Genomic DNA, 576,716 nt, shown 5'->3' on the forward strand with positions numbered 1-576,716 from the left:
AAACATGGACGATTAATAGCGTAAATCTTCGATTGAATCATGGACGATTTATAGCGTAAATCTTCGATTAAATCATTGACGATTAATAGCGTAAATCTTCGATTGAATCACGGACGATCAATAGCGTAAATCTTCGATTGAATCACGGACGATCAATAGCGTAAATCTTCGATTGAAACATGGACGATTAATAGCGTAAATCTTCAATTGAATCATGGATTTGCGATTTATAGCGCAAATCTTTGATTGATTCACGGGTTTACGATTAATTTCGCAAATCTTCTATCGAATCGTTGATTCGCAATATTCGCGAATATGGTCGCTAGTGTGGAGGATAGTTTATTTGTTTGGCTTATTTAGTAATTTTAGTCTTTGATTTTGTATAAGAAATAATTATTATGAAGATTATGATAACAATTACTTTAATTAATAGTTGTTCTATTTGTGTGTCTAAGAAACAAATTAATATCGAATGTTTGTGTTTACTCCCTCCTACAACATGTCTTTGTTCAAGACACAGCAACCCAAAGATGACATGAGTGGGATATCTCACAAAAGCGGCGCTATACAAATCATCCAATAAATAATGTAAAAAATACCCTGCAGATTGCTATATGAGCATCGGAATTAATCTAAATCGTAGCATCACGAAAAAGTAAACACAATCAACCTTCTCACGTTTTTTGTGTAGCTTTATAAATAATATTAATAATAACAAAAGTAAGTGTTTTAATATGTTATTTATTTTAAACAAATAAAATTTAGTAGTATGGATATTACAAAGTTATTATAAATACATTGAATAAGTAGTGTTTTTTCTGATTATAAATATACAGGTTTTCCAATAAGAGGTGTTATTTTGAAAGCCCGCTATTTCGGTAGATGTTACTTTTGAAGCTGTCATTTTTTGACAATTTGACAAGTAAAAACTACGCCATTAATAAAAATGGAACGATACATGCTTCAACAACGCATTAAAATTCACTTTAGTGAATCAAATGCAAATCATCTTGAGTGATGAGGCCCATTTCCACCTCGGTGGCTTCGTCAACAAGCAAAGTTGTCGCATCTGGGGCTCGGAAAACCCAAGAGTTATTGTTGAAAAGCCTCTCTATCTTCAACGTGTGACTGTTTGGTGCGGTTTATGGTCCGGCGGAGTCATTGGATCTTACTTTTTTGAAAATGAGGCTGGAGCAACAGTTACGGTGAATGGATTGCGCTATCGAGAGATGATTAATGATTTTTTATGGCCGGAATTGGATGGTATTGATCTGGACAACGTTTACTTTCAACAAGACGGCGCTACGTGCCACACAAGCAACGAAACCATTGATCTTTTACGATTAAATATCAAAATAACAACTCTTATTGGAAAACCATGTACATATTTAAAATATAGAATAATAAAAATAATGCCATATTTTTCAAGATTATCATCGAATCTAAGATTCAAATATTTTTCTCTTTAATAGGTTTCTGGTGCGGATAATCCACCTCGAGATGGTTCGTGCCTGGGGTAAGGCCAACTTGGTCAGTTTCAACGTCTCAAAAACCCAAGCGTGTCTGATTTCGGCAAAGAGGGAGATCAATGACTGTCTGGTGCAATTTGATGGGAGCACTCTCCCCAATAAAGACTCCATTGAAATGCTTGGAGTTACTATATCAGACCAGCTCAAGTATCGGGGATCCATAGAAGCCAGGCCGGAAAGGAGAGCGATCCGTCTGATTGACAATCCGTTGTTAACAGACCGATTGCCTTCTCTAATGCATAGACGCAATGTAGGCATGCTGTGTCTGTTTTACAGGTATTTCAATGGAGCCTGCTCCAAGGAGCTAGCAGCATTGATTCCTGATGCACCGGTGCATGTGCGCAAAACTCGACGGACACGAACTGAACACCCGTTCACGGTTGACGTTGGCTTCATGAGAACGGGCCGTTTTTACGACTCGTTTTTGTGTAAGTCGGCTCGTATGTTGAACGAGCTACCGGCATTTGTTTTTCCTCCCTCCTATAATCCGAGCCTCTTCAAGGCCCGCATTAACAAATCCCTTCCTACAGCCCCTACCTTATTCCGCCTCACAACGCCGCCCAACCGGGTGGTGACATAGTTCCCCTGTCTGTACACTGCACAGGCAGGGACACTCTTGTGAGGTGTCACATAAAAAAAAAAAAACTCATCGTCCCCCTGTGAAGAACCGCCACTGGTCAGACGGACCAAATAAATTATTCAAATAAAATAAATAACTACGTTAATACCATTATTTAATCAAGAACAATCGACATGTTTCAAAACCAATGGTTTCTTTGTTACTATAAACATATCACCTACGAAGAAACCATTGATTTTGAAACATGTCGACCCTTTTTGATTAAATAGTAGCGTTTAAAAAGTTTTTTTTTTTTTTTTCTATTATTTCTGGCTTTCACCCTTCAAGGGTGTTCTTGGCCATCATTTAAAATTATTGAGAAAGGTGTATTGAAAGGTGAATTTAAATATTAATTTTATTTAAATAGGCAAATTTCTAAATTATAATGAAAATTGGAGTCGAGTTCAGACTTAAAAGAGATGAAATGTTGAATGGAGGGGAGGCAATTTTATTTAAGGCTTGATAGAAGAGAGGATATTTGTTTAGAGAGGGACAACCAAAAAATATGTGATCTAAAGTTCCCACTTCTAGACCACAGAATGTACAATCTGGGGAGTCAAGGACGTGAATTTTAAAAAGATGGGAAGGAACGGAACAATGACCGATCCTCATTCGAATGAGTGAAGAAATTTCTTTTTTGGAAAAATGAGGGAATTGCTGAAACCACGGTTTTGATGGTATAGTCCTTTGTATTGAGGCATAGCAGGCTCCCTTGGATTGACTAGCAATGTGCCAATACTCTGACCAAACATTGCGGGATCTTTCTTTGATGATGGAAAAAATGTCAGATAAGGGAATGTGGTTTACGAGGGTAACAACAGGGTTGGACGCTCCTTGTTTTGCCAAGGCATCCGCAATATCATTACCCATGATACCAACATGTCCAGGAATCCAAATCAGAGTTACAGATTTACCAGAGCTTTGAATGGATGCTATCATCTCTCGAATAAGGCATACAAAATGATCATCAGGATGAAGAAGAGGACTGGATTTAAGTTTTTGGAGGGAACTGAGAGAGTCAGAGAGAACGAGGGAATGTTCAAAATTATTTTTGATTATATATTTGAGAGATTCTATTATTGCAATGCACTCAGCTGAAAATATTGAAAATTGATTTGAAATTGAATGAAATATTCTATCATTAGAATTATTGTGGTAAACGTTAATACCTATACCACAGTTAGGAGAGTCGGGAGATTTGGATCCATCAGTAAATAAAAGAGAAAAGTTGGGCCATTTAGATAAAATAATGTCATTGAACATATTATTGACAGTTCGGGCCGGGAGATTGGAATGACTTTTAAAGATTCCGATCCCTTCTAATATTGTCGGGGATAGGGTGACGTGACTATATTTTAGTTTGTATAAGGGAAGTAGATCATTTTGGATGATGTGGAGCTCTGAGAGAGACTTAAAATTTTTACAGATGTCAGGAATAGGTTTAGTTGAAGCTCTGATTGTAGATGAATGGTTTGAGTCAATGAACAACGAGAGGCTGGGGATAACCTGATGACATTTAGAATTTAAACATTTAAGAACAAATTTGTCAGCAAATAGTTGACGCCTTAAATAAAGAGGAGGATCAGAACATTCTACTTGAAGGGAATTGATGGGTGACGATTGCATCGCTCCAGTTATTATTCGCAAAGATTTAGATTGAATTTTGTCTAATTTATTAAGTACATTTTTTGAGGCAGTACTAAAAAGTGGGCAGGCATAGTCGAGATGGCTTCGAATAAGTGCATTGTAAAGCAACTTAATGCAAGTAGGGTGAGCTCCCCACCAAACGCCAGATAATGATCTGATGATATTTAAATTTTTTTCGCATTTAGTAACTAAATTATTAATATGGGAAGACCATTTAAGTTTCCTATCAAATGTTACTCCCAAAAATTTTACTTCAGAAGCGTTGGAGATTGGAGAATTTTTAAATAAAATTTGAACGGGGGGGTTTTTATGGCGGTTTGAGAAGGTGACACACTGAGTCTTTTGGATTGAAAGTTCAAGACCATGTAACGTGAGCCATGTGCAAAGGGCATTCATGGCTTCGTTAAGATATTTGACGGCAAGAGGGATGATTTTGGATGATAAGAAGAAAGCTATGTCATCTGCGAACTCGATAATTTTTATTTGTGGGGGAATAGTGACATGCATATCATATGTGTATATATTATACAGTAAGGGGGACAATACATCGCCTTGTGGTAAACCCTTCCAAATAGACCTACTTTGAGGAGAAATATCTGGAAGTTCAATGAAAATTTTTCTATCTAGAAATAGATTAATAATAGATTGGACAAACATGGGGGGAAGGCCAAGGCCTAGAAGTTTTTTTTTCAGGATTGGGATGGAAACATTGTCAAAGGCGCCTTCTATATCTATAAAGACGGCAAGACAAACTTCCTGTTTAGAAATTGATAAATTAATATCAGTGCTGATGATGGCAAGGTTATCCTGAGTGGATTTTTTTTTCCTAAATCCAAATTGAGATGGAGAGAGAAGCTGTTTACTCTCGACAAAAAATTCTAATCGGTTTTTAATTAATTTTTCATAAAGTTTACTGAGGGTGGATGAAAGAGCGATTGGCCTGTAGTTGGATCCAAAATTTGGAGATTTGTTTGTTTTTAAAATAGGGATGATTATTTGAGAACTCCAGTCATCAGGCATTATACCAGTCTGGAAGATTTTATTTAAGATGCTTAAGAAGTGGTTTAGAACATTATCATTACTATTTTTGATTATGCTGTAAGGTATACCATCTCTGCCTGGAGATGAGTCCTTGACTGTTGATAAACAATTTTTTAGCTCAATTAAGGTGAATGGAGAGTCTAGCCAATGATTAGACATGGGAGTATTATAGATGGGCGTTATTTCATCTAAGTTAGGAACAGAAGGGGGGGCAATTTTGTCCAAGAATTCATCTATCCATTTAGAATGGAACGCTCGAGGAGATGGTGAACTGAAGGAGGATCGAAATCTTCGGATCATAGACCAAACTTCCGAAATTGGAGTGTTCGGAGATACTGAACTGCAAAAGTTGTACCATCCGGATCTTTTTTTTGACCTCAATACCCTTTTGGCATTGGATTCAGCGTTTTTGTATATAAGATAGTTCTCCATAGTCATATTGTAACGATAGGAAAGAGATTTAGCTTTCCGAATTCTTACTACTTTGGAACATTCCTCATCCCACCAGGGAGTTGGAGGGAGTTTTTTGAGAGATTTAGTTTTAGGGGGAGGATTTGATTTATTTATTGCAGTTATGAGCATTGATTTGAAGTTATTATAATCATCTTTGACGGAAAATATATCGGTGGCGGGTGAATTTAGTAGGAACTTGTCCATATGAGAGTTAAATTCATCCCATTTGGTGTGTTTCGTTTTAATCTTTGTCGAAATATGAGACTTGTCCGATTGGAAAGAAGTTTGATAAGTAATGATGATCGGGAAATGATCACTGGAGCAAGGGTCGGGGGACACCACCCACGAGGAGAGAGAAGCCAGACTAGTAGAACATATCGAGAGATCCACTGCACTGGGGTTTGTGCTGGGGCGTGAGATCCTAGTAGGAGATCCGTCATTCAAAAGGAAAAGGTTGGATTGATCTAGGAAATCCATCACACTTCGACCATCTCGGTCGGAGAAAGCAGAACCCCAGACGGGGGAATGGGCATTAAAATCGCCTAATATAAAGAAAGGAGGGCTTAGTTGACTTACAATTTGCAACCAAGTTTGTTTATTGAAGTGGGCTGTTGGGGGAAGATAGACTGAAATAAAGGATGTGTCCTTTATTTTAGCTGCAACCATTTGGAAGTCAGCATTGGGGGGTTTGATATTATTTATTGGGGAAAATGATATGGATTTTTTAATAAAAAGGGCAGCACCGCCACCCAAACCTTCCGGGCGATCGTCGCGGAGACAGGAATACCCTCCCACATTAAAGTGGGTGGATGGAGTAAACCAAGTCTCCGAGATAGCAGCCAAAGAAATAAAGTTGGAATTTAATAGGTTAAGGAGATCAGATTTGTTAGAAATAGCACTTCGGCTATTCCACTGAAGTATTCTGACATCCTGAAGAGCCATTTTGAATAAATGATTTTAATGTGGAAATAATAGTAGCAGCGTTGGACGGTAGATTACTTTGAGAAGAAATAAGGTCAATTAGAAGCATAATAAGAGTTTGGATAAATGAAGAATTGTCTTGGGAGAGTTTTTCAGAAAGTTTAAGAGAGTTCATTGAGGACGGATTATAATTATTTGCACACCCATTTGTGGCATTTGAAAGAGGTGAACCATTGGGATTTAAGAGCAGTGAGTTGTGTTGTTGCTGATCGTATCCAGGAGCCGGTTTAGAGATAGCGTTTTTGTATGTGAATTTAGTTGAACGAGAAGAAGTTGTTGCAGTGGAGGGAAGAGGGTTGGATGAGGAGTTGCTGGATAAAGCCTCAGCAAATGATTTTTTGACAGGCGGGAATAATTTAGAAGCCTGCAGAAAAGACAAGTTCTGAGAGGCCATTGAAATTTTAATATTTTTTTGGCGAGATTGTTCTGGGCAAGATGTGTTGATAGCTGTATGTGAGCCTGAGCAGTTAAAACATTTAGGTGAGGAGGAAGAAGGACATTGGTCAGCTGCGTGGTTTTCTCCACATTTAAAACATCTGGGTTGAGATCTGCATGCAGCTTTGGTATGACCAAAACGGCAGCAATTGAAACATTGAGTGGTGGGATATGTATACATTTCAACTGGTAATGAGTTGAAGAATAAATATATATGGGAGGGAAGAGATTGACCTTCAAAGGTGATAACAACAGATTGGGAGGGCTTCCAGGTAATTATACCCTCAGAGGAGTCCTTGTAATTTAGCCTCCTGGCTTTTATGGGATTGCCAATGTGTTGGGGGGTTGAAAGTGAAGACAGAATTTCTTCGATGGACAGATCGGTCGAGATACCTCTGACCAGGCCCATGCGAGTGACATTGAAAGTAGGGATATATGCCTTGAACTTTGAATTAGATGAAATGAAGATATTTTTGATGAAACTGTTGGCAGCTGGCCCTGAGAGGAATTCGACGGAGATTCGGAAGCGACCCTCGGCTTTTACACCTCCAGGTTTGATTGAAAGATTCTTGCTATTTGATAGGAATTTGCCAAATTCAAGAGGGTGGATGGTTTTTCCTTGCTCAGTTTTTTGGGCGTATGCTATGAATGGGCCACGGGAATGAGGAGAATAAAAGTTTGTTGGAGGAAGTTGAGAAAGTGCTGGTGGGGACAGTGATGTCGAAGGCGAGTCAAGTTTTATTGGGGAAGAAGGAGTAAATTTCCTTTTTTTGGTAGAAGTCAAGATGACAGAATCACTGTCAGAAATTTCTACATTTTCCCCGTCTGGGGGGTCTGGAGAGGGATCTGGGGGCTTTGTAGGGGGTCCAGGAGGGAAATCTTCCTCCATTATTCACAACAGTAAACAACTACAATAATAGTATGAAAAATGACAGAAGTAAAAAAGTTTATAAATATCTGGAAATCAGCAGCGAAAAGTGACTCCTGGAAGATCAGGAGGGAGAAGAAACCTCAAGGCACAACACACTACACTTTTTTTTTGCCAGAAAACAAAAAAGAATGGTAAAAAATTAATTTTAGATAGAGCAAAACAAAACAACTGATGACAGCCAAATGTTATTGTTGCAATCCCGTTTAAAAAGTTATATATTTTATTTTTATTAAAATGACGCCACAAAGAATTATTATTTATTTGTTTAAGAAAGAATTTAGATATTTGAGTCGTGTAATTTCTATACCCGCTATATCAACTTTCATTGATTTGGAGAAAACCGCAAAAAACTGTCACATCTCTAGCGTACATAAATAAATGCATTACAATTTTTTATATAATGAATTGGAGTAATAAAATTTCGAAAAGCATTTATTTTTCTATATATGTCTAGCAATAATTAAGTAATTTCGATAAATAAAATGGATATAGCGGATTTTGATACTCACTTCGTGATTTTGAAAGTCAACTGAGCCGACATGGCGGGTTTAGAAACTCACGCGTAGATCATTTTGACACACGAGCCTGGCGTCAGAGCGGCGGCCATATTGCATTTTGGAAAAATAGCTGCTTGTGATTCGTTGAATCCGATATAGCGGATTTTGATAGTAACTTTCTGTATGATATAGCGGATTTGGTTTCTCACTCGCAGTTTTAACATGGTTTTTGGTCGCGATAAGGAGGGTTTTGAAACTCAATTTTAGGCTCCTCTTGTTGCTCGCAAAAATGTGAACAAGATGTCATACTCAGATCAAAAAATCAAGTCAACTCACAAAACTCAAGTCAAAAAATCGGATATAGCGGGTATAGAAATTATAGGATTCATTTGAACATGTTTGATCAATTTCAGCAGAATTAAGGGAAATTTCAGATTATTTCGGGCATACCGGACACGTCCTCAGCACACTTCAATTTGTTTATCTTTTCAGTGTTATTATGCTAATAAAACTCATTAAATTCGTTCCGAGCAAAATTCCCCAAAACACAGTACGTAAACTAACGAATATTTATTCAGATGCTGAATTAGGTAGGAACCGGCATAGATGCTATCTTTAGATACTAATTATTCATAAAAATAATAACAATAATATTTACTAAGTACCCATATTTTCGGAAAACGAAAATACATCCTTTTAAATCAATATTTTTCTTAGTTAACCCTTGCAGTGCGGTTTTTTCTGAAAATATAAACCGATATGAGGGTTTTGTAGGAGTGTCTATGAGGTCAAATTTCCCTTACTGAAGATAGCTTGAATAACCATGCCATCTCTTAATTTATTTTATTTACTGTACGACAGATTAATCTATTACAAGATTTCTTATTTTATCATTTGGCATACAATTTTTTTAAATGTTTTTTAAAGTGATAAAATATATCTACTGCTTTCGAAATATCATTCCATAGCACCATTTCTCGTATCATGCTATGCTGTGCTAGAACATCTGTTTTGCCATGTGGTATATTATACAAGTCGTGGTGGCAACTACGGCTGAAGTTTTCAGGTACGTATAAGCAACAGCATTCAAAGAAGAATGTGCTATCTATAGAGTTATAAATTATATTAAAAACTAAGTATTACAAGATTGATACAACTGTGATGTATGGTAATTAGGTTGAGTAGTTAATCGATAGATGGCGGTAGACATAAAGCTTAAGCCAGGGACTAGCCAGATGACGCTAGTATAGCAGGTACTCGTGAGAGATATTATCGGACAGTGCAAGCGTTTGAGATTTACCTACCCTCGGGTAACGAACAGTGTAGTTGACCAGACAGGTTATTGTGACGTAAATAAACGCAATTATATTAAGAACCTTTTACTGTTTCTAAAGAGTTCCCAGCATCCAAAATTTGCATAAGTAAAGGCAGATACAACTACTGACACAACAGGGTACCAGGTTTCGAGGCTAAATATATTATGCTCAGATAGGTTCCAAGCGTTCGCACGAGGATTTTTTCTAGATTTGTTCCAGCATATTTATGCATTTTGTTTGGTGCGTAGTCCATACACCACTAGCATACTCCAAATTACTTCTTATAACTTGGCTATCATTTCATCTGGGTCATTAAACTGTTTAGGGGTTCTGATGAGGAGTCTGCAGCAAGTTGGAGTGATACGTGACATGTGGTCCGAGAACGTTAGTTTGGGATCAAAGACGATACGAAGGTCTTTAATGCTACTGATTCAGTAAAATGTTTTTCCCTTAATGCTGTATTTAAAAACTATGGGCTTCTATGGGCACGGCCGGTTCTGTGCAGGCACAATTAGAGCCGACTTGCCAAAGCGCCAAAAAGCCAAGGAGCCAAGGAGCTGATAGTATCTAACACCTAACATAACGCCCTTGAGGTCTATAATAGCGCCAGGCACTGCTTTGTTCAGAGCTGGCCCTGTCTATGTTGTACACTGGCTTTTTTTTAACAGAATCAAGGTCAGATTGAATTTGTAAGCAGTCTTGGTAAGAGATTATTTCCATCAAAAGTTTGAGGTCATCCGCAAATAGAAGACATCTGCTATATTTTATACAGACCGTTTATAAGTTTGAGGAACAACAGTGGACCAAGGTTTGGCCCCTGGGGAATGCCTGATAACGCTGGGAATTGTTTAGATTTATATCCATTCATTAACGCATATTGGCTTCTGGATTTCAAGAAGGAGTGGAATAAGATGTACCTGAAGATTTTTTCTGCATTGGTAACAGCATATTTATTTGTTTGTTTGGTGCGGAGTTCATACATACTCCATCTATATATACCTATAGTTGTCTCCCAGTTGGGGCCTAGGATGCAAAAAGTCTTTTTATAAAATTGCCGATCAGTTTTATTTCAATTAGGTATAGATCGCACCTCCAGTTATTTTCTATTCAGTGGAAATAATGAAATATCAATTATTGTTGGGAATCGTAAAAAGTTTTTTTATTGGACCCACAGGTTTCATAACATTCAGGAAATAATTAATTTTGAAAATCAGTGGAAATTTGTTATCTTTCCCGAGAGGATAGAGTTCAATTAATATTGAAATAATTATTTTTGTACGATGAGCTCATAAATTCAATTGATTTATTATTAGCGTCGGCGTAATCGAAATTTCAGTTATAAATCTGTTGATATTTTTATCTAATGCACTGATATTATAAATGGGTTTTTTTCGCTTTCACTGGTTTTTATTTTATTTACTGCAGCAGAATAACATGTTTGGAACATGCTGTACAATAGCAATGCATCTCTGTGAGTAGGTACTTTATTCCCATCAACATTCGTTGTGATACCTACATAAAATATAACAATCAGTATTATTTACAACAGATTATGCTGAAGATCATCAAATTAATAATAGCTTGATTCTTTTTAACGGGTTTTCATTCGTAAACCGTTTAAAAAATCCAAATTAGAAAACGTGCTAACTGTCCCAAAGAAGTTTATGTGGCACTAAACAATGGACCATTTTTGAGATGGGTCGAAAAGATTAAAGTAATTTAAACCAAGTATAATGCCATTCTTGTTCTTTAAACTGGAAAGATAATTTAATGTTGATAAATTAAGGCTCTGCTAGTAGGTGCATTATAATGTCCCTAACCCAAAAAGGGTAGGAATTAAATCTTCGGAAAATAATCTTATAAAGTAAGTGTTCACGTCTGCCAAACGTGGTCTAAATCATTGGGAGTCAGCTTAATATTAAAGCGTTGTATGAAAGGAAAGAATTTCTTCTTTATTTATATATATACGCCTAAAAAGGCTTTTACGTAAAAGTGATACAAGATGCAGTGTACATAGGAGAATATCTGTATTATACAGGAGATACTGACAGTAAATAGACGTAATCCATTGTAAAGTAGGTACAAAATACACAGTTTCAATGATTTGTCTTATGTATTGTTGTTGTAATTTATTTTTTACTTTGTGTTACTCTTACGTAGAAAAAACAGTAGGTAAGGTTACGCAGCTGGAAGCAGTTGGACCTTTTGTGTAGTATTCACATAAAAAAGTTTTCACCTCATCGAAGTTGATCAAATTAAGACATCAAAAACTTTTCCGGGTTTATCTAAAATAATTTCCTCGTAAAATCTGAAAGTTTAATGTCTTTCTTCCTAATCCGAAATCACGAAGGCGAGTTCTAAAAAATGTGGGTGTGTCAAGCCTACGCAAGACAGAAGTGAAACTTCTTTTGTTAAACCGTATGAACCACAATCAATTACGTATTTCACTCGTATTACACTCACGACGCAGTATACTAACCAAGCAGCTGATGCTTTGCGTGGCGCAGTTCGCTGGTGTCTGAGAGAGAGGAAAGAAGAGAAGAGAGAGAACGTTCGTGAGCGGCTCCCCCACCTCAACAAGGTTTCACTTCAAAAATGCCACAGCCGAGAATCGAACCTCGCTTAACTGATTGAAAGCCAACCACGGTGAGCACCAACTGTAAGCAAAGCCGCATAAATTGATTATATTATGTAGGTTCTGAAAATATGAGAGCTTGTTATGTTTTATAATGTTACCTACATCACACCCAAAATATAATATATTTTTAAAAATAATGTACAATGTACAGAAATAGAATCCCACACAAGATCGCGTAGTGCGCTCTAGCGAACGGATATTTTATCAGAGGGAGATAGTTTTAATTTTTTTTTCTGTAAATTATTACATATTATCAAAATAAATAAATTAATTAAATAAATGTAATACAATTATCATAATATACGGATTATATAATAATTTTAATCCAACACAATAACGCAAAGCGCGCTCTAGCGGAGTAATGTTTTATCACAGTGAGATAAGTGTTTTTATTATTTTGCAATATTATTTTCTTTTAAAAAATGTTCTGACCTACTAAAAAATAAGATATTGAATGAAAAAGGCGTTAAAAACAAAAAAATAATGTGCGATGGCCGAGAATCGAACTCGGATCAACTGCTTGGAAGGCAACTATGCTGACCATTACACCACCAACGCCAGTTGTCGGGATGAGCTAAGAAGCATTTTTATGTTACTTCAAAACTTTGAAAATTATTACATATTATCAAAATAAATAAATTAATTAAATAAATGTAATACAATTATCATAATATACGGATTAGATAATAATTTTAATCCAACACAATAACGCAAAGCGCGCTCTAGCGGAGTAATGTTTTATCACAGTGAGATAAGTGTTTTTATTATTTTGCAATATTATTTTCTTTTAAAAAATGTTCTGACCTACTAAAAAATAAGATATTGAATGAAAAAGGCGTTAAAAACAAAAAAATAATGTGCGATGGCCGAGAATCGAACTCGGATCAACTGCTTGGAAGGCAACTATGCTGACCATTACACCACCAACGCCAGTTGTCGGGATGAGCTAAGAAGCATTTATATGTTACTTCAAAACTTTGACTAGATCAAATGAACTTTAATCGGTGGTGGGGGTACCCGCATTTTCGTTTCGATCGTGACTCGGTTTTACTCCGTCCCCGAAAATTCATTACGCGCCTAAAGAAGTTTCACTTCAAAAATGCCACATGTTATATAAAGGGCGTTTTTGTAAGCAAAATGAATATTTAATTAATGGATAAAAAATTTGGTGAAGCGCATCCTGGACGTCCAATTTTGGGACACTTTTATGAGAACTACTTACGAATAGCACGAAAAATATTGGCTACCAAAGCGTCAATTGTTGTTGATGCTTCATAAGTGACTTCACGTAGCCCCATAGGAAATAATCGAAAAGGATCAAATCGCACGAATTTCGGAGGCCAATAAATTAACAGGTTCATTTCTTGAAACTTATCACAGCTTTTGATTTCGGTAAATCGATGGTTGTGGCCACATAAAACATCACATCATTCAGATCAACGTCATCCCTATTTTAAAACAAAAAATATTAATATTGAACCGGTAACGATCTCCAATGACAGTGAAGTATATAAGGTCAATGATGGCATCGATTAGTAAAGCGAAAGATTTGGAGTGACAGAGGCATAACGAAGAACACGAAGATAATACTCGTCCGGGTGCTGATTTCTCTCATATTTCTATACGGTATGGAAACATGACCACTAGAGCCAGCGAAAGGAAGCGGGTAGACGCTCTTGAAATGTGGTGCTTGAGAAAAATGATCAGTGTTCCATTGACAGCCAGACGCTCTAACATATCCAGTCTGGAAGAACTGGGCGTTCAAAACAGGCTATAAACTGTCTCTGCCTACAACGCATTTTAAGATACTTACGACAAGTTATTGCCAAACTGAGAACTCTAACCAGGAGAAAATCATGGTCACTGACAAAGTGTTTGTCAGGAGAAGCGCAGGAGGTAACCAAAGCACTGGAGTGGCCAAGTACCACTGGCTTCGTGTGCGGTACGGTATAATGGTGTCCTCAGTGAACCGCCGGGAGTGAAGGAGTTTAATCCACCATGGAAATTGGATTGAAAGAAATGAGCATTTGTAGTTGTAATGGAGTCTGTAATAGCAATGGGTCATGAGTCATTTTTACGGTACCAGCTCAAAGTGTTCATACGGCTCAAAGAGTCAACTCAATTGAACGGGAGCCGTGAGCTCAGAGCGTTAGAGAAATTAGCATACTGTGCTCCCCAGCGTAAGCGTATGAGTGATCGTATGTCTCCTGGTATCGGTACGCCTCCTCGTATCATGAGATAAATAATATTCTAGGTAGTTAATAGCTCTATTTTTCTAAAATGTATTCTAAAAAAAAAAGATTTACCGTTCAATTTAGCCGCGGCATCAAAAAGAGCTAGGTCAATTCTGCATTGAGCGGCTCGTTCATGAACGTCTCATAGCTAGTCTGTAAGGTCTCTTCTTGATAGTCAATATTTGACCATTTTGCTTAATAACTAAAACCCGTAAAGCCAAAAATGAGCTCTTCACTAACACAATTTTAGACAATACTGCTATTTCCACAAAACATTTTCTGAACACGATTTCGATAGTATAGGGTTTCCAATAAGAGGTGTTATTTTGATATTCAATCGTAAAAGATCAATGGTTTCGTTGCTTGTGTAGCACGTAGCGCCGTCTTGTTGAAAGTAAACGTTGTTCAGATCAATACCATCCAGTTCCGGCTATAAAAAATCATTAATCATCTCTCGATAGCGCAATCCATTCACCGTAACTGTTGCTCCAGCCCCATTTTCGAAAAAGTAAGGTCCAATGACTCCGTCGGACCATAAACCGCACCAAACAGTCACACGTTGAGGATAGAGAGGCTTTTAAACAATAATTCTTGGGTTTTCCGAGCCCCAGATGCGACAATTTTGCTTGTTGACGAAGCCACCGAGGTGGAAATGGGCCTCATCACTCAAGATGATTTGCATTTGATTCACTCAAGTGAATTTTAATAATTTCCATGCAATGTTGAAGCGTGTATCGTTCCATTTTTTTTTAATGGCGTAGTTTTTAATTGTCAAATGTTAAAAAATGACAACTTCAAAAGTAACATCTACCTGAACAGCGGGCTATTAAAAATAACACCTCTTATTGGAAAACCTGTATATTTAGACAATTTGGTAGTGGTGTTCAAATAATATGGGTCTATTTGGATTTGCTAGATTAGACCGATCATAAATGTCAAAAAGTGAGCCCAGTTTGACAGCTCGGTTTGATAGTTTATCCTTTCTTTTGTAAGTTCTATCTAAGCAAGAAAACATCCGTTATATTTTTACAGCGTGGGGCAGTAAAATGGTTAATCATTAAAGTTTTACGACATCGAAACCTCAAGACTTCTTACAAAAACATGCCCTATAGTGAATACATAATTACTCGCTTCTTGTAATAGACGTTTTGCGTGGGATTTCTTAGAAGTTGGAACATCTGATAGTATTATTGTCCTAGCGTCTGGACGATGTAGGCCCTCTGATTGGTCAAATTTAAATTGTTTGTTTCGGTTAAATTCCGCTAACTTCAAAATTATGACCCGATTTAATACTAAAATAGGATCCGCAGATTTCTTCAAAAGCATCTTTTCTGCTCAAATAATTTTTAGATAATATCGAAGAAAATATGTTTTAGAAAGTTCACAATGCATTGGATTAATTACATTACAGTAAAAATTATCCACAATTACGTTTTATATATTTGACGTCTGTCAAGAATCAGACATTCCAGGGTTCCTTAAAAATGTCAATCCCTCCTTTACCGGCCGCTGGAGTAGTTTTGCTATTGGCCGACAGAGCGCATAAGAGCGATATACAAATACGTACAATTTCATTTAGTCAAACAACGGTAATTATTTACGTGAAACTACAGTTTTAATACGCATTTACAAATAAAACAAACATTTGATTCAACTTAATGACAATAAACAACAAGTCTTTGCATGTACGATTTTGAAAAATATTGATATTTAATATTATTTACGTAAATAATAATTTCGCACTATTTGACAGAACACCGACATGAAGTTAACAATACGCGGAAGTATAGGCACTGCCAACTCAATAAAATAACATGAAAGACAATCGGAAGATAGAAACGCTTCGTTGATTGTAAAATTAGTCAACAAATCTCTAATCTGACATGTACTTATATGTTTAATAAAACAATCATTTTGCCAGGTATATAATATACATTATATTAAGGTATTATTCGGAATCGCTGGACATAATTCTTCGGATTTACCTTAATTAATATAAAAGGAATCTGAATGCATTTGGGAATTTTTTAATTTTAGCATTTTAATTTTTAATTACGTAAAATTAAAATTCGCTTTCGTTGTATTGGATGACAGCCGGAATAATTTCTATTGATGATATTTTCTTTTTTTGGTATTCCTGATATGAGTGGCTAGAATTTTTACCATTTACTCTATGCAAATACTAGGTAGGTGGTACTATTTTAGCCAAGCTCGAAAAATAAAATAAAGGTATTTTGGTTTCTTTTACAAGTAAGGAAATATTAAAAAAAAAGGTTATTATAGGTTAGGATAGGTTAGGTTGGGTTATGCTAGGTTAGGTTAGGTTAGGTTGGATTAGTATAGTTCAAGTTAGTTTATAGGTTAGGTTAGATTAAGTTGGATTATTATAGGTTAGGATTAGTCAGGTTATGTTAGGTTAGGTAACGTTAGTTAGGTTATTACGGGTTAGGTTAGGTTGGGTTATTATAGGTTAGGTTGGATTTTTATAGGTTAGGCTGGATTATTGTAGGTTAGGTTAGGTTATTATAGGTGAGGTTAAATAAAATAATAATGATAATAATAGCGAAATAAATCATTTGTGTTTTTTAAGTAGGCACTATTTTGCCGGAATATTGTATTACATTATAACTTTTTAATTTACGTTTTTCAATTGTCTCTAGCCGTTCATTTCAGGAATACCGACAAAAGAAAATGTTATCAACAGAAATTATTCAGGCTGTTATCCCATACAGCGAAAGCGAATTTTCATTTTACGTAATTAAAAATTAAAAAGCTAAAATTAAAAATTTCCCAAATGCTGTTCGATTCCTTTTATAGTAATTAAGGTAAATCAGAAGGTATTATTTAAAAATATTTCGTATTTTTCCGTGTCCAGCGATTCCGAATAATTACCTATATTAATTTACATTTAGCCATTTAGGCAATTATTCGGGAAAGGTAAAGTTTTAGCCGAACAACTGTCATTCTTATATGCCTAAACTCCTTCCTGTTCCGTGATTTAACAATATATACTCACCCTCTCTCTGTGAATGACCTAATATCTACCTATTAAATATAATTGTTGTTAGTATCACTTAAACTGGGCGAAGCCCAACCAAGTGCCGCCCGAAGGGCCTAGCAGAAAAAAACCCGCGGAGCGGGTTTTTAACTGCTAGTTTATTATTATTTAACGAATTCGTTCCCGGTTTGAAGACATCAAATGACTTGCCTCCAGAAATAAATAAAATGTTTATTCTTATATGTATAGCAGCAAATGTTGACGTGATCACTATACATACTTACATAGATGCGTTGCTTCCATACAGCACGTGTCTAATTTGATATTCGATATAAAAAATCCAATGAAATTGAAAAAGTTAGATTTTTATTCAATGAAAAAAAGTTACAAAACAGAACATTGAAGAAAAGTGTAACACAACAAACCTTTTCTTTTACATTGCTAATTTATTAAGAAACTCTTCAAATAATTGATAATCCGGTTAAAAACGGAATTGCAGGCCCTTAACGAATGAATTAATAGGTTTCCTGATAAACGTTTTAGAAAAATCCTTATATGTTAGAACGCGTGTTCATGCACCTGCATCATGCCTTGATAAAATATAATGACAACATGCGAAAATATTAAGATTTTTATGAATACGTGTTCCGACATCGTGATAAAATATTCGTATTTCACTAAAGTTCAATAGGAAACCCATCCATCGATAAGGGCCTGCAATCTTGTTTTTAATCGGATTACCAACAATTTGAAGAGAATCTTAATAAATTAGCAATACTCGTTTTTCTATGATATATGCATTGCATGTTTACAGCTTGCTTCAAACTAGATTTTAGTACGAGTTTTCAAATAACTGTACAAATTTTCGAATATTCTTATTTGAACAACGGATACATTTGTCTCATTAAAAAAAAACGGCGGTTTCGCAGTGACGCGAGGACATTATTGTTGAATGTTAATATAAAAATATTGCTAATTTATTAAAAATCACGTCAAATTATTTTATTTTGCTGTTAAAAATGGGACTGCGGTCCTATGACTAATGAAATGACAGATTCCCTCACAAAGTATCAGTAAAACGCGAATGTGCTATGGAGACGGCGGAACACGTGTTAGTAAAATAACTAATAATGACGAATTTTTCATTTTCATTTTTCTTCGTGTGAGTATATAAATATGCACCAATATATATATTCCCAAGTTAGTGTTGTTCGGTGTATACTATACTTATATTGTGCAACCTATATTTATGCATTTAAAATGAAATGTCTTATCAGTGAAGTAGTTAAAACTAAATTCTTTCAAAATCTAATGACCTTGTTTACATCTTGTTATCATTATTTATCAAAACAAAGGGATATGTATACAACCTAATTTGTCAACCTAAACAAACAAGCCCTTTTAATACCCATCTGTATTTACATGGAAATTACAAGATCCGCTCATATGTTTTTCAGGAGGTATAAATACAGAAGAAATAGCAGTTAATTTTATCAGTTAGTACTGAAGTTACAGCTATAAGGTTCAGAGTTAATCAAGAGAAGACATTCATAAACATGAAGATTTTTTGTTTGGTTTTGGCCATTTTTTGCTTGATTGTGTGTACACAAGCACAATGGCCTAATAATAACACATTGTTAAGTAAGTTTATCTTTTTTTATTATGGTATGCATTAAGATTGAATTGATGATAAATGTAAGTATGTTTAAAGACATGTTGTTTGAAGGAGAGAATGTGCAATACAAAATGAATGATGAATACTTGGAGCAGGTGGATGAGTTTCTGTTTTTGGGAAGTATGTTTACGAGAGATGGAAAAGCTGATGATATCGTAAGAAGGGTAAATGTAGGACACTCTATTAATGGAGGATTGAACGCGGTTGGCACTAACACAAAAATGTCAAAATAAGCGAAGCTAGCAGTCCACAATGGAGTGCTGGTACCTACACTGCTGTGTGGCAGTGAGGCATGGCATTGACAGAGGAAGGATGAAAGAATAATTAATGATTATTTTTTCGGAATAACTTATTGAGTAAAACCTCAAATTATAATATTTAAATATTGAAGACAATATTAGTGATTTTTAAACGCAAATCTGAAACAGAAAAATCAGAAAAGGAAACGGGCACATCTGGGACTCGAACCCAGGACCCTTGTCTTTCCGGGACAATGCTCTACCAACTGCGCTAATGGGACCCTATCCTCATCGGTCACTTTTAACTGTATCGTACTTCGAATAAGAACTACCAACGTTGTCTTCATTTTTTCACCGCACATTTTTATTGGCTATAAAATAAAAATGTGCGGTGAAAAAATGAAGACAACGTTGGTAGTTCTTATTCGAAGTATGATACAGTTAAAAGTGACCGATGAGGATAGGGTCCCATTAGCGCAGTTGGTAGAGCATTGTCCCGGAAAGACAAGGGTCCTGGGTTCGAGTCCCAGATGTGCCCGTTTCCTTTTCTGATTTTTCTGTTTCAGATTTGCGTTTAAAAATCACTAATATTGTCTTCAATATTTGAATAATTAATGCTTTATAAGTGAAATATCTGAGAGATAATACCATATGTGATCGTGTGAAACATGTGGAAATTCGAAAAGAATGCAAAGAAGATTAAGAAAGGGACGCTTAGATTGTTTGGGCATGTAGAGCGAAGAAGTTGATCTAAATTTGAACCCTCGCCATCCGCAACCATAGTCAAGACTTAGAACTAAAGATGTATACAAAATTTTCAAGGGTGAAATATTTCTGAAGCCTCTGGAGTTTCGAAGAATGAACGTTGTCATTCCCTTTTTGTTATTTGTGTTTATGTGAGATATAAAGTTTATTTTTAGAGTCGAAAATGATGCCCAGGTCATTAATTTCTTTGACAGAGGTAAAGGTTGAGTTTTTAATTCATATGAATATATAATTGGTTGACTTATTTTGTAAAATCTTATAATATCTCAATCTGTTGAAACAATGGCCCAGAAAACCCTTAAAGAATTATTCAACCATATTTTATACATTGTGAGACAAGCAGTAGTATATAAAATGTAAAAAAAAAAACTTTTGTGTGTTCAATGTATTAAGGTGATGCACTACGTCTTGTAATATTTTAAATTGAGCCGCTATCAATAACAACCCTTACGTAGATGGCGATAAGGTTTAAATTCCCGCTTAACACCATCCACCTGTTTTGATTTATGCAAGAAAAAAACATGGCCAAAAAGTGCCTTTTATTTTATTTTCTGGATGTTCAGGCATAAATATTTAAATTTTTTTCGATCATTTTATAAATAACTTAATTTCTTACATTATACAATAAAATCATAACCGAAAATGGTTTCGTAAGTAGGAGATTATGAACTTTAAAGCAGTTTTCATAGACCTTTACATTATTTTGTTCTGGGCTTATAAAAAGATTTATCTAAAAAATACTCGATAATTTCAAAGGCCAAGATGTATTCTACTCGCAGTATTTAATTAAAGCATCTTGAAACATTTCTAGGCGACCAAATTTTCAAACCAAAAACACATGATTTTGCATTACTACGTATGGCATCGCCTTAATTACATTATTCTTGGAAAACTTGTATTCCCTTTCGCATTGTTATGGTTACGTAGGTTCGAGTGCACTATAAAAATACAGCGCAGAAAACATGGGGCATGAAATGCAGTAAACGTGTCAGGCACAATTTACTCGTGCGCATAGAAACATCTGCTATTAGGTTATTGTGTACTTCCGTAAAATCATGAACAGGCATTTCAATATATTTCTCTATCCCATGGAAAAGGAGCATATGCAATATGCGATGCTACGTGAATGTATGTACGTACTCCATATGCAGGAACGTGCTGGGACGTAATTACACAGTTGTACAACGTTATGAAGTGAAAATCACGTGGGATAAACCCAATATATTTTGCTGAAATTGGGCCAACGTCACTTCGGCAGTTGAATCGCTAACAAAAAACATTATTATCTACGAGAGCGCTTAGTAAGGGATTCCTTGTTTTCAACATCTTAGAAAACGAAACGAAAAATTAATTTTTAGGTACCTAAATATTTTTTAAAGTTAATATCTGGAACTATACTTAATCCACTTATTTTGAAAGAGGTTACCTTATATATTGCCCAACAACTACACTCGTGGGATATCCTATGCACTTTTTATGCTCCGAAAGTGGGGATTTCCGCTCATCAGAACCAGTCGATTGATATTTTCTTTATTTATTCCTTAATGCGATGCACTACGTCGTGTAATATTTTAAATTGAGCCGCTATCAATAACAACCCTTACGTAGATAGCGATAAAGTTTAAATTCCCGCTTAACACCATCCGCCTGTTTTGATTTATGCAAGAAAAAAAACATGGCCAAAAAGTGCCTTTTATTTTATTTTGTGGATGTTCAGGCATAAATATTTAAATTTTTATCGATCATTTTGTAAATAACTTAATTTTCCACATTATAAAATAAAATCATAACCGAAAATGGGTTCGCAAGTAGGAGATTTTGAACTTTAAAACAGTTTTCATAGGCCTTTACATAATTTTTTTCTGGGCTTATAAAAAGACTTATCTAAAAAAGACTCGATTATTTCAAAGGCCAAGATGTATTCTACTCGCAGTATTTAATTAAAGCATTTGAAACATTTCTAGGCGACCAAATTTTCAAACCAAACACATGATTTTGCATTACTGCGTATGGCATCGCCTTAAGAAAATTTAAATCAGAATTTTCTAACACCTCGTTTCGCTAATATATAATCTGTTAATTATTTTCATCCTTTTCTTTTATTTTGAATTTGCTCTAGGAAGGTATCAATACTTTTTTCCTTCCTTTTATTCTTTGTATTTGTTGTCCCTTGTTATTTCAATTTTCAATGCCCGTTGGTAACTCGCCTGGATCTTATTTATAATACAAATGATTTTTAATTATTATAGTATATACCTAATTATTGTGTATTTTGTTTATAATCAAAGCCAGTGGAAACGTGTCCTGTGCCGATAAGAAACTGATTGTGGACCATCACAATGATCTTCGCAGAAAAGTTGCCAATGGGACCCTGCCTGGTCAACCTAAAGCCTCCAACATGAATAAATTGGTAAGGCTTGAACACTACCTTCGTTATTTTATTGTTTATCATCAACGGGCGCCGAGGAGTCAAGGAACCAAGGCGCTGATAATACCTAACACTTAATGCAGCGCCGTTTTTTACTAACGCCAGGCATAGTTTTGGATCAGGGCTAGCAATGATTATCAGCACCATTTCACAGCTTTCTTTGCAGATTGATTTCAGCGTTTGACACGGCAACGAATCATTTGAACTGATACGGTTTATATCAAACTTGAGATTGGTCCCGGCATTCTTTAGTCCCGGTGTTTGACACGGTAATGAAACATTTGAACTGATGAGGTTTATTTCGATCTCGCGATTGGTCCCGGCATTCTGTAGTCTCGGGTTTTGACACGGTAACGGAACATATGAACTCGAGATTGGTCCCGGCATTCTACAGTTCCGTCGTTTGACATGGTAACAGAACATTTAAACTGATGAGGTTTATATTGAACTCGAGATTAGACCCGGCATTCTATAGTCCGGGCATTTGAAACGGTAACGGAACATTTGAACTTGAGTTTGGTCTCGGAATTCTATAGTTCCGTTGTTTGACATGGTAACAGAACATTTAAACTTATAAGGTTTATATCAATCTCGCGATTGGTCCCGGAATTCTATAGTCCCGTTATTTGACACGGTTACGGAACATTTGAACTGATGAGGTTTATATAGAACTCGAAATTGGTGCCAGAATCCTATAGTCCCAGCGTTTGACACGGTTATGCAACATTTGAACTGATACGGTTTATATCGATCTCGAGATTGTTCCCGGTTATTTGACAAAACCCTCCGTGATCTAGAAGGTATTGGTTTGACATGGTCACGGAACATTTTAACTGACACAGTTTTCATCGAACTGGAGATTTTTTCCTGCGTTTTACATGCCAACGGAATCCTTATACTTATTGTAAATTACAAATGAAAATTATGAACTTTGTGTATTACAGGTATGGGATGACGCTTTGGAGGATCTCGCACAGAATTGGGCAGACAAGATGTCCTTCAAGCACAGCCCTGGCTCTATCAGGAAAGATCGTAAGGACTTATTACTTACATTTAAAATCAACAATTAATATTAACGTGTTAGCTCGTTTACTTATACAGATATAAAAGCACAAAATGACGTCATCTAACTTAAGGGCCTACGGACAGATCAGATTTGGTCGTCGCGTGTCGGATTAAAGATGTGGAAAGGAATCGAAAAATAAGCTTGGCTTAAGGCCCCGTAGTAAGAGTTCAAAGATGGTTTGAAAGCGAGCTAATATTAAAAAAACGATAGTAATTATGCGAAAATGGTGAAAATATTTAATAAAACACGACTCGTTTGAAATAGAGCAAAAACCCCTCGACAGATGCTTTAGTTGCATTTAAAGATACACTGTGAATTTTTTCATGCCTATAACATATTAAATAACAGAACAAAACGTGTTTTTTATAATTTTCAGAGCTTACTTTGCGAGTTTTTTCCATCGAGGAAATTTCATATAATTACCGTTTCGGCATAACAAATTAAAAAATAGTAAAATCTTCCAAAATAACATACATTTCTCTTGGAACTTAAAAATTTACAGAATTAACGAGAAACTTAAGGTAAAAATTGGGTATACGGGGGCTTCAAAAAAGGCCGGTCTGACTCTAAATTTAAGTGTTTCTTTTGTTAGGTTAGGTTGTTAGAATGTGTTTGTGTGTTTTGTTGATTTGACTCTGATATTGTGAATATTAACTCTAAATTTTGTTATGTTGGGGTGTTTCACTAAAACATAACTTTAACATTGTCATTGACTGGACAATCAGCGCCATTTTGTTTTCAAATATTTGAAAGATCCCTATTTAAGCGCCCATTCTAGGTTCGTTCTAGCTTACTGTCAAAGCTTGATTATCTGACAAGTATAATAATACTCCGAGTTGTGTTTTTCTAATCAATGTTTAACGGGGACCTTTCAAATGATATATACCTACTATTATTTAATGACAATGGCACTCAATCTTATTATTTATCTTTTATAATCATTGAATTTTGACAATGCGTTTGTTTTTATTTGACAGCTCGCTGGTCTGCGCTAGGTGAGTGTATCGTGTACAGTACGGATCCTAAGTTCAGCTGGACCAGCGGCATCAACTACTGGTACAATGAACATAAAAAATTTACATACGGACCCCTCACGCAGGTTCTCCAGGGTCACTACACGCAGGTATGTACTCGTTCACGGTTAGCACGATGGCTGGGAATCATTTTGCTTGCTTCGTCAAATAAAACAGACTGCACTAATGGACAAACCCATGTACAAAACAAAAACGAATGACATAGATAGATGACAGACAAACACACGAACAGAAAAAAAACGACAGACACACATACAAAACAACGTACGTACAGCAGACAAACAGACAAACAAAAACAAATCGACTTAAAAGCAGACAGACCCTTTAAAAACTCCTCACACGCCATCCACAAAGATGACAGTGGAGTTGTTGTAAAAAGACAAAATAAACAAATAAAGAAACTCTAGCCAATTTTATAAGGTAATCAAAAGCAGATAAATTGTGGTTGCATAATTATTATATCATATTATATTTTGTCACTCAATTTGTTTAAGCTGTTGACAGGTTTCGGAAGAATTTTTCTGATTTTTTTCGTAAGAACCAGAGTTAAACTACAACAAACAATCATTCCTTAGTTACGAACATTGATTATTATATTTATATGAGACATGTAGCGAAAAAATAGGTTACACATACCTCCAACTGACCTCCAAGCTTCCAATGCTCTAACCAAACTTACTGAATCCGGTCTACGCACAACACTTTTCGCGTTCAAAAAGTGAAAAACGTTTCGACTAGATATTAGTACGTAGTAGCACCTCTAAATGCCTCAGGCTATAAGTTTTTTTACAACAGTTGTTACCTATAATGTTATTATTTTTCTTCCAGCTTGTTTGGGCAGAGACACAATATGTCGGATGCGGTCAGGTCTTGTTCAATAAACCCGATGGGAAGCCCTACAAATTATACGTCTGCGTTTATGGACCCTGGTAAAAAAAATTAAATACTAAATTAACATAGTTTTAATTTTCAACTTTTTGTAACCCCCTGGAGAGAACCCGTAAGGGCATAGAATAAATTTTCTTTTAATAATGACTATTTAAGATACATTTCTCACAATGTGTTAATAGAAGTTTTTTATAATCCCAGTTCTTCCAATGGCTGTTTCTGTTCTGAGGCGGACGTTAGTTGTTGCATTGCTGTTATACTCACGCTGTCATGGTGACTTTTATAATTTCCCATTTTCGTTTTTACTTAGCTATATTTTTATATTATTATATTTCAAATTGTTTATCTCCATGAAACTTTCGCGCGCATCTCATATTCACAATTTTAATAAATCTTCATGATAACTTTTGCCGTATTTTGAAGATGTTTTTTTTTAAATTGTTACTCTCATGTATATCTTAAACTAAAGTGTTCAAAAGTGAGTCCGTTATTGGGATTTTTTCGTGTTTATCAGACCAGTATTTTAATGGAAGGTGTTTATGGAACAAGTAACATTGATCCAATTGATGCCGGTATACAACTGATCAGCCGGGAGACACGCCAAACATCGTTGACAAATATTTTCAGTTTTGGGTTCCGTTTTGCGGATCTTGCGCTCAAAAGTTCGATTAATGTGCTGTGGAATGACTTGCCTGCTTCTATGTTTCCTCCCTCCTATGAAATGGGTTAATTCTTGTATCCCCTTAAAAAGATTCTTTTCATAATATCCTTGGAAACGAGCCCCTGACCCGTCAGGTGAAAATATAATAAAAAATCAATTTCCTATCCTGCGCGGAGGAACTAATAAACTTGAAACCAATTTCGATTTTTTTTATAATAGATGTTTTTCCCTGTACACTTTTGATAAAATATGCGCAAATCGTAGTAAGTTCGTCGGAATGGGTTTTTTTCTGTAAAATGTACTGCATGATTAAAGACTTTTTTGTTTATTTATTTCACAGTGGAAACTACTTCAACGTCGTCCCATACGAAGTAGGGGATGGATGTGAAGATCTGTGCTGTGGTAAACAACCTTGTGACAAACCGCTCGGAGACAGATGCAGCAAGTAATCTGGTACCACGCGACAAGCCAGTTTCAAAACCATGTATGCCTCCATGCGACTAAATTAAGCAACCCTGTGAAAACCATTAGCAGTAAAACGTATCATTTAGACTGGTACAATGCGAAGACCTTGTGGCATGCCAGTACTAGTTGTCCACCATGCGACCAACTGGCCTTTTTGGAATTATGATCTGAATTCAATCAGTATTTTTATTGAATTTTATGTATTTTATTAATAATCAGTTTCAATAAACACAATTGGAACTCCTGAAAACATCACTTTTAGCGGGAAAATCTAGCCATTTTTAAGCAAAAAGTTTCCTATTCAATAAAAACACATTGACATTCAGTTTTGTTCGCAATTCGATTCTACAATAAAGTTCCGTAAATTCCTGGGAAAATGCGGATTTTCACGTCTGTGTTTTCTAAAATGTTAGGCGTTCAAAATCAACTCCAATCACTGCCAATAAAAAAAAATCAGGTGTTTTTCAAGCGAATAAAAAGTTTAAAACGGGTTGTTTAAAACTCTCAACAAAGGAGTCTTTTTATAGAAAACGATTCTTTTCAGTTTTCTCTATTTAATGTTACTAAAGATAATCGGTTAGTAGCGGTGTGGACCAATGCGTTAGATTCCCACCGCTTCAATCCTCTGCTAGCCACTAAGTCCTCCACCATCGCACAAGCAAATTTTCAGCCATAATAAATACCGTTAGATCATAAACGGAAAAAAAGTTATGAAACATTTTCATGGTGAGACTGTTTCATTTACAAGAAATTGTTTAAGTTTGCCAAAAATGTCCTAGCAATGGACAAATGAAAGTATTATTTTGTATACAAAAGGATTTTTTTTATCCTACCTATTTATTATGTTTTTTTCATTTTCTTATCTAACAAGTATAACATTTTTTATCTTCTTATTTTATCTCTCTTAATTTATTAATATTGTTCAGTTATCTTATTCTATTCTCCTTACCTTGCCATCTCTTAATTAATATTATCTTATATCACAACAAATCCAGTGGGGTATCAAAAGCTTGCGGGTTTCTGGGCAATGCTAATGGTCCCTTTCGTAGACAGTTGACCATCTGAAGCTGCAATAACTTTTGAACCGTGAGTTCTGGCACCGTGAAATTCGCACGCTTTTTTATTAATAAAATTACTAAGCCAATGCAACTGATTTATTTCAGCAAGCAAAGTATTTTCACAATGAGCTACGGAGCCTTGAAATATCTATATTTGACTTCATATTGTTTGCCCTTCTTACCATTTTTTTTTCTGAAATAGCAACAACTTACAAACAGTGAGTTCTGGCATCGTGAAATTTGCACAGTTCATTATTTACAAATCGGAATCATGTGCTGTGTGCAAATATTTTTAAAGCCAAATCTCGGGCGAAGCCGGGAGTAAAGATAATAATTCGTTTACACCGTTTTATTATTACAAATTACCGAATGCGCCATATTTTCACTAAGTATTATTATAATTTATTATATTTCTAAAAATCTTTTTCATGTTTTTATTAATAATTATAACATTAGCCATTAGAAAAATGTTTGTTTACGTGTATTAAATAAATAAATAAAATGATTTACAAAAAAACTTAGCGGGATCTATTTTTGGTTTCCATTCCTTCATCATGAAAAATACATGAAATTACCTGCCTGAAAATTGTCATTTGAACTTTCAATGAAAACACGAAAGCGTTAATAATGTATTTTGAAACAACTTCAACCGATGTCAGAAGTTGAAAATAACTTCCATACATTGTAAATTGACGCTTTATTTAGTGAATTTTCAATACTTTTAAAATAAAAAATGTGGTGATCTTCCGTGCTGATCATCCATATTTCTTCATGTGGGTACTCCGTTACTATTCGTTTTTATTCAGGTAGCTACAATTATTGATATAATGGACAATATAAGAGCTTTCTATTGAAGAGAGGACGAGTTACAACAGACATGCCTTTTTATACGTCTCGGTAATGCTGTCTCACTCAGATATGCCTGTCTCTTTCATACCGACAGACATACGTTCACCACAGAAAACTTATTCATAGGTATCGCCACTAGAGTTCAGCATGTTTCAAAATGTAATTTTACGATTTCAGAAAAGAAAATATACATAAAAAACAATAAAAAGTAATAAAAAACAATCTGAAATCTGTTTTAATACTCTAATAGTCTCATCTATATCTATTTTTTGTGTTGTGGATCAGTTTTATTATGTGGTAAAACAGTTTTATTACGTAGCAAAAAAGTTTTATTATGTAGTGAAACAGTTTTATCATGTAGTGACACAGTTTTGTTATGCGTTGATAGAGTTTTATTATGTAGCGAAAAAGTTTTATTATGTAGTGAAACAGTTTTATTATGTAGTGAAACAGTTTAATTATGCAGTGAAACAGTTTTATTATGTAGTGAAACAGTTTTATCATGTAGTGACACAGTTTTGTTATGCGTTGATAGAGTTTTATTATGTAGCGAAAAAGTTTTATTATGTAGTGAAACAGTTTTATTATGTAGTGAAACAGTTTAATTATGCAGTGAAACAGTTTTATTATGTAGTGACACAGTTTTATTATGCGTTGATAGAGTTTTATTATGTATTGAAACTGTTTTATTACGTAGTGAACAGATTTATTACTCAGTGAAATGGCTTTATTATGCAGTGAAATAGTTTTATTATACAATGAAACAGTTTTATTATGTAGTAAAACAGTTTTATTATGTAGTAAAACAGTTTTATTATGTAGTGAAACAGTTTTGATTTTTCGGTACGTTCCTAAGTTTCGAACGGCACGACCTGCTTCATCCATCTCCATCATGTCATTTAATTTTAGAAAAAATGGGTGTTTACGCGTTAATGCCACCAAAGAATGCATTGTCATCGATAACGAGTCAATCTGATGATTTTCAGCCTGAATGGATGTCGGGAAGTGGGTTAATTTTCACATCCAAGATTTTCACTTCGCGAAAACAAAAATGAAATTCAAAAAGGCGTATTCAAAAAGAATTGTATAGCTTGTTGAATATTCAAATTCGATGATTGCATAGACTTGTTGTCTTTTTATTGCCAATAATTCTAAGTAGGCGTAAGCAAGACAAATGGTTGTTTTTCACGGACTAACTGTAATTTGTGACAAAGAATTGAGTTTTTAAACGAAAAAAAGTATTTATTTATGTATGTACGGGCGCAAACAAATAATTTGTCTTAATATTGTAAAGCAATAGCTTGCAAAAAGCGTATTTTAATAAAATAACGCCATCTGTGAACACGTAGAATATAACGAGCGTCGCGTTTAACCTATAGAGTAAATGTAATAGTTGAACGCGAGGAGAAATATGTTTAGGTGTACTGACATCGGACACAGAAAATTAATGAATCTTGTCGGGGCAATCGGCCTATAAAAAGAGATGTTGTTTTTCCAGATTTTATTGTGTTTGCTGAGGTGTTTAGGATATTTTGAATTATTATTTTTTTAAATGTGAGACCGACAAAAGTGTAAAACTGCTCCCAACCATCTGGAGCTAATGAGACTATGGCATCTCCAATCGGGGTATGTTGTGAAGCTGAAGGTAGCGGAGAGAGGAAGAAGATAGAGGAGGGTGGAGATCTATTAGATTATTATTATTATTATTATTAGATCAAATTTTGATATTACACAAATTAATCAAAGATAATTTACTTACTAATCAAGAGCTTCACCCCTCGACCACGGAGGACGTCAGCGGTTTTTTGTTAGCGGTTACCAGGTTCCTGGTAGGTACTGTAGCACACAGTGGCGTGCACAGAATTTTTAATTAGGGTAGGCAGTCAGAAAAAGAACAAATTAATTGAAATTAAAAAACTGACTTAATAAGTTTTCGCGAAGAATGGATAAGCTGCTTTCCTTAGCCGATGTTTGAATAACTGAATAACCGCTTTATTTATGCATATTAAAAGCAAATTACTGGATAAAAAAATCTATGGAAGCTAACTCAATGTGATTAGTAAATTGTACTATAGGGTTTTCCAATAAGAGGTGTTATTTTGATATTCAATCGTAAAAGATCAATGGTTTTGTTGCTTGTGTGGTACGTAGCGCCGTTTTGTTGAAATTAAACGTTATCCAGATCAATACTATCCAATTCCAGCCATAAAAAAACATTAATCATCTTTCGATAGCGATCCATTCACCGTAACTGTTGCTCCAGCCTCATTTTCAAAAAAGTAAGGTCCAATGAGTCCTCCGGACCATAAACCGCAACAAACAGCCACACGTTGAAGATAGAGAGGCTTTTCAACAATAACTCTTGGGTTTTCCGAGCCTCAGATGCGACAATTTTGCTTGTTGACGAAGCCACCGAGGTGGAAATGGGCCTCATCACTCAAGATGATTTGCATTTGATTCACTCAAGTGAATTTTAATAATTTAAATGCGTTGTTGAAGCGTGTATCGTTCCATTTTTATTAATGGCATAGTTTCTACTTGTCAAATGTCAAAAAATGACAGCTTCAAAAGTAACATCTACCGAAATAGTGGGCTATTCAAAATAACACATCTTATTGGAAAACCCTATATTTGATAAAGCTACCAACAGATGGCACTAATTGCTTCGTTTGTGATTTGTACTGAAAGGCACGACCTTTTTCGACACTAATACAAACGAGTTTTAATTTGAATGCGCATTGCACACACATGTCAATTTTCGTGTGGAATGTGCATCATTTTGCATACTTAGTTTCTAATTTTGGACATGTAGTAGGGCGATTGGTGCCACGATTTGTAGCTAGAACTTTGCGCGTATTTTGAAAGTGATTGATTTCATCCAATAATAAATATAATTTTTTAAATATTTAAATTTGAGTCAAGTAGGGTTGGCAGTGTTTATGTGGTATGAACGTCTCTGGTGGCGAAGAGTTACTCTGATCCCCAAAGATGATAAAACCCCTTCTCAGGGCATATATGTCACATAACTGTTTTTTTTTGTCGACTACGTGAGAGATTAAGTTAGGTTTAAGGTTTTGTAGAGTTACTGTCAGGGCCTAGCGTAGAACCTAGAACCTAAATCTTAGGGCCTAGGGTTTAGGGCGTCAGAGGCGTAGCAGCGTAGAAGCCACGATTACAATTATATTAATAATAATATTCCAGCCTGAGAGCGAGAACGTATTATATCAGACCACACCCTATGGGTGGTATCAGACCACGCCGACGCGGATCAGGGTTGCACAAACCTCTACTGAACAAAGAAACTCACAGACAGGTTCTGCAGATCGGTCGCAATTATTCTTCACTTTGTTTTCATAACTGAAGTCTTCGGCGTTGCACGAGCTTTACGTAGAGCTTTTCAAAATCAGATGTAGACAGTTATTTTCCTCTTATTTTGAACGTCAGGTACAAAATTTCATGAAAAGGCATCAAAATTCTGCAATGGTGGAAAAAGGTGAGACGTTTTTCGAAATCTTGTGTAGACCTCTTGTGACCATCATATTTTTTTGAAGGCCTAAATTTCACCGATCTCGGAATGAAACTGATTAATTTAGATTTGGCAAAAAACAAAGCCCCCGATTCCGGGAAACTTTTTTTATGTATTTTAAATATTAACTAGACACAGGATAAACCGTTTTCCTCAGGGTATTTGTCAGTTCTGGGGATGCTGCTCGAGGGGTGATGAAATAGTTTCTATTGATGAATGAAGGTGTTGACAATACTTGGACTAAAATCTAGTTAACGTATTGCACATCTAACATTGATTTGGAAGAAAACTGTTAAAATATGCGAAAAGTCTGTACCGATTCGGAAGAAAATCGTGGAAAATATGCTGGAAATCCATACGCATTTCGAAGAAAAATGTTGAAACATGCGCAAAAACTGTACCGATTCCGAAAAAAATCATGGAAGATATGCTGGAAATCAATACGCATTTCAAAGAAAACTGTTGAAAAATGCAAGAAATCTGTATCGATGCGGAAGAAAACCGTTGAAAGATGCGGGAAATCTATACGCATTTGGAAGAAATCTGTTAAGAGATGCCGGAAATCTGTATCGTTTTGGATAAAAATCGTTAAAAGATGCGGGAAATCTATTTGCATTTCGAAGAAAACTGTTTCAGGATGCGGAAAATCTGTATCGATTCGGAAGAAAACTGTTGAAAGATGCGGGAAATCTATATGCATCTGGAAGAAACTGTTGAAAGATGCTGGACATCTATACCGATTTGGAAGAAAATTTTTGGAAGATGTGGGAAATCTGTACCGATTTGGATGAAAACTCTGGAAAGAAATGAGAAATATATACAAATTTTAAAGAAAACCTATGTCACAATTTAATAAAGACTCTTCGACTCCTAGGCTCAGACAAGTAAATAAAATGATTCTTGTTCCTAATTGCAAAAAATACCGCTATCTGTTGACGCTTCAAAATCACGGGTTCAAGATTATATCATCTAAAATCAATTAGAACTAAAAATGAATTCTGAGCACAATATAAGAGAATGTATTAAAAAGCATTGCGTAAATGTATCTTTGTGACAACCCTATCACCGTATCAGGCAGCCGGCAGCCGGTAGGGGGGGGCGGCCTGCTTGTCCTAGGGAACTCTGCTCCATTCATTCGAGGGTCTGACTTCGCAGCGAGCGGTCGCGTCTCTAACCCAATAAACTCCCTACCATCAAGCCTTACAGGTTGGGAAAATACATCGCGAAATAATACACCATACAAAAAAACACCAAAAAAAAATTCACAAAAAAATCGTAATTTTTTTTTTTTTTTAATATATTTTTCAGTTGAAAAACGCAACAGATATTTGTAAATTATCATTAAAGTATTAATAAGGAATAATTTCTTTGTTTGTCTGTTATCAGCTTGTTGCGTTATTATTTCAGTTGTGCTGGAATTCTCTTATATTTTTTTCATGCATTTTTTGTTTGATATAATTTTTTTTCGTGGTATTTTTGTATGTTGAATTGTTTTTTTGAAAAATGTGGTAGTTTTATTGTAAAGTTTTGGTTGTTTCAGTTAAAAATAATAGATCTTTGATCGAATTAAATAAAAGTGCGTCGAACAAAGAGATCGCAGATTTTCTTCCTAAAAAGGTAGGTCACTAAATTTTAAATTAGGTCGATATAGATTTTTGAGTCGGATCATGTCAAGAATCAGAATAACAGATAATATATGCATTCATGTGATTGAAGCAAGCAGTGTACTCAAAGACAGTACTTACTCCTCCGGGATGGTTAGTTTTTTGCATTACGCAGCCGATTTAGACAAACATTGTAATTCTAAACACTTTAATAAAACTTTCGCAAGTTTGAATTTTAGATTAGCTTTATTTTGATTTGTGCAGCATTATCACGATTTTTGATGAGTTCTGAAAACTGGTGAGATTTAAGTAAAAATCCTTTGCAAGTTTTGGTTTGAGATAAGTTTTCAAGTTTTTCTTGCTATTTTAGATGGACTCAGACGAAAATAAGATTTTCGACGAGAATGGTAATTCTTTGACAGATTTAAATAAATCAGTAAAAAAAAATGAAAAAATACAATATCTTTACCAAGGTGTGGTTTTAATTAATTTTGGTGGTTTTTGAAGTTTTTTTATAACATGTATAAATAACACGGAAAAATAATGACACATGTTTAAATGCAATTATTTTTGACGCAAAAAAAAGATACTTCTATTATGAATGAAAAGAAAGTATGTAACGAAAATCATTTACTTATATTATTACAAATTATACAATCAGCATTGAAAAAGAGAAAAAAATTCAATACCAATACACACCCATTCTTCAAAGATGTCAAACTTAGAAATTGTTATTAGATCGATATCCGGTTACGCCCAGTGGTGCGGGCTTCCAAATATTTCCGGAAACCCTTTGTTCAAAATTTTCTATTTCCGGAAAATTTTCACCAAAACGTCATATATTCTTATCAGATTGAGTCAGATTGTAACAAATTACACGAACCATTGGAATAATTGGAAATGTTTTTGATTGTACGGCAATTTTTGTTGTTACGGAAATTGGAATGACACCGATAATTTATTATAATTACAACACATCAATTAAATCGGAAAACGGTCAAATAGCAATTAAATTGATTACATAATACCATTTATAGAAGGCTGTACTTAACAACCCTTCACAAAACGGTCAAATTTATTTAAATGTTTGGCGAAATCTGAGATTTTATTGAAGATCGAAAGTGTAAATTGCCAACAAATCTAAAATAGTTTTCGGCCAACTTAAACCCCGCATTCCGAATTCCTGCCGATTTAACTTTAAGTTTTTAAATTCCAAATGTATGATGTTTATGAAGATAATATCTGTACATTTTTTGAGCCGAAACGGTAATTATATGAAATTATCTCGATAGAAAAAAATAGCAAAAGTATGTTCCGAAAATTATTAAAAACACACTTTGTTCTGTTATTTAATATGTAATGAGTTTTATTAAACATTTTCACAGTTTTTTTTAATTATTGTCGTTTTTTTTTTAAATATTAGCAGGCTCCCTTTAATATTAGTATTTACATACCTCCCTTTCACACCATCTTCTTTTTCTTTTTGTACGGAGCCTTTTTACAACCTTCACACTATTGACTAAATTTATTCAAACGTTTTGCGAAATCTTAGATTCTATCGAAGATCGAAGTTGTAAATGGCAAAGAAAAAACTGTTCGACCAACTTAAGAAGAAGCTACAAGCCAAAAATGTGTAAATTCTTGGTATATCTTATATCTTAGGTAATAGGCATTAAAATCGCTTGAATCGATTTCAAGCAAAAAACTGTTTTTTTATTTATTTTGTAAATAATTTTATAAGAAAGCAAAAAAGTTAATCAAATGAAACTGTCACAGATAATCTTAGCTATAATACTATATTTTTTAAAGTTGTTTCCTTTACGCGTTCATACATTTCTATTGAAAAAATGTTTTTTTTAGCAGTTTGCATTTATATTTTTTATTGAGTAATTTATTTTTTTATTTGTATTCTAATCAAGCGAAGTGATAGGAAAACCTTCAATTTATCTAAGGCATATTTTTTGGTATTCATAATGTACACGTTATAAAGATCAATCAAAATAGTGATTTGGCATTAAGCTTCGGCTAAACGTTAATATTTCTTATACTATTTCATACTCTCCTTAATTCTACATAATATATATGTGCTAAATACCTTATAATGGGCATCTATCGCTATGTTCACACGACGCGCTCCGTCTTTGACGCATCGTAATTAATCACGATTCGTCGAAAACGAATAATGCGATGTTCACACTCCCGCACCGTTTTATTCGTGTTTAAATGTGATTCGTCAAAAATGAATGTGATGATGTCTAACTAACTAACCATCTCGCCGTTTCTCCGAAAGGGTAGGCAAAGAGGACGTACCGACAAACAACACAAACTCCTTGTATCTTGCACATTCTTACGACATTCATTAATGCCTACTTTAGCAATTAAATTCTTTAACATATGAGTTGTCGATATTCTTTCGAAATTTTTTATTAAAAATAGGGATATCTTGTGTTTTTGAGAAACTCGATCTTTTCCACCATTCCTAATATCAAAAAATTGCCAAAGAACCGGTTCCAAACGATATTTTTCTCCTGTAATATCAATACAAATTGAAAATATCTCGCGAATAAAAATAAATGCCGCCGACGGGAATTGAACCCGCACCTTCTGATGTCCGGTCAGATGCTCTGGACCACTGAGCTACGTCGGCTTATTTCCAACCCGCCGAATAATTCAAATTGTAATGGTACTTCAATCAACAATTACTGCTTATTATATTTTTTCCAACTGTAAACAACCACCTTTATTTTTGTAGGAAAGGCTTTGTTAGCGCTAAAATTCCCACTAGAAGGCCGTTGAGACATATTATATCTACATTTTTTGGTGAAATATTTTGACTTGTCAAATATTATAATAATTTTTTAATGCCAAGGTTTTTGATCCTTGTCTTATAAACATTAGTTTTTCATCAAATTTTTTTTTTGTTTTTTTTTTTGCAAGAAATTGGTCATTAGTATAGAGGGCCGTTAACAAGGATGAGTAAATCATAATCGAAAGCTCCCGCGGTGGTAATGTAATTATTTCATCACAATCCCTGGATTTCGCAAAGGAAGGTTTTTGGGAATCAAATCCCTCGCGGAATTAGAATTTCGGTTACATTCCTGTATAACTTTACCCTCCGGACCATAAACGAATTAATGTTCTAACTGCGAAATATTTCATATTATAATTATTACAAGGTTCGGTAATTGCGTAGTGAGTTTTCATGATACTGTTACCACTTGGGCCACGTAATGCAATATCTATCACTAAATAATATAAATAATAATAGTTTATTCCAATATGTATGCAGGGGTGGTGCAATGCAATACATTCAATATTTTAAAATAACAGACAAATAATTGTAATAAGAATACACAGATAGGCAATGCGGAATAAAACTGAAAAATGTGTGTGTTTGATTGGCGTAGCGCTATAAGCTTCCCATGTGGTGGCGAAGAAGCGCTGTAAAAGAGTGCACTCGTCCCTCCAGGAACATTTCCGTAGTGCTGCAGTATCTCGGTAGGCAAAACAGTTAGCGATAAGTATTATCGTAAAGAGATGCAGGGCCAAGTCCCTAAATAAAAAGGCTCTCATAAAACTAGTTATATCTCCTGTTATATTATGGTCAGACATATAATGTAAACAGATTTAATGAGAGAGAACAGGAAGCTTTCTCTTTGATTTTAAAAAATTAACACAGACGCTTCCGTGTAATTTTAAATATAATTAACGCTATCAAACAGAAAACCGCCAAAAAGTTAACGTTGCCAAGGTCTGCATATCAATTACGCTATGAATTCAAAGCGTTCTATTTAACTCCATATTGTTCGGTTTACTATCGCTGTTCAAAATTATAAAACATACTGAGATAAAATCTAGCTAATTTATTAAAATTCTAGTAAAATTATTCGTATTCCTGTTAAAAACGAGACTGCAGGCTTTTACCAAATAGATTGACAGGTTTCCTAACAAACTTTCGGTAAAACACGAATTTGTTATAAGGATGTCGGAACACGTGTTCATAAAAATCTCAATCATAAAATAATTTCGTCAATATATTTATCAGGAAAAGCAAAGCTGCATGAACAGGTATTCCGATATATTCTGAATGGATAAAGCCTTAGACACATTAAGCTATATTATGCATGCATCAATTGGGCGTGGCAGGTACGTATTATATGTTGAGCTGACACACTACGCTATAATCTTTCTCAGGAGAGGGGGTCAGATCAATTGGGGGACTGCCGCGGAATATCATTTCTTTGTATGGGATCTCTCAACTTGACAGATGACAGCCGCGTAATTACGGCGGCCCGTTATCCTGCCGTAGTTAGGCATATCCAAATAAACTTGGAAATAATTCTGGTCTCAAAGATGAATTGAAGAAAATGTCTAAGAAAAGTCTTTCCTTGCAAGAATTAAACAAGTTTACTAATTTATAAAACAATTTTGCACTTTTTTTTTATTTTTTATAGTGAATACCTCACAAGAGTCCCAACTGCTCCCGTCTGGAGCCAGTGAGACTATGGCATCCCCAATTAGGGGATGTTGTGAGGCTGAAGGTAAGTGGGGAAGGGAAAGAGGAAGGTGGGGAAGTACCTGGCTATTCAGATCTAGTCACTAAACACGGCTAAAGCCATTTGGAGCAACGTTTCAATTCTGAATGGTGGTCTTACACCAGGGCGATACTGGTAGTATCTTCCACTCTGGAACGTGCCGCAAATATACTATAAATTATTTTAATTAATTAATTGTGAAATAACACAAGTTAATCAAATAAAATTTATTTGCGCACGCCGGGTTCGAACCCGCGACCTTTGGAATGGCAGTCCAATGCGTTACCACTGGACTATGCCGGCCGTCATAGACTATCCAGTATTCTCTATCTTAGTAATGTAGGTAGCTTAAGAAAACTTACATAATCCAGAATAGCAGTGAAAAAGTATAAGGAATTAGATATAATGATTATTACATTTTTATTGGAAAAACTTTTTTTAAATTTTAACCCATAAATGTAATATATCACTGTAGAAGAAGATAATATTAACAATTCTAAATGAAACATGAAACAGAACAAGAATAAAATGATAACATTTCGGAAAAATCAGAAGCCAGATAATATTGTTAATTCTGAAATTGAAAAACAAGATCAAAAAGAAGATTTTCGGTAAGACAGAGATCCTGGGTTCAATTCCCAGTTGAGACCACTTTCTTTTTATTTTCTGTGTCTTGTCTGTTTCATGTTTCGTCAGTAGTATCTTCTTCTACAAAGATATACGAGTATTAAACAAAGAATTTTCCATAAAGTTTTAATTTTTATCTAAGAAGTTCTTAACAATTTACTTTCAACTTAGTTCAGAGACAAACTAAATTACAGAAAACCATACAAGACAGAAAGAAAACAATAGACTGAAATTGTTGAAGAAATCGAAAACAAATAATTTTAAGAATTTCCAAATGTATAGCTTAAATCCAACTGAAATTGAAAACGGACATAGATTAAGATTATTCATATTTGAATAAAAATATGTAAGTAATAAGTATTAGAAATAAGCAAGGTGTAGAGAAAAGTGTACCTATTTTACTACGTTTATATAAGACCACATGAAGTGCATATATTTTGAGTTTAACATATAAATATATAACATGAATATTTATGCTGGCAATAATGACTGCAAAGTATTAATTGTCAAACTGCAATCATCTCTGTGTTTTTGTCAAATTCGTATCCAACTCAAAATTCACCGTAAAAATCCGTTAGATGAAGGATAACGAATATAAAAGTATATTAATTACGTTAGAAAAGTAGGGAGTTTTCTCATAAGAAGTTTCCCATCAAAGGTGACCTGTTCTAAGTTGTCCTATATTGAATTTTTCACATTGCGCGTTGACCTCGTTCATCAGTTCACCTGTCCCTCCGAATTCGATCAATATATCTACGAATTTACAACATCCGAGTTCTTCGGATTCCAACTTCTTTCATGTATTACGTAAATATGTGTGTAGTCGTTTTTAGACAGTGAATTCATTCTGATTGCTTTTGATAAAAGGTTTTGGTTTGAACGAACTCTTCCAAAAGGTTTTTAAGCAATGGAGAGTAGTGATTTAAGTATACATTAATTTTATTAAAACACTGCAATAGCAGAAAGAACAAGATAAAATTATATTATCTGACTCTTTATTTTGAAACGTTTTAGAGGTTGGCTTTTATAAGGGCAATCTGTAGCTTGGAATAACTCGTAGGTAGATACTGTTTTAGAGTTTGGCTTTTATACTGCAGCTTGGAATAATTAGTAGGTAGATACTGTTTTAGAGGTTGGCTTTTATACTGCAGCTTGGAATAATTCGTAGGTAGATACTGTTTTACAGGTTGTCTTTTATAAGGGAAATCTGTAGCTTGGAATAACTCGTAGGTAGATACTGTTTTAGAGGTTGGCTTATAAACTACAGCTTGGAATAATTCGTAGGTAGATACTGTTTTAGAGGTTGGCTTTTATAAAGGTAATATGCAGTTCGGAATAACTCGTAGGTAGATACTGTTTTAGAGGTTGGCTTTTATAAGGGCAATCTGTACCTTGGAATAACTTGTAGTTAGATACTGTTTTAGAGGTTGGCTTTTATAAGGGCAATCTGTAGCTTGGAATAACTCGTAGGTAGATACTGTTTTAGAGGTTGGCTTTTATAAGGGTAATCTGCAGTTCGGAATAACTCGTAGGTAGATACTGTTTTAGAGGTTGGCTTTTATAAGGGCAATCTGTACCTTGGAATAAATTGTAGTTAGATACTGTTTTAGAGGTTGGCTTTTATAAGGGTAATCTGCAGTTCGGAATAACTCGTAGGTAGATACTGTTTTAGAGGTTGGCTTTTATAAGGGCAATCTGTAGCTTTGAATAACTCGTAGGTAGATACGATTAAAAAACATACAAACGTCCCTGGTCACGAATAACTAACTAATTACCATCGTGCCGTTCCCCCCGTTTGGGGTAGGCAGAGAGTATGGACTGCCAAACAAATATGTGTTGTCACTTCCTCCTTGTTTCTGTTATTCTGACATTGACATGGCTAGACTCAAGTATTTGGTTCACACGATCGTACAATATCTTTCTCGGGAGTCCCCGACGTCTTCTATTATTCACATTCGAGTTATAATAATAATAAGGTATGTGAAAAATGAAAAAATATATGACGAAGAATAAATTAACAACAAAGTAATTAACAACTATGATGGGCGTGGTCTTGAGTGAGCTTGGGCCTAGCGCTCACTCAATACCTGAAAAAAACCCTCGACTCTGTGCAAAAACGGGCGGTCCGTTTGATAGATTCCCCAATCTTAACAAACGGACTGCAATCTTTAGAGCACAGGCGTCAGGTAGGTATGCTGTCCTTGTTCTATCGGTATTACAATGGAAGATGCTCTGAGGAACTAGCGTCATTGATCCCTTCGGCACCGGTGCGTAGTCGGGATACACGCCAAACGCGCGCCCAACATTTGTACACGGTTGACATTTGTCACATGAGAACGGGTCGCTTCTACGATTCGTTCTTAAGTTTAACATCTCGGCTGTAGAACGAACTGCCGGCCTCTGTGTTTCCTCCCTCCTACAACATGGGACTCTTCAAGACCCATGTTCACTCCTTCCTCTCCACAAAAAGACCCTAAACACAGCATCCCCAAAGGTGACATAGGCCCTGAGGGAAATTATTTTCTTCAGGGCCTCCTGTGTGGAGTTAATATAAAAAAAGAAAGTGAAAATTCTTCTGTCTGACAATTTGAGCATATTCATATAATTTAACAAAGTGTTGTAGTTCAACATAATTGCTGGAATACCCATTTTAAAATGTATAAAACGTAAGAATTTGTTTTGTATTCTTTCAACAGCTTGTTCATTATGATCTATTTAAAGGAATTATACTAGTCCATTCGATTCTAAAACCTGAAAATACACTATGCATTCATCTATAGCTAAGTATCTTACTTACTGACTATTTTATATTGGTCCAGATGTACGTAGGCGAAATGTTTAGAATGAAAAAAATCGAACAATAACCGAAGATAGATTAGCATTCCTCCAAGAGGCCAAAACTAATATTTTACTAAGAAATACCTACTTCAAATGAACACAGTTTTATATGCTAACGAATGAAGTAAGTGTTGATGTTTTTTCAGAAAGCAGTTTATACTTTTAAAATTTATTATCCGAATCAAAAGATGTTAACAGCGTTAAAATGTTGATCGTAAAATATATTATACAGTTTTGTCTACTAAAGTTTTATGTTGGAAACATAAAAAAATGTTGAATATAACGATTGCAGACATTTTTCTAACAACTATGAGGCATTGTTTTTTACTTGCCCATGATTAAGCATCTAATTGTTTACAGATAAGAACATAATAAATAGCTTTGTTTAATTTGTTAAGAAGTTTAACAGTTTCCACACACACAATAGCAGTAAATTAACACAAACTAAATACCTGCTATTGTTATTGTGAATCAATGTTTTATTTTACTTGTATATAAATAGCATAAATGTGCCCACTGTTGATTTTGCAAGCCACCTTTGGTCTTTATGTGAAAACCGCATAAGTGTTGTTACTGCTCCCAACCGCCCGGAGAGACGAGAGTAAGACTTATCATAAATAAGTTGAATATTTTAACTTATTCAACTTATTTATAATAAGTAAGTTGAATAAGTTAAAATATTCAACTTATATATAATAATATAATACTTATTTATATTTTACTTACAATAATGTATATTAATATTCAGACGATTTACAAAATGCCGTTTTATCACGAATTACTCATTTCGGTTATGTCTGTAACTCTGGCTCAATGAACCCTAGAATTCGGATTTGCTTTGAAAACAAAAATCGAAAATTGGAACTGATTGTAAAAAGCCATAAATCGATAAAGTTTTCGATAAAATTCTAGATAATAGAATTAAAAAAAAAATAGTATTGAATTTGAAATGTGTATTTTTAAGAAATGCTTATAAGCAATAATTATTAGCGTGCAACACAAATACAAATTGAAAAATTCTTTTCCGGCGACAGGAATAAATAATAATTATTGCTTATAATCATTTGATAATTAAATTATTAATTAATCATAAAAACCCTGTCATGTAAACATAAGATTAAATTAAATAAAAAATGAGAATTTTTATGTTTTATGTATTTTAATCTTGAAAAGTTAAGTCGAATTTCGTGATTTTTCAAGGGTCTGTGCTTTTTAGCAACATACAGTTATTATTGTAGTTAGGATTAAGAAAGGGTAATTTGATATTCGACACAACACGGCACAGACTCACCTCGGTTTGACCCACATCAGAGGTGACTTTAACTTCTGTTACTTCGCCTCCCCCAGGAAGTCATGGTGGAGACTGTTAGGTTAAACAGGGAGAGCTTGCAGGGGTTAGCGACGGACATTAGGGGATGATACAATAATAATAATTTTGTATATATAATAGTTGGGTACTTCAAGAGGTATAGAGTGAAAATTTTATTTTTATTATTTTTTCTTATGTTTCAAAATTATCTGTCATTTTAAAGTTGTACTACCTACATGTAAAAGCCCACTGGGCGTAAAATAAATAAATATTTTTTTATGATAGATAGTCCCAGTGAAATATGTACCACAGTTCAAAATTGAAACGTTGTTTTTAATTTGCGATTCGGATCTGGGCACCGCCGCCCCGGGAGCCATTAATTGGATTACTAACACCTCTGTCATAGGTCACCCCTAGTAGTTCGCTATGTTTGTTGACTTAGCAGGGGTTCCCTGGTTTGAGGGGTGAGGTTTGTCCAAGTCTTGATGGCGGGTGCTTCAAGACCCTTTGACCTCTCCAGAAGGACTCTCTCGATCTATTGCCTTGCACCGCAGTGGGAGGGATGAATCATACCTTCTCTTCTCAATAAAATTCCCTCCATACGGCATCCCCAAATATGACATGTAAAGCTATTGTAAAAAAATATGATTTCCATGTTTAGTGACTAGATTTGAATGGCCGGGTACTTCATAATCCATCTCATTCCCATTTATACCATTTGCCAGATTTTTAAAGAAGACGCAGCCAAAAATATGGAAAATAATTGAAGATATCGTTAGTGATGTAAAATGGAAGTATGAGATTGATAAAAATGACGGAAAGTAATTAGGTGGGAATAGCTTAATTGGTATGAGCGCCAGTAGCGGTAAGACTAGAGGATACTTTGTAGGCGTAACTACCGATGATTTTATACCGATTTCCCGAGCATGGTCACGCTGTTGACAACCAGACCGTTATTGATAATGCAATAGGAGGTATATTCCATAAATTGAAATTTCAAAATGTCAGACGTCTACGTAAAAGTTAAATATACTAAAAGGGAGTTAATTAGTTCGTGAGGTCTTTAGTTATGACCAAAACTTTTGTTTCTCTAGGCTCGAAGGGAAATAAATGAAAAGATCGCGTCTTAGATGAAATAATTAAGTCTATGGATCGTGTAAACGATTTATTTCAATTCATAAAGCGTAGTTAGTTCACTTCCATTCACTAATAAGCCAGTAATTTTGCAAAATGAACGAAATTATCCAAAAAGGGTGAGCATATTGACAGCATATCCTAACAGCAGCAGCTTTTGTCTACCGACAGTTGGAATCACATTCTGACTGTTCTCGCTAATATCGCTAACTGATTACTGATGACCGTCAGATCTTCAGACTTCCTGGGTTCGAGTTCCAGTTGCGACTTCATTGTCTTGACCACTCCAGAAACCGTCATCTTCGCTTACATCTGGTAGATCTTCGACCCGTGGAATTCACCGTAGATCACTACATCATCTCGCTCTTACCCAGACTCAATAAATGATGTGACCTCACAACCTCTTGCATTCATATAACATCCCAAACATTTATATTTTCTGTGAATTTCTCTTTAATATTGGCATTGAGAGTTGTTAATAGTTTTATCTTCCCCAATATCAAACATTAAACACATTAAAAATTCTGTTCACATCTCTCGTTAGAAGTATTCTAGAATACAACTGTACACTTTGATCACCTGTCTTTAATAATCACATTAATACCATTGAAAGAGTCCAACGCAAATTTTTGAGGTGTTTTAATTTTAGGCTTGGAATTCCTTTAGAAACAAGAGATTATGATTTCTTATTACATTCATTGAAATTGCTTATGTTAAGTGATATTTTTATACAAAATTATAAATTATCAGTTGGATAGCCCTGACATATTAACGTTGATTCAATTTCATGTACCTACCATTAGATCAAGGTCCTCTAGTATGTATTATTGTGACAATTATACCACAGTCTCAGGATATAACTCAGTTATAAATAGATTGCACACACTTGGGAACTTTTATGCCAAAATCATAGATACTTTTAATATTCCCCTTGTAAAATATAAAGCTGCACTAATAACACATTTTAACGCCACTTATTTAAATGAGGTCACTACATAATAGGCTATTGTCATTGCGTCTTTCTTTACTGTTATTTTATTTATTATGTTTTAACTAAATTTAATTCTTTAATTTTTCTCATCAAAATTTAATACTGCACTATGTATATGTAAAAAAATAAAATAAAAAATTTTGTATGTAAATGGAACTTGTGCCGTAAATTCTAAATAAATATATATGCCTGTGATAAAACAATACTTGTATAGTTTAATAAACACGTTTTCCCAGAAACAAGCCAGCGTAAAACCCATTTTGGTAAATATACGCCTCTTAAAATGGCAATAAGCTTTCAGAATGTCAAATTCATACATCGTATGGCTCTATATTAGCTTTTGTATGGCTCGGTTATACCGTAAGCTGTTTCACTTAACTAAAATAACAAGACCTTTGGAAGCTCCGATGAATGCTGATATTCAAGTTATTGCATAATTATATTCGTACTTAGAAATTATGGGGTACCAAATAGATGGAGACATTTTCATTACCTAGTTATTTTGATTTACAAGTTCAAGAGATTTATTAGATTACGTTCTGGTGAAACAAAACCATTCAGAATTGAAACGTTTCGTGAAATGAGTTTAGCTATGTTTGGAGACCAGAAACGCCAGGTACTTCGAAATCTTCATCTCCATTCTTTAGAACTTTGTAATCATTCAAACAGATTAGAAAACTTACTGATATGAAATATTGTTATTTTATTAAAATTTTGGCCAAATCATTCATTTTCCTGTTAAAAACGGGACTGGAGGCCTTAAACGAAAGAATTCGACAAATTTTATAACAAAATATTAGTAAAGCAAGAATATTTTATGAGGAAGTCGGAACAAGTGTTCTTAAAAATAATAATATTTTCGCATCACGTCCATTATATTTATTCGGACAAAGCCACCTGCGTGAACAGATGTATTGTGAATGAGTAATATTTTATTAGGAAATGGTCATGCAGTCACATTTTAACAGTATCTTGTTAAAAAAGCCATATTCATTTTTCGCCTTTTAAATAATAAGGTCCCAATGGACAAGTGGTTAGAGGCGTTGTGCTGGTAAGAAAGAGAACCTGGGTTCGTTTTCCAGTTAGATTTATTAGTATTATATTCTTCCTCAATGGTATATTACATTGCTGGTAGGCGGCCGGCATAGTCCAGTGATAACGCATTGGACTGCCATTCCGAAGGTCGCGGGTTCGAACCCGGCGTGCGCAAATAAATTTTATTTGATTAATTTGTGTTATTTCACAATTAATTAATTAAAATAATATATAGTATATTTGCGGCACGTTCCAGAGTGGAAGATACTACCAGTATCGCCCTGGTGTAAGACCACCATTCAGAATTGAAACGTTGCTCCAAATGGCTTTAGCCGTGTTTAGTGACTAGATCTGAATAGCCAGGTACTTCCCCACCTTCCTCTTTCCCTTCCCCACTTACCTTCAGCCTCACAACATCCCCCAATTGGGGATGCCATAGTCTCACTGGCTCCAGACGGGAGCAGTTGAGACTCTTGTGAGGTATTCACTATAAAAAAAAATAACATTCAAAGTTATGAAAAAAAAGTTATTACAGTACAATTAAAGTAATTTCATCATCATTATGAAATTCTCATTTCGATTAATGCAATAACGATATACGATATCAGGCAGTGTAAGAGAGACGGAGCTCGTGCTAAACGTGCTAGAACCAAAACTTACTAAGTCAACGGTAACATCGGTTTACATTCAAATCAACTCTTAAGGCATTTCTAATGTGTATGGATAGCATGTGAATTCTTCGCTCTCCAATTTTTATATTGAGAAAATGTTTATAGTGGATCGTTAGCTGACTTAGCTAGCGGGGAATTGAACACGCGACATCTGAGTACGATCCCGACTCTTTAAACCGCTCAGTTTTTAAATTGGGTGATATTAAGGCCCCGTAGTTAGCGTCAAAGATGGTTTGAAAGGGAGAAATGTAAGTGTGAATGTTGGAGGGAGCGTGCTAATATAAAAAAAAACTATAATAATTAAGGCGATGCACTACGTAGTAATTCAAAATCATGTGTTTTTGGTTTGAAAATTTGGTCGCCTAGAAATGTTTCAGATGCTTTAATTAAATACTGCGAGTAGAACACATCCTGGCTTTTGAAATAATCCAGTATTATTTAGATCTTTTTAAGTCTTTTTATAAGCTCAGAAAAAAATAATGTATAAGGCCTATGAAAACTGCTTTAAAGTTCAAAATCTCCTACTTACGAATCCATTTCGGTTATGATTTTATTGTATAATGTAGAAAATTAAGTTATTTATAAAATGATCGAAAAAAAAATTAAAAAATTATGCCTGAACATCCACAAAATAAAATAAAAGGCACTTTTTGGCCATGTTTTTTTCTTGCATAAATCATAACAGGCGGATGGTGTTAAGCGGGAATTTAAACCTTATCGCAATCCCAATCAAGGGGTGTTATTGATAGCAGCTCGATTTAAAATATTACACGACGTAGTGCATCGCCTTAAGCGAAAATGGTGAAAAAATGTAACAAAAAATGACTCGTTTGAAATGGAGCAAAAATCGACAAATTTAAAGGTAGACTGTGAACTTTGTCAGGCCTATAACATATTAAATAACAGAAAAAACATGTTTTTAGCAATTTTAAGAGCTTACTTTGCGATTTATTCTATCGAGGGAATTTCATATAATTGACGTTACGGTAAAAAAAATGTATAGATATTATCTTCAAAAATAACATGTTTATTTTTTGGAACTTAAAAACTTAAAGAGTTAACGAGAAACTTATTAAATAGAAATTGGGTATGAGGGGGCTTCAGTTGCCCTTCGCATTTTAAATCATGTCTCATACCTACGTTATTAAAGTTTATTTAATTAAAATTCAAAACAAATGTTCCACAAAAAATCTATATTCATAAAGAAAGTTTTCGGTACTTGTAAAAGCTTTGGAGAGAAAAAAATGTAAAAAGGTCCCATTAAGACGCAGCAAATTTCTTCAAGGCAATATTGTCCTTCGAACATTTCCTCCCACCTTCGAGCAAAGACTGCGAAAGTTTTAATTAAAGTAAAAGAACTCTGATTAAAAATAATTCTTAGTAAGGAAAAATCCTTATTAGCTTTCTTACAAATCTTTTTTCCGATGAGCCAGAAAATGGAGCCTTACAACTTACAACGACTATTATACTAAGGCAAAGCACTTAGTAGTAACAAATTATTATAACCAATACTTATTAGGGTGAAACACAAATATAAATCGAAAAAATCAAAAATCAAAAAGTAAAAAATAAATCCCGCTGACGGGAATTGAACCCGAACCTTCTGATTGCCGGTCATGGGCACGAAACATATTTGAAACTGTATTTCATACAGCAATTATTGTTTTTTTCCACCTGAAAACAACCGACTTAAAGTTTGTAGGAAAGGTATTGTTAAATACTTAATTTCTCACTAGGTGGCATCGAGATATCTTTTATCTTCATTTTTAATGGTGAACTATTTTGACTTGTCTAATATTAATCAAAAGTAAACATATGTTTACAAGACAAGGTTTTATGCAAAGCACAAAGGATAACAAATTATTATAAGCAATAATTATTAGCCTTAAACAAAATAATTAATTGAAAAAATCTTCTGGGAAAAAATAAATGCCGCCGACAGGAATTGATGAATTAGCCGAGTAGTAATGTAAAATCATGTGTTTTGGTTAGAAAATTTGATCGCCTACAGCTTTTTTAGATAAATATTGAATAATCTTTAATGAAATACTGCGAGTAGAACACCTTTTAGCCGTTTCAATAATCGAGGTTTTTTTCTGGTAAGTCTTTTTATAAGCCTTAAAAAAATAAAATATCAGGCTTATAAAAACTGCATTAAAGTTAATATTTTTAATATTTGTGCCTGAACTTCACAAAATAAAATAAAACACGCTCTAATCAAAACAAGCGGCTGGTGTTAAACGGGATTTTAAACCTTAGCGCCATATACATAAGGAGTGTTATTGTTGGCGGCCCGGTTCCGAAAGTTACACAACGTGGCCTTAAGCCTTTGCCAATCAATTGCTAAATCACTATTATCGACTTATCTTTACTCCAAATTGGTTTACATTACGAATACCAAAAAATATGATTTAGATAAATTGAAGCTTTTTCTATCGTTTTCCTTGAGTAGAATTAAAATAAAATTATTAATGACTTCATAAAAAATTTAACTGTAAAGTACAAAGAATGTATTTTTACTTTGAAATGTATGGACAAATACAAGAAACAACTTAAAAAATACAATATTATGTCTAAGATTATCTGTGACAGTTTCCTTTGATTAACTTTTTTCTTCGAAATAAAATTATTCTCAAAATGAATAAAAATCACTCAAAAAAAATCTATGTCTACTTTTTAAGACAAAGTAATAATGTTCCATTTGACTAGCCAATTGATATTTGATAGACAAATTGATTTGTTTGTAAAGAAAACTACACTTGGTAAAAGCTTATAAAAGTAATTCTATAGGACGTAGAAGTAATTGGAAAACTGTTGTTAATAACAAGCACGTAATTATAATAAAATCTCTAGTTAACTTTAGATGTAAATTGGTTGAGAGTTTCCGACCTCCGACTACAAATCCCGGTGTGCGCAAGTAAATTATATTTGATTAAATCATCGAAAATAATAAATTGCATATTTTACTAACGATATCCATCAAGTAACTTCAAATAAAATATTTGCGCAATAAATCTTTTTATACTAGGGTGCTATACTGGATAACAAAATCCCACTCTCATTTAAAACTCACAATGATATTATAAAATTTAAATTTCAAATAAAAAGCTGGATACATAACGTAGGGAGAACAGAAATAGAAAAAATACTGATAACCAAATACTGACTGAAAACTCAACTGCACTAAAACAGCATTTAATGTATTTATAATTACTTCATTACTATCCGTACCATTAAATTATGATTTCAAGATGTCAATGAAATCCTCAGCACAGGAGATCCCAGAGAGGATATCGTTATCTCTATTTCTTACAAAAAAAGGAAGATAATAAAACATTTATTAAAGATTGAGGATATCATTATCTCTATTTGTTACAAAAAAGCAAGATATTAAAATATTTATTATAGATTGAGGATATCATTATCTGTATTAGTTAAAAAAAGGAAGATAATAAAACATTTATTATAGATTGAGGATATCATAATCTCTACTTGTTACAAAAAAGGAAGATAATAAAAAAATATTATAGTTTGAGTATATCATTATCTCTATTTGTTACAAAAAAGTAAAATATTCATTAGTATTATTACTAGCGGCACGTTCCAGAGGGTAAAATACTTTCAGTATCGCCCTTATAAACGACCATAATCACAATCGGAAAGTTGTTTGAAATAGCTTAAGCCGTGTTCGGTGACCAGATCTAAATGGCCAGATATTTCCCCACCTTCGTCTTCATTATTTTCTACCATCACTGGCTTCGGAGGGAGCAAGTGGATCTGTTACACATAAAAAGAAAAATATATTGAAATTTTCAATTGATTTATTTAACTTAAGTCAACTTAAGACGGTACTAAATCATCAAAACTGGCAATACCTTGAAAATAAAGTTTCATATAACCATAGATTACATAAAGTTTCCAGTCATTTTCCTTTGCCATTGCCCTCAAAGAATCATCAAAATTGCAGGAGAAATTCACAATACCGATCACATATTTATGTGTAAAATTATCAAAGTTTTAAATATAAAACGAAATAAACATGCAAAATTCCACATAATATAAACTAATGACAAATGACTGACATCGTATTATGTCCGCCATCTTAAACTGTACGAAAATTTGTATCGAAACAGAACACGTCCTTTTTTCAATCCCGAAACCATATGAAAATATGACCCGTGTGAAAACTTGACAAAAAGAAGCATCGTGTAAGACGGTCATAAGGGTCTTAAAAAATCACGTAGTGTCGAAAATATATTATAGGTAGGTATTAACACACGTGTGTAACATGTATACAGTAAGTATTTGAAAAGTGTTTTCCATTTTCTCAGTCTAACCCGTTGAATTACCGAACCTTTTCTTACCTTACCTAAAAACGCTAAAAATATCGAATATTTGACAATTTCAACCTTTTCTCAAGTTCGTAAACTAAAAAACCTGAACGGTGACATAAAAATAAACGACGCGATATTCTATGTCATCAGCGTCCTTGGATTTTCAAATTTCCCTAAAATGTTTCCACGACCGAGATGTATTCCAGACACGCCTCTCACCTGATTGTTGCAGGTAGATACCTACAATACTACACTTATACCTCCTAGTAGCAGGTGGATACGTATTTTAATTTATCGTTAAAATGATCATATGTAAGATCTTAAAGGGATGCATCACAACAATGAAAATGTATTTTTAAAATTACAACAAAGCTGGAGCACTGAGAAAAATTACAACAAGATGGCTGGATTGCACTGAGAAAAATTACAACAAGTAGCTGGATTGCACTGAGAAAAATTACAACAAGATGGCTGGATTGCACTGAGAAAAATTACAACAAGATAGCTGGATTGCACTGAGAAAAATTACAACAAGATAGCTGGATTGCACTGAGAAAAATTACAACAAGATAGCTGGATTGCACTGAGAAAAATTACAACAAGATAGCTAGATTGCACTGAGAAAAATTACAACAAGTAGCTGGATTGCACTGAGAAAAATTACAACAAGATGGCTGGATTGCACTGAGAAAAATGACCATTGATAATTAATTACGAATCTCTTCAAATTATTGGTAATTCCGAATTGCAAGCGTTACGAATGAATTAACAGGTTTCCTGTTAAAGTTTTACAGTCTTAATTTTGACTGGATAAGCAATGTATATATCTTATGTATCATTTCATGAACTATTTTACGTTTCAATGAGTAAGGTTGTCACATACACGGTCGTTTATCAAATGAATACATTTTTCACCACGTTTTTTAGTAAGACCGTAGGTAGAAAATAAATCAAAATACACCATAATGTTAAATAGACAAGTTTAACATAAGTTTGGCGTACATAATCCGTAAAAGAGTTTCTTAAGGTCCTTTAGTCTCTGAAATATCGCACGTGTAAAGTTTTGTAGCCTGTTTTCGCAAGTTTTAAATCATATATGTATTTGTGGCAAGTGTTTGAAGGTTGTATAAGGTTGTATAAGGCTGTGTAGGACTGTGAGCGCGTTACGTGATGTGAAAATGAAATCCGTAATACGCGCCTCTTAAGACGACACGTAAAGTGTCTCGTGCTGAAAACGTGAAAAGTTTCCTGGAATATTTCAGCGGAGATTGATACAAATCATTTAGGTGAAAAAATACCATTTTTACCTGTTTTATGAATCAGAACGAAAAGGAATGAACGCTATTATTACAAAATTGGGCTGATATTTATGAAATAAATAGATAATTCATTAAAATAATATATTTTGTAATGTAGTATGGATAGTCTGGTAAATCAAAACCTTCCTCTTTCACATTCACTTCCCTCTCTACTTCCTTCTGCCTCATAACATACCCCAATTAGAAATGCCATGGCTCCGCTGGGAGCAGTTGGAACTCTTGTATATTCACGTAAAAAAGGTAGTTTAACTTTTTACAACATGATAGGTGTAATTACTGCAAACTATAATAGTGTCCTTATAAATTATCATAAAGTTTACAATCACATTCATGAACGCATTTATTTTTATGACCCCAGATAACCCACGGTAATAAAATGTCCAATTTAGTCTAGAAATCACAATTAAATTAAAATTTATCGCCCGAATTCGCATCAAAATCTACACTCCCTAATAATAATTTTAAGTGCCGGAGTAGGCGAGCTATGAACTAAGTAAAACTACTTTATGTCTGCCCGTAAAACATCTCTATGGCTCTCTGTTCTCCTGGTAGAATAAATAAAAACTATCACGGTTAAAACACTTAGTATTTCACCACCTCTGGGTAAACTGTCGATTAGCGTTACTCTTCGAGTAAAATAATATATTTTATCAACTAGTGATTTGTTATTTGTAAAAAATATCCTCACTAGGATCTCCCGAGCTGGGGATTTAAATATTATTAAAATTTTGTAGTGTGGAAAACATAAGTAATTTTAAAAATATTACGTAGTTCATTAGGTCAAAATTATCATCAAACATGTTATCTGTGAAATATCCTTGCGTGAAAAGTAAAATATGGTTCAATAAATGTAAATTTGCTTTTTGTTTAAGTGTCATTTAAAAAAATGCTCGTGTGAAGTCAAATTTAGGCAAGCGATAAGGTAAGTATTAGGTAGGTATTTAAACAAGGAAAAGCCATCTACAGCATAATTTTTTAACATAACATTTTTTTAATTGTCTCTTTCAAAATTGCATTTAAATAATATCCCGCGATTTTTAATTAGTCGGCGTTACTTATTATAATTACTATTAAGCAATTTTTTAAATATTCGAAAATTATTGAATAACTTGATTTTAATTTGAAAAGTATTTTGATACAAAATTTTTCAGGTAACTAACTCTATTTTATTTTTCGATTTTCCCAGATAAAAAAGGATAAATTATTAAAATTGTCTGTGAATGTTTTTTAACTTTACGTACGCTTAGGCGACGGCCGGGATGCTAGTATTAATTTTGTAATTAAATTTTTTATAAAATATCAATTTTATCTCATTAACATATTAAGTATATCTACAGGTCTAGTAGAGGCTTCCGTTTTTTAAATAGTTTCGACAGTATATTTTTTGCAAATATTCATTGCAGTTCAAAGTTTTAAAGTAACAATTTGCGTTCTTATGGATACTTTCATTATGGTATTTATGATTCTTTTTTGAATTGTGTTCAGGTTGGCTAAACTTAAAAAGGTTTTGTAGCACTGACTTCCAGTTTTGAATTTTTATTAAAACTACATTGAATATTTAATTGTGAAATTCTTTATTTTTTAAAGAACGTGCTAAAAATAACTTTGTTAATTTAGCGATGGCAACATTTTTGTTAATTTGTTTTGCTAAAAACGTTACTTTTAATTGGTGATAAATACGATGAACACAAGACCTGTTTGTGGAATTGGAAAATCAACACACATTTTGGGAGAAGAGAAAGGAAGGGGTTAGATTGTTATGAATAAAATTAAACGGATACCGAAAGGTTTTACCCTTCATATTACGATCATGTAAACTTCTAAGATTGGCAAAGCGATGAGATTTGTCCAAAGAAGCAAAGCAAGCAGTTCACAGTGGATGCTGGTACCAACCTCAATGTGCGGTATTGAGATAACTGGAAGAGGAGGGTTGAAAGCTTACTGAATAGTACTGTAGAAATGAGATATCTGAGGCTTTTCAAATGTACAGATTCGCAAAGAATGCAAGGCTGATGTAAGCGCAATGCGTAAAAATAATAAAGATAAACTTAACGATGAAAGGAGTCGGGGCATGTCAAGAGTCAGAATAACAGAAGGGCATGTATAAATGTGAATGAATGAGAAGCGTGTTTCAATACGACGTGCAATGAAATCAGGCTACCAAAAAAGGACAAGGCGAATACTCTATAATGCGCTGCCGGAAAACCTAAAGTCTGCCACAATTGGAATGTTCAAGATGTTGTGTAGGAGCTACATCAAGCAAGAAAAAACATAGTATAATTATATGTAAAAAAATAATTAGTCATTTGTAAGCTTAAATGTATAAATTACTAAAATAAAATTAATAAAGAAAAATAAATAAATACCGATTTGTATGGCGGTCCATCCTATCTGCCTACCCCTGCGGGAAACGACGTGATGATTAATTAGAAAGATAATTTTTTTTGCAGAACCTCTATTGTGTTAAATTCCCACGAAAATCCTCACTGCATTATTGAAAAATAAATTTCTTTATTACAGTAATACTCCGAGTAATGCTTTTCCGTGAACCTTTACTGTACTTGAATTTTACGTTAGAATTTAATAATAACCATGTAGTATAAACGTAAATTAACATAATAATAGCCATAAATGCATACCGTGTGTTAGGTTAGGTTAGGTTAATTTACAAACGCGCAAAAGCAAACGCGCTTAGGTATTAAGGTGCCAGTACATGTTGCACCAGCCAATTGGGCCAAAGCGCTGACACAACGTGTACTATACCACTTGACATATATATGTCGCTGCACGCGTTGGCCGCTAACATTGGCCGGCCAACACCATTATTGTCAGTTGTTTGTCTTGGCGCCAACCCGCTAACAGCGTTTACACGTCGGTGAGTTGACGTCAACGTTTTTATATCCAATAAACCTATCTACAGTCTTAATATCAAAAAATACTAATATTACTTATTATATTATATATTATAAAATATTAATATTACATGCTCCATTTCATGTAATTGATTCTCGCACTTATTTTATATACAACTATTGTTCACGATCGTTTCATTGTTTGGGGAGTGGCACTTGCTCTGTCGACATATTTAATATTAGTAACATTGCTTCCTTACCAAATATACTATGCAGATATGTAATAATCCTAGATTGAATATGTTATTGTTATTATCATTATAATATTATTATATCATATTACTTAGGTAGACACTTTTATTCCAAAGGTATTTTTTTAATTTGTGAGGCGGGCACCGCCGCTCGGGAACTATTTGTTGGATAACCAACACCCCGCACGGTGAAAAATAAGTACGCCTTTTTTAATCAAGATACCGTTAAAAATGTGACTGCACGGCCATTTCCTATTAAAATATTAGTCATTCAGAATATATATGAACATCACGACACAGGTGGCCTTTTCCGAATAAATATAATGCACGAGATGCGTTCAAATATTTTTATTTTGAAGAACACGTGTTCCGACTTCCTCATAACACGTTCGTGCTTTACTGGTAGTTCGTTATGAAATTTGTGAATTCATTCGTTATAGACCTCCAGTCCCCTTTTTTAACAAGTATGTAAAGTCTAAAAGCTTCCAAACTTAAAGCCTTCCTCGTTTTTTCAATTTGACACATCTTCTCATTTTATTTAACCGCTTATTTTGACATTTAACCTTTGCGGTGTCAGGAGCAATTTGATTAAATTGTTTTACAAAATGTATCCGGATATTTTGAGAAAACAGCCCACGTCCATATTTGAATATGAATACGTAATTGGCTCCGGGGAACAGACAATTCCAAACTGACTGATTGAATATTCTTGTTGACTCTTGTTTGGGACAGTCCAACATATATGAATAAGTTGATTTAATTAAGTAACTATACACGGTGTCCGGAAACTCCAAGTACCAGCTGAAAAATGGTGAATCTAAATTAAAAAAATTTAAAATAACACTTTTTTTTATCAATTCAATTTATATTTTTTGGCAAGTAAAGGGTATTTTTTTGTAGCCACGTCTACAAAATAATACATTTAACAATTTATATTAACCCCAAAGCGACAGATTTTCTTCAAATCCAACTTCGGACATGATTTACTTGAAAACGAAAACTCACATTTAAAAAAATTATAGAAGAAAATCGACTGAAAATATGTATATATTGGATATACATTATTTTGCTGCTTTATACTATTAGTTTCCGGATACAGTGTATATACAGGGTTTTCCAATAAGAGATGTTGTTTTGATATTCAAAGAAACTTTTTCCCGTAAAAGATCAATGGTTTCGTTGCTTGTGTGGCACGTAGCGCCGCCTTGTTGAAAGTAAACGTTGTCCAAATCAATACCATCCAATTTTGGCAATAAAAAATAATTAATCATCTCTCGATAGCGCAATCCATTCACCGTAACTGTTGCTACAGCCTCATTTTCGAAAAAGCACCAAACAGTCACACGTTGAGGATAGAGAGGCTTTTCAACAATAACTCTTGGGTTTTCCGAGCCCCAGATGCGACAATTTTGCTTGTTGACGAAGCCACTGAGGTGGAAATGGGCCTCATCACTCAAGATGATTTGCATTTGATTCACTCAAGTGAATTTCAATCATTTTAATGCGTTGTTGAAGCGTTTATCGTTCCATTTTTATTAATGACGTAGTTTCTACTTGTCAAATGTCAAAAAATGACAGCTTTAAAAGTAACATCTACCGAAATAGCGGGCTATTCAAAATAACACCTCTTATTGAAAAACCCTATATATATTATCTTCGTATTTTTTAATAATTGGTACCTTATGGGTAAGGATTATAAGAGGATGATGGCAAAATAGATCGAGGACGCGGGAGGAAGACATGGCACGACTAAGTGAATCAAATTAGGAGGCTGGTATGGGTACCGCCGCCCCGGGAAATACTCATTGGGTAACCAGTCATGTATGACGCGAATGGTAGAAGAAGACATAGCACGATAAAGCGAAGCAAGTATTTAAGCCTTTTCAAGAGTCAGAATAACAGAATGTTATCAGACGATGTATGCATGCAAATTGGGCAAGGAGTGTGTTCCAAGACAGAGATGTGTGGCAGTCCATCCTCTGCATTTTCAGGGAAAAGACGCGACATGATGGTGTGATGTATAGTAATAAGTGGAGTATTTAAGCGATAGATGGCGCTAGTCATAAAGCTTACTCCAGAGTCCGACAGTGTCGCTAGAGATGAGATTGACAGGGAACAAGCTTCTCGAACCAGAGAATTACCAACCCTCGGGTAATGAACAGTGTAGCTAAATCCAGACCTATTATTAGTAACGTAAATAAACACAAGTATAAGTTGAACCTTTTACTTTAAAAAAAAGAGTTCCCAACACTTAAATCTGCAAAGGCTAAGTTAGTTAGAAGGATTATTATTATTATACACATTACTTACAAATATATTCCTCGTAAAATATCTTGGTTTTGTTAGTTAAAAGCACTCACTAAGATACAATCCCAAGAAATGTGATATGAAAGAAAACTTTTGGCATCAATTTACACAATACTTTTCGGCTCCTGAGCCCTAGTAGGTCAAAAGTAATACGCCCAATAGAAGCTTAAATCAGTTTATATCTTCAGTAGTTTAACCTACACATGTATACTAACCACTTTCAAAAACCAAACATAACCTAACATTCTTGATCTTGCTCTACTTTTATCCATACAATATACCCCAATTGGGGAGGCCATAGTCCCACTGGCTCTAGAGAATAATTTAAAATTTACTATAATTTATTTTAAAAAAATATTACGCCATCATTAAGACATACTGCGCCAAAACTTTTGCTAAAAATTTTCTAAAAGAAATCATTCTATAGAAAATTCTTAATTTAAAAACTCATTTTTTGCCTTCCGGAGTCTATAAAAATCACGTTATTACTTTTCTCATACGTTCTACGTGTAAAACTTCTCAGAACAAAGAACTGGTATTTTTCTAACAAAGTTTTCAACGAGGATAGCGTGAAAAGTTTTTCCATATCCGCTGGGAGGGTCATACCTGAAGTTTTATTGCTCCTAGAAGGTGTTTATGGAACAACGCAATGAGAATTATGGAACCTTGAAATAAACGAATAAGAAGTAAAATAATATATGAGGTAGAAACATAAATACACACTAGCGAATAAATTTTACAAAATATCTATTAGTACAAAACAAAATCAACTTTAAAAAATATATGTGTTTGTTTTTTTTGTTGTATTGAGGATTGAAACTTCCTCCCCAGGTATTGACTAAATTCACTCAAGAAGCTTAATGCTAAATCACTATTTTGAATAATCTTTATAACGAATTGGTGTACATTATGCATACCAAAAAATATGCTTTAGATAAATTGAAGGTTTTCCTTTCGTTTCGCTTGAGTACAAATAAAAAATAAATTATTCAAGAAAAAATATAAATGTAATGCAAACTACTAAAAAAATTTTTTTTTTAATAGAAATGTATGAACGCGTAAAGGAAACAACTTTAAATAATACAGTATTATAGCAAAAATTATCTGTGACAGTTTCACTTGATTAACTTTTTTGATTTCTTATAAAATTATTTGCAAAATAAATAAAAACCACTTTTGTGCTTGAAATCGAACGTTTTTAGATTCCGTTTGTCAATCGATTTTAATGCCTATTACCTACAATATAAGGTATACCAAGAATATACACATTTTTTGCTTGTAGCTTCCTCTCAAATCAAATCCAAGTTGGTTGGCACGAAGATTAATTTCGTGTATTAATTAACCGCTGTAAATTTTTATAATGTTCGATTTAAGGCGATGCACTACGTCGTGTAATATTTTAAATTGAGCCGCTATCAATAACAACCCTTACGTAGATGGCGATAAGGTTTAAATTCCCGCTTAGCACCATCCGCCTGTTTTTGATTTATGCAAGAAAAAAACATGGCCAAAAAGTTCCTTTTATTTTATTTTGTGGATGCTCAGGCATAAATATTTTTTTTTTCGATCATTTTATAAATAACTTAATTCGCCACATTATGCAATAAAATCATAACCGAAAATGGTTTAGTAAGTAGGATATTTTGAATTTTAAAGCAGTTTTCATAGGCCTATACATTATTTTTTTCTGGGCTTATAAAAAGACTTATATAAAAAAATACTCGATTATTTCAAAGGTCAAGATCTATTTTACTCGCAGTATTTAATTAAAGCATCTGAAACATTTCTAGGCGACTAAATTTTCAAACCAAAAACACATGATTTTGTATTACTACGTATGGCATCGCCTTAAGAGGAATGCGTATGAGTGTGCGTGAGTGCCACCAAAATAATTAGTCAGCAATTCAATTGTCATTGTCAACGAGTCTGCCGAGTTTCAGCTCTATCGAATATCGGAAAATGGGTTAATTTCCGCTCTCAAGATTTAAATTCATTAATTTTCGAAACCAAAAGTGATGTATTATAGTGATTTATTTTTAAGGTATTATGGCGTGTTGCGCTGTTTCCTTCTTTAGCCAACGTTTCGGAGAGCATTACAGTCAAATCTGTCATATCAGGTCAGATGTAACAGATGATGAACACTGTAATGCTATTCAAAACGTTGGATAAATAAGGAGGTAGCGCAAGATGGCATAGTACCCCAAAAATAAATTACTAAAATACTTTGAACCGTGAAAATCTCTTATTGTATCTCAAATAGATGTATCTGACAATGCTTAAAACTGTGTCATGTTTATGATAATACTCGTATAATTGTTATTCAGATAATGACTTCGGCTAATATTTAATGGGTAATATATTCATATAATGACTTCGGCTAATATATTTAATATATTATATATTAAATATGTAATATATTCAGACAATGATTTAAGCTAATATATTTAATATGTAATATACTCAGGTAAAGACTTCGGCAAATATTTAATATGTAATATATTCAGATAATGATTTCGGTTAGTATATGTAATATACCCTTCTAAGGACTTCGGCTAATATTTAATATGTAATATATTCAGATAATGATTTAAAGAACTGCTTTGGAAAGCCAAATTAAAGGGAAGAGAATTAAAATACAAATATATTTGGTTTAAAAATGGATCCATTCTAATGAAAGAAGATGAAGGAAAAAAAATTAAAGAAATAAAACACGAAGATGACCTCAATAGAATATAGAAGTTGTATGGTAAAAGGCACCGACAATATTTAATATATTAAAAATGGACATCGATTTAGGAAAAAACATTGATTTGGATGACAATACAGAACCTAATTTAACTATTAAAGATTCATTTACTTGCAAAAATTTTTTGAAACATTCAAACTTTTCTTTAGTTTGTTTAAACATTAGAAGTTTAAGTAAAAACTTTGATGAAACCATAACTATGCTTGATGGCATAGAACATCGTCCTGAGGTATTAGTTTTTACAGAAGCTTGGCTAAAAAATTTGATCAATATACCTAGCATCCCAGGATACACAGTTTACAATACAAATAATAACTATTTGCAAAACGATGGTGTAGTTGCCTACGTGAAACAAAATGTTCAGGCGACTGTTGAGGAAATTGTTTTCCCTGGAGCAAACTGCTTAAGAATGCAGATATCGAATAATATATGTTTAATAGCCATTTACAGATCTCCGTCCCAGACTCATATAGATAGTTTCCTTGAATCACTGAATGTCCTACTTGATTCTACATCTATACAAAATAAGGAAATCATTTTATGTGGTGATATAAATATTAATACATTAGATTTGAACAGTATAAAAACTCAAAAATACCTCTCACTTTTGGCTTTTCACGGCTTAAAGCCTATTATAATTTCACCTACAAGAGTTTCGACTACTGCTTCAAGTTGCATCGATCACATTATGGTAAAATCTAAATTTGAACCACAGGGAGCTGTCTTCACTACTGACATAACAGATCATGATGCGGTATTGCTGAGATTTATGAGCTTTAGACAAAAGAAAATAGCAAAGGAAAATGAAAAAATCAAAACCGTCATAAATAACAATCCTTTGAAGGCTAAATTAAAAGAAGAATCATGGCAGTCAGTCCTGTCATCGCAAGATGTTAATTCAGCTACTGAAAACTTCGTAAAATGTTTAAAAATGCACGTGGAAAGTTGCTCGTCGGTACAAAGTGTAAAACATAACATCAAATACTTAAAACCTTGGATAAATGATGGAATTATCAAATGCCTTAGAACCCGCGACAGACTGCATAACAAATGTCGAGGAGAGGTTAATAATATTCAACTGCTTGCTTATTATAAGAGATACAGAAACTGGTGTACAAAAATTATAAAATATACAAATCAAACGTATTACAGAAGGAAACTGGATAAAGTCAACGGTAATAACAAGCAACAGTGGAAGATTATAAAGGAAGCCATAAATATTCAAAAGGAGCAAGTGTCCATAAAAAAATTAGTAATCAATAACAAAACTATCTCATTGGAGGAGGATCCACATATAATTACCAACCATGTTAATAACTTCTTCAGTGATATTGGTCCTACATACGCAAAAAACTTGTGCAGTGCTAATAAAACCAACGAAATGTATCTTGTTAACAATTTTAAACCTGGTACTCAAGTTACAGGAGATAGTTTTGAATTTAAAACTACTAGCATTTTTGAAGTTACTAAAGTTATAAATGAATTAAAAATGTCTTTTTCCTGTGGTATCGATGGCTTAAGTATAATGGTGTATAAACAGCATGTTTATGAGTTAGCTGGTCCTATAACTCATATTGTTAATCTTAGTTTTAAGAATGGCATATTTCCTTCCCATTGTAAAAATGCCAAGATTATACCTCTTTTCAAAGGTGGAGATCACGAAAATGTTAATAATTACAGACCAATATCTTTGCTCAATACTCTCTCAAAAATAATAGAAAGACTGGCTAAGTCAAGATTAGTATCATTTTTAGAAAAATACAAAATACTCTCCGACAGCCAATTTGGTTTCAGAGAGAACAGAAGTACGAGTGATGCTATATTAAAGGTATTGACCAAAGTTATAAACGCACTGGACTATGGCAACAAAGCTATAGCGGTATTTTTAGACTTATCAAAGGCCTTCGATACGGTTTCCCACGAGTTGCTTCTTAAGAAATTATTATCTTTAGGCATTAATAATACAGCTATGGGTTGGTTCAGATCTTACCTTAGTGATAGAACACAGCAAGTAGAAATAAATAAAATGTTAAGCGATAGTAAATCTATCTCATTTGGAGTACCACAAGGTAGTGTACTAGGGCCAATATTATTTCTTATTTATATAAACGATTTATGCAGTCTAAAAATTCCAGGTAACATTGTTAGTTTTGCAGATGACACTGCCTTAATATTTGAGGGTAAAAATTGGAGTGAAACTTTTGAAAAATGTGATACAGGTTTAGGAGTAGTTAATAATTATCTGAGTAATAATATTTTAACTTTAAATACACAAAAAACCAAATACATCACTTTTAGCATTTCTTATAAAAGTCAGCCATCTACCTCTCATAATTTGATTATTCACAATTGTGTGCAAACGTGTAACTGCAACCCCTTGGAAAGTGTAGACAGCCTCAAATACCTGGGGGTAAAAATTGATAAATTTTTGAGGTGGAATGATCATGTCGAAATGTTAGTAAATAAAGTTAGGAGACTTATCTATATTTTTAAAGATCTCAGACATGTACTAGACAAGGAAAAATTAAAAACAGTGTATTTTGCTATAATTCAGTGCCTACTTTCATATAATATAGTGTGCTGGGGTTCCTGCCTGAAGACTGTAATAGAACCACTTAATATTGCCCAAAAACTGATTCTCAAAGTTATGTACAAGAAAAAATTTACATATCCTACACAGTTACTTTATAAGGAATGTAATATCATGAATTTAAAACAACTATTTATTCTACAAACGTTATGCAGATTTTTTAACAATATTAGTTCTGCGAAAAGAACGCAACAAATTCGTACTACAAGAATTGGCTTTGGTCTGAACTTTATGGCAATTCACCCTAAATCCTCATTTGGGCAGAGAAATTATTTGTACCAGGCTCCACTTTTATTTAATAGCCTTCCAGATCACATTAAATCGTCAAATTCCTTGTGTACATTTAAAAAGAATGTTAAATTATTTCTGCCATCCGAGAATTTCCAACATATTCTTTAATCTTTGTCCTTTTAAATTGTGGCATAATATTTTGAATAAGTTAATTTTTTCATCCTTTTCTTTTTTTAATGTAATTTTTTTTCTCTCTTTCTTTCTTCTCTGTTTAAAAAAAAAATAATAGTTTGTTACATTTTTATTGCAATTAAATATCATGGTCACCCTACATGTTTACAGCATTATATTGTAATGAATAGGCTGATAGGTACCATGTAGGTATCCAATTCGCAGAAACGTCAATGTAACAATATTGTTATCTTAATATTTGAATTATTTTTTTTAATATTTGTACTATTTTAAATCTCTTATAATCTTTGTACTATTTTTTTAATATTTTGTAAAATTATTAACCTCAACACAGGCTTGTCCTAGTGAGGTTAAAAATTATAACTTTAAAAAAAAAATACAATGTAAAGAAACGATAAATAAATAAATAAATGATTTCGGCTAATATATTAATTATGAAATATACTCAGGTAAAGACTTCGGCAATTATTTAATATGTAATATATTCAGATAATGATTTCGGTTAGTATATTTAATATGTAATATACTCAGGTAAAGACTTTGGCTAGTATATAATATGTAATATATTCAGATAATGATTTCGGCCAATATATTTAATATGTAATATATTCAGATAATGATTTCGACTAATATATTTAATATGTAATATATTCAGATAATGAATTCGGCTATACCCTTTTCGGAGATATTCTAATAAAAAGCTCTCAGGTTTCTAGTATTAATGTTACTTTTCGAGAAAGTCGTTCTATGTGGAATACGACAGAACGAATAAGATGTCAGGTCAGAGATATTTTTATGACTTAGTTATTTCTTAGAAGAAAGGTATTTCTTACGTTGTAGCATTGATTTATTTATAAGAAAAACTTGGAACGCATTAACACCAAGGTGACATTATTATGTTAACGTGGATAAAAATCCATTATTCATTAGGTGCCTAAATAAATCAAATAAGTTATCAGAAACACAAAAAAAAGTAAATGTACTTCTTCACCTTCCTCATCCCTATCTATTTCAAGTTCCCAAGTACCTTACGACTCACAACATAGCACAATTAGTCTCACTGGCTCCAGACGGTTGGGAGCAGTTGGGACTCTTGTGCTGTATTCATATAAAAAACAACAGATTTTTTTTCTACATCCCGAGTTTTTGAACAATTCATCAAATTTCAACGTTCATTTTCAAGTCCTGTGAAAGATTTTTTCAAGTTCTGTTTTTATTTCAGTTTTGTCAAGCAACTAGCTTATAATGATATAATAACAGAACTTGAATAGGACTTTCACACAACCCGAAAATGAACGTTTAATTTGTCGAATTATTTAAATTCTCCGAAACAATCTGTCCTTAATAATATTTTTTCTTATTGAAATTGAAAATGAATTGATCAAACAATACAGGTTTTATTTTTTTTTAAATACATCTATTAAAATTTTATTTTCCGTAATGAATGAATGAATGAATGAAGGAATGAATGCAAATCTTGGAAGAAGAAATTAGCCCTCTTCCCGACGTCCGATCGAGTTGAAACTAGGCAGAAATACTCGTTGTCGATGACAATATTTTTAATCATATTTTGGTTAAAACACAGGGTTGATTTTTTAGGCAGTAAAATAAATAAAAGCTCCTTGAAGCGCATTATGGATTACATAGCCGAAAATAATTTGTATTAATCTTTGGATGAATCAATGTTCATAACATAATTTTCATATTCATAAATCAAATATCTATATAATATTTAGCATCCAGCGAAAAATTCATGTCTCTAAAATAGAAAATAATCCCACGGGGTTCCCGTTATTTGATGGTATACAAACTAAAGCACTTACATGCAAATGGTACCTTCAATGACGCCTGAAATGGCGCCTTAGAATGGCGCCTGGACGCTCGGTGACTTCTCACAGCTGTTGCTTCCATTACGTACAGGAAATATTCATTTATTCCGCAGTGGTAGAGAAAATAAAAATTGATTATAATCGTTGAATAAATGCATATTTATGAGAAAGTTTGTTTTCAGAACGCGATCGTTTTATAAGATTCTAACATAAAGATATATAGGCGGAGGCAGTTGGAGGTCAGTTGGAGGCAATTGTGGAACCTATTTTTTCGCTTCATGTCTCATCCAAATATAATACATGAATGGTTTCGGGTAGTCACTAGGTGTTGCAGCTAAACTTGACACGAACACAGAACTCACAGACTTCAGAAAAGTAAATTTTCAAAGAAATTGATAAATCTCATTATAAATAACATAATAACAAACTGTAAATTTGAAATGATTTGTGATTTTCACGGCCACATGTACCTTGACGGCTACACTAAAATTAAACGTCGAAAACCTCATTAATTAAATTAATTATTATATTATCGTCGAACCTCAGCCAAGAGGAATGCCAGCTGCTCTGGGCTGGTGATCAAAGAATGGCCATTGCTTCCAATGCAAATCACAGATCCTTGCTCCCCCAGGTTTGACAACTCTCCAAGTCAGAATTCCGGGGCTGTCAATTTGACCAATAGCAAAATTACAATGTGTAGGTACTTAAAGGTCCCACACACCAAGACAATAGATGCGATGTAAGTAAAGTGATGCACACACACCTTGTTACAAATCTTATATATAAAATCTGTATTCACTAAATCATGTAAACTGTTAAAGTATGCACTCCCCAACCATCCTCTTCCACATCTCCTTCTCATCTCCGTGATTCTTCACGGATCTGCACTAATATATAATATGTAAATTTCAAAATGGGCATTCCCAGAGAAAACCTAAATTACGATAACGTACTTTGTTCATTAAATTTAATAAAATTATCTGATCGCAGAATTATTTCCGATTTAACCTAACTAACTAACTAACTAACCATCACGCCGTTTTCCCGCAGGGGTAGGCAGAGAGGACGGACCGCCAAACAACTCGGTCTTGGCACACACTCCTTGCCTCATTCACATTCATACATCGTCTCATACATACTCTTCTATTATTCTGACTCTTGACATGGCCCGACTCGAGTATCTGATTCACTTGATCGTGCCATGTCTTCCTCGGGCGTCCCCGACCTCTGCTACCATTCACATTTGCATCATATATCCTCCTTACACTCCTATCTTCGCTCATTCGCTCTACATGCCCAAACCACCGATTTAACCTGTTTGTATAAAATCATTAATTCAATGTTTGATACCCCTGATTTATTATATGTAATCTCTTTTCATACTCCAAGCAGGTCGGTTACAAGACAGTACCTACCATATTATTGTAGCAATTCTATTTCAACGTCCCAATATCACACTCCTATGCGACGGATTCAACAGCTAGGAAACAAATACTACGATGTTGTTGATATATTTAGTACATCAATTTCAATATATAAGCATACCCTATTGAAGTTTTTTTCATCAAGTAGTGGAATATTTTAATAAAGGTATTTAATTTGATTTAACTAACACATAATAATTGTGTCAACTGAAACAGAAAAAAATATTTTAGATTTTTTATGTTTTGTGCCTGCATGCTGTGTAGATCAAGTTCAGTGATATTTTGAGTTTATATTTATTTTTCTGCAATTGTTTTAAATAGTCGTTTCCTGCACTATTTTCATGTTTAATTTCGTAAATATTTTTCATATATATGTATGTAAAAGCCTTAATAGGCGTGAAATAAATAAATAAAATAAAATAAAAATAATAAACAAAAATTTCAGGTGAATGCACGAAACATTTAAAAATACAAAATTCTTATATTTTCAGTTCCTACGTATAATGAATTTATGCCACCGTACTTACAATAATTGGTGATGTTGGTGATTCTCGGCAGTGGCAATTTAATAAAGTAGATCTTCGATTGATTCGTAATACTTTTACAACAGTTTAGTTTCTGGTGAGGAGGGTCGTTAAAATGGTTATTATTGCTTTTTTCGCGGTGGGCCAACGATATTACCACCTGAAATAATAATAGCTAGGTTAGGTTTTATTATAAGACAGTAAACGAAAATGTTTTAATTACTGTAATAAAAAAACTACCAGTAACAATAGTTTGGTGGGTAAAGTAATAAAGTAATGTATTAGTTAACAGTGGAATTAATGTCTCCAGTAAATTAACTCGTAAAATTAAGGTGTTTTCTGTCTAAAAGTATTGGAAAATTGTCGTTGGTTACAGATGGGACCAATACATTAATTATTTCTGTAAATGATGGGAAATGTTATTTTGTGGCAGAGTTTTATTTAATGTGCTATATTAATTGATTATTAGGGATAATAATATTGGTAAAAGAGGAAATGTAAGAAATTACATTAAAAGAAAATTAAAGTGAATGAAGATTGATTCCCCCGACAGTTGATCTCCCGGATAGTTATTCCACCGACATGTTCGTGATCTCCCGAACCCCCGAAGGATTTTTTTTTACTTCCTCCCTGAGAGCAGAGATAACGTATGGAGAGAGGATATACGGTCGTATAACAAACTCGATATACGAGTACTTGCAATTTCAGAATTGAAACGCTTCGTGAAATGGCTTCGGCCGGGTTTGGTGACCATATCTGAATAGCTAGGTATTTCCCCACCTTCCTCTTTCTAATCTTCTTCCCCTCGCCACTTACCTTAAGCATCACAACATACCCCGATTGGGGACGCCATAGTATCACTGGCTCTAAACGGTTGGCAGCAGTTTCACTTAAAAAAAAATCTTCCGCTGTACAAATAGTTCTGCTAACAACAATGCTGTGTCTTCGAAGGAGTACGCAGTGAAAGTAAACAGTCTTCGAAGGAGTACGCAGTGAAAGTAAACAGCTAAATAACAAAATATGACATATGGGAGGATGTACAATAAAAATAATTCTTTGAGGGATCAAGCGTCTAAGGGATCAACTGGTAGAGAGATGAACTGTTCAGGGGATCAAACGTCAGGAGGGGTCAACAGGGGTCCAGGGATCAACTGTTGTGGAATCGAATGAAGTAGTAAAGTTTAGAATTATAGAAGAAGGTAATCTGTTTATGATGGAATGCTGGTACCAACCATGATGGAGAAGATTTAGAAAAGGAAGCTTAGATGGTTTGAATATGTTGAGCAGATGGACGGAGAAATGAGTGTTAGGCAAACGAACGATGTCGAGAATCAACAAAACTGAAGAGAATGTATGAATGCATGAAGACAATCATCTTCTCTGTGCAAAATCGTAAAAAAAGTGGGTGTGTCAAGCCTACGCAAGACAGAAGTGAAACTTCTAGTATTCTTCTCTCTTATTATTAGGGCTTTTTTATACTAATTTTCATATATTTATTGGCAGGTAGAGTAGAAATTAATATTGTTTAGCGTTTGCCAACGACCATACCATGTTGAACACACCGGTTCTCGTCCGATCACCGAAGTTAAGCAACATTGGGCGCGGTCAGTACTTGGATGGGTGACCGCTTGGGAACACCGCGTGCCGTTGGCCCATTTTTTATGGTAATTTCATGTTTTTTTTTATTTTTTTATCGTTACTATCATTAATAATATCATAAAATTCTTTAACTTTTCAAGTATGCTACAGGCCTAAAATATTACTTAGTGGATTGATATTATGGTCAACCATTGAAAAAAAAAATTCCTGCAAAGTTATGGATGTAATTACGATCTTTTTCAAGCGCGTATGTAATGATTATTGAAGTGAAACTTCTTTACCCGCGTCATGCAATTTCGAGTACCGGAGTAAAACCAACTCATGACCGAAACGAAAATGCGGGACCGATTAAAGTTCATTTGATCTAGTCAAAGTTTTGAAGTAAAATATAAATGCTTCTTAGCTCATCTCGACAACTGGCGTTGGTGGTGTAATGGTCAGCGTAGTTGCTTTCCAAGCAGTTGATCCGAGTTCGATTCTCGGCCATCGCACATAATTTTTTTGTTTTTAACGCCTTTTTTTTTTTCAATGGTTGACCATAATATCAATCCACTAAGTAATATTTTAGGCCTGTAGCATACTTGAAAAGTTAAAGAATGATATAAAATTTTTTATGATGTTAACGATAAAAAAATAAAAAAAAACATAAAATTACCATAAAAAATGGGCCAACGGCACGCGGTGTTCCCAAGCGGTCACCCATCCAAGTACTGACCGCGCCCAATGTTGCTTAACTTCGGTGATCGGACGAGAACCGGTGTGTTCAACATGGTATGGTCGTTGGCAAACGCTAAACAATATTAATTTCTATTCTACCTGCCAATAAATATATGAAAATTAGTATAAAAAAGCCCTAATAATACTGAAAACATTAGCAAGGTGTGTGCGACGTTGATAAAAATAATCATTACATACGCGCTTGAAAAAGATCGTAATTACATCCATAACTTTGCAGGAATTTTTTTTTTCAATGGTTGACCATAATATCAATCCACTAAGTAATATTTTAGGCCTGTAGCATACTTGAAAAGTTAAAGAATTTTATGATATTATTAATGATAGTAACGATAAAAAAATAAAAAAAAACATGAAATTACCATAAAAAATGGGCCAACGGCACGCGGTGTTCCCAAGCGGTCACCCATCCAAGTACTGACCGCGCCCAATGTTGCTTAACTTCGGTGATCGGACGAGAACCGGTGTGTTCAACATGGTATGGTCGTTGGCAAACGCTAAACAATATTAATTTCTACTCTACCTGCCAATAAATATATGAAAATTAGTATAAAAAAGCCCTAATAATACTGAAAACATTAGCAAGGTGTGTGCGACGTTGATAAAAATAATCATTACATACGCGCTTGAAAAAGATCGTAATTACATCCATAACTTTGCAGGAATTTTTTTTTTCAATGGTTGACCATAATATCAATCCACTAAGTAATATTTTAGGCCTGTAGCATACTTGAAAAGTTAAAGAATTTTATGATATTATTAATGATAGTAACGATAAAAAAATAAAAAAAAACATGAAATTACCATAAAAAATGGGCCAACGGCACGCGGTGTTCCCAAGCGGTCACCCATCCAAGTACTGACCGCGCCCAATGTTGCTTAACTTCGGTGATCGGACGAGAACCGGTGTGTTCAACATGGTATGGTCGTTGGCAAACGCTAAACAATATTAATTTCTACTCTACCTGCCAATAAATATATGAAAATTAGTATAAAAAAGCCCTAATAATAAGAGAGAAGAATACTAGAAGTTTCACTTCTGTCTTGCGTAGGCTTGACACACCCACTTTTTTTTTATCAACGTCGCACACACCTTGCTAATGTTTTCAGTATTATTAGGGCTTTTTTATACTAATTTTCATATATTTATTGGCAGGTAGAGTAGAAATTAATATTGTTTAGCGTTTGCCAACGACCATACCATGTTGAACACACCGGTTCTCGTCCGATCACCGAAGTTAAGCAACATTGGGCGCGGTCAGTACTTGGATGGGTGACCGCTTGGGAACACCGCGTGCCGTTGGCCCATTTTTTATGGTAATTTCATGTTTTTTTTTATTTTTTTATCGTTACTATCATTAATAATATCATAAAATTCTTTAACTTTTCAAGTATGCTACAGGCCTAAAATATTACTTAGTGGATTGATATTATGGTCAACCATTGAAAAAAAAAATTCCTGCAAAGTTATGGATGTAATTACGATCTTTTTCAAGCGCGTATGTAATGATTATTTTTATCAACGTCGCACACACCTTGCTAATGTTTTCAGTATTATTAGGGCTTTTTTATACTAATTTTCATATATTTATTGGCAGGTAGAATAGAAATTAATATTGTTTAGCGTTTGCCAACGACCATACCATGTTGAACACACCGGTTCTCGTCCGATCACCGAAGTTAAGCAACATTGGGCGCGGTCAGTACTTGGATGGGTGACCGCTTGGGAACACCGCGTGCCGTTGGCCCATTTTTTATGGTAATTTTATGTTTTTTTTTATTTTTTTATCGTTAACATCATAAAAAATTTTATATCATTCTTTAACTTTTCAAGTATGCTACAGGCCTAAAATATTACTTAGTGGATTGATATTATGGTCAACCATTGAAAAAAAAAAAGGCGTTAAAAACAAAAAAATTATGTGCGATGGCCGAGAATCGAACTCGGATCAACTGCTTGGAAAGCAACTACGCTGACCATTACACCACCAACGCCAGTTGTCGAGATGAGCTAAGAAGCATTTATATTTTACTTCAAAACTTTGACTAGATCAAATGAACTTTAATCGGTCCCGCATTTTCGTTTCGGTCATGAGTTGGTTTTACTCCGGTACTCGAAATTGCATGACGCGGGTAAAGAAGTTTCACTTCAACAATGCAGAATATAATATTTTTGAATTATATATTTTTTTCTATTTTGATTTTAATACAAACACGCCGAACACCAATTCACACATTCAGTTGGTGTCGTCTGCATGAGAACGGGTCATTTCTCCGACTCGACTTTTGGAATAATCGAGGTCTGCTTGTAAATTCATTCCAAAAAAAACGATACTTCACAATAATATTTCATAATATAGTTACTATTTATGTTTTTCAGAACAGTATTTAGTTCAAGAAAATTAACATTAAGCACGTCGTCCCACGGGTCGGTAAGCAATCGACAAAAACCAAACGCTGCAAGATCCTGTGCGGAAGGGTTCCACAGAACTACGCCACAGACCGTTACCTTACTATAGTGAATTTAATTTTCTTCGAATGGTCTTGCAGCAATTGGTTTACGTCGATTGCTTATTAACCCGTGGGACTACGGGCTTATTTATTTTTTATTTCGGTCGGTAGTAAAAATGTTCAGAAGGATAAACGTTTTTATATCTATTCTGGAATTTTCTCTGTATTTTTTTTTGCCACGGTGATGAACGATTATAACACAAGGCAACCATTTACAGCCCGGTGGGGTTTTTAATTTGATTATGGCTATCGCATTAAACATTATTTTATTATAGTTTTTTTATCGTTGCTGATGGAAAGTTTTTTTCAATGTGAATATTGCATAAGAGTTATAAATATTCGAATTAGTGGAACTGTGGCATCTCCTATTATTATGAAAAGGAAGTTGATAGGGAAGGAGATGTGAAAGAGGAAGCACTTCTTCACGTTCTCACGTTCTAAGGAAAAATATGGTTTCCACCTTCACCGTAGACGTTAAGACTCAAATATTTTATTTATCAACAGAGCTACTTTTTATAAAAATTACTCTACACCCCCAATGTCCAGGCATACAGTGTTAGTAGGCAGTACGCGAGTGCGTAAATGTTGTTAGTTATATAACCAGAATATACAAGAATTATAAGAGAATTATTAAGATGAGATTGTGACATGACCAATAATATAAATAATAATATTTGGCTAATTTATATAGCGCCGTTTTCGAGAGAAATCACCTCAAGGGCGCCATAGCAGCAAAGTTGCAGTATCTAACTATTAAGATCTGCTCACTAAACAGGACTAAATCAATTTGAAGCAACCTTATCCAATAAATGGTTCCTGCGCGGCCTTGCCCAAACCCGCCACCCAAATTGTAATTAATTAATTGATAAGAGAATTGATCCCCCGGACGGTTGATCCCCGGACTCTAGAACCCCCAAACAGTTGAACCCCCGGACAGTTGGGTGAATAAATATCAGTAAAAGAACAACTTTTTCACAACAAAATTTCCACACCAAAACCACATATTTGTGTATTTGAGCATTGTTTCCATCATGACATATAGAGCTTTTAAATCAGTAATTTACATCTCTAAAAAATACATATTTTTCTCACTTAATATTTTTTAATACTCAGAAATTACTACACGGGTGAAGCCATGTATTAATAAACAACATGTCAACATTCCTTTCAGATCTTAAATATATGTAAGTTCTCATTTTTATTATAACACAAAATACAACCTTTCTAGATAACTAATAACTTACCCTATTTTATTACAATTAATAAAAATAATACAGCCCGATATTAATGATAGTGTCAGCCGACGTCCGTTGTCTTCGTCATTAATACTTAATACATTTCATAGAAATGTGAACATTGTTAATATAAATAATATCTTTATCTCCATACGGTTCAGCGATAACTCAACATAATGACCAGCACACAAAAGTGATATAAAGTCATTAAAAGCGACGAAAAAACTAACGTATAAACAAGATATTCCAACCAATCCAACTACATTATTCCAAAAACAAAAACTGAATGGCCCAATCACAGTTTAATTATCTTGCTCCAAAAATCTTCAATAATTTGTCAATTGAAATAAAATCAATAGCTAAATACCACGGATTAATGATTGAATGTGGTAGTGTTAGTAGCCTGTTTCTAATACTCAAGTAGAGGTATAGTATTATTATTATGTGTGTGTATACATCTATATGTATGCTTTTAAATGAAGATACATACGTTTGGTAGGGGGGGGGGGGGGGGGGGGGTGGATATGTTTTTACACGGTTTTCCAATAAGAGATGTTATTTTGATATTTAATCGTAAAAGATCAATGGTTTCGTTGCTTGAATCGTTGTCCAGATCAATACCATCCAATTCCGGCAATAAAAAATCATAAATCATCTCTCGATAGCGTAATCCATTCACCGTAACTGTTGCTACAGCCTCATTTTCGAAAAAGTAAGGTCCATGACTCCGCCGGAACATATACCGCACCAAACAGTCGCACGTTGAGGAAAGAGAGGCTTTTCAACAATAACTCTTGGGTTTTCCGAGCCCCAGATGCGACAATTTTGTGACCGAGGTGGAAATGGGCCTCATCACTCAAGATGATTTTTCGATGGAATTCCGGATCATTTTCACGCATTTCAAGGACCCAATCGAAGCATGTATCATTCCATTTTTATTAATGGCGTAGTTTCTACTTGTCAAATGTTAAAAAATGACAGCTTCGAAAGTAACATCTACCGAACTAGCGGGCTATTCAAAATAACACCTCTGATTGGAAAATCCTGTATATATGCACATGTGGATGTGTGTGGACATATGTATGTACAATGTACATGTATGTAATCTAATACTTATGCATGTCTTTTAATATTTTCTATTTTATAATATCAATTAAAGTCTTCCAATTTTCGTCATGTTTACATTTTAATTCATATGTTTCCACTAGACTTTATACAAAATAACTATTTTCCATTTTTTTGTCACCATGAAATAGGCAGTCGCCTAGTGTGGTGGTTTAATATATTTATACTATCTGTTAATGTCCATGTCAAATATCATTTATATCTAAATAGTATAAAATAAAGTCGCTATCCGCGTCTGTCTGTTTGTGCGCTTAGTTCTTCTAAACTACGCAACGGATTTTGATAGAGTTTTCACTCTCATTTAGAAAATTTTTGCCGGAAGGTTTACATATATGATACTTGCATATTATATTGATAGAAAGTAGAGAAATGTTGATGTTTTATAATCAAGACGTGAAAATATATTTCCGGGCACTACATTGCTAACGCTGGCTAAACCTTATGAGATACATCAAAATAATGTACTACGGAATTGTATATCTTAAAAAGGCCTACACAAAAGTAAGTGATGATATATGTCTATTAAGGTGAGTGTTTTTTTTTTTGAGAATTTCGAAATCGGCATAGTTGGGAAAGATGCTCCGTATATTAACAATTACGACAAAAATAATAAAAAAAAATATATTCATAATACCTGGACATCGCCAAAGCTTTATATTTTATCATTTTCACGATTTTACCTAAGTATTTATAGCTCATATACGCGAAATAAAACACACACATAAAATTTGTATTTTACCATTTATTTTACAGATAATACATTCGTAGATTGTTAGAATGGAACAAATAGTGGAAATAAAAAATGTACATATATTATACCGCATTGAAAAAATTGAAAATTACAAAAGTTACTATGAACGGTACTGAATTTTGGTGTTTAAAATAGGCATAAGGTGTCGTGACTCTAACCTTGTTTTTATTAATCCATCTCGCCTCAAGGGTCCACAAACAACGGCTGAGGCTTCTGTTACAATTTTCACACATCTCTCTGTAGCTTGAGTGTGGCAAGGAAAATTCTTTATTATTGGTAGTATGACATCCTCAATTATCGTGTAATCGGTAATGGCTTGTAAAATTGTCTCGTCACTTACAAATTTGGTTAGTGGTGGCTCGGTTATATTTTCCCACTTTATAACATCAATATAATCATCTGCTGAAAAATCAAAAACAGGCACTTTGAAGGTACGAATAAAGTCTGATTGCATTTTCATTTGCCGAGCTTTCAATATTCTTCTCAACGCCAACGCCTCTTACGTATTTTCGGTTGTCGTTTAACATGGCTAAAAATATATTTTCGTGATGCCCAAAAAAGCCATTACGCTGGATTACTGGATCAATAATATCTTTTAAATCACATAAATCAGGGCAAATACCGTGAAAGCACTATTGTTTCGTGTAAATGCCTTGCACCGGAAAGACATGATGGTTTGGTCTTAATGTTGAACCACATAGGTCCGTAAACTGTTAATACAAATGTCGTTAAAGTTACCATATTTTTTATGGTTTTAGGGAAAAATGTAAAGCCGAAGAATCCGATTCACTGTAGTGAGCCACCTGGATTGTACAATTTTACCGGGATTTGTTTTTGATAAATTTTCATTGCAGAATCCGGAGTCAATAGTTTTATACATTTTCAGTAGATACAGATGATCGGTACTTAAATCCTGCTTATTTGTCATACTTGGTAATGAACATTGAATGATTTTAAATTTCACGACAGGAAGTTGTTCACACTTATTTAAAGATTTACCAATAATTCCAGTGAAACTTTGCGGTCCAGTCGTGGTTCCGTCGATGTTCTCAAAGAGATGTCGCAAAATGAGTTCGTTTGCTTGTAATTGACAGACAATCCACTGTAAAAGCCGTTTGAGATGTAATTCAAGGCGCCGAATAACACCTCCTTTGTACCCCGTATTAACTGCAGTTCCGTCGCATCCAATTGCAACAATTTTTTCCAAAGCAATATCTTTCGAAGACAGTAATGAAATAATTCCATTACTTATTGCTTCAGATTTTCCGGTTTTTAATGAAATTTGTCCCATGTACTCGCCACCTGGTTCTTTTACTAAACTAACGTGTTCTTCAGTTATTATTTTTCACCGGTTGTCCTCCATTCTTAAAGTTTTGTCCTTCCGTCCGTCGAAGTATAAACCAAATTGATTGGAATCGATTACTAACGGCTTACTAGTAAGGGCAGTTCTTTTCTTCATTCAAGCTCGACAAATTTTACTCTTATCCACAACGCGAGATGTATCGTTCTGTGAAATTAAGCCAACATCTTGTAATACAACAAAAACAATTGCAGCTCCTGCTCGATCTGAAATACAATATCTGTCTAGTGTTCTGGCCACAACAGGGAAGTCTTTCACCTCATGGTGAGAATTATTTGGTTGTGCTTCACTTTGCATTATTTCTTGAGGAATTGAAGACGAAGCACATTTTTTTGAGAGTCTAAAGTTTAAACTACAAGAAGGAATAGCGTCAGTACCCCGATCTACTAGATAATGTCTAGCGGATCGGAAACTTCACCAAGATGATACGCGATACACTTCACTCTGTTTGATACGTGTTTGGGGTAGAAGGATTCGTTGCTGTGTGGGAATAGTTTAACTGTTCCTACAGTCCTACTTTATAATTATATTATAAAATAATAATTTAATTATATCATAGGTAATAAATAAACACTCAATTTTTTTTTACATAATTATAAGCATTTCTAAGAATCGAGAGAACATTATTGGTGTTTTCAGTGTTTTTATTAAAAATTCAAAGTGGTGGCGATGTCGTAATTATAAATAATTTTTATTTTATTTAAGATAAGTACATAACGGAGCACCAATCCCGCGTATGCCGAATTCTATATTACGAAAAAAAAAATCTCCATACTAGACCGCTCCACCTTAATGTCTATCTCCTAAGGATAACCCCAGCTACGTCGGGTACAAGTCAACTAGTTCATAAATAAAACCTATTACCTGTTACCTATGTAACCTATTTAATCGGGTTTTTGTTTAGGAACAACTTTTTCTCTGAACTTGTTTTGAAGGTAATATCCATCAATGAACAAGATAATACTTTGGAGGATTGTAATTATCGCCAATTTAAATGGGTATTGGCTGAATGATTCTGTGGTTCTCCAATCCGCAGAATCCAAGGTGAAGTGATTACTCTCGGTGTGCAATAATAAGAATTCGGATATTTCCAATTTAGTTTTTGTTGTAACAAAACTCACGTTACAATAATTTTACGAACAAAACAGATAGCGTACGTTGGAGGAGATTTAGGGCTAAACCAGCGGCTGAGACCACTGGAGAGAGAATGGAATAATTGCCGCGCGAGGTATCGTATTGATACCAGTCTCACAAGAATGTGGGTAAAAGTAATGTTGTTATAATTTTCTGGATATGTAAACTCCCTATAATTTACCCACAAATACTAATAAATCTAAACTAAACATCTTGCAACTAATTTTTAAGTCCAAATGTGAATAATTAGTTGCAAGATGATATTGTTAATTCGTGAATTTGCAATATGGAATCGACGTGTAATAAATAGGTAGCAGTGGTCAAGTGGTTTAAGACGCCTTTCCCGGTAAGACAAGAGATCCTGGGTGCGATTCATAGTTCTTTCATAATCTTTTTATTTTTCTGGGTCTTGTTCTATTTCATGTTTCGTTTAGACTTATTAGTATAAGCTTCTTCTTTAATGATAAAGTTTTTGTTTCATCACTTTTAATTACTTTATATCACTTTTTTGGGGTGTGTTGAATTGTAATTTTGATGAGTTATTCGATCACCCTTTAAACACCCTGTTCCACACTCATAACGCGAACTTTAGGGGGTTACTAAAATTTTCCATTTTCCGAATCGTGATTGTGAACCGATGATAAAATTGTAATTTCAAGTCTTCAGACTCTTCCGTGATTTTTCACGGATCTGCCCGAGTAAAAATAATTATAATTTATTTGAAGCGAATGGCTGAGTTGATGAATATTTAAATACTTCTAAACTTAAATCTGGTCCGTACATTCCGAATTTTGTTGATCAACTCATATTGAGTGACAGATGAAGCACAAGTGATTGACATACATCCTCTTTTGTTGATCAACTCCATATTGAGTGAGTGATGAAGCACAAATGATTGACAGACATCCTTTTTTTGTTAAATTGAGTAATGTTGATCAATGGTCTACTTCAGTCAACCGAAAACGGATTGACACAACATGTTTATTTTTGCTTTGATTTGAATACAATAATTTGCTTTTCTTTATTGAGTGTTCGAATGAAGTATTTATATTATCCCCTCTAAGAAACTAGGCGTATGTACATAATGTATATATCATTTTTTTTTTTTTTTTTAATAAGTGTTTATTCAGTTTTTTTATTTGTAACTTGGTATCTTATTATGCAGGAGAATGTCAAATAATAGTCTGTATATCTGTATATAACTGTTTATTGATGATTCTGTAGTGTTAAGCCACTACTTGACTCGAACGTTATTCTAGAAGTTTCCAAACAAGCTTCTTGGATTTTCTTTTATTTTTTTAATATTTGTTTCCGTAGCAACTGGAATGTTCGAGAATGTTTTATTTTCCACCTAGATAAGCGACAACGTGAACGAAATGGTCAGTACAGTACCAGCAACCGCGACATCGAGATCGAATTATTTTGCCTACGTGACGCGCTTCGGAACATTCTCGAACCTTCCTTTCGTAAATCATTCTGTTGTATTTTCTACGTTTATTTATTGTTTTCGGATGTATTATTAAAAACCGCTTCAGCCAAATTTCATAGTTATTCATTAATAAAAAGAATACCGAACATAACTACAATTTTATCACGAATTGACGTAACTAGCAGTTCGGTGGATGTCTTCTACATTGCTCGATCGGCGGAAGTAGTGTAGCAATTGCAACCGGAAACCTTTCCTCGTCTTATATTTCTGCTAGGCTGCTAATTGCGCCCCATTGCTGGCCACGTATAAATAAATGGGCGTTACATAATATTGAATAACTGTACTTCCTATAAAAGATATATAATTACGTTATATCTCACAAGAGCGCCCTGTCTGTACGATGTAATGACAGGGGAACTATATCGCTACCTTTTAGGTAGGAGATGTAGAAAGGGATTGATTAATGAGGGTCTTGTAGAGGCCCGGATTGTAATATAGAAGGAGGAAAACAGATGCCGGTAGCTCGTTCCACATGCTAGCCGACTTACACAAAAATGAGACGGATAAACGACTTATTTTCAAGAATCCATCATCATTTATAAACTCCCTTTTACCACGCATGCACAGCTTACGTAACCTATATGCAGAAGTAGCAATCATTTTTAACAGCACCGAAAACAATTAACAAAAAAGAATTTCTCATATTTTTTAAAAAACTTTTATTAGATTACGTATTGTTTTCATTGTACATTTTAGTTTAATTTAATTAAAATCATATTAGCATGTTTACATTTTACATTTTTTTTGTCATAAAAATGATTTATCCGTGTATTTTACTTGTACCGGAAATAAATAAATCAACTCTGAACGGGTGTTTCGCTTATGTAAACCAGTGCACAGGGGATCAATGCTGCAAGCTCCTCCTAGCAAGCTCAATTTAAATACCTGTAGAATAAACTCAGCGTGCCTAAATTACGCATGTGCATCTCTAGATGGTAAACGGTCTGTTAGTTGACAACGGATCAGGCGAACCACCCGGATTTGCACACAATCAAGTAGGTTTATAAGGAAATTAAGGGCTCCCAAAATTTCTTCAATTTTTGGACACACTAGAGATTTTCCCTCTGTAACCAAGTTGGCCTGGTTCACACGACGTTAGTAGTGACAGTGTCAATCGGATTATTTCGATTGACACTCGTGAATTAGTAAACGAGTGGCCATCGTCTAATTCTATACCTGATCCTGTGAACTGTTCAATAATTCACCCAAGGGGGGCTAGACCCAAAAACCTACACCATTTTGAACCCTATCTAGAAAGCACTAATGAATGTTGAATTTATTATGAACTGTCACAAAACTTATACAAAATAGTCCACGAACAATGGAAATATTGATTATAACAAGTTGAAATTCTAATTTTAAGATGAAACAAGCGGTGAAAATCTCTGGATATTTGTAATATTGATAATTATTGCATGTAAGGTAAAAAAACGCAGGTCCTCAAAAAATAACGAAATCAGAATTTTCCTTTCAAGTTTAACTTTAATAAATTTAAACAAAAAAAACACAAATTTTTGCTGGTCTGAATTCTTGAAACATCAGTTCATATTTTGATAATGTCAATTGAAATAAATTTCAGTAAAAATATTATATTATAGACCGGCAGAAGTATCCGGCGTTACCCGGGCTTTATGGGTTAGTTTTTCGAAATCTTACATTGACAATATTCCTCATGTGTTGAAGGTTAAGGTAAACCTTTTTTTGTTCTTTAATTTTTAAGTTTCTTTACTAAAAACCTGTTATCTCACTAAATATTGATTCTATCGACTTGGGAATTCGATTCGATTCAGCACGAATGAAAACATAGTAAATAATACCTTAATTGGTAAATTCGTAAAAATCCCCTCCCCCAACCCTAAAGAGGTTGTTCAACCCTTTTTTGGATAGACTCTGCAGATCTTGATTTATACTGCGTGGCACTTGCTTCAATGAAGAATTTACTATTGTGTATTGACCACATTGCCAACAATGGATTTTTTGGGACGCTGCGATCGAACCAACAAACCTCAGAGTTCAAATTCGAGAGACGGAGCATTCTTTCTCTATAGCCTAAAGCAGTGGGCATCCTTTTCGCTGACAAAAGACAATTCTGCTCGCTAATCTAATTCTAAAACTGGAACATATTAGAATTCGGATGACATCTGTCGAACCTGACCCGAACAGATATTTCACATGAAAAGAGCTGATGACAAGGTTCCCCGCTCTCCCTAAATTAGGATTATTTTTGGACATCAATAATTACTATGAAGCAAGCCCTATTTTTTTCCAAATTGAATTCGAGCTTAGGTTAACTTAAAAAATATGTATATAAATCTTATATGTTCACATTTCATTCATTTAGATAGTAAAAAAATCCCAATCCCATTACAGAAGTAATATTTCAAGTAAGTAAATTAAATTTGACCATTTTTTATTTATTTTATATTATAGAAACAAACAGTACATGATTTACAGAGATGAAACAATATACAGGACTAAGATACTTCATGTTGAGTACCTATGATATGTTTCCTTGTCTGCTAAGTGGTATGTTTATTCCTTAATTACCAGGTGACGTGTGTAGTACATAGGAGTGTGTGTAATGTATGTGTGAGTGTTTGTGTATGTGTGTGTGTCTGTATGTATGCGCATTGAACAGTTTAAATTATTGACATGATGCCACGTTTGAATTTGGGCAGTGAATCTGAAAAAATGTCAATGTTAGAGTTTAGACAAATATTATTTAGAGTACGAAGAGCTCGATCAATTGGAAAGTTAGATGCTGCATTTGTTTTATAATTAAACGTGTGATATTAAAATCATAAGCTTGTTATTGTATTTAATACAATTAAAATGTTAAGAGTAGAGACATGCAGATAAATTTTATTATTTGGTCAGCGTTTACAAGGTTTCCGACTTACATCAGTTCCGAAATAAGTAAAAACGTAATTCGAGCAATTTCAACCGTCACATGATTGGCTTGAGGTTAGACATCAGTTCAATAATAAGCACTTGTAGATGATATATGAACCACATGTTCCATGATGAAAAAAACCAAGGAAATATCCCATAAAGGATGTGTTAAAATTGTTATCTATTTAAAACACACGGTGTCCGGAAACTCGTAATACATAACTTGTGAACTGCTGAATCTACATACATCACACGTCATTTGGAATCCATTTTGTGGCCTAATTTTTTTTTTTTAATAGAAATAAGGTCTAAAGTTGGAATTTAATGAGGGGTTTTTTGGCAGAGTGGCTTTGTTTCTTATATAAATCTACAGTTTTATTCTGAGATTGACGAAATTTGGCAAACTTAGCGTTTAACACAAGAGAAAGGTCACTGTTTACACTATAAAGCAGAATTATGAAACTTATTGATGAAATTTTGCACCCTTGAATTTCAAATTAAGAAGGAAATTGTTGTCTACATCTGATTTCAAAAAACCAAATATTTCAGCAATTAATTATTCTTTCAACAATGAAAGAATGATGATCTGTACATATTCAGAAACTGAAAGTAGCAAAAGTTCCCTTTTGCGTTTATAGGACAGTTTTTGCTCCTCCATAAAACAGATTTGTACTTTATAATTAGTTAAATTGTATCCATTGGTTTGTTAATAAACAGTATTAGTCTTATCTATTTTTGCTGATAATTCATGGTAGAATTTCAAAATAATGGTTTATTAAAACAATTTAATTTTTTTTTAATTTTGACCGCTACCGGTTTTAGTCTATTACGGCCATCTTCAACACTGGTACAATTTTTTCTCAACCCTTCATATGCCGACACTATATTATCATGGTGCGCTGACTGATTCTATTTTCTTAGTAACTTATTTGTTTTTTGCAAATTGGCTTACCGGAAAGTGTGTTTATAATTTTTAATAGATATAAAATAAATATATAAAAATAGTACGTAATCTACCGTAATCTGTTTCCCCAGAATAACTTGTTATATTTAGAGAAATGATTTTTTGAAAATATTCTTATTGGTATATTGGTAGACGAGAGAGTAAATTATGGCATATGTACAATTATGGCATATTCACAATTATGACATATGCACAATTAAGGCATATGCACAATTATGGCAAATGCACAATTATGGCATGTGCAAAATTATGGCACATGTATAATTTTTGGTGGTAAACAATAATTTTTGAATAATGGTTTTCAATAATGATTTTGAACAATTATTTTTGCACATGATTTTTGGGTGACAATATAAATATAATCATTATTTTTTTTGGTTAACTAATGTTTAAGACAAGATTTTTTATGCATAGCACAAAGGGTAACAATTATTTTATAAGCAATAATTATTAGCCTGAAACACTCATCCACATTGAAAAATCTCCTGATAAAAGATACATGACGCCAACGGGACATGAACCCGTGTCCTTTCGATTTCCGGTCGACAGCTCTGACCACTGAGCTATGGCGGCTTATCTCTTATCCGCGAAATAATTAAAAAATATACTAGTGTTTCATTCAACAATTACTGCTTGTTACATTTTTCACCTGAAACAACCAACTTTATTTTATATGAGAAAGGCATTGTAAGTGCTAACTCTCTCACTAGATGGCGTCTAGACAAATTGTCTACATTTTTTGGTGAAGATACTAGAACTTGTCAAATATTAATTATTATTTTTTTGGTGAACTAATGTTTAAGACAAGATTTTTAATGTATAGCACAAAGGGTAACAATTATTTTGTAAGCAATAATTATTAGCCTGAAACACTCGTCCACATTGAAAAATCTCCTGATAAAAAATACATGTCCCGTTGGCGTCATGTTTTTTTTTTATCAGGAGAATTTTCAATGTGGATGAGTGTTTTAGGCTAATAATTATTGCTTATAAAATAATTATAAATAAATTATATTATCATTGTTCACCACCCTCGAAACCCCAAAAGTTCTATACACGTGGTGTTATGGGACGTAATTGCTTAACTTAAATTGATTAACTTACATTAATCAGTAATTCCTGACATTATTACTCCAAATAATCCCAGGAATCAGGGGTTAAAGTAAATCAAGTACATCCCTTACCACCCTGTACACAAATCTTTAAGAAAAACTTGAATCAGTCTTGAACATTTCCGTGAAAGGCTGAAACCGGTAACGATAAAAAAAACGTTTTACATATTTTTTTAAATTGCCTCAATCAATCTTTATTCTGTCTTTCTTTGGAGAGTTTTGCCACATTTCTATAATCCAAGCAGCTGGAGCAGTCCGCTGCGTGCCACATGACGTGACAGTCGTAAGGGTGGTTATTACGGTAGGGGTGGTCAGGGGGTGGGTGTATGGAGACGGAGAAGGGTGACTGCGATATTCGACATTGGCTTTTAAAGCTCCGACCTCCGCGGGAGCCTCCTTAAATATGAATCGGAGGCCGTAAAAAGGAGACAAGTACATTATAATATTACGTTATTGATCGATATTAAAACAAGGTTGCCTTCGTAGAAGAGATGATAGAAATCTATTGTGGGCGTGACCGTGTTCCCGAGGTTGGCTGATTTTTCCTTACTTTAAAATTCATTAATTAATCAAAATTCATCCAATTTTAAACACCGAAAACTTGCCACGGAACTGGGTGTTAAAAGTATTGTGTAAAATGACGACATTTTCTAGAGATTATTTTTGTTCAGCGGCTGTTTTATTATTCTCGAGGTTATACAATTTTGTCCTCAAACTGTATGGAAAACTTTTATTATTTTTTTTTTTATTCCTTGTGTTTTTATATATACCTACGGTATTATATCAAACATTCCAATATTCCAAATCACACAATACATTTTTTTGAATCATACTTTACAATTGAACGTGCTTTCCACCTCCCCAATGAAGTACCATTTATGGATTAATTTATGTACAGGATATTGAGGGACGTACTTCTTACTGTAACCATTGATTCCTGACATTATTTGGAATAAAAATGTTAAAAACATGTTGTAATCCAGTGACTTTAAAAAAAAAAAATTTTTTAAAAACCATGAAAAAAAAATTTCCGCATGGTCACTCAGAATAGTAACTGACCAACCCCTCACCCCGATTTATTTTCAAAAAATTTATTTGCACTTTTTACTGATTAAAATAAGTTAAGTACGTTCCTTAACACCCTGTATATAGGAAAAATTCAGGTCTGATACTTTTTGAAAAGAATATCCCCCTTTCTAAAATATATGTAGGTATAAAATGGTAATACGCATCTAATCAATGTATTCTCTGTCTTTGCAGGTAAGACACGTTCATATTCTCTGAGATGACGGATCAGGTAGGATGGGGTAAGGACCTTGAAATTGGTGTCAGAGGTAGGTACCTAATAATATATATAGACCGATGGGACTGAAGAAAGTGTTTTCGGTTCTAAATTATTCATTTTCAATTTTTTTGCTATCACAATTAAAAAAAGAATTATTTTGACTATCTACACAGAGCTATAAAGACGATTGTCTTATAATATTTAACGAAATTATTTCATCCTAAAAGGTTGGATGTTTACACAGTGTTCAAAAGTCAAATATTATGTCTTTTGTTCAAATATAATAGCATTGAGAGCTTACTGTGATTAGTTACTTTATGCTTTGTCTGTTAATTAAAAAAATATATAATGAAGTAGGTGTGTACCTGCTTTAAAAACCATTATTAGTTTGAGATAGTACAAATTAATCAAGAGGAAGCTACAAGCCAAAAATGTGTATATTCTTGGTATACCTTATATCGTAGGTAATGGGCATTAAAATCGTTTAACAAACGGAGCCTAGAAACGTTCGATTTCAAGAAAAAAACTTGTTTTTACTTATTTTGTAAATAATTTTATAAGAAAGCAAAAAAGTTAATCAAGTGAAACTGTCACAGATAATCTTAACTATAAAACTGTATTTTTTAAAAGTTTTTTCCTTTACGCGTTCATACATGACGTGTGTAGTACATAGGAGTGTGTGTAATGTATGTGTGAGTGTTTGTGTATGTGTGTGTGTCTGTATGTATGCGCATTGAACAGTTTAAATTATTGACATGATGCCACGTTTGAATTTGGGCAGTGAATCTGAAAAAATGTCAATGTTAGAGTTTAGACAAATATTATTTAGAGTACGAAGAGCTCGATCAATTGGAAAGTTAGATGCTGCATTTGTTTTATAATTAAACGTGTGATATTAAAATCATAAGCTTGTTATTGTATTTAATACAATTAAAATGTTAAGAGTAGAGACATGCATATAAATTTTATTATTTGGTCAGCGTTTACAAGGTTTCCGACTTACATCAGTTCCGAAATAAGTAAAAACGTAATTCGAGCAATTTCAACCGTCACATGATTGGCTTGAGGTTAGACATCAGTATAAATATCAGGATAGTACAAATTAATCAAGAGGAAGCTACAAGCCAAAAATGTGTATATTCTTGGTATACCTTATATCGTAGGTAATGGGCATTAAAATCGTTTAACAAACGGAGCCTAGAAACGTTCGATTTCAAGAAAAAAACTTGTTTTTACTTATTTTGTAAATAATTTTATAAGAAAGCAAAAAAGTTAATTAAGTGAAACTGTCACAGATAATCTTAACTATAAAACTGTATTTTTTAAAAGTTTTTTCCTTTACGCGTTCATACATTTCTATTGAAAAAATATTTTTTGTATTAGTTTGCATTTATATTTTTTATTGAGTAATTTTTTATTTTATTTGTATTCTACTGAAGTTAAGCGATAGGAAAACCTTCAATTTAACTAAAGCATATTTTTTGGTTTTCATAATGTACAACAATTCGTTATAAAGAGTAATCATAATAATGATTTGGCATTAAGCTTCGCCTTAATAACCAACTACTGCATAGAATTATTATTTGATTATTTCGTTGTATTTATCGAGTTTAATCTTGTTTTTAGACATTTCAAATTTATCGGAGAATCACAAAACCCAGGAGCAGTAATGTATGGAACTGTATGGCAAACTTTGCACCCTATTGCAACGATTTCAATATAAGATTAAGTATAAGAGAGTATGGATGATATATTAAATTAGAACGCTATCAAAGATACTTAAAGATATATTTAAAATCAATTACCGCAAATAATTTTATATCATTTTTAAACAAGAAGGCGGTGAGCAAACACGGAAGCACCTTGCGTGGTGTGGTAACCTTGGCAGTAGGGAAAGAATTAATCGGTTCGGGCTAGCTCAGCTATCAGTCACGGTGCTGGAGACTAAGGCCCATTGTCCACGTAACCGCACGTCATACGCACGCTTTCGTCAATTGACGATTGCAAGACGAATGCTTGCATCATGCGTAGAAACAATGAAATCTGTGTCCATGAAGCGGCAACGTCACGTCAGCCGCTCGTCATGCGTTCGTAATGCGGTGCGCGCGGCAACATGTTACTACTCGACCGACCGCATTGCAGTATTTTGTCTTTGTATCAGTGGTCCAACAGTAGAGACTAAATTTTGGTACGTATGTTTAGTCATTCGGTAAAATGATTGAAATACAGAATCATCATGACCGGTCGGTGGCCGAGTTGACATCGCGCTTGGGTCCCACTCAGGCGTAGTGTGTTCAATTCCTCGGTTGGCTAAGTCCTCCATCACAACACAAGCAAAATTTTAAGCTTTCTGTGATGGTAGTAGGAGATTTTCAAATATTGTCAGGTTATTCGTAACCCGGGAATGTTAGTCTTTCTTTAAAAAAAAAAAAAATCTTCTGATAACTCTCCGGCAGCAACAAACAATCTACAATTTATATTTATTTCGATGTATGGATGAATCCAGTACTTTCTTCGCCTGTTTCGTCGTCTTCTAATAAAATTGTATGCTATAATCACTTCATCGTCATCACTTGACATTTTCACAACAAAAGACGTGCTTTCTCGATGCTAGTTGAAAGAAAACTGAGACGTTTTGTAACGTGACTGACTATTGCATGAAGCAGCGTGGACATAACAAATATGCAAAATACGCCTATCTTCATTTGTAGGTTACATGCATCATACAAAAGAAGACTGTGTGGACAGTGGGCCTAAGTACTCCGCTATTGGAGAATGAGTCGCCAAAAGAAGGTACTAAATGCGAGATCGCTGCTGTGTTCGCTTCCGACAAGCACATTCAAATACTTGGTGAGAATGTGCTGGAGGACTGGAGACAGATATACCATGGTATCCCCGATTGGTGTATGTTGTGAAGGTGACAGGAGTGGGGAAGGAAAAGAGATGAGGAAGAGGTAGGTTGGCTTATTTAGATCTGGTCAATAAACACAGGCAAAGCCATTTTAAGCAACCAGGGAATCTTATTCATATTGCATATGAATTCACCCATCGGGCAATTTCGGGAGGTATTCTTCACAGACAAAAAACACCCGTAGTCTTTTTTGGGGATAATATCTTCCAGCCTGACACGGTCTTGCAAAAGTTGCGCTATCTCATTATGTATCACGGTAAGATAAATGATTTAAGCAGTATTAGAAAGAGAGAAAATCATGCTTTCAGTTTACATACTAAATTTAACTGTAGACGCTCCTCAACATTTTGAAATAATTATACGAAACAACATTTAGCATTTGAAAAATATTTGCCAAGGCCTGAAATTTTTTTCATAATAATACATTTTTTTATGTAAAACGAAAAAAGTGAAAATAATTTTTCTTTTAATAATATCTTTGTCTAATTCGAATGTTTTTAGTTTTGTGTAAAGTGGCAATCACAGTTTACACGGTGAAAAACATCGGTAAGCGACATTTAAAACTACATCTTTGTTTGCGTTCAAAATGTAAATATTTATAACTGCGTATGATGATTTGTAATATTAACATCTGAAAGAGTCTTTAATCTGCTTTCAAAAACTCTATTTTATTTGGAAATACGTTCAAAAACAGCGAATTTATCTGGAATCGAATGTGAAGTGAAAATGTTTTCCGCGCAATCTGCATTCTTACTACACTCAAGAGAAGTACAGGGTTTTCCAATAAGAGGTGTTATTTTGATATTTAATGGTAAAAGATCAATGGTTTCGTTGCTTGTGTGGCACGTAGCGCCCTCTTGTTAAAAATAAACGTTGTTCAGATCAATACTATCCATTTCCGGCCATAAAAAATCATTAATCATCTCTCGGTAGCGCAATCTATTCACCGTAACTGTTGCTCCAGCCTCATTTTAGAAAAAGTAAGGTCCAATGACTCCGCCGGACCATAAACCGTACCAAACAGTCACACGTTGATGATAGAGAGGCTTTTCAACAATAACTCTTGGGTTTACCGAGCCCCAGATAGGACAATTTTGCTTGTTGACGAAGCCACCGAGGTGGAAATGAGCCTCATCACTCAAGATGATTTGCATTTGATTCACTCAAGTGAATTTTAATAATTTCAATGCGTTGTTGAAGCGTGCATTGTTCCATTTGTATTAATGGCGTAGTTTTTACTTGTCAAATGTTAAAAAATGACAGCTTCAAATGTAACATATACCGAAATAGCGGGCTATTCAAAATAACACCTCTTATTGGAAAACCCTGTACATTGTAAAATGTTAGAGGCTTTGTTTCAATTATTAATCATTATTACGCATTCCCTTTACACAATGATCGATTTAAACGGCTCAAGGACCATTAGGCAATTTGCTCCAGTTGAAGCAGCTAATTCCACTGCTAACACGAGTGGTAATAATTATTATTCACCAAACTTGTACACAACACAAGAGATAGATTATGCCCTCAAATTATCTGCACTTAACTATTAGTACCTACTAACAACTCACTGGTTTGGAATTACAAACCGTTTCTGCGTCGTGCACGATCTGATTATGAAGGTAATCTCACTGAACAGAAAATTCATAGAATGAGATCCATAAACAATATAGACAAGGGAGATTGTCTACTATTATTTGTATCAGCGCAGAGCCGTAAATAAAAGAAATTAATGTGTTTACTATTGTCACCGAGCAACAAATGTTTTTAATAAAAAACAAATGAAAATTACCCAATGATTTTTCTATGTTCCTGGTATTTTGTTTTTGTCGGCAGGTTCACGTTGAGTCGTTTATTTATTTGGTATATATTTTTTAATGTATAACAAGGAACTCTTGTCCCTTTTTAATCATTAATTTCAATCAGATTTTTTTTTACGAATGATGATTTAAAATTTAAAATTTTTCGGGTCACCCAAAATTGCACAAAATTTATGGAGGTGTGACGTCACCAATAACCAAAAAGCATTATTTTCAACCGGCGCTCTATTTTGTATGGGAGTTTTTTTATTTTTTTTATTCTTAATTAATCCGATTTTAACATTGAAGAAAACTAGGTAAAATTTTGGCATCTCATCACTAATTTTATTATATTGAACCAAAGTACAAAAATACATCTATGACCGCATCCGATAAACAATTTACCGGTGTTTTAAAAACCTAAATTACTACGAAAGAAAAATACATTGCAGACAATAGATATATTATATACGTAGACAGATTGTGTCTAGAATCAGCAGATTCAGTCCTACCAACCAAACGGTGTGCCTTAACGTGGTTGTGTCTCATTCGTTTTTAGATGATGATTTATTAAGTTTACGTATAATAATACCTAATATTTATTTAAGGACATTTTATTTTATGAACTTTTAGAAATGTCAAGTAATACGATTATCCAAATCTCATAATATCTTAAATGGATATTCATTAAATAATATGATACCGGTGTCACAAATTCCTGACATTAGCGATTTAACCAATAAGGCTTTAAAGATGCTTGGCTTCCTTTCAGGAACGCTCTACATTTCATAAGTTAGAAGTCAAGTGGAATATAATTCACCTGTTTGGTCCCCTTTGTATAAAGTCCACTCTAACAATATTGAACGAGTTCAGAACAAATTTCTTAGGTACAAAAATTTTAAGCTCAAAATTCCAATCGAATACATTAATTTTGTCAGTTCAATGAATCAATTGAACCTAATAACGCTGTCTGACAAGAGAATTATGTCAGATCTGGTTGTTTTACACAAAGTCATTAATAACTTAATTGACAGCCCTGCCATCGTCGCCGATATAAAATTCCATGTACTCACTAGGAACACAAGATAAAATGTAACATTCTTCTGTAATACATACACAACCAACTATCAGACACTCACTAACCAATAGGATACAAGATCTGAGCAACAAGTTTGGGTGTAGGTACTAATGATATATTTAATGACACCATTTATAGAACTAAGCGTAATCTATACTAGAACTTCGTTGTGATGCTGTGAGACTGAAGGTAGTGGGGAGGGGAAAGAGATGGGGAAGAGGAAGATGGGTAAATACGGATATTCAGATCTGGTCACCAAACACGGCCATAGCCATTTCAAGCGACGTTTCAATTCTGAATGCTGGTCTTACACAGGGCAATATTGAGAGTATCTTTCACTCTGGCACGTGCCCAAATATACTTTTTTTATACATATTATTTTAAATGGGTATATTGTGGAAAAACACAAATTAATCATTAAAATTTACTTGTGGACTCCGGCCTCCTAGGAGAGAGCATTAACCCTCGACCACAGGGGTCGTAAATTAAAAAAAAATGTCTGAGCTTGGTCTTAAAGTCAACTAAAATATAAATCTGTTTAAACATTATGTATACCATCGACCACGGAGGCCATTGATGAAGATGAATAATTGACCTTACTTCTTGCGAACAGAAATATTGTTAACGTACTTCTAAAGTTATCAGTGGATATGTTATTATTAATTGAAGACAAGCCGGGTGGTTGGTACTGAGGGAGATTTAAACCTAATATCAGTTAAGTGTTCAGTAACTTATCATATCTAAGGATGAATTAACTCGCTTGAAAATAATTTATAGTACATAATGTGTAATATTTCGATTCACAGTATCAAAACTGATGACGACAATGTTACATTGATAATCTAGAAGTTGATAGGTTCACTAAATTCACTATTTTCATAGTGGAAGATTCTCTCAGAATCGCAAAGGTGCTTTACTATTGAACCGTGTTTAGTGACCAGATCTGGATAGCTAGGAACTTCCCCATCTTCATCTTCCCCACTACTCTCAGCCTTACAATATACCGCAATTGGGGATGCTATAGTCTCACCGGCTCCAGATGGTTGGGAGCAATTGGGACACTCACCTAAAAAAAAAACACGTAGGTACACGGTTGACACTTGTCTCGTGAAAACGGGTCACTTGTAAGATTTGCCGGCTGCTGTGTTTCTTCCCTCCTACAACATGGGTGTCTTCAAGACCAATGTTTACTTCTTTCTCCACTCAAAAAGACTCTCCACACAACATCCCCAGAGATGAAATGATGAACTGAGGGAAATTATTTTCCTCGTGGCCTTCTGAGGGAATTTAATTTTATAAATATAATAACAACACAACGGGGGTTTTGGAATGAGTACTCCACACTAGCGACCAAATTCTTGTAAAAAATAGGTAGATACTTTTGGTGTGTGTATGTATATATATATTCAATCTAAGAATACCTTTATTAATTTAAATTTTTATATATTTATTTGATAACTAGCTGACGTGTACCCGTCGGTTTGGAGTAAGTTTTAGAGGTTGTGAATTCTCGAAAACTGTAATGAATTAAAAAAGTTTACGGGTGTCCTCGATTTCTTCTACAGGGTTTTCCAATAAGAGGTGTTATTTTGATATTCAAAGAAAATGGCCACTTTTTAATATAAATGATCAAATGTTTATTTTATTTTAAAGAAGAAAGTATGCCGTTAATAGTGAAAAATAACATCAGTCAAATTACCACCACGACCACGCCTACAGGACCATATCATTTTCATGAAATTTTCCATAATCAAATCGCAAAGTGGCTGCCTTATGTCCTCTATAGCCTCACGAATTCCATCTTTGAGGTCTTGGATCGACGCTGGGCTGTTGACGCAGACCCCTTCTCTTTCACGTGGCCCCAAAGGAAGAAGTCGCAAGGTGTTAAATCACAAGATCTTGGTGGCCAATTGTGATCACCTCTTCGAGAGATAACACGGTCCGGAAACTTTTCCCGTAAAAGATCAATGGTTTTGTTGCTTGTGTGTCACGTAGCGCCGTTTTGTTGAAAGTAATCGTTGTCCAGATCAATATCATCCAATTCCGGCCATAAAAAAACATTAATCATCTCTCGATAGCGCAATCCATTCACAAATAACACCTCTTATTGGAGAACCCTATATTATTCACTTCCACTTTCTCCTTACACCCATTTCTTCGTTAACCACTAACGCCACATTTTACCAAACATTACAAGTATTTGATTCAATTTATCATGCCATGTCTTCCTCGGGCCAATCCGACTTTTTTTTACCACTCAATTCATGTAGTATAGTGAAATCCACATTGTTACAGTTAACTAATTAAATTATATTATTATTCGATAGAATTTAATTCGACTCCGTTCCTCCGAAAGCGTTAAGTCTTCCCCGACGTTTTATACGATTAAAATCAATCTTTGAACACTCCTGACACTAATAAGAAAAGATTATGAAATTTTCAGTTTGTAGGGCACAAACAAACAAAAGTTCATTTGTGTATAAGATATCGGAAATTGAATTAACCACGTATCTTTTGATTTTAACGCAAATTGCACGAACAGATAGGCAGACATTTGTAATTATTTTAGTATTTAATTAATTATTGTATCCTGATTCGTCCCAATTACAATCCAGTCTACAGCCTAAATTAATTCAAGAAAACGTGCCCTGAATTATTTGTAATTTAATTTGAATCTATTTCGAACCAAATAACGTTAATATCTTTGTTATCCGTAATTTGTGTCTTGTAGATTCTAAACACGAGACCAGATTACAGTAAACAAACTCGCTTCACACAAACTAACTAAATCATATTTAGCATTTTACAAATATTATTCGAGCTATTTTAGTACTAAGGAAATGTTAAGCGCGCTTAGAGCAAAATTTTTGACTTTGGAATTCAGAATGAGAAAATTTAAAAATACGAACAATGTTAATTATTTTAATCCCCAGTTTTTGTGAATAACCTATTTATTTGATGGACAATTAGCATTATTTAAATTTTTGTTTACAAGTTAATGGATTCTTTTTAACCGTCGTTTCTCGCCCGTTCAAGAGTTTGATTATATTTTAAGCACAAACGGTCATGGTGAATTCAACTGTATTTATTAGTAATTTTTGGAATAGATATATCTTCATTTTGTCTAAATCTTGTGTTGTGCGTGTGATCGAACTTTTGTTTATATATGGAATCCGAAAATAGATTTTGGCATACAATCTAAACCATAATATCCTACGAACAGGTAATATATTAACTGATTCAATTAATATTTGATATCTTTTCCTTGTGCATAAATACTTTTGCTTACCAAAAGCTTAGTCATAGAGTTCTGGATTGTTTGAATATAACCTATATCTGTCTTGCACGTTGTTCCGTATCTGATTCCGCTAGTGGCAAATAGATTTTTAACGCACTTATAGGCATGAAATATTTAATTTTGTAAATTAGCTCCGCAATAGCTCGTAGACCCTTACAAATATTACTTATGCGAATATCCCATTTAATGTGCGTGTCTACAGTTAATATCAAAATATACATACGTTTGTATCAGTTCAATGGTTCCACATTTACAGGGCTGTGTAAAATTGTGTATACACCCATATATATACATTATAATATACCTGTACAAGCTGTTGAAAGAATACAAAAAAAATCTTACATTTTATAGATTTTAAAATGGGTATTCCAGCAATTATGTTGAACTATAAAACTCTGTTAAATTAAATGAATATCCTCAAATTGTTAGACAGAAGAATTTTCACTGACTTATAAAATTCTAAATGATTTAGTTGATACTCCGGTATTGTTAGAATTGATAAGCTTTCAGATTCCACAACATAATACTAGAAGTCAGGATTTATTTGAGTTGCGAAAATCTGGGACTAACTACCAAATGTATTCCTCTCTGCCCAGAATACTAATGGAGGGAAACAATTATACCAAGTCAGTGGACATCTTCAATCTATCTTTAAACAAATATAAAATTTTGTTAATGAAGCAATTCAGTTATGTACAATAAATAATGTATATTTATAAATATGCTCATGTAAAAGCCCCGAAAAAGGGCCTTAATAAATAAATAAACAAATAAATGTATGTGATTTTATTATAGGCGATATGGTATATTTGGCATGTGCAGATCGTGTATGCATTAATTTAGTTTTTTTGGAATTTATTATAAGGCCCGCATCATATGATCACTTCTGTGAGAAAAGAAAAGTAAGAGAAAAAATCGTGCTGCATGAGTTTTATTCCAATTGATAATTCTTCATGCGATATGACTACCGCCATATCATCAGCATAATTTAAAAATGCGCTATTTATTTACTAAGATATTATTTTCAATTACTAATTAACCAACCGTCTCCGCACGGGAGGATGGACCGCCAATCTACTCGGTCTTAGCACACAATCCTTGCCTCATTCATATTCATAGATTACCTAATACAAACTCTTCTATTATTCTGACTCTTGACATTTCCAATTACAATTATCTGTTTCTAATAAAAATCAAATGTGACGGGGATTTAACAATATAAGGACCGGATGGTGGCTGAGTTGACATCGCGTTTGGGTCCCACACAGGCGTTGTGTGTTTTATTCTTCGGCTGGCTAAGTCCTCCATCACAACACAAGCAACATTTTCCGCTTAGTGTGGTGGTAATAGGAGATTTTAAAATATTATCAGGTTATCCGTAACCCGGGAATATTTGTCTTTCTTTAAAAAAAAGGATTTCACACTGTGTTTTATGTTTTACTAGCTGGAATCCCGGTATTGCTCGGGTTTTACGTAGAGTTTTTCCAAATCTGATATGTAAAATAGCGGTAATTTTCCTCTTAGTTCACCAAGAAGTATCGAAATTATGCTTTAAGTGGTGGGGGTTTTGCGAGATCTCACGTAAATAGTTACCGTCCTCCTATTTTTAGGGTCAATATATATAAGTAATATTAATAATATATTATATATATATATATAAGTATTGTTATAAAACCGGGACCCCGTGAATCCCGGACTTTTGTCGGCACCGTAATCCCGGTGCTGCGCTTGTCTTAATCCTGGCATGGTGGGATTTTTATTGGTTTCACGACCATTGGAATACCTATTTTTACTGGCAGAATCTCCTTTATTGCAAAAAATCCTAATGAATTATGAACTATTCTAATAAAGATAATAAAATAGGGATTTTATATATAGATATTTTATATATTAGAGTTATTACTCTCAGTAACGCTGTGATGAAATACTAATTTTCGGAATCGCATTGTGCTATAAATATTTTTAGATATGTTTAGTGACCACATCTGATTCATTGACAACATTTTATTCAGTCTCACAACGTAACCCAATAAATTAAGGATGCCATAGTCCGTCTGGTTCCAGACAATAGGGAGCAGTTTAAACTCAAGTGTAGTAATTAAATAAAGAAAATAAATTCTCACGTTTGAATAATTTTTTTTAAAAGTTACCAATTTGGTTTCCATCGATACGGAACTAATTGGGAAATTCACTTTTAAAATAAAGTTAGAGGTTTTTTTCCCATCTTGTTAGGCTTTATCGAAAGACTTTGTGCCCTGCAAATGAATCTGTCAATCAAATTAATTTAAGCTTTTCTTTCATATTGCTCAAAGCGAGCTCTCTAGAAAGTTATGTATTATGCTACAATTTTCGAAAGAGTGGGTAAATTCTATTGAAATTACAAACAATGCCAGTTGGATTTTCTGTTCAAACCGCAGACTAAGGAAAAAAAATCTTCTTAGTTAAAGCATTTATTTGTTTCTACAGATAATAGAAACAAATTATCAATTGTTTTTGTGTTCAATTCGTAGAAAACTTTTGAATTTTTTTTATGTAAAACCATCTTAATAATCTTTGTATTAAGTTCTGCAAGTATTTTTTTTATTATTGTGACAGCTGTTTCGATGTTCGAGTCTAATTTCAAACAGTGGTTCTGTCTTAGGCCACGACTTATTTATATGATTTTGTTTAACCCCCGCCCAATTAAATTATTTATGATGTCTAAAATGATTTATTACCGGTTAGAAAGTAATTGTGACAATAGATTCTCTATTCTGTGGGGTTCTTTGAAATCTCATTAAATGGTTGTGTTTCTAATTGTTTAATAATGATGTGACTGCTTTTAGCTTTTAAACGTATTAAATTGTTTAGGTCGAGAAGTGGGGAATAAATATATTTCGTTACATTATTAATTAGTGTCATATTAGTTGTTAGTTTATTGATTTCCAATTGTTCAAGTAAATTTAATTTAAGACCCTTTATTTCTATATGTAAGGCTCGTTGTTGTCAAGCGGAACGTGATTATTCGTCAAAAGATGCTCTGCGAATTTCGAAAATGTTTTTGTTATTATTACATCAGCAAAAGAAAACGAAAAATTTGCGGTTGATAACGGATATGAGGCAAATTTCCTTACTAAAAGGTACCTAGAATTCCTTTTTGACTCATCATTCGATCTCTGTCTTGAAATCTGAACTCATTTTGAAATCGGTAACAGATATTTAAATAATATTTTTCACTTTCTCACTGTAATGTACTTACTACAGTACGTAATACCTATCATATTATTAAATACTTATAAATAGCTACAATAATTTACTGTGCACTCCTCTTCCAAACACTAGCTAACGATTCTATGGAAGAGTAGTATTCAAATCTCTTAATATGTAAAAACCCATCATCTTTCCTTTATTCATTTATTGAAACGATTCCTAAAAAAGTCTTGAAGGGTGAAAAATGTATAAGTTTCAAAGCACTTTAATATTTTTTATAGATAATTACTTTGAGAGCGGAAAATAATTGTGTGAACCTAAAAATTCCAGAGAAAACTGTATAAATTTCAATGCGCCAGAACTCATCGCTCTAGTGATTTTTTATTGTTTCAGATTAACAAAAATCTGTTAAAATAAAATCGACTTCGTAAAGCGTCCTGCGAAGTGATTTTTATTAATAAATTACTGAGTCTCAAACATTTTGTAACCATTACAAATTGATACTGCCGCGTGGGTTGAATTTTAATGCTAGGCTTCTTTATGATGTAAATTCTGTCATTCTAATTGGGCACTAAAGGTCAAAACTTGTGCCAGACAAATCAATATCCAGAAATGACCTGCCGCATGCCAGTACAAATAATAATAGTCAGTCCAACACTATACCTATAACCATATTATTATATATTGACCTATAGGTGGTCCATTCGATATATTATGAACTACAAATAGCAATGGGTAGGGCGGAGCAGACGCATTCAGTGCATAATATTTTGTGCAGTATTCAAATGATAATCTCGTATTAGAGCTGTCGATCTCGAAAACCGGGATGCAGTGAATCCCGGACTTTTGTCGGCACCGTAATCCCGGTGCTGCGCTTGTCTTAATCCCGGGATGGTGGGATTTTTATTGGTTTCACGACCTTTGGAATACCTTTTTTTACTGACAGAATTTCCTTTGTTGCACAAAATTCTAATGAATTATGAACTATTCTAATGAGAACAAGAAAATAGGGATATATAAAAATTTTATTAAACCATTCTTAAAAGTAAGGATAGTTTTACTGAAACCTGAATAAAATTTAGTAATTTGGATTGCGTATTTGGGTGTTTTAACAAACTCAACTCAATGGTTGCTGACATTTTGAAATCAGTCGAAGAAAATGTGTTTAAATTAGACATTGAAATCTTTCAGTAAGTCGATATAAATTTGTCTCTCCAAGAAAATTTAGACGAAGCGTTAAGTTAGTACAACTTCTGTTTTTGAATAATGATTTTAATAACATTTAAATTCCCGGTGCCATCACCGGGATCCCGGAGTTGAAAGATGCTAGCATTGTAATCCCTGTTCTGAAAAATTCCCGGTATTGATAGCCCTACTTCATACTGTTCGCTACACAATAACTGATAATGTGATATAATTTACATAGTTCAAAGCGGTTTGATGATTCCCTTAGCAGGTGATACCAGTCCAGTATAAAATAATCAACTGGAAAAATGTTAAATGCGCATAACGTAATGTGTATAGTATAAGGAGTGTGGGGGTTCATTCAACACTTTGTTTTGGATTTAAAATTACTTAAATAAATTAAGAATCACAATTCTGCCTTTAAATCCGATTCACTAACTCTAAAACTTGAATTTGCTTTGATTGTCACGGATCTGTGCTAGTATCTAAAAAATCCTTAAAATCATTCTGGCACGTGCTGTTATGTCCTGTATGTAATATGACATAATCATTTCCCTACCGTTATTCCGAAGTTAAAAATCAGATTTTCAGGTGTGTTTTGTTAATTACATATATCCTGGGTGTATCATCACAAACCTCAGTCATCACTCACTCGAACAAAGCTATCAGAAAAGTGGGAAAACCTGGAAATTTTATTTAAAGCAAACAAGGGGAAGTTTTACACCCTTTCACAAACTCACATTAAAAAAAAACCTTGATTTGGGTGATAAATTACGATTTTATATTGTGAGGATGGCGGGAGGGGAAGAGGACGGTGATGGGATTAGCAAGGTTAAGTTAGGAGGTGGCTGGGTTCAAATTAGGGTTAGATTAGGTTAGGTTGTAGATAGGTTAGGTTAGGTAAGGTTGTTGCTACGTTAGGTTAGGTTTATTGAAGTGGAAGTGAAAGGGATCCCCGAATAAGAAGCTGAAGGGGGTGCGGAGAGAATGGAGATGGGGATGATTGGAAACACCCCATTCTTCAGATATAGTCAATAAACACAGTTAAACTATTTGATTTTGTGTCGCTCTTTTCGCTTTAGAGTGAAAGGCACGATTTGTACAGGTTGTTTTATATATTTCAAAGTTAAAATTTCACGTTCTGTAGAGGTTATATTTAAGTTCTGTTATTATACCATTATTGATCAGTTTTTCATCTGAAATAATAACGGACCTTGAATAGTACTTGAAAAATAACTTTGAAATTAGATGAATTGTTCATATTATGTGAAGCAGACCGTCATTAATACCTGAATCATACCTGCCGAGTGCTCTGCCAAGTAATGCATTCGGCCAAGTGCTCGGCTGATGTGATCAGTATAGTCAGTATAGATTCGGGCGAAATAATAGTAATAATAATTGGATAATTTGTAGAGCGCCGTTTTTGTGAAAAATCACCTCAAGGGCACTGTACAATTTATTTCCTAGGATCTACATTTGTTATTTAGAAAAGATACCAAAACATACTTACCTGGCAAGTCACTTCCGACAAACACACTTATATTAAAAAGTTTATGCTTATAAAAGATAAAACTGCACGCAGAGGACACTATATCAAAAAAACACTGGTCATCGCATGACCTTAAGTCTGCTATAGTTTTTATTTTAATTTAACTGTATTTTAACTGTCTTAAAAAGCCTACAAATTGTTAGTTGTTATCATTTTTATTTATTTATTTTTAATTATTATTTTTATTTATTTTTAGTATTTTTTTTTTTTAACATTTTGTTAATTTAAATTGCCGTCGATTGGGAAAGTGGAGGTTTCTGAAATTATGGATATGACTGTCTGAAAAGGTGCGTTTTAAGTTTAGACCTAAATTCTGTCGAGTCTGCGATCATTCTCAAATCATGTGGCAGTCCATTCCAGGCTTTAGGTCCTGACACGGCGAAAGCACGCTCACCGAACTTAGTATCTGGTGTGCGCTTTGGTTCCTTCAACCTTCCGATAGCTGATGACGTTGCTGACCTAAGGGTTGACTTTCGGGAATTGGAATCTTCTGGAATACACAATTCTGATAAATAAGCCGGAGCCATTCCGTTAAGTGACTTAAATACCATCCAGCATACCTTGAACTGGATTCTTTCAGGACATTTGAACAGTGGATAGAGGCAAGGCCCAATCGGTCGAGTAAGTACCCCTTCCACCTGGACCTCAACTCGGTGCTTCACTCGCTCTTTACTCGGTCAGTGCGATCAGCAGAGTCAGTCAGTGAAAGAAAAAAAATATTTGAAAAAAAATAATTTTTGAGGGGTGTGACGTTTGTTGTTGTAAAACTCTCGTAATTTTTCTCTTTTCCTCCGTCGCGAAACCACGCTAACGGCACTTTAAACTAAACTCAATGAACTGACTCGCCCACTCCTCTTCTAGGTATGATAACCTCTACTCTCCAATAAGTTGGTGGGCCGAGTAACAAAGCGAGTTACTCGACCGAGCACTCGGTAGTTGTAATTCGGAATTAGTGAAATACCATCATTCGGAAAATAAACCTTGATTGAAATGATTTAGCCATGTACGAGTATAATATTGAAGAAAACTCCTCTGTGCTTCTGTAAAATTCTATTCTTCTACGAATTTCATTATTCTTTTCAATCTTCAATCTTCAAATACCTTTCCTGTATCTCTTAAAATCCTTCTCCATTTTTTCACAATATGTTTTTTCGACAACTCCCCCAATTTTTACACTTTTTATTCTACGTTATCATGGGACCAGAACACAGTGCACACTTACGGCAAAACTATGGGGAATAAAAATATTAAATATCCTTTCAGTCAAAAAACATACTAAGACTTCCCTTTGCACGTATGTACCTTTATGAATAAAGTTGAATTCCTTGAGCGGATTTTTGTATATTTTCATGTGAAAAAGAATCCCAGATTAATGTAGGTACATATATTTTACCATCATATTTTCAGCACATCTTAAATAAATAATTTCTAGGTACACATTTTACATTTATTTCGGCTTTCCAGTGAGTTTCATAAATATTTTTCTTATTGCGCTAAAGTTCCATTCCCGGCCATGAAAAATGTTTCTTCAACTTTAAAATGGAATAAAAAAGCAGACAATACGCCATATTGTTAATCCATTGATACTATTATTTACAGATATTTTACGTATCACCCTGGTGAAAGACTACCATTCAGAATCAAAACTACGTTTGAAATGTCTTTTGCCGTGTTCAGTGACCAGATCTGTTTTTTTTTAGTACCTACTTACAAATTTTTTATTTCACAGAAAATTTTGGATTTGATTACTTAAATAAGATAAAATGAGAAGCGTAAATTTAGCTACTATAGATCCACTGTTTACAAAACTACTAAATATACACACTAAATGCCTAAGGTATAACGAAGAATATATACCTACCTAATTCAGTCGGCTAAGAGCACTGAAATACGGGTAAAGTCGGGTAGTAAACCTAACCTATAAATATATGTGGACGTACGCTACACGATAGAAGGTTTAAATTTCAATTTAATAACCTATTTATTTCTACTCTAAGCGCTATCAGGGTCATTATATTTTGATCAATACGTCATAAATAATACCAACACGCCTGATACTTGAAACCTAAACCTTTGGTCAAGTTCAAACAGTTCAAATAAACATACACTAGTTATATTACTGAACAACTTTTTTCTGTATTGCTTAATTTAGATCGCACGTTTACAAACTTTTATTTTTACGTTGAACGATCGCAAAAGCATGTCATCATGTTTGATTAAAGAATTGGGCTTACTACCGTTGATGGCGCTTCGAAGTTCCTACCGGCTGCGCCAATTGTTATGTCTCTGCTTTACTTGTAGATTTCTGTGTTGGGAACTATTTGATAAAGTAAAAGGTTCTTTTACTATAATTGTGTTTATTTACGTAACAATTAATAAGTCTGGATTTAGCTACACTGTTCATTACCCGAGGGTTGGTAATTCTCTGTTTCTAGAAGCTTGTTGTCTGTCAATAATATCCCACAGGCAATTGCTACACTCTAGCAACATCTGCCGGACTTTGGAGTAAGCTTTATGACTAGTGCCATCTATCGCTTGAATTCCCAATTTATTACCATAAATCACAGTTTAGTTTAACAGATCTGAATGACAGGTATTTCCCAACCATGCTCTTCCTCCTTTAATTAATATTTACTCATCTCCTTGAACTAATTTAAGGAATCGGATAGGTAAAGCGTGTCTGATATCGGCAAAGAGGGAGATCAATGAATGTCAGGTGCAATTTGATGGAAGCACCCTCCCCAGTAAGGATTCATTAAAATGCTGTGAGTAAGTATATCAGACCGAAATTTGGAGGCCACCTCTATTGGAGGGCGGTCTATTATTAACAGACCGATTGCCATCGTTAATGCGCGGACGCAATGTGGGCATTCTAAGTCTGTTCTACAGATATTTCGGTGGAACCTGATCTAAGGAGCTAGTCGCATTGATCCGCGGTACACCGGTGCACGTGCGTGAAAATTGACGTACACTATCGGAACACCCATTCACAGTTGATGTTGGCATCATGTAAACGGGCCGCTTCTTCTGTTTTCCTCCTTCATATAATCCGGGCCTCTTCAAGACCCGCATTGATCAATCCCTTCTTACAGCCCCTACCTTAACCCGCCTCATAACGCTGTCCAACCGGGTGGCGTCATAGCTCCCCTGCCTTTACGTTTTCCAGGCGGGGGCGCTCTTGTAAGTTTCACATAAAAAGGTGTGTTTTTAACACTGAAACCTAGACACCAAAACTTGCATTAACAATCCCTAAAAACATTTCATAAAATATTATAGGCATTCATTCTATTCTATACCAATGTGTAAAAAAATGTGACATAAAACCTTCTTGTTTTCTAGGCCCCAATAGCAAAATTCAAATCAAAAAACGTTCCAAACTATTTCGACAAACTTTTTTGAAAATCTTGATACTATCGGTGATCACAAATACATTCAAACATGATTTATTTGTACACTCGTTGCTCGTTTTTCTCTAAAGGCTAATTCTCAGTGACGTTTTGCAGGGACAGTACTGTAGGAAGCGTATACATTTGCACCAATAAGTGTTTATTGATGGGTTTCAAAAAATACTATGCGTCCCCATAATAATTCTAAAAATCCTAGCGTTCGTTAAAAGTTTGGGAAATTGTCGCGGTTTCGTCCACACAACGCCCGCACAAGTTACTGAGCAGCTCCCAACTAGCAATTAAACAAGTTAACCCTCGAAAGCGATTTTGGGAGATATTTCTCTCTGCCTGATACGGACTCATGCTATTTCATTTTGTACTATGGTGGGAAATATAAGTAAATTAATACAAATCTCACTGATGTAGGTACTCCACACTGTCAGACAGGGACAGGTAGTTGGAAAAAGGGCTGCGTGGGGAAATGCAGGAACACATATTAAGGGGAGATGTTTACAGTTGCGTCAACGGTCACAATTGATTTCATACACTAACTTTCTTTTACCCGTTTTTTTTCATTACTATTTATTTGCTTGTTGGGAGAGGCTCACGTGTGTTATGCGGCCTGTCCGGAGAAAACTAATCTTATACAAGCAATCGTTTGCCTGTATGAGGGAGGCGTTACATGTGTTAGAATAGAACGGTGACTTGATGATGGTTGGGATCTGCTTGGTGCGTTGTGCGGGCGTCATGTTGTCGAAAACATTCAAGTAATGTGTAAGAAAATGTTGTAATTTTATCCCACTCCAAACAAATACTAAATTATTCAACAAATCTACGAAAGCTAAAATAGGTCTATTGTGATTATAATCGAGTTATTTGGAATTGGGTCAATAACTGTAATAATTTAGTTTTGGTGGGGGTCAGAAATGGCAAAACGAAACCGATGAATTATTTAAAATTTAGTGCCTACCGACTTACTTACCACTGAAGAGACAAACGATAGAAATGTGTTGTGAGTATCTTACTTTGGAAAAAACTTACCCAATGAATTTGCGTTAATTTAGTACCTACTCGTTATCGGTATAGACCAGAATTTTCTGTCTTACATAATATATTCCTCCATCTAAAAATTAAAATGAAATTCTTCGTAACACTGGCATCATTGCTTCCAAGTTCAAATATTTCAATATCATTGGCAATTACGAGATCAGTGGATGAAATATTCGAGGTTAAATTTAATATTACTTTGAAAACGATATTATCCAGATACTTCTAATATAAATTATTGGCCTTGATATAAAAGAAAACTTGTATATGTTAAAATAGAATTATTTTACTAAGAGGTGATTTTAAACATCAAATTAAGACATTAGAACATGTTTTATGTTTTGAATAAATTGTCATGATAAGACAAAATCGGTATCCATGACATATATTTATTTTATATTACAGAAACAAACAGTATATTGGTCACAGTGATAAAACAAAACAAACAGATATTAAATATTTCAAGGTTGGTATATACGTTTCCTTGTAATGTCTTATATGTGGTATGTATATTTTGTAATTATCGGGTGACATGTGTAGTGTATAGGTGTGTGTGTATGTGTGACTGTATATGTATATATACGCGCATTGGACAGGTTATATTATTGACATGATGCTACTTTTAAATTTGGGCAGTGAATCATAAAAAAAATCAATGTTAGAGTTTCGACAAATTTTACTGAACTGGCTGTACCCCACCACGCATCGCTGTTGCTCAGTCTGTCTGTGCAGATAGATAAACAATAGCGCGTATTTCGTTTGTCCAAAAGATGGCGCTGTTTTAAAAGAAAACAAGTTTTTACCAATATAATAAAAAACCAACGCGTATTTATATATAGATTTTTATAGCGCCCCTGAGAAGATTTCTCCCAAAAACGGCGCTATGCAAATTATCCAAATATTTTAGTGCCAGGAGAAAGATTCCTGTTCTTACTTAAGGATGACGAATTATCTTTAACCTTAAAATTATTAACGAATCTTCCGTTAACTACGATTCCAGTTCTCTTGGATGACGGCGAAAAATTCGTTAATTTTAAGGTTAGGTTAGGTTGCAATTCCTTATGATTAAGTAGAACCAGAATTTTCCCTAAGGAATCTATTTCATCACCAGTGTTGGGGGATGTTGTGTGTTGGAAGAAAGGATGAATAAATGTTGAGGATGGGGAGGATCGATAGTTTACCACCAAATCATTTATAATTTATACTTTCTTGACATTGCAATTATTTCTAAATCGATATATTGCTATCTTACCGTCTTGGAAAATAATATTTACCTTATCGAGGTGACGCGATCCAAATAGGACATTTTTTATGTGAAACCCATACAAGAGTCCCAATTGGTCGAAGCCTGTGTGCCTCACCGATTGAGGTATTTTGTGATGCTGAAGGAAGTGGAGAGGGTAGGAGATGGGTAAGAGGAAGGTTGGGAAGAATCTGACTATTCAGATTTGGTCACTAAACACGGCTAAAGCTATTTCAAGCAAAATTATTAATAACAAGAACATTAAATTGATGCATTCTACAAAAAATATTATTGGTTGCTGTACGAAGTAAAATATTCAAACTGTTCTAAAATTAAATTAGAAATGTTCGTGGCAAATACATAAACCAGACATAAAAAAGGGAACCATGTAGGTACTTATCATAGTTATGACAACACTGGATAATTCCACTAGACTGTATCCTTGTTTCAACATCAAAAGATTTTAATTTTCTCCATCATGGCACAGGCGACATTTTCTGCTTATTATTATTACCAGGCTTAGCCAAAAAGGTTCCACCGAAGCCAGAGTCAAGTTAGCCTCAGAAGTTGGGCGTACAGGTACTTATCATAGTTATGGCAATACTGGATTATTCCACTAGACGGTATCCTTGTTGCAACATCAAAAGATTTTAATTTTCTCCATCGTGGCACAGGCGACATTTTCTGCTTATAATTATTACCAGGCTCAGCTCAGGATGGAGGTTCCATCGAAGCCAGAGTCAAGTTAGCCTCTCAGAAGTTGGGTGTACTGTACACAACTGCCGACCCTGTGTAAATCGTAAGTGAGCCCATTATTGAATTTCGCAGCCATCTCTGGTCTCCAAGTCTAGCCCCAAAATACCAGAAAGAAACCCTGGATTATGTGCAGAAACGGGCGGTCCGTTTGAGAGATTCCCCATATCTCGACAAGCGGAGTGCAATCTTTAGAGTTTCGGAGTCCGGTAGGTATGCTTTCCTTGTTCTACTGTTCTACTGGTATTACAATGGAAGATCATTGATCCCTTTGGCACCGGTGCATAATTGGGAAAAACGCCAAACGCGCGTCCAACTTGTGTACACTGTTGACATTTGTCACATGAGAACGGGTCGCTTCTACGACTCGTTCTTAAGTTCAATAGCTAGCCTGTGGTACGATTTTCCATCCTCTGTGTTTCCTTCCCTCCTACAATATGGGTCTCTTCAAGACCCATGTTCACTCCTTTGTCTCCTAAAAAGACCCTCCCCACAGCATCCCCATAGATGACATAGGCCCTGAGGAAAATATTTCCAAGTTAATATCCTTTTGTGTGGAGTTAACGTAAAAAAATATTACCAATTGTTAATGACGAAATTTTGTTTAACTTTCCGAACGATAAAAATCAACATTTGCCCAAAATTAAAACATTTTTTTTTATGTGTTCAAATATTTCAGGATGATAAAAATCGACAGAATTTATTGGTTTGGCCTTAGGCGTATAAATTTGTAACTCGCGGCGTTTAAGTAACTTTTATTGAGAAAATACAGGTTTGGAAAATACAAATAGGTCTGCGACACAACCAACTGCAAAGTTAAAGATGTCACGCTGTTCGTATAACACCCTCTGCGGCCCGCAAACAAATCTAAAATTCACAAATGGACCTCCGACTATAAAGGTTGATCATCACTGCTTTTTAGGTATATATTTAATAATAGTGGTCCTAATATTGAGCCTTGGAGTACTCTTGATAAAATACTATTGACTTACCTACATATTATACTGCCTAAAAACAAAAGTCTTACTACAGTTTCGTATTATTACTTTATTGCCCTCTGCTATCGGAGGGTAGTTATCATCAGGGCAATCTTCATCATGTAGGCTGTAACCCGGAATAACTCTGCCGAACTAACAATAAATTTTATAAGAGACGTTAATTAGTTTCTGTTATTGGAAAAATAACATTAATCTTTGGACATAAACAACTTACAAACGACTCAAACTAAGACAATAACTTGGTCTGACCAGTGACAAACTTTCCACATCCAGTGAAACGATAATGATCATTCGCAAGCAATATAACTTGATAAGTTATAGCCAACTTTGAAAGTTTCTAAGTTACCAAGTAATCAGACACACTCAAGTATCAACCCTACGAAGATAATTAATTGCTTACGACTACAAGTAATAACGTTAATTATAAGTAATTGGAAAAAAAATACAATCATTATTTTGGAAATTAATGCAATTTGGTGTAACATCTTTTTTGAAGTTCCATTTTGTTGTAATTTTTTTAATGTACATATTAGAAAGTCAAACCTGTAGTTTCTTTTAAAAATAAAAGTTCTCATTAAACCTACGTAGTTTTCGCATTATTTGTTGGTTTTGAAATCAATGCTAAAATCATTTTTATAATCATTCTAGTTGCAAAAAAGATATTGTTTAAAAATTTCAGAAACAACTTTTGCAGTAATTATTTATCTTCAAATCTTCCTCTAGCGTCCTTGTTAATTCCATTTTTATTTTTTAATTTATTTTATCTATAATGAACAACAGATGGAGGAAAAAGAAAATACAAATTACAAAGAATAAATACCAACCGTCCTATAAGGTTAAAGAACTATATATATAAAATAAACAGTAAGTACCTGTGTAAAATAACAACAATAAAAAAACAAGAGATGGTAATAAGTTTGATTCATGTGAAGTCAGGTGAAAACAAGAGATTCGAGAAATTTAGTAAAGTGCTGGTAACCAACACCGCTGCCATAGGTCACCCCATATGGTTCGCTACATTTGGTGACTTAGCAAGGTGGTCCGGGTTCATGGGGTGAGGTTTATTATTTCAGATCTTGGTGGTAGATGCGTCTGCCCACCAGCTACGCGGTAAGCTAGACATGAAGAGGTAAGTTGAGGAGATCCTTTGACCTTTCCAACTATCTCGGACCATCGCCTTGTACCGCAGTGGGAGGTATGGATTTATATGTCCTTCACACTGATCCTTCCGATTCTTACCCACTTCTAATATCTTTTTCTTTCCCAGAAGTTTCCTTCCTTATCCTATCTTAAAAAAAAGATCCCATACACAGCACCACAGAGGGATAATTATTTGCCTCAGGGCCTCCCGTTAAATGAAATTAGAGCATGCAATAAAATAATTTAATTTTTTTAAATATTAAAGAAAGCCACCACGAAGGCTGTTGTAAAAAAACTAATTAAAAGTAGCATGAAAACACAGCGTGAAAAACAAAAATCTTTCGCTTTGTTTAGTCACAATAATTATTTTCCATCAACCAGCGTCAACACTTTCAGCTCCTTGTTACTGGAAACTCGTTAAAATTTAGAATTTCGCTTCACCAAAATGTAAATATGAGAATAAAAGTAAAATTAATTTAAATATTTCCATGCAAAATGAATATTTTAAAAGAAACAACTCGCTACTGGCGAGAAAACAAGAAATAATTAAATACAATAATTTTAAAATCTTTTCGGATCTTGATAAATGTAATGAATTAACTATTTAGGTAAACAAAATAAAATAAATTTCTATTAGGTATGAATTATTCATTTCTGCGACCTTTTTGAGTTCGTCTTACAGGGTTGAATCTTTTATATAACTTACAACACCCAATTTAACAAAAATCGAGGGTGTTGAAATATCAGAAGCCTTAGAGCGATTATTAGAATTTTAATAATAATAATAATAATAAATTCTTTATTCAATGCTGTATATGTATAGGATGCAAAATAATTCGATAGTTTAAAAGTCAAAAGTATCTCTAGTGCGTATGAGAGCATACCAAGAGCATACCAAGAGAATACCAAGAGCATACCAAGAGCATACCAAGAGCATACCAAGAGCACACAAAGAGCATACCAAGAGCATACTAAGAGCATACCAAGAGCATACCAAGAGCATACCAAGAGCATACCAAGAGCATACCAAGAGCATACCAAGAACATACCAAGAGCATACCAAGAGCATACCAAGAGCATACCAAGAGCATACCAAGAGCATACCAAGAGCATACCAAGAGCATACCAAGAGCATACCAAGAGCATACCAAGAGCATACCAAGAGCATACCAAGAGCATAAAATTATTGCTTTTAAGACACTTTCTTTAAAAAGTGGTGTGAATAGCATCTCTGCACTATTGTTACTTTTTGAAAACGTTTTTTGTTAGTCACTGGACAAAATTAATGTATTTTTGATCAGCTTTCTTTTTAGAGCACCTTAAGATCTACACGACGACGCACGAATAATTTAAGTAATTCTTTCCGTTGCTGAGTTATGACTGATTCTTTGGCCGCGCAGAGTGAATTTCAGCGCTTTTGCCTGACCCCCATCCCAGCTCTATGATATAAGTGCAGTAAATGTAACGGACAATGGTTTATTTTTTAATATACACGATTTTCCAATAAGAGGTGTTATTTTGAATAGCCCGCTATTTCGGTAGATGTTACTTTTGAAGGTGTCATTTTTTGACATTTGAAAAGTAAAAACTACGCCATTAATAAAAATGGAACGATACACGCTTCAACAACGCATTGAAATTATTAAAATTCACTTGAGTGAATCAAATGCAAATGATCTTGAGTGATGAGGCCCATTTCCACTTCGGTGGCTTCGTCAACAAGCAAAATTGTCGCATCTGGGGCTCAGAAAACCGAAGAGTTATTGTTGAAAAGCCTCTTTATCCTCAACATGTGACTGTTTGCTACGGTTTATGGTCCGGCGGAGTCATTGGACCTTACTTTTTCAAAAATGAGGCTGGAGCAACAGTTACGGTGAACGGATTGCGCTATCGAGAGATGATTAATGATTTTTTATGGCCGGAATTAGATGGTATTGATCTGGACAACGTTTAATTTCAACAAGACGGCGCTACATACCACACAAGCAACGAAACCATTGATCTTTTACGATTGAATATCAAAATAACACCTCTTATTGGAAAACCCTATACATGCTACTTGTCGCCACAACCCTTGGACTATGAGATATATTTAAATATTTGACTTTGGAGGGGACCACATGAGTATTTTTTTTTTCCAAACAAATAAATTAAAATATCTAAGGCGTCTAGATGAAATATTCGACAAGTCTTTTCCCGATTCGAGGAAGCCCGAGTACTTGTTTCTCTATTCTCGTAAGCGCAGTTTTGCTTGTATTATTTTTGGTAGTGTAGGGTGAGCTAGTTTGCGGCCTCGGTACCGATAACCGACATGAAACTGTCAACGCTATGTTGGAACGGCAAAGCGAGACAAGACGAACGGGCATTACGTCTTGACCCTTGGGCCAGATATTGAGCGTTTTATTTCCACGTTCGCGTGTTTGTGAAGACTTTTCTTACTTATTGCGTGTGGCTACTTCTAAAGTTGTTTTAGGGAATATTTCAGTGATAATCTTTCAAAATAGATGCCCGTTTCTCCATCGTTGTGCTTTTAAGTGTGTAATGTATTATAATAAGTTGGGTATTCAAGCGATAGATGGCACTAGTCAGAAAGTTCAAAATCCAGAGAAGGACAGATGTCGCTAGAGTGTAGCAATTGCCTGTGGGGTATCCTTGTCAGACTTCAAGCTTCTAGAAACAGAGAATTACCAACCCTCGGGTAATGAACAGTGTAGCTAAATCCAGACTTATATTTAAATTCTGCATTAATGCAACTTAAATACACGCAATTATTGTAAAGAACCTTTTACTTAATAAAAATGACACGATACACGCTTCAACAACGGATTGAAATTATTAAAATTCACGTGAATCAAATGCAAATCATCTTGAGTGATGACGCCCATTTCCACCTCGGTGGCTTCGTCAATAAGCAAAATTGTCGCATCTGGGGCTCGGAAAACCCAAGAGTTATTGTTGAAAAGCCTCTCTATTCTCAACGTGTGACTGTTTGGTGCGGTTTATGGTCCAGCGGAGTCATTGAACCTTACTTTTTCGAAATGAGGCTGGAGCAACAGTTACGGTGAATGGATTGCGCTATTGAGAGATGACTAATGATTTTTTATGGCCGGAATTTGATGGTATTGATCTGGACAACGTTTACTTTCAAGAAGAGAGCACTACGTGCCACACAAGCAACGAAACCATTGATCTTTTACGGGAAAAGTTTCTTTGAATATCAAAATAACACCTCTTATTGGAAAACCCTGTAGATGCGAATTTCGGTAAAAACTTATGTCACCAATTTACGAAACACCGTTTGACTCCCAGGCCCGAGACAGGCCGTTGAAATTGATTATCTGCTGAAGAAAGAATGTTGATATTTGAAAATATTTGTTCAGTTTCACCCGAAGTAAGAAAACATTACTTTGTTATTTCAGGCACACTGACACGCCGGTAATAAAATAATATCAGTTTACAACTTCTGGCCACCGATAATATGCGTTCACAAGAAAACACAGAAATTTTCTCGCGTTGTTGTGTAATATTTTTTTTATTTTTAACATAAACTTACATACTTTAAAATTGATTCACTGAGTGTACGGAGGCATCATAAGGATGCACTATTCCTGTATAAAGTAGTTAACAATAATATTCAATGCCCAGAGTTGCTAAACAAGATTCCATTCTATGTACCTGCGCGTCCAACACGCTCTTGTGTCCTGTTCAGGGTTGATCAAAGTAAAACGAACTCTAAGCAGAATTCTTGCCTGAACAGACTATGCAATAATTACAATAGCGTATTATCTAAGGTTGATATTTTCAGTTGCGAACTTACCAAATACAAGAGGTCCATAAAATAATTTTTTCTGATGGTTTGTGAATAATGTTTTTGTTTTTATTGTTTATATTTATATCTCTATAAATATTTGATTTATATCTACAACCTCTCTCCATGGCTATAAATGTATTGTTTTGTAAATTTTTCGTTTCATATAATATTTTGTTTTGTATATATTTTTTTAATTAATATTCCTTTCTCACAAATTTAAATTATGCTGTCTAAGTTAAAGTCACAAGGAGGTAATCCATAATTGGTTTTATTTTACTAAATAACACTTATCTACAAACTGATTAAATGTAAACTGTCTATTTCCCACAAATGAATAAATAAATGAATAAATGAATAAATGAATAAATGAATAAATGAATAAATGAATAAATGAATGAATGAATAAATGAATAAATGAATAAATGAATAAATGAATAAATGAATAAATGAATAAATGAATAAATGAATAAATGAATAAATAAGTAAATAAAAATCAAAAGGTACAGTTTTCATCTAATGTAACTCATCCTCCATAACTTTTACTCGTTTCGAACTCTAGTCCGGATTCATACATCATTTCCTAATTGCGCCGCAGCACGCATTTTTTCACGTCAAAATTTATACAATAGTGTGTGCCACAGTGAGTTCCTGACTCGTGGGATCTAATAATAAACCGCACATCGGTTAGTAAGCATCACACTATCGGCGTTTTGATGTAAAACAGTTACTTGTTGCTAATGTAACTAATTGCGTAAATATTATTCTTTCAGAATGGGGGTAAGTTCTTTCGTAGTAGATTTTACTCAATATTTGAAAGCATTTCAAATTTATGATGTTATATTACACCTGGTTATTAGGTAAGGAGTAAGATATATTGTCTATAGCTAAACAATGAAAGTTTTTTTTTCATAAATTAATTTTTTTTTTCGTGAGTTAAATTTATATTTGTTTATGTTTTATTGTAATTTAATTTACTCTGGTAATTCGCAATGAGCGTAATGCGTAATGAGTAAGATTAAGAAAGGGATGCTTAGATGGTTTGGGCATGTAGAGCGAATGAGCGAAGATAGAAGTGTAAGGAGGATATATGATACAAATTGCGAATGGTAGCAGAAGTCGGGGACGCCCGAGGAAGACATGGCACGATCAAGAGTCAGAATAATAAAAGAGTATGTATGAGACGATGTATGAATGTGAATGAGGCAAGGAGTGTGTGCCAAGACCGAGTTGTTTGGCGGTCCGTCCTCCCTACCTACCCCTGCGGGGAAATGGCGTGATGGTTAGTTAGTTAGTTAGTTGGTAATTCGAAAAATATCTACCTTGCGCCGTACATCAACGACTTTTGACTCTGGGTTATTTTTCAAAAGGGGAGTTTTATTTAATTTTTTTCTTAGTCATACATGCTTGTGCTGCAGGTTTTCAATTTTTATCAGAAATTCTGTTAATATGTGGCCATTAATTATTTTGCAGATTATAAATAAAGTATTGAAGTAAATAATTGGTTTAAATGACAAGATATTTAATTAATGCAACATGTCATTGACTTCGTATTTTCACTTTATTTTGTAGTACTGTGATATATTTCACATATATTTCTTTGGCTAAGAATAGAATGCTGCTACAGTAATAAACGAATAAATAATATAAAATTTGGTTAAAAAAAAAAACAAATTGTAATGTTTTGATATAAAATTTTCCTATTTTACAAAATATGTATGAAGGACTAATGTTGTTTGCTTTTGTTCTACAAAATGCAACCACTGTTTATGTTTTAATCGTTTATTATAAATTATATGTGTCTCTTAGTTTATTATACATATATATATTTTTTTATTCTTTTGTTTTCTTTTTTCAATCTTTAGTTGTACAAAATATGTATGCTAATTTATAAAAATTTTAAAACAAGAATTCTTCCTAGTTATAGAGTCTAAATATTTTCCAAATGTATTAATGTGTATATCCAGTTTAAATAATACAAAAAAAAGATCTGCTGCAATAACTCCACGAAATTTGTTTGTAAATATTAATATATAATTTCGCTACATTGCTTCGAAGTGTAAACTTGGAATTTACATAATCAAGTAACAGAGCGAGAAGAAAATAGAATTGGCCTAACAATATTGTCGGAGTATAGGTAGCCGAACGAGCCCACTGGCTAAACAGCCGTAATACGTCGACAAGAATAGGCAATACATGACAATATTGCACAACTTTGACGGCAATACTCAAATGAAAGACATTGCAGTTAAAACTTGTTCGATTACGAGCCCCATTAAGAAATATAGCTTGATTAAATAATACATTTTTACAGGCGGACAGAAGAGAACAAAATAAACGATCTTTTTTAGTTATTCAGCCGCCAAATTTTTTAAAACGTTTTGTTTCAAACATTTTTTTTTTGGTTTTTGTTATTTATAATGATATAAATATGAAAAAAAGTATTGTAGCACCTTACTGTTTTTCTTCTTTAGGTAAATACTGGATGATCTTTGCGTATCAATGATGGGTAGAGTATAATAATAGACCGTTGTAGAAGTTACTTGAAGGAAGGTTACTGGTAAAAAGACGAAAAAAAGCCGAAATACTCATTTGTACGTCATCATAATCATGCTATCACTTTCACACGCAAATGTCTCTTTCATATTATTTCATACATACGTGTATTACAATTATTTGAAAATTAATGCACATATTCTTATTTTAAACAATGAATATGACATAGTTTTATTGAAGCTGTTCTTTAACCAAATGATTCAAACAAAAAAAAGAATCATGTAATCAAATAGATTCGCTGTTTTTGTACGTACCCCAAAAAATACAAAAAACCATACAAAAAAACCGTGAGATCCGTGAAAAGGTTAGTGAAATGACTGAAGGTTTGAGCAGTATGTTGTGGAAATGACGCAATAAGTGAAATTTGAGAATAATTTGCGGAAGATTTATTATTTTCATGAAATGTGGCGTGTAATGTAAACATGTACCACACCCTTAGCGTATTTTATTAACCCTACCGCTACCAGGGCCGGATCAAGCATAGGCGGAGATGGAACGTGGAACTAGAGCGCTAAATCGTGATGGGTGCAAGGAAACGCTTTTAATTTTGCCTAAAATACGATATAAAAACATGGTCATTGTATCACAACCCGGCTGGGCCAGAAAAAGTTCAACGTTATGAGGGAGCCAGGCCACGAAAGGGGCTATGTGAAAGGATTTGTTAATTCCTTACTAAATGAAGGAGAAAGGACAGATGCTAGCAGCTCACACAAAAACGAGTGGTAGAAAACTCATTCGCATAAAACAGACATCACTAAAGTTTTTCACAGACTCACTGGTGCGCAGGAGATCAATGCTGTTAGTTACTTGGAGCATTCAAATGCATTATTATCTCAAGATAACAATCGGTTTATTGACAACGAAATGTAAATCAAACGAACTGGCGTCCTTTGAAAACAATCACCCAGATTGATGAAGTATTGGTGAACTCCAGACTAGAGGTGACAGAGCTGAATTTTAGAAATTTCTGCATCATTTATTGAATGTGAGATTTGGCAATTTTTCGTGAATTTAATCGCTAATGTTGAAGGTCAAAGCAATGATGAGTGAAATTCAGAATCAGTGCGTTAAGCAAGGGAATTAATTCTTTCGATCAGTTATATCCAATAGATTAACTATATCATGTCTACCGGATCATATAATATACATCGTATATTAGTTTTACTGAGAGACTGGCCACCACATGGTTTAAATCAACCAGCGTAGTAGCAGCGGTCGTCCAAATGGTTAAAATGTAATAAATCTTTAACCGTATTGCGTATGGCAACATCCTTCACGGTTAAAAAGGTGAATTATCTGTTTTCTTAAATACCTACCGCACGAGAGTCTGCCCGAAGTCAGGTGTATAAAGATATCATCACTAGGCCATTTATTACTCACGTCTTCAATTGAATCATGAATATCGCAACAGTTTTACGTGAATTTGATAATAAGTGTGGAGGGTGGAGAGAATATAAAAATGGGAAAGGTAATATAAAGTAGTTCATATTATTAGTTCAATATGACTTTACGAGCACCCGATACGTTGCAATATATATACATTTTATTATACCAAACTCCTGGTCACCGTGTGGGTTTGAATCAACCCACCTAGCAACGGCCGGCATCCAAATCGTTGGAAAATTTAATAAATGCTAAGCAGCGTTCATCGCAATAAAAATTCCGTTTGATTTTCTCCGAACGGTAAACATATGGTCCTATAAACGCGGATTTATAAACAGATGGCTTGGATGTGATTTTTTTTCTATTGATGCGGCTTCATTACATGGAATTACTCTTAAATCATTATTAATTAATCTAAAATAATACAGACAGTGAGTTCTTAATTAAAACAAGATTTTTTTAACCTAGCTTAGAGCTAAGGGAGAATTTTCAACATATTTTTTAAATTGTTCCACATGGTTACATCTTTGGGGATTTTGTGTATTTATGTATTTCAGGAAAGAGAGGATCGAACCAATGTCCTGAAGAGACACCCGTTGTATGAAGGAGGAAACACAGAAACCGACAAATCATTCCACTGCCTAGCTGTTGAATACAAGAACGAGTCGTAAAAGCGACCCGTTATCATGTGACGAATATCAATCGTGTGCAAATGGTGGGTACACCCACAATGCTATAATACTCTATCGGATTTTGACTGAATAAAAATTTATAAAAGACGGGCTAACTTAATAATTATTGGTTTCCGGTTTTAGACGGTTAAACCAACAAAAAAACAGAATTTAGAGGACACACATTTAGAGGATAGATATCACTTCTACATAAATTAAACACATTCTTCTCGACAATCATATCTGTCCCGATGATGGATACTATAAAGCTGTCCGAAACGTTAGCTTAAAAAAGAAGGAAGCGCAAGACATAATAACCCAATAAATAATCACGATAATTTTGACGGTATGTATTTCTAATTGACTTTTTTACATTTGTTCCAGGTATGTCAACTATCTTTATCAAACTCTCAGTCTACAAAGGCGAACCAAACAACACATTTTCCCCAGAAGATGAACAAGTAAGAACAATTTTCATGTTACTTACGAGTCCTCAATAAAAAAATGCTATGAAAATGACGACAAATGATGTTTAAGTACTTACAGATGTGAAGATAGTTTTGTCAAAATTAGAAAAAAAAATAACAGAATGTTCGAATTTTGTCATTACTCATTATTTAATAGGCCAAAATTTTTTTTTGGAGATTCAGGCTACAAAATGGAAGTTTTTGACTTTATTGTTTTTGTTCAGATATCAGAAGAGATAAGTTTTTGAATATCGTTCTGAGTTATTTCTTCTCAATTTCAAATTAATTAAGTCTTCTGAGATGGTCATTACAAGTTATTTAGCGACTATAAATTAAAATGTAGAATCTATAATATACGTATTATGTTAGGATTGAGGGAAGATAAGCTGCTTCATGTTTATTTTCCCTATTTATAGTTTATATCAATAATCGAATCTTGGAATCCTAATATCTTAACGAGAATTTGGTAGCCAGTGTTGCGAAAATTAGTTTCAAGTCAATAAGGCATCTTACGGCAAGCTGTATCATAAAGCAGAAAAGTTCAAGTTAATATTTATTATACAGCCATCTTAGTTTTAAAAAGCGTTTTTTTCTTTCCATGCCATGGCGACGTGTAGTGCAAACTTATCATTTCCTGAAAAAAACATGAAAAAGGCATTCCTGTTGGCTGACGTGTGTTTAATCAGAGAGCAGCTGTGCTGATGTAAATTTTAGAGTGTTGAAATACACAAAATGGAAAATCAAAAATTGGGTCTGGTTAAATGTATAACGACCTTCACAAATTGATATGTGTAAAATTGTGCCAGACATCGGAATTTCAAATGTAACATTCGTGAATGGTATGAACTATGAACGTGAGGTGAAATTATTATTTTTTTATAAAACGACGAAGGTTTTACGGATAGTCCCCGTGAGTAGGTACTCAAATCATAGGCCCATTGTGCTGTCTCCCATTTTACCACATTCATTTAACGGCAACCCGGTCCCGTTGATAAAGTTTACCACGGTTGTCCGTTAATTCGTTCAAATTTAAAAGTATGAATAATATAATGTAATTATATATACTATGTAGAGTTTTAAGAGCAGTTAATAACTCCCTGTGTTTTGTATCCAGTTTTTTTTTTACTTGAGATTTCGTCGTCGTAAGGAGCCAAGTCACAAAATAAAAACGGCGGACAAAGATTTTTCGGTGACAAAAATGTAACATTTTATTTGTTATAACTTTTCTTTGTTTTTGAAGACAGAACTTTGGACATAGATACATTGTAGTGTTAAATTTTTATTATTTGTTGAATAACTACAAAAAATAGTATTTTGTAAATTACGTGCGTCAATACCTCTTGATCACTGAATATTGAAAGGAACAGATGAAAGGATAGCACACTGGCGTGATACTCAAAAGAGTTAGGGCTCTTATGCCTGCATCTCTGACGGTTTTAAAATACTTTTGGGTTCTTAAAGCGAAGCTTTATGCTAAATCACTATTTTGATTCATCTTTATAACGAATTGGTGGTCAATACAAAAAAAATATGCTTTTGATAAATTGAAGGTTTTCCTGTCGTTTTGCTTGAGTAGAATACAAAAAAAAAACTCAGTAAAAAATATAAATGTAAACCATTAAAAAAATATTTTTTCAATAGAAGTGTATGAACGCGCAAAGGAATCAACTTTTAAAAATACAGTATTATAGCTAAGATTATCTGTGACAGTTTCACTTGATTAACTTTTTTGCTTTCTTATAAAATTATTTACAAAATAAATAATTCCATTTTTGTTCTTGAAATCGAACGTTTCTAGACTCCTTTGGCAAGCGATTTTAATGCCTATTACCTACAATATAAGGTATACCAAGAATATACACATTTTTGGCTTGTAGCTTCCTCTTAACTCATTGTCCCTAAATATGTGGCTTGGCTTCCTTGGCATCTACGGAGAATAAATTTTAATGTTATATTGATTTTGTGTCCCATAGTATAAGAACCTTTTTTTTATCGAAATGTTATATGTTGTAGTTGCTTTTTGGATATTTTTTAGACCCCGAGATCTAGTGTTTCTAATATCACGTCATGTTAGTTGTTAATTCGTGTGTTATTTAAGTGTGGATTATAGTTTTCAATAGAGTTTCAGTATAATTTCCATTTTGGGTTTTAATTAGTGAATTGATTATTGCCATTGGCAGAGATTCATATAATGAGGACACTGGTGATTGTTTTGAAAAAATAAATTGTTTTTAATTTTTTTATTATTTAAACAACCAATGTGTTCAGTTCAAGAATTTATAGATGAGTTCTTCTGATGTCCTTTTTAAAATCTACGATTGAACTCCCAAGTAGTACCGTATAGAACCGAATAAATTAATAACGAACCATTCCAATAATATTTTAAAATGTTCTACCGATGAGTTCAATCATTTTAATATTCGAAACGGAGATTTTTCATGGAAATTATTACTTACCTTCATTAGATATTGTATACATGGAACGAAAAAAAGCGTAAACATGAAACAAGCGATGAGTTTCTTCTAAAAACGCTGTTTTATTATTATTATTATTGCCGGATGTGAAAAATCGCAAATTCAATCTAGTCCAAGAATTTGTAGATTATTCTTACAAATAATATTATTTTAGCATACGATTCCGACAGCCGGTAGATAAAAGCCTTCTAATTAAGCGCGGCTTCTTGGCTCACACTGAGCCAGGTTAACTGTCAATATTCAAAAATCCTTTAAATAACGTCGTCCGTTATGTAAAATTACTATCATTTGTAAAAAAAATATTTAAGGCGATGCACTACGTCGTGTAGTATTTTAAATTGAGCCGCTATCAATAACAATCCTTACGTAGATGGCGATAAGGTTTAAATTCCCGCTTAACACCATCCGCCTGTTTTGATTTATGCAAGAAAAATACATGGCCAAAAAATGCCTTTTATTTTATTTTGTGGATGTCGAGGCATAAATATTTAATTTTTTTTCCATAATTTTATAAATAACTTAATTTTCCACATTATACAATAAAATCATAACCGAAAATGGGTTCGTAAGTAGGAGATTTTGAACTTTAAAGCAGTTTTCATAGGCCTTATACATTATTTTATTCTGGGCTTATAAAAAGACTTATCTAAAAAATACTCGATTATTTCAAAGGCCAAAATGTGTTCTACTCGCAGTATTTAATTAAAGCATCTGAACCATTTCTAGGCGACCAAATTTTCAAATCAAAAACACATGATTTTGCATTACTATGTATGGCATCGCCTTAAGAAGAAAACACAGATACAGACAGTAATTAAAAGATAGTTTTATAAAACAATAACTTGAGAATTCGCCTGCATCCTAACTATTTCTCACGGATTGACTTGGTAGATAGCAATTTAAAATATATTTTACTTGTAATTAGGGAAAAAGTATATGAGAAAATTATTTTGTATGCAGATAATGAAATAATTAATGACAGGAGGTAGACTAACGAAGCTCGTAGAATTGAAAGACTTCGTATACGTGATCAATTGAATCCGTTCGAGCTCGGAGAAACAGAATTCAGAAAGGTATTCAGAATATCACGAGTAATGGATAAAGACCTCATAAACCAAATAACTCCCTTTAAAATGTCAAAAAGTGCATGTGGGTTGCCTTATTTCAATTCAAAACTGTCAATTCATTCGTATTTACATTGCCGTTTGAAGATTAGGAATGTCGATTTATGGATTTGATCCATACCGGTATTGCCTACATTAAAAGATTTATTATTTATTTCTTGTCAGTATCGGCTTGGTTATCGACAGGGCAAATGAGTGCAACCGTGCTCGGGAAATCGAAATAAAATTGTCGTTGATATTGTTAACTTATCGATTTGAATGTGCTAGATGGAATAAATTTTCTATTAGTTCTGAAATTCTGACATTTTTATATGTAATCTTGTAGCGGCCCTAGCTTTGTAGTGTGCCAATATCATTCCTATTCATTTAAATTTTAGTCGAACGATTAATCACACTATATTCTGGTAGTTACCATCATTATAGTCGGCGATGTTTGAGGTTCGATGAAGGACGTGGGAGTATACAGCTCACTCGACGCTCTGAGTTACTCTTAACGGCGTTCAAATTTAACTGCTTTCAATAGCATGATGATTCATTACCAGCAATATATTTTTTAAATAGAATATCTACGCCTTGTCAAATAAAATCATCGTAAGAATGAAAAACGATGATTTTCATGCCTTTTGTAAAAATATTGACGAAGTGTGTACTGGGTTGGATATTTATTTGAGATTTTTACGGCTTTTAGTATTATCGTAATTATTTTTTGGATAATTATTATACTTTTGAAAGAAATCGATTTCATGCAATTTTCGGTAGAATTAATCGAATGAAATATTCGATTGAATCAATTGAATGAAATCTTCGATCGAGTCGTTTAAATGAAATCTTCGATTGATTCATTGGAATGAAATCTTCGATCGAGTCGTTTAAATGAAATCTTCGATTGAATGAAATCTTTGATTGAATTAAATCTTCGATTGAATAAAATCGTCGATAGAATGAAATCTTCGATTAGTTTTTCCAACATGTTATCACTTGTGTGATGGGCTGTTACACCTCGGACTAAGCTGAACTGTCGCTTGATTTTCTTTGACGTATATATTTTATTTTATATTTTTGGAATTGAAACAGGCAAATATTCGTAAAGCCGTAAAATTATAGGCGACATTTAGTACAATATAGTCGAAACGTGTTCCACTAGCGATAATCTGTGCGCGCTGGGCGTAGGCTGGATTTTGTAGTTTCCTGTCGGTCTTTGTTAGAGCGCTGGAGGCCAAATCGAACTAATTGGATGGACAAAATTGGAAGCTATTTTTTACTTCATCTTTCATATAAATATACGGCCACAATTGCATCGAGCGTGCCTATTTAAAGAGGAAATTGAAAGCTATAAAAAGGCATATTCGGTCAGAACGTAAAACACACGTATTTTATTAGAAAAAATATATTAAAATCTTCATTGTAACTAAACTTTTTGGTCGTTCAATAATAAAAAAAGTAATCAAAGAAAATTTCACAAAATTTCATAAATGTTTCGAAATTGCGATCGGAACGTTTGATTTCATAAAGGGGCACATTTTAATTCTTCTGTGGTTAAAATCTAGATTTGGATATAAAGCGTTGTGTTTTCTCTTTCTAACACGATTTATATCATATGTCTCACCATTACAGTAAGGAAGACATAACGATTTCTATGAGACCATATGAGTTGTTCCCAAAAGAAAACTTTTAATTTTTAACTTCACTTTTTCAAAAACGTGTGAAATATACTAAATATATATGATATAAAGAATATATACCCCGCAATAGCACAATCCATAATGGAATACGGCATTATTGCCTGGGGCTATGCCAGTAAAAATACATATACACACTGTATAAAGCTCAGAAAACCTTAATAAAAGTAATACAAGTACCTACTTCAACCGTATTAAAAAAATTCCCAGTGTTGAAGATTCAAAAATTATATTCAAAACAAATACTAACTTTCCTTTACCAGAACCTAAATACATTTAAAACTTCACAAACTTCTCGCAATACTAGAACAAGACATACACACCAACTACTAATGCCAAAAACCAACACATCCTTTGGACAAAAACACTACAGATTCCAGGCTATAAAACTATACAATTCACTTCCAACACAATACAAAACATCTAATCTTACAGAATACAAAAAAACACATATGGAACTGGCTACAATCCTTTTAATATTAAATTTTGTTATATTTCAAATTTGTTTTTATTAAAACTATGTAAAAATCGATTTTATAATTTAATTTTTATTGTTTCTCTGTGTAACTAACACCACTGTATTGTTTACTATTATATAACTTTACAATTGAAAAAGTCCTCCACAACAAAGGTGAACTCCTAGCATGGAAAACAATATACTATACCTTTGTAATACAAATATATTTAAGAATAAAAATAAAAGAAAGAAGAACAAATTTGCCTGAGGCGTTAATAGGGGAGACAAATAGTTTTCTGGATCCGGTTTTATTTTCAATCTTTTTAGACTGCCCGCCATCAAAAACAATGTTTTATCGTACAAAAACTTTTGTATAAAAAAAACATTCAAAGTGAACGAAAATAGAAGATGTTTTATTTAAACACCTCTCGTACTAATAATACGATAGCTGTTTATGCTACAGTAGTTTGAACCGCGTTCAGTCATTTACGACTTTCTAAAAGTACTCGCATATAAATTGCGTACAGATTTCTTCGTTTTCCGAATTGGAAAATGTAAAACAGCTTTACCCGCATCCAGTTCGAATGTGGCAAAAGTTTCAATGAAGAAATAACAACATTTTGTCGAAGAGAGTTTGTTCGTAAAGCTTCATGAAGAGCAATACCACAAAAGTTCTCGAAAAACTCGTTATTTATCTCAATTAGAAGTAATAAATTGAAATGTACCTATTCCTACCGAACCTCAAACATTAAAAAATATCCTTCCCTTCGAACCAGAGACAAAATGATTTTAAAAGTTTTCCAAAAACTATAATTATTTAACCTAGAAACCGACAAAAATATTGACGACCTAACATTAAAACATTTTTCTAACGATTTTTATGTTCTGCATATGAATTTATCTAAATACCTTGAATATTACAAAAACTTCATGTCCCTCACAACCTACCTTAATTGAGGATGCCTTAGTCTCTCTATAGCTCCAGATGATTGGGAATAAGAATTGGGTTGCATCGTTGATTGTTCGGCTATTCTTTGTTTTAATTGAATCCTTTGAATGAAATCTTCCATAGAATAAAATCTTCGATTGAATGAAATCTTCCATATTATAAAATCTTCGATTGAATCAAATCTTCGATTGAATGAAATCTTAGATTGAATGAAATCTTAGATTGAATGAAATCTTCGATTGAATGAAATCTTCGATTGAATGAAATCTTGGATTGGATGAAATCTTCGATTGAATGAAATCTTTCTTTGAATAAAATCTTCGATTGAATGAAATCTTTAATTAAATGAAATCTTCGATTGAATGAAAACTTCGATTGAATGAAATCTTCGATTGAATGAAAACTTCGGTAAAACCTATTCTGAAGGATGGTTTTCCCTGATAAAATGTTTTGTCAGCTACAGTTGATAATCCTTTATGACAATTAGCATCCTCTTGTATTGTATAATCCACCCTTATATCAGTACAATGTGAGGCAGCTATACGAAGTGCCATTTATGAACTCGCCTGGTCTACCATCATCAAATAGCTCCCAGCTACATGATGTCTATGGGGAGTATTTATTATTTGTTTATGGTAATAAGTGCCGCGGGAAGGAGTTCCGCAAATAAAATACCTAATATAAATACGGTAAAAGTTTCACAATTTGTTTCGTGTTCAAAGATACGGCGAATTGTGAACAAACATGCGGGCTTGTCGGGGAAAATGTCAAATATGTTGTAATATTTATTAAAAATAATTGAATTTTCTTAATGAATCTATCGATTTGTTATCCTATGTGGGGGTCTAATACAAAGAAATCGATAACATTATAATATCGGATCGATAGGCGTAACTACCGATGATTTTATACCAATTTCCCGAGCACGGTCGCGTTGTATATACCCAGACCAATAAATTAGAATTCGACAAAAGCTGCCCACAGTGGAGATATTTGAAATAAATTGTCATTCAAAACGTTAGACGGCTACGTAAAAGTACTTATAAATTGACAATATCGAATTAAAATAATAACTTTAAAATCGGTACTTTTATACTGTTGATACTAAAAAAAAGCAATCTATATTCATGAGGTTTTTTGTTATGACTGACAACTTTTGTTTTTTCCAAGTTGGAAAGGAATCAACTGATCGCGTCTTAGATGAATTAATTAAGCCTATGTATCGTGTACACATTTTTTTCAATTCTAAGAGCTTAGTTAGTTCATCTCCATTAATTAATATGCCAATTATTTTGCATAACGAACGACATTATCCAAAAGGTTAAGCATATTGAAAGCTTATGCAACACCCTTTGTCTACCGACTGTCGAAATCATATTTTGACCGTTTTTTTTGTTGTTTTTTTTGTTTTTTTGTTTTTGTTTTTGGGGTGTTATGCCGTGTTGCACTAATTCCTTCTTTAGCCAACGTTTCGGACAGCATTGCAGTGTTCATCATCAGGGCAGATGTGTTATTTGAGGTTGTGGTGAAATGTGAGCTTATTCCACCACAACCACAACCTCAAATAACACATCTGCCTTGATGATGGACACTAAAATGCTGTCCAAAACGTTGGCAAAATAAGCAGTTAGCGCAAAACGGCATAACACCCCAAAAACAAATAACAAAAATACTTTTGGCCGTGAAAATCTTAAATCATATTCTGACCGTGCTCACAAATACCGCTACCTGACCAAAGATGACGGATTTCATCAATATCGTATTGACATCTTCATCGATCGTCCGTGCTAGATCTCTTGTTCGAATTATCTGAGGTTGCGCATATCTATCAACTTTACAATAGGATTAAAAACAATGTCTTCGCATTCGATAGAATTGAGCTGGTAAATGAATACATGTATTAAGGAGTGACTATTGATTGCAAATTTAAACAAGACATAAATAAATAAAATTTGTAAAAGGCTATACTTGCAAAGGGCGATTTTACCGACTGGCATTTGAGTAGACTGTTCCTATAAACTGAAGTGTTTCGTTCCTGTTAATATTTCGATAATTATTTACTTATCACTCAAAGAACCAACTTTACGATATGGAATAACTAATTTAAAATACAATAAAATACTTTCAATCAGTAAAAAATTCTTTGGTTAAATTACTAGTATAAAAAGGCTTTTTTCTGGAAAAAAATTGAGTCATTATATACTATATCTCACTCTGAGTATAAGAGGAAAGTGGAACATGGAAACAATAACTAGGTTCACAGAGAATGAAGGCATGCTTATACCAAGATCAAAACATCTTTCACTTGCCTTGGTGGTGTCAACAAATCATCAAAAATGCATTCAAAATACCGAACCGTCATCAGTAAAAATCAGTTAGTCTCTTTTTTTCAATATTTTTAATAACTGTACAACGAAGTAAACATGCAACATTTCCACATAATACAGTTACGAAAAATAATGACTGATAAATAAAGTCCACTGCGTTACACCATGCAAAAATCGGTATCAAAATAGAACAGGTCCTTTTTTTCAATCCCGAATCCATGTGGAAAGACGACCCATATGAAAAAGCATCCTACAAACGCCTAAACACGTTGGTTAGGTGAACATGTTCATGATACACAAAATAATATAATAGCTTAGTGATAGAAAAGCGCCCCGGTAAGGCTAAGGTCCTGGGTTCAATTCCTAGAGGCGAATATGTCTTTATCTGATTTTTCTGTTTCAAATTTTTTTTTGAGAATCTCTAAATTGTCTTAAATGATTAAATGTAACAATTTGGGGTTTAACTTATAAAGTTATCACAAAAATAAAAAAAAATATTCATCCTAGACTGACAGAAAAGTCAAAAGATGTCGCACATTATCAATACAAATGGGTATATTTATCCAAGACACTATCTAGATATGTTTTAGTTCTGGAAGAATCTTGCGATTATATATAAAGATAGCAACCAATAAACATATACGTTAAGAAAAAACTAAGATAACGTTGGTAGTTCTTGGTCGAAGGATACAGTTAAAATATGACCGAAGGCCGACAAGGCCAAGGTCCTGGGTTGAATTCCTACTCGCGACCGTATATTTTTCCTTTTTAAATTTTCGTTTGAGATTCGCTAATATTGTATATAATGATATTTGTTTTTATCTAAAAAGAGCGGTGAGTGCAATACTCTGTTTGAGATATAAAAACAAAGAAAACATTTAAATATAGTTCATTTTTTAACCATCTATATTGACTACAAGTGAATTACAAACGCACAAGAGTTCCATCTTCACTTGGGGCATGTTGTGAGACTGAAGAGAAGAGGGGGGGGGAAGTTGACGGGGAAGAGGAAGATTGGTCTAGGTTAAGTTAGGTTAGATTATGCAGATATATAACCTAACCTACGATCCCTTATTTTTCTCAGCGTTTGCTTCTCACTCACTTGATCTAGTAACCTCTTTAAGTAATTTGTGTTATTTCACAATTTGTTAATTTAAAATATTATTATGTACATTAGTATCTATATTTGCAGCATGTCCCAGAGTAGAAGACACTTTCAGTATCGTCCTGGTGATACTCCAGATACTGGTAGTACTCAATTCAGAATTTAAATGCTGCTTAAAATGTCTTCGACCATGTTTGGTGACCAGATTTGAAAATCCAGGTACTTCCCCACGTTTTTCTTCCTTGTCTACTTTCCTTTCCCCACTTCCTTCATCTTAACAACATACCCCACTTGAAGATGCCATAGTCCCACTGGCTCCAGACGGTTGGGAGTAGTCTGAAATCTTTTGCGGTACTCACATAAGAAAAAAACACATTCTACGAGTATTATTTCTTTTACACTCCGTTTAAATCTCATCTCACGAGGGCACGGTGTGTGTGCCAAAACCGTTTGTTGTATTCGGGTAAATAACGATATTTATGCGCAGTAAGGTACTGTTATATATTATCCAGAAATCAATATCGCAATAATGTCGGAATGATGCTAATATCTGAAAGATGAATATTATATTCATATAACTTAACCTTCCAATCACAAAATACAACAGCCGCAAGAAGTTGGCATTCTCGCTTCGAGAATTATTATTGTTCCCGTTACGAGAAAGTAATAATGCGAAGTATAAACAAAAAGCCGTCGTCCCTCGGGCAAAGTGGCAGAGGGGGAAAGGGGTAGATGGGGGGATGGGGGTAGTTGGGGTTCCTCCCGTCTCATTAATTCTATCGCCGCCCGCACCGTCTTGATCACGTCCGAATTAACCCACGGAATGCCAGAGGTAAAATGCCGATCGCCGGCTGACACTATTTTCGCAATAACTTACTTTTTTTTGGGATACGTTTTTTTAAATTATACTGTCTTATCAGATAATGCGCTAGTCAGAAGCGAATATAATTTCTCTCTCTGGTCACCTTTATATAACATACATTCACATGAAATTGAATAAATAAAGCATATTTTTTTAAGACACGTGAACTATAAATTACATATTCCAATTGAGAACATAAATTAAAGTGATGTAATGCCATAACCTAATGTAAATTGTCACAGCGAAGAAAAAATTGTAGTGTTTTATTTACATAAAAATCATTAACGAAGACAGCCTTGACCTGGTGAGTAGAATTAATTATCGCGTACTGAATAAACATAATACTAGACTCCATGCTTCATTTAATGTAGTTGCTTCTCTCAAAATTATTTATTTATTCATTCATTTACGCCCGTTGGGATTTCACACAAAACAAGTAGTAATTAATTACATTATTAGTGCATTCAAATTAACATTATTTTAATAAAATAAATAATAATGTTTTTATAGCATCAAAATATTATAAAAAATAAGATAGCAACACAATGAATTAACGTAATACACATCGATACAACAAATATAAAAAAGAGAGAAAAAGGTGTAAATACCTGCCTGTAGTAAATGACAAAAATCAACATAAAAGAAAAAGTTATTTATAAGTTAAATATTTACATAAAAAAGGAAGTTACAAATTTTAAAACAATGATATCGTCGAAAAAATGTTAGAAATTTCTGATTTAAATTTATGTATAAAAAAAATAAAATATTAATGGAACTGAATTTATTTCCAAGCCCATGTAGCATTAATAAAATAATTGGTGTTAGATGAATGAGCAAAGAACAACTCTGGAAGTCTCTTATTACGACTTGGTATTCGGAACGTTATTAGCTTAGTTAAGTCAGGTTCAACCATTAAGCCACTAACTAATCTGAATATTAGTACCAAATTGCTCATGGTTCTTCTGTAAGATTCGTCGTTTAAATCTTTTGATTTCATTGAATTTACGTAGTTGATTTGCTAAACGTGTATAGATATTTTTAAATTGATGAAACTTAAAAAGGGAACATTTTTGTTGCTGTAATGAAGCAGAATAGAAAATTTATGTCTAGAGAATTATATAAATTGAATTTTATATCATCACAAATAAGCGATCAAGATTACATTGAAGAATATTACAACCATTGATGGAGGTCATCGGCAAACAAGAGTATGTTTACTACTTCAAACATTTTTACAATATCGTTGGCAAATATTAAAAATAATATAGGTCCCAGGTGAGAACCCTGTGGAACTCCAATGAAAGCCTAAAATTGCTTAGAAATGTAATCTTAAAATTTTAACTGATTTTTTTGCTTGGCAAGTAACTTTTAATGTAAAATTCATGTTCCCAAAGATTGCATCTCGTGAGAAATGAAACATGCTCTGTCGACATAAAGGTAAATACACAAGCAGATTTGCAATAATCTTTAACTGTATCATTATGATTATAAGATTATAATAACTATTATGCATATACGACGTACGATCTATGTTTGTAAATTTGTTTATATATTTATACATTTTTTTATATATCTATCCTATGTTCTTTACCGGGATAGCTACTTATATATTTAATAATGTTTTTTTCTCTCTCTAATAATATAAAAAATATAATGAAGATGTACAAAAATAAACGTTCTTCACAAAATAAATAAGTCGTGTGTAAATTTACGGCAAATGAAGACAGTATGACTTTTTAAAATCGGAATTGTGACGATTGACATGGAATTTTGCGACTCGCCTTTTCACAGATGAAATAAACACATTTGAAAATGGCGCAACGAGAAGCTATTTTAATACGAAGATACATTATTTCCTTGCCAGGCGAATAAAATATATGTAAGTATGCCAGGAAAATTTAAAGAAAATTTAAGGAAAGGTTCAAAATACCATAAAATCAAGGTAAGTGCTGTAAGCTTCTAGCAAATCCACGATGGATTTATTGGCATCCTGAGGGTTAATAGTCAGGAGCGGACTGCTTTAAATTTCTGGTTAGTCAAGTCCGAATTTACACATGAAATTTTCATCTGACTTCAGTGTTTGTAAACGAGGCTTTTTTGCAGTATTTCTCAACCTTATTTTTGTCATGCCCCATTCTAACGCTACATCACTATGACCCCTTGCAGGGGTATCATTTAAAAAAAAAATTGAAAAAAAAAAAAAAAAATTTAAAATTTAAAATTTAAAATTTTTTTTTAAATATATTTTTTTTTAAATTTTAAAATAATTTTTTTTTTTTTTTTTAAAAAGAAAGACAAACATTCCCAGGTTACGAATAACCCAACAATGTTTGAAAATCTCCTACTACCACCACAGAAAGCCGAAAATGTTGCTTGTGTTGTGATGGAGGACTTAGCCAGCCGAGGAATCGAACACGCGACGCTCGGGTGAGACCCAAGCGCTATGCCCACTCAACCACTGACCGGTCTGATAACTGATAACTACTAATTGATAACTACTCTAAATAAGCAATCCATATGGTAAACAAGTGGTTCTTGAATGTTGTTGTCATCCACGGAACCCTTAAAAGCTGCACGGATGTTGACAGAAACTTTAGAATTTTAGATTTATTTTATTTTTCGTATATTTCATTTTTGCCCTAGCCCCAACTTTCCGGACTTTGTGAACCTATGACGTTCTCATACGAAGTACATTTTAAGTTTGAAGCAATTGGAATATATATTATAACCTTCACAAAGTCACGGCAGACTAAAATTTTGTTAAGATCAACCAATAAAAAAATTAACGATATTTATCATTTGGAATTATTAATATTCAAAATAAATATTAAAAAATTGATACCTTTACCTACAGTTAAATGCTTCAAATTATATTGATTCTGAAATATTCTTGTTTTAAGGATCCGTAGTAAGGGTAAAAAAAGAAAAAGAAGATGGTTTTAAAGGAAGATATTATGTAAACACGAATGTTAGAGGAAGCGCCCTTATGTTAAAAGAAAACATAGGCGTAAGCGAAAATACTTAATGAAGCATGACTTATTTAAAATAAAACCAACATTTCTCTAACGAACGTCATTTCAATCACATAAAGAAATACATACATATAACATGTTAAATATCAAAACCAAATGTGTTTTTCATAATTTTCGGAGAAAACTTATCGACTTTTTCAACTCTTAAATGTACAGAGATGTAAAAAAAAAGTGGGTGTGTCAAGCCTACGCAAGACAGAAGTGAAACTTCTAGTTTCAGCTGATGCTTGGCGTGGCGCAGTTCGCTGGTGTCTGAGAGAGAGGAAAGAAGAGAAGAGAGAGAACGTTCGTGAGCGGCTCCCCCACCTCAACAAGGTTTCACTTCAAAAATGCCACAGCCGAGAATCGAACCTCGCTTAACTGATTGAAAGCCAACCACGCTGAGCACCAACTGTAAGCAAAGCCGCATAAATTGATTATATTATGTAGGTTCTGAAAATATGAGAGCTTGTTATGTTTTATAATGTTACCTACATCACACCCAAAATATAATATATTTTTAAAAATAATGTACAATGTACAGAAATAGAATCCCACACAAGATCGCGTAGTGCGCTCTAGCGAACGGATATTTTATCAGAGGGAGATAGTTTTAATTTTTTTTTCTGTAAATTATTACATATTATCAAAATAAATAAATTAATTAAATAAATGTAATACAATTATCATAATATACGGATTAGATAATAATTTTAATCCAACACAATAACGCAAAGCGCGCTCTAGCGGAGTAATGTTTTATCACAGTGAGATAAGTGTTTTTATTATTTTGCAATATTATTTTCTTTTAAAAAATGTTCTGACCTACTAAAAAATAAGATATTGAATGAAAAAGGCGTTAAAAACAAAAAAATAATGTGCGATGGCCGAGAATCGAACTCGGATCAACTGCTTGGAAGGCAACTATGCTGACCATTACACCACCAACGCCAGTTGTCGGGATGAGCTAAGAAGCATTTATATGTTACTTCAAAACTTTGACTAGATCAAATGAACTTTAATCGGTGGTGGGGGTACCCGCATTTTCGTTTCGGTCATGAGTCGGTTTTACTCCGGTCCTCGAAATTGCATGACGCGCGTAAAGAAGTTTCACTTCAATAAAATGTTTGAAGAGCAAATTAAACGTGTTTAAGGAAAGTATGTTATAAATGGGTAGAAATTAGGAATGCGGGATCCTTAATATGTGTGAGAAATCCCTTACACCATTCTCGAGCTGAATTTGCTAGCCAGTTTGCTCCTGGGAGGGAAGTTACGAGGTAGGTAGTAACATTGTAGGTTTTGTCACGTCACCAGGGGGTGGTGGGGTAAAACCTCCCCAGTTAACGCCGTTTTTCACACCTCTCTCTGCAAGTGTTTTGTATAGTGGCGAAAAGAATTGTGGCTTATGGCGTTGGGAACATATATATTTACTCGGAATGTTTAGACGAAAATTTAATATACGAGTATAAAATCTGCGTTGGAAGATTATAATATGGGGATACTTTTAAATCAGGGGGCGACTTTAATCACCGTGGATGTCTGCAATAATAGGCTTTTTTCACTTTTTTATAAATTCTAGAAAACAAATTACGATAGTGAAGGTATTTTTATGTTCAATAACTATTTAAAATGTGCCATTTCGATAGCCGTCAAAACGACATGTTCGTTTTTGTTCGTGAATTCGGAGGAGTTTTACTTCACGCTAAATATGCCGGGCAACGTTGGTGACAGCCGTCTTACCAGCCAGTGTCGTTTTTTGTGCCATAACTATGCTGCATCAGATGGAACCGTTTCAGAATGAAAGATTTTTTAATTCAATAATAATGAATAAAATATTAAATTACACATTGTTATTGCAATGTTTAGAATCAGAAAAAATAAACTTTTAATCTTTCATACGTGTTTAACGGTATACATAATTTGTGAACCATATTCTCACTACCACTTAGATATTACTCGATTCTTTTGGATGATTTTTTCGGGCAACATGAATACAATGACACATCGAAAATAAATGTCAAATTAGTTGGTATCTAGTTATATTCAAAAAAATTGTCGGTTGAGTTGTGAAGCTGTTTTTAAAAAATATTTAAACACCTTTCAATAGTTTCGTGTCATTTATATTGTAAAGTATATCACTGTCTATTGATGTTATAATATATAATTACGTTCATGTAAAAATTCGTATTTATATAATATTTTTTGGAATTGGCGTATCATAGTAATAAGCTTATAAAATCATGGTAGGTCAAAGTCCCCCTACTCTGAAAATTGACAATTTTTTTTGACACTTGTTCATATAAACAATCAAAAAATATATATTCGTTTGTATGTTGATAGTTTAAACATGTGCATTAAATACGACATCAAATTTTTCGACACAAATGTTTTTATAAAAAAAGTTATTTAGTTTCAAAGATGAAAGTTGATCTAAGTCACCCCATTTTACAGTATGATTTTTGTGTTGCAATTTCGGTGTTGCTGGAAAAAATATTTTGCATAATACCTACCCGGAGCCAGTGAAACTATTCATCTTCCCCTTCCTCGGGTGCCCTCTCTTATAGGAGGCAATAGTAGAGGAACTGCTATCGTACAAGTCACATAGATTACGAAGATAATATTGTGACTATGGTTTCCAATTAAAATAATATGCGAGGTTGAAGCAACGAATATTTAAACCAAAACTAAACGCCGAAAACCTCATTGATTTAATTGCTTATAATATTGAAATACCGGCGCATAAAGATTTAATACTCGCAGCTTTAGAAATAAAACAATCTTCACATGTGTATTAATGATGGGAACTGTAACGTTGTCCGAAACTTTGGCAAAATACTGAGGAAACGCAATATGGCATAATAATCCGAAGAATAATCACTATAATAAATTTGGCCGTGAAAATCTAAAATAATATGTGTAAATATGTGTAAAATAAAAACAAAACGATAACAGTCGATCATAATCATCACACCAGAAGTAAGAGCAGAAACGACCTTTCTATTCCAACTAGCAATACTGCGGCTTATCAAAAAGTTTTCTCATACCTGGGACCAAAAATATACAACAAAATCCCCTATCAATTTAAACTGTGTGAATTATCAGCCTTCGGTACTAAAATTACTAAATGGTTATTAGACTTAGGTAGGACAGATTCCGAAAAATTATTAAAAAACGTAGTCTGAGTTGATTTCTTCGATTTTGTATTTTGTATTTACCAAAAAAATATTTTTTTATTTTTCTTTCTTACATTGATATATTATATTTTTATTTTATATTTTACATGTACCTATCTGGATTTTATTGTTTATTACTGCTAAATTGTATTTTCCTAAAAAAAATATTTTCTTTCTATTTTTCTTTCTTACATTTATATGTTATATTTTAATTTTATTTTTATATTTTACATGTACCTACCTAGAATTATGTACACTCAACCTGCCAATTTGACTGTCCTAAAACGGGAAACTTCCTAGTTGGACAGTCAAAGCTTCCTTTTATATTTGTATATCTTGTATGTAATAAATGTAAAAATAAATAAATAAATAAATTTATTGATACATTATTTGTGAAATTCAAACAAAAAATCTAATCTGCCGCAAGCATCAACCAACTAGGTTACTCACTCATATCGATGGCCGAAAGAGGTTTTATTTGTGTATATTATGTTAACGAAAATGTATGTAATCCGTCATTGTATTCAATTCATAGGAAATGTATGTAGTTCCTAAAATTGCCAGGAAATGTGTGAAATAAATTATATTAGACACATTTCCTAGGAAATCTATACATTTCCTAAATAGCAATAGCAAATATAAAACTATTAAGATATCAATGGGTACGCGGGGATAGCGGGGCAAGGGGAGGGTATTGCATCGTCTGATCAGGCGATCGCGATAGTGCCGCGTAAACCTAACCTAGCCTAACCTAACCTAACCCAACCCAACCTAACCTAACCCAACCCAACCTAACCTAACCCAACCCAACACAAAAGACTTTTAATTTAATATTGTGACATTTATAATTATTTAAATAACAGACTGACTACTTACCAAATGAAAGTTTTTCAACACTCTACAAGAATATAGCAAATAAATCAACGAGTTTTATTACAAAAAGCATTCTTTTTATACATTTCCTAATACGATATTAAAATTATATACAATTCCTAGGAAATGTATACATTTCCCAGGATATGTATGTATTAAATGATTTTTAAAACCATATTTTATACATTTCCTAAATAGCTTCGGAATTGAATACATTTCCTAGGAGTTGTATACAATTCCTAGATATCATACATTTCCGGTAACATATATATATTTTTAAGTAGAAGATACTCATTTATTTAATACCGGCAACTCAGGAGTTTACTGTTTTTAAGTTCTTACACGTACACTTTTGTATAAAAGTGCATGTGCCTACATTAATCGCCTCTATAGAGAATGATTCTCAGACGGGTTACATGTTACGTTGCAGTCCCCGCCTTAAATTCTCAGTCCATTTTATTAAATTGTTTGAATAGGCACCCACCAACTAATTTCAAAATTAAACAAAACATCTGAACAAATAAAGTCCCCTGTTGTCGCGGCTATCCAAAAGACAAACACAATATCTGTTCATGTGACTCGCAGGGACTCTGGGGGGTCACCACTGTCCAATTTTCACCGAAAACACAAAGGAATTCGCGATTTAATGAGAAAAGGGAACCTAGATTTCACGAGGGAGTGAAAACTTCCGACTAAGCTGGTTTGCTTGTGAAATAATTCGGGTAAACATTATGTACATTTATTTAATCTTGTTACATTATACATGTACGCTTTGTCTTTTTAGTTATGCTCGTACTTGTGTTAAAGTTGTTAACCTTTCTGCTACCAAGCTCTGAAACGCGAGAGTTACCTTAATATTTGAGTTATTAATTTGAAGTAGCCCCTATTGTGTTTTTTTATCCATCACTTACTTAAGTGCCCGGCGTTGCCCGGGCTTTACAAAACAGTATATCTGATTCATACTTAGACAGTGACCTCTTCCTCTTATTTTGAAGGTGAATCGTGAAAAATTTCATCAATCTGTACATTTGTATAAAAATCAAACAAACACCGCCTCAGACAATCTTCATTATATAAATATATGGATTCTTTTTGTTCTATAGTTGTTAACCTTTCCATTACCAAGCTCGAAAATATTCTTCGGATACCAATATGACACGCTAGCGTTACCGTTCTACGTTAATTTACTCAGCTTGTATTATACAGGATGTCCCGTAAGTGGTACATTACCCTTCAACTGTGGATGGAGGTCCTCATGCCGTTCCTAAAAATTAATATCATGTTACCAATTATTTTTATAAGCAATAATTATTAACCTGAAACACTCATCCACACTGAAAAATCTCCTGATAAAAGATACATGACGCCAACGGGACTTGAACCCGTGTCCTTTCAATTTCCGGTCGACAGCTCTGACTTCTGAGCTATGGCGGCTTATCTCTTATCCGCGAAATAATTCAATATATACTAGTGTTTCATTCAACAATTACTGCTTGTTACATTGTTTCACCTGAAAACAACCAACTTTATTTTATATGAGAAAGGCATTGTAAGTGCTAACTCTCTCACTAGATGGCGTCGAGACAAATTGTCTACATTTTTAGGTCCCGTTGGCGTCATGTATCTTTTATCAGGAGATTTTTCAAAGTGGATGAGTGTTTCAGGCTAATAATTATTGCTTATAAAAATAATTGTTACCCTTTGTGCTATGCATAAAAAATCTTGTCTTAAAAACATTAGTTTACCAAACAAATAATAATTAATAGCATGTTAAATTGAAGACCCTTGTTATAATTTTTTAAATTTTCCAATACAAACTATAAATTTGAACAACTTGATGAAATAATTAAAAGTATTAAAACTTTAAGAAAGAATAGGTACTTGTATCTATTTTATAGACAGCCCTGAGTTACTCAGCCTAATTATCTTCCATAAACCAACTAGAACTACTCGATCCTAATTATTTTATTTGCCACAACAATATCAGGACCTACTCATTTAGATCCTCGCTTGTACCTAAATTACATGAAGTTGGCAATACTTTCAAAGATATTGTAGAGAGTTCAATTGCACGGAATATAGTAACAAGAAGGCTATAATAATAAACCTCAATAATAATAATAATAATAATTAACGTTAGCATATAATACTTCTCTTCTGCATGGGTTCCATATAATTTAAATAGCAAATTTAATTTCATGATTACTGTTCCACTAAATTATTACGTACTAGCTGATGTGTATCCGGGGTTTCTCGACATTTCTCTACTTTCAATATAATATCCATGTATTATGGTGACCGGATAAATCAACAAAATGATAATTCATCAAATCTTTAAAAAGTTATATAAAGTCATGGAAAGTGATGAAACAAAAAAATTATTAACTTGGTTAAGTAGGTTGGGTTAGGCTAGGTTAGGTTTAAATTTTTTAACTATATATGTAAATGATATGATAAATGATAAATTATATATGTATTATACATGGTGTCCGGAAACTCGTAGTACAAGCGGGAAACTGGTGAATCTACATCACATTTGGAGTCGATTTTGTAATATAATTTTTTTTGATTTGAGCTTTCGTTTTCGAGTAAATCGAGTCAGAAGTTGATTTTTTTTGGATCAAATTCTTATAAATTATTACTGAAGATCAAAGTACCCAACTAATTAAAACTATTTAAAAATTTAAAAGTAAAACAAATAATGACGAAAAAATTTGAACCCTGAAATAGCCGAAAAATATATTTTTTTGTTTTTTTTTTTTTTTTATAAAAATGCTCAAATCAAAAAACTTTATGTTTATTTGGGTTCCCCGTGTGGTATACATTCTCCAGTTTCCGGCTTGTACTACGAGTTTCCGGACACCATGTATATGTTAATCTTTCGGAAAAAATTCTCTAAATAATTTTAAAACCCTATCAAAGTCCGTTGCATAGTTTACAAGAACTAAGCGCACAAACAGAGAGACGCGTATAGTGACTTTGTTTTATACTACAGGGTTTTCCAATAAGAGGTGTTATTTTGATATTCAATCGTAAAAGATCAATGGTTTCGTTGCTTGTGTGGCACGTAGCACCGTCTTGTTAAAAGAAAACGTTGTCCAGATCAATACCATTCAATGCCGGCCATAAAATATCATTAATAATCTCTCGATAGCGCAATCCATTCACCGTAACTGTTGCTCTAGCCTCATTTAGCCTCATTCGAAAAAGTATGGTCCAATGACTCCGCCAGACCATAAACCGCACCAAAGAGTCACACGTTGAAGAAAGAGAGGCTTTTCAACAATAACTCTTGAGTTTTCAGAGCCCCAGATGCGACAATTTTGCTTGTTGACGAAGCCACCGAGGTGGAAATGGGCCTCATCACTCAAGATGATTTGCATTTGATTCACTCAAGTGAATTTTAATAATTTCAATGCGTTGTTGAAGCATGTATCGTTCCATTTTTATTAATGGCGTAGTTTTTACTTGTCAAATGTCAAAAAATGACAGCTTCAAAAGTAACATCTACCGGGCTATTCAAAATAACATCTCTTATTGGAAAACCCTGTATTATGATATAACATGTTTTTAAAAGCCCGTATGCACATTGCACGTATAATATAAATAAATTATGAATTCTTGATTTCAGTTAAAAATTTGAAGCCATAGATAGCAAAATAAGATAATTTAAAACTATAAATACTTTTTTCTATCAATTTCAATTTTTTAAATATCAATTTATTTTTTGTCATAACACTTCCCAGCTACCTCGGAGTGTCGACTTTTAATTTTTTTTACATTAACTTCATATAGGAGGCTCCTTAAGAAAATATTTTTCCTCAGGACTTATGTCATCTTTGGGGATGCTGTGTGTAAGGTCTTTTTAGGAATGGAAGCAAAAGTATTTCTGTAATGGAAAAAAGGTATGAGGGGTTGGTTGTGTTCGGGTATATAGCCGATTGTTATAATAATTTACTTCCTACCTTCCGTCCTATAACCTTGTCACCAAGAGACGGGAAGTATTTTCCATACCATTTCTGCAGCGCCACTGATAACAGGTTGTTGGATTGCAATTCTGGATTAATACTAGGAGTATTTACGTGCTGCCAGAGAGGGAACATTGAGGACACCAAGACCAAAGGTAGGACTTTCTTTATTCTGGTGGCATCCTCTCATAGTTCCATTCCGTTCCCTTTTCTATATTTCATACACAAGAAACTCGCGGCCGGTAATATTTACGGTATATTACAAGATCTATCGAAGGAATATGAGGATCAGTGGGTCCAGGAGTGACAGACGTATGAATTCATCACTCCCACTGAGGTGAAAGGCGATGTTACGATAAAGGCCTGTTAGATAGGTCAAAAGATCTCTCTCAATCATGTGATCTAACCCGCCACGCAATTCCGCCTGCAAGACCTGGACAAAATTCACCCCATGAACCCGCCCCCCCTGCTAGGTTACGAAACGTAGCGAACCACTTGGCGTGACTGACAGAGGTGTTGGTTATGGTGGTGGTACCCATACCTGCCTCCCAAATTGAATTAAAGACTGGATTGAATTAATATTTAAAACATCAAACATTTTACTCTCTCGTTTCTTTGATGTGGGGCAACATTTGCCAACTGTATGTGAGTGAAAAATATATGTCTGTAAAATATGTATGTAATATGTAAAATGAAACATTTTTTGACATTTTGAATTCCGTTGTTTCGTTTGAACTTATGTTTGAAAGGGCTTACAATTTAATATGATAAGCTTAGCAGAATAACTCATTTTGCCAAAAAAGATTCTTGTTAAAAGTCAATTTAACCATGTAACCTTGATAAAGAGAGTTATCGCATGAAAATTTATTTTCTTATTTGATAAAATGAAAATTCTCCAGATTCTACATTCTGTGGTCTAAATTGGGAACTTTAGATCACATATTTTTTGGTTGTTCCTCTCTAAACAAATATCCTGTTTTCTATTCAAGAACCAATTCTCGTAGGGCCGATTGAATAAAATATCCATTACAAGAAATTTAGTCAAAATAGGTGATAATTTTTTATATGCAGATGATACTGCAATTTTCTACTGGGGTAAAGATTTAAACATCTTACTAGAAAATGCACAGAGTGACTTGGACTAAATTAACAGTTGGCTCCAATCAAATATCCTAACAATGAATGTTAAAAAAACAGGATACATGATTTTAAGCTCAACTCGTAAAATAATTCCTCCTCATCTACCCTTAAAAATTGAATATAACAACCTGCAAATCCTGATACAGGAGAAATATCTTGGGTTGTGCATTGATAAACACCTAACTTTTAAACAGCATAATATTCAAGATATTAAAGATAAAATCACACCCCCTAAATTAGCGTATTTAGCCGGATATCATATCTGTTACCAAATAAAATTTAAAAAGGTCTATATTATAGCCTCGTACACATTTAAACTACTTGATTGAAATCTGGGGAAATGCATGTGAAACATATATAGATGAACTACAGGTAACACAAAACAAAGTAATCAAAAAGCTATTTCATTTCAAACCTAGAACATCAACAAAAAAATTATATATGGAAACTATTAAAATTAAGAAAATTATATGAATATAAAACATGTCTCCTTATTTACAAAATAAATAATAAACTCATACATACAAATACAGAACTCATTAAAACGTCCCAAGTACACACACACTTTACACGGCAACACGATAAAATACATTTAAACACCATACATACTCATTATGGCAAGCAATCCATTGGTTACGAGGGGAGCAACATATATAATTGCCTACCAGACAAAATTAAAAATGAAAAAAGTGTAGGTACATTAAAAAAAAATTGTTCAGTTTTATGCTCAATCAACAAAACAATGAAAGTGAATAATATCGTTGTGTAATATATTTATGTGTAATAAATAATATGTAATTTATGTGTAATGTATTTGTTATTTCTAGTTAAATAAGTGAAAAATGTAATTTTCTTTTATCTAGAATAAAAAATAAAAATAAAGTAAAATTAAGGATATCGAAAGAAAGATGCATATTTATTTAAAAATCACTTTTGCTTTCAGTAATGAATGAATGTTAATCTTTTTGCGGAAATCTACCCACTCCTGACACCCGATCGGGCTGAGACTCGGCAAATAGACGCGTTGTCGATTACACTGCATCCTATTAAATTGGTGGCAACCAAAACACACAGGCGGACATTTATGCATTTCTCTGAAATCGGATGATATTACATCAGTTAATAAACAAAATAAATTTCGGTCCTCCCAGATCGGCATTTGATAAGTTTGGTAGAGTTGTCGACTCCAGTTCAAACCAAAGAAAATTTAAAGTTTAAAAAGATATTTTATACGTTAAAAAATATAAACTGAATTAATTAAGGCGATGCACTACGTAGTAATTTAAAATCATGTGTTTTTGGTTTGAAAATTTGGTCGCCTAGAAATGTTTCAGACTGCGAGTATAATACATCCTGGCCTTTGAAATAATCGAGTATTTTTTAGATAAGTCTTTTTATAAGCCCAGAAAAAAATAATGTATAAGGCCTATGAAAACTGCTTTAAAGTTCAAAATCTCCTACTTACGAACCATTATCGGTTATGGTTTTATTGTATAATGTGGCAAATTAAGTTATTTATAAAATGATCGAAAAACATTTAAATATTTGTGCCTGAACATCCACCAAATAAAATAAAAGGCACTTTTTGGCCATGTTTTTTTCTTGCATAAATCAAAACAGGTGGATGGTGTGAAGCGGGAATTTAAGCCTTATCGCCGTCTACGTAAGGTGTGTTTTTGATAGCGGCTCGATTCAAAATATTACACGACGTAGTGCATCGCCATAACATATAAATAAATAAATTATTAAGATTATAACACATCCCTCGTACACACACGCCTGGCTGTATGGTAGTGTTAATGTATATTGTAGCATATTTAAACACCTAACATTATTTTTTTAATTAACGTGTAAATAATATTATTAAAACAGCTTTGTTTTTAATGGTTGTTTTTTTTTGTTTTTTTGCTTTACGCTTCGAACGTTGCTTGAAATGGTTTTTGGGTTGTTTATTGACCAGATTTGAACTGCCAGGTACTTCCCAAACCATTTGCTTCCTCACCTCCTTCCCTTCCTCACTCTCTTTAACCTCACAACATCAATTGGAGATGAATTATTCCCACCATCTCCGTACAGCTGAGAGATCTTTTGCTGTATTCACAAAGAAAATGTTTATTATTAGATTACGAAAAACTTTATGCAGAATTTGATCGCAATTACAGTGGGCCGTTAACAAGATATGAACTAAATTAATACATATTTTGAACTCACATATACGTTGAGATCATCAAGTATAAAACATATTCATTTATTATCATTGATAACAATATTAACGAATCTCCTACGAAAGCTGTGAAACAGAAAATACATCGCATCTAGTAATTGAAAACAGGACCTCTTCCTTGCCGGGGAAGTACCCTGAATGCTGAGCTAATTCAACCGTTATTAACTTCGTCATTTTTGACTGTATCGCACTTCGATTGGCAGCTACCAACATTATCTTCATTATCTTTAACGCACATGTTTTTGGCTGCTTTCTTTATGTATGACCACAAGATTCCACCTAAACTAAATGCAATCTAGATAGTTTCTTGGATAAATATATACATTTTAATTTTAATGTGCGACATCTATTGAATTTTCCGCAAGTCTGGGATGAATATTTTTATAGTGAAATAAGTTAATGAGTAAAATCTTAATGAGTTATTCTACCATAAGCATATTAATTTTGGCTGTAGATTTGTCTGTGAGTGATTGTAACTCTGGTTCAGTGATCTAAAATTTGCTTTGAATTTAAAATTGGAACCGATTGTGTCAGAATTCACACAAGCTAAAAAGTACGCATTGTAATACGATTATTTGACAGAAAATTATTTTAATTACCATTTGCAAAATTTGAAAACATGGGTCAACAATTCAGGCCAGCGATAAACCTATAAATTAGTACATTTTCATAAATATTTCTAAATCATTCTACAGCAATTCAGCTCCACAAATCCTTCACGGGTTTGAGTTCGTTACCTAATAAAAACTAGTTTTAAAAAGTATATGTAACCGAAATTTTAGACAATATAATTTAAGAAGTAATTTTTTCGAAATCGTCGAAGCCTTCATTCTTTAGAAAGCTTTTGTCATTTCCGCTAGCCGAAGACTGCAGAATTATTAGAAGGGGTGCAGGCAGGGGGTGGTAACGCGTCCCCCTTTACCATTATTATTCCGACAAGGTACACGTAGTTTATATAAGGCTCTCACGCGCCCGCCTCGCGGTACCTTAACGTACGTTGAGCCAGGTCGGTGCAAAAAGTCTGCTGAGAATAGATCGTCACACGTCGAGTTAGCGAATGAACTTTAGTTTTATTACTTGTGAAGGTTATTGTTTTTAAAATTAATATTAACTGACAACATGGAACTTTCCTGGTCCATTAAGTCAGTGAGCTATTTTAAATAAGAAGTTAATTGTAATGTGGTTAAAAAGTTATAATCAAGACTAGCGACCTGTGAAAAATCACGGGATATTGTAATAATCGTAGGATGCCAGGAAGTTGGAAGAATTTGTAAAATAAATATTTACCTTTCAAAAACAAACATCGTGAATTTTAGAGACGACCGGAAATTTACTGTGAAAATATTTAACAAAATATACACTTCAAATTTAATTAATAACTGAAAATAAAATAGAATTATTTTCGGACATACTTCATCGCTTGTCTTAATTGATCCCAAAATTAGTTCCAATATTGAAAATCAAAGCAAATCCAAGAGTTACAGACCGAGTCAGAGCCGAAATTAGTTTTATTTAATACTATGAAAAAGATCGGTTAGTAGTCAGGTAGATAAATGCGTCGAGTTCCAAACCAGGTGTCTCGTCGTGGGTTCAATTGTTGAGGCGATTTATAAAAATACGGTGCTTTGTAAATTATCCATTTGTAAATATTATTTTTAGATGAGTCCTCCATCACTGCACATGCAACATTTCATGCTTACAATAATTGTAGTAGGAGTTTTAAATAAGTCGTAATAATCATTCGTAATTATTTCCAAGGAAAAAAATTTTGTGGAACAAATGGGTCGATTTGAAATGTTAAACGCGTCATAAATCAGATGACGTCATGATAGTTGTAATCTCTCCACATTAGTCCGCAATGTTACTACGATTGGGGTAGAATGACGTCAGGCTTTGTGAACCAATGGTTTTTTTAAAAATCATTTTATAAATGGTCGCATATTCTCCTCACACTCCTTTCTTCGTTCATTTGCTTTACATGCTCAAACCATCTAAGCGTCCCTTTCTTAATTTTACGTATTGCGCATAAGCGTAGCAGCATATCAGCCTTGCATTACGCCTCAGAGATCTCTTTTCTTCAGCATTAAGTCTACTTTCATCCTTCCTCTGCCAGTTCCATGCCTAACTGCCATACATCAGGGTATGTATCAGCACTCTATTGTGGACTGCTAGCTTCTTAAAATATTTTGTTTGTTAGCGCCGGCCGCGTTCAGTCCTCCATTAATAGAGTTACTTGCATTTACCCCTGTTTTAATATCTCTGTCAGCCTTCCCATCTCTCGTAAACATACTTTCTAAATGTACAGACTCATCCACCTATTCCTCATTCACAACTATATTGCACACTGTTTTTGTACCATCTCTTTTAAACACCATGACTTTAGAATTACTTACATTCATCATTAACTCATTTTTTATTCAACCTAGACACGAGAGACTGTAGATCTTTCATACTGTTGGCAATGTTAGTAAACCACATTTGAATACAATGTATTTCAGAGTAGAATAAATGTCCCATTGCACGTGTACCCACGTGGCGGAATAACATGTCTCGAGCGAATGCTCGCCAAAATTGTATACATAATTCAAACGAGTCTCCGGCGGATTTTACATATTTCATTTGATACATTTATCTTGTCGACGGAGTTTCTATTATTTATTTTCGAGAAGATTCGAGATGAGATTCATCTCCCGTATGCTCAGGGCTTTCGATTATGAAACCTGGCCACGTTTCAAAAAGAGCTAAGTCAATAATTTGTAACATTTTTAAAACAACAAGCCCCAACATCCTTTACTTATATCGAAGATCTAGGCGATCGTATCGATGCGTAGCAACACAACTAGGATGACAGCGTTTGCTACTCGCTGATCAGTTCAGATATGGTTCAGAACCACCTTAACACGTTGTGAACATTAATTATTATGTTTTTGGTAAACTAATGTTTAAGACAAGATTTTTTATGCATAGCACAAAGGGTAACAATTATTTTACAAGTAATAATTGTTACGTTATGAACACGTTATGGATACGAAGAGACCCGGGCGAATGTAACGTATTTCGACTCGTAAAGAATTAATCATATTATTTACTTTTCTCTCTTATAATTTTTGGTTTATCTTGTACCATATTTGTTTGTTATATTTAAACAAACTGGCGCCCTTTAAATTCATTAATTATTCGACCAAATTAAATATAATAATATTGTGGTGACATTATGTAAATTAACACACAGAAATCATCTTCAAGTTTCTGACCACCCTTGAGATTTAAATAAAACAATTATAGAGTACTTTTTACAACTTCAAGGCTCAAATAATAAAAATATATTTCGTTAGTTGAAACTTAGTTTTTCATTAAGATTACATATAATTCATGCTGATTTTTATGATCATTTATAATAATTTCTATTTATTTTTCGGAATAACTTTATTGAGTAAAACCTCAAATTGTAATATTTAATTATTGATCCTAGATGTGACCGTATCCTTTTCTGATTTTTTTGTTTCAGATTTTCGTTTAAAAATCGCTAATATTGTCTTCAATAATAATAATAATTTCATTTAGCATTAACTACTAATTAATATATTTTTTTAAATTTCTTAGTTTATCTAATTTTAATTTAAAAAAAGAATGTTGAACATTCCCGTGTTACGAATAGTCGGATAATAATGTGAAAATCTCCTACTACCACTACAGTAAGCTTAAAATGTTGCTTGTGTCGTGATGGAGGACTTTTGGGGCCAGTTAAGGAATTGAATTCACGATGCCTGCGTGGAACCCATTAAAAATGTCAACTCATCCATTATTCGGTCAAGAATCGTATGTTTAAGGTTTGGCTTGTCTATAAATCAGTGATTATGATTCTTGACTACGAATTCGGAGGTCACGGATTAAAATCTTCAAATTTGTTTTATTTCAGAATTTGTTGATGTAAAATAATTTTTGCATATTTACGGCACGTTAGTGTTGAATTAACAGATACATAGTTACTTTCAGAATCGCCCTGGTGAAAGACCACCATTCAGATTCGAAACGTTACTTGAAATTGCTTTAGCCATGTTTGGTGATCAGATCTAAATAGCCAGGTACTTACCCACCTTCCTCTTACCCATCTACTTCCCCTCCCCACCTTCAGCCTCATAACTAAATTGGGATGCATAATCTCTCTGTTAAAAACTTCTGATTTGTATAATGTAATACCTATCATGTTTATAATTTAAGTAGCCAAATAATGTAGTTTTTTTCTACCTATGAACTATAATAACGCTACTCCAAGTTTTTTTAAAATAAATCTTTCTGTAACGTACATGTATGTCAAATAATAATTAAAAAAGATCACTGTGTTAGTGAGATTTCGAAAAACACCCTCTTCCCCTGTTTCTGCTATCGTGGTACGAGAACACGCCGTCAGATGGAATGCAGGAAAACACTTCTTCTTGTCGACATAAATTTATTAGTTCACAGTATAATTGCAGAGGATCTTATTTTCCTCTGCTCAAACTTAAACTGAAAGAAATAAAGGTCTAGTTTCCTTTATTCTTCAGTTTTCTCTAGGTTTACATAAACCTTGTAATTATCTCACGACTGACTGCGTAGGTACGCATGTACCTATCAGTTATTTCAATACTAGCTCCTGCGTAGGTACACCTGTACCTACCAGTTATATCAACACTGCCCTTTTTCTGGGAGGTATCTCTATTTAAACCTAATTCTGAAGGACATATTACAAAAATGAAGTTGTTCCACCCGCTCGTCGGCAAACAACATTCTTAAACATAAAAGATAATGCATTTAACTATCCTAAATGATACAGATGTGACTTAAACAATACAAATATTTTAAAGGGATTATTTTAAGGGAGATGAAACTTTATTTGGGGTTTTTATTACTATGGGACAGGGGTGGGAAAGGTATTGGCAAATATATTTTTAGGCATAATGGTTTAACTAGGGTGATCATAAAATAGAGAGCGAACAGCTCTATTTGAAAGCCACCGCCGCTTGAAGTAAAATGTCACGAATTCTTAAATCATAAATGATACACAAACAAGACAGTATTTTTTATAAAAATACCAGGCCAATGAATTGTTTTATTGTAGGGTCGAATGTGCAAATGTGGGAAACTACGCTAACTTTGAAAATACGAACTGTGGGAACGGGCCTGAAGGCTAAATTTTATTGAGCAATATGTAAAAGTCGCATTCTGGAAGATCCATCCCCCTTTTCCACAACTTAAAGCAGAATGTTGATAGTTGTGATGTAATTTTGCACACTACACGTTTAAAATATGAAAATTTATTGTCCACACCTGATTTCGTATTACTCGTCAAAAAGCCCAGGTCACGCCGGGTACTTCAGCTAATAGCTAATATAAAAGAAAATGTCTTCAGAGCTGTTTTTTGTTATTTGTTTTTGGGGTATTATGCCGTGTTGCGCTAACTCCTTCTTTAGCCAACGTTTCGGACAGCATTGCAGTGTCCATCATCAGGGCAGATGTGTTATTTGAGGTTGTGTTAAAATGTGAGCTTATGTATGAGGTTGTGATAACGTGTTGCCAGCTCCAACCCTCTGAGCTAACATTAACGTATCATTTTTTATTTAAAGTGGTTTTCTTCGTTTAGCTCTGGTGTATCCGTCAATTACCGGATACCAAGAACTATTAAGCTTAGCTCCATCGTCTCTATTAATGTTTACGGGATTTTTATGAATTTCAATGGCCTCCGTAATCAGCCGTGCTCTATGAGTTTTCGGTCTCCCCAGGATTTCAGGAACAAATCCAAAGTAATGCCCGGTGTCAATCAAATGCTCGGCAATTGCCGATTTGTCAGGGTGGCCGAGTTTACAAGCTCTGAAGTGTTCTGAAATTCTTTTGGAGATAGTCCGCTCTGTCTGGCCTACATAGACCTTGTCACATCCGGAACAGCTGAGTTTATACACTCCATCTGTTTCCAGAGGAAACTTAGTCTTTGCAGACCTCAGTAAGTCCTGTATCTTTGTTGTTGTTCCGAAGACAGTCTTGATATTTTCCTTTCTCAAAAGCCTGGCAATTTTGTCTGTCACATTGTGCACATAAGGCAGGAAGGCACAGCCTTTCGACTCTTGTTCAACTCTGTCTTCGTTTGGTGCAGATTTGGCTCTTATGATTTGCCTTGTCTGACTTGCTGGGTAGCCGTTACGCTCCAGTGCATCGGTCAGCTTCGTAAGTTCCGCTCCGATTTTATGTTCTTCGCATATTCTGGTCGCTCGGGTCACCAACGTATGGATAAGTCCTCTCTTCTGCGCTGGGTGGTGGTGCGAATCAGCGTGTAAGTACCGATTCGTATGGGTTGGTTTCCTATATACAGTATGTCCTAGGCTACCATCGTGTTTCCGCATCACCTCCACATATAGAAAGGGCAGGATTTTATCTTCGTTTTCCAGTTCCATTGTTAATTTAATTTTGCTGTGGAGAGAATTAAGATGGTCCAGGAATTCGTTTAGTTTCTCTGTTCCATGAGGCCAAATGGCGAAGACATCGTCGACGTAGCGCCACCATACTTTAGGGACAGCCGAAGCTGTGTCGAGTGCCACTTCTTCAAACTTCTCCATCAGAGCTGACTTAAATATTTCATACAGAAAAGCTTTACAAAATTGATGACATCAAACATATTAACATCAATCAAACATATACCGACGGCCGGCGTGGTCTAGTGGTATACGCTTTTGACTACAGATCCGAAGGTCGCGGGTTCGAACCCGGCGTGCGCAAATAAATTTTATTTGATTAATTTGTGTTATTTCACAATTAATTAATTTAAAATAATATATAGTATATTTGCGGCACGTTCCAGAGTGGAAGATACTCTCAGTATCGCCCTGGTGTAAGACCACCATTCAGAATTGAAACGTTGCTTGAAATGGCTTTAGCCGTGTTTGGTGACCAGATCTGAATAGCCAAGTACTTCCCCACCTTCCTCTTTCCCTTCATCACTTACCTTCAGCCTCACAACATCCCCCAATTGGGGATGCCATAGTCTCACTGGCTCCAGACGGGAGCAGTTGGGATTCTTGTGAGGTATTCACTTAAAAAAAAAAAAAATATTAAAGTTAGACTGATTTTGCCGCTTTTCACTTAAGATTTCCATTCACTATATATTTACGTATTTTCAACTCCTTTGTAATAGATATGTGTAAAAACTTGGGGTAACTTGGATAACTCGGGCAAAATGGGGTAACCATACATTATTCCGGTATCAATTTACATTTGATACTAACCCATTCGTTATTTTCATAAAGCCGGGTAGGAAAACGCATAAATTATATTTTCCATTTGAAAGATGTCGGGTGCAATATAAAAAGGGTCCTCGTGAGCAAGATAAATTATTTTGCGGGTTTTCCTTTTACCCCAGAATATGCAGTGTCAATAATCCTTACATAAATAAAAACGAAAAATGTTATTAGTTTTCAACATATTTTAAAAACATTAACTCCACACAGAAGGCCCTGAGAAAAAATACTTAAGGGCCTATGTCAACTTTGGGGATATTGTTCTTTTTTATTTTTTTTTTTTATTTTCACACTGTGATGAATGGATTGTAATGGTAATATTGTTTTCGAATTTTTTTCCAGCCAAGAGAATGGGATGATCTCGGTATTTAGTGAGAGACAATTTAGGTCGAACCATGTTTTGAGTATGTTTATATTGATATTGGCTATCCTCATTGTTTCCTCCCATGATTTTCCTTTTGTGATAACTACAGTGTCGTCTGCGTAAGATATGATATCTCCAACAATGGGAAGAGTGAACAATTGATTTACATATATCTTTGATGGGCGGACATAAGAGTATAACTGCAAAAGTGTAACTTTTCAGGAGAGCAAAAAAACATTATTATGAACCCAATTATCTCAAGTATTTTAAGTTAGTTTAATAGGCACAAAGTTGTTTATTTATGTTTTGAGTACTGGTGTAACTATACTGTTAATACCATTGATGCCGGCATACACAAGACACATTTTCTCATATAAATCGTTAAATGGTCAAAAATGCAGTTATACTGTTATGTCCGCCCATCAAAGATATAATAAAAAGGATTGGACCGATGACAGTTCCTTGCGGTATGCCAAAAGATGAGGTTTTGGGTACACTAAGGGTATTATTGATTTTGACATATTGAAATCTCTCTTTTAGGTAACTTTGGAACCATGATAGCACTATTCTGTCCAATCCAATTTGTAAAAAAACTGTGTATAGACTATTTTTGAGGCGACGAAGGAGTAAACATTGGTCTTGAAAATAGTAACTTAACCTTCTCCCAACCTCTTGAGTTAAGGGTCGACTACATAAAATTCACTATAGTGACCAGATTCTGGGAATAGGTACCAAGCGATAATCTGCAGAACTTTACAAAATTTCTCGAATCTCTCATTTACGCTTGCCTTCACTTGACCCAAACTCTATTTTTTATTATATTTGATTGTTTATTTTAGATATTTACTATTTTATGCTTACCGTAATTGAATGGTTGATATATATTTTTTGTTAATCTCTGTTGTTTAGGAACATTACATAAAATCAACCCGAATAGATTAGTGCAACCAATTCAGTATTTCTTCGCAGACAAAATTGTTGCGCAATACAATATTTATTCAAATAAATAAAATGTGTAATCTCAAACAAAAAAATGTGAAACAGAAAAATAAGAAAAAGATTCGGTCGAGATATTATCTTCAATGATTAAGTATTACAATTTGAGGTTTTAGTCAATTGGTATAGTTATTGCACTATAAAAAATAATCATTCATTCTAGACTATAGGTGTCCCATATAAATAAAAATCGGATAGGTTTATCTGAGACTCTATCTAGGTTAAAAATTCGGGTAGAACTTTGTAATCGCGCAAAAATAGCAGCCAAAAAATATGGGAATTAGTTGATAAAATTATAGATTGATATAAAAAATCTACAAAAAATGGTAAGTAAAAAGTAAAATAATTAAGCATCAATTGCCGAATAGTTAAAGGCGTTGTCCGGATAAACTAGAGTTCCTGGGTTCGATTTTCAGTTACGACCATTATCTTTTGTTTGGTTTATTAGTATTATCTTCTTCTTCAATGATTATCTATTATAATATGCAATATCACAAACATATTATCAATAATTCAACAGTACCACCCTAACGTATAGACACATTACTGTCAGTTAAATAAAACAATATTTAGGTACAGTATATAGTCTCTATAATCTGATCAATTAAAAGAATATTTAACGAATTTTTAAATGAATGGAAACTATAAGTATTTTCGGAACATTTGAGAGTTTGAGGTTTTCTGGAACCTTTTAACGTAGATGGTTTATAAGCAGTAATTAAGAATTATAATTTATACTCGTAGTCGTTAAATACTTTATAATTAATATCTTACTCTTTTGAATTCGGTAAGAGTAATTGGACGGTTAAGATGTTGGTTATAAAATATTCAGCGAATATTAAATTTTTTAATTAAATCACGAAAATCGACGGAGAAATCTATTTATGGGTTCCATGAGAACTCAACACAGTGATAATTCAACACACTTTTAAAAAGTGATATAAAGTCATTAGAAACCTGAAATTTATTTATAATTTTTTTAATCTAACCTAACCTAACCTAACCTAATCTACTTAACCCAGTTAATAAAGTTTTTGTTTCATCACTTTCCCTGACTTTATATAGCTTTTTAAAGATGTGATGAATTATAATTGTGATGATTTATCCGGTCACCCTATTTATGTCGAGTTGATAGAGTTGAGTTTTAGATTCATGGCAATTTTCTAACTAATCTAGTCTAAGACTACGTACTTATACAAATGAAATTGGCGATAGACTGCCAGTTAGCAACTAGTTTCCATATACTATGGTGCCTTCATCCAATACCTTCCACCAATACCATAAATGATTAGATGCAAAACCGATTAATCAACACGTTCCACACACATTTTTCTGAACTTATAAATTATAAGGAATCTTATCTAAATATTGTTTTAATTCTACGAATAGAAAGAATTATGTGCGATGCGTATATTGATCCATTGCCACCTTCAACAAACATGTTATTCTCGTCGACTTAAATACATAAATAACTCATTTATTCCAAGATCTAGTTATTTCCATTTTATACCCTCCCGGAACGCGATGTGTATTTCAAAGTAAATGCAATTGAGAGGCTTTTTCACAAAGAGAAATGTCTACACAAACATTTTTTTAGTTTTTTTAACGTTAATTTTCTTAGAAATGGATAGATCATATTTTTGCAAAATAATATTTTTACCTGTTTTATGTGCAACACGAAATGATCAAACTCAAACATCTACCTACCTAAATCAATATAAAATTGAAATAACTAGGCATAAATAATGTAAAAGAGTAATTATTTTCTTATTTCAATCTATTTGAGTACTGAATGGGCCCCGAATCATACACCAAAGAACCTTTATTTCTGACTAGTCGCCGGCGTTGCCCGGGCTTTCACAGAAGTTTTAGAAATCGGACGTAAACGTTGACCTACCCCTAGTTTTGAAGGTCAAGTGTGCAACACACACAAAATTATATTTTTATAAAAAATAAAATCCACATGACCTGTTCCGAGGGCGCCACCTGGCCGAACGCCGAAGACTTTATTCTTTATACCTACTGAGTTTTCCAATAAGAGTTGTTATTTTGATATTCGATCGTAAAAGATCAAGGGTTTCGTTGCTTGTGTGGCACGTAGCGCCGTCTTGTTGAAAGTAAACGTTGTTCAAATCAATATCATTCAATTCCGGCCATGAAAAATCATTAATCATCTCTCGATAGCGCAATCCATTCACCGTAACTGTTGCTCCAGCCTCATTTTCAAAAAGTAAGGTCCAATGACTTCGCCGGAGCATAAACCGCACCAAACAGTCACACGTTGAAGATAAAGAGGCTTTTCAACAATAACTCTTGGGTTTTTCGAGCCCCAAATGCGACAATTTTGCTTATTGACGAAGCCACCGAGGTGGAAATGGGCCTCAACACTCAAGATGATTTGCATTTGATTCACTCAAGTGAATTTTAATAATTTCAATGCGTTGTTGAAGCGTGTATCGTTCCATTTTTATTAATGGCGTAGTTTCTACTTGTCAAATGTCACAAAATGACAGCTTCAAAAGTAACATTTACCGAAATAGCGGGCTATTCAAAATAACACCTCTTATTGGAAAACACTGTATAAATGACTACTAGTTATAGGAGCAGTTAGTTGACCTCGCGTAATGTAAAGTGATAGGTCATAACGCTCATGAGAAAGATGGCGGAGTAAAAACGTACTATCCAACACGGCTAGCATTTTTACAGGATTGACCGGACACGGAACAACACATTTGCAGGCAAACGAAATTCAAAGCCCTCCTGTTAAAACAATACTTTTCTACGCACAGACGAATAGGTAGATTCCCTATCAAAATTTTGCCTAGGTGCTTTAACATTTTTTGTGTATCAACGCTAGCTATTTTATTAACTAGCAGAATATTAAAAGGGACCTGAAATTTTTATAAAACATGTCTTTTTGATATTATGTAAAGCTTGGAAATTATCAATGTTGAGAAATATTTATTTTTCTGAAAAAAATTCTTTACGCAAATTTTGAAAAAAAAAACGTAATTTTTCTCTTGGAAAATTGTTCGAAAAATTTTAAAAACTTATCTTTTTGAAACTTTGGAAATTATCTTTGTTGGCAAATTTTATTATTGAAAATTGTGTGACATTTTCTCATCGGTTATGCGGTTTGAAAACTTCAACAGTTATTTTTGAAAATAACGGACGTCGCCACTACCGTCTACAACAATCAAAAATATTCAGGCTTTGAGATACTAATACTATAAGATTTTTGATTATTTATTTAAATAAAATAAGTTTTTGAAGTAGCTAGATACTTTTTTTATTAACAAAAATAAATTTGCTGTTGAACTAGAATTTTTTTTTAACATTGAGATAAATATGTAAATATTCCTTTTGCGTAAAAATTCTCAATTTTCGTCTTTATTTTCAAAAACTAAGTAGATATTTCTTTTGTCTAAAAATTCGCAATTTTTGACACTATTTTAAAATAAAATCGCCTTTTCACAAATGGATTCATTTTTCTTACTTATTCACCAAATTAATTGAATTAACATTTAAAGATTATCACAACATATTAACCTAGATTATTCACTTAAAACTTTAAGTTAAAGTTATTGTAGACATTTCTCTTCGTGAAAACGCCCTTCAATTGTCTGGCTGCTATTTTCAGTAGATAAATACTTTGCATAATTTATTCGGCACAGTAAAGAAGCACCAACCTAAATAAATTATCCAAACAAATAATTAGAAAATAAACACAGTAAAGTAAGCTTACCCCTTTATTATTACTGGATAAATCAATTGAAGGATCGTTTGTTGAAATTCAACATGAATTATCTTTACGCTTATAATTTGTAAGCTGTTTTGATTAGTATTTAATCTGTATTTATCAGGTAAGTAAATAAATACAGCCTAGAAATACTATACGCACTCCTCAATTTAAATTAAAAAAAAAAACTTTGAATAAACCAAAGTTTAAAAAAAAAATATCAATAGTATTAGTATCAGTTCTGTATTGTTTTTGTTAAGTTATGTTTGTCTTATACCTATGTGATGTTTATGGTAGGTTTATGTTTATGATATGTTATGTTTATGTTATGTGTATGTTATGCTTAGGTTATGTTTATGTTATGTTATGTTCATGTGTATGTTATGTAATTTTTATGTTATGATATGTTTATGTTATGTTCATGGTATGTTTGTGTTATGTTATGTTATGTTCAGGTAACTCCATTAATGGAGGACTGAACGCAGTTGGCGCTAACAAAAAATTGTTCAAAGAAGCAAAGTTAGCAGTCCACAATGGAGTGCTGGTACCTACCCTGATGTATGGAAGTGAGGCATGGAACTGGCAAAGTAAGGATGAAAGTAGATTGAATGCTGTTGAAATGAGATCCCTGAGGCGTTTGTGTGGTAAAACCATGTATGATCGTGTGAGGAATGTGGAGATCCGCAAAGAGTTCAAGGCTGATGTAAGCGTAATGAGTAAGATCAAGAAAGAGACGCAGATGGTTTGGGTATGTAGAGCGAATGAACGAAGAAAGGAGTGTAAGGAGAATATACTATGCAAATGTGAATGGTAGCAGAAGTCGGGGACGCCCGAGGAAGACATGGCACGACCAAGTGAATCAGATACTCGAGTCGGGCCATTCAAGAGTCAGAATAATAGAAGAGTATGTATGAGACGATGTATGAATGTGAATGAGGCAAGGAGTGTGTGCCAAGACCGAGTTGTTTGGCGGTCCGTCCTCTCTGCCTACCCCTGCGGGGAAACGGCGTGATGGTTAGTTAGTTAGTTATGTTTTAAAATTACATTTATTTACTCCCATTTGCTGTATTTCTTTATAAGATTGCCAATTTAATAGTTCTGTTTAAAAAAAACTCTGGTTAAATAACCAGCTCTGTACCGTTTATGTTAAGTATGTAATGTTGGGTTTTTATATTAGGTTTATTTATGTTACGTTATGTTATGTTTATTATAGGTTTATTTATGTTACGTTATGGTATGTTTATGTTAGGTTTATGTATGTTACGTTATGTTATGTTTGTGTAAGGTTTATTTATGTTACGTTATGTTATGTTTATGATGTTTAATCAATTATATTCTGTCATTTGTTGTATTTGTTAATAAGAAAAAAATGTTAATTGTGTATGGCCAAGCTCACCCCTAATGGGTGAAAGTCAAAATAAAGAAGAATAATAATAAAAAAAACTGTAAAGAGATCTATTTTAAAATAACTTTTTTTGGTTTTTCTGCCGCGTTAAGATGCCGATTGAACAGGACTGACATTTATTTGGTATATTAACTGCTGCAATATCGTCCGATTTCACTAAAATTCTTATATGTTCACGTGTGTGTACGTGACTGACATTAAAAGTTGATATAATGCGTTGTCATCGACAATTAGTCTATCTGCCGAGTTACAGCTTGATCGGATATCGGGAAGTTGGTTAAATTCCTCTTCGAAGATTTGGATTCATTCATTCAAAAAATTAGAGTGAAATTAATTTGTCATTTTATTTTATTTCATCGAAATTATACAAAAAAAATTAAATAGATAGTGTTATTAGATGCAATCGATTCATCAAAACAACATAATAAATGTACTCAATTGGAATTCTGAGCTTAAAATTTACGAACCTAAGAAATTTGTGCTGAACTCTTTCTATATTGTTAGAGTGAACTTTATATAAAGGGGACCAAATAGGTGAATTATATTCCACTTGACTTCTCACTAATGAAATAAAGAGGGTTCTTATACAATCTATGGACTTAAAATCAGTTAAAGTTCTGCTAAGGAAGCTAAGCATCTTTAAAGCCTTATCAGTTATATAGTTGATGTGTTCAATGAATGTAATTTAAAAATAAACAAGAACAGTAGACATATAGTTGTTTGATGCATGTTTGAAATAAGCAATTCAGAAAAATTCCCTCAGGGCCTATGTTATCTTTGGGGATGCTGTGTGGTGGATCTTTTTAGGGAGGGGTGGATAGGAATCTAAGGGTCGATGTGTCCAGGAGTGACGGACGTATGAATCCATCCCTCCCACTGTTGTGGAAGGCGATGGGTCGAGAGAGAGTCCGGCTGGAGGGCTCAAAAGGTCTCCATCAACTTGTCTCTCCGGATAAACAAAATCACCAAATGCAGCGGGTGACCTATAAATCTTTCCCGAGGAGCGGAACCCCTATCCGCCTCGCATATTAACTGTATAGTTTATGACACCTTTCAGAAGTTTAAACTGAAACATTATTAACATCGTGGGTACTTTTCAACTATAAATTTAATTCGTTTCTGAAGTTTTTTCCGTGAAAATCGCTGGAACAAAGACTGGCGTTTAGTTCTCGTTTATTTCCAGATAGAATTATGAGCAAAAACAATCATTCGCTGCTCGTTCCAACCAACTAGACGTTCTTTTGTTCCAGCATTAGAATAATTGCTTTGTGCGGAGTGCGGATTGGTTTATGGGGATATAAATATAATTCTGTCGGAGTTTCCGCATGCAACGCACGAATCGCCAGCGAGAAACGGAAGCGATGAACGATGAATCGCCGATTTAATAAAGCGCCATTGGATTATATTACGATGTAGGTACAAAAAGAGTGAATAGAAAATTCATTAAAATTAATCACTTCAAATTGGAACTGATATGTATAAATCATATCGGAAAAGCTATAGGTAGGTAATAACAGTATTATTTATTAATCAATTGTTATATACAGGATTTTCCAATAAGATGTGTTATTTTGATATTCAAAGAAACTTTTCCCATAAAAGATCAATGATTTCGTTGCTTGTGTGGCACGTAGCGCCGTCTTGTTGAAAGTAAACGTTGTCCAGATTAAAACCATCCAATTCCGACCATAAAAAATCATTAATCATCTCTCGATAGCGCAATCCATTCACCGTAACTGTTGCTCCAGCCTCATTTTCGAAAAGGTAAGGTCCGATGACTCCGCCGGACCATAAACCGCACCAAACAGTCACACGTTGAAGATAGAAAGGCTTTTCTACAATAACTCTCGGGTTCACCGAGGTGGAAATGGGCCTCATCACTCAAGATGATTTGCATTTGATTCACTCAAGTGAATTTTAATAATTTTAATGCATTGTTGAAGCGTGTATCGTTCCATTTTTATCAATGGCGTAGTTTTTACTTGTCAAATGTCAAAAATGACAGCTTCAAAAGTAACACTTCCCGAAATAGCGGGCTATTCAAAATAACACCTCTTTTGGAAAACCCTGTATTTATATGAAAAGCGTATTTCTCTTGTTTAAATTTTTGACAGATGCTTCGATGAATTATTACTGATAGTTTCAAGATGCCTTAGTGAGACAAAGCGCGTAGTTTCACTAAACTAGTTTCAATGGACATACTTTAGCGGGCCGTTCATTTATCCATTTCATTTGTACACACATATTATTTGAATGACTATACTTTTAGAAATTTACCTTTCAAATGACTGTAAACTTAGAGGTAGTCTAGTCATCAAATTCTATGTTTAATGACGTTCGAAGGGTTGATTTCTTCATGTGAAAGGCAATGATCCTGAGGCAAATATTAAAAAAAAGTTCATCTTTACAAATCCTACAACTATCCCGTGATTATTCACCGGTCTGCGCCAGTAATATAAAACTTGACTAGGATTCCAAAAATATTGATTTTTCACGATTTCTTTGTTTTTGGAGTCACATATCCCATTGATGATGCCATAATCACACTGGTTCCGGACAGTTGGACAGTGCGGTATTCACATAAACAATCAAAAACAATAATTGAAAATGAAACAAACAACATATCTTGTATTTTGTTTGGCACATTTCTGTCTACATTTGAATAATATAGTTACTTATGTGTAAAATATGTAAAAACCTACGAATTTGTAAGCTTTTTAAGATAACTAACTAACCATCACGCCGATTCTTGCAGTGGTAGGCAGAGAGGACGGACCGCCAAAGAACTCGGTCTTGGCACACACTCCTTGCCTCATTCACATTCATACATGCTCTTTTGTTATTCCGACTCTTGACATGGCCTGACTTAGTTGATCGTGCCATGTCTTCCGCAGGCGTTCCCGTCTTCTGCTAACATTCACCAAGGTAATATCATAATCTCCAGTCGTTTAAAATAAATATCAACCCTACTTTTGCCACTAATCTTCTGATAAACGTAATATCAATTTATAATGGAGGGTAAAATGTAAAATCAATATCCAGTGTTTTTAAGATAGTGCTTTCTGCATGCAAAGTCGTAATTTTTTTTAGTAGAAGTGTTCTTATCTGAAATTATAAAAATAGACGCAGCCATGGAACTCCCAATAATAAATTTTATTTATTTATTATGAGAACTCTCTATATTTCATTAGTCAGAAGTCAAGTGGAATATACTCGTAATTCACCTATTTAGTCCCCTTTGTATAAAATTCACTCTAACAATATAGAAAGAGTTCAGCACAAATTTTACAGCGAACTCGAGATGTTATTATTATTATTACTTCAAAGCTCTTGATGAAAATGACGCACTGAAAACAATTTATTGATTTAACCTCGAAATTCAACAGGAAAGTTTTATTTTTTTTTTGACTAATTTGAAGGTAAATTTTAAAGCTTGTTTTAAAGCTCATTTTAAAGCTTGCGGTTTGGAAGATGGATAAAAAATGTATTTAATAATAATATTGTTTTTGTTATAAAGCAGAAAATAATCAAAAAAACAAATTCTTGAATTGGAAACATTAAATGGAATAATTTATAAACGTCGCTACGCATTCAGTAACTTTGGGAATTTGGAAGGTAAGAGGGGAATGAGGGTTTACAGTTTTGAAACTTTCGACGCCATCGGTGTGCACAAATTGATATGTCATTCAAATGAGTCCTTAATACACTTGTTAATACTTTTTTTAAAAACCATTTAAAAAAGTATCAAGGCGATGCACTACGTCGTGTAATATTTCGAATCGAGCCGCTATCAATAACACACCTTACGTAGATGGCGATAAGGCTAAAATTTCCGCTTAACACCACCTGTTTTGATTTATGCAAGAAAAAAACATGGCCAAAAAGTGCCTTTTATTTTATTTTATGGATGTTCAGGCATAAATATTTAAATATTTTTCGATCATTTTATAAATAATTTAATTCGCCACATTATAAAATAAAATCATAACCGAAAATGGGTTCGTAAGTAGGAGATTTTGAACTTTAAAGCAGTTTTCATAGGCCTTTACCTAATTTTTTTCTGGGCTTATAAAAATACTTTTCTAAAAAATACTCGATTATTTCAAAGGCCAGGATGTATTCTACTCGCAGGTTTTAATTAAAGCTTCTGAAACATTTCCAGGCGACCAAATTTTCAAACCAAAAACAAATGATTTTGCATTACTACGTAATGCATCGCCTTAAGTATTAAAGTATTAACATTAAAAAATGATATATTCGAGTAAATAATAACTTAAGAATCATAATTACTTAAATTAACCAATTTCGGAAATTGTTACAAAATTGCAATAATTCGATATTTTGCCGTGAAACAATTTATCGGTACTAAATATTTCAGAATAATTTGTTTGCTTCCCTTTGATGTCGGATTTGTTTGACGGGATAAACGGAACTCGATGATTTACAGTTGAAAACTATTAACTGCTGCATTTCAACGTCAATGAAGCGAAATTCTGAGTACAAAGTCATTTTGTTAATGGAAGTTTGTACAAAGCTGTTAACCTCATAGACTCGGCAATATCGTATTGTGAGATTTGACTGCGTGTGCCCCATATGCGTGGTATACAATTTTAATAATTTATAAATTTCTCGTTCTTCTAATTTTAAAATGTAAAGTTGTTTTATCTTTACTAATATCCAAATTGAGCATTGTATCAATGTATCTGTCCATGACTGTAGTGTATAGTACATAAGAGATGGATGGGGGAATGTTAGAAAGTAGCTGGCTATTCGCGTAGCTGGTTGTCAAACACGGCTAAAGCCATTCCGATTCGAATGATGATACAGGGTTTTCCACTTAGAGGTGTTATTTTGATATTCAATCGTAAAAGATCAATTGTTTCGTTGCTTGTGTGGCACGTAACGCCGTATTGTTGAAATTAAACGTTGTCCAGATCAATACCATCCAATTCCGGCTATAAAAAAATGATTAATCATCTCTCGATAGCGCAATCCATTCACCGTAACTGTTGCTCCAGCCTCATTTTTGAAAGAGTAAGGTCCAATGACTCCGCCGGACCATAAACCGTACCAAACAGTCACACATTGAGAATAAAGAGGCTTTTCAACAATAATTCTTGGGTTTTCCGAGCCCCAGATGCGACAATTTTGCTTGTCGACGAAGCCACCGAGTTAGAAATGGGCCTCATCACTCAAGGTGATTTGCATTTGATTCACTCAAGTGAATTTTAATAATTTAATTCATTGTTGAAGCGTGTATCGTTCCATTTTTATTAATGGCGTAGTTTTTACTTGTCAAATATTAAAAAAATGACAGCTTTAAAAGTAACATCTACCGAAATAGCGGGCTATTCAAAATAACACCTCTCATTGGAAAACCCTGTAGTATCGATGCTGATAGAATCTACCACTGTTGTAAAGAGTGACTTTGATATTTTTTTTACTTTGAAACTAAGCGTTATTTAATGTACAGTCAATTTAATTAAGAAACCTGACGTAGGGTGGTAGAGTTCTACCCCAAGGATGTATCGGCGTGTAGCGGCTCGTATCAAGGTATGATACTCCTGATCTCACGTCTAATTTGAGAAAAATATTTATTCATAATTGACAGAACCAGCCACAAAGGTTGTTTGCAGCGAAAATTTCCATTGCAAGTAGTTATCCTGTCATATCTTTGGTAGTCCTTGACTACTTCTCAAACATCAAGTCATGCGTAGGATAATTTATTATTTAGTTGTCCTTGTTCATCTAACCAAAACCACAGGAATTTAACCACAAATTATTCAAGCAATATTACCACCAAACTGTATAATATGCAAACTAGTGATGGCCATTCTCGAAAAACGAACATGTTTAAATCGAATCTTGTTTCGAAATAATCTTTTTTTTTTAAATATTGTCGGAGACCATGTTCGAATTTTTTTCAATCTTATATATATATATTTTTTTAAATGATCAATGATAAAAACACTAATGTTTAGGTGTGTAGGTACCTACACAGAGTTATTGATATGGTCATGTATTATGTTCAGTTAAATTATTTTATAGATTTTTAGAAACGAAAATCGCGATGAAAAATGTGTTAAAAATATTTTTTAAATAATTTTATTTTAGCTATTTGCACAAATGTCTTTTATTATTACATTTTAAAAAAATGAATATATTTTCTTTTGATTAATATGGCTCCTACAATAACAGATTAAAACCATCAATTGGTGAAGACTTTATGGTTTCCGGCAGTGCGTTATAATATTGCATTCCTTTAAATAGTAAACCAATTTGTGTACTGGCTTTGTCCCTTTTGTTAGTTTAATTTCATTGCGCGTTCCTGTGTTATGTCTGTGAAGTCCTTGTTGAATATAAATTTCTTTGAAAAGTAATTTGGTAACAGGTTGTTTATTTTTTATGTAAACATATCATAGCGTTCACCGTTTTCCAAATTAGTTCTTTTAGCATTGAAGATAATGTCAAGTCAAAGGCTGAAAAAAGTTTCGATGTAACTCACAATTACCTCATAACAATAATATTTGAGTATAATCTACTCAGATAATAGCATTCACGATAGAACCTCCAAACAGAAATACCATGGAGTTAGATAAAATTTAATATTCTTATGAATTTTGATTCGCAAAGTTGCGTTGTTTCGACTAAATCATTGGAACGTATTTTTATTTAAAAAAATTCGAAAATAACATTATTTTTATTCCCATCACTAGTATAAACAAGCCAACTAACAATATCTTGGCAGTTTATTATCTAGTTTACAATATCGGGAAAGGAATTTCCATCAGGGAAGTGGCAAGCAAGGAGTGTTTATCGTCCGGATCTGAGCATTTCACGTCGCGTTATACCGGGCCACTGGACAGATCATTTCTAGAAGTGGTGGAAGAAAACTGATTCGGAGAGAAGTCATTAATTATATAAAATGATTTTTTTTTAAAACGAATCATCGGGTAACTTAATGACTATATATTTTCTTTGATTGTTTCTTAATGACTTCTTGCGATACACCGATAATATTACAGAAACTTTCTTACTTTACAAAATATAGAAAATTTGACTGTTCAACTAGAAAATTTATATTTTAGGAGTGTGAAATTGACAACATTGGTTCGTAATATTCCAGTACAGTAACATAGCTGACAATATTTGCAACATTTGGAGGTACCTACACCGAAATAAAGAAGACATTATAGTGATTTATTTTTGGGGTATTATGCCGTATATATATATATTATGGGGTATTATGCACTACATCCTTCTTTAGCTAACCTTTGGGACAGCACTACAGTGTCCATAATACTTTTGCCGTAAAAACTCAAATCATGTCAGATATTTGACATGTTTTTAAATAAATGTATTTGAATTTCACTTTTTTTCTTGTTATGCTTTTCTTGCAGATTTAGTGTTGGGAATTTTTGTGAAAAGTAAAAGGTTCTTTTACTATAATTGCGTTTATTTACGTTACAATAAATAAGTCTGGATTTAGCTACACTGTTCATTACTCGAGGGTTGGTAATTCTCCGTTTCTAGAAGCTTGGTGTCTGGCAATAATATTCCACAGGCAATTGCTACACTCTAGCGACGTCTGCCGGACTCTGGAGTAAGCTTTATGACTGGTGCCATCTATCGCTTGAAAACCCAACTTATTACCAAACATCACAGTTATCGTGAGTGAATGAATCCAAATCTTAAAAGTAGAAATTAACCCCTTTTCCGACATGCGTTCGAGCTGAAACTCAGCAAATAGACTCGTTATAAATGACAGTGGATTCTATTAACGTTTGGTGGCCACCTCGCATACCCACGGGGACATATACGTCTCTGAAATTGGATAGCATTACATCAGTTAAGTTTGTCATAAACGATTGGGATTTGGATCAGTTGTTAGCGCGATTGACTCCCGTCCCTGGGGAGGAAGGTTGAATCCTCAAAATCAGTTTTTTGTTTTAGAAGATATTTTAAAATAGATGTTTTATATTTAAAAAAACTTGATTGCTTGATTGATTGATTTTTTTTGTCTGCGTTCCATCTTGAAATACATTCTCCCACTGCACTGTCTTTCACTCTATGGCGACTTCCCTCGGAAACAAGGCTTGCGCCCATAAATAATATCAAAGAGTTTAGTCTTTTAAACACTTTAAAATACATAAAAATAATATCAAAGATTTTAATCTTTTAAACACGTTAAAAAATACACAAAATATATTCAATATTTAATATCATCTATAAATAATATCAAAGATTTTAGTCTTTTAAACACGTTAAAATATATTTAAATAATATCAAAGATTTTAATCTTTTAAACACGTTAAAAAATACACAAAATATATTCGAATACTTTCGAATATAAATAAAAACATAACGAACAAAACGAAACATCCCCCATACACACAATCCTTATTATGGTTCATCTTATGTATAAAATTAGGTGAAATGATTCATATATTTTTTTTTTCGAAGTAAGGAAATATAGAGCTTACTTCGGACGCACAGAAACGCCTACGGCACACTTCTATCTGTTTATGTGTTCAGTGGACTGAGCTATGATGGAGACTGATTAATGAAATGCCGAGACGTTTAGCAGATTACCGAACCAGCGTTAAAGAGGTGGAAGTTGGAATCCGAAATCCGAGGGGAATCGACAACTACCTACATAGCATGTTATCCCTTTTACTTGAGATCGCAGATAATGGAAACAAGGAAGATGGGCCATGAACCATTATTACCATAAAACCGTATCGCCAACATTGTTCAACATTTCTACTCGAACCGCATCTACGCACAGAGGAAGGGGAAGTTACTCTAAGTATCGTTGCTTCAAATGGCTTTAGTGACCGGATCTGAATAGCCATGCAGCCTTCTCACTGGCTTCAGTCTCACAACATACCCTGATTGGGAATGCCATAGTCTCACTGGTTCCAGACGAATGTGAGCAGTTAAAACTCTTGTGCGGTATTCACATAAAAAACACGTCAAAAAACCTTACCAAATTTAACGTAAGCCAACTTTTGATTTTACACATAATAATATTTTTTGTTGACACATTAAAAATTTACATCTGAAATGAATACCGTTAGTAAAAAATCATCTGTCGAAAATTTTAACAGAGGAAATACGTACACATTTTGGGCCTTATTAATAAACGTGTTTTAAATTGCATCAACTGATAAACAACCATTATAATACGTAGGGTGAATGGTTGTTTTTTGTGGGTGAGTAAAATTAGAAACACGTTTATAAGTTTAGTAAAGGGATCAAAATTGAAACCCATTGAAAAAAATTCGAAAACCCTTCTAGACGGAAAGAGAGCCTTCTCCGATTACCTCTCACTCCAGAAGACAGGTAGAGTGGCAATCGGCCGACGTGAGATCATCCCAAGAGACAGCCTGGATTCTCACTGCCTCGTAAATTCTGGTCAGCCATCAATAGGATAAGGTCCTCCCACAGCCGCTGTTCCCATATGATGCACAAGTGGGGCCTTAAAGACTCGGCGATGTGTGAATTCGTTGCGGTGTAGACAATTGAACATTGTGAATAATGCCCGCTGCATTCATTCCCCGGCGGGAGTGATGAGGTCCACAGTACGACGCATGAGGCCCTTGACAGGCTCACTGAATTAGATGTTCCCTTGTGATCCCTACCATACGAAAGAAGAATAATTGAATGAAAAATGTTTGTGACATGTATATAATAATTCCACAGAAAGAAAACATACTGATATGAAATATTGTTAATTTATTAAAAATATGGTCAAATTATTCGTTTTCTTGTTAAATACAGGATTAGATACCTATAACGAATGAATTCACAAATTTTATAACAAACTATCAGAAAAGCACGAAAATATTTTAAATCGGAATACGAGTTCTTCAAAATAATATGTTTAAATAACTAAAAAATAGTTCCCAATGGTCAAGTTGGTTAAGAAGCCTGTCTCGGTAAGACAAAAAATCCTGGGTTTGATTCCTGGTTGTGATTTATTAGTATATTCTTCTTCTTCTTCAATGAAATAATATATTTATTCGAACAAAGCCACCTGCCTGTTCAGATATATTCTGAATGACTAATATTTTACTAGGAAATGGTCATGCAGTCAAATTTTTAACAGTATCTTGTTAAAAAAGCTATACTCATTTTTATTAGTACAACATGTGTAATCCGTTCTATTCCGTGTGTAATTCTGGTAGAATAATATCCGTATGTGAAATTCACGTCGGTTTAATTTCGTCTTGACACTACATCTAATATATACCAAATACATCAACTTACGTAAATAATTTAGTAAGATACCGAACGCCATAATGAAAAGTAAATTCATCAAATTTTCCACTGTACACAGTGATACAATCCACCCTAATAGATGTACTGTTGTACATACAGTAATCGTATCACCCCGAAGAGGTTTTTGAAGGCTGTTCGGAAATATAGGTCACAAGTCACAACCACTCAAGTTGGATGAATATTGTATACCTATTCAGCTAGATCTATTTTAGAAGGCCTACAGGAAACACGAAAGCCTCCCCTTGCGCACACCCTGAATAAAATATCAACTAAAATGAACTATTCGTAAGCTGCAGGTAAAATACCGAAAATATTCATCTTAAATTGAAAAATTGCCTAAAACTACTAAATTTTTTGTGCTTATATACATATTCGAGCGATTTTTACCATACCAAGCTTGCAAAAAGTTTTGAGTGATCGCTTGCCATAATTTTCTAAATTTATAGAATCTAAAAATATGGAATGAGGGGTTAAATGTAAATGGTTAGGTGAATTCATCGCAGTAAGCAGTTTTAGGTAATTACATACTGTTTAAAAAGATATATAATGTATAACACGCTAGCCATATTTATTACTATTTCAGGGATCGCTAGTTCAGGCCATCTCTCAAGGAACCATCGAAATGAAAACATTTTGTACAGTTATACTGATATAACATTTATTTGGCAGCAAAGTGATGCCTATTATTACGAAACTATCTTAAAACTATTGCATGTTATGCTGAACGTTACTGGCTCTATTTCATTACGTTTGTTTGTTAAATGTGCCATATATTTAAAGCGCTCCCGACTCCCACCTGAAGTCCATAGCTCCCTGAACTGAAGTGCCGAGTTCTCCCAACTCAAGTGCAGTCCCGCTGTGTTCCTGCTCCCCTCCTGTTTCGTCTCTTCTCCTCTTATTTCCCCCTCGTCCGTAGTTAATCATTCATTTTACGGGCATGATTTTTGCGTTAGCGCCATGCCTCTTCCGTCGATCACCATATAAGGTGATCCTCCGTGGTAAACCAATTTTGCTTTGAATGTGTCAAGATTTAAATCTAAAATATCAGCGACATCTATAATGCATGCATTCGTTCCTTTACATAATTTGAACACGAAGTTCTTGCTGGACCATTGGACACATTTGATTGATTATAACAAAATGACTTCTGGTTTTAACGGCTGCTTTTATTTCGAGTGCTTCTAAATTATTTAATCTGTTGCCATTTTTGTGAAGAATATGAGCAGCAGTGATTTGACTGAAGGAAGAATATTTATCGATGATTACGTTTATTATTGGATTTATAACACTACAGTGCTGTATACAACCTAAACAAACCATGCGCGCGGTGTACCGCGATGTTGAACCATATTAACTGTATACTATTAGTCTCTACACTGCAGACCGCGTCAACTGTGGCTACTGACCACACGCTCTAGTGACGCACCTAACCTATCCTAATTATGTTTTTGAATAGGTTTACCCAGCCCACGCGTTAAATGCAAATTGAAAACAAAAAATATCCAGTTTTTTTAATATTTGCCTACCACACAAGAGCCCAAACTGCTCCCAACCGTCTGGGACTGGTGAGACTACAACTATGGCTATGACGATGGAAGTGCCTGGCTGTTCAGATTTAGTCTTCAAATGCGGCTGTATCTTCACTAGGGAGATACTAAGATTATATTCCACTCTAAAACGAGAGACAAATATAATTTATACAAAAACTAATTCTAAAACTTATAGCCGTGTTACACGATGAGTTTTTGTTCATTTTCCATGTGAGTCGACTTTTCATGTTATGAAAAAAAGGATGTGTTCTATTTTTGTACCGATTTTCGTACAGTTTAAGATAACGGAAATTATGTTTGATATTGTTTTACGTACCCATATTATAGAGGCACTGCTGAAAACCAGCTGCATTCCGGGTCTGAAATGTAAGTGCGAACAGCTAAGACCAATACTATATACTATATAGTAACATATACTCTGTTAAATCTTTACATTTTTGTGTAAATAAATTTCATGTAAAATAAAATGATCGTGCAATTGTTTTTAAAAAAGTGTGCCCAATATTGTTTACATGTAGAGATCGGTATGAATAAAAGTATCGTGTAAAACTCCCATTAATCCTTAATGTTTTTCTCGAAAACAAAACCCTATTCAATTGACGTCTCAAATCAGAAATGTCGATTGAATAAGTTTTACAAAGTCCTTCCAGCGTAAGGGATTAACTCGGTATGGTAGACAACACAAGGCTTATTGGCAAATAGGCGGTAAGGATCTGGGTCCTTGATACCATTAGGTCAAGCAATAGGCTTGCTCAGTCATAAAGGGTCAATCCGGATCGTAAAAAATATTTGGAGAGCTTTCTCGTACCGTTCTTCCAAAAAAAAATAATCCTTAGACGACGCGATTTCTCAGAATTTTCTTCGTATAAATATATTTAACTTATAATAGTCTAAAATTGTTTGAAACCTTTGTGAGTTAATACTAGTAATACTGAGAATGGACCTTGCGTCCAAAAAGTATGTTTTATTTAATAACTAAACCAAAATTACCTCTGAAATAATAATATTTGTAAGTAGGTATTTAAATACCTACCACATATTTTATGCATAATTTTTTTAATGTCAAATAAGGAAATAATGTAATATTTTTTTCTAAGAAATGTCACTATCTCTATGACAAAGTTTTTCTCAAACATTCTTCAGGCAAGTAGGTACCGTAATATTGAAAAAAACTGAATGTGAAAATCCAAAATAACGGGAAGATTTCGCATTTGAAAAAATATTCAATACTGAATCGTTAAAACGGCCACCATTTTAAAACGGATAAGGAAGGTACAAACAAATTTATAGACATAAATGCAAAACTTTTGAGTTAAAACAGGACTTCGCTGCGCTGAGTCAAAAAAATAGTGGATAAAGAGAATTATTTATACACAAAGAAAGTTTTTATTTGTTTAATATTGTAATCGTTTGTCATTTAATTTGTTCCAAGAAATGAATCGTTCACGATGACGAACAAATTGTATATTTATATAGTCGTCTATAAATTGGGATATTATGTTGTTAAGCTGAATAAACCATGAGGGTTTATAATTACTCGGCTATTCAAAATTTTTCACCAAACACGGCTAAAGCCATTTCAATCAATTTGTGCAATCTGAATCTGATCTTTCACCAGAGCGGTGCTAAGAGAATTTTCCACTCTGTATGGACATATTTAATGTTTTTTTAATTAAAAAAACAGGCACGTTAATTTATTGTTCTAATGTTCATACTAGCATTTAGATTCTTCGGGAAACAACTTACAATAAAACACAACACAATAAAATAATAGGTTAGGTATGGTAAGGTTAGGTTCGGTTAGGATAGGTAAGGTTAGGTTGGGTTCAACAAAAAAATAACCACAAAACCATAAATTAAAAAAATCAACCCGTAAAGAACAAAGTTGTTTTTTCTATTTTAAAATGTCTTAATTTGTTTTTTCCAACCTTGCCAGATTCCGATCGTAAAGGACTGTAATTTATTTCGTATATTAACTGCTTTAATTTCGTCCGATTGTCTGCGTGTGTGTACGTGATTGACTCCAAAATATCGATAGGATGCATTGATATTGACAACAAGTCTATCCGCCAAGTTTCAGATCGATCGGATGTTGAAAAGTGGGTTAATTTCCGCTTCAAATATTTGAATTAATTTATTATGTATTTAATAAATAGAAAATGATTTTCATAATCCTGAACTGGCAAAAACTAACTTATGCCTGAGGCAAGTTGGCCAGTAATTAGAACTGGCTGAAAATTTTCCTATTCTGTGGCCAGTTTCTGCCAGGCGTAAGGTCCAAACCCCCTCCCCTCACTCTCTCACTACGGACTAACACTTAATTTCCAGCCCCAGGGCCTAAGGGCTTGCCCCGGCTCACTGGGCAGAGAAATTAATGCGAAAAGCAGAAGGGAAATTAGACCCAGTGGCGTGCTACTAAAATTTAATTATAACTTAAATTTTAGTACATATTTTAACGGCGCTCCAGACTATGAACCAAATTAATTGTAAGGTAATCTATGATTCAATCGAAGAATATAAGTATTATTTGTGTTAGTTTTTCATTTTATTATTGTTTTAATTCGTCGAACTCATTTAAAAAAAACCTGAAAGTAAATAAAATTCAATCATAATATTATGTTACTTTATAATTTTCTTTGAGTTGTTGTACTTTTACATTTTATACTTTTATTTGAGTTGTTTTACTTTTAGATTTTATACTTTTACTTTTATTTGAGTTGTTGTACTTTTAGATTTTATACTTTTACTTTTATTTGAGTTGTTGTACATTTACATTTTATACTTTTACTTTTATTTGAGTTGTTGTACTTTTACATTTTATACTTTTATTTGAGTTGTTGTACTTTTAGATTTTATACTTTTACTTTTATTTGAGTTGTTGTACTTTTAGATTTTATACTTTTACTTTTATTTGAGTTGTTGTACATTTACATTTTATACTTTTACTTTTATTTGAGTTGTTGTACTTTTAGATTTTATACTTTTACTTTTATTTGAGTTGTTGTACATTTACATTTTATACTTTTACTTTTATTTGAGTTGTTGTACTTTTACATTTTATACTTTTACTTTTATTTGAGTTGTTGTACTTTTACATTTTATACTTTTATTTGAGTTGTTGTATTTTTACATTTTATACTTTTATTTGAGTTGTTGTATTTTTACATTTTATACTTTTACTTTTTTTGGGTTGTTGTACTTTTACATTTTATGCTTGCGACTTAATACTTTTGTTTGAGTTTTTGTACTTTCACTATTCTTATTTTTGTCGATGGCAACGTTATGCCGTTTATATGAAAAAATAAAATAAAATCAAGTCCTGCAAGCATATTACGTCTATTATTCTGACAGCTGTTTCGCCATTCAAGGCCAAGTGGTTATGATTTTTATCCCTACCATAATGGAGTTAAAAAAATGTTTTGATTTCTAATTTGAACTCGCCAAAAACCTTATAATAGACGTATTTGCTAATTGATTTAGTTAAATACTGAGTCTTACCAAAAAACGTGTTTTAAATTTTACAAAACTGATAAACTTATAAATGGTTTTTTATCAGTTATGTAAAATTTGAAACACATTTTTTTTGTTATTTGTTTTTGGGGTGTTATGCCGTGTTGCGATGCATTTTTAAAGTGGTTTTCTTCAATAAAAAAATATACGTTAATGTTAGCTCAGAGGGTTGGAGCTGGCAACACGGTATCACATCCTCATACATAAGCTCACATTTCACCACAACCTCAAATAACACATCTGCCCTGATGATGGACATTGCAATACTGTCCGAAACGTTGGCTAAAGAAGGAGTTAGCGCAACACGGCATAACACCCCAAAAACAAATAACAAAAATACTTTTGGCCTTGAAAATCTTAAATCAAATTTAAAACACGTTTATCAGTAGGACGTTATGTAGAAGTATATCGCAGCCAGAGAGCGCACAGTATTGACATAAGAGAATTTCTGGTTTCAAACTTTTTATTTGAATTTATAAAATAAAATTCTAAAATAATAAAAAGGCAAACGTAAAACTTTTCAACTGTAAAAACTTTTCGAGTATACAAATTCAATAATCGTATACGCTTTCTCGCTAATACTAAAAAACAGGCATAAGCAAGGTAAAGGCTGTTAAAGAGTGGCAACACCGTCGGAATACAATATTTAAACAATATGGATAATCCTTTAAGCATTTTTTGAGTCAAAGCTAATTGCGCCACCAACATTGCAATCAATTTCAGTAAAAAAATATTTGTCCAAATATAGCGTTCATTTTTGCTAGTGGAATTTACCTTTATTTGGAAGGTGAACATTTTTATGTGAATACATCGCAAGAGTTTTCCAATTGCTTCCAACCGTCTGGAGTCAGTGAGACTATGACATCCCCGATTGGGGTGTGTTATGAGACTGAAGGTTGTGGGGAAAAGAAGGAAACGGAGAAGCTTGGCTATTCAGACCCCCTCTCCACACACGGCTAAAGTCATTTCAAGCGAAGTTTCAACTCTGAATTGTATTTTTTCACCAGGGTGATACTGAAAGTATCTGGTACAATAAGTACCTCTATGAAACGTGCCGCAAATACTGGGTTTTCCAACAAGAGGTGTTATTTTGATTAGTCCGCTATTTCCGTATATGTTACTTTTAAAGCTGTTATTTTTTAACATTTGACAAGTAAAAACTACGTCATTGATAAAAATGGAACGATATACGCTTCGACAAAGCACTGAAATTATTAAAATTCACTTGAGTGAATCAAATGCAAATCATCTTGAGTGATGAGGCCCATTTCCATCTCGGTGGCTTCATCAACAAGCCAAATTGTCGCATCCGGGGCTCGGAAAACCCAAGAATTATTGTTGAAAAGCCTCTTTATTCTCAAAGTGTGACTGTTTGGTGCAGTTTATGGTCCGGCGGAGTCATTGGACCTTAATTTTTAGAAAATGAGGCTAGAGCAACAGTTACGGTGAATGGATTGCCCTATCGAGAGATGATTAATGATTTTTTATGGCCGGAATTGGATGTTATTAAACTGGACAACGTTTATTTTTAACAAGACGGCGCTACGTGCCACACAAGCAACGAAACCATTGATCTTTTACGATTGAATATCAAAATAACACCTCTTATTGGAAAACCCTGTATATAATACATTATTATTTTAAATTAATAAATTAAGATATAACAGACATTAATTAAATAAAATTTACTTGCACACATCGGGATTTGAATTCGCGACCTCCGGATTCGTAGCCAAGGATGGTAACCATTCACCCGAGGAGGCTGTGATCTAGGGATTATACGAATGTTGGGTTGGATTGGTTAATAGTACAAGTGTTATATTATGTTTTTGGGCATATATAGTAAACGCCTGGTTCCATAACTATAATAAGGCACGCCACTGTGTTCGAAGGCTTCAGGTGTATATCAATGGCAATATCTTCAAAGTTTCAGGCTCTCGGCAGATTTCTTAGTTGAAGTAGCAAATTAATGACACCCTTCTAAACTAAGGGATGAATACACTTATCTCGGACACGAACAGAAGGAAGTTTGCTTGTAGCACTATCCTTAGACACAGAAACATTTCTTAAATTTTATAATCTGCAAACTTTTTTACAATCGCATATTTTTTACAGTGATTAACTTTAAATACGACGAATAAAGCATTTTATAAAGATTTTTTAATTGATTTTTTTTATTTCTGAATCTGAAATATGATATCGAAAAATATGACTAATAAATGGCGAGTGGTTTAAGATGCCTGTCCCGGTAAGACAACGTTATATTATTGAACGTTATCTTTTTTTATTTTTCTGTGTGTTGGTCTGTTTCATGTTTCGTTTAAATTAATTTCTAATTTAATACTTTATCTCTTTCTTCAATGATTTATTTATGTTACCAGATTTATCAGATATCAGTTCAGGTTCACTTTATGATTAGAATTCGCAATATAAGGCTTTAATACAGGGTGTTAAGAGACGTAATTTACTCACTTTAACCAGTGATTCCTGTCATTTTTCGGAGTAAAAAATTTAAGTGAAATTTTGTTCTACGATAGTAACGACTTTTATTGAACGACAAAAATTGAACAAGATATCGTTCAGACGTTTCAATTTAACTCAAACTCAAATTAATAATCAAGATAGCTTCAAGTGAAGTTATCGCTGCGTGCGTCCCTATGATTTAAGACCTTTTACGGAACGAACTTTAGAATATGAAAAAGCGCAAAAAACTTCGTATTTGGGCTAGAAAATGGATTATACGGAGAAATGAATTGTGTGCTTCTAACTGAGATGATGTTAAGATACCCGGCAACGGGGATTCTTTTTCAAGTCTGGCCAATATGCACAGAGTTCCAAAAAAATACGATATCATTGTTTATAAAATAAGTTTTCGTTGCAATAGTTGATGCCCCAAAATGTGTTTGAAGGTAATAAAATAATTATTTTTTGAAACATTCAAATACGTGTTATTTAATAATAATAACTACTAAGTTACAGTAAAATTAAAAAAAAATAATATTACTAACTGCAGTGTCACATGTATTCTTATTTTTGTAAACTTCTTGCTTCTGATCCCAAAGACAAGTATAGCTTTGGTATAGATCCATAAATCTGAACATCATATCATTCGACCACTTAATACATTCTTTCATTGAAGTAGAGGTCATGATGGTAGGTACTAGGTACGCATAAACAAACCACTCACTAGGGAAGTTTTACATCTACTTTCGACCGCAGTGAACTAAAAATCGCATGCGACTTGAAACATATGTTCACACGTTTAGATTTGGCAGGAAAATCGAACGATGACTCATACTTGAACAACAAAAGTAGACGGGCTTTCAACTTTCTTCGTTCAGACTTGATAAACTCTGTTGAAAAGCTGTTCACACTTGTCGATAAGCTTTCAAGTATCATTCAACACAGACTTGATCAACTAAAATCGCTCTATGCGAACGGGGTATTTCCCCAAAGTAAGCAATGCTGGTTTATTAGAACTGGTGCACGCACATTCGCGCATCTCTGTCTCACTCTACCAAACTCACATACACTACAATTTATTAGGTAGGCATATCTGTATAAGTTTATACATATTTTTCACTGTATCAGTCTTACTAGGGATATCCTGTATCAATAAAGGCTAGTTTACTTATCATAAATTCGTATAATTTTTCAGGATAAGCGCACAATCTAGGATAAGTTTAATATTATTAGTAATGTTGAGTCGCTGCTAATGTGTTTCGCAAATTAGTCGCCAGAGCATCCTTAAACTAGGGTGTGCCTCTTTTATAGGGGCAGGGGTGGTTAATACGTAAATGTAAAGATAAGCCCCATCCTGGTGTTAAGTATTCAATAGTAATCGATGCTACACTCACGCTTTTCGAATTGCTATACTTAGAACTAATTAGTGATATAAAATAGTTTTATGACCTCCCCGACTGAAGCGGAATGAAAAACAGGGGTTGAGAGTTTAAGACTTCATTATAAGCGTTCAAAAATAAGAAGAAGATACAAAAATACGAATGATAGAGAGCGCGCTAATATCAAAAACGATTGTAATTGGCAAAAATATTCAAAAAACACGACTTACTTTAAAAATAATAAAAATTTCTTGTAATCTGAGTTAAGTTGCATTTAAAGAAACACTATGAATTTTTTCACAAATGTTAAATATTAAAACCAGATGTTTTTTTAATAATGTTCGATAGAGAATTATTATCTTTATCGCTTCTCTGAATTCTTATTGGTATTTATAATTATGAATTTTAAATTTGTTAAGGCGTAGTAGCTACCCATTATCTAATATTTTATCGTCATTTTAAAAATTTGAAATGATTTGTTAAGAATTCATACTATCCCGTGATTTTTCACGCGTCTGCGCTAGTTAAACACTATAATTTCGTTTATGAGTACGTAAAATTCTAAAATTAACAAAATCCATATTTCTTATTATTTTCAGTACGTGTAATGAATTTATGCCACCGTTTTTACAATAGCAATTAGTACAGGTAAAATACGGTTTGTCAATAATAATAGAATTTTAAGATACTATATTTTTGAAACTATTTACCTGTACTAAATTGCCTTCTAAGCAGTTATTTATTTTATAAAAAAAATAAAAATTTAACGGGTCTGGGCTGTTAAATATACACCGAAAGATTTTAGATTAGGCAAGTAAATCAGAATACCCGAGTCCTCCCCAGCCTTTCTTCATCCCATCTTTTAACTTTAAACCCCATGTTCTTATGCCTCCAAAGGTTTCCAATTTATTAAGGTGTGTCCGGGCAGGAAGGCTCTATTTTTGGAATTAACGAAGAGCAATTTAATCTCTCATCATTTGAATACCATTAAATATTTTGCAGGTTAAACAAAATCTTGGATACGAATGTAATATCTTGTCACAATAATACTGAATGTATTTAATGGTGGATCGCTAATTAATTACCTGTCATTCCTGATGACAATTTGAATCGTTAACATGAAAGATAAATCATGGACACAAAATTAAACAATAATAATTCAACCATTTTCACACACACTTCATTACATTAATGTTTTCCATTAAGGCGATGCCATACGTAGTAATGCAAAATCATGTGTTTTTGGTTTGAAAATTTGGTAGCCTAGAAATCTTTCAGATGCTTTAATTAAATACTGCGAGTATAAGGCCTATAAAAACTGGTTTAAAGTTCGAAATCTCCTACTTACGAACCCATTTTCGTTTATGATTTTATTGTATAATGCGGCAAATTAATTTATTTATAAAATGATCGAGAAAAATTAAAATATTTATGCCTGAACATCCACAAAATAAAATAAAAGGCACTTTTTGGCCATGTTTTTTTCTTGCATAAATCAAAACAGGCGGATGGTGTTAATCGGGAATTTAGACCTTATCGCCATCTACGTAAGGAGTGTTATTGATAGCGGCTCAATTTAAAATATTCCACGACGTAGTGCATCGCCTTAATAGGTACGCACGTTGTGCCTGTTTCATATTATATTTTGTTTTGGTTTCGGTACTGAAATATCCAACTAAATGGAGTCGTTTTTCAAAATGAAAATATATTTCTAGTGAAGTGATGAAAATTTGATTTTTAATTTTTAATAATTTATTTTATGTTGGAGCACTTCAAGCAGCGGAAAACAAGGTTGCAAATAATACATATATTTGAATGTTTTTTTACATAGTAGCCACCACAGCCCAACTATAAAAGTACTGTCTGAAATTAAATCCTACTTTCTTATACAATTCTGTATTATATTATGTATAAATAAACTGAATTTGAAGTCAGTTTTGGGCCATTTAGTGTAAAAATGCACGTATTTTATTACAGTAAAAAACAATTGGTTTTCACTTTCGCACAAATCATTACTAAAAAGGACGATTTCCGCATCTCCATTGCCATTAGTGCAGGAATTTATATGTAACTCATTCTGCAGGATTAGTATAGTTTACTATTGATAAAAAGGGAGACTTGTATTACATTGTTTAAATTTATATGTACATATTTATAGTTGGCATCTTTACAAAAAATTTGCATTTAATCAGTTTGTACATAAGTATTATATAGTAAAATAAAACCAATTATGGATTTCTCCTTGTGACTTTAACTGAGACAGCAGAATATGGAATGAGTTATTTAAATTTGTAAGAAAGGAATATGAATTAAAAAATTTATACAAAAAAAAAGATTATATAAAACGAAAAATTTACAAAACAATACATTTATAGCCATGGAGAGAGGTTGTAGGTATAAATCAAATCATAATAGAGATATAAACAATAGAGACATAAACATTATTCACAAACCATCAGAGAAATATTCTTTTATGGACCTCTTGTATTTACTAAGTTCGCAACTGAAAATATCAACCTTGGATAATACGCTATTGTAATTATTGCATAGTCTATTCAGGCAAGAATTCTGCTGTATACAATATTTATATAGAATTGTCGGACAGCAATTCCTATATAGAACTACCCTTCCCACCGGAAGTGTGTCAGGAACATATTTTACAAAGTGATAACTGAAAAAACATTGATAATTTATTTTAAAGTAAACATGCCATTTAAAATATGTTTGAATTTTATAGGTGAGTAGAAGAATATATCTATTTGACTGATCATTTTTACTTTGCAGACAGCATATGCAGAGAGGAGATAGTTTTTTTTTTTAATTACAATATTTCTGTTGAATGTTTCGTATTTTGTGGTCTGGTTAAGACGTAATATTTAGAAATTAGTTCTGATTCAGTCTCAACAGACGAAACCTATTTTTCAATGATTTAAAATTAAGAGACTTTCAAATCCGTTTATGTAGAGTATTTTATCAGTCTTCAGAGGGTCAGTATTATTTGGTCGATGGGAGGTAGCCATGGCAATAATTATGGTATTCTTAGATTGGTATAATCTGGGCCATAAGCTTCCCATGCGGCTGCTGAGAAATGTACGAAAAAAGTGCACTTGTCTCTCTACAAAAAAATCGTAGCGCTGCAGTATCTCGATAGGCGTCCCAAATAATAATAGGTGTCCCAGAGTTTCTGTCATTGGGAAGCAATGTAATCTATCCACAGTTTGACGCAGAAATTGATTTGCAAAATGCGTTAAACATACTCGTATTTTTTTTCGTTCGTACAAAACTCTTTGACAGCATACCTGCACTAACTGATCACTCTCTTCTATATGACTATATCCTCCAGGCCGTGTACGATAACACACCCAAGGGAATTTACACAAATAACAACATCCATTTCTTTTTCATTTGGCTATACTGAGGGTATTTTCTTACAATCGTTTTATTTAGTACAAATCTTTTAAACCAAGTCTCTTCATTTATTTATTTCTAAACATACATTACAGAGTCTACCAAATTACTTGTATATAATATATATTCAATTTTTGTATATAATATATATATTTAAAAATGTTGTTAATATGGTGATTGTTTTATGCAGGGTGTAGGTGTAGTAAAGTAGGTTTGAGTAGGTGATACTGGGGTGGGTAATGTTATACGTTTCGTGAACACTTCACTAGGAGAACCTGTGCTGAGGTGTTTACGTGGTTATGATTAAGTGGTACAAGTACAGGGTGCGCCAGAGAAACTTACTTATTTGAAAAAATTCCCGTCCGTTGAATTGGGCAGGTAGAGGGGCGGGAGGGGGCGCATCTGGAGGGGGACGTCCCCAAGTTTGTTTCCCATTCTCGTCAGTTGCCATTATGCTGTGATCTAGAGTGCAGCGGGCATGAATTTGCTGCGACAACATTTCCCCAACCGCCTCATCTCTCTCCGAGGCGATCTCCCATGGCCGGCGCGCTCTCCGGATTTGACTCCATGTGATTTTTTTTTATGGGGTTATTTGAAATCCCTTGTTTATGTCGATCGACCACGGACCATAGATCACCTGAAGAACAACATTCGCGATGCTATTGCCAATATTCCGATTGATATGCTGAGAAGAGTGGACGAGAACTTCAAAAAACAACTTAACCAGTGTATGCGCAATGAGGGTCGCCATTTAAAAGATGTAATTTATAAGATAGTATGAAAAAAAACTTGGTACATTGCATTTTCAAATACAAAAAGAATTACAACAATAACTACAGTGCTTTTGTTTTTATTGAACTTTCAAATAAGTAAGTTTCTCTGGCGCACCCTGTATTTACGTGTTTTGGATTAATTTTCTTATATAAATTAAATTATTACCGCGGTACAATAGAACTCAAATGTACCCTTTTTTCAACATTATTTTTTTTGTTTGTTGCAGTTAAACGAGTGATATCTCAACAGCCATGACTTCAGCCGAAGCAGCACAAGCCAAGAAGCTGAACCTTGAGAAGGCAGCCAACTTCATGCGGCAGTACCGCGACCCTGACTCTAGGGAGCTGAAGAAACTGTCCGCTAACCAGTTCATGGAGGTCTGGAGCCACTATGACAAGGATGGTAAGTAACACAGCTTCTTCGTTTATTGTATTTTTTTTAATTTTCCTTGTCTTTTTATTTTCAGTTTTTAAATTTTTTTTTTCTTCTTTTTTTTTTCCTTTCTTCATCACAGGTTTCTCAGTTTAAAAAAATATATATTATCGGGTTACGAATAACCAAAAAATATTTGAAAATCTCCTACTACCATCACAATAGGAGGAAAATGTTGCCTGTGCGAAATTGAACTGAAGCCTAGGTGGATATCAGACCCGATGCCAACTTAGCCTCTGGCCGGTCAAATCACTAACCGGGGCTTATATATGTACATGGAAAATTTTGGAAATAAATAATGTAATAATAGAGTGTTTAACAAAGATATTAGAATACATTTTTTACGGTTCCATGATAACTCAACACAGTGACTATTCAACACATTTAAAAAGTGATATATCATTAAAAACGATGAAAAAAAATAAATTTAAACCTAACCTAACCTAACCTAACCTAACCTAACCTAACCTAACGTAACCTACTTAAACCAGTTAAAAAAGTTTTTGTTTCATCACTTTCCATGACTCTATATAACTTTTTAAAGATGTGATGAATTATCATTTTGATACCTATCCGGTCACCATTTTTTACATATTCCTACCCAGATGTCGCGTCGTGGTTTAAATCATCTATTATTTGGTAATAAGTCCTCCATCATTGTACAGAGAGATTTTTTGCTAATAATGATGGTAGTGGAAGGAATTCAAATACTATCAGATTATTTATAATTATGGAATGTTCGTCTTTCTTTTAAAGAAAAGAGAAAAAAGGCACTGATGAGAAAAATGTTGAAAAAGTTGAAACTTACAAAGGCCATTCTTAAAACCCAGTTGATTAAATTTCAAACTTTGTCATTACCACAAAGCTCGTAAATCATCCCGCGAGGTCTGGCCAAAACTTGGCAGCCTCTTATTGTCATATTAAGGCTGTGCGGGACCGGATGTGTTTTCCGTCAGAATACGGCGGAGTTCTCAGAGAGGAGGAAGCGGAAATTGAGATAACATTAGGGGTGAAGAGATTCCGCCCCCTTTGCGGATATCCGGGTGTAATATTACTGTACTAAGTATTTGTGATTAGGCAAATCAACAGGAATCTTCAAAATGTGTATTTAGTTGTCAATGCTGAAATTAAGTGGTGAAGTAATAATGATGAATTTCTTTTGTTAACAAAAAATGTTTTGTGTACTTATCATTAAATATTGTATTATTTCGTAACCTGTGAAGGTTTGTAACAAACAAAAAAAACTGATTTTTTCGTTATTGTCGTGTACCTACATTACTCTGGCTAGTACAGGGTTTTCCAATAAGAGGTGTTATTTTGAATAGCTCGCTATTTCGGTAGATGTTACTTTTGAAGCTGTCATTTTTTGACATTTGACAATTAGAAATTACGCCATTGATAAAAATGCATACACGCTTCAACAACGCATTGAAATTATTAAAATTCACTTGAGTGAATCAAATGCAATCATCTTGAGTGATGAGGCCCATTCCCACCTTGGCGGCTTCGTCAACAAGCAAAATTGTCGCATCTGGGGCTCGGAAAACCCAAGAATTATTGTTGAAAAGCCTCTCTATCCTCGAAGTGTGACTGTTTGGTGCGGTTTATGGTCCGGCGGAGTCATTGGACTTTACTTTTTCGAAAATTAGGCTGGAGCAACAGTTACGGTGAATGGATCGCTATCGAGAGATGATTAATGATTTTTTATGGTCGGAATTGGATGGTATTGATCTGGACAACGTTTATTTTTAACGAAACTGTGCTACGTGCCACACAAGCAACGAAACCATTGATTTTTTACGATTGAATATCAAAATAACACCTCTTATTGGAAAACCCTGTATTTCAGAATCGCTGGTCTAAATAACCTTTCGATTCAACTCAATTATATATCTCTATAAAATGGAAACAACTGCATTTCGGCTATACGCTATTGTTCGTGACATGTTTTGACATAATAATATGAAAATAGGTTTTTTTCCTTCTTCTTTTAATCAAACCCAAACTAAGAAACTATTTTGTATTCTTAGTTTGAATAAAATAAAGGTTTTTAACTTACTTTATTTTATTCAAACTAAGAAAACAAAATAGTATTCTTAGTTTGAATAAAATAAAGTAAGTTAAAAACCCGCCTTAAAACTGTCTCTTCAAAAATAATAGCCGCCAAAGTGAACAAACAATTTTTAGTATAATGATTTATTTTTGGGGTATTATGCCATTTTATTGTAATGCTGTCCGAAATGTTGCCTAAAAAAGGAGATAGCGCAACACCCCAAAATAATAATTCCCCAAATGGTAATTCCCCAAAAATAAATTACTCTAATACTTTTGGCCGTGAAAATCTCAAATAATATCAGACAATTTTAAGTTTAACAAAATAACTATTAAAATGCAATGCTTTTCATCTGTAGTTGTCTTTTATAGTAATTAAGTCAACCTCTCCAGCGTTTGAGGGTCATATATGACCGGACGTCCATATTTTATAAAACTATATATATATTTTTTCTATCATGGAAATATACAATTTTTTGATGTTTGAAAGAGTAATAACATTTCTTTCCAGTTTGCCCTAAACATTTTTACTGGATTTCATTAATAAAATCAAAAAAAAAAAAATCATATTTCTATCGTAATAATCAATTTAACTTTAAGAATTTTTTTTGATTATTTGAACGAGATATAAATGAAGTTAGAGTTTACAAAGTCAACAAAATAATCGAATTTGTTTTCGAAATATCGAGTTCTCTCAATTATTCTATGATTGGAGTAAAAAATTAAGTAAAAATATGGTTGGCGTTTTTGACAACATTTTTCAAGTTTGATCTTAAAATTTAATTATTTAGAAATAGTAAAGTGTTATATCTGCCTTACTTTGCAGTGTTGGGAACTCTTTGTTGAAAAGTAAAAGGTTCTTTAATATAATTGTGTTTATTTACGTTACAATAAATAAGTCTGAATTTAGCTACACTGTTCATTACCCGTGGGTTGGTAATTCTCTGGTTCGAGAAGCTTGTTCCCTGTCACTATAACCTCACAAGCATCTGTTACACTCTAGCGACATCTGACGGACTCTGGAGTTAGCTTTATGACTAGCGCCATATATCGCTTAAATACTCAAATTATTACATACATTACATATTTTAAATGCAAACACCGGAAAGATAATTTTATCTTATTTCTAAAACAGTATTTGTTTTTTACGGAAAATTAAAAAAATACGATGTATATAGCGCATTTGAAATACACAGAAAACATTGCAAACTGAACAAATGTGAAAGAAGTACTGAAGGGTTAAATCGAAATGTTATTTCATAATAATAATATGAAAACGTATTTTGTTTTAAAGTGATAGATCATATAGCTACGTACGTGAAGGATGAAATTAATATGTGACAGGTATTTTTTTACGTATACAAGTAAAATTTACAATTTCAGGAAGATTATCAATCATTTTCTGCCACCGGGACAAAGTGCGGTTAATTGGGTGTCTCATGAAATATTGTCCTTGCTGCTGTAAGGACTAAGTGCTGTATAAATAGGTCTTTAATCATTTCCGAAACACTACGCTTCTTCCTTCGTGTTAAATCCTGAACACAAAGGATTAGGGACTCGCATTTAGGATTAAATAACAAATGAGAATCATGCTCAAATAGAGATTGAGAATAAGGTTTAGACCACTGAAGATATTTATTTATGAAGTAGCTGACGTGTACCTGGTTTTGCTAGGGGACAAAGTTTCTTGGTTTGCGGTAAAGTTTTGAGGTTGTTAATTGTGAGTACCTGACAACTGGGTGTATTTTTATTGTGGAAATAATATTATTTATTTATTGTAATAAGTATTTGTTTCACTTGATCGTGTCATGTCTTCATTTGGGCGTCCTCAACCTCTTCAACCATTCACTTCTAAGTATTGCAATGCATCATAAACAAGCCTCGTGGTTCTTATGTTAACGATTGCTCATGCGTTTGAATATGTAAATTAGGTGCCTCAGTTTATTGACAGTTTTTGTGACAAGTCCATTTGAGTTGATAGTCAATAGTTACACCTAGGTATTTGATACAATTTCCTAATTTTACATCTTCGCAGTTTGAGCATGTCGCAGGGTTGCAATTTACATTATGGAACTTCAGATAAAGATTATTTTTAGGGGATGACTTTTGAGTATTATAGAAGGGAATAAAAACGGTTTTATCATAATTTAGACTAAGAAGATTTCTGTCTAGCCAATCTTTGACTGTTGCAATGCATTTGTTGGCTTTACTTATTGTATCTTCCCATGTTTTACCTTGTACTGTTATTGCAGTATCATCGGAAAAAGAGAGAATTTTACCTGGTATTACTATGTTGCATAGTCATTGATGTAGATTAGGAAAAGTAGTGGCCCTAAGACAGTTCCTTGTGGAAAACCATGTTTTACTAGATCGTAAGCGCTTAAAGTTGATCCTATTTTTGTGGATTGTTGGCGATTTAATATGTAGCTTTTTAATAGCATAAGACTTTTGTTTTTGTTACCAATGTTAGAGATTTTCTTTAATAGAATTTTATGGTTGACCTTATCAAATGCTTTCTTTAGGTCTAAGAAAATCGTTATAGTCTTAGTGTTAGAGTCTAAGTTAGAGTATATGTTTTTGGTTAAATTAAAGATAGCGTCGTCGGTGCACAGGTTTGTTCTAAAGTCATATTGATTAGCTGAGAGGATTGAATTAGATTCTAAAAAATTCATAATTTGTTGTTTTAAACACTTTTCGAAGATCTTGGAGAGTCGTGAAGTTAAAGTGATTGGTCTGTAGTTTTCTGTTTTGCATTGGGATCCGGATTTATGTATTGGAATGCTGTGGGAGAGTTTAAAATTGTCGGGGTAAATGCTATGTCTGATGCAACTGTTAAAGATGTGATGTAATGGGATGATTATGTATTTTTTAATTGTGGTATTGCTTAATTTATCCGGGCCATTTGCAGACAACAGATTTGATTGTCAGCATCCCTGACCTTTTCTACCATTCACTTCATGAAATCCACACTGTAACTGTTAAAAAACTACATTATGTTGACTTTATTTTAATTCCGTATCTCATTCTAGTGCAGAGATAAAGCGTTCTCGAGTGCCCCCGACTTATTCTACCATTCAAAGCACTTCTGGAACTAATAAGAACAAACTTTGAAATTTTCAGAAATCTTAGTGAACCTTATAATGCGGCGACCAAACCAATTAAAAATGCCTTTTGGGTGTGTCCTTGTGCTTGAAGTAAGTTGATTTTTTGTGAAATTTGTTAAAAATGACGGAATGTAATTGGATGGCAATTGCTCAATTGGTAAAGAAGCCGGCCTCGGAAAGACCACAGGATCTGGTTTCCAGTTCCAGTTGCAACCGTTACCTTCTTTCCGTTGTCTTTATCTTTCATATTTTTATTGAGAGTAATTAAGACTATCTTCTTTTAAAATGTATTTATTTGAATATCGCAAAAGAGTCCCAACTGCTTTAAGCCGCCTGGAGTCAGTGAGACTATGGCACTAGGGTTAGAGGTTGTATGTGAAACCTCACAAAAGCGTCCTTATCCGTATAGCGTAAAGACAGGGGGACTATGTCGCCACCCGATTTGGCAGCGTTGTAAGTAGGGTTAAGGTAGAGGTTATAGCAAGGAATTTATTATTGCGGGTCTTGAAGAGGCCTGGATTGTATGAAGGAGTAAAAACAGATGCCGGTAGCTCGTTCCATATTGTAGCAGTCGATGAAACGATCTGTTCTCATGAAGCCGACATCAAATCGTTTCCGTTGAGTTTCACGCACGTGCACCGGTGCATCGGGGATCAATGCTGGAGCTTAGAGCTTAGAGTAGGCTCCAAAATTCTTGTAGATAAGACTCAGCATGCTTACATGAGTTTGCAATCGATCTGTTAACAACGGATTGTGAAATAAACCGACCGCCCTACTTTGCACAGAATCAAGTAAGTTTATAAAGTGTTGTGATTCTCCAGCCCAGAGGTGCCCTGGCTATCTCCGTCCATTCACCAAACACGGTAAGAGCCATTTCTAGCCACGTTTTAATTCAGAATGATGATCTTTCACCAGGGTGATGCTGATATCTTTCTATATCTAGTATCTTTCATTCTTTAACGTGCCGCAAATATACTATACTAAATTATTTTTTAATTGATTACTTGATTGTGAAACAACGCAAATTGATTTGAACTGACTAGTATTTTAAAAACACCGTCATAGAAGTGTTACTGAAAACAACCAGGAAGGTGTACTGTATAAGTTGCTGACCCTAAACTCTCTATCCAAAACCAAGTTCCCCTCAGTATATGTTCTCCTAGCGATGAGGACTAAGAAAACATTCCGCATTTATTTTATATTTATATTTCATACATATCTGTTTAAAATTTCAAAATGATAATATAGTAATTAATGAATATTTCATTAAAATTACTCGCTCCCGCCGGGATTTGAACCCGCGTTCTCCCCCGGATTGCTAATCAAGAGCCTTACCCCTCAACCACGGAGTGGTACTTTTATTAAAGAAACCTGGCCATTAATTATCGTTAGTTTCTTCAGAATGATTTATGCCTCTGAATTTCTGACATATCACGCGCTCCGATAATTACTACCTTTTCGTTAAACCATAAGCAAAATTATTTATTCCCTTATTTTAATTTTAAAAAAAACCATTGAAAATTCATTAGGTGTAGAGTCCTTGAATTATGTAACTCATTTAAATCCTTCTAGCACGCGACACAATTAAACATAAAATATAAATTATAACCCTGATAAAGTTAAGTAAAAAATAATTTCAAAGTTAATTACATTTTTTTTTAATCTTCCATACTACATTGTACCCACTTAGTTTTGTTTGTCTATTCCATAGGATTAGAAATTTGTTGATGTGTTAATTTTGATAAACCTCGATTGGCTATTAGATAATAGGCAGTTATTTAAAATAAGTAACTGATAGCTTAAATAAATGGATTGAGACATAAAAACGGCCAAAAGTAATTTAACTAGTGAGTTTTTGACATAAACGCGGTAACTCATATAATAGAAAAAAGATTGTGACATAAATATAGCAACTCATAACTGAACGAATGAGTAGAGACATAAACGCGGTAACTCATTTCATAAAATAGATATAAATAGATCGTGACATTACATGGAAATTCAAAACTTTACGTACGAGCAGAGACATGATACACTGTAACATCCTGATATATCGACAATTAATGTCGACCACTTAATTGAAACCGGCACATTACTTTGGATTTGTTACAGAAGCCCTGGGAAGACCCAAAACGCGTCAAGCTCGCCTAATTAGGCAGGTAATACAAATCCACAAAAACCCTTTGATAGTAATGGAGACGACGGGGCTAAGCTACCGATACCAAGTTATCTGGTACTTGACGGATTCACCAAAACTAAACAACAAAAACTACATTTATTTAATTAATTATTCTACTAAAATACTACTTATTATTTTCACTACTACATACATAAACACACACATCATCACAATCTACAAATCTGCTATAGTGAATGACACTGTAACTCTGTCCGAAACGTTACCTATGTTTAGAAGGAGAAAGTGAAACACAGCGTAGTATCTTAGAATTAAATAAAAAGATACGTAAACACCATAACTTGATGTAACTCAACATTTGCAATACATTTATTCGATGTTGAATTATAATGTGTTTTGAAGTGAAAAGAAAAAGCTTTGTAACGCTATAAACTCAACCTTAAAACCAAAGCTGTCTCCAAACTGAACGTGGCTTAGAACAATTAAAAATTAACGTAGTATTCTTGTAAAAGGCTTTCTCTTTCTAACGTAGAAAAATAATAACAATAATTATCGTCAAAATGTCGGCATTGTTAGTGTGTGTAGAATAATGGCTGTCGCTTTAATCACGCTTCAATTTTATTTAATTTTCGTTTGTGGTTTTATATAATGCGATGAAAACGAAACGGGCGTATAATTTTGTAATTAAAAAGTAATTACAGTAATTTAGCGTCTCTTTAATTTATTCCCAGTCAATTATTGTACCTTACCCGTGTAGAATACAAATCATATGACCTATTTTCTTTTATGACAAGATGGTTTGGTCATGTAGAGGGGGTGTTAGAATATAAAGAATGGAAACATAAGTCGAGGATACATCGAATCCTTGATGCAGGACTATTCTGTTTTGACACGTTTACACTTCTTGCTTCATTCTCTTTCATAGGTCGACACATTCATTATAAATGGCAAACGAAGCACTGCGTCTATTCTCCGCAGGGGTAGGCAGAGGTAATAGACCGCCACATGACTTTGTCTTGGCACACAAACCTCGTTCAATTTATATTCATACATATTTTTTCTATTATTGTAGCTCTTGACATAACTAGACTCGAGAATTCGATTGACTTGTTTTTCTCTTTATTCTATAATTCTCTTTTGCGTCACGTATTCTTGTTACACTCTTTCCTTTGTTCATTTGCTCTTCTCAGTTTTACATTCTTAATTTTATTCGTTACCCTTCCAGCATCTTCCTGCATCTCTACATTTGCAATACGATCATACATTGTTATATCTCACATAAACCCTGCAAACTTTTGACACATTAACGGATTGCAATCTTTAAAGGGAATGGTATCCTACTTCTACCTGTATTTCAATAGAACACGTTTGATCTCTTCGGCACCGGTACGTAGTCGAAAAACACGCCAAATGCGCGCCCAACATTCGTACACATTTGAAAATTTTTGTCACATGAAAACGGTCGTTCCTACGACGTGTTCTTGAAATCAACAGCTATGTTTTGAAATGATTTTCCAGCCCTGAGAGAAATTATTTTCCTATTTGACTCCTGTGTTGGTTAATGAAAAAAACGGGATCAATTTTCTACAGTATTCAGTCTACTTAAAAAGTACCTCTTACGCATTTAAACTGAAAATAGATCTGTCAATTAAATTTATTTCGCATCTTGTATTTACCCCTACAACAAGTATTCGCAAATTGATATTTGTCTAAGACGAAAACAGCAAACTCCCAGACGACCTTCTGACCTTTTTTTTCAAAGTATCTGTTAGGTATAAACCTCCAGATAGGGTATAAATAATAGTGTAACCTTTCCTAGGTGTAGGTATTTGTGGATAAAGGTAGTCTCTACACTAAACTACTTATGGTTATAGGAACTGTCTGTACGCATGAGGAGGTAACGGTAAATTGATCGGGGCTTTTCCACGGACAAGGGAACATTTTTTTTAATACATCACCTGTTCAAGGAAACTGTTAAAACGGTGGAAAAATCTGTCTCATGTTTATTGAACAAAAATGGGGTATTTTATGCTCGACGTATTTTGAAATGCTGTCAAAAAGAACGCTTTTTACTTTTTCGTGAATTTATATGACAGTATCGCAGCCAGAGCTTACGCAAATATTGTACTCTTACTGGCGCATTGCTTGCACGCAGCAGGATTCAAATTTGTTGTATTTTTTAAAATATACTTGGTACAAAGAACAAACACACCGTAATAATATAAAAATGTGAAAATTTTTGTTAAAAATGTTCGATTCCCCAAATTCGAACAAGGTATATAAGTACTTGATGTAGCGTAAAAAAGCGTGTAAATCACCATCTGAAATGAATAAATATGTGCCAATAAATATGGTTCTTTTACACTTGTTGTCATTTTTAATATATACAAAGAACCATTGTAAATTGAATTCGAAAAACTGTAAAAAAAATCGATATTGTAAATTCAAAAAAGGTTTATAAGTACTTTCTGTCCCTTTTTTCATACAACGATAAGTGGGAAAAATCAAGCAAAAAAGCTGTTTCTCAGTAACACTTCGAGAAGAAACTTGTTAGCACCAACTTTACCCCAACAGTAAATTAAATAAGTAGGTTTTGAGAGAATACACTGGTTAAAATCTTCCACACACATCGTTTAGGTAATCTTATAGAAGTGGTAGATATAATCAATATCGCCCAAGTGAAAGACCGGCATTCCGAATCCGAGATCAGAATTCAGACCAGATACTTTCTAACCTTCCTTTCCCCGTATGATTCCTTTTCCCTAACATTCAGCCCACAATATTACCCCAATTGTGGATGCCATAGTCCCACTGGTTAAGGACAGTTGGGAACAGTCGGGAGTGTGGTATTCAAATAAAAAAATCTGAAAGAGCTGAAATCTAGCATAGTTTTACATACAATTTTACCTGTACCAGAAAACACCTCCTGTTTTTGACATGTTTAGAATTATTGATACAACGTAAATAAACCGGAATAAAGGAAAATTAATGTTGTGGAAATTTGATCGTGTAGGAAAGTCTTCGTAAGATGATATATGACCAAAAGAAGTAAAAAAAAATGACGTATCACAGAGGCACACAATAGTGTAGTACAAAGTGTTCAGATAAATGTGTTTTGATAGTTCCTCGGAGGAATAATGGGGAGAAAGGAAAAAAGGAAATGATAGAGACTGCTTTTTTATATGGTGAATCAACCCAACCTTACAAAAACGATACATTCTTAAATCTTACTTAACCTAACCTATTCTTACATTATATGTCCACTGAAAAGATAATCCCATTGTATAATTTGAAAGAAAACTGGTGTCGTTAATTTTTACATTCCCTTTCGTCTCCTAGTCCAGGCAGCGTATTTCCTTTTCCGTGTTCAATAGATGGCAATATTTCCTTGAAACACGCACGGAATTGTTACGCAAATTCGTTTAAAATCCACACGGTGATTGCTTTCTACAAAAAAACAACGCATTTTTTTATCCGTTTCTCCGTATTTCCTTTTCCGTGTTCAAAGGAGGCAGGTTTGTTACGCTAATTATCTTTTTAAACTCGTGTTTAATTGAAGACGGGCGTCCTCCCAACGTGCATGGGTTTGCAACGCGCTCAACCGTATCAAAGTAATTATAAACCCGTGCACGATTGGAAGATGCACGTCTCGAATTGAACACTAGTTTAGAAAGAGGATCACTGCGGATGCGTACATCGGCCATATTAGTAGCAAAGTTTTAAAATATAAAAAAGCAGTAATACCCGTTTGGAGCACTATCGGAGGGATATTTTAAATCGATTTACAAAAGTAAATACGGACGCATTATCGAATCGGCCGGATTTCGATGCAAAAATTAGACAGGTCAATGACATTACAAACGCCACCTGAAGAAAAGTGAAGTTAGCAACAAAACGTGAAATGCGAAAATGACCGTGTTTTTGAGGTTTGAAACAAAGTGATGCCAAATATGATTTAAGATTTTCACGGCCAAAAGTATTTTTGTTATTTGTTTTTGGGGTGTTATGCCGTGTTGCGCTAACTCCTTCTTTAGCCAACGTTTCGGACAGCATTGCAGTGTCCATCATCAGGGCAGATGTGTTATTTTTTTAATAATAAAAATAATAAAAATAACACATCTGCCCTATATTAATAATAAAAATAACACATCTGCCCTGATGATGGACACTGCAATGCTGTCCGAAACGTTGGCTAAAGAAGGAGTTAGCGCAACACGGCATAACACCCCAAAAACGAATAACAAAAAAAAAGTGATGCCAGTCTAAAAAAATCTGGCATGAATATTGCTATGAGTAAAGATTTGAACATGATCAATAGACGGCCCTCGTATAGCTATACTGACGCTGCAGCGGCGTATTAGGGAATCCTTATAAGTAATACTTTATGTGAATGTAACATAATATAGAAACTATAAAAAAAATAAAATATTTGTAATATTTATATAATGGTTTGTTATGGATTATGAGTAACGTTTTCCACCATCCCGACCGTCTACTCCCGTATAATATTTATATCGCGATTATAAGACGGATAGTTTTATTGTTGTTGTTGTTTTTTAATTTTATTTTAGTTTACACAAGTTTTGTGAACACCTCACTAGGAGAACCTGTGCTGAGAAGTTTGCAAGTATCAGGAAAGTGTTATTATGCCGATATAAGTAAAAACACATCATCTTTCTTGAGGTACTCAAGGAGGATACTGTGGTTCCACCCATAGCAGCAGTGGTGTATACATAATATGTTAATAGTTGTTACATCATAATGTTACCTATTACACACATGTTATATTCGTATTATTTATTTCTTTTCATATAATATTATTTTCTTTTTAAACAAATAAATTTTTTTAAATCATATTATTGTTAAATGCTTTACTTTTTTTGTTTATTTATTAGTTTTATTATAAAACATTGATATTATTAGAATTTTTAAAATAAAAAAGTAGTCACGCTGTGCTGCCACAAGACAGCTTGTCTGCAGGTTCTACCATAAGGCAGCATGTCTGCATATTTTACCATAAGGCAGCTTGTCTACAGATTCTACCATAAGGCAGTTTACCTGCAGGTTCTAACCTAAAGCAGCTTGTCTGCAGGTTCTACGATAAGGCAGCTTGTCTGCAGATTCTACCATAATACAGTTTACCTGCAGGTTTTACCATAAGGCAGCTTGTCTGCAGGTTCTACCATAAGGCAGCTTGTCTGCAGATTCTACTATAAAGCAGTTTACCTGCAGATTCTACCATAAAGCAGCTTGTCTGCAGGTTCAACCATAAGGCAGCTTCCCTGCAGATTCTACTATAAGGCAGTTTATCTGCAGGTTCTACCATAAGGCAGCTTGTCTGCAGGTTCTACCACAAGGCAGCTTATCTGCAGATTCTACTATAAGGCAGTTTACCTGCAGGTTCTACCATAAGGCAGCTTGTCTGCAGATTCTACCATAAGGCAGTTTACCTGCAGGTTCTACCATAAGGCAGCTTGTCTGCAGGTTCTACCATAAGGCATCTTGTCTGCAGATTCTACTATAAGGCAGTTTACCTGCAGATTCTACCATAAGGCAGCTTGTCTGCAGATTCTACCATAAGGCAGTTTGTCTCGACACAGGTTTATCCTAGTGAGACAGACATCGAAAAAAAAACCTGTAAAAAAACTTAAATTTGATAATAAAAAAAATAAAAAATAAAGTTTACCTGCAGGTTCTACCATAAGACAGCTTGTCTGCAGGTTCTACCATTTTTCCTTAATTCAATAAACTTAACACAATATAATCGTTTTGTTGATAAATTTAATTTCAGGACAATGACTATCCGTAATGCAATGGTCTCTTCTTCTGATTGGGGCTGCTTCCTGCGATCATGTTTCCAATATTCCTCCTCTGGATTATCTTTTTGTAATTTATCAATTTAAATTTGAACGGTTTAAAAATAATAATAATAAAAATTATGATTTTAAAATTAATTACATTGAAAATATATTAAAATAAAAAAAATAATTTCATCATTTAGAAAATTAATTTAATTTAAAATTAATTTCATATTTGATAAAAGAATCTTTCCATATTGACTCATTTAAACGGTCGACATCTTGAAAAGGAAACGGAACGTACAAATAAATTTATAGATAAATGAAATGCAAAACGGTCGAGTTAAATCAGGAATTCGCTATGGTCAGTCAATAATATATTGTCTCAGCCGCTAGGATTATAAATTAAATTGTGTTCAAGAAAGAATTTAAATATTCGAAAAAAAATTTAACTGGTACCTCATAAAAAATTCTGTAAAACTAACCATTTAGTTGACTCTCAGGACTTAAAGTCAAGTTTAATGTTTCTTTAAACTTATTATTGAGGCAGAGGTCATAAGCGACGATGAAATGATCGTAAAATTAATTTTACCGGCGAAATTGGTTCCTAAAAGCTCTCTTGAGCAGAATTTTCATAATTAAATTTTGTATCGAAACCCGGGATTAAATCGTGGAGTGGGGTTATTGAGTTAAGGGGAAGCTACGAAATCCAACCCTTAGAAAAAAAAGTGTTTTAACTTTATAGAATGGAAAATCTTTTAGTTCCCTGTAAATTTGTTTTATTTAGGAAACAAACAGTCATTTATATATTTAGCATAAACATCAATTATTTACAATATTAGACCAATAATGTTCCATTAATTATAGTCATTGATTCAATATTTGCCTCTATACATAAACATCAATTATTTACAATATTAGACCAATAATGTTCCATTAATTATAGTCATTGATGCAATATTTGCCTCTATACAATATATTTATAAATGACAAAGAAATATAAAGAATAAACATTATAAGGAATTACAAAATGTTATAAAAACAATTAAAGACAGTTAGTAGTAATACAGTTTTCGCATGATTATAATAAAAAAACAATAAAATAAACAAAGATCATACGATTATTTCACAAAATAAAAAATTAAGTTATCAGTTTAGTAAGTTGCATTTTGAAGTGAAACTTCTTTAGGCGCGTAATGGATTTTCGATGGACGGAGTAAAACCGAGTCAGGATCGACACGAAAATGCGGGTACCCCCACCACCGCTCACCGTTCACTGTCCCTCTCTCACCATATGCGCTTGTTGAGGTGGGGGAGCCGCTCACGAACGTTCTCTCTCTTCTCTTCTTTCCTCTCTCTCAGACACCAGCGAACTGCGCCACGCCAAGCATCAGCTGCTTGGTTAGTATACTGCGTCGTGAGTGTAATACGAGTGAAATACGTAATTGATTGTGGTTCATACGGTTTAACAAAAGAAGTTTCACTTCTGTCTTGCGTAGGCTTGACACACCCACTTTTTATATGTTTTCAATTTACACTTGATAATGTGTACATCTCTAGAGGCATTGTGAGTTTTACAGATACGTCCTATTAAAGAGTTTTGCGCATATTTGGCTTTACAGTGTGGTGTTCTAAATAAGTCGTTCGATCTGGTGCTGTGTTCAGGGGAACGAAATGCTATCTTTTCTAGCAGATATGATGAATCAACAAAACTGTTCACGATTTTGTAAAAGAATAGGGCATCAGAAATTTTTCTGCGTTTATATAAAGCGGTAGGGTCAAACCGATGATCGCTAAAGCGATACGATAGGTGTTAAATTTAAATTGGATATTTTTAATACGATCAATGAATGTTTGATATTGAGGATTCCAAATGAATGAGGCAATCTTGCACTAACTCCCCGTAAATATCTATGAAGAACCATCATTGAATTTAGTACCGGAATTGGAGATAATCTATCACTATTTAAGAGTCCCAACTGCTCCAAATCGTCTTTAGCCATATAGTGATAGTATCGTATCCCTAATTGGTGTATGTTGTGAGACTGAAGGTTGTAGGGAGGGGAATGAGATGAAAAAGGGAAGGTGGGGAGCGTACATGGCTAGATCTGGTCTCCAAAAACGGCAAGCAATGATGCAATAAAGTCAGTATTTTTAAAACCTGTCACTCACAAAATGCAACAAATATACTATTTATTAGTTTTGATAAATTCAGTCTAAAACAGTACAAATAAAAAAAATAAAAATAAATTCTTTTCAGCTTATGCAATTTTTGTCAAATTTCAAAATAAGATATATTCGTTATTTGAAAACACGACAATATTCCATTTTCAATGAGAATGGTTAAAATTTTGGCCGCAAGGGTCGCCCGAACGAAAAATAATTATTCAGATGCCTTTACGTAATCCATTAGAATGTTAGAAAGAATGGAATGATTGCGAAAAAATATTTTTTTTAAATTTATTTCGACTCTTAAAATAATGAATAATTCATGCTCACAAATGTTTTTTCAGTCAGAGTTTTTCGTGAGTTAAAAAATTGCTTCCCAGGAAAACAAAAGTGAAATTCATCAAGAAAAATCAAATTGCAAAGCAAAAGTATTATTTTAATGTGAATTTCGCAAATGAGTCCCAACTCTTTGGAAGTAGTGGGATTATGGCATCACTAATTGGGGTATTTTATACAAAGTTGAACGGAATGGGGAAATAAAGTTGGGGAAAAGAAGATTTAGAAGTACCTGACTAAGATCTAGTCACCGAACACCGCTAAAGCCATTTCACGCACCGATTCTATTCATAATGGTATTTTTTATCACGAAGGCTATACTGAAAGTGTTGAAATCAAGTTCGTTAGGTTAGGTTAGGTTAGGTTAAGTTATTATAGGGCAACAGAAGAAGAAAAATACCATATTATTAAACTAAATACGCATTTTTTCAGCAAATAAATATTATTAAAAAAGCCAAAAGTATTCAGTGATTTATTTTTGGGGTATTATTTTAACGAAACGCTGGCTAAAGAAGGAGAGGTAGCGTAACACGGCATAATAACCCAAAAAATAAATAATTATAATTTGTAAAAAAAAATAAATCGTTTTTTGGTTCAAGTACTAAACACGAATTTAAATAATTTAACGGAGGTACAAAGCATTTTCACGACTACTAATGAATAATTTAACATTTTCCGCCACGTTTTTCCCAGTTTTCCTCAGGGAGTTTTCTGAGTAAAAATACCTCATTAGTCATTAGCAATACTCGACATTCAATATGCCTCGTTAGTCCGCTAGTCCGTTAGGCCCGCCTTCATTAACATTAACATCCACTATTGGCAGAATTCAGATGAAATAGGATATATTATATTTATTTGTACATAGGCCGGGTCTTTAGTTCAGACAAATGATATGTTCAGAATTAGGAAAAAAACTTATGATTAAAAGAAAATTTTGACTTTAAATGGATGTAGGTTTAGACCCATTCACCATATTACAAAACAATAAATAGTTGAATAATATTTAATTAATTACCTGTTAAATCTTTCCATCAATTATGTAACTCCATAACTGAATAAAAATTTCTTAACGGAACAAAAATATAGATAAATGAACAATGATTGCCTACTTGTTTACAGTGATTCTAACAATAATGATAGTGATTACCACTTGTTCATGGTGATTTTTCACAATGATGTGAGTCATTGCCCACTTGTTCAAAGTGTTTCTCACAGTAAGGAGAGTAATTTCCCACTTGTTCATAATGGTTTCCACAATAATGAGAGTATTACCCACTTGTTCATATTAATACCCACAATAATAAGAGTGATGCCCAGTTGTTCATAGTGATTCCCTCAATAATGAGAGAGATAGCTCACTTGTTCAAAGTGATTCTAGCAATAATGAGAGTGATGACAATTTTTTCATAGTTATTTTCACAATAATGAGAGTGATTGCCACTTGTTCATAGTAATTCTAAAATAATGAGAATTATTGCTCACTCGTTCATAGTGTTTCCCACAACAAAGAGAGTAATTCCTTACTTGTTTATAGTGATTCCCACAATAATGATAGTAATTGCCACTTGTTCATAGTCATTCTCGCAATAATGAGAGTTATTGCCCACTTGTTCATAGTGGTTCCCACAATAATGAGAGTGATGCCCACATGTTCATTGTAATACCCGCAATAATGATAGTGATGCCCAGTTGTTCATAGTGATTCCCTCCATAATGAGAGTAATTTCTCATTTTTCATATTGATTCCCACAATAATGATAGTGATTGAAAGTGGGCACTTTAATAAGTCAATTAAAAACGTTAATAAAACAACCCGAACGGTCAATAATAATGAAAATATTGCTTCTTTAAAAACATTGACATACAATATTCCCCTTAACTTTTTAACTTGAAGATATGATACCAACTTCTATTCTTAGAATATAAAAAAAACCTCAAATTATATTGCCTATTACTGCTCAATATCACAATCGGACGTGACACTCTTGTAAATACGACCCACAAAAAAGATTGGCATTTATAAAAGCTACGACGGAATAAAATGTATCTCAGTCCTTTGTGTTCCTTTCAGTATTTTTATTTTCAGTAACCTTTTTTGGGCTTTGACGTCAAGAGGGGATGACTTCTTGAAAACCTTAAAAAAATACTCTGCAACCTTCGAGATTTTCCCACGAAATTTCGGTCAAAAAGATTATATTAAATATTTTTTGTCGGAGATGATACATATTGACAATTGTAATTTGAATATAGAAGTTAGTTGTGATATTGATTCTTGAATTCTATTGCGATTGGGGAATTGAAAAGAATGTATTTTAATATATTAAGAGGTACGGCTGCGCTGCTCTTTGCAAAGACCAAACTGAATAATTATTTTTTTAATGAAAAGATGTAGCAAAAGTCTAGAGCGGATAAGTGCCATATTAATTATTTGGGATTGAAATTATAAAATTAAGGCCATTAAAGAATTCAATTTTGTCCTTTGTCCATTTTGGTATTTTTTTACTTGTGTGCCAGAATAATAGAAGAAGGGTAAATGCAGGTAACTCCATTAATGGAGGACTGAACTCAGTTGGCGTTAACAACAAAATTGCCCAAAGAAGCGAAGTTAGCAGTCCACAATGGAGTGTTGGTATCTACCCTGATGTATGGAAGTGAGGCATGGAACTGGCAGAGAAAGGATAAAAGTAGACTGAATGCTGTTGAAATGAGATCCCTGAGGCGTATGTGTGGTAAAACCATGTATGATCGTGTGAGAAATGTGGAGATCCGCAAATAATGCAAGGCTGATGTAAGCGTAGTGAATAAGATTAAGAAAGGGACGCTTAGATGGTGTGGGCATGTAGAGCGAATGAGGGAAGAAAGGAATATAAGGAGAACATATGACGCAAATGTGAATGGTACAAGAAGTTGAGCCCGCGGAAGACGTGACACGATCAAGGGAATCAGATACTTTAGTCGGGTTCAGAGTCAGAATAATAGAAGAGTATGTATGAGACGATGTATGAATGTGAATGAGCCAAGGAGTATGTACCAAGACCGAGTTATTTGGCGGTCCGTCCTCTCTGCCTACCCCTGCGGGGAAACGGCGTGATGGTTAGTTAGTTAGTTATGTAGATAGTTCGTTATGGAGAAAATAAATATAATAGTGCATTTCCGTATTAGATATTTATATCAATATACCTTTTGAATTAAAACATAATTGTTCAGTTTGTTTGGGTATTTCGGTTTCAAATTAATAATTTAACGTTCTTATTCAAAATACTTAACTCTAAATTCGACTGTTGTGAACTCCTGCAACTTATAAATATACATACACCCACAGTAACAACACGACAAAATACAATATTCTACAGCAGCACACATAAGCGTAACTACATTGCCCACTCTCCGATATAACGACTTCACACCATGGGAAATCATTACTTGGGTGATGTTGACATATTCAATAGCAACTTGGCAAGTTTTGTGGATCATTTAAAACATTTATTTCAACAATACTCCTAAACACATCATGTAAACCAACAAATAGCTGTAATTTTCTGTTTTTGTTTCTTGTGTTTGTATGACTTGTTGCATAGCTTTTATCAAATGTAATTTTATTCTTATTTTTTATGTTTCAAAGTATCTGTCAAATAAAAATTACACTACCAACCATGTAAAAGCCCTCGGGGCGTTAAATAAATAAATAATAAATCAAAATGAACGTTGCGTACGAAATAGGTCACGCAGCCGCTCCTCTTAAGTTATGAAGATAAACGATCCGGGTTTAAAACTAAGTGACCAGGCAATTTTTTTAAAACTGGCAGTCTTTACGTATTTTATTTATTTATTAGTTTCTTAGTCTTTTAGAAGAACTCTAGAATTATTATAGGAAAGATCATCAATCATCGGCGATAATCTTTTTCTAGATTGTTTTTTTTCCCTTTGCCGAGTTCTAACAATAAAAACTGAGGGTAATTTTTTAGTTATGGATTGTATTCACGGAGGAAACATACATTGCTAATTTATTAAGAATATCTTCAAATGTCTTAGGGCGACGTGTTTATAAAATGCTAATGTTTTCGCATTTCTTCGTTATATAATATCAGGACCAAACAGGTGTATGATCACGTGTTCCGATATATTCATATGAACATGAATATATCGGATATATTATGAATATATCGGATATATTATGAATATATCGGATATATTATGAATATATCGGATATATTATGAATATATCGGATATATTATGAATATATCGGATATATTATGAATATATCGGATATATTACGTTTATATCGGATATATTATGAATATATCGGATATATTATGTTTATATCGGATAAATTATGAATATATCGGATATATTATGAATATATTATGAATATATCGGATATATTATGAATATATCAGATGTATTATGTATATATATCGGATTTATTTGAATATATCGGATATATTATGTTTATATCGGATATTTTATGAATATATCGGATATATTATGAATATATCGGATATATTATGAATATATCGGATATATTATGAATCATCGATATGTGCTAAATATACATATTTTATCGATATTTATTTTATCTAAATAAATATATATATATATATATTTTATCTAAATAAATATATATATATATATATATATAATACTTTTATCGACATATTATGAATTTTCTAAAGTTTATTAGGATACGACCTGCATTCTCGTATTAAAAGGATGTTCATAAATCAGCAACACTCATTTTTCTCCGTGTAGTATTCGCTAGATGGATGATAAGTCTTTATCCCATCTACAATCTTTTCATTTCGTGTTCCTCTAATGCACAACTTATAGCGTGAGTTTTTATGGTTTCCTATAAGGCTTTCTTCCATTTTTTGTTAGTGAGAATACTACAATATCAGAACGAAAGAAAAATCAATATTTATTATTATTTGATTCAGTAGAAGACAAATTTAGCATATAAATGCAATTTGAACAATTTCAACTTTCAACACACAATTTGATAGTAAATATGTTTAAGCAATCATTTAAACTTCATCAAATCTATCATATTCAAAAAATCAATTGTAAATTGTAATTGATTTAATACCTTAGAAGACTTTAAAATTATAATATAAAAAACGCAGGAAATTTATCTTAATTTTTTAAGGTTAGTTATTACTTAGCACCTACCGGTAGGTAGGTGCTGAATTTAGCATCTCAATTTATTGTGGTGATTCTACGGTTCCAGGAAAATTCAAACATTTTCCATTTCCAAGCCAGCTTTTTGAAAGCTTTCAGAGAACGTTTGGCTTTTCACTGTATTATTGCGCTCCGCATTCGTACGAATTTTCAGGTCAAACGTAAAAAAAAGAATTTGAATGCATACTACCGACAAGAAACATTTCAATAAAAACTTACTACTTAAATATCATCTTTTTTTCCTCGATAAAAATAATGGTTTTAAATTTTATCATTTTTTTCACAGGATTATGTTTCTCCATGGGCGATACTGAGAATTAGTTCCTCTTTTGAAAGACCCAGTAATTTGCCCCTATACTAAAAATTCAGATTCCAAAACAAAATTCTATAATATAATGCAAATTAAATTCATAATCCTTTAGAGCACATCTTACCATGTTCTTTGATGAAAATTCACGAACATCAGCAAGAGATACCGCCCTTATTTGGTGCAAAACTTTGAGCGCAGCTTCATAATAGTCTGATGAAATAAATGAAGGAACTTTGCACGTATAAGGAACTTGACGTTATCTTAATGTGTAGACTATTTAACATAATTTAGGTTTACTCTCAAGCGGAGTACGTAGGGGTAAATGTAGATGGAAATTTTAAACGTTGTGGCAATAAAAATGAAAAAGGTATTTAGTTAATTAATTACGTAATTAAATACCCGAGCAAACTTCATTAAAGCTCAGACACAAATCATTTTAAATTTTGTATTAAAACGGTTATGGCTACATTGTTGAGCAAAATTCCCCTTTATTCAGTAATTGTTTTGCGTAGATAAGATAGTGTATCTGATTTTGTGAAAGGTTTAATTATTTATTTATGTATTTATTAACGGACATCGTCCAAATTACAAAATAACAACACGAATAAAGTAAAATGAAAAATATAGGAGTAGACAAAAGTACATGAAAGCAAAGACATATGGTAGATATAATATAAGAAAATAAAGTGACAAGTCGAATCAAGTCAAGAATACGCCGTGGGTCAGGACCACGGGACACTTATAATATTCCGTCACTTGTTTAGCGACTGGCAAAAATCATTTAGACTTATCCCAAAAAAGTTAAGGTTTTGACTTGAGTTGACCAGTCTACACATTCTGGACAATGGTGAATAATATCCATAATTTGTCGAGTGATGGTTGAGGAAGAGCAGTTCATTATTTCTGAGTCTTTGCGAGGGGATATTGAAGGGATTAATTAATTATTATTAATTATGAAGATAACTTGATCGATTTGCACTATGCTTTTTTCGTAAGTATGAAAATAATGGTCATGTAACGAAAACATTTTTCATAGGGGTCCCGATATAGTTTTCATAAGCCATAATATATTTTACATTCAAGTCTCAAAGTTTTCCATTACAGAAACTTTAAGGCTTCTTGTCTATGGTGGCTTTAAAAACTAAATACAGAAATCGTCTATTACCACTTGAAAATAATTTTCTTATGAATGTTTCAAGTGAAAAACAAACTCAATCTTCGCAAGTCACGTCTTCATTTATTATTTTATTGATTATTATAGCCCAATTTTTTGTTAAAAATCATCTCAAGGGCGCTGTACAAATATATAATATATTTATACAATGCTATGAATCTTATTACAAACTATATAGTATTATCATCTTAAGGCGATGCACTACGTAGTAATGCAAAATCATGTGTTTTTGCTTTGAAAATTTGGTGGTCTAGAAATGTTTCAAATGCTTTAATTAAATACTGCCAGTAGAATACATTCTGGCCTTTGAAATAATTGAGTATTTTTTAAGATAAGTCTTTTTATAAGCCCAGAAAAAAAAATGTATAGGCCTATAAAAACTGCTATAAAGTTCAAAATCTCCTACTTATGAACCCATTTTCAGTTATAGTTTTATTGTATAGTGTGAAAAATTAAGTTATTTATAAAATGATCGAAAAACATTTCAATATTTATGCCTTAACATCCACAAAATAAAATAAAAGGCACTTTTTGGCCATGTTTTTTTCTTGCATAAATCAAAACAGGTGGATGGTGTGAAGCGGGAATTTAAGCCTTATCGCCATCTACGTAAGGTGTGTTATTGACAGCGGCTCGATTCAAAATATTACACGACGTAGTGCATCGCCTTAAGGCGAACAGATTGCATCAACCGGTTCGTCGATCACTAATACAAAACTACATGCACAATGCGTTTGACCAATGAACGTGGTGCTGCGTTAGAATGTACATTTATTATTATTTATTTATAATAATAAGAAAAGATAACTTTGTTTTTAATATATAAAACCAAATGGTTTCAGTTCACCTTGAATAAAATATATATGTTTTATATAACGCTAAATTAAACATGTATGTTTTTATATAACACTGAAGGTTCATTGTGAACCGAAGTGAGTTGGTTTTATATGTTAAAAATACATTCAATAAAGTGGTATTAAAAAGAAAATTATTTTACTGTAATTATTATAATTATGTATATTCACAAAGTGTTTGCTACATGTGAAAATATATTTTTTATTTATATTCTGATCAGGCAGATAATATACAGCGGGTCATGCAGATGAATTACATGTAACACTCGATTTTATAAAGTATTTTTTGTACACATTCATGACTTAATTTTTCGACAGATTGGGACCCCCGGAATTAGAAACAATAAACTAGGGAAGATTAATGTAAGATGTAGCAGAAGAAATCTGCGTACTTAATTGCTTCGAGATATAGGTACCTGGTACGAGTGCAGTTCCGCAAATTTGTCTGTGGGTAGGGGTAAAAGGGGTAGTTGAAATGATTCTGTTAAAAATAACGTATTATTTAAAAAATATAAAAAACCAATAAAATTATCATCTTTATCGTGTCAGATAATATCTTAATGTTTGCTGCGTGTTCTTAAGCTTACAAGCGAACGGTAAAACAGTTCATAGCATTTGTAAAGTGTCTCGATGGATTTCTTAGGATTCTATTTTCTAATCCCGATCACGTCTGGGCAATATATATTGTCTTCTTTATCTGTTGGTACATTCCATTTGCAAACACATAGAAAAAAGGCATCCCTTGCTCGGTTTGGAAACCATTGCTCAGTGTTAAATTGTTTATTCTCTTATAATCGTTCACGTAATTTTCCGATTGGAAAAAGAGCTTTCAGTAATTTTCACAGAACTCAAACATTTATCTTGATTATTCTATCAGCCGGAGTAAATACTCCCCGCATCGCCCCGGTGACAGAAAAAAATCGAAACAGAAAACCAAATCGAAAATGGCTTTAGCCGTGTTTGGTAACCATATCTGTGATGTCTGTATGAATGTGTGTAAGTGCAAGCGAGATAGCATGCTTGCGAGACGCTATAAAAGGCGATGCATACTAGGATTGTCCCTTTTTTGTTACAAGCAGCTCCCCAATAAATACCAGTACATAGATCACCTAAGAGTATTATTGTTGTGTACGACCTTCACCCTCTACAATACTCTATACAGTACAATATCTGAACAGGTAGGTACTTGCCAACCTTCCTCTTCTTCTTCTGATTCCATCCGCACTCCCTTGAGTCTAAAAACATACATCAATTGGGCATGCCATGGTACTCTACTGTCTTCGAAAAGTCTCTTGTGTTCATTTTCACATTATGTTCAACTGTTTTGTAGTATTACATTAATTTGCTTCGTTCAAACACTCTACGCAACGCACGTGAGCCATTCCCAAATGGCAAATGAACTAAAATATCGAAATAACGTACATAGATGAAATCAATTGTGATAATAACGACTTATTCGGGTTGTTCTTAGGTTAGCTCCCCACAAGGGGCCACAAAGAAATAAATTCCCCTCAGGTTCTATATCATCTTTGAGGATGCGGTGGAGGAACTTTTTAAGAAATGAAGGATGTGGAATGATGGGAAAGAAAAAGGTACGAGAGGTGGGTAGGAATCTGGGGGTAAGTTTATCCAGGAGTGACAGACTTATGAATCCATCCCTCCCGAAAGAGCCCTGCTGAAGAGGTCAAAGGGTTTCACTCAACCAGTCTCTCCCGATCCAGCCTGCAACACGGTTGATGACGAACCTCATCCCATGAACTTGGGAACCCCTTCTAAGTTACCAAACGTATCAAAACACTTGGGGTAACCTATAACAGAACCTTCCCTGAATGTTAAATTATTTATTTACTTACTTGCTAGTTAGGAACAGCTCATGTACCTCGTGAGAAGTATCTGTACGTAGTTACTAAAAGAACACAAAACCAATCATTATTTATGTATTGGAGATTTACAATATTGAACGCTACAAAGAACTCCAGCAGAGAAAACAAATTTATCTAACGCACCGGGAAAAATTAGATGAAAGAAAACGTTTTCCACTCTAAGTGTTGAGATAAAGAAAAACCTTCTTCTTCTCGTTTTCTTTGAATAGGCATAAATTCATTATACCAACCGATAGTGAATGGTTTCTTGAAAAATAATAATAACACCTTCTTTACAGCAAAACACTTTGTCTTTATTTAGGACTAGAAACCCTTATAATTGGGAACGAGTGTGTAGGACTGCCTGGAGACCAACACCCTCTCTCTTATGCTAGATCAAATCAGTTTTGAACTGGAGGGGCGAACTTATATACCTACTAGCGACATCTATATAAACTCTTTGAGTTACTAGCACCAGAGCCATCTATGCGACATAGCTAAAACTATCACAATATTAAATCTGATTTTACTTGTCCAGATTAAATTTAATTCGAATTAAATAATTTTTCGATTAAAATATAATAATATAGTTATTGGTACATTATTTCTTTTTTGAATTCTTGACACATCAGTTATAAATAGAAATAATTTTGTTCTGAAATTTTATATTATGGGTAGGTACAGGGTTTTCCAATAAGAGGTGTTATTTTGAATATTTCGGTATTCCCGCTATATCGGTAGATGTTTCTTTTGAAGCTGTCATTTTTTGACATTTGACAAGTAGAAACTACGTCATTAATAAAAATGGAACGATACACGCTTCAACAACGCATTGAAATTATTAAAATTCACTTGAGTGAATCAAATGCAAATCATCTTGAGTGATGAGGCCCATTTCCACCTCGGTGGCTTCGTCAACAAGCAAAATTGTCGCATCTGGGGCTCGGAAAACCCAAGGGTTTATTTATTTATTTATTAAACGCCATAAAAGGCTTTTACAATAATGTGATACATGAGATTATAAGTACACAGTGGTACATAGGCGAATATTAGTATTACATTTAAGAACACAACAATATGTATACAAAACGACATTGAATGTGATACAGCTGAAATTTTCTTAAGGCATAGAATGCTTCAATAATAGAAAACACTTCATTTAAACAGGATAAAATATACAGAAAAGGTGACTTTCCAACAGATATAATCTAGCAAAATATTATAATAGCGCAAATAGTAGTGAGTTTATTGTTACAATCAAATTTATCTCCACTTGGCAACTATGGCCGGAGGGTATGGCAAAGTAGCTTCAACAATTCAGGGCTGTCAGAGACTTGACCATTAAAGGTAACATTTTTCATTAAGTTATTGTTGAAAAGCTTTTCTATCCTCAACGTGTGACTGTTTGGTACGGCTTATGGTCCGGCGGAGTCATTGGACCTTACTTTTTCGAAAATGAGGCTGGAGCAACAGTGACGATGAATGGATTGCGCTATCGAGAGATGATTAATGATGTTTTATGGCCTGAATCGGATGGTATTGATCTGAACAACGTTTACTTTCAACGTAAACACACAAGCAATGAAACCATCGATATTTTACCAATGAATAACAAAATAACATCTCTTATTGGAAATAATGTATCGCTTTTCTGAATTCTTAAATAAATCAGCCCGAGTTTTGAAAATAGTACTTAAATTCAAAACAAATCCGAGTTCATTGAACCAGATTTACAATCACTCACACAGACACAGACCAAAAATAGAAATTAATATTTTTTATTTCGTCTTGCAAACCAAGTACAATATTATCGGTTGAGTAATTTATTTCTAAAATATATTTCTAGAAATAGTTCCTTTTTAGTTTTGGGTGAATCCTTTACATGAGTTATTCAGTTTCCAGTTGGGGCTGTCTTCCGGCCAGCAATAATTTATGGTGGAAGTTTACCGCAGAAAAAGTAAAAACGCGTCCCCCAGGTGTTCTGGGTTCGTGAGAGAAATGCCGCTGTTTTATCCGTAACATTACACTAACCGTAAGTTAAAGTTTACCTTGGGTTACGGCCACTCTAGACACTCGTAAACTATTTGTTTAATGGCTTCATTTATAGCACATAATTTTCGTTAAATAATATGCCATGATCACAGAGAAAAGAGATAAAAATGAACTTCAAAGTGCTTTTAAGAAAAAAAAGTTATTTTTTACCTTGTAACCTAGATCTTGGATATGTTTTTTGGCAAACCTGGTTTCAAAACATTAATTTATATGGGCGTTTTTATATAAAACTTATACGCCACGTAGTAAACTTTCATAGATAGTTTGAAAGGAGATATGTAATTACGAATGTTAGAGGGAACGGGCTAATATTAAAAAAAAACTATAATAATTAAGCGAAAATGGTGAAAATATTTAATAAAACACGACTCGTTGGAAATAAAGAAAAAATCTCTCGACTAATACTTTAGTTGCATTTAAATATACACTGTGATTTTTTTCATGCCTATGACATATTAAATGACAGAAAAACAACGTGTTTTTAATAATTTTCGGAGCTTTCTTTGCGATTTTTTTCTATCGATGGAATTTCACATAGATAACATATGTATTAATTATCTTTAAAAAAAAAGTTTTTTCTTAAGCTTGAATACTTAAAGAGTTAACGAGAAACATGTAATAAATCGGCAGAAATTGGGTATTCGGGGGCTTAAAATGAAATGATATAATATATACGACTGTTTGCTTCCTAAATAAAAAGAAATAAAAAAAATAAAAAAAAATATATATATATATTCCTTCTATTAAAATTTTGGTGTTTAAAATTTTACGCAACTGATAAACAATCATTAACGATGCTTTAATGGTTGTTAATCAAATTATTGAAAAGAGTAATATCTTTGTGGCTTGACACTATTATTTAAATGAAAAATTACTTCGTTTTAAACCACTTTAAGGCGATGCCATAGGTAGTAATGCAAAATCATGTATTTTTGGTTTGAAAATTTGGTCGCCTAGAAATGTTTCAGATGCTTTAATTAAATACTGCGAGTAGGATACATCTTGGCCTTTGAAATAATCGAGTATTTTTTAGATAAATCTTTTTATAAGCCCAGAAAAAAATAATGTATAGGGCCTATGAAAACTGCTTTAAAGTTCAAAATCTCCTACTTACGAACCCATTTTCGGTTATGATTTTATTGCATAATGTGGCAAATTAAGTTATTTATAAAATGATCTAACAAAAATTTAATTTTTATGCCTGAACATCCACAAAATAAAATAAAAGGCACTTTTGGCCATGTTTTTTTCTTGCATAAATCAAAACAGGCGGATGGTGTTGAGGGGGAATTTAAACCTTATCGCCATCTACGTAAGGGTTGTTATTGATAGCGGCTCAATTTAAAATACTACACGACGTAGCACATCGCCTTAATATAAAATTTTACAAATAGTCAACTAGAAATGATTTGAGATTTTCACGGCCAAAAGTTTAATAGTGATTTATTTTTGAGGTATGATTATTATGCCGCGGTAATGTTGTGCCGTTTTGGACACCGTTACGTAATGCTGTCCAAAACGTTGGCTAAAAAAGGAGGTATCGCAACACGGCATAATACCCCAAAAATAAATCACTATAAAATGACACGTTTAATTTTTTTTCACGACGACTAGTTTCGCTGTATTAATCTTATCAAAATATAGTCTGTATTAATTAGTTGATCGGGAAATTCCAGAAAAATCTACACCATTGATAGGAATATACGTCCTAAATAAAAATGGAAAAGGCTTGCGCGTTAATAACTTAGAGGCGTTAGAAATTATGAAGGCAATACAAAACAATTATGGTTTTTGGTTAAATAAACAAAAGAAATTATTTAAAAGTACAATTTTAAAACTATTCCCCTTTTCCCCGTGTAACCCCTTCCCTCCGCCCACCCCTCTGTCTAACGCGCTCTGATGTTCTGTCCCGCTCTAATATTTTTCTCTCTCTACTTATTATTAACTCTATAAAAATTTGGACTTATGTTAGTTTATATTATTACGGTCCTGAAGAAGGTTGTATATACTAACTTTTGTTAAATTTTGCTTGTTTATCAGTTGTGTAAAATTTTAAACACGTTTATTAGCGAGGCCTATAGTATATTTGCACCTTGAGAGTGAAAAATACTCACAGTATCCCATTTGGATATATTTAGTGATGAGATTTGAATAGATAGGTACTCACTAGATATCTTCTTCCCCTCCCCACGCCCTACTGTTTTCGCGCAGTTTTCATTAAAAATGTTGTCAAACAACTGCTTCCGGTTAGTAGCTGAAATATCAAATGAGTTGGGTTCCCACACGGGCGTCGTGGATTCAATTCTAGTTCAGTCCTCCAACGATGCATTTTTCACTTAGGTGAAGGTAAGTACTTTAAATTTTAAACAGCCCTGCCTAGAAATCACAACCCTGAAAAAATACGATCTCTAAAATATACTTACTCTTTTTTTTAAGTTCACTCAACTGTAATGAATTTAAAGTGGTATTCGCCAAAGCCGGGCATTATTTATCTTTCTGTAAGCCCGGTCGGCAATTCTTGCTTTTGCCGCAACATGATAACATGTTTTGGCGCGAAATAAGATGTCAGTTTTGGCGCGAAATAAGGCGTCAGAAGCGAAAGGAAACGGATTTATAGCTCGGTTGACCTTTCATTCCATCGTCCTATGCCCGAAGGAAAAGAAAAGTTTTCTAGGAGAACGAAGCAAACTGGTAGACGGGAATATGTCACGATTTTTTAAAGATTGGGAAACGTCATATTAACCGTTATTTACCAAATGAACTCTTCCCCGGTTTATAGTTCTCACTGGCCTCAGCACGAGGCCGTTAGGAGCTTTTGGGACTCTTGTGCGGTATTCACACATTTTGATATATTTTTTTATTATTTAATAGTAATAAGTTCTCAGTGGTAACCGGATAAATCATCACAATGATAATTCATCACATCTTTAAAAAGTTATATTTGTAACGTTAGGTTATTGCCACATTGGGCGTGAGTGCCTCAGGAATGTATGTAACAACAGTGTATTAAATAAAAGATAAGGGAAATGAATTCCATGACACAACATTTATTTCTACAACACTTCATTAACCTTTAAATAACATGAGAACTCTATATTTAGTGACATATATCTCAGGCGTGTGCTACTACCGAAGGTAGAGAGCACGATTGCTAATTTAAATATTGCATTGAAATTGACAAAAGGATGGTGACATTTATTATAAACTAACCTGATGAAAGTAATAATGGGCGCCAAGCGATGCGGTGAGCATTGCTGTTATTTTTATGTAGAACGAAGGATGACCAAGGTAAATTATTAAACTGAGGCGTCATCACCGTTCGTAAATTTTGTCAGCTCATTGCGGGGTTCGCGTCCTCCTCTGCTAAGCGATGTTCCGGAAGGCCAGCCAGTTGAATACTAAATTGTCGAGGTGCGCGTCTTGACGGCGAGCCCCGGGTGAGCCTCGTTGTCGCAGAGTTGCCATAGTTGCCGTTGTAAATTAGAGATGGCCACTGAATAATGCTAAAACTCTGTAGCGGGCAGGAAATGACTGCTACAATGCCCCCTCAGCCAAAGGACTTATGGCTATAAGTCTGAGGTTCGCCTGACACCTCCTGACAAGTTTGATGCACCCTCCAGCAGCAGAAATGTATGGTGCGGATTAGGCGGGTTGTAGTGGCTTTGGCATTGAAGAGATCCGAATCCAAATATTCCCTGAAGTTCGGTAAGGTCTGGAGCGGTTGAAACCCCGCAGAATGCAGCATAGATATAAAGGCAGAGGCAAAAAGGTCCGAAAGTCTTCCGTTGACCCAACATGGAGATGACAAGAGAAGAGAGCGGTCCGGATGTCTTCGGTTGATGTATTCTGGAGATGTTTCCTTGATGGTTGAAGAAGTCTAATCCTAACCAACCCTTGGTCACCGTTGAAATAAATAAAAAGAAATATTGAGTAAAATGGCAGGCCCTTATCGAAAAAATAGTGTATATAAAAGAAACATTGTTCTAAACACAAAAGATTTAATAGTAATAGCTTAAAACAATCTTAAAAAAGTTGAGCAAAACTTGCAACAGAGTAAAAAGATTTTAACAAACTTTGTTGTAAAACACGAAAGTTATCACAGAATTGTACTTTGACAATGATCATATAAAAATGAATAAAAGGTCAAAAAACCTATAATAGTTAAATGTCATGATGACTGATAATAAATAAGTAAAAGAATTTTCATAAACGAAAAAAAATTTAAAATTGAAAAATTAATTATGCAAATATATGTACCGTGTACCCGTAGATAATAAAAGTTAATAAACAAACCAAAATACGCCTTTGTATTTAAAAAGGTTTCGCACATCTTATCAATAGATGGCAGCAAGTTGAAGATGAATGTGCAAACTGAAAATTAGAATTTGTTTTTAAAATTCGGCTCATCTTGTCGACAGATGGCAGTTCAAACCAAAGCAATGGTAAATAAAAAGTTTTGCACTACTTGACAATAGATGGCAGTAGAGTAGAAATGAATATAAATTGAAAATCAATAACAATAAATCTTCTTGCAAGAAATATTGAGGAGTATGCCAAAAGCAAATAGAAATAATATAGAAATTAATCTATTAATTAATTTCATTTTCATGCCCATATTCCTCCGTCACGGAGCGAACCAGTCAGAGACTGAGGAATACCGTTGAAATAGACGAAACAAAACACAAAACATGAAATACGTAGACATATACATGACATAATAAATACATAAAATAAATCTGTTATCAGCCGATCAGCTATCATGGTATTGTATCTATTATGAGCTGAATAAGCTATCATGGTATTGTATCTATTGTAAGCTGAATAAGCTATCATGGTATTGTATCTATTATGAGCTGAATAAGCTATCATGGTAAATGTTAAAGCTAAAAGCTTATAACATGGGTGTTATCACAAAACGAAACCCAGTTATGGTGTATTAGAGCGCATTATTTGCAGACTCAACCATAGATGAGAACCAAATCCTCAATAATCGAAATAAACCAACACAAGTACATACACCGACAATACAAGACAGGACGTCATAATGTTCACCTTAAAAAAAAAATTTAAAAGAATTCAGAATAAAAAATATTGTTAAAAGATGAATTCTTGTAACGCGAGCCCACTAATCCGTTTCGGAAATGTAATAGAAACTCTGACTACCCGTTGATTGTAATAAAAAAATAATAATTCAATAAATAGAATTTTAAAATGTTCATAAGAACAATAAAGTAAAGTTGAAGAAAAATCCATCAAAAACACAAACCCAAAAAGTTGAAAATATCACGAAGTTAAAAGTTAGCGCAGAAATACCAAAGATGGCGGTAGCAATATTATATTATAAATAATGTAAAAGCCAAAAAATAATTTCCCAAAATTATTGCCAAAACGAAGAATTTAAACAAAAGCGCGGTATAAAACCACAAAAGATACCTAAAATATAACCATGAGATCCTCTTAAACGAAGTTGTAAATAATGACGTGAAAAGAAATTAAAAATTATTAATTAATAAAAATTCCAAAGTCCGAAAACATTCAAAAAGCGTGAATTGAGATCTAATAAATCCTCAATGTGAGATAGATGACAAAACTCACCAATTAAACAGTAACGCAAAATGAAAAATTTAAAAATCAAGAATTTACGAAAAAATTAAATTTAAAAATTAAAATTCCAAAATCCGATAACATTCAAAAAGCGTGAATTGAGATCTAATATATCCTCAATGTGAGATAGATTACAAAACTCACCAATTAAACGGTACAGAAAATTGAGAAATTTAAAATTTAAAATCGAGAATTTAAAAAAATTAAATGTAAAAAAATTTAAATTTAAAAATATTTTATGAAAAATAATAATAAATAATTATTTCATTATTAATTATTAAAATATAAATTACGAAGACAATTTCCAAGAAGGAACTCAAAATAAATGTAAGTGTATAATTTATTAATATTCACTACAAAATAAAATCAGAAATTTATTGAAAATATTTACTACTGCGTAGTTAAAATAGATCATTATTATAGACTCGCCGTTCAGTTGCGATCGGAATACCATGATCCCTCATTATAAGCTGGATTACAAAAACCCGTGACAATACAATGCAGTTCAACATTGGAGTCAACAATATTAATGTTCAACACTAACAATTCTCAACACTAAATTTTGATGAGAGAAAAAAAATTTCTACCGCGGATAATTATTATTTAAATAACAGCAAACATCGTGAAATTTAAAAATAATAACTTATGAATTATTATTATCGGGATTGTAAAATGTAACATTAAAATTTTAAATAAATTATTATGAAGTTAGTATTTTGTGACAAAAATTAATATGTAAATTTCGAGCAAATGTGCCAAATAAATCCTCCGCAGAGTTGGACACAAACGACGAAATGTAACAATTAAATTTTATGTAAAATTATTACGAAGTTATGTTATGTAACAAAAATTAACGTACAGAATTTCGATCAAATGTACCAAATAAATCCTCCGAAAAGAGATGGACACAAAGACGAAAAATATAACATGAATTTATATGAAATTATTACGAGACTATGTTTGTAACTTTTGATTAAATTGAAAATGGAAGAATTTAATTTGGAGAGATTTTCAAAAAATAATTATTAAAGATTATAGCAAATAATTAATTACGTGTGATTAATTCCAATATATCCTCTTGAAGAGATGGTAATTAAAGCACAACATAAATAATCAAAATTTAATAAATGATAGGAAAGTTCCCTTCCCAAGATGAATATTACAAAAAAAATAATTTATTAATTGTGTCGAAACACGTCAGCAATTCCATTGTGGTCACCATAACCCGTCGGTCAGAGTGAACAAAACGGAATTACAACTAACCTTCCGTCAAATAATATTATTACAACAAAAAGGAAAAAAATCTCCCAAATCAAAAAAAAAATTCCACATGGCAGTTATGATTAAATTACTTTGAATTTAACAAAGTTTTTTCAAAAATATACGCGATCAAAACGTAATAAAGGTGAAAGTAATTAGCAAAATAAAATTACGACGCATTTTGCGTGCAAAATGATGAGTCACAAAACAATAATAAACCGTGAACATAATATTTCACTTACCTCGCTTATGAAAGCAATAAATGTTATTGTGAGCCGTGTTTTGTGCGGCAGCAAGAAACTAGAGCGGCCCTCGCTAAGAAATTTTGCCCAATTTATCATCAATAAATCAGCGTATTGTGAACTGGGTCTCGTCTAAACGCATAGTCAATAGGTGTACCTGTATAGCTAGAAACACAAAAGTAAGCAAAGTGCAGCGATTAGTCACGTCCGTGGACGGAGTACCATTCTAAATAACATTATATCAAGGTGAAACATTATAACAGGACAAATAATACAATTAAACAAATAACGAAATCCGCTAACCGAATCCCGGAGTATCAACTGGCATAGCATTTAATATATAAAATTAAATATGTACGAAAAATTTAAAAAAATAAATTTAAAAGGTTAAAAGCAATATTAAATTTTTTTTTTAAAAATTGAATACAATTTTTAAAAGAAACACAGCCAGGTGAATCATCACATATACCGATACTATGAAACGGATGTGGGAATCTGGATCAAGATTACCACAAAATTAAAAATATACGAGATACCCACCACATCTCGCAGAGTATTCACGGCCAAAAATAACTTAAAATAATTATAGTAATTATCTTAAATTAAATACGGATGAGAACGCCGCAAAACAGAGAAAGACCACCATGAGCCGACATAAAATAAAAACCTTCATCAAGTTAGTTAAAAAAAATGTCACACACCCAAAAAAAATTAAAGCCAACTCTCAATGCCAACAAGAACGAAATAATTAAACTAATTAAATGCCAATCGGGTTAAACCACGTGGTGCGCCATTGTAACGTTAGGTTATTGCCACATTGGGCGTGAGTGCCTCAGGAATGTATGTAACAACAGTGTATTAAATAAAAGATAAGGGAAATGAATTCCATGACACAACATTTATTTCTACAACACTTCATTAACCTTTAAATAACATGAGAACTCTATATTTAGTGACATATATCTCAGGCGTGTGCTACTACCGAAGGTAGAGAGCACGATTGCTAATTTAAATATTGCATTGAAATTGACAAAAGGATGGTGACATTTATTATAAACTAACCTGATGAAAGTAATAATGGGCGCCAAGCGATGCGGTGAGCATTGCTGTTATTTTTATGTAGAACGAAGGATGACCAAGGTAAATTATTAAACTGAGGCGTCATCACCGTTCGTAAATTTTGTCAGCTCATTGCGGGGTTCGCGTCCTCCTCTGCTAAGCGATGTTCCGGAAGGCCAGCCAGTTGAATACTAAATTGTCGAGGTGCGCGTCTTGACGGCGAGCCCCGGGTGAGCCTCGTTGTCGCAGAGTTGCCATAGTTGCCGTTGTAAATTAGAGATGGCCACTGAATAATGCTAAAACTCTGTAGCGGGCAGGAAATGACTGCTACATATTAAGTCATGGAAAGTGATGAAACAAAAACTTTATTAACTGGGTTATGTAGGTTAGGTTAGGTTAATAATTTTTTTTTCATCCTTTCTAATGACTTTATATCAATTTTTAAAAGTGTGTTGAATTGTCACTGTGTTGAGTTATCATGGAACCGTTCTCAGTACATCACTCTCATTCTTACGAACATCCTTTATCCATCATTTCCTTTGCCGTTACTTCTCATTAAAATACTTTAACGTTATTATTGAAGAAGAAGATAATATTAAAAAATCAAAACGAAACATGAAATATAACATGATATAGAAAATTGGTAATAGAACCTATGATCTCTGTTTTACTGGGAGAATGCCTCTAACCACTCGACCAATAAGGTGTTTTTTGAACAAAAACGGCGCTATTCAAGTAATCAAATATTATTATTATTTTTATTCTGACCAAATTATTTTCGATCTTATATTTAAAATTTAAAATTAAAGATATTATCTTCAACAATTTTTTTTCATGATTTTGACTGCTATCTTTTTGAATGATTTTAAAGTTCTAAATAATTTATTTGTAACCTAGATAACCTGTTTTACCGGGGAAACGCCTCTAACCACTCGACCATTCAGGTGATTTTGAACAAAAACGGCGCTTTACAAGTTAGCCAATTTTTATTATTGTTTTTATTCTGACCAAATTATTTTTTCGATCTCATATTTCAAATTCAGAATTAATGATGTTATTTTGAACAAATTTTTTCCATGTTTTTGGCTGCTATCTTTTTGAATGATTAGTTATAAATCATTTATTTTTAACCTAGATAGTGACTCGGATAAACAATGGCAGAGTGGTTAGAGGCGTTGTCCCGGTAGGACAGATATCCTGGGTTCGATTGCTAGTTGAGACCGTTAACTTTTTAATTTTCTTGTCTATGTCTATGTCTTGTTCTGTTTCGTGTTTCTTTTAGATTTATTAGTATTTTCTTATTCTTTAAGGCGATGCCATACGTAGTAATGCAAAATCATGTGTTTTTGGTTTGAAAATTTGGTCGCCTAGAAATGTTTCAGATGCTTTTATTAAATACTGCGAGTAGAATACATCTTGGCCTTTGAAATTGTCGTGTATTTTTTAGATAAATCTTTTTATAAGCCTAGAAAAAAATAATGTATAAGGCCTATGAAAACTGCTTTAAAGATCAAAATCTCCTACTTACGAACCCATTTTCGGTTATAATTTTATTGTATAATATGGCAAATTAAGTTATTTATAAAATGATTGGAAAAAAATTAAATATTTATGCCTAAACATCCACAAAATAAAATAAAAAGCACTTTTTGGCCATGTTTTTTTCTTGCATAAATCAAAACAGGCGGATGGTGTTAAGCGGGAATTTAAACCTTTTCGCCATCTACGTAAGGGTTGTTATTGATAGCGGCTCAATTTGAAATATTACACAACGTAGTGCATCGCCTTAATGATATATTACATTGATGGTATAACCTTCAAAAGTTATTAAAAGAAATTATTCCAATAAAATTTAAATAATTTTGTTGTCAAAATATCACAATGTATTTGTAATAATTTGAAAATAAATAAGTCATACAAGTTTATAAAATAATATTTTTCTACCTATATTTCAATGGAAGATGCTCCGATGAAATAGCGTCATTGAACCGTTCTGCACCAGTGCACATTCGAGAAACACGCCAAACGCTTGCCCACCACAAAGAGTTAGCATTAGTCACACGAGAACGGGTCGTTTCTACGATTCGTTTTTGAGTTCAAAAGCTCAGCTGTAGAATGTTTGGCGGGCCTCTGTATTTCCTCTCTCATACAACATCAGTCTCTTCAAGACCCAAGTTCACTTCTTCCTTTCGTCAAAAAGCCCCTCCACGTAACATTCCCGAAGATAATTTTTATTTTGCAGTTAATGTAAAAAAAAATGTAAAACATAGTTTTCCGGTAAGACTGTGTAAAACAAAAATAAAATAGATGCAATTTAAAAATAATATTATATTTAGTAATGATAGTTCTTTTGACCGACTTTAGAAAAGTCATATTTTGTGCCTTTGAACCTCCTTTGAAAATACGCTATTTTGAAGATGAAGCGAAAAAGCAACCTTTTTCGTTGATTTTTCTCTTACAGCTTCAATTCATTCAGTTTTAGTTGCTTTTCTGAAGACCTAGAAGTAGCCTGCTTTGAAAACACGCCAAAAGAAACTAAAGCAGTTAAAAAAAAAATTCTACATCATTTTATCATATCTCGAATGTAAATTTGTGTTGCCCAATTAATGTTGATGCGAACAACACATTGTGATAGTTGTATGTATTGGTGCATATACGTATTCATTTATACTTCTGACAGTAATGTCTTTGTCAAGCGTCACTGAGAAAGAGCTTTTGTCTTGCTTACGCTACTGATTGTTATTAGCGACATAAGGATAGCATCAAATATGAATATTTAAAATATGTTTAAATGCTGTGCACAAGCAATATATCAGGGTGAGTATTAATGTGCTCAACTTAACTCTGATTGCGGCACCTGTACAAGTCTTCTTTATTCGAATTTCTGTATTATAACAAAAATATAATTTTATTTATTTCAAAAATAAATATTCATTCTAGACTTGCAGAAAAGTCAATAGATGTCGCACATTAAAAATAAAAAAATAAAATAGGTTTATCTAAAAAGACGCTGTCTAGATTGCATTTAGTTCGGTTTGAATCTTGCGATCATACATAAATATAGTTGCCAATAAAAAAATGTGCGGTGAAATAATGAAGACAATGTTGGTAGTTCTTATTCGAAGTATGATACAGTTAAAAGTGACCGAGGGGGATAGGGTCCCATTAGCTCAGTGGTAGAGCGGTGTCCCGGAAAGACAAGGGTCCTGGGTTCGAGTCCTAGATGTGACCGTATCCTTTTCTGATTTTTCTGTTTCAGATTTTCGTTTAGAAATCGCTAATATTGTCTTCAATAATTAAATATAATTTTATTTTATTAAATCATTTCGACTAATACTTATTTTGGTCTGCGTAAAATTTGGTTCAATGAACTCAAATTTGCTTTTTTAATTTAAGTTTGCATTTTCAAAAATTTTAACTTTGTTAAAGAATTCAGACGAGCGATAAAACACATTGTACACCCGTACAATGTGATATTTTATCAAGCATATTAATTTCGGTTGTCTGTGCGTCCTACGTGATATCTAGTTCAATGATCTCAAATTTGCTTTGAATTTCATTTTCATAATTGTAACTCACAGTGCGAAGAATTCAGACAAACTGTGAAGTAACCTGAAATATCCTAGATATTAGTGTGTGAGCTCACTCATAGATGACACCATATTAGTATATTGGTTTACCCATAGATGGCGTTCGCTTTCAAGGATAATAGGATAATAAAATAAGGTGAGAACCACAAGGTCTGAGTCCAGATTATTCCAATCAGAGCCATTGTCAATCCATCAAAATAAAAGTGTGTTGTTGAAGCCGGAGTTTTATTTAATCAGAGAGTTTATGAGAAAACCCTGGAAATGCAACACTACCTATAATTTAATGTTTTAACAGTTAAATTGATGATACCGTCTGTAAATTAAGATATCTTGCATACAAATTTTACAGACTAAAAGAAGTGCTCAATATTGAAAATCTGAAAATTATTTATTTTTCTTTGATGCAATCTTCACTCATATACGGAATAATAGGATGGAGTGGTGCGCTTCATGCACATATAAAACCTTTACAAATAACTCAAAATTATATCATCAAAGTTATGTATAATCGGAAAAGAACATTTTCAACAGATGTGATATACAAAGAATCCAAACTATTCTGTCTTCGTAAACTATTTATTTTTCAAACTATGAAATATATCATTAAAAACAAACATAAATTCGAAATAAATGAAAACAGAAACAACATTTAAAATAATAATGTATTTTATACTCCCCAAACGAACACAAAACAAATGAAAACACACTGCAGTTTCATTGGAACTCGTACATACAAATCTTTTATTGAAAAATATTCAAGTGATATTTAAAAGAGTTAAAATTATGGCTTTTCAATACAGCAGTTGAAACTATTTAAATTTAATTTGTATCACTTTATGTCTCTCATAAACTATTCACCATATTTAACATTATGCACTTATAACATCAGTATACACTATTCTAAATACTTTTTATGCAAACCGCTTAGACAAATTGTAATCTTGTTTTTTTTTATATGCATACAGTTTGTTTCTTTCCAGGTTTGTGTACCTATATTACCCACGCACAGGCTGCGTCCTAGTGGGTTCCCATTATTCTTATTGATTTTTATAATATTGTATGTAATCAATGTAAAAATTGGGAAAAATAAAGGTATTAAAAAACAGTTAAATATTTAATTTTAATAAAAATTATAAATTAAAAAAAAAAATAATTTGTCAAGAATCAAAAATGGTCCCTTTATTTTCCAGGGGTTTGTGCTAGTGTTCTTCTATTTGATGGCATTTTAAATTAATTTAGGTAGAAAGGCTTCAAATTATTATGTGTATGTCAAGTTAATTTATGTAGGATCTAAAAGGTTCGCAAAATGTAACATGAATCAAAATGATAATTTTGCAACCTTTATAATTCCAAATCTTGTAAATTTTCTCAAATTTATTCAAAATGTTTCATGAAGATACAACGTGATAATAGATAAATGACATATTTGCATTTTAGTCTAAAATATTCCTTGTTTCTTTTGAAAAATGATACGGGTAGAATAATGTTACTAAGTAAATAAATTTTCGTATCTTTTTGTCAAATTTTTGCCTCTTTTAAACTTAAAGGGTATCTTTTCAATTTGGGAAAATTAATGGCCAGGATAATTTTTAACTTCGTCAAATGACTTCATTAGCTGTATTTCACAGCATTGTCTGTGATTTACATTTTAAGATGCATAATGTTACCATTTTTACTTTTATTCCACACTTTTCACAACAGTACACAATACGGCACGGCACCTCATGGATCGATCCAGTGAACGAAATACTTGAGTAAAGCCAAAGCAAGAGCCAGAATAACAGATGAGTATATACAGGGTTTTCCAATAAGAGGTGTTATTTTGATTATAAAAATGCAATTTTTTAATATAAATGATTGAATGTTTATTTCATTATAAAGAGGAAGGTATGGCGTTAATATTAAAAAATAAAATCAGTCAAATGACCACCACGACCACGCCTACAGGACCATATCCTTTTCATGAAATTTTCCATAACCAAATCGCAAAGTGGCTGCCTAATGTCCTCGATAGCCTCACGAATTCCATCTTTGAGGTCTTGGATCGACGCTGGGCTGTTGGCGTAGACCTTCTCTTTCACGTGGTCTCAAAGGAAAAAGGAGCAAGGTGTTAAATCACAAGATCTCGGTGGCCAATTGTGATCACCTCTTCGAGAGATAACACGGTCCGGAAACTTTTCCCGTAAAAGATCAATGGTTTCGTTGATTGTGTGGCACGTAGCGCCGTCTTGTTGAAAGTAAACGTTGTCCAGATCAATACCATCCAATTCCGGCCATAAAAAATCATTAATCATCTCTCTATAGCGCAATCCAGTCACAAATAACACCTCTTATTGGAAAATCCTATATGATACGATGTATGAATGTGAATGAAGCAATGTTGTCAAAGGTCTGTCATCGAAACGGTGTAATGGTTGGTTAGTCACTTTTATTTTAAAAAGCAACATCTTCAGTAATTTGCTTTTAATAATAACTTATGTAAATCAAATCTTATAGTCGCAACGCACCCGAGCAACTAATAAATTCTTTCACGTCTTCGAGTATGTTTTGTACGAACTGTTTCTTAGAAGGAATGTCTCAAAGTCGGCCATAACGGACGTATGGAATTCAATTCGGAAACACTGACTTGTGGATTTTTTAGCACGAAATTTGAATAGGGCTTTGTTTAAAATATGCTAAACTTATAATACTACTTTTTAAATGTTTTATTGGTGTTTATCGCAGTAACGCACTTTAGAGAAACCCGCCACTGATAAGTGATAACTATGTAAGTAGGAGGAATTTAAATGTGATAAGGTTATTACACAAAATTGAGAGTAAAATTCTTTCAGAAGAATCAGAAGTCAGAAGAATCAACATATTTTTGAGGATTTTTACAATTTTTGCTAGGAGCGAAGGCATATTTGATGGATATCTACGTAACGGAATTAATATTTGATGTTTTCCTTCTTTTAGGAAATGGCTACATCGAAGGAACAGAGCTGGACGGGTTCCTGAGGGAATTCGTATCGAGTGCGAATGTCACTGACATCAGCCCAGATGTAAGTCCCTTTTTCTTATTCCGAATTCGTTGCTTATATTTTTATTTTATGTCATTATGTATTTCCTCTGTAAAGAAAAGAACTGACTTCTGAACCGGTATAATTTCTCAAAAGGTGAGTTTTGGCTTTATAAAATAAGCAAAGGTTTTACTGTCTGTAATTTTATCTAATCTAAATTGTAGTCAATGTTCCATGGCAGAATAAAAATAAACATCTAATTTAATCAATGGGTTTTATATAGATGTAAAATCTATGGCTTTGACGTGGACAAAAGAATAATGCTTGTCGTTACTTGGGACGGGTTGTTTCAGAGAATTTGAATTTGAATCTTCGTTAAATTTTTAAACTTTTTTTTTTGAATTTGGCATCTACCTCTGGTATGAAACACCAAAATACTTTTTAAAAAGCCGTTTAATTTGTGCAGAAACAAACGGATTGACATCTTTAGAGCAGGGGCGTTAGGTGGAATTGCTGTCTCTGCTCTACCATGATTTCAATGGAAGATGCTCTGAGGAACTAGCGTTATTGATCCATTAGGCACTGGTGCATAGTCGAAAAACTCCTCGAACAAGTGTCATTTGTCATATGAGACCGGTTAACTTGAGTTTAATCTTTGGTTGTGGATCGATTTGTCGGCTTCTGGGTTTTCTCCGTCCTAAAACATGGATCTCTTCAAGATTCGTATCTACTCCTTTCTCTCCTTAAAAAAACCCTCCACACAGCAACCACAACGATAATATTGACCATTAGGGCCTTCAGTGTGGAGTTAATATAAAAAAAACTAGTAAAATTAGCACCTCCCTCCAGAGTACAAGATATTTTCAATATTTATGGTCCTGGAGAGAGAGCATGATCAAAAATATGAAAGTTATTTTGTCTCCATCTATTGTAAGTTTCCAGAAAAACAGTATAGTAATATTCTAGTAATTTCCAACCTTCCCTTTCCCATCTCTGCCTTTCTAAGACTATAATAATGATGCCATAGTTCTACTGATTTTGAAAAAATGTAATCTGTTGCGCTATCTATAAATGCACGGTGAATTTGGATAAATATAATTTGAATCACGAGATATCACAAAGTAAACATTGGTCACGATGAATTTGGAAAGATATAATTTGAATCACGAGATATCAATCAGTGATTAATGCAGCAGCACGGCTCATAACCGGGGTTTCAAAATATTCGCACATTTCAGAACACCTTCGTAACCTTCACTGGCTCAAGTGCCCTGAAAGAATCCAGTACAAACTGTGCTGGGTGGTGTTTAAATCCATCAATGAAATGGCCCCACTCTACATCTCTGAACTATGCGTCCCGGAAAACACTGGTCTGAGGCAGTCAACGCTTAGATCAGCAACATCAGCAGCTGTAGGCAGACTGATAGAACCTATGCGCAAGCCAAATACTAAGTTTGGTGATCGCGCTTTCGGAGTATCTGGGCCGAAGGCTTGGAATAAACTCCCTCCGGAACTAAGATCCATAACAAGTCAAACAGAATTCAGGTCTAAACTAAAACCTTACCTTTTTAAGCTGTCGTACCCTTAAATTAAATATACCATTCCTAAGAGAAAGTCCAGTTATATTCAATTTTTCAATTAAGTCCTAAATCCTGAATCTAAATTTCGCCAATAAACAATTAGAAAATGTTAATTAAGTGTTAATCTCAAGTGACCTACCAGGTAAGTATTGTACTGTATATTTTCTCCATAAATAGTTAAGTAATAACATAGATCACTGTAGAAATGTATTATAAGTTTGTACAGCGCCCTTGAGGTGTTTTTGCACAAAAACGGCGCTATACAAGTCATTCAAGTATTATTATTATTATTATTATTATCACAAAATAAACATTGGTCACGATGAATTTTGAAAGATATAATTTGAATCACGAGATATCACACTGTAAACATTGGTAACAATAAAGTTAGAACGATATAATTTGAATCACGAGATATAACAATGTAAACATTGGTCCCCGCACCAATACATAGATAGTATATTTTCTTTTCGTGAGTTGAAGTTCATAAAAAAAAAGAAAATATACCCTACCACAAACACTTTTGCTAAACAGTCAAATAAGCATGTTGAATTACACAACTTACCGTAAAATATACGAACATACGCAAAGCGACCAAAAATACTACAAATTTACACTTTTCAGAAATACCAGCGTAGGAATTAAATAAAACTGGCAGCCGTTTATGAGTCATAAACGGGAAAACTGGCGGAAATATACCAGCTAATTCAACAAACTCAAACATTTCTGCTGAAAACGGAAAATCTGATAGTTGTTTGAAGTCGGGCGGAAAATGCTTTAATTTGGCTGTCGGAAAATGCCAGAGGAATTCCGGCCAGATTTAATATTTTTAATTAAGCTCGTGATAACCTTGTCAGGGCTCTAATCATGGTTAGGAATTCAGTTACTGGGCGGTAGGTTTATATATGGAAATAAATTATAAAAGAGATAAATCTCTTCTACCCTATTCTGCGAAGTATATTACTTTTGGATAGGTTTATTATTTTTATTAAGTTACCTTTTTACCCCTCAACCACGGCCTCCGTGGTCGAGGGGTAAGGCTCTTGACTAGCAATCCAAAGGTCACGGGTTCAAATCCCGGCGTGCGCAAGTAAATTCTATTTGAAAAAAACTTATTTGTTTAAAACAGAGGTTCCCAAAGTGGTCTATATGGACCCCCAGGGGTCGATATCCGCTTGCTGGGGGTCTATGTCAGCGAGAATAAAATTTGGGGGTCCATGAGATTCCAATGGGGGTACATACGAGTGGACCCCCATTTACCTCAAGTCAACATTTAGGAGTTCCGTAAATGACACAATCGACCTAACACAAATATAATAGACTGAGAAATTACTTATTTGATATTTGTATTTTTATATTTCGTAAAGTTGTTAATTGAGGTATATAAATAGAATCTACGTTCCTTTTCTCGTCAGAATTAATATATTCAAGCAATACATTGCACATTGGAAGCCGCGAATTTTCCTAGTTCCCCAACTTGTTTTTAAAAAACGTCCAGGGTAATAATGACTTTCAAAATTTAAATGCACTTCACACAGACTTCAAAACTAAGTTTGAGGACATTTTGATTATGGAAATGCAACGTTTAATAATCGGATATCATGTGACAAGAAGAACTGACCGGAATAAGCACTGACAAAAACTTAAGGGGCAGTTCTGTAGGGCTAGCTACAGAAAGAAATTCCCGTTGCTTATCCTGCTTCATTTTCATTTGGTGTAATACCTCACAAGGGTGCCCCTTTCTGCACAATGTAAAGACAGAGCAACTATACCGCCACGCGGTTGTTGGGCAGGCAAGGGAAGGGAATATTTTTACTAAAAAAAAAAATGATTATCACATGGGACGTTAATAGTTTTAGGAAAATTCAACATTCGGCAGGCAGGGGGTCTACGGAAAAAAAAATTGACAAGTGGTCTACGGGGCAAAAAAGTTTGAGAACCTCTGGTTTAAAATAATAAATAGTATACTTGCAGCACGTTCCAGAGTGGAAGATACTCCAAATATGGCCTTGGTATAAGATCACCTTTCAGAATTGAAAGGTTGCTTGAAATGGCTTTAGTCGTGTTTGGCGATCAGATCTGAATAGTCAGGTACTCCCACACCTTCCTCTGCCCAATTTCCTGCCCCTCCCCGCTAAGTTCAGCATTAAAACGTAGTTAGCTCTTGCATCAGTCTGGTTTGATATAAGTTCCTTATCGCACTTTTTGGCCATCGCACTTGAAGACTACAGAGGAAATGTAAAAATGAATATAGTTAAATTCCCAGAAGTAACAATGCCTACTGAATTACTGTGGATCTTTCACTTTGCGAAATTGTTTTAGCAACAACCATCGCTGTCAAAACTATGGCGGTTTATTTGGTTATTTGCGGCATGAGGGTCTGCGCGCAAGTAGATAAAAATGGAATATTATTTTCTATGACTTTTAAACATTTATTTCTGATTCGTGCAATGTTGTCTTGAATTGAATTTCCATGTTTTCCCCCCTGCGGCCTTCACTCTTCTTACACGAAGTTTTTTTGCCATTGTGCTATGTATACATTACCGTATTTTTGTTTAAGGATGTTTTCAATGTCTATTTAGGTTTTGTCCTATTTTCGAATTGGTTATTTTATCGCACGTTTTTCAGAACTCTTTGCTTGGGTACATGAAGCTTTTTGGAGAACGTGCTATTTTCACAAGGGACTATTATCCGACGTGCTGTTTTGACAACGGGCTATTTATGTAGACATCTTGTTAATTTTACCAAGTGCTGTTTTGAAAACGGGCTATTTAGATATCTTGTTATTTTGACAACGTGCTGTTTTGACAAAGGGCTATTTACCACCGGTTTATTTTGGAATTGTACAATTTTTCTAAAAAGGTTAGTTTTGCCACCGGTTTCTATCAAGCCTTTTGGCCCTGGAAACTAGACACAAAAATTCTCTATCAAGATAAGCGACTTATGATTTTATTGTAATATACAATTTTTTGAATAAATTAATTGAATTGAATTTTTTGAATTGCCCTCTATTAAGGTAGATGTTACTTTTGAAGCTGTCGTTTTTTGACATTTGACAAGTGAAAACTACGCCATTTATAAAAATGGAACGATACACGCTTCAACAACGCATTGAAATTATTAAAATTCACTTGAGTGAATCAAATGCAAATCATCTTGAGTGATGAGGCCCATTTCTACCTGGGTGGCTTCGTCAACAAGCAAAATTGTCGCATCTGGGTTCAAGGGTTATTATTGAAAAGCCTCTCTATCCTCAACGCGTGACTGTTTGGTGCGGTTTATGGTCCGGCGGAGTCATTGGACCTTACTTTTTCGAAAATGAGGCTGGAGCAACAGTTACGGTGAATGGATTGCACTCTCGAGAGATGATTAATGATTTTTTATGGCCGGAATTGGATGGTATTGATCTGGACAACGTTTACTTTCAACAAGACGGCGCTACGTGCCACATAAGCAACGAAACCATTGATATTTTACGGTTGAATATCAACATAACACCTCTTATTGGAAAAACCTGTATAATTGTGTTCCCTCGATATTTCTCGTAGCCGGCCGCGGTACCTCCAGGAACCGTGTGGTACTTTCACGCACCGGCCGGCTCGTCGAGTATATTCTTGGCCGTGCTAGGTACTGCAGTACCTTTTTTTTATTTTTAGTATTACAAAGGTATAGTATATTGTCCTCCACGCTAGGAGTTCACCTGTGTTGCGGAGGACTTTTTCAATTGTAAAGTTATATAATATGAAACAATACAGTGGAGTTAGTTACACAGATAAACAATAAAAATCGATTTTTACATTGTTTTAACAAAAACAAATGTGAAATTTAACAAAATAAAATATTAAAAGGATTGTAGCCAGTTCCATGTGTGTTTTTTGTATTCTGTAAGATTAGTTGTTTTGTATTGTGTTGGAAGTGAATTGTATAGTTTTATAGCCTGGAATCGGTAGTATTTTGTCCAAAGGATGTGTTGGTTTTTGGTATCAGTAGTTGGTGTGTATGTCTTGTTCTGGTATTGCGAGAAGTTTGTGAAGTTTTAAATGTGCTTAGGTTCTTGTAAAGGAAAGTTAGTATTTGTTTTGAATTTAATTTTTGAATCTTCAACACTGGGTTTTTTTTTTAATACGGTTGAAGTTGGTGTTAGTATTGGTACTTTAAGGATTACTTTTATTAAGGTTTTCTGAGCTTTATTCAGTGGTGCTTGGTACCTCTTGGCACCATCCTCTCGCATTTTGAATGCTATGAGCGACACCACTGGCTCGGCAGGTTCTAGGCGCTAGTTGGGCGTGTGCACGTAGCCCTTTGAATTATGAGTGTGTTGTCACTACATACTTTTTTATCTGGCAATTTTTGTTTGCGTCTTGATTTTTTTACAACATTATTGAAATAATATGTTTAATTTTAATGCCATGAACATAATAATTACTTCAACGTGAAAACGTATTCATCATGTTGAGTTGATAATCTATTTAAATCCCTATCGGATTAATTACGCTAATTTTATCTATCCATCTTTATGAGAAAAGTTCTTCGTGAAATATCATCTCAGTTACGAGTGCTGAAGATTTGTATTCAGATAAAATTGGTGAATAATACAGCATGAGTCTTTGAGAAGCCCTAGATCTCATTATTTTCAACATGAAAACAGCCTTCATCATTGATATGATATTTTGTAAAATGTAAATAAAATATGTTTTATCTAATTAATTAATGGAGAAATTTAATTAGGTATTAAAAAAAGGTTTAATTTTATTTTGCTATGAAATTTTTCATTTTATATCTAGTGTACCTATATCTATTCTAAAACTAACATAATAATATTCTTTTACCTACATACTAATATTTGGACTTAGTTATCTCTAACATTAGAAGGGAGTTCATGGAATATTTTAAAACCCTAATGATATATTTTTTTTGTATTGCCGATAAATTTGTTCCAAAATAGCCATGGACTGTATTATTAATACTAACACTTTTAAACATATAATCTAGTGGGGCAAAAGTAATGTCATAATGTTTGCAAATGGCGTCAAATCTCATTTTGCTTTCATATTTATGTTGTAGACCGATAGAGAATTATTTGACAATAAGCAATGGAGCGATACACTCATGAAGAACGCGGAATTATTGTTACTGCTTATTTGACCAATTTCCGGAATGTTTTTTTAACGCATCGTGAATTTCGTCGTCGTTTTCCTCGTCGTCTTGCACCATGTGCGCGAATAATTGAGCGTTTGGCTGAGCGTCTTGTGCAAACCTTCAAAACGAAGAATGGTTTTAACCATGTTTATTGACCAGATCTAATAGGTCACTCCAAGTTATTCTGAGACTTAGCAGGAGTGCCCGGGATCATGGGGTGAGGTTTGTTCAGATCTTGGGGCCTGATCTGGTCTCTCTCAACCCATCGCCTTGCACCCATATTTCTACCCACCCTCTTACCTTTTTACCTCCTAGAACTTCCTCATCTTCATTTTCTTAAATCGCCAAAGATGACGAAGAAGACATATCTGAGGGAAATTATTTTCCTCATGGACTTCCGTGTGGAGACAATGTTAATAAAAAAGCAGGTAGGTACGTCTCGTTCTCCCTCTCCCTCTCCCTCTCCCATCTCATTTCTTGTCTCACTCACTTCAACCTCGTAAAATTCCCTGATTGGGGATGCCATAGTACCACTGGGACCGGACATCCGGGAGCAGTGCAGTATTAAAAAAAGAACACGTTGTGATGATAAAAAATGTTTATTTACTGTAAAATACCTAAATATTTCGAACGATTTTTTCAGACAGAATAAATATTTATGTATGAGCACATAATTGTTTTCCCCAACGCAGAATGGCGCTTTCAAAGCCCCATTAGCAAACTGGGAAAAATAATGTTTTATTTATGCGAATTCACTACCTCACGACCGTTTTCCTTGGCCTAACAACAGTTTGAAGTGAACTCAATAACTTTTTATTAAAAAAATTATTTTCCTTTTCTTAAACTTCACACTCTAAGGACGGGTTGTTTCGGAGAATTTGAACAATTCATAAAATTTCAACGTTCATCTTCGGGTTCTGTGAACGTCTTATTCAAGTTCTGTTTTTATATCATTTTAGGCTAGTTGCTTGACAGAACTGAAACGATAACAGAACTTGAAAATTAACTTTGAAATTTGAAGAATTGTTCAATTTCTCCGAAACAACCCGTCTTAAATATTCCCGGTTACGAATAACATAACAATACTTAAATTCCTACTACTTATTCCTACTTCACCATTTTGAGTGGAAAATTTCGATCGTGCAATGATGGAGGACTTAACAAAAAATTGAAATTTATTTTTTATACATTTATTTATTAATAAATTTACAAATTACAATTTTTGTGACTTTTTCAAATACTATACTAGGCTTATGCCCGTATTATGGTAGTCGTACATGATTTATATCACGATGTAAGGAATTAGGAAAATAATATTTTGCAGAAACAAATAATAAAACACAAGGAAGAGGACATATTATGAAAAAAACTATGATAGAAATAAAATAAGATTAAACTGAATGATAAAAAGGATATTTTAAAGAAAATAGAAATAAAAATGTTAAGTAAGATTTAAATACATGAGAAATTATATCAATTATTTTTATTTATGTGATACCACACAAGAGTCCCAACCAATTGAGGTATGTTGTGAGGATGAAGGTAATGGAGAGGGGAAGCAGATTGGGAAGATGAAGGTGGGAAAGTATTATTATATATAAAAAAAATTTAACGTGGTTAGTCATGGTAGATACATGTTTACGGTCATTTGAATGCGATAGTATTTCTTTTTTTGAACCCACGACGCCTGAGTGGGAACCCTATGCTTTGGCCACTCGTCTGTTAACCGGTTTTATAACGATATAAATTATTGATAATAATAATGACAGTATAATTATTTTCATAGCGCCGTTTTTATGAAAAGTGATCTGAGGTGATTTCTATCAAAAATGTATCAATACCCATATTACTACTTTATTGTATTTTTGGTTAATAAATATATTTTTTAACATTTACAAGCATTTTCTCGACAGTGTGGAGGGCTTTAAACATTATTTTCACATAGGTGTCTGATCAAATTTTAATTTTAAATAAATAATTTTAAACACTACAACGTCTTCTTTGTTGTTATGTAAATAGCATAGACCAATGAAAAATCACGGATAGTCTGAATTTTCGACAACTCAGTTCCAATTTTAAAAATGGAAATTAAAAAATATTTTCTGTTAAAAATATATTTAGCTTCTTCATAGCTTGTCTCAATTCTTCAAACATACAATTCCAATGATGAAAACGATGTTTAAATTCAAAGCAAATCCGAGTTCCAGAGTTCATTGAACCGGAATTACAGACAGTTAGTAGGAGTCACAACCCAAATCAATACATTGTTATTGAATAATGTTATTGTTATTAAAAATAATTTTCTGTTAAAATATTATGTTGTAGGTAAGTACTTAATCGCTTGTCTGAATCTTTAAATAGTATAAAATAATTTCAGTATCCGCGTCTGTCTGTTTGTGCGCTTAGTTCTTCTAAAATATGATCGGAGTTTGATAGGGTTTTCAATATCATTTAAGGATTTTTTTCCTTAAGGTTTATATATATAATACATGGATATTATATTTATTGAAAGTAGATAAAGTTTAGCAACACCGGGTACACGTCAGCTAGTTCTCTAATAATGTGGAGGGACCTTAACACAATTTCCAAAGCGTGTCTGGCCCTAGTTTAAATTTATAGTAAAAATTTGAAAAACTACAACATATTTCTCCAAAATAAATGCGCACTACTAAAATTATCCAACACTAAATTAAAAGAAAACCATTCTGCAATAGGCATTACGACATTACCATTTATCGTTGAAAGATTTACGATGAGTACTTCGCCCTAAGAATCTCACAGTCATTTGGCTTTAAAACGAAATCATGGATAACTAATGATAAATCCTATTATTCGCTTTCAAATTATCCCAAAAACTTTTTTCATAAATAATTTATTTGACTTTTTCTCAGGAACTTTGCGAAACGCTATACGCCGGTTATTGAATTGATAAATAAATTATTTTACTTTACTTTACAGCCTCTTTGGATGCGCGATTAAAATATTTTATTGTAATAGTTTTTAAAAGATTTTACTTGCCAGCAAAGAATTTTTTTTTCAGTCGTGAATATTTTATTTACAAATGTTAATTTAATATTTCAATCTAGCGAAAACTTATGACAATAAATATAAAACAATAATTTTATTATTTTTTAATGATAAATTAATGTTTATAAGACAAGGTTTTATGCATTGCATGCATCGCATGAAATATCAATACGTGATTCAATGATTCAATATTTACTAGTACCTCAGTCAACAATTACTGCTTATTATATTTTTTCGACCTGTAAACAACCAACTTTATTTTTGTAGGAAAGGCTTTGTTAGTGCTAAATTTCTCACTAGATGAGGTCGAGACATATTATATCTTCATTTATTGGTGAAATGTTTTTTATTTGTCAAATATTATTATTTTTTAATGATAAACTAATGTTTATACGATAAAGTTTTATGCATAGCATAAAGGATAACAAATAATTATAAGCAATTAGTTGCTCTGAACCACTGAGCTATGTCGGCTTATTTCCAACCCACCAAATGATTCAATATGTACTAGTACCGCAATCGAAAATTACTGCTTATTATATTTTTTCCACCTGTAAACAACCAACTTTGGTTCAGAGCACCTGACCGGACATCAGAAGGTACGGGTTCAATTCCCGTTGGCGGCATTTATTTTTACTCGGGAGATATTTTCAATTTGTATTAGTATTTCAGGCGACTAATCATTGCTTATAATTATTTGTTAAAATAATAATTGCTAATCCTGCTTTATTTTTTTCTAATAACAACAAAGTCAGCGGTCGAGAGGTTAATTTCCGACTACGAACCTAAGAGTCGCGGGTTCAACTCCTAGGATGCTCAATTATTGTGTTTTCTATATAGGGTACAGAGTAGAATAGTCGGGTACAGAACCCTTAGTTTTTGTTTTAATATTCTTTATTATTATTATAATTTTAAGTGAAAATCTGTTATTGGATTTTATCTTTATTATTTAGTTTATTCTTATATATGTAAATAATCTGTTGATTTTCCCAAATAAATAAAATAAAAAAAAATAAAACAGCTAACGCCATCGATAGGTAACCTAATAGACTACTAAGAGAGCCATCTATGGGTGAGCTCCTACATTGATGTCAATGATATCTCACAAATGATGCTTGATTGGGTTACTTTTGTGTTTAGTGTCTAAATCTGTTTAGTAGGGCACTTCCAAACATTTTTCTTCCCATCTCTTTCCTCTACCACTCTTTCCGCCTCAAGACATATTTCAATTAGCAATTCCACTACCACAGGGTTGTTCTGGGCAGTAAAAAATAATCATGTTAAAGATAGTCATAAAATTTATGAAACTATGTTGGCAGCTAAGACTATTTATTATCACAATTTATTTATTTACACAAAACTTTCAATAAATAAGTAGGAAAACGCTTTTTCAACGCCGAATTTCGTTCCAGCATAAAAGTTCAATTAATCATCGAACAACCGAATAATGTAAAGCGCGTTTTGAATATCGAACACGAAGCAATAAGGCCAACTTCCGGAAGGAAATAAACAATGAGAAATTGACGTATCGGATGTAATAACTCCTGGCAATTTGTATGGAAACGGGAACCCCGTACACGAACATATATGATGAAAAAATACGTAAATCGTGTTTTTTATTTCGTGTTTTTTTTTAACGCAACATATGATTATTCTAGTATTTACTATAATAATAATAATATTTTGATGATTTGTATAGCGCCGTTTTTGTGCAAAATCACCTCAAGGGCGCTTTAATGACTATTAAAGACACATTAGTATAATAGTTTATTCACAGTCCTTCTCACTATGGCGGACTGTTGTAGGTCTTTGTGTTGTGTTAATTCAAAAATTTTATGATTTCCTCATCTCTGTGTTTGTATCCCACATCTTCATGTTTGTTGAATTCATCATTTTCATGCTTGTAGACATCATTTTCATGTTTTTGTAGACTTCATCTCTCTTTTTGTAGACCTCATATTTATGTTTTTAGACCTCATCTCTGTGTTTGTAGACCTCATCTTCATGTATTTGTAGAATTCAACTCTCTTTTTGTACACCTCAAATTGATATTTGGAGATCTCATATTCATGTTTGTGGACATAATCTATCTTTTTATAGACCTCATCTTCATATTTGTAGACTTCATCTATCTTTTTATAGACCTTATCTTCATGTTTGGAGATCGCATCTTCGTGTTTGTAGACTTCGTTTCTCTTTTTGAGACCCCATCGTCATGTTTGTAGACTGTATCTCTTTTTTTTGTAGACCTTATCTTCATGTTTTTGATTTCCTCATTTTCATGGTTACTATCATTATAATATAAAACACATAGTATAAACACCATTGTGTTATTTATTTTTTAATGGTTTCTTCATTTTCATGGTTGTTATACGTTACGCGTTACTTATTTTTTTATGATTTCCTCTTCTACATGTTTACTTGGACATATTTTTACTGTTCTTAAACTTTTAAATTTATTTATTTAATGTTAAATTTTATGAATTACATTACTAATTTTCTGAACTACATAATGTTTTGTAGAAATAAATAATGGAACACAAGGAAAAAAATACTTTTAAGGCGAAAAAACAAAATACACGTATAAACCAAAACTAAAAAAGGTTAAAATGAACGATGAAACGATATTTTAAAGAAAATAGAAATATAAATCAAAAATTTACAAAATAGGATTAAAATATATGGTAAATTTTTAAACCAGGTCAGTCATAATAGGTACATATCTAAAATAGTACATATTTATGATCATATTGTCACATTTGAATTTAGCGATATGAAAAAATATTGTCAAAATAAATGGGAAAGGATAGAACGATAGAGGAATATTTTTGTTTGTTTGTTTATCTCTTTGGTATTTTTAATTTTTTAGAGAGCAGTATATAACTGAATGCTTTTTCAGACTAAAATATGTACTTTAGAAAGGATTTTATAGGACATAGGATAAAAACAATTAGTCCATAAAGTTCTCGCATGCGATGCTAGAAAAATGACTTTTTTTATTTCTGTAGTTTAGAGTAAGATAACGATAAGTGATCCTTGATAAGCGGTCTCACTAAATCTCTCTTCGTATTAGAATTCCAGCCAGTTCCAACGTACATAATAAACAGAATCCATTTCTTCAAATTTGCTTGTTGTAATAAGTTAATACTTATGAAAGCATACCTCTTTCATATATACGGTCACAAACTTCAATTAATATTCGAATAGAATCGATGGAATGACATTGGCGCAGCCGGTAGGACTGCCATCTTCAGACAATAATTAGTTAAAGAACATCGTCCAAATTTCTTCCACTTTGCAAATATAGCTCAAATGAAAAGAGACAACGTAAACTTACTTATTTATTTTAATATCAACGGTATAAAATATACCATATACAGTAAATTATAAGCAGTTACATCAGAAAATATACAAAAACTTATATAGGTAGACTAGGTTAGATAAGTATTGATTGAAATATAAGGTAGTATAGATACATGATATAATATATTACAATAGCTAAAATATATGCATTTATTATTAGGTTTTGGTTTAAAGTAGGTAAGTGCCAATCAAGATGTTGGTTCACCGTTATGAAAATTATTATTGACCCAAGTTTCCTTAGTTGCCCCAGGCATTTCATTTTATATACATATTTGTTTTGTCTTACAGAACACATGTCGGGATTAAATCTATTAAGTTAGTATGAAAATAGGAACTACTCATAATATTTTCTTTGCATTTCTTTATAAATCGTCTTCAAACCACAATCTTTAGAAATTTCATCCAATTCCGACTAAAAGAGCAAAAAAACTCTGACAAAGTCCGCCGGCATCCTGAATGTTTTAATTTCCGTTGTTATTGGACGTACAAACTCTAGAAACATGTCTAATGGCTGTTTAAAAGAAATCGATACCGCCTCTCCAGACGGTATTTGACTTTTAGGCACGCGAACTTTTAAAGTTACGGAATTGAATTTGGACTCTTAAAGTTTGTACTAGCTTTAGACTTTTTTACTTCCCACGATTGGCACATTACATTTACCGTGTCATGTCTGTACGAAACGAACAGTTTTTATTAGTGTTGCGTGTTTGATAAGTTCGTTGTAAATAATTTTGTGAATAACTTTTAATTACTTAATTCGACGTCTTGGATGAACATCTGAAGAATGCTCCTAGCTGTCTGGAACTAGTGGGAATGTAGTATCCCCAATCAGGGAATGTTGTGGAGTTGAAAGGAATGACAAAAAGGAAAAGAGACGTGGCAGAGTAGACGTTGGTACCTGGCAAATCAAATATCGTTAATAAACGCGACCAAATAAAAGCCATCTAAATTGACAGTTGTTGGAGGCATTTATGCAGATTTTGTTATGGATATATCCAATCGGAATTGAGACAACGCATATTTAAGGTTCTTTGTATTGGTGTGTCTGTATACGCACTAAGCAGCGATATCCTTGGGAAGCGTCACTGAGAAACGGTTTTAATTAGGCTTGTGCCTCCCTATTGTTATATTGGCGATACAATGTTCACAAAATTTATTTATTATTATTATTATTTTAACAGTTGTATTATTATAATATCTCTTGAAAAATCATGAGATATTATAATAATATAAATTATGTTTTCATAATAAATATTGTAATAACAAATTATTGCAAGATATCTAAAAAGTACGGACCTCTGAAGAATCACGAAATCTGACTTTAATTGTAAAAAATATTAACCATAAGAAATTTAAACAAAAGAAATACACATTTCAAATATCGAATAAAATATTTTTTCAGTATAAAAATATGAATAGGTCTGAAAATATCAATATTATATCGTTTGTCTGATTTTTTTTAAAATTTCTTTATTCATTAAATTGTTTGTTACATGCATTGGGGATTTTTTGACCGCCATGCTAGGCACATGCCGGACTTTTGAAAGTAACACTTAAATTCAAAATGAATCCGAGTTCATCGAATCAGAGTTGCAATCACAGACAGACAACTGAAATTAGTATTTTTGAATTTGAGTATTTTTCTTTTTTGAAGTTGAACAGAACATTTTATTATTTTATTTATATATACGTATAAAAAGGCTTTTACATAAAAGTGATACAAGATTCAGTGTACATATGAGAATATCTGTATTATACAGGAGATACTGGCAGTAAATAGATGTAATCCATTGTAAAGTAGGTACAAAATACACAATTATAAAATTGTGATTACAGGTAAAATGAGAAAATATTAAGAAATATTAAAAATAAAAAAAAAACTAAATATGAAGCAATATTAGTACAACGTAAGAGTTACATAAGGTAAAAAAATAAATTACAAAAACACTACATATAAGACAAAACATTAAAACTAATTTACCAACGCTACTCTAATTTGTAGGATTCGACAAAGTGTTGTTATATATTATGCTTAATTCTATAAATGGAGTCAATAAATAAATCAATAGCACCCCCATACTTGTTGCCCAGATCATGCATCCTATTGGCCAGTGAGTGCGTCTGATAGTTGGTCGTGTATATATTGCAGAAGAATGTTATATTTTGTCTTGTATTCCTAGTCCGCACATGGAATTTAATAGTGGCAACGATGGCAGGACTATCAATTAATTTAGGTTTGAAATAATTCTCCTGTCAGACAGTGTTATTAGATGCAATTGGTCAAGCTGCATTCTCGTTTACATAATCAAATTCGTAACAGGGTAAGCAAATATGTTGTGCAGTTTACGGTTATAATATTTTTTTATTTCCCGTGATGGTTGGATGAAATTTTAATTTACAAATTTGAGTCGACATTTTTGATAGGCTGAATGAAATTGTACTTTTTTAGCTGATGAAAATATTTGTCCTGGAGTTATTGGAAAATACTTTCAATTTGTATTTTGAGTGGATACTTGAAATGGGCAGCTGGAATGTAATATGTATTTGTGTTTGGGAATATAAATACAATGATCGGAAGTCTGTTCTTCCGTTTTATGGACATTTATGGGTTAAGGGTTGTTTTTTTTTGTAAAATAACGGGATTTGTTTTTATTGGTTTTCTTGAGACAAACAAAAGGTTTCACGTTTTGATTGACTGAAAATGGTTTTAATATATCGATTGCGGTTTGGAAAAACCCTTCAAGCCGCAAAATGAAAACTTTACTGGAGACCTTGAAGTTTATGTGAAAATGGTAAATAACCAATTAAATAAAGTTGTAAAATTTTAACGTAAGAATGAATTATGAAAGATTTGAGGGTCTACGAAAAGAAATGAGAAGAAATTTCTAGAAAGACATGAAAAAATTTACGTATAAAGCTAGTTTATTAGTTATTTTTTTTAATAATAATATTTGACAAGTTAAAATATTTTACCATTAAATAAAGATTTAATATATCTCGACGCCACCTAGTGAGAAATTTTGTATTTAACAATACTTTTAGTACAAACATAAAGTTTGTTTTTTTTCCGATGAAAAAATTAAAAGACAATATTTGTTTCATTAAATACTAGTATTTATTGAATTATTTGACACACAGTGGTTCCTTGCACCTGACTGTCAGTCAGAAGTTACGGATTCAATTTCCGTCGGCGGCATTTATTTTTTCTCGGAAGATCAGGCTAATAATTATTGCTTATTGGTTAGTTTTTAGTATTATAAATGCCTTCATCTGAAAAAACTATTTACCATTTTGTACTTTGAGACTATTCTATATGAAACCAATGAAACAAAGCTTTGGTACTAAGCTCTACAACAAAATCCCACTCTCATTCGAAACTCACAACAAGCATTTCAAACACTCGCTTGTACCTAAGTTACATAGCAATAGATACGCAGATGTGGTGGATCTATTTAATTGCACGGAATATAGGTACAAAAAGGCTATACTATCATATATTTTCAATCAATATGAATTAAACTAAGTCCACTTACAAGTTTTGCATGTTCTTGTATCTTTTTATACTTTCTGATGAAATTGCAGATGATTAAATGTTAATGGTATATTTTTACCGTTGATATTAAATAAAAATAAATAAATGCTTGTGAAGAGAACCGTAGTGTACATATTTATGATAAATATTTAAGTATACAATTTACGAATATTAGTTATATTCATTGTTCGAGGAACGAACAAGGGTTGGGATAACCTTAGTTTAAAGGGCTATTCAACACAGATAAAGCATGGATGAAGCCTATGGCTTATGACAGGCGAATGTGAAAACACAATTCGTAAGGTTAATTCACAATCAACTTACCGGGTGGCGAATGAAATCTGCATCTCGAGAATCATCTGTCAGCACTGGAACGGTGATCGTTGTACGGTAGCACTCGTTATTTTTAATTGGATTGCGATAAAATACGTATTAAGGGATTATTTCGATAAATAACCGGCGATAGTATACACATTGGTTTTGACAGGACGAACGTTTTTTGTGCGATTGTGCGGCTCACGGCACTCCGTGGTTATAGCTGACGTGTGTGAATTTAAACTACACAGTTCAAATTCTGACCATACTATTGGTTAGCACACGGCCTGTCAAAAGCAAACGGCGTGACGGAACATTCATAAATTAAACATGAAACTCAAAAGATATTTTAAAATCAAATATTTTAGTTTTTTCAACTAGTTGTAGTATTCTTGGCTGTGTAATGAATTGTCGATAATTTTATTTCTTCTAATCACTTATACTCCATTATTTTATTAATAATACTCTTCACGCAGCATCCCAAATAGAACACAGGCTCCGAATTGAATTGTTACTAAAGAAAGCAATACCAATCCATTAGCAATAAATGTAGAAACAGAAAATTAAATGAGATTCTTTGTTTGAAGTAAGTACTACAAATCATATTTTCAAAAGAGGAAGCAAACGAGAAAGAATCCCTTCCTATGCTCACCGGAAGTAGCTGAATGAGGAACCCGGAATAGCCGGAAGTTGGCCCCTTCCGGCTATTCTGACTTCCCGTTTGAGATGTTTTGTGCACTCGTCATCTAATTTTACATTACAAACTTCAAAGCTAAGTGAGTAGATTGTAGATTAAGGCCCATTATTTCGTTAATTAGCTGTTAACCAATTTGGCCTCAAAATAGACTGTTAAAATGCAAAGTATTTCACATTAAACTCTAAATACTATCTCTCATTATCCGCGTCTGTCTGTTTGTGCGCTTAGTACTTCTAAACTACACAACAGATTTTGATGAGGTTTTCACCGTCATTTAGAAAGCAACTCAAATATTTCTATGAGATCAAATTTTCAAACCAAAAACAATTTGTATTACTACGTTTCGCTTCGCCTTAAACAGCTCCTCCAAACAAATCAAATCTACTAGATGAAAAAACGAATTATAAAAAGCTTAAGAGGAAGCTACAAGCAAAAAATGTGTATATTCTTGGTATACCTTATATCATAGGTAATAGTCATTAAAATCGCTTGACAAACGGATTCTAGAAACGTTCGATTTCAAGCAAAAAACTGGTTTTTATTTATTTTGTAAATAATTTTATAAGAAAGCAAAAAAGTTAATCAAGTGAAACTGTCACACATAATCTTAGTTATAATAGTATATTTTTTAAAGTTGTTTCCTTTATGCGTACATACATTTCTATTGAAAAAAAAAATTTTTTAGTAGTTTACATTTATATTTTTTATTGAGTAATTTTTATTTTATTTTTATTCTACTCAAGCAAAGCGATAGGAAAACCTTTGATGTATCTAATGCATATTTTTTTTGTATTCATAATGTACACCAATTCGTTATAAAGATTAATCAAAATAGTGATTTGGCATTGAGCTTCGCTTTAATATCAATGTCGATGAAATAAATATACACCAACATCGGAGTAATTGTTTAACAAATTAAAAAATAAATTAAAAACAAGATATTTGGCCAAATTTTATGTATTTTAGATGAATTTTAAGCTTATATTCACCATCACGAAAAAATGTGTGATTTCTTTCTATTTCCATGAGAGAGTGCTTCGCCATTATTTATGAACATACAAACATTTCAGAGATCATTTCATTGTATCTACTGTATAATATATAATTGATTTGAAGGCTTTCGAGGTTTCTGAAGGTTGTACAGGTCAACCCCAATAATTAGAACATGCCCTGAACCCTTTATCGGAAGACGCTGTTAGTTTATTACTTTACAAGGTTTATCTCTGTCAACGTTAATCTAATTGACTTCGAAACAAGACGAGATTGTATTATTTTTGTGGGTTTATAAAATGGAAAAATCAACTTTCAAAATAAGGCCAGTAAGTTATTTTATTGAAATTTAATGTAACATTGTCATCAAGTGGCCAATCAGCACCATTTTGTGTTTTATGACATTTGAAAAAACCCGTTAAAACTCATTTCTAGGTGCTTTACAGCTTTTGAACAATTTTTTGATCATTGAAGAAGAAGATTATACTAATAAATCTAAATCAAACATGAAACAGAACAAAACACAGAAAAATATAAAGATAACGGTCTCAACTGTGAATCGAATCCAGGATCCTGTTTAACCGGCAGAACTTTACAGGGGTCTTTAACCACTCGACTACAGGAACCAAATTATTATATAGAATATATATTGAGATAAGCGAAACCTGGTTGGCTGTCAGTTATTCATTCAATAAAAAGTGGTGTATTACAAAGTGTTTTTTTTTTTCATTTAATATACAACGTCACACCCTAAGTATTTGCTTCCTCCGAAAAAAACTACGTTATTTTTGTCATTCTCATATTTCCAATTCAGAATTAACAATACTATCTTGCAACTAATTTTCCCCATATTTTTGACAGCTATCTTTATCCATGGTTACAAAGTTCTAAATAATTGGTTTATTACTTAGATAGTGTCTAGGATAAATATATGGGATACCTTTGGAATTTTTCTAAAAGTTATATTAGTTTAATTTTTCAGTGTCTTCTTCTGTTTCATGTTTCGTTTAGATTTATTAGTTTTATCTTCTTCATCAATGATTGATTTGTGGGTATAACCTTAAAAAAATATTGAAAAAAAAGGATAAATAAAGTCTTTTTATCAGTTTATGAGCATAACTGACAATTTTTTACGATTATCAGCTGATCACAGTTTGATAGAAATTTGAAACGGCATTTACCTGGGTCATTTCAAATTGTAAAAAAAAACAAATTCAATATAATCTACTTTATTCGAAGTCTTACAAAAGCGTTTTCAACTGTCGCAGTCGAACCCCATCTGTTAAGAGAGATACAAAGCAAACAGCAAACAGCAACGAGCTTAACGAAGATCGAAGAGTTATCGCTACCCATTTATTCCGAAATACACTACTCTGTTGTGGCGAAATTGCCTCGTATAAAATAATAGGGAATGTCGTCTTTTGTGTGTTACACGATAATCAGATTAGGTTTATGAGGTTGGTTATTGTAGTGTGTAAGTACTCGTATATCAAATAAAATACAAATTTATATTTTCACTAACGTTCAGTCCATTTTAACCAACGTTAAATATTCGTAACAAAATACGATAGTGAAATATTTCATTGTAAATAATCACTTGTGAGTAAGTAACTAATTACAAAGCAGAAAATATGTTATTTACACTGTTGAATGGTGAGTTCTGACATCATGAAATTAGCGAATCTTTTATCTTCCATAAAATCACAAAAATCACTATTTTTTTATACTTTGCAATGACATTTTTGTCGTAAGTTTTTTTGAATTATTCAATTAACGATTAGATTTCGATTTAGACTCCGGGAAGTAACCTTTTGTATTATCTATGAAGCAGAAACGTGCTCTCGAACGGTGAGTTCTCGTTACATGCCATGTTATTGATGAGAATACAGTTATTTTTGACTTGCAACGTCATTTTTATCAATGTCGTAGAATAGCGTGTAATTTCATTTATAAACTGCTAGGAGCTGACTTAAAAAAATCGTTAGGTTCTTACACAGGGGGCGTGGTTCCTGTCCCACAATACCCTGAAATAAAATTGTTTACCAAAGAACTGGTCCATTACCTCTAATGTTATTATTATGTAGTTAAAAAAAGATGAACAGTTAAAAAAAAACCTTATTTGTTAAACAAAAATTGCGGATAAGTATTGTATTTTTAATCTAAAATATAAATAACTCACATCCTTTATGTACCATTGGGAAAAAAATATATTATCGTTATGAATTTGTCGGAATTAATTAAATTGCCTCTGGCAAACGATATATCCACAGAAGTTTTCCATCAATACAAATAAAAGCCACATTTTTCAAATTAATATTTTCAGGTTATTTGTAGCTGTACTATATGGATATATAGAACAGATAATTGAATTAATTTTTTTTAAAAGAATATATGCTTAATCAGACCATATTACGTAAAAAATATTAACTTTATATAAAATAATCGCGAAAACTTTTTTTTAAATACATCTATAGTATTTATTCCTGGACATAAAATTCTATGTTTTTTTGGACGAATTGACTCAATTTAAAACCAATTATGATATGTCATTCATGCAACTGTTTTTATTTCAACAAAAAATATATTTATGTAAGTTTACTTCTCCTTTTTACAACATTAGTATCATGTTTGGTTTAAAACGTCCACTGAAAATGTTACATTTTATGTTATGTTTATAAACTCATTTCATGTCATTCCTTAAAAAGAAAAAAAAACCATAATTTTATGTTTAGTTCTTAAATCGTAGAAATGTGAAAATAATTACGAAAATACAGGATTTTTGTTTTATTTGCTTTTTTTTGTTACATATTATTAAATTGTATTTTTATAACTGCTCCAATGTCATTTATCCATAAATAATGCTTTAAAACATTGAAGACAGTGTTAGACTTTTACTCGAATAATGAAACATTTAAATATGACAGAAGTTGATTTGGTTGAATTAACAGAATGGTTCAATTAGCTTAGTGGTCGAAGCAATGTTCCGGCAAGGCGGAGGTCTTCGGTTCAATTGCCAGATATGACCGAAAATTTTTCTATCTTTTCTTTTTTTTTAAGAAAGACAAACATTCCCGGGTTACGAATAAACTGACAATATTTGAAAATCTCCTACTACCCCAGTAAGCGGAAAATGTTGCTTGTGTTGTGATGCAGGACTTAGCCAGCCGTGGAATTGAACACATTACGCCTGGGTGGGGCCCAAACGCGATGTCAACTCAGCTATAAACCGGTTTCACATTTTTCTTTTAAGAGTGGTTAATATTGTCTTAAAATAACAATGTTTGCTGTTGGTTTTATTAAGGATTGAACCTTCCTCATCATGGAATGGACTCAACAACGCTCTTCTACCTACGCCAAATTTTAATTGGAATTATTTTGTATAAGTGTACGTGTTGTAAATGTTTACATATAATGTCATCCAATTTCAGAAAAATTGTTCATGAGTTCCACCAGTTGAAAGAATATATACATAATCGTCGACAACGATTCGATCTGCCAAGTTTCAGCTCAATCGGATGTCGAAAAGTGGATTAATTTTCACTTCCAAGATTCGACTTCATTTAGTCAAACAAGAAAAAAAAATCTAAATTCAAATTATCTGGCTGGTTACTCGTCTAGTTACTTTTTAAAACTTTTAATTTTTTATTCAAGTAATACTGCCAACACGCTTTTCAGCAATTTTAAAAATGTCCATCCAGCGAAAATGGGAAATTCCTCTTGACGTAAAAAACGTCGAGTTTTCCAATCGCTGTATGTGGAGAGCGCCCCGGAAAAACTGTGCAGGAAAAATAAGAGGGAACAAGAAAATGTGTACTTTGCACGAGGCGTACTTACCGGATATTTGTTTCCAGGAGCTAATCCGGATATATTAGTTTTGTATCTATTCGAGGATGTTGTGGAAATATGAGAGTCTGATACTGTGGAAAATGTGGACAGGAAATAATGGATATTTGATTGAAAAATGGAAATCTGTAGAAAAACACTGCGACAAAAATAATAAAAAATAGACAAAATACGCGTTAGAAATTGTAACAGCAGGATGAAAAGATTATTTTTCATTAGTTACTAGTTACAGGCGCAGACCAACACGACCAATGTGACAAAACACGGGATATTATAATTGTAGGATTTGTGATGCTGAATTTATTTACTCGTACAAAATAAACATTTTCCTCGGAATCTTTGCCTTTAAAAAAAATATGTTTTTACTTTTGGATTGTTAGTAAACTTGAAAACATTTAAACGAAAGAAAAACACATTTCAAATAACCTATCAGTTCCAATTTTTAATAAAAGTTCATTGAACTTGAATAATTTTACTCATTACGCAAGAAATTTTTCATATCACTTCACATATGCATCCATGCGTGGAGGGGAAGGAGAGGGGGAAAATGAAAGGTGGGGGTCACCAAACACAGCTAAAGCCATTCTGAATGTTAGACTTTCATGAGGGCAATACTGAGAGTATCTTCAACTCTGGAACGTGCTGCGAATATAATCTGATTATATAGTATTATTACTCTAGCGTCTGGACGATCTAGGCCCTCTGATTGGTCGAATTCAAATCGTATGTTTCGGGTAAATCCCAAACAGGGGGTCTGCAGGCAAAATTCGACCACTCTGCCCCTCTGGCGATATAAGAACGAACCAAATGACTGGCGCGAATATTTAAATATTCAGCGTTTCGTATCGTTTATGAAACACGTAGTGGTTGTATAAAATAAAGTGATGTAAACAAAGTTATTTGTGTTTGAAATAAAGTTTAATAAGATTACATTATTTTATCTATTTCCATTGTATATCAATGCATTTGTACAAAATAAAATGTTAACATTATATTTATTGGAAAATTTGTATAGCGCCGCTTTTGTGAGATATCACCTCAGGGGCGCTATATTGTAATAATCTATTTACAATATATACATACCCTCTCTCTGTGAATGACCTAATATGTAACTGTTGTTAGCATCACTTAAACTAGGCGAAGCCCAACCATGTGCCGCCCGAGGGGCCTAGCAGCAAATAACCCGCGGAGCGGGTTTTTAACTGCTAGTATACATCATTTAAGTAAAATTAAGTAAATTTAAATCAATTTGCGTTCATCGGAATTTGAAACCGTGATCTCTGGATGCGTATTCGAAAAGCCTCACCCCACGACCATTGTGTGTTGTAATTCAAAAAGTTATCAAACTACATAACAATGTGAGGAGCTAAGACAATAACGCGGCTTTGCGGAAACTGTCGTGGTTATGATTACTTGAAGTAAGTACCAACTATTCTGTTGTGGTACTCTGGCCCCATATTGTTCTCTGGAGGTTAGCCACATAAATCTCAGTAATTACCGGCCGGGGACTCATAATTCCTTCTTTTCGGAACTTACCTCGACCTCGAAGTAGAAAAAATAATGGAGGTGCTCTTCCGTCCTGGTGCTATATTTAAGTTCAATAAAAGTAAATTCGGTGGGTAGTATCCTCTACGTTACCGTTACTTTTTCGTGTGAAACTTCTTTCGTTCCTTATTCGTTAACAGAATTTATGTTTGTCTGCTCAGTTTTCTTTTTAGAGCAACTCAAGACCTACACGACGACCCACGAATAACTCAAAAAACCCTCTCTGTTCCAATCATCATTTTTTATATAGATATGTAATAGATAGATTTCACGCAAATCTTCAATGAATCCGTGTATCGTAAGATTTTATATTTCATAATATGTGTAATATCGTGTACCTATGTATATTCAGATATGTGTACGGTTTGCATGTATATAATATATTATATTAAATTTACTTATATTAGGGATATTTTTTTCATTTTGCACATATTTTTCCTTCTCTTCAATCTAAAAAGCTAAAAGGATTTAATTATTGAAGACAATATTAGCTATTCTTAAACGAAAATCTGCCCGGCAAGACAAGGGTCCTGGGTTCGAGTCATAGATGTGACCGTATCTTTTTCTGATTTTTCTGTTTCAGATTTTTGTTTAAGAATAGCTAATTTTGTCTTTTATAATTAAATATTACAATTTGAGGTATTACTCACTAAGTTATTCCAAAAAATAAATAAAATGATTTGAAAAAAAACGTAAAAAGTAAAATAAACCAAATATCCAATCACAGTCCAAGTAAAAAATATAGAAGTAAAGGCACAAGTGCCATTTACATGCATGATAGTTATTGATAGCCATAGTATCATATAGACAGAAGAAAGAAAAGAAAAACCATAAGATTATATAGTAAACAAAACAAAAAATATTTGTTTTGTTTGTACAAGTTAGTGAAATAAATCAAGAATAAACATAAACAAAAAAAACTGTTACGCCGTGACCTCTTTTAAAATATGCACTTGTAAAATGTTTATTTAGTACAGATTTATACCCCAATAGAGGCATATTAAAAACATCAGCTAACATAGCATAAGAGTTACAAATGGTGTGTAATCTATTTATAGCAGAATTGTCGCCATCGAAATTGTAGTATAACGGTGACAATATAATTGGATTACTTGTATAGCGCCGTTTTAGTGCAAAATCACCTCAAGGGCGCTGTACAAATTTATAATACATTTCTACAGTGATCTATGTTTTTTCCCACTTTTGGGGAATATTAGTGTTGTTGGTGCGAAAGTGGGCTTCCTGGAAGGAGAGCTGAAGGCCTATACAAACATCTCACAACAGAAGCCACCTCAGGTCCAACCTCTACCTAACACCATACAAGACCTACCTGGAATTTGCGAAACACTAGCGGAAATGGAGGAGAGAAAATTACGTTCTAAGAATATTATAATGTTTAATGTACCTGAGTGCTCAACTGGTACTCAAACTGACTGCATGAGGGAGGATAAGAACAAAGTTTTGAGCATTCTAAGCAAAGTTGAAAATGTTGATACCTCTGAAATAAAAATGTTCCGTTTAGGTAAAAAAGAAATGGATAAAATACGTCCGATCAAGATTGAACTGTCAGATCAACATCAAGTGAAACTGGTTCTTCAAAAAAAGGCGATAGACTACAAAAATTTCAGTATTAAAACCAAAAAAGACTTAACATGGGTTCAGCGCCAAGAAATTCAAAATGTATGGAAGGAGTTAGAAAACCGGAAAAATAAGGGAGAAAATAATTTAACCATAAAATATATTAACAACTCACCTAAAATTATCAATGTTCAACCAAAAAACTCCAGCCATATAAACGCCTCATCTACTACCAGAACGTCAGGGGCATCAGAACAAAATTAAAGGAGTTCAGAGTAAATGCTCCATCTTTCTCAAATGATGTCATCATACTCACTGAAACATGGCTAACATCATCAATCTTCTCAGCGGAGCTAGGACTACATAGGCACCATGTCCACCGAGCAGACCGGAGTCAGAATACCAGCTCCAATACAAGAGGAGGTGGTGTCCTGATAGCGGTCCGCAAAAATATTACTTCGAAAGCACTCAAAATCAAAAATACTGATGTGGAACAATTGTTCGTATTGTTAAGTGGTGATTTCAAGAAAACTATTATTGGAACTGTTTATATTCCTCCTAATGCCAACATATCAATCTATAAAAAACACTGTGAAGATGTTGAGTTAGTAAAAACAAAATATCCAAATCATCAAATAATTATTTGCGGTGATTATAATTTACCTAATTGCAATTTCAACGTTTTAGACAGTAATTTTAATTCAATACCAGCAACCGCCTGCGAACGAGTAATTCTAGATATGTCTTTACTTTTTAATTTAACCCAATATAACCATGTACGTAATATTAATAATCGTGTTCTTGATCTAGTTTTGTCAAATGAAAGCAACGTTATTATAAATGAATCATTAGAGTCTATTCTTCCGATAGACAACCACCATCCCCCACTAGCAATACTTATCTCTTGTACTAAAGAAGGCAATCAAAATAATTCAATTCCTACGTATAACTTTAAAAATGCGAATTATCGGGACATAAATGATCGTCTCCACAAGGAAGATTGGTCATTTCTTAAGGAAGGCGATATTAATCAAAATATTGAATCTTTTTATTACTTGCTGGATAAAATTATTACAGATCTCATCCCACTCATTCATTTTAAAGAATCAAAATATCCGAGATGGTTCAACAAAGAACTTGTTCAATTAACTGCCCTTAAAAAAGTTTTACATAAGAAATATAAAGAAGACAGGTCTTTATCAAATTATATTGAATTTAAAAACGTTAGAAAAGATTGTAAAATCTTATCAAAAATGTGCTACAATTCTTTTATTAATAATGTTGAAACTTCAATAAATCATAATGTAAAGTATTTTTGGAACTATGCAAAATCAATGAAAAATAACAACTTTGGTATACCCGCCAACTTGGAATATGCAGGTAAAAAGGCCAAAGACACTAAAAGTATCGCTGACCTTTTTGCTGATTTTTTTAAAAGCGTTTATGAATGTGAGACACCAGTTTCTGCTAGTACAGTATCAAATTTTACTACTGATCATAATCTTAATTTATCTTTTATCCACATAGAATATAATGATATATTGACTGAACTAAAATTACTAGATCAAAGCAAAAGTGGTGGACCAGATAAAATACCTCCTGTATTTTTGAATAATTGTGCTACCAATCTGGCGTATCCTTTATATTTGCTGTTTAATCAGTCTTTACGAACAGGATGTTTTCCTACTAAATGGAAATTCAGCTTTCTTACACCTATTTTTAAAAAAGGCGATAAACACGAGGTGATTAATTACAGACCGGTGTGCCTTTTATCAACAATTCCTAAAGTTTTTGAAAAAATTCTTCTTAAAAAAGTTATTTTCCGATTAAACCACGTCATTTCTCCTAAGCAACATGGTTTCTCTACTGGAAAATCTACCCTTACTAACTTGTTAACCTATCAAAACTATATATCTGATTCCATGTCTAGTAAATGTCAAGTTGACTCTATTTATACCGATTTTAGCAAGGCGTTCGATAAAGTCAATCATGAGTTATTGCTGAATAAACTCCATAAATTCGGTATAGGTGGTTCACTATATAAGTGGTTTAATAGTTACTTGACCGACAGATTACTGGCTGTTAAAATTGATGGCACATTTTCATACAAATTCACTGCTACGAGTGGTGTTCCCCAGGGATCACACTTAGGACCAATCCTGTTTTTATTATTTGTCAATGATGTATTGTATATTTTCAATGATGTTCAAGTGTTAATGTTTGCAGACGACCTGAAATTATTCAAAGCAATCAGAAACATTAACGATTGCCATATATTGTCAAAAAACTTGTCAAGATTAATTATATGGTGTCGTGATAACCGCTTGCAACTTAACATAAGCAAATGTCAAATTATGAGGTTTCATCGAATAAAGTATCCAATATTTTTTGATTATTCCATTAACAACATGTCGTTAGTATCTGTCTCGGAAATTAATGACTTAGGTATTTGGTTTGACACGAAACTTAACTTTATTAAGCATATTGAAATAATAACCAATAAAGCTTTGAAAATGTTGGGATTTATTTTAAGGGTATCTAGTGATTTCAATAAGGTAAATACTGTAAAAACATTATATATGTCACTAGTAAGGAGTCATGTAGAATACAATTCCACGGTTTGGTCCCCAAATTATGAGGTTCATTCACATGCGATTGAAAGAATCCAAAATAAATTTTTAAGATATGTAAATTTCAAAATGGGAATTCCTAGAGAAAACCTAAATTACGATAACTTACTTTGTTCATTAAATTTAATAAAATTATCTGATCGCAGAATTATTTCCGATTTAACCTGTTTGTATAAAATCATTAATTCAATGTTTGATACCCCTGATTTATTATATGTAATCTCTTTTCATACTCCAAGCAGGTCGGTTTCAAGACAGTACCTACCATATTATTGTAGCAATTCTATGTCAACGTCCCAATATCATACTCCTATGCGACGGATTCAACAGCTAGGAAACAAATACTCAGATGTTGTTGATATATTTAGTACATCAATTTCAATATATAAGCATACCCTAATGAAGTTTTTTTTTTTCATCGAGTAGTGGAATATTTGAATAAAGGTATTTAATTTAATTTGACTAACATATAATAATTTTGTCAACTGAAATAGAAAAAAATATTTTGGATTTTTTATATGTTGTGCCTGCATTCTGTGTAGATCAAATCAAGTTGAGTGATATTTTGACTTTATATTTATTTTTCTGCAATTGTTTTAATAGTCGTTTCCTGCACTATTTTCATGTATAATTTCGTAAATATTTTTTATATATATGTATGTAAAAGCCTTAATAGGCGTGAAATAAATAAATAAATAAATAAATTACTAACTATTTATGAAGATAATATACAGTACAATACTTACCTGCTAGGTCACTTGATATAAACACTTAATTAACATTATCTAATTGTTTATTAGCGAAATTAGATACAAGATTTTGGACATAATTGGAAAATTGGATACAACTGGACTTTATCTCAGGAATGGTATATTTAATGTAAGGGTGTGACAGCTTAAAAAGGTAAGTTTTTAGTTTAGACCTGAATTCTGTTGGACTTGTTATGGATCTTAGTTCCGGAGGGAGTTTATTCCAAGCCTTCGGCCCAGATACTCGGAAAGCGCGATCACCAAACTTCGTATTTGGCTTGCGCATAGGTTCTATCAGTCTGCCTACAGCTGCTGATGTTGCTGATCTAAGAGTTGACTACCTCAGACCAGTGTTTTCCGGGAAGCATAGTTCAGAGATGTAGGGTGGGGCCATTTCATTGATGGATTTAAACACCATCCAGCACAGTTTGTACTGGATTCTTTCAGGGCACTTGAGCCAGTGAAGGTTACGAAGGTGTTCTGAAATGTGCGAATATTTTGAAACCCCGGTTATAACAGGCTACCTTGATTTAATGGCATAAGAGAAAGTGAATCAATATGTTTTGTATAAGTTCTGTCCGACTGACAATTTTGAATAATTTCAATGAAGGTAAAAAATCACGATCTGTTGATTCTACAGGTATACCTGTCTAAATTTAATACGTCTCTAAATTTTGTTTTGGATTATTTCGATGATTTTAATGTGATTATTAAAGTTATTCTAGACTACTTCTAACGAGGGATGAGAACAGAATTATTTGATGTATTAAAATTTTTTTAAATCGTTAGTAATTCACACTAAAAAACCCATTTTCATAGCCCTGTTAGCAGCAGAAGTTACACGAGATACAAAGCAGAGTTTCTGGTCAAAATAATGCCCAGATCAATTACTTTGACTACAGAGATTAAGGACGGGTTGTTTCGGAGAATTTGAACAATTCATCAAATTTCAACGTTCTTTTTCAAGTTCTGTTTTTATTTCAGTTTTTTCAAGCAACTAGCCTACAATGATATAATAACAGAACTTGAATAAGTCTTTCACATAACCCGAAAATGAACGTTGAAATTTGATTAATTGTTCAAATTCTCCGAAACAACCCGTCCTAAGTCAACATTACACAATGAATAATCATTTACTATTAGAACCTCATAAATAAGCATTTCTTAATATTTAGCTGAACTTTATTACCAGAACACCATTTGAAAAGTTATGAAGGTTCTGTTGCAAGATTATTTAATCGTACAGATCAATCATGATAAACAAACCTTATTCGTATTATATAGGTGAATCGTGATTTGTAATCAAAATAATCGATTCAATTCAACATTTCATAAAATACTTGTAGCATCGTTACAAAGTAGATTGATTCAAAGGTTAGCAAGAAAATTCCAACTCCTCAATAAATTGAAATGAAAATTCAAAATTGGTGCAATTTAAACGTGAAAATACCACAACCTTCCGGGAAATTCATTTCGCTTGCAGTCTCGGGAAGGCTCTATTAAGACAAGCTAAAGCTTTACGAGTTGCAGCAAGGCTTTATATAATTTTCCCCCTTACTCAGGAAGACGTTGTAGGAAAAGCACTTTACTGTAAGTTTCCCCTGCAACGTGGCTCCTTGAATCATTTGATGGTGGAAATAGTTTGGAAACTTTGATATTAATTTCTGTAGCTTTTATACTGTGCTTTCAAAAAGCAGGAAGTAATTTTGATTATTTAGTAATTTCTTCAAAGTTTAGGTCTAGCTGGAGTGTACCCGGCGTAGCTCCGGTGATGAATGGTTTGGAGTAAATTTTTGAGTCTTCCTCGGGCGTCCCCGACCGTTTCTACCATTCAAACCACCATCTAAAAATTCTTGGCACTAATGAGAATAAACTTTGAAATTTTCTGTGAAGTTAACCCAATGATTTTGATTGGGCATACAAATACAAACATTGCATTTTATTTATGTATATATAAAACAGATTAGCTTAGTTATTCCGCGTTCTACAAGTGTGTATCGCTCCATTGCTTATTGTCAACTAATTATCTATCTGTCTAAAATATAAGTATTAAAGCACAATGAAATTTGAGGCCATTTACAAAAATTATGGCACATTCACATTACGACATTACTTTTGCCCCGTCTTGTACAGAGTTTTCCAATAAGAGGTGTTATTTTGATATTCAATCGTAAAAGATCAATGATTTCGTTGCTTGTGTGGCACGTAGCGGCGTCTTGTTGAAAGTAAACGTTTTCTAGATCAATACCATCCAATTTCGGCCATAAAAAATCATTAATCATCTCTCGATGGTGCAATCCATGCACCGTAACTGTTGCTTCAGCCTCATTCTCGAAAAAGTAAGGTCCAATGACTCCGCTGGACCATAAACCGCACCAAACAGTCACACGTTGAGGATAGAGAAGTTTTTCAACAATAACTCTTGGGTTTTCCGAGCCCCAAATGCGACAATTTTGCTTGTTGAAGAAGCCACCGAGGTGGAAATGGGCCTCATCACTCAAGATGATTTGCATTTGATTCACTCAAGTGAATTTTAATAATTTCAATGCGTTGTTAAAGCGTGTATCGTTCCATTTTTATTAATGGCGTAGTTTCTACTTGTCAAATGTAAAAAAATGACAGCTTTAAAAGTAACATCTACCGAAATAGCGAACTATTCAAAATAACACCTCTTATTGGAAAATCCTGTATATAAAGAAGTTTCCCTGTGTATTGGTTTTTTGAACACATTTACAATTTTATTTCGAGAATGATGAAAAATTGCACACTAGACTTTCGAACAGGAGGAAGGTCACGGCATACATGATTTTTTTTAAAACCACCCTAAAATCATAATTAATACACCTTAAATAAAGCTTTGGCTACGCTGCGGATTTCAGCCAGTATTTAATATTTATTTTCAAGTAAGGCTTTTTTAATAAGATCTTTTGCCTCTATAAACATCCACCATCATAAATATGTAAGTTTGATGCAAAAGCAAGGCTTCACCTTAAAAATCTCCACGAACTGAGCTAGTAAACAAGAATCATATCTTCCTCCTTCAACTATAAATCCCACCTCCTGCTTGTATTACCCTCTATTTCTTGTAAAACGAAAGCATGACTTGAACAACATTTATAGCGAACAAGGGAGATACATTCTCAGTAGATGTACATTATCTCTACCGTAAATCCCGGAAAACTAATGTTGCTCCCTGCTACAATCTACAATAATTTATCAAAAGGGAAGAAACGAGAGAGAGTGCGTTAAAATCCTTAAAATCGTAGAATCCGTCATGTTCTACCATAAGCATCTATTTTCATTAATAGATGTAATTAAAAATGTAAAAAACGTATATTTTTTTAGTTTGAAAAAGGAATGAATCATTCTCACCAACCGCCTTAACAACTTCGCTAAATTGCGATTGGGTACGACGGAAATTTTGCTGTCCAATTTTAGAGAAATGCGTATGTTTTTTTTTATTAGTAAAAAAAGATACACGAATTACATTACACAATATTGAATATAGTACAGTTATTAATTATATAATATAAGTATTTGATGTACCCCCATAAATAAGCAGGGTTTGTGTGTATGGGAGTGGGTATATGTATATGGGTATATGTCATGTGTGTGGAAGTGATTGCCACCAGAGATAAAATGTGTTGACAACTAGTCTATCTGTCGAGTTACAGCTCGATCGGATTTCGGGAAATGAGTTAATTTACACTTCCAAGATTCATTCATGAAAATATAATCAAAATTAAAAAAGATGTATTTAAAAATAATCATTGTCGACATTGCAATTCGTCGTAAATAAAATTAATAAATAAATTTTCTTATCATCATTGATGGAAGGAAGAAAATAAGTATCTAATTTTCACTCAAAACAGTCATAAAAATCGCTTAGTTATTTACTAACTCAAGCAATACTACAAAATGCTTCAAATGTACATAAGGTTTCCAATTTGAAAAAATACAATTGCAAATTGCAAATGTCTGTAAGGTTAAGTTTGAAAACCCGTGAATGCATTTTCAAACGTTTATCCTAAATTTCCAGTACGTATTCACAGAGTACTTACAGTCTAAGAATTTTTTTCACTGGGAAACTTATATATTTTCCTATGATAATTATTATTTTTTTAAATAGTGGTTTAAACAAAGTTAAACTTTTTTATTTAATTTTTTAAAACTAATGAATAATTACAGCTGAGATTTATAACTGGTGTCTTACAACTTACACATAAAATTTATAACATGTGTCTTACAACATTATGCTTTGGCAATTAAGTGTTGTGACTTATAACTAGTGACTTATAATATTACTAAGACTTACAGCTAGCAAGTATGTACTGAAACTTATAACTAGACACTTACAATATTACTAAGACTTCCAGCTGGCAAGTACGTACTATAACTTAGAACTAGTAACTTACAACATTACTAAGACTTATATCTATCAACTAAATACTGAGACTTATAACTTGGGACTTAAAAATAATACATATTTTTGATCAAATGGGCCTCAATACTTCATATATGACTTACAACTATGGCTTAAAGCTACAGACTTTCAATTATTATTTATTACAACTTATTGACGGCCGGCGTGGTCTAGTGGTATACGCTTTTGACTACAGATCCGAAGGTCGCGGGTTCGAACCCGGCGTGCGCAAATACATTTTATTTGATTGATTTGTGTTATTTCACAATTAATTAATTAAAATAATATATAGTATATTTGCGGCACGTTCCAGAGTGGAAGATACTACCAGTATCGCCCTGGTGTAAGACCACCATTCAGAATTGAAACGTTGCTTGAAATGGCTTTAGCCGTGTTTGGTGACCAGATCTGATTAGCCAGGTACTTCCCCACCTTCCTCTTCCCCATCTCCCTCCCCTCCCTAATACCCTCAGCCTCACAACATACCCCAATTGGGGATGCCATAGTCTCACTGGCTCCAGACGGGAGCAGTTGGGACTCTTGTGCGGTAATACTGTAAAAAAAAAAAAAAAAAACTAACATAAATTTACAAAAACGTATTATGATTATCTCCCATACTGTCAGTAATGTGTACGCCTGTGCCGTTGTAAGAGATTTTTCATTACTAAAGTGGATATGACAACTGAATACAAATTATTATTTTTTTAATGAAATAATAGTCATGAAGTCATTAAGGATGTGCAGCGGATGTCAACCATAGGATAGGAGTGGGATGGATGAAATTTAGATCCGTAACAGGAATTTTGTGCGACACGAAAATGCCAATAAAACTTAAAGGAAAGACATACCAGACTATTGTTAGACCCGCGATAATGTATGGCTCCGAATGCTGGACTATGTACAACTCCTACTCTAGGCAACTCGAATCAGCAGAAATGCGAATGCTTAGATGGACGGCAGGAGTATCATTAAAAGATAAAATTAAAAGCTCACGCATTCGTGGTAGCCTGGGTGTCACTGACATAAACAGTAAGCTAGAGGAACGACAGTTAAGATGGTATGGGCACATAAGACGGAGACCACCAGACCACACTGTGAAGCAGGCAATGTCTATAGAGCTTCAAAGACAGTCATCCAGAGGTAGACCAAAGAACTCCTGGATGACCCAATGCTCCAAAATCCTACAAAGAAACGGCCTAGATGAAAGCGACACTCAGAACCGAAGAAGCTATAACCTGAGAACGAGAAGAGCCGACCCCAACAGCCTACCTAGGCAATGAGTTGGGATCATAGACATATGAATATTAGTAGACCTGCCCTAAGTGATTAAAAGCGTATTATCCCCACTCCCCATACCGGTTCCATTGGAGCCGGCTGTGCTCGCGTATGGCCTCAAGTGAAATTTGAAAACGTGACGTCATCATTCTTGTGCGAACTATGGTCGAGGCATCATCGGTTCATTTTACGAAATAACACGGCAAAATGTTGACTTGTACTATGAAAACTTGTAAAAATAGATGTGAAAAAGAGAATAAACCCAATTGTCGTATTACATTCCATATATAAGCATTATTTTACTTTATTTTAAGCATATTCACATCGTATAATATGAATCAGTTGTTACTATCACATCGAGAAACGTCTGGACGCGAAACACAAAGCTGGTTGGTTGCTGGGAAGTAAATTATGAACATTTATAAAAGTGTCTTAACTAAATACTTAAACGAAATATTCGACTCTGAAAATAGAACCGAATTTTTTTGCCGAATTTGGACTTCGCAAATTTGTTCATAACGTGGCGAGTAATTTGCGCTCCCATGTAAAAATGTCTATTCATTCAAAAGCATATTTTACTTTTAAGAAGTAAATGGTGATATTATAATGCGAGATGCCTATTTACTGTCAGATTGATTTATTGACGAATCACAGTCAGCCTTACTCCCTTCGTTCTTCAACAGTTGATTTTACCCCTCGACATTATCTTCTCGTCTATTAATTCCTATGTCTGTGGTTGGGATAGTGCTAGGAAGAAGAAGAAGAAGAAGAAGAATAGTCATAAAGTCAAAATAGTTCTGTATCCCACATGTATAGGAGCAAGCAATCTTCTTGAAAGATCTTTAGTCACCTCTGAGAGATTATTTTCATTCTGATTTGTGCGATGTGAGAAGCGGATTAATGATTTTAGGGCTCTTTATCCTCGTATTTCCCCAGATAACCGCCGCTAACGGACTGTATTTATTATGGAAGAGAAGAAAGGATTCTGGGAACTCTTTTGGGAATAGGGGACTAATAATTCTCAATGTTTTGAAGATGCTCGTGGGTTTATAACGAGTAAAATAGTAGTAGAGTAGTAAGTAGATATTAAACATTAAATGCGTACTGTAATAGCAAGGTACTTTCCCACCTTCCTCTACCCAACTACACCCTAATTTGGAGCCTTACAGCCTACGAACATACCAAAATTGTAGATTAGATGTCATCTAATCAAATATTCATCTTAATAATTAGATTTTTCGTGATTTTAAACAATTTAAATTAACACTTCAATTGATAATGGGCAATTATTAGTGAGTTAGTCACAATTATTTTTAAAAAATACCTTATGTGCCATGTAAACATTAAATTAAAGTGAAAAATTAAATTTAAGTACCAATTTGTGTTCCAACTTAAACCAATCAATTTTTTTTATTAATTTTATAATGTTTACATGGAAGGAGGGGATTTTTAAAAATAATTGTTTATAACTCACGAATAATAGACCAGTATTTTATAATACAGGTTAAATATACACCTCACTAGATATTTGCAACACCTTCTGAAAAAAAGTAATTTTTAATAAAATAAAATACATTTTGTTTTAAAACCACGATTTTTAATAATTTTTGAGCCGACCGGTTTCGCTTTACTCAAGCATTTTCAGGATACAAATTATTATTATTACAGTATATAACAGTAATTACAAATTATTAGACACAAAGTGATTGCTTTCTACAATAATATAAGATAATTTTTGATTGAGTATTTTGGATTCAAATCCACATCTCAAGTTAACTTACCAGATAAGCATGGTACTGTATATTATCTCCATATATATTGATTAATAACATAGATCATTGTAGAAATGTATAATATATTTTTACAGCGCCCTTGATGTGATTTTGCACAAAAACGGCGCTATAAAAATCATCCAAATATTATTATTATTAATATTAAAAGTTTTGCATGAAAATGGCCTCACAGCCGTTCCTCTTAAAAGCTGCTTATCCTGCTCACATAGATGATGCATTATTTTCGAATTAACCACTCATACGCCTAAGGAATCTCATTTCCACTGCAATCAGTCAATTTTGTCCTTCCACTGCCAGTTCCACGCTTCACTACCATACATCAGCCACGATTTAAATCAGTTGGGAGGCCTCCCGTACATTTCCAAACAGTTTGGAAAGGAAAATCTTTAACGTAATTCTGGGCAATTTCAGCGCCCTCAATTCTCAACGGGTTTTTTCCGAGAATTTTCCTCCCCATCCATATTTATAACTTTGAGCTTTTCGAGGAGAATTTAACAGATTTTTCTGACATGCTTTTAACGTTCACGATTTATTTTTACGTAGGAATAAATCCATAAAACTATAAAGCAGTAAATACCTACATATTTTTTAAATGACGAAACCGTTCTTTAAAGAGTGAGAGAAATTTGCGCAGTTTATTTCGCATCTCGAATGAGACTATTGCGAACTTTCAACATATTTTTTCATTCAACAATAACTATGTTGTTATCCATTATAAATAAACGAAACAAAGCTACTTTGTTTGAAACACAAAATTTTTATATACGCCTACCGGTTTCGGAACAACCGTCCCCAGGCCAAAATATGCTAACTTAACATTACAAAACAATTGGTGAACATAATATATTACTAAGTGTTGAAGTAGGGGTGGGAGCGTGTCAATGGATTAGTGAAAGGTGGGGGGAGAAGATAGAACGAACGGTGAAAGAAAACATGTCTAAGATGGGACCGTTAGATAAAATTATTATTGAGGGTTATCTGTATTTCTAACACTCCTTAATTAGGAATTTTGATCCCACTATTTTTTAAATATAAATCATTGATATCATTGAATAAAAATAGGGATCAATATTCTTCATATTAAAAATAAAGGAAAACGATTTACGGCCGTTGTTCCCAACTTTTCGAACTATCAATCTTAGGCTCCGATCAGCCAAGTGATTTGTTCAGTAACGTTCAGTTCGCCTGTTTCCAAACATCTTTACCGTTGATTATTTATCAAATTTCATATCTGGGTCATGTACTTCGAGGGGAGAAGTATCACTTGCTCCAGTTAATTTTGAAAGGCAAGATAGAGGGTCGCAGAGGGCCTGGTAGGAGACAAATGTCTTGGCTGCGAAATATACGAGAGTGGACCGGCATTAGAAGTGTGGAGGAGCTATTCCGGGCAGCGCAAGACAAAGAGACATTTTCAAGAGTGATCGCCAACGTCGGGGGGACCTGATACGGCACATAAAGAAGAAGAAGATTTATCAAATGGTCCCGTCCATTGACAATAAAATGACATCAAAGAATAAACTTACATTGTGTTTTGTTTAATTTTATTTTTAACTTCCGATTTAGTTGTCCGGGTTAAGTCTTCCCCAAAGGAAAAACTTAACCCTTCCACTCACTTTTCCACAAATGATCATCTAGTCAATCAACATTGTGTAAGTGCATTATATAAGCAAAATAAATACAAAACAATACAAGAACAACACGTCAAATCACCAGAGATCAAATGGGAAAATAATTCACCGTCTCCAGATATTTTCATATCAGAGGGTTCGGCTCGGTAGAACTTCTAACAGGGCCTATAAGTCCTACTGATCCCTCAACATAAATATTTAAAAAATCTTTTGTTATCCTACATGTATTCAAAATGACCGACTTTTGCATCTTTATATATAATTTTTTTGATAGATCTAATACGCCTAAATTTTTAATTAGAGAGCTAGGTATAATGCCAGTAGCCGAAATAACGAATGGTAATATTTTTATAGTCTGAGAATGCCAAATTCTTTTTATTTCATTTCCTAAATCTGTGTATTTTCTTATTTTTTCACTAACAGATTTTTGAATATTACAGGAATTTGGAATAGCGACATCAATGATATAAGTTATTTTTTTAATTTTGTCATGTAAAACTATATCGGGTCTATTATGACTAATCGCTCGGTCTGTTAGTATAGTTTTATCATAATATATTTTATAAAATTCGTTTTCTAAAAATGAATTTGGTTCGTATTCATAATATGGTACTACATTACGGCAGTCAATCAAGTTATGTTTAATTACCAAATCTTGGTGAATTATTTTTAAAACTTGATTGTGCCTAAATGTATACTCGGACGGTGCTAATATAGAACATCCCGATATAATATGTTCTATAGTTTCCGGAAAAGCCAAACATTTTCTACACAAATCATCAATTTGATTTGTATCTTTGATTATATGCTTTCTATAATTTTTAGTATTAATGACTCTATCCTGAATGGCAAGCATAAATCCTTCTATTTCTGCGCTCAACTCTCCAATACTCAACCATTTGTTTGAGGAAATTTTGTCAACATACGTTTGGTTGAGATAATTGAAGTGTTTTGCGTGTAAAATTTTATTTGACCAGGAATCTAATAATTAATTAATAATAATAATTAATTTTAATTAATAATTTTCACTAATTTTTGATTTTGATTAAAATATATTAGAGTTAATAACGTCATTAAAAAAATTGAGATATCAAAAAAAATAATAATTAATATTAACGAAATAATTATTGTATTTATTATTAATGCTTATGATTGTGTTTACATACTGTTATACATAAACGCATATTTTATATATTCTTAAACAAACTTATGTAATATGTTAAAAATAAAGTGTTGGCTTCAGTTTAATGCCACCGTGTCTTGGCGTCGCGAATATTTTCACTCTGTTCAAACTTTTTATAACAAGGCATTTAGTTAGGTAAGCTTAATCCAGTAGTTTAGCCTTATTAAATTGATTGATCGCTCAGTTGTCACCTTTCCGTTGAAAAGATCGAAGTTGTGTGTTTGAGCAGTATCGAGCAAAAAAAAATCGGCTCAACAGTTGATCAATATGATTGGGAACAACGGTCGTTAGAATCCTATATTTCAATTTATTTATATGTTTGCAGACGTATGTATTTTCGATATGTGTATTTTAAGTAGATTTAAATCATTCATGTGTCTAATTCTGATGTATTCTGGTGAAATATGTGGACAATACTTAGTATGTGAAATGAGATTGTCACTAATTGTCTTTATTAATATTATTAGTTATGAGCCATCAAAGTGAACCTTGGAAAAATGTATGCAATTGTGTCTCGTGACGTAACACGCAGTACAATTCATAATTCGAATGGCAGTACAGTATGGCAGTAGTGCCTCATATGTGCCGTGATGTCGCGCGCTTTTTGGCCGGCCGCTAATAATATCACCGATTTGACGGTTTATACTTGTATATTCGGAACTATTCAATATTTTCCAAAGTTCTGTCCCTCAGCATGATTGTATACATTAACAACATTATTTATTTCTCAAAATATTAATAATGAAACATATGAACTGCTTACTGCAATTTAAAGCCAATGAATTAGCCTACATTTCGCCGTTTATACCATATTTTTAGGTTCTATAAATTTGGCACATTCGACAAGCAATCGCTCAAAACGTTTTTGCAAACTTGCTATAATATTATTCACATACAAAAATCACTCGAGTGGTTAATACACATTAGTAAATAACATGAAATTTCGTTGTAGGAGACATTTATATTACTCATTACATTAAAATTTGTCGCAGATTTTTTATGAAAACTTTTTGATTCATAAAAACGAACGGCAAAGGAACCAACACCATTATTATTTCGTTGTACAGTTTTGAAGCTTTTCAAAATTTTCAACGCGTAATAATGAAATTGACGGAAGTGAGATATGTATGTCAGTTTGATAAATTTCGGAAGTCTGACGGAAGTTCCCTTTCTTATTAGATGATAAGTAAGTTAAACACCTTTCCTCATTATGCGCAAAATTTAATTTAATTGCTTGTACCGAGTAATACAAATTTACTAAATTATGGTGTGTACATTATATAATTTAGCCACGTACGGTTTCAAATTCTGTGAAAATTATTGTAATTTAATGAGCAGGAAGTGTTTTGCTGATGCGGTCATATCTGATTTTACAATATGTTTAAAAATGATTGAGTTATTTTAAATTTGAAACAAGTTAGTCCTTTCGCTCTCCAAATAAGAATCCAATCAAGTTTTAAATTGTTATATATTTGTAGCCTCGACAATAGGTTTTTTTTTTTACAAAAGAAAGACAAACATTCCCGGGTTACGAATAACAATGTTTGAAAATCACGTTGCGAAAGTAGTTTGTTGTATGTATCCACTACTCTACATGCAAGGAAGTGTTTCCTAGGATGGTGTAATGTATGCCAATGTGGTGTAGTGGCTGGAGTATTATTGTAGCGGGTGAAAGTCGTACACAATAATGATACGTGATCTTGTAATGATATTTATTGGGGAGCTGCTATTAACAAAAGAGGGACAATCCTAGTATGCAATGCCTTTTATAACATCTCGCAAGCATGCTTTCTCACTTGCACTTACACACATTCATACAAACACCACATGCAAAAGGTGTTTTGTTCGATGAAGATTTCTTGAATGTCAGGGCAGCTGTAATGTCCAGATACGATTTTGTGAGTCTTAATCTAGTCACCCTTTTCTATTCTTTCTTTTAACGTTGGTAATCTCTGTTCCTTGAGTCAGTCTTCATTTCGCCGGACTTTTACAGCACATGGTATTTTTTATAAATCGTCTCTGTAATCTCTCTATTAGATATATTTCCCTCACAAAATATGGAAAATTTGGAACATATTACAAAAGAGGTCGCACATGTATATTTAACATCACGTCCGCTGTAAGGTTAAGTAAGACTTTCCTGATTAAATATGTCATAATCTCCGTTTTTATGGAAAATCACCTTGAAAGAGGTGTACAATAAACACGCATCAACGGAAAAAAAACATATTTTATTGAATGGTGCAATATAGAATTATTGCTCAGTGCGTTGTGTGGGCGTCGTGTGGACAGAACCATTTAAGAAGATAATATTGATTAATACATCTTCAATTAAACAGAAAAGACAAAGAAAATACAAAAGGTAACAGTCGCAACTGAGAACCGAACCCAGAACATTTGTCTTACCGGGACAACACTCTACCAATTGAGCTTTCGATAGATTATTCCCCATCATTTTATGAAAAACTGTGTTCGATTCCCAGTTGCGACCGTTACCTTATTTATTTTTAAATACATATATTTGATCTAGGTTCAGAGGGCGAAACAGCTGTCACGCGTAATAATAATTACACAGCAGAACCCTATTGTTAATTCTGAATTTGAAAAATGAAATCAACAAATATGACGTTTAATAAATAGGTCTCCGTGGTCAAGTTGGTTAAGACGCCTATCCCGGGAAGACGAGATATCCTGGGTTCGATTCCTAGTTGTGACCGTTATCTTTTTTTCTGTGTCTTGTTGTGTTTCATGTTTCGTTTATATTTATTAGTATTATCTTCTTCTTCAATGATATATATGTATATCTATTTGAATTTAGATTTTGTTCTCGTGTGCAAATCTTGGAAATTTACCCACTTTCCGACGTCTGATCGAGTTCAAACTCGACAGATATACTATGACAATGACAATGCATTTCATCAACTTTTGGTGGCAATCACGTACCCACGTAGACATATACGCACTTCTCTGAAATCAGATGAAAAAATCAAATTTTGATTCTACCCAATCAGGATTTGGCGCAGTTGTTAGCGCGGTTGACTTCAGTCACTGGGGAGGAAGGCTTGATCCTCAGTCAAACCAAAAACCTGTGTTTTTTTAATTTAAAAAACGTGCATTATAGTAAAAAAACTTGGTTTGATTTTTTGTGTCTTCTGAAGTGTCGTTGAAGATTTTTTATTGGTATCTTTTTCATTAATGAATAAATTTTACAATGACGTTTATAAGCTTCAATAAGTAATTCCAATAAATTGAAAATCGTTTCCTTTTTGTTATGTGTTCTATAGTATCTTGAAAACAAAGCGGGTACAAGACAAAACCCTTGGGTATTCAAGTCGCAAACCAAAGGTTAACATAATCCCACCTAGCTTAAACCTACCTTACCTAAATCTCTCTGTAAGTTAGTAACAAAACATGTGAAAGGCTTTTCAGTAGAATAACTAATGTTTAAAATGTCTCCTTGGATATTCTGAGATTTTGTCGTCAAATTACTTTAAATGATAGTCAGATTCATAATATTAACACCCGGATTGCAATCTTTAGAGCACAAGCGTCAGGTGGGAATGCTGACCTTGTTCTAGCAATATTACCAGTGTCAGAACTCTTCACGGGAATACTGTCCTTGTTCTACCGGTATTTTAATGGAAGATGCTCCCAGGAACCAATGTCATAATCCTTCGCCATCAGTTTGAACAAGTTATCCACTTCAATACAATATTTTTAATCAACAAAATAATTGATGAATTGCAGCACATACACATACATAACAGAACTCGAAGTCAAAGTCGTTGATGTACGAAGCAATGAAAATATTTCTTTAATTACCGAAGTAAATTAAAAGAGAATAAAATATAAAGAAATTTAAATTGGGTTGATTCATAGTAAAAAATAAAATATGTACAAGAATAGTGTTAGGATATAGTTAACTATGTAACTATTAAAAAAACACAAATAATAAAAATTAATTAATATCCAAGATTTTTAGTCACCATTTCAAAACGTTTTTAGTTTTCACACCCCGTTATTAACATGTAAAAGGTTGACCTGTCTAGAAAAAACGATATTTCAAAGAAGAAAATTTAAACTGTTCCATAAAACGTAAAATTACCATAGACAAGGCAAAGAAAATAATAAACCGCCCGTTTCCATAGATAATCGTCATATTTCATCTAGGACATGGCGGCGCGCGTTGCTTCCGTTCAAATTATCGGGTAAATTTATAACGTTCCTAATTTGAATTTACTTCGCCATAGATAAAGCAGTATTGTACCATAGAGGCGAGTGGGGACCACAGACACGTAATGCAGCCGCATTGCAGATGTTCGGCGGGAAGACAGCGTCATCTGCAGAATTTAAAGGAGGCATATACCATTATTTGCAGTCTGCTCTTTGTACGAGTTTAAAGTCCATAATGTTATAGTCTATGAGAAGGTTTGTGGGTATGTTCTAGCAAATACGAAGATTTTGTGCACTGGTTTTGTTTGGTAAATGTCTAGTAGGATACCTACTCGTACTTGTCGTTAATAACTGGGGTTTTGAACATTATTTGGAGTATATATATATATATATATCTGTGAAGCCGATCGAAATGTGTAATCATATTTATTTATTTATTGTGAAAAACCCGTAAATCTATCAGACATAGTCTAGTGTTAAAAAAATATTTATTGCAATCTTGAAATCACCGAAGTTTAACTAAAAAATGTCTACTTCAGAATAAAGTTGGTTTAAGAGTTTGGTCATTCTTATCCCTAAGTGCATCATGATCTTGGTATTCATATATTATATATTATGTATTCATACATCATACTTTCGTAGGTTTGTCCTATTATTTATTGTTGTTATTGCAAAAGTGTCAATTGAGCACCTTATGTAATGTATGATTTGAAATTTTCACGGCCAAAAGTATTGTAGTGATTTGTTTTTGGGGTATTATGCCGTGTTGCGCTACGTCCTTCTTTAGCCAACGTTTCGGACAGAATTGCAGTGTCCATCATCAGGGCAGATATATAATGTAATAATAATCTTTACACATCTGCCCTGACAATGGACACTGCAATGCTTTCCGAAACGTTGGCTAAAGAAGGAGGTAGCGTAACACGATACGATACCCCAAAAACAAATCGCTTTAAATCTTATCTGATGATTTTTTTAAATACATATTTGAATGCCGTATAAGAGTCTCACTGCTTCAACCGTCCGGAGCCAGTGAGACTATAGCATCTCCTCCTTTGTGAGACTGAAGGTTGTGGAGAAAGGAAGAAGATGGTAAAGGGGAAAGTGGGAGAGTACCTGGCTATTCAGATCTGGTCACCAAACACGGCTAGAGCCATTTCAAGCAACGTTTCAATTCTGAATGGTGGTCTTACACCAGGGCGATACTGAGAGCATCTTCCACTCTGGGACGTGCCGCACTATTTATTATTTTAAATGAGTAAATTTGGAAATAACATTAATCAAATAAAATTTACTTGCGCACGCCAGGATTTGAACCCGCAACGTTTGAAGTCGAGAGCCTTACCCCTCGACCACGGAGGCCGTCGGAAATGATACATTGAATATTTAGGCATAACAACGTTGTACAAGAAATTTAACGGATTTTTAAAAATGCACCTCAACTTTATAGTCATTACAATATACAGTCGCAATACTTCCACCAGGTAATACAACTTCTACATACGATATAATTCAGTATTACAACATATGATAACTGCAAAACAAATTGCTTGTGCAAATTCCTTTCAAGAGTTGCTAAGCGACCAGCCTTTGTCAAAAATGTCACCGGAGACCAAAATATCATTTTCATTTTTTACGTCAAGTACGTCCCTGAACACCCTGTATAAATAAAAGGCAATGTCCGTATGTATATGCACTATAGACTCAAAAAAACTGAACCGATCACGCTCAAAATTTCAAAGTTTGTTCTTATTAGTGTCAGAAGAGTTTAGAGAGTGATTTGAAGGAAAGAAGTAGTCGGTGACGCCCGAAGAAGATTTAAATGCACTGTAAGGATGTAATGTTGTATCGTAAACAGCAACAATATGAAATAGAAAAAGTCGAGGACGCTCGAGGAAAACAGTCACGATCAACAAAACAAATACTTTAAAAAGTTAACTTCTTTACAGTAATTTTCCACCTTAAAAATGCACCTAGTTCTTAAGTAAACTTGAAATCACAACCTCAACACTTTACTTCAAGCCATTCATTACTCCCAGTAACACCAGGTAGGTGTATAAGTCATCTAGTTTAATTTCATTACTCCGAGCAACACCTGGTAGGTGTATAAGTCATCTAGTTAATTTCATTACTCCGAGCAACACCAGGTAGGTGTATAAGTCATCTAGTTAAATTGCATTACTCCGAGCAACACCAGGTAGGTGTATAAGTCATCTAGTTAAATTGCGTTACTCCGAGCAACACCATGTAGGTGTATAAGTCATCTACTTTAATTTCATTACTCCGAGCAACACCAGGTAGGTGTATAAGTCATCTAGTTTAATTTATAATTTTCCGAGTGACTAAGTTTGTCGTCTTTATCCATTGAAGTGTTTATTTTTTTTCTATATAATTTAAAGCTCCGTTCTTAATTCAGAAAGTTTTTTTTTACATTGCAGGAAGAAAAATGATTTATGAATAAAGTACGATGCAACTTGCAACAAATTTTTTTTTCTAAAGAAGAAAACACATTGTGACTTGACATTTGAAATCAATGAAACAAAAATACTTGGTTTTCAATAAAGTGACTTAAAAGTATTTTCGTTTCATTGATTTAAAAATTGTTATATATGCCTCATTACTTCAACCAAAATATTATATAAGATAATGTTATCTACCTGACTGGTACGAGTACTATTCCGCAGAGTTTTTCCGAGTTATCTAAAAACATATTTCTCATATTATCTACTTCTGCTAAAAAACACGATATTCCATTTTCAAATGCATTTTGTGGCTTTTGGTATATCTACCAAAAACCATTTTCTCGAGTTTCTCGTCTGATACATTATTTCCGGTTCAAGTTTCTACGTGGTGGTACCGTAGAAAAGTGCTCGGGGGAAGCAGTCGATATATACGTGGAAAAGGTAAAAACCAATATTTGAACGTCTTCGAATCTATAGTATATTATGGTGTGTACTTTTTGACATGCATGTATATTTTACTGGAGAGATTTTGTAAAGATGTTAACTTTATTTGTGGAACCAAGCGCAATGGGACAAACTTTCAATGGCTCTACGAGGACTTAGATTTTATCAAAATTGGAATTAGATTTGTGGACTGGAAATATGAGAAAAGTGGAAATCGGTGCCGGTAAGAGCGAGAGAAAATGACAAAAGAGACAGAGGAAATAGATAGACAGAGAGAGAGAGGGCTTTGGCTTAAGCCCCAGCGCATTGCAATGGTGCAATCGGAACTCGACGTAATTTTCCAGGAATAATACGAACAATGGATTAAAGTCGGAAGTGGATTTCAAACGGAATTGGATTAATTAAGTTTTATCCTTTCACATTTTTTGTAGAATGGAGTGGATAAGTGAAGCTTTTTTTGACAGGTGTTCTAATGAAATGTCAAATTGCATATTTTGTGGATTTCTTTTTATATGAATACCTCAAGACTGCTACCAACTATCTGGATTCAGCATGACCGTGGCATCCACAATTGTAGTATGCTGTAAGACAGTTTGATGTATGGAAAGGTCTAACGCGTCCTTCAACCACTCTGTGTTTTGTTCTTAGTATTTTCAAGGGAAATGTGGCAACATCTCCATCTTTTATCTTTATCGAACGTCACAGCGGTGCTGCTAAGGTCTGGTATCTATGTGAGGATATTGTGTCAGCGCTTTATTAGCAGCAGACACATACTTGAATTGATGACGAACCTCGTGCTGGCACTGTTGGTGGACGCGGTGGACTTTTTTGATGCAGCAGCTGGTCCAGTTTCTTCACCACCTAGGATTCTTGCTGCAGAGTCTCCATCTTCTATCTTCGTGTCGCCTGTTCCTGTACTTCATTTTACTCAACTTAACTTCACTTTATTTTTTGTAATATTTATATTTTTTGTAATACCTGCATCAACTGTAAAGCGCACCTGAGGTGATGTCTCCAAAATTGTCCAATAAATAAAGGAAGGAGATAGATACAGGAAGATTGGGGTTGATCATATCTTTTACAACCATTTTAAGGAACGTTTTGTTCTGAATGTTGGTCTTTCACCAGGGCGTTAAAGGTATCAGAACTCCCACTCGGGAACGTGCCGCAAATATTTATGATAAGTTTAATTTTATACTAATTGAATTCTTAATACGCAAATCAAACAAATAAACCGAATTGACGCACGCTGTGATAAGGATGCAAAGCAGCTTCCTAACTTGTACGGGAACCTCCATAAATAAGAATACATCGGAAAAAACATTAAACGATTTTTTGTGAAAAATCCCATAAATGTTAGGGGTGAATCAACTCACAGAGAGTGACAGACAATCAAAATACGAAAACAGTGACTTTAGACGGAGCACAAAAATTTATCAATTTTTTTCTGTTGATCTCACAAACCAGTGCTAATTAACATGCAGGCTACCGTGAAGGGACCAGATAAAATTTTTCAAAGATTTTTGGGCAAACAATTTTTCGAACAAACGCATGATTTCACAATATTTTGCTTTGTCTCGTCCAAATAACTTGACAAGAAGCACAATGATTTACCAAAACCTTAACAAACCCGTGATAATTCACCTCCAGCCTACAGTGAAGAAGTAAGCTTATATTTATTGAAGCATCTGTAATATTTCTATGAAAATAACTTATTAGTTGGATGACTTTTATAGCGCTGATTTTTTTTCTGAAAATGACCTCAAATAGATTAGACAAACTATAATCAATTTTGGGTTGACAGATTGCATTCACCGGTTCGTCGATCACTAATACTAAACTACATGTGCAATGCATTTGACCAATTAACGTGATGCTGCGTTAGAATGCACATCTATATAAATAAAATTGTAAATGTTCGTTTGTTCAAAATTACTTTACCAATTGCTTTGAAATATTGACACAACGTTACATTCGAATACGCGCGTTTTTTTATATACCTATATTATATAGATGTCACCTGAAACAGGTAGAAACATGTTGTTTTTTTTTAAAACAGCACCATCTGTTGGACAAAAAATCAACACCCTCCATTATTTCTATATCTGTACAGACAAACTGAGCCACAGCACGGCGTGGCGGGTTACAGCTAGTATATTATTATTTGTTTTATTCCGTACAGGCAAATTATATAAAGGACCATACTTATCTGGGAGGTCACTTGAGATTAACACTGTGTATTGTATATTAGAGAAATATAGATATAGTTCTCACGCAGAGGACATAATTGGAAATGCCTTTATTAATTCTGGTGTTGGTTTAAAAAAACTCGAAAAGTAGTCAATCGATATCGTAGAAAATTTCAAAGTTTATTCTTATTAGTGCCAGGAGCGTTTAGAGAGTAGTTTGGGCGGTAAGAGAAGTCGGAATACTATGCAATATCATACTATGCAAAGCAATATCTCTGCACTAGAATGAAATACGAAGTCGAATTAAAAGACGATGTCATGTAGTTTTTTTAACAGAAACATTGTGGTATAAGGTAATTAATGGTGGAAGAAGTCAGAGACGCCCAAGAATGACAGCTTCAATAGCAAAGCATTGTGCGAGGTCTTAGTAAGAAAGGGTTTTCTAATAAGAGGTGTTATTTTGATATTCAATCGTAAAAGATCAATGGTTTCGTTGCTTGTGTGGCACATAGCGCCGTCTTGTTGAAATTAAACGTTGTCCAAATCAATACCATCCAATTCCGGTAATGAAAAATCATTAATCATCTCTCAATAGCGCAATCCATTCACCGTAACTGTTGCTACAGCCTCATTTTCGAAAAAGTAAGGTCCAATGACAATGACCGGACCATAAACCGCACCAAATAGTCATACGTTGAGGATGAAGAGGTTTTTCAACAATAACTCTTGGGTTTTCCGAGCCCCAGATGCGACAATTTTGCTTGTTGACGAAGCCACCGAGGTGGAAATGGGCCTCATCACTCAAGATGATTTGCATTTGATTCACTCAAGTGAATTTTAATAATTTCAATGCATTGTTGAAGCATGTATCGTTCCATTTTTATTAATGGCGTAGTTTTTACTTGTCAAACGTCAAAAATGACAGCTTCAAAAGTAACATCTACTGAAATAGCGGGCTATTCAAAATAACACCACTTATTGGAAAACCCGATACATATTAATGTTTTTTTATGAGCGTGTTTAGGGGAGGAAAATATTTTTTATGTCAGGCTGTACATACAAAGATTTATTTAGAATTTAACAAGAATCACAACAATTTGTCAAAACCTTACCCGTAGACGCTGCATACCTGTGGCCTAATTAACCTGTAGCGTACATGAGAGAGGCCAGACCACAATACGCTATGAGTTAATTGCAGTTGGCATTGTTTGAGGGCCTTCTGTGAGGAAGTTGGCACATCATTCTCCAAACAAACTTAGCCTTTCCCAGCTACTGCCTTATAAGGGGTAGCCTAGTCACTATTATAACCTCGTAGTATGGAAACTCAAGGACTTTGTTAGGTGGAAATTGTTTGAATTCGTAGTACATAGAGTGAAACTTCGGAGAATTGCTATCGTATTATTGTAATGAGGAACATCAAATATGAAAGTTTTAATTTTATGTCAGTGAGATATAACAAGTTCGTTGTGATTATTTTGCTCTGCTTGGTATACAATAATGAATCTTTAACATTTGTTGTCGCCTGAATTTTAAAGCCTTTTTCTAATTTGGACATATTTGTATTTATCTGAAAAACGCAGGAAAATGTTTTTTTTTACATTAGCTCCACACAGGAGGCAACGAGGAAAAAACTCTCAGGGCCTATTTCATCTTTGAGGATGCTGTGTGGAGGGTCTTTTTAGGGAAATAAAGTTCTGGGAAGGAAAAAAGGTACGAAGGGTGGGTAGAAATCTGGTATCAATGCGTCCAGGAGTGACGGATGTATGAACCCATCCCTCCCACTGCGATGCAAGGCGATGTGTCGAGAGAGAGTCCGGCTGGAGAGGTCAAAAGGTCTGCATGGACCAACCTCTCCCGATCCTATCCTCCACGCAATAGGTGAGCAAACGCATTCGCTGCCAAGACCTAGACAAACCTCTCCCAATCTACCCGGGAAACCCTGATAGGTCACCAAACGTAGCGCACCACTTGGGGTGGCCTATGGCAAGGGTGTTGGTTCTCCAATAAATGGTACCTCTACCCACCTCCAAAATTCAAAATATATGCACATTTCTCTACAGCGTCATTGAGATGAACATCTAACAACTATGGCGTCTGATGTTATTATCTAATTAATTTTCAAGACTTTATATTCCACACAGAAAAATTTGTTTGAGAGTTTTTCAGGCTCGTAGAATCAGATTTATAAAATTATATTGATTAATTTATAAAGAAATACAGTTAAATAACTTACAATTCAATTCATCAGCAAGATATCAAAAAACTATCAAAATCCCAAAACTTAATACAAAACACACACAAAATACCTATCTCTATCTAGGTATAACATATTTTAACATCCTTCCATTATATCTAAAAAATATTGAAGATATTCAGGAATTTAAAATAAAATTAAAAAATTACCTAAAACTACTATAAAAGTCCATATCTTACTCTTATTATTATTTCCTTCAAATCTTGAAACTGTATTATTGATAAATCTTGCCTATTTCTTACTTATCCCTTTGGTTTTGCAAATATATTATTTACTTACTTACATGATTCCATATAATTGAGCTAGGATTCACTCACCAAACACAAGAGCCTCGTCTCTTTATGGTGAGGAAAAGCTATTATTATTTACCTTGATAACACTGTATAATATGTATAATTGTATATTTATTGTAAAAAACATACAAATATTAAATTAAAAAAAAAAAAAAAAAATTATTTATTCAAAATGTTACTTTCGGACTGGGACGTTAGCATAATTTCTTCCGTCCGTCATAAAAAGATTCTTATAAATTAATTATATGATTCCTTATAGTTACATAATCATTATAATCAATCACGCTCTAAAACAGGTTCTATCAAATTGAAACATAATTTCAGTTCCGTAATTGATTGCTTCAGAATTCTGCAGATAATTGATTCTGACAATTCTGACAATATTTCTAAGGATATGTAATAACCACAATTGTTATTGATTCATTGAGTGTAAGAAGGCATCACAAAGATGGATTATTCTCACATAAAGTAGTTAAGGAGTTGCTAAATAAGTTTCTTCTTCTTTCTCTTCTGTCCTATTCAAGGTGGATCAATGCAAAACAAACTGTAAGCAAAATTCTTGCTGGAACAGACTTAAATAATAAAAAAATACGCTGCGGTAAGAATCGAACCGTCGATCCGGCTTAATACCCTAAAATAATGTCAAAGTCTAACGAGGTAAGTAAAGACGTGTACAAAAATATGCGACGCACGGCTCCTGTGTATTGAACTAACCTACAGTCGAATTTGCCCTAGCAGGCATTGAAAATTAAACTTACTGCGGGGTTTATTTAAAATAATTCTAATAAACGCTTTACTAAAAGCTCAGATGTTTCTACGCGAATACCTTAGGAAGTTACTAATTTGTCGTATAGAAAAATAAAATTTGGTGTTAGCGCTAATTTTATTGTTACAAAATGTTTTATAAATAAAGGTAGAATTTTTATTAATCTTAAATATAAATAACTGACATCCGTGGGTATCGGTCTGAAAAAAAAATATTATTGATATTGCTGTGTTCGTACAAACAGGTCTCCAACTCGTCTTGGAAGGAGTTTAAAATAAGTGGTTCTTTTAGATTAATCAAGGATTTATTAATACTCCGCGTATTATAATGGTGACTCGATAGTCGACCTAACTAGTAGTTGGCTAATTGGAATCTGAAACCGTAAGTTTCTCTGAGATCCTTCCCACTGGCCCTGGCGACTACTGGCCACTGGCTCCATCTTGCGGACTTCCCCGCAAGCTCTATGCACTGCTATCTGTGCGTGAATTTATGAAGCTCTTACTTCCCAACAGATATGAATTCGTCGCAATTAATTACATTGCGAGCCTCAAGCAAAACCCCCATTATTTGAGTCTTGTATCGCCTTAAAGTCTAATGTGTACTCGTATGTTGTGTATACCACTTTACTACAGAGTCTCTTATTAGAAAGTATAATGAACTTATGTCTAAACGCATAAAAGAGACATTCGTGAATGAATTATTTTATATAAACTATTTATTCCTATCGTATGCTTTTGATTTTATTTTCACCATTTACCCTCCTGATAGTAATTTGAATCACAGTGCGAAAATAAAGAATAAAAAAATATTATATCTACAATATTCTTATTATATCTACCCGTACCAAAAATAACTTACTTGGTAATCCAGTTATTCTCTAAAAGAAGAATTACAACACAAAGTTTTCCATTATGAACATATAATGAACTACGAAGTAACGCAACTTCGCTATTTGGACTAACGTTTCCGAGATAGGAACGAATGGTGAATAATTATCTATTCAGATGGAGTTCGCAGTTTAACTTGTTAATAATTGCAAGACTTTACAATGGTGTAAATATGTGAACGAAGCTAAGCATACACATTATCTAAGTTTCTTGTACTTTTCTTTATATATTCACTAGCGAAGACCCGTTCAAAATCACGGGATATAACGTTAGTAAATTTAGTAAATAACGCTTTCTTAAAAATGATAAAAGGGCAGACCCTTGAAAAATCACCAACCCTAACTTGTTAAGATTAACATTATGATAAAAGGAATGCGCAATAATTGGTTATAATATTTTATGGAGGGTCATCGAAAAAGGTGTCCGTGATTTAAAGTAGAAATAACTAAGTGGTTCTCAGTGATGTAGGCTTCATGAGAACTGGTCGTTTCTTCGACATGTTTTTGTGTAAGTCGGCTGGAATTTTAAACAAGCTACCGGCAACTGTTTTTCCCATTTCATATAATTTGGGTCTCTTCGAGACCAATAAAGTAATTAATCCATTCCTACAGCTCTTACCTTAACCTACCTCATAACGCTGCCCAACCGGGTCACATTTATAGTTCCCTATCTTTTAACTGTACAGACAGGGGTGCTCTTGTGAGGTGTCACATAAATAAAATATCTAATGATTTCTCATCTAAGCGATAGTCGACCTCCTTCCCATAGATTACAAACGAAAAAACTGGTGTGCTTCTTACAAAAATAAATAACTTAATTTATTTTTATTTTAAAAACATAACTTTACTTTCTTAATGTTTTTCATTTAGCTTACATCAATCTTGCGTAATAATGCGCTTTTAAGTAGGTAGATAGAAAAATATTGAAAGTAAGTTAATATAAAATTCTCAATTGAATACTAACAACTACTTGCTACTACTATAAACCACGATCGCTCTATTTATTTATTTATTTATGTCTATTCTTGGATACACATTTTACAAATGATTACAATGGTTTTTACTGTAGTACAGAAAAAAGGTACAAAAAATAAAGAAAATAGGTTAATATAGGTAAAAATGTGTGTGGGTGATATTATATGTTACATGAACACCTCACTAGGAGAACCTGTGCTGAGGTGTTAACGTGTTTGTGATTAAGTGTGGTAGAAAGTTAATTTTTTTGATACATGAAAACACACATATCTATGTGAGATAATTCTTGAAAAACATGTTTAATATTTAATTTTACTTATTATATTTTGGTTATGTTTGGATTGGAATTATAATCTTTTGAATAAAGTGAATATCTTATTTTTTAACCAGGCTACGATATGTTTTTTGAGAAAGTTTGTAGTCAGTAATTGTTTCAAAGTAATGGGCATACTGTTAAAAAGTTTGGTTGCGTAGTATTGAAAGTGTCTATTCAAACCACTGTAAGGGTAATTACAGCATTATTTATGAATGATAATTGGTTTTCCTCCAAATAAAATACACTTATTGCGCTATCAAAGTGAAAATGCTTCCATAATTTGCTCTTTGTAAAAATTGTACTATAAGTATATGATATTTAAAAATGGTTTCATTAGACTATCAATTTTTCTTAAGCCGGTACTGACGGCGAAGCTTTGAAATAAAGGATTGAAATTTAATATTTGGGACTCCAAACTAACACAACAAAAATTTTTTACAACGATTAAAACATTTCAGAAAATTGGGTTTAAAAATATCACACAGTATGATTTGTTTAGGTCAACCCAACTTCTCCAGCTCGCAAAATCATTCCATCACTTCAAGTCTCTGAAAATCATGTTAAAAGTAAGTCATAACCATAGTATAATTTTGTTGTTATGCGTTTTTCTCTGAAATGTTTACTAAATATACTCACAAATCAAAGCGAAGAGAAATATAAAAGAAAAAACAAAGTTATATTAAAGTGAGATGAAATCAATGCGGAAATATATCTACAACTCCGTAAACGTTCAAATCAAAGGCAACCGGCAGAATAATTATTAAAAGGCTTCTTCAAACACAGGCTGTCGTAAGCGGAAGTACTCCATAAGTGCTGCAGCTGTGACGGTGCAGTCGGGAACTAGAATTTGCTCTGCAAATAGAGTGCCCACCCCACCCCCCGTTCAGGCCCCTCTGAAACGTCGTCGGCAGACGTCAAACACTTGAAACTGAGTGGAACTAAATTGTGAAAGTTCAGATAAGTGGGGAAATTGTGCGGATTCGACTATTTCTATTTGAGTACATCTAATTGGGACTTAGATGATTATGTAAATATCAATTTTTACAGACCCCTTCAGCATTAAGTCAATTATTAAATCCTTCAGGCCTCTGGCGTATTTATCGATATATTTCTTAAAGACACTGTCGTGGAGAAAAATGCGCGTATTTTTGCTTTGCAATACATTCCAAATAAATTGAATATTTCTGAATGTATTCGAAAACTAAACACTTTTTTGAAAAGGTGATGTAATAAGCTTACAAAATATAATTTTGAAACAAAAATATTTAATGCAATCTTAAAAAATTTGAAAATTGGCTTGCTATCCGTTTGTTCGTCTAAACATTGATCTTAAATTACTGTAACGAAATAATATACAATTTATTAGCATAAAAAATATATTTTTTATCCTTTCGTATAAAAATAATTAGTAAAAAATATTCAAAGTTTCATAAAAATTTTCTCAAATTCACAAAGGTGTACATTTTAATTCTTCTGTTGTCAACTTCTTTCTTTGAATGTAAAGCGTGGTGTTTTCTCTTTCTAACACCGTTTAGACCATTTTTTCAACATGGTAGTAAGGGAGATACAACAATTTCTATGAGACGTGTTCCTAAAAGCGAAAAAATTGATTCGTTAGGTAATAGCTGTTTCCAAAACCGAAGAAAATTAGCCTGGGGATTAAAGGTTGTAGTTGTGTTTTCTTACATAGATAGAAAAAATTGCCCGGTCTAACCTGAAAAGATTTACATTCAATGCACCTAATCCCACCATTAAAAGTTTTAATTAAAGAGCTGGATGCAATCACAACTTATGATAAAAATTGTAGTTTTGAGAAAAACTCGTTCAAAGTTTACGAATTGCGTAATATTAATGTTGTCAGAAGTGTTCAAACTTTTGTGTGCAACTTTAAAATCTACGAAATTGATATTTACGCAGCAGATAAATAAGGGATTGGAAATAGCAAAAAGGCAATGAGAACAAAACAGCGTGTGACAATTTAAGTTTGTGTTTTGCATTTAGTTCCTCGATTGACATTTGTGTAATGATACAGGATTCACCGTGCAAAGAATTACTCGATGACTCGACCACAAACGATTACGCCGTTTCTCCGCAGGGGTAGGTTCAGAGAATCGACGGTCTCACAATTCTATCTTGGCACGTACTTTTTGCTTCAGTCACATTCATGAACCGTCTCAAATATTATTCTGACCCTCTACATGACTCAACTCAAGTTTTTTTTTTCACTTGGTCTTCTCCGTACACTCTTTTCTCTGTTTGTCCGCTTTTCTTTATATTGTTTGGCAAGTGCTCCTCAGCCGTGAATTTTTTCGGATTCTACATTTTTAACATTTGAATGTCAATGATAGTTTAGTGAGAGTACCATTTTCTTGATGGATCTTGATATTTCCGTGACGGTTCCTCCACAGTTTCATGAAAGTTATATGACAGTTCATCGACAGTTTTGTGACAGTTCCCTGCCTGTTTCATGATAGTGTCTTGTTTCGTAACTACTCATTGTCAGTTTCGAGACAGTTTCTTGATGGTTCCATGAAAGTTTCGTGATATTTCCGGACGATTCCATCACAGAACTAAGGCAGTTTCACGCCAGGTCCATGACAGTTCCAAGAGAGTTCCGCCACGGTTCCATGACATTACCATGACAGTTACATTACGATTCCGTGACAGTTCTACGCAAGTTTCATGCCAGCTCCATGCCAGTTCCATACTAGTTCCATGCCAGTTTCATTTCATACTGTGGGGCTAAAAACAAAGTTGGCAAGCGAGGTCACAAAATCTTTTGGTTGTCTGCGTAATAATATTGTTAATTTTAATCACACTAAGCCGAAAGGAATCGAATACATTACCCATGAAATAACAACTCAACCCATGTAATATAAAAGATATTAATCATCATTTTAAAACTACATTAAGCATGGATTGTTTCGCAAAATTTGAAAAATTCATCAAATTTCAACGTTGATTTTCGGGTTCTGTGAAAGTCCCATTCGAGTTCTGTTATTATATTACGATAGGCTAGTTGCTTGACAGAACTGAAATAATAACAGAACTTGAAAAAATCGTTCACAGAACTTGAAAATTAACTTTGAAATTTGAAGAATTGTTCAAATTCTCTGAAACAACCCGTCCTTAAAACTACATTGATAACCACATTAAAAAATATATTTCATACAACATTAAGTAAACGTCTAAATGTACCCCAGGAAAATAAAATCAACCAACCCATCAGTCTGGCAAATGAAACCAATTAGCAAAAATGCGTTATCAATTTACTTAACAATTTGCTGTGGTGAAAAGTTAGGTGTAATCCTTTAGTCTCATGAGCTGTTTCTGAGCTTTGAGTTTTCATTTTGGTCCCGTCTAATAGGGGGCAATTAGACCTCTAACGACGGTCATTATTTTCAACGAGATCAGGGCTTACCACATTTCTGTACTTTTGAAAATTCTGTAGGCAATTCGTATTTAAGAAAAATATTGAGTTCTTAATCTATTTTTACGATAGAGATCGTTTTTTTATGGTCTGTAAGTCTGTACGGAAATACGCCTATCCACGGCATAATAAGCTGATAATTGAGACTATTTATGGATATTGTGGATATTCGACGATGTTTGTGGCTCTTTGTGGATCTTTGAGAATATTTGTGGATATTTGGGGGTAGCACAGATATTTATTGAAAATTGTGGAAGTTTGTGGATATTTGTGAATGTTTATTGATGTTATCGGTTATTTGTGAAAATTGTGGATATTTGTGAATGTTTATTGATGTTATCGTTTATTTGTGAATATTGTATAGATGTTTGTAGAAATTTCTAAATATTTTGGATATTCGACTCGATCATAACGTCACAACGATTTTTTCAAGATACCACAAGGAATCATCGAAAAATTCATCAGGTCAAAAAAGACAACACACCTCACATAATCATAAAACCAGAACAAAGCAAATAGACAAATTGAATTACCTAAGTATAATGTCTTTGGACAAATAAGCTCTGAATTTTTAGTCTTATTGTCTGCATAAATAATGTATAGCCCGTTATATAACCATTTCCCACCCTGTATACCAAACAAAATTAACTCTTCCATAAAATATTTGCTGAAGTCGACATATGACTCTAATAACGGGGGCTTGCTCGATGCTCACATTTTAATTATTTCTGTTGGACGTATTATTAAAATCTGAAATGTTTCTAGAGGGGTCCCTACGTATGTAAGTTATGTATATTTAAGATTAATAAAAACAGAACCTGACCGATAAAATATTTTATGTAAAACCGTTTTAACATTTTATAAAACATTGTTCAAGTGTAAAATTAGCGGTAGGCACCAGATTTTATTTTTCTAGAGGATAAATAAGTAACTCCCCGAGAGATCCCTCTAGAAACATTTGAGATTTCAGAAATACGTTCATCAAAAATAATTAAAATTAACTCCACGGAAAGTTCGATTTTCTAGGCCTGCTACGACAAAGTCATTACGCCGCGTATTGTTTTTACACGATTTCATCACTTAGGTCGATAAGATTCCCACTTTATCTTAGAGATTTGCTAGGGCATATGCAACCACAGGTTTATCCAATACACCAGGGCCGCGCGTCGCATATTTTTATGCGCAGCTGTTTCACTTACGCCGTTAAGATTCTGGCTTAATTTTAAGATAGTGTCTCATCTTAAGGCATCGTAGTAAGCATAATAAAACAATAGGAAGATTGATTGAAAGGGAGATATGTAAATACGAATGTTAGAGGGAGCGCGCATTAAAAAAAAACATTTAATTAATCATAATAAAAAACGACTTATTTCAAGGAGAGTAAAAAAAAATCTAAATCTATACAAATATTATAAAATAAAAATCTATACAAATATTTAGGTTGCATTTTAATTTTTTCAATTTTTATATTTTCTTACCCACATTGTATAAAATAACAGAATTCAATATTTTTAATCATATTTTCATTCATATTCATATCATTTCATTTTTATTCATATTTTCTCTCGAGGGAATTTCGTATGGAGATTATCTAAAAAAATTAAATAATTTTTTTTTTAAGCTTAAGCAAAGGAAATATGTTATAAATAACTTAACTCCTCGTGCCAGTTCGTTCGGTTTTGGGGACAATAACCCGTATAGTCAATTTGTTTGGTTTTTAAAACAGCTCATATGGTCTCATGAGTTATTAATAGAACTAAATGGTGATAGAAAGAGAAAACATCAAGCTTTATATTGAAATATAGAAGTTCAACGCAGAATAATTAAAATTTACACCTCTAAGAAAACAAAAAGCTCCGGACGCAATTTGAGAAAAAAATATGATACTTGTATTGTGAATTTTGTATTAATTATTTTTTATGAAACGAGAAAAAAGTGAGGTGGCAGAATTTTTTATAATACATTTGTACAGTAAAATATTTTATTTTTTGCTATCAGTAATTGCTTAAACTTTTTATGTTTTATTAAAAATCGTAATATTTAAAAATTTATGTGTTTATCTTTAATAATAAAATTTTAAAGTGTGTTTTATTACCTTTCAAAAACAGTTCTTAGTTTTCGGATATGTTCAGAAATAGTATTTTATTGAGAAGCGGAAATACACTCAAATTCTCCGCATTACTGACAGCATATTTAAGAAATATAACGTTCAATTTACCAGAGGTCTGAAGGGTTAAAGAATTATCTCGAGTGATTTTTTACGATTTTTTATTGTTTTTTTTTTTAAATCCTTAAAATATAGGTGAATTTATTGGCTATACAGCACTTCAATAAGTGTATATGTCTTCCTATTAAAATTCAGAGGTATGTTTTTTTTATGATTTTGAGAAATGTCCAACTCGAACGCCGATCACTCAACTCATATTCCAGTTATTGACGAGCAATCGAGTTGATAAAGTAACTGGCGATAGTAATAAAGATACTGACTGGTATTTTAAAAATATCATTATAGAAGTTACTGAAAATTCCCTACCCCAATCTCTATCCAAAATCTAGTTCCCCTCAGCATAGGTTCTCCTAGTAAGGACTAAGAAAATATTCTACCTCTCTTGTAGTAATTATAATATAATAAATTAAAATAGGTACGTTGCAGTGGCGGTCGCTGATTTTTGTAGAAGGGATGCTGGACATCAAATGTTTATACTCGTACTTACTACGTACTTGATATCAAATATGATCATTAGACGCTAACCAACAAACAAGATACAATAAGGTACTGTCTAAAATTTTATCCATAAATCGATAAAGCTCCATAACTCAATATTTCCAGTATCCAGAATAAGTTTTTTTCCGCACAATAATGATATACAACCACACAATTCTGGTCGCTTGCGGGCTCAATAGGTCGAAATTTTTGCAAACCCAGTTTGCCACCTCTTACCAGACCTGACGGCTCACTAGCAAACACCGCCACCGAAAAGGCAAACCTTTTAGGGAAAATGTTTGCGGAAAACTCGACCCTCGACGACGGGGGTGCTGTTCCGCCGTCGGTTCCTCACTGCGGCTTCTATATGAAAAAGCTGAGGATCCGGCATCGGGATGTACTCCACGTCATACGGGGGCTCGATGTTAACAAAGCTAGTGGACCTGATGGAATACCTGCCCTGGTATTGCAGAGGTGTGCTGCGGAAATAGTTCCAGTTTTGACAAAGCTCTTCAAAATGTCCCTGAAGTGTGGCACTGTGCCCTCTGGTTGGAAAAAAGCGGTAATTCACCCTATTTCCAAGAAAGGTGACCGCTCCAACCCGGCCAACTACCGCCCCATAGCGATCACATCAGTTCTGTCCAAAGTGATGGAACGTGTGATCAACGACAAACTGCTCACATACCTCGAGAAGAACAAAATTATCAACGACCGTCAATACGGATTCCGGCGGAACCGCTCGTGCGGTGATCTTCTCGCGTATGTGACGCATGTTTGGGGGCGGTGCCTGGAACGTCACGGTGAGACCCAAACGGTCGCACTAGACATATCCAAGGCCTTTGACCGGGTCTGGCACCGAGGACTTGTCAACAAATTCCATTCTTACGGACTTCCCGCATCCCTGTGTACGTGGATTGCTGACTTTTTAAGGGATAGGTCGATTCAGGCGGTTGCTGACGGTTTCACCTCTTCCTCGCACTCCATAAATGCTGGCGTCCCACAGGGATCGGTTCTGTCTCCAACTTTGTTTTTGTTGCACATCAATGACCTTTTGACATGTGCACCGATTCATTGTTACGCGGATGACAGTACAGTTCATGATAGCTTTTTGTTTGACAAGCCTCCAAAGGACACACAAACTCCAACGGCTCGGAGGGCTTTGAAGCAGAGAATGGACGGTTATCTCGAGAGTATTTCCTCCTGGGGTAAAAATAATCTCGTCGAATTTAATGTTTCAAAGACCCAATCCTGTCTGATTACGTCTAAAAGGGATCCAAATGATAATCTAGTCTCCTTCAACGGAAGCAATCTTCCGAACAGGCCTTCCATTGATATGCTTGGTGTAACTATAAGTGACCAGCTCAGGTACGGGGGCTCCATCGAAGCTAGAGTAAAGTTGGCCTCTCAGAAGCTGGGCGTACTGTACAGGGCCCGCAGATACTTTAATAGTACACAACTGCTCACCCTGTACAAATCGCAAGTGCGCCCTACTGTTGAATTTGGCAGCCATCTCTGGTCTGGAGCCCCAAAATACCTGAAAAAAACCCTTGACTCTGTGCAGAAACGGGCGGTCCGTTTGATAGATTCCCCAATCTTAACAAACGGACTGCAATCTTTAGAGCACAGGCGTCAGGTAGGTATGCTGTCCTTGTTCTATCGGTATTACAATGGAAGATGCTCTGAAGAACTAGCGTCATTGATCCCTTCGGCACCGGTGCGTAGTCGGGATACACGCCAAACGCGCGCCCAACATTTGTACACAGTTGACACTTGTCACATGAGAACGGGTCGCTTCTACGATTCGTTCTTAAGTTCAACAGCTCGGCTGTGGAACGAACTGCCGGCCTCTGTGTTTCCTCCCTCCTACAACATGGGACTCTTCAAGACCCATGTTCACTCCTTCCTCTCCACAAAAAGACCCTCCATACAGCATCCCCAAAGATGACATAGGCCCTGAGGGAAATTATTTTCTTCAGGGCCTCCTGTGTGGAGTAAATATAAAAAATAAAAAAAATAAAAAAATTCACTATTATCATTTATAACACGTTGGCGAAGTATCCAAGCTCAAAGCAAACTGTCAAAGCAGCGCTCGCATACAATCCAATGGATTGGTAATCGAGTATACGATTCTGTACATTATACATATGAGCATTAAATACAGTTTTTGCACGTTGGATGCTGTCATTAATATCGTATAAAGTTGACGAAGATATTGGCTTGCGGGTCTCAGTGCGCATGCGCGGAAAGAACGTACGTTCTACCATTCTTGGATACGGTTTACAAATTCCTTTTCCATTCCGATTCCGCTTCCACACCAGTGTGTTTTACGAGTTTCACAGTATTTGAGAATTTATGTGTATTTAGACTCGACCGCGCTGTTTGTATCGTACGTTCATTGTGTGTACACAGAAACGGGACGATAATAAACACGATGTCTTATAATAAAAATATTTGTACGATTTTTTTCAGCGCCGTTTTTGTAAAAAAATCACATTAAGGTCGCTGTAGAAATATTAAAAAAAAATTCTGTTTACGGCTAGAAGTCCAAATCTTTTTGCTCTAAAATGCAAAGGATGCGGAGCGTCCACAGCATGTATGGACGGACTGCGCCTGGCACGTAAGTACTATTTAAATAACCATAAAACTTGTTTGTATATTATACCTCCAAGTTATTCCTATCTTCCCAAATGTTGAGAACATTAAAATAATAAATCTTCCACTGTAAAAATGGATAATTAATCCATCGTAAAATAAATAATCAAAACCACAATGTCAGAATGTACTTACGTGGATTCTAATAAATGTAAAAACACTCCACTCAAAACAAAAACGATAAATTTCAAAAGCAAAATTTCATTGTGTTTTGAGTGTTCCTGTACCTAAATATAAATTAATGAACGAGTTCACTTTATTTTCAGAACACGTATTAAACTGTGTTCAGTAGAAGTCCCGTTAATGTTAGGGTAAACTTCTCTTAACAATGGCCCTTCGCCAGAGTAATATTTTTAAATTGTATATTTAACCGTTGTTTTATTATTTTTTATGCCTTGATGGTATAATAACTGTAGAGGACGTGATATTTTTTTACTGGTAACTATTTTATTGGAATTTCCAAAGTGTTCACAGTTTGAAATCTTAAAACAATAATAAATGGATCATTTGTATAGCGCCGTTTTTGCGAAAATCACCTCAAGGACGGCGTTCAAATACTATTTCCTAGGATCTATCTAATTTTGTGAAACATATGCAGAAAACATACTTACATGGAAAGTTACTTCAGATAAGCAGTTTTATTAGAAAATTTAAGAGAAGATACAATTTAGCACTTTTAAAAACAATTTTTATAGTTTTTTTATCCGCCTTTAAAATTCTGAAATCCTCTATTAACATTTGGGATGTTTTGAAGCTAAAAGATATAGGGAAGAGAATGAGATGGGAAGATGAAGGTAGATAAGCCATTTCAATTCTGAATGGTGGGCTTTAACCAGTAGTAGTTTTTAAAGAACCTGCACGAAGAAAAATGAGTAATGCTAATTTATTAAAAAATCTCTTCAAATTATTGGTAATTCGGTCAAAAGCGGGATCGCAGGCCGTTTCCTGATAATGTTTACTTAATTCCTGATATATTGGAACATGTGATCGTGTACCTGCATTTTCATTGACAATACATAATGACGAAATGCGAAAATATTAGGTTTTTAATGAACACGTGTTCCGATGTCGTGATACTAAAAGTTTATAAAACAATCAGGAAACAAACGAAAAAAATCAGGAAACTTATCAGTTCATTCGTTAAGAGCCTGCAATCCCATTTTTAACCGTATTAAGAATAATTTGAAGAGATTCTTAATAAATTAGTAATACTCAATAATCTGTGAAAATTAAATATATCTTCTAGATATTTATTTTGTATAAAATAACACAATTTAATTTAGTATTTATTTACCTGCGCACGCCGGGTTTCAAACTCGTGACCTCTGGTTGGAGGAGGCAGTCAAATTTATCACATTTGTTCTGCATCTTCTACATATCTATATCATATTTTTCCGCGTTTTATTTGCCGCCATTTTCCGTTTTGGCGGTAACAATGGCCACCCGAGGCGAGGTTACCAGCAACAAAAACCCTTCACAGTCGAGTTGTTGATCTCGGCTCTGTTAACCGAGTGCGTAGGTACTGCACAGTGTACACTGCACAGGGTACCTTACCTACGCACAGGGAAAACTCACTTTGACTCCTGTAAAGAGAATACATCATGATGGTTTATGATATTAACTGAGATTAATTAATTTAATGAAGGTATGCCTACCATTTTAAAAGATTTTTCACAATTGACGAGGTTTTCATGATTGTTTGAATTTTATCTTTAGGTTTTTCATTATTTGAATTCAATTACTTCATTTTTAGAGCTTACGATTGAACGTCAATCTATTCCATTTCTATTTTTTTTACTCCTTGAATTAGTGCCAGTAGTTCTTAAACAGTAGACCTCGCGTCAAAAAAATGTTTCTTTTTATCGTATTTAATAAGTCAAAATCCAATTTTTCTCTGAAATCATAAGATTTTTAGGTAGGTACCTACCTAAAAACATTTGACTTAACATTTTTTATTTTAAATAAGGAATCATGTCCAAAGAAAAAGTATGACTATCTCAATGACAATTTTTTTTTCATACAGGTAGGTACCATAATATTGAAAAGCTTAGTCAAAGTTAGCCATCTGGTGAAAGAAAGGCTTGCTTAAATAATAAAATTGATGCAGCAGATGTTGGAAACCGGAAATGGAACGTAGGTATAAAAAAAATTACAGACCGACGAAATGCCAAACGGTTTTGTTAAAACAGGACTTCATATAATAAATATTTTTGTTTGAATTATGGATCGACAGATAAATAAGATATAAGATCCACTTAAGATAAGATCCACTTACAATATAAGATTTCTTATCTGAATATTCTTAGCATTTGTGAAGATAAGTTTACGAAAATTTTTAAAGATTATTTAACTAATTAACTAACTAACCATCATGCCGTTTCTCCGCAGGGGTAGGCAAAGATTGCGGACCGCAAAACAACTCGGTCTCGGAACACACTTCTTGCCTCATTCACATTTATCCATCGTCTCACACATACTCTTCTATTATTCTGACTCTTGAAATGGCCCGACTCAAGTATCCGATTCACTTGATCGTGCCATGTCTTCCTCGGGCGTCCCCGATTTCTACTACCATTCGCTCTACATGCCCAAACCATCTAAGCGTGTCTGCCTTAAGGCGAAGCTTAATGCTAAATCACTATTTTTATTAATCTTTATAACGAATTGGTATACATTATGAATACTAAAATGTATATATGATTTAGATAAATTGAAGGTTATTCTATCGCCTTGCTTGAGTAGAATACAAATAAAAAAATAAATTACTCACTAAAAAATATAAATGTAAACTACTAAAAAAAACCTTTTTTCAATTGAAATTTATGAACGCGTAAGTAAACAATTTAAAAAAAAATACAGTATTATAGCTAAGATTATCTGTAACAGTTTCACTTGATCAAATTTTTTGCTTTCTTATAAAATTATTTACAAAATAAATAAAAACCAGTTTTGTGCTTGAATCGAACGTTTCTAGACTCAGTTTGTCAAGCAATTTTATGCTTATTACCTACGATATAAGGTATACCAAGAATATACACATTTTTGGATTGTAGTTTCGTCTTAATCTTACTCAGTACGCATACATCAGCCTTGCTTTCTTTGCGGATCTCCACATTTCTTAAAAGATCCATACATGATTTGTTATTTAAAGATTGTTTTTTAAACCAAATAGTAATAAGTTTTCAACTATGCACTATATAGCCTCTAATAAAACCAAATTTTACACTTCTGTATGTCACACCCAGAGACATAAAAACTTAAAGCAACATAGTAAACGCTGTATCCCTTCATTTTCATTATTCCAATACTTTCCGAGACGTGGAAATGTGTCTCTTGTTTATATATCCTCTTTCCCACGTAGTTTTCACGTGAAAAGCGCAAATAAAGACCTGCTGAAACATCTGCTGTTGAAATTTCTGTGAAAGTCTCACAAAAGGAGCTTTAACTTTGCTGGAAATCAGATAGTTGCCGCTGTTTGGTTGTTTCCCTCGGCTTTGGCAGCTTTTTAAGGTGATTCGCTAAAGAAATCCCCGACAATAGAACCGGCGTAGCTCAGATAAGCCGTGCTAGTGCGCATGCATTATGTATAAAAACGTAGAGACCGGCCAAACCGAATAACCTGTGAATATTTGAATTCTCCTACACAGAGAAAACTTACTAATATGAAATATTGCTAATTTACTAACAGTATGGTCAAAATTATACGTATTCGACGACTGTAGGCCCTTAACGAAAGAAATGTCAGATAGTAGGACGGTAGAACATGTACGTGTGTTCATAAAGATTCTAATATTGTGGCATTTCATCATTATATTTATCAGTGTTCCAATACACAAGTATTCTGATTATACAAATGTGTACTACCATCACATGTTACCTCATTAAAAAAGATTTAGTAAAGATCGACATGGTTCTCCGCCAATCACTGTTAGCATATGGTCTATCTAATCACTAAAAAACATAATGAAATTTACAGTAAACCATCTTAACATCGTGTCAATTAAACACAGCTATTCTAAAACAACACTCCATAACATTCATAAATACAAAACAAAAGAAATTACAACTAACACGTTGGTACTTGTATAGTAAAAATACTAGATCTCAAGGTCAAAAACACATCCAACAAATTCGTCAAATAAAATTTACTTGCGCACGGCGGGATTTGAATCCGTGACCTTAGGATTCGTAGATCTCAAGGTCAAACGCATATCCAACAAGAATTAACTGCGAATTAGCGATGAGTCGTTCATGAACGAGCCGCACAATTGAGTTAGCTCTTTTTGAAGAGTCGTATTCGCATGACTCCCGGAAAACCGTACCACGGCTCACTTGCTCACGGTTACTCTTTTTAATAGTTAGAAATCGTCAAATAAAATATGCACGCCGGGATTTGAATCAGTGACCTTAGGATTCGTAGCCCAGAATCATTTTATTTTTTATTTTCACGTATAACTGAAATTCAAGCTTCCGATTAATTTGTTGTTTGACTCGTACCCAATTAAAATAAGGTTTTTCGGTCGATTTCTAAAATAGGGAGGTCCATGGGGTGGTAGGGTGGTAGGGTGGAGGCGATGTGGGTGTTCGTTCAAGGCTCCGCAGGTATTGAGAAAATCTTCACTCGACATGGAAACTGAAGCTCTTTCTTTTTCAAGAGAATTTCAGTCCTCATTGTGTCAATGAAGAAGATTCTGCAGTCTTTGTGATTTTTCTACGTAGGTTTCAATGGACTGTGAAATGAAGCTTTATTTACGTTTGTTTGTTTCCGGGAAGACCCAAAACTCATAGAGCACGCCTAATTACGGAGAAAATTGAAATCTACAAAAACCGCGTTAATATTAATAGAGACTAACTCAACGCGACGGGACCAAGCTTAACAGTTATTGATATTCGTTGCTTGACACCAAATTAAACGAAGAAAACCACACTAATGTAACTAATTATTATGATACAACTCACAAGAGCACCCCCGTCTGCACAGTGTAAAGATAGGGTAAATATATCGGCATCCAGTTGGGTAAAGTTAATACGTGGGTTAAGGTAGAGGCTGTAGGAGGGGATTTATTAAAGCGGGTCTTGAAGGGGCAAGGATTTATATGAAGAAGGAATTACAGATGTCAATAGTTCGTTCCACATTTAAAATATTTAAAAAAAATCGAGTTAAAGATACGATCCGTTCAACTGAATTTTTTATTTTATTTTATTTTATTAGGAACATTAACAGGTTTATAACATGACATGCATAGAGAGAGAGAAAAAATAAGTAAAAAAATTAGGTTACAACCCAATAACCAATGTTCACATCATGCAATAAAGATAAAGAAGGTTAAAAAGAAAAAACAAACAAAGAAAACAAAGAAAGGTTAAAAACAAAGAAATGTTAAAAACAAGGAAATAATAAGAGAAAATGTATATATATATACACGTATATACACATACATACATATATATACATACATGCATACATACATACATACACACACGTACATTTGATATTAAATACAAATAATATGTAAGAGTGATAATGAATAAATGATGAATGTAAATCATCATTTATTCATTATCACTCAATGAATGTAAATGTAATAAATGAATGAAATCCAACATCAACTGTGAAAAGGTGTTCCGCTCGTGTCCGTTGAGCTTTGCGTACATGTACCGGGTGTACAGCGAATCAAGCTACTAACTTCTTTGAGCAGGCTCCATTGAAATATCTGTAGGTCAGACTCAGCATGTCTACATTGTGTCTGTACATTCGAGATGGCAATTGGTTTGTTAACAACGGATTGTCAATCAGATGAACTTAATATTATACTGAAACACCGACGCTAACAGGAATAACGCGCGTAATTCGGTATTTCATCTACATTATGGATAAATGCAAACTTTATTAATTAATACAATGTCTATAACCTAAAAGGGTTCAAAATAATAACATTCAGACATTTTATATCATCGCACTTGCTATAACACAAGTGGTACCACATTTCAAAATTCTGTTAAATCTTTCTTTTATTTGTCGATCTCTAAATTTTACGGCGCGTGCTTTATATACAACCTTCTTGAAAGAGGGATTCCATCCCCCAATAAAGATTAACGGAATACAAAATGGGGTAAAAGGTTCTAAAAAACTGAAAAAACCTTATTTTTGTTCTTTACGGGTTATGCCTTATATTCTTCCTTTTTGGAAAATGCTAAATATTTATATTTATCGCACGCTGTGAGATGGGAAGATAAAGCTAATAATAATAAACACAGCGTTAGATATATTGCGCAGAACGGTATTATTTATTGGCGATGAGAAAAATGGCATTATTAAATTATGTCAAACATGGGAAAAGAGTAACTGACATGATTATAATGTTAAAATAATATAATTAGTCATTACTTCATTGTACCGGACAGCAGGTGGATGTACATAATTATTAAAATAATTAAGGAAATGAATATTTACTGTAATCACGCGTTTAACGACCCCGAATCCCTTTTGAAGCTTATCACCGGACACGTATCATGTGTCAAATGGGATTTAACCGTAGTAATTAAAATTTGGTTATTTTTCTTGGTTCCTTAATGCTCTCATGCATCCTGTTTAGAGATAAGAATTACATTAACACGTGTTGAATTTGAACTCAATAAATATGCAAACAACTGGCACAACCAGTCAGTTGTCCGACGACATTCGCAAGTTGTATTTTTTTGCAAATCCTTACCCAAGGTACCCCCAAGAGGAAACCGGCATTTACAGTCGATGTCACTGGCGTAGATGTCCAGTACATTCATTAAAAGTCAGACAGAGAAACAGCGTTATGCCCACGTTCACTCCTTCACCTCCTTCAAAAACCCACTACATAGCATCCCCAAAGATGACATAGGTCCAAAGGGAAAAGGCCTCCCTTGTAGAGTTCCTGTAAAAAAAAACATTACTATATTTTTGTTACTGTTCATCGCTGTTTTGAACGCGATCATACTAGAAATTCGCTCCAAGCATTTAGAATTCTTGTATGATATTCAAAATAAAAAATATAAAAATGCCTGTTGAAGGTTAGTTTTCCGGCAAAAGTCAACCGAACATGATGATCGACGTTGGACATGGTTGGATCGATGATCGGACACGCCTAAACCATCAATTTGTACCACTCGATAACAAAGATAATCATCAGTTCAATAAGGTACCAAAGGCAAAACGTCAGCGCTTATTGCCTCGAAGTTTGGCATTGATGCCATGAAAAATTGACTTCAACTGACGGATTTCAATCAATCACGCACCGAAAAACATACAGCTTTATCTGATTTGTCGCATTGCCCTAATGGCTGTCACTTGCCACTTCTGTTATGCTCCAAATATTCGAGATCCTGGAATAACAAATCAGAATATCTGTTTCAGACATTCCGTGTGATTCTGCTAATAAATCGTCACTTTGTTTGGAGTAGGTTTTCAATATTTCCTTTATGAGCCAAGTGTCCACCATCGGCGTGTCCTTTTGTTCGGTGAAAATTTTCAGAAAGCAAAAAGTTCTTGATGGATTATTTGAACTCCCGATAGCTAACTTACAACAATCAATACATACCTTACAATACATCGCATACCAATAAAGCCACCTAAAATTTACAGTAACAATGAAAAAAAAAGTCAAAACTGTTAAAAGATAATTCCTCTGCAGCTTTATTACCCAGTGAAACAATTTTCTTTGGAACTCTCTAACTTCTGTATATCTTTCTGAAATATTTTTCAAATAACTGTGTTAAGTCTGTTTTAAAATCTATGTACATTCTTCATTAAACTCCCTTTTAAATTCGTATTCTTATGTAAAATAATTAATTTTTAATTGAATAATGTTGTCTTTCCCGAAATGAGTTTTATTAAACTCATTGGAAATATGTAATGTATTATAAATGTTATTTTTAATCTATTATCACTTAAATAAATAACTTACTCTTTTATTGAAACTCAATATTCGACTTTTTGAAAAATATTTTTGCCGATTCACATTTGTTGGTACCTAGCATCGTTATACCTATACCTTTCCTTTTGATTTCCTTGATGGATAATATTGTTGCCCACCTACCCAATTCCTACCTTTCCTATGCCGACTAAGGACGAATTGTTTCGGAGAATTTGAACATTTCTTTAAATTTCAAAGTTAATTTGCAGTTCTGTGAAAGATTTTTTCAATTTCAGTTCTGTCAAGCAGCTAGCATATAGTGATATAGTAATAGAAGTTGACGGGACCTACACAGAACCCGAAAATGAACGTTGAAATTTGAAGAATTGTTCAAATTCTTCTAAACAACCCTTCCTTAGTGTAACTTCAGTTCAGTTGATAAAGTCATCCTGTCAGCACCTAAGCTGTGTCTGATTACGGAGCCCTCTTGTTCGACCGTGTCGAGACTTGTAAAGCCATCGTGAGCTCGCAAATTTTGCTGAAAATTAGTGCATTGTGTCAGCGCAAGAGAGAGAAAATGCGGAAGAAGAGCAGAAAGATAAATCGGCATATCCGAAATTCCAATCCTCTTGTATTCCGCGGTGCGACGGTGCCTGAGTTCGTCCCCAACGACATTGAACTAACAGAGACATCTGTAAGATTTGGCTGACCTATTTATATACGTTAATAAGAAAAGGACAATCAAAGTAACAGAGGACAATCACTATTAGTGGGCGATCGCTGTCTGAATTAAAATTGTTTATAAATAATCCTCCTTGCTAATAGACGTTGTTTTAATTTTTACAGAACTGATAAACAACCATTTACACATTACATTAATACATTATCAGTCGTGTCAAGTTGAAAACACGTTTAATTATTAAGGGCTTATGGCGTTGGGGTTTCAAAGTACATTGGTAAGTATGACGGACCCTACAAAATTGTTCTTGGGAATATTGATAGATAAATAATAAATTGCATGAATCATACAATACAATTTGTATGTCAGATATATCTGCCACAGTCATCGGTCATTATTGTTATATTACACAAATAATAATAACGAATCGATTCCATCCTCCAAACCACATTATTTATTAACTGGCGGAACAGAACTAATGCGGAAAGAAAACTAATGGCAAATTGATTTCACAAATACTAAGAAATAATGTTTTTCAAATTTTTACGATTTCAAAGTTCTCTAATCAATCATCAATAACTGTTCATAGCTTCCCCAGTAGTAATATTAGCTGCAGCAATTTTTGTTTGTTTTGGTTTTATCGTTTGCAGAACTACAAAAATATTCAGTATTGATTAATAAAGTACGTTTTTTATGTCTTATTTAATACCAATTGTGGATATTGATTGATTGTTGGTGATAATGTAGAAGATGAATAAATCAGGTGAAGGTTGTAAAGCGTTTGTAGTAATGGTATTTTATAAGGGTCGGTTGATTGACCGACCGTCATTTTTTACATCACAAACCGACTAATGAAAATTTAATGCATATTTATTTTGTAGGTCTCTATTTTAAGGTTTATACGTATTCTTATTTTCACATTCCAGTTTCGTGTTGTTTTTACCTAACCTGCCCAATCCCAACTTTCCCTAACTTAACTTAACTAAACATAACCTATCTTAACCCATATGTAAATTTTAATTTTAAACATGACCTTTTTTAGAAATTTAATTATACTGACCTTTTATAACGTGTATTAAATTTTAAACAATAATTATGATATTACTTAACATTGTTTATAATTAACATTGTTTAAACCACACTTTTATTAGAATTAATCTACCTGTTTCAGAACCAAAGGTTCCTTCATCAACATACAAAGTATACAGAAAACTTTTATTTATTTTTTTTATATTAACTCCACACAGGAGGCCCTGAAGAAAATAATTTCCCTCAGGGCCTATGTCATCTTTGGGGATGCTGTGTGGAGGGTCTTTTTGTGAAGAGGAAGGAGTGAACATGGGTCTTGAAGAGTCCCATGTTGTAGGAGGGAGGAAACACAGAGGCCGGCAGTTCGTTCCACAGCCGAGCTGTTGAACTTAAGAACGAATCGTAGAAGCGACCCGTTCTCATGTGACAAATGTCAACCGTGTACAAATGTTGGGCGCGCGTTTGGCGTGTATCCCGACTACGCACCGGTGCCGAAGGGATCAATGACGCTAGTTCCTCAGATCATCTTCTATTGTAATACCGATAGAACAAGGACAGCATACCTACCTGACGCTTGTGCTCTAAAGATTGCAGTCCGTTTGTTAAGATTGGGGAATCTATCAAATGGACCGAATCTATCAAACTAAGACATAATAACAGACAAATAAGTGTAGACAAAAAATTTAAATAAGCAATATGCGGGAAAGGGTAATTAAATACTTGAAAAGTGAATTTAAAATATATATTTAATTATTAATTATTTATATTGGCTTTCACCCTCTAGTGGTGATCTTGACCTACAAATATTACATTTTTTCTTAAAACCAGTACAATTTTTAAACAAAATTACAGTAATATGAAATAGACAAATTTATCAATAAATACAGAAAATAAGTGTAGAAAAATAAAATAAACAGATGATTTGAACAGTGTCTTGATATAAACAGTACATATCTAGTGGGTAATTACAAAATTATAAAAATAGGAATCTGTGTACAATAATAGTGAGCATTCTTCGTTATTTACAGATTTTTCTGAAAGTAGAATTTTTTTGGTTTTTTTTTTTAAACAAAAGTACAGTTACTTGAAATAGACAAACATAAAAACGGAAAATGGGAGTAGACTAATGATTAAAGAATAGTGTCTTAACATAAACAGTTTGTATTAGTGATCCCAAAATTGTATTTTATAAGGTTCCTAAAAATAGGGGCCTGAACAACTGAACAAATAGTTTTTTAAGAATACATGTAAGTGAAAAAAATGTGATTGATGGTCAAATGTTAAGGCCATTTTTATAAATTATTTTTTTCCAACAAATGGTGAAAACTAAGAAGGGAGGAATACTGATAGGGAATTCAATTTCAAGTTTTACCAATTCATGCATAAAGTTCGAAAATTGGTTATTCATTGGACACTCAAAAAAATGTAATATAGAATATCCTCTGACCCACAATCACAGTAACGCGAACTGACATTGTGGAATTTGGCAAGATGACTAAGACAACAAGTGTGATCCAGTTGCATTCAAGTTATTGAAAAAAAAATGCATGGCAGTGTATATCTGAAAGCAGGGCTTAACAGGAATAGAAGGTTGAATTAATGAGTACTTGTGAATTTTTATCAGAGAGGATGTTTTCCATTCGGAGGACCATTGGATATTACTTAACGGACCATGGGCAGTAGTTTTCTTAGCAATATAATCAGCCATGTCGTTTCGAGGACTAGTGAAAATGTTAGCGGCATGGACTGCAAGAGGTCCCGATCGACCAGATTAGAGAGTGGGGATTCACTTATTTTTTGTATTGAGCTAATCGAGAATAGTTGAGTGCGTTTATAATATTTAGTGATTTGACAAGTTGAAGAGCTTCTGCATACAGTAAAAAATGGAGCATTCTTTTAAAAGTTTGTGTGAGAAACACAATTTTCCGTAAAGCGGTGTAAAATGGTGTGTAATAAAAACGTTTATAAATTCAAACAACAGAACCAAGGAGCAACCAAGATATCTAAGTAACGAAAAATATTATGAAAAAGGTAATTTTGAAAAGTAATTTAGGAAAATCAAAAATCAAAAATATATATTTGACTATCATGAAAAAGTGTTTGAAAAAAAATTTAGGAAACTCTTAAATAAAAAATAAAAATTGATTATTAATGGTGATGGTCTGGATTGTAAGCCACACAGACCATCAGGGAATAATTAATTTTCTGTGAAAAAAAAGGTTGATTACAACATTCACTCTGCAGGCCGCGTAACAAATTAACCCAGCCACCAAATACATAAAACAAAGAACTCACCGAATATATCACTCGCATTGAGATTGGCAGCGATTCCTTATACTCAAGGTTAATCTCAAAATTCTGCAGCGGACGGCAATCAGCACAATAAAACTTGCATTCGCACCATGAAAAAATGATCTGTCACGACAAGGTCTCAAGAGAGTAGAATTTAGAATAAAATTGAATTAACACATTGTAATTCTAAAAGTACTGTCACTTTCTTGTGACAAAAATATTTAAAATCAGAAGATGACAATCAGGACTAGTGGTGCCCTCTCTTGTCAAACAATATAATTCAGATGAATCCAGCTGCAATGCACAGATGACTGAATTTCATTGTCACTTACCTGCAGAGCTAAATCTATGCGAGAATTCCCAGAGAGGTCTATAATATCACTTTTTTTAATTTTAATTTTCAAATTTTAAGTTAAATAATTTGAAGTTTACTGCTTCTCCAATTAATAATAGTAAATTGGCTATTAAAACTTTTTAAAATTTCTAAAATATTTGTACAATATTTAACCGTTTTAATACAATAACACAGGCCATAGCTTTAACAAAATATTGATAAAATCACCAAATGCTTCGGGGCAAATGCAACAACGCTTGCAATATTTATACACCTGTGGAAAACATTTTCCTCTCTCTGCGCTCTAATACGATTTTCAGGGATTTAGCATTTGCAATTTCCCAAATCTACAGTGTTTTTCATCGCGGAATCCAATCAGAGTAACGCGCAGCTTAACTAGATATTTACTAGTTTATTCGGTGCTATGATCATAGTTTTACATTTTTCGTAACATGCAAGTGAGTTTTAACACAGTTTTCGCTTTAAAATTTAACTATGTACATTTACGAAACATATACAATTATATGAGCATAAGTTACGAGATTTTACCCAACCAAAAATAAATTAAAACTGGCAGTGATAAAATATAATTTATGCTTGTAGAATTAATTAAAATATTTTGGTGAAGTTTTCACTTTTCTTTTTTTACTTCAGAAGTTATTGCCACATTCTTTCGTAATTACATTTACGCCTAATGGTGACTTGATCGCTTTTGGGAACACCTCACATGGTGTCATAGGTTGATCGTTGTGCCCCCCTTACTCTTATTTTTGTTTTATTTTTTTTATTTGAGACACAAACAGGACATTTAAAGTACATTCTTGTTGTTAGTATAAAATAACTTTACATACAAATATAAATGTCCCTAGATTGATGTTGAGAAATATGATCTAAACCAGAGGTTCCCAAAGTGGTCTATATGGACCCCCAGGGATCGATATCGGCTTGCTGGGGGTCTATGTCAGCGAGAATTAAATTTGGGGGTCCACGAGATTCAAATGAGGGTACATACGAGCTGACCCCCATTTACCTCAAGTCAACATTTAGGAGTTCCGTAAATGACACAATAGACCTAACACAAATATAATAGACTGAGAAATTACTTATTTGATATTCGTATTTTTATATTTCGTAAAGTTGTTAATTGAGGTAGGTATATAAATAGAGTCTACGTTTCTTTTCTCGTTATATATATTCAATATATTCAAGCCATTGCACATTGGAAGCCGCGAATTTTCCTAGTTCACCAAATTGTTTTTGAAAAAAGTCCATGGCACTAATGACGTTCAACATTTAAATGCACTTCACACAGACTTCAAAACTAAGTTTGAGGACATTTTGACTATGGAAGTGGAATGTTGAAGAATCGGATATCATGTAACAAGAAGAACTGACCGGAATAAGCACTGACAAAGAACGTAAGGGGTAGTTCTGTAGGGCCAGCTCCAGAAAGAAATTCCCGTTGCTTATCCTGCTTCATTTTCATTTGGTGTAATACCTCACAAGGGCGCCCCTGTCTGCACAATGTAAAGACAGTGCAACTATACCGCCACACAGTTGTTGGGCAGGCAAGGGAAGGGAATGTTTTTACTAAAAAAATAAATGATTATCACATGGGACGTTAATAGTTTTAGGAAAATTCAATATTCGGCAGGCAGGGGGTCTACGGAAAAAAAAATTGGCAAGTGGTCTACGGGGCAGAAAAGTTTGAGAACCTCTGATCTAAACGGTATTAGACAGAGAAAACATCAGGCTTTATATTCAAACATATATAAGTTAACCAATTAAGAATTAAAATATACACTTCTGTGAACGCAATTTGAAAAAAAAAATTATATTAATTTTTCGGAATAACTTAATTGAGTAAAACCTCAAATTGTAATATTTAAATATTGAAGACAATATTAGTGATTTTTAAACGAAAATCTGAAACAGAAAAATCAGAAAAGGAAACGGTCACATCTGGGACTCGAACCCAGGACCCTTGTCTTTCCGGGACAATGCTCTACCAACTGCGCTAATGGGACCCTTTGGCGTCCCATTAGGGCAGTTGATAGAGCATTGTCCCGGGTCCCATTAGCGCAGTCCCAATTAGCGAAGGGTCCCATTAGCGCAGTTGGTAGAGCATTGTCCCGGAAAGACAAGGGTCCTGGGTTCGAGTCCCAGATGTGACCGTTTCCTTTTCTGATTTTTCTGTTTCAGATTTTCGTTTAAAAATCACTAATATTGTCTTCAATATTTAAAAAAATTATACTTTGTGAATGTTTTATAAATTATTTTATATGAAACAACAAAAAAAGTTAGATGACAGTCACGTTTTTAATACATTTTATATAATAATAGGTGCGTTTATTTGTTACAAAAAAACGTAAGGTAAGACATTATTAAACTTTTCATGTACCTATGAATTTAAAATTTTAATATTTAAAAAATTAGATATTCTTTTTAATAATAAATTTTGAAAGCGTAAATTCACCATCTTTTAAAAACAGTTTTAAGTTATCGAAAATTTTAAGAAATATTGCTTTTTATTGCAAAATGGAAACACTCCGATCTTGTAATAGAATCTGCCAGGGGTTAAAGGGCATGTTTCACTTTAAATTTGTATCTAGATTATTAACAGTTGGCTTCAATTCGGTTTGAAAGAAATAAGAAACACTTCGTAAAATAACTTCGCTCGTTAGATATATATTTGTTTTCTTGCTACATTATTTAAGTGTTTAAAACATGGATGCCCTCGAAATGTGATGATGGAGAAAAATGTTTAAGATTCCATGGACGGTCAGATGAACAAATGTTTGCATTCTGGAAGAGCTAGGATCCACAATAAACAGACTCTTAACTGTGTAAATGTATTTTAAGATACTTCGGAGAGGTGTTTCGCCAAATCGAGGACTCCAAATTGGATAAAATCATAGTCACTGGCAAAATGTTTGTCAGGAGAAGCAGAGAAAGGTCACCAATGCTCTGAAGTGACCAAGAATCTCTGACGTGTACATCGGTGTCCTTTGGTTCTCCACGCAGCGCAGAACCGCGAAGAGTGGATGAGTCTTATTCACGGTGAAATTGGAGTGGAGGTCACGATCTTCGGCAATGACGAACTGAATTTGGAAGAATTTATGCGTTTATTGAGTCATACCAGGGTAGGAAACTTATTTTAACGACTTTATTTTTAAGGATCTACAAGTCTCCACCATTAGTTTTAAGCTCGCCATAGATACTGCACGGCCACGATTTACAGGAGAGCTACCCGCATTACTACGCCACGACCACTCCCATTTTCGTATCGGTAATTTTTATTTTATTTTATTTATTTGGGAAAATCAACAGATTATTTACATATATAAGAATAAATTAAATAATAAAGATAAAATCCAATAACAGATTTTCACTTAAAATTATAATAATAATAAAAAATTTTGAAAAAAAAAAACTAAGGATTCTGTACCCGTGGCCTGAAAGATTTACAAAGAATACAATATTGTAAATTATAAATAAAAAATAATAGAAGATGTAAGAAAACAAATAAATAAAAATTTAAAGTTAACTGATATACTGATAACCAGCTAAATTTCAAAAATTTAAAGATAACTGATATACTAATAACTAATAATTTAAAAAATTTAAAGTTAACTGATATACTAATAACCAGCTGAAATTCAAAACATAATGTATTGTAAAATTTCAACACAGCAGCAATCAATAAAAGCACTACACAATAGCAATAATCTTAGAGACTACAAGTATTTTTTTAGAATAATGTCCATACTTTTCCATAGTTAAATCGTCAGATCATCAAATGATGAATCTGAAGGCGAATTTGATTTATTTGTGAAAATATTTCTGTATTTAGTGACAATATTCCAAAATGTATTTATTAGCTGCTGAGCGGGGGAAGAAACATGGCTGACGTGGACTAGCAAAGTGGCCACAGCTACGCTCGGCCGGAGAATCCCACCCGTGTGCCTCTGACGTCATTTATCCATGCAACCTTGCGTATCATGCGTGTGAATGAAGTTAAAGCCACGTGTTAAACGCAGCTATCTGTGGCGGGCTTTACACGCAGAATCTTTATTTATGTAATACATTGAAGAAAAGCTTTGCAAAACTATTTTCACGTCGATTTAAAGGGTTTTCAACTTTACAAATAATTTGTCTAATGTTGGAAGTTTATAATCCATTAGAATAAAACTATTTATAGAAGTGTAAAGCAGGAAACTCCATTAACAGAAGAAATTATATAACTAACAAAAAAAAATGTCCAAAAAAGAGTAGGTACCAACACTCCGTTGCCCGATGTATGGCAGTTAAGCATGAAAATGACTGATGAAAGTAGACTGAATAGAAATTAGATCTCTGAGGCGTATGTGTGGTAAAAACACCTATGATTGTGTGAGAAATGTGGAGATTCGCCTTTGCGAGGCTGGTGTAAGCGTAATGAGTAATATTAAGGAAAGGGCGCTTAGATGGTATAGAACGAATAAACGAAGAAAAGAGTGTAAGTAGAATATAATATGACGCGAATGTAGATGACAGGAGAAGTCGGGGATGCCCGAGGAAGACATGACACGACGGAGACGTGGATCAAGCTAATCGAGTACTTATGATTTAAGATTTTCACGGCCAAAACTATTTTTGTTAATTGTTTTTGGGGTGTTATGCCGTGTTGCGCTAACTCCTTCTTTAGCCAATGTTTCGGACAGCATTGCAGTGTCCATCATCAGGGCAGATGTGTTATCTGATAACGAGTTTCGAGTTTCTTGGAAGTCCATCCTTTCTGCCTAACCCTATGGAAAAACGGTATGATGATTACTTAATTACCTAGTTAGTTAGAATTACAACGTTGAACGTACGTATCATTACCTAAATTCCTTTACCTTATTTCATATAACGCGTAAAATAAACACGTTAAATTTAACGTAATATCTTTTTAGATGTGGTAAGGTGGTAAATTAAATAAGAATTTCATAAATTACACGCTTTTACAGACGGAGCCGAGTGCTTCTAAATTTTGTGGAAAGTTTTATGGTGCCATGAATTATGTTCAGAATTTACAAGCGTGGCACGTACGATCACAAAGTTTATCCCATCTTTAGACATAAAATCGCATCTCTAGAGATTGTGTTATATTTGCTCATCATTTAGAAAAAAAACGTTAACTGTAAAATAAACTTGTAAACATGTAATAGTACTTAAAATTCATAAATAGTGATGTGGAAAAATATTGAATGATAACTCTGCATGAGCGAGTTTGTTTTTTACCCACGACAGTTTCCAATAGAATTTATCTCGGGAATGTTGGGTATCTGCAACCTTACAAAGCTCGAAGGAAATTTGTTAACTTCCACGTGTCTTTCAACAATTTAAAGCAAAAATATTTTGTATGCAGCTACTTAATCTTGTTTGGGTCTTACGTAACCTTTGTTACCTACGTTACTTTATTTTTCCCAATTTTTACACTAATTACATATAATATTATATAAATCAATACGAATAATGGGAACCCACTAAGGCGCAGCCTGTGCATGGATAATATATTTAAGTTATTATATTATTGTACCTAGAAATAAACAAACTGTGGGCATATAAAACAAAAACAAGATTACATTTTGTCTAAGCGGTTTGTATAAAAAGTGTTTACATTAGTGTATAGTGAAGTTTTTGTGTAATATATGGTTAATATTTTATGAGAAACATAAATTGATACAAATTAAATAAAAAAGTTTCAACTGCTGTATCGAAAAGCCATAATTTTAACTCTTTTATAAGTTAAATATTGAGGAAGTTTAGTCATCACTTGAATATTTTTCGTTAAAAGAATGAAAGTACGAGGTCGAATGAAACTGCAGTGTGTTTGCATTTGTTTTTTGTTCGTTTGGGGAGTATAAAATACATATTAACTTCATTTTTTGTAATTTGATGCCGTTTTTGAAATGCTATTCTTCAGACGGTTGGGGGCAATTGGGACTTTTTTTTGGTACCCACTCACATACAAAATGCTCATATTAACCCAGTAATATGCCAGGTGCCTCACCCAACTTCCGGGCTGAGCTTTCAAAATAACTTTTAAAAATACCAATCCGTTTTATCCGTTCCTAAGCCGATTTCCAGTTTTTCCACTTTTTATGCAATTTGAAACCATCAAAAAGAGATCCCAGAAAATCCCAAGTATTTTTCTTTTGAGTTTCAAAGAATAACTCCAGTTAAACTAACAGGAGAAAAGGTAAGCGGATACGCAGCATTGTGGTCGCTGTAACAATGGTTGGTTTAAAGGGAAAATAAATTGTATTGCCGGAATACTGTTTAAAAAAACTAGGACTCTACCCTGACCTCCAGCGATCCTTTTCAATTATTGGAGAAGGAGCTAAAAAGGATTTGTTTTATAGCGTTTTGTACTTTAGAGTCCAAATTTAAGGTTTTTTATAGTGTCTTTAATTCAAAACCAAAAGTTAGGATACCACTCAAAAGTGACCACTTTGTTTATTTTTCACAATTAAAAGATAACATAAAAAATAATTGAATGATAATAACGCGACTTAGACGGTCTCTTTGGCCGAGCTGTAAGACTCTCGTCTTGCATTCCGGAGGTCGCAGACTCAAATCACGTCGTGAGAATGTTAATTTTATTCGATTGATTTTTGTTATTTCACAGTTTAGTCATCCAGACAGTGGCTAAGTTGGCATCGCGTCTGCAACATTTTCCACGTACTTTGTTGGTAGTAGGAGATTTTCAAATATTGTCAGGTTAAGTCGGAAATGTTTGTCTTTGATTAAAAAAAATATACTATATTTGTCGCACGTTTTAGGTTGGAATTTACTCTTAGTATCACCCTGGTATAAGATAAATTCATAAATTAAACAATGCTTGAAATAGCTTTAGCCGTGTTAGGTGACCAGATCTGAATATCTAGGTACTTCCCCACCTTTCTCTTCTCAATATCCTACCCCTCTTCACTTTATTCAGCCTCACAAAATACCCCAATCAACAATGATTTACAACAATACGTGTATTAATTAATTAATCTAAGACGTGATGAATTGATTCGTTCCAGCCTGTTGAAACAAAAGTTATAAGTTTTAACTAGAAACACCCATTCATAGCTTTAATTTTTAAGAAATATAGCATTAATTATTGAAAAAAAAACTTTAATTTTGTGTTTTCATATCGTTTATAGCTAAATAGAATAATGTCAAGGAATGGGAGTCGGCAAGAGGGGAAAAACAATTAAATTAGCAAAATCACTTGAAACATGTTTATTGTATTATTGATTGAATTTCAGCATGGCACATGTTTCTACAGTAGAGTGTGTCATGTTCATTCTACGATCTGTCAATACAAGATTAAAGTGACTAAAAAATCTTTTTTACTATCGCTAAAAACACCATTTATCGCTTTAATTCGAGAAAATATCGTTAATTCCTATGAATGGGTGTCTTTAGGTGTGACTAAAGACCTCATGAACGAATTAATTCCCTTTTTAGTGTCAAAAAATACAAGCAGACTTCCAATGTATATTAAAGTTATTCTTTCAATTCGACATTGTAAATTTATTAGAATTTTTCAAATATCTGACGTATAGGATATCTATTCATAGAAAAAACCTCTAGTATTGCCAGCGTACTTCGATTTCTAATTTATTGCATTATCAGCCTGACTGGTATCAAACGGTATACAATCATTGCCTATCAATCCGTATCCGTAAAGTTATTCGACAACGAACTTCAATTCCCTCGCTGAAATCTCTACAGTTATTTCATAGCGTTGATCTTACCCTATTGTAATCCCACTTTATCCTCCTTTATATACCAAAATCCGCAGGTGAAGATATTGTAACCCAGCAGGAGGCTTTAGAAACGTCCTTTCTGTATACATCACTTGAACAAATAATGCCTACAGTATAACAAGTATCCATTCGTAGCACACTTCAGATACAGTAGCGTTTGTCCTGTATAATATAAAGATTGAAAACTATTCCCTACAAATAGGACAGGACCATAGACATATGAATATTAGTAGACCTGCCCTAAGTGATTAAAAGCGTATTATCCCTACTCCCGATACCGGTTCCATTGGAGCCGGCTGGGCTCGCGTATGGCCTCAAGTGAAATTTGAAAACGTGACGTCATCATTCTTGTGCGAACTATGGTCGAGGCATCATCGGTTCATTTTACGAAATAACACGGCAAAATGTTGACTTGTGCTATGAAAACTTGTAAAAATAGATGTGAAAAAGAGAATAAACCCAATTGTCGTATTACATTCCATAAGTAAGCATTATTTTACTTTATTTTAAGCTTATTCACACCGTATTATATGGATCAGTTTTAGAAACATATACTATAACATCACAATGTAGCGATTCTCAAGTGTGCTCATCGTTGTTTACTGGGGTAAGTAAATTATGAAACATTTGTAAAAGTGTCTTAATTAAATACTCTGAAACTAACTACGACTCTGCAAACAGAAGAAATTTACTTTGCCGAATTTGGACTTCGCAAATTAGTTCATAACGTGGCGAGTAATTTGCGCTCCCATGTAAAAATGTCTATTCATTCAAAAGCAGATTTTACTTTTAAGAACTAAATGGTGATATTATAATGCGAGATGCCTATTTACTGTCAGATTGATTTATTGACGAATCACAGTCAGCTTAACCCCCTTCGTTCTTCAACAGTTGATTTTACCCCTCGCCATTATCTTCTCGTCTATTAATTCCTATGTCTGTGGACAGGACACTATTGCCCTTTGTGTGGATCGTAATAAATTTAAAAGAAAATAAATATCGTCAACTTATTTATTTGTTTTAATTTTATTAAAAACTAGCTGTACCCAACCACGCGTTGCTGTGACTCAGTATGTCTGTGCAGATAGAAACAATAGCGCGTTTTGCGTTTACGTCCAATAGATGGCGCTGTTTTTTAAAAGAAGCATGTTTTTACCTAACACAGGTGATATCTATTCAATATAAAAAAAACAGACGCGTATTCGAATGCAAAGTTGTGTCAAAATTTCAAAGCAATCGGTGAAGAACTTTTAAGATTTTGAACATTTTTTTATTTACATATACAAGATGTGAATAAACCTATTGCAATACACATGACATAGTACAGAGGGTTTTCCAATAAGAGGTGTTATTTTGATATTCAATCGTAAAAGATCAATGGTTTCGTTGCTTGTGTGGAATGTAGCGCCGTCTTGTTGAAAGTAAACGTTGTCCAGATCACGATACCATCCAATTCCGGCCATAAAAAATCATTAATCATCTCTCGATAGCGCAATCCATTCACCGTAACTGTTGCTCCAGCCTCATTTTCAAAAAAGTAAGGTCCAATGACTCCGTCGGACCATAAACCGCAACCAAACAGTCACATGTTGAGGATAAAGAAGCTTTTCAACAATAACTCTTGGGTTTTCCGAGCCTCAGATGCGACAATTTTGCTTGTTGACGAAGCCACCGAGGTGGAAATGGGCCTCATCACTCAAGATGATTTGCATTTGATTCACTCAAGTGAATTTTAATAATTTAAATGCATTGTTGAAGCGTGTATCGTTCCATTTTTATTAATGGCGTAGTTTCAACTTGTCAAATGTCAATAAATGACAACTTCAAAAGTAACATCTACCGAAATAGCGGGCTATCCAAAATAACACCTCGTATTGAAAAACTCTGTAGTTTTATTCGTATAATGCAGATGAACACCGATATTGCTTCGGGTTTGGAAAATTATTTACTTGTTCTTATCACAAATTTAACACAAATGTAACACTATGATGCCAACTCCACTATATGATCTGAAAGGGTAAGTTTGGGATCAAATGTGACCCTGAGGCCCCTTATGTATTTCACCGAAAACAATATTTCATAATTGAGCTTATAATAGAATTTAATTATATAAGACCTTTGACTTCTAGGTCCAAGATAGGCCAATGAAATTGCTACACGGAGAAATTGATAATTGTAAGTTGAAATAAAATAAAAAATATTATTAAAAAGAACGACGGAATAAGCTAAATAGTTCTTGGTATTCAGTACTCGACGATTACACTAAAACTTAATGCCGAAAACCACATTAACTTAATATTACTAATTATTTTATTTAATACCGGCGCTAAGATGATTGACGCGCAATACTGTATCACTTATACATATATAAACACACACACACACACGACAAACCAATCATCTGCCCTGAGGATGGACACTGAAACGCTGTCCGAAACGTTGACTAAAAAACAAGGCATAATATCCCAAAAATTAATCTCGATAATACTTTTGGCTGTAATAATCTCTAATGTTATTGTAATTGGGTGTCCGCTTTCTTCTCGTATTATCATTTAATAATTAATTTCTTTTAAAACTTCACTAGAGCGCCCCTGCGTATGCAGTGTAAAGACAGGGTTACTATGCAGCCACCTGGTTTGGCAGCATTATAAAGCTAGGGTTAAGGGTTAAGGTGGGTGCTATAGAAAGGGATTTATTAATGCGGGTCTTGAAGAGCCCGTTCCGTTCTGATGAAGCCAACATCAACTGTGATCCGGTGCACCGAAGATCTATACTTCTAAACCGTTAACTTCCGAAATTTTAATCTTTGTATTTTCTTTGCGTTATATGCAAAAATAGTCGAGTCGTTATCACAAGTAATCGGTACTATGTAGTAGATACAGCCTGTCAGACAGAACAGAATATAACGAACTCCTATTTTTTTTGGAAATGACATTAAAAAGCATGCGCGTTTTTCCGCCATGCTTACATTTTCATCTGCTCTTATGCCTAATCAGGCACTGACAAAAAACTTTATAAAAAAGGAATTGACATAACGCCAAAATTTTTCCTAAAACAAAATAACATTCCATCAACCTTCCAAAATATTCCTAATAGTTGTATGTTACTATATATTTGTACGAAAGACCCATCCATTCCCATAGAAGAATTCATTCCTCCAGCCCGTTTAGGCCCCATTAAGACACGTAATAGGACTCGTATCTTTCAAGACCTTTGAATCCTTTTCAGACATTCATAAGATAACATCGGATCCTTCCAACGCTATTTGCCAAAGATAAAGTTGATACTCGTAGATGTAAGTGATAAGAATTCAAAAGCTTGCTGAAAAGTTCAATATAAATGATCTTTTTTTTTCGCCTTTTAAATTACATTTTCTAATTGAAATGCAGCACTGAAACCCTAATATGAATAATAGTAATAATAATAATGGACAATTTGTATAGCGCCGCTTTTGTGAGATATCACCTCAGGGGCGCTTTACAGTTGGTGCAGGTATTACAAAAAATATAAATATTACAGAAATAAAGTGAAGTTAAGTTAAGTAAAATGAAGAACGGGAATAGGTGAGACTCTGCAGCAAGAATCCTAGGTGGTGAAGAAACTGGACCAGCTGCTGCAGCGAGAGTCTACCGTGTCCACCAACAGTGCCAGCACGAGGTTTGTCATCCGTCCAGGTATGTGTCTGCTGCTAATAAAGAGCTGACACAATATCCTCACATAGATACCAGACCTTGGCAGAACCACTGTGACATTTGATGAATACAGAAGATGGAGACTCTACAGCAAGAATCCTAGGTGATGAAATAACTGGACCAGCTGCTGCAGCGAGAGTATAATTTTCAATCAATTTCCCTTTTCTAATTTGTAAACTAAAACTAAATATTCAATTTAATAAGATTGACTCATCATTATATTTAATAATTGTTGCGTGGTCAGGTTTCTATAAATAAATAGAACTACAGATTCAACTAAACACTCAGGCTTTTAATGTGATAAATTTACAATAGGCTCTGATGTCTTTTAGTTACCCCTTATTTACAATCCCTTCGATTTCTAGAATACTCGACAGCTAACGCACTCTATGGGTCGTCTATTAGACGAATCTAGTGCAATCCATGGGTGAGCTCATACACTAATATCAAGGATATTACAATAATATCAACAACTCTCAAAGAAAATATGAAAGAGATGGAGACAAAGAAGTCATCTAGCAAATAAGAGTCGAACCCAGATCATCTAGTCTTACCGGGTTGACATCTCTACCAATTGAGCTATCGATGGTAATGACCGAATACACTATTACAGTCACGATTGATTTTGTACACCATATTTTACAATTGTTAAATAAAACTAAACACAATATAGTACAAATATCTTCATTTTTAACTAAATCAATCGACTAAATTGCTAACAATTATTTTTACAAGCAATAATTATTCGCCTGAAACACTCATCCACATTGAAAAATCTCCTGATAAAAGATACATGACGCCAACGGGACTTGAACCCGTGTCCTTTCGATTTCCGGTCGACAGCTCTGACCACTGAGCTATGGCGGCTTATCTCTTATCCGCGAAGTAATTCAATATATACTAGTGTTTCATTCAACAATTACTGCTTGTTACATTTTTTCACCTGAAAACAACCAACTTTATTTTTTATATGAGAAAGGCATTGTAAGTGATAACTCTCTCACTAGATGGCGTCGAGACAAATTGTCTACATTTTTACAATTGTTGAATGAAACACTAGTATATATTGAATTACTTCGCGGATAAGAGATAAGCCGCCATAGCTCAGTGGTCAGAGCTGTCGACCGGAAATCGAAGGGACACGGGTTAGAGTCCCGTTGGCGTCATGTGTCTTTTATCAGGAGATTTTTCAATGTGGATGAGTGTTTCAGGCGAATAATTATTGCTTGTAAAAATAATTGTTACCCTTTGTGCTATGAATATTGTCTTAAAAACATTAGTTTACCAAAAAAATAATAGGCTAAATTGATCGTTATAAAATATTTAACGAATATAAAATAGACATTACACCGTTTAAATCGATAGAGTAATGAAGAATTACCGAAACGATAGAGAAACAGAGCTGTTTCGATTCTTTGTCAATTTACAGCTTAAATCTTCGATTGAATCATAGATATCTCTGTTCTTTTACATTAGTTTGAACGTTACTGCGGTTAACTGGTAGAAATGGTACAATTCTCAGTTCATTATCTCTTCCTAATCGCTTAATGGTGATCTTCGCCTGCCTTTCCCATTTCTTACATTATACTTCTTCGACTGGAAATGCGATGAAAAAGCAGCCCTCTTACTAAAGAGATCCTATTCTGCTGATTGCGAGAAATGTAAGGAAAAATTTATTTTTCTTACCAGTGAAGAGTTGGAGAAAATCGTTTTTGCTTTTGTAAAGTCCCTTGTTCGCTGTTTTCTTTGATCTCTCTGATTTACGTGGGAAGCTATACGGACTATTACATAATGTCCGCCTTTTTTAATTATCTAATCGTAAGATAAGATAAGGTTGAAATATATTTAATTAAAGTATGTGTAAATTATGCGATGGTGACTTATCGTTCGCTGATAAAATAGTCGAAGAAAGGGACGCTAGGAGTCCACAAAGAAGCTATAATGCTAACCTTGACGTATGCTAATTAAGGCGAAGCTTAATGCCAAATCACTATTTTGATTAATCTTTATAACGAATTGGTGAACATTATGAATACCGAAAAATATGCTTTAGATAAATTGAAGGTTTTCCTATCGCTTCGCTTGAGTAGAATACAAATAAAAAAATAAATGACTAAATAAAAAATATAAATATAAGGTACTAAAAAAAATATTTTTTCAATAGAAATGTATGAAGACACAAAGGAAACAAATTTAAAAAAAAACATTATTATAGCTAAGATTATCTGTGACAGTTTCACTTGATTAACTTTTTTGCTCTCTTATAAAATTATTTAGAAAATAAATAAAAACCAGTTTTGTGCTTGAAATCGAACGTTTCTAGACTCTGTTTGTCAAGCGATTTTAATGCCTATTACCTACGATATAAGGTATATCAAGAATATACACATTTTTGGCTTGTAACTTCCTCTCATGACCCGCATACAGAATTTCTACAAACACATACTTCCCTTTTTAAATACAAGCTTTTAAGCTCTTTAAAAATATATATGTTTGTAAATATTCTCCATACATTTGCCGAAATTGAAAAATAATTGCATTAAATTTCCTTGATAGATTAATATCGCAAAACATGCTCCGAAAACTATAAAAAACATGTCTGGTTCTGTTATTTCACATGTTAAATACATGAAAAAAATCACAGTGTTTCGTTTAAAGTTACTTAAGACGTTTGTCAATAGATTTTCTGCAGTATTATAAGTCATATTTTATTAAATATCTACGCTTACACGAATTAATTATATTATTTTCATTTTAGCGCGCTATCTTTAACATCTTCTTCTTCTTTTTAAATGCCACTACAGAGCTTAAAGCGTGAAATTTACAGACTAAGGACAAGAGTAGATTATTTTTATGTGATTCCCAATCGTCTGGAGTCAGTGAGTCTATGGCAACCTTAATAAGGGTATGTTGAGGGGCTGAAGGTGGCAGCGAGAAATAAGGGAAGGTGAAAGGTGAAGAAGTACCTAGCCATTCAGATTTGGTCAGCAAACACTGCAGAAGCTATTTCAACCAACGTTTCGATTCTGAATTATGGTGTTTCAACAAGGTGATACTGAAAAATCTACCACGGGAACGTGCCGCAAATGAACTGTAATACATTATTTAAAAAAAATATCAAATATTATATATTTTATTAAATATCCCTGTCGAAGACTTAAAATACAATTTCTTATTAAATACTCTTAAAATACATACATTAGAAGATAGACGTAAAATAAACGATTCAACGTTCTTATTAAAAATACTTAACTCTAAATTTGACTGTTGTGAACTCCTGCAACTTATAAACATACATACACCCAAAGCAACAACACGACAAAATACAATATTCTACAGCAGCACACACAAGCGTAACTACATTGCCCACTCTCCGATACAACGACTTCACACCATGGGAAATCATTACTTGGGTGATGTTGACATATTCAATACCAACTTGGCAAGTTTTGTGGATCATTTAAAACATTTATTTCAACAATACTCCTAAACACATCATGTAAACCTACAAATAGCTGTAATTTTCTGTTTTTGTTTCTTGTGTTTGTATGACTTGTTGCATAGCTTTTATCAAATGTAATTTTATTCTTATTTTTTATGTTTCAAAGTATCTGTCAAATTAAAATTATACTGCCAAACATGTAAAAGCCCTCTGGGCATTAAATAAATTATGAAGTAACACAAATTAACTACTTATTTGATAAATTCCCAGAATTTAGTTTTTGGGAACGACGTTACTGTTCTGCTACGCATCTCATCATACAGTTTTTTTTAGATATTGAAAAATCCTTTTTTACTTTGCTTAGAAGCAATTGCTATAATTTGATGTCTCTACCCGAAAACCTGAAAAACGTCTTCCTTTCCTGGAACCGATGTTCGGTATAATATATTTCCACATTTATTAATAAATCACTGTCTCTTTTTTCCGCAGGCTGTGTCCGACGCCATGTTGGCTGAACTGAAGGCCTGTTTCATGGAGGCGTATGACGATAATCAGGATGGAAAGATTGACATTCGTGAGGTTGGTACCTACAAATTTAATTCTATTTATTTTTCTAAAGAAAAAAAAGTTATCCTGTTATGAATTACCTGACAAAATGTGAATTTATATATTTATGTGAGTACCACGCAAGAGTCCCGATAACTGAGACTATTGCATCCCCAATTATTGGGGTATATTGTAAGGCTGAAGGTAGTGCGGAGGGGAAGGAGATAGGCAAGAGGAAAGTACCTGGCTAATCAGATCTGTTCACCAAGCAGGGTTAAAGCCGTTTTAAGCGACGTTTAGATTCTTACTGGTGGTCTTTCACCAGGGTGATGAAAGTATCTGCTGCTACGTAACGAGCGGCAAATATGCTATGTCCGGCTTATCCAATCGGAAATTGGCTCAGTTGGTAGAGTTAGCTCAGTTTCTGGGTAGGAAGTTTCAATCCCCGTCAAACCAAGTTCTAAAATATATTTGAAAATAGATGCAAGAAATGTGATTTTTTTAACGAATAAATTGTGAAATAACATAAATTAATCAAATTAAATGGATTTCCGTAAGCCAGGATTTGAACTCGCAACCTCCGAATACATAACTAACGATCGTTACCACTAAACCACACTTCTAACGTAAAGAAATAGGACAAATAAAAATAATACGGCAGTTGAAATTCGAAATAAAAAAGTTAAAAGTATTAAAATATTTTCAGTTTGCAATATCATTTAAGCAGTTTTTCATAAACGAAAGATTTTATTTTTATGTTAACTCCAAATAAATGTAAAAAATTAAGACATTGCAATATTATTTTTCAGTGTAATAAATTTTTTTTGTAAAAAAAAAAAAAAAAAACGGGAAGACGCGTATTAGTAGGTAGTAGGTTGTACTTTTTTTTATATCAACTCCACAAAGGAGGCACTGAGAAAAAATATTTCCCTCAATGTGTCCAAGAGTGACGGACATGTAAATATATCCGCGGCGCAAGGCAATGGGTCGAGAGACTAGTTGGAGAGGTGAAAGGGTCTTTCCAACCAGCCTCTCACAATCTGGCACGTCACGCAGGTGGTGGGTAGGCGCATCCTGAACACACCTTACCCGATGTACCCAGTCACCCCTGCTAAATCACCAAACGTTGCAAACTACTTGGGTGTGGGACCTATGGCAGAGATGCTGGTTATCCAATAAATGGTCCAAGCCCGCCTTTCAAATTAAAATAAACTACTAGAATAGGGCTACATTTTAAAGATTTCGAATCAAGATTACGGTATTAGATTAGACTAAAGTATTTCTGATAATGAAACTTAACTAAACACACTATAACAATCGAACCTTTTCAACCCCTAGTTAACTAAAGCATTAGAATCTAACCTCAAACGCAGTGGAAGCCAAATGCCGAAATGAAGACTGTATGTTTCACGTTCTAAGGCTTCTAAGATTAAAAAGTTCGCCGCTGCGGGGCATAATAATTACCGTAGGCCGAAAGGCTTTAATTAATGTTTTAGGAAGTTATGTTAAGTCAGCGGTACCTTTGACCTGGGAGGCTTTACCGCAACCTAACTTCAGCAGTTTATTTTTGGAAGCGCTACATTAATCGTCTACTGGATCTGCCAAGTAGATTAATTACTAGGCGTCTGCAAAATTAAGTTGCCCCACAAAATTAGGAAAAAAAGCAATGATGAAGATCTTTATACCGTGATTAAAACATGTTGAAATGCCTGTGATCTTTCAATCATTCTTTCTGTAAACAAAATGAAAAAGGGAATGACTCAAAATAAGCGTTAATTAAATGAGTTTATTATTTGGAGGTCGCGGGTGCAAATACCGGCATATGCAAGTATTATTTAAAAAAAACTTAATAAATAAAACCTCAAATTGTAATATTTAATCATTTAAGATAATATTGATGACTCTTAAACGAAAGATGTGGAGCAAAAAATGATTCGGCCGCATTTAGGAATTGAACCCTGAACTTCAGCCTTGTCGAAGCTTAGAGCAAAAGCCCTGTACAGGCTAAGGTCCTATATATATATATAGAACCTTAGCCTTTACTTCACCCTTAAAATATATATATATATTTTTTAAGGGTGAAGACGGTTTATACGTAGTTCCCGTGAGCACTTAAGCCATAGCCCCATTGTGCTATTTCCCATTTTACCTCAATCATTTAACAACAACCCAGTCCCTTTAATAAAGTTCACCGGGGTTGTCATTGGGTATGTGGCTATGTCTTCTGGTTCTACTGTACGTGTCCCCAAGTATCTGAGCCTAGTTCCCACCAGGGCAGGATATTGGCACCATAGGTGAATTGGAGTCTCTTCATCCTCTTCACATTTCCTGCATCTATTGGTGTTTTCCACTCCCAATATCTCCATGTGTCTCCTGAGATGGCAGTGTCCCTTTAGTAGTCCCACCAGTTCCCTCAGCGAGTTTCTGTCCGTATCGAGTAGTTTCTTGGTTCGTCTAGGGTCTGGTCCTTTTATGAGTACATACTTCAGATTGTCTCATTCCAGGTGCCCTCTCCCATTCTTTGCAGTGCTGGGATTTGACCCTCCTATCAATATGTCAATTCATAGATGCGACCAAATTCTTTTCCAATTTTTCTGTTTCAAATTTTCGTTTGAGAGTCGCTAATATTGTCTTCAATTATATTGTATTTGCGGCACGTTCCACTGTAGAAGATACCTTCTCTCAGTATCGCTCAGGTGGAAAACCACCATTCAAAATTGAAACGTTGCTTGAAATGCACCAATTGGGAATGGCATTATCTTACTTGGGACTCTTGTGTTGTATTCACATTTAAAAAAACAACTCGGAGCTAAGTTGGCCAGCAAAATTGAGAAGGTTTCGATTTTGTATTGGCTAAAACATTTTGAATTTCTTCAGATAATTGATTCTTTGCGTAAAAAGAAGAAAAGGATGTGTTGAAATAAGTTTAAATGGAACTATAGGGTTTTTCAATAAGAGGTGTTATTTTGATATTCAAAGAAAAATGCCATTTTTTTAAATATAAATGATCAAATGTTTATTTCATTATAAAGAGGAAGGTATGCCGTTAATAGTAAAAAATAACATTAGTCAAATGACTACCACTACCACGCCTACAGGACCATATCCTTTTCATGAAATTTTCCATAAGCAAATCGCAAAGTACTGCCTTATGTCCTCGATAGCCTCACGAATTCCATATTTGAGGTCTTGAATCGACGCTGGACTGTTGGCGTAGACCTTTTCTTTCACGTGGCCTCAAAGGAAGAAGTCCCAAGGTGTTAAATCACAAGATCTCGGTGGCCAATTGTGATCACCTCTTCGAGAGATAACACGGTCCGGAAACTTTTCCCGTAAAAGATCAATGGTTTCGTTGCTTGTGTGACACGTAGCGCCGTCTTGTTGAAAGTAAACGTTGTCCAGATCAATACCATCCAATTCCGGCCATAAAAAATCATTTTAAGTCCGGAATTAAATACACATAACACCTCTTATTGGATAACCCTATAGTTATGAGGAGATACACTTAAAGTTTCACCCTCTTTGAGAATAAATAAGCGTCTGTTGAATAGTTTTTACAGCAAGATTAATTAAAACCTTTAAAAGCGGAATTCTATCTGATCTTTGAGAAGCTTTCTGCCATGAATGAAAGAACCACAATGATTTGAATTAAGCTTTAATGAAATGAGTGTGTACACTTAACCTTTTGCCCTTCTAATACTTAATCGTACGTTTGGAATTTCAGGAAAGGTCTAATTTGAAACATTATTTATTTTTCAGTTGGCACAACTGCTGCCGATGGAAGAAAACTTTCTCCTTCTTTTCCGTTTCGACAATCCTCTAGAATCCAGTGTGGAGTTTATGAAGGTAAATACATTTCAACAATTATTATTTAACATCTTGCAATACTAAAAAATATCTTTTCTGCGCGGGCGTTACTCGAGATGTCTTCATGCTTTGTTCTCTCCCTGAACCATATTTCTTGTATTTGTATTCTTGCCAGAATTGACTTCATTAAAGCACCCTTTGTTTGAAATATTTTGATAAAGAACGAAAACATGATATCATGCTGCTTTAAATGAAAACATTCCAATATTTTATGAAATTTAATACTTTATTATATCTACTACGTTGAGAGATGACAGAAGTGTCGGAAAGCTCGAGAAATAAAGCTTTACTTTAAGTCACGTATTACAAAAAACGTGACATAAAAAGCTGTTTATTCACTGAAGTACTGAGAAAAACCTAGAAATTTCCACCCATTAATCACTGTCAACACAATTTATTTTCTGTGCATACATCTCAGATTAAAATAGTTTTCTGTAACATTTTTCCTACCTAGAACGTGGCGTAAAAACTCATTTTCGCCATATTCATTAAATATCCCTCTAGAAGACTTACAATATAATTTCTTAAATACTGTAAAAATACACACATTGGAAGACAGGCGTAAAATAAACAACTTAACTTTTTTATTCAAAATTCTAAATTCGACTGTTCGAACTTCTGCAACTCATAAACTAACGAATACCTACAATAAAAACACGACAAAATACACTATTCCACTGCAACACATATAAGCGCAATTACATTGCGAAATCCCCAATACAACGGTTTCACACTATGAGAAACCAATACTTAGATGATGTCGATATATTTAATATTAACTTTGCGAATTTTGTGGATTACGTAAAATACTTATTTCAACACTATTCCTAAATGGAAGGTATATTTTTGTAAACCAGTCAAATCGATGTATTTTTTAATTTGTGTTCTTGTTATTTTTAATTTTGTTTCTTGCATATATTATTTTTGAATGTAATTTTATTTTTATTATTTCTTTGTCATGTTTCAAAACTGTCATTAAAATTGTACCACCTACATGTAAAAGCACTCTGGGCGTTGAATAAATAAATAAATAGCGCCGAGAAAACCTTTCAAATTGCGCCAAACGATTTTATATCGGTTAACAAATTTTATGTTACCAAGTTCGTATATGGAAAATGTTAACAAAATTCTCCCTTCCGTGCAGTATCTTAAAAATAATTATATCAATGTTTTTTTATATCCATAGAAAACATTGATATCCGGGTTAACCGCAAGAGTTCTTGGTAGCAGATGCGTCTTCCCAACTGCATGACGGACTGGAGGGATGGGAGGGATGGATTTATATATCACTACTGACCCCCTGATTCTCATCCACCCCTCATGCCTTTTTCCTTCTCAGAACTACTTATACCTTTACTAAAAAAGACCCTCTACACGGCGTCACCAACGATGATATTATGAGCCCTGAGGGAAATTATTATTTTCCGCACGGCCTCCTGTGTGAAGTTAAACGTGAAATGAATAAAATAAAATAAGTAATAGGCATTATACATGTTACAAAGTCCTCTCATGTTTATATTCTTTGCCGTGCACTCAGCCAGTACACGCATAGAACAAATTGACATTGACAATAAAATGAAACCTTGCGAAAATTTGTTATGAAAATAACATTTTAATTCCGTCAATTTTATTGAATTAATTAAATAATATTTTATTGCAGATCTGGCGCGAATACGACACAGATGGCAGTGGTTACATCGAAGCCGACGAATTAAAAGTTTGTATAATAAATAATCGTCCCCATAAAGTAAACAGATGTGGTCTGTTTTCATCTCGGTAAACTTATTCAAGTAAATAATAACATCATGAATAGATTATGTGGGATTAATTTGAAAGAGGATGCGGTAAAAATTACCAACGTAATGTCGTAAAAAAAGTATTTAAATTTGGCGGGGTTTATAAAAGGTCTTACACACATCCCTGCAATCGGAGGCAATATCAGGGCAGTGGTGGGGACTACTATAAATCGCTTTCTTGACACCGCGTGAGTAGAAAAATTGGCCCTAACTTCGAAATCAGGAGCGATATCAGCACGGTCGATCGACAGTGGTTTTATCGATAATGTCGGTTACTTTTAATCGTTCTTGAACATGACTGCAGACCGCCAACGAACAAACAAACAATGGTGGAAAACGACTAGGTGTTTTTTTTATTTATTCGACGACTGTTGTTTGTACGTTAACTATCTGCAGTCATGCTCGGAAACGATCACAAGTTATCGAAATTATCGATTGACCATGCTAAATACCCAGGTCGGCAAGTGTTGAGTTACCCAGTTTGTAGAAAAATCGAGTGGTTTGTCGAGCGCTTCGTTGCACGATCAGTTTCACACTACGGCAAGGGCGGGTGTGTAGAGAAGACGCCAATTTTATCCCCACCACCATCCTCCCTAAATCGCCTCCAATTGCAAGGAGGTGTGTAAAGCCTTTAAATTAATTCATTCAATGAATAAATGACGTTTGAAAGGAGTTTTGTTGTTATTGGAACGATTATTGCAGTTTTAGAAAACATAATTCTTTGCATTGATCAATGACGTTAGAATCAAATGAAATATTTAATTTAGAAATTAAATACTGTTTTAATTTAATTTATTTCATAGCTGCGCTGCTATATATTTTACATTTAAATAACACAAAATGAATGATGTTAAATACTTAGGATGGTTGTTTGATCAGATTGTTGTTTAAGAGAATTTTAACAATTCTTCAAATTTTAAAGTTATTTTTTTTTAAGTTCTGTTATTATTTCAGTTCTGTCAAGTAACTGGCATATAATAATAATAATAATAATATCTTTATTTAGGAAAGTTTACACATTACAACTATACATACATATTATGGTGTACATTAATTTGTAACTTTTATATTTAAGGTTATAAATTTAACAAAAATTAAGAACTATTAATACAAACATAATATTTTGAAGGTAAATAGAAAATAAAAGCACAGTTGTGGTTTCTCAAATACCGCCTCTAAATATGATGATATAATAACAGAACTTGAATAGGACATTCACAGAACTCGCAAATGAACGTTAAAATTTGATGAATTGTTAAAATTCCATGAAATAACCCATACTTAAGTTAAAGTTTTGTTGTTGCAGAATTTCCTCCGTGACCTGCTCAAGGAAGCTAAGAAAATTAACGACGTCTCCGAGGACAAGTTGATTGAGTACACAGACACTATGGTAAGAAAATAGAAAATATAATTAAGTCACGTTGGGTAACCATACTTCCTCTTCTCGTCTCCATCTCTTTCTCTTCCCAACTGCCCCCCAGCGACACTTTCTGTTATTGGATTTGCAAAGACAATATTTTTTGAGCGTAGACTATTGATATTGGTTTCACTGACTTTTTTGATAACCTTGATTATTATTTTTTCTTTACACCCTGCAAAAAATCTCTCTATTTTTAGAAAGGTAAGAAATTACGTACAGAAAAATACGTATCAACCATTAAACCAATAGGTATTTACCCAACCGAACCATTGATCAATTAATTGAAAAGAAATTCTAAGACAATATGTCTCATTTACTTCCAATTCCAGTATCAAAGAATTATTCGAATATCAAGTAAGAACTTGATAAATCTTAATTTAACTTTGTTTTATTGGCAGCCGCAATTTACTAATAATTTTCCCAACAAAGTCTGCCTCTTTTCAGACACAAAATAAACAAGCAAATAAATTACAAAATAAAAATATATCAATTTCTCTTTTTTTTCAGCTGCAAGTCTTCGACGCAAATAAAGATGGCCGCCTCCAGCTCTCAGAAATGGCAAAGTAGGTTTATTCAGAGTGGCAACACTTTTTTTCCGCGCGCTTCTTTCCGTGTGGCGGGAAATTTGACAGCGGCAATTCTCATGGCGCCGCATTATTAGATTCTGTGTGTGTTTTTTTGCAAATTGCTGCTGAGTATAATTGAATTACGCCCGGTAAGCCTGAGAAATTGATATGTTTGTGAGTGAACGCAATTTTGGATAAGGTAGGGAGGGTACTGAGAGATCCTCGCTCGTGAAAATCGGCTTATTTTAAAGAAGATTGAGCGCGTATAAATAAAATTTCTCAGTCGTTTACATACTCATACTTATTTTTACGCTGGAGTTATTTACATGTTAGAACGCATGGAAGAAAATTGATGTAATTTCCTTCAAGACGTTTACTTTGGTTTGTCAAATATAAAGTAATGTTCCAATTAAATTACATACGACTTATACGGGGTTTTCCAATAAGAGGTGTTATTTTGAATAGCCCGCTATTTCGGTAGATGTTAATTTTGAAGCTGTCATTTTTTAATATTTGATAAGTAGAAACTACGCCATTAATAAAAATGGAACGATACACGCTTCAACAACGCATTGAAATTATTAAAATTCACTTATGTAAATCAAAAGCAAATCATCTTGAGTGATGAGGCCCATTTCCACCTCGGTGGCTTCGTCAAAAAGCAAAATTGTCGCATCTGGGGCTTGGAAAACTCAAGAGTTATTGTTGAAAAGCCTCTCTATTTTCAACGTCTGACTGTTTGGTGTGGTTTATGGTCCGGCGGAGTCATTGGACCTTACTTTTTCGAAAATGAGGCTGGAGCAACAGTTACGGTGAATGGATCGCTATCGAGAGATGATTAATGATTTTTTATGGCCGGAATTGGATGGTATTGATTTGGACAACGTTTACTTTTAACAAGACGGCGCTATGTGCCACACAAGCAACGAAACCATTGATCTTTTACGATTGAATATCAAAATAACACCTCTTATTGGAAAACCCTGTATTTAAAGGGAACACAAAACACTTACTGATATAAAGTACTGTTAATTTACTAACAATCTGATCAACTTATTCGTTTTCCTGTTAAAAACAAGACTGCAGGCCTTTAACAAATGAATTTACAGAGTTCCCAACAAAGTAACAGTTAAACGCGAATGTTTTATAAAGGCGGCTAAACAAGTGTTCATACAAATATTGATGTTGACATTCCGCCATGGTATTTACTATGAAAAGAACACATGTTCTTGATATATTCCGCATGACTCATATTTTACCAAGAAATTGGCAGCACGCAATCACTTTTTTAACTGGATCATTTTTATCCTTGCGTGATCTTATTTATTATGATTAACGTAAAAGGAAAGAGTAATATCATCACCTTCTCAAATTTTACCCGCTTACTAATAAATCTCTTAAATTTTACATAACTGATAAACAACTATTTATCATACATTATTTGTGGTACAGTTTTGTCAAATTTAAATTTAAATACCCAAAGGGTCTTCCGGAGCATAACTCACTGATTTGACCCAAGGGATCTTACTAATAAACGTGTTTTAAATTTTTAAATATCTTAATCTATTTATATTATCCTTACTCGAATTTTGATTATAACAATCACTTGACAGTTTGTCATTAAACCTTAATATATCTGCGATAAAAACAATAATGTCGGTGGTGTGTCTCCATGTCTGTGTGTTACTCATTTCCAATGAACTCCACCACTGAGAATTGCTTTGATATTGAAAATCGGAACTGATCATGACAAATTGTAAAGTAGTCGGAACCAAAAATAATGATTTAATTAATAAATAATTCTACATTTGATACGTGTATTTATATGGTTTAAATTTTTGACAGATGTCGGAATTTTTCAATTTTGAGACAAATATTTCCATAATAAATACTTATTTGCTTCACAGATGCTACAGTTGTCATCATATCCCGTGATTTTAACGGGGCTGCGCTAATTTTAAATAAAATATTAACAATTAACTTATCTTAATTCTTATCATGATTTTATTTCATTTTTACGTTTCTTTCTATTTTCATTAATAAACTGACAAATCATCGAGTTATGCTCCTAAAATTATTAAAAACACATTTTTTCTGTTCTACAATATTTTTTTATAATTTAAATTAGCCGTATTTTATTAAATATCACCATAATAGTCGCTTACGTATTTTAATTATAACCATGTTATTAGTCGTTCGTGTTTACAAATTTCCCTTTACATAAGTCTCCGTAGTAAGCTTTCTAAGGGAAAAATATATTTTTAAATTAGCTTCCCACAGGAGGCCCTGAGGAAAATAACTCCCCTTAGAGCCATGTCTTTGGGAATGTTGTGTGGGATGTCTTTTTAGGAAAGGATGGATGGGAAGTTTTGGGAAGGTAAAATGTACGACGGGTGGTAGTGACGGACGTAAGAATCCATCCGCCTGCCGTGCAAGACGATGTTCCAAGAGAGTCCTTCAGGAGAGGTCAAAAGGTCTCCCTCAGCAGTCTCTCCCGATCCGGCCTACCATGTAGTTGTCGAAGGACACATCCACCGCCAAGACCCGGATAAACCTATCCCCATGAACCCTGGCACCCATGAAACACTTGGGGTGACCTATGGCAGAGATGTTGGTTATCCAATAAATGCTTCCCGGGGTGGCGGTACCCATACCCGCCTCCCAAATTAAGGATAGTTTGAAAGGGGGATATGTAAAAACGAATGTTAGATCGCGCTAATATAAAAAACGATTATAATTTAGTGAAAATTATAAAAATATTAAATAAAACACGACTCATTTTCAATATCGCAAAAATCTCTCGATAAATTCCTAAGTTGCCTTTAAAGATACACTATTAATTATTACATACCCATAACATATTAAATAACAGAACAAAATATGTTTGAAATAATTGTTGGAGCTTACTTTGCGATTTTTTTCTATGGAGGGAATTTCATATAATTACCGTTTCGGCTTTAAAAATGTATAGATATTAATTTCGAAAATAACATATTTTAAGGGGAACTTAAAGTTTTCGAGAGAAATATGTCATGAATCTGTAAAAATGGGGGCTTAAAACTGTCTTCAGTAATATTATTCGTCTTCTGGAATGCTTGTAACGGAGCCTTAATACATGAGATTTTCGAAGGGCTTTGGTAAAAACCAAACGTAACAAAAGGCGTACTACTTGTTGGACCTAACAAAATAAGTATCCCTTAGCCTAGAGTTTTTCATTATCTTTTTTATAAACAATGCAATATCCGTGAAGAACTTTGGTCAAAGAGAACTACGTTAAAGCGATCTTTAAGGTCTGATAACAAAAGGTTGGACAAAGGTTTTACTTTTTGCTTACCCTAGACATTATTATTTTGTTTTAAAAATGAGACGTGGTTAAAGATGGATAGTAGCATTTATTAATTTTGTGTAGCTTGTTTACGAGGATGCAATAAGTAATTGTTTTAATGCTTCGAGCAGTTGAGTCTGTGAGTTATTGAAACTAATCCTTGAGATATTTGAGGTGTAACCTAATATAAAACAAGATCTTAAAGGTGGTGTGTATGTGGTGAAAAAATTTACGCTGCAAAGACTCTGACAAATTCGCATGTTTCGTCTGCACTCATTCCTCAATTCTGTAACAGATCTATATTGAAATCTGTTACTTTGAAATGAAAATAAATTAAAGATTAATATATAACTTCTTTTATACATAATCAGATTTGCTGACCCACTCGAGCAATTGGTGTCTTATATATATACATTAGCCAAATTATTTAATTAATATTAATTTCTCAAAATATTAATATGGAAACATATGAAACAGCTTACTCCGGTTTAAATCCAATGAATCCAACTAGATTACATCGTTTATTCCATATTTTAAGTTTTCTAAATTTTGCATATTGTGGCAAGCGATTGCTCAAAAAATTTTGGAAACTTGGATACTGCTAAAATCATGGATTCCATCAAAACCTTGTTCTTCCTGGTGTGTGTTTTTGTGCAACTTGTCATTACTGTATTCAGATATAGGAAGTTTTTATGTGCCATTCTATTGTTTCTCTCAGTTCGTGTTATAATTAGTATTATTAATACCGGTTAACAGATAACAAACAGTAAATTATATATACATATATATTTAAAACCTATGTCCATTTGTTTAAACTTTTTTTTTACTTTCCAGGCTGATGTATGTTTTTTTATTGCTTAACATTATTGTTTGAGTAGTTTATTACAGCCATTCTTTTCTGACTTCTCTACTGTTACTTTTTCATGTTTTATTTTATTATTTATTAATTTTCGGGAAATGGAGAGTTTACATTTAATCAGTTTGTACATAAGTAATGTATAAAAATAAAACCAATTATGGATTTCCTCCATGTGACTTTACCTCTACTGAGACAGCAAAGTATGGAATAAGTAAATTAAATTTGTGAGAAAGGAATATGAATTAAAAAATTTATACAGAACAAAAGATTATGTAAAATGAAAAATTTACAAAACAATACATTTATAGCCATGGAGAGAGGTTGTAGATATAAATCAAATCATAATAGAGATATAAACAATAGAGACATAAACATTATTCACAAACCATCAGAGAAATATTCTTTTGTGGACCTCTTGTGTTTGGTAAGTTCGCAACTGAAAATATCAACCTTGGATAATACGCTATTGTAATTATTGCATTGTCTGTTCAGGCAAGAATTCTGCTTAGAGTTCGTTTTGCTTTGATCAACGTTGAACAGGACACAAGAGCGTGTTGAACGCGCAGGTACATTGAATGGAATCTTGTTTAGCAACTCTAGGCATTGAATATTATTGTAAACTACTTGATACAGGATTAGTGCATCCTTATAATGCCTCCGTACACTCAGTGAATCAATTTTAAAGTATGAAGTATGAAGTATGAAGCATAATAAACCTATGTCCAATATCCATTTAACTAAACTTTTTTATTATTTTCCAGGTTGTTACCAGTGAAGGAAAACTTCTTGTGTCGGCAAATATTCAAGGTAAGTGACCGTCAGGTCGAAGCTCCATTCAACATACAATGCACAGGAACCATTTCAAAACGCAAATCGCAAGTATTTTAATGGAACTTTTACTTGAACCACTTGGGAAATAATGCATTTAAACAGTAGTGAACACTTAAGTTGTCCGGTTAACCCGACAGGTATACAAGAACCTTATTTTAACTGACAAATAAGGTGGGAATGAAAAGCTTGCGATTGAAGTCCCTAGTTAATAGATCACTTAATATTAAGAGGCCTAAAGGTAAGGATACACTGAGCCCACGTACGCAATGTACGCAACGCATTAAGATATCTAGACAACTTACAATCCATACATTTTCTATGAAAATAGACGCTTTAGAAACACACTTGTCACACGCAACGTAATTCTACGCCTTCCAGGCAAAGAGACGGGTAAAAAAATGGCATTGGTGGAAGGCTTTCCAAAAGAGTTCATTTGACGAGTATATTTCGATAATTGACGCTTGCTGATATTTATTAGTAGTTTTGTTATTAAAGTGGAAGATAAAAAACCAATAGATTAAGTAAGATATTACGAATTGATTTATAACGTAAACTTGAAAACTTCACGGATGAAATGAGTGTTACTAATTTATTAAGAATCTCTTAAAATTATTGGTAATTCGATTGAAAACCTGACTACAGGCACTTGACGAATGAATTGATATGTTTCCTAATATTTTTTAAACTTAGTAAATAAACTTTTAGTAAATTCATACAATATCGGAACACGTGTTTATGCACCTGCATTTGCCTTGATAATACATAATGATGAAATGAAAAAAAATTAAGATTTTTATAAACACGTGTTCCGACGTCGTGATAATGAATTCGTATTTTATTAAAAGAATATCAGGAAACCTATCAAATCGTTCGTTAAGAGCCTGCAATCCCATTTTTAACCTATTAAAAATAATTTCAAGACATTCTTTTTTTTTGTATTAGGCAATTCACCCTAAAAAGAGTGCTAAATAAATTAGCAATACTTATGTTTTTCCTTGTAAGATTAAAAATTTACTTGGCGTGCATGGTGTGGTTTGGGAATGTAGAATTGCACACAATGCCTACGGGAGCCCAGTGTATCCTAACCTTAACTCCAGAACTTACGTAAATGTGCGGTTACGACGACCATGTAAGTTTTTCACGTAAGTAATTAAATTTTGCTCATTTATTAATTACTTACACACAAAATATTACATATACATAGTACAGTGTGGAATCGGATATTCAATTTATTACAATACGATAAAATCGGATTCAAAAGCGTAACCTTTAATTTGCGTAAGTATGGGTGTTTTTTTTCTTTTTAAGTCGAGTACAGAGATAGAAAATCGTTTGTTTTGTTACGGTATAATAAAAAAATGTATTATTATTTAACTAAAAACTACAGAATCAACCTGATAGGAATACCATAATTCATTACGGTATAATATTTTTTTATCAAATTATTATAGAAAAAAAAGAGGTTTAAACTCCCAATCTTTCTCTATAATTTAATCATACCTGACGTCCTCCATGGTAGAGGGGTAAGGCTATCTACTACCAATCCGTAGGTTAATTAATATTCCGGCGTGTGCATTAAATTTTATTTAATTAATTTGTGTTCATTTGATATCATTATATTTGCGGTATGTTCCCGAGTGAAAGATACTCTCAGTATCACCCCAGACCTGGTAAAAGATCGCAATTATTGGTTTTTGATGACCAGATTTAAATAGTCCGATATTTTCCCAACTTCCTCCTTCCCATCTCCTTCCCCTCCCACTACCTTCAATTTCACAAGATAACCCAATTGGAGAAGCTATAGTCTCACTGGCTCCATACGGTAAGGAGCAATTGTAACTCTTATGGAGTATTAAGGCGATGCACTACGTAATAATGCAAAATCATGTGTTTTTGGTTTGAAAATTTACAGATGCTTTAATTAAATACTGCGAGTAGAATAATCGAGTATTTTTTAGATAAGTCTTTTTATAAGCCCAGAAAAAATAATGTACAGGCCTATGAAAACTGGTTTAAAGTTCAAAATCTCCTACTTACGAACCCATTTTCGGTTATGGTTTTATTGTATAATGAGGACAATTAAGTTATTTATAAAATTATCGAAAAACATTTAAATATTTATTCCTGAATATCCACAAAATAAAATAAAAGGCACTTTTTGCCCATGTTTTTTTCTTGCATAAATCACAACAGGTGGATGGTGGGGGAATTTAAGCATTATTGCCAACTACATAAGGTGTGTTATTGATGGCGGCTCAATTCAAAATATTAAACGACGTAGTGCATCGCCTTAACATAAAAAAACCTTATTCGTTTCATTCCATTTCCGTTCAAAAAAGTGTGAAAGGCGTCGTGTAGAAAATAAACACACAAAAACTGTCATTTGAACTAAAAGTCTACTATCATTGCTCGAAACGATTTTAGTTGTATTTAGTAAGCATATCTGATTGATAAAGTAGTTTTTTTTTCATTCATAATTGTAAAAAATATATTTTTTTTTATTATTTGTTAAAAGAGAGACAAATATTCCCGGGTTACGAATAACCTGACAATATTTGAAAATCTCCTACTACCACCACAGTAAGTGGAAAATATATCTTGTGTTATGATGAAGAACTTAGCCAGCTGAGAAAAACAAAACGTGCAACTCCAGGGTGGAATCCAAACGCTATCTTGCTATCCAATGATTGAAATAGTTGTTTTTCGATTGTAATTAAATTGATAAGAAGTGTTTTTTTTCAAATTATTTGTTCGTTCCTAGAAGAGCGTTTCTGGGTGTTTACCAAAACCGAAAAAAACTTTGAAACGTCCATAAACATGTCTTTCAGCTATAGAGCGCCTAGACAACTTGTAATAACTACTACTAATGGTAAGCCAGTCGTCCCACAGGTCGGAATACAATCGACATAAACCAAATGCTGGAGGACCCCGCGCAGAAAACCTTCATATATCATTTTCTGTGCAGGGTCTTGCATCATTCGATTATGTCGATTGCTTACCGACCCGTGGAACGATGTATTACGATGATTCCAATATACGACTTCTACACGACTTAATAAACTTACAAAAACTTTGATCGAATGAAAAATAATTAAAATTATAAACACGACTAATTCATGCACGCTGTGTTTGTGTATTTCGGTTCACTAATCTCACCGCTATTAACGAAGCTTTAAAGTTTAAAGACAGGAACTGAATACATTACCTGCTCAGCCGAAATACCCTCGGCGAGGTTTTGAATCTCATTATTCTTAGAGTATGTTTAGATTTTAATGACACGTATTTTCGAGAAAATAATAGCGTTGTTAGTTGTTATTATAAGTTGTCTGGGCGCTCCGTAGCTGCAAAACATGTTTATGGACGTTTCAAAGGTTTTTTTTTTAATTTTTGCGTAAATGCAAAAACAAATAATCACAATGTTTTGTTTTTTTAATTGTATTGATTACCACATAATTGTTTACATTTTAAGGAGATATAATATGTATTTAAGATCTAAATATAACAAAAAACAGATGTAGAATATTTTTCAAGACCTCCTCACTAGGAGATCCTGTGCTGAGGTAAACTAGGTTTTAGATAAAGAGTTTTTAACGATTTCTATAGTTCGACTCCGAGGTTTGAGTAGGGTGTATAATTACTTAAGGGTCAACGCAACGTACCTTATAATCTACGCGTTCATAGATGGCATTAATTAATTATTTTTTGAAAATACATTTATGCAAGTTATAATATTAAGACTCGATTCGTTCAAAAAAGGTTTAAAAATACAATATTGTATCGGTGATTCAATCCAATATTTTTTTTGTATGCCTTTCTTCAAATAATTGAGTTTTTACACGGACAAAACTATTTATTTATGTTTATATTGCGTTTGTACGGGCGCAAACAAATAATTCATATTAATATGTTAAAATATAACTAATAAAATTTTGGTTTTTAATAAAATAATTAAATTAACGGGTAGATTGTAACGGCCGTCACGTTTATCCTTAAGAAGAAGCTACAAGCCAAAAATGTGTATATTCTTGGTATACCTTACATTGAAGGTAATAGGCATTAAAATCGCTTGACAAACGGAGTCTAAAAACGTTTGATTTCAAGCTCAAAACTGGTTTTTATTTATTTTGTAAATAATTTTATAAGAAAGCAAAAAAGTTAATCAAGTGGAACTGTCACAAATAATGTGAGCTATAATACTGTATTTTTTAAAACTTGTTTCCTTTACGCGTTCATACATTTCTATTGAAATAATATTTTTTTAGTAGTTTACATTTATATCTTTTATAGAGTAATTTATTTTTTTATTTGTATTCTACTCAAGCGAAACGATAGGAAAACCTTCAACTTATCTATAAAACAGTTTTTGGTATTCATAATGTACATTAATTCGTTATAAAGATAAATCAAAATAGTGATTTAGCATTAAGCTTCGCCTTAAGCCAAAATTTACTGGACTTTGTGTAGCTATTAATTCATTTAATTTTTTGATAGGAAATTTGTTTTATAACTGTACAGCTAAAAATTCAGAGCTTCTTTGTCCAAATGTAGTATTACACTTAGGAATATTTAACTCTTTTTTGCTTTACTCTGGTTTTGTAGTTAAGGTGTCTCATAAGGTGTTTGCTTTTTTTTGTCTATAATCATTTTCTTTAATTTTTGACTAATTTAAGAAAAAAAACATTTATGTCAAAAAACATGAGTAAGAAAACAAGTCTACAAGTTAAAAGGTAAACTTTTAACCATCTTCTGGTTTATCTTTCAGCTATTATCAGGGTATTCTTCATCCTTCAGGCTGTAGCTCAGAACAACTTTTGGGGAATTGCACACGCACCAGTCAGCAGTTTAAAGTCGACCAAAAGATAAATTTACTAATGAACAAACTATTAGCTTGAACACAATCTAAATATGATCCCTGAGGCATAGTACGACCATATTACGAATGGGAAATGATAATCGCTAATCTGATATAAGCAAATTCTATTATATTCAAATATTCCATGGAAAGCATTTTTAGTGCGTATTTTCTATTCGACGGTAATCCCAATAATGAATAAATTAATTTATTTAACAAAGCCTATTTATTTATGAGCTTGCACAAAATGACATGTTGTCAGGAAAATTAATGATTTATTCTACAAAACAATTTTGATGTCAAACGGAATAATTATTTACTTGCGTGAATTCATTTCAGATTATAATTTTAATTTATGCATTGAATAATTTTTAATCGGAAATTTTAATATAAATTAATTCGGTTCCATTTCTATTTAATTTCTCATTTATACATATAACGAATATTAATTTTGAATTAAGCGTTAAAACAGATAGGCGTTATACTCGATAGTAACAGTTATAATTAAAATAACAAACTGTACGGTAAATGTGACACGGTGTGATAATTTTGGACTAGGTATGAAATTTAAAACAATTCATCTTGGTATTCTCCAACCTAAATGAAAGGAATGATACCTTGCTGGAAGGGACAACACATCTCACTACAAGTATCAGGTCTTTAGCCTACACCCGGCTCGTGATCTCTGTGGTTTAAGGCCGTGTGTTTACTTTTATAGGCCGCCCGTGGTACATCATTCGGTAGGTAGCAGGGAGCCGGCCACTGATATTGTTGCATATCCAATACGAGATCCAAGTTGTCCTCCGTTCGTAGATAAAGATGCCTTATAAGGTGTGAGCGAGAAAGTATTCGGGCTCGCTCGGTTTTGTCTCATTTTAGCATAACTTTGAGCTGTGTTTATATAAAAATAAAGATGAAGACGGATTACAGATAACCAGACGATATTCGAAATCTTCTTGCTATCATCATAATAGGCAGAAAAATATGCTTGTGCCCAGGGCCGGTTTTAGTACTATCAGCGCCCTGGGCGAGATTTTTACGGCGCCCCCTAACTGCAATTCAATTCCATACGAAAAAAGGCAATGGGTATAATGGAATAACCGTTTATTAAAAAAAAAACTATTTATTTAAAAAAACTTCACTTTTCTAGCCTTTCTATCGGCGAACTCTTTTATAAGGTTATCAAAATCGATATTTTCAGCAATTTCATTTTCGATTGACAAAGTTGCCAAGTTTGTCAATCTAGATTGTGATATTGTCGATCGCAGATAGGTTTTAATCAGCTTAAACTTAGAAAAACTCCTCTCCCCACTAGCAACCGTTACAGGTATAGTCAATAATATACGCAATACTATCCACACATTTGGATACAGTTCTTGTAGGTTGCGATCTTTGATAAAATTTAAAACATAAGCAGGGGTAACCACATTCTGATTAGGCAAAAAAATTGGTTGGGGATTCCCGGTAAAATGAACTGCATGCGGTGCAATCGAAGGTTCCATTCTAGATTCTAGCGTTGCAACCATAACAATTTTTTTCCTTATATTTAGGGAATTTACGAGTAAGTAGTTAAGTAGGCCTCGTTCAAAGAACGAGGGATATGAAGGGGCGCGCCGGGCGCTCGTGGCGCCCCTTTAAATCCGGCGCCCTGGGCGGTCGCCCAACCGCGCCCTACCCTAACGCCGCTACTGCTTGTGCCAATGATGGGGGACTTAGTTTGCAAAATAATTGAATGGTCTTGGGGTGAACCCGAAGCATTAACATTAAATTTGTCAACTTAGTTAATAATATTACCCTACTTAACTTAAAAAAACGTGTATTTTCCCCAAAAGGTTAGGCAGAGATTATTCTTCTGTTGACCGACTATTGAATTGATCCGGATTAGGGATTTGATTTTTTGTGTATACCTCACAAGAGTCCTAATTGCTCCTAAAACCCTCTGGAGACAGTGGGTATATGCGGTGCCTCAATTGCGGCATGTTGTCAAACTGAAATTAGTGAGGGGGAAAAGGAGATGAGGAAGAGAAAGACGGGTGAAGTTCCTGGCTGTTCAGATCTGGTCACCAAGCACGAAAAAAGCCATTTCAAGCTACGACGTTTCAATTCTGAATGATGTCTTTCATCAGTGTAGTGAAATAGAGCAATTGTTAGTTATTTACCCTGCCAATCGGTTTCAAAAAACTTTTTCCACATCAAAACAGAAATAATACTGATGAAGGCAGGGTTTTTCCGAAACCGGTCGCCAGCGAAAAAAAATGCTTTAAATGAAGGATGTCTTTAAACGAATCTGGTTAACGAATTAGTTGTCAATAAGGAATGAAAGTGGACATTAAATTAATGAGAACGGGTTAAACATTTTCAGTATAACTTTTCCAACCCCTCCTAATAAATTTAAGTTCAACTTTGCTTTCAACTTTACCCCCAACTCAATAAATAGTAAAATATAATTTTATTTTCCTCTTAGAAATCTTTAATTAAAATAAATTAATAACGATGTACCTACACAGAAATAAGTACAACATTTATACTTAAAAGTCAAACTAATTTTAATCCATGTTTTTTTGAACAAAAGCAAATCCTTGTGGAATACGGGACATTTTTTAATCTCTGAACTCAAATCAAATAATGACTCAATTAAAAATATCCTTGAAGTCGTGATTTATAAGAGCATTGGTTTGTATGAGGGTTTTAATTCCCAGTGGTAAAATGAGAATAAGACAAAATGTATTTAAATTAGAAACTCGGTGACATTTTTATTAGGTCGTGTTCCATATTCAAATTTTACTTCCGGCGCGGCGGAAAGAACTAAGTTCCGTAATTTGAATTAAAATTTACATGGTAATAAAATGATAATTTTGCTCGTTATACAAAGGCTTTCGTACTTTGTGAGTGGTTTGATCATTGCAACAATAATTACACATTTTTTAAAAAATTTGTACCAGGAGAAAATTGAAATTGAGTTAGCTTTGTTACAAAAGATGCTTGGTGCATTTTTCAATGCATTATTGCACGCCGACAGTAAATATTAATACAGGAATTATCAAGGCAAAATTTTAAGAAACCTATTGTATTATAGAGTACGATGCCGTATTGCGCCTAGGTAGCGCAACACAGCATAGTACCCCAAAAATAAATCACTATGGTATTTAATTGAATTAATTTTTTTTTATATGTATCGACACTCGATTCTAACGACCAAATTTTTGTAAAATTAACGAAATCCACACAAGAATACCTGCTCCCCGATTGGGGCGTGTTGCGAGGATGAAGGTAGTGGGGAGAGGAAAGAGATGGGGAAGAGGAAGGTGGGAAACTATCTGGTATGTTACGATGCTGAAGGTAGTGGGGAGATGTGAAGAAGAAAATAGACAAGTACCTACCTGGCTACAAGCACGGCCAAAGCTGTTTCAAGAAACTTTTCAATTCTGAATACGATTACTAAACATTCACCAGGGCGATACTGAGAGCATCTACTACGAATAATCTATATGATATTATCTTGAATTAATAAATTGTGATATAACACACATTAATCAAATAAAATTTACCTGCACACGCCGGGATTTGAACCTGCGACCTTAGCCAAGGATAGAAACCACTCAACTACAGGGGCTGTCAAATTTAAAATTGTCAAAAATACAGCTAAGCAAGTCTCCCACCATAACTAGTAGATAAAAACCCGGTTCCGTGGTTTGAAAAAGTCAACTGTTCTTCTTGAAAATAACAGAGGGCGCCACTTCCGTTTACCACAATCCTAGACTGTACAGTCATTAAGATAATAATAATCAGATTTTTGATAGATTCATGTTTTAATTTTGTATTAATTAATTTAATTAACATCTTGATTGAGTCGATGCTGTAATGATCATTGTAGATATACAGCGAAAATAAAATGAAAATTAATATACCGGAAAAAATAATGTAAGATCTTCGATTGAATCTTAAATTACACTTTTTTTCAAATATTTATGTCTAGTTTTATAAGTGTAATAAACTACACGGCTCTGTAATATACTCGATTCTTTTATGTAAATTTCTCCATTATTTGCACAAAATCTTAATGTCATACCTTGCACGAAACTTCAATGTCAATATTTATTACAGACAATTATTATCAATGTTTTATATTGCACAATACTTAAATAATATGGACGATGCTTTAAAAAAATAAAAATGTCTAATTCCATGCACAATAAAACACTTATGTATGTAATTTCCACGGCCAATATTTGCACCAACTTTCACAAAAGGGAAACAAAAAGGTCATAAATTATATTTAATTTATCTATCTCCCAAAATTTCCATTATAAAATCGTTTCAAAGCAAGTGACGTGGATATTTCCGAGTGATTTGGCTTTCACAAACAAACTCGATGGTAACTATGTGACCAATAAATGCCATTGTAACCATGAAGTGTCAACAATTATTGCGAACAAACAGATTTTAAATGTAAAATCCCAGCTGGGCGTAAAACCACAAAAAACCACAATAATAATGATATTCTGTGATTTTTTTAAACTTTTTCTAAGCTTTTTTTTTATTTAAAGCCAGGGGAATGGAGAACTACAGGGTTTTCCAATAAGAGTGTTATTTTGATATTCAATCGTAAAAGATCAATGATTTCGTTGTTTGTGTAGCACGTAGCGCCGTCTTGTAGAAAGTAAACGTTGTCCAGATCAATACCATCCAATTCCGGTCATAAAAAATCATTAATCATCTCTCGATAGCGATCCATTTACCGTAACTGTTGCTCCAGCCTCATTTTCGAAATAGTAAGGTCCAATGACTCCGCCGGACCATAAATCGCACCAAACAGTCACACGTTGAAGATAGAAAGGCTTTTTAATAATAATTCTTGAGTTTTCCGAGCCCCAGATGCGACAATTTTGCTTTTTGACGAAGCCACTGAGGTGGAAATGGGCCTCATCACTCAATATGATTTGCATTTGATTCACTCAAGTGAATTTTAATAATTTCAATGCGTCGTTGAAGTATGCATCGTTCCATTTGTATTAATGACATAGTTTCTACTTGTCAAATGTCAAAAAATGACAGCTTCAAATAACATCTACCGAAATAGCGGGCTATTCAAAATAACACCCCTTATTGGAAAACCCTGTACATTGCAATACACTTATTAGGGCTAGATTCTTCAATAGTGACCAGCTGCTAGCCATGTACAAATCTCAAGTAAGTCCTACGATTAAATTTGGGAGCCACCTCTGGGCTGGAGCCACACAATACCTGATAAACCTACTTGATTCTGTGCAAAAGAGAGCGGTCAATCTGTTTGAGAATCCATTGTTAACAGCCCAATTGATAATTTCTAATGAACAGACGCAATGTGGGCATGCTGAGTCAGTTCTACGGGTATTTTAATGGAGCCTCCTCTAAAGAGCTAGCAGCATTGATACCCGGTGCCCCGGTGCACGTGCGTGAAATTCACAGCTGATTTCGGCTTCATGAGAACGGGTCGTTTATTCGACTCGTTTTGGTGTAAGTCGGCTCGTACGTGGAACGAGCTACTGGCATCTGTTTTTCCTCCTTCATGTAATCCGGGCCTCTTCAAAATGCGTATTAATAAATCCCTTCCCTATCTTAACCCAACCTTAACCCCCCTCACAAGCTTCCCGCTCTCGTTACACTGTACAGAAAGGGACTCTCTTGTGAGCAAAATAAAGAAAAAAAAAAAAAAAAAAAAAAAACTACACTGTGAGGTGAGTTAAGGAAGGTTTTATAATGCTGAAAATCAAAGTTTCATCAGTTTGCATTAGAATACCCTTAAATTAACTGATTTGTGCACTGTTTATTTTGCAATTGATCTGGGCTTCCCCTGCGCGGAACTAAGCAGGTAAAACAATTATTTTCGGAGCTTCAGCCTAGAGGTGGCTAACAAATTCAATAAATAAATGGTTGGACCATTGTTAAGGTCTCTGCAAGGTCAACAGCCGGTCACTTATTAAGATTTTGTTAGCCCTATTATTCCTACATATTACATTTTTTGGGAGCGGTCTCAGCACGGGCTTCTTTGAGTGTTGAAGGGAATAGGCAAAAAAATAAGATCAATAATCACATTTAAAATAAAAACAATAAAATTATAACAGTAGCCCATTTATTGTGTCAGTTACAGTCCAGACCTGGGAAGCCATCTTGTGGAACCAGGTGACATCGCCAAATTCTCAACGACAGCTGTTGTATACTTTAATAGACTGGGCTAATGTCAAGGGAATTGGATAAAATCGCAATGGGCCTAATGCGCGTTCTACACGATGCTTTTACATATATTTGGAAAGTATATCGGGACCCATATTAATAATCTTTAATTACACGGTAATTATTTTCAAACTTAAGATTTCATACAGACGGTTGCCATTAGAGAAGAAAGAATATTATGGTGCTCATATAAAAGTGGCAACACCTTGAATATAACCAAAGATCACATGGAAGCATCTCTTATTTACCTTTGACGTTGCTGTTCAACAAATCAACAAAAAATCACGAAATTCACAATATCGCACAGTAATACACATTCAAAATCCAAAAATAATAAACATCTTTTATCGATGTTCAAAAGTTTAATATGACGGACATTATTTGACACGCGTCGTTATACAGGATTTTCCAATAAGAGGTGTTATTTTGAATATTAATTAAGGAATTAATGATTTTTATGGCCGGAATTAGATGGTATTGATCTGGACAACGTTTACTTTCAACAAAACGGTGCTAAGTGCCACACAAGCAAAGAAACCATTGATCTTTTACGGGAAAAGTTTCCGGACCGTGTTATCTCTCGAAGAGGTGATCACAATTGGCCACCGAGATCTTGTGATTTAACACCTTGCGACTTCTTCCTTTGAGGCCACGTGAAAGAAAAGGTCTACGCCAACAGTCCAGCGTCGATTCAAGACCTCAAAGATGGAATTGGTGAGGCTATCGAGGACATAAGGCAGCCACTTTGCGATTTGGTTATGGAAAATTTCATGAAAAGGATATGGTCCTGTAGGCGTGGTCGTGGTGGTCATTTGACTTATGTTATTTTTCACTATTAACAACATACCTTTCTCTTTATAATGAAATAAACATTTGATCATTTATATTAAAAAATGGCATTTTTCTTTGAATATCAAAATAACACCTCTTATTGGAAAACCCTATATTTATTATATTTATTTTAAGTAACTTATATTACGTAACGTATACTTATGTCAAGGTTACGTAAAACAATGATAGACGACAGATGTCAAATAAAGTCCGCCATTTTAAGCTGTATGAAAATCGCTTCATTTTGGTATACCTTATCTTATATGGAAACTGGACGCAAAAAAGCATCTTACAAAACACCCATATGTCACGAGTCCTTATGGGAGCTACGCAAATCATTTATTTTTCAACAGTAATAATAATAATTGTTGACCATTTTGTTTCTTTAATGCTCGAAGCACTCGCACACTTCTCCATATTATTACATGTCAATTTAACCTAACTAACATGATACCCTGGCACATTCTATCTACCTTCTCCTTCTATCTACTCTGCAATCTATGTCTGGATGCCTGTTATAGGAAGGAATGGAAGTAAGTCCTTGATCCCATTGTTGCTTACTATTTATTATCTTAGAAATTCACCCAGCGTAGTTAGAATGTAAATTATTACTCTTACATTTTATGTTTTCCTGGTACATTTTAAAATACATCATCTAAAATTTGAACACATTTTGTCGCATGTACTTAAAAAATTTATAACAAAACATATATCAAACAATAAATATTAAGAGCGACAGTCGTGCGGCCTTTTTCATACAAAACTTAAATTTGGATTTGAGAACAAAATATCCAAACAAACTGATTTTTTTTATTAATCACAATGCACATCAAATATCTACTAGTATGGAAATATGCTGCTTTATTTTTTGTGTTTTAAATTATAAAATAAAAGCCATCAAATAATTCATTTCTAATGATTTTAGAGACAAAAAATAATCTATCCAATCTACCATGTTAATAATGATGTATATTAAAAAATAAATAAAAATTATGTAATTTAAAAATTCTGTACGACAAATTTGTGTTACAGCGTAAATCATTCGTTTGAAAATTAAATTCAAGCCCATCAAAATAGTTTTTTTAATAACTAATATTTTTATTATACTTTATTAGTAAAAAATATAAGATTATTTTTTTTATACTTACCATTATGTCACAAATAATTGCCAAACTTGCCTCTAAAATCGTGAAAAATCGATTTCTTTAACTGCCCATATTTTATAATATGAAACACAAATAAATAAAGTAGCATAATATATCTGTGTTAGATTTTTGCTACTTTTGATTAAAAAACTAATTATTCGGTTTGGTTCGTTTTTTTTGCCTCAAATCTAAATTTGAGTTTTGTATGATAAAGGCCACCTAACCGCTCAACTTGAGGCGCGCCTCCAACGAGAATATTACACATTGAAACAAATTTTTATGTAAACATGAAACATTGGGGCAGGGCCACAATGTGCTTATTTTCCGTGGCGTTGGAATACAAAAAACGTTGTGGTCCCAACTCAATGAATTTGTTTTTGTTCGATGTTGTGGAAATATTTGGTCGATGGAGACCCGATTTAATTAAACTTTAGTATGTTGAACATCTGAATACCTAATATTATTATTATAGTAGATACAACGAATAAAAAAATGTCATCAATCTTTAAGTTTGTAGAAAAATTATTCCTATTCCAACTTAATTTCAAAGTTTTCATTCATTATTAATATTTAATCATTATTTTTACCATTTATATAAGGTACCTGTTTAGCCGAGATATAACTTATTTGTAAATCTATTTAGGACCGGTTCTGAGCCACACGGCATCTGGCGCTAGTAAATACCACAAGGATGCTGTGTTAGGCTGCGCCGGGCAAGTCGGCGCCCGGAGCGGACTGCTCTGATTGCGCCCGCACAGAACCAGCCCTGGATATATTTTATGATCTATTTCATAGAATCAAATAAATAGTTCCCTGAGAAAAGGCTTTTCTATGGAATATAAACCCAAAGTTGAATTGAGTTTTGTTCTATAAATTTACCATAGAATAGATCTGGGGGACAAGCACGGTCGATCGATAATGGTTTCATCGATAATATCGTTTCCGATGATGACTGCAGATCGCTAACGAACAACCAAGTGTTGTTAATTTATTCAACTTGAACTATTGTTTGTACAATAGAACGATGGAACGATGACAAGTTACCGATGCTATCGATAAAACCTTTTTCGATCGAACGTGCTAGCCCCACAGTAAGAACGCGGTATTAGAGTTTTCATATATTTGTGGTGTTAAGGTTCATTAAAATTATATTTGGTATTTATAATAGACGTAATAACAAGTTAATTTTAAGCTGAAATTTTGTTATTTATATAAATAAATAAGTGTGTTAAAAATGTACGACCCATTAGCAAAGTTCACCACCAGTTACTTTACAGGCTCCTGCCTAGCACCTAGCGGTCAGAGGTAAAACTAGGGCTAACAGATAAAACAGATGTTTGCCTTATCAATTGGCTTTCTTTGACAGTGTTTGTTTACAATTAGCTTGTCAATGTGTTTTACTTGGTTAGATTATAAAAAGCCTCGCCGACTGGATTCCTTCTTCTTCTCTCCTATAAAATAGTAACAAGCAGTCATTATGGTCTACAGACCATTAGTAAAAGTGTTTTGTCCGGGTCGGGAATAATTTAACTCTTTGTAACATTAAATAAAGTGAAATGCAGTTTTGTGCAGTAATAACAACAACAAAAAAACATGCGTATGTTATTGAAGACTTCATCAAGCCCAAACAAATCTTAACAAAGTGTTTTAAAAAATAACTAGTTATATACAAAGTAGGTATGTACATACATGAATATTGTTAATCTACCTTATTTTAAATGATCCTAACCTATCAGTAGTCGTCACTACGACGTTTTCAAGATACCACAAGGCAGAAAATATTTTCTAGCACAGTATAGCAAAATAAAAGTTATTGAATGAAATTTCTTAAATAACGTAGATATATTAAATTATTCTTCTTAATCTCTCGTACAGTAATTTAAATAAATACAGAGTATTCCATTGAATGTAGCTATAACTGTGTAGTTATCCATTGTAATTAAGGCGATGCGCTACGTCGTGTTATATTTTAAATCGAGCCGCTATCAATAAAACACTTTACGAAATGGAGATAAGGTTTAAATTCCCGCTTAACCTGTTTTGATTTATACAAGAAAAAAAACATGGCCAAAAAGTGCCTTTTATTTTATTTTGTAGATGTTCATGCACAAATATTTAAATGTTTTTCGATCATTTTATAAATAACTTAATTTGACACATTATACAATAAAATCAAAATCGAAAATGGGTTCGTAAGTAAGAGATTTTGAACTTTAAAGCAGTTTTCATATGCCTTATTTTTTCTGTATAAAAAGACTTAAAATCTAAAAAATACTCGATTATTTCAAAGACCAGGATGTATTCTACTTGCATTATTTAATCAAAGCATCTGAAACATTTCTAGGCGACCAAATTTTCAAACCAAAAACACATGATTTTGCATTACTACGTAGTGCATCGCCTTAAACGAAATTATTTTACTATTTTATGTGCAAAAACCGGTTGGTATTAATTTAAAACATATAATGGTTCAAAACAAACTAATATTATTTCATTTAAAAAATATATAATTATGAAAAACATGCATTAGTTGCACAGTAGGGTGTCCCAAAAAAATTAAAGTTGTTATTTTTGAACGCATACCCTCTAATTTTGTTTTAATAATGACAAAACACTTATAAAAAAAATTTCGTTTACTTTGGACAACTGCAACCTGTGCCGACTTGCATCGAAAGATGTCAGTACTTGTACATTAAGACGCCAGCGAGCAAACGTGTTGATGAGCTTGTAGTAGCTTGCTATTTTGTTAGTAAACGAAAATCACTCGTTCAGGCAAGATGTTGTTAGATTTACGCACTTCTAAAAAGAGTATATTTTTAATAGGAGTCGTAAAACACCAAATATCGGGTTCTAAACTGCCATCTAATGGACAAGTTCTTGAAGTTTTGTTCTACAATATCCGGAAAGTGAATTTAACTGTCAATATATACCAAATATAGCCATAGTTGGTATTAAAAGCTGTGTTTGAAGTAAAAATCAGTCAAGTGACTACAAGTCCTGACATACCACTCTTCAAAAAGTTTCGAGATAACTGTAAAAATGTTGATCCCGATAAAATTCAGTGCTACAGAGAAAATCTCACATTGCACCAAACCGCTTCCGAAATCGATGATTTGCTTGACTTTTACCGTACTGCACTGACAACAAAAATACTTGAAGATGACTATTGAGAGTTTTTAGAGCTCTGTGTGATAGTTTTAGGAGGAGATACAGTGATAAAATTTAAGATTCGGCCTCCAGGTGCTCGATGGATGGCAAAGGCGCTTTATTCCTTGAAAACATCAATAATTTGTGCGCAATTTAAAATTACCGGTAAGGATAAGGCGGCACTTTTAGACGTTTGCCTGTTCATAGTAACATCCTATGTCAAGCCATGGTTATAATGTATTAAAGCAGTTAAAGCACCTTACCAGGACTTGTGCTTTTTGAAATCGATGAAGGCTTAAGAAAAAATTTAAGGAAACTACTCAATGGCAGCTTTATTTCTGTTCAGTAAGCAGTTATGGTATTTGACCCATGAAGGATCTATTTTATCGCTGTTTGACGACGCTGATCAAACAACTAAAATAAAAATGCTCGAAATATCAAAAAAAATAATTTATCAACCTATGACAAACGTTACATCCCATCGAAGGAAGATCTTGACGGTAAATTGTATGGTTAGTTTATTAAGTAGTTTAAATTATGTTTTGTATTGAGGTTTTTGTTCATATAATAATTTAGTGACTTTTGTTTCAGAGAAAAATATTTACGACTTCATTTCAGTCAAGAGCAAGTATTTTTTTGATCGTCTGAAAACAGATGCCAGTTTTCTTAACGAATTCCCTACGATGTGGTCAAATAATGCTTCGTATCAAGAAGTCAGAAAGAAGGTGTCGCCGCTGAGGGTAGTGAATGATACAGCTGAAAGAACTGTTAAGTTAATGCAAGATTTTCATGGCTTAATCTCACGGCTTAATCTCTCAGGAACAAAAATAATTTTTGTTACGATGCGTTCAGGAACAACGGAAGATTTATCCTGACTGTAAAAAACAAACTACGAAGAAAAAAATTAATCAAAAAACCATTTTTAAATATAAAATACTACATAATTCAACATTTGTGCATTTTTAAATTTTATTTATCCGACAAAAATGAAAGTTGAAAATCCTTCCATATTGACTCTGTGCCATATGTTTGGCATCAAGTCGGCACGGGTTGCCGGTGTTTAATCAAAATAATATTTATTAGATGAGTTATTGGGATCAAATGGAATAAAATAAGAGGGTATGCATATTTAAATTCATGAAAAAAAAATTCTTCCTTATGTCCTGGGACACTCTATTGCACAGGGTCTTTTTAATGGAGTAAGAAGTGAGTTGGGATGTCGAAGAATCTCACAGTTATACCGATCGTTAAAACGATACAATCGCATGTGAAAATTATTACTAAGCGTATGTAAAACATATGCGCGCGTTTGATCTGTTTCCGAATTGTTTTCGAAAAAATGTTTTTTGTAGCATCTTTCATTTAAATACCGGTAAAAGAAACACAGCACTCCTACCCAGAGTAGAGGTTTTAAGGTTATATTGATAAGGTCAACAGTTTTACACTATTATATTATCTGCGTGAATTAAGATTTGAAATATCACAGTAAAAAAGTAAAAGGCGTTTCCAACGCCATTTTTAGGCCCCCTAGATATGGCGTTAGTAAAGTAAGAAATAAATCACGGTGAAACAACGACCAGTCAGTGGCTGAGTTGGCATTGCATTTGGTTACCGCCCAGGCGTCGTGAATTTAATTCCTCGGCTGACTAAGTCCTATAAACCACGACACAAGCATCATTTTCAGCTTACTGTGATGGTTGTAGGAGATTTTCAAATATTGTCAGATTATTTGTAAACCAAATCGTAAAAAATGTTTGCCTTTAAAATAAAAGTAAAATAAATCACAAAACTACTCTATAAAAAAAATGTTTCGCTACCAAACTAAGTAGTTCCGTAAACTAATTATCTAATTTTTTATTTAATAAATCACAACGAAAATTTCCTCTGAAATCATAAGATTTTTAAGTGGGTAAACCGTTTATTATATTATTACGTGACATTTTTTTCTCAAATAAGGACTTACACAATTTTTCCAAAGAAATGTTACTATCTCAATGAGAATTATTTTTTTTTAGAATTTTCTCCAGGCAGGTAGGTAGGTACCAAAATATAGAAAAAATGAACACGACGATTTTACTTGAAAAAAAAATTGATTTTATTTGAACAAAAAAAATCTTCACTGAACTACTAAAACGGCTACTATCATGAACCGGAAACGGAATGTACAAACAAATTTACAGACAGACTAAATATCAAACAGTTGATTTAAAACAGGACATCGCTACGCTCAGTTATAACACAGATAAAATATAGAGTGAGACCCGATTATGTTATTTGTACCGAATGAACAAACACAACATTCCCACTTCTAGTGTGAGTTAGAACTGAGATATCAGTTTTTAAACATATTCAAGGATTTTTCTATGGTACCTCTAATGGTATTACTTAATTAATTTATTTTCTTTTTTCGTAGGAAGCAATCACTTTGTGGTTAGACATATTATATTAAATCAAATAAAACACTTTGTTTATTAACCACGACTTTATTATTATTACATCTACCGGTTTCGCTACGGTCGAGCTTCATCAGGATGTGAAATATAACTAAAAACTAAGACAGAGGTGATGCATATTTATAGGAAAACAGAGGGAGACAGAATATAATACATTATAAAAGTGGGAGGAGTCAAATATTACATAGGCATAGTGAATTGAAGATATATAATAACAATTAACATTTTTACATGAATTATACATATAATAATACATTTTAAAGACATAAGAAAAAGCATAAACTTATTATTTAAGAGTGGAAAGGATTCTGGGAAACAAGTTAAATATAGGACTATAGAATGTGTTTTTTTGATTAGATAAATTAACTTGTGTATTTAATAAATGGTCTGATAAGTTACTGTTTATAGATTTCCTGATTTCTAATGATTCTAAATTGTCTAACCTAATGCCTATACTATTTTTATGTAAGAGGCTAGTACCTGTTATTTTATCAAATCTATGGTCTGCTGATATTAAGTGGTTGGCGAGTTCCGAAAAACCTTTACCATTTAAACACCGTACATGTTCCTTCACTCTGGTGTTTACATTGCGCGATGTTTTACCTATATAAAAGGCGGGACAATCACTACAGTTGAGTTTATAAATACCCGAATGGCTTAGTATGTCATCCTTGTCTTTAGTATTAATCAAAAATTTTCCTAGGGTATTGTTTGTATAAAAGGCAGGTTTAATATCTAAAGGAAGGTTCCTAACGCTTTGATTTGAAAAATTATTTATAAATAAAATCCTACGCCAGTGGTGAATAGGGGTGTTGATATTAATTGGTGGAATACTGCTATATAGAAATTTGTTTGTGGAAATATGTTTTTGTTTTTTATTAAGAATTTTATCAATTAAGGCCGAATCATAGCCATTATTTGCTGCTATTTGTTTTATTATTGATAATTCATTTGAGAAATTATTGGTAGATAGAGGGACGGAAATTAACCTATGTATCATTGAATGGAACGCTGCATGTTTATGGGAGATGGGATGATTAGAAGTATTGTGGATGGTTATGTCTGTGTAGGTCGGTTTTCGGTATATGTTAAATTCAATTCTATTATTTATCAGGGTGAGCGTGAGGTCTAGAAAATTTAGAGAAGCATTGACACCTACTTCTAGGGTAAACTGAATTTGGGTATGGAAAGAATTTAAAAGCTGGAGGAAGATATTTAACTGTCGATCCGTACCTGACCAAATACAAAATATGTCGTCAACATATCTTTTCCATATTAGCACATTTTTTAGGAGCGGCGATTTACAAGTAAAAATTTTATTTTCTAAATTATCCATAAATAAATCCGCGATCAAGGGTGAAGTTGGAGAACCCATCTATAACCAGACTACCGGATTGGCGATGGGTTCTCCAACTTCACCCTTGATCGCGGATTTATTTATGGATAATTTAGAAAATAAAATTTTTACTTGTAAATCGCCGCTCCTAAAAAATGTGCTAATATGGAAAAGATATGTTGACGACATATTTTGTATTTGGTCAGGTACGGATCGACAGTTAAATATCTTCCTCCAGCTTTTAAATTCTTTCCATACCCAAATTCAGTTTACCCTAGAAGTAGGTGTCAATGCTTCTCTAAATTTTCTAGACCTCACGCTCACCCTGATAAATAATAGAATTGAATTTAACATATACCGAAAACCGACCTACACAGACATAACCATCCACAATACTTCTAATCATCCCATCTCCCATAAACATGCAGCGTTCCATTCAATGATACATAGGTTAATTTCCGTCCCTCTATCTACCAATAATTTCTCAAATGAATTATCAATAATAAAACAAATAGCAGCAAATAATGGCTATGATTCGGCCTTAATTGATAAAATTCTTAATAAAAAACAAAAACATATTTCCACAAACAAATTTCTATATAGCAGTATTCCACCAATTAATATCAACACCCCTATTCACCACTGGCGTAGGATTTTATTTATAAATAATTTTTCAAATCAAAGCGTTAGGAACCTTCCTTTAGATATTAAACCTGCCTTTTATACAAACAATACCCTAGGAAAATTTTTGATTAATACTAAAGACAAGGATGACATACTAAGCCATTCGGGTATTTATAAACTCAACTGTAGTGATTGTCCCGCCTTTTATATAGGTAAAACATCGCGCAATGTAAACACCAGAGTGAAGGAACATGTACGGTGTTTAAATGGTAAAGGTTTTTCGGAACTCGCCAACCACTTAATATCAGCAGACCATAGATTTGATAAAATAACAGGTACTAGCCTCTTACATAAAAATAGTATAGGCATTAGGTTAGACAATTTAGAATCATTAGAAATCAGGAAATCTATAAACAGTAACTTATCAGACCATTTATTAAATACACAAGTTAATTTATCTAATCAAAAAAACACATTCTATAGTCCTATATTTAACTTGTTTCCCAGAATCCTTTCCACTCTTAAATAATAAGTTTATGCTTTTTCTTATGTCTTTAAAATGTATTATTATATGTATAATTCATGTAAAAATGTTAATTGTTATTATATATCTTCAATTCACTATGCCTATGTAATATTTGACTCCTCCCACTTTTATAATGTATTATATTCTGTCTCCCTCTGTTTTCCTATAAATATGCATCACCTCTGTCTTAGTTTTTAGTTATATTTCACATCCTGATGAAGCTCGACCGTAGCGAAACCGGTAGATGTAATAATAATAAAGTCGTGGTTAATAAACAAAGTGTTTTATTTGATTTAATATAATTTATTTTCGTTTATCCACCATTAAAGCACTAATGTAAACATGAACATAAAATGTATTACACATATTAAATAGTTTTATTCCAATATAATTAACAAAATTATCAACAACTGTCAATACGTTGCTTTAATCAGTCAGAAAACTGCCAGAACTTTCAAAGGACTGTAAAATCAGAATGAATTCATCCATCGAATTCTTAATGGCTTCCAAAAGAGCTAACTCTTCAAAAGATTCCGTTCAAACGAAAATTAACGCCTTGTAAACTTTTCGAATTACAATTAAATGATTCGTTAATTGACTATTTAACGTTCCTGTTACCAAGTTAAAACTTCTTTACAATCCCAAGATTACACGCCAGCGTTACCCTCATTTTAGTTGTTTATAATAAATGAATATTTCTATATGATTTTTTTAGATAGATTTAAATATTCAAATATATATCACTTTATAGCAACATATCAATTTGGTAGCAATCACGAATAGACACGCAGACAAATACGCATTTCTCTAAAACTAGACAAAATTACAGCAGTTAACATACGAAATATATGTCGGTCCTACTCAATGAGGGCTTTAGCAATGTTGACTCCAGACGCTAAGGACGAAGGTTCAATCCTAAGTCAACCAAAAAAACATTTTTTTCAAGTTTTGAAAGACATTTTAAAAGTTCACAGCATTTAAAATCCAGTCCCTGGTAATGGAGGTTCAATCCCCAGACAAACATAAAAAATATGTATATATGCCATTCGTCGTGTAACATTTTTAATCAAGCCGCAATAGCACCCCTTATGTAGATGGCGATAAAGTTTAAATTCCCGCTCAACACCATCCGTCTTTTTTGATAAATAAAAATATCGCCAAAAAGTGGCTTTTATTTTATTTTGCGGACGTTCAAGCACAAATATTTAATTGTTTTCCTATCATTTTATAAATAACTTAATTTGCCACATTATACAATAAAACCGTAACCGAAAATGCGTTCGTAAGTAGGAGGTTTTGAACTTTAAAGCAGTTTTTATAGGCCTGATACATTATTTTTTCTAGGCTTATTAAAAGACTTATCTAAAAAATATTGGATCATCTAGTAGGCCAAGATGTGTTCTACTCGCAGTATTTAATTAAAGCATCTAAAACATTTCTAAATGATCAAATTTTCAAACCAAAAAAACATCGATTTGCATTGCTATGCATGGCATCGCCTTAATTATAGTAAAAAAACAATGTTTTTTACTGGTTGATTTTTTAAGCTAATAACGTTATTTCTATATAGCCAGTTCCAAATAATAATGGTGGAACATAATACTAACATTATTAAATTAGATATTTGTACTTAATTCTGTGAATTCAATGCAATAAAAATAAAAAAACATTAATAAATTAAATTAAAGAAAATGACAGCTCATTATTTTATATTTCAAATAGCTATGTGATAAAATAATTACTGTAAAGATATCGAACGAAATCGGGTAGTAGGCAGATACTATTTTGCTATAAAATCATTTTGCATAATAAAAACAGTTTTAAAGCGACTATAAAATAGGTTTGCGGCTCATAAAAAAGGCTATTGACATGATATAATATGTTAATAAAGTATAGAAGGAAATAGGTACGGAAGGATAATTGGACTAGCCAGGTTTTCCAAACAAAATAATAAATAAAATACAACTATTTTACCACAGTTTTACGGTTTAGGTACCCGACTTGAGTTTTAATAAAACGGTTCCGAATGATGAAAGAACTTATTTATTAATTTTCGGGAAATCGACAGTTTACATTTAATCAGTTTGTACATAAGTGTTATATAGTAAAATAAAACCAATTATGGATTTCCTCCTTGTGACTTTATCTGAGACAGCTTAATATGGTTATTAAAATTTGTGAGAAAGGAATATGAATTAAAAAAATTATACAAAACAAAAGATTATATAAAACGAAAAATTTACAAAACAATACGAGAGGTCGTAGGTATAAATCAAATCATAATAGAGATATAAACAATAGAGACATAAACATTATTCACAAACCATCAGAGAAATATTATTTTATGGACCTCTTGTATTTGGTAAGTTCGCAACTGAAAATATCAACCTTGGATAATACGCTATTGTAATTATTGCATAATCTGTTCAGGCAAGAATTCTGCTTAGAGTTCGTTTTGCTTTGATCAACCCTGAACAGGACACATTGAATGGAATCTTGTTTTCTTGTTTTTATGGTGTTTATAATACTTAAATACAACGGGTGTTTATAATACTTCTTTAAAGAAATAATTGGGGCGAGTATGGTACCTCCGCCCCGGGAACTACTTATTGGATAACCATCACCACTGACATAGGTCACTACAAGTGTTTTGCTGCCTTTGGTGACTTAGCTGGGGTGTCCGGATTCTTGGGATGAGGTTTGCTCTGGCCTTGACTGCGGATGTCTTCCCAACAGGTGCGAGATGGGCCAGATTGGGAGGGGCTGCTTGAGGGAGGATCTTTTATCTCTCTAGTTGGACTTTCTCGACTCATCGCTTTGCACTGCAGTGGGAGGGATTGATTCATACGTCTTCTTGGACACACTGACCCCCAGATTCCTACCCACCCCTCATACCTTTTTCTTTCCCAAAACTATCCTTCCTTTCCTAAAAAAGATCCTTTAAATAGCATCCCCAAAAAATGATAGGCCTCGAGAGGGATTATTTTTCTCAGAACCTCCTGTAGTTAATGTAAAAAAACAACTCTCGTATAAGACTTTTTGTAGACTATAAAACTTGGTAAAAATGTTAATAATTTCCCATCCATAGGGATACTGTGTGGATCTTGAATCGTATTGTATTGTATGGGTCTTGAAGACGCTTGTGCACTCCATGACCCATATTGTTGAAGGGAGGAAATACACAGGCCAGAAAATTGTTACACAGCCAAGCTGTTGAGCTCGAGAACGAGTCGTAGAAGCGACCCGTTCTCACGTAACAAATTTCAACAGTGTACATATATATGGGCGCTCGTTTGGCGTGTTTCTCGATTATGCAGTCTGTCAAACCAAATGATTTATATAATATATACATTTGTTAATTTCACCATTTTCACCATCGTCGTACTGAATCTTTCACGTTTTAAAGAGCAGAGTTATATTAAGCCGTTTATTCCAGGGAACAAATAAGGTAATATATTTTAACAGCCGCGAGGGACAGCAAGTTACGTTAGAGTACACAGTATAGTGTAAACCGTACAACACCGTAGTAGTACCTATTTACTATAGTAAATGGTACGGTATATTATCCGTAGTATTAACCCTTCCAGAACTGAATTAATACTACAAATATTTTATTTTATTTATTTATTTTATTTTTATTTATTTAACGCCCAGAATTCTTTTACATGTAGGTGGTACAATTTTAATGACAGACAGTTTTGATACATGAGAAAGAAATAATAAAAATATTATTACATTAAAAAATAATATATGCAAGAAACAAAATTAAAAAGAACAAGAACATAAATTAAAAATACAGCGATTTGACTGGTTTACAAAAATATAACTTCCATTTATGAATAGTGTTGAAATAAGTCTTTTACGAGATACACAAAATTCGCAAAGTTAATATTAAATATATCGATATCACCAAGTATTGGTTTCCCATAGTGTGAAACCGTTGTATTGGGGAGTTCGCAATGTAATTGCGCTTATGTGTATTGCAGTGGAATAGTGTATTTTGTCGTGTTGTTATTGTAGGTATTCGTAAGTTTATGAGTTGCAGTTCGCAACAGTCGAATTTAGAGTTAAGATTCTTGAATAAAAAAGTTAATTCGTTTATTTTACGCCTGTCTTTCAATGTGTGTATTTTTAGAGTATTTAAAAAGAAATGATATTGTAAGCCTTCTTAAGTATTAGAACATATTTGATGCTTGACAACAATTGGCTGAGAGATTTTTTATAAATTGGTGTACTTTTTTTTCAATACCTACCTACTTTAAAAGATGCTAGTTTATTAAGAATCTCTTAAGGGATTGAAAGAATTACGAACGAATTAACATTTTTCCTGAAAAAAATGAGTAAATTATGAATATATTATCATGATGTCGTAGCACGTTTTCAAGAAACTGTTCAAAAAAATTTCGTCATTTTATAGTATCAATAAAAATTCACATATTTTCACGAACCAAACGGATTACCGATAATTTGAAGAAATTCTTAATAAATTAGCAATATTCATTTTTCTCCGTGTACTTTCATTTAAAATAACGTTAGATCTCAGAGGGCGTATTGCACATAAAATGACATGTATGCAAAATTATAACTTTTTATTATTTAAAAAAAAAAAATTCTTAAAAAATAAGCAATGAATATATACTAACGATTTATTAAAAAAATTTAAAACTTTTATCCACTTTTGTGACCGTCGCAGGTTTCAGCCATCTTCAGACTGATCTAAAGATGTCCGTAATAGGACATTGGACATCATAGGATCGTAATATCAGAACATCGCGTTAGGACGTGAGCAGTCTGTTTTAAACTGTTTTAATAAATAATTATAATAGAATTCCACAAAGATTTGTAAGCATCAGAAATAGAAGCACTAAAGAATTAAAAAAAAGAGAGAGTGAAAAATTCGGTCGAGAGTAAATACAAAAATTCCGCCTGAATGAGTAGCGAAAATCGAATGAAATACCAGCAATTGGAAAACGAAAACTGTCATTTTTTATTCGCTTTAGAAAAAAATTTGAAATTTATAATTTCCAAATATACCCACGTACGGTTCGAAAGAGTTATGGTTTAGTTCAGGTGTTGGGTTTCAGGGATTAACATAATATTATGTTAATTGGTGTATTTACCCCAAACTTCCTGTAGAATAATTGTACCCCTAAATCTAGAATCATAATTCACTGGAATATTAACAAAATCATATCTTGTATAATCAGAGTTCTGAAAATTTCGCGCATGCGGTAAAGTGAATTTTTACGCGAAATTCGCAATTTTCGTATTTGGTTAACCTGATGATGGCATATCTTCCTCAGGCGTCCCCGCCTTCTACCATTCACGTCCGCATTATTTTATTCCTTAACAGTCTTTTCTTCGCTCATTCGTTGTACATGCCTAAACCATATCCGCTTCCCTTTCTTAATGCTACTCATAAAGCTTACATCAGCTTTGCGTTCTATGATATTCTCTAAATTTCTATTAGGATAGGTACATGTTTTTATCACACATACGCCTCAGAAATTTTGTTTGCTTCCTCTGCCAAGGCGATGCCTCACTGCCATAAATAGGGTAGGTACCAGCTCTCCTTTGTGGACTGTTGGCTTCTCTTCTTTTGACATTTTTTTTGTTTGCGCCAACAGCGTTCAGATTATTTTTTCACGAATGAATTTCAATATAAGATTTCTTTGATCAATTTCACCAGAAAAATATTTTTGGTATCAGGACCACATCATAGACTGCTAGCTTTGAACAATTTGTGTACTTTCTTTAAAAAAAATGTCTATGCTTCAATTGCAAAAAAAAACTTTTTACTTAGTTTTTATTTATTTTTTTATGTCATCTTTGGAGATACTGAGTGAAGGTCTTTTAGGAAGGAAGGTTGGGAAGTTCTGGGAAGGAAACAGGTACAAGGAGTGGGTAAGTATCTGGGGGTCAGTGTGTCCAATAGTGACGGCGGTTGAATCCATCCCTCTCACTGCGGTACAAGGCGATGTTATGATATAGTCCTCTTGGAAAGGTCGAAAGGTCTCCATTAACCAGTATCCTCCGATCCGGCCTGCCACGCAGTTGGTAGACAGACGCATCCACCGACAAACCTCACCCTATGAGCCCGGGAACCCCTAATAAGTCACAAAATGTAGCGAACCACTTGGGGTGACTTATGGCAGAGAAGTTGGTTAAAAAATAAAGGTTCCCGGGCAGGCGGTACCCATACCCCCAAATTAGTTGTTATACTTTAAAACAAATGGAAAAATGTTTTGTAATCTTCAAGGTGGGAAATTTAATACTGCTCGAAAGTGTAGCCATAGGAAAAGTTTATTGAATTTGTATCCAAGGTATGGCTATTATTCGCTTCATGGGCATATGGCAAAACGTAGTCATGTAAAAGGTAAAAGACATAAATTTGATCGTAAAAGTGTAAGTGACGCCGGTGTTTCTTTGCGGAGACAGGAGGGAATTAGAAAATTTCATCTTTTTTAGCGTATATTGGAATTTTGAAATCTCTGTGGCTAATAATGGAAATTACGTTTAGAATTGAAAAAACTTGTAATAAACCACAATCTCCATACAGAAATATTTGTCGAATTTCATATCGCCAGATATTCATACGAGGGTGGTCTGAAATGTTTCCGACCTAACAATGAAACAATTTTTTTTTTTTAATTATTTTTATTTATTTTTCAACAAAGTCTCCTTGTAACTCTACACACTTCTCCCAGCGATGCTCCCATCTCTCTAACCCATCCAAATAGTACTCGGCGTTTTTCTCTGCAAAATAATTGTTCACAAAGGTGATTGCCTCCTTATTTGACGAAAATCTCTGTTCTATGAGCGCAGTTTTTAGATTAGGGAACAAAAATAAGTCGCTTGGGGCTGGATCTGGTGAGTAAGGCGGATGGTCAAGCAGTTCAAACCGTAATTCAAGGATTTTTGCCCTGGTAACCGCTGAGGTGCGTGACGGTGCGTTGTCTTGGTGAAACAGGATTTTTTTTTCTACAAATGCGGCCTTTTTTCCGCAATTTCTGCCTTCAGCTTGTCAAGTAATAATGCGTAGTTTGCTATTATTATTTGCTCGTATATGATGTCTTGTTTACTTTAGTTATGAGCTTTTAAGCTTTGGGTGCACAGGTTCTAAGATAGACGCATTTAATTTAGGTATTAATTATTCTAAGTTATTTAGTTTTTAGGAAAAAGTGGTTGTATTTTGCAAGACAAGTGACGGGAATCCGTTACCCCGTAAATCATATATGAATGCTTTTTACGAGAGACGAAAAACCAAAAAATCCAAACGGAAGGCAATTGAGATACGCGATAATTCTATTTTCATTGTAAGACTATTCCTTTAGATTGAAAAATCCTTTCCAACCGATGTAGGTTAACAGCTCGATACTCATTTTTTTCCATTTTCACAAAAACACACACATCGACTCATTCAAACGACTGTCAACTATAAACTGCGCGTCCGAAATGGCCGAAACTTTGGTGACTAAACTGTCAAAAGATGCACAATTACATTCACTAGCTTTTATTGAAGAGTATCGCCATCTTGGCGTTGAGATCGGAAACTAGAGACCACCCTCGTATTAACGTCGTCAAATGGCATCGCAAGATGACTTTCGCGATGATGAATTGCCGTATTATGTTGACTTTTTGCTATTTTGCAGCAAAGTCGCAGTACGTTTTTTTTTTGGATAAATGAATATCGTTACGCGCGGTTTATGATTGTAATGTTTCACCTTTTTGGGTGTGAGAGTAATTTTATATATTTCTTTTTTTTTTGTTTAAAACAAATAGAATTTTCTTCTCTCTTGGCTATGATCGATATTTGTTTTTCTTTTCTAAGGCTTTACATATGTGTTCGTAGGGTTGGAAAATTCTTCCCCTACAACACATAAGCCTCCATGAAAATTGGACCCTTAATTTCTTTGATAACTACAGAAAGCCACTTAAAGCTCTCTTGTACTATATATCTTTATAGACATATGTACTTAACTAATTAATACGTTATTTACGGCCTTGAACGCAAATATTTTCGTATTTATATTGTAATTAAATTCCATCAAACGTTGTGTAATTTTTTTGATTTATGATATAGGATTTTAATTACTTTCATTTTGTGGTAACTTTGGTTCTTTTCAGGTTAGTGATTGGGTAAGGAGATTGGATTACGTCGAGATATTGCGAACGCTGGTATCATTTAACCTAACTAAATTTTTCCTGATAATCCCTATCTCCTAGTTCTAATTCCTTTAGAAACCGTAAAACCTGTGGAAAATACATAACATTTAATTTAGTGTCATAGCATACATATATAGTTAAAACAATCGAATATAGGTTAGTACAATATTAGTTATGAAACATATGTTCTCCAAAATTCTCTCCAATTCTGCGACGACCTGTGGGGTACATACATGTTGATTTAATCTTTGTAAGTATGGTTAGTGTTTATGATTTTGTACGAAGACGAACTCGGAAAGCAATATTGCTGTTAATAATTTGGCGCCTCCTCCTGCAATGTAACCGGGTGAACCAAGGTCGAATAAGACTTTCACACCGTCGTCAGGTGCCTCTAGTGATAGGTACTTGCGAGGCTTTCCCACACCTCCAGATCCGCAACCCTCTAGCGCTACGATCGAACCTCCCCTGGGTCCAGTACACTCCAAATTCCATCACCTCCGGATTTACGACTACTGAAGCGAACCGGTTTCGTCTTCTGAACAATCATATACTCACGGTTGTTGTAATGACAAGTTTCCTAGGCTTGCCACCACTCCAAGAAGCGATGTGACATGACCATTCTTAGGCCTAAAACGCCAGCTGTAGGCGGGTTCACATCACCCAGTGGATTATACATTCAAATACATATATGTATACATACGTTTTTTTTTTATAATTCACAATGTAACATTTTCTCACATGAAACATTGGGAACCAAGAATCTCAAATCCCAGGGTTGCGAGTCCTGAGTCCGATATCTCGATACATAAATACTAATAGGAAATACGAATAAATACGATATACTAAGTAATATATTTGTTTGTTTGTTTGACAGTTTTGGTATCGCGGTCTGACAACCACATTTTTTTTGTTTTCGTTGATGGATTTTATAAGGAGTGACCACCCCCTCTTTTGATTGAATTTGACTGAGTTATTTAACATTGGGTGGAAATAGGTTGTACTCATACGTACAAAATTATTATGACGCTTAGATTTGGTCACTTAGGATATGATCACATAACTAGTAAGTGCGACTTAATTGAACCATAATTAACCGAATAGGTATCTTGAGTGAGCTATTCATCTCTGACGTACGTAGTTAGGTATTTAGGATGTTTTCTTATTGATATTATTTTGACTTCTAGCCAGTGTATAAAACACACATGAATATGCTTGCTGTGATTTGGTATGAAGGACTAGCTTTGAGAAACCTGCCCTTACCAGACACGATGTTTTATTTATTTTAGAGTTCGACTGGAATGCAGTTCGTGTAATTAAGAGGACTTTGACCTATTTTAGGGTCTTATGAATTCTTTGTGGGTTATATTTGTATCTGCTATCAGTGACATAATATCTACTATCAGCTGATAGTTTAGAAGACAAATCGTACATTATCGTTTTTGGATTTTCATGGTACATGTTGGTAAATAAGGTTTACCTAATTTTGAAAGGATATTTGGAAGTAGGTATTTGTTTTTGACACGAATGTGGTAATAGGTATTTGAAGTAGACATTTGTGCATGACACAAGTGTGATAATAGGTATTCGTGATATATACATCTTTATATGTGAAATGGTACAAAGTTATACCATATTATAGGTATCATATGTACCTAATTCTTGGGATAGATCTAGTTGCTGAAATATCGCAACCAGAGGCTGGACCGAATTATAACCTATATATATAAAATATAAAATATTATAAGATTTCATTTTTATGATTTCTCGGCTTTCAGGAACGTTGTCGCCCATGATTTTCTCTCCCCTCTCGGCTCTCAGGAACGTTGTCTTTTGATTTCTGAATTTTTATTTTATATTTTGATTTCTTTTGACTCACCCACCTTGATCGATCATGCAAATATATCCGTTCGGGTTTACACGAAATTTGCGATCAAGGTTCCAAAATATTACCTACTTGCTGTTTAGAATGTAGTCTTAATTAAATTGATTCGCGACTACCATTTTTTCTCCATTTGACCGCGGCTTTAAGGTATTGATTTAGCTTTCGTAAGTGTTGATTGATGTAAGGACTGAGGTTAATACTTTCCAAAATATATCGCAAACAATGATAAGATATTTAGTATTATTATTTATACAAAATCTGAACTAATCGTATTATTATTACTCCTTTTATTTCGAAACAAAGGAGAGTGATTATTGTTATTTTTCCCGAAACACTATTTTAAGACAAAGAGGTAACGTTTATTTTAATTTTAAACTTAACTTTAAAGTATCCGATGAATCCTTTATTTTCAAATTTATTTCATTATTACTTTTTAAACAAAGAGACAATATTTATTTTTATCATTTTCACTTTTTTTTAATCCTTCCGAATTCTCTTCGTACTTATTTTAACTGAATAATAAAATCACAAAGAGATTAAATTTAATCAAATCTAATCATTGATATTACTTTTCGAACTGTCTAAATTGTGTTTCTTTTTAAGCTAATGATGTACGTATCTACTATTAATATTTTTTTTCCAAAATTGATACTAAATTATAATCTATTTTTAAATATCAATACGCGATCACGTTCACTTTAGATATCCGATAAAACACTTAAATTGAATTTAAATGATTTTCACTTTGAATGAAATAATTAGTTTAGAATTTAAATAATTTACAAATCACTTTTTTGCACTTTTCACATTAACACTCCTAAACACTGAGTTTAAACTCTATTTTATTATAGGATTTCACTGATGGGATTTTCAAAGAGGATTTGGAATAACTGAATTTAACTTTTATTGAAAGTCACTGAATATAACCCTACTTTATTAACACTGTTTAATTAATTAAAACTGACTTGTTCAAATTTCACTGATTGGATTTTTTTTCAAAGAGACTTAAAACTGAATTTAATACTTTTATTGAAAATCTCCTAAGTCCAGGGACTTATTAGTTACCTTTCTCGACGTACACACACGCGTAATTCGCACTTCCCGTCCTTTCAAGCCTCACAAAATTCCCCGAGAACTGTCTCGAATCCTCTCGCGCACTCGTTTTTATACTGTCTTCAATACCAAAATGACTTAAGTCGATTTCACCCTTCAGGCAAATAGATCATCAATCAACTCGTAAATTGGAACATATGTGCCACTAGTTTTGATTATTTAAATCTGGTCACTTATTCATACGACATAGTCATCTCTCGGCCACGCCTTCAAATTTACCGTCTTTGTCCTCTGCAGTTGCAGGGCTGGATCAGCATCCTTTAATTGTTTTCATAGAGTTCGTCGTAAGGTTAGATGTGTTTTTCTAGCTGTGCTTAATTTCGTTTATTTTTCTGGGAATATAATCAGTCCATTACCGTACTCCCTACGCACACTTCACATTCAACGTTCCTTATCTAATTCTTTATCTTATAAATAATTTTCCCTCTAATTTTTGTTCTTCTCGGGATTGCGCTTCATAATTCAGTCATTATTGTTCCTGTCTTAGCAGGCAAGTTCATGTTCGCATTGGATTCCCTCAATCCAATCATGTTTATTAGTGCTTACCTTTATTTCATCCTTCCTCTGGTTATTACGGCACTTTAAATTCATCTCCACGCTCCTATGATGCCGAAATCAACTTCATAATGCTGCTATTTTTGTGTATATTCCAGTTCTTGCCAATCTGTCGGTCTGTATGCGTCCTTTCTTCCAAGGCCAAACTTTCTATTCGAATTTCGCTTGGAAAACAGAGTTCAAATGTTTTCATTTATATCTTTATGCATTATCTCAGTTTAAGTGTACAGGGTAGTACTCCTAACCACCTCAATCTTTATGCACCTTAATGTCATTAGACCCGAAATGAACATTATTTTCGCCCCCTTTCACCGTTTCGCCACTGTAAAGTAATTAAATATTAAGGCGTTACCCGTATTGCATCTTGTTCCCTCAAAAATAGTCATTAATTTTTGATTTATATGGAGTCATTATCATGAAATCTTTGTACCTCAGCCATCAATTCCAGTTAATGTGTCTGCCTGTCAATCTAATGTATTTGGTCTTAAATAAATAGTCCCATATGTCCCATGTTAAATTTTATGACCAATTCCATCTTAATTGTCCTTCTAATGATCGTGGATCTTGTATTGTTTATTTCGATATAAACACATAAATTTATGAATCAGGCCATTGTATTTAATCTCATCGATCCAAAACCATTGGTTCCTCGGCCGGTAGTTTCCTAGTACGATCCTCTCAAATTTGCATATCGATTACGCGTTTTTCTTGTTGATCTGTAGATGTATTTCCCTCCATCATTCAAAACTATAATTAAATCACTTAGTTTTGTCTTGTTTTCACCTCTCTACACAGTTTTTTTCGGGTTCTCCTGAGTCTACTCTACCCTCACGCGTTAATTTCACTTATTAGAAGTTTCTTGCCCCTTCCAGATAACAGTCTATCATACTTTATTTGATTTCGAATGACAATCAATCCTTTTTTTTCATTTGTATCAATCTCTCTTCGTTTCTTACACCGAAAGTTTATGACCAATGTTTCCCCCGTGAGAACATGTTTATCTTATAGTGCATTATCCTTTGACTCGATGTCTTCGTTCCCATGTTAATAAATAATGTAGATTTCTCCTTTGTCCTGTCAAAAACCCACTGTGATTGGCTAATTTTAGTAATAAATTTGGGTAGACACATCCCACTAGAACGCCTCTTTTTTCCAATTACAGTCTCCTGTATTTATTTCAATAAAGTTCGCTAGGTGTCTCTAGTGTGATGATTTCTTCGTAATTGAGGTTTAGTTTTCATTAAATACATTTTCTTTTGGAAGAAACCTATTTCATCACAGTTCCCTCCTCTTGTCGCAACTAACTGTGGATAACGCTTTTCCATTTTCCATTTTCTCCTTCAAACCCTTTTTTTTTTCGTTAGACACCGGAGTTGTTACAATACAATTTATTCTCCCACTTCGTTCTGTTATTCTTCATTTCCTTCCTTATCCTGTTTGGATTTTTTACAATCCTGACTTTGAATTTCATTGTATTTTCTATTTTCTTTTCGCGTAGATTTTATTTTATGGAATTTTCCCTAATTTTGATAAACTCAAAATTAATCTCTTTTTGCTGGAACACGCCCCTTGACTCGCGTGTTTAGATGGCCCTCAACCTGGTTGGACTAAGACCTCCCTCCTCACAATATACGCCTTTTGATGTTTTAGTCGTTCGGAAGCTATAACTATAAAGTTAACGCAATATAACCAATTTAGAGTTCGCCATATCTCTCCCTCCTCAAAGTATGCGTCCCTTGACGTTTTATTCTTCTATCTATCCATTTTTTTTCAATTCAAAACTGTTGAGTACCCCTGCTCCGTGTTATCTGTTGCTGCGAATCCCAATCCAATTGTTCTACGCGCTACCGTCTACCGCTGGCCTCTGTTCACTTTTCTTGGTTTTACCCTATCTTATTACCTCAAAACTTCTCTTCCTTTTGCCCTCCACAGATCGTGTACATTCTCTAACTTGAACCTTGTTTGTTATAAAGATTTTTTTTTTTTTTTGCGTATGCATTTAAATTGATCTTATCTTGATAAGACTACTAGTTATTCCTTAAAGAAAAACACGCCCCTCGACTCGCGTGTGTTTGGTGATCTCCAACCTGGTTGAACCGAGATCTCCCTTACAATGGTTCAAATCAAAGATTGCTTGCAATCTCGCGGTTCTAATTTGACCATATGAAAGGCGGGTGGTCCATTGGTGTGCAATTTTGATGTACAAATACGTATATATACGTATTAATGTATATATCCTTTTTTGTGTTTTATTTTTATTTTTATATAGTTTGTTTTGTTTATTTGCACAGCCCTCAACCAAGCCGTCATTCAGTTGGTGTACATGTGATCATACATTTTTTTTTTCTTAAACTTATTATAACGAAACTTTCTTACTCTATATGTTTCCTTTCTAGTTTTCTTAATCTATACATTGTTTTCATAGAGTTTCATTCCTTATTTTATAATCTCGAACTAACTAACCCTAGTACATAATCGTAGTAATTCATTTTAAATAGTAACATAATTTAGTTTGGTAAACCCAACTCTTTTTTTTTTCAAATATCCTTATCACTAACAAGTGTCATGTAATTTTTCAATTAATTTCTATTACCATTAAAATGAAACATATAAAATTTCCAAACAAACTTCTGCTTAGATAACATGTATCACCTAATGTTGTCAGATAAAATTTTCCCTAAATAAACGTATTATATAAGCTGTAAAATGTCTATTTATTCTCAATCACACATTGGAGTCTCTTTATATCCTAAACAACTGTAAATTAATCAATCCAAACTTATCTATGCTATCCTGAACATATTCGCTGCTAAGCTTTCTAACTAAAATAACTATTTAACGCACCTAACGGTAATGATAGACGATTCGCCCGTCGCTACACTATCTCAATATTATTATCATTTAAACATTTTTAATTTTTTTTCGTAAATTTAAAACATGTACTTATTCGTGATTTACTTCAGCAATTAAATCATCGATTAGGCTCGCGAATATTCATTCATTTCATGGTCAACTATCCAACTTCCATCAAAGCTAAACTTGGTCGCTGTCCCCTTGTACTAGTGTAATATTTCGCCAGGTGAATGGCGCTATAGTCCCCTCTTACCTCACGCGTCACTGGATCGATCAGGGTATAAGTGTTGCTAAATGGAACGGCGGCGATGACATACGGACCCTCGTACAATAGCGCGAATTTCTTGATCTGTTTTTTCAACAAGCTTGATTGCGTAGCCCGTTTTAGTTTCACCATGGTTCCTACTTCATAAGTTACTAACCTCTTGTTAAGATTATAGTACTTCTGTCGGTTGGCGGCACTTTTCTCTAAATTTTTCTGAGCTATCAATCTGACTTCATCTATCGTCTTCGCTGGTTGTCTACATCCCTGTGTATATCTGTCTAGACTGTAAATTGGTGATTTTCCGAAAGCTATCTCATTTGGTGAAAATCCTGTCGAGCAATGTATGGAATTATTATATGTTTGTTCAATATCTCTAAGGTAGGCCACCCATCTAGTATGTTTTTCATGACAATATATACGGAAAATTCTCCCTAATTCTTTATTAACTCTTTCTGTGATATTTGGTCCAGGATTCCGCACTGAAGTATGTAAAATACGTATCCCTAATCCGGTCAACCTGTTCTCATAGCTCTTTGACGTAAATTGTGATCCATTGTCCGTCAGTAAGGCAGTTATTTTAATTATTTTGTTAAAGTCTACCACGCAGTTTAAAACGGTCTTGGTGTTAGCTATCTTTAATTTGTATAGTCTAATATATCTACTAATATCATCATCATAGGAGATCTTAATATAAACATTCTACAAAACGGACACCCACAAAACATAGAATACCTAGCAATACTAGCACAACACGGACTGGAGCCAATAATAAAGGTCCCAACACGGGTCACACAAAACACTAAAAGCTGCATAGACCATATAATGATCAAGACAAAACTAAAAACCAAAACAGTAGTACTTGAAAGCACAATCACTGATCACTACATGAATATGATAGCAATAGACACCGAAAACACTACTTCGAAACAACATAAAATATTTACAAAAAAAATAATTGACTACTCAAACTTAAAAGAAAAACTCCAAAAAATAAACTGGAATACATTATACCAAATAGATAATGTCGAGGAAGCCTGGAATACATTTACAAATACGCTAACGCAAGAAATAAATAATTACACTACAGTAAAACATATAAAACTTACACACAAAGCAAAAAAAATTAAACTATGGATAACACAAGGAATATTAAACTGTATTCGTAAACGAGACAAAATTCACAAACAAACTAAACAAACACCGTATGACATGGAACAACTTAATTACTATAAAAGATATAGAAACATATGCACGAAAATTATTAGAGTAGCTAAGGAGATGTACTACAAAGAAAAACTTAAAAAAGCAAACAATTACCCAAAGGAAATATGGAAAATATTAAAGGAAGTTACATACACACAAAAATACAAACAAAAAAATACTATCGAACATCTAAATATTAACTCGAAAAAAATAGATGCCAAAACAAATATAGAAATGATGGCAAACCACGCAAATAACTTTTTTGCAACTATAGGGAAAGTTTTAGCGAATCGTAAAAAACACAGCACAAACACACTAACACAAACAAACAGATCAAACATCGATACCCAACCAACACAACACAGATTTATATTAAAAACAAGTTCGGAAATGGAAATTAACAAAATAATAAATACATTAAAAAACCAGATTGCTCCTGGATTAGATGAGATAACAACGGATTGCATTAAAATAATAAAAAATGAAATATTAAAACCTATAACACACCTAATCAACCTTAGCATAACACATGCCTGCTTTCCTAATACTCTTAAAAAAGGACTGGTAATCCCTATGTATAAATCCGGAGATAAAATGGAAATAACTAACTATAGACCAATTACTTTGTTAAACTCTCTATCAAAGATTCTCGAAAGACTATTAAAAAACCAAATAATAAAATACCTGGAAGAAAACAAATTAATCTCGGACAAACAATATGGATTTAGAGAAAAAAGAAGCACAAAAGAAGCTTTAGCAAGTACAATAGATTATATACATAGCAACTTAGATCAAGGGTTTAAATGCATAGCGATATATTTAGATTTGGCTAAAGCCTTTGATTCAATATCCCACAAAACACTTTTTAAAAAATTAGAAAATATGGGTATCAAAGACAAAGAACTACAACTATTAAAAAGCTACATGAGCGACAGAACACAACAAGTCAAAATTAATAACTATACTAGCAAACCACTGCCGATTACACACGGAGTTCCACAAGGAAGCATACTAGGGCCCGTTCTTTTCATAATTTACATAAATGAACTTTGCAGCATGGAAATAGATGGAAAAATAATTAGTTACGCAGACGACACAGTTTTATTATTTAAATCTAAGGATTGGAATAAGGTTTATAACATAGCGAATCTAGGAATCACGCAAGTGAAAAAATAGTTGGACTCAAATACACTCACACTAAACATATCGAAAACAAAATTCACAACGTACAGCATAACTAACACAGGACAGCCAAAAAACAATACAAACACCATAAAAATACACGAATGCATAAACACCAACATCTGCGATTGCCCCCCTCTAGAAAAAACAGAACAAATAAAGTATCTAGGAATCCTAATTGACCATAATCTTAGATGGACACATCACATCAAACAAATCACAAATAGACTCCTCAGAACAATACACATTTTCCTAAACATAAGGAACATATATAAAATAAAACAATTGAAAACAATATATTATGCACTATGCCAATCAATAATAGAATATGGAATAATTGCTTGGGGAGGAGCGACAAACGCAGCTATCGCTCAAATAGAAATTGCACAGAAAACGATATTAAAGGTAATACTCAAAAAACATAAACTAACCGACACAGACCAAATATTTAAAAGCTGTGACGTACTTGATATACGCCAATTATATGTTAAAACACTACTAAACTACATTTTCGACCAAAAAAACAAACCCCAACAAACACAAAATATCACTAATAGACCGGTCAGACAAGCGTACAAAGAAAACATGAAAACTCCGACGGTAAACACTACCTTTGGACAAAGACACCATAAATACCACGCTATTAAAGCATTCAACAGTCTTCCACTTGAAACAAAAATTGAGGAAAATAAAAATAAATTCAAACACAAAATAAAAAAATGGATTAAAGAACAAAAAGACATTATTACCAAAATACTATAACATAAAAGAATAAAACATATACACGCAACACAAAAAAAAAAATAAAACACACAACACACACAAACACATATATCATTATAAATGCCGATTTCCATTCTCTTTTGATATTTTTCTTTTAGTGTTATAATTATATTTTAATTTTTAATCTTTATTTTTTATTTTAAATTTATCTTTATTTTAATGTTGTTTTTCTTTTCTTTTATTTTTTTTAAATGTATAAATTCTTAAATTATAACATGGGGGCCTCAGCACGGGTAAACAACCCAGTGAGGCCAACATTACTAAATTGAAATATAAAATATTGTAAAAAAATGTATCAATAATAAAAAAAAAAAAAAAAAAGGAATCTTGAATTACGAATATGAACCTTACCCCTCCCGTTCCTCTGGGTAACGGCCCGTATAAGTCTGCCATAACTATCTGCCCCACTTCTCGAGTCATTATGGATTTGCTTGGCCCTACAGTCGGTCGAATCTCCCGTTTTGCTAGCTGACACAAATGACAACCCCGTATTATTTGTTTTATCTCCTTGTTCATCCCTGGCCAGAAATACCTATCTCCCATAGCTGCACCTGTTTTGAAAACCCCTCCATGTCCAATCTCTAAATGTACCAGCTCAATTAGTCCTTCAGTTAATTCGCGAGGCACGGCTAACACTGTTCTATTTTGTCCTGTCGTATAATATAAATTTTTGCCTATTTTCTTATAATTCTTTAGATATCTACTAGCTCTCTTTGTTGGTGGCCCAAAATTGCTCTGATTTAAGTACCCTAATATTTCCCCCAAAAACTCATCTTGACCTTGTAGTTCATCAATCTTTTCTAAATATTTACGAATTTGCTGCTTTCCCCTCACCGCAAATGCTGCTATTTCGGGACAGGCGACTTTCTCCTCCTGCACGTTTGTTGCGTCATACGAATAACGTGATAGGATGTCTGGGCCAATATTTTCTCTCCCTGCGACGTACTCTACCCTATAATTGAACTGATTTAAAAAGAGGATCCATCTTGTTATTCGTCCACTATACATTTTCCAATTCTTAAGGAACGTTAACGCCTGATGATCTGTTCTAATCACTAACTGTACCCCCCTTAAGTAGGTTTCAAATTTATGTAATCCATAGATCACGGCCCACAATTCTTGTTCTGATGTAGTCCATTTAAGCTCCGGTCCCCGTAATGCTCTGCTTATGAAACCTATAACATGATGATTCCCATCTCCGTCTAGTTGGTATAGTTCGCCTCCGATTGCAAAACCTGAACTGTCTGTTTGTAAATAATATGTGCTGTTGGGGTCATGGTGATGTAATATGACAGACTCTAAAAATGAAGATTTTACTTGTTCAAACGCACGCTGTTCGAGCTCACCCCACCTCCACGCTCGGTTCTTCTGTAGCAAATCGCACAATATCATTGTTGTCTCTCCGTACTTACTAGCAAATCTACGATAATAGTTACAAAGGCCGAGAAAAGCTCTGACTTGTTTTACTTTCTTTGGCACTGGGAAGTTTTTTATTGCCGCTATTTTTTCTGGGTCCATTTGTACGCCGTACGGTGTTATAATATGACCTAACATGCGCACTTCTGTAAATAAAAATTGACACTTCTCTAGTTTACAGGTCATGTTTGCCGCCTCTAATCGCTCAAGCACCGCGTCTAAATGTTCAAAGTGGTCCTCCTGACTCCCGTTTGTGTATATTACCAAGTCATCTAAATAATTCGAACAAAACTCTCGCAGCCCGGGTCCCAAGATCTTATCCATTGCCCTCGAGAAACTTCCAACTGATGTTTTCAACCCCTGTGGTAATACTTTATACACAAATGATTTTCCATTATAAACAAAACCTGTGTACTTTCGGCTCTCTATGCTTAAAGGTATCTGGAAATAGGCGTTTGAAAGGTCTAGTGTAGTTATGAACTTGACCCCATGAAATTGTTGAATTATCTCTGACGTTAGTGGTGGCTTTTCGACCTCCGCTTGCATTCTACTATTTAGTTCCCTGGCATCTAATAAGATTCTAACGCTCCCGTCCTTTTTCAGTGTAAATGTCAGAGGGCTAGAAAACTGTGTCGCCTCACGACTGATAATTCCTAAAGACTCTAACTCGGCGATCTTTTCATCTACCTTCACTCTATACGCGAAAGGAACCGGATATGATCGCTTCACGAAGGGCGACTCGTCCATCATCCGTATCTCGTGGGTATACATTCTAGTTAAGCCGGGCCTGTCAATAAATACTTTTCGGTGTTTATTTAAAACTGTCGATAATCGTCCTTTCCCATCATCATCTAAGCTTAGTGCAGACACGAAGGCACCTATCCTATTCTGCAAGCGCAGTGTCTCATCTACCCTCATCTCACCTTCGATCGTATTGACAATCTGGCTCGTGTAATTTGACGTTTCGACACTAGTTCCCTCTTTCGGTCTCACCCGTGTAACTGTTGAATCCGTTAGTTCAATGTCCTTTTTCCCGCTCTCCGTTATTATCTTCAGCTTTCTACTCTCCCCGCATTTGAATTCGGCTGCATATTCATCTAACCAATTTATCCCCAAAATGATTGTCCTGATAAGTTTTGGTATAATTAGGCATGGTGTGTTTATAACTACTTCTTTAAAACGCAACGGTATTAAAACGAGCCTAGAAATCTTTTGGCTTTTATGCCCTACTGCGCCTTTAATCTGAATCGCCGCAACCGGCATAACAGGATAACTATCTGTGTCCTTAAGATATTGTTCGTAAAATTCTTGTGATACACATGTTATTTGGCTGCCCGTATCGATTAAACAGTGTACCTCCGTGTCGGCTATATATGCTCTGGCCTCTGGCAACCCCGGTAAAGCGCTACCCTGTTCTAGTTCCCCGTAATCTCCATCTTCAAAAATATTGTTAAAACTTTTAAATCTGCTGTCTACCTCCACCTCATTAAATCCAATCTGATTCCACCCAGCACTCGCCTGTTGTAATAAATTGATACACGTTTCCATATTCATACATCCACTCGACCAACTTTCTTCCGTCCCATCCTGGCGTCTCCATTCACTCCCGTACGCTCTTATTGGTTTTCTTGTCCCTTGTTGGTGTTTTCCCAATCCTTTTGTTGCATCCCAATTCCATTTCAGCATAATTTTCAGCGCGGTGTTGTGTTTGGGCATTGACGTCCTTCCGCTGTTTATCTGAGCCGAATCCATTAGGACCTCTGAACCGACCCGCTGTAGTTTCCCGAGCTCCCTATGAAACAAATCTCCTTCCTGTTTGTAGTTGGTGCTGGATCTCCTCTTGTTACCGTCGCTGTTCCCTCGCACTTGCTGCAGTTTGTATTTTTGCTTACACTCTCAATAGCATGAATTCGTTGTTTCATCTCCCGATACCGTTCGCGATATTTGTCACCTTTCTTTTGCCCTTCTGCATCTCGTTTCCTTGATTTGCGTTCCTCAGGTGAAAATACCATGCCATCCAATTTTCTTAGTAATTCTGCGGCTGCTATCTCATCTCCGGGTTCGCCCGAAAACCAAAGTGATTGAGTTTCCTTGGGGAAATGTCTCATTATCTCGTTCACTACTCCCATCGATGTTTCTGTGATATTTAGCGCCTTAGCTAGGTCCCAGTAAGTAGAAAAATGTGCGAGCATTGTAGTTCCGTTTGTAGCATCATAATAGCCCTCTGCGAGTCGGCGACGCACCGCGTTCTTCTTCACATCACTCCAGTAATTGGCCAGGAAGTCCTTTTCGAAGTCTTGCATAGTTTGCCAACGCTTACAATATAGCTTCATCCAGTTTTTCGCTTCTCCTTTTAAATTCTCTCTAACTACATTGAGTGGATCTGCGCGTTTTACCTTTCTGATATATTCCTTTAATTCTTCTAAGAAGCTAATTGGATCCTGGCTTCCTCCGGAAAATGAGGGTCGTTCCCGTTGAGGCAACATTTCCACTACTTGTAGTACATTTCCTTGTACAATATCGGCTTCGGCCACTGTTGTTGCTGCCGGTTTTCCTAGCTGTTTTTCTAATTCTTGCACCTTACTGACAAGTGGTGCCAAGGCTGCCTGAATGATCGCCGTTATCTGTCCGATATTAGCTGACGGAACCTCGGTGGTGTCATTCTCCACTACTGCCGCCACCTGAATTTCCCCTTGCTCCCTCTCTCGCTGCCGTGTTCCAACCATTTTTCCGGTGTATAGATGTCTTGTCTTTACAGAGATCTCAATTAATTATTTCGAAGCCCGCACTTCACTATGTATATTACTCCTTCTCTCACACTATATTATTTCCTTAGGAGTAAATTTTTTATTTCTATGTTTCCTTTGCTTATTCTACTTAGTTCAGATTTTTTTTTATTATTATTATTATTTTTTTTTTTTTTTTTTTTTTTTTTTATTTACTTGTTATCCTCGCCCTTCCGTTTTCTGGTGTTTTCGTCTGTAACAAGATCAGTAGAATTATTAGGGTCACCTTCTTCGTGTGTGATTATTTCATCTTTGACCTCACATGTAGCTTCCGCCTTTTCCTTTTCCTTTTCATTTTTCGCTTTTATTGATAGCCTAAAACGCCCTGACTTGTGAGATCTTCGAAAGATTTCTCTAAGATCTAGTTCTGGGGCTGTATTGTCGGAACACCCCGATGTAACAATCATTTTTTTTTTCACATTTTTCTTCCTCGTTTCGCGGTTCACTCTCTTGGTCCATTACTACGCGAACAATCTATTTCCTACACCGAGTAATAATAATTAATATTTCCGTATTGTCTTTTTTTTTCTGCAAAACCGGTAGGTACAAATCATAAATTCTAACAAGTCGCGTTTCCCTCCTCAAACTGTAGTCCCATTATCGTGACTAAACTCGAAATAACATTTTTTTTCAATACCTATCATGATTTTTATAATAATATGTTTCCCTGACTTTCTGAACACTTTGTTTTTTCAAAACAACGTTTATTTGTTTGATTTGTACTTGATCTAAACTCCGATGTTTGTATTTCATGAGCGTTCACAAACTCTTACACTTTTATCCCGTTAGATAAACCAAAATTTATCTTTTATCTTTATCCAATGTTTATCTTTATCTATAAGGGTTATTTACGTTATCCTTTTTTTTATCGTCGCCCGTTTGTTCATGAGGAACCAAGTTTGTTTACGTTTAAAATTCCTTTGCGCTGAACTCAGGTCGTAAATCTCTTACTTTGTTTATATTTCAAGGACGTTAGGGATGTTTTTTATAAGCAATATGTGCCCTACTTTGTGGGTTCACCAACCCGTCATAATGAATCGTGTTTAATTGCTTTCGTCTGTTTACGTAACGCATTCTGTCGTATGCGGGCACGTTTTTCGCTTTTTATTTAAATTAAATTTCATTTCATTTATTAATTTTTATTTTTTTTACGCTATTTCGCAATTCTCTGGTAATAATACCTCCTTTCCCCAATCGTTGTAAAACTAACCTCCTGGTTCACGGCTGTGCAGTTGTAATGTTTCACCTTTTTGGGTGTGAGAGTAATTTTATATATTTCTTTTTTTTTTGTTTAAAACAAATAGAATTTTCTTCTCTCTTGGCTATGATCGATATTTGTTTTTCTTTTCTAAGGCTTTACATATGTGTTCGTAGGGTTGGAAAATTCTTCCCCTACAACACATAAGCCTCCATGAAAATTGGACCCTTAATTTCTTTGATAACTACAGAAAGCCACTTAAAGCTCTCTTGTACTATATATCTTTATAGACATATGTACTTAACTAATTAATACGTTATTTACGGCCTTGAACGCAAATATTTTCGTATTTATATTGTAATTAAATTCCATCAAACGTTGTGTAATTTTTTTGATTTATGATATAGGATTTTAATTACTTTCATTTTGTGGTAACTTTGGTTCTTTTCAGGTTAGTGATTGGGTAAGGAGATTGGATTACGTCGAGATATTGCGAACGCTGGTATCATTTAACCTAACTAAATTTTTCCTGATAATCCCTATCTCCTAGTTCTAATTCCTTTAGAAACCGTAAAACCTGTGGAAAATACATAACATTTAATTTAGTGTCATAGCATACATATATAGTTAAAACAATCGAATATAGGTTAGTACAATATTAGTTATGAAACATATGTTCTCCAAAATTCTCTCCAATTCTGCGACGACCTGTGGGGTACATACATGTTGATTTAATCTTTGTAAGTATGGTTAGTGTTTATGATTTTGTACGAAGACGAACTCGGAAAGCAATATTGCTGTTAATAATTTGGCGCCTCCTCCTGCAATGTAACCGGGTGAACCAAGGTCGAATAAGACTTTCACACCGTCGTCAGGTGCCTCTAGTGATAGGTACTTGCGAGGCTTTCCCACACCTCCAGATCCGCAACCCTCTAGCGCTACGATCGAACCTCCCCTGGGTCCAGTACACTCCAAATTCCATCACCTCCGGATTTACGACTACTGAAGCGAACCGGTTTCGTCTTCTGAACAATCATATACTCACGGTTGTTGTAATGACAAGTTTCCTAGGCTTGCCACCACTCCAAGAAGCGATGTGACATGACCATTCTTAGGCCTAAAACGCCAGCTGTAGGCGGGTTCACATCACCCAGTGGATTATACATTCAAATACATATATGTATACATACGTTTTTTTTTTATAATTCACAATGTAACATTTTCTCACATGAAACATTGGGAACCAAGAATCTCAAATCCCAGGGTTGCGAGTCCTGAGTCCGATATCTCGATACATAAATACTAATAGGAAATACGAATAAATACGATATACTAAGTAATATATTTGTTTGTTTGTTTGACAGTTTTGGTATCGCGGTCTGACAACCACATTTTTTTTGTTTTCGTTGATGGATTTTATAAGGAGTGACCACCCCCTCTTTTGATTGAATTTGACTGAGTTATTTAACATTGGGTGGAAATAGGTTGTACTCATACGTACAAAATTATTATGACGCTTAGATTTGGTCACTTAGGATATGATCACATAACTAGTAAGTGCGACTTAATTGAACCATAATTAACCGAATAGGTATCTTGAGTGAGCTATTCATCTCTGACGTACGTAGTTAGGTATTTAGGATGTTTTCTTATTGATATTATTTTGACTTCTAGCCAGTGTATAAAACACACATGAATATGCTTGCTGTGATTTGGTATGAAGGACTAGCTTTGAGAAACCTGCCCTTACCAGACACGATGTTTTATTTATTTTAGAGTTCGACTGGAATGCAGTTCGTGTAATTAAGAGGACTTTGACCTATTTTAGGGTCTTATGAATTCTTTGTGGGTTATATTTGTATCTGCTATCAGTGACATAATATCTACTATCAGCTGATAGTTTAGAAGACAAATCGTACATTATCGTTTTTGGATTTTCATGGTACATGTTGGTAAATAAGGTTTACCTAATTTTGAAAGGATATTTGGAAGTAGGTATTTGTTTTTGACACGAATGTGGTAATAGGTATTTGAAGTAGACATTTGTGCATGACACAAGTGTGATAATAGGTATTCGTGATATATACATCTTTATATGTGAAATGGTACAAAGTTATACCATATTATAGGTATCATATGTACCTAATTCTTGGGATAGATCTAGTTGCTGAAATATCGCAACCAGAGGCTGGACCGAATTATAACCTATATATATAAAATATAAAATATTATAAGATTTCATTTTTATGATTTCTCGGCTTTCAGGAACGTTGTCGCCCATGATTTTCTCTCCCCTCTCGGCTCTCAGGAACGTTGTCTTTTGATTTCTGAATTTTTATTTTATATTTTGATTTCTTTTGACTCACCCACCTTGATCGATCATGCAAATATATCCGTTCGGGTTTACACGAAATTTGCGATCAAGGTTCCAAAATATTACCTACTTGCTGTTTAGAATGTAGTCTTAATTAAATTGATTCGCGACTACCATTTTTTCTCCATTTGACCGCGGCTTTAAGGTATTGATTTAGCTTTCGTAAGTGTTGATTGATGTAAGGACTGAGGTTAATACTTTCCAAAATATATCGCAAACAATGATAAGATATTTAGTATTATTATTTATACAAAATCTGAACTAATCGTATTATTATTACTCCTTTTATTTCGAAACAAAGGAGAGTGATTATTGTTATTTTTCCCGAAACACTATTTTAAGACAAAAAGGTAACGTTTATTTTAATTTTAAACTTAACTTTAAAGTATCCGATGAATCCTTTATTTTCAAATTTATTTCATTATTACTTTTTAAACAAAGAGACAATATTTATTTTTATCATTTTCACTTTTTTTTAATCCTTCCGAATTCTCTTCGTACTTATTTTAACTGAATAATAAAATCACAAAGAGATTAAATTTAATCAAATCTAATCATTGATATTACTTTTCGAACTGTCTAAATTGTGTTTCTTTTTAAGCTAATGATGTACGTATCTACTATTAATATTTTTTTTCCAAAATTGATACTAAATTATAATCTATTTTTAAATATCAATACGCGATCACGTTCACTTTAGATATCCGATAAAACACTTAAATTGAATTTAAATGATTTTCACTTTGAATGAAATAATTAGTTTAGAATTTAAATAATTTACAAATCACTTTTTTGCACTTTTCACATTAACACTCCTAAACACTGAGTTTAAACTCTATTTTATTATAGGATTTCACTGATGGGATTTTCAAAGAGGATTTGGAATAACTGAATTTAACTTTTATTGAAAGTCACTGAATATAACCCTACTTTATTAACACTGTTTAATTAATTAAAACTGACTTGTTCAAATTTCACTGATTGGATTTTTTTTCAAAGAGACTTAAAACTGAATTTAATACTTTTATTGAAAATCTCCTAAGTCCAGGGACTTATTAGTTACCTTTCTCGACGTACACACACGCGTAATTCGCACTTCCCGTCCTTTCAAGCCTCACAAAATTCCCCGAGAACTGTCTCGAATCCTCTCGCGCACTCGTTTTTATACTGTCTTCAATACCAAAATGACTTAAGTCGATTTCACCCTTCAGGCAAATAGATCATCAATCAACTCGTAAATTGGAACATATGTGCCACTAGTTTTGATTATTTAAATCTGGTCACTTATTCATACGACATAGTCATCTCTCGGCCACGCCTTCAAATTTACCGTCTTTGTCCTCTGCAGTTGCAGGGCTGGATCAGCATCCTTTAATTGTTTTCATAGAGTTCGTCGTAAGGTTAGATGTGTTTTTCTAGCTGTGCTTAATTTCGTTTATTTTTCTGGGAATATAATCAGTCCATTACCGTACTCCCTACGCACACTTCACATTCAACGTTCCTTATCTAATTCTTTATCTTATAAATAATTTTCCCTCTAATTTTTGTTCTTCTCGGGATTGCGCTTCATAATTCAGTCATTATTGTTCCTGTCTTAGCAGGCAAGTTCATGTTCGCATTGGATTCCCTCAATCCAATCATGTTTATTAGTGCTTACCTTTATTTCATCCTTCCTCTGGTTATTACGGCACTTTAAATTCATCTCCACGCTCCTATGATGCCGAAATCAACTTCATAATGCTGCTATTTTTGTGTATATTCCAGTTCTTGCCAATCTGTCGGTCTGTATGCGTCCTTTCTTCCAAGGCCAAACTTTCTATTCGAATTTCGCTTGGAAAACAGAGTTCAAATGTTTTCATTTATATCTTTATGCATTATCTCAGTTTAAGTGTACAGGGTAGTACTCCTAACCACCTCAATCTTTATGCACCTTAATGTCATTAGACCCGAAATGAACATTATTTTCGCCCCCTTTCACCGTTTCGCCACTGTAAAGTAATTAAATATTAAGGCGTTACCCGTATTGCATCTTGTTCCCTCAAAAATAGTCATTAATTTTTGATTTATATGGAGTCATTATCATGAAATCTTTGTACCTCAGCCATCAATTCCAGTTAATGTGTCTGCCTGTCAATCTAATGTATTTGGTCTTAAATAAATAGTCCCATATGTCCCATGTTAAATTTTATGACCAATTCCATCTTAATTGTCCTTCTAATGATCGTGGATCTTGTATTGTTTATTTCGATATAAACACATAAATTTATGAATCAGGCCATTGTATTTAATCTCATCGATCCAAAACCATTGGTTCCTCGGCCGGTAGTTTCCTAGTACGATCCTCTCAAATTTGCATATCGATTACGCGTTTTTCTTGTTGATCTGTAGATGTATTTCCCTCCATCATTCAAAACTATAATTAAATCACTTAGTTTTGTCTTGTTTTCACCTCTCTACACAGTTTTTTTCGGGTTCTCCTGAGTCTACTCTACCCTCACGCGTTAATTTCACTTATTAGAAGTTTCTTGCCCCTTCCAGATAACAGTCTATCATACTTTATTTGATTTCGAATGACAATCAATCCTTTTTTTTCATTTGTATCAATCTCTCTTCGTTTCTTACACCGAAAGTTTATGACCAATGTTTCCCCCGTGAGAACATGTTTATCTTATAGTGCATTATCCTTTGACTCGATGTCTTCGTTCCCATGTTAATAAATAATGTAGATTTCTCCTTTGTCCTGTCAAAAACCCACTGTGATTGGCTAATTTTAGTAATAAATTTGGGTAGACACATCCCACTAGAACGCCTCTTTTTTCCAATTACAGTCTCCTGTATTTATTTCAATAAAGTTCGCTAGGTGTCTCTAGTGTGATGATTTCTTCGTAATTGAGGTTTAGTTTTCATTAAATACATTTTCTTTTGGAAGAAACCTATTTCATCACATGATGCAGCACCTATTTTATGGCTATTCAAGCTTGTCGAAGCCATAGACAAATACATATTTAGAACGAATAATATTACTTTTTTTTATTTTTAAATATCAGAATTATTTGCCCTAAATTTTAAATTACGCGTTAGCCTTGTAAAAATGGCAAAATTCATATTTTTTGCATCAAAATAAAGAATTACGCCTAAAAATTTTGGAGGTGAGAATAGGTACTATCGCCCCGAAAACCATTTATTGGATAACCAAAACACGTGCGCCATAGGTAACCTCAAGGTGGTTTGTTACACAGGGTTTGTTACCGGGGTTTACGGGGTGAGGTTTACCTTGGTCTTGTGATGCGTTTTCCCACCTACTGCGGGTCGGGAGAAGCATTTTGAAGGAAACATTCTGACCTCTTCACCCGGATTTTCTCTACCCATCGCCTTGTATTGCAGCGGGGGGGATGATTCATGCATATGTCACTCATCCATCCCATCTTTCATACATTTTTCCTTCCCAGAACTTTATCTCTTAATTTCCTTAAAAACACCCTCCACACAGCATCCCAAAAATGACATAGGCCTTGAGAGAAAATTATTTTCCTTAGACCCTTCTGTGTGGAGCTAACTTAAAAAAATAGGTGAAAACTTTCGACCGGTCAGTGGCCGAGTTGACATCGCGTTTGGGTCCCACCCAGGCGTAGTGTGTTCAATTCCTCCATCACAACACAAGCAACATTTTCAGCTTACTGTGGTGGTAGTAGGAGATTTTCAAATATTGTCAGGTTATTCGTAACCCGGGAATGTTTGTCTTACTTAAAAAAAAAAAGTAAAACAATTTTTCACGACTTAAAAGTAGGTACTGACCTATTCGCAGTTCGCCTCTGATTTATTTCATGTACGTTACAGGAGAGGCATTATATATATAGTATTTTTGTTATTATTAAGTTCCTTCGCCCGCTTCTGTCCGATTCTACTACGTGCGCTGGTTGTAGACGACGCGACGGAAGATAGGAAAGGAGAAGGGCCGGATCTAAGATAACGAGATACAATACACAAGATGCGATAGGTGAACCGCTGTCAGATAGTGGTACTAAGATATTAATTTCAGAAGCTGACACCAACCAAACACGTTCTCTGCAACCTTAAACGGCAGTCAACTAAACAATCAATTCAATAGACCAAACGTATAACGGCCCTCCTTAATGGCACTAGCGAATAAATTATAATATAAATTTATAATTTAAGGCAATTTTTGGTAATAATCTAAAACCCACTATTTCAGATAGATAGTTACAGGGTTTTCCAATAAGAGGTGTTATTTTGATATTCAATCGTAAAAGATCAATGGTTTCGTTGCTTGTGTGGCACGTAGCGCCGTCTTGTTGAAAGTAAACGTTGTCCAGATTCCGGCATAAAAAATCATTAATCATCTCTCGATAGCGCAATCCATTCACCGTAACTGTTGCTCCAGTCTCATTTTCGAAAAAGCAAGGTCCAATGACTCCGTCGCAATAAATAAACCGCACCAAACAGTCACACGTTGAAGATAAAGAGGCTTTTCAACAATAACTCTTGGGTTTTCCGAACCCCAGATGCGACAATTTTGCTTGTTGACGAAGCCACCGAGGTGGAAATGGGCCTCATCACTCAAGATGATTTGCATTTGATTCACTCAAGTTAATTTTAATAATTTAAATGCGTTGTTGAAGCGTGTATCGTTCCATTTTTATTAATGGCGTAGTTTTTACTTTTCAAACGTTAAAAAATGACAGCTTCAAAAGTAACATCTACCGAAATAGCGGGCTATTCAAAATAACACCTCTTATTGGAAAACCCTAAAAATACTGCGATAATATTGTGCAGGTGAAAGACGACCATTCGCAACCAAAACGTTGTTTGAAATGGTTTAAGGCGTATTTGTTGACTAGATCTGAATAGTCGATCTGAATAAAGACGGCCGGCGTGGTCTAGTGGTATACGCTTTTGACTACAGATCCGAAGGTCGCGGGTTCGAACCCGGCGTGCGCAAATAAATTTTATTTGATTAATTTGTGTTATTTCACAATTAATTAATTTAAAATTAATATATAGTATATTTGCGGCACGTTCCAGAGTGGAAGATACTCTCAGTATCGCCCTGGTGTAAGACCACCATTCAGAATTGAAACGTTGCTTGAAATGGCTTTAGCCGTGTTTGGTGACCAGATCTGAATAGCCAGGTACTTCCCCACCTTCCTCTTCCCCATCTCCCTCCCCTCCCCAATACCCTCAGCCTCACAACATACCCCAATTGGGGATGCCATAGTCTCACTGGCTCCAGACGGGAGCAGTTGGGACTCTTGTGCGGTAATACTGTAAAAAAAAAAAAAAAAAAAGTCAAATACTTTCTAACCTTCCTCTTACCCATTCCATTTCCCTCCTCACTCCCTTTAGCCTAATAACGTATCCCAATTGGAGATGCTACAGTCTCAACGGCTCCGAACAGCTGGGAGCAGTTGAAAAATTAGATGGTCGCTAATGTGGAAGGCCGTAAAGTAAAATGTACATTTGTTAATACTTTTCATGAAAATAGTCTAAAATTATCAAAGGTAAATTGAATAACAAATAAAATTGCAAACTGATTGAAAATTAGATTAAAAACCAATACATTATCGTATTTTTCCATCAAAAGCGTGTATCATTGTTGTGAATTTTCCCTTATGCGGTTACAGTCAGGTAAAAAAACGTTTGAACACGTTGACTTGAAATTCGAGTTTGTAAATAAATACAACTATTCATTGATAATAAAATGTGAAAATTTCACGATGTGGAACATATATTTTAGATATTTAAGACTATGGTAACACCAAAAAACGTAGATTTCAAATAAAAAAAAATTAATAAATAAATAAAATAGTATAAAATAATGTCGCTTTTTATGTGCTTAGTTCTTCTAAACTCGCAAATAATAATTCTAAATTGGTTGCAAGATGATATTCTAATACAAAATTTGAAATATGAGATCGACAAATATGACGTTTAATAAATAGGTCCCAATGGTCAAGTTGGTAAAGACCAAAGATATTAGAAGAACGAGATGTGCAATGAGCAGTTCGTACTGTGCGGAATTGTTTTGCCGAGTGTCGCCGGTTTTGTTCACCAATACTACTGCACTCCTTCGCTTACGCTAAGGTATCCGCACTAATACATAGAACAGATTTCTGTGCGTACACGTCCCGATACCGTTCAAAGTACCCTAATTAGTTAGTATTCCGGCTACGGTCCGGCGGCCAACATAGCATATCTCGTTCTTCTAATATCTTTGGTAAAGACGCTTGTCCCGGTAAGACAAGAGATCCTGGGTTCGATTCCTTATCGTGACTGTTAAATTTTTATTTTTCTGTGTCTTGTTCTGTTTCATTTAGATTTATTAGTATTATCTTCTACTTCAATAAACTAATAATAGTAATTGGATAATTTTTGTACCGCTCCGTTTTTTGTGAAAAATCATTCAATTGTGTAAATGTTTCTTGCTACGATTTACTTAATATTTACCTACAAACACTATTTATTGGATAACCAACACCGCTGCCATAGGCCACACTAAGTGATTCGCTACTTTGGCGACTTAGCAGGGGTGCCCGGGTTCATGAGCTGAGCTTCGTCTTGGTCTTAGATGCGTCCACTCACTAACCGCGTGTTGTTCCAGATCGGGACTTCTGCAGCACGATAAACCCATCGTTTTCCAATTTTAAACGTAGTTGGAGGGATGGACTCGCACGTCCGTTATTCTTGGACACACTGATCTCCAGATTTGTACCTCTTCCTAATCCTTTTATTCTTCACAGTACTTCCTCTCCTTTTTTTCCTTAAAAAAGACTTTTCACATAGCATTCCAAAAGGGAAATTATTTTCCGTGGGGTCTGGTGTGCGGAGCTAAAAAAAATACATTTAGGAACATGCTTTTCTTCAAATTATTATTTTTTTACTAAGGAAGGCAAATATAACCTGACAATATTTAAAAAAAAAATACGGTGTGTGGCAAGCCTACACACGACGGAAGTGAAACTTTTAGTATTGTTCTCTCTCTCTTTTCATTTCATTCTCTCTTTTTTCTCACTTCAATCTCGTCACTACTCATTTTTGACACTAAAACTCTGTTCCAAATCGAATAAACCACAATCAATTACGTATTTCACTTGTATTACACTCACCGCGCAGTACACGAAGCAAGCAGCTGATGCCTGGCGTGGCGTCGTTGGCTAGAGAGAGAGGAAAAGAGAGAGAGAGAACGTTTGTCAGTGGCTCCCTCACCTCAGTAAGCGACTACGGTGAGAGAGCGACAGTGAACGGTGAGCGGTGGTGGGGGTCCCGTACCCCCACCACCAAATGATCACGGTTTTTCGTGACGGTCATGAGTCGGTTTTACTCCGGTCCTTGAAAATGCATGACGCACGTAAAGAAGTTTCACTTCAAAAATCCTACAGCCGCCAAAGAAAGCGGAAAATGCTGCATGTATCGTGAAGGAGGACTTATTTCAAAAAGACAGCTAGACTGGCGGTTTTTTAAATTCAATTTAGTCACAAATAACGGCCAATTTGCCTCTAAATCATGGAATAATCGACGACTTTTATGATCACATAATCAAAATGTCGTAAACTGAATCTCACTATTGTGTAATAAACAAAAACGTTTTTTATTTGATGGCCATCAAATAAACGTCAGCGGAATTTTAAACATTTGATATTTGAACTGTCTGATCTTTTTCAGCTTTTAATGAAATTGTGACAGTCATAACAACATGACCATTGTGAGCATATATCAATCATTGTTTGAAACAACTCATCCTTAGTTTGGTAATTTAGCCTTAAATCCAAAATAAAATTTAGTATGAATCAGGTCTTGCAGTCGTTCCTTGTAATGTTCATCTGTATTATAGCTGACTGTATATTGAAAAGTAATTGAAAGCAGTGCTTACAAATGTATTTAAAGTAATTGTATTTGTACACGGATGTTGAATGTTGATTTGGAGTTTAAACCAAATGTAATACGTGTTTATTGGTTTCAGGGAGCTACGAAGCTGACTAAGGAGGATATTGAACGAGTATTCTCGCTGTACGATCGGGTAAGATTACACAATCAAACATACAAATTAGAAACATCTCTTAAATTATAAAAATATGCAAAATACTTACCAAATACATAATACATTAAATAATTTAAAAAATAATCGCATGCACATATGCAATTTATATTGCTCTCTTGATAATTTAAGCGCATGGAATAGAACTATTGATGATTTCAATGGCCAGACATAGGCAATTTACATAGCACACTTAATGATTAAGTTTTCTTTGTTTTCTTTGTTTGTTTATTGCTTTTTAAGTTTCTTTATCTTTATTGCATGATGTGAACATTGGTTATTGGGTTGTAACCTAATTCTTTTACTTATTTTTTCTCTCTCTCTATGCATTTTATGTTATAAAAGTGTTAATGTTCCTAATAAAAAATAAAAATAATAAAAAAAGGCATTTTACATAACACTCTTTAGGATTTTGGAGCGCCTAGATATCGGCAAATTGCGTAGGATTCTTAATTATCTTTTAAACGCCCAGATATAGGCAATTTACATTGCATTATTTATGATTTTTATGCACATAAATATAGGCAATTTATATAGCAATGTTGATGATTTTTAGTCGCATAGATATATAATATTTACGTAGCAATCTTTATGATTTTCAAGCGCCCAGATATAGAAAAAGTACTCCTTTTTATTTTTTATTACCTAGATATAGGCAATTTACTGTATAACTCTTTACGATTCTTAGGCTCCTAAACAAAGGCAATTCACAGAGCGCTCTTTTTTTATGGCTCCTAAATATAGGCAATTTACATAGCACTCTTTTTTTTGGCGTCGAGATTTTGGACTTTTACAATGTAACAAGAAAAAAGTTACCTACTTAATTATTTAACGCTGATGCAGGTGTAAAACACAGGCTGAGAATATAAAAAATAAGGAATTATTATAACCCGTTTCAGCCCTTCACACTAACGATTAAATTTACAAAAAAAATCCTAGATTGAGTATAAGCAATAAAAGGAAATTGCATCTCTCTGCAACAAAAAACATTTCCGATTTTCATGTCAAAATTTGTAATTTATATTAGTTTAATATACTATAATGAATATGTTAAATCAGCAGGGTCTCCGAGTTGGCAATAATAAGGTATTTAGCGAACATAAACTAGATTTTAAAACTTTGAAATTGATAGAAAAATATATTTACATTAAAGAGGCAGAAATGCATTGTAGATTTTTTAAATCAATTTTTAGCTTATTTTTCACAATTATATGGCTACTAGTGTGTAGGGCATCAAGGTTAAACGTTACGCTCTATATTCTACTTGTTGATGGCGTAAATTAATTTATTTTTAATTATTGAAGACAATGTTAGCGATTTCTAAGCGAAAGTTTGAAAAAGAAAAGTCAGAAAAAGATACGGTTATATCTAGAACTTGAACCCAAGGCCCTTGTTTAGTTGGCAGAGCATTGACCCGGCAAGGCAAGGGTCCTAGGTTCAAGTCCTAGACCGTATCTTTTTACCGTATGTTTTTCTGATTTTTCTGTTTCAAATTTTCGTTTACGAATCGCTATTATTGTCTTATAATCAAATATTACAATTTGAGGTTTTACTCATTAAGTTATTCCAAAAAATTTTTTTTATTAAAATACGCTTTTTGTAAGTTATTGCTTTACAAATAATTTTGTTCGTTTATAAACTCAATTCTTTCAAAAAAGTCACACAAATACAATATTTTATCGAGGATTCAATCCAATTTTATATTTGAATGCCTCTCTTGAAAGAATTGACGTACAAAACTTTTTATTTATATTCATATTGCGTGTGTACGGGCGCAAATAAATAATTTGTCTTAATATTGTAAAGCAATACTTTGTAAAAAGCGTATTCTAATAAAATAAATTCATTAACGCCATCTGTGAACACGAAAAATATAAAGAGCGTCGCGTTTAACCTTAAACTCCCACATTAGAGTTAAGTTTCATTATATTCTACTTTAAATACAATTGAATAATATATTCTTAACGTGTTAATTATATTTTCAGGATAACAATGGCAGTATTGAAAACGAAGAGCTTAGAGGATTCCTGAAAGACCTCCTGGAACTGGTCAAAAAGGTGGTCAATTATTAAATTTTATTTATATTATATCTGCTTTATTCATGCCAACGATATTTCAATATTACAAAATGTATAACATCACTTAATTTGATGTTAAAGTACCGTTGATTTATTTAGTACGTTGTGTCAAAACCTATTAAACTCACTGTAGGTTTAAAAGAATACGTAAAAAATGACGGCCTCCTTGGTCGAAGGGTAAGGCTCTCAACTAGCAAGCTGGAGGTGGCAGCCTCAAATCCCGCCGTGCGCATTTAAAAGTAATAGATTTATTCGTGTCGTTTCGCAATTTATTTATAAAAAGTTAATAATCATAGTATATATGCAGGACGTTCCAGAGTGGAAGGTGCTCTCAGTTTTAGCCTGGTGAAAGACCACCATTCGGAATTGGAATATTGCTTGAAATAAAACAAATTAGCTTTATCTGTGTTTGGAGACCAGATCTGAATAGCAAGGAACTTTTAACCTTCCTCTTTCCCATCTCCTTCCCCTTCTCACTATCTTTAGCCTCACAGCATACCTCGATCGGGGAATCCGTAGTCTCAATGGATCGGAATCGTTGATAGCAGTTTTCGGTTTCACCAAAAAAATATCCACCGTATTCAGATAATCACTGAACATACAATCCAAATTAGTTTGATCTATTCCGATATGAAAGAATACTGATGTCGCCAATTTATATAAGATAAAATACAATTTATATCTGGGCCTCAGCCAGGCCATACATAAAGGTACGGATAAATTTTCAAACCGAAACTTGAGCCGATCTTCGAATTATGGGATTGAAACAAAGCAACATCAATAGGCGCGAATCGCCACTTGCGGTTGCTCCGTTCCTTTCCCATAATTTGTGGCTCGGCTCGCGTTTCAGTTCAAAAATGTACACGCTGAATAATTTTTTTTAAATGGCTTGCCATACTTCTTTTCGTCAAAAAACTGTCAAAGACCTCAATTTTGTCGTTTCATATAAAAAATAATTAATATAAAATTCACAAAGTTAATTTTTTTTCAGATTACGGTCAGAATCTTTGATATCGTAGAGGCATACATTTCAATTCTTTTGCAGTTAACTTTTTATTTTAATGTAAGGCTTGGATTTTTTCTTTCTAACGGCGTTTATTTCATATTTCTAACTATGACAATAAGGGAGAGAACGATTTCTATGAGACCGTATGACCTGTTCCGAAAAGCGAACAACGGGTAATTTACGGGTACTACGAGAAGCTATTTGTTTACAAAAGAACAAATAAGCCTGAAGAGCTTAGAAAATAAAGATCTCTTCAAATTATTCCTCACCGGTTAAAAATGGAAACGAATCAACTAATTGGCCGTTTCCTAATAAAGTATTTTTAAAATACGAATGTATAATCATGATGTCGTAAGACGTGTTCATAAGAAAAATAAATGACCTAACTTTTTTATTTAAGATTATTAACTCCAAACTAGACTGTTGTGAACTCCTGCAATTCATATATTTCAGAGTACCTACTCGAGCAACTAGGCAAAATATATTATTCTGCAACAATAACTTTAGTACCAACTATCACATACATGCACCTATTTCTTGCTTTCACACACTTGGAAACAAATTTATTTGTTGTTTTCTTGTAGATATGTTGTGAACTTAAAAAAAATTATTTGGGGTTGATGTTTTAAAAATAAAAACCTTCTGTTGTCACTGTATTATGCAGTAAATTGTGTAAAATATGTATTTGTGTATTGTATTGTGTTATTATATGTATATGTAAGCCCATCAGGTCGTTTAAATGAATAATAATCTTAATATTTTTGCATTTCGTCATTCAGGTGTCGTCAGTTGCATGAACAGTGTTCCGATATATTATAAATTTACTAAAAGTTTATCAGAAATGGCCTTCTATCCCGTTTCTAACTGGATTACAAATAATTTCAAGGGATTTTTTAATAAATTAGCTATGCTCATTTTTCTCTTTGTTTATTAGAAGTGATTTTATTGAAATCTCCGGGTCCAAACTACCTCCAATATTATTTTAACAATGTTTATCGACTAAGATTATAAGCTTATTTAGGGAGCGAACAAACTAGATAAACTTGTCCGCTAAAAATGTATTTTACTACAAATATTGTGTTTTAATATTAAAATTGTATTTTATTTCTAAAATTGTGTTGTAATTTGCAGGATTACGACGCCCAGGACCTCCTGGACTTTGAGGAGACGATCCTGCAAGGAGTGGACTATAACGACGACGGCAAGATCAACAGAAAGGAGCTCACCATGATCCTGCTCGCCCTCGCCAAACACAACCAAGAGGACGAAGTCAACACCGCTTAGACCAGCCACTTCTCTACAACATTTCCATAAGATATTACGAAAATCAACCAAAGATGGCGGTCGAATGTAAAAAAAAATGGTAAAAAACCATCCCGAAAAAAGACGATTTCGGGTCCTAAATGATTAGATTGATTCGATAATTATTTGCGTCGATACGATCGACATATTAATCGTAATAAAATTATGCTACATGTATTTACTGTTTAAATTTGTGTATAAAACGAATTTATCTTTCTATTATTATGTTTTCCTGTTTGGTTTAACCAAATGATGCTCTTTCATAGATTGATTGATTATTCCAGCGATAGAGCTAATACAGGAGAGTATAATTATTCTGTCCCCAGCAAAAGTCACGTCTCGTGCTTCAATAAATTCAAAGAATAACAAACATGTCGAATACTTTTTAACGAACCTTACATGAACGTGCGTGTGAATAGTTTGTAAAAGTTACAATGCCAAATATCGAAGACTTTTAGCTTTGTCAAAGTGTCGTGTTTGATATTGACTCAAAGGAAAGCATGTAAGTTTCGCAATACATTTTAACGAAAAGAAATTACAATTTTTTGCGTATTTGGAAATAATTTGAAAAGCACGAAATCATTAAACGAATTTTATAATGATTTGGATTTCCACTGGATTCCAAATGGGCTACGTTAAAAATAATACAAGCATTTCATTTTAATATCTAAATTGATCGGTTAAATCACAATATGAAAGTCATTAAAAGTTCACAACGATGTAATAATAAATTGCGGGTACGAATAAACGTACAAACAAAACGTATTACGGTGGAAATTGATTGAACTATAAACGATTGGTTAAAAACTTTGATAACGACTTTACCATTTTATTACGATTTTGTGTTATTTCGACAAATAGGTTTGGAAATTTGCAATTTCAATTTTGTGTTGTTACAGTTTGACAATAAAGTGCGGAGATTTAATAAAGTGGAACTAATTCTTTTTATTGATATGGCAACACCAGTGAGACCGATTTTAGTAACAATAATTATAGTAGATTCAGATGTGAGATTATGTTTGACTCCTAATTTTGACAGAAATATACAAAAAAACTTTTCAATGCAAACATCTCGCTTAGAAAGCAAAAAATAATAAGTCCTAAAATTAACTTGTCTCAAAATGTGATGTAAATTTTTCAGAGAGTATTACTAATTTTTTGAACATCGCATATCATATGAATATAACATTTATGCAACTGGAATATGGTGTTTCTTAAAAATTTGTTCACTTTTGAACCATCTCGGTGTTGCCGTATTAGGAAAATTTAAACGATTGCAGCGCCCTCAATTTTTCAACATTTATTGGTAAGACTGTATGTTAAAAAAATCTTTTAAATTCATTTTAAATACACAGATTCCTCGTTTTAAAGTTTTAAATACTTTGTTAGTTATATTTCGTGATTTTCCACGTGGATGAGTCAGTTTTTATAAGTAAATAATATAAAACTTTTAAATGTCGTTATTTGAATGTTTGTGTAAAATAATTGTCGTCCATATAAAAACAATTAGTATTTCATAATATTATAAGAATACATAATATACAATGTAGTTTGATTGTGTAGATATCAATTCCTTTAGAATTTTCAATCTTAACTCAATCTTTGCTACACTATATCAAAACTATTAATATTTAAAATATGTAGTTACCTTAGCCAAATGTTATACCCACTTGCATAGTTTTTTTGAAAACTTCTATGACGATGATGATGTTAAATGTCAACATCTCTTAATGTAGCTAGGAAATATGAAAAGATGCATATAATAATTTCTTTTATTCTATGTTAATTCATTTTCATGCGATTACGCTTGAAAATTGCAACTGCCTGAAGCTAACTGAACTAAAGCATCTCAACCCTATTGTTGCCCTCATAAACCACATCCACCTATCTGCCATACAACCTCAAACCCAGAATTTTTAGGCAGACAATTGGCACATTACTAGTCAATCCAAGGGAGCCTGCTACGCCTCGATATAAATAACGATTCCATTAGAACCGTTGTCTCAAATCTTTTTAAAATGCACGTGCTTGACTCCGAGATTGCCCTTTCTGTGGTTTAAAAATGCTAACGTTAGATCAAATTGGTTGGTTTGGCTGTCCCTCTCTCAATAAAAATAACATCCTCTCTTCTATCTAAGCCTTATCTAAAATTTCTTTCACGACGTTCAATATCTCACCTCTTTCATGTCTGAACTCGAAAATGAAACTCTAATCGATGAAATTTTCAGATTCCAATAAAATAAAAAGATACATAACGCCTTCTGCATAATTTATATTGAAGTGAGGGGGAAAGGAGAAAAGGGAAGATGATGTTGTAGAAAAAAGTTACTAAGTATTTCAGATCTGATAAAAAAATAGCCACAACTAAAACCATACCAAGCAATTAATAGATTCTGAACGATGATGTTTTTTTTCGCCAGAACGATACTGAGAGTAGCTTCCACTCCAGTAAATCCTTTGCTAGTTTTTAATCTTCATTCAGCTTAATTCAGTCGATTGATGGCATTTAAATAATTATAATTGGTTTCATATACGAGGTTGCATCACGCAAGAAGCAAGAAGCATTGATTTCTAAATAACCCAAACATAATAAAAGCCAATGTGTATTCGTCTACTTCTCCCAATCTACCCTATAAATCTAGTCTATGATATGCACGAAGGGCAATTATTCAAAAAAATGAAATACTACTCTATACTATTTGTAGTCCATTTTCTTTGTCTATTTACAGATGCGGCATAGATATATCATAAAAGCGACCAGTGAAAATATATTTGAAAACTTTCGTAACCCGTAACACGTAATTTAAGCTTATCGTGCAAAAGAGACACGATGGAAATGAAAATGAAAACCAACTTCTGCTTAGATACCTACCTCAAAATATCTGTATAAAAATAATAATTCTGGAAACTTTTGTTAAATACGTTTATTTTCCATCACTTATAACGTAGTTTCGATTTTGTGAAATTCTATTCCAAACATCATTGCGAAAAATCAAATCGAAACGCCGATAAAAACAATTTAGAAGTTGAAATAAATAAATTTATCCACGAAAATAAATTTCATTTGCAAACCGGTTTTGTAAGTTCCCTCTTATTGTAGGAGCGAATATTACGATAACAAAAAATCAACAATAATTTTTTTGTGAAAGTTTTACGAATTCTTAGATTCAATCGTTTTCCTAGATCTAATATGGAAAACGCAGCACTGCTAACCGGTTTCGCTGGTGTGCTGGAGTTAAGACCTGATTTATGTAGGTATTGTATGGGAAGTATCACAAGGTAAAAGGGATTGGAAGTGATTTACCAGGAACATAATACAATACTAACCCATCTAGCCAACAATAATTATCATGTCATCAAATATTCCCGCTTGAAATGCAAATTTAAATAGATTCAATGTTTTTAAAGTCTCCTAAAATAAGATACTGCTTTTGAAAGCAGATGAAAAACTCTATTTTAAAATTGATTTTACAAATTAATGAACAAGTGCAATTAGAAATATTCTAATTTCCAACCCAAACATACATATTATTTTTTGAAATTGCTTACAGATTTTTTATTTGTAAATCGTATTTACCTTAAATCCAAAAAAAAACATATCTGGACAAACGTTTTATAAAGGCACTCTCACTTCACTTATGTCGAATTGCATAAATATATATATATTTTTAATTGTGTTAACAATTCGTAATTCTTTAAATGCAACAAGAAAGCTTACTGTTCTCTATTCTAAGCCTGTTTATGTTATGTTCCTGGCCGTAATACGAAAGAAGATATACTAGTTTTATGAGAGACGTGTCGTTAATTTGGTGACAGATATTGTAGGGTGACAGGTTGGGAATAAGTCTATAAATTGAACCTAAATGACTATTAATTATGCTAAGAACATCAATTCAAAGTAATAAAAGATTTAGTTTGAGGTTTGTAGATACAAAACAAGGGAAATTTTAAATCAACAACATGTACTTTGAAAACAAACTGTAATTTTTTTATTGACTATCCGTTTAAAATAAAATTACATACAAATGTAATGAAATGTTTTTAAAAGTATTCACTTTGCAGTTACAAAATCTTGTACCGTTTTGGTATGTAGGTAATATCTATTAAAACGATTTTTTCCTATCAGTTTATTTTATTGCAAATTACATCTTACTATGTTGTATATATGTATGTATTTATCAATGTTTTAATTTACGTAATAAAGTATTAAATGTCGTAATTTCTATAAACGGTGCTTACTTACTACGAAAATATCAACAACTTGCTTAAACTTCACATATCTATAATTATTATTTTAAATTATATATCAAATTTATAAACATATTTATTTTCACTGTAGAGAACTATTAATTCATTGTCATACTCGTATATAAATTATCGATTTATATTTAAATGTATTCATTTGTAAATTAAGTTTCTACCTATCTTCCTTGCTTCGAATATTCGATGTTGCTATTGTAGAAAAGCACAAAACTTTTGGCGCAAATTTCAAATTTATTGTATGTAGATAATAAGTACTAACTTTTATCTATCTGTTATCTATGTGATTATAATCATGTTTTAAATTGTATTTAGCAAAATATATGTGCCATACGAAACTGTTTTTAAACTGTTAAACGTTTAAACCGTTAAACTCTTTCAATTTTCAACGGTTAAACTGTCAACAGTTCAACTGTAAAACATTTAAACTATTCAACTGATTAACTGCTAAACTTTTAAACTCTTTTAAACTACTTGGCAAAAATTAAATTTGATTTTTCGCTGAGACCTAATATTGGAAAATATCATTGAGTGTCATGATTATTTTCAAAATGCTGGAAACTCAAAATCTTTTTTCCTTGAATATGTGAAACGTTTAATATATTATTTCACCTATTATCATAGAATAAAGAATAACACTAGAAGTGCCTTCCATACAAATTTAAATGGAAACATATGTTCCATTTAGCCCAAAAGCCCAGCGCTGCGTCTCACTTACATTTGCTTGACATAGTAGATTTCCATCCCATTAAAAATTTTAAAACATTTTTTTAATTGGATATTTAAGCCTCGATCAGGCAAAAATTGCATAACAATACACGCCCCACTTCTTATGTTATTCTTTATTCTAGGCTTATAATGCTTAAATATGAAAAACATTGAATGAATCGATGTATGAATGTCAATAAAATTGTTTGAAACAATTTAATGGAACATATCAAAACTGGGTAACGCATTTTTTTTCCAAAAATTGTGGATTTTTACTTTAAGTAATAAATATTTTCACTTTTCCTATATTTCCTAATGCTACTTGTATTCTATAAAGTATTTTTTTTAAATATATATTACCTATATATAACCGTTTTTAGAGACTAAAGTAGAAAAAGTGAAATTTAAACACCAAAATATATGCTATTTATAAAATATAATATTTATTTTATATCGTGTGTCATGTCTAATCATTATGCTAAAATTCTTGAAAAGTAATATGTAACTTTTATTAGCTTATTCTGTAATATTTCAATATCCTAACTTAATTCTATGCATTTCTGTGCAAACGAAATGAATTGTATTGATAAATCGAAATGAAAATGAACGAAATACGGCAAAAATTGTCACTTACTATATAATATTTACAGAATACCGAGCTCTAGCGGTTAAATCTGAAAGTATTTCCTTTCTCACGAGCAAGGTTAATTTATGAAAAAAAAACTTTAATAAGGTGTTGGAGAATCACTACAGATCTTAAGGTTGTTGCGATAGCTCAGTGGATATAGCATATTCCAATTTTAAATACCGGCAGTCGAAATAACCCTTTCTCTTCTGTGTTATAATATTTATTATTATGTTATTTCTAATATTTACGTGTTATTTTTGTTTCCATATTTAATTTTTAAAACTTAATAATTTAACTTAACGATGTTTTCACTTCTTTTCTCTTTTCAAGTCGTAAACAAGACAAACGGCTGTTTCTCAGCGACGTTTCATAAGGACTCTACAATGGATATATTTTATCAACCAATACACAAAATCCAAAGTGTGTTATCAGGGTCAACTCTGATTGCGTGACCTTTACTGTAAATTATCAAAAGGAACATTTTGTGAAATAAATAACGAAAAATATTGTTGTTGCGACCTCAAGGGCGCTGTTTCTTACAGCGCCTTGGCTCCTTGGATCCTTGGCGCCCTGGCAAGTCAGATTGCTTCAATTGCGCTTGCACATTACTGGCCCTGGCTGCGGGTACTCCTTCTCCAGCTAACGCAGACAACATTACAGTGTCCATCATCAGGATACAATTTGCAGCGTAGATAATGAACACTGTAACCCTATCCGAAATGTTTGCTAAAGAAAGAGGAAGTGCCACACGATATGACAACTAAAAAATGAATCATGATAATACTTTTGGCCGTGAAATCTCAAACCATATTTAACAGAAAGTTTAAACGCACAAGCACTAAGCTGTACTCAACTAATTATTGATGAAGATTGATGATTGGTGAAATATTTGAATGATTGAGAAGAAAGGCAGATTGATAAGATGATTAATTAATGATAATTCTATTTTCATCTTCCTTGTCTTTATCGGTGTCTATTATACATATAAGCTTTAATCTATAACTGTAATTATTGTTAAAAATAAGTCTTATGAAATAAATTTATCTCAAATGTTCTTTTACTTGTTTTATTAATTTAGGAGGCAGATATTTATTTATTTTTACTAGCTGTACCCTGTCACGCGTTTATGTGGATCAGTCTGTCTGTTCAGATAGAGAAATAATACTACGAGTTGCTTTTATGTCCAACAGATGGAGCTGTTTAAAAAAAAAATAATCTAATAAATCTCACTTTATAACTCAAATTTATTTATGACGATATTTGATTCGTCACAAAATAAAGCAAAATCTAAATTATAAAAGTACCTAAGTATGTATTTACGTATATAATCGTATGCGTACAAGTAATCATGTTTGTTGCAAACCAGTAAAACAGAAAAAAAGAAAATAATTTACTCCTAGGTTTTATAATAATATTGTTATACCTCTGCCTTTACTTGCAGATTTAGTGTGTTGGGAACTCTTGATAAAGTAAAAGGTTCTTTAGAATAATTGCGTTTATTTACGTTACAATAAATAAGTCTGGATTTAGCTACACTGTTACACCCGAGGGTTGGTAATTCTCTGTTTCTAGAAGCTTGAAGTCTGACAAAGATACCCCACAGGCAATTGCTACACTCTAGCGACATCTGTCGGACTCTGGAGTAAGCTTTATGACTAGTGCCATCTATCGCTTGAATACCCAACTTATTACCATACATCACAAATATTTCATGAGATAAAAATTAAAAACATAAGTTGTAACTAAAGAAAAACTAATATGAATTAGCAACATAGGACTTGAAATAGTAAATAAATCCAAGTATAATATGTAGAATAAGTATGTTCGTGCATGCATACAATTATAAATATGTGTGTTTAATTTATGGTATGAGTCCCGCCACCCCGGGAACTATTTATTGTCATTTGCCAACCCCTGCGGTATACAACATAGGTCACTCCAAGTGGATCGCTATGTTTGGTGATTTAGCAGGAGTGTCAGGGTTCATGGGGTGAGGTTTCTCTAGGTCTTTACCCACCTACTGCATGGTGGGTCAGCTCGGGAAAGACTGTTTGAGGGAGACCTTTTGACCTCTTCAGCCGGACTCTCTCTCTATCCATCGCATTGCACAGCCGTGGGAGGGATGGATTCATACGTCCGTCTCTCGTGGACGCTTTGACCCCTAGATTTCTACCCACCCTTCACACCTTTTTCTGTCCCAAAACTTCATCTTCAAGACCCTCCACATGGCATCCTCAAAGATGGCAGGCCCTAAGGGATTTTTTTTTCAAGGGCCTCCTGTGAGGAGCAAATGTAAAAAAAAATCTTGTTAAATTTTTGTTTTACACAGGAGGCCCAGAGGAAAATAATTTCCTTCAGAGCCTACGTCATATTTGGGGGATCTTTTTTAGGAGAGAACAGCGTGAACATGGGTCTTGAATGGGCCGAACAGTTTAACTCAGGAATGAGTCGTAAAAGTGACCCATTCCTATGTGACAAATTCAACCGTGTACAAATGTTGGGCGACTACGCACTGGTGCTGAAGAAATAAATGACGCTAGTTCCTCGGAGCATCTTCCATTGAAATACCGGTAGAACAAGGAGAGCATTACCACATACTCTAAAAATTATCTATCAAACGTACTACCCGTTTATACTAAGATTCAAGTGTTTATTTTGTGTTTCCAGACCAGGGTTGGCTGCCGAATTCAACAATGGGGCGCACTTGCGATTTTTACAAGTTATTCTTCCAATTTTTTCATCTTTTTTTTGAGGTCGATGAAAGCTTAAATATTAATGAGGAACGCTTAGATGATTTGGACATATAGCGCGAATGGACAGAGAAAGGGGTCCCGGGGGAAAGTGTGACACCCAATTGTATGAAAAAAGAACTCAAGTTTGAGTACCACCCCACTTCTTAGTGCTATTCAGAAAACCGTAGAAGATTGTCCTCTTCATCACTTTTTATTTATTATTATGTTATTTCTAATATTTACGTGTTATTTTTGTTTCCATATTTAATTTTTAAAACTTAATAATTTAACTTAACGATGTTTTCACTTCTTTTCTCTTTTCAAGTCGTAAACAAGACAAACGGCTGTTTCTCAGCGACGTTTCATAAGGACTCTACAATGGATATATGAATCCTATAATTTCTATACCCGCTATATCCGATTTTTTGACAAAATGATCTGAGTATGACATCTTGTTCACATTTTTGCGAGCAACAAGAGGAGCCTAAAATTGAGTTTCAAAACCCTCCTTATCGCGACCAAAAACCATGTTTAAACTGCGAGTGAGAAACCAAATCCGCTATATCATACAGAAAGTTACTATCAAAACCCGCTATATCGGATTCAACGAATCACAAGCAGTTATTTTGCCAAAATACAATATGGCCGCCGCTCTGACGCCACGCTCCTGTGTCAAAATGATCTACGCGTGAGTTTCTAAACCCGCCATGTCGGCTCAGTTGACTTTCAAAATCACGAAGTGAGTATCAAAATCCGCTATATCCATTTTATTTATCGAAATTACTTAATTATTGCTAGACATATATAGAAAAATAAATGCTTTTCGAAATTGTATTACTCCAATTCATTATATAAAAAATTGTAATGCATTTACTTATGTACGCTAGAGATGTGACAGTTTTTTGCGGTTTTCTCCAAATCAATGAAAGTTGATATAGCGGGTATAGAAATTACACGACTCATATTTTATCAACCAATACACAAAATCCAAAGTGTGTTATCAGGGTCAACTCTGATTGCGTGACCTTTACTGTAAATTATCAAAAGGAACATTTTGTGAAATAAATAACGAAAAATATTGTTGTTGCGACCTCAAGGGCGCTGTTTCTTACAGCGCCTTGGCTCCTTGGATCCTTGGCGCCCTGGCAAGTCAGATTGCTTCAATTGCGCTTGCACATTACTGGCCCTGGCTGCGGGTACTCCTTCTCCAGCTAACGCAGACAACATTACAGTGTCCATCATCAGGATACAATTTGCAGCGTAGATAATGAACACTGTAACCCTATCCGAAATGTTTGCTAAAGAAAGAGGAAGCGCCACACGATATGACAACTAAAAAATGAATCATGATAATACTGTTGGCCGTGAAATCTCAAACCATATTTAACAGAAAGTTTAAACGCACAAGCACTAAGCTGTACTCAACTAATTATTGATGAAGATTGATGATTGGTGAAATATTTAAATGATTGAGAAGAAAGGCAGATTGATAAGATGATTAATTAATGATAATTCTATTTTCATCTTCCTTGTCTTTATCTTTCTGTGGCACGTCTGTGCTGAACCAAGTGACTCCCTGGATTATTGAATGACTGAATAACTTCAGCATTCCACTTTGACCACCACAAATACGAAGAAGAAGAAGAAGAAAAAAAATAAGTAAGAGGTTTCGATCTAATGAAAATAGCAGAAAAAATATATTTCAACGCGGATATCGGGTTACATAAAATTATTCGTTATCTACCTCATTATACTTTTTAACTATCTCTTGCCTCTTCCTATCCCCATTCTCTTTAGTCCCACAAAATACCCAATTATAGGGAATACCATACTTCCACTGGCTATGCGCAATAGAGATTATATGTATGGTATTCACATTTAACAAAATATGATATTTAAAAACTGGAGGATATCTGTTATGACGTCATTAAAGCACGATTTAATTAAATATAACCATGCTACTATTACCTTAAAATAATACATCACAAAATAAAATAATAATATCAAAATAAATAGATACTTAACACGTTTGATCCGAGGATTTTGTTGCATCCGAAACTGCCTACGAATTACAGCTTCAGATGCACATGAAATTGGACTGTAAATCATTTAAAGGGAACGAAATGAATTGGTGCTTGCTAGAATTGGGTGCTAGTATGCGTAGGAAAGAAGGAAAATAGGATGACTTATCACTCACCACTGTATCTCTACGATTAAGCATAAAACGTAATCACAATATAATGTACTACGTTCCACCGCGATATCTCGAGGAAATTATCGCCACAACAAAACGAACGATATATTTTTTTTATATTAACTCCACACAGGAGGCCCTGAAGAAAATAATTTCCCTCAGGGCCTATGTCATCTTTGGGGATACTGTGTGGAGGGTCTTTTTGTGGAGAGGAAGGAGTGAACATGGGTCTTGAAGAGTCCCATGTTGTAGGAGGGAGGAAACACAGAGGCCGGCAGTTCGTTCCACAGCCGAGCTGTTGAACTTAAGAACGAATCGTAGAAGCGACCCGTTCTCATGTGACAAATGTCAACTGTGTACAAATGTTGGGCGCGCGTTTGGCGTGTATCCCGACTACGCACCGGTGCCGAAGGGATCAATGACGCTAGTTCCTCAGAGCATCTTCCATTGTAATACCGATAGAACAAGGACAGCATACCTACCTGACGCCTGTGCTCTAAAGATTGCAGTCCGTTTGTTAAGATTGGGGAATCTATCAAACGGACCGCCCGTTTTTGCACAGAGTCAAGGGTTTTTTTCAGGTATTTAGGGGCTCCGGACCAGAGATGGCTGCCAAATTCGACAGTAGGGCGCACTTGCGATTTGTACAGGGTCAGCAGTTGTGTATTATTAAAGTATCTGCGGGCCCTGTACAGTACGCCCAGCTTCTGAGAGGCCAACTTTACTCTGGCTTCGATGGAGCCCCCGTACCTGAGCTGGTCACTTATAGTTATACCAAGCATATCAATGGAAGGCCTGTTCGGAAGATTGCTTCCGTTGAAGGAGACTAGATTATCATTTGGATCCCTTTTAGACGTAATCAGACAGGATTGGGTCTATGAAACATTAAATTCGACTAGATTATTTTTACCCCAGGAGGAAATACTCTCGAGATAACCGTCCATTCTCTGCTTCAAAGCCCTCCGAGCCGTTGGAGTTTGTGTGCCCTTTGAGGGCTTGTCAAACAAAAAGCTATCATGAACTGTACTGTCATCCGCGTAACAATGAATCGGTGCACATTTCAAAAGGTCATTGATGTGAACAAAAACAAAGTCGGAGACAGAACCCATCCCTGCATCCGATTATGCACATTCAAGACAGTCAACTTCCTTCTTTTTACTTTTCAACGAGATTATGTACACGAAAAACACCAACAACTTGATTACAATGTAGTCTCAATCATAAATCAACTATCTAGTCTCAACCTTAATCATTGTTCTGTTTTCAAAACAAATGCACTCGAATCTACACTATTTTCTTACCATTGTTTCAAATTTCAAATACTTTTCCAACAAGGTGATGGTTAAGGATAGGTAGGAACTAGATAAATGACACCCCGTTGGGAAATAAGCGTATTCTCATTTTAAAATCAAACATATTGTGAAGTCTTTGAATGATTGAATTTTGCTGTTAGAATAAGTACCCGCATAACTTATAATAAATATTGAGTTTGCAAGTTTGATTACTGCTATTCAAAAATTTATACAAATTGCTAAAAAATACATTTTAGTGCTATGCAAAAAAGTCCAGTGCAATTAGCGATCCGCGATCGTAATTCAGCAATAAATAAATGCAGTCCCAATTTTTACACGTTTATATTCTGGTCTCATAATGTAAAATCCAAATTATCGACCTTGGCGCACCATTTTGAAAATCCAGACGAAATCGCGCCAAAATCTAGTTTTTTCCAAATACCTGGGACTACCGGAATAAATACTGGCCTAAAAAATACAAACCAAAAAAAAGCCACTTTTGCCAAGCACCATCTATTGGTGTAAATGGGAAGCTTTTTTGTTCTTTCTTTCGCTTTACAAAATAATAATGAGCGGCTATGCTGCAACTTCTAAATAAAATAACAAATAAATCTAAATAAATTACAGAGTTACAAACTGAATGAGGAATTATCAAAGACTTTTTATATAGCTAACCACAATATCTGCAGTAGCATTTCCCCAATATCTGGGTATATTCTATATCACAGACTTTTTAACAGACGGTTTATTTACCCTATTACATAGATTGAAATTATTGAATTCTAAACATAGTCACCATGGTCTAACTCTTGTAAATTATATAAACATATAATTATTTTTATAACTGTTTATATTGAGTATGGGTATTTTCCCACATAAAATAATATCTTGCACAAAAAAATACCTTACATATTACAGGAGTAGAACAAAGGGTTCAGATATTTTTCTTTTTCTATATACTCATACGTCCTACATGCGAGTTACAATAAAAGCACTGCACGTGAACGATATACAAAGGATTTGTAATAGAATAGAGTTAGTTAACATTTATGTCGCTAGGTGGCATTAGTTAAAAATGTATTCGAAACAAATCATTTTAACAAGTTTACAATGCCTGCGTTATCAACCGTCATCAGCCAAGTAGTATCCATATTACTGATACGTCAAAAGGGATACATTGTTTACCTACATTTAGATACACTAGCCTTGTAAATGATTGAGTTTTTTCACTCGGGTACTGCAAAAATATTTTTTCGAGTAAGAACCTTGCAGAATGCGTATTGCGGACATTATAAAATTTCCGACAATTTTATTATTCCGCATTATTATATATGTATTCGCTATTCGCACTCTAAAGTGATTATCTTTTATTTGCGCTGGTTCATTAGCTAATTAAGTGAATTTCTGAAGAATACAGCTGGAGAGTATTGTTGAATTTGGGAGTTCGATGTCGTATGTATTTTTAAAGATGTCAACACCTCCTCTAGCGTGTCTTATCTCCTAACTGTCGGATGGCATAAATTGGCTCGAAGTTCGGCGTTTGGCTATCGTCGGCGGCAGATATCGGAGTTCGGAGTCACGTCGAGTGTTGTCACTTTGATTTCGCAGTGTCGTGAATGTCATAGTTGCGCCGTAGAGCCGTCTCAGTCGCGGAGTATTTCGGTAACGTCAGTTATGTCAACCGTCGAACGATCCTTGTGTATCCTCTCCCCGTCATGACCACTATGATTTATACGCGTTACGGCTTCGCCATATTCTTCTTCATCACATGGATTTGCTTGTGGATCATCCACCTCATAGCGCTGTTCTACTCGAGATGGAAGTTACACCGCCCCGTCGCCGCACCGTCCTTGGAGGTTCCCCTGCCCGGCGTTTCTATCCTGAAACCTTTGTTGGGGGACGATCCCAACCTGAGCTCCAACCTGGAGACTTTCTTCACGATGAAGTATCCGCTGTACGAGGTGTTGTTCTGTGTGGAGGACGAAAAGGATCCCGCGGCGGCGGTGGCAGGAGCGCTAATGGCGCGATATCCTAACGTTCCCGCGCGTCTTCTAGTCGGTGGTGAACGCGTCGGTGTGAACCCGAAGGTCAACAACATGCAGCCAGGCCTTACCGCCGCACGCCACGAGCTGCTGCTCATCAGCGACGCTGGCATCCGCATGAAAGAAGACACTCTGCTAGACATGGTGCAGCATTTGACTGAACGCGTCGGGCTAGTTCATCAGATGCCGTTTGTGGCGGATCGGCCCGGATTCGCCGCGGCGTTGGAGAAAGTGTACTTCGGCACGGCTCAGGCTCGCATGTATCTCGCCGCAGACTTCCTGCGTATCAACTGCCACACGGGTATGAGTTCGTTAGTGCGGCGTTCAGCGTTTGAAGCGTGCGGTGGATTGGCAGCTGTGGCAGACTATTTAGCGGAAGATTTCTTCTTGGCGGCTGCTTTGCGCGCCAAAGGCTGGAGACTGGCGGTCTCCTCGCAACCCGCGATACAGAATCCCGGTCGCAGTGGGGTGCGTGCGTTAGCATCTCGGCTGATGCGTTGGGCGCAGCTGCGGTCTGCAATGCTGCCGCACACCATCCTGCTGGAGCCCATCTCCGAGTGCCTAGTGCTGGGAGTGTGTGCAGCGTGGTCGACTCACACGCTGCTGGGTTGGGAGCCGGCTGCGGTGCTGGCAACGCATGCGCTGGTGTGGTTCCTGCTGGACTGGCTGCTGCTGTGTGCAGCGCAGGCCGGCCCGCCCCCCTTCCCCAAGTGGTGGTTTGCACTGGCCTGGCTGCTGCGTGAGTTAGCGGGCCCCGTGCTGCTCCTCCTGGCGCTGTGTCGGCCCACGGTACAGTGGCGCGCACGGCAGTATCGCCTCGCCTGGGGCGGTCTCGCCACTGAGATCTGTCCCAAAGCCAAGTACTAGCCCCCGGACTCCTACAAGTGTTTGTTTAACGCTATATAAACCCGTGTAAATATTAAAATATAATGATAAGTTTCTCACATTACTTTCACAACGTACATAGTTTTAAACATGGAAAAACAAATAGTGTTAAAAGTGTGATTTGTACCCATTTGAAAGAAAAAACTGGTATCGCCGATTTACATAATAAGGCCTTTTGACTCCTAGACGGAATCGAATACCTGTTCAAGAAAGAGTTTACATATGAAAATGTTTTATCAATTTCAACCTAAGGATGAAACGCCCAGGAAATATTTCTAATGGTTTATCTCTTCGGTGGTTTTAAAGTATTGTGTTGTTCTCAGAAAATAACAACAAGTTAAGTGAAGTTTGCTGCACGAATTCTGCAAGTACCGCGGCCATACACGGCCACTTTGGGTATCGGCCAGCTTGGCTTGCTGAGGACCTCGTAAAGTTTTAAAGTTCCCTGCTACGCAAGCTTCCCGTAGTACCCAGTTCATCCCCCACCCCGCATTCCCATTAGAACTTCATATCGGAGTAACCCGTAACTCCATTAAAGGGTTTTGAATGCAGATACGCATAATGGTATTATTGATTTACAGCTATTAGTAATATATTAGCCTTGAAAGGTCTTCGGTATAATAATTGTGGACTTATAAATTAATAGGACCGAGAAATCCCACATAACAGCAATTTTACAATACCTTTTGACCGATTCTGGCGCATGTAATGTGTAATGTAACGTTTTTAGAATGGACGGCACCATAAACATTACATGTAATGCTCGTGGCGACGATCGGACCTCGTAACTTTTAATATACGCCGAAATTATTGAATTAACACATTCGTGTCAACTTAATTAGTACAAGAAACAACTATGTACATCGGGACGATGGAAAAACATGCACAATATAGGTTCTTAGATTGGGTTCAGGCAAATGTCACATACTAACAAGATCAAACGTGGTGTCATTTTACACTTAGGAATTTTAATGCACCTTTTACCATCTTCCCTGATGTAAATAGTTGTTTCTTCTAGAACTCTGATTGAAGAATCGTGCCCACGCCCGTCATGAAGCACTGCAATTGCTTTGGACATTACTTCTACTGGGTTTGTTAAACACAAAAATTCACTTAATCAAATATGGTATTATCTTCAAATTGGCCTTTACAAAAATGTATTTTTATTTATTGAGTATTCTTGCCGGCTCCTACGGTTTAAATAATTAGTGTGAAACTGAAGGAAATTTTACCTTAACGAGTTGTGTTTGGTTTGCACTTGTAAATAATAATGGATCAACTCGAAACAATAACAGAATTTGTGTGTTGTCCGTACAATGTGCGTTACAATAAGTTACATTACGTTACACATTACACGCCTTTAGTCAGCATAATAAATAATGTCTGTTGCATTAGGAGTTTCACAATAAGAGTACTCCTAATTCCAACAATAATAGAGACGACAGTTTCCTCGCATAATAATTTATTCTCTAAACCTAATTGAGAAGAATTATCATTCCTTTGCTAATTATTTAAGTTAATTTTACAAGTGCCCGAGCGACTCTAAGTTCTGAATGCACTGCCGTAATAAATTATGTATCTAGTCGGTATTATGTATTTTATGAGTTCAGTGATTGGCTATTAATAATTATTAATCATTAGATAATATTATAAAATGTAACATCCCGCATTTATCATTAATTTTAAATGAAAGAAAATAATATGTCAGCGTAAGTACCACTATTTCATCAAATTTCACGATGAAAGCAAAATCCTTCCCTAGCACCTAGAACATTGAAATTTTAAACCAATTAAGCTAAATAAATTTGTTGTCCTTAGGTCGTTTAAAACCTTTAATGTGACAAAATTTCAATTGTACCAACAAAAACACATGTCTTTTTGTTAATAGATACATTATATTGAACCTAGTTGTATAAAAATATACATATTTCTCAATTATATTAATTTGGGTGATATGTACTCTCATTTTGGATATCTTACAGAAACTAATGTTATCCAAGTGGAAAAATTAAATAAAACCCATTTGTTTCAAAATTTGTCACATTGCCTGACAAATAATATTATTTCTAAAATATAGAAAATTTCTTAGGTAAATTAAATTATTTTTTGCAAATTTTTTGAAAATGTTTTTAATTTTTTTTGTTACAAAATGAATAATGTCATTCATTACAATGTCCTGGCTGAATATTTCTTGTTTTGTTTAAATATTTGTATTTAAAAATACCAATAAGTAATTATTATTTTAATGGCAGCTTGAATGAATCAGTACTTTGGCCATAGCTGTTCATTTTGTTTTTTTTCCACTTACTTGTTTTAACTAATAAACCATGTTTCTATACAAAGTGGAAAGAATGTTTGCGAACTTTGAGTATATGAATGAATTGTTTTTTTCCCTGTAATAAGTTAACTCTATAAGTGTTAATGGAGAAATCTTATACTTATTGTTCTTTGGTATAAAAAACGCTAAAAGGCTAATGAAAACTGACACCTATTTACCAATTAGTGTATTTGGAATGAAAACCGGGCAATTCTGAATAGTCAGGTTCTTCCCGTCTCCTTCACTTCCCCACTTCTTTCAACCTTACAATGATACGCCAGTGTGTGTATTCAAAATATACCATTTCCATAAAAGCCTTAGCACTTTCCATTTGCCTATGAAAACAAACAGTAATTTGGTGTAGATTACTGCAACGATCATCTTCACATCAAGTTTTACATATTGTGTTTCTGCAGACCTTTGCAATTCATCGATGAATCCCGTAATGCAATAATTATTATTGTATTAGGAGATTGCATACCATAAAATGGGATGACTTTGTCAGTTTTCAACTTTGAAACAAAATTATTTTTTTATAAAATCATTTGTGCCGGAAAACTTTTTCATATTTACATTTTTAAACTATCGAAATTAATGTGAAAAGATTATTGAATATTTGTTTGTGGATTCGTAAAAACAAACATGGTTATCAAAGTCACCCTTCTCAGCGGAGTGACTTTTATGACTGATGATTCGAATATGATACTTTGATGACTGATGATACGATTCGACTAGGTGACTCATGATTCGAGGGCAATCCATTGTATGTAACATTTCGCGTAAGTCATCCTGTAATGCCATTCGACGGCAGTAATAAACCTACACCGGATTAATATATATTTTTTCAATGTAAGGAAATAGTTTAACAACAAAAATACTATCATCGTGCATTTCTTTTACCTTCCGTTTGGGTAAAATCGTCGCCGATTTTTTGTCCTGAAAAGTGGTCAAATATGATTTACTTGGTGATCGATTGTTGTCGACGATATATTGATAGACAATGATTTACTTTGCAATATAAATAACACGAAACTATTATTATCATTGGGGAATTTGCAAAATGTATGTACAGCTTCACAATTCAACAATCAATATATTTGAATTACCAACTAACTTGACACCTATTTTCAAAACATAATAATTGATTAACTGATGAGTGGTAGTGAAAATTATGCAGATATTTGAGATGATCAAAGTCACCCCTCGATTCAAAAGTCACCCCATATTACGATAATCAATTTCTACACAGCATGTAAATACATTAAGCTTGGATCTTTGTCAGTTTTGACATTTTCGATAATATGTATCTATACAGAAGTCATAATTATGGCCGATCTAGCGTCTTTTATATCAATGCTTTTCCAAACATCACAAAAGCCTGTACCCACTGTTTTAATTAAATAATCTTTATTAATAATTGTAATGATATTAATATGTGATATATGTTTTACTGATGTTTAATGTATTACGGTGATAATAACCAATCCTAAAAGGTGTTGGAACCTTTTTAATTTTACACTGACGCCAGAAATGGGAATGACTAAGTTTAGAAGAAAATAAATAAATTAATAACACCACAATTTAAAATATTGCTTTTTTGAAAAAAAAAAACATCTCTCTACGTACAGCGACTGACTTCCTGATCCACATTAAGTTGCTAAATTTTTTCTTTAATACTATGTAAATTATTATTTTTTTTAATGTTAAAAATGGCACAAAACGGCGTTTTTCAGAGAAATTAAAAAATTCGCTTAAAATTTTTCGGTTCTTCCCAATTTCATGTCTAAAAACATTGTTTTAATAGAAGTTTTGCTGTTAACACGTAATACCCGGAGGTTCTAAATAAAACACATGCGCCGATGGTGGGTCTAGATTGACCCGGCTGAAATGATGAAAATAAAAGGCTTTTTATGCATTTTTCGTTCATATCCTTACTTTTATATGATATTATGTAATTCCTCATTAACTCATAACATAACTCATATCACATCTGTGCGGGACTGTGAGAGACAAAAACGGAAGGACAGAGCAAGAGATATGCTGTTTCATCGGCTGCTCGAATTCAACTGAGAAGAAATGGAGTTTTTGCGTGTTTTTATACACAATTATTCTAATAACTTTTTTAAAACGTGTCCGATTTTAATCATTTTTGAGTCGAAATGTGGGTAAATATTTGATGAAAGAATAGACAAAAGGAAATTAGCCTAAACGAGATATTTGCGGCGAAATTTTTTATTTAAAAAACACTGGGTCAAATCAGACCCATCACCGGAGTCGAGGTGTTAATAAGCAGTCTGTGTAAACATGGTGTAATCTTTTTCAAGATGATGCAAAAATCTCCTAACCTAACCTAGTTCATTATTATAATTATAACAACAGAGATACTGAGAGTATCTACTTGGTGAGTTTCAGGAAGTTGGGACTCTTGTAAGATGCAAAAAAAATGTTATCGTCGTACTTCTAATTTGAAATAATTATCAAATCTTCTGTGGTGAAAAAAAAAAATGGAATGGAATTTGAATCAAATCAAAATGGACAAGAACCAAAAAATATTTTGACTGTTAGTATTTTTTACATTTGATTATTGAATTTATCAGCCCTTTGAGGATATGTTTTTGTTTTTTTTTTGTAATTTTTAGAAGAATTCAGCGCTTAAATAATTTTTATTAATAAATAATAATATTGCATGTTGTTCGAGACGTTAAAGGAACATTTTTCCCATTCAAATGCTGTCACCTTACATTTTTAGGATCTCACACACAATATGTAGATATTACCTATCAACCAAACAAATTTGATATCAACCAAATGGATTTAATTTTTTTTGTCGCTAGATTTTTCTTGAGTCTAAAACAGCTTTATTATTAACATATTGCAGTTAATTGATACTCTCATGTAAGCAGCAGAAAATAAGACAACATTAAATCGCTTCGGCGTAGTGAAATTTGCACTGCCTAAAGTTTCATCTTTAATTATTTTGCAACTCACATTGTCATTGTCAATTGAAAAATAAATCATATTACAGCAGCTAAATACTCTCGAACGAAGCTCTCTAGCGTAATGAAATTAGCGCAGTTTTTTCTGTCTGTAATTTCATGTTCAATTATTTTCAGCCAGTAACATCATTTCCATCAAGCGCTATGTAGCTTTAAAACATCCATTGTTTAACTGTCGAGAAATAAAACAACATTCATTTTATCGCTAAAAAGTTTTGATATTTGGTAGTAAAAGTATTACTAATAATTTATTTTAAATGAATGTTATTCCATTTGGTAGATTTTCAGCATTTATACTGTGTATGAGATAAAAATAAATTGAATCAGCGTTTTAAAGTTGAATTTTTTACTCTCAATGATGATTAAAAATTTCTCATTTTTATTTAATGTTTCTTATCTAATCAAATCTGATAATCATCTTTGTATTTCATTTAATTTCGAAAAGATTAAATATATTGGTTCTGATAATGTGAAATTCCTCGAGTGTGCCTGGTAACTATAATCATAATCAGCTGATTTTGAATGGATGATGGACTCGGTTAGGAAATCGATATGAATGTTGAAAACTGTTGATAGTCTTATCATCTTTTAGAATCTCAGTGGTGTGTGACATAATATCACAGATTTACAAACCTATTTGTGCAGTTGGATTATTATTTTGTTGAATAAAAAAAATTATGAAAAAACATTTTTTTTTTAAATATTTACTCTTTTGCTGCCTGCGTAATTGAATATGTCATTCTGTACAGACATACAAACTTATCTGTAAAGTCGATGGTCATGTTATAGGTTCCGCAACCACAGTTGACGCGAACACCATACTGGCACCGATGTATTGCTTGTATACATCATGTGTCATACTTTGTTATTCAACTCCAGAAAAATAAATTTCCGTTAAATGGAATCAAAGAACACACTGTGAAATTTTTTTTAATATTCAAATTCAATATGTCGTCCCTTTCTCGCTAACAGCAATGAAAAGGCGCCAGCTAGATACAGATTGTTTTGTTCGCTTAAACTCTAATTGCGTGATTACAAAAAATATGGATTCTCAATTTTTTTTCCGCTGTTCAGATATGTTTGTTCATGTATAAATTCTTAGTTATTAAGTACCCACCTCTGTGTATGTATACTGGAGTTGCCTAAGGAACAACCAGAATTAATTGATTGATTTTTATGTTTATTATTGCATGCTAAAAGAAGCTCCATATATGTATCATTTTTTAATGTATGGCTGATTTGTAATAATTGATATTTGAACAGAAGTCTTTATAAATGTATAAACTTGTTTGTAATTCGGTTGTTCTTTACAATATGTGTATTATGCACAATACAATACACATAAAATGTAATAAATGGACTAATAATGTGTAAATTCTAATCTTTTTTAGTCCTTTTATGTTGTGAAATAACATCACAAAAAATGATTTGAGCAAATTCCGGACGGTGGCTGAGTTGACATCGTGTTTGGGTCCCACCCAGGCGTAGTGTGTTCAATTCCTCGGCTGGCCAAGTCCTCCATCACAACACAAGCATCATTTTCCGCTTACCGTGGCGGTAGTAGGAAATTTTCAAATATTGTCAGGTTATTTTTTGTCATTATGTCTATATACATTTTTTGTTGCCCGTAAGACATTGATAAAAATTTTTTTTGCCAAATATTCCCAGGTTAGGAATTACCTGACAATATTTCAATTATTTCTACCACCATCATTATAAGCAACAAAAAATGCTTACACAATGATGGATGAATTAGCTAGGATTGAATGGGTGGGAACCCGATGCATTTATCCACTTGGCTACATATGTTGTGGCATATATCATTAATTTATACCTGCTTTTTTAAAAAATAAAATATAATTTATTAATTAATATTTAAATAACAAATTTTTTATATTTCTCTGCTAATTTGTTTGAATTTTAAATTCCACAACATAGATGGGGTTATTGGTCAAATATATATCATGCAACAAAATTACATCTCTTGACTATTAACAAAGTATTAAACATTTCCAGAGTTAGTCCTTTATTATTAATTGTCCCTAAATTCATAATAATTGGTATAGAATTCATAATATACATATATTTTTTTCCGTTCTTCACTGATAAATAAATATAAAAAGATGGTCCTATCTTTCAGAGCTGTATTGTAACATCTCTTTCTGATCCAGCGTCGTTAATGAGAGAGAAGGAGAGGTTACAATGGGCCTATCAGTGGCATGCTTATAAATACTATGTAATGTATTCTATACCATTAAAAAATATTAACTGTTTTTTCAGACTGAACCAATGTTTTTATTTATTTATTTATTTATTTATTTATTTGGAAAAGTTGACAGCAAATCTTTGATTATATAATGATACAATAATAATATTATCAATTATGCCAATTATGAACTTTCCACTGATGAATAGTTAATGGTGTTACAATGGTGTACAATGGCATAGAGATGTTCTCTTAAATTAATTTCTTGTTTAGTTAAAATAATTAAAATATTAAAATAAAGGAGGGTGGGGGGGGAGGGGGAAATATAGGATAAGGATTAAGAGGCAAAGGACGGGAATATATAGGAATTGAACTTCTAGTTTGAGTTTTGTTGATTATTGAGTTTTTGTTTTATGTCGCGTAAAGTCGAGTTAAATATGTCAATATGGTTATAATTTAAGTTAAAAAAGTGTGTGGATCTGTAGATAAATGAGTTTTGTTTGGAATTTGTCTTACAATGAGGGAGATTAAAAGTAAGCGACTGTCTGCTGTTGCGATTGGGAACATGGAATAATAGGCGTTGAAGAAGATCAGGACTATCGATTAAATTGTGTGTAATTTTGAATAACATTACCGAATCTGCTACATTTCTTCGGAAAGTTAACGTCTGTATATTGAAGAACTTTGCAGAGTCTTCATTACTGATATGAGATCGAAAAGAGCGGAAATTAAGGTACCTTAAAAATCTATTTTGAACACTTTCAATTCTATTTTTATGTATTGCATAGCCTGGGTTCCACACTTGAGATGCGTATTCAAGGATACTACGAGCGTATGAGAAATACAGTGTTTTGAAAGTAGCAATGTCTTTGAATTGTTTACAGGAACGGATTATGAAACCCAGCATAGAAGATGCGTTAGTGACTACGTGGTCAATATGTTTATTGAAATTCAGTTTACTATCAAGTATAACCCCAAGGTCCTTAATTTCTGATTTGGTAGATAAAGGTTGATGATTAATTGAGTATTCGTGTATAAATATGTTTTTGTTTCTAGTAAAGCGTACGATGAAGCATTTGGATATATTTAATTCCAGACAATGGGCATTAACATACGCGTTTAAACGTTGTAAATCCTTTTGCAGCTTGTGACAGTCTTCGATTGATTTTATAGGTGAGAAGATTTTCATGTCATCTGCATATAGGATGGTCTGCGAGTGTAAAAAGCAGTGACCAATATCATTGATATAGATATTAAATAGTAACGGTCCTAACAGGCTGCCTTGAGGAACTCCCGATGTTACAGCAACAGAGTCGGATTTAAATCCAGCAACCACTACTATTTGACTACGGTTGGAGATATAAGAAGAGAGCCAACGATAAAGATTTTGTAAGGATGATTAATGTATTGACATATTTTAAATGTTGTTTAACAGGTTAATTGTGTTGTGAAATATAATAATGAATGGGAATTGCTTCTATTGTCTTATGGTACAATTAAAATAATATGATTTATTTTTTGGCGTTTATTTTTTATTGTATGGTGTTAAAAATTTAAAATATCCACAGAATTTGTTGAATTCAACAAAAATACTTCAACGCTGAGACATAAAATTTATGGAAGACACCGCGGCTCATTAATTTTAAACCTAGGTCATTATTGTTTACTTTTTCTTCATCAAATCGTTTCCTTGGAACAACAAGGTTCTAACTGACATTTTGGCCAAAATTGATCAAAATTTTCAAGTTTTTTCCTTTTCTAAACCAAGTCTAAACTAAAATAATGTCCAAGTTCTAAGTACCTAAGTTAACAGATGATTATGCTATAAAGATCTATTTAAAATACCTTAAAAAAAATACAATTTATGAGCAACTTAGTTCTGTCGGTAATATTATTTTTTATTAAAGGTAAACATATGTTTACATTATAAGGTTTTTATGCAAAGCACAAAGGATAACAATTTATTATAAGCAATAATTATTAGCCTGAAACACTTCCGAGAGAAAATAAATGCCACCAACCGGAATTGAACCCGCACCTTCTGATTGCCAGCCAGGTGCACGGAACCACTGTGCTACGTCGGCTTATTTTTAACCGCCAAATAATTCAATAAATACTAGTATTTCATTCAACAATGTTTGGTTTTCTTATTTTTTTTTCACCTGAAAACAACCAATTTTATTTTTGTAGGAAAGATATTGTTAAATACAAAATTTCTCACTAGGTGGTGTCGACATATATCTTCATGGTGAAATATTCTTACTTGTCAAATATTATTATTTTTTATTGGTAAACATTATGTTTACAAGACAAGTTTTTATGCAATGCACAAATTATTATAAGCAATAATTATATTATTAGTCTGAAACGCAAATATAAATATAATAAATGGGACAACAATTTTCCATCTGCCAATTGCTTGAAACTGAGAAAAAAAATACATTCATGAAAACGGAAATATGCAGAACGTAATGTAATTGAATTATCTTTTCATAAAAAAAATCAGATATAACCCTGATGCTCTGAGTATAGCTGATTTTCTTGGCAACTAGGATCTGTCTGTGGCTAAATGCCACATTTTTTTGCATAAAGTATTATTATGAAACAAAGTTACAATAATTACAATATATTATTCAATTTTATTTGTGATATATTTTGAACAATTTAATATCTCAGTTTAATGCAAATTGCAGATAAAACCTTGTTAGCCAAAAGGCACGAAACAATAAAATATTCAGAAATTCTAATATCTCGGTCACAGCATCATAAGGGACGACTAAAATCACATGATCCTATCGATAATCAAGTTGAAGATTGATGGAAGAAAGTTTTCTTCTATCGTGGAGGAGATTTGGTGAAGGTCAAAGCGGGATGATGAGGTTAATCCACTTCTCAACGGCATTGATAGTCACTTGGTTTAACACTGATATTCCTCCAGGAAACTATTGAAGGGGACGTTATTGTTTGAATATGTCCACGTTCAGACAATTCAGAATCCTTTAGGGCCCCATTTGTGCATTATAAATGAATTCTTTCCGCGCTTAAAATTTGTTAGCGTATTTTAGTTTGATGAACTGGCATACATGAGGCCCTTGCCTGGAATAATGTCACATCCAACAAAACTATGAATGTTGAATTATTGATGGAATTCTAATTTAATTGTCTTTCTTCAACGCTTTTCATATAAAACTCTTAAGGGGAACGGATGCGCTGCCGTTTTCATGCAGAATTGGATTTCAGTACAAAATACTCAACCAAACTAAAAAAATATTTTTTAAATCTACGTATTGCTTTATTTTGGAAAGTTCGGAGTCTTTTCAAATGCGACTCTGAAGGGTTTGCCCATATGGGACTTGAATAAGTAAGTTTTGGCCTTATTGTCGATTTATATAACTAATCAATAAGCAAGTATTTAGTACTGGATCTGCTCTTTTATTTGTGTTTTGAATTATAAAATATAGGCCAATAAATGTTGAAGTTATTTAATGATTTTACTATACGAATAAGATAAAATAAAGTTGAACAAAAAAACATTTTGATTGGTGCATATTTTATAAACGACAGATTTACATTAAAACAACTTTTTACTGCAAAGAATATCTTTTTACCATTTATTTTTCACTAGCTGTACCCCACCACACGTTGCTGTGAATCAGTCTATCTGTGTAGATAGAGAAACAATAGCGAATGTTGCTTTTACGTCCAACAGATGGCGCTGTATCAAAAATAGCATGTTTTTATCTGTCGCAGGTGAGATCTATATAATATAGGTATATAAAACCACACGTATATTCGAATGCAACTTTGAGTCAAAATTTCAAAGTAATCGGTGAAGAATTTTCGGAGATTTAAGATTATTAACAAACGAACTGTAACAGACGTTTTTGGCCACATTTTTCAAATATATGTTTTCAACCTTATAGGATATAAGCAGCGATAAAAATATAATTAAAACAGTTCAACTTTACCATCAAAAACAAGTGTTTTTATTTCTACAATTGACTCCTGCCTTCCAACTGCCTCACCTCGCCTAGTATTCTGCTCCAAATCTTCTGGTGATACCTCTTCAAGACCAGCCGGCCCTGCTCAGGAAAACCGCCAACGCCAGAAGGTATATTTATGGCCAGAAGCGAGCAGAGACGACAGCACACCCAGTGCCCAACATTCACCGAGCATCGGGTGCGGGAGGCAGATTGCAATAATTCATACAACTATCATCATCATCGGCCGTAAAGGAGCATTCCCATCGGTTGAAGACACGGTTTGGACTCGGCGCCCAAATCTACAGTCTTGTGCGGACTCCTGTCCAGTACACGAACATTTTTATTTGTGTAGATTTATTAAAACAGTAGATAGGGAAAGGTCATTTTTATAAAATTACAATTAACACATAAAAATGCTGAAAAATACTCTAAAATCATCCAAAATTTAACTGTTTCAAGGTGTATACATATATCATAATTCAAACACAAACAAATAAAGTAACTTATAATCGTTACTAGATATTTTGGGCTCAAATCCAAATTTAAGTTTTCTGTGAAAAAGGCAGCACAGCCTTTCCTCTTAAGAATTGTATGTTTATTATATTGTAAATATAATGAAACTTAACTGGTTTTGTTTTAACCACCTTTCTCAAAACAAGAATATAATTTTTGGATAAAACGTTATTTCGGGCAACTGTGCCAATGGTTCTACGCAGTTGGAATTCTTCTGCAGTCATTACAAATTTTTATTCTGAATAGGTTTAATTAAAAGTTCTGATTATCAAGGAAGGTAATTCTCATTGTTCTTCGTCAACTACACTCTTGTCTAAACCCCACTTCCTTCCTTTTTACAACATACCCCAAAATGGTATTTCCACTACCCGAGCAGTTGGTACTCTTATACAGTGTAACAGGAAAAGGTTATCACATAAAAAAAAAGTTTGTAGAATTTGCTCTTAACAAACTTTATCCATAAAATCTGTTCAAATATTGGGGATAATAAAAAAACACGGATAATTTTGTTTTCAATCAAAATTGAATAATATTCATGTTTGTACATACATAATAATGTTTCGTTTTTATGATTGTAAATATATTTATCTTATTCAGGAAAACCACACAATATTTATGTAAATGTTCATAAATATCAGTGCTTTGAGAAAATAATATAATATAATTATTTTAAAGAACTAGTATAGGCATACGTTGTGGCAATGATTTTTTGCATAAAATAACGTTTTTAGACATCGTAAATAGTTCCTCTGAGTCAATATTTTGAATTTAACCAATAATTCTAGAGCGTATTTCGAATTTAACCAGTAATTCCTGAGCATATTTGAATTTAACCAGTAATTCCTGAGCATATTTTGAATTTAACCAGTGATTCCTGTGCATATTTTGAATTTAACCAGTAATTCCTGAGTATATTTTGAATTTAACCAGTAATTCCTGAGTATATTTTGAATTTAACCAGTAATTCCTGAGCATATTTTGAATTTAACCAGTAATTCCTGAGCATATTTTGTACGAATGCTATATCTATGCCCTTGAATGTGCATTTAGTCTAGTGTGGAAGGTCGTTTTTAAATATTGTTTTATCACAACAGATTGAATAACTACTTGTCCCGGCACGTAATGTTGTCTTTTCAATTAATGTGACAGATGTAACAATGGACACACTATTAAATACCGGAACAATTAAATCTTCGAGTAAGCTACACTGATTGCTATTTTGTAATGAGGCTGGTGCAGCAAATAAGTCGCACAATTTATTAAGGTTGACCACGAAAACACGTACACGTTTTTTAGAAACTTATGTTAAAAACGTGACTGCAGGCCTCTAACGAACTAATTGACCGGTTTCCTAACAAGCTGTCGGTGAAACACGAATATGTTATTCGGATGTCTGAACACGTGTTGTATTAAAATTGACGTCTGCCCACCTACTGCGTGGCGGGTCGGATCGGAAGACTGGTTGAGGAGGACGACCTTTTGATCTCCCCAGCCGGACTATCGACCCATCTCCTTGCACCGCATTGGCATGGATTCGAACGTCACTCCTGTACCTACACATTGGCCCCCAGATTCTAACCCACCCCTCATGCATTTTCCTTCCCAGAATTTTCTCTCCTTTGCTTTCCCCAAAAGGCCCTTCACACGGCATCCACAAAGATGACATAGGGAATCCCCGAGGTAATTTTTTTTTTTAATTTCTTGGGATCGGTTTGTCCAGGAGTGACGAGACGAATGATATATCCCTCCAGTTGCAGTGTAAGGCGAGGGGTCAATAGAGACCAGTTGGAGGGGTCAAAGGGTTTTTTCAAACCACATGACCAATAGCCGAGGTGTTGGTTATCCAATAAATGGTACCCGATGCAGCGGTACCCAAACCCGCCTCCCACACGTCTAATTTTGTAATGGATTGTTGAAGTAATTTCCCAAAGGACTGTAGCAGTAGATTTATACATTGACAGATTAAGTTATTGGACGTTGCCATGAACGGTGCAAGCACGTGTAATCAGTTATGCACAAAATGCATTTATATAAATAATAAGCAGGTTATGATGCAATTTATTACATAATGCAGTTTGATAATATGTATATTGCGATGGATTATGAGAAAAACTAAATCCAAAACGATACCGTAATTGAGGAATATTGTTACAAAGAGAAATATCTACAAAAACAAATTTTATGGTTAACGTAAGGTACGTTATAATCTTCACATTTATAAATGTCGTTAATTTAATTATTTTAAGAAAATGCGCTTTAAAATGTTAAAATGAATTATTTGTTTGCGCCCTTACATACACAATGTGAATATGAATAAATAGTTTTGTAGAAAACTCAATTTATTTGTGAAAAGTCATCATTATTTAAAAAGTAGTCGAAAATTGCAAATTTGACAAGAGAAATGTCTACGTATTTGAAAAAAAAGACGTTTCGACGAAGCGAAAGAAACAGGTAAACAGTTTTTTGAAAATCTGTATTAAGGCGAAGCTTAATGCTAAATCACTATTTTGATTAATCTTTATAACGAATTGGTGTACATTATGAACACCAAAAAATATGCTTTAGATAAATTGAATGTTTTCCTATCCTTTAGCTTGGGTAGAATACAAATAAAAATATAAATTACTCAAAAAAAATATAAATGTAAACTACTAACAAAAATATTTTTTCAATAGAAATGTATGAACGCGTAAAGGAAACAACTTTTAAAAAGTACAGTATTATAGCTAAGATTATTTGTGACAGTTTCACTTGATTAACTTTTTTGTTTTCTTAAAATTATTTACAAAATAAATTAAAAAAACAGTTTTGTGCTTGAAATCGAACGTTTCTAGACTCCGTTTGTCAAGCGATTTGAATGCCTATTACCTAAAATATAAGGTATACCAAGAATATACACATTTTTGGCTTGTAGCTTCCTCTTAACCATTTCGTAGACATCTACAGAGAGAAGAAGCAAGGCTAACTGTCCACAATGGAGTACTGATACCAACCCTAGTGTATGTCATTTTGGTGTGGCATAGAAAGGATGAAAGCAAGATTGGATGCTGTACAAATAAAATCCTTGAGGCGTCTGAGTGGTAAAACCATGTATGATCGTGTGATAAATGTGGAGATTAGCAAAGAATGCAAGTAAGCGTAGTCAGTAAGATTAAGAAAGGTACGCTTAGATGGTTTGAGCAGCTAGAGCGAATGAACGAAGAAAGGAGTGTAAGTAGAATGTATAGCGCGAATGTGAGTGGTAGAACGAGACGGGGACTCCCGAGGAAGACAAGTCTATGCATGGCACGATCAAGAGATCCAGATACTTGAGTCGGAATAAACCATTTGGAGGTGATTTTAATATAGTTTTTGCTATTTTTTTTAAATTTGTTTATTATTTGTTTACAAGTCATACTGTTTTAATTTATACTACACTTCAATTAAAAGCATTTGCTTGTGGATGGAAGAGTGTACATTTGCGAAAAAATAATATAACTATGTTTTTTTTCCATTATTTCTGGCTTTCACCCTTCAAGGGTGTTATTGGCCATCATTTAAAATTATTAAGAAATGAAAGGTGAATTTAAATATTAATTTTATTTAAATAGGCAAATTTCAAAATTATAATGAAAATTGGAGTCGAGTTCAGACTTAGAAGAGATGAGATGTTGAATGGAGGGGAGGCAATTTTAGATAAGGCTTGATAGAAGAGAGGATATTTGTTTAGAGAGGGACAACCAAAAAATATGTGATCTAAAGTTCCCACTTCTAGACCACAGAATGTACAATCTGGGTAGTCAAGGACGTGAATTTTAAAAAGATGGGAAGGAACGGAACAATGTCCGATCCTCATTCGAATGAGTGAAGAAATTTCTTTTTTGGAAAAATGAGAGAATTGCTGAAACCACGGTTTTGATGGAATAGTCCTTTGTATTGAGGCATAGCAGGCTCCCTTGGATTGACTAGCAATGTGCCAATACTCCGACCAAACATTGCGGGATCTATCTTTGCTGATGGAAAAAATGTCAGATAGGGAAATGTGGTTTACAAGGTTAAAAAAATTACAAAATTAAAATCCATACAAATTATTGTATTTGAAAGGAAGAAAAAAATATGTTTTATGGAGGAAAAATAGTATAGTAGGATAATTTGTGAGATTTTTTTGTTTTCAGTTTTTTTTTAATCAGTTTTTTGTTAATCAGTTTTTTTGTTAACGATTTCACTAAAATATTTTTTTATATAGTTCAATATTTTTTTATCATTAATGCTTCTAATTTCTTCTGGTAATTTATTAAGGCGATGCACTACGTCGTGTAATATTTTAAATTGAGCCGCTATCAATAACAACCCTTACGTAGATGGCGATAATAATAATGATTATAATGATTTATGCAAGAAAAAAACATGGCCAAAAAGTGCCTATTATTTTATTTTATGGATGTTCAGGCATAAATATTTAATTTTTTTTCGATCATTTTATAAATAACCTAATTTGCCACATTATACAATAAAATCATAACTGAAAATGGGTTCGTAAGTAGGAGATTTTGAACTTTAAAGCAGTTTTCATAGGCCTTATACATTTTTTTTCTGGGCTTATAAAAAGATTTATCTAAAAAAATACTCGATTATTTCAAAGGTCAAGATGTATTCTACTCTCAGTATTTAATTAAAGCATCTGAAACATTTCTAGGCGACCAAATTTTCAAACCAAAAACACATGATTTTACATTACTACGTATGGCATCGCCTTAACCCTAGAAGCCTTATCTACGCCTGCGAGGCGTACACACAATCTTAAATTCTATTTCTCTTTCTAACGGTTGAAGTTAACGCCTCGTGGTCTTTAACCAACTCAGTGGCCGACAGAAGCTCGCCGATGGTACCTGCATCACTAAGGTAAGTCCATCCATTTTTGAGTTTTTGAGGTATAGTACGCCGGCGAGACGTATGTTTAGGCTTTGTGTAACTTTCAACTAAGATTATATGTTTTTACTTTCATTAATTTTTCATACATTTTATGTTTATTTTGGCATTGTTTCAGATACCAATATGTCATGGTCTAATATATTAAACAGTTACGATATTTTGAAAATCTTAGACTAAGAAGATAGTCTTTCTCTGGGAAAATCAGCTCCTGAAGACGAGGACAGCCTGTTTGGACGACATTCAAAGCGAAGACGAGAATAACTATGTAACTGAAGAAGCTTTCCCTTTACAAGCATCTGCTCCCACTGAAGAAGCCGACTCAAAATTTCAAAAGCTGACCTAGCATTTGATGCTGCTCATGCTTTGCAATCTGCCAACTCAGGGCAAAATTATCGTGTTCCTGGAAATACTCTTCGCGGTAAGAATGGACGCGGGATGTTTGGTCAACAAATAGGGGTCAATCATCTCACAGAACTTCAGCTATGAATGAAGTCCGCACCTCTCGAGGACCAGCTCAAATTACAAATTAAATCTACTGGGCAATATTCGATCAAATAAGCGGGAAATTCACAAAAAATTGAAAAACTCGAGATCTCGACCTGTTGGCAATTCTACGTTTTGTTTTGATGGCCCTCTGACACTTCTATCGTACAAACCACCTGCAAATATGGTTTACCTTTTATCTTGTGATGAAAATGCAATAATTAATAATTCAAGTGGCAAACCAGACATGATTCATTTCTAGAACCAAACAAAAGTAGGAGTAGATAAATTTGATCAAATGTGCTCCTCAATGTGGTGCAGCCGCAAAACTAATAGATGGTCAATGACTGTATTCTATGGCATCTTGAACATGGCTTTTGTCAATTCTGCTGTAATTTATTGCCACAAAATGATCAAATAAACCATCAAACAAAAAAGAATTCATTGAAAAACTCAGCACAGATTCGGTTAAGCCTTGGATGGAGATGAGACTTGAAAATCCGACTTATATAGACAAAAAGACAAAATATAAGCCAAATTCTCGCAAAACCTACTGATTTAGGTACTAAACTTCAGGCACGAGAACCAGAGCCCAAACAAACATAAATTCTGAGCTTTTTGCTGCTAAAAAAATAGAATGTTGAAATTAGTGTGCTGTAAGTGCAAAAAGTCAGTATTTTCTGAGCACAAAGTTGATGTCTATGTAGAATGCTCTAAAAGTAAAGCTAGTAATTAAAAGCATGATTACTTTTAATATTTGCCCTGTGAATAAGAAATTAATGTTAAAAAAAAAAAAATTATTAGAAAAAAACATATGTTTAAGTTGAGTTTTGAGAAGATGATTTATTTAAAAATTAAAAAATTAAAAATTAATAAAATACTTCGTTTTAACCACTTTTATTGTTTATTACCAACATGTTTCATGAGCAACGCTCACTTCTTCAGGGTTTTTGATAAAACTAATTATAAATAATAGACATAAAAAATGGTGTCAATAGATAAAAAATAGACATAGACAATGGTGTCATTAAAAAATAATAGACAAAAACAATGACAACAATGAAAAGATAAAACGGATAGGGGAAAGAGAGGCAATATGGAACAATTTACAAAGGGAATAAGTTTAATATTGGGTCATTTAAAAATAATTTTTGATTGTTAATAATATTCAATTTTGCGTTCACACTCTTTCTAATCTCTAAAATTTCTAGTTTATCTAACTGGATGCCATTGACATTACAATGTATTAATTCTATTCCAGTATTGAAGTTAAAAGTATGACTAGTTTCCAACAAATGGTTGGCAAACCAATAATGGATATAACACCAATTTAATTGAAAACATTCTTAATAAAAAATATAAGAATAAATTTCTTAAATCATACATCTATCCTGTACAAAAGGACGAGAAAAAGAATAAATGGAGGAAAATTATGTATTTTAATAATAAAATTTCTAATTCCTTAACAAAAAATGTACCGAATGAAATTCTTCCTGTATTTTATGCAAATAATAAACTTAAAAATTACATATTAAATAATAAAGACAGAGATTCAAAAATGAAAAAATCTGGAATTTATAAATTGAAGTGTAATGATTGTGGTTTCTTTTATATAGGAAAAACTTCGAGAAACTTTGAAATAAGAATTAAAGAACATATGAAATCTTTAAATAATAACAGTTTCTCGGAGTTTGCCAACCATTTGTTGGAAACTAGTCATACTTTTAACTTCAATACTGGAATAGAATTAATACATTGTAATGTCAATGGCATCCAGTTAGATAAACTAGAAATTTTAGAGATTAGAAAGAGTGTGAACGCAAAATTGAATATTATTAACAATCAAAAATTATTTTTAAATGACCCAATATTAAACTTATTCCCTTTGTAAATTGTTCCATATTGCCTCTCTTTCCCCTATCCGTTTTATCTTTTCATTGTTGTCATTGTTTTTGTCTATTATTTTTTAATGACACCATTGTCTATGTCTATTTTTTATCTATTGACACCATTGTTTATGTCTATTATTTATAATTAGTTTTATCAAAAACCCTGAAGAAGTGAGCGTTGCTCATGAAACATGTTGGTAATAAACAATAAAAGTGGTTAAAACGAAGTATTTTATTAATTTTTAATTAAAATGGTGCCACAAAATAAGTTTGCTGAGTTAGAAGAAGTGATGATTTATTTGTTTGAATATAAGCATAATGATTTGATTCGTTGTATTAAATACCCGTGATAGTAGTGTTCATTGATAAAACTGTGTTTTATTATTACTTTATATACCAACCTTAACTTTCGATCAAAGAATAGGGCATAAGTAAGTATATTTTGGCCAACAGGCTGTCATTTACATGTGCACGCCTCTGAGACGTATGTTAAGGCTTTATGTACCTATAAAATAGATTAGGCTTCTAGGGTTAAAGAAATGTTTTGCTTGGTGGGTATAATGGTGCTGGGCAAAAGAAGCGTGTAGTTTTTATAGAGTATTTATCTTTTTCTTTTATAATTTGAATAATTGAATTTTTCATAAATAAGTGTTTAAACGTAGGTGTTTTCTGGAATCAGTGACAATGACATCCCCTGGGGGGGAATGTTGTGAATATGAAGAGAGTGGAGAGGGGAAGGAGTTGGGAAGAAGGTTGGGAAGTTATAAAACTATATGTAATGATAGACTATATCCTACGATATCATCGTGCTTCATAATACAATATATTATAATGATGTCATCATCAACAGCTGATAGCGAGTACACATCTTGTGACTCACGACAAAACATGACAAATGGCACATAGTGTATTTTTTCGTGTGACGTATATCTACATATAGTATATTACGGCCTTATCGGCGGTAGACCATCAGTGAAACTCCTTATCAGTTATCTGTCAAATTAATGTTGGCACGATTAAGTGGAATACCTACATTATATTGTGAAGCGGCACTGTTATGATATGTGATGGTCATTTTAGGCTCTAATCTACGAAAGATTATTATTACTTATTTTTTAGGAAAATAATTACCCTCAAGGCCTGTCATCTTTGGGGATGGCGTGTGGAGGGTCTTTTTGAGGAGAGGAAGAAGTGAAGATGGATCTTAAAGAGACCCATGTTGTAGTAGGGAGGAAACACAGAGGCCAGTAAATCGTTCCACAGCCGAGCTGTTGAACTCAAGAACGAGTCGTAAAAACGACCCGTTCTCATTCACAAATGTTTGGCGTGTTTCCTACAATGCCCCGGTGCCGACGGAATCTATGACGCTAGTTCCTCGGAGCATCTTGCATTATAATACCGGTTAAACAAGGACAGCGTTAATAATAATAGGTGATTAGTTAGTATTCTCATTTTCGGTCTGGTAAAAGACCCACAATGTCTTTCAATCACCGTCTTCTAAAAAAACCCCGAAACTTTCCATATTCCTTTCCAAAGAAACAAATCTCTTGTGCGAACGTATCGAATATATTTACTATAATATATCATTCACTATTGTTACAAACTTTCTCGAATCTTTCGCTTTTACTTGACTTAAACTTTATTGTCTCTTGTTTTTGTTGGTGTTGTTGATGTTTTACTTTCCTACTGTTTTATTGTTACTATTGTTGTATAGTGTTATTGTACGGTTGGTATTTATGCTATTATTTATATTTTTGTTAGTCCAACGCTTATCTCTTGTGAACATTACAAAAAATTAAATTTAAAAAATCGCTTTAGTCGTGTTTAGTGACCTGATCTGAATAGCCAGGTAGGTAATTCATAACCTTCCTCTTCTCCATATCTTTCCTATTGCTATCTTCATTTCCTCAGTCATGTTAAAAAATCGGGTTTTTCAACATTGACGGATCAACAACATTGGGAGAATTAAATTTGATGAAGAAACCTTCCAATTGAGCTTAAATAGCTACCTCTGTAACACTATCCTCAAAATAGCTGGTATCCACAACAAAATAAATAACGAGAAAAAAATCATAGTCATTGACAACGAATCAAATCAACGAGTTTCAACTCGATCGGATGTCGGGAAGTGGGTTAATTTTAGCTTCCAAGATTTGCATTCATTGATTCAAAACAAAAGAGAAATTCAAAGAGATGTTATTGAAGAAGAAGATAATACTAATGCATCTAAACGAAACATGACACAGAACAAGACACAGAAAAATAAAAAAGATAACGGTCACAACTATAAATCGAACCCAGAATCTTTTGTCTTCACATGCGTCTTTCGTTTATAAACTTCAAAATAAGTTAAAAAGAAAAAGTTATTCCTCAAATATGGGTATTTGAAAAGCATGAAAGTTTAGATCCAGTTAAAATGTATTCTTGTATTATTATTTATCACTGGAAACAAAGAGATTTGTACCTAACTATTTGTTGTAAATATATCAAACCACAAATCACACCGGAAACATCGTGATAGAAACAAAAAACTGATGACAGTATCGTACTTCGTACATTAATAAACAACATGTTTTCTTATCTTTTTGGATGTAACTGACCCATTTCTTGAACGCCTAGCCTTGTCGAACAAAAATGATAAACCAAAGTGCAAAGGTACTACACTATGTCAGTAATTTCCTACTGTAAAAAATGGATTTAAAATTATTTCAGACGGACGTGGTTTAATCATTAGTTTATACCTACCAACTTTTTAATAGCCGTCAATAACAAGGTCTATAAAAATGTGAAGGAAAAAAGCAGATTAAGATTAAGCGGAAGAAAGCAAGAGTGTCAGGAGGCCATGATCGATAGGCGAACTACTCATGATTTTTTACCGATCGAGCACGGCCAGCTCATAGCAGTTGATAGCCAGAGCGATATTGACAATTCAAGAAATAAGAAATTGACGTACGCTGGCAACTCTGATGGTATTTTTCTATGAATTGAGTTTCCTCAATGTCAGATGGCCACATAAAAGTTAAAAATACTAATTAATTGACAATTATGTCGAATGTAAATAATAACTTTAATAATTGACGACAAAGTTCATTGGGATGCACACATCGAAGGAACCTCAAAAAAGCTAACAAAACTCATCTATTTCTTCAAAAAATTACGAAATATATTGTCAACTACAGATCTAAAGAGAGTATATTATGCTCTATGCCACTCTCTACTGGAATAATAGGATGGGGCTCAGCATCATCAAACCATCTTAAACAACTAAAGAAAACTCAAAATTGGATCATAAAGACCATATTAAAGCTCCCCGTAAGGACGCCAACTACTGATATTTTTAATCTGTTTGATGTTTCAAGTTTACAAAAAATCTATGCTAAAAATATTCTAGTTCATCACTTAAAAAATAAACCAGAGGCAAACCCCTCTCACGATCATAAAACCAGAGCCAAGCAAACAGACATGCTAAATATTCCTAAATGTAATTCTACCTTTGGACAAAGAAACTCTGAATTTTTAACAATAAAATTATATAATAAACTCCCTCTCAACATCAAACAAAGGAAAACGAAAAATAACTACATTAAGGACATCAAATCTTGGCTTAAGGAAATATCGGAAGAAGAACTAGCTAATATATTAAAAACATCATCTTAGTCGCTGAAAACGTATACTAACATATATAGTCGGATCTCCTAGTGAGGAGGACTTCAATGATCTGTTTTAATTTTATATATATATTTTTTTTCATGTGCCATACAAAAATTTACCTAATTATTTAAAAAAAAGTAACTAAATAAATAAAAATTAAAAAAAAAAATATATATATATAATGGAGTCCACATGTATTTTTAAACACTAAAATTTTTAAGAGGTAATTAGTTGTTTATTATTATATACTAATAACTAACAACTAGTGTCGTTCCAGTACTGGATCACGTCTTAGATGTTAACGTTATTACGTTTATGGATGGTGCATACGATTTATTTCAATTCTAAGAGCTAAGTTAGTTCACCTCCATTCATTAATAAGTTATTTTGCACAACGGACGACATTATCCAAAAAGATGTTCATACTGACAGCTTATCTGACACCTTGGAGGCCGCTCTAAAAAAGCGGCTTTTGTCTACCTACTGTCGGAATCATATTCTGGCCGTGCTCTCAAATATCGCTAACTGTCTATAGATGACGGACTTCGTCAATTTCGTATTGATACAGGGTTTTATCGATCTAGATAACTTGATGGTGGCTGGATGCTGTGGAGCTACGGTCCGAAACTTCCAGGTCACGATCCCAATGGTGTGGGAATCATAATAACGTGGTCGTCAAAAAAGTCCACAAGATTTAGCGTTTTCTTGAAAATGGAAAAAGCGCCGACCTTTAAAAAATAACGAAATCTGACTTTTCGTGTAATGAACAACCCTAAGAAATACTCTCTCCTTTGGAAGTCCGTCGGGATAGAAATGACCTCATGTGCTTCTTCAAAATTATAAATGGTATTATTAATTCACCTACTCTACTGCACCTCATTCCCTTCAATATCCCCTCGCACAGACTCAGAAATAATGAACTGCTCTTCCTCAACCATCATTCGACAAATTATGGATATTATTCACCATTGTCCAGAATGTGTAGACTGGTCAACTCAAGTCAAAACTTTAACTTTTTTGGGATAAGTCTGAATGATTTTTGCCAGTCGCTAAACAAGTGACGGAATATTATAAGTGTCCTGTGGTCCTGACCCACGGGCGTAGTCTTGACTTGATTCGTCTTGTCACTTTATTTTCTTATATCATATCTGCCTTATGTCTTTGCTTTCATGTACTTTTGTCTACTCCTGTATTTTTCATTTTACTGTATTCGTGTTATTATTTTGTAATTTGGACGATGTCCGTTAATAAATAAATAAATAAATATCAAACATAGAATTATAATAAGTTTCTAGAAAAAAAAAACAATATTGTAGGTCGTTTGTCGCTTCTCTGAATTCTTGACACATCTGTTCCAAATTTTGAATATTATGATATATATTTTTTAGTTAGTTTTTTAAATTTAATAGTAGGTACTTTATTCCTTGTCTGAATTATTCTTCACGCAATCAATTTAAATGATCAAATTCATAGCAAATATATTTTCACGGACCGACATTGGAGGTTGCCCACCACCTCCCACAGCGTTCTAAGGAAACAGATGGTGTCCTCTGTCACCGTACACGACAAGATACAATGTTTTATTTATAAAGGAAGCTACCTTTTTATAAAAATGACTCTAGACACCCAATGTCCAGGCATACAGAGTTAGTAGGCAGAAAGCGAGTACGTACATGGTGTTAGTTATATAACTGTATTAGATCTTATCTCCGCCAATTCTCACCATGCACCGACAACCGAAATTAGTACATTTGTACATCAAAAGAGAATATCAAAGTGAAAAATTAACGTTGAACAAGGCTTTGGAAGATTCCATGATTCAACCATATTTGTATCCAGTTAATGTCATCAGGTATTTATGACAGGATTACAAAAAAAACCTTCGATAAAAATGAGATATGCCAAATTTTCCTAAATATTAATTGCCGTTGATTTGTGACGGTGAATAAGAATGGTATTTATTACCTGTTCTGTTGATTTTGGGATATTCCTGCAGATAAGACTCACGCAATAAGAAACTCATAGTTAATGATTGAAATTCAATATAATTTTGATCCGCGAGAGTAAATCTACAGACATGCGTCATTATTACTAATTTTAATCTTATAAATACACAAGGTAAGACCAATGACGAATGCATCTAGATTTGTTATTGTCTCACAAAATTAAGATAAAATGTGGGGAATAAGACAACACTCTTATGTTTCTAGTAAATTCTTATTTCAAACGTTGTTCATCTATGACGAAGATGGATATTCAAAAAACTATGTATGTGTGAATGAAATAAACGATAAACCCGGGCGGCGCACAGTGAGCTGAAAATCGCCTTTCATAGACATAGAGACTTGAATTTTCAAGGGTATTTTTTTTGCTAGACTGATCTAATGATCAGTTGCTCAAGTTGCGCCACAATACGAAGTATGTCAAAAAAATACAAATAAATAGTAGTATATCTGTGTGTAAGGATAGAATGGCCAACCTTATGATTCCAGAGATAGCCTCATTTTTAATGTCAGTGCCATACAATTTTTTCTTAAAAAAATGATAACTATCATTTGTACACGCAATTGCTTCGTACAAAATTTTATAGCATAGTAATGATCAGCAGAATCTATTTCTAGCCAAAAAAAATACCCTTGAAAATTCAAGTCTCTATGTCTATGAAAGGCGATTTTCAGCCCAATGTGCGGCGTTTACGTATTTAAAAGATGCGTTGAATACTGCCTCAAGGCCGACTAGAATAAAGGCCTCGACGCATGTGTATTTTGAGGTGTCAAGTGATCAACTCGGTGCCGTGCCATAATAGAGCAACGACAGATTTCAAATGGCGGTGATTTTCGTTGATACTTGTTGTTACTCTTTAGGGGTGTTGTTTTACCGCAAGCATATAAATAAAAAGAGTGATTAGACTATTTGGGTTTTTTAAAATGAAATGTTATTCCTTGGCTATATCGTAATGTCATTGGTTATGACCTAAACAAATCTTCAAATTATCGTTCATAATTATTATTAAATTTCTCTTGGGGTGTTGATATTTTTATAACTTTTCATAATGGTGGACGCTTGGCCAAAGAAGAAGGAAACGCGAAACGGAATAATAACCCCAAAAAATAATCAAGATAAATATTTTCTCACAAATTTTGTGAGATATTGGTTTTAATTTTTAGTTTTGAGATATTATTTTTGATATATTGGGAAATATTGTACTATATCTATTTATTTTTTCAAATTAAAATAACCATTTGGATATGCATTTTGTCAATTGGACATTCATTTTGTCCGTTTTATCAATTTTTGTGCAGTTTTGTCTATTTGCACATATTGTAGAAATAGAGTATATAAGTATTTAAAAGTAAAATTCTACCATTTAACACCGTGTTTGTACAAATGTTTTGTTGATTTGGACATTCATTTTGTCCATTTTATCAATTGTTTTGCTGTTTTGTCTATTTGTAGAATATGTACATTATCAAACTGTTTGACAAAATACTTGCAGAACTTAATAATCATATTATTAAATTTGATTTTAAATAAAAAAAATATTTTAAATGGAATTCTACGAATTAAACGCAAAAACAATAAATGGCTAGTTATTTATTAATAATCTCGTAATAAGCCGTATCTAGGGTATAAAATTCTTCTTACTTGAGCGAAACGTTTTTTACTAGATTCAGCTGTTGATAATAGCGACGCAGGCAATAATATTAATACCGAAATGAGTAAATTATGTCATGAATGATTTCTAATATTTAATATTCTATAAATAATATGTAGAAAATGAAAAAAATCGAATTAAGCCCCCGAATACCAGATTTCTACCGATTTATAACAAGTTTCTTGTTAAGTTCAAAAAAAAAGTTATTTTTTAAGATAATATCTGTATATTTGTTATGCACAAAACAATAATTATATGAAAATTCCTCGGTAAAAAAATTGGAAAGTAAGCTCCGAAAATTATTAAAAACATGTGTTGTTCTGTTATTCAATATGTTATGGGCATGAAAAAAATCACAGTGTATCTTTAAATGTAACTAAAGCATAATTCGAGAGATTTTTGCTCTATTTCAAACGAGTCATGTTTTATTAAATATTTTCGCTCAAGTATTATCGTTTTTTTTATATAAACTTGCTCCCTCTAACGTTCGTATTTACATATTTCCCTTTTTGATGGATATTTGAGAGATTTTTGCTCTTTTTCCAACTAGTCGTGTTTTATTAAATTTTTCACCATTTTCGCTAAATTATTATCGTGTTTCAATATCTCCCTTTCAAACCATTTGAACGCTTACTACCATACCTCACAAGACTACACTACAAGAACAGAAATGTGGCAATGAATTATTTGTCATTTATTTACACATTTTACTGGTGAGTTAAGTATTTGACATAATAGGGAGTTCCCTGTGTGTAATAAGGATTATAAGATAATAATTTGTTATCTTGTGGTATTGTGATTACGTAAAAAAATATGAACAATAAAATCAACATAGATTTCAGGATTGTAAGCCTTTTAAATAATACAATATAAGCCTTGAACTGGGCTAGGCAAACCGCGCCCATTGGTAATACATTGTTTACAACATGTGTTTATGGTTTGAAAATTTTATCGCCTGGGGATAATTTAATTGCTTTAATTAAATACAACTTGTAGAATTCAGAATGCAAGGCTGATATAAGCTAAATGAGTAAGATTAAGAAAGGGACGCTTAGATGGTTTGGGCATGTAGAGCAAATAAAACGAAAGAAAGGAGTTTAAGGGGCATATAATGGTAGAAGTAGTTGGGGACACCCGAGGAAGACATAGCAAGATCAAGCGAACCAGATACTTGAATCTGTCCATGTCAAGAGTCGAAATAATAGAAGAGTATGTGTGAGACTATGTATGATTGTGAATGAGGCAAAGAGTGTGTGCCAAGATCGAGTCCTCTCTGCCTACCCCTTATAGTTAGTTAGTTAGAATACTTCTCTCAGTCCAAAAAAGAATCAGGCCTATGAAAATACTTTGAGGTGTAAAATATTGTTAGGAACTATTATTGAATTAGTGTTTTATACAATGTGAAAATTAAGTTATTTTTATCGACGAATCTTGCGTTGTTCTTATTTATTTTTTTGTTATTAGGTTCCATGATAGCTCAACACAGTGACAATTCAACACACCTTTAAAAAGTGAGTAGGAGTTTATTCTAGCTACTTCTTTGTTCCTTCCCTGTAAACTCTATAAAAATAAAATGTTAAAAAATATCTCGGAAGCTGGTTACATTGATATTATTTATCCAGCTTGAATCCATCAATTGGTTCAGACTTTATGGTTTCCGGCAGTGCATTATAAAATTGAATTCCTTTTTGTAGTAAACTATTTTGTGTATTGGCTTTGTTCTTTTTTGGTAGCTAATTTCATTGCAGGTTCTTGTGTTATGTCTCTAATGTCATTGTTGTAAATAATTTTGGTAATAGGTTATCTATTATTTTATGTATAAATAACATCGATTAATAATATTAATACTTAAAAACATTAAATTTCGATTTTGAAATCATTGAATTAATCAAACATGTTTTTATCAACATAATTAATTTTATCTTCATTTTTTTAACAACTAATATTGTCGGTATCAAATAATGAATGTAATCTAATCTAAAGTGCAATTTTATTCCCCCTTTTGCATTATGACGTGTGAATTATTTATGTATAATTAATGGACTCCGGCCTAATTTTTTTCTTAATAATATTTGACCTCGGATTTCCAATGATTAAATTTGAAGAAAATTGATTCCGCGTTGCTAAAATTATTATTGATTAGTCCATATTATCATATCGTGTCCTCAGAAATATCTGATAGTAAAATACACGTAATTTGATAACAATATTGCAAAGATAATACTAGTCCACTGTAGCAATGACGGCTCGGGGCAATTGTAATAATTTCAGTGGTGTTGAAAAATTTCATTGACCTTTTGTCAAACGGAGACCAATATGTTGTCTATATTTTACTCTGAATACACTCAAGAATCGCTGGCCCACGAAGTCTGACATTTTGCAACGTATAGGGTTTTCCAATAAGAGGTGTTATTTTGAACAGCCGCTATTTCGGTAGATGTTACTTTTAAAGCTGTCATTTTTTGACATTTGACAAGTAGAAACTACACCATTAATAAAAATGGAACGATACACGCTTCAACAACGCATTAAAATTATTAAAATTCATTTGAGTGAATCAAATACAAATCATCTTGAGTGATGAGGCCCATTTCCACCTCGGTGGCTTCGTCAACAAGCAAAATTGTCGCATCTGGGTCTCGGAAAACCCAAGAGTTATTGTTGAAAAGCCTCTCTATCCTCAACGTGTGACTGTTTGGTGCTGTTTATGGTCCGGCAGAGTCATTGGACCTTACTTTTTCGAAAATCAGGCTGGAGCAACGGTTACGGTGAATGGATCGCTATCGAGAGATGATTAATGATTTTTTATGGCCGGAATTAGATGGTATTGATCTGGAAAACGTTTACTTTCAACAAGACGGCGCTACGTGCCACACAAGTACCGAAACCATTGATCTTTTACGATTGAATATCAAAATAACACCTCTTATTGGAAAACCCTGTACTTCTCTTATGTGGATTGTCAGAATTTAGATTCCGCGAAAAATAGATGCATTACATTTGATTCCAGATAAATTCGCTGTTTTAGAACATATTTCAAAATAAAATACTGTTTTCGAAAGCAAATAAAATACTTGTTCTGATTTTGGTCGGTACAAATCGGTATGGGCAGTTAAAAATATTAATTTTTTTAACGCAAGAAAAGATACAGTTTTTAAAGTCGCTCACCGATTCCTTACAAATTTATGAGACGTCACTGATGAAAGGTGTCTGTACTGATTGATGTAATACCGGCACTGATATTATAATTTTTTTAAACCGATGGATCAATGGCAAAGAAATGACTGAAGATATTTCCGTTTGCCGAATTATAGTGGATCACATTATTTAAAATTACCGGAAAGATGTATTAAAAATGGATTACCGATATCTTTTTTGTGACATGTTCTATCTCTTAGCGAAGTTTAATGTAAAATCATTATTTTCGATTAATCTTTTCCATGAATCGGCTTACATTATGAATAACAAAAAATATATAAGTAAATTACTTTTTTTCGTTAGAAATGTATGAACGCACATAATATTAAGCCTTTAAAAAAAATGTATTATGGCTAAGATTATTTATGACAGATTCCATTTTTTCTTCATTAAAGATTCATTAAATAACAAGCGATTTTAATGCCTATTACCTACTATATTAGTGTATTCCGCTCATTTCAGCATTGTATTATTTGTATGCATATTTATTTTAAAGTTAATTTAATGCAATTACAATATAAATTCAATTAATAATATTTCTATAAGCAATAATTATTAGCCTGAAACACTCATCCACATTGAAAAATCTCCTGATAAAAGATACATGACGTGAAACAACCAACTTTATTTTATATGAGAAAGGCATTGTAAGTGCTAACTCTCTCACTAGATGGCGTCGAGACAAATTGTCTACATTTTTTGCTTATAAAAATAATTATTACCCTTTGTGCTATGCATAAAAAATCTTGTCTTAAAACATTAGTTTACCAAAAAAAAAATAATAATTAATAATATTTCGTTAAAATTTATACTATATTTTACTTAAATTCTGTTTTAACTCGACCGTTTTGCAATTCATCTGGTTTATAACTTATTTGTGCATCCCGTTTCCGGTTCAAGATGGTGGTTGTGTTGAATCCTGTATTATTATACCACTAGAGGTCGCATGGGCGTGGATCCTTCTACGAGCTGCCAAATCGGTATAATCAATATTGGTAACCGGAGAACGCAATGACAATTCAACAAACCTTTAAAAAGTGATGGAACAAAAACTAAGTTAAATGGGTTATGCAGGTTAGGTATAAAAATCAGTTGATCGTCATCGCTTATAATGACTTTACATCACTTTTTGAAGTGTTGAACTGTCGTTGTTTTGAGTTATCGTTGAACCGACGGTGGGCGCGTGACGTCATATGTACCTCGGTTTTGTCGTTTAACAGTAAGTTCAATCCCACTCGGGTCGGTATGAAAACAGCAAATCCCAATTTAAATATTTAACAATATTTCCAAAAAACATGAATTCTTTTGAAATAATTTGTAAACCGCAGTTGTAACCCGTGTGCTACGCGTCTACGCAGTGCAACTTTGCACAAATTTGTCCGCATTTTAATGCACGCGGCCGACTGACCCGTGAGGTAGCGGTGTAAGAACTGTCCAAACCCGCTGAACGATCACAGTGCGTTTATGTCTACTACGGTTTTAATCGATTTTAAACCACGATTTGTTAATTCTAACGTATATCCTTAATAGACAGGATGTCCCGGGGTAAAGTGCGCAAACTTCTACACTATCGTGTAGAATCACCCCCCGAAGTTAACGCACTTAACCCCCGGATAATAAAACCCTGTATAATAAAACGTGTATATTTTTTTGTTTACTAGTCAGCGCGGACGTGATTTAACCGCTCCTGTTTGCTTAATCCTTTCAGAAGGTTTCCCTTGTTAAGAGATTGCTGAAAAGTGTTCAGCACCGTGTTTTAAATAGTGCTTACCTTCTTATTTCACGAAATGCGCGTAACTTTTACCGTTTAGTCGGAATTTGCAATTGTTATAGCATTTTAAACCGATTAAATTTGGAAAGTGAAGCCAGAACAAAGACTCTCAATGCGACTGAAGCTTGGCCCCTCAAGTGTCAAGTGGTGTAATTAGTTCGGGATTTACGGGACCTCTTCAACCGAGGTCTATCTAGAAAACAGATAAGCCATATTTTATTTAAAATTTTTGTTTTTTGTTTCAGATGAGACACATACACTTCACTTTGATTTTGGTTCAAGATTGTGTTTATGATATTCTCCATCTTCTATATTCGTTGAACGTCACAGCGGTACTGCCAAGGTCTGTTATATATCTATGTGAGGATATTGTGTCAGCGCTTTATTAGCAGCAGACACATACGTGGATGGATGACAAACTTCGTGCTGCCACTGTTGGTGGACGCGGTGCACTCTTTCACTGCAGCAGCTGGTCCAGTTTCTTCACCACCTCGGATTCTTGCTGCAGAGTCTCCATCTTCTATCTTCATGTCTCCTGTTCCTGTTCTTCATTTTACATAATTTAAATTCACTTTATTTTTGTAATATTTATATTTTTGTGTAATACCTGCATCAACTGTAAAGCGCCCCTGAGGTGATATCATCTCGCAAAAGCGGCACTATACAAATTGTTCAATATTATTATTATTCAGAATCAAGATTTGTTGATCTATATGAATACATGTTTTAAGCCATAACATTTATCATCTTAATTTCCACCTTAAAACAGAGTTTTTTTTGTTTGTTTGTTAAAATATCTGATAATGGAGATTGACGATAATGAATGATTGCTTGAATGTGCGATTTAGAAAGTTTAAATTAGAATTTCAATGGTTTTCTCGTCACCCTGGGAAGATACGAAAATTTTCTCACGTTTTCAGCCAATTTAACGCAGTTGTGGGAAGTTGAACAACTTCTTATCGTGATTTTACAATATTAGAGCTTGTTGTAAATAGACAAAAAAATAAGCAATCCGGAGATTTGGTTTATTGATTAAAATAAGCAAACGCGTGAACTTACACAAGACAGGCGTACATAATTGTAAGCAGGCCTGTTCTAAATTGAAATAATGTTTAGTAGGGCATCAATCGTTGAGCTTGTACTAGTATATGAGAAAACACACTAACAATTATTGACCAGCGATAACATCTCCAAGTGGCGCGGTTAACCTGAATTTTGGAAAAAACAATTTTTTACACGTTACTGAAGCTCGGCACGAAGCACAATTTGTAACTTTTACCATGAGTATTTATGGTGGCACATAAGAACTGTGGTTTCTCGTTTATTTCTATAGATTTCCGTTAAAACAAACAAACGCAGATTGCCTAATGCTAGCTTTACACCAACCTTTTTTTCACGACGATTCCCATATCGGGACTTATATGAAAAATCTTAGCTTTACACGATTATTATTTTAAAACGTAAGATTTATTACAGATACAAGGACATTTACATTGGAAAAGACATAATATTTTGGGAAAGTCAACAAAAAATGACAACATCTTGAAATGTTACATAAATTGTACAGCGCCCTTGAGGTGATTTTTCACAAAAACGGCGCTCTACAAATTATCCAATTATTATTATTATTATTATTATTATTATTATTATAACCATAGATCACAATCATGAAAGCACTGTCATTGGGTTGTGTCACGTGCTTGGTCGTTATCCAATCCATGTTTTTGTTTACTAGTCCATCATTTAAACTTTTGCCTTGGCGAAATTGTCTGCCTTATCATTGTCAACTAAATCCCCGACTTTGCTGGAATACTTATTTTTGTTATTTTTTAAATTCTGGTAAAATCTATGTTTTATAGTAAAATAATAAAAAAATAGTCAAATATCTATGATTAAAAGGGGTTAGAATAAAAGTTAACACTCGTAGATATTCTTTATTGTATGAGTTAACGCGTGTAATGTTCTCATGTATTATTTCCTCAAAACTAAATGTAAAATTATCAAACATACAAGCGAAATTCAGAATACCTCACGGCAACACACATTCACCATCAGTAATAAATACATATTATAGTATTTTTACTAATAATCAAAATATAAAACATGCAAAATTTTTACGTAATAGTTAAGTAAAACAATTATAGATAAAAGATGTCAAATAATGTCCGCCGTCTTAAAATCGGTTTCAACGTAGATATACTACTCGAGGTACCAACTACCGAAATATAACACGTCCTTTTCATCATACCGAATCTCTAGGAATAGATAAACTCGATGAAAAAAAGGATAGTGTAAAGCAGTCATACGACGTCAAGCGCATGAAATTAAAATTACTCCCTCGCATCAATTTCTTGATGCCACAATTATTTACAAAAAAAATATGAACACAAGAAAAGATTTGTCATGATCTGTGTTTGGTGAACTAAAATAGTTCAAATACAAAAAGAAACACAATACAACGCGACTTATTGTGATATTTGTAGTTGTGGTTAAAAACGATTTGTTATTCTTGAATAATAAATCTATTATAATAAAAATATTTGCAAATTATGTACAAAAATTGTAGTAAACGCATAGCGATTTAAAATTATATGTAGTTAAGAAACGGCTGTAATAAAACGGGAGTAAATGCAGGTAACTCCATTAATGGAGGACTGAACGCAGTTGGCGCTAACAAAAAATTGTCCAAAGAAGCGAAGTTAGCAGTCCACAATTGAGTGCTGGTACCTACCCTGATGTATGGAAGTGAGGCATGGAACTGGCAAAGAAAGGATGAAAGTAGATTGAATGTAGTTGAAATGAGATCATGAGTAGTAAAATCATCTACGATCGTGTGAGGAATGTGGAGATCCGCAAATAATGCAAGGCTGATGTAAGCGTAATGAGTAAGATCAAGAAAGGGACGCTTAGATTATTTGGGCATGTAGAGCGAATGAGCGAATAAAGGCGTGTAAGGAAGGTATATGATGCCAATGTGAATGGTAGCAGAAGTCGGGGACGCCCGAGGAAGACAAGAGCCAGAACAATAGAAGAGTATGTATGAGACGATGTATGAATGTGAATGAGGCAAGGAGTGTGTGCCAAGACCGAGTTGTTTGGCGGCCCGTCCTCTCTGCCTACCCCTGCGGGGAAACGGCGTGATGGTTAGTTAGTTAGTTAGTTAAGAAACGGCTGTACCTTTACTATCGTCCGTCGACATACAAGTATGAAAGATTCTTAATTTGTTAACGAATATCCATTAAAACCTACATTCATTCATGTAATCAAATTAAATCAATTCATTATTTCTTTAATAATGAATCTTAATTACTACTAACACCGTTCCCAGCCAATGGCGCCAATACTGATCAATTTTTAAACGGATGTTATTAAATTTCGGATATCGTAATTCTGGGCACTTACCGGTGTCTAAATTTCCGTATATTTTGGCGACCCTACAAGGACACTGAAGAATTTTAGCGTCAGAATTATTTATTGAATACCGGAATTAAAAATGCTGTGATCCTAACAATTGGAATAAATATTTACGGTTTTGAATAAATCGATAAAATTTACAATCATATAAAATAATAAATTTATAAGTTTTGTCTAGAAAAAAAAACAAACGGGACATCTGAAGAAAAAAATGGGATACTTGTCAAGTACACAAAAATTACATCAAGAAGTGTCAAAATTCTGCGTTAAAATGTGGGGTGGTTTCTTGAAATATCGTGTAGAAACAGTGACCTTCCTTTTGTTTTTAATGTTAAGTGTGCAAAATTTCGTCAATCTCGGAATAATTGTAGATTTGTTTAGAAAACAAACTCCCCTCCCCACAGATACTTATGTATTTAATAACTAGCTTTAGTACCCGGTGTTGCCCGTGCTTTTCACAGATTTTTTCGAAATCAGATGTAGACAGTGACCTTCCTCTCGTTTTAAAAGGCAAGTGTGCAAAATGTCATCAAACATAACTGTAGATTTGTATAAAATCAAATCCACGCCGCCCACCCACCACAGACGCTCTTGAGAGATACATAAATTTAGATTACCAAATAAGTATCACTACGAGAGTTGACACGAACACAGTAGGTACTCAAACAGATGCATTGCTTCCATACAGCACGCTTCGATCTTGTTAGTCGATGTCAGAAAAGAAAATTCTGGCTAAATTGACTATAAATTTTTGGAATATAAAAGGTTTGCGAATTTTATTTCACTTAAAACAATAAGTTTTATAAGACGAAAAGCTGTTTGTCAGTGGCGTTTGGCAAGATGAATACATATGCACCATTACAAACGAACCAAGAAAGACGTTTGTACGAAATATTAATGCATTTTTTAAAATTTTCACGATAGAATGCGTTTATGAACAACATGACCAATGGCCAACGCATTGAAGTGGTCAAGGCGAATCTGAACACTGTGATTAGCGTGTGGGACAAAGTAAGCTGTGTGTAACGCTCTGCAATCACTGCCTTCCCACGCGGGTTTATGCAGGTGCGTAAAATGGGGTGACTTTAGTCAATCTTCGACTTTGAGAAAAAATAAAGTTTAAAAAAAAACATTTCCGTGTGAAAAAAAGATATATTTATTACACATGCTTGAAATATTAAAATAAATAAAAAAATGTATAATGTGTTTGGGAAGTCAAAAAAAATAATGGTGATCAAGGGAATCTTTTTGACAGGGGTGACTTTGATATGTCGTTTTTTATAAGCTGTTGGGAAGTAAGAGCTTCATAGATGCACGCACAGATAGATGGCAGTGAATAGAGCTTGCGTGGAAGTCCGCAAGATGGAGCCAGTGGCCAGTAGTCGCCAGGGCCAGTGGGAAGGCTCCCAGAGAAACTTACTGTTTCAGATTCAAATTAGCCAGCTTCTAGTTAGGTCGACTATCGAGTCACCATTATAATACGTAGAGTATTAATAAATCCCTGATTAATCTAAAAGAACCATTTATTTATAAACTACTTCCAAGACGAGTTGGAGACCTGTTTGTACGAACACAACGTAATGTAACATTATGAACATTCGTCCGGTGATACAGGTAGGCGATTTTAAATGGTCGTAGAAGTAAAAAAGATTATTTTTTTACGAACCTGAAAACTAACTTAAAATGTTGGAATATCGAACAAAAAATTATGTATCTTTTTCATTTGTACTGTCATTTGAAATAAGCTGCTGAAGTTAGTACACTTTACCCCAATTTACCACATTGTACATCGACAGACAATGAAATTGATTCTTTACAATATAAATGACAAGAAATTATTAAAATCGTTTAGGAACTTGTGAAATGTATTTACATTTCTCTCTGTTAAAAATATCAGCAAATAAAAAAATTCAGAACAATTCAAGCGAATGTATGTTTGAATACAACTAGAAACCAACTTATTTGACACTTATTTTCGAAGCGTGATTGCACTCACATTGCCCGAAAAAAATCATTAAAAATTAGCCAGTAATTTTGGAGTGGTAGTGAGAATTATTCAGATATATGCGATGATCAAAGTCGCCCCCCCATTCCAATGTCACCCCATATTATGGCACCCATATGACAACTTCCTATTATGTAGGTATAGGACTAGGTAGTATAGGAGACGCACTCTGATGCATTCGTATCCGGTGGAAAGATGAGAGTATATTGACTTAAAAGCGATTAGATGAACAAATATTTGAATTACCATTTTTATTGTTTTACTGCACACAAGTCTCGGCTGCCCGGATTTAGTGGGATTATAGAATTATAAAACTAAACATAAATCGAGGATCAAATATGATTTAAGATTTTCACGGCCAAAAGTATTTTTGTTATTTGTTTTTGGGGTGTTATGCCGTGTTGCGCTAACTCCTTCTTTAGCCAACACATCTGCCCTGATGATGGACACTGCAATGCTGTCCGAAACGTTGGCTAAAGAAGGAGTTAGCGCAACACGGCATAACACCCCAAAAACAAATAACAATAATAGCGAGGTTGTTACAAAATTTAAAGTTTTTGTCAAGACTTCGGTGATTTGCTGTGTGAAATTTCATTACATCGCTTTCTAGTTATCGATCATTAATCATTATTCCCCCATCTATCCAAAATCATTTAATTGATTGATTAGTTGATTACTATAATAGTAAGCAATTCGGTGTAAAATAAAATAAAATATTTATGGGAGTTTTACACGATGATTTTTTTCCATACGTATTCCCATATGGAAATTTCATCGGGTCCCATATGAAAAGTCTTCGCTTATTCGCATATCATCATCACCATCCTAATGTATAAAATCCTAATGTATAAAATATCACCATCCTAATGTATAAAAATTCAACCTGCATATTATGTTTATGCTCGAAAAAATCGAAAAGTAGTCCACCGAAATCGCTGAATATCTCAAAGTTTATTCTTATTAGTGCCAGGAGTGCTTAGAGAGTGTTTTGAATGGTACAAGAAGTCGGGGACTATACTACTAAAAAGAGATTTTTTTGTAAAATATACAAACACATCAACAGGCTGATTGCGAAAAAATTACATTTTTTTAACGAATCTGCCCAACTCAATTGAGAAATTATTTCTCGTGTTTGAGTTGGAGTGTGGCGTCAATATGGTATATAAGATGTAAAATTTCATTGATTGATGTAGCTATAAATTATTATCGCTTCTATGTGATGTTAATAAGAAATTTTGGTAAGCTGAGGTCCCAAAAACGTTCTAATAAAGATTCCACCCCCCCCCCCTTTCTCCTTTGCTCCTCCCTAGGATCAAACCTTCCCCCCCATGAACTCCTCCCTCAGGGTTGAACCACCTATGTGAATACTATAGCTACGCCCTTGGCTACCGTTAACATATTAATCGCTGATTTTTTTAAAGATGCACAAGTCTTTTTTCTCATTCTTTATATCCAGATCTATCATAAAATTTGACATCAAAATAGCTTCGACTTCAATGATACATAATTAAATTAAAGAAATGTCAGTTGACTTTAATGATTGATTTGATTTAAGATTGACTGTGGATTGAACCGCGCTATCAATAAATCGCCAAATCCTGATTGGATGGTACCGAGAATTATTTATTGTATTAACTACTATACATTTTTATTGGGTCATCCAATTTTAGAAAATGCTTGTGTGCGTGCTAGTGCCACCAACGGAGTGCATTGTCATCGACAACGAGTCTATCTGCCGACTTTTAGGTCGATCGGATGTCGTGAAGTCTGTTAATTTCCACTTCCAAGATTTACATTCATTCAGTCACGAAAACAAGTTAATTTCCATTTCCAAGATTTACATTCATTCAGTCACGAAAACAAGTTAATTTCCATTTCCAAGATTTACATTCATTCAGTCACGAAAACAAGTTAATTTCCACTTCCAAGATTTACATTCAATCAGTCACGAAAACTTAATAAAAGATTAAATTAAAACTTAAAAAAAGTTAATTTCCACTTCCAAGATTTACATTCATTCAGTCACGAAAACAAATTAATTTCCACCAAGATTTACATTCATTCAGTCACGAAAACATATTTATTTCCACTTCCAAGATTTACATTCATTCAGTCACGAAAACAAATTAATTTCCACTTCCAAGATTTACATTCATTTAGTCACGAAAACAAAATTCAAATAGATGCGTTTAAAAATGGATGTATCATTTTTTTTACGGGTTTTAGGTTTTCACGAATAATCACCCCTAAACTAATTTTATAAAAGATATTATAGAATATTTCTATAATATCTTCTATAAGTCTTCCTCAATAGGAGATCCTTTTAGACATTTCAATATCAATATAAAGTTACGAGGCTTCCAAGAAGTCAATGATATCTTAACCACACTACATTATGGATAAATGGATTGAATCAATCGCAACTCTTTCAACTTACGAAAGTATTTTGAAGGTGATCGATTACTTACGCGATTTTTTTATAAACAACGGTCGGTTTATTTTTGGTTCCTCCTCGAATGACGCAGCGATGTAACGTGCGATTTGTTTAGCTAAACTAAATATTTGCACAAACTTTTCAATAGTTTCCATTGACGCATCCAAATAGATTATTTTTAACTTACGTATCTTCTAGAATGAATAATAATTGATAAAATTACTATCTTTGAGTTATCTTGGACAGCGGTCTGCAACCCCTGGGTCGGGAATCATAATACAGGATTTTCCAATAAGAGGTGTTATTTTGATATTTAAAGAAACTTTTCCCGTAAAAGATCAATGGTTTCGTTGCTTGTGTGGCACGTAGCGCCGTCTTGCTAAAAGTAAACGTTGTCCAAATCAATACCATCCAATTTCAGCCATAAAAAATCATAAATCATCTCTCGATAGCGCAATCCATTCACCGTAACTGTTGCTCCAGCCTCATTTTCGAAAAAGTAAGGTCCAATGACTCCGCCAGACCATAAACCGCACCAAACAGTCACACGTTGAAGATAGAGAGGCTTTTCAACAATAACTCTTGGGTTTTCCGAGCCCCAGATGCGACAATTTTGCTTGTTGACGAAGCCACCGAGGTGGAAATGGGCCTCATCACTCAAGATAATTTGCATTTGATTCACTCAAGTGAATTTTAATAATTTCGATGCGTTGTTGAAGCGTGTATCGTTCCATTTTTATTAATAACGTAGTTTCTACTTGTCAAATGTTAAAAAATGACAGCTTCAATAGTAACATCTACCGAATTTTTTTTTATTTTTTTTTTATTGGTTTTCAAGCTACAATCCCGTTAAACTTCAATAAAGCAGTTTGTCAACAGGATGTTAATGATCAATTACATATATGTATACAAAAATAATATTATTACTATAACTATACAATTAACACACATAAATTAATATAAACTATCTCTATTTAGTAACCATTGTTTCAGCATATATCTCAATCTAAATAACGGGCTATTCAAAATAACACCTCTTATTGGAAAACCCTGAATATTTATTTATTTTATTTTAAATGCACATTTACAGTTATACATAACCAATAATAAATGTACATTTTATTGTATTTTATTAAATAATAATCGCGTTTTTAAACTGTTGAATATTTAATTGGAAAATATCTATATCAGGAGACAGGTAATTTAGTAACATAATCATTTTTCCGAGTGGCATTACTAATGGTAAGTTAGTTCTGCATTTTGGAACGACAAAGGTTCTGTGCCTGCGCGCTCTTGTGTAATTGTCGGGGACATAAAACTCTAATTTTTTCTATTATATCGGGAATACAGATGTTACCGTTTAGAAGTTTATATGCTGTTGTCAGCAAAGCAGTTTTCCTTCATCGGTGAGGCTATTAATACCCAGCATGCCGGACAAAAAGGCTGATGGATATAACCAGGGATAATATCTGAAGTCTCTAAGATATAAATATGTCAGAAACTTATTTTGTACTGTCTCTCTCATGGGGTCGCCAAAAAAGTTTACAAGATTTTGTATCAATCGAATTTTATTTCAGTTGTTTTGACAAGTGATTACAAGTCGATCTGAAACGTTGGAACAATTGATCCAAATTTGATAAAATATTTGATCAATACGAATTAATTATCGAATTTCTACATACCTGCGTTATTTTAAATATAATCTGTATACATTTTCCGAGTTAAAAAAGTAAATAGAAAGAAATCACAAATTATGTTCCAAAAATCATTAAAAACACGTCTGGTTCAGTTTAAAATGTTATAGGCATGACAAATTCACAGTGTTTCTTTAAATGTTAACTAACTCTTCGTGTACCGGCACTAAATTATCGCGGTGCATCAGCTGAATCTATTTTGTAATGACTTACTTGTCAATTTTACCTTCTTACCAGATAATGTGACGGACTGGACTATGACGGCCGGCATAGTCCAGTGGTAACGCATTGGACTGCCATTCCGAAGGTCGCGGGTTCGAACCCGGCGTGCGCAAATAAATTTTATTTGATTAATTTGTGTTATTTCACAATTAATTAATTAAAATAATATATAGTATATTTGCGGCACGTTCCAGAGTGGAAGATACTACCAGTATCGCCCTGGTGTAAGACCACCATTCAGAATTGAAACGTTGCTCCAAATGGCTTTAGCCGTGTTTAGTGACTAGATCTGAATAGCCAGGTACTTCCCCACCTTCCTCTTTCTCTTCCCCACTTACCTTCAGCCTCACAACATCCCCCAATTGGGGATGCCATAGTCTCACTGGCTCCAGACGGGAGCAGTTGGGACTCTTGTGAGGTATTCACTATAAAAATAAAAAAAATGTGTTTATGTATTTATAAAAAAATAGTATATAATCTACCTCAATACACAGGTATCCGGTAGTAAAGTGCACAAAATTCGGGAGGTTATTCTATGGTGGTAAAAGTAAAGAAGATAAATAACTTTTGACGAAATTTCGTAAATGTCGGATGTGTAAATTGAAAACTTTGCGTCAGAGTTGTTCTAGGTCGGGTTTCAACATTTTTAAAATTTTTGATTAAAAAATATAGTGTTATTTTAATATTTTGCAAACATAAAAGTTTTATTACAAATTTACTAATCTACACACACGATAATATTTCTAGTGTCAAGTAGATAAGAATTATTATTGTAGTTAGATAAAACTGACGAATTTATAAATAATTTTAAAAAGTATTTTTTAAGATAGCAGATACTACGTACAGCTTATATTATAAATATTTTGCATTTAATATGGGAAAAGGGTTCCATGATTACTCATCACAGTGACTATTCAACACACTTTTAAAAAGTGATATAAAGTCATTAAATCGATGAAAAAAAAATAACCTAACCTAACCTAACCTACTTAACCCAGTTAATAAAGTTTTTGTTTCATCACAGGAAAGTGTTTTAGATTTTACGTAACTGACGAATGAAGGGTAAATGGTTCTTCTATGAAGGGTAAATCAGTTATGCAAAGTTTAAAAACACCTTCATTAGTAAGGGGGATTATTATCAAAGTATTATAAGCAATAATTATTAGCGTGAAACACCCATGTAAATTGAAAAAATCTTCCGAAAAAAATAAATGCCACCCAAGGGAATTGAACCCGCAACCGGTTGCAGGTCAGGTGCACTAGCCAATATGCACCGGCAATCAATCGGCATTTATTTTTTCTCGGAAGATTTTTAAAATTTATATGGGTTTTACGCTAATAATTATTGCTTATAATAATTTGTTATCCTTTGTTCTTTAAAAAAATACTTTGTATTGTAAATATAAATTTATCTTTTTAAAAAATAAGGGATCATTATCTAATTATTATGACACCGCTTCCGGTAGTTTCGAAAAATCTCTCAGACACGATTATGTACTAATTTCATTTTAGATCATTTTACGAATGAATGGTAATTTTTTTACAGAATTTATTAATAACTGAACTGTGTCAGCAACAATCATTTGTATTTGTTTAATGTTTATTATTATTATGATATAAATAATAAATAATATTATTCCACACCCCAATGTCCTATTTAAAATTTCATTTTCTTTTGTTTCTTTCCTTTCTTTAGAAGAAACAAGAATTGAGAAAGAAAGACCAGCGCCAGTGTTATTCATTTGTTATTATCGTTATTATTTTTTTTTTAAACTTCCGATTTTATTGTCCGCGTTAAATCTTCCCCACAGGAAAAACTTAACCCTTCCACACACTTTTCCACAAATGATCATCTAGTCAATCAACATTATGTAAGTGCAAAATAAATACAAAACGATACAAGAACAACACGTCAACTCACCAGAGATCAAATGGGAAAATAATTCACCGACTCCAGATATGTTCATATCAGAGGGTTCGGCTCGGTAGAACTTCTAACAGGGCCTATAAATCCTACTGATCCCTCAACATAAATATTTAAAAAATCTTTTGTTATCCTACATGTATTCAAAATGACCGACTTTTGCATCTTTATATATAAATTTTTTGATAGATCTAATACGCCTAAATTTTGAATGAGAGATCTAGGTATAATGCGAGTAGCCGAAATAACGAATGGTAATAATTTTATAGTCTGAGAATGCCAAATTCTTTTTATTTCATTTCCTAAATCTGTGTATTTTTATTTTTAATTATTTTTATTATTATTATTATTGTAATTTCGCTGCTCGTATCAAGAATCTCGTGAAAAGTCCATCAAATAGTACATATTTCATCCCCAAGTTCAATATTGTCGTGAGGTGAATATAAACAGAGTTCTTGTTGGGAAATTGTAACATGAATCTTGATTGTATAAGGTGTACACCTATAAACTGTAAGTGACCCATGGAATCTTCAAGAAACTAGCAGGATTCAAAAGAAACCAACATCATTACCAAGTAAAGAATTCCTCTATCCTTGTGATAATATTGTGATCAATTGAGCTTCTCTTTTCATTTCTATACACTCCATTTTAAATGCCAATCGCGCATCAAACAATATTTGTTTAGTGATAAATTAATGAGAAATAACTATGGAAGCTAGACCCAGAATTTCTGCAGTGATATAAATTCTGACTTACTACAAGCAATTCTGGACAATCAAATTTAGTTATATTATGTTCATAACATCACCATCATCAGCAAAGGGCGATATCATCTACACTCTACAATATGGTTAGATGAGAGATCAGTCAGAGAGATTGTGAGTTTTACAATCATTTTTATCTAGTTTTATCAGAACCCGCATAGTGACTAGTTACCCAGGATAACGTTCTAAGCAATAAATAGTTTCTACCTATTCATCGTGTGGAACTGGTGTCATGTACGTACATAATCATTATTTAGGTAAATAATGGTACTTACCCATAGACATATGAATATTAGTAGACCTGCCCTAAGTGATTAAAAGCGTATTATCCCCACTCCCCATACCGGTTCCATTGGAGCCGGCTGTGCTCGCGTATGGCCTCAAGTGAAATTTGAAAACGTGACGTCATCATTCTTGTGCGAACTATGGTCGAGGCATCATCGGTTCATTTTACGAAATAACACGGCAAAATGTTGACTTGTACTATGAAAACTTGTAAAAATAGATGTGAAAAGGAGAATAAACCCAATTGTCGTATTACATTCCACATATAAGCATTATTTTACTTTATTTTAAGCATATTCACATCGTATAATATGAATCAGTTGTTACTATCACATCGAGAAACGTCTGGACGCGAAACACGAAGCTGGTTGGTTGCTGGGAAGTAAATTATGAACATTTATAAAAGTGTCTTAACTAAATACTTAAACGAAATATTCGACTCTGAAAATAGAACCGAATTTTTTTGCCGAATTTGGACTTCGCAAATTTGTTCATAACGTGGCGAGTAATTTGCGCTCCCATGTAAAAATGTCTATTCATTCAAAAGCAGATTTTACTTTTAAGAAGTAAATGGTGATATTATAATGCGAGATGCCTATTTACTGTCAGATTGATTTATTGACGAATCACAGTCAGCTTCACTCCCTTCGTTCTTCAACAGTTGATTTTACCCCTAGCCATTATCTTCTCGTCTATTAATTCCTATGTCTGTGTACTTACCTAAGCTAAATGAAGGTTGTACAGAGAAGTGATTACGCTGATTAGGTAGGTTCCTCGTAATTAAATAGTCACAGTATTAATTTTTATTTATTTTAATCGTATTAAATTCGATGAACTTCATTAATTTCGATTTTGTTTTCTTAATGAAGTGGAATATTGAAAGTGGAAATTAACCCACTTCCCGACATCCGACCGAGCTGAAACTCAGCAGATATATTGATGATAATTCATTGATGGCGCACACATAAGCATTTTCTGGAATGGATGATATTATAAAAAATTACAGCAGTTAATATACGAAATAATTCTCGGTACCATCCAATCAGGATTTTGTTTAAATGAGAGTGCGCTTCACTAATTTTAGTCAGTACTTGGGGAGGAACGTTCAATTCTCAGTAAAACCAACATTTTATTTGTTTTAAGTTTTAAAAGTAATTTTAAAATATCACAGCATTTAAGAGCCAGTCTCTGGGGAGAAAGTTTCAATCCTCAGTCAAAAAATTATTACTAATATTATATGATATTAAAAGAATTTGGCATTCTCAGACTATAAAAATATTACCATTTGTTATTTCGGCTACTGGCATTATACCTAGTTCTCTCATTCAAAATTTAGGCGTATTAGATCTGTCAAAGAATTTATATATAAAAATCCAAAAATCAGTCATTTTAAATACATGTAGGATTACGAAAGATTTTTTAAATATTTATATTGAGGGATCAGTAGGATTTATAGGTCTGATTAGAAATTCTACCTAGCCGAACCCTCTGATATGAAAATATCTGGAGTCGGTGAATTATTTTCCCATTTGATCTCTGGTGAGTTGGCGTGTTGTTCTTGTATTTTTTTGTATTTATTATGCTTATATAATGCACTTACATAATGTGGATTGACTAGATGATCATTTGTGGAAAAGTGTGTGGAAGGGTTTAGTTTTCCTATGGGGAAGATTTAACCCGGACATAAAATCGGAAAAAATAGGTATTACAGAAAAAAAACCTTTTTTACGGGATATAAATGAATAATAAGATATTATATAAATTAATAATAACAGTTTTTATTCGGATATTTGACTAAAACTCAAGGCAATTTTCGCGCAGTTTTGTGATGGTGGATTTTCACAAAGAGTAATTTACACGTTTCTCTATCGTACCTTTACCTACCGGGTTCAACGAAACGTGTTTCAATAACGATGTTATGAGTACGGCTTTGAATTGTTTGGTTAATGAACCAATATCGATTACCAAATCGAGCTTTTCTAGGTTATAATTTGCGATTTCGAGTCATTCCTGAATAATGTATTGTAATTCAATAGCTCCATATCTCGATGGATTATTAATGGCATACAAACCTAATTGTACCTTTGGATTTAGCATCAATGAACATGATACTGATGTATTGTTATCCATGAGCAATCAGAAAATATCCATACATATAGGAGAGCATCCGTGGATTGGTATCTACAGTTTTATTCCGAAATATTGCAGTCTTGATCTTGAAAGCAAAAGCAAGGTCACTGTCCACATTAGATTTTGATAAACACTTCGTAGCCCTGGCAACGCCGGGGACTTCTGCTAGTCTATCCATCTTACATTTTTATAAATAAGAATGTCTGTGGCGGGCGGCCGTGTGGCAGACACAGGGGGAAGGCGTTTGATTGATATTTATGCAAATTGTTTTATTCCGAGGTTGATGAAATTTTGCACACTGACCTTAAAAACAAAGGGAATATCTGCCTTGCAAAAACTCGGTTTAAAATCTGTGATAGGCAACAACTCAACGGACACTTCAGCTACTTTTATAAATAGATGGATTTTTTTAATTTGACTGAGGATTGAACCTTTCTCCCCAGGGACTGTAGTCAGCCGCGAAAACAACCTCCGTTAGGACTGACATTTATTTCATTTTTTCATATACCTATACGCCATAACGTTGCCATCAACAAAAATAAGAATAGTGAAAGTACAAAAACTCAAACAAAAGTATTAAGTAACAAGCATAAAATGTAAAAGTTCAACGACTCAAAGAAAGGTATAAAGTAACAAGTATAAAATGTAAAAGTACAACAACTCAATTAAAAGTAAAAGTATAAAATGTAAAAGTACAACAACTCAAGATAAAGTATAAAGTAACAAGTATAAAATGTAAAAATACAGCAACTCAAATAAAAGTAAAAGTAAAATGTAAAAGTACAACAACTCAAAGAAAAGTAACAAGTATAAAATGTAAAAGTACAACAACTTAAATAAAAGTAAAAGTATAAAATGTAAATGTACAACAACTCAAAGAAAAGTATAAAGTTACAAGTATAAAATGCAAAAGTACAACAACTGAAAGAAAAGTATAAAATGTAATAGAACAACAACTCGAAGAAAAGTATAAAGTAACAAGCATAAAATGTAAATGTAAAACAACTCAAAGAAAAATATATAGTAACAAGTATATTTTTTCAATATACATTAAATGATAAAAACAAATTGCGTCAGTGAAATTATTGACCTAGGTATATTGTTCGATAGCAAACTAACTTTTGTGTATCATATTAATAACATTATCAATAAGGCTCTTAAGACTCTTGGATTTGTTTTGAGAGTTTCAAAAGACTTAATAATTTAGGCACATTTATCATGTTGTACAAAACCCTTTTTAGATGCCAACTAGAGTATAACTCTACGTTATGGTCCCCCTTTTACAATATTCATTCCGATAACATTGAAAAGATTCAACATAAGTTCCTGAAGTATATAAACTATAAATTGCATATTCCTGTAGAAAACATTGATTATAACTACTTACTAGATAAATTGTCCCTATTAAAACTTTCTGAAAGAAGAATAAACACAGATTTAATAGTATTACATAAAATACTTCATTACAAAATTGACTGTCCTGAGTTACTCCAATTAATCAGCATCCACATACCCAAAAGACCTTGCCGAAATTTACTACCCTTTTATTTTTACAACACCAGGACACTGTCTTATCAAAATTCCCCGATTCCAAGACTTCACAGTCTCGGAAATAAATATTCTGATCTGGGAGATATATTTCATCTTAAAAATAATCAATATTAATATTGTTTATTTCAATTCTTTTATATATCGAGACACAAATAGACATCTATAATTTCCGCAATATATATAATAGATCTATTTATGAGAGACTTCTAATCATTTTTACTAATGTATCTTATTTTATTATATGCTTTTGTTGTAACATTTAATATTTTTTCTTTTTTCGTTGTATTATGTTTCCTTTATTGTTTCAATTTTGTAGAATTTATAATAACTGTGATACTCAACTATTAAACTTTGTAGTGTGTAAAAGCCCATTAGGACATGTAATAAATAAATAAAATGTTAAAATAATGAAATATCTAAAAGTATAAAATGTATAAATATTTTTTTTTTTAAGTTTTAAAAAGTGAGTACTGCTAAGTATGAGCAATGAAGAAGAAAATAATTACCAGGAGAAGAAAATCTTCGATAAATATAACTATTTCGTATATTAACTACTGTAATTTCATCCGATTTCATAGAAATGCGAATACGTCCGCGTGTCGGTACGTTTTTGCCACCAACGCACTTCCATCGACAACGAGTCTATATTTTACATAGTGTCTTACAAAACTGAGTAGTATTCAGTTATTTCAACCTCCAAGATTTGCATTCATTCGCTAACCAAGACAAAAGTGAAATTCAAATATTTATTAAAAAATGTAATGAAAGGTCTTAATGTTGTATATCGCTACAAACTTTATTTGTTGACTGCCCACAGCAAATATCTCTAATCTCACTGGCCTGAATTCGAGGCTTGTTTCGCATTTTTTTACCGACAATTCCTCAATAAATATACATAAATACACAAACTAATCCCTTTACCGACATTGCAAAATACTTCAACCTAAAAAAAACACAAATTTAATGAAACTGGGAGATAAGATTACGGCGCCCTACATATTTGACTACAAGAATGAGTGCTTTGATGATTATGTAAGAAAATCAAATATTTACTAACCAAAAATTCCTGTAAATCCTGTACTGCTGTCATAAGAAAAAAACAGCTGCAAATTTTCGATGGTCACAAGGAGAAAAATGAATATTGCTGATTTATTAAAATCGTGATGATGGCATGCCATTTCCTAATAAAATCTTAGTACATCTAGAATATATCGGAAAATGTCTTCAAAAAAATCTGCGAAAAAGTAGTTCAAAGATTGGTAATCAAAGTAATTTTGAAAAAACCATCAAAATTTTCTACCGAAATTCTTTTTACAATTTTCAAAGTACCTACAGTAGACAAAATGTATCAAAAATATTCAATACTTCAAATTTACAAAGAAATGCAGTCAAATACTCATAACTTGCAATTCAATACATCAGCAAGATACCAGAAAACTATTAAAATCCCAAAATTTAACACTAAGCTCATTCAAAATACCTATCTTTATCTAGGTATAATTTATTTTAATAACCTTCCATTAAATTAAAAAAATATCGAAAATATTCAGGAATTTCACCTTAAATTAAAAAATTACCTTAAACTATTTTAAGTCCAAAATACGTTTACTACTTACATCTAGAAGTAATATTGTTTAAATCTTGTGTTGTTTCTTTATAATTATTTACCTTAATACTAACATGTACATAATTGAACTAGAATTACCTCACCAAACACAAGAGCATTGTCTCTTTATGGTGAGGAAAGGCTACTTTAATGTCTATTGTTTTATATCTTTTTTTATCCTTATCTATGTAAAAATATTTTTTTTCAAATATTAAATTAAATTTTTTTTTTTTATGAAATCCTCATAACTCATTCGTGTTTTACTGGTAGTTTGTTAGGAAATCTATCGATGCTTTCGTTAAAGGTCTGCAGTCCCGTTTTTAACAGGGATTCGAATAAATTGCCCAGATTCTTAATAAATTAGCAATATTTTAAATAAGATACTGTTGTGTTTCTGCGCTTTTCTCACAATCTCTCTCATTAAATAAAACTCCAGCTTCAACATGATCTGTTGAAAAGCGTAAAGGATATTTAGTTTGTTCGTATTTGATAATAGATTATATATTCCTACATATCGTCCAGCCCCCCTTCTATAAAAGGTCATCGACCGCCTTCTGGTAGATAGGTAGGTACTTAAATTATATTGACATCATTAGTTGTGTTGTTTTTCTAATCCATATATATTATTCGAAGCCTTGAATAACCGAGTAAACAAATACATTAGCCGTTAAGTAGGAACTTCCCTGATTAAAGATAAGATTTCACTTATCTGATTATCTGACTAAGTCTCGCATTCATTTGCAAATATTTGTATGCGTACATGTTGCACTCGACGTATGCATTCATGCATACATACAGGTAACGCAATAAGTGGGTACACACTTTTAATTACAATAGACCGGTTTTACCTTCCTGTATTGCAGGGATGGCCAACTGATCGATGAAGAGCCAATTTTAGTGGTGAAAAGGTTGAAGCGATGCTATTGGAATATTCCGGAACGATCGCCAATGCAAAATGCATTGTAGTGGGAACTCTTTAAATGCAATGCACGCATTCGGCGTTTCTACCTACAAGTCTAAATGTTTTCTATGCAACGGGCGGCTATAAAATGAGGCGCATCGAGGTGTACACGTCAGTCATTAATTAGCAGTTTTACGAGTGACCAACATGCGAGCACATGACTGGCCGGCCCCGCGTTGCGCTCCGCCGCTCCACCGCGCCGCTACACGGACCTACTTACCTACACCCGGCCCTGCACGGATTACGAATTATTATGGACTTCTCGGGATCACATCAGCGCCCTGGCCTCGACTTTCATCTCTGGCCAGCGCTCCTCCGGCCTTCATCTCCCGCACAACTGCCGACCAGTTCCATCGCACCTTCGGCTACCTTGTTCATACTGGAGTACCCTGAAGCCTCATGGTCTTCACCAGTGCTGAACACATCCACGAGTCCGGTCTCCACCAACGCGGTGTCAACTCACTGAATACCGCTTCGACCATTCCACCGCCGTCATCGCCGCGTACACCTGGTGTCAACGTCATTGGTCCGGAGACATCTCCTAACTGCTCAACTCTACTGATTCAGAATAAACGCTGTGACACCACATCCATTATCTTTCATTGTCTCACTACCAGATCCCCAAAAGGTCTATTAGTAAAATTACAATTTATTCAATGCTTTTTTTATTTTAAACGTGCTTTCCAATGAAATTTACTGTTACCATTTCTATGAGTTTAAGTGTTGAGCTGATATTCGTCAATGTCATGCTTGAATGCGTATCATTATTTATCGAATTAGGTAGGCTATATGCCTATACCTCAAATCAAAATTCGATCGCAAAGATAAACATGTTGGTCACTTCTGTCACGTAGAACTTATGAATGTAAATTATGTGACGCACTGCACAGTGCAAATTAATTAATCACTACTACTTGCATAATTTGGCACTTATTTTAATGAGGTCACTATATAACAGGCTTATGTTATTGCTTCTTTTTTTAGTGTTATTTTATTTGTTATGTTTTAACTAAATTTAATTCTTTAATTATTCTCATCAAAATTTAATACTGCACTATGTATATGTAAAAAAATAAAATAAAAACTTTGTATGGAAATGGCAATTGTGCCGTAAATTCTAATTAAATAAATAAATAAATACGTAAATAAATAAATTATTGGTTAGCTACATAATGAGAATAAACAAAAATATGACATTGACTGATGAATTAATTGAATTTGACTGGGGCTTGGCTGGGCTTATCAAAAATACTCATTTCGGTTATCAGTGCGTGAAGTACCTATTAGTCCTGCGTAAAATCTGGTTCAATGAACTCAAATTTACTTCTAATTTAAGGGTCATTTTCAAAATTTTAATCTGTTGTGTGAATAACCGACAGAGTAGGTGTGCCCGCTTATAATATAATATTTGAAAAGAAAATTATTTTTATTTTATTTGTCGAGAATTTAGACTATCCGTAATTTTTCACGAGTCAGCGCTAGTATAATTTTATAAAATAATCCTGGGCGTGTGAACGTGCGCTAAAGCCGCGTACTCGGCTTGCAATATGCAATGCAACAAATGTGCCAACAAATTACCAAGTTGTGCTCAACACTCTGATAATTTGTTACAATTACAGACAATCAAATAAATAGCAAGCCAATTTCCCAATCGTCCCACTTTCGGTGATTTTTCAATGAATGAATCTGACAGTATACAGGCAGCTCGCATTGTAATATTCTCTAAAGTAAAATCTGCTAACAAATTACTAGTCCTTTTTACAATGATGCGCAAATTGTATGAGATGGAGCTATTTGAAAAAAACGTTTTTTTACCTGTCACAGGTGACATCCATGTAATATAGGTATATAAAAACATACGCGTATTTGAATGCAACGTTATGACAAAATTTGAAAGCAATCGGTGAAGAATTTTCGGAGATTTAAAATTTTAAACAAACGAACATTTACATTTTTATTTATATACATAGAAAAATAGATTATTTTTAAAAGTTTGGTTACTAAGCATCAAATCTTTAAGTTTTAATCTATTTTAATATTTTTATTCTTTCTCTGCTTTTCCTTTCTTTTCTTCGCTTTTTTATCTTTAGTTGTAAGAAATATATATGTCAGATTTTTAAATTTTGCCTGTCCAAAAACGGGATTATCTCCTAGTTGGACAGACAAAATATTTGTCAAATGTATATAGTAACTAAATACCAAATAAAATAAATAAACTACAGAAAACTTAAAGAATAATGAAAAAATTAATAATAACAATATGTTGATGATTTGCATAGCGCCGTTTTTGGGAACAATCACCTTAAGGGCGCGCGCATTGGTTGCAGTCTGCATGGAAAAACACCGGCCATACAAAAAAACTGTTTGACCATGTTTGCAGTTTTTTTCAATCATAATTCACCACAGGACCGCAATGAGAGGTGTGGACATTTAAATTATTTAATTTTTGATGTGATTAGGTTCCTATCAAAATTTAATCATAGGTATATTCATATATTGAATACTTAGAAAGTTAATTAAGCCTTGCGAGCAATTGCTTTGAGGTTATGACTTGACAGATGCGAGTACTCATATGATCTTCTTCTTCTTCCTAGCACTATCCCAACTCATTGCCTGGGTAGGCTGTTGGGGTCGGCTCTTCTCGTTCTCAGGTTATAGCTTCTTCGGTTCTGAGTGTCGCTTTCATCTAGGCCGTTTCTTTGTAGGATTTTGGAGCATTGGGTCATCCAGGAGTTCTTTGGTCTACCTCTGGATGATTGTCTTTGAAGCTCTATAGACATTGCCTGCTTCACTGTGTGGTCTGGTGGTCTCCGTCTTATGTGCCCATACCATCTTAACTGTCGTTCCTCTAGCTTACTGTTTATGTCAGTGACACCCAGGCTACCACGAATGCGTGAGCTTTTAATTTTATCTTTTAATGATACTCCTGCCGTCCATCTAAGCATTCGCATTTCTGCTGATTCGAGTTGCCTAGAGTAGGAGTTGTACATAGTCCAGCATTCGGAGCCATACATTATCGCGGGTCTAACAATAGTCTGGTATGTCTTTCCTTTAAGTTTTATTGGCATTTTCGTGTCACAAAATTCCTGTTATGCGAGTACTCATATGATGAAATTAATTAAACTCAAAAACTTTCTTCTCTAGAAAACCATAGAAAAAACATAGCTTCAAAACTTATTAATAATTAGCATATTCAAAATTATCAACAGTATTATGTTTTAACTCACCTCCTTTTTTTAACTTAACCAGTTCAACATCCCCTCACGTAGACTATGAAATAATTCATTTTGCTGTTGCTCAATGAACACTACTAAAAATAAGGAACTCCAGTCCCCTTTTTAAATCAATAATAAACCTCTATAGACCTAGACCTTAAATACCGGTGGATTTTTTTAGTGTTATAGTTAATTTTAACATTTAAAAAATCTATGAATGTCAGTGTGACCTCACAGATCTCAAAAAGCCTTCGTTTTCGTTCAAGAGGCGCTGCATTTCGTGTGGGAGTCGATATGTTTTTTAGTCTTTAGATGAACCGCTTTTAACATTGAAGAACATTAGGTAAATTGTTAGCGTCTCGTCATTAATGTTATTGCATTGAACCATAGTGTAAAATACTTCCATGACCGTACAAATTTACCGGTGTTTCACATAGACTTGTTGAAATGTCTAAATCGGCAGAATTAGTTGTACCTACCAAACAAACAGTTTGTTTTAATGTTATGGTGTTTTAATCGTTTTAAACGACGATTTATAAATTAAACGTACAATAATGTACAAAAAAACTTGTATATTCGGAATCAGCATTGTTGATCTGTGTGAATATATTTTTAAAGCCATAATATTTTTCACTTGAATTCCATATTGACATTTGTCCAGTATTCCGAGACTTATCAATCCAAGTTAAAGAATTGAATTTTTTAGAGTATGTCTAAATGATATTTGTCAAATAGGAAATGTAATGTTTATTTGCATTACGACTAAATAAAAAATACAAAATTTTTGGACTTTATCGAAACCTTGTTCTGGCTTTGACTTGATATTATCTTCCTCGTGTGGGTACATTTTGTCTTAGATATTTGTCATTATACTATGTAAATATTCTGCGATCGTATCAGGGTCTTTTCAAGTCACGAATTAACAGCCCGTTCTCCCCAAGATCACCCAAAAGTGTGACGATATAGTTTCTATGACCGTGTGGTCGACTTTTCAGAGATTGAATCTAGACCGCCCCATGTTTCTGCCACCCGGTGCACAGCACACATTGCACAAAAGAATGCTACGCACCTGTTATTGCATGTCTTTATATTTTATCTCGAATTTTACCTAGATTAAGTGGTAATCCGATGATAAACATTTATAATGCTTTTTCCGCTTTGTCATTAAAATAATCACTTTTAACAGCGCGGTATCATTGCTACTTCAGTAGTCACTTACTAGTAATAATGATTATTTGTATAGCGCCGTTTTCATGACTTTAATCTTCCGAATTTATGCATTTAATCTTTTCCTATCACTAATAACTTATTACTTTTGGCTTATAACTAAGTTTCATAGCTAGTGACTTATAACTAGTTGCTTGTAACTAAGATTAACGTCAAGTGATTTATTACTATGACTTTTAACTAATAACTTAAAACTATACATTATTTTTTTCTGGATACGACAAGTTGAAAAGGTGAGTCTTTAGTTTGGCCCTGAACTCGGATAAACTGTCGATCTTTTGCAAATGGGAAGGGAGTTTGTTCCAAGCTATTGAGCCTGTTATAATATATATCTTAAATAAAATTTCTAGAATAATTATAATGTCATACTATGACAACCCACAAAAGCAGAGCTGTAAGCTCCTCATCAGTGTATTTTTGCTCCTTTTGCCACAGTGGGAAAAACATTCAAAAATATTTACCATTAATATAAGCAAAACTAAATATATAACATTTTCCATGTACTCAAGGAGCCAACCAGTAAAAACACCAGAATAAACATTCATTGTTAGAATATTTGATTGGAGTCAACTGTTAATTTTGTCTAAGTCACTCTGTGAATTTTCTAGTAAGATGTTTAAATCTTTATCCCAGTAAAAATTGCAGTATCATCTGCATATAAAAAAATATCACCGTTTAAAACTAATTGGGAGATATCATTTATATAAATTTGGAACAGAAGTGGTCCTAGTATGGATCCTTGCGGAACTCCGTAGTTTATTGGTAGGTGGTTGCTATTTACCAAAATTACACGAATGCAATAGAAATAATTTTTATCGTCACTGCAGTTATAGAAAAATCACAAAGCTTAAAATATCTCGGAGTAATAATTGATTTAAAAAATCTCAGATGGAACTTACACATCAAAGGTATCACGGAAAAAACTCACAAGTCTTGTACATTTATATAAAAATCTAATAAATGTGGAAAATGAACACGTAATTAAGTACTCATATTCACTCAACAATGAACCTGTCATCATGATAGCAAAGTTATATTTAATAAGCACATTGACTCAATCGTTAATAGGTCGTATAAAACGCTTGGTTTCGTGCTACGTATAAGTAAAATATTCAGAAATCCGCGTACAATTGTAATGTTATATTTTGCATTAATCAGAAGTACACTGGAATATGCATCACCTATTTGGAATCCACAATATAAACTTTACATAGATAGTATAGAACGTATCCAAAACAAATTTATAAAATATATTACATACAAATTCAACAATAACTTTGAGTGTACATTTGCAGCAGTCAGCAGTTGCTGACTCAATATTTTTGCACAGAATTTTAAGCAATGACATTGACTGTACAGAAAATATGTCCCTTATTAACTTTAACATACATTTGAGACATGCACGACATACAGTGCTATTCCACACGCTTAATTATAAAACAAATGCAGCATCTAATTCGCCAACTAACCGAACTCTTCATACTCTAAATTATATTTGTCGTAACTCTAACATAGACGTTTTTTCGGATTCACTGCCCAAATTCAAACGTGGCATCATGTCAATAATTTAAACTATTCAATGCGCATACATACAAACACACACACACACACATACACTCTCTCATACATACATTACACACGTCACACAAACACACCTATAAACAACACACGTCACCTGGTAATTAAGGAATAAACATACCACTTAGCAGACATTACAAGGAACCATATCATAGGTACCCAACATGAAATAACATTATTCCTGTATATTATTTCATCTCTGTAAATCATGTACTGTTTGTTTCTATAATATAAAATTTAAAAAAAATAAAAAGAATGTGAAAAATGTCTTCTGTGCATTATGTCATTCTCGAATCGAATATGGAATTATAGGATGGGAATCTGCTACATCTAAGTACATACATAACCTGAATACAATTCAAAAAGTAATCATATAGATCATACTAAAAGTACCAATAAGAAAGCCTTACGAGTCTTATGCATTGGTCGTATTTAGTCTATGGTCTTTTGCTCTACCGACTGAACTACCGATTGCCACTATATTGACGACTTTACATTCCAGATCTTCACGCTATCGCGAACTCCATTTATATCACAACTACCGACTTGTTTGAGTATTTACTCCGAATATTATAACCACATCTCGTATTAACGATAAGAAAACTTTAACATCAAGATATCCGTCCGAATCAAGACATTCATCTATTTATTCTAAAATCTAGATGACTGTCCTATCTTCAATGGCGCTCCAGTTTCATCGAAAAATCCAGAGTGACCGCCATTGCCCGGAAACGTAAACCTGCCTCCTTCCTCTAGTGTTGCCATAGTCATCTCACTGATAAGGAAATAATTATCTAGTTCTTAACTGATTTGTATTACGTTATAAAGCAGCGTTTATTCCACTACTATAAACAAATAACAATTTTAACACTGCTTCATAACAGTCTATTGAAATTTTTCATAGTTTTGTTTTCCCAAATGCCAAAAATTTATTATTGAAACTATTTACTTCTATTCCGCATATTTTTGTGCCTATCTATGTTTTCTTATTATTTGTCTATTATTTTAAAATGTGGAATGTTTTGCATAACACTACCCCTGCATACATTCTGTATATTAATTTTTTTATTATTATTATCCTTTAGTATCAATAAACTGTTATAAAACCATATTTGAACAAAGAAAATACATTTATTTTGCAAAAAAACTTCACAACATCTTTCCCACAGATATATTAAAATCTGGCTTAAAGAGGTCAATGCAAAAACTCAAAAAAGACAAAATAAGTTATACATCGTCAATATCAAAAATCGTTTTAAACATCGGGATCACACCTTGGAAGAACTCAAGGATCGAATTCGGGAGGAAATCGCCGCTATACCTGTCGAGATATACCAAATTGCGGCCGAAAACTTCAGGAATCGCCCTCATCAATGTTTCGCTGCTGGTGGCCATCGTCTTTCTGATGTCATCTTCAGGACCTGATGCATAAAACGGCACGATGTACCGAATAAAATAAAATAAACCCCATTTATATAAGTGTCGCCGTTTTTTTAATAGCCCTTCAAGACTTCACTGTTTGTTTTGCTGCACCCTGTAGAAGACAAATAAAATAGAATTAAGGCCATGCACTACGTCGTGTAATATTTTAAATCAAGCCGCTATCAATAACACCCCTTACGTAGATGGCGACAAGGTTGAAATCCCGCTTAACACAATCCGACTGTTTTGACTTATGCAAGAAAAAAAATGGTCAAAAGTGCCTTTTATTTTGTTTTGTGGATGTTCAGGCATAAATATTAAATTTTTTTCCGATCATTTTATAAATAACTTAATTTGCCACATTATATAATAAAATCATAACCGAAAATGGGTTCGTAAGTAGGAGATTTTGAACTTTAAAGCAGTTTTCATAGGCCTTATACATAATTTTTTTCTGGGCTTATAAAAAGATTTATCTAAAAAATACTCGATTATTGCAAAGGCCAAGATGTATTCTAATCGCAGTATTTAATTAAAGCATTTGAAACATTTCTATGCGACCAAATTTTATAACCAAAACACTGATTTTGCATTACTACGTAGTGCATCGCCTTAAATACATTTATTCCGGCTCTGCACTTGAAACCCTAGTTAGAAGGACTACATACAAATTCTCCATAATATTTCCTACGTATAATGTTTTATATAGTCGCTAAAATAAAATAAAAGATCCTCATTAATATTCCAAGCATTGGCGTTGCTTGTATCGGCTTTGCTATATTAAGTTCAAGATCCGATCAAAATTTCAACTTCATATCCGGCGTTACCCTCAACTGTCAGTGCATATATCATCATAATTCACTACTTACAAAAATTATCACGAACTTCAACGTAGTGACCGTTACACGCAACACCTGGGACAAAAAATACCTGGAAAATATACACGTTTTTTAAGTGCATACAATATCACAGTATTCATAAAGATATTTTTTTACAAAAGGTTACCTCGATTATTATTACAACCACATGTTCACATACCCACGTAGGTGTATAAAAATACCGTGTAAAAATAATGATAACAGTTTTTGTATAGATTATAAAAAATTGTTGATACGAAGGTGTGAAATTTATTACACGATAAAAAAAATACCATGTTATCCAGTTATATTGATAAAATGAATATCAATGATTTGTAGGTATAACATATAATAAATTGACAGTACGAAGAAGTCCTCCGTAAGTGCATACCGAGAATAAAATCAGGAGATTAAATTGATAAGTACTCGCTACGTTTTTTCCTTCGAAATGCCACTCACCTCGGAAAATATTTTTTGTTATATCTTATACCTAATATTATGACACACTTTTTTATTTGCTATCACTAGAATTCGTAAAAATACAACCCTTAAAAACCCTTGTTTTTTTACAGTAACATCTATTTCCAAATGTCAGTATTTTCTAATATTCTGGTAGCCAATTTCAAAGATATTTTTTGGTCTCTCTGAGGATTTAACCTTCCTCCCCGGGGGCGGACTCTTCAACATCTGAATTTTTTTTGACTGATGATTGAACTTCCTCCCTAAGGACTGGAGACAACCGCGCTAACAACTGCGCTAAATCCAAATACCTAATTGCTCGTTTCTGCCAGTGGTCCAAGTTGATTTTGACCGGGCACTGGCTGAGTTGGCATCACATCTGGCTACACCGAGGTGTCAATACCTCGTATGGCTAATCACGACACAAAATATTAGAAATTGTTTGAATTTTGCCACATTGTTTTACCGGTTTTGGACGGCCTTTCCTTCATCAGGACAAAATTAAAATGAACATAAGACAACGCAAGGGAGGCAGGTATGGGTACCGCCGCCCGGGGAACCATTTTTTGGATAACCAACACCCCTGACATAGGTCACCCCAAGTGGTTCGCTACGTTTGGTGACTTAGTAGGGGTGCCCGGGTCCATGAGGTGACACATTAACACATTGACCCCCAGATTCCTACCCACCCTCATGCTTTTTCCTTCCCAGAACTTTCTCTCTTTCCTATCCATAAAATAAACTCCTCACAGCATCCCCAAATATGACATAAGCCCTGAGGAAAAAAAGTTTTTTCCTCAGTGCCTCATGTATGGAGCTAATGTAAAAAATGAACACTATTTTATTATTAAAGGGGTCTGAACAAATTTATGTGTTTATATTATAAAGCGTTGCATTGAAATTTTTATAACAAGTTGGTTCAATAATGTTTATATCAAATCAATTGTTATATGTACTTGTTTAGCAATAATAACATTCCAACGTAAAATAACACAGCGTAAAGAGAACGGAGTTATTGGTTCACGTCGGAGTGACTGTATACCTGAAATGTATTATTTTATTATAGTTGTGAAGGTGTTGGTTTCTCCGTTGTTTGTTGTGTATACTTTGCTCGGTGTTGAACCCAATGTCACGGGTGGGCAACGGCGCGTGCTACGTGAAACTGTTGCAACAGATTCCACGGGGTCTAGAAATACGTGGGCTGTACTTATAATATAAGAATTCCAATATAAAAATACCTACGTGACTTCATGCTATTGATATCCCACTATAGTTTCGTAATGCAGCCTGCAGGGTAAGTACATAAGTTTCTCTGATAACAAATGATAACATTGATATGTGTCAACCTTCAATAGGAGAGGGAGCAAGAAAAAACAAAATAATGCTAAAAAAATGTTTTTTTTTCAATCCACCTAACTAATTAGACAACCACCCCGACCAGCCAAAAAACTCGGTCTTGTCAAACAAACACACTCCTTGCCTCATTCACATTCATACACATCGTATCATAGATACTCTTCAATTATTATGTTTTTTTTTTTATATATTATAGAAACAAACAGTAAATGATTAACAGAGATGAAACAAAATTTACAAGAATAAGATTTCATTTTGAGTACCTATGATATGTTTCCTTGTAATGTCTGCTAAGTGGTATGTTTATTCCTTAATTACCAGGTGACGTGTGTAGTTTATAGGTGTGTGTGCGACGTGTGTAATGTATGTGTGAGTGTTTGTGTGTGTGTGTTTGTGTGTGTGTGTGTTTGTATGTATGCGCATTAAATAGTTTAAATTATTGACATGATGCCACGTTTGAATTTGGGCAGTGAATCTGAAAAAATGTCCATGTTAGAGTTAAGACAAATATTATTTAGAGTTTGAAGAGCATTAGATGCTGCATTATACTGACTCTTGACATGCATCAAGCGTCTGATTCACTTGATCGTGCCATACCTTCCTCGGGCGTCCCCGACTTTTGTTATGATTCACATTTGCGTCATAAATTCTCCCTGCACTCCTTTTTTCGTTCATTCGCTCAGATATCCTTTGAAGAATCCAATTTTACCCTCCATTAGGATTCTGGAAAATGACGAGTACATACTATGGTAGTTAGTCCCAGAGTTTCTGCACTGAAAAAATAATCACGACTTCTAGTAAACTAGTATTGATGGTAACTTATAAATAAATAAAACGTAATTGTAATGAAATGGAAAGTACAAAAATGATAACATATTTAAATAAATAAAATTATATTTAATTTACTAGTAGTTCTGTGAATACTAGACTTGTAGTACAACCAAAAAAAAGTCAATTTTCTCGTATTTAATAAATCAAAGCCAAAATTTCCTCTGAAATCATAAGATTTGTAAGTAAGTACTTAAATATATACCTTCTTTATTAAAAACCTTATATTTTATGAAACGTTTTGTTGTAATTCAAATAAGGTTTTATACAAGTTGTCCAAAGATATGTCACCATATCAATGAACACAATTGTTTTTTCAAACTTTCTTCAGGCGGGTAGGTACCATACAATTGAAAAAATGGTAATAAGTCCAAATAAACACAACGATTTCACATTGAAAAAAAAAGAATCTTTGCTGAACGGCCACTATCTTGCAACGAAAACGGAACGTACAAACAAATTTACACTCGAGTAAAAACAGGACTTCGCTTCTCTTAGTCAGTAAAATCTCGAATATAAAATATTTGTACTTTTCAAAGACTTTGTTTTTAGTTTTTCATAGTGTGAGAAGATGACCGTCATGAAAAAAAACTTCATGTAAAAAAAAGTTATTTTAATTTTGCGGTTTTCTTTTTTCACCACAAATTTCCGGACCCCATATAGTCATAACCCAAAAAAACATCAGCGAAATCAACAACAATTTTTTAATGAATATAATAGGGCCTTGTACCTTAGTCAATCGGGCCCTGTCATTGCAGTGGATTGGCCCTGTGTTGGTGTAATGAACTAAATATCACGGTTTTTTTTTTATTTATTTATTTTATATATATATATATAAATTACAAACAATACATAACAAAATGAACCTTTGTCTGTTCAACTGGGAAGGATTCCCGTTTCAGGACAGCCAAATTGTGTATTTAGTACATAATATTCTTACAATGGAATGGCGATGCTGTCAAAACAAATTTTGGAAACATTGTTGATTGCATTCGAAGTGACAGGATGGTTTCTTTATCCTTGAAAGAATCGCAAAGATGTAATTTATTACCAGGGTCAATTTGGATAACATTAGTAATTGCATTCAGAACAGATGAATGGTTTCTTTCGGGACATCACAAGTCTGAGATTCTTTCCAGGGCATTTTGGAGAACATTTACAATTGTATAGTTAGAATTTCTACATTTATAAATCAGTATAAGACATATAAATCCTATTACTAGTACTTTTTTTAAATTTCTTAGATGATAGAAAATTACACATTACTAGACCAGAATATATGCCGTATGACATATGAATTTCCAATTTTAAAATTTCGAATCTTTATTTATTAAATAATGGCTAGTCATTATTATACACTAATCTTACTATACAGATTAGTAAATTTAAATAATAACAACAATGAAGATCAAGTATTAGGAACAAAAATAACCATTTTTAAACTTGAAATTAAAATTGGCTTTAGATCTTTATCACTCATAAGTATAAAATAACCCTTTTGTAATCGACCAGTTGGGTCTTTTACACAGACTGTAAAATAGGGGGCCGGTCAGTCCGTAGTTAGCCGCTAGGTCCGGGTGGAAATCTGCTTTACCCTTGCTCGGGTCGGTAAAGGAATCTACTTTATCCTTGCTCCGGTCGGTACAGGAATCTTCTTTATCCTTGCTCAGTTCGGGGCCGGAATCTGCTTTATCCTCGGTGCGGGAGGAGGCAGGCAGGGGCAGAAATCCAGGGGGAGCCAAGTCAAAGAAGTATCCAAGTTCAGATCCAGAGAGAAGTGGTCGGGAAGAGCAGAGTAGAGTAGCTGGTGGCGGTCCAAGGCAGAGAGAGCGAGCTGAAGGCTGGCGCGCCGTATTTATTGTGCAATCCCCCTCTCCCGACTTTGGGGAGGGCGGGGTCGACGCGCTGCCTTCATTCGCGGGTTGTTGATGATCCGCGGGCTGTGACGTCCGCTAAGATTTAATTAGCGGAGGTCACAACCTTTAGAACTACTCTACTCTTTATGCTCTTTTAATCGATCCTAACCACTCCTCTCTGGCATTTTTATTTATTAATCATTTGTACATACATTCATTCAGTGTGGGGTCCCCGGCCCAACATATTCAGGGGAAATCGTAATTAATTTTCTTAATTCTAAATTAATACTAATTTTTATTAACTAATTATGTTTAGGAGAGTCCGGCCGTTTTATCAATGTATTTTATTTCGTAACATCTACGGCCAAACTCTCTCAAACTTAGTCTAAACATTTCAATAAATCATCAATTCAAAATATTGCCCCGTACAACGTTGCTTAGGGGCACGTTGATTGGTCCCAGGCGGACGCCTGGGCCAGCCGGGCGCCCGCGTTGAGGGGAAGCGATGCGGGGGCGAGCGGGACTCGAGGTATCGAAGCCTCACGTAAGTTCTAAAACCAAGACCCCGCTCGGTGCTTCGACCATTATGAAATAGCGGCCGCCGCGAGCGGTACACACCGTCCGGTACACCTTTGAAATATAAAAAATAAAATTTAACATAATATTATCAACGCTATTATACATATATATAAAGGCTTTTAACTTAAATATATATATATATATATTTTAAGGCCCCGGAGTAAGCGTCCAAAGATGGTTTGAAAGGGAAATATATAAATACAAATGTTGGAGGGAGCGCGCTAATATTAAAAACGATAATAATTAGCGAAAATGGTGAAAATATTTAATAAAACACGACTTGTTTGAAATATATATTAAATTACAGAACAAAATGCATTTTTCATATTTTTCGGAGCATACTTTTTTCTATCGATGCAATTTGATATGATTAACGTTGCGGTATAACAAATGTAAAGATATTATATTCAAAAATAACTTTTCTTATTTGAAAACTTAAAGAGTTAACGAGAAACTTGTTATAAATTGGGTATATGGGGGCTTAAGTATTCCTCAGGCGTCTCCGACTTTTTCTGCAATTCAAAAAAATCTCTAAACACTTCTGGCACTAATAAGAAAAAACTTTGAAATTTTCAGTGATATTTAGATTGTTGTTTTGTGATGGCGATAAATTTGTCTTAACTCATTGCAACTTCTTGTAGGATAGCCATGGACTGCACTAGTAATACTAATACTTTTATAAATTCTGGGGTATTATAAACTAAACGTTGCCACACACTTAGAAGATTGAGTTGGAGTTGCATTGTTTTTATCCTAGTATATCTGCTAGAGCACAATATAGACCTCATGCCTCTGTTCTGAATTATTTCCATTCGTTTAACTTGTGTTTTAGCGATCAGAAAAATTAGACTTATGCATCAATTCAGGTGGAATGGTATAGAATGTATAGATGCTACTTTGCGACCACATAGGGCTGGCCCTGGGCCTTGTACATTACTTGCAACCTCTATTATTCTTAATACTGATGATATGCAAGAATCAAGAGAAGTAACATCTCATCTTTCACATATCATTTTAAACTTCCGATTTAGTTGTCCGGGTTAAATCTTCCCCAAAGGAAAAACTTAACCCTTCCACTCACTTTTCCACAAATGATCATCTAGTCAATCAACATTATGTAAGTGCATTATATAAGCAAAATAAATACAAAACAATACAAGAACAACAACACGTCAACTCACCAGAGATCAAATGGGAAAAAAAATTCACCGTCTCCAGATATTTTCATATCAGAGGGTTCGGCTCGGTAGTACTTCTAACAGGGCCTATAAATCCTACTGATCCCTCAACATAAATATTTAAAAAATCTTTCGTTATCCTACATGTATTCAAAATGACCGACTTTTGCATCTTTATATATAAATTTTTTGATAGATCTAATACGCCTAAATTTTTAATGAGAGAGCTAGGTATAATGCCAGTAGCCGAAATAACGAATGGTAATATTTTTATAGTCTGAGAATGCCAAATTCTTTTTATTTCGTTTCCTAAATCTGTGTATTTTCTAATTTTTTCATTAACAGATTTTTGAATGTTACAGGAATTTGGAATAGCGACATCAATGATATAAGTTATTTTTTTAATTTTGTCATGTAAAACTATATCGGGTCTATTATGACTAATCGCTCGGTCTGTTAGTATAGTTTTATCATAATATATTTTATAAAATTCGTTTTCTAAAAATGAATTTGGTTCGTATTCATAGTAAGGTACTATATTACGGCAGTCAATCAAGTTATGTTTAATTACCAAATTTTGGTGAATTATTTTTAAAACTTGATTGTGCCTAAATGTATACTCGGACGGTGCTAATATAGAACATCCAGATATAATATGTTCTATAGTTTCCGGAAAAGCCAAACATTTTCTACACAAATCATCAATTTGATTTGTATCTTTGATTATATGCTTTCTATAATTTTTAGTATTAATGACTCTATCCTGAATGGCAAGCATAAATCCTTCTATTTCTGCGCTCAACTCTCCAATACTCAACCATTTGTTTGACGAAAATTTGTCAACATATGTTTGGTTGAGATAATTGAAGTGTTTTGCGCGTAAAATTTTATTTGACCAGGAATCTAATAATTCCTGGTTGGGATTTATAAAAATGTTGGCATTCTCATCGTATAAATTTAAAGGTGTAATATTTCTATCTGCCTTGCAAATTATTTTGTGCATTTCTGAGCTATGAGCTTTCCTATGGAAAAAGGTTCTTAGCATTTCTACCTGATTATGTTTTAAAGAAGTTATTTTGACTATACCTCTACCTCCTAAATTTCTAGGTAAATTAACTCGTTCTATAGCTGAATTTGGATGATGGCAATTAAACTTTGTTAGCGTAGTTCTAATTAATCTTTCTAAGTTATCTAAATCTGTATTAGACCATTTAATTATGCCAAATGAGTACGTTAATAGAGGTATTGCCCAAGTATTTATTGCTTTTACTAAATTTTTAGCAGATAGATTGCATTTTAAAATTTTCCTGATCCTAGTTTGAAATTTAATCCTAATATCATTTTTAATACTAGTATGGTCTAATCTATTTGATTGTGGGTATCCTAAATATTTATAAACCTCATCCCTTTTCATACTAGTAATTTGAAAATTTCTAAATATACTCTCGTCCCCATCTACAATTTTGCCTTTCTCTATATGGATCGTTCTACATTTATCTAAACCAAAAGTCATTTTGATATCATCTGAAAAGTTTTTAACTACCTCAATCATTTTCTCTAAATTTTGTTCAGAATTCGAAAATAATTTTATGTCATCCATAAATAATAAATGCGAAATTGTACTACTCTCCCCTGTATTACCCTTAACTTTTATTCCAAACTTGCTTTTAATTAACATTTTAGATAGAGGATTCAATGCTAAGCAAAACCAAAGAGGACTCAATGAGTCTCCTTGAAAAATTCCTCTTTTAATTGAAATGCCCGATATTACTATTTTCTTACCTTTTAAATTGATAAGTAAATTGGTATTCCAAAAGGACATAATATTTTCCAAAAAGTTAATAATAATGGGGTTAATTTTATATATATTTAATATTTTGATCAGCCACGAGTGCGGGACACTATCGAAAGCCTTTTGGTAGTCTATATAGCAAGTATGTAAATTACGTTTTCGAGTTTGAATCTGTTTTAGAATTACAGAATCAATAACTAATTGTTCTTTACATCCCATATGTTTTCTGCGACAACCTTTTTGTTGTTCAGATAAAATATTTTTTTCATCTAAATGAGTATATATTAAATCTGTTAAACAAGAGGTCAAAATTTTGTATATTGTCGGTAAACATGTAATGGGTCTGTACTGAGAGGGATTATTAATATTTTCGCTTTTGGGTAACATATAAGTAATGCCCTTAGTTAGAAAATTTTGAGGTTGACTGACAAATTTTGAAAGATTTTTTGCCAAAAGAGGATGTAAAGTAGTCAGACGTTTGTACCAAAAATTATGTATCCAATCGCAACCCGTGGCTTTCCAATTATGAGTATTTTTAATAATTTTGGTTAACAATTCAACCGATATATTAGAAAAACTCATTTGTTCAATGCCTGAAAATAAATAAATAAAACACAATTATGTATAGCTATTTTTATTATAGTTAAACAATAAAAAAAGTTGAAACTTATCATATAAACTTTTTTTTATGGATGAGACAGAACTTATTCTACAACATTGAATTATAACAGTTTTTTATGGATGAGACAGAACTTATTCTACAACATTGAATTATAACAGTTTTTTATGGATGAGACAGAACTTATTCTACAACATTCAATTATAACAGTTTTTTTATGGATGAGACAGAACTTATTCTACAACATTGAATTATAACAGTTTTTTATGGATGAGACAGAACTTATTCTACAACATTCAATTATAACAGTTTTTTTATGGATGAGACAGAACTTATTCCACGACATTCTGTTATAACGGTTTTTTGTCGTTTTATATTATAGCATCAAAAACTCTTAAAAAGTATGCTCGGCGTCACGAAATTTGTACATTTTTTTACACGAGTTTAACGCTACTAATTTCACTCGCAACCGTAACATCCATTATGAGCTATGGAGCGTTAAATTTTTATTTTACTGTTAAATTAAGATTAAAATAAGACAGACGATATGCATTCCATAAGCGTGCAAGATTTACAATTTGAAGATTGAAACTGTTCTAAACAAAAATTTGATAGACAATGAAATACCCACCTTTGTATCGAAGAGTAGTTTATTCTGTTGTATTAGAAATAGGTATCCTTGTAATATTTTTTTTTATTGAAGACAATATTAGCGATTCTCAAACAAAAATTTGAAACAGTAAATGTTACGGTCGCATCTAGGAATTAAACCCAGGACTTGTAGCAGCTCTGCTCTCTTGTCTTCAATTATTAAATTTGCCAATTTGATTTTTTCTCATTAAGTTAATCCATAAATAATGTTTTCATCTTGGCAAATCAAGTTACATCCAACACTAAAACTTTGCAAGATTACATTAACTAGTTCAATAATTTAAAAAAATAACCAGTATAAAGCAAAGTTTTTTACTACAATGCGTCTATTAACTAACTTAAATTAAATGGTTTGACTGAAGATTGAACCATCCTACCCAGGAACTGGAAACAACAAATATCTAACCTCGCCAAATGCTGATCGGGTAGGACCGACAATAACATTGTATATTAACTGCGTATCTGTCGGCGTGTGTGTGCGTGATTGCCACCAAAACTTGATAGAATGTATCGTCATAGACGACGAGTATATCTGCCGAGTATCGGCTCGATCGGATGTCGGTAAGTGGGTTAATTTCCGCTTCCAAGGTTAACATTAATTTATAAACGAAAACAAAAGTCAAATTCATGTCGGGTTTAAAAAAATATTGCTTATCCGTGTAGTAATAAAATTGTTATCGTGACTTCAAATAATGTGACTACACCTTTTAAATGCCTACTTATCACAAAAGTGACATCGGCAGATGTTCAATATTATTTGATGTATTCCTTTTCATTGAGGTTCTAGAGTATTTTCATTTACAAAGCATTTTATTTATTCTTCTCCGCAGATGTTTTCATTTAAACAGTTTTCATGCTAAGAAATAAGATACATATTAGCTAAACCTTCAGATTATTTCGTAATTTAAAAAATATTATTGGGTGGGGAGGGGCTTTTAAGGCTTCCTTACAGCCTATAATTACAATTCAAATAATAATTATAAAAATCATCCAAGAAACCATGTGACTTCCCTATTTTAGATATATTTCGGGAATTTAATGTACCATCTATCACAGAATTGTATAAGAAAATCGCCTTATATCAAATTTATAAAGAATATTTTGTACATAAAATTCACCCCTCAGATAGCAGCAATATATTCAAAACTAATGGCTTAATAGCCATTCCTATGTTTAGAACGACCACTGCTCAGCACCACTATTTATATTTAGGTGTGAGATGGTACCATAAAAGTAGTGTAACCTAAACTGTGAATTATGAACAATTCAAAAAGTTAATTAAGTCCCTAAAATTGGATAATGATATATTGCACCCTCAATTTTCTTACGCTTACTTTATCTATAAAAATATATATTATTTAAATTATCTTTAAAAAACTATTTTCAAATTTATGTACCTGATATATTGTACCCTTAATTTTCTTACGCTTACTTTATATGTAAAAAGATATATTATTTAAATTATCTTTAAAAAACTATTTTTAAAAATTGTGTACCTGATATATTGTACCCTTTATTTTCTTACGCTTACTTTATCTTTAAAAAGATATATTATTTAAATTATCTTTAAAAAAATATTTTTCAAATTTGTGTACCTTATAAGAACCCTTAATTTTCTTACGCTTACTTTATCTGTAAAAAGATATATAATTTAAATTATCTTTAAAAAACTATTTTTCAAATTTGTGTACCTGATATATTGTACCCTTAATTTTCTCACGCTTACTTTATCTGTAAAAAGATATATTATTTAAATTATCTTTAATAAAACTATTTTTCAAATTTATGTACCTGATAAGTACCCTTCATTTTCTTACGCTTACTTTATCTGTAAAAAGATATATTATTTAAATTATCTTTAAAAAACTATTTTTCAAATTTGTCTACATATGTTAATATTATGTTTGTATTTATATCATAAGTTTTTGATTATTGTTTAAAAAAATCATAAGGTCATTATTTTTACTTTAAATGTAAATACTCCTCGTAGTAGAATAATAACGAAAATATATATATATATATATATAAGTCTGCATATTGTTATCATTTGTAATGTTAAATAATTTACTTGTAATAAATAAATAAATATATTTGAATTCCCTATCTACGGGATTTCTACTGAAAACACTAGTAATCTGGTGAAAAATCATCATTCCTATAATATACTTGATATGAGTGTATTAGCTAACCCATAGATGGCGTTGGCTGTCGAGAATAACAGGATAATAAATAAGGTGAGAACCTCAAGGTTGGGGTCCGTATTATTCCAACCGCCTCTGCTAATTGACGGCCGGCATAGTCCAGTGGTAACGCATTGGACTGCCATTCCGAAGGTCGCGGGTTCGAACCCGGCGTGCGCAAATAAATTTTATTTGATTAATTTGTGTTATTTCACAATTAATTAATTAAAATAATATATAGTATATTTGCGGCACGTTCCAGAGTGGAAGATACTACCAGTATCGCCCTGGTGTAAGACCACCATTCAGAATTGAAACGTTGCTCCAAATGGCTTTAGCCGTGTTTAGTGACTAGATCTGAATAGCCAGGTACTTCCCCACCTTCCTCTTTCCCTTCCCCACTTACCTTCAGCCTCACAACATCCCCCAATTGGGGATGCCATAGACTCACTGGCTCCAGACGGGAGCAGTTGGGACTCTTGTGAGGTATTCACTATAAAAAAATAAAAAATAAAAATAAATTGAGATATCAGAGCCGTTGTCAATCTATCACAATAAAAGTCCATGTGTGTCATTGAAGCCGTAGTCTTATTGACATTACAAGATTTATTATATGTAATCTCTTTTCATACTCCAAACAGGTAAGACAGTACAAGACAGGTACCTACCATATTATTGTAACAATTCTCTATCAACGTCCCAATATCACACTCCTATGCGACGGATTCAACAGCTAGGAAACAAATACTACGATGTTGTTGATATATTTAGTACATCAATATCATTATATAAGCATACCTTATTGAAGTTTTTTGCATCAAGTGGGGGAATATTTTGATAAAGCTATTTAAATTGACAATAGTACAGTATTTTGTCGGCTGAGAGAAAAAATTATTTTGGATTTTTTATATTTATATTTCGTACCTACATACTGTGTGGATCAAATTCAACAATATCTTTTTTATATATATGTGTTTTAAACAGTCATTTCCTGCACTATTTATGAGTATAATTTCTTAAATATTGTTATATATGTGTGTAAAAGCCTTAATAAATATATTCCTAGTACAGAAGTTGCTTGAAATGCCTTTAACATGGTTTGGTGACCAGCTCTGAATAGCCAGGTACTTGTCAATCTACCTCGGCCCTATCTTCTTCCCTTTTTCAATCGCTTCGGCCTTACAACACACTCATATTGATAATATCATAGAAACAAGGATAAAAATATCGATTCCTAATGGTGGCCATTTTTTTGTATTTGTTGCTGAAGTCCTGGAAAGACCCAAAACGCACAAAGCACGCCTAATTACGGAGGTAATTGATATCCACAAAAAACCATTATTAATAATACGAAACGACGGGGCTACGCTTAATAGTTATGTGTATCCGATACTTGATCTCTACACCAAAACTAAATGCTTAAACCACATAAATTTAACTGATTAATATACCGATATACCCGCCCTAAGAGGCTGACGCGCGCAACATCACCACAATATCTGCATTAAAATAAACTTACTAATCAATCTGTTACAGTCTTGCTTTGCAGGTGTTAGCATCACTAAATTTATTTAAAACTAGTTGTACCCAAACACACATTGCTGTAGCTTAGTCTGTCTGTGCAGATAGAGAAACGTCCATCAGATAGCACTGTTTTTTACCTCTCACAGGTGACATCTATATAATATAGGTATATAAAATCACACGCTATTTTTAAGAATCCGGACCTAAGAAAACTGCACACAGCTCCAGAGAGACATAACTTCTATCGTGGTATGGAGCCTAATTAACAAATTAGGTTTTAACTTTAAGAAATGTGCTATACTAGAGCAAACACTGTGATTTATTTTAACTATAGATTGTCCCAATGTTCTCTTAAACATATTTCTGAATCGAAAGATCTGGGAATAACCTTTGATCCACACTTAACATTTCACTTCATATTGAAACGATGCCCTTAAAGCCCAGGCTTTGAAAATGCTTGGATTTGTGCTATGTAACTTCAGGCATTTATGCAGCTCTGCCGTGGTTTGCTTGCTATATTTTAGCTTAGTACGTATTATTTTGGAAAGTGGCTTAATAATATGGGGACCCGGGGATGCTACGTACACTACAATGGTGGAGAAAGTACAATAGAAGTTTCTACGTTATCTTTATCTTAGAGACTTCGGGTACTATCCCTGGTTATACCCATCAGCCTTCCTTTCCGGAATGCTGGGTATCGATAGTCTTGTAAACAGGCGGAAAGCTTCGTTGCTGATGATGGCCTAAAACTTGTTGAACGGTCACATCAACAATCCAGAAATTTTGAATAAAATTATATTTTACGTCCCTCATAACTTCGCAAGAGCGCGTAGACACAAACCATTCATTCTTCCGAGATGTAGGACTAACTTACCATTAGCAATGCCTCTCGGAAGAATGATAGTCCTTCTAAACTCACTAGCCTCTGACATTGACATTTTCCACCTGAGCATTAATAAATTTAAATCGCTAATTAGGCAATAATAATACGAAAAACACTAATAGACACTGGCTCCAATATTTGTTTCAAGAGCAGTCAAGTTGTCGGATATGCGGATGACATCAACATTGTCGGAAGATCAATTTCATCCATTAAGGAGGTCTTCGACCCTTTAGAATCAGCGGCGCGGGAAGTAGGACTGCGAGTTAATGTTGACAAAACAAAAATGATGGTACAGAGCAGGAACCCCTCACACAGAAGAAGAAGTAGTGCACTATTTAAAGACAACTACTCATACGAAGTGGTCGATCAATTCACCTACCTGGGCTCCAGCCTGACAGAGAACAATGAGGATCCAGCAGAAATCAGAAGGAGAATCACAGCAGCCAACAAAACATACTTCTCTTTGCTGCCAGTGTTTAAGTCACGTAGTGTCCACAGAAAAACCAAAATAATTATATAAAAACTGAAAAGAAAAACTATTATATAATTTCACTTAAAACTATACATGTTTAACTATTAAAATCACTTTTAGTAAAAACTTAATATAAGACTGAAAAACTATTATATAATGTCACTTAAAACTATTCATGTTTAACTATCAATGTCACTTTTAGTAAAAACTTAATATAAGACTGAAAAACTATTATATAATGTCACTTAAAACTATACATGTTAACCTATTAATTTAGTAAAAACTTAACATAACCTACCATTTAACTTAACATACCATTTAGTAAAAACTTAACATAAGTATACTTAATTTTTTTTTTAAAAGAGTAAAAATTAAATTACATTTGGCATTTCACAAACATTTGGTTCCTTAGAACAGGCAATCTGCCTAGCTAGGAACTAAATTCAACCTAACAAAACGTAATAACACTTGTACCTACTCATTTTAAATATATACTCTCATTATGCTATATTATTACTGTTATGTCTGCTTTAAATAACCATATATAAGACCATTGTAAGAACTGTATTGGCGGTATAACTACAGAAATCTTGAAAAAATACTGCAATTTTCTAACCAAACCGATTACGCATATAATTAATGTAAGTACTAAATACGGAATATTCCCGTCTAACTACAAAAAAGCCATTATAATCCCAGTATATAAATCCGGAGATCCAAAAGAAGTAAACAATTACCGCCCAATATCCTTATTATCCAAAATTGCAAAAATACACGAAAAAGTAATAAAAAAACAAATTACTGATTATACAGATAACCAAAAAAGTATTAACCCTAGTCAATGCGGTTTTAGAGATAAACTTAGCACACAAGACGCAATTGCAGAATTAACTAAGCTTATTTACAAAACATTAGATAGAGGCAAAAATGCTTAAGTATATTCATTGACCTCAGTAAAGCTTTTGATAGTGTCTCACATTCAAAATTAATTAATAAAGTAAATAATATAGGAATTACTGGCAAAGCTAAAACATGGTTAAAAAGTTATCTCTATCAAAGAACTCAACAGGTTAAAGTAAACAACGAATTAAGAGAAATAGAAAATATAGATTTTGGAATTCCACAAGGAACTGTTTTGGGACCTTTACTTTTTATATTATATGTTAATGAACTTTTTCAACTCCCAATCATTGGAAACATCATATCTTACGCAGATGATACAGTTATAACTATTGAAGGAAATTCATGGAATGAGGTCGTAGTATCAGCTAATAATGCAATAAATATCGTTAAACTATGGTTTGACGAAAATTTATTGACACTGAATGTCGAAAAAACCCATTTTATACCTTATAGCTTAACAGGGAATAACTCAAATGTAAATCTAAACATAAAAATTCACGAAAGAAATTGCCTCCTTAAATTCGCACCCTGTAATTCAAACTGTATAAACATTAGTAGTAAAAAAGAAATAAAATATCTTGGAATAATTATTGATAATAACATTAAATGGAAAAGTCAAATAAATTCCACAGTAGACAGAATGAGAAAACTAATCTATATATTTTTTAGACTAAGAAATATTGTATCATTAAAAATACTAAAAGATATTTATTATGCACTGGCGCACTCTGTCCTACAATATGGAATCGTGGCTTGGGGGGGTGCATATAAATCATCCCTACTCCCACTGGAAACTATTCAAAAAATACTAATAAAAATCATCTTAAAAAAGCCATATTACTACCCAACTATAAATGTTTTTCAAGATTTCCCGGTTCCCCCACTTACAAAAATTTATGACAAAATTGCACTTCTACTAACACATAAAGATTTCTTTAGTAAAAATAATTTACCACAATTGAATATTAGCAAAAGAATAATATCTGTTGGAGGACTAACCGTGCCACTTGCACGAACCACAACAGCACAACATCACTATATATTCAAGGGTGTAAAATTATTTAATAAATTACCCCTTGATATACGATCGGAAGAAAACTACGAAAAATATAAAAATAAATTAAATTAAAATACTCTTGTACCACCTCATAACTTTACTTATTGTTTAGAAATATTTTATTTATTTTATTTATTTATTTAATACATGTTACATTATTATGAAATTTACATAAAGTAGATATAATGAATCACCATACTAGGCGGCTGCCTGTTTCATGGTGACCAATTGAGTGTAATTAATTTGTATGAAATATGAAATCTAGTGTAAACATATGAAATTAGTAACTATAGATGAAGCTAAAATTTTGGAAAAATTGTAATAAAAAGTAGAAGATAGAAATTAGAAAGGAGAAAGAAGTAAATTAGCATTAGATTGTAAAAATGTACATAATTATATATATAATTTTTAATATGTGTGCATGCAAGCACACATGTGTATATAGCAGCAGACATACCTATATACATATAACTGCACATGTATACATACACCCATATGACGCATCCTCACGCATATAAACAATATATACACCTCTATCTGAGTACTTGGAATAGGCTACTAACACTATAACAATCACACATCAAAAAATCCCCGAGCGCTTTCCTGAAACTGTCGTATTTGGCTATTGATTTTATTTCTAACGTTAAATTATTGAATATTTTTGGAGCAAGAAAGTTAAATTGTCTTTGTGCCATTGAGGTTTTTATTGGGGGAATAGTATAATTCGATTTGTTGGAATATCTTGTATTATGGGTCGATTCAAAAATATTTTTTTTCGTATTTTTGAATTTATAGTAGGAGGATATGTTTTTGACGTATAAGGATTTTATGTTGAGTACTTTGAAGTCGTTAAATAAGTCCTTCGTGGGGTGAATATAGTGTACTTTGTAAATAGTCCGCATTATCAATTTTTGAGCTTTAATTAATGGATCTAATATCGTGTTAGAGCATCCTCCCCAGACTATTATACCGTAAGATATAATTGATTGGCATAAAGAAAAGTATACCGTTTTTAGTGTATTTTTATTTAGAATATTTCGTAATGACCTGAAGATATATGCCAGTTTCCGTATACGGTTTGTAACATTTATTACGTGATCTTCCCATCGTAGTTTATTGTCAATTATTACACCCAAATATTTAATGGAATCTACTCGTTCTAGTGGATTGCACAGACAACTAGAGTTATCTCTACAAGAATGTATTTTTAGTGTATGATTGATTGAAGGCTGACTCGGAATATTAAGACTAAACGTTATATATTTCGTTTTAGTTATGTTTAAGGTGAGTAGATTATCATCCAACCACTGTTTAATAATTTGCAATGTTAGATCCGCTCTGTGAAATGTTTCTTCCCATGTCTTACTTTTTAGTACTAGGGCAGTGTCATCGGCGAAAGTGATTATATTGCCATCAATAATAGATAGTTTACATAAGTCATTGATATAAATGAGAAAAAGTGTGGGACCGAGTACACTGCCCTGTGGCACACCAAAGTTAATGCTAGTTGAATGGGATGGTTTATGCGATGGTAGCTTAACACATTGCTTTCTGTCTGTGAGGTACGATTTGAACCAATCAAATGCCTTATTCTTTATTCCGATTTTTTTGAGCTTGGCTAGAAGGATTGGATGAGATACTGTATCAAATGCCTTAGCTAAATCCAGAAATATTGCCAGACATTTATCACCTTTGTCTAAGGCTTGTGTTATATGTGATGTTAGTTCTAAAATAGCTGAATCTGTATTGAGTCCTTCTCTAAAGCCATACTGGTTTAACGAGAGTATGTTATATTTTGTAAGATGGTCGATAAGTCTTTTTTTTACTATTTTTTCAATAATTTTTGATAGTGATGATAATATAGAAATTGGTCTGTAGTTTGTTATGTCAGTAGGATTTCCGGATTAAAAATTGGTTGAACTAGGGCAAGTTTGAGTTTGTTTGGGAATTCACCTTTAGTGAGACTGAGGTTGATGATATGTACTAATGGATGGATTATAAAGGGTTCAACTGTTTTTAGTATAGTTGAGGAAATTTTGTCATGATTGCACGAATGAGAGGGCTTTAATGTGTTTTTATATGTTTTTGCCTTTTAAATTCTTTGAATCATTTATTAACTAACCTATATTTTTATTACTTTTATTGTTATTTTTGTGTTATTTTTTGTTTTATTACTAATATTTTTTGTTTAATTTAAACAAATGTAAAAATATTTTTGTTGTCCTCTCCTAAACACAAGCAGCTGCTTTATTAGGAGAGTGATTGATATATTGGTGTTTATATTGTTAAAAAAATTGTAACCTTGTTTATATGTTTCAATAAAAAAAAAAAATATATATATATGGATGTGAGGCGCTGACACTGACGGTAAAGATGGCTGAAATGCTGGATACTTTTGAAAGAAAGGTGCTGAGAAGAATATGTGGACCCGTGAAAGAGGGCGAACAGTGGCGTATCCGGCACAATATAGAATTGTACGATATATATAAGGCCCCTAGCATCTCTGCACACATGAGACTCCTCAGGCTGAGATGGGCTGGGCATGTACAGAGAATGCCGGATACACGCGTCCCAAAAAGAATTCTGACTGGTCACCCAGGTGGAAAGAGAAAAGTGGGAAGACCCAGACTGAGGTGGGAAGATGAGGTAAGAGGGGATGCAGCACAGCTTTTCCAGGTGACAAACTGGAAGTCAGCCGCTGAGGACAGGAGGAGTTGGAGGCGACTGTTGCAGGAGGCCAAAGCTCGATATGGGCTGTAGCGCCATCGAAGATGAAGAAGAATTAGGCAATTATGATTGTGTATTTGTATAATGTATCTTTGTTATTAGAATTTTTTATTCTGTAAATATGCATTTAAAATATAAATATAAATAAATTAATAAATACATCAGAAACGTAGACAATATTCTCAGGGCTGCCAATATAATCTCTCTTCCTCTCTTACAACCTCTTCAACCCTTCGACATTCGAGAATGCGAATAATGAAACATTCGACAAAGTATGTCGAGAATGCGGTTAATTTCCCATTAAGTATTGATTCGAACTCGCGAACTCTGGATTCGTAGTCGAGGATCCTAACCGTTCGACCTCGGAGGTCGACGAGGAAATACAATATAATATGTAGATATATTATAAGTGTGAATATCACATTATTTTCCGAGCTGCATAACTTATTACCACAAGTTATGACCGCATGGCTTCACCGCGACATCCCATTCCAGTATCATATTTCATTGATGCAGCTTCAGTGTATGCGAGATGACATTTCATTACTTGAATAATAATTACCGGCTAACTAATTAACCACCGCGTCATTTTACACAAGGATAGGCAGAGAGGATGTAATTCACCACTAGTCAGTCTCTTGGCACACACGTTACATCGTCTACATATGATTTATTAATTACTCTGTATCAATTATGTATGAATTTTTTCATTATATTTTATTTCACGAAATTGAGTACCTACTGCCACCGCTTTTCTAAAAAATTCCACAGAAAATAACGCAAAAATTTCTGATACATATTTCAATAATATTCTGACTTTTTTTGAATTAGTTCCACACAGCAGGCTAACCAACTAACTAACTAACCATCACGCCGTTTCCCCGCAGGGGTAAGCAGAGAGGACGGACCGCCAAACAACTCGGTCTTGGCACACACTTCTTGCCTCATTCACATTCATACATCGTCTCATACATACTCTTCTATTATTCTGACTCTTGACATGGACCGACTCGAGTATCTGATTCACTTGATCGTGCCATGTCTTCCTCGGGCGTCCCCGACTTCTGCTACCATTCGCATTTGCATCATATATCCTCCTTACACTCCTATCTTCGCTCATTCGCTCTACATGCCCAAACCATCTAAGCGTCCCTTTCTTAATCTTACTCATTACGCTTACATCAGCCTTGCACTCTTTGCGGATCTCCACATTCCTCACACGATCAAACATGGTTTTACCACACATACGCCTCAGGGATCTCATTTCAACAGCATTCAATCCACTTTAATCCTTTCTTTGGCAGTTCCATGCCTCACTTCCATACATCAAGGTAGGTACCAGCACTCCGTTGTGGACTGCTAACTTCGCTTCTTTGGACAATTTTTTTGTTAGCGCTAACGGCGTTCAGTCCTCCATTAACAGCAGGCTCTTGGGAATAAAAATCTCTCAAGGCCTTTGTCATCTTTGGGGATGCTGTGTGGAGGGTATTGTTAGGGGGAAGGAGAGTAAGTTAAAAGGTATGAGAGGGGTAGGATTCTGGGAGTATGAATTCATCCTTCTCAATGCGGTGCAAGGCGATGGGGCCGGCTGGAGAGGTCAAAAGGTCTCCCTCGACCATTCTCATAGGACAACAAACATAGGCAAACCTCACCCCCATGAATTTGGGCAACCCTGCTAAGTCACCAAACGTAGCGAACCACTTGGGATGGCCTTTTGCAAGGATATTGGTTATCTAATAAATGGTTCCCGGAGAGGCGGTACCCCTACCCGCCTCTAAAACTAAACATGATAATGAGATTTTTTAAAAACCTTATTTTTAGCTCACGATAATCTGGAATTTGTGACAACAATGCCATGAAAAAAACCTTTTTTGTTTTTCATGAATAATCACCTTGTGTAAATAAGTGTAGTTAATTTTTCTGATGTAATAAGACCACGTTACATAATACATGTAGTTTGGCGAAATACAGGGTGTCTGGAACATGCCATGTTTTGTCGATGGGTACAAACCAACGATTTTAGTCACGGCACTGAACGCACGATCGCAGACAATGCTTTCGCTAGAGTTAATTAAACAGTTTTCAACAATTCTAAAGCACAGAAAACAACTGCGCTTGGTGTAAAATTCGAGTTTACAATATATATATTTTTTGCGCAATACGTAGATATATCTATTTCTCGCAAAGGAAGCTTTTATGCTTACAGAAATGTGTAACAAATAACTTCGATAACGAGTTGTTTTCTGTTGTGTTATCTCAAATCATATCCAACCCAAACGGAAAAAATTACCTTCGCTAAGATTTTAAGAATCTCTTCAAATTATTGGTAATTCCGGTTAAAAACAGGATTGCAAGCCTTACGAATGAATTAACTGGTTTCCAGATTTTTCATTTTAGGAAATTACGAATATATTATCATGATGTCGGAACACGTGTTCACGAAAGTCCAAATATGTTTGCATTACAACGATAAAACATTCTTAAATTGATGTTTTATTAATAAGGCCAGATAATTTATCGCGAGGGCGAAAATCGATTTCTCTCCGTGTACATACTTGTTAATTATTAATTCAAGTTGTAGCGAGTAGTTACATGTATATTTATTATTATTTATAAGGACATGTTTACGTTCATTAAGATAGCAGCCAATAAAAATGTGCGATGAGAAAAAGAAGACAGTGTGTTACCGTGGGATTAAGTGGCAACAAATAAAAGTAAGGATGGGATAATTATCTAGAAATAAAAAATATTTAAGAATACTAAAATGTATTACCACAAAAAAGACATAATAAAAAATAAATTAAATAGCATCGTACTATATAATCTGACTGGCAAAGGGCTTGAATAGGTAAAATGAAGGTGTGATACCAGTTCGTCAAAAAATAGTCTTGTAGTTCAATGCAAAACAGCCTCACGCTTCTGGTCTCCAAAAGGGTCCCTCTTAACTAATGAGGATCGGAAGATGCCATCCGATTCCATTAATCCAATGGTCAATGCTCCATATGCAAAGCTGATGCTCACAAAAATTGGCGAATGTGTTCGTCAAACCTCAGCCAAGAGGAAATGCCCGCTGCTCTGGGCTGGTGATCAAAGAATGACGACTGCTTCCAATGCAAATCACAGATCCTTGCTCCCTCAGGTTTGGCAACTCTCCAAGTCAGAATTCCAGGGCTGTCAATTTGACCAATAGCAAAATGACAATGTGTAGGTACTTAAAGGTCCCACACACCAAGACCATAGATGTGATGTAAGCAGAGATGTGCTTTATTTCAAATAAATCCATTTCAAATGCTTTTCTAAAAACCATTTTGCATTTTGCATTTTAAATGCTTTTCTCAATGAATTTTCCATTTTAAATGCTTTTTGGCAACATTCTTCCTTCTATCTCCACTCATCTTTTTTTCATAAGCCCCAAATATCAGTCGGTCCTCAACCTCGCTATGAGAGATAATTTACATTTGTCAAGTTGCTCCCTGGTAGGAACCCTGGCAATTGAGTGATACCATTACAAAAAATACTGATTCAAATACTGAACATGGGGCCATGACGCCGTAATATTAAATGTTAGATAGCAGTTTCTATGTTTTTACGTTGGCAACATTAGTCCCGCGCAAATATTTTGTGGTTTGCCTGTAGTCGTAGTGTTTTTGGATTTACCATCATGTAATATGTTTGTTCTACATTGATGTCCATTATTAAATGACAAAATTGTTTAAAAATTCTATAATAATTCTAATTGTTTGACATGAGAAACCATTTTGCATTTTCAATGCATTTTGAAAAAAGTTATTTTGCATTTTGCATTTGAAATGCTTTTCTAAAAACCATTTTGCATTTTGCATTTTCAAATGGAAAAGTTTTGACACATTTCCATTTTGCATTTCAAATGGTTTTGGGTACCCATTTTGCACATCTCTGGATGTAAGTAAAGTGATGCACACGCACCTTGTTACAAGTCTTTTTATGTAACAAGTGTTGGTAGTTCTGATCGAAGTATGATACAGTTGAAATAAGGTCCCAGCAAGGCGAAGGTCCTGGGTTCAAATCCTAGAAGTGAAGGTATCTTATTCAGATTTTACGTTTTCAAATTTCGTTAAAAAATCGGTAACAGAGGACATTGTAAATATGCAACTTCTATATAAATGCTTCAATGTTTCATATCAACTATCAGTCACCATGTTCACTGTACTGTAGAACCAGTACAATCAGCAGGGGTCAATTACTCCTGTCAGAATAGTTGAGATGACCTCGGAGACCTGTTAACGTCATCACCCAAATCCCACGACACCGAGAGGACAAGTCGTGACACCTAGTTGGTATTCAGAGCACCTTGCAACACCTGATAATTATCCTGGTAAACAACATAAGCAGTATAACCTAGTCAGAGGTAATATCTATTTACTGATTGTAAAATTCCAATGTGAGTCACATCCTTAAACCACAATTTGATTAAAATTTGTATTTTAAGTACATAATTTATAAAACAGAAGAAATTATTTGCACTTCTCTCAAATGTGTCCATTTCTCTTTAATTGTGATAAATTACAGCTTTTGCTGTTATATTTTACATTGATTTTTTATGTGAATACTGCACAAGTTTATAAACGTATAAAATTAAATTATAATTTTTTGGCCTAATAAATCATTTTAAAACTATTTCCACTTAATTTTTATTAAACTTTTTTTATTTAGTCTATTATGTTATTTTAATGATAAACTAAAGTTTACAAGACAAGGTTTTATGCATAGCATAAAAGATAACAAATAATTTTAAGCAATGATTACTATTACACTATTGAAACTCTCTTTCTTAATTCGGGTTCAATTCCCATTGGCGGTATTTATTTTTACTCGAGAGATATTTTCAATTTGTATTGATATTTCAGGCGACTAATTATTGCTTATAATTATTTGTAGTCTATTATAATTCGCGAGCTTCGTGTACTAGTTTGATTAAAAAAATTATCTCATTCTCTCCACAGAAATTCTTTAAAATAAAATAAAAAATTTCTCCCCACACACTTTCTTCCTATTTAAGAGAGTTACAGTTGTGTACATGTAGAATAGAAGAGAGTTACAGTAGTATAATAATAATAATAACATGGCATTTATGTAGCGCAGTTTAGTGTCATTTCACTTCAAGTGCGCTTAACTACTCGTATAATAACTTTAAAAAAATGGTAATTCAGTATTAGTGGTTCTTAAAATTATTCCTACAGTGTGCCTTACCCAATACAGATCTAATATTATAACACTAAATACACTGTTGATACAAAGTGATGACAAAACTTAGAATAACAATAACAGCAGGACAGGACAAAAAAAGGAATATTAAAACTAAAACATATTATAAAACAGGAGGAGTTTGTGCTCAGAAATGAGAATTTTCTGAGCAGACACTTTAAAAAGGTATACAGGGAACATAGAAGGGAGTCACAGTAGTGTACAGGTAACATAGAAGAGAGTTACAGTAGTATACAGGTTGCATAAAAGGGAGTTACAGTAGTGTACAGGTAACATAGAAGAGAGTTACAGTAGTGTACAGTTAACATAGAAGAGAGTTACAGTAGTATACAGGTTACATAAAAGGGAGTTACAGTAGTGTACAGGTAACATAGAAGAGAGTTACAGTAGTATACAAGTTACATAAAAGAGAGTTACAGTAGTGTACAGGTAACATAGAAGAGAATTACAGTAGTATACAGGTTACATAAAAGGGACTTACAGTAGTGTACAGGTTACAATCCATGAAGTGTTCCAAACGTGAAATTTTAATAACAAGAATTTTCTTCATTAATTTCAAATTCACTTCGTTGACGTCATTTTGATTTACATAAAATACCTACACCACTATATAATCACAATAATCGACCTGTTTCAAAACCAATGGTTTATTTGTTAAATATTTTATCGATGCACTTAAATTAAAGTTTTTTTTACTTGTTGTATCAGTATTTACTTTTAAAAACATTCCAGGGTGTTAACAATAATATTTATACATCACCGAGATTGCGAAAGATTTGCAAATGAATCATTTTATCTATATAATAAGTTTGTAATCATGATTACAATCTCCCTAAGTGGATAGATACCATGTCCGGGGAAGCACCTGATCGATTTGTTTTCCTTGAAAATGATAGTACAAATGTTATATCTTTTCATTCTAGTGATGTTTTCTAATTATTCAGAAAATAAAAATGTTTTGCAGAACATTGGCAATCATAACTAGTAGTTCTGTGAACAGTGTAGAACTCGCGTCCAATAAATATATATATTTTTAATTTTCTCTTACTTAATAATCAAAACCATTTTTTTCTGCAAACATAAGATTTGTAAGTAGGTCAGGAATTATTCATTTGTTCAAATAATGTCTCAATGACAATTTTCTTCATTAAGTCCAAATAAACACGACGATAAACATTTGAAAAAATAATCTTTTCATTTCATTAAAACGTCCACCACCTTGATATGGAAACGGAACTTATAGACAACTTTACAAACAGACGAAATGCAAAACGGTCGAATTTGCTCGGCACAGTCAATTAATTATCTTATTTCTTTTGAAGATCTACTGTGTCTCGTAACGAAATATTATTGTAATATTACAATCTTCTAATATATAAAGAATAATGTTTGTAGCGGCCACCGGACGGATATATTTGATTTGTATAAAAATCTACAGCTTTATTCTAAGAATGGTGAAAATATGCATGCTTCACCTTAAAAACAAGGGGACGATCACTGTCTACATCTGATTTTAAAAAGTCCTGTATAAAGCTCGGGCAACGCCGGGGAATTATTTACAAGATATTTAAGTTTCGCAGTTACTATATCTTTTTAGTTCGGAAGATGCACAACAATTCCAACAGAATTCAGGTCTAAACTAAAGACTTACCTTTTTAAGCTCTCGTACACTTAAATATAATATACCATTTCTGAGAGTAGCATTCTTGTATTGCCTCTAATACATCCTTATCATATTTTTCTTATTGGATTTACATTACTCGAAATCTGTCTTATACCGAGGGACGGATCACATTTAGAATGAATTCTGAACAAAACTTTGTACTCGGTACCGCATACCATAAAGTGTGATTTTCCTTTCCTGAACACGCTCAATAAATAACATAAATATATTATTAAAATAAATACCAAGTCCAATTATGTCCAATTTTCTAATTATGTTCTGCGCGTTTGAACAGTATCTCGATTTCTCTTATAAACAATAAACAGTGTTAATTTCAAGTGATCTACCAGGTAAGTATGGTAATGTATAATATCTGCCTGTATAAAATGTAAATAAATAAGAATAATAACATATGCACATTCTAGCATCACGTTCATCAATCATATGCATTGTACATATGACTTTGTATTGGTGATTGACGAACCGGTGGATGCAATCTGTTAGACATAAATTGATAATAATTTGACTAGTCCATAGTTAGTGACAAATTTCAAACAAAATTCTGCAAAAAAATATTTGAAATTCGCTGAAGTTGAACTTGCGATGAGGATCGGTAACTGTAGGTACGCCAGACGTTTTCAGCGGAATTCTTGGAAACTCCGAAGGCCCTAACAAGTGTTTCGTTAAGCCCAGGGTAATTTATTATCCCGACCGTCGCCTTTTATTGCGGGCACAATGCACCACTAACACAATCACCAGGAAAAAGATTACACGGAGATGAATGATGGAATAGCCGAACGTCACAGAAGTGCTGCCAAGGTCTGTTATCTATGTGAGGATACTGTGTCAGCGCTTTATTAGCAGCAGACATATACCTGGGCGGATGACGAACCTCGTTCTGGCACTGTTGGTGGACGCGGTACACTCTTTCGCTGCAGCAGCTGGTCCAATTTCCTCAACACCTAGGATTCTTGCTGCAGAGTCTCCATCTTCTATCTTTTTGTCACCTGTTCCTGTACTTTACTTCATTTCATTCAACTTAATTTCACTTTATTTTTGTAATCTTTATATATTTTATAATACCTGCATCAACTGTAAAGCGCCCCTGAGGCGATATCTCTCAAAAGCAGCGCTATACAAATTGTCCAATAAATAAATAGATAATTGTAGAAATGTATCATATATTTGTACAGCGCCCTTTAGGTGATTTTACACAAAAACGGCGCTATAAAAATCATCCAAATATTTTTATTATTTATCGCAAAAGACGCAGTAAATGATAGATGACGTTGGGGACACGCAAGAAAGAAATGGCACCATTAAGTTAATATAATTAAATTACCATTGAATATCTCTGACATTATCAAAGTTAAAAATTATATGTGCATATTTTATGATGAACGAGTTCATAAGTGTTTGTTTTGATACTTGTCTCGAATTACAATTTTTGCTTTCAAAACAAAGTATCAGCTTACAAAATATTTGCACAAGGAAGCAAACTTGTTTTGACGCAAAACAAATCTATTTGTATCCTCAAGAGACGGTCTCAAGTCTTAAGTTGAAGGTCAAAGGACCATGTTGATAATAAATATAGCGATTAAATGTCCTTGCTAAAAGTTAAAAGTGAAAACGTGAACCATTTTATGCTAATAACAACGAATTTATGAATCGCATTCATCGGCAACCTTTGGCAGTCGAACAAATCAACACACTATTGATTTTTTGAAACTAACTACTGAATGTATCAAATACGTCTGTCTCGACACAGGTTTATCCTAGTGAGACAGACATCGAAAAAAAATACGTGTAAAAAGCTTTAAATTGATAATAAAAAATAAAAAATAAAAAAAATCCTTAGAAATATCATCAACACCGTTTTACGAAGAAAACTTACAGGTATAAAATATTGATAATTTATTAAAAATCTCTTCAAATTATTAGGAATCCGATTAAAAAAGGGACTGCAGGCCTCAAAGAATGAATTGACAGATTTTCTAATCAATTTTTCAGTAAAACACGAATGTCTTATGGCGATGTCAGAAGACGTGTTCATAAAAATTCTAATATTTTCTCATTTCGTCATTGTGTTTAATCAGAACAAATACAGGTGCATGAACACATGTTCCGATGTATAATGAATGCACAAAAATACTATTAGGACACGGCATGCTATCGCGTTTTTAACAGGATTCTAATTAGTCAGCAAAACTCATTTTTATGTCGCAATATTGCATTAGACCTTTCGGCACCTACATCAAAGACAGGCTAATCAAAACCCAACGAGAAAAATATTTCGATCTAAGCACTTCAAATTATCAACATTCATCATTTTTGTAACTAAAGGGTTAAAAAACTTTTTGAGTTAACTAGGAGCTGGCTAAATGAGATATGAAAACACCAAATTTGTCTGGGAGTATTCTAACTGGTCCTGGCGACTACTAACTACTAGCTGCCATCTTGCGGACTTCCAAGCAAGCTCTTTGCACTGCCCTCTATGAGTGCATCTGTGAAGCTCTTAGCTAACTACTTCCCAACAATACCCTAATCTGGGATGCCATAGTCTCGATAGCTCCAGATAGTTGGGAGCATTTTGGACTAATTTGTTTAAATTTGGAATCAGTTTTTTTAGTTTACATTTCTAAAGTTGCCAACCCCTGATCTAAGGAATGTATGGTCACTGTTTCTTCCAGTAAATGTCACACGCAGTCCGTTGGTCGCCTACGCGAGGAGATATGATGCCACATGCCTCGCCGCGTCACATCTCGTTATGCCACGCTGAACCACACGATTCCTCAACCAACCACGCCACCGCACTGCCTGGGGGCAAACTTCTCGTGGTCTGTCGTGGTCCGGTTTATGGATCAACCGCAGTAATGATATGCTTACTAATATAACATATCTCCGTGGGAGAGGTTGACTTAATTCAAGTATTAACTCATTTAAACGAGGACAATAAATATAATTGTTGACAAATCAGTTCCTATTATAGGTAAGTAGCTGCTTTCATTATAAACATGACACTTTAATTCAAAGCAAATCTGAGTTCATTAGACCAAAGTTACACAAACACCAAAATTAGTATTTCTTCTAAAGCTGGACACACACGGCAGACCCATTGGGCCCCGAACCATTTGGCTAAATTTATCTGAAAACCGTTGAAATTAGAGGGCCACACACTAGCGAGCCAATGAGCCGAGCCAATGGGACGAGCCAATTTGATTTGTGTCCAGAAATGCTATACCGCAAAATGAAAATCGACAATTATAAAATATGTATTAATAATTATTTATTTATTTATTTTGTAAGAAACAAACAGCTTTTATATAATATGCAGTGATAGATATAAATATACAAGTTGATTGAAGTCAAGCCACAGAAGTTTCTTATGTTAAAGTGCATTAGAAATGAAGTTTTAGTTTCTTAAAATTAATTTGGTGTTAAAGGAGGGGGAGAGGAAGAGGAAAACAGGAAAAGGATAGGAAGAGGAAAATAGGAAGAGGATAGGATAATATAAATATAAATAATGTAGGTGAAAAGACAATTTTTTTTACAAATTTCAACAAAAGTTTATTTAAAATGAGCATTAAAAATATACCACACAAGCACCGAAACCATTGATCTTTTACGATTGAATATAAAAATAACACCTCTTATTGGAAAACCTAAATAATATAAAACCACAGACATAGGAATTAATAGACGAGAAGACAATGGCGAGGGGTAAAATCAACTGTTGAAGAACGAAGGGAGTGAAGCTGACTGTGATTCGTCAATAAATCAATCTGACAGTAAATAGGCATCTCGCATTATAATATCACCATTTGCTTCTTAAAAGTAAAATCTGCTTTTGAATGAATAGACATTTTTACATGGGAGCGCAAATTACTCGCCACGTTATGAACAAATTTGCGAAGTCCAAATTCGGCAAAAAAATTCGGTTCTATTTTCAGAGTCGAATATTTCGTTTAAGTATTTGGTTATAAATGTTCATAATTTACTTCCCAGCAACCAACCAGCTTTGTGTTTCGCGTCCAGACGTTTCTCGATGTGATAGTAACAACTGATTCATATTATACGATGTGAATATGCTTAAAATAAAGTAAAATAATGGTTATATATGGAATGTAATACGACAATTGGGTTTATTCTCTTTTTCACATCTATTTTTACAAGTTTTCATAGTACAAGTCAACATTTTGCCGTGTTATTTCGTAAAATGAACCGATGATGCCTCGACCATAGTTCGCACAAGAATGATGACGTCACGTTTTCAAATTTCACTTGAGGCCATACGCGAGCACAGCCGGCTCCAATGGAACCGGTATGGGGGGTGGGGATAATACGCTTTTAATCACTTAGGGCAGGTCTACTAATATTCATATGACTATGTATAAAACAAAGACGCTACCCTCGTCCGTCTGTTTGTACGCTTGGGTATTCTAAACTACGCAATGTATTTTGATATGGTTTTCAATATCATTTAGAGAATTTCTTCTGGACATATTGTCTTTCTTCTTGCTATTTTCTTAAAAATATAAAATATTTTCTTCTCGCTTTTCTTATATGTATAGCAAGTGAAGCGGCATTGCTGCTGATTATCCTTAGGAGACATATTTCATCACAAACTTTTCTGTAAGCATTTTTAAGATATAGAATTCCGTAGTACATCATTTTGATATATTTTATAAGGTTTAGCCGATGCAAGAGACCGAAAAAATATTTTTTTACGACTTGATTACAGAATATCGAGTTTTCTCTACTTTCTATAACTATAATATACTTGTATTCTCTAAATTATATTGAAAATTCCATCAAAATCCGCTGCGTAGCTTAGAAAAACTAAGCGCACAAACAGACAGACGCGGATAGTGACTTTATTTTATACTATTTAGAGATTAAGTGTGTAAGAAATAATAAAAGTTACAGGGTTTTCCAATAATAGGTGTTATTTTGATATTCAATCGTAAAAGATCAATGGTTTCGTTGCTTGTGTGGCACGTAGCGCCGTCTTGTTGAAAGTAAACGTTGTCCAAATCAATACCATCCAATTCCGGCCATAAAAAATCATTAATCATCTCTCGATAGCGCAATCCATTCACCGTAACTGTTGCTCCAGCCTCATTTTCGAAAAAGTAATGTCCAATAACTCCGCCGGACCATAAACCGCAGCAAACAGTCACACGTTGACGAAAGAAAGGCTTTTCAACAATAACTCTTGGGGTTTCCCAGCCCCAGATGCGACAATTTTGCTTTTTGATGGGCCTCATCACTCAAGAAGATTTGCATTTGATTCACTCAAGTGAATTTTAATAATTTCTCTGCGTTGTTGAAGCGTGTATCGTTCCATTTTTATTAATGGCGTAGTTTCTACTTGTCAAATGTTAAAAAATGACAGCTTCAAAAGTAACATCTACCGAAATAGTGGGCTATTCAAAATAACACCTCTTATTGGAATACCCTGTACATACAATATCTATATATTTTTCTGTAACATCCAGAAAAAAACTCACCATAGCGTAAAGGAATCTTTCCTCCGTGAGCCAGACTGCCCTACTCGATGTCTGAATTCTTACTGAGCGGGGCTTTGACACACGCGACAGAGCCGGCTAGCCATTGGCTCGGGGCTCATGTCATACAGCCGAGCCGAGCCACAGCTTTTTGGATTACTGAATATTAAGGGGAGGCTGCCGAGGCACATCAAACTACCCGAGTTTCCCCACACGCGACGAATTCCCCCACACTCGGCGCGGGGCTATTTGGCTCGCTGGCTCTGCCGTGTGTGTCCAACTTTATGACCAAGGTATTCTGAAAATGAGTTCCAATTCCTCGTTGTACAATATTCGCCATATTACGAAACCTCGTAGCGCGATGAATAAAAACAATGACACCTATTAAATTATAATTATATTTTTTTTATATTTACTCCACACAGGAGGCTCTGAAGAAAATAATTTCCCTCAGGGCCTATGTCATCTTTGGGGATGCTGTGTGGAGGGTCTTTTTGTGGAGAGGAAGGAGTGAACATGGGTCTTGAAGAGTACCATGTTGTAGGAGGGAGGAAACACAGAGGCCGGCAGTTCGTTCCACAGCCGAGCTGTTGAACTTAAGAACGAATCGTAGAAGCGATCCGTTCTCATGTGACAAGTGTCAACTGTGTACAAATGTTGGGCGCGCGTTTGGCGTGTATCCCGACTACGCACCGGTGCCGAAGGGGTCAATGACGCTAGTTCCTCAGAGCATCTTCCATTGTAATACCGATAGAACAAGGACAGCATACCTACCTGACGCCTGTGCTCTAAAGATTGCAGTCCGTTTGTTAAGATTGGGGAATCTATCAAACGGACCGCCCGTTTCTGCACAGAGTCAAGGGTTTTTTTCAGGTATTTAGGGGCTCCAGACCAGAGATGGCTGCCAAATTCGACAGTAGGCCGCACTTGCGATTTGTACAGGGTCAGCAGTTGTGTACTATTAAAGTATCTGCGGGCCCTGTACAGTACGCCCAGCTTCTGAGAGGCCAACTTTACTCTGGCTTCGATGGAGCCCCCGTACCTGAGCTGGTCACTTATAGTTACACCAAGCATATCAATGGAAGGCCTGTTCGGAAGATTGCTTCCGTTGAAGGAGACTAGATTATCATTTGGATCCCTTTTAGACGTAATCAGACAGGATTGGGTCTTTGAAACATTAAATTCGACGAGATTATTTTTACCCCAGGAGGAAATACTCTCGAGATACCGTCCATTCTCTGCTTCAAAGCCCTCCGAGCCGTTGGAGTTTGTGTGCCCTTTGGGGGCTTGTCAAACAAAAAGCTCAAAAATCATGAACTGTACTGTCATCCGCATAACAATGAATCGGTGCACATGTCAAAAGGAATCATTGATATATCGGCAATAAATATCACCATAACATATATATGGCAATACATATGGTGATATATATCCTTCGGACCCTGCTACAAAAACATAAATATTATATTTAATATCATTTTATTCGATGGAAATATGTAATATCTGTGAATATGTAACAGGACAGAGTGTGAGGGGAAGAATATGTGTAAGAAGAAGATTGGGGAGTGCCTGGCCATTCAGATCTGGTCACCAAACACAGCTAAAGCTATTTCAAGCAACTATTCGATTCTAAACGATGGTCAATATTGATCGTATCTACCACACCGGGTTTTGAAACAAAGGTAGGTACTATCATTCATTTTTAAAAAGATAATTGCTTCTGTATTACATTTTTTATTGTAAGTCAACGGAATAATTAACTTTGTGGTTTATCTTAAGCTAAAAATACTAAAATCAAGAGAGATAAGAGAATTTTAAAAGTCAACATATACTGTTTTAACATGAACACATACATACACAGTGCTATGACATTATGAATGTCAATATTGGCGTTGTCTTTTGTATAAGTGTACAATTTAAAATTTAAACCAACATCGAGGCATTATCTACCGTATTATTGCTACAATTCCAACATGGAATCACAACATATCATATACTCAGAAACGAGTCCCGGTACGATCAAAGGAGTTATATGGTGTGGTAGCCCTCTATCCCCCATCCATGAAAAATGTTCCCGTTTTTTGAAGATATAAGGGCTGAAAGTTTCACCCTCGAGAATTTTTTTGGAACAGTCCAGAACATTCGAGAGCATTCCACAATGTTCGGGAATAGTCTCGAAAGTTCGGGAACATCCCGGATTATTCTAGATCATAATGAACTAAAAACGGGATTATAGGACGTTTTTCCTGATATTTTTTTAGTAAATTCATAATCGTGACAATACATTGTAAATAGTATAAAACAAAGTCACTATCCGCGTCTGTTTGTGCGCTTAGTTCTTCTATACTATGCAACGGAGTTTGATAGGGTTTTGCTATAATTTAGAGAATTTCTCCTGGAAGGTTTATATATATAAAACATGGATATTATATTTATTGAAAGTGGAGAAAAGTCGAGCAAAATTCAAGCAAGTTAAATTGAATAAAAATATAAATAAAATAATTTCAAAAAATGTTGTATTTTCACAAATTATGAATTCCGTTTAGAATCTGTGGAAGATTTTACGGTTATTTTTCTGATTTTTGAATTGACCTGCTATTCAAATCTCTCGTAAAATTTAAAAAAAACGAATACGTATTTCAAATAATGAATTATTAATAATTATTTTTTAATACTATTGTCAAGAAATCAATATACATAATAATATAGTGTATTGCTTATTTACTTTCAGAACTTGGAGAGCCTCCACGACAGATTGGGTGTTGGGTCCTTTTTCAAATGTCAACACAGCAGGATCATCCTAGTTAGAAGAACAACTTATAGAACTGACAACATACGGTTAGTGAAAAATTAAATTCAAGAATGGCTACAAAGAATTTTGGCTGCAGAAGCAAACCTCACAACTGTACCCTGGGTTATGGTCGGTTGTTCAACGACTTCTGATATCATTCCCATCGTCGTATTTGTGTGAACGTGGATTTAGTGCTGTAACAACGTTGCTAACTAAAAAGAGAAAACAGCTGCAAGTTACTGAAAGCTGTGAATTCGAGACTGTTATTAACAAACTCGTCGAAATACATCAGATTCATCCTTCATATATACAAAGTACCTGCGCGTTCAACAAGCTCTTGTGTCCTGTTCAGGGTTGATCAATGCAAAACGAACTCTGCAGAATTCTTGCCTGAACAGACTGCAATAATTACAATAGCGTATTATCCAAGGTTGATATTTTCAGTTGCGAACTTACCAAATACAAGAGGTCCATAAAATAATATTTATCTGATGTTTTGTGAATAATGTTTATGTCTCTATTGTTTATATCTCTATTATGATTTGATTTATATATATTACCTCTCTCCATGGCTATAAATGTATTTTTTTGTAAATTTTTCGTTTTATATAAGTAATCTTTTGTTTTGTATATTTTTTTAATTCATATTCCTTTCTTACAAATTTAATTTACTTATTCCATATTATGCTGTCTCAGTAGAGGAGGAAATCCATAATTGGTTTTATTTTGGCTATATAATACTTATGTACAAACTGATTAAATGTGAACTGTCGATTTCCAGAAAATAAATAAATGTTTTAAATTCAAACCTTATTTGAATATTATTCAAAATCCCTCTAAATATGATTAAGTATAAGTTTTATTTCCTCTCATTGAAACATTATTTGATCTTAGAAATAGGATATGGGTCACACGTCACACCTTATATATCCATATAATAATGCATGTTTAAAAATTAAATTTACAATAACTGTTTTTAAGATATGCAACACATGGTAATGTAAAGGGTAAGTAAAAAAATATAGGGAGCGCTAAATGGGGTGGTCGAAATAAGTTTGAGAACCTGTGTCCTAGAACATCCATTGAAGGATGAAATCTAGGAAAAAAAACTACTTACCTACTCCCGCTTTGTACACGCCGTAAAAAAAAACATTTTCTGTCATAATTACTATTTCTTGGAAATACTTTGAAAACATAATTTTCTAAAGAGAAAGTGATGATAAACGCGCTACAAATGTATTGATGTAAATATTCAATGAAAAACCAGTCGATTCATCGGTCATTGTTGAATCATTCATTTGTGTGATCCATTACTCACTACCACGAGATTATTAGTCTTACTTGTACTTGTACCTAATTCTGACAATCTGAAATCTATTACGCCATTATCTTCACAAAAATAAACAATTAAAAATGTAAATGCAAAACGTTTTTTTCTTTCCCGAAAGGAATTCATTAATCATCAACGTTGCGAAAATTTATTGCAATCACTAAAAAGATTTTAAATTTTTGATAACTACTAGTGACATCTATGTTATTTTTAGTAAATTAAATTGAAATGAAAACGTTATTAGTGCCATCTTGCGGAATCGTGCGATAAACTATTATTCAAATCTTTTCACTACCGTGTTATTTTCAAAGATGAACAAAAAACGCATTACTTCATTCTGTTGGTGATATAAACACACCCACGATATTCGCAACTAACAAATTCTTTAGCAGAAAAACAATTTGTAAACAGCTAAATAAAAGTAAACAACACTCATTTCCATAAATTTAATTATTTACATAATCATGACGTCCGAGAAAAAAGTATAAACAATTTATATATCTGTTCGCTTTTTCATATAAGTATGAGAGGGACAGAATATGATTTCAGCAGACATGTTTTTAATGGAACGAAGCAGTATTTTGCGCAAGCGCAGTTATTTAGCTAGCAGTAGCGGCGATAGATGAAACGAAATTTATTTTACTATTAGTTTTAATAATAAATAACATTTGGATGATTTGTACAGCGCCGTTTTCGCGAAAAATCACCTCAGGTGAGCTGTAAAAATATGCGATTTATTTATAAATCTTATTATAAACCATAAACTAGACAAACTATTATTTATTTATGTATTTATTTATTCATTTTCGGGAAATCGACAGTTTACATTTAATCAGTTTGTACATAAGAATTGTATAGCCAAAATAAAACCAATTATGGATTTCCTCCTTGTGACTTTAACTGAGACAGCATAATATGGAATAAGTTATTTAAATTTGTGAGAGAGGAATATGAATTAAAAAAATTATGCAAAACAAAATTATATAAAACGAAAAATTTACAAAACAATACATTTATAGCCACGGAGAGAGGTTGTAGATATAAATCAAATCATAATAGAGATATAAACAATAGAGACATAAACATTATTAAACTCAAGTCAGAGCATTGAATTTTTTGGTGTAAGTCTAAATGACTTTCAAAAAGCGATACGTATTGTGTAATTTTTTCACAACTTAATCGTTATTGATGCTCTGACTTGTAGTTATTTTCTATATGTACTTTTTCTATTTTACATTGTCTTTGCCCTTCACATACATGTACTCTCCATTCAATGTCATCTTTGTTTTCTTATTCGTGTCAATATTATGGTTTTAATGGACATATTTTCCGTAAATTAATAAATAAATAAATTATTCACAAACCATCAAAGAAATAATTTTTTATGGACCTTTTGTATTTGGTAAGTTCGAAACTGAAAATATCAACCTTAGATAAAACGCTATTGTAATATTGCATAGTTTGTCAATAGGCAAGAATTCTGCTTAGAATTCGTTTTGCTTTAATCAAAAATGAAAAGGACAAAAGAGCGTGTTGAACGCGCAGGTACTTTGAATGGAATCTTGTTTGGCGACTCTGGGCATTGAATATTATTGTTAACAACTATATACAGGAATAGGTCATCCTTATAACATGTTCTGGTGACTAACAAATTGCATCCACCGGTTTGTCCATAAATAAACCACTCACTGTTCGTCGATCACTAATACAAACTATACGAACAATCCATTGGCCAACGAACGTGGTTCTAAATATTTAAAAAAATGGTGACCCGAAATTTAGACGAAAAATTTATCTCTGATATATGCTAATCTCAATTTTTTGGTTTTATGAGAGAACACAACAGCAAAATGGAATTTTTAACAATTGTTTTTTATTATGATTAGGAAACACAATTGCACTGGCATATTCAATTTGGAAAACAAAGTGGAGAGGAGCATGAAATGGTACAGAGGAAAGTTAGGAAGTATCCCTATTTCGAAAAGATCTTCCCGTGAGTAGAAAATTAGTTTATTTCTAACCTCAAAGAAAACTTGTAAAACACACATTTTGTGAAACAAGCATTAAACATATTGACAAACTCACAAACAATGAATTTTTCGCAGTAAAGAACTACGTTTTAAATGTTTTGAGATATTAATAAAAATATCTCTAACTATTACCTATTCATCACATGAGTTTTTAATTTTCTGTGATTTGATTATAATTTATAAATGAGTAAATGAGAATGATGCCACAAAGAAAATTTTACAATTATTGAAGAAGTTATTAATAAGTTGTTATTCCAAGATAAGGTCTCTAAATTGTTATTCTCTAAATCAGACATAAAATCATAGAAAAAAATGCCTAAAGTGAGGTTAGTAACAAGAGTTGTTAAAAGCAAAAATCGTTGTCACAACTTATCAAAAACCACTTCTTTCCGATCAGACGAGTTGTTTATTTATGCGATTTCTTGTCCAAGTAAATTATTTGTGAAATCTGTGTTTCATTGTTTGTATAATTTTTGTAACGCCATAGAAAAATCCATATCGAATAATATCACATGTCTCGCGTATTGCATAGTTCCGCACGGCACTGAATTCACAATCAGCTGTTTAATGACAGTTCTTCTGACAAATACAAAATGGTTGAAAACTGAAGTTGCCAAACAAAGAAAGTGCGTCCCATCGCTGTGAAAAGACTCAAATATCTCTCCAATCGTGAAATTAGTGTTAATAACCATCTAGCAATAGGAAATAGTGAAAATGCTGGACCTCGAGGTGGTTCCGGAGCGGTCCCTTGGCTGTGATCAATGGGAATTCGTGCTCGGTAAGAAATGTCTCCCTACTCTCGCTGTGTTTACAATCGTCGAGGTTTTTGCGTTGTAATTTTAACATCGAAAATTACGCAATGCGTGCTTATATTGTACAATGATGATTTCCGCGCTTTGGCGCTGGTATTTTAAAACATCTACCGTCATGTCCTCGGCGGTCTCAACATTGCTAATATTTATTTTTTCGATTTTCGCAACAGTCTGGCCTTTGTTCAATACGTCGATTTCGATAAAGAGTTTTTTGTTTTTATATTTTCACTTCGTTCATTTGCACAGATATCCAGCTGCACCTCGGTTGCATTGTTCCACCGTCACTTCCCAAGGTCGCACCTAGATAAATAAATTATGCTATTATAGCTTGCACAAGGTTTTTAACAAGGTTTAGACATCTGATGTTTCATGATTCCCTGGTACTAATTTGTCAAAAAAAACCCTTTGCGAAGCTTATTCATAAACAAAATAAATTCTAGGCGTCTCTTAATTTTTTATGTTTCCCTGATAATTTTAATCAAAAATTACAATAAAATCAGTCTATTTTGATTTTACAAAAATTAAAATTGAAATTAAATTCAAAATTTCATCATCAAGATAATATGTTGACATAACTTTGTTTTTCTGGCTCATTCAACAGGAATTCGTTAAATAACTCTTAGCCGTACATATTTATTAATAAAACCTTGCGAAATATGGTGATATTGTTTCTGTCATTAATAAAAATAGATATTTAATTGAGATTTTCCATCCAGGCAGATATGCCAAATTCCATTACAACCACATGTTTGAAATAATAATTCAAATCATTTAACTAACTGTTTAGTTATGTATACTTATGTAAAAATATATTCTATGCAAAAATGGGTGCAAAATAATAAATGTTATGATCTAAAAACGTCTGCAACTAAAAATTGATTAGTTCGTAATGTAAAGTGAATGACCTTTGGGTGAACAGAACACAATAGACACTGTCTAGTCTATGCTTATAAATATACTGAGTGTGAACTTGACTTGTCAATTGACAGATGGGGTTATTTTTTATTACTTTGTATGAATCAATAATGATAATAATTGCATTTATATTGAAAAAGTTTATTTAAATTTAGTGCTGTTATGACTGAATTTCGTCAGTATATTTTCACCAGCCATAATGTGGTATTTTCAAGGCTTGCTCCAATTTAAGGAGATTGGAATGATGTTACTCCGTCTTTTATCAATTTATAACCAGAATTTCTTTCATATTTTAACTTATTTTCTTCTGTTAATTTTTCTTGTCGTGATAAGTACACAGGACTACCTGTGCAGGTACTATTGTAGCAGTTTGCTCCGGGCGCTGTCCTGCAAGGAGTCAAGGTGCTGATAATACCTGTAGCGACACACTACTTTTAGTAAGCTAGCCTGGAGACTTGCAGCTTATACGGCCCGCTCAAATTGCAACCTGGATGTTGTGCTGGTGGTGATCTTCCAATATTCCTCTAGGCTGATGCTCGACGCCGTGCAAGGGTGGAGATGTAACACCTAATACAGCGCCATTTAGGTTTTTTCTAGCGCCAGGTGACCGGACACCCAATATTATGACTGTGTGGTTGCCCCATTGGAAGCGACGCATAGGTAGACGAAGGAAAAAGAGGATAGACCGTGTGGATAGAATTGGAACGGGAAAGAAAGGATTGTTGACTGGGGGCGAATGGCGAGGGACCACAGCCAGTGGAGAGATAATAATACCCTTTCCTTTTATTGTATAAACGTTGACCACCTAACCTAACCCAACATGTAAGAAACTTTAGTTTTGAAAAGTTCTTGTAAATGAAATTAAGCTTCAAACGCTTTTAAGATAGTCATGTTAAAAATAATAATAATTTATTAGAGAGTGACCAATGAGTTATTCATTGCTGGAATCTGCATAAACTGCACAAGTTTTTTAGTTGCAGTTCAACTTTCTATCTACATAAATAATAATGTAAATGTTCGTTTGTTCAAAATCTTAAATCTCTGAAAGCTCTTCACCTTGCTTTGAAATTTTCACACAGCGTTTCATTCCAATACGCGTGTTTTTTTGTATCTATAGTATGGTAACCGGATCACATCTTTAAGAAGTTATATAAAGTCATGGAAAGTTATGAAACAAAAACTTTATTAACTGGGTTATGTAGGTTAGGTTAAAAAAAATTTTTTTTCATCGTTTCTAATGACTTTATATCACTTTTTAAAAGTGTGTTGAATTGTCACTGTGTTGAGTTATCATGGAACCCTATAGTATATAGATGTCACCTGCCATCTGTTGGACAAACATGCTTTTTTAAAAAACAGCGCCATCTGTTGGACGTAAAAGCAACATGCGCTATTGTTTCTCTATCTGCGCAGACAGACACGGGTACAGCTAGTAAGTACATATTTTTTGTGCTGGCTTCATTCGAATACAAAGTTTTTATTTTTAAAGAAATAAATAGTATTACAAAAAACTTGATTTACTATTGTAATATGGATACGGAGTTATTAAAAATACTTCTATTAGAGTAATACACCATTTATCAGGATAGTTAGAATTTTTTTAATACAAAAATTGATATAACATTGAAAGAGTTCAAAGTTGAACCACAACATGTTCAGTCAGTTTGACTACAAATAGTCTAGCCTATCACCGCACTTCGTTTGGTCTTTTTGACGAGAGGAATGACTGAACGTAGGTCTTGAAGAGACCCGTGTTCTAGGAGGGGGGAAAATCGTTCCACATCCGAGCTGTTGAACTCAAGAACTAGTCGTAGAAACGAACCATTCTTGTGTGACAAATGTCAACCGTGTTGGTGATAATCTGGCTTGTAAATAGCACAGACCATCAGGGAATATTTTAATTCCCTATGAAAAAAATGGATTGATCATTGAATTCACTCTGCAGGAGAAGTAACACTTATAAACCAGCCACCAAAATACATATAAACAGAAAGACTCACAAGAAAATACCACTCGCAATTAGTTCCACTCCTTGATCTTCAAATTACGCACTGCCACATTATTGTGACAAAAATATTTCAATCATTTTAGTCTTAAATAGACCTCTTTTGACAAATGATACAATCCGGATGAATCCAACTGATCAATGCAAAGGTGACTGGAATTCGTCATCACTCACCTGCAGAGCAAAATCTATCCAAAACTGACCAGAGATGTCTCCTTCGTCCATTATTTTTAATTTATATTTTAAAAATGAATTCACACTAATTTTAAATCGACTGCTTCTCCACGTGTACATATATGGGGATCACGTTTGGCGTGTTTCCCGACTATTTACCGGGGGATCAATGATTCCTTTAGATTATGAAAAGATTTTTTTCTTTTATACTTTTATTTCATTTTTAAATCTTTAGCATTTCTTTAAGTATTCAATATCATCAATTTTGTGTACACATGTGAAATGTTAAATAAAATAATCATTTAGATATCACTAGAGAAAGAAAACTTATCTTGAAGTAAATAAACATAATATTACGTATGATAAACTAAACATGTTTTTGTAGTGACGATATTACTGTTATCAATGGGATGGATATTATTATTGTTTTATTTCCCACGGTAAAGATTAAGTCAATATCGTCTACCTGCTTCGGATAAGACTGATCATAAATATAATATGTGATGATTGTTTGCCTAACTTTCCTTTTTTTAATAATACAGTGGAACCTTCCATAACGAGCATGATTCGTTCCAGAATCTTGCTTGTTAAGCGAAACAACTTTTCCCATATAAATCAATGTGAAATGCAATAGTGCATTCCATGCCAAAAAACACTCAATTTTATTTTTATTTTTAATGTTCATTCAAATAAAATTACAAACTTATAAATTTCTAAAGAGATATTTAGATTCTTTTATTATTTATTAATTTATGACAAATAATTCATTCTTTTTTACTAGAAAGCTGTCTAGAGACATTTGTTTTTGCCGACGCTTCAAAATTTGGTGAAAATGTGACACAGCATTATCATTGAATAAATTTGTAGAACTCATAGCCAGCTCTTTATTTGGTGATGTTTCTCAATGTACGATGCAACAGTTTCCCATTTCTCTTATTGCGCCATAAGATTGTTGCTCTGTTACTTCCTCCTCCCCCACTAACAGACTTTCCTCCATAACTTCTTGCTGTGAAACACAATGCAACTCCATCATCAGCTTTTTAGTGGTCAGCTCTTGACTGTGCTCTTACACAAGCTCATCAATATCGTCATTATCCTCCTCCAGTTCCATGGTATTGGCCAAAGACACAATCTCGTTGACTCTTGGATCTCTTGGACTCCACATGTACTGTTTCAAACCACTCAAAATCACATTAGACAATGCTCTTTGGCCAAAGCTTCTTCCAGCAGAAGTGGGGATCCTCTTGGTAAGACCCCTTCCCATGTCTTGTCAATCATCTTGAGGCAAGTAATGATGTGAAAGTGATCTTTCCAAAACTCTCTGAGAGTTGAGTTGAGTGAGAGACTCGTTCCTTCGGTCACCTCAAAACAACACTTTTAGTGGAGAGTTAAAGTTAGAAATAACCTGCTTGTCCATGGGCTGAAGTAACGGAGTCTTCTTGCATCTATCATAGCATCTATCTTTTTAATTTTATCCTTGTTCTTGAGGATAGTGCAAATCGTTGATGTCGACCGATTGAAGGTGCTTGCTAGATCAGCCACGCTCACACCTCTTTCTCGCTTTTCAATGCTTTTACGTTTCATTTCTACAGTAACTTTTATTCTCTTATGGTTGTCTTCTTTGGCATTTTCTTCAGGGACATTTTTGCAAGGTTTATTAAACTTTTCACGAAAAAAATTACAAATAATGTCTGAACACAAGTTTGGAAAGATGTGTGATCACATGCAACACTAACGTGCTATAGGAACGAGTGCTAACCAGAGACTGACGCACTGCCGCCGAAGTCCAGGCTCACAGGTGAGTGATGTGAAGATGGAACTTGCCATTTGTGCGTCACTCGTTAAGGGAACATTTTTTTCATCATCTGTTTTGCTCGTTATACAAATTACTCGTTATAGGAGGTGCTAGTTATTGAGTGGTGCTCGAGGTTCCACTGTATGACGATTGTTTGCTAAGCTTTCCCTTTGTTTATAATATTATTTATTTTACAGTTAATATAAACACTTCATAAATAAGGTGTGTGTATATGTAATCTATATAAATCAAAGGCAATGTCCGTATGTGTGTGCCCTATATACTCAAAAATTACTGGACCGATTTTGGTGAAAATTCCAAATTTAGTTCTTATTAGTGCTAGAAGTGTTTAGAGGGTGGTTTTAAATCGAGGAAGACTTAACACATTATCTCTTCACTGGGACAAGATACGCAGTCGAATTAAAGTACCATCTTCACATCACTCACCTGTGAGCCTGGACTTTGGCGCCTGTGCGTCAGTCTCTGGTTAGCACTCGTTCCTCTAGCACGTTAGTGTTGCATGTGATCACAAACAAATCACAAATAAACTTCTCAAAACAATACACATTTTCCTAAACATAAGAAACATATATAAAATAAAACAATTGAAAACAATATATTTTGCACTCTGCCAATCAATAATAGAATATGGAATTATTGCTTGGGGAGGAGCAACAAACTCGGCTATCAATTACATAGAAACCGCACAGAAAACGATCTTAAAGGTAATACTAAAAAAACATAGACTGACTGATACAGACCAAATATTCAACAGCTGTGACTTACTAGATATACGCCAATTATACGTTAAAACACTACTAAACTACATTTTTGACAAAAAAAATAAATTTCAACATACACAAAATAACACTAACAGACCAGTTAGACAAGCGTACAAAGAAAACATAAAAACTCCGACAGTAAATTCAAGCTTTGGACAAAGACACTACCAATACCATGCTATAAAAGCTTTCAACATTGTAAAAATTGAAATTAAAATTGAGGAAAATAAATATAAATTCACACACAAAATTACAAAATGGATTAAAGAACAAAAAAGACAATTATTTTTATAAGCAATAATTGTTCGCCTGAAACACTCATCCACATTGAAAAAATCTCCTGATAAAAAATACATGACGCCAACGGGACGTTGGCGTCATGTATTTTTTATCAGGAGATTTTTTCAATGTGGATGAGTGTTTCAGGCGAACAATTATTGCTTATAAAAATAATTGTTATCCTTTGTGCTATGCATAAATAAAATCTTGTCTTTAAAACATTAATTTATCAAAAAAAATAATAATTAAAAAAGACAATATTACCAAAATGTCATAGAATAAAATAAAAATAAAACCTACACGTAACACACAAAACCAATATAAACACACATCACTCACAAACACACAAGATTATACACGGTGTCCGGAAACTCGTAGTACAAGCGGGAAACTGGAGAATCTACACCACATGGGGAACCCAAAAAAACATAAAGTTTTTTGATTTGAGCATTTTCAAAAAAAAAAAAAAACCAAAAAAAAATATTTTTCGGCTATTTTAGGGTCAAAGTTTTTTCTGGTGTTTAGGGTTGAATAACAGATGTTTTAACCCTGCAGAGCAGAAATATTTTATGATTACACCGGGTTAAATGAAGGGTGATTTCAAAATAATGCTTCAAATCCGAGTTTCTTCATTTGTTTTACTTTCAAATAGTTTTAATTAGTTGGGTACTTTGATCTTCAGTAATAATTTATAAGAATTTGATTAAAAAAAAAAAAAAATAATAAAAAAAAATCAACTTCAAACTCGATTTACTCGATAACGAAAGCTCAAATAAAAAAAATATATACTACAAAATCGACTCCAAATGTGATGTAGATTCACCAGTTTCCCGCTTGTACTACGAGTTTCCGGACACCCTGTATATTAAATGTATTATTTTCTCTTTAAATGTATTATGTAGATTATATTTTCATATTATAAAATGAAGGCCTCAGCACGGGCAAGCCACCCAGTGAGGCCAACATTACTGGAAAACTTTGAAATGTAAAAAAATATTGTACCAAATAAAAAAAAATAAAAAAAGTCACGTGGAACGAGGAAGTACATGATAGAAGAAGTCAAGGGCGCCCGTGGAAGACATGGCACGATCATGTAAAACAAATACTTTTAAAAAGCAAGCTTTTTCAATTCACAACCTCAATATTTGTAACTACCTACCTGAATAAAGTTTGAAAAAATAATTGTCATTGCGATAGTGACCTTTTCTTGCACAAATTGTATAATTCCTTATTTGAAATAAAATACATGGTGTTTATAATTGATTTATTAAATAAGAGAAAATTAGAAACATACTTTTTCGAGATCAGTTGTTCACAGATCTAACTCAGTTAAGATGGGTTGTTTCACAGAATTTGAACAATTCATCAAATTTCAATGTTCATTTTCGTGTTCTGTGAAAGTCCTATCATTATAGACTTGAAAAAATCTTTCACAAAACTTAAAAATTAACTTTGAAATTTGAAGAATTGTTCAAATTCTCTGAAACAACCCGTCCTTAATAATAAGTATGTTCATTATTCAACCGCCATTTCATCGTAAAGTATTATTTCATCGAATATTATTTTTACCTTTGGGCGATTTGCACTCAAATGGTATTAGCCGTGTTTGAAGAACAAATCTTTATATGTAGTTCTTTTCAAATTCACTGAAGAAGAATAATTGTTTAGCTATGTCATTAACCACTCAGAACATTAGAACGTCAAAAGACGTAAATATGATAATAGCGGTCAAGACATTAGAACGTCTTTTCACGTAAACGCGCGAGATTTTACAAAAATCGATTTATTTCCATCACTAGTATACGGATTGCCATGATTTAAAAAACAGAGTATCGATAATCAATAACGCTACGCGTCTGTATTCAAGAATATCTATGGAACGTAGAGTTGCATTATCTAAGCCGATTGAATCTGTCATCTTGTTCGTTCATAATTTATTGTGTTTCTAAATAATTTATTAAAAATATTTTAGTTTGGACGGTTAATATTTTGAGGTGACTAATAGTTTTTAGTTATATTTCTTCAATATATAAAGTGTTATTTCTTTATGATACTCAGAAAAAAGTACATTTTTCAAGGCTTTGAAATAATTGTAAGCGATTTTTACATATTTTTGACGTTTTCATAAAATGTATATTTAGAAACGCAAATATTTACGTATAACAACACAATGCGATAGTGGATTTCATAATCTTTCCAAAACATTTTTTAGAATGAGGCTACGTTTCCCAAAACGTGAGTTATGAAGCTTTTAGCAAAACTCGTAAATAACACAAAAATTATCACGTTTTGACAGTTCTCAAAGGAACACATAGTAGATAAAAGTCTTTGTCTGAGAGGTTAATTGACTTGTCATAAATATTTTGTTTGTACGTTTCAGGAATGCACTTCTCCCAGTCTGTGGCCATCATCCAGTCGCAGGTGGGGGTCATTCGAGGGGTGCAGGTTCTCTACAGCGATGTGGTTAGTATTTCATTTCAAAATATGTATATTTTTTTATTACATAACAAATTTAAGGTTAAAAGATAATTCACAATTTTTTTCTTAGGCCCAGATGTTATGCGAAAATTCAAATGTAACAATTTCATTAAAGGCCCTTTGTTTTTTTGACATTTGAAAGGTCCCCGTTAAACCATCCTATCCAAAGTTATTTTGACTGAATATTCATGTTCAAGATGGCTATCATTTATAACATAAAAAACTTACAACTGACATTTAGGTTGTAGATATCTCCATCTCACCGCGGTCGTGTCCGAAAATCCCTTTAAAATAAATTTTGCATGATACATACTAAGCATACGCCAGACATGATTGTTGTTGTGTTCACACAAACAGGACTCCAACTCGTCTTGGAAGGAGTTTTATAAATAATAGGTTCTTTAATGTTAATCAGGGATTTATTAATACTCCGCGTATTATATTGGTGACTCGATAGTCCACCTAACTAGAAGCTTGCTAATTGGAATCTGGGGCAGTGAGATTCTCTGAGAGCCTTTGCACTGGCCCTGGCGACTACTGGCCACTGACTCCATCTTGCGGACTTCCACGCAAACTCTATGCACTGCCATCTGTGCGTGCATCTACAAAGCTTCCTAACAATAGTGTTTACCTCCTTTGTCTGTATAGCAAAGAGAGAGAAAGGAGATAGCTTGGGGACAAAACTTGATGTGACCCACGCTAGGTACATACAGGAGCTTCTCATTTGGACGTTAGATGGCACTGGAACTCGCTATTACTGTACAAATATGCACGAATATTAAAAATAAATTAATAATTGGGTAGTTTGTCAAATCCTTTTGCGAGGTATTGACCAAAAGACCTTTGTAGACGAGCTGCCACTGGTAAAAATGAACATTTTGTCGAGAGGCCTAAAATATAGTGGCCTTCTTAGATAGCCACCCTTTACTTTCTTAGTGCGTTTTTAGGTGCGTTTCTGCTTTCTATCAATTCGTAATAAGCTGATAAACTTATCAACATGATAGTTTTCCTCTTCTGCTGATCACAATTTGTTCAAAAGCTGAAACGGACTTAGAATCGGCATTCAACGGGAACCTTCAAACTGTCAATTAACAAAAAGGCGTTGAATGGACACGTGAGTTTCTACAAAAGAACCGGGCCTTAGTCCTCCCCACTAGAAGTTCATGTCCTGAGGCGGACTAGGTTTTGTTCAAACACTGTTTGTTTCAGATCCTATGACATTTTTTCGAAATGTTGAGTCAATCCTCTTCTTTGATTTCTTTAAGCCGGGTTTTCATTTAATTTTTAAATTATTTGCATTATCTGTTTTATTTGTTGTTCTTGGAATTGAATTATAGAGCTTATTGAAGAGGTATCTGTAGTTACTTTGTCCAAAAGAAGCTTTAAATTTGGGTATACATATTCATAATGTCATTCTGGTTAGCTTAAAAGCTAATCAGAAGTTAGGTCTGGTTAAAATGTTTAAATAAAACATTTTTAGAATGGGTTCTTTCATAGAATTTGAAAAATTCATCAAATTTCAAAGTTTATTTTCAAGTTTTGTGAAGGTTCTTTTCAAGTTCTGTTATTATATCATTATTGGCCGGTTGTTTCACAAAACTGAAATAATAAAAGAACTTTATAATAACTTAAAATCGGGGACCCCGGAGGAAGATACAACACAATAACTGAATCAAATTCTTGATTCACGTCTTGTCAAAGGCCATTATAACAGAAGATTATGTTCGTGAATGAAGCAAGGAATGTGGGTCAAGTCACTTTTGAATCAAATCTTTCATTAAATAACTGTTGACAAAATAACAGAAATCTCTAACAAGGACTTAAAAATGTTGGGTTTATAACTAGGTTATCTAGAAATATCAACAATATTAAGTGTATTAAACTGTTATATTTTGCCTTTGTTAGAAGTCAAATTCAGTTCAATTATCTCATCTGGAACCCGCATTACAATATTCATGTACAAGCTATTGAAAGAATACTAAATTAATTCTTACGCTTTCTAAATTTTAAAATGGGTATTCCAGCAATTTTGTTGAACTACAACACTCTTTTAAATGATCTGATAATGTTAAAACTGTTGATCGGAAAGATTTTCACTGACTTGGTATTTCTATATAAAGTTTTAAATAATGCATTTGATAGTCCAGAATTCCTTGCCTTGATAAGCTTTCGAATTCCACTACGTAATACTAAGAGTCGGGATTTATTTCATAGCAAAAATTCTGGGACTAACTACAATATGTACCCCACATTGCTCAGAACAAAGGTGGAAAATATCAATCTCCAATTTATCACTAAATAAATTCAAATGATTATTTCTGGGGCAGATCAGTTATTATTGTAGAAGAAATTATAAAATAGAACATATGCAAAAGAATAAAAGCTTTCATTAATATTTATTTATGAGGCATGTTATCATAACCTTCATGTAACTGAATTTAAAAAAAAATTTAAAAATGTATATTTTTTACTATTCCTGTGGAAAAGCTCTTAAAAAGGGTGTTATGAATAAAAATAATTTTAAAAAGACTTTATTGTGTGGCAGTTAATCTCTTTGCTTACCCCTGCATTAGTTAGTTAGAAAGTTAGAATGATATATTTTTTTAAATGCTATTCAAAAATAATTATTTTTATTGTTATAAAGTAGCATGAATAACAAGAATGAAAGAGTGATTGAACATTGAACATGACGTATATGTATATTTGTGACACATTTAGTGCGACAGTTTAATGTACGCAGCTGACCATATTGTGAGTTATGTCTCTAGGGTGACCATTCATTATGTACACACATTCTCTATACCGTATAAATACTATTCAGTAGAGTCAGATGTCCTCTCTGTGGGGAAACAGCGTGATGTTTAGCTATGTTTTTGTCACTCCATTAAACACTCGGCGAATTTCTCATTTCTCGTGAGTGAAACCTTACGACAATTATTTAATGTAACATTAAGACCGAGTTGTTTGGTGGTCTGTCCTCTCTGTGGGGAAACAGCGTGATGGTTAGTTAGTTAGTTTTGTTTTTGTCAGTCCACTAAACACTTGGCGAATTTCTCGCGAGTGAAAATATTTTCAATTAAACATTTAATATTCATTCCAAGCTACGTTCTTTTGAAGTTTCAAATGAAAACAACAACTTGATCCTTACATTAATTTATTGACGCAACAAGTTTCTTCGGCTCAAATTTTGTCTTGCCACAAACCCTTTGTTTATCATCAACATTAAATTTGTACATCATTGTAAAAAAACATTGGCAAAAGCTCTTAAAAGCTATTTCCTCGGCAGTTTTATTAATAACTGACACATTCTTTCTTTGGAACTCCAAAATAACTTATTCGTTTATTTATTTTTAATGTATTATGTTGTCTTTCCCGAAATGTGTTTTGTAAACTCACTGGGAATAATACTATAATAATAAATAATATCTATACATAATAATAAATAAATTTCTTTGTTATGCTAACTCTTGACGTGACTCTTCGCAAGTATTTGTCTTTCTGCGCATAATATACAGGGTGTATCGGCAAGTACCCGACAAACTTTAACCAGCTATTCCTCAGCACATTTGGAGTAAAAATGTTATGGGCGGTTTGCTGTCCGGTAAAATTTTTTTTCCATTCAAAACAAAAAATAAATAAAAAATCCACACTCCGTCACTGTCATTTGTATTGTTTCTCGCGTTCAACAGCTGTTATTAGCAAGTGTGTCAAAAAGTGTCCTCACTCTTTCGTACACACTAAATAATAATAGTTAAAAATGAGACGAATGGTGCCGTGCCATTTCGTTGTGATTGTAAAAGCGCGCCAACGTAGGTACGTACGTACATTATTCAACGAAACTCGAACAAAATATTGCCAGATGGGTTTTCAAACTTTGACAAAGGATAAAACATTGGTGACATGTGGTGAAAATATGATTAATAAATTTTTTATTAAAAAAAAATGTTTCCGGACAGCAAAGTGCCCATAACATTTTTTACTCCAAATGTGCTAAGGAATAGCTGGTTAAAGTTTGTCGGGTACGTGCCGATACACCCTGTATATCATCCCAATACTCTTTCTTTCATCTGTCCATTGCTTATTAATTTTCTTTCTTAAATTTTAGTAAACAAACAAAAAAATATAAATATAACATGGTCACCCCAACATTCCAACTGATAGGTTTGTATTTTTTAGTACATATAATAATTTTATCTACAAAATAAGGATTAGTATTTTATTGACCTTCTAAGTAATAATAATATTCTAAATAAATATTTAGTTTTGCCTTTCACTAGTTTGATGATTACGCTGCTAATTTGACTATGCATTTTTAATTTGCTTATTTATTAAATTAGTAATTGAAAAGGTCATAGGCCCATCTTTGTGCTATCGCTCATATTCACTTATTCGCTACAGCCCATTCTCTTTAACTCTGTTAACATTTCGATGCTTGGTGCCTCTGTTCACGGCACTTGATACGTCTTTGCAAGACAAAAACTATTATGACGTCCGTGTATAGGGCACAGCCGCTTATAACCCAACAACCGGGTTAGTAAAGTTCATTTCAATAATTCCGTGTAGGTGTTAAATAGGGCTAGCGGTCAACTGCGAAGTTCTGATTCCAACTCTGATGTATGGCAGTGGGGCTTGAAACTGACAGAAGAAGGATGAAAGAAAATTGATTTATGTGTTTTAGATGAGATCCCTAATCTATCTGATTTGAAAATGTGTGCGTCTAATCAGGTCCGGCCCTAAGCCAAAAGGCAAACGAGTAAAATTTTGGCACCCCTTGTCAAAACTAGTAATCGCCTTGGTAGGTGTTATGAAGCTTTGTAGATGCACGCACAGATGGCAGTGCATAGAGCTTGCGGGGAAGTCCGCAAGATGGAGCCAGTGGCCAGTTGTCGCTAGGGCCAGTGAGAAGGCTCTCAGAGAATCTCACTGTGGCAGATTCCAATTAGCAAGCTTCTAGTTAGGTCGACTATCGAGTCGCCATTATAATATGTGGAGTATTAATAAATCCCTGATTAATAGAAAAGAACTATTGCATTATTAAACTCCTTCCAAGACGAGTTGGAGTCCTGTTTGTGCGAACACAACAGTAGGTCAATAATATTTGCATGGTTTGTATTTTTAATATTTAAGGGCGATATGTTAGGTGTTAGATATCATCAGCGACTTGGCGCTTTGGCAATTCGGCGCCCGGAGCAGACTGCTCCAATTGCACCTGCGTACGGCCGGCCCTGCATCTAATCTTGTATGCATCTAATGCTGTCAATCTAATCTTTTATATATCTCATTTTGTGTCAGTCTAATCTTGTATGCATCTAATGCTGTCAATCTAATCATTTATATATCTCATTTTTTGTCAATCTAATCTTGTATGCATCTAATGCTGTCAATCTAATCTTTTAAATATCATTTTATGTCAATCTAATCTTTTATATATCTCATTTTGTGTCTATCTAATCTTGTATGTACATATCTACTGCTGTGTCAGTGTAACTTTTTACTTTATTTTTTATATATATAAACACTCGATATCCGTGCTAACGTATTGCCCATTTCACTATGTGTGAATTGCCTGTGTTGAGATGGAAATTTACGGGGATGGTCGTTCAGATTGGTTTATAGTATATAAAAGACAAGCAGATGACAATTTACAAAACAAACATAAACAAATTTGTATTTACATATCTAGTGCTGCGTCAATCTAATCTTGTATGTATCTAACGCTGCGTCAATCTGCTCCAGGATCCTCTGGCCGTGGACCTGGTGATCAACATGCCCCTGGATGGAATCCGACTGATCTTCGATCCTGTGGCGCAACGTCTCAAGATCATAGAAATATACAACATGAAACTGGTCAAGCTCAAATACTGGTAAGTACAGCTTCTTCTTATTATTATTCTGGTGCCCTCTCCTATCGAAAGTTGGCTATCATCTTGACATTGGAGGGGACCCACCCTTTCAATAATCCGCCTCTTTCACTAATTGTACACTTGCCCAGTTTTTGGGGTGGCGGATTAGTGAGAGATTACTATATAACTGTGTTGTAACATTCCAGTGGCGCTTGGTTCAACGCCCCCGAGGTGCCCCCGTCCATCGAGCAAGTGGAGCACTCCTTCGGAGCCACCCACCCTGGCCTGTACGACTCGCAGCGCCAGCTCTTCGCCCTCAACTTCCGGGGGCTCTCCTTCTACTTCCCCATAGATAGCAAATTTGAGGTGAGTCCCTTCTTTCTTCCACGTTTTGATGCTCAAAGACGTACTATTTTTACTCTATTTTTATCGACTTCATAAAACACATGTCATGTGACAAAAGAGAATGTACATATCCAAGCACAAAAGTGTTTTATGCTTTACCTATATATGAGAGAATATACTTAATATACATTCCAGTATCAATCTTTGTTCTTAACAGGAATGCTCAATTGTTCTTGAACAGGAATGCTCGATTTCAACACCTTTAATATTTTTAGGCAAGCATTATTTAAAGAAATCTCTGGAACTCTACTTAATTCACTTATATTGAAAGAGGTTAACTTATTTGTGCCTAACATGTATACTCTTGGGAGATCCCATGCACTTTCTTATACTCTGAAAGCGAGGACTTCTGTCTATCAGAACACGCCAATCAACAGAGCGATTTAACTGCTTAACGGTTCTACATTGTCCATCGACATTTTCAACGTCACTTACAGACAGTTCAGCAACTAACTTTTGACTTATGTCACAAAATAGTAAAACTGCCCCCACAACCTTTTATGGGGGCATTCATGTACCTCAAATTTCTAATCTTCTCTGTAATATATAGGCGCATAACCGTTTTACGGAGAACTTGAATATATAAGTGCCCGTATATGTTAAGCCGCTAGATAGATAGATTGCGTAGAGGAAGTTTGGAGGACGGGAAGGACGGTGAATGACAAAGAACTGCAGCCAGTGGAGAGAATTTGTGGAGGAGGCTGGATCAATATTATGAAGGTTATGTTACAAAGATGATACTAAGATCCTGCTCTTATAATTGTATGGTATTTTTCAGCCTGGCTATGCCCATGGGCTAGGCTCCCTGCAGTTCCCTAATGGTGCCTCTCCTGTGGTGGCTAGAACCACGGTGTACCATGGCGCTCACCACTCTCAGGTAATCAACTAATTCTAACATTCTATATTTATAATATTCCTTACATAGGCCTTGATATAGGATCTCCGTTGTATATATATATCGTCGCTGTGAAATCAAACCGGCATATCTGCAAAATGCTTGTTTTTCACCAGAGCGCTTAGATTTCGCATATGATATTTTCCTTTTTACGTCCGTTTGGTTCACCTCAATGCCACCTTATGAATGAATAAAATTTAGACGAATACTGCTTATTGAAGTAGTAGTTGCAAATAAATCGAAAATTGCTTAAATTAAGAGTAAAATGCAGATATGCCAGTATGGCTTTAAAATCAGTGTAATATTTGCATTTGTGTCACAGTGGCTTCTTCTTTTGGAACCTGTTTAAGGTATAAAAAAAGACAATGTTGTCAATGAAAAAATAATTTATTGCTTCACAATTTTTTTATAAACAATTAACATAATACTGCTCTTTCCTTTGCTGGTAACTTCAAAGTTTCCCAATCGTTTATGGAAATCTGAATTGACGGTATTATCCCGGCGGTAACTAACTTTAGGATACCATTTTTCTTCTTCTCATCAATAGTCTCTTGGAATAAGCGTGCATCAGAACAGGATTCACGCTCCCATTGCCCCGTTTATTCCTTTTCTTCGCCTCCTCCCAGGCATGTGATCCGTAGGAGGTTTTGAAGTAAAAGTTGCCGTCGTAAATGAGACAAACATCACACTGATCTTTCTTCAGTGTGAAAGTTTGTATGACTTGAAAAAACCTCTGTACTGGTAGTAGCTGATTCCTGCAAGGTTTGACTCCTTTCTTTCTGTTATATTAGATAATCTCTGTGATCGGCGATAGATTTTCCACCATCGATATACTCCCAAGAACTTTGAGATCTGTAGTAATGACTAGGAACACTTGCGTTTACAGTTGTGGCAAGGAGGCTTCATGCTTCGTTGGTTCACTCTTCCACGGGTTTTAGACTCGTATTCCTCACCGCAGTTTCGCATCTTTCAGTTTGCTAAAGTTTTTTTTTTAAATTTGCCTATTATAATTTATTTTTTTAACCGGGAGAAATTTTACCCGGGTCAGACATTTTGGCATATATCCCGGTTTGTTTTAGTTGAGGCTGCTATAAACGCTTTTGTTAAGTGCAAACCGGATTATCTGCCAATAAGTCATACAATAAGTCATATTTGGTAGTAATAAAAATGTACTATTGTGAGATAATCCAGTTTTACTTACATGATGGACGCATTTCCCCCTTGAAAGTTTTGAAGCAACTGGCGTATTGCGGAATAGGTCTGTCTTCTGCTAAAAAAAATGGCGATTCACGCGTAAATGCATACCGGCCCAACGCCATCTGACAGATTTTTATTCAACTATACGACATGCCGGTTCGACATAAAAATAGAAGGGAAAAAAAGAAATTTTTTGACACCAATAACTCAAAATCTCCATTTTTGCATATATGCCGGTTTGATTTCACAGCGACGATATGTTGTTAAAATGACTTACTTTGTATGTATTTGTGGACGTATTAAGTTGTTTGACTGGTATTATGGGCCATCAAACCGTTTCGCGCTTCCTTCTCCTTTTAGAGCCAACATTTCAAATGACCTTGCTGTGTCCATCGTTAGGTCCAATGAAGCATGTACAGATATATATATACTGAAAGACTGGATGGACACCAAAAGACTAGATGAACACCGAAAGATTTGATGGACACTAAAAGACTGGATGGACACCGAAAGACTGGATAGACACTGAAAGACTGGATGGACAATGAAATACTTGATGGATGCTGAAAGACTATATGTACAAGACATTGCCTCAAGAAGAGGGAGAAAGCAATACCTGAAAGTCAAACATCGTAATTCCATTGGCCGTGAGAATATTATATCATAATTTTTTAAATTTCCTCTTGCAGACCAGTAACAGTGGAGGACCTGTAATTGGTCCTGCGACCCCCGAGCTGCCCCTTAGCTGCTATCAGAGCCATCTCTACCTGTCCCGCTGCGACGTGCTCAGGGACAGACAGCAGACCAAAGGGCTAAGGCTGCACCTCTACACTGAAGGTAACCTAACCTAACCTTCCTTTACTTGATACCAACCAGTAACATCAGAGACCCTTTAGTGACCTCGAGCTGTCCCTCAGCTGTAACCAGTATCAGATTTAGCTTTTCGAATTCTTTGGCACATACAAATGAAACTCCGGGATGAACAAACAACTGTAGACTTTTATCATGATAATTATAATTGTAGTTGGTGGTACAGCTAGTTCTAGTTAGCAGACGGTTGGAATAATTTTGAGCTCTTGATCTTGAAAAGCATTGGTATTTATAAAACTCTAAATATCTGTCTTACCGGCAGTTTTACATTACCGCTACAAGTGCCATCTGTGATGGGCACCTCTAACTGTAATCTAAGTTATCACACTTTCTACGATGGTTCCAGGTTCGGGTCGCAGTCTGGAGCCGACCCGCCTGCAGCTGTGCCGCTCCGTGCAGTTTGGTCAGCGTCCGCAGCAGGTGGCGCGGGCTCTGGGAGCCCCCGCGCGGGTTTTCTACAAGGCCGAGGACAAGATGCGCATTCACAGCCCGCACGCGCACCGCCCCCGTCACTCAAACCACTCGGATTACTTTTTCAACTACTTCACACTGGGCCTGGTCAGTATATTATCATGTAAATATAAATATTATCAAGAATTCTTGTGGGGGGGGGTCCATGACAAAACAGAACAATGAAGATAAATGATAAAAAGTGCAGAAAAAACATCAAACCTAACCTAATCTAACTCAACCTTACCTATGAATGTCTAGAAGCAATAACTCGTTGGATGTCTTCAAACAAGCTGAAGCTAAATCTATCTAAGACTGAGTTTCTCTGGGCGGCCACAAACAAAGGTCAACATTTCATAGACGATTCACCTATTTCCTTCTATTTCCGGCAGTGATATCATCCCAAAAACAACAGTCAAACTTCTTGGTGTCAATTTAGATTCAGACTTTTCATTTAAAAGTCAAATAAATAGGACTGTAAGCACCGGTTATTTTCACCCAAGACAACTCAAGTCTGTCCGAAGAAATCTTCCTACAGAAGCAACAAAACTACTTATCAACTCTTACATAGTCTCACGTCTCGATTACTGCAACGGCATTTATGCCAGCCTTCCAAAATATCAAATTGACAAACTTCAATCAGTGTTTAATACAGCAGCACGGCTCATAACCGGGGTTTCAAAATATTCACACATTTCTCAACACCTTCGTAACCTTCACTGGCTCAAGTGCCCTGAAAGAATCCAGTACAAACTGTGCTGGATGGTGTTTAAATCCATCAATGAAATGGCCCCACCCTACATCTCTGATCTATGCGTCCCGGAAAATACTGGTCTGAGGCAGTCAACTCTTAGATCAGCAACATCATCAGCTGTAGGCAGACTGATAGAACCTAAGCTCAAGCCAAATACTAAGTTTGGTGATCGCGCTTTCGGAGTATCTGGGCCAAAAACTTGGAATAAACTCCCTCCGGAACTAAGATCCATAACAAGTCCAACAGAATTCAGGTCTCAAATAAAAACATACCTTTTTAAGGTGTCATACCCTTAAATTAAATATACCATTCCTGAGAGAAAGTCCAGTTATATCCAATTATGTATGTCCTAAATCCTGTATCTAAATTTTGCTAATAAACAATTAGATAATGTTAATTAAGTGTTAATCTCAAGTGCCCTATCAGGTAAGTATTGTACTGTATATTATCTCCATATATAGTTAGTAATAACATAGATAATTGTTGAAATGTATTATATATTTGTACAGTGAGGTGATTTTGCACAAAAATGGCGCTATAAAAATCATCCAAATATTATTATTATTATTTTATAATGCTCAGTTTTTTCACTGTTCTGTTTTATCTGGCTACCCACTGATGTCAGAAGAGATAAACACAACCTTATTGCATAATCTGTTTATCATTTTGACGAACTGGAGGCAAACCACGTAACAATCTTTTGAGTATTTTTTTAATATACTACGAAATCATTGAAATTACCAAACCCTGCGCAGAAAAGCAAAGTTTAAGGTAACGTTTTGCAGCGCAGTCCATTGTGGTACTTTTCTGCGCAGGATCTGAATGTTTGTTTAACCTGACCGTTAGGCCTTCACTAATCATTTATATGTTTGTTTACCACGGTGACTAAATTATAAAACATTTGTAAATCTCCGTTGACACTCAAATTTTTTTTATAAAACACCTTTTGCATTCAATCCTGAGAAACACTTCGTTGCAAATAGAGGATTCGATGCATGGAACAAACTTCCACAACTTGTCATCGATTCTACTAATATAAACCGATTTAAAGCTGGATTGCATTCTTATTTGGAGAGAAAAAATGATTAACTTAATTAAGATTAATTAATGGACTACTTATTCGTAAGTAGATTCAATTTTGGCTGACTAAAATAGTGGTACATACTACAATTACAGAGAGATTTAAAGAACATTATCACAGAGATCATAGTTTTTTTTTTTTTTTTTTTTTTTTTTTTACAGTATTACCGCACAAGAGTCCCAACTGCTCCCGTCTGGAGCCAGTGAGACTATGGCATCCCCAATTGGGGTATGTTGTGAGGCTGAGGGTATTGGGGAGGGGAGGGAGATGGGGAAGAGGAAGGTGGGGAAGTACCTGGCTATTCAGATCTGGTCACCAAACACGGCTAAAGCCATTTCAAGCAACGTTTCAATTCTGAATGGTGGTCTTACACCAGGGCGATACTGAGAGTATCTTCCACTCTGGAACGTGCCGCAAATATACTATATATTATTTTAAATGAATTAATTGTGAAATAACACAAATTAATCAAATAAAATTTATTTGCGCACGCCGGGTTCGAACCCGCGACCTTCGGATCTGTAGTCGAAAGCGTATACCACTAGACCACGCCGGCCGGCCGTAGTGTGTCTATATGTATGGTCATTAGTCACTTAGACATTTTTACTAACCGGGGGGTAAATCAGGACAAACTAGTTGTGATGAACGACAAACTAATAAATATTCAAATACTAACGAGGAATGCTTTTGTTGAGAAATGCATTTGGGAATGAATGCATTTATTCACAGATGTTAAATGGTTTTATGAAAGGATTCCGCAAGTCGATGATTCCGTGCTGAATTAATTTTTAATGAATTTATCTTTTTTTATGAATTCATCTTTTATTATGCACGCACCAATCCAAATAGTTTATTTTGTAGACTTGATCGTAAGTATAAAGCAATACCTATAAACACAAATCAATTTTATTATATCACCTACAAATAACTTTTAATTTATTACCGCTATGCCCACTCAACCACTGACCGGTCAGTGGTTGAGTGGGCATAGCGCTTGGGTCTCACCCGAGCGTCGCGTGTTCGATTCCTCGGCTGGCTAAGTCCTCCATCACAACACAAGCAACATTTTCGGCTTTCTGTGGTGGTAGTAGGAGATTTTCAAATATTGTTGGGTTATTCGTAACCCGGGAATGTTTGTCTTTCTTTTTTAAAAAAAAAAAAAAAAAAATATTATTTTTTTTTTTCAAAATTACAATAAATTAATTCTTTTAGATTAATTAGATAATGCTTTAGGAAGGTACATTATTTTTATTTTAAAACTTATTCACTGGCTGAAGTCCCCGGCGTTGCAGGGATTTACACATGCTTTTTCGAAATCAGTTGTAGACAGTAATTTTCCTCTTATTTTAAACGTCAAATGTGCAAAATTTCATCAAGAAGTGTTGAGAAAGGTGAGGGTTTTTTTTCGAAATTTTACAAAGACAGATTGAAGGTCAAATGTGCAAAATTTTAAAATCAAATTCTCGCCGCTCGCCTGTCACAGACACTCTTCTTTATATAAATATGTATACAGGGTGTATCGGCAAGTACCCGACAAACTTTAACCAGCTATTCCTCAGCACATTTGGAGTAAAAAATGTTATGGGCGCTTTGCTGTCCGGTAACATTTAAGGAATAGGAAACAATTAAGGAATAGCTGGTTAAAGTTTGTCGGGTACGTGCCGATACACCCTGTATACCTACAGACACAAATTATTATTTAAACAAACACATTTTTTGATCAGTATAAGTTCTGTTGAGTACTGACAGGAGTTTCGCCTTTCAAAGGTATTGTCAACCTCTCATAATGAGTTGTTTGATACAATGCTGGAATGAATAAATAAATATACTTCTGGAATGCTTTAAGTTGTTCGTACCGAACAACTACAGCCAGGGACGGCACCATGATCTGCTATGTATCCCACGTGGCAGAACGGACGTACTGGCTCGGCATAGCATGACACGAGGTATGGCGCTGTTAAACAACGCCTCCAAGACTATCGATATTTTTAATAGTAGCCTTGAAGAATTCAAGAGGCATGTCAATGCCAAAAATCAATATTTATAACTTGTTATTTCTATTCTTTTTTCTTTCATTGTTTCGTATCATCTATATGTAGTTAATGTTACATGTGTATTGTAAATGGACACACAGTCTGTAATACACAAAAAAAAAAAATGCTGAAAAAAAGAAGAAAAAATTAATTTTAGCTGACTAAAATAGTGATACACAATGCAAGTTGCCTGTAGACTGTCGGATTCATATGACAAATCACTGAAAGGAATGTGCCCATGCCACCTCTATCTCTTACTTACTCTGTGCGTTTATCATGTTAAATTGTGCTGTCCTTTTGAGGTAATTAGACTACGCTGTGTTAATGATGCCTCGATGACATGCATTGTGATTACAGGACGTCCTGTTTGACGCGCGCACACAGCGAGTGAAGAAGCTGGTGCTGCACACCAACTACCCTGGACACTACAACTTCAACATGTACCACCGCTGTGAGTTCAATCTGGCCATCCCGCCTGAGAGGTAATAATCCATTTTTAAGAGGAAGAAAAAAATAGGAAAAAGGCCTGATTTTTTATGATCTTTATTTTTTTTATACAATAAAACTCTCTTAAGAAGTTTTACAAGGGATTGGACAAAAATAAACTACACGGCTACAGAAACGTCAATACTTTTGTATTTTTTCAATCGTAGCAAATATGACTGTTGGAAAAAGTTCATTTCAGGTTCATGTTGTGAAATTAGTTTCGGTTTGTGATGGTTTTACTGCCCATGGTTTTAAAGCCTCTTAAAAGGGATACAGACAATAATGACCAAGTTATAAATTTTATGTTTTTCGGAAAAAGGAGACATTTTCAGGTATATTTCTCTACTAGTTTTCGTTTGTAATGGATTCACCGTTGAACTTTAAAACTTCTTAGGCAGGAAGCAGTTTTAGTTAATTCTTATGTGGGGAAAATTCTTATCGTGTTTTTCGCAGTTTTTTGTATGGAATATCGAGGGACCGAAAAGTAAAACATCTTAAGTGGGAACTTCTTAAATGAGTTTCACTGTAATACACTCCGTTAGATATCCACTCTGTTTTGGTAAAACCCTTCAAGTGGGAACATCTTAAATGAGTTTCATTGTAGTACACTGCGTTATATATCCACTGTGTTTTGGTAATACACTGCGTTACATATCTACTGTATTTTGGTAAAACCTTTGGTGGTTTCATGTTATAGAATGGTAAAGTAATTTTTGATGATTAGGGCATTTTTAATACTAAAAACTAGGAAGTTCAAAATCTCCTACTTACGAACCCCTTTTCTTTTATGGTTTTATTGTACTGTGGAAAATGAAGTTCTTTAGAAAATGATCATAATGAGCCCAAACTTCGTAAAATAAAATAAAACACACTTTTTGGCTATGTTTTTTTCTTGCATAAATCAAAACACGCGGCTGGTGTTCAGCGGGAATTTAATCCTTATCGCCATCTACATAAGGAGTGTTATTGTTAGTGGTCCGATTCCAAATGTTCGATGATTCCAAATGGAAGATGCTCTGAGGAACTAGCGTCATTGATCCCTTCGGCACCGGTGCGTAGTCGGGATACACGCCAAACGCGCGCCCAACATTTGTACACGGTTGACATTTGTCACATGAGAACGGGTCGCTTCTACGATTCGTTCTTAGGTTCAACAGCTCGGCTGTGGAACGAACTGCCGGCCTCTGTGTTTCCTCCCTCCTACAACATGGGACTCTTCAAGACCCATGTTCACTCCTTCCTCTCCACAAAAAGACCCTCCACACAGCATCCCCAAAGATGACATAGGTCCTAAGGGAAATTATTTTCTTCAGGGCCTCCTGTGTGGAGTTAATATAAAAAAAAGAAAACTTCTTAAGTGGGAACTTCTTAAATGAGTTTCACTGTAATACACTGCGTTCTGCACTCTATATAATAATGTAATATATTGATGTGTTATTAGGTCACAGCTGGCATCTGATAAGCTGGTGGATGTGAGCCCGCCGCCCGCGGTGGCCGTGTCCGCCTACTCTCGCTGGGAGCAGGTGGCGGCGGCCCTGAGGCCCTCGCAGCGCCCCGTGGTTCTCAACAGGGCCTCCTCCACCAACACAACCAACCCCTTTGGGTCCACCTTTTGCTATGGGTATCAGGACATCATCTTTGAGGTAAGCTATCAATACTATCATCATGGTACGAACTTATGTGATTTGAGATTTTTACGTCCAAAATATTTACTACCCCAGTGTAGAGGAATGCGCAGATGTTATTAGAGCGGTCTCCAGAGTACGATCAGCCTACCACTCCTTATCTAAACCTCTCATTGCCAACAACACATATTTGCCGGCCTGTTAAATAACTATTCTCATTTCATTTGCAGGTTATGCCCAACAACTACATAGCCTCCGTGACCCTGTACAGCGGGGGCGAGAGTACCGGCGCTCCCGCGTGACCCCCCGCCCCCCTCGCCGCCCCGCCCCCCTCGCGCCCCCCACCCCCTGGAGCACCCACCAGCCCTCGCCCGCGCCCCCCTCTCAGGGCCCCCGCTAACAAATGACACACACTGAATCGCATCGAGATGCTGCAGTAATTATACGTGTCAGGCAACAAGTATACACCACAGCAAAGCAACAATACAGCAAATTACAATTCAGCAAGTTATCGGTACAGCAATCATTACAGTTATCAACGCAGCAACAATACAGCAAGTTCTTAGTACAGCAAAGCAACTATTCAACAAGTTCTCAATAAAATAATCAATACAGATGGTTATTATTACAGCAGGTTGTTAATACAGAAATTTATCAATACGGCAATCAATACAGCTAGCTTTTAAAACAGCAGTCAAATATGTAGTTAGTTAGCAATAATATTGCAAGTGTTTAATACAGTACCCAAGGTAATCCTCCAACGATCAATGCAGCAAGTTAATACATCAATCAATACAAGTTATTAATACAGCAATCAATACAACAAGTTATCATTAATACAGCCAGTTGTCAGTATATCTAGTTATTAATAACGCAGTGCAACAGTTTATAAGACGGCCATGCGCTTTGCTTGCTTGATTTGAATGAATTTAAACATAAACTGTTTACAAATTGACAATGGTTTGAAATTTGAAAAGAATTGGGGCTAGTTTATTTAAAATATGTCCACAAATACATATCTAGGATTATAATTTATAAAAAATTATTTCGGCTGGTTAAATTTTGCTGGAATTTTAATTTATACATCAGTTGTTTTAGGTTTATTATAATATTATAAGTGCAAAAATCGTAATTTTTTATTTAGTAATATTTCATATCTCTCTTATCCACTTTCATTTTATACAAAAATTTTCCCCCAAACCAGACAATTATGTAATTGAAAATTTCAAACTATCTTTTCGTAATTTTTGCACTTACACAATCGTTTTTTTTTCAGTCTTCAGAAAAACAACTGGTTTTCAATAAAATTGTTTATAATTAATCTTGAATCTGAAGAACTGGGGCATGTGGTTCCAAATTAGGTTGGGACAAAAATTTAAAAAAAAAAAATTGTCTGCAAACTGTAAAATATTTTCTAGGATTCATTTTTCTTCATTGTAATAAAAATTGTTGCAAATAATTGTGTGTGTACAGGAATGGCCCAGAGCCAAACGGCGCCTGACGCTAGAAAAACCTCAAGGGCACTGTATTAGGTGTTAGGTATTATCAGCTTCTTGGTAAATCAGCGCCAGGGGTGGACTGCTTGCACAAACGGCCGGTCCTGTGTGTTTATTAAAGGATTTTTTGAAAAAAAAACTTGTTTGAATCATGTATCTGAATTGATTGTGAAATTAAAAATGTAACTGAGAGTTGAAATAAAAATGCTCAAAATTATCTGGTATCGACTTAACAGAATTTCGGCTTACAGTATTGTCTGAAATTGATATAAAAATATTTTTTAAATTGTTGTTTTGAAGTGCAACGGAAAGTTTTTTTATAAACAGAGTTGATCAGTAAACATTTGGTTAATCAATTTTATAAAATTTTGACTAATAAACAGCCTAAATTAATCATAATTTGGCATACAAAATTTGTGTTCATGAATGTTTGTATCGGAAATTAAAAAATATATTTCCTGTGTACATGAAGAATAATATTCATCAGTGTGTGAACAAAAATATTAATGTGTTGTGTGTGCTACATTTATTGGGACAATTTAATCAATTTTTTGGCGTGCGAGCTTTTTAATTACATTTATAATGATTTATCATTTGTGCAGTGTTTTGTATTATGTATGATAATGTATCCAAAATTTATCTGCAAACTTCACCCTTGATCCCAATTTGTTGGACTGATATATAGCTCAGAATACGCAATCCGACAAAAAATAACATCTGATTCAGTAATTTCTTCGCCTCTCTAATTAAACCGCATTAATATTAATAGAGATGATTAGTTGTTGGTATCTAAATGCCGAAAACCACAATGACGCGCGTAACACGGTATCACTTCTACATGCGTAAATACACACTTCACCACAGTCTACGCATCTGCCCTAATGATGGAAACTGTAACGTTGGATAAAGAAGGAGGAAACGCAACACGGCGTAATAACTCAAAAATGAATCAAATCAACAGTAATTTGTTGCTGATTTATATTCCCGATACTGAGAGCGAAGAGTGAGAGATTTTGACCATTCGAGTGATGGAGATTTCCTGGTGAAAGATAATTAAACATTGCTTGAAATGGCAATGGCCGTGTTTAGGAACAATCTCTGTATATCCAGGTACCCAACCTTCCGCATTCCCATCCCCTTACTGTCGCCGTTTCCTTCAGCCTTACAACATGCCCCTAATATATTTTCATACGAAGTACATACACGATTCTGAGCATTATACTGGTCCTTCAAAAGGGAGTTGGGGTGAAAATCGGGGTGTTTGTGTAAAATTACTGCAAAAAGGGTTAAATCTTCTACAATAAGTAGGCGTGATTAAGGGTGTTCCCTTTCATGTGTTTCTCTTTTTATTGATAAGTTATTTTTATTTTAGTATCAATAATTTAGGTATCTAATGTTGCCATGTAAAACAGTCAAAGTGTTCATTAGTTTTGACAGCCTTGCAACACTCGAGTTGCAGGTTTAGTATTGTTACATATTTCATATTTATTGATTGACATTTACCACTTTAGTCCTGAGATTTATACACTTATTAGTGCATTCATAGAATTATCATGAGTTCAAATCACTGATGATGTCATAACTAAAATATTGATATCTTGAAGACATCACAACATAAATATTGATGTCTTGATGAAATCATAACTAAAGCATTGATATCTTGATGACATCATATCTAAAGCATTGATATCTTGATGACATCATATCTAAAGCATTGATATCTTGATGACTTCATAAGTAAAACAACGATATCTTGATGACATCATGACTAAAACATCCATATCTTAATGACTTCATAACTAAAACTATATCTTGATGACATCATAACTAAAGCATTGATATCTTGATGACATTGCATTATAAAGATTAATTTCTTGATGACATTGTAATTAAAGAATTGATATCTAAGTGACATCATATATAAAACGTCGATAAATTGGTGACATCGTAACCAAAGCATTGATGTCTTGAAGACATTGTCGCAAGAACTTCGATATCTTGATGACATCATAACTGAAACATTCATATCTTGGTGACATCATAACAAAAACATTGATATCGAAATATCACATTGATATTGATATGATATCTTGTTGATACTAAGTAAGTATAAAAATGCAGTGTTTTGGATTTAGCAATAAAAAAAAAACATTCTTAGGATTAAAGTGTTAATTTTTAACGGATTTTTTATGACAATATAAAATCTGTTCTCTAACTAGGTACCACAATTCAATTTTATAATTATTATCAGTATAAGAGTTGTTCTTCAATGAATTATTAACACAATAAAATCCAATCACAAGGGTAGAGCTTATTATGGAGTTATGGTTATTTATGAATAAATGGATGTTAGTTTTGAAGATAGAAATGAATGTGTCTGGAAAATAATTGACATGCCGTGAGTTTCCTGCCGATCTCTGCAATTTTCTTTACATTTTTTTTTCCATACAAAATATTTTTTCAATACAAAAATTATTTTCCTTACAAAAAGTTTTTCAATACAAAAATTATTTTCCTTACAAAAAGTTTTCAATTCAAAAAGTGATCAGTAATCGAAATGAAATTTTTGTTTATTTTACTGTTTTGTGTGTAAAAAAGTTATTTCCATACGAAAAATTCTAATCATTTTTTTTTCTGGAAAAAAGTCACGGTATGGCTTTGGTTCTAGATGTGTGATTTTTTACACACTTTGTTATATAAGGTCCTCTTATTGTAATGTAGCAATGTTATAAGTTTTACTAATAACCTGTAGATGTTAAATGGATATTGGACAAAATATAAACTCTATGAATACATTGTATCAATTGCTTGGGCTTTCTGTAATGAAAACTAGAAGGCCTCTATAGTCTAATGGATGTATGATACCGCATGTAAAGAAACAATAAATACATACAAATTTGTAACTGAGTGGTCCAAAGAGTTGGGTTAAATCCTTTATTAGGTCCTTTTCAAGTCCTCCACCATTACTGTTGTCGCAATATTGTATTAAAGTCAATTTGTGGCGGACTGTAATCAACGTGGATACCTGGGATAGCTGGTTAACAGTTAGAATTAGGAAGTGAGTCTGACTTACCACTGGTCTTCTGAAACATGTCTTATTGCAAAATGATATTCTAGCCCTGGGGAACACTGCGGATGTTTCTCTGCACAAGCTTCCCGTAATAGATCGACATTATACACATTAAAGTGTTCACTTTACCGATTTTCTTAACAGACTGACCAGGTATAAATAAATTGTTGCAAATGCCACTGATGTAGGTATTCCACACTGTCAGACAGGTACAGGTAATTGTGTGACAGGTCGAGTGGGGGAATACATATGTTAGAGGGAAATGCATGTAGTTGCGTCAATAATATCAGTTTTTATAACAGGAGTAGGTAGAACTCAAATATTTTCGGGCTATCCATTACCTGAGAAGTAGAGTTGTTTTTTAAAGAAAACAATATGTCAGAAAGAATTGTCCGGTGTCCATTAAATGTCAGTTTCTAGAATAGGATAAAGTTTCCTTGTAAAACTTATGATAATGGTCAACATATATAAACATAATATAGCATCTAACATATTAAGAAGTGTCTGCTATTGAACTATGACTATTCTAAAACTCCATGTTATGTATTTTATTATACCTTTGAAAAAAAAATGCAGCGTTTTTTATTTTTGTGAAAATGTTTTTTCAACATTATTTGACAGTTGTTTTTAATTCAATTCAAGTTTTACAACAACAACAAAATCGTTATTTTTTTACAAGAATTTTTAAAACTAGAAATTTTAACTAGTCTTTTTTGTGTACTTATTTCTGTCAAATGATCACCTTTTTAACATTCTGTAGAACAAATACATAATAGTAGTATGTATAGAATATTAAAAATCATATGTTAAATTAGGTTTGGAAGTAAAACAATATTTTATCAAAGCCATGCGTATATATTTTTCGTACAACTCTGCCATCTGTTGTTGAACTTGTGAAGTATTTTAACACTTATCCTAACATATAAGTGACTGGTATCCGATGCAAGAGTAAAAATTTATTTTGTATCAGCCACTCTGTAAAGCACTAATTGATTCAGTATAGTTAAGGTTTTTCTGGTAAGCATAAATACCAGACTTTTGTCACTAATTAAATATTATGTTAAAATAATTTTACTGTCTAAAAAACAATTTGATGCTGTGTATTTTTCATACATATAACTTCGAAATTATAATTTACAAATTTTTTGGTTCTTATTAGCTTCACACCTACCAATGTAATTGCCAAATTTAGAGAAAGACTCTTCTGTGCAGTATTTTTCAACATTACTGCAAACCAGTTTTGTAGTTATGACTGTGGATTATCTGCAATAACCATGACACAACTTGTAATAAATATCTTAACTTGCGCTGTAGAGTTGTCTAAAAATCTGGAATTCAATGTTTAGGACATGGTTATGCTGTTTCTGTTGTACTGGTATTTCAACAACATAATTTTGCACACAATCTGTATGTACATGTTTGACATTATCTTCCATTTGAGAAGGGATTGTTTTTACAACTTTGTCCTATTCTCAAATTCCTTTAACCACTCGAGTGATTATATACAGGGTGTCCGGAAACTCGTAGTACAAGCGGGAAACTGGTGAATCTACATCACATTTGGAGTCGATTTTGTAGTATTTTTTTTTTTTATTTGAGCTTTCGTTATCGAGTAAATCGAGTTTGAAGTTGATTTTTTTTTTTTTTTTTTAATCAAATTCTTATAAATTATTACTGAAGATCAAAGTACCCAACTAATTAAAACTATTTGAAAGTAAAACAAATGAAGAAACTCGGATTTGAAGCATTATTTTGAAATCACCCTTCATTTAACCCGGTGTAATCATAAAATATTTCTGCTCTGCAGGGTTAAAACATCTGTTATTCAACCCTAAACACCAGAAAAAACTTTAACCCTAAAATAGCCGAAAAATATTTTTTTTTGGTTTTTTTTTTTTTTGAAAATGCTCAAATCAAAAAACTTTATGTTTTTTTGGGTTCCCCATGTGGTGTAGATTCTCCAGTTTCCCGCTTGTACTACGAGTTTCCGGACACCGTGTATATATACATTTACCATATTGTTTAATTAATACCATTCCTCTAAATATTAATATGGAAACATATAAATTTCTTACTGCGGTTTAAAACCAATGAATCCACCTAGACACCGTTTATTCTGCATTTTAAGGTTCTATAAATTTGGCACTTTATGACAAGCAATCTCTGAAAACGTTTTTGCAAACTTGTCGTATACCAAAAATCATTCGGGTGGTTAAGAGAGCATCCTCAAATACCTCCTAAGCGGAGTAAATAAAATAATAAATTATCTTTAAATTTCTCTACACTTGGCTGGCGTTACACTAATAAGAACTAAATTTATTTCAAGTGAAGAACTCTGTATTTTGAATCAATATGTATTTGAATGATTTTTTTTAAATATTTGATAATAGTTTGTGTTTAATTATTAATATTATTATAGTTTCATAATAAATCCAAGCATTATTTTCCATCGTTACCCCGTGTAAATATTTTGAACACTAAAGTGGCACATACGACTGAAAAAAAGAAGTAATTACTTATTATTGTTTTTTTTTTTCACCAAACCTTTAGTTTTTAGTTTACGACAGAAACGAGGTAAGAATACTCTTAAGGAATAAAAAAAAGTATATAATTTATTAAATAATGAAATAAAAAAAATTGTGATACATTAAGATTAATTATTTTAGTTTTAACAATATTTGCAGTCACCTGATCTCAATCAACCATTGGAAGGTGGTAGTTATGATTTTAAAAGGTTACAGTAACAGTTTTCGGTAAACTTCAGTTTGGAACTGTTTCAAAATCACAGTTATAAAAAACTGAGTTATTTTGCAACTTTCGAAACATTCGTTTTTTGTTGTAATAATTTGTTAAAAACACCGTAAACAACTTAGAGGAAGATACATTACTGAGACCGTGCGCACGTTTTCACTGAACTATGTATAGTTGACATACTTTGAATGGCTTTCCTTTCATCAGGGGTGCTTCATTTTTTGTTTGATTAGTATGAATATGACATTTTTTGTATTTTTATAATATCTTTGCTAAATTCGGTATTTATCAATAAACTTTTTTTTTATATTGCAGGAGAAAGCACAAATAACTCATATTTGGTACATTTATATTAATATTCTACACTTTAAAGCATAAAAAGTAAGATTAAGAAAGGGATGCTTAGATGGTTTGGGCATGTAGAGCGAATGAAAGAAGCAAGGAGCGTAAGGAGAATATACGACGCCAATGAGAATGGTACAAGAAGTCCTCCCCGTCCCGGCCTCACCTGGTGAAACCACGTATTGTGTGAGAAATTTGGAGATTAGCAATGAATGCGAGGCTGGTGTAAGTGTAATGAGTTAGATTAAGAAAGGCACTCTTGGATGATTTCTGCATGCAGAGTGAATGAACGAAGAAAGCACTGTAAGGAGAATGTATGAAGCGAATCTGAATGGTAGGAGAAGTCGGGGACTGCCGAGGAAGACGGAGCACGATCAAGTGAACCATTAGGTTGGACCATGTCAAGAGTCAGAATAACAGTATGTACGAGACAATGTATGAATGTAAATGAGACAAGGAGTGTGTTGTGTGACCGAGTTGTTTGGCGGTCCGTCCCCTCTGCCTACCCCAGCGGAAGCGGCATGATGGTTAGTTAATTACTTAGTAATGTCTTTCTCCCCACTTTAAAATTATGTTATTTAAGATCACAATGTTTTTTGACTTTTTAAATGCATATCGTTGGAAATGAAGCCTTCGAAGGAATTCAAAATACATTATCATATATACAGGGTGTATCGGCACGTACCCGACAAACTTTAACCAGCTATTCCTTACCACATTTGGAGTAAAAAATGTTATGGGCACTTTGCTGTCCGGTAACATTTTTTTTAATAAAAAATTTACTATTCATATTTTCACCACATGTCACCAATGTTTTATCCTTTGTCAAAGTTTGAAAACCCATCTGGCAATATTTTGTTCGAGTTTCGTTGAATAATGTACGTACGTACCTACGTTGGCGCGCTTTTACAATCACAACGAAATGGCACGGCACCATTCGTCTCATTTTTAACTATTATTATTTAGTGTGTACGAAAGAGCGAGGACACTTTTTGACACACTTGCTAATAACAGCTGTTGAACACGAGAAACAATGCAAATGACAGTGACGGAGTGTGGATTTTTTATTTATTTTTTGTTTTTAACGGAAAAAAAATGTTACCGGACAGCAATGCGCCCATAACATTTTTTACTCCAAATGTGCTGAGGAATAGCTGGTTAAAGTTTGTCGGGTACTTGCCGATACACCCTGTATACATCTGTAACGACCGGTTAGTATCTGAGTTAATAAATGTTGCGTTGTGCGTTAAATTCTCTGCTAGCTACATCCTTCATCACTGCACAATCAACATCTTCCTTTTTTAATGATGGTAGGAGTTTTTAAAATATTGTCAGGTTGTTTGTAATACGGAATGTTTGTCTTTCTAATTTTTTTATTAACAATATCTTTACTGAAGTTTGCAGGAAACTGGAACTGTTTTGTATGGAAGAAGCTCCGAAAATATCAGTAACTGTTATTTCGGCACCATTTTGTTTTAAATAAAATTGACAAATTCCGTTATTTTGGAATTCAAAAGTGAGGCCAAAAAATAAACATTTGTACCATTTATTTGTATAAAATAACATTTTTTCGTATTATTATAGTTGTTTTTTAGCTATTTAGCATTTTGTATTGTAAAAATATTTTGTGTTTATTTAAGTTACACAATATAATTTAGTCAATGCTTTTAATTTTTAATATTTTCAGACATTAAGTATAAAATTTAAAAAAGCGCAAAAACACATAATATCTTTTTGTCGGTTTGTTTTAAATTAATTTTAATTTAAATTTTGGAAGTTATAACGCCGCCATCTTTTTTTTGTTATGGTTGCAAAAATAAATAAATCAATTTTCAATTTTTCAAAACTTTTTTATTGTCTCTCATAAAACTTAACGGTACATTACTGTTATACAGATTCAAAATGCATTCGAAAATTGAACTGCAATTTTTGTATTGGTGGCAACCTAACCTAACCTAACAGTCTTCCTTTTTTGAAATTGTTTATCTCTCCACTTGATCCCCACATACGTCCTATCTGTTGGGTTAGGTTAGGTTAGGTTTAGAGAGGGATGCACAAAGTATATCAATACAGCCAATCAAAAAAGAAAATAAAAATTGTGTTTTGCGCAACCTAACCTAACCCAAAAGCGCTTCCTCTTATTTTTACCGCAATCCCCGCATTCGCTGTATCTGTCAAGTTAGGTTAGGTTTAAACATTTATTTTGTTAGCATCTCGATAAAGCTAGGTACGCAAAATCTTTTTGTTTTATTTTTGGATTGTTGGTATCTACTTTTCTTCTGTAATATTATATAACAGCCATGTACCAACTTAACTATTTAAAGTCAAGTAAATAAATGTTTTCTCAACACTTATTTGCTGCTATAAATATTATTTTTACCATTTACAAGTAGCCAATTTCTTATTAATTTATAGTTTGTTACAAACAACTTTATTGAAATAGTTTTTAATTATGTCATCTGATTTTCAAACTTTCTACATGTTTTATAAAATAACCCAATTCATATTACGATCCAGGTCAAGCCAATCGAAAACATAATTACATATTATAATTTCACAAAATGTCAATAAAGCAATATATTTTGTTTAAAATTTCCAGTGAAAGACCGCTGTTCAGATCTGGATAACCAGTTACTTCCCCACCTTCCTCTTTCCCATCTCCTCTCTTATCAGACTCACCACATACCCCAATGGAGATGGCATAGTCCCACAGACTGGCTGCAGACTGTCACGGGACTCTTGTATTCACATCAAACAAATTAAAATTTTCATTTCGTTCAATGTTAAATAAAATATAAAGCAAGTGGTTTCAACTATTTTTGCACTTATTTATAAAGTTCTTAGTTAAACTTGCTTTTCAGTTTAGTGTAAATAAAATTATTTTATGTTTTCTTGGCTCGGCTCTTTGTAATATACCTTTACCCGAAAATATACGGTGTTCAATGTTTTTAAATATACTTACTATTCTTTTTCAAAAATATGCTTTACTGAAATACTTCTGTCAAATGATTCAATAAAGCGCAGTTTGAAAGCAACTTCTTTGTCTATTATTTCTACACCAGCTGAAGACCTCGTCATTGCCGGGCTTTACCTGGAGTTTTCCTCATATTTTGAAGGATCAAAATTTTTCTGTAAGGGGTGGTACAATGGGATGGATTTTTTTTTCGAAATTTCCTGTTTTGAAGGTCAATTATGCGAAATTTCATCAATCTCGGAATAAAACTGTAGATTTATATTAAAAGAACATTGCCACGCTTCCACAGACGTTGTTCTTTATACAGAGTGAAACAACATGTACCTGAAGGATTTTAGCCAGCGATTTCTGAGCATATTTGGAGTAAAAAATGTTTGACGTAATTTTAGTGTTCGATGCTATTATTTTTCTATCACACTGTGCTGACGGATCATGTGATACACGCTCTGTCTCGTCTATTACCGCGCTGCAGGAACGAGATGGAGTGCACATTACATGAAGCACTATGTTGTAGCAACTGTCGAAGACTGTGAATATACTTACTCTTATACTATGTCATTCAAAATATATATATCGTTCTAAGATGATGCGGTTGTTTGAGACATCTCCGCCTAATGAACACATGTAATTCCCGATGCACCAAGTACAGTAATTACACAATAAAGCGTACTCACATCAGCAACTCTTTGGATGATTTGGACTATAATACATGACACTTGATATGATTATGCGCCCTCCACATAACTTTTAATCTTCTTGATAACTTTTTTACAGTGATCATGTCGAACTGTCACGTCGTAACAGAGCAAGAAGTACTTGAACATCCCTCTACAGCGGCGATCGAACCCTTATTGTCCAGATTCAAAATCAATATTTGAATCCTGGCTCTGCGATTGGTGAAGAACAAAACAAAGCCAATAGCGTTCACGAAACAATCATTGTGTAGATTTATAAGTTTTTTGCTAGTACCACCAGTTTCCGGACGTTGTGTATAAAACTTAAAATAATTGCATTATGTACAATAAAAACATATTTAATGCATGTCGAAATAAAAATAATGCAGTTTAGTATGACGAACTTTGTTGTTAAAAATATAAATATGTCGTGTTAATGATTTTATAACCATGTAAAAAAGTTCAAATTTATTTATTTTAATAGATTTGTTAAACGAAGCATAGTGGCTAAAATATTGGCTGGGGTGTCAGAGGTTTTCTTCATGTGGGTGATCGGGGTACAGTGCGTTTCAGATGTAGACTTGTTTCAGTATCGTAAAAGTTGACTTTTGCCAGCATGTACTTAAATTTTGAATGCAAATATAAAAAAGTTTTAAAAATGGCTTATCTTACGTTATTTTGTCTAAATGCTGAACTAAAATTACTTAAATGAACACACATTTTACTATACAAATGTATTATAAACATTATTCTCATCTAATTTTTTTTTCATTTAATGTGAATTTAATTGGTAAAAAATTCAGTTTCAGTTTCTCAAATTGCAGTCGTAACCTTTGGTTTCATAGAGGTGTACATGTCAATTCTTCTATGGTTAACCGCTAGATTTGATTATAAAGCATGGTGTTTACTCTTTCTAACACCGTTTAGATCAGAGGTTCCCAAAGTGGTCTATATGGACCCCCAGGGGTCGATATCGGCATGCTAGGGGTCTATGTCGGCGAGAAAAAAATTTGGGGGTCTACGAGATTCAAATGGGGGTACATACGAGCGGACCCCCATTTACCTCAAGTCTACATTTAGGTGTTCCGTAAATGACACAATACACCTAACACAAATATAATAGACTAAGAAATTAATTATTTGATATTTGTATTTATATATTTCGTAAAGTTGTTAATTGAGGAATATAAATAGAGTATAATATCATTAGTAGTCGCATATTAGCACATTAGTCGCAAATTTTCCTAGTTCCCCAACTTGTTTATGAAAAACGTCCAGGGTAATAATGACGTTCAACATTTAAATGCACTTCACACAGACTTCAAAACTAAGTTTAAGGACATTTTGATTATGGAAATGCAACGTTGAAGAATCGGATATCATGTGACAAAAAGAACTGACCGGAATAAGCACTGACAAAGAACTTCTGTAGGGCTAGCTACAGAAAGAAATTCCCGTTGCTTATCTGCTTCATTTTCATTTGGTGTAATACCTCACAAGGGTGCCCCTGTCTGCACAATGTAAAGACATAGCAATTATACCGCCACCTGGTTGTTGGGCAGGCAAGGGAGGGGAATATTTTTACTAAAAAAATAAACGATTATCACATGGGACGTTAATAGTTTTAGTAAAATTCAATATTCGGCAGGCAGGGGGTCTACGGAAAAAGAAAAATTTGGCAAGTGGTCTACGGGGCAAAAAAGTTTGGGAACCTCTGGTTTAGATCATATTTCTATTATATTCTGTCATACTTGGAAAGTGGGCAGCGAGCCAGATAAGGTTGGGAAGGTCCGGGCAAGATGGAGATATTTTTCTTCTATAGTCATTGCCTTACATGATCCTCACTCCAGTTTCCTTGGTGAACAAGGCTTCTCCACTCCTCTGTGTCCTGCGCTGCATAGACAGCCAAGGACATTGACATTGAAGACGCCTGTGATAAATTAAAATGTAAGAATGTATTTATATATTAGACCACAAGAACTGGATCTATTTTATGTTTATATTCTCTTGGTTCTCAGACAGTGTGGAACTCTTGAACATGACCATATCAGAAAAGTCCCTGGGCCTGGTTTGACTATTTCTCGTGCATTTGGAGAGTACTCCGCCTACTCAGGAGTCAATTCAGCTGATGAAAGGCCCTTACTTCGACAAGTCTCTGAGGACGGTCATCTTCGCTCACGGTTTCATGCAGAACGCCACCAGCGGAGCGTCCAAACATCTCACCAGTGCGTACTTGACTCTCAAGAGCTACAATGTGATTATGTTGGATTCTTTCCCTCTCATTTCGAACTGGTACATGAAGTAAGTCACACAATGATGTTATTTGGCTGTGCGGTTGAGCCGTTAAGTTTGTTGGCTTCAAATCCAGAGGTCATGGGTTTGAATTGAGGCCTATGTTTGCAGCACACTCAAAAGCATCGGCTTGGTTAAAAACTACCCTTAACAATTGTGATACTTAGTGCTAAAATAGATGGCTCTTAGAGGTTATAGACTTATCCAACAGATGTCGGTAGTATATACATAGGTTTGACCCTCCATCATCGAGCAAATCCATGTGATGCATGAATGGTGGGTACTCACCATGCTTTCTCATATAAAGATACCGTATAAACTTTAGCGTAATAGAAAGGACGTTGGCCTCCAGGTCATCCTACACACTCGTTCCCACTTATAAGAGTTTCTAGTCTAAATGAAGACCGATGAAAGAAATGAAGAAACCATTCACAACAAACTGGCACATCCGGTAGGATGAAACGTTCACTAGTCATGTTTGTTTCCAGATACTTACTTCCCAACATCCTTCTTCACCACCTCCTTCTCATCGTAACTTCCTTCAACCTCATAATAATGCCACTTGCTTCGAACAATTGGAACTCTTGCGCGGTATAACATTTTTATTGTTGTTGTAGGTCTGTGACTGCAGTAACCAGGATTGGTTAGGCCTCGGAAGACAACTCTACAAACTGTCACTGCTGGGCTTCAACATCAAGACCCTGGATCTTGTGGGCCACAGCCTCGGCGGTCACATCATGGGCTTCGCAGCCAAGGAATATTTCATAATATCCAGCAGCAAGGTCCCAGCTGGCCCGTGCTACAGAAACATCACTAGCGACAGAAGAATGGACAAAGAAGATGCGAACTTCGCGCAAATAATACATATAAACGGAGGATATCTTGGTCTAATAAAACCAATAGGACATTCAGATTTCTATATGAAGGGTGGCAGGTTGCAACTGACTAACAAACTCCTTATCCTTGATATATACAGCAGTCACAAGCGTTCTGTAAATGTTTGGTATTACACCATCAAGTATTTCGATGGTTTTGTTGGGTCCAAATGCCCCAGTTTGACGGTGGTGGACTTGGGACTGTGTAGTGTAAAGGGGAAAGAGTCAGCAGTTTTGTGGCCGTGGGCCAATCCAAAAAAGCGCAATATTTATTATGTAAAAACTTCTAAAAAGCCTCTGTATTTAGACAAAACAAACTGTAAACAAAAGTCTTGCTTGAATCAGACTCTGTAATAATTACATTAACATGATATCAGAAGTGGACATTTTCAATTGCGAGCTGAATAAAATATAAAAATTCCATAAAAGTGTGTTTTTCTGATGTGTCACGAGTAAATTTTATGTTTTGTTTATATAATTTTTTGTTTTATGTACATCTCTCCGTGGTCAAGGGGTAAGGCTGTCGACTAGCCAGCTGCAGATTGCGGGTTCAAATTCAGGCAAAGTAAATTTTATTCGCTTCGTTATTTCACAAATTACTCGTTAAAAATAATATATAGTATATTTGGGGCACGTTCTAGAGTGGAAGATAATATCAGTATCGCCTTGGTGTAAGACCACCGATAAGAATTAAAACGTTGCTTGTAATGGCTTTGGCTGTGTTTGGTGACCAGATCTGAATAGCCAGCTTCTTCCCCACCTTCCTCTCCGTTCATTTCTTAACACAAGAAGAAAATCTATTTTTGATATAGGTAATTTAAAAAATGACAATTCAACTGATGATTACCCAAAGATTAATGTATGAAAGCGGCAATCAAGTACGAAAAAGAAAGCATGATATTGGAATGCTAATTAAAGAGTACGTCTGTAATATTTCATCGTCTTTATTACACTACCTTCCGAGCAGGTAACTGAAAACTTGAAATCTTGGTAATACCTACTACCAGTTAAATTATACCCACAACACGGTGTTGATCGCCATTATCCCAAGACGAACAATCTCTACAGTGAGATCCACGTTTAATAGTTGGGTCCACAACAAGGTGTTTTTTTTTAATGTCTGAGGTCTGCCACTGAGTTAGCCCTGACTCTTCACAAAAGAGACGTGACTGAAACAGAATTTAGCCTTCAGTCCAAAGCAGTAGCGGTTCATGGCTTATGCCATTGGGTTCAATTGGATATTTAAAAAAAAAAGTGTGAAAAAATTCCCTCTAGATCGAGGTGAATCCAATCACATCACTGCACCAGACATTAGCGACCTAGCAACAAGATACAATTCAGCAATACATTAAAACATGTGTGGATAATTAATATAGTAAATAAATAATACATAAATTATCATATAACAAGATAATTACAGAAAAAAAAATCAAGTGGTTTGATGACAAAACTCATAGTTGCTGCACGCCTAGTAGCTAGTAGATTTCCAGCGTTTGTACGCTAGTACAATTCTTTGCTGAACAAAAAGTGCCATAGTGAAAGTGCGTAGACTTTTTGGCAAATTTTATACTTATAAGGTTTTTTCTTTTCATTTTTGCAGGAGTTCAATGCACAACGCACTTTAGAGAAAACTACCACTGGTCCAATACCAATGGGTTTCTTGGACGTGATGCGATTGGCCGGGACGTTTGCAATTGCAAGATCATCTTGAAGTGGGATATTGATAAGATTTGCAAAGTCATCTTGAAGTTAATGTTGATAAGGTTTGCATGGTCATCTTGAAGTGAAATGATGAGGTTTGCAAGGTCATCTTGAGGTTGAATGTTGATAAGTTTTGCAAGGTCATCTTGAAGTGGAATGTTGATAAGGTTTTCAAGTTCATCTCACATGTCATATTGAGGGTTGCTGTCTCTTGTCTTACGGTGGGTATATTTTTTCTGAGTAGGAATTATTTATTGCAATCGACGCATCACTGAAATCAAATATTATAACATATTGTGTATTGTATTCGTAACATGATTGTTGGTCAAGTTGAAGAGGTTGGAGATATAACAGAGTTCAATAAATGTTTTAGGCCAGTTTTGGTAGTGCTTTCAGAAGTAGCTTGTCCTGTGATATCTTTATCAGCCATTGCAGTGATTTGTTTTGGATCCTTTCCAATAATCACTGCCACTGGCATAGTAAGAACCAGACCTTGAATCACTTTTACATTATGGCTATTTTCAACTCCGCCAAGCCTTTTTTGAAAGCCTTTTCGAATTATTGGAGACTTAAATCTATCCAGCAATTTTGAACAACTATGCGAGATCAGAGCTAGCAGAACGAAGCAGAACAATAATATGCTCTTCGGAGACATCGTTGACCAAAGACGATATTCTGACCAACAAAGTTCTTGCGGGAGAACCCTATTTAACGAGGTGTCTGTAAAAGAGGAAGCGAGTATTGTGTAGAGCCTAATTTAAAAGAAAATGTTAAGAGTTAACCTTCCATTATATATTTCAATATTATTGAAAAAATATGAAAATAACGTGATAAAGTCTAGAAAAATTAAATAAGTACCTACCCAATTTAGGATATTTTCTTTATGACAATACCCTAAAATAAAGCCAGAATCTTAACGACGTAAGTGAAGTAGCCGTGCACAAAAATATGCAACGCGCGGCCCTAATGTATAGGACAGACATGAGGTTGAATTTACCCCATTAGATCTCTGAAATATACTGGGAATCCTAAAGACATAAGTGATGCAGTTGTGTAAAAACAATATTCGGTGTGAGACCAGGCTTAATGGATGGACATACGGTCGACTTTGCCCTACCAGAAAATTAATCTTTCCGTGGGGTTTATGTTAGTTATTTCTGATGAACGTATTTCTAAAATCTCTAATGTTTCTAGAGGGATCCCTCGAAAAGTTACTAATTCATCGCCTAGAAAGATAAAATCTGGTGCTTATCGCTAATTTTGGAGTTGAAAAATGCTTTATAAAATTTTAAAATCGTTTTATATAAAAATATTTTAATGGTTAGGTCCTGTTCCCTCTAGACACATTTTAGTTTTTAGTAATAATTTCATAAAAAATAATTAAACTCCCGTTGTTATTATATTCTTGTGTCGCCTTAAAAAATATATGTTATTTAATTCCCTCGATAAAAAAAATCTGTTCTGTTATAATATGTTATAGGTATGAAAAAATTCACAGTGAATCTTTAATGCAACTTAAGTATTTGTCGAGAAATTTTTGCTCTATTTCCAACGAGTCGTGTTTTATTAAATATTTTCACCATTTTAGCTTAATTATTATAATTAGTATGTCATATAATTAATTTTATCAACTCTAAAGTTGACTGCCCGGAGTTGCTGAACAAAATAAATTTCCATGCGCCAATTCGATACAGCAGACAAAATACCCTTTTCTACATTGATAGATGCAATACCAATTCCAACCAAAATGAATTTATGCAAAGGACATGTAACTACTATAATAATAAATTTGCAAATATAGACACTCGTGCTGACATATTCACTGCTAGTTACTATCACTACAGAATTTCATTGTATCACATTCTAACTCATATTAACCACTGTTAAAATGATTGTACCTAATATTTTAATATTACCTGCGAGGCAACTTTTCCTCATCCCTCTCCTCCCCTTTCCCGTTCCAACCCAAGTCTATTTAAGTATAGTTAAAATCACTTTTATAAATTGCTGTTTATGGTAGGCATATTATAGGTTTATCGTTTACAGGTTAGTTTTATGTTTCTATATATATCTGTGAACATTAATAATTGGTCTGTTTTTTGTTATTCTCTTATGTATATTATATTACTAAGACTGTTTATGTTCCTAAAATAAATAAATATTCATATGTCCCTTTCAAACCGTCTTTGAACGTTTACTACGGAGCCTTAACTAAATATGCACAAAATAGGTTTTTAGGTTGTTAGTTTGGGTTATTTAAAAAATTTGACTAGAAAAAAATGAATTTTTCAATCTTTTACCATCTCCCCCTACATAAATAGTTGTTTCTTGTAGTAAGTAATTAAGTTGAAGATCATTTGATGAGAGAGAGTATACCTGCATGAATAAAACTGAAAATTGTACCGAGAGAAATGAACGAGTGTTCATTTTCTCATTCCGTGTTCAGACGTTTCATTTTTCTTTCATTCCGAGTGAAATATGCCTAATACCGAAATCCAACTTCGACGGATCGGTTCTTTAAGAAATTCATTCAGCACTTTTTTTTCATGCTGTGCTTAGAAGTTTCACTTTGGGTGAAAGAGGCAAAATGGAAGACAGAAATTAACGAAAAGTGAACCGTCTCGTGAACTCCTACATAAAGAATTGTCATTCGAGAGAACTGGAATCGCAGTTAACGAAAAAGTCGTTAATTTAAAGATTAAGGATAATTCCTTATTCTTAAGTAGAACCAGAATTGTCCCTTAAGTCGTCACTTTTAAGGTTAAGGACTTTTCCTTTTCCTAAAGTAGAACAGGAATCGCCCCTAAAGTCGTTAATTTTCAGGTTAATGACAATACCCTTTCCTTAACCGGAATCTCCTTTGAAGTCGTTAACTTTAAGGTTAAGAACAATTCATTTCCCTTGAGTAAAACCGGAACCTTGAGGAATTTAGCCGGAATTTTAAGGTTAAGAACAATTAATTTCCCTTAAGTAGAATCGGAAGAACCACACCTAAAGTCGTTAAATTTAAACAATTAATTTTCTTTGAGTAGAACCGGAATCAACCCTGAACTAGTTAATTTCAAGGTTAAGAACAATTAATTTCCCGTAGAACCGAAAAAACCACACCTAAAATCGTTAATTTAACTAACTAACCATCACGCCGTTTTCCCGCAGGGGTAGGCAGAGAGGACGGACCGCTAAACAACTCGTTCTTGGCACACACGCCTTGCCTCATTCACATTCATACATCGTCTCATACATACTCTTCTATTATTCTGACACTTGACATGGCCCGACTTAAGTATCTGATTCACTTGGTCGTGCCATGTCTACAATTAATTTTCTTTGAGAAGAACCTTAACCAACCCCGAACTCGTTAATTTTAAGGTTAAGAACAATCAATTATCCTTGAGTAGCCCCTCAGGGCACATTAAAAAAAAATATGTACCCAAATGGAAACCTCTTTACATAACTATTAAGATTTTAAACATAACTTTAAGAATACAATAATAATGCATCCATTTTTCTACACATTCGATATACTAATTACTAATAACCGTATCTCTGAAAAACGAATGCTTTCCATTAAACGTTTGGTTTTGGTCTAGTTCCGCCAATAAAACATATGCACTAACTATAACGCCATTTTACCACAACGCAATTTAAAAGTTTTCATTATGCGTTCAGTCAACGTAACCTAATTCTTTCACAATGTCAACATTTATAAAATACCCATAACATGGAATAATTATTATGTGCTGGCAACACCAACATTAACTTCTCTCCCGATTTGAACCGATCTGCGCGCCATTGCGTGCGTATTTGACAGTTTAAAATTTTGTATTGAAATTTAAATTTGTCACGGAATACTTTTACAAATTTCATCGTTTTTATTCGAACGTAAGATCTATTTTTCTATGGTGTGTTTTAAGTCCAATGGATGCGATCCTAATTCAATAACCTATCACAATGCGTATTCTTTGTTCCTGCGCTTGAAATGTAAACGTATTCAATCTGCTGGGAACATAAAGTAGGTACAATACCTATTTGTGTAAATGACATTGAAGCTAACCAAATCTAGGGTGAGGGGAAATCGCCTGGTAGCCATCTTGTATGACAAACTTTTACATTACACACAGGAGGCCCCCAGGAAAATAATTTCATTAAAGGGCCCATGTCATCTTTTGGGATGTTGAGTGGAAGGTCTTTTTTAAGAAAAGAAAGGATAGGAAGTTGGGAAGGTAAAAGGTATGAGGGTTGGGTACGAATCTAGGGGTAAGTTAGGTTAGGTTAGGTTAGTGCATTTTATTTTATTTATTTTATTTTAGGTTAGTGTTTCCAGGGGTGTCCAACTAACAGTTGGAGAGGTCAAGGGTCTCCCCAAACCGCAGCCTCTTCCGATATGGCACGCTACGCACCTCACCAAATGAACTGGGGCACCCCTGCTATATCCCAAAACGTAACGAATCACTTATGATGACCGATGGCAGAGGTATTGGTTATCCAATAAATGGTTACTGTGGCGGCGGTACAAAAACCTACCCCCAAATTGTATGCAAAGTGGTATAAAATGAACTATTTCATTTTTTAATATTGTCAGTGCAATTTTAATGGCTTATGATTTCTTTCAGTACCTATAAATTTCATGAAACAGTAGGTAAAGGCATTTTTCATTTACCTTCCCCCTTACCACGCCTATTTCCTAACCTAGAAAAATAAACAGCCACAACAACTAACAAATAATATTGAATATTTTAGCAATCATACTAGAACGTTACCCCAGTGACCAAATCAGGTACGGGGGCTCCATGGAAGCCAGAGTTAAGTTGACCTCTGCACCAGGGTCCACAGATACTGCAGATAGTACCCAGCTGATAACCCTTTACAGGCTCTCGGTCTGGAGACAATTAATAGTAAGGAAAATATTATCTTACTTGGAGATATAAATCTTAATTTGCTTGATGAACAAGATAATATTGTAACTTCGTATGAAAACTTACTTACTAACCATTATTTAACTAAATGCATCAATGTAGTAATCAGAGAAGCTGTATCAAATGGACAAATTACTCGCACGTGTATTGACCATATATTTGTCAAATTTAGAGGCAAGAAAATAACAGCTTGCGTCTGTGAAAATAATATTGCCGATCATTTTATCACTGCTATTAATATAAAATGTCATAAACGTCAGGTAGACTTTGCAAATAAGTATATTCAAATCATCTCACAAAAGGATATTGATAGACATATCAGAGATTATAACTGGAGTAAACTTATAGAGGATAAGGATTGTATTTCATTATATGAAAAAATAAAATCTTTATTTAATAAATTTTACAAGAGTAGTTCTAAAACGATAGTGCAAAACCCGAAAACACGACCTTATGCAATAAATGAATGGGTAAGCGGTGAATTATTATGTCAAATAAATAAAAGGGATAAACAATATAAAAAATGGAAAAGTACACCAACAAACAAAACATATGAAACAGAATACAAAAAATCACGAAACCTTGTCAATAAAATTATAAATAAAGATAAAACTAACTACTATAATAATAAATTTAAAAACTGTTTTAATGATACAAAAAAAACCTGGGATGTGATAAATAATATTTTAGGACGTAAACCCAAAAACGATTGTGATGAAACAATAACACGATATATGTTAAAAGATAGAACTGAGGATTCTGTGTCAAATGATTTTGTGAATTACTTCTCGGATAGCATCAGCAACATGTTACATAACATAAATGCAATCACAAAGCTACTAATATTGTACTGGAAGAACTGCCTCACAGTTTATTTATACCAAGAGCTACTATAACTGATATTGAAAACATTGTTAAAAAAATGAAGAACTCTAAAAGCACAGGTATTGACAATATAAGAATGTTTGATTTAAAAAGAAATATAAAAACTCTTGGGCCAATAATTACTCATTTAATCAATACGATAATAAAGCAAGCAAAAATTCCACAAGAATTTAAATGTAGCATTACTAGACCAATATTTAAAGGTGGAAAACACATTGAACTGGGAAATTATAGGCCTATTAGTATACTACCTGCGTTAGAAAAAATTCTCGAAAAATTTTTATCAAATAAATTAAATAATTACATTGAAAAATTCGCTATCATAGATCCCAATCAATATGGCTTTCAAAGAAAAAAAAAATACTGAAAAATTACTGCAAGATTTTTCCAATTACATAAATAATCAATTAAATAATAAATTACATGTTATTGTGTTATTTATCGATAACTCTAAAGCTTTTGACACAATTAACTCTAAAAAACTGCTAGAAACCTTAGAAAAAATTGGAATAAGAGGAAATGTGTTAAATTTATTTAAAGATTATCTTAGAAATAGAAAAATATGTACCAAAATAAATAATACTTTTAGTAAAACAAAGAATGTATCTGCAGGAGTTCCACAAGGTTCCATATTGGGACCTACACTATATATAATTTATGTAACTATAATGAAAAAACTTTTCTCTTTTGTTAAACATTTTGTATTTGCAGATGATACGGCATTGGTCATATCACATAAAGATCTAAAAATTGCAATTGAACTCATGCAAATTGACTTTAATCAACTTTGTAAATGGTCACATGATGCAGGACTATTAATAAATGCTAAAAAAACCAAAGTTATGCATATAAGATCACCTAATGCCAGATTTCAATTCAATCCTAATATTATTTCTCATAGTTTTAATTGCATCCATAAAAATATCCCGACTAATTGTAAATGTGAAAGCTTAGAATTAGTTACAGAATATGTCTATCTTGGTGTTACAGTAGATTGCTTTTTCAAATGGGACAAACATATTAAAAAAACCTGTAAAAGACTCAGATCAATTGCTGGCAGAATTTACACATTAAATTTTTTCCTATCAATTGAAACACTTAAAATAATTTATATGTCAATGGCAGAATCTATTATAAGATATGGATTAACCATATGGGGAAATACTAGTACAACCAATCTGAAACAAGTCCAAGTTGTACAAAACGCAATTGTAAAATTACTAGTCGTCCCTAATATTTTTAAACAGAGACATAATACACCGTTGCTGTTTCAGAGTGCCAAAATTTTACCTGTTAAGGCTATACTATGGCAAAAAATCATAATTCAGTATATATTTACCCCGCAGCATAAAGAAAAATTAGAACATAAATACAGTACTAGATTCACGCGCAATGACGGGTTAATAGTTCCGAAATTTAATAATAAATACGGACAGAGAACGTTTGAATACAACATACCGAAGATATTTAATTTATTACCTGACACTATAAAGCAATGTAAATCTATGAATAAGGTTAAATATATGGTGAAAAATTGGCTATCGGAAAAAAAATATTTATTTTAATATGTATGAAATATTGTATGAAAAAATTGTTAATTCTGTAGATATAAGATGTAAATTATAACTTTAAAAAATGTATTTGAAACTAACTTTAAGCACCTGTTGACAAGCCAATTCAATCGGCTTAGCAGGACTTGTTTTTTTGATATTATGTTTTAACTATTTATTCAATAAAAAAAAAAAAAAAAAAAAAAAAAAAAGAGCACTAAAATACCTGAAAAAACCCTCGACTCTATGCAGAAACAGGCGGTCTGTTTGATAGATTTTCCTATCTTAAAAACTTATTGCAATCTTTTGAGCACAGATGTCGGGTGAGAATGATGTCCTTGTTTTACAAGTATTTCAATGGAAGATGCTCCAAGGAAGTAGCGCCATTGATTCATTCGGCATCGATACACAGTAGGAAAAAGTCGGGTCATTTCTCCGATTCGTTCTTAAGTTCAACAGCTCTGCTGTGAGAGTCTCTGTGTTTTCTCCCTCCTACTATCTAGGTGCGTCAATTGTACGAAAACCCTTTATGGTACAGTTTTTGTCAACACTCTAGCAACATTTATCAAGTTAGAAACTTATTTCAAAACTGAATCTTTCTACAAATGGGGCAAGGTTATCCCATTCAGGTGCAAAGTTACTAGATACGTTAGTTGTACAAAAACCCTATATTGTACCTACAGTTTTTGTTAACACTAGCAACATTTATCAAGTTTGATTGATACCTATTTCAAAACTGAATCTTTTTACAATTGGGGCAAAGTTAACCCATTCATGTGTAAAGTATTTAGATATACGTCAGTTGTACGAAAACCCTTTATAGTACCTACCTACACTTTTTGTCAACACTAGCAACATTTATCAAGGTTAATGGATACCTATTTCAAAACTCAATCTTTTTACAAATGGGGCAAAGTTATCCCATTCAGGTGCAAAGTTTCTAGATACGTCAGTTGAACAAAAACCCTTTATTGTTTAGTTTTTGTCAACACTAGCAACATTTATCAAAGTTAATGGATACCTATTCCAAAACTGAATCTTTTTACAACTAGGGCAAAGTTATCACATTCAGGTGCAAAATATCTAGGTACTTCAGTTCTTTACGGAACAGTTTTTTTCAATACTAGCAACATTTATCAAGGTTAATGAATACCTATTTCAAAACTGAAACTTTTTAAAACTAGGGCAAAGTTATCCCATTCCGGTGCAAAGTAGGTATCTAGGTACGTCAGTTGTACGAAAACCCTTTACGGTACAGTTTTTTTCAATACTAGCAACATTTATCAAGGTTAATGGATACCTATTTCAATTTGGTAGGCGGGAATGGGTACCGCCGCCCTGGGAACCATTTATTGGATGACCAACACCTCTGCCACAGGTCACCCCAAGTGGTTCGCTACGTTTGGTGACTTAGCAGGGGTGCCCGGGTTCATGGGTTAAGGTTTGCCCAGGTCTTGGTGGCGGGTGCGTCGGCCCACCTTCTGCGTGGCGGGCCGGTTGGGAGATGCTGGTTGAGGGAGACCCTTTACAACCGGTTACCGCTGTCCGGGCCGCTCGATAGTACAGGGGCCCGACCCTCAGGCTCACGACTAAGGGTGGGCTGCCCCATCAGCGAGTGAAAAAACCCCGCCACTGCTGTTGTGCCGGTTCGTGACCGGAGGGGACCCAGCAGCAGCGTTTGGGGCGCATTGGATGCCCTCTCCAGCCGGACTCTCCCAGCCTATCGCCTAGCACCGCAGTGGGTGGGCTGGAACCAAACGCTCATCACTCCTGGACAGCCTGAACCCCATATTCCTACCCACCCCTCACACCTTTCCATTCCAGACCTTCCTTTCACTTCATACCCTTAAAAAAAAAAAAAAAAAAATTAAAATCATGAATATACATAAAAACAAACTTAACATATTTACAGCGGCGAGTAGCAGGCGTCCCCGGTGCGGGCCAAAACTGTTGGTAAATTTTGCCAACATTCGCGGCCTGCACACAAATTTAAATTCCGTCCATCACCATCTTTTGTCCCAACGTCCCAACCTTCTTTTCCTATCCGAAACTCAGATAGCCGAGCCGCCAGACTCCTCCTATCTGGGCTGCCCGGGCTTTACCCTCGCAAGCAAATTCCGACTGAAAGGAGGAGTCTGCCTCTATAGTCGAGCTGACGTCAACTGTGTGCGACTATTGAGTCTGGAAAACTCCAGATTCGACGTAATGTGGGTGCGCGTCAATCTTGCCAGTACGGCAAGATTCTACGCATGTCTATACCGCTCACCGAACCATAGCGAATCAGACACTTCCGAGCTCTTCAAACATTTGAGCGATACTATTGATGATCTCTTGCCCCGCTACCCTTCGGCCGAGTTTGTTGTTCTGGGGGACTTCAACGTTCATAACGAACCATGGTTGAAGTTCTCAGGCCCAACGGACTCGGCTGGCCGACAGGCGGAATCCTTTGCCATTTGCTACGGATTAGAGCAATTGGTTCAGGAGCCTACAAGGGTTCCTGATGTCCAGACTCACCGCTCCAATCTGTTAGACCTATTCTTAACTACTGTGCCACACGGTTATAAGATTGACGTCACAGCGCCTCTGGGATCATCTGACCACTGCCTAGTGACGACATCAATCCCCGTTAGCCTCAGACCAACCAATGAGAGGCTGAGGAGAAAAGTGTGGCACTATAGGTCAGCAGATTGGTTCGGTATGCGGGCCCATTTCAATGCTTTTCCGTGGTCAGCTGTTTGTTTTCGGACTTCGGACCCTTCAAGATGTGCCCAGGAGATTGGTGAAGTCATCAATTCGGCGATGGATGGCTTCATACAATCGACTACTAAAGAAACTGGTGTGGGCTCAAAGCCGTGGTTCAGTCGACAATGCTCCGAAGCAGTTCGACGAAAAAACGCGGCTTACCGAGCCTACAACACATCTCGAACGCCCGAAAGCAGATCAGCATACAACAAATCGGCAAAGGAATGCAAGAGAATCATCAATAGGTCAAAATTCGAACACGACCTGCAGATCAGCAAAAAGCTGGCTGCCTGCCCGCATGGCAGCAGAGCATTCTGGTCGCTTGCGGGCTCAATAGGTCGAAATTTTTGCAAACCCAGTTTGCCACCTCTTACCAGACCTGACGGCTCACTAGCAAACACCGCCACCGAAAAGGCAAACCTTTTAGGGAAAATGTTTGCGGAAAACTCGACCCTCGACGACGGGGGTGCTGTTCCGCCGTCGGTTCTTCACTGCGGCTTCTATATGAAAAAGCTGAGGATCCGGCATCGGGATGTACTCCACGTCATACGGGGGCTCGATGTTAACAAAGCTAGTGGACCTGATGGAATACCTGCCCTGGTATTGCAGAGGTGTGCTGCGGAAATAGTTCCAGTTTTGACAAAGCTCTTCAAAATGTCCCTGAAGTGTGGCACTGTGCCCTCTGGTTGGAAAAAAGCGGTAATTCACCCTATTCCCAAGAAAGGTGACCGCTCCAACCCGGCCAACTACCGCCCCATAGCGATCACATCAGTTCTGTCCAAAGTGATGGAACGTGTGATCAACGACAAACTGCTCACATACTTCGAGAAGAACAAAATTATCAACGACCGTCAATACGGATTCCGGCGGAACCGCTCGTGCGGTGATCTTCTCGCGTATGTGACGCATGTTTGGGGGCGGTGCCTGGAACGTCACGGTGAGACCCAAACGGTCGCACTAGACATATCCAAGGCCTTTGACCGGGTCTGGCACCGAGGACTTGTCAACAAATTGCATTCTTACGGACTTCCCGCATCCCTGTGTACGTGGATTGCTGACTTTTTAAGGGATAGGTCGATTCAGGCGGTTGCTGACGGTTTCACCTCTTCCTCGCACTCCATAAATGCTGGCGTCCCACAGGGATCGGTTCTGTCTCCAACTTTGTTTTTGTTGCACATCAATGACCTTTTGACATGTGCACCGATTCATTGTTACGCGGATGACAGTACAGTTCATGATAGCTTTTTGTTTGACAAGCCCCCAAAGGGCACACAAACTCCAACGGCTCGGAGGGCTTTGAAGCAGAGAATGGACGGTTATCTCGAGAGTATTTCCTCCTGGGGTAAAAATAATCTCGTCGAATTTAATGTTTCAAAGACCCAATCCTGTCTGATTACGTCTAAAAGGGATCCAAATGATAATCTAGTCTCCTTCAACGGAAGCAATCTTCCGAACAGGCCTTCCATTGATATGCTTGGTGTAACTATAAGTGACCAGCTCAGGTACGGGGGCTCCATCGAAGCTAGAGTAAAGTTGGCCTCTCAGAAGCTGGGCGTACTGTACAGGGCCCGCAGATACTTTAATAGTACACAACTGCTCACCCTGTACAAATCGCAAGTGCGCCCTACTGTCGAATTTGGCAGCCATCTCTGGTCTGGAGCCCCAAAATACCTGAAAAAAACCCTTGACTCTGTGCAGAAACGGGCGGTCCGTTTGATAGATTCCCCAATCTTAACAAACGGACTGCAATCTTTAGAGCACAGGCGTCAGGTAGGTATGCTGTCCTTGTTCTATCGGTATTACAATGGAAGATGCTCTGAAGAACTAGCGTCATTGATCCCTTCGGCACCGGTGCGTAGTCGGGATACACGCCAAACGCGCGCCCAACATTTGTACACAGTTGACACTTGTCACATGAGAACGGGTCGCTTCTACGATTCGTTCTTAAGTTCAACAGATCGGCTGTGGAACGAACTGCCGGCCTCTGTGTTTCCTCCCTCCTACAACATGGGACTCTTCAAGACCCATGTTCACTCCTTCCTCTCCACAAAAAGACCCTCCACACAGCATCCCCAAAGATGACATAGGCCCTGAGGGAAATTATTTTCTTCAGGGCCTCCTGTGTGGAGTAAATAAAAAAAAAAAAAAAAAACTGAATCCTTTACAAATGGGGCAAAGTTAACCCATTCAGGTGCAAAGTATCTACATACGTCAGTTGTACGAAAACCCTTTAAAGTACATTTTTTGTCAACACTAGCAATATTTATCAAGGTAAATGGATACCTATTTCAAAACTGAATCTTTTACAAATTGGGAAAAGTTATCCCATTCAGGTGCAAAGTATCTAGGTACGTCAGCTGTACGAAAATCCTTTATGGTACAGTTGTTGTCAACACTCTAGCAACATTTATCAAGTTAGAAACTTATTTCAAAACTGAAACAAATGGGGCAAAGTTATCCCATTCAGGTGCAAAGTTTCTAGATACGTCAGTTGTACAAAAACCCTTTATTGTTCAGTTTTTGTCAACACTAGCAACATTTATCAAGGTTAATGGATACCTATTTCAAAACTGAATCTTTTTACAAGTGGGGCAAAGTTATCCCATTCAGGTGCAAAGTATCTAGGTACGTTAGTTATACGAAAACCCTTTATTGTACAGTTTTTGTCAACCCTAGCAACATTTATCAAGGTAAATGGATACCTATTTCAAAACTGAATCTTTTTACAACTAGGGCAAAGTTATCACATTCAGGTTCAAAGTATCTAGGTACGTCAGTTGTACGAAAATCCTGTATGGTACAGTTTTTGTCAACACTAGTAACATTTATCAAGGTTAATGGATACCTATTTCAAAACTGAATCTTTTTAAAACTAGGGCAAAGTTATCCCAATCAGGTGCAAAGTATCTAGGTACGTCAGTTGTACGAAAACCATTTATGGTACATTTTTTGTCAACCCTTGTAACATTTATCAATTTTAATAAAAACATATTTCAAAACTGAATCTTTTTACAAATGGGGAAAAGTTATCCCATTCCGGCGCAAAGTTAGGTACTCCGTTAAGGCGCAAAATTACCCCTTACAACTTATTTAAAATCTTACTATAATATATATATTTTTAAAATCAATTTCGTATTGAATTCACCATTCGTTTTCCCCCTTTCAAAAACAACTGCGAATTCCAACAAAATATTTCAATTTAATTTAAATTCCTCCATCCACTTCTCCTTCTTTTATTCCTTTTATTTGGCCCCTCCCCCTGCTGTTTGATAGGTCCATATTCCCGATGGGCGGAGTTAAGGATACTTTTGATTGGTCGGGGAAGATGGGTATAATTTAATTGGATTGTTTAGCTTATAGACGGAGTTGTCACAATATAAAACGTATTTTCCTGATTATATTTTGTTTGTTATTTGAATTTGAATTCGGAATGATCGAAATAAAAGATTTATATTAATTCTGGCGCAGACCCGTGAAAAATCACGGGAAGGCCTGAATTCTCGATAAATCAGTTCCAATTTTGAAAATGGCAAAAAAAATATTTTTTTTTATAAAGTTTTATTAATTATGTTTCTCTGTAGAAATGTAATTTTCGTCGTTCGAATTTTGAAAATGACACTTAAATTCAAATCAAATCCTGTAGTTGCAACGTTGTTTAAAATTGCATTAGCCGTGTTTAGTGACCAGATCTGAGTAGCCAGGTATGTCCATTCATCTCCTTCCCCTCCTCACTACCTTCAACCTCACAACATACTCCATTTGAGGATGCCATAGTCTAGATCACTGGCTCCAGCCGGTTGGGAACTGTTGGGACTCTTGTGCGCATGTATGCACATAAAAAAATGTTGATTGATTATAGATACTTACATATTTATTAAAAAAATATCCGATTTGTAGAGATTAATTTATTAATGTCAGATTAGAAATTCAAAACAAAATTAAGTAGATACTTATGAAGGTGTTTACTGCCAATTAATTATTCTCTTCTCTTCCCGGCTACATTCAAGCATTCCCTCGGGACGGTATTAGTAGTCAGGTACCTATTATTAATCCCATCTCTCGGCCCGTCCCCCCTTTGCAACCATTATACATTCAACATATATATAAACTGCTTGCTTCAGATGTCTTATAGTGTTGGCTAACGGATGTATTATTTTAATGAAAAATGTTATTTTTAATTGTCAAGTCTCTGACAGCCCTGAATTGTTGAAGCTACTTTGCCATACCCTCCGGCCATAGTGGCCAAGTGGAGATAAATTTGATTGTAACAATAAACTCACTACTATTTGCGCTATTATAATATTTTGCTAGATTATATCTGTTGGCAAGTCACCTTTTCTGTATATTTTATCCTGTTTAAATGAAGTGCTTTCTATTATTGTAGCATTCTATGCCTTAAGAAAATTTCAGCTGTATCACATTTTAATGTCGTTTTGTATACATATTGTTGTGTTCTTAAATTTAATACTAATATTCGCCTATGTACCACTGTTTACTTATAATCTCATGTATCACATTATTGTAAAAGCCTTTTATGGCGTTTAATAAATAAAATAAATAAATTATTAGGTAAATTCCTATGAATATTATAACTCCTTCAAATGTTCTGAATTGTCGGACAGAATGATTTTCACTGGCTTGGTTTTCAATTTAAAATTTTAAGGAAGGGTTATTTCGGAGAATTTGAAGAATTCGTCAAATTTCAACATTAATTTTCGGGTTCTGTGAATGTCTTTTTCAAGTTCTGTTATTATATCATTATAGGCTAGTTGCTCGAAAGAACTGAAATAATAACAGAATTTGTAAAAATCTTTCACAGAACTTGAAAATTAACTTTGAAATTTTAATAATTGTTCAAATTCTCCGAAACAATCCGTCCTAAATGATGCATTTGATAGTGCAGAATTCTTGGACTAACTGCCATATGTATTCCTCATTGCCTAGAATACTAAATGGATTCAAATAATTATGTGAAATTAGTGGAAATCTTCAATTAATTTATCACTAAATAAACTGTATAATTTTTGCTATTCCAACGTCGCAATTTTCCAAAAAAGAACTTTTAATTTATTTTCCTGCTTTTTTTCCGACGGCACGCAAAGCTTTAGAGTTTTCGTGGAACTTTCATGGGGAAATACAAAAAAGGTTGCTCTGAAACTTTTAAATAAAAAAAAATCAGTATTTACCTTCTAAATGTCTGTATGTGTAGGTATGTTATATACATGACTATATACATCTACAATATAAACATGAACATTTGTTTAAAACCACTTTAGTCTAGGTATAAATTATATTATAATACACCCACCTACCCATCATACAGGATTTTCCAATAATAGGTGTTATTTTGATATTCAATCGTAAAAGATCGAAAGAAAAGATTGAAAGTAAACGTTGTCCAGATCAATACCATCCAATTCCGGCCATAAAAAATCATCAATCATCTCTCGATAGCGCAATCCATTCACCGTAACTGTTGCTCCAGCCTCATTTTCGAAAAAGTAAGGTCCAATGACTCCGCCGGACCATAAACCGCACCAAACAGTAACACGTTGAGGATAGAGAGGCTTTTCAACAATAACTCTTGGGTTTTCCGAGCCCCAGATGCGACAATTTTGCTTGTTGACGAAGCCACCGAGGTGGAAATGGGCCTCATCACTCAAGATGATTTGCATTTGATTCACTCAAGTGAATTTTAATAATTTCAATGCGTTGTTGAAGTGTGTATCGTTCCATTTTTATTAATGGCGTAGTTTCTACTTGTCAAATGTCAAAAATGACAGCTTCAAAAGTAACATCTACCTAAATAGCGGGCTTTTCAAAATAACCCTTCTTATTGGAAAACCTGTGTTATAAATAACGTAGTTTAAAACAACTGTATGTATTTATTTTGCAATTGTGTGCTTTTATCGAAAATTACGTTTTGAACAAATTGGTCATTCTAGTTTTGAATTACTAGTTCTAACTCTTAGTTATTTTATTACTTTAAATACCATTTGAAACAATATTGTAATAAATTCTCTGTAAACTTTCTTGTTTCTTTTTTCCCTTTTTTTTCTTTTTCCTTATTGTTATTTTCCATGAAGTGGTGAATCATATAAATTTATTACAATGTAACACCTATGTTCTTACACGTTATATAGAAAATTAAGAGGAAGCTACAAGCCAAAAATGTGTATATTCTTGGTATACCTTATATTTTAGGTAATAGGCATTAAAATCGCTTGACAAACGGAGTCTAGAAACGTTCGATTTCAAGAACAAAACTGGTTTTTATTTATCTTATAAATAATTTTAAAAGAAAGCAAAAAAGCTAATCAATTGAAACTGTCACAGATAATCTTAGCTATAATACTGTATTTTTTAAAGTTGTTTCCTTTATGCATGCATACATTTTTATTGAAAAAATGTTTTTTATTTGTTTACATTTATATTTTTTACTGATTAATTTATTTATTTATTTGTATTCTACTCAAGCGAAACGATAGGAAAACCTTCAAATTATCAAAAGCATATTTTTTGTAATCATAATGTACACCAATTCGTTATAAAGATTAATCAAAATAGTGACTTAGCATTAAGCTTCCCCTTAAAAACTTTCATTAAATACTTGTTTTTTATTATTTGAATAAATATATGTTTTTGTTTTTTTATTGGAGTAACTTTTCTTTTATCTTTTCAAGGTTGTACCTATGAATGAAATGTATCATTGAAAAATAAGATAATCCTAATAAATTAAAATAAAACAAGAAACAGAACAAGATACGGAAATATAAAAAGTTGACTGTCTCAACTGGGAATCAAATCCAAGATCTCTGTCTTACCGGGATAACGCCTCTAACCACTCAGTCATTGGGATCTAATTATTTAAAATTCAGTCAATTAGAATCCCAAGTTCCGAGTGACGAGTAATGGGTTAAATAAATTAAGCTGTAAAGCAAACTTGAAGTGTTTTTTATCACGAAAACGGCGCTGTACAAATAATCCATTAATTATCAGAATTTTTTTCCAAATATCTAGATAATTAGCATTGAATCAATTGAAAAAATAACGTGTTCTTATTAAAAGAACAATCCAGTTATAAAGTTAAGTGAACTCGTCTGTAGTGTATAGTGTATAGTGTAGGTAGTAAGTTCTCCTAGGTGGGGTGTCGTAGAGACAGTGCACCCCTCTCGCATTGTTGTGTAGTGTTTATTATTATTTTTCCTTGTGTAATGCGAGACCTCCTGGGGTAGTACTTCGGCCCTGGGGGCTGTGGAACAATTGTAGGGGGAGTTTTGCCACTGAGGAATATTATATTGTGATGGGAGATGGGCAGGGGAAGGGTTGACGGCGGAAAGAGATCTTAGAGAATTAATTTGGTAAAATCTTGTCTATTTTTTTTAGTTATCTGGAATGTTTTAATTAATAACTTTCAAAGCCACATGGTTATTTAGTATAGATAATATATTAAGAATCTCTTCAAATTATTGGTAATCCGGTTAATAAAGGGATTGCAGGCCTTTGTAACATTCCTTAAAATATTAATATGGAAACATATGAACTGCTTACTGCGGTTTAAAAGCCAGTGAATTCACCTGGATTTCGCCCTTCATCCTCAATTTTAGGTTCCGTAATAATGCAAATTATGACAAGCAATCGGTCTAAATGTTTTTGCAAACTTGGCTTAGATAATATGCCAAAAATTGCTCCAGTGGTTATCAAATGAATTAAGAGGTTTCCTGATAAACTTTTAGTAAAATACGATGTCAGAACGCGTGTTATTTCGTCATTATATAGTATTAAGGCAAATGCAGGTGCATGAACACAAGTTCCGATATATTAGGAATTTAATAAATGTTTATTAGGAAACGGACTGCAATCCCGTTTTTATCCGAATTACTAATAATTTGAAGAGATTCTTAATATATTAGCAATAGATTTTCTCTGTGTAGTACCCACCTATCATATTATTGTAACACTTCTTCTTGAAGAAGTCTATGAGACAAATTCATAATTCTAGAAACATGTATTCCGATGATCTTGACGAATTCATAATTCGAGAAACATGTATTCCGATGATCTTGACGAATTCATAATTCGAGAAACATGTATTCCGATGATCTTGACGAATTCATAATTCGAGAAACATGTATTCCGATGATCTTGACGAATTCATAATTCGAGAAACATGTATTCCGATGATCTTGACGGATTCATAATTCGAGAAACATGTATTCCGATGATCTTGACGGATTCATAATTCGAGAAACATGTATTCCGATGATCTTGACGAATTCATAATTCGAGAAACATGTATTCCGATGATCTTGACGGATTCATAATTCGAGAAACATGTATTCCGATGATCTTGACGAATTCATAATTCGAGAAACATGTATTCCGATGATCTTGACGAATTCATAATTCGAGAAACATGTATTCCGATGATCTTGACGAATTCATAATTCGAGAAACATGTATTCCGATGATCTTGACGAATTCATAATTCGAGAAACATGTAGGTACTCCGATGATGTTGACGAATTCATAATTCGAGAAACATGTAGGTACTCCGATGATGTTGACGAATTCATCATTCGAGAAACATGTACTCCGATGATGTTGACGAATTCATAATTCGAGAAACATGTAGGTACTCCGATGATGTTGACGAATTCATAATTCGAGAAACATGTAGGTACTCCGATGATGTTGACGAATTCATAATTCGAGAAACATGTACTCCGATGATGTTGACGAATTCATCATTCGAGAAACATGTACTCCGATGATGTTGACGAATTCATAATTCGAGAACATGTAGGTACTCCGATGATGTTGACGAATTCATAATTCGAGAAACATGTACTCCGATGATGTTGACGAATTCATAATTCGAGAAACATGTACTCCGATGATGTTGACGAATTCATCATTCGAGAAACATGTACTCCGATGATGTTGATATATTTTGTTAATCAGTATTGCAATAAGGATATGAGATGCTCCTGTTTTATGCTATTTTTTTTTTTTTTTTTTTTATTATTTATTGAGTTAGTTTATACATTTGAATATAAACTAATATAAACAAGATCATATTTCATTTTGTAATTTTACATATTTTTACAGTAAATATAACATTTATTTTTAAATACATTCATTCTTCCTTCATTCTTCAGACTTTCAGGCATTTCATCATACATTTTTAGTCCTTTGTACATTAGGCAGTTCTGTGATTTTGTTTTTTTCATATGTGGCAATCTAATCCTATTTACATTTCTGGTTTCGTAATTATGAACATCTCTATTAAAAACAATTTCATCCTTAAAATATTTTGGCATTTGGTTGTTCATGATTTTATGTACAAAAATTAACACATTATATAATAGTCTCTTTTTTATAGAAATCCAATTTAGCTGTTCTCTCATTTGATCTATTCTTGCGTATTTTCCTTTTCCTAGTATACATCTCATAGCTCTATTCTGTATAACATCTAGCTTGTTCAAGTTTCCTTCATTGGCCAAATACAACATAGTAGAGCAATAATCTAAATGTGGAGCAACTATAGTTTTATAAATCAGCTCTGTAGTGTTTCCATTTAGTTTATTTCTTAATCTTCTAAGAAAATTGACTTTTTTAGATACCTTCTTTAGCACATATTCAAAATTTGCTGCGAAAGTTAGTTTTGAATCTAGTATCACACCTAGGTACTTAATTTCATTTACTTTTTCAATTTTTTCGTCATTAATTGTCAATTTTAACTCTGTGTTATGCGTTTTGTTGCCTATTTCCATATATTTTGTTTTGTTGACATTCAGTTTTAATTTGTTTAATTTCAGCCATTTCGCTATATTTTGTAGGTCTTCATTTAATTTATTGATTGCATCTATGTACTCTTTACATGAAATATAGATTAATGTATCGTCTGCAAATAATCTAATTTTGCAATGTTTTATGGTTTTAATTATATCATTAATGTAAATAATGAATAGAATTGGACCTAATACCGACCCTTGTGGAACACCGAGGTTGTTTTCTATCGGTTCTGATTCTGAGCTTTCCACTTTTGTTACCTGTTTTCTTTCATGGAGATATTCTTTGAAAAGATTTAGAGCTACTTCAGAAAGACCTATATCTTCTAATTTTTCCAAAAGTTTTTTCCTTTCTATCGTTTCGAATGCTCTTTTAAAATCTAAGAATGCTGCAATGGTGATTTTTTTATTATCTGTTTCTTTCTTCCATGTATCAATCACAATGTTTATTGCAGCTTCACAAGAGTTATTATTACGGAATCCTGATTGTTCGTCACATAATATATGATGTTTTTCCAAATACTCAACGAGTTGTTTCTTTATTACAATTTCTAGTACCTGTTCATATTTTGGTAACATATTTATAGGTCTAAATTCTTCACATTTTCTGGTATTAACAACTTTCGGAATCGGGATCACAATAGATGTTTTCCATGTGTTTGGAAATTTTCCACTTCTTAACGATTCATTTATTATGTTCAGTAGATGAGGTCCTATCACTGGCATTGCATCCCTTAAAACTGTAAAACTTATTCCATCTGGACTCTCTTTTGATTTGGTGCTGTTTAAAATCTGTAAAAGATATGTTTCATCAATCTCTTTAAACCCAAGTTTTTCTCGGTTTAGGGTAACATTTCTCACGCGGTTGTCTTCCTTCAGTATTGGTATACTCTGATGTAATTCCGTTATGCTGTTTACAAAATATTTGTTGAAGCAGTTCTGTATGCTACCCTGTATCTGATGTGGAAATTCAATGTCATGTTTCATCCCTTTATCTTCAGTTTGCATTAATCCTTTTATGGTTTTCCACATTTTTTTAGTGTCTCCTTTTTCACAGATAATTTTATTTTTGAAGTAATCGTTCTTACAAACTTTCAGTTGTTTTGAGTATTTATTTCTTGCATTTTTGAATGCTTTCCAGTCTTGTGAGTTTCTTGAGATTTTTGCAATTTTGTACAGTCTATCTCTTTCATATTGTATTGATTGTAGTTCTATGTTATACCATTTATTTGTTCCTCTTATTTTAGTAGTTTGGATTGGTATTAACTGAAGGTTATTTATTAATGATTTAGACTTTTCATTAAATTCCATTTGATGAAGTTCATTCATATCACCCAGAAGTTCAATTAACCTTTCACTGTTATATTTTTTATAATTTCTGTATTTTATTATTTTGCTGGTTTTCGTATTAGTTCTTTTTGTGTTATCTGTAATGTGGATAAGGTTATGGTCGGTTATTTTTGGCTTATCTAGAACTTTTACATTCAAATCTAATCTGTTGGATATGACAAGGTCAATTAACGTCCTGGATTTATCCGTTATTCGTGTCTCACTTTTAACAAGTTGTTTCATTCCCGATGCTTGGATAATTTTTTTAAGTCTTTTAGTATATGTATCATTCAAATTTTTGAAATTTATATTAAAGTCACCAGTTAGGATATTATCTTCTTCCTCTTCTAGGTTTTGGGTGCACCAGTTCTCTATAAATGATAAAAAGTCTTTTGTACTTGCATTTGGAGAATGGTAAATTACTCCGTATACTCCTTTCTTATATCCAGAAGTTATCCTGATCGCTAGTATCCAGCAGTTCTTTTCATATTGTGTGTTAGAAATAACTTCATATAATATGTCTTTTTTGAAAATTATTATTGCTCCCCCTGTATGTCTACTGTAGGAATCACAGCGTATTGTTGTATATCCTTCAAAAGTAACTTCGCTATCTTCAATATCGCATGTTATGTGAGTCTCGCTTAACATTACAAGTGCAGGATCATTTCGTTCAATTAGTATCTGGATTTCTTCATTATTCGATATCAGACTCTGAATATTTAAGTATATAATTCCTTGCAGTTGGTTGCTTTTTATAAAAAATTTACCTTCTTCTTCTCCAATTCCAATTTCCTTTTGTATACTGGACATTCGAAGCTCCACGCTGGATGATTTGAGTCTAGGTTTATCTTCAACTTGTTTTTAGTATTAATACAATTATTACACTTTTCTGTTCCTCTAATAGCCTTGCATTCTTCACTTTTATGACCACCTGTACATTTAGGGCATACAAAGGAGTCTTTTTTACATTCGCTTCCTTTATGGTTGAACCCGTAGCATTTATAGCAGCGCTTAATGTCAAATGCATCAAATACTCTGACCCTTTCCCATCCAATATTTATTTTTTGCATTTGCAACATTATTCCATGTGTTTGTGTATCTACTTCCAAATATATTATATATTCTTCTCCTGTTTTTAATTTCTTGTTTTTTATTACAGTTACTTCCATTTTTTGTGGTTCTTCTGGAAACTCGTTCTGAATTTTTATGTTCTGAACGATTTCTTTTTCATCCATTTTATGTGTTACTCCAACGACTTTTATTGATGGGAATCTTTTATCCGGGATCTTTGTTGTATATTTTTCACAGAACTTTATTTTTATGTCTTCCTGTAGTTTTTCAATATGCTGACTATTTCTACATGTAACAATTATTTTACCATCCTTTGCATTTTTTATTCCCATCACTCCTGTTTCAATTGGATCAATTTGTTTTTTAATATCCTCTTCGGTTTTCTCCGTGGTCTGCTCTTCTTTCGGAGTGATAATAATTTTTTTCCCCAAATTTTGGTATCGCTTATTGTTACCCGTAATTTCCTTAAGTATTCTATTTTCTCCAGAAATATCGGCCATTTTTGCTGCCATTTCGCTTATTAACCCCAAAATTGTAATTGTTTTCGGGGTTAATTTATTAATTTGTTCTTTGTTTAGTTTTGTCGAACTGTCATTAATGCAATTTTGTAGAATTAGAACTGCATCTGTGGCTTTATCAATAAAACTTTTAGGATCCATCTTGAGTTACTTTATTTATTTCACTATTCACGGCAAAAATCAAGTTTTATGTCCGTTTATCTCAGATCACCTGTCTATTTTAATGTTTTTCTGTGGTTTTCTTCTGTCAAAACTTTTAATGTAAACTTTAAAGATATATTGCACCTTGTTTACTCAAGACAACGAAAAACCAATTATTTGAATACATTCATTTACCACTTCTTTTTAAAACGATATATTGCTTGATTATTTTGAAACACCAATATAGCAACACTTTAACATAATTTAAGGACAACTTTATTGTTATGTTCAGAGTTCAATTCCATAGATTATTTTTCTTAGATAATTTCTTATATTACTTAGTGTTCGTGGATAACAGATCTCGATTCTCGAGTGACCCGTTTTATAAAAATGATTATGGGAGTAAGTAGGTATATGTTGATTCTTGTGCTTTGCTAAATCATCTGTATGTTTCTTTCGGTGATAACGGCTAGTTTAATTGTTATCAATCGTTCTCAATGGCATTTCATCACGTTTTAATCTAGTACAACCAACTACAGTAGCCACCCCACATGGTACCTGGGGTAGAGGGGGCTCTAGGGTGGGTGTCCCCCGCAGTGCACACGGTAGGGACGCCCCTGCATGCATGGCGACAGTAACCCCCTGATTATACGCCACTAAACACTGCCACGCTTTCTGCGACTGCTCGTTAGTAAATCAATGATAGGCACTGAGGATGCACCGCCAAACAACTCGGTCTAAGAACATAATCCTTGCTTCTTTCACGTTTATACATCGTTTCATACTTACCATGCCATTATTCTGACTATTGACATGGTTCGATTCAAGTGTTTGGTTCGCTTGATCGTGCCATGTCTTCCTCGAGCGTCCCCAGTTTCTTTTACAAGTCACATTAGCGTTATAGATTTTTCCTTAAAATACCTTTAATTTAATTGTAATCTGTATAGTGCCTTGGATAAACACACCCATTTTTATTTTAAAATGCTACATCTATTGACACTGTAACAAGTCTGGGATAAATATTCAATTTCTTTTAATAGTGTTAAGGCGATGCACTACGTCGTGTTATATTTAAAATTGAGCCGCTATCGATAACAACCCTTACGTAAATGGCGATAAGGTTTAAATTCCCGCTTAACACCATCCGCCTGTTTTGATTTATGCAAGAAAAAAATATGGCCAAAAAGTGCCTTTTATTTTATTTTGTGGATGTTCAGGCATAAATATTTAATTTTTTTTCGATCGTTTTATAAATAACTTAATTTGCCACATTATACAATAAAATCACAACCGAAAATGGGTTCATAAGTAGGAGATTTTGAACTTTACAGCATTTTTCATGGACCTTTACATTATTTTTTTTCTGGGCTTATAAAAAGACTTATCTAAAAAATACTCGATTATTTCAAAGGCCAAGATGTATTCTACTCGCAGTATTTAATTAAAGCATCTGAAACATTTCTAGGCGACTAAATTTTCAAACCAAAAACACTTGATTTCGCATTACTACGTATGGCATCTTAATAAATTCGGGTAGAATTTAACACGTTTAAAGATAGCAGCCAAAAAATATGCATTAAGAAAATTAAGATAATATTCGTAGTTCTTAGTCTTAGTAATACAGTTAAATATGACCGGTTCATATGGTTGGATTAGCTCAGTGGTAGAGTAAAGTCCCGGCAAAGCCGAAGTCCTAAGTTCAATTCGAATAAGTTATTATACTATAAAAAAACAATAATTTGTTTTTTGACAACCTGGAGTGAATTTCATACCATTCTCATATTTTCTATTTATATCCTTGATATTAGTATACGAGCTCACGCAAAGAAGGCACTAGGTTAGTCTAATAGGTTACCCATATATGACGTTGGCCATTTCGAGAATAACAGGATAATAGATGAGGAGAGAACCTCGAGGTCAGGGTCCATATTGTCCCAAACGCCTACTAATTGAGATATCAGAACTATTGTCAATCTACACGGAGAAATCATAATACTAATTTATTTAGAATCTCTTCCATATTGTCGTGATTTGTTTAAAAACAATCGCCTCAAGGGCGCTGTACGAATATATAATACATTTCTACAATGATCTATGTTATTACTAATTATATGGAGATAATATACAGTAGGTACCATACTTACCTGGTAGGTCACTTAAGATTAACACTTAGCGAAATTTAGATACAGGATTTAGGACATAATTGGATATAACTGGACTTTCTCTCAAGAATGGCATATTTAATTTAAGCCGATGCACTACGTCGTGTAATATTTTAAATTGAGCCGTTATCAATAACAACCCTTACGTAGATGGCGATAAGGTTTAAATTCCCTCTTAACACCATCCGCCTGTTTTGATTTATGCAAGAAAAAAACATGGCTAAAAAGTGCCTTTTATTTTATTTTGTGGATGTTCAGGCATAAATATTTTTTTTTCGATCATTTTATAAATAACTTAGTTTTCCACATTATACAATAAAATCATTACCGAAATTGGGTTTGTAAGTAGGAGATTTTGAACTTTAAAGCAGTTTTCATAGGCCTTATACATTATTTTTTTCTGGGCTTATAAAAGAGGTATCTAAAAAATACTCGATTATTTCAAAGGCCAAGATGTATTCTACTCGAAGTATTTAATTAAAGCATCTGAAACATTTCTAGGCGACCAAATTTTCAAACCAAAAACACATAATTTTGCATTACTACGTATGGCATCGCATTAAGGGTATGACAGCTTAAAAAGGTAAGTTTTTAGTTTAGACCTGAATTCTGTTGGACTTGTTATAGATCTTAGTTCCGGAGGGAGTTTATTCCAAGCCTTTGGCCCAGATACTCCGAAAGCACGATCACCAAACTTAGTATTTGGCTTGCGTTTAGGTTCCATCAGTCTGCCTACAGCTGCTGATGTTGCTGATCTAAGAGTTGACTGCCTCAGACCAGTGTTTTCCGGGACGCATAGTTCAGAGATGTAGGGTGGGGCCATTTCATTGATGGATTTAAACACCATCCAGCACAATTTGTACTGGATTCTTTCAGGGCACTTGAGCCAGTGAAGGTTACGAAGGTGTTCTGAAATGTGCGAATATTTAGAAACCCCGGTTATGAGCCGTGCTGCTGCATTAAACACTGATTGAAGTTTGTCAATCTGATTTGGAAAGCTGGCCAGGCCATTAACGAATGAATTGATAAGTATCAAGATAAATTTTAGTAAAATACCAATGTTTGTCACGGTTTAGGAACACGTGTTCATAAAAATCTTTGCATTTCTTCATTATTATATTATTAAGACATACGCAGGTGCATGAACACGTTTTCTGATATTATTACGAATTTACTCAAAAGTTTATCAGGAAGCGGCCTGCAGTTTCGTTTTCAACCGGATTACCAACAATTTAAAGATATTTTTAATAAATCAGCAATATTATTTTTTCTTTGTTTATCACAAAGTCCAAGCGTTTTGTTGAAGCCGGAGATACAACACTATACATTTTGTACTTACTGCATTATACGCCGGGAGACATTTTGTAAAATAAAGGGTTTTCCAATAAGAGGTGTTATTTTGAATAGCCCGCTATTTCGGTAGATGTTACTTTTGAAGCTGTCATTTTTTTACATTTGACAAGTAGAAACTACGTCATTAATAAAAATGGAACGATACACGCTTCAACAACGCATTGAAATTATTAAAATTCACTTGAGTAAATCAAATGCAAATCATCTTGAGTGATGAGGCCCATTTCCACCTCGGTGGCTTCGTCAACAAGCAAAATTGTCACATCTTGGGCTCGGAAAACCTAAGAGTTATTGTTGAAAAGCCTCTTTATCCTCAACGTGTGACTGTTTGGTGCGGTTTATGGTCCGGCGGAGTCATTGGACCTTACTTTTTCGAAAATGAGGCTGGAGCAACAGTTACGGTGAATGGATTGCGCTATCGAGAGATGATTAATGATTTTTTATGGCCGAAATTGGATGTTATTGATCTGGACAACGTTTACTTTCAACGAAACGGCGCTACGTGCCACACAAGCAGCGAAACCATTGATCTTTTACGATTGAATATCAAAATAACACCTCTTATTGGAAAACCCTGTAGTATATATCCAGTAGTATTTTCACCGTGTAGGTATTCGGTTTACTAAGCCGTGGTCATCATTTCGGATAATCATCGTCCTACGCAGTCATCAAAAGCAACGCCATAACATCGGAAACACGGGTGACTTTGACACCTCCAAATCTCTGATGGCATCTTCCACGCTGTCAATATGTCCAAACATAAATAATAATATTCATCTTAAATGTTTGTACAGGAATCACCGTGTGTCTTGTAAATACGGCTTGTTTTACGGGGGGATTGGTACGTGATCCAAAATATCGAATAAGTCCAAACGCAAAAATTGGAGTTATTTGGTGGAAAGCCGGCAAAAACGTTATTTTTAAAAAACAAATTTGCAAAAATAATTGTGGCGAAACGTATTTTTTTTAGTGACATTTTTTATGTGGCATTTTTTATGTGGCATTTTTTATGTGACATTTTTGATGTGGAATTTTTTATGTGAAGTTTTTTATGTGACATTTTTATGTGCCATTTTTTATGTGTCATTTTTTATGCTTTTTTATTTGGTACTCTTTATGTGGCATTTTTAACGTGCCATTTTTTATGTGGCATTGTCGTACAGTTTAGCTGCGTTCCATTGTACGGCTATTTGAGCCCGTTAAAACCGTAAACAAAAAATATTACTTATTTAAAAATATCAGAAAATCGCGTTTAAAATACGAAAACTCGAGTTATTTGCCCAAAATTGCGAATTTAGCATTATTCTGGTAAAAATTGGAAAAATCGTGCTTTTCGCGTAAAAACTAAATTTTAGTATTTCATGCAAAAATTTACATTATCGCAAACGCGAATTTTTCAGCACTAGGTAGGTAATAATTGATAATTCAGGTGGAGATCGATTGAAAACGTAATAGAGAAAGATGATGTACTTATTGTAGACTCCACTACGCATTGTGTTATTCGCAAATCTAATATGGAATTGGCCTTCGATTGAAATTTTAAATAGTTTTGACGTACCAAATGTTATCTATGCCAAAAATATGCTATTGAACTATTAAACAATAGGTACTGAATCCTTTACTAGACCGCGTATCCATCACACCGAATCAAAATGACGTAAAAAACATTACAACCGACAAAAACACTACATTTATTTTGCAACAAAGCTCCACAAGATCATTTCCCCAAGTATAAAACGGATGGGAAAGTACAAATCTGGCTAAAATATGTCAATGAAAAACTCTTGAAAAATACTAAAGACAACATTGAAGACAAATAAAATAGAATTAAATATCTTTAGTCCGCCTCAGCACAGGAAACCCTAGTGAAGAGGACTAAGAACAAAACTTACTGATGTGAAATACTGTTAATTTACTAAAAATGTTGTCAAATTATTCGTTTCCCTGTTATAAAATGGGGATTCGGGGATATTGATAATGACATACTGATATTTTTGCATTCCGTCATGATATTTATTAGGAAAAGAACACGTTTTCTCGATATATTCTGAATGACTAATATTTTTTCAGGAAGATGGCATGCTGTCACTTTAACAGGATCATTTTTAACCGTGTGACTGCATATTTGCAGATTACTGACTGCAGATTTTTTACATCTGAATTCTTTACAAGAGTCCCAACTGCTCCCAAATGTCCGTAGCCAGTGGAACTAATCGTCACCAATTAGGTTAGATTCAAGGGAGTGAGTGGGTAAAGGAGATGAGGGCAGGGGAGGTTTGGAAGTACCTAACTGTTCAGATCTGGCAGTAGCGACCATTCACAAAAACGTAATATCATGTATGTATCCTTACATGCAGAAATCTTACTGACATTAAATATTTCAAATTTATTATAAATCTCTTCAAATTATTCGTATTCCTGTTAAACACGGGATTGCAGGCCTTTATCGAATGAATTGACATATTTCCTAATAAACTAGCAGTTAAACACGAATGGAACATCTCAACACGTGTTCATAAAAATTTGAATATTTTCGCATTTTGTCATTATGTAATAACAGAATAAACGCATCTGCACGAACACGTATTCCGATATATTATACTAATAGTTTATTACGAAATAGCCTGCCCTACCCTTTTAATAAATCAGTAATATTCATTTATCCGTGTATAATATAATTTAGGAAGTTTTAATTCGAATATCCAGGCACCCTGTAGTGTCTTGTACCTTTCTGAAGGTATCTGTATGACAGGGTAGGTACTGCCTTGAAACTGGACACCGGAGCTCTGGTAATATTGCGGCCCCCGATTATCATATCGGACGGAGGCCGGGTACTCTGGGTAGGTAGGTACTGCGTGGAGATCATTATCCGGACCTCACAGCGATTCACCCTCTGACTTATCTTATCTTTATCTAGGGTACCTACTCAAAACTATGTTCAATATTGAATTTACTTATTTAATAGTAACCGGGCAACTCAGGACAGTGGAAATTCAACACACTTTTGAAAAGTGATATAAAGTCATGAAAAATTATATAAAGTGATATAAAGTAATGAAAAATTATATAAAGTCATGTAAAATTATATAAAGTCATGAAAAATTATATAAAGTCATGTAAAATTATATAAAGTCATGTAAAATTATATAAAGTCATGCAAAATTATATAAAGTCATGTAAAATTATATAAAGTCATGAAAAATTATATAAAGTCATGTAAAATTATATAAAGTCATGTAAAATTATATAAAGTCATGCAAAATTATATAAAGTCATGTAAAATTATATAAAGTCATGAAAAATTATATAAAGTCATGTAAAATTATATAAAGTCATGAAAATTGTATAAAGTCATGTAAAATTTAGAAACGGGTCGCTAACAATAACAACCCTTATGTAGACGGCGATAAGGTTTAAATTCTCGCTGAATACCAGCCGCCGGTTTTACAACAATTTTCTAAAATACTTAATTAGCCATATTATACAATAAAACCATAACCGAAAAGAGGTTCGTAAGTAGGAGATTTTGAACTCTTACAGGCCTGATATTTTTTTCATTTTTGGGCGTATAAAAATCCCAATAAAAAATACTCGGTTATTTCAAAGAACAAAATGTGTTCTGCTCACAGAATTTAATCGAAGCATTTAAAAGCAGTGTTAAAATTGACAATTAATCATGAAAAAATTGAAAAAGTAAATGAAATTAAGTACCTGTGTGTAATACTCGATTTAAAACTCAATTTAACAGCAAATTTTGAATATGTGCTAAAGAAGGTATCAAAAATGGATATTTTCTTAGAAGATTAAGAAATAAGCTAAATGGAAACACTACAGAGCTAATTTATAAAACTATAGTTGCTCCACATTTTGATTATTGCTCTACTATGTTATATTTGGCCAATGAAGGAAATTTGAACAAACTAGATGTTATAAAGAATAGAGCTATGGGATGTATACTGGGAAAAGGCAAATACGCAAGCATTAATCAAATAAGAGAGCAGCTAAATTGGATAATAAAAAAGAGACTGTTATTTAATGTTATAATTTTTGTGCATAAAGTCATGAACAACCAAATGCCAAAATATTTTAAGGATGAAATTGTTTTGAACACAAAAGCAGAAATGTAAATAGAGTTAGATTGCCACATATGAAGAAATCAAAATCACAGAACTGCCTAATGTACAAAGGACTAAAGATGTATACTGAAATGCCTGAAAGTCTGAAAAATGAATGTATTTAAAAAGAAATGTTATGTTTATTGTAAAAATATTTAAAGTTACAAAACGAAATATTATCTTGTTTATATTAGTTTATATAAAAATGTTGTATAAACTAAATCAATAAATAATAAAAATAAAATAAAATATTTCTAAGCGAACAATTTTTCAAAACAAAAAAACACGATTTTGCATTACCACGTAGCCTTATTGATAGGTTATGTTAGGTTAGGTTAGGTTCGAATGCCTTTCTTTTTATATTTTAATGAATTTATATTACTTTTGAAAAGTGTGTTGAATTGTCACCGTCCTGAGTTGCCATGGAACCGTACTTAGGTATGATCCTGCCATTGAGAGTTCCGTGGTAAGTTGTAACCTTAGATGATTTTATAAGGTGACCACGGAGGAAATGGGGATCTCTCCTTCGTGGTTGTAACCTATCTTTCTGCTCCAACTGGTATTTAAAAATATGTGAAAACGAAAAAGATAAATAAGAGTCCCAATTAATAATAATATTGGTATGTTATTCAATAAATTTGCAACTATGTTGATGGATCAGTAGGATTTATAGGCCCTGTTAGGAGTTCTACCGAGCCGAACCCTCTGATATGAAAATATCTGGAGTCGGTGAATTATTTTCCCATTTGATCTCTGGTGAGTTGACGTGTTGTTCTTGTATTATTTTTGTATTTATTTTGCTTATATAATGCACTTGCATAATGTTGATTGACTAAATGATAATTTGTGGAAAAGTGTGTGGAAGGGCTTAGTTTTTCCTGTGGGGAAGATTTAACCCGGACATAAAGTCGGAAAAATATTTAAAAAAAATTGCTCCCAACTATCGGGAACCAGTTGAAGATGGACTATAGCATCCCCAATTATTATAGTAATCTGTGAAAAATCACGGGATATTATAATTGTAGGATTTATGAAGCTTTATTGATAAAAAATATATTTGCCTTAGTACATTGCCTTTCAAAAGAAGAAATTTATCTTTCGAATGTTAGTACCTAATCTTGAAAAAATACGATTTCTATCAAACAGTTAAACAAAAGAAATATCTACGTATTTCAAATGAAGAATTATTAATTGGTACAATAATTTTGGTACGTGTTTTATCTGCCTTACTTTGCAGATTTAAGTGTTGGGAACTTTTTGTTGAAAAGTAAAAGGTTCTACTTATAATTGTGTTTATTTACGTTACAAATAATAGGTCTGGATTTAGCTACACTGTTCATTACCCGAGGGTTGATAATTCTCTGATTTGAGAAGCTTGTTCCCTGTCAATCTCATCTCACAAGTAATTGTTACACTCTGACGAAATCTGTCGGACTCTGGAGTAAGCTTTATGACTAGCGCCATCTATCGCTTAAATACTCAACTTTATTACCATAAATCACAGTACGTAATTTTTAGATTTTTAAAATTAAAAGATAGAAATTTAATCAACAACCGATATTAGTTTTATTAGAATGAAGAGAGTGATGAGGGAAATGAGACGGGAAGAGGAATTTGGGTAAGTGACCTGGCTATTCCGTCGCCAAACACGGCTAAAACCATTTCAAGCAACGTTTGGATTCTGAGTATTGGTCCTTGACAAGGGCAATACTGAGAGTATCCACTTAAACGTGAGTCAAATTTACTAGGTATATATTATTTTTATCTATTGAATAAATTCTGAATTAACACAATTTTTTCAAACAAATTTACTTGCGCACGCCGGGATTTGAAAGATTACGCGACTTCCAGTTTCGTAGTCAAGGATGAAAACCACTCAACCACACAGTTTTATCATACGAGCGCAATTTAAATAATATTCCGAATATGTTCGTAGATGCCTAACCCTTTTGATAGTTCAATCCTCTTAGGATGCATTGGCTTATACTTGCATGAAAACTTCAGCCGTAGTCAACACCATGATGTGTTCAAGATACCACACGGCAGAACAGATGTTCTTGCACAGCATAGCATGAAAAGATAAATGATACTATTTAGTGACATTTCTAAAAGAGTAGGTATATTTAATTGCTCTTTAAATAACCTGAAAAGTTTTTGTATACTTATCATCCCAAATTTTTAGAATGTTAAAATAGGAATTTTAATAAATTAATGAATAAATAATCTGTCGCACAATAAAAAAAACTACTAATAAATGTTATATTCAGGGTGTAACTGTAACAGCACGTATCAGAAGGATTTTAACCAAAGATTCCTGAGTATATTCGGAGTAAAAATAATGTTTAATGTAGATATCATTTTGCTTTCCGATGATTACTTATTTCAATTAAAATTAAAATTAAATCTATCACGCGTCACCACTGATCACACTGCTACACGTCGATATGGATCACGTGATCCGTGCTCTGTCTCGTCTGTTACCGTGCTGCTGGAACGAGACGGAGCGCGAATCACGTGACCTACTAGGCTGTACCCAACTACCCAGTGGCGACATGTGATGGAGAAATACTAGTTTGTTTTTAATTTTTAAAAATCATCGGAGTTAAAAACGTAGATGTTATTTTGACTGATTTCTTCGCTTTTGGGAACAACTCATACAGGTCTTTTAGAAATTGTCGTGTCTCCCATTGAAATATGTTCTAAACGTTGTTAGAAAGACAAAACACCACGCTTTATATTCAAAACTAGAAGGATTAAATTTTATTAAAATGCACCTCTATGGTTCTCATTAAAATTTTTATAGTTATTTTATAATTTTATGTTCACTAACTAACTAACTAACCATCACACAGTTTCAACACGATCTTGGCACACACTCCTTGTCTCTTCAGACTCTTCACTTGAAGGTGCTAAGTCTAGTCCTCAAGCGCCCCCGTCTTCTTCTACCATTTACAATTGCGTCATATTAGGTTTGGTTCTAATAATCAAATCACATTGAAAAACAGTTTTTAGTTTTCGGACACATTCAGAAATATTCCATTTATTTGGATTTTATTGAAATTCTCCGACCTTCTAACGGAATATGTCAGAGGCCTGATAGGTTAACTATGCAACATATGCTCAAAAAACGCTGATTAAAATCCTACGGGTATGTGCTGATACACCCTGTATATCCTCTTCGCCATTGAGCTAACCCGTCATCAAAATTACACTGCCGACCTGATTAGATCCACCAGATCATCACTAACTAGGACTAGGCTGTATTTCCAGGTATACAGTATGTAAATATAGTCGGCAGAGCGCCACATTGACTGTCACGACAGATCAGTGAAGGCACCATCCGTGTGGTAAAGAGTTGTTGAATCTACTGATGAAATACCTTCGCAAGCTTGATCGATTTTTTAGATTACATTTTTTTTAGCAGGGAGAATAAACTTTGTAGATTCATCTCGTTCCCCACGCAGGTAGACATTGTAGATCCACCTCGTTCCCTACACAGAAAGACTTTGTAGATTCACCTCGTTCCCCACGCAAATAGACTTTGTAGGTACACCTCGTTCCCCACGCAGATAGACTTTGTAAGTACACATCGTTCCCTACACAGATAGACTTGCTGATAGGCGTTTTTTCATCCAGTTTCCAAATCGGTTTTATTTTCTTAATACAGATTCGGTTGAATAAAAAGACATGTTCTGTTGTGTTCCTTTCGATTTTCATACAGTTTAATATGGCGGAAATTATTTGACTTCTGTCGTCTAGCATTGTTTAACATAACTACATTGTGTGGACATGTTGCATGTTTATTTCGATTTATATTTAAAATATTGATAATAGAATATAATATATGTTTATTGCTGTATTCCGTACTGTGAATTTCGCATGTTTTTTTAATGATTTATTGACAGCAACGGTAATGGTAAATGATAGATACAATCACTTGATATCAATTTTTTATAAATGTTGAATTGTCATTGTGTTAAGTTCACATGGAACCAAAAATATTATTAAGTATAAAAAAACAATAATGAAGGGTTTATAGAAAAGTGATCCAAAACATTAGTATGAAGCAACGTATCGTGGGTTCAATCCTTTGGATTTTAAACACTCCATCATTGCACAAGCGACACGTTCAGCTTTTTTTCATGGGAGTAGGGAGAAGTAATAAAAAATACTTCATTATTCTTAACCCAAAAATCTTGACTTACTTTAAAAAAAAATCGAGTTATCAATGTTTGCATTTATCTCCTCTGTCTCCGCACGAGTCACCAGTCACAGCCTCCGCCGTTGGAATGACCAGATGATCCAATAATCGGATGCGTCCATTATCTAATCTCAGATAACAACCGGGACCTGGAACAGCCCGGTGGTCTGCCACTCATTCACACACAACACACGACCATTCCCGGTGGAAACGGGCTTTCCGCAAGGTACGGTGCTAGGCCCAGTTTATTTTTTTAAAGTAATTGTTGTCTTTTAATAATAACAGCGGATAATTATTATCACAGAGTATATCAAATACCTGCTAAGCTATAATGATAAATTAAACTGGAATAGACACAATGGAAACGTGGCGCAGAAGAAAAAGTCGCAGAATTCCATAAATAGCGAGGCGCACTAATGTATCCAATGTGGAAGAGCTAGGTATCTAAAATAGGCTATTGAGATAGTTTTCCTATGGCGTATTCTAAAAAACTTTAGACTCGTTGTCGCCAAACTGAGAATTCGAACCACGATTAACCGATGGTCACCGAAAAGTGGAAGGCAGGAGAAGCAGAGGTAGATCACCGGTGCATTAAAGTGATCAAGTGTTACAGGCGTCCGGAATCTCAGTGTCTGCGACTCCTCAAGCAGCGTAGGACCGTGATGATTGGAGAATCCTTTGTTCATCACGTCAATTTGAATGGGTGTCACTATCCTCAGGAATGAGATAGCTACTCAAAATATCCTACTAAAGAAGTTTAAGACATGGGAGACAGGTATTGGTGTCACCGCCCAAGGAACCCTTCATTGGATAACCAACACCTCTCTCATAAGTCACTCCAAGTGGTTCACTGAGCTCGCTGATTTAGCAGGGTTTTCCGGCTTTATGAGGTGAGGTTTATCCGGGTCTTGGTTTTTGGATGCGTGACCATAAACTGCGTAGTGGGCTGGATCGGGAGAGGTCGGTTGAGAAAAACCCTTAAACCTCACCAGCCGGACGCTTTGCAACACAGTGGGGGGGATGAATTCATACCTCACCCCTGGATACACTGACTCACAGGTACCTAACCACCCATCATACCATGTTCCTTCATAGAATATCTTCTCATTCCTTTAATTAAAAAGATCCTTCACAAAATGCCCAGAGGAAAATTGCCAATAATAATTGTAAAAAATAATAAGTTAACCTAAAAATACAGTTTGTCTTCTACAATTGCTGGTCCAACATGTGAATTACTGAATTATATTATTATTATATCTATTCGACCACCTTTATCGATGACCTTGGTTCAGCTACAGCTTCTGGTTGATTTTTATTTGTGGTTCGTTACACGTTCCAGTTCTGCTATGGAATGGAATCTACTGAACTGTAAAGTCGTGTGTGCGGTGAACGAAACGTCAAACGTGTTTTGACCGAAGGTCTAAAGCAGTTGGCTGGTACCTGCTTACTTGTATTTTTGGTATGATGGTGTTCATTCATTGTGAACTGAATCAAAGACAAAAAAATCTGACGTAGGTGGATACATAAATTAGATCTGAGAGGCGAATATTTAGCTGGGTTGAGATCGAAGGTCTGATATCAACGTATTGTGGTTCATAGAGCCTAGGTGTAGACTGACATAGTTAATTAATGTGAAAATGTAGGTGGCACAGTTTGATAATGCCTTCAGAAGGTGAATCAGCTGTCACGCATGATAATAACTACCCACCAGAACTTGTCTATTAACATTAATAACTGTTTCTTTATGAATTGAATAGTAATAATATTGAATGTTTAGAAGAAAACGTCAAATTAAAATTGATAATAATAAATAATGGTCACTAATTTAGTGCCAGTTTAGGTGAACTCTTGTAAATTATGTTTTATTTAATAAAAATGCTGAGGGGATAATCTTTGTATTGAGTCTCGAAGACAACTTAGTTCACAGATGTAGAAGGGAGGAAACACATAAGCCGGAAAATCATTTCACAACGTAAAATAAGTTGTACAAAGGGTAACGCATTGTTAGGAATATTCGTAAAAAGAACTGCCTGTTTTTGCACAATACGTAAAAACTGAAAATGCTTCAGACCAAAGATAGTTGCCAAAATTCTCAGTGGATCTCACACACGATTTTGCAGCGTTTGTTATGAACCTAATTTAAAATATAATAATAATAATAAATGTTTTATTATATTCCTTATTTGTAACAAATGGAAATAATGATATCCTATTAATACTGAGAATTTCATTTAGATAGTAATATGTAAAGTATGATTATTAAAAATATATTATGCAGTGCAGTCATGTGGTTTCGGTTCCAGTCTTTTTCAGATTTACTTGTTATAACAATGGTTTGAATGAGAATGAAACTACATTGTTAGTTGGTTGTTGGATATTTTTGACCGTGAGATCTTGTGTTTCTAATAAACGGGTTATTAGTAATTTCTTGAGTTTTCTATTCAGGTATGAATATAAAGGAGTGTTGTTTTACAATCTACCTAATTGTATAATTGATTTTTATTATACTAGGATTGTTGAAGATTTCGATTTCGAAAAATCTGCGAACCTTGTACGCTGTACCCCAGCGTCTGAAAAGTTGATTCCACTCCGTGGCTTTGGTGGAACCCCCCACGCATGAGCTGGTCACATACGACTGGTACTGACAAACTCAACTTGTTGATGTGTTAAGTAATGCTAAAGGTGAGGGATGTGTTGTGTATAAAAGGATTGAAAGATTGTGGTTGATAGGATGTCGTTGGAAAAACGAGTGAATGGAAGAGCAGGAAGGAAACACGCACGCAAGGTTTCCACTAGACTACTTTAGAGCAGTGGCGCACCCATGGAGAGGGGGGAGGAGGAATAAAAAAAAAATTGAAATATTCAGCTCCCGAATAATTACTATACATCCTACCTTTTTCGAAATTGGCTTGCTGTACACGAACCTTAGAAGATCTCTAAAACCTATGTTTCATGTTTGTGCCTTTTATTGCAATTTAAAAAAAATTATTGATATTTAGAAAAAATGAGTATTGCCAATTGATTAAGAATCTTTTCAAATTATTAGTAGTTCGGTTAAACAGAGGATTGCAGGCCAACGAATCAATAAACAGGTTTCGACAATTACTAAAATATTATCAAGATGTCGAAATACGCCTTCATGAAAATTCGAATATTTTCGCATTTCGTCATGAAATATTATCAAAATTGTGCAAATTTTTAAACCGGATTAGCAATAATTTGAAGAGTTTTTCAAGAGTCAGAATAATAGAAGAGTATGTATGAGACGATGTATGAATGTGAATGAGGCAAGGAGTGTGTGCCAAAACCGAGTTTTTTGGCGATCCGTTCTCTCTGTCTACACCTGCGGGGAAACGGTGTGATCAGTTAGTTAGTTAGTTGAAGAGATTCTCAATAAATTAGCTATACTAATTTTTTCCGTGTAGTATATTTTGATTATTTTAGCCCCCAAGACAAAATCCTGGGTGCGCCACTGCTTCAAAAACAAACTCCTCTTCTTTCTTACCGTTTTTCATTCTTGCGTTACACCTCTGTTCTTCGCTCCAATCACGCAAGGCTGAGAGCTGATGGGATATGGAAGACAGAGGTGGTTACCTTCGGCATTGACGCATCAGGTAATTTAATATCCATGGTTGGAGCTACTGATTGGTGATGGTACCTTCAAGTTCCTACTCCATACTATGAAAGTAATGATGCAATACTATTTGCTTTACAGTTACAATTACGTCCATTCTTGAAAAAATAATTATCTTGTGTAGGAATTCTCGAAGCGAGTATGGATATACATACACCTATTTCCAGATACTCAACCTTGCTTTATTCATTCGCAGTCAATTTTTGTCTTATTTTTCATCTTTTCTAGAAATCGAATCAATATAATTCTTTGAAATAATTCAAAGATTTACCAAATACTTTAAATCCATTTAACAACATGGTTATACGAATGGCTACTGACTTAAATTGTATTCACATCGTTACAAATATTAAGACCCACAGTTTTGTCTGTCTAGAGCCATTTTAATCAACGTTTTGTTTCTTAATAGTTAGATTATACTAGGACGATACTTAACTGGGCAACGCGAATCCGAATTTCTTTTGCCGAAATTACCTATTTTTTAACTTTTTTTAAATAATGGCATACAGAGCTACGGGCCAAAAAGGCCCCTATCTCCTTCTCTTTCATCTTTCATTTTAATTAAAAGGTTGTTGAAAAATAGATGTTATTTATGTTTTGTGAAAAAATTATTTGCTATGAAACATGGCTGCCATATGGGGAGAAACGAAACATGCCTAATATGTGTGATCACCTGGAAATTTGTGTTGCAATGTCACTGTACCTGCATCAGTAGGTATATTCATAATACCAAAACCGTTTCACGTACCTGTTAAGAATAAATCTGGCAAAATCGTGCGAAATAAACATTGATTTTTTTAATACCATAATATG

The 576,716-nt window shown here is 33.8% G+C and overlaps 4 protein-coding genes and 9 non-coding genes across 13 annotated transcripts; 7 read left to right on the plus strand and 6 right to left on the minus strand.

Moving 5' to 3' along the window:
* Nucleotides 1–12,573: 12,573 nt before the first annotated feature.
* Nucleotides 12,574–12,645, minus strand: TRNAG-UCC (transfer RNA glycine (anticodon UCC)). The gene has a single exon. It is a non-coding gene; the product is annotated as a tRNA-Gly (tRNA).
* A 300-nt stretch (nt 12,646–12,945) lies between these two features.
* TRNAG-UCC (transfer RNA glycine (anticodon UCC)) lies at nt 12,946–13,017 on the minus strand. The gene has a single exon. It is a non-coding gene; the product is annotated as a tRNA-Gly (tRNA).
* A 5,697-nt stretch (nt 13,018–18,714) lies between these two features.
* On the plus strand, nt 18,715–28,048 carry LOC149410330 (scoloptoxin SSD552-like). The gene is made up of 6 exons (XM_089648631.1): nt 18,715–18,960; nt 22,287–22,408; nt 23,371–23,458; nt 24,470–24,615; nt 25,355–25,455; nt 26,416–28,048. The coding sequence occupies exons 1-6, from the start codon at nt 18,876–18,878 to the stop codon at nt 26,522–26,524; spliced, it is 651 nt and encodes a 216-aa protein (XP_089504757.1). The 5' UTR covers nt 18,715–18,875; the 3' UTR covers nt 26,525–28,048.
* Nucleotides 28,049–33,114: 5,066 nt separating this feature from the next.
* On the plus strand, nt 33,115–387,118 carry Cbp53E (Calbindin 53E). The gene is made up of 13 exons (XM_089649021.1): nt 33,115–33,179; nt 33,514–33,590; nt 180,699–180,874; nt 222,639–222,724; nt 313,144–313,233; nt 316,960–317,046; nt 318,728–318,784; nt 320,170–320,253; nt 320,791–320,846; nt 325,795–325,840; nt 380,746–380,802; nt 382,806–382,877; nt 385,036–387,118. Exons 3-13 carry the CDS (start codon nt 180,724–180,726, stop codon nt 385,186–385,188), a joined length of 939 nt encoding a protein of 312 aa, XP_089505147.1. The 5' UTR covers nt 33,115–33,179; nt 33,514–33,590; nt 180,699–180,723; the 3' UTR covers nt 385,189–387,118.
* On the plus strand, nt 68,851–68,969 carry LOC149410332 (5S ribosomal RNA). Its single transcript, XR_016305075.1, has one exon. It is a non-coding gene; the product is annotated as a 5S ribosomal RNA (ribosomal RNA).
* LOC149410333 (5S ribosomal RNA) lies at nt 69,582–69,700 on the minus strand. The gene has a single exon (XR_016305082.1). It is a non-coding gene; the product is annotated as a 5S ribosomal RNA (ribosomal RNA).
* Nucleotides 70,024–70,142, minus strand: LOC149410334 (5S ribosomal RNA). Its single transcript, XR_016305083.1, has one exon. It is a non-coding gene; the product is annotated as a 5S ribosomal RNA (ribosomal RNA).
* On the minus strand, nt 70,466–70,584 carry LOC149410335 (5S ribosomal RNA). The gene has a single exon (XR_016305084.1). It is a non-coding gene; the product is annotated as a 5S ribosomal RNA (ribosomal RNA).
* On the plus strand, nt 70,838–70,956 carry LOC149410336 (5S ribosomal RNA). Its single transcript, XR_016305065.1, has one exon. It is a non-coding gene; the product is annotated as a 5S ribosomal RNA (ribosomal RNA).
* LOC149410337 (5S ribosomal RNA) lies at nt 71,280–71,398 on the plus strand. Its single transcript, XR_016305066.1, has one exon. It is a non-coding gene; the product is annotated as a 5S ribosomal RNA (ribosomal RNA).
* TRNAG-UCC (transfer RNA glycine (anticodon UCC)) lies at nt 132,837–132,908 on the minus strand. The gene has a single exon. It is a non-coding gene; the product is annotated as a tRNA-Gly (tRNA).
* An 11,281-nt stretch (nt 387,119–398,399) lies between the features above and the next one.
* Nucleotides 398,400–407,551, plus strand: GlcT (ceramide glucosyltransferase). Its single transcript, XM_089648501.1, has one exon. It carries the CDS (start codon nt 398,736–398,738, stop codon nt 399,927–399,929), a length of 1,194 nt encoding a protein of 397 aa, XP_089504627.1. The 5' UTR covers nt 398,400–398,735; the 3' UTR covers nt 399,930–407,551.
* Nucleotides 407,552–496,770: 89,219 nt separating this feature from the next.
* Nucleotides 496,771–532,011, plus strand: LOC149410340 (PHAF1 protein CG7083). The gene is made up of 10 exons (XM_089648759.1): nt 496,771–497,216; nt 505,581–505,663; nt 511,415–511,542; nt 511,728–511,887; nt 512,705–512,803; nt 514,708–514,855; nt 515,235–515,446; nt 519,564–519,688; nt 521,134–521,335; nt 521,548–532,011. Exons 1-10 carry the CDS (start codon nt 497,153–497,155, stop codon nt 521,617–521,619), a joined length of 1,293 nt encoding a protein of 430 aa, XP_089504885.1. The 5' UTR covers nt 496,771–497,152; the 3' UTR covers nt 521,620–532,011.
* Nucleotides 532,012–576,716: the final 44,705 nt, after the last annotated feature.

Source organism: Hesperophylax consimilis, chromosome 28 (genome assembly GCF_061612785.1).
Source record: "Hesperophylax consimilis isolate HC1 chromosome 28, BYU_Hcon_1.0, whole genome shotgun sequence".
Taxonomy (NCBI): Eukaryota; Metazoa; Arthropoda; class Insecta; order Trichoptera; family Limnephilidae; genus Hesperophylax; species Hesperophylax consimilis.

Bases quoted from the DNA above. Each gene is read 5' to 3' on its own strand.
- LOC149410330 (XM_089648631.1), top strand. From the start codon at position 18,876: ATGAAGATTTTTTGTTTGGTTTTGGCCATTTTTTGCTTGATTGTGTGT. The intron at 22,409-23,370 runs GTAAGGCTTGAA...TGTGTATTACAG, and splicing joins CCTCCAACATGAATAAATTG to GTATGGGATGACGCTTTGGA. The intron at 25,456-26,415 runs GTAAAAAAAATT...TTTATTTCACAG, and splicing joins GTCTGCGTTTATGGACCCTG to TGGAAACTACTTCAACGTCG.
- Cbp53E (XM_089649021.1), top strand. From the start codon at position 180,724: ATGACTTCAGCCGAAGCAGCACAAGCCAAGAAGCTGAACCTTGAGAAG. The intron at 320,847-325,794 runs GTAGGTTTATTC...ATTATTTTCCAG, and splicing joins CAGCTCTCAGAAATGGCAAA to GTTGTTACCAGTGAAGGAAA. The intron at 382,878-385,035 runs GTGGTCAATTAT...TGTAATTTGCAG, and splicing joins TCCTGGAACTGGTCAAAAAG to GATTACGACGCCCAGGACCT.
- GlcT (XM_089648501.1), top strand. From the start codon at position 398,736: ATGACCACTATGATTTATACGCGTTACGGCTTCGCCATATTCTTCTTC.
- LOC149410340 (XM_089648759.1), top strand. From the start codon at position 497,153: ATGCTGGACCTCGAGGTGGTTCCGGAGCGGTCCCTTGGCTGTGATCAA. The intron at 512,804-514,707 runs GTAATCAACTAA...TTCCTCTTGCAG, and splicing joins ATGGCGCTCACCACTCTCAG to ACCAGTAACAGTGGAGGACC. The intron at 515,447-519,563 runs GTCAGTATATTA...TTGTGATTACAG, and splicing joins ACTACTTCACACTGGGCCTG to GACGTCCTGTTTGACGCGCG.